Here is a 576,436-nt window from a genome sequence, read left to right on the forward strand (position 1 = left end):
GAAATAAAAATAAATTTAAAAAATTTAAGGACAATTCCCCGTACTGGTTAATTGAGGACCGATACAGCTTTGCACGTCATTCCTGTGTGAAAGCTCCGCTCTAGTGATGGTGGTCCATTTCCTCCACCAGCCCCTCTGTGGTCCTCAGGGCAGTGGGTCTGTATGCTGAAGTCCTTTCTTCCATCCCTCCCAAGTGCCCTAGTGATGGTGGTCCATATCCTCCACCAGCTCCCTCTGTGGTCGTCAGGGCAGTGGGTCTGTATGCTGAAGTCCTTTCTTCCATCCCTCCCAAGAGCACATGCCTGAAGCTCTACCTAGCTAACTCTGAACCCCTCCTCCCAGTCTGTTCTGTGTTCCTGTATTTCTTCATCTGGAATGGTAACAGGCAAAAAAAACCCACAGAAGCAGCTGTTGCTTCTGGAGTGCGGGCTGCTGGGGAATGAGGAAGTTATTCAGAGAATAGGCTTTTCCGCAGAGCCAAGCCTGAGCAAGAGGGTGGAATAGTCAGCAATCAGCACGCTTTCCCCAAGAGAATCAGCCATCTGAGCAACTACTCACACAGGAAAACAGCGCCACAAGCGTTAAAGAAATCAGGTGAGTGACAGCAGCGCCTGGGCATAGCATAATAGTGAGAAAACTCTCGTGGAAAGTCTGAGAGAGTCCACATCGGTATGATCCTTCCTGACGCTCCAGGCAGCACAGCATGGCAGGAAATGAGGACAATGTGCCGGGGGCTTTGCCTGGGACCCTCAGCTGAGAGAGTTTCCCATCCTGAGGGAACGAAAGGGAGAAGCTGTGCTGTTGATTTTATTTCTGGAGAACACGGTCTCATTTTGTCAATGGTCAGTATGGTGGGTATCCCGAGCGATCTCTGCCAGCTGAGCCACTGCCAGTCTGGTAGCCTGCACTCTCTGAGGGGGTGAAAAGAGTATCTTCTGCCCAAAAGGGCTTTGCAGGATGTCAAAGGGCAAAAGGTGTGGCATGTTAACCGAGCTAGTTACGTGGCTTAACCGGTGATTAATCAACTCTAGTGTTACTACAGCACACTAAAGCATTTTTAAAAAGGGCTCCATTTTTAAGGCATATATTGCAATCACTGGGAAGCTTTATCAAGTAAATATTACTATATATATGTGTGTGTATATGTGTGATTTGTTTCAAATGTTTCAACAATCTTTTGAACAAATGATTTACTTTATTGTCCCTCCCCCACCGCCGGTTTAGGTTGCATGCTTGAATCACCTGTGGTGAATTCAAAAACAAAAATCACAGTCCATGGGTCGCACCCTGGGCCAGTTGTGACACGCTTCCAGGGTGGAGTAGCAGTGTGTGAGAGTGAAGAACAGTTTCCGTTTGTATTTTTCAACGGGCCAGAGTCCACAAAGAAGAAAGATTAGAGTAAACCTCGCTGATTGGTCCCTCATGCCTCGGAGGCACATGCTGAGTTCACAGCGAGCATTATAAAAGCTCTGGAATGCAAGCTCACGTTGTCTCCTGAGAAGAGAAGGCTGCCATGGATCTGGTCACAGTCCTGGTACTCACTGTCTCCTGTCTGCTTCTCCTCTCACTCTGGAGACAGAGCTCAGGGAGAGGGAAGCTCCCCCCTGGCCCCACTCCTCTTCCGTTTATTGGAAACATCCTGCAGATAGACGTGAAGGACGTCAGCAAATCCTTAACCAACGTAAGAGCTTTTCTCTACTAAGTGTCAAAAGAAAATTAATCTCGGCTATTATTTAACTATTTTATTTACAGCAAATATTCACATAGGTATTTAGGGTGCCATTGCCAGGAATAGAGGAATGCTATAATGCACATAAATTCTCTCTCTGAGCTTGTGTGTGTGTGTGTGTGTGTGTGTGTGTGTAGATGTTTGTGTGTCTGGGTAAAGAAGCCAGAGGTTGAATGAAGTGGAGTGTCTTCAATGGTTTCTCCATCCTATTTTTTAAGACCAGGTAGGCCACTGAACCTAGATCTCAGTGATTGGCTCATCTGGCTGATCATCAAGCTGCAGGATCCACTTGTCTCTGCCTTCCCAAGGCTGGAATTATTGACCTGAGAACACCTAGCTTTTTATGCACTCACTGGGATCTGAAGTCCAGTCCTCATGATCGCACAGCAAGCGTTATAACAAGCATTTACTAAACCATATCCCCAGTCCCAAAGGACTTAAAAACTTATAGATTTCTAATTAGTCACAGAATCCCCTGAAAAGAGCAAGTTCAATAGCAGCTGGACATTTGTCTAGTGTGGACTTTGGGGACTGTCTGCACAGATAACAGAAATTCACTAAGCAGGTTCAAATTTGGGTCTTTTATTTATGTAATGCTGAGATGATTGAACTCCTTTAAGCCTCAGTCTCTTTAGCTGTAAAATTAATAAATGTAGCTCAAGGTGTTGGTTAGTTGTGATGGTCTATGTAGGATTTCCCTTGTAAGTTCTTGGCAAATGGGGGACATTCTGCCCGTGGCAGCTACAACAAACAACATTGTTTTTATGTATGAAATCCAGCAACCAAATGGGAGCAAAAAAAAAAAAATCATCAATAGTATGATAACATCAGTAGATTATACTGATTTTATTTTCACTGTTATTTGGTTATTCCTCCCAACTTTCCAGTTCTCCAAAGTCTATGGCCCTGTGTTCACTCTGTATTTTGGCACGAAGCCCTCTGTGGTGTTGCATGGTTATGAAGCTGTGAAGGAGGCCCTTGTTAATCTCGGAGAGGAATTTTCTGGAAGAGGCAGTTTTCCGATATCGGAAAGAGTAAACAGAGGCCTTGGTAAGTGTGAGCACAAAAGTGTGCACGCGTGAGTTGGGCCTTGGCCATGCAGATGAGGACTGGATGAGCTTCCGGCTGCTCTGGGTCATCCACATGGCTCCATGTGCCGGTTCCTTGTCAGTTTCCTGACTAGCTCCCGTTTCCCATCCTGGTAGGAATCCTTTTCAGCAATGGGATGAAATGGAGGGAGATCCGGCGTTTCTCCATCATGACCCTGCGGAACTTTGGGATGGGGAAGAGGAGCATTGAGGACCGTGTACAAGAGGAAGCACAGTGCCTTGTGGAGGAATTGAGGAAAAGCAAAGGTGGGTGTCACTTTGTGGTCGTTGATGAGGTTGCTCCCTTTTCTAATGATCTCCATGGCAACACTACTGGGGCAGCCAGACCTTACACTGAGGGAAGTGCTTGACAATTCTATGAGAGCGGGAAGGTTTGATCCAGAGAACCAAGGAAGATTTTGTAGCTCAGTGCTTTCCGTGTTTGTACACAATGTCTGTACATATGGAATGGGGATAAAAACTCATTACATTCTGTTTGGGGCCAAGCTTTATATTTTCAAACAATGCCATACAGATTTCCCTCGTAACATAATTGTGGGCTAACTATTCTAGAAAGCTCCAGAAGGAAATGTCTGTGAGAGGGCATTACTGACTGACGTGACCTGCTACTCCGAGGAATGTGAAAACATGCATGCTTTCACTTCATTGGTCTGATTTGTAGCTTCAGCTTCCCTGACAGACATGTCTGGAGTTCTTTAAAGCCCCATGTCCGCAGTGTTCACAGCGATGGTGTTTAAGTGTGGTTTCTAGTTCCTAGGCATCGTTAATGTTCCCTTGGCGCTTGTGTTTTGCTTCTCCATTCTTGACTATTCTTGACTATTTAAAGATGTCAGTTGGCGTTACTTAATGTTACTCACTGTGGACTTTATTATTTACACATTTTAAGAACCATTTACATTATAAAAGGAATTTTTTTTTTTTGGTTTTTCGAGACAGGGTTTCTCTGTGGCTTTGGAGCCTGTCCTGGAACTAGCTCTTGTAGACCAGGCTGGTCTCGAACTCACAGAGATCCGCCTGCCTCTGCCTCCCGAGTGCTGGGATTAAAGGCATGCGCCACCATCGCCCGGCTATAAAAGGAATTTTAAAATTGATTTATTGAACTACATCTCAATTACTATTAATGCTTAACCTCAACTTCCCTAATTATAATTTGGCCCTATTTCAGTTCTTCTTGTTATCCTTTATCTTTATTTTAGTACTAATTGTGAATTTTATTTTCTATGTTTTATGAGGCTCTGATATCTTGGGCTGCCCTTCCCAAGGCTAGATAACTGATAGCAATAGCAAATACTTTCTCCAAAGCATGCTTTTGGGATGCAAACCAACCTGTTCATGGCCCTCAACCACTTCTTTTAGTAAATTTCTCATACCAAGTCCACATTCTTGCTGTAAACCCATCCAAGACTGGGTGTGGGACAATTTAGCGACCTCTCATACCCGTGGCCTAGAGATCTCTGCAGTTCATCAAACTTTCCCGTCCTCAGCTGGCAAAGTCTGGCTTTCCTGTCACGGTCATCCCTCTGCATACAAACTCCAGCAAAGGTCTAGCTCTCTGCTTTCCTTTTCCCAGTTGCTTCCTGGTCTGTGGTGGCACTTCTGTGAGATGCCCATCCTGTCATTCTTGGATGGTCCCTCTTGTGGGGACTGTCCTTGTCCTTTCTAGGAGACCGTTGAAGGGAAACCTGATCTGTGAACCTTACCTTATCTGAATGAAAATAACATTCTGGCTGAATTTCAAAACGATAGAGTTTTGAGTTGATGGTAATTTTTACCTACCCTCCACTCTTGGCTTCACTCATCTGTGACGTTGTTGTCACAGTAAATACGATTTTCAGCTTGTTTTCTAAATGCCCTTGATATTTACATGTCTCTTCAAAATGAAGTGGAAGGCAAGACTGAGAATCAGACTTTCACTGTGAACTCTGTTATCCCAAACCTCAAATAAATAATTCCCAATGATTATCTCTTTCTCTCCTAGGCTAAAATATATTCTGAACATCCAGTGCTATGGCGTGTTATACAGAAAAGGGGTGTGGCTTAGACATACTTATCTACTAAATAGGCTTCTTCTGTTGAATTCCTCACCATGTGTGCATAGATATCTTTTTGAACTAACAAACAATAATCGTTTGCTTTTATGGAGTTCAGTAAGGAATGTGATACTTTCATATAATTTGTAATGACGATGTATAGTTACTAGCATTTCATCTCCTTAGACATTTATCAGCTCTTTTTCTTGGGTGAGTTAGAGTCACTCTCTTCCAGTTCTCTGTAAAATTGTTGTAAATTTTATATTTATAAATCTATAGAATTGATGTAAACTACTGTTACTGTGCTGTGCTGTGGAGAACTAGAATTTATTCCCCCTAAGTAACTGTATTTGTTTCCTATTATCCAGCCTCTCTATTCTTCCTATATACCTCTCTTAACCTCTAGTAAACACCAATCCACTTTGTTTTTTGTAAGATCAACTTGCTCTTTAACTTTCCACTATGAAAGAGAACGTGAAATATTGTTTTTTCTTTTTAAAAAAATGTTATTTAAATTCCATTTATTCATTTATTTTACATACTGACCACGGTTTCTCCTCCCTGCTCTCCTCCAAGTCCCTCCTCCCATTTCCCGTATATCCCTTTCACTCCTCTGTCTCCCAGAAAGGGGCAAGCCCCCCCCCCCCCCCCGGCTTGAGCAAAGCATGGCACATCAAGTTGAGGCAGGACTGAGCTCCTCCCCTTGCAACAAGACTGGACAAGGTAATCCAGCATGGAGAACATGTTCCCCAAAGCGAGTCAGTGCCAGGGATAGGTCCTGACCTCACTGCTAGGAGCTTTAAAGAGACCAAACTACACACTGTCACATACATGCAGAAGGCATAGGTCAGTCCCATGGAGGCTCCCTAACAGAGTCTATGAGCTCCCATGAGCTCAGGTCAGCTGTCTCTGTGGATTCCCCTCTCCTGACACCCCTGGCTCGTATTATCCCTCCTCCTTTTCTTCAACAAGACTCCTGATCTCAGTCCAGGGCTTGGCTGTGAATCCCTGCATCTGCTTCTATCAGTTACTGGATGACAATTAGGGTAGTCATCAATCTGATTATAGTAGAAGGCCAGTTCGGGTACTCTCTCCATTGTTGCTAGGAGTCTTAACTGGGGTTATCCTTGTGGATTCTTGGGGGTTTTCCCGGTGCCAGTTTCTCCTTAACCCCCAAATGATCCCCCCATCAAGATGTCTCTTTTGTTACACTCCCGCTCAGTCTAGCCTCCAACCTGCCTCCAGCACTCAGCCCACCCAAAGTGCTCCCTCAAGTTTCCAACCCTCTGTCCTCCTCTCCCCTGCCCCCCAGTTTACCCAGGAGATCTCTTCTATTTTCATTTCCCAGGGCAATCCATGCATCTTCTCTCTTTGGGCCCTCCTTGTTATATAGCCTCTCTGGGACTGTGGGTTGTAGGTTAATTATCCAATACTCTACTCCTAATACCCCTTATGAGTGGGTACATACCATGTTCATCCTTCTGGGTCTGGGTTGTCTCACCCAGAATAGTTTCTTCTAGTTCCATCGATTTGCTTGCAAATTTCATGAGGTCATTGCTTTTTTTTTTATAAATTTATTTATTTATTAAAGATTTCTGTCTCTTCCCCGCCACCCAATTCCCTCCTCCTCCCCCAATCAAGTCCCCCTCCCTCGTCAGCCCAAAGAGCAATCAGGGTTCCCTGCCCTGTGGGAAGTCCAAGGAACCCCCACCTCCATCCAGGTTTAGTAAGTTGAGCATCCAAACTGCCTAGGCTCCCACAAAGCCAGTGCGTGCAGTAGGATCAGAAACCCATTGCCATTGTTCTTGAGTTCTCAGTAGTCCTCATTGTCCGCTATGTTCAGCGAGTCCGGTTTTATCCCAGGCTTTTTCAGACCCAGGCCAGCTGGCCTTGGTGAGTTCCCAATAGAACATCCCCATTGTCTCAGTGTGTGGGTGCACCCCTTGTGGTCCTGAGTTCCTTGCTCATGCTCTCTCTCCTTCTGCTCCTGATTTGGACCTTGAGATTTCTGTCCTGTGCTCCAATGTGGGTCTCTGTCTCATCGCCTGATGAAGGTTAATATTCAGGAGGATGCCTATATGTTTTTCTTTGGGTTCTCCTTATTTAGCTTCTCTAGGATCACTAATTATAGGCTCAATGTCCTTTGTTTATGGCTAGAAACTAAATATGAGTAAGTACATCCCATGTTCCTCTTTTTGGGTCTGGCTTACCTCACTCAGGATAGTGTTTTCTATTTCTATCCATTTGCATGCAAAATTCAAGAAGTCCTTGTTTGAGGTCATTGCTTTTTACAACTGAATAATATGATACTCCATTGTGTAAATGTACCACATTTTCTTTATTCATTCTCAGTTGAAGGACATCTAGGTTGTTTCCATGTTCTGGCTATGACAAATAATGCTGCTATGAACATAGTTGAGTAAGTGTCCTTGTGATATGATGGAGGATCCCTTTGGGTATATGCCCAAGAGTGCTATAGTTGGATCTTGAGGTAGATTGATTCCCAATTTTCTGATAAACCATCGTACTGATTTCCAAAGTGACTCTACAGGTTGGCCCTCCCACCAGCAGTGGAGGAGTGTTCCTCTTATTCCACATACTCTCTGACATGAGCTGTCATCAGTGTTTTTGATCTAAGCTATTCTGACAGGTGTAAGGTGGTATCTCAGAGTCATTTTGATTTGCATTTCCCTGATGACTAAGGATGTTGAACATTAAATATCCACCAGCCATTTGACATTTTTCTGAGGAGAATTCTCTATTTAGATCTGTACCCCATTTTTAAATTGCATTATCTGATATCTTGATGTCTAGTTTCTTGAGTTCTTTATATATATTAGAGATAAGCCCTTTGTCAAATGTGGAGTTGATGAAATCTTTTCCCATTCTGTAGACTGCTGTTTTGTCTTATTGATCTTGTCCTTTGCCTTACAGAAGCTTTTCAGTTTCTGGAGGTCCCGTTTATTAATTGTTTATCTCAGTATCTATGCTATTGCTGTTACATTTATGAAGTAGTCTCCTGTGTCTGTGCATTCAAGGCTAGTTTTCACTTTCTCTTCTATCAGGTTCAGTATAACTGGGTCTTTGATCCACTTGTACTTAAGTTTTGTGCATGGGAATAGATATGGATCTATTTGCATTCCTCTACATGGTGACATCCAGTTATGCCAGCAACATTTGATGAAGATGCTTTCTTTTTTCCATTGTACAGTTTTGGCTTCTTTAGGGGCTGCTGTTTTTCCAACTGGAGTAGATGGTATTTGTATAGGGGCTGTTGATGTTTGCTATTGTGAGTAGTAGGCATGTTTTTGGCTTATCATCCTTAATTATAATGGATGTGCACTTGTAGACTCTCACATTAAAATTTATTGATAATTTTGTTAGTACAATTTTGTTGAAAATTGCCCATAAAACATTCCCTCTGAATTAATTTGCTTTTCTGTATAGCAATGGAATGGAATAAAGTGATGTTCAGATGAAAAACTTTATAGAGGCTGGAGCAATGGCCGTGGAATTAAAAGCATTGACTACTCTTGCAGAGGAATAGTTTGGTTCCCAGCACATTTGTTGTAATAGGAGCGGCGGGGCTGCGTCCCCAGCACCCCAGCCGCCCGGCTAGCTCAGTCGGTAGAGCATGAGACTCTTAATCTTGGGATCGTGGGTTTGAGCCCCACATTGGGCGCCAAAATGTAACGGCGTAAACGAATGCAGACAGATTGTAAAAAAATATATATACAGCTTTAATGGAGAAATAGACTTACAGAACCACCGTTCCTGTGGAGACCAGGAAAGCAGAAGCAGTGGCTGGGAGCACACTCGCCAAATTTATAGGCAAACATTAGCCCGAGGCGAACACGCCCCCTAAGGGGCAGGACTTATCCCTACACACATTCACACGATGGTTTACAACCATTTGTAACTCCAGTTTTAGGATATCTGATGTCCTTTTCTTTCCTCTAAGGGCACTAGGCATATACATGGTGCGTATACATACATGCAAGCAAAACAGTTATACACATAAAATAAAGAAATATTTTTTCCTGATTTTTTAAATTGTTTTAATTGAGCTATATAATTTTCTCCCCTCCCTTCCCTTCTTCCCCTCTCCCATTTTACCCTCTCCTATGATTCCCACACTCCCAATTTACTCAGGAGATATTATTTTTTTCTTCTTTCCATGTAGATTTTATCCATGTATGTCTCTCTTAGGGTTTTCTTTGTTGTCTAGGTTCTCTGGGATTGTGAATTGTAGGCTGATTTTTCTTTGTTTTATGTCCAAAAGCCACTTATGAGTGAATATGTATGATATTTGTCTTTCTGTGTCTGGGTTACCTCACTCAATATGATGTTTCCTAGATCCGTCCATTTGCCCGCAAATTTCAAAATGTCATTATTTTTTCTGCTGTGTATTATTTCATTGTGTGAATGTACCACATCTTCTTTATTCATCTTTGGTTGAGGGGCATTTAGGCTGTCCAGGTTCTGACTATGACAAACAATGCTGCTATGAACATAATTGAGCACATGTCCTTGTGGTACGATTGAGCATCTTTTGAGTATATACACAAAAGTGGTATTGCTGGTTCTTGAGGAAGGATGTTTCCTAATTTTCTGAGAAATTGCCATAATGATTTCCAAAGCAGCTGTGCCAGTTTGCACTCCCAGTAGCAAGGCAGGAGTGTTCCCTTTACCTCACATTCTTTCCAGCATAAGTTTTCATTAGTGTTTTTGATCTTGGCCATTCTTACAGGTGTAAGATGGAATCTCAGAGTTGTTTTGATTAATAAATAAATCTTTAAAAAAAAGAATTGTAGTATTCTGTTGATGACTATGTCACGCAATAGTACAGTTCTCCACTAGAGGGCGAGGTTTGCTAAGCAAATGTGGAATCTGGCTGGTGATTGTAAATATTTTGAGAATAGGAAATTCTTGTTATTTTTCTTTTCAACACCTAAAGAAGAAGTAAAGGTTACTATTTATCAATCTAATCTTTATGTTTGACCTGTATGTGATTTAAATGAGAAATGAAATTTTAAAAAGTTTAATTTACTTTAGGCAAACCTATCTTCTAATAATATGTGTTCTTTTTTGGATTAAAAAATGCTGGAGAGGGGCTGGAGAGATGGCTCAGAGGTTAAGAGCATTGCCTGCTCTTCCAAAGGTCCTGAGTTCAATTCCCGGCAACCACATGGTGGCTCACAACCATCTGTAATGGGGTCTGGTGCCCTCTTCTGGCCTGCAGGCATACACACAGACAAAATATTGTATACATAATAAATAAATAAATATTTAAAAAAAATGCTGGAGAGATGGCTCAGAGGTTAAGAGCATTGTCTGCTCTTCCAAAGGTCCTGAGTTCAATTCCCAGCAACCACATGGTGGCTCACAACCATCTGTAATGGGGTCTGGTGCCCTCTTCTGGCCTGCAGACATACACACAAACAGAATATTGTATACATAATAAATAAATATTAAAATATATATATTTAAAAAATGGTGTTAGAGATGGAACATAGGGTCTTACATCTGCTAAGTTTCAACCACTGAGTTATATCAAAATCTTTGATTTCATATTTTATTTTGAGATAGAGTCTCTCTACTGTGTCCAGGGTCACCTCAAACTCACTGTAGCCCAGGAAGGGTGAAAACTTATAATAGTCTTGCTTCACTTTCTTGAATAACTAGGATTACCTGCCTGCATCACTAGGATAGGGTGTGGTTATTTTTATTTATTTTTATTAAAATACTATTATTATTATTGCTTTATTTGTTTATGTGTGTGGGTGTTCTGTCTACATATACATCTGCACCTCAGAATAGGGGATCGAGTCCCATGGAACTACCATTATAGACAGTTGTGGACTGCCATGTGGGTGCTGGGTACTGAACTCAGGTCTTATGTAGGAGCAGTCAGTGCTCTTAACTGCAGAGCCATGTCTCCAGCTTACAAAGTAATGCTTTTTTTTTTTTTTTTTTTTTTTTTTAGTTTTTCGAGACATGGTTTCTCTGTAGCTTTGGAGCCTGACCTGGCACTAGCTCTTGTAGACCAGGCTGGTCTCAAACTCACAGAGATCCGCCTGTCTCTGCCTCCCGAGTGCTGGGATTAAAGGTGTGCGCCACCACTGCCCGGCAGTAATGCTTTTTTAAAAAATATTCTCTCTCTCTCTCTCTCTCTCTCTCTCTCTCTCTCTCTCTCTCTCTCTCTCTCTTTTACATATTTTTACATTTGTCCCACCAAGGGCATGCATTTTTTATAATCTTTCTCTTTTTACTCTTCCTCTCTGCTTTTTCTATTTGTAATTCCTTCAATTATCCATCTGTGTTAAAAATTGTCAAACTGTTTTTTTTCTTCCTTCCTAGGCTAATGTTTGATTGGCTACAAGTTCTCTACAGATGTGTGATTCTGTGTAAATGTTAGGTCTTCAACTTTTTTGTTGTTATTTTCTTTCTTTCTTTCCTTCTTTCCTTTCTTTGTTTCTTCCTTCCTTTCTTTTCCTTTTTCTTTTAGACAAGGGTCTTGTGTAGTTCAGGCCAGCCTAGAACTTTCTGACTGGTGGAGACCTCTCAGATTTTCTCCTCTTCCTTGTGATTGCTAGGCTTCCAGGTGTGTACCACCATGCTCAGGTGTATTTTAATACTTATTTTAAAATGTATCTCTTTCATATCATTCTTCTTTTGCTTGCAAAAGAAGTCACTTGGGCCAGATGTGTAAATAAAGGCAGTGGACATTAACATAGTATTTGGATAGCCATCCTGAAACAAGGTTAGAAGGAATTACTAAGTCAGGTCTGAGCAAAACAGAGTATTGGTTTTCTGTATGTTGCAGTTCTACCTGGTAGAGAATTTGTAGGAACTTGTTAACTTTGAGTTTCTAAAATTATCTTAATATGATACCAAGGAGTCTTTTATGGTCATGTATTAATAGTTATTTTTAATATCTCCCACTCTCCAGGAGCACCCTGTGACCCCACCTTCATCCTGGGCTGTGCTCCCTGTAATGTCATCTGCTCCATTATTTTCCAGAAACGCTTTGATTATAAAGATCAGAGTTTTCTTAACTTGATGGAAAAATTTAATGAAAATCTCAGACTCATGAGCACCCCATGGATTCAGGTGAGATCAAAAGACTTCTTCCTAAGGAACCATCTGGACTCTTTTTCTCTGAAGTCCACAGAATGATAGGGACTGAGTTGTGGCGTGAAGGTTTCTAGATTGGACAATTTAGAGATGTGATGCGCAGTTCTTTCTTTTTTGAAAACATATTCTTCAGCTCTGTGTGTGTGTGCACGTGCGTGTGTGCCCCATGTGGGTGTGGGGGGGTACAGGTGCCTGCAGAACGGGAGTTATGGGTGGTTCTGAGCTGCCGCATGTAGGTTCTGGAAATCCAACTCCAGTCCTTCACCATGAGCATTGTTCCCCTTACTGCTGAGCCACATCCCCAACTATTGGTGCTATAGGTTTTTAATTTTTCCTTTGTGCTTCTTGTGTTCTGCAGACAGAAAGTGTTTGTTTAGTAGCTTCTCTAAGCTGTTTCTGTAAAGCTTGTGTTTTTTTTTCCTCCAAAGTCTCTGTTCTTTAGTTTCTACAGAAGTTACTTGGCTGTGAGAGTTCTAGATGAAGAAGAAGGTGAGAATAAGATGAATTAGAGAAGGAAGGGAGAAGGCTATAGGGTAGAGATACAAAATGAAGTAAGGAAGAAAGCCAAAGATGAGAAGTAGGCATGAAGAATAGAAGAGATAGGGAGGAGAAATCCCACCAGACAGAGCTCAGGAACTGGCAGAAGGAAAAGGTTGGGGTTCTTTTCCTGGACTTTTCCTAGCTTGTCCTTGTTGTGGGCGTGCCCTGGCGTTCTGAAAACATCAATATATGTGGATGCTTTCGAGTGACCTGATTTCCCAAAGATACTCTCTTTCCAGCCCTCTTTCCATGGTCTTAGTGTTCTGCCGGGAGCTTTCATTACGTTCTTTGCTCCAGGTGGCCCTGTGTTGCCTAGTGGCATTATAAGGTTTTTTGATAGTCTTTACAACTTTTCCACCCTAAGGAGTTCTGTGTTAGATGAAACAAACACAAACGCTGAGCCCAGTTCTCCAGCTCCTCTTCCCCTCCCTCCTTTGGGTTAAAACAGAAAAACAATTCCCCCTGCCCCCTCCCCACCCTGGAACCAAGGGCCATAGTTCCACACTCTGGGAACAGGGCTCTTGCTAAGAATACCATGAAGACATGGCAGAGGCAAAACAAGGGCAAAGCAAAGCTTTTCTATCCCAGCCATTAAAGACCCTTAACTTATCATTAGTTTATAAAAACATGACTATTTTCCATTATTCTAACAAAGTCGTCTCAGACAGTTTTGATTTTTTTTCTGTGCATGTGTGTGTGCGCGTGCATGTGTGTATGTCTATTTGTGTGGAAGGATGGGTCCTGCTGACCCACAAAGAGAATGTTTCCACATCACCGTCCTCTCAGGATACCGTGAACATCTCCGAAAGAGACATCCTTTATTTTTCAGAATGGAAGACAGATGCTGCAAGTCAAGCCCCATCCACCCAACCACAGAGTGCAGGCAGCACTTCGGTAGTGACAGAGACAGGCTCAGGCTCTCAGTGACTGTTTAAGGACATGTTGAGAACCTTCTGCCATCCACGGGCTTGCCTACCAATTGAAAATTAGAGTCATCTTCATCCCATTATTTGGTAGTTATTTCCTAATTGAGGATATCAAAGACAGAAAATGGGAGCAGATGCTGCCAGGAAACTCTGAGTAATCGGGGTTCCAAACCAGAGACTCAGAGGCCAGCTGCAGCTGGAACTCTAGCTGAGAAAGTAATGAAAGTCAGGTTATTTAAGATACTCAGCATTTGGAGTGTCTAAAACATAGCCCTCTGTTGGGCTGTCATGTTCAATAGCATCACCATCTATCAAGTTGGCATCACTCTGATTTTAGAGGAGTCATCTGACCATGGCTGTGTGTGCAAGCATTTGCTCATAAAATGTGGAGTTGAGTTTCATGATATCTCTGAGCCCTTCCCAGTTATACAGCATGATTTTATTCCTGAGGCCAGTGTTACTGGTAGAAGTATCAGGGAGTGACGCTGGTCTGTTTGAACTTGACTGAACTTCCTTGACTTCTTAAGTTTACCTCATGCAGGTGAGCCATGGGCCTTCCTGTATCTCACAGTTGTAGGTAAAAAAGAGAGAGTGGACTAGTAATGTAAACATTATTGGCTTGGATATTGGAGATGCTTATCATGTCTGGTCATATGATCAGTTTAGTGCAGCCTCTATCAATGCTTCCTTTTGTCCAGTCATGTGCACTGAAATGTTTCTCCTCAAGTTCACCCTAGTTTTTTTTATTATTCTCTTATAGATTGCATTTTGATTGCAATTTCTCTCCCTCCACTCCTCCCAGTCCTTCTCCACTGTCTGACCTCTTCCCCAGATTTACTCTTCCTCTGTTTCCCTTCAGAAAAGAGCAGGCCTCCCAGGAATATCAACTGAGCATGACTTAACCAAATACAATAAGTCTAGCAACAAACTCTCACATCAAGGCTGGATGAGGCAACCCAGTAGGAGGAAAAGGGTCCCAAGAGCAGGCAAGAGCACCCCCACTCTTACTGTTGGGAGTCCCACAAGAACATATATTTGCAGAAGATCTGCTCAGACCCATACAGACTCCATGATTGTTGCTTTAGTCTCTGTGAGCCCCTTTGAGCCTTACTTAGTTAATTCTGTGGCCACATTCTCTTGGTGTCCTGGACCCTTTGGTTCTTACAATCCTTCCTCCCACTCTTATGAGGGGTTCCCCTAGCTCCACCTAGTGTTTGGTAATGCTACCCAAGTTTTTGACCAGGGTTATGGTACTCATGTCTTTAACTGTATTTAATGTTTCTTAATCTTCAAGGTGTGCAATACTTTCCCTGCTATTATTGATTATTTACCTGGAAGTCATAACCAAGTACTTAAAAATTTCTTCTATGTAAAAAATTATGTTTTGGAGAAAGTGAAAGAACATGAAAAAACACTGGATATGGCCAATCCAAGGGACTTCATTGATTGTTTCTTGATCAAAATGGAACAGGTAAAATGTTATTTGTTGGCTTGCATTTTGCGATTTGTTCATCAGTTCTGTAATTATTCAGAACATATGACTGTTCAGGCAAGAAGCAATTGGTAAACTCTTTAATTACCTGCCATGTGCACGAAACTGGACTAGCAATCCTGGAGGATTTAAAACTAAATTGTTAAATAACTAGAACACATGGGCAATGCTTTTAGGGAATCACACTCTGTCTGAGGAAAGAGAGCATACACATCCGGTGAAGTAGAAATACAAACAAGTCAGGTAATTAAAATACCCAGCATTGAAATAAAAGTGGTTGTATGGGCCTGTGTGGGAGACTGGGAAGAAAGCACTTATGAGAATGAGAAGAAGCTTGCTGGGCACGTTTCCTGAATGACCTGAGGGTTGATACAGATTTTCAAGGAGGAACAGGGGAGAGGATTCACATGGGCATAATGAAGAGATAAGGTAAAGAGATGGGGTAGGGAACCATAGTTGAACACAGCTGTGTCGGAGCCTGCCGATGAGTCAATTAGGGAACCCAGAAGCTGTTGTGACGCAGGAAAGATTTGGAGGTCTATTGGTTAATACCAAACAGCCCAGGGTTTATTTCAAAGTCTTCTTATAAACAAAAGCAGAACAAAGAATAACATAGACAGACAGTATCTAAAACCACAAGGCTATTACTGTCCTTGTGCAAGCAATTTTCTATCTACCATGTGCCTGCTGCTTGCAAGCAGTTTCAATTTCTATCTTGATGTGCCTTAGGCTTGGTGTCAGCAGTATGAATTCTACTAGGCAGTATGTTCTTTCTCATGGGCAAAGTGCTCTTTCCCATGGACTTAATCAGAACATTCTCACAGCCCTTAAGGAGACTGGAGCAAGCAAGCTTGAACTGAAATGACTTATAAGTCAGAATGGACTCCAGATGGAAACTGAATCACTTGTGGGCTACCACATAGCTGGAAATAATTCTCTCCAAATAAGGATGTGGAAATGTTTTCAAGCACTCTACAAACCTACCTACTGGTGTGGGAAGCTTTGATGCTGCATATATGATCCTGAACTAGAGTCTAACACAGATAATACGTAGGGTAAATTTCTTGTGAAATCCACAGACTGATCTATATGAGGAGCACTGACACTGAAGGGGAGCACTGAGATTTATCATCTGTGTGCACTTTAGCTTGATACAAGTCTGGATGATAGAAGTGTAGATTCAAAAACAAACCCTCAGTGTCCATCTTGGCTTTGGTTTAGTTGATGCCATAGATTCTGCAACTAGCAGTAGCTATGTGGGAATGTTCAGTAGTAAGACCTAGTCTGTGTTTTGATAAGTTCAACCGAGAGAAAAATATTGATATGTGCAATTAGAATCATGGTAGGGAAAGTTCAGGAACCATTGTAGGAGTGAGGTGGAAAGATTCTAAAGGTCAGAGATCAGGGAGGCTCGGACCAAAACAATATCTTTAGTATAGGACAGGATTGATGCACTTACTAGCTCACAACTACCGTGGGTGCCCACCCAACCTTTGTACAAGATCAATCCAGTCCGTACTCTTAGCTGAAGACTTATTGATAGCTTCTGGGAAAGATGGAGTTGGCTTCTTTTAAGGATGTGATCCCTGGCAAGCCCAGCATGCACCCATGTGTATGTGGCTAGCACAAATTGTACTCCATGGGTTGTAAAAAAAACAACAATAAAAAGAAGACAGGAAGTTGAGAGGGGACGGAGAGTCGGGAGTCAGATCTGGAAGGAATTAGGAGGAAGAGAGGGGGTAAATAAGATCAAAGCGCATTATATGACTGAATAAAAAAATTAATAAAATGTTACATGTATCGGGTTGGAGAGATGGCTCAGCGGTTAAGGGCATTGCCTGCTCTTCCAAAGGTCCAGAGTTCAATTCCCAGCAACCACATGGTGGCTCACAACCATCTGTTATGAGGTCTGCAGACAGAATATTGTATACATAATAAGTAAATAAATAAATATTTAAAAAAATGTTACATATATCAAAGAATAATGGTGGAGGAGTTCAGAAACTGGGTGAGAAGCATAATATAGATATAATAATAGCATGTGTATGTATAAGTGTACTCCTTGAACTGAGGTGAGGCAAAGAGCAGAAAAAGCTAAATAATTAGGAGAGACTGATGGTAGGAAGAAACAAATTACTCTTGATCTACACCTTGTCTGGTGGTAGGGGAGAGTTGTTATTATCATGGAGATGGGCTTGTATAATGCTGTGAAGACTGCACACTTAGCCTGGGGTAGGCTGAACTCTTAGGAGTCTGTAACGCAATGACTTCACCTCCGTGAACTGAGGTGAACTCCATAAACTGTGTTGCTCTTTGGACCTGCATGAAGTGTCAGCAACCAGCTGATAGGCCCTCTCAGTAAAGCTCACTCATGGATGCAAATTTATCAGTTCCTTTCACCAAACTGACATTCTGATTTTTTTCCCTAACATAACATTTTTATTAATTATTCGGGATTTTCATACAATGCTCCCAGATCACACTCGCTTCCCATTCCTCCCAGGTTCACCCTTCCACTCTTTTGCCTCTGCACCAGGAAAAAAAATAAAAAAAGCAAACAAATCACCAGTCCAATTGTGTAGTCCATGTGCTCAGTGGAGCATGGTCAAACTCCCAGTGCCCAGACCCTTTAAGAAGACTGAGTCCTCCCTGCTCCATTAGAAGCCTGTAATAGGAGCGGCGGGGCGCTTCCTGCCACCCGGCTAGTTTTACCCCTGAAATAATTACACAGAAACTGTATTCTTTTGAACACTGCCTGGCCCATTAGTTTTAGCCTCTTATTGGCTAACTCTCACATCTCGATTAATCCATTTTTAATAATCTGTGTAGCCCCACGAGGTGTGGCTTACCAGGAAAGATCTTAACCTGCGTCTGTGTCGGGTGGGAGAATCATGGCAACTGCCTGATTCGGCTTCTTTCTCCCAGCATTCTGTCTGTCTACTCCACCTACCTACGGGCTGGCCTATCAAAGGCCAAGCAGTTTCTTTATTAATTAACCAATAAAAGCAACAGATAAGACAGATGACCCTCCTCCATCAGAAGCCATCAAGTGTGAGGAGCTACACTTCAACATCTCCATCACAATTTTAAAGGGCTCTCTTCAATAGCTTCCTCTCTGGACTATTTCTCTTTTTAGGGGTGGAGGGATGGAGGGGGAAGGTTGTCACAGAAGCCGTCAAAGTCTCTTATTCTCAGTTATGAGTCTACAGACATTGATACCACTGCAAAAGCTAACTCGCTCAGAGCAGCAGGCAGCAGCAGCAGGGATTGCGGACATCAGCATGGTTTACAGTGGCTGCTTGGATCATAGATATCAACATGGTTTCTGGGGGCAGCATGGACCTCAGAAATCTTTTGAAGAGACAATCCAGGAAATAAACCATTCTTTATCTTCTATATCTTGTTGCTCAGAGTCATGGTGATTGTGTGGTTGGGCTGTGTGTCTGAGGGTAGGACCTGCCTTCAGGCCTCTGCACATCACCCTGCCCTCGGTTCCTGAAGCCCCTTAAGTACCCTAGGTTTGCAACCCTGAGGACCCCCTCCTCGGTGGTGAGGCCAGGCAGAGAGTGGCCTGAGGTGGTGGGCCCTGCCTCCCAGTGGCCCTAATCAGCAGCATTATGTTCCTTTATTCTCTGAGGCTACTCTTCCACACCTGTCTCTACTTCTGTAAATCCAAGAGCCATGTGCTAGAGACCTGCTTCCCAGATGAAGATGCTTATGGAAGGTAACAGAACCTTCTGAAGGTGGCTCTCAACCTTCCTAATGCTGCAGCCCCTTAATACAGTTCTCATGTTGTAATGACCACCAGCCATATAATTATTTTCATCGCCATTTTATAGCTGTAAACATGCTACTGCTATAAATCTTTTTAAAAAATTATTTATTTTAATTTTATGTACATTGGTGTTTTGCTAAGGTCCCCTGGAACTGGAGTTACAGTTGTGAGCCTCCATGTGGATGCTAGGAATTGAACTCAGGTCCTCTGGAAGAGCAGTCCGTACTCGTAACCACTGAGCCATCTCTTCAGCACCACTATTATGAACCTTAATGTAAATATTTTTGAAGATAGAGGTTTGCCAAAGGAATTGTGACCCACAGGTTGAGAACCACTGCTTTAGGCGGTGCTGGCTAGCTGGAGGAAGTTAGGTCATTGAACTGTTTCCTCGGTTTGATGCCCTTGTCTCTTCTCTTTGCTTCCTAGCCATGAGAGTTGAGCAGCTTTGTTCTACTGTATTTCTCTCTGCCCTTATGTTCCATCTCCCAGTATGCCCAGCGTCCCAGGCCAAGTAGTGCCAAGGACAAAGCAACTGAACCATGAACAGCAGTGAATCTTCTTATAAGTTGTTTTTTTCTTGGTGTGTTGTCAAAAAAAGTTGTGGAAAACTAACTACATTGCTTTAAGCATATAATATGTATTTGGGTACAATGTGGTTCCTTGATCTATATGTATATACATACATACATACATACATACATACATGTAATGAAATCATTCAATCAGGCCAATTGACATATCCATTACCTCACTTAAGTCTCATTTCTTTGTGATGAGAACATTGAAAATTCACAATTTTACCCATTTGGAGAATGAGAAATAGAGAGTGGGCAAACTAATAATGTTTTCTGCTATCCTGTCTAGGTATTGTAGCTTTACTATTAGACTTGTCATTGTTTGTTTCTTATCTTAAGAACAACCTGAGTTAATTTTGATTCACTACGATTACGTATGCCAGCAAACCAAAATAATATCCACATAAATCCTAGGAAAAGCACAATCCAAAGTCTGAGTTCACCATAGAAAACTTGGTGGCGACTGTAACTGACATGTTTGGAGCCGGAACAGAAACAACAAGTACCACTCTGAGGTATGGACTCCTGCTACTGATGAAGCACACGGATGTCACAGGTATGACTGTAGACAGGGAACCAGAGAAACTCAACATAGATGCTGGAAAGACACAACCCATGACCTCCATTTGGTCTCTTAGAGAAACACCATTATTGCTAGCTGTACATATGAGGAAGAAATAAGAAAATAAGTTTTCAAAATAGGAGAGAGTGGCTGAGAGAAACAAGACATCAAGGTGTACTGTGGTATTACAAGTCTAGATGTGCTTAGGGCCTGTGATGCCGTTGAGGCCCCTTCATTGTACTCCATGGAGCACTGACTTGCTGCGGCGGTTGTGCCACTTTTCTCCCATCGCTTCATTTCCCACCCTGTCTTACCAGCTAAAGTCCAGGAAGAGATAGAGCGCGTGGTTGGCAGAAACAGGAGCCCCTGCATGCGGGACAGGAGCCACATGCCCTATACCGATGCTGTAGTGCATGAGATCCAGAGGTATATTGACCTCATCCCCACGAACCTGCCTCATTCAGTGACCTGTGATGTGAAATTCAGAAACTACCTCATCCCCAAGGTAAGCTTGGTTCTCTCTGCCACTTACTGTTGGGGAAGTTCCCATTCACACATTGGTTTCTACTATGGTTGCAAATATATGGGGATATTTAAAGTAGTAATATGCAAAAGTGTTTTAAAAGAAAGGCATAGCTCTTAAATTTCATAAACTTAGAAACATGGAGTTTCCAACTTTTCATTAAACCTTACTAGCTTGATTTTTGTTGCCGTGACAAGCACTATGTCTAAAGGTGACTTAGGGAGGAAAGAATTTATTTAATCTTATAGGTCATAGTCCATCACTGAGGAAAGTCAGGTCAGGAAAACTAGCAGGGCAGTCAGTCTGGCAGGGCAGGAACTTGAAGCAAAAGCCATGGAGGAATGCTGCTTACTGGCATGCTTTCCCTTGCTGTTGTCCAGAAAGCTTTATTATATAACCCAGGTTCATTTTATGACACCACTCACAGTGGGCTGGGCCCTTTCATGTCAATCATCAATCAAGACAGTGCCCCACAGACATACCTCAATTCAAGTTCCCTCTTAGAACTCTGGGCTGCGGAAGTTGATAGCTCAAGTAACTAGGAGAGTAGATACACTCAATTAACACTTAAGTACATGTATGACTGTGTTTTTGTATAATACATGTGTATAGGGTATAAAGATGTGTTTAGAACTATATGTTAGTCTATTAAATCTATCACACTTCAACCTAAATACTTTAATGTGTATCTTCCAATACTGAAGACTTTCTGCTACAAATTGATAAACACCCTCACACTGAAGAAATTATCAATATACTAATATTATCCTCCACACAGTTTAAGATTATATTTTTAAGTAATATCAAGAGATCTCAGAATGCCCTGTCACAAATGGGATATCTCTATCACCTCTTTCTTTCAAGGCTAAAGGATAGTTTTGGAAGAGAGGGCAGAAAGTTTGTAAGAACCAAAGGTGGTAGATAACTACAAAGAAACAGTGTTTTCTGGGCATAAGTAGGCAGTTACACCTATGAACGCACAGCAGTTGTGACGGCATGTGTGAGACCTATACACACTTAAGCCAGAACATGGAGAGGGGAGGTGGGCATGAAGTTCACCCCTAACCGAGGACTAGTGTCAACTCATCTCCTTCTTTGGTCTGTGTGTGAATGCCACTGCTCTGATTTGGACACACTATCTTATCCGTAAGTCAAACAGATTGATCTAGGTGAGTTCCGTCACTTCTTTCCATCTAGATTTCATTATGTCTGTTGGCTATTTTTCAGGGTACCACTGTAATAACGTCACTGACATCCGTGCTATATGATGACAAAGAATTTCCTAATCCAGAGAAGTTTGACCCTGGTCACTTTCTGGATGAGAGTGGCAACTTTAAGAAGAGTGATTACTTTGTGCCTTTCTCAACAGGTAACAGAAATTCACTTCCATTTGTACTTTGGAGGACATAATGGAATTTTAAGACCAGGTGCAATAGTGGCTTCGCTGGGACTGGTAGATTTGCTCTTTGTATGTTATAAAGAGCACAACTTTAATTACTGTGTATTTTCTTTACACATACATTGGGACATATCAGTGAACATTGCAGAGTTTAGCACAGTTTTATCCAAGTTAAGATAGCAAAGTGTATTTATTGATCTAACTTGGCCACTGGATATAACTCCCAGTTTCCCAAAAGCTTCTCTTGGAAGCTGATATCATTTAGACTTTTCCTCATCTGCCATGAGAGAGATATCTAAGTCCACATTTTGAGTATCTCCTCTGTGGCATCCTTCACTCTGGGAATGCAAGTGCCCTAGAGATTAGAACATGCTCACGCTCTGAAAGAGACTCACTCCTGAGTGAAGGAAGCAGGTGAGTCAACAAGGCACCATAATCCTGCTGGACTAGTGTTGTGAGAGGTGTCAGAGGAGAAGTTACTTAGATCTTGCTCTTTTATACCCAAAGAGGAAAGTTGGCTGACTTGTAGGAAGCAACGAAGTAAGAAAAGACGAGGAGGCAGGGAAATGAAGTACAGAGGGACGAACATTTTCTGTAGATGCAAGAAGTCAGAACCTGTTGAGTAAATGCAGGCAGATAAGGATACTCTGCAGTGACTCTCAAACCCTTAGATTTTACTTTACTTATGATCTTTCACCTTGGATGTTTAATCTCAGTGCTCCATTATGTGTGCTGAGTCTTGGGCATGGATTCACTTTTACCTTTTGCTATAGGGTTTGATTCTTAGGTTTGTCTTGAAAGTGTGTAAATTGAGATGTGTATACAGAGCCCCTCACCCTTTTTCTTAAGAAACTCATTTTGGTAGAGAGCCAAAAGATAAGAAAGCATGGGATTTCAGCAATCCCAGCTAAATGGAATATGCATATAATAAGGAAACCCACAGAGGATACGATCCTATTGAGACCACAAGGAACATAAAGAGGAAAGGTCATAGGTCCTTGGGGAAGCATCAGAGCATTGCTCAGTCAAATGGGGCAGCTTGAAGTTTTCAACTTCATGGTGTCGGAGATGAGTGAAGGGAGCTGTGTCTGGAGCTGAGAATGTGGTGTGTGTCTTCTATCCACACACCTAACAACTCATTGGCTATTTACTTCATACTCTTCATGTCAATTCACAGCACAGTAATTCAGTAACAAATCTGTTTTTGCTGTCTTCAGGAAAGCGGATGTGTGCGGGAGAAGGCCTGGCTCGCATGGAGCTCTTTTTGTTCTTCACCACCATCTTACAGAATTTTAACCTGAAGCCCCTGATTGATGTAAAGGATATTGATACCACACCAATTATCAGTGGATTTGGTCATGTGCCCCCTTCGTACCAGGCTTGTTTTATTCCTGTGTAAAGGGCAGCCTCCTTATGCTGTCAACTTGCAACTTCTGCAGGGTACTGTTCATTTCACTCCTGGTTATATAGCTGTTTGCTCTCACATTTCCCCATTCCCTTGAGGTCCAGTGAAGCTCAGTAAGCAGAGTTCTCTGGGTTAATACACAGTTCAGTGCTGTCATCTCCTATATTACACGGCACTTCCCTGCAATACTTATGTAGTGAGCACTAATATTCATGATTCAGTTACTACTGATAATATGAGTTTTATTGTAAAACAGCAAAATCTTTATGACAATCCAGAGCCATCTGTCCCCTGCATGTGCTGAATAAAAACTAATTTCTTGGGATGGTTCTCAGACACTCTTTTCTTTGAGCATAATGCAAGGAAGAAGTAAAGAAAATAAAGTTTCAAGAGGCCCTATTTGTTCTCATTAAGATTTACAAAGAAAGGGACCAAGAAGAAAAGGACAGAAATACTTTCTTGGCTGTTACTAGACATTTGGATTTGGACAAGAGAAACCAAACCCGAGAACAGTTTCTGGTATTGGGAATAATTTAGAGTATCAGTCACAGGGAGAGTAAATACTAGTTATTAGAGCGAATGTCCCTGCTTTGGTGTTTACTGTGAATACAAAGTAGGGATAGTAAGTATTGTTTTTGCTCTCTGTTTCCAACTTAGAGTTAAATAGCAATTAATGTGTCTGTCTTGTCAATTCAATGTTCTACATGTTTGTCTAAGGAGATGGTTCAATTGATAAAGTATGGAAGCTGTGGAAGCATGAAGAATCAGATTTGATACCCAGAACCTATGTTATAAAAACAGGTGTAGACAGAGACTGCACTTTCATTTCCAGGATGCCCAGACCCAAATAATCACATAGAAACTCTGTTAATTACAATATGGTTTGGCCAATGGCTCAGGCATATTCAGAGCTAGCGCTTACATCTTAAATTAGTCCATTTCTATTAATCTATGTATTGCCACAAGGCTGTGGATTACCAGTGATGTTCTGGCATCTTTCTCCTTCAGCAGCTACATGGCATCTCTGTTTACTCTTTCTCTATATCTCTGTTTGGATTTCCCCCAGCTTTACTCTGCTAAGACATTGGCCAAAATGGCTTTATTCACCAACCAATAAAAGCAACACATGTACAAAAGGACATCCCACATCATCTACCTTTTTCTGTCTAATTAAAAAAGAAAGCATTAACTTTAACATAGTAAAATTACATATATGTAACAGTTATTAAGCAAGAATTATAGTCACAATATTTAGTCTATTTAGATTTGGCAAATTAAGGAAAATCTATTATTTATCCTACCTTTGTGAATCTAAAGTTTTATATTTAATTCATTTAATCATAAATAAGGAAAACTATAATTATAACTATCTAGTCTTCAACTCTATCAAAGATCCCAAAATGGTTATAATATTACCTAAGTAAACAAGAAGTGCATTGTAAGCAACGTCCAAAGTTCACAAACCAAATCCAAGAACACATAAAAAGAACATCTACCATGATCAAATAGGCTTCATCCCAGTGATACAGGGATGATTCAACATATGAAAAACTGTCAATGTAACCTATAACATAAACAAACTGAAAGAATAAACCACATAATCATCTCATTAGATGCCTTTGACAAAATTCAATACCTCTTCATGATAAAAGTCTTGGAGAGTTCAGTGATACAAGGAATATACCCAAACAAAGACAGTATACAACAGGTCAACAGTTAACATCAAATTAAATGGATAGAAATTTAAAGCAATTCCACTTAAATCAGGGACAAGACAAGGCTGTCCACTCTCTACATATTTATTCAATATAGTACTTGAAGTTTTAGCTAGAACAATAAGTCAACCAAAGGAGATCAAGAGGATACAAATTAGAAAGGAAGAAGTCAAAATATCACTATTTGCAGATGATATGATAAGATACTCCAAAGTTCTATCAGGAAACTTCTATAGCTGATATACACTTTAATGAAGTGGCTAGATACAAAATAAACTAAAAAACCCAGTAGTCTTTGTATATACAAATAGTAGATGAGCTGAGAAATAAATTAGGGAAACAACATCCTTCACAAGAGCCACAAATAATATAAAATATCTTAGTGTAACTCTAACCAAGCAAGTGAAAGACATGTATCACCAGAGTTTCAAGTCTTTGTGAAAAGAAATCGAAGAATATATCAGAAGATCGAGGGATCTCCCATGCTCATGGTTGGTAGGATTAACATATTAAAATGGTTATTTTTAACAAAAACAATCTCTAGACTCAATGCAATTCCCATCAAAATTCTAACACAATTCTTTACAGAACTTCAAAGAATAATACTCAACTTCAATGGAAATTAAAAAAAAAAACCCAAAGTTAGCTAAAACAATCCTACACAATAAAGGAACTTCTGGAAGTATCACCATCCCTGATTTCAAGTTGTACTATAGAGCTGAAGTAATAAAAACCTCATAGTATTGGCATCAAACAGATTGATCAACAGGGTTGATCAGTGGAACTGAATTGAAGATCCAGATGTAAATCCACATACCTATGGACACATGCTTTTTGATAAAGAAGCCAGAAAAAAGAAAGTATCTTCAATAAATGGTGATGGTTTAACTGGATGTCACCATGTAGAAGAACATAGATCCATATCTGTCACCCTGTACAAAAGTCAAATCCAATTGGATCAAAAACCTCAACATAAAACCAGATACAGAAAATCTTATATAGGAGAAAGTGGGTAATATACTTGAAGATATTGGCATAAGAGACAACTTCTTGAACAGAACTCCAATCATACAGGCACTAAGATCAACAATTAATAAATGGGACCTCATAAAACTGAAAAGCTTCTGTAAGGCAAAGGACACTGTCAAAATGACAAAATGACAGCCTACAGAATAGAAAAAGATCCTCACCAACCCTATATCTGACACAGGGCTGATTTCCAAAACATATAAAGAATTCAATAAATTAGAGATAAAAAAACCAAACAATCCAATTTAAAAAATGGGGTACAGATCTAAACAAACAATGGCAATGGGTTTTTGATCCTACTGCATGTACTGGCTTTGGGGGAGCCTAGGCAGTTTGGATGCTCACCTTACTAGACCTGGATAGAGGTGGGCGGTCCTTGGACTTCCCACAGGTCAGGGAACCCTGATTGCTCTTCGAGCTGATGAGGGAGGGGTACTTGATCGGGGGAGGGGGAGGGAAATGGGAGGCGGTGGCGGGGAGGAGGCAGAAATCTTTAATAAATAAATAAATTAATTAAGAAAAAGAAAAAAATTCTCAACAGAGGAATCTCAAATGACTGAGAAATAACTAAAGAATTTTCAACATTTTTAGTCATCAGGGAGATGCAAATCTAAATGACTTTGAGATTCCATCTTATACCAGTCAGAATGGCTAAGATCAATTACACAAGCTTGGTTCAACTGTCTCTATAGATTTCTTCATCATGATCTTGCTCTCACTTGTTCATGTATTCCCTCTTCCCTGTCTTTCACTGGACTCCCAGAGTTCAGCCTTGTGCTTTGTTGTGTGAACACTTTCAGCCAATAACCTTTAAGATACTGGCCCACATTGGGCATGGTCTCATGTATTTTAAGTGCTGATGAAAAGCTTGTGTGTTCCCTTTTTCTGTGGGATTTGGTTCCCAGTTCCCATTGCATGCAGAGGACTGCGAATTGTTACCCTTACTGTAAGTTTATCTCTGAATAAATAAACCTTTGTTATACTCCATTCCAGGCTATTGTGGAACTCTTTGGTACTACTACAGGGCTTGCTTGTGGATCTTTGCATCTGGTTCCATCAATTACTGGAAGAAGGCTCTAGCTTCTTTGGAACTGTGGGTTGTAGTCTGAATATCCTTTTCTTTGCTTTATATCTTCTATTCACTTATGAGTGAGTACATACCATGTTTGTCTTTATGAGTCTGGATTACTTCACTCAGGATGTTTTTTTTTCCTAGTTCCATCCATTTGCCTGCAAATTTCATGATGTCATTGCTTTTCACAATTGAGTAATGCTCCATTATGTAAATGTACCACGTTTTCTTTATCCATTCTTCAGTTGAGCGGCATCTATGTTGTTTCCAGGTTCTGGTTATTATGAATATTGTTCCTATGAATATTATTGAGAAAGTGTCCTTGTTTTATGATTTAGTATCTCATGAACTCTGATTTGGACAGCTTTGGAGCTCCCATGGGTTCGAGCTAGGGGGAGTGAGTTGTGAAGCTTGGGTTATCTGAGGGGCCTCTTGTAGTAGGACCAGGATCTATCCCTGGTACAGGAGCTAGCTTGTTAGAGCCCATTCCCTAGGAGGGGATGCCATACTCAGACTTAATACAGAGGGGAGGGGCTTTATCCTGCCCCAAATTAATGTGCCAAACTATGTCGACTCCCTATGGGAGCCTGGTATAGGACATGTTGCTTTCATTGGTTGAATAAAGAGACTGCCTTGGCCTTTTGATAGGGCAGAAATTTAGGTAGATGGGAAAGACAGAACTGGGAAGAAGAGCAGAGTCAGGCAGACACCATGAAGCTCTGGCCCAAGATGGACATAGGTTAGAATCTTTCCCAGTAAGCCACGACCTCGTGGTGCTACACAGATTATTAGAAATGGGTTAAATCAAGATGTGAGAGTTGGCTAATAAGAGGCTAGAAATAATGGGACAGACAGTAATTTAATTAATACAATTTCTGTGTGGTTATTTTGGGGTTTAAGCTAGCCAGGCGGCAGGATGCAGCCCCCTCCTCCTCCTACTACAGGAGCCCTTACCTGTTGGGAGGTGTGGATGGGCATGAGGAAAAGAGAGGTGGGAAGATGGGTGAAAGGGAGAACCTTGGTTGGGATGTAAAATTAATTAAATGAATGAATGTTAAAAAAAAGAAAAGAAAAAAAGATCAATTACACAACTGACAGGCAAGGATGTGGAACAAGGGGAACATTTTCTGTTGCTGATGGGAGTGCAAACTTATACAGCCACCATATAATGGTTTCTCAGAATATACCCAAGGCCCACTCCTGGAAATATACCCAAAGGACGCTCTACCATACAACAAGGACACTAGCTCAACTATGTTCATAGCAGCTTTATTCATAATAGCCAGAAACTGGAAACAACCTAGATGTCCCTCAACTGAAGAATGAATAAAGAAAATGTGTACATTTGCACTATGGAGGATTACTCATCTATTAAAAACAATGACATCATGAAATTTGCCAGCAAATGGATGGAACTAGAAAAGATCATCCTGAAAGAGGTAACTCAGACCCATCGAGACACACATGGTATGTGCTCACTAATAAGAGGATATTAGGTCTAAAGCAAAGGATAACCATGCTATAATCCACAGACCCAAAGAAGCTAACTAACAAGGAAGGCTCAATGGGGAACACATGAATCTCATATAAAGGAAAATAGACGTCATAGATGGATGGGGAGAAGGGTCTGGATGGGAGTGTGGGCATGGGAACAAGAGGAACCAGGTCACTTTTCTGAAGGGAAGGAAGAGGGAGTGGGTGGGGATGGAGGGTGGGAAACTGTGATTGTGTTCATAAAACAATATGAATTGATTAATTAATAACAAAAAAGAATATACGGGGGAGGGGGAGGGAAATGGGAGGTGGTGGCGGGGAGGAGGCAGAAATCCTTAATAAATAAATAAATTAAAAAAAACAAAAAAGAATATATAAAAGAGTCAGTTTAATTCTAGATCTGCTTAGCATAATAATAATAATAATAGTGGATTCTCCCCTGTATCTATGTCATGTCTAGCTACAGGTTCTTCTCCAAATATTAGTAGCAGATACAGGGTTTCAGGTTGTGGATCTGAGCAGAAAGTCGTTACTCTTGTGATATTTGTACCACTATTGCTCCACTGGATATGTCTTGTCAGACTGATTGTTACTGTGTCTTGTAGGGGGTCCCAGCTGGATAAGACTGTCGATTCCTTTTCCCCTTTAGAAGTGTACACAGCACCTTCCAGCATATGGAAGCCATTATTTATAACGAAATAGGTCTAAATTGCTTGTCATCTATAAAAACAAAGAACTGATTTTTGTGACCTTTCTACCAGAGATACTCAAAATCAATTTGATTACTTAGAAACATCAAATAAACTCAAATCAAAGGGCATTTTATAAACTCTGGGAACATTCCGTTACTGAATGTCGAAGTCATAGAAGTTATGGAAAGATTGCTATAACTCATGTATGTGACAATCTTTGTAACATGATAATGGATTCTCAGCTGAGTTTTCAGTAGGATGTGATAAATATCTTTGGGATCTACTGGTAGAACACCAACAAGAATGAGGAATTGCCAAAAATTATTTCCTATTCATGACGATTTCACTAAAGTTATGTAGGAAAACACCTTAGTTTTAAGAAATATACAATACAATATTATAATTTTTTAGAAATAAGTTGGTAGCTTGCTTTCCATGGTTTTGAACATAATAATTCTCTCTATATACTGAGCATTTATTAGTATACTTATTATTATTAAAAAGTAAAGCTTATATTTATACATTAAATAGTCTTTCATAAGAAGAGTTGATATTGGTGAAGGACATTTGAAAATGTGCTTAGCATCAATTTTATTTGGTAATTTAAATGAAAACTTCATTGAAGGGTTGGAGAGATGGCTCAGTGGTTAAAAACACTGCTGCTTTTCCAGAGGATCTGGGTTCAATTCCCATCACACATATGGCAACTCACAACTGTCTGTAACTCTAGTTCCAGGGGATCTGACAAGCTCATACAGATATACATGTGAGCAAAACACAAATGTTATTAAAATAAATAAATCACTAAAAAATCACAAAACTTCAGTGAGATATATTTTGTCAGAATAGTTCAAATAATAATTAAAATATTGTACTACATGCATTAATAAATTGTAATAACTGGTGTTCACAGTACAGTCATAAATCAGGACAAACATTTGAATTATTCTTTGAAAAAATTTACTTAGAGTGAATGCATACATATTTTTTTTAAAGAAAAATACTCAAAACCTTTACTTTCTTAAATAGATGCCATCATTTTGCTGTTTTCTTTCTTTTTTTTTATTGAGAAAAGGAGAAAAAAAAAACAAGTTTCCACCTCCTCCCAGCCTCCCATTTCCCTCCCCCTCCTCCCACCCTTCTCCCCCTCCTCCTACCCTTCTCCCCCTCCTCCCACCCTCCTCCCCCTCCCCCACTCCCTTCGCCCTCCCTCTCCAGTCCAAAGAACAGTCAGGGTTTTCTGCCCTGTGGTAAGTCCTAGGTCCTCCCCACTCCATCCATATCTAGGAAGGTGAACATCCAAACTGGCTAGGCTCCCACAAAGCCAGCACATTACATAGGATCAAAACCCCGTGGCATTGTCCTTTGCGTCTCATCAGCCCTCATTGTCTGCCATGTTCAGAGAGTCCAGTTTTATCCCATGCTTTTTCAGTCACAGTCCAGCTGGCCTTGGTGAGCTCCCAACAGATCAGCTCCACTGTCTCAGTGGGTGGGTGCACCCCTTGTGGTCCCGACTTCTTTGCTCATGTTCTCTCTCCTTCTGCTCCTCATTGGGACCTTGGGAGCTCAGTCCAGTGCTCCAGTGTGGGTCTCTGTCTCTATCTCCACCCATCACCAGATGAAGGTTCTATGATGATATGCAAGATATTTAACAATTTTACTAATAAGTACAGGCTAAACACATATGCTACTTATAATATCAAAAATGCATAGGAAGTATATATTAACAGTATTCAAAATAGTTTTATATTATATATGAGTGTCAGTAATAATATCACAGAAAAATTGTGGACTAAGAATAAAGTGAATTAATATTTCTTTTTCATTACTAAGAGGAACTACCTGATATAGGCTGCTGTGGGGGTTAGCTTTGTTAACTGGATACAACTTAGGATCATTTGGGAAGAGAGTCTCAGTGAGGGATTGTGTCCATGGGGTCGGCCTGTGGACGTGTCTGTGAGGGGACTGTTTTAAATTGAGTTAACTGATGTAGGAAGACCCAGTCCCCTGTGCTGGCACCATCCTAAGGCAGGGTTTCTGCACCATGTAAGAGTGGAGAGATCGAGGTGAGTATGCACAAGTGAGTCAAGCGAGTGTGTGCATCATCTCTCTCTGCTCTTGACTGCTAGTGTAGTATGACCAGCTGAGCACACGCATGCAAGTGTGTGTGCATCATCTCTCTCTGCTCTTGACTGCTAGTGTAGTATGACCAGCTGAGCACACGCATGCAAGTGTGTGTGCATCATCTCTCTCTGCTCTTGACTCTGAATGTGACTAGCTGTTTGAAGTTCCTGTCTTGACTTACTCACTAGGATAAACTGTAAGCTGGAACTGTATGCTGAAATAAATCCCCTCTCTCCTAAGATGATGCTTTTGGCCAGGGTATGTTATCACAGCCTCAGAAATGAAAACAGAACAGCTACTTAGGAAGGAAAGAGAATTTCTTTTAGCTCACAGTTATAGAGGCTCAATGTCCAAACCACATAGTACAGGCTTGTGGTAAGGACGGATGTAAGAAAAACATGATTGCTCTAAAGAGGACTGTCTGTGCTTTGCAGCTAGTAGGTTATAGGGTGATGTGAATCACGTCAGATATGGCTGCCTCTCTTTGCCTTGGATAAAGAATTCACCATATCCTGCATCCACTCAAGCAATAAGTGCTGTATAGTAATCTTCCAACGCCCATTTTAACACAGAGGAGCTGTAATTATTAACTAAACTCATGTTGATGTGAAAGTCACAGCCTGAGTCATGGAATGTTGAATCATGGTTCATGGTTGAACCCAGCTGAACCAAAGCCTGGGAAGAAGGTTACAAAGTGCAGGGCATCTACTGCCCTTAGTCTGCATGAGTCTCTAAGGCCCAGCTGCCTCAGCACTGGATAAAAACAAGAGTTTTACCTTAGGCAAAGGTAATTGAGAGAATCCAAGGCAATATGGTCTGTGTGAAAACTCTGGGAACTGAACTGTCAAAATCTCTTCAAAGATAACTAGGAGAACATTGTATAACTCTCCCTTCTTCACCTCTGCAGAGGAGATACTTGTTCAGTTTTTGTTTTTTTTCCCTGAGAACATCTGAATCAAATAAGAGTTTCTATTTAGTGTGACGTCTATTGTTTTAGGAACCAAATCAGGATGCTGTACATTCAGGATAATTAGAGGTTGGGGGTTGTTCTGGATAGCCTCAGAGTAAGCCACAGGACACGACAATGGCCGACAAATCTCATCTCAAAGCTGAGTTATCCCATATAAGAAGTAAAGATCAGTAGGTCTGCTATGCTCCCAGACTTCCTTTATCCATTAAAAAAACAATTGGAAATAAAAATCCCTGCTCTAAGCGTTTTTAAAAGGGCATTGAATGGTAAAACAGGCATACACTTACTTAGCTCATTACTTGGTACATGTTGTGTCAGCTAAAATGTGCACATTTTCCAAATGGTGGGGCACACAGGAGGCAGAGGCAGTAGGATATTGGGTTTGTGGACCGCCTAGGATAGTACACAGGGGGGAAAGGACCCCCCCAATCAAGGATATTTGAATTAGGATAGTCATTTTCTCTTTAGGCAACTCTCAAGTTGGCACAGCATGCTGAAATCTTGGATAAGACCTTCAGTTTGAGAAGCATCACTAGCTAAATAGTATTTTATAGACTAGGGATAGTACATGGATTCTCTCCTAAATTCCCAGCTGGTTCCCAGTCTAGAAGCTGGAATGGCTTTGCACAAAGAATTTACTTCAGGTTCTGCCTGAAAAAAATGACTCATTTGGTAAAGTATCCACTGTGCAAGCTCCCTCAACACCGTGCGAAAGCTAGGCTCTGTGGAACACGTCTATAACCTCAGGGCTGGGTGGAGGTAGTGATAAGAGGATCCCTGAAGCTTATACTACTGGCCGAGTTAATGATCTCCAGGTTCACTGAAGAATCTGATCTAAAAAGAAAAAAAAGGAAGGAAGGAAGAAAGAAAAGGTGCGATTGAAGAAGACACCAGAAATCAACCTCTGGCCTCTACACACATGCATATGTACACACACTCATTCACACCCAGATGTGTACATGGATACACATACTTATTTCATTGCGCCTCAGTTCAGGCTTCAGGGTGGGTGCAACTGGAACTACCTAGAGTATTGAAACATGCCCCCACCAAATGAAAAAGCACAACAGTACCTGGGCCAAGTCCAAGTCCAGACTAGTTACTACAACTTGGTGGTAGGGGGTGGGCAGCGGGATTGTGAAGGGCAGTTTCTGTGTTTTTCAACAGGCCAGAGTCCACTCAGAAGATAGATAACAGTGCTCCTTGTTGATTGGTCACTTATGCCTCGGAGGCACATGTTGAGTTCGCAGCGAGCATTATAAAAGCTCTGGACTGCAAGCTCACGGGTGTCTCCCTGAGAAGAGAAGGCTGCCATGGATCTGGTCACAGTCCTGGTACTCACTGTCTCCTGTCTGCTTCTCCTCTCACTCTGGAGACAGAACTCGGGGAGAGGGAAGCTCCCTCCTGGCCCCACTCCTCTCCCATTTATTGGAAACATTCTGCAGATAGACGTGAAGGACATCAGCAAATCCTTAACCAACGTAAGTGTGCTTGCTGCGCCACAGTGGCTGGAAAGCAATAATTAATCTCAGCTGTTAAATAAATACTTTTCTGGAGCAAATGGTTCAACTATGTTACTATAAGGCAATTGTGTCCTGTGGAGTATCATATTCGATTTGTTATTGTCAGAAATGATTAAATGAGATAATATATTTGTTCATAATAGAAATTTTTACATTGTAAGATAAAGTCCACAAACCAGAGAACAGCTACTTTTTCTCTGTTTCATGGTCCTTAGCTATGACTTTTTACACATGATAAAAAGTAATGGAATTGTTTTGAGAATTTACAGGAGATTGTCTATGTACGTGTTGTATATTTGTGTTTAAATCAGCCAAAATAATTTAATTTATCCAAAAAACCAAGTTATGTCTGATACCAGGGAAATCTGAGTCAACATTAAACATTTGTCCATGACATAGAACTAGTAAGGTCCACTGGGGGAACTGGCATTTCTGGACTTTGTGCAAAGCTGCTTCTGACCTATGAATGAGCACCGTGGAGGAGATCGTCTTTCTCTGGGATACTGCATGTGCTGGCACTATTGTTATCTGTCCCTTAGTCAGTGATGTCAGGATTACAAACCACCTAACACCACACTCAACTAGGGAGTTTTATTTATTCTTTATTTAGGTTGTTTTTTTTTTTTTGTAGCTTTGAAGTCTGTCCTGGAACTCACTTTGTAGACCAGGCTGGCCTTAAACTCACAGAGATCTGCCTGCCTCTGCCTCCCAAGTGCTGGGATTAAATGTATACACCACCACTGCCTGCCTAGGGAGTTTTAAAATGGTAGCTTTCTAGTATTTATTGCAGGACTGAATCAGACCCTGGTCAGTTGCTCAAGTAGAAGAGATCTACTGAGAAGGGTTCAAATCCGAGGCTTGAATTTTCACCCACGGGAAACTAAAATGAATTTGAGATTCTTTCAGCATCTCTCTCTTCATCTGGAAACCCACGGGGAAAGTTACTTCAGCGTGTCAAGGTTCTGACAGTTTGCACACTATTGGCCTGGTAATCTCCCGTTACACCAGGCTCATGTCGCACCTAGAAGTGACAACAAACAGCTTTCTCTGTACTGAATCCAACTAAATTTGAAGTAGTTGTTGCCAAACTACACATGTGGGGAGTAAGACGCTAGTGGCAGCCTAGCTCATCTAGATTCTTCTCCTGCTCCATACATTTTCTTTCTTCTTTCCAGTTCTCCAAAGTCTATGGCCCTGTGTTCACTTTGTATTTTGGCATGAAGCCCACTGTGGTAGTGCATGGCTATGAAGCAGTGAAGGAAGTTCTGGATGATCGTGGAGAGGAGTTTTCTGGAAGGGGTGACTTCCCAATTGTCGAGAGAATGAATAATGGCCTTGGTAAGTGTGCATTCACACGTATGTGCATGCATATGTATGAAGGTGTGTGCTGGGCAGGGGTCATGGGATGAGATAGGAAAAGCTTCTAGGGCAGGGCGCCAAGCGGCAGTCAGAGGCCAGTCTTCTTCCTTGTCTTGGGTCGCACCTCTAGTTTCCATTTCCTGTTCCGGTAGGAGTCGTTTTCAGCAATGGAAAAAAATGGAAGGAACTTCGGCGCTTCTCACTTATGACCTTGAGGAATTTTGGGATGGGGAAGAGGAGCATCGAGGATCGCATTCAAGAGGAAGCGCGATGCCTTGTGGAAGAATTAAGAAAAACAGATGGTGGGTACCTGTTTACCTGGCTCTTCCTTAATTATGCCGTTTTTAATGGCAGTGGTTGTTGGCTCTCCTGCTAGCCCAAAGCCAGCGCTCTGCTTAGCTGTCCTTATGTTTGTACACACTGACTATGCATACAACGTGATCATAATACTCAGCTACTCCTATTCTGCTCCAGCTTGCTTCCAAACCTGAACTTCATGAAGATAGAAAGTTTTGAGCCTCATAAAAATTTATATGGGATATTTTCCTATAGTGTAGTTATTTCTTTATTATTTGGAATATTTCCTTAGAGAATATCTGTCAAGTGTACTTGGTATGAATGAGCCCATCATATTTTCATGGACTATGAGAAAGTAGCATGTGTTGTTGTTGAGGTTGTCTGTATCTGTTTGGTAAAATTTAATGACACAGTGACACAGATTTGCCTCAAGATGCATGCTTGCAACTTCTGCCAATAATGATCCTTACCATATTTTTATTTTATTTTACTTAGGCATCTTTGAGTGCTGCGTTCATCAGTTGTGTTTACTCTGTAAACAAAGGGCTGTTTAAAAGCTGTCAGTGGCTATTTGATATTAATCACTATTTGCAATGCTATTTCCTATCTCTTGAGAAAATATGTGCTATGATGGTATTCTGCTAATATGTAACATGTGTGAAATTTTTTATATAACATATTTCAACTACGTTTAATGCTTCCTCTACTTATACATTAGTTTTAAGTCTATCCTTTGTTGCTTGTTAGCCATGTTTTAACTTTTTATATTTTACAAATCTTTGATTAATAGATGATCCATATCTAGAGAGGGTCCCCTCCCAGGCGTAGCTATTTTCTAGATATAGAAAGCATGCCTTTGATTATTAAAGGAGTCTAAGGACAGCTTATTCTTCCAAATGTTTACTTTATTAAATTCTCATGACAATCCAGTTTTCCTTTGCCCCCGGTCCCCCCACGGCACAGTATGGGATCTCTAAGAGCAGCCTTATGGTTCAGATGCCTCTAACTACTCTAACAATGAGGCTCATTCCCACCCTGCTTCATGTCTTCCTCAGGGGAATGTCCTAATGTCCTGCAGGCTTTACAGCAGGCAGGAGAAAAAACATTCAGGAAGACAGGAGTGAAATTCGGCTCAGCCTGCTTTTATTATAACCAGCTCTAGACGGAGACTTCTAGAGACTGGCTCTGATTATTTTACTTTAATCATATTTAAGCACAGCACAATTTTGGAAAAAGTATTCCTATAACAATTAACTTAGTCCGAAGTGCACAGCTATTTAAGATATGTTTACACTGAGATTCCTTGCAAAGTACATCTGACTTATCTCATGAGAAAGGGAACTGTCGACTCAGAGATAGTGCCCAAGATTTAGGGTTTAGGGACCCTGACTGAGGTAAACAATGCCGTGGGTGTTGTTAGGATTGGCCTGGCCCTAAGACAACAGCAGTCCTTTAGGCTGTTGTAAAGCACAAGCGACAGCACTCAATTAAGAGTGGGCTTTATGACCTAGAAACAGTACTCAAGGGTTAGGGGAAAAGGTCTGGGATAATTAAAAACATAAACTCTGGGAGAACAGAGCCTGTCTCATCAGACAGCAAAGGATCACTGGGGTGCAAAACTACATCCTTCCTGGCATTCCAGGAAGAGCAGCTATGCACCTCATTCCAATGAAGTGATAAACCGTGTGTTTAACTTTCCTGGATTCTGCAGTCCTTATCTATGTGTGAAAGGCCTTTTTGCCCTCTACAGAAATGTGGTTTCCTGATGTCTCTGCCTCCTCTGGAGACCAACCCTGATGCTGTCCCTGAGTGACCCTGTATGATGTGGTTTGCCTCCTCTTGGGCACTGTAACCTCCACTCTTTGCTATGATTCTCATCTGATTGGTTGTTTTCACGATATCTGACTAAAAAAGACGTTCTGAGTGCATCTTAAACCACTAGAATTTTGGCTTCGAACTTTCATAATTACTTAACCCTGATGCTAGCTCTACTCATGAAATGCTTGTCAAAATGAGTTTGGTTTTTCAGCTTGTATTCCCAGTTACTTCTAGTTTTCGTTATCTTTCCTAAATATAAGAATGGTGTAGTAAGGAGGCTGCTTGTTTGTTTCCTGGCTGCCCATACTCGCAAAGTCATCACACAGAAACTGTATTAATTAAATCACTGCTTGGCCCATTAGCTTTAACTTCTTATTGGCTAGCTTTTACATCTTAATTTAACCCATTTCCATTACTTTATATTTTATCAGAAGGCTCATGGCCTACCGGTAAGGTTCAGGTGTGTTTGTCTCCGGCAGGGGCTCCATGGCTCCTCTCTGACACCACCTCCTTTCTCCCAGCATTCAGTATAGTTTTCCCCACCTACTTCTACTCAGCCCTATCAACAGGTCAAGACAGTTTCTTTATTCACCAATGAATTTCACAGCATACAAAGGGAAATCCCATATCAGAATAGATTAGAAATCAGATAAAAAATTTTATTAGGGCCAGGCGGTGGTGGCGCATGCCTTTAATCCCAACACTCGGAAAGCAGAGGCAGGCGGATCTCTGTGAGTTCGAGACCAGCCTGGTCTACAAGAGCTAGTTCCAGGACAGGATCCAAAACCACAGAGAAACCCTGTTTCGAAAAGCCAAAAAAAAAAAAAAATTTATTAGAGATAAATTTATTTATTTATTCTCAGTTTTAATTTATGTAAATAGGTGTCTTGCCTGTATACATGTCTGTGTACCACATATGTGTCATATCTGCAGAGGCCAGAAAAAGACATTGGATCACCTGGAACTAGAGATTGCATATGGTGTAAGCCACAATCAACCCAGATCCTCTGGAAGAGTAGTCAGTGTTCTAACTTCTGAGGCAGTTCTCCAGCACCAGAAATTAGATTTCTTTCAGTCTGAAATGCACACACAAATTTCTATTTTGTTCATTTTTTTTTCATGACAGAATTTTACCCTGGATCCCTGGCTGTCCTAGAACTCAGTATGTAGACCAGGCTGGCCTCAACTCACAGAGATCTGCCTGCTTTGCCTCAAGTTCAGGAATAAGGGTGTATGCCCCTATGCTTGACTTAAATCTTAAATTAATAACTTAAATTTAAATTATTTCTTAACTTCTAAGACAAAATAAAAATTTCCCCCTCCTTTCTTCTTACTTTTCTTCCTTCCTTCTTTCTTTTTTTATTTCTTTTGTTTATTATTTAGTAAAAAGCTGAATATCTTGGTGTTTTGCCTGAAAAGGAGTCTGACATCAAATCTTCTAACTATACAGGTTTCTATGGTTTGAATTTCTTTTCATTTCTCTACATACTTTTCATTCATTATGTACATTTCGTTACATCTAGGGTATGAATTTTATCTTACAAATAAAACTTATTGGTACATTAATTAAAAACTGTTTTGAGACAGCATTTCACTTTGTAGTCTGGTTTGTCCTCAAGCTTGTCATCCTCTTGTTTTGAGGGGGCAGAGATTACAGTTGGCTACAGGGCACTGGATGAGTCATCATCACTGTATTTATATATGCCAGTGAAAAATAAATATTTTTCTGCTTTTATTTTTTATGACCAGATTGACTTATATAAATATCAAATGAGAAAATGCATATACTCTGTTGAAGGTTATGTAGGGCAATAGTCCAGGATTCCAGTAGAGGGTAGACTTTATCTAAAGAAATGAAACCAATATACATGGTGACTAGAAACACTGTTTCCAAAAAAAATTTCTATGTTTTCTTCTTCAATATTGGAATGAAGAAATTAAAGGGCTCCATTTATTAATGTAAACTCTGTGATTGTCCCATTTGGATTTACATTTGAAATGACTTTTTAATTTCACTTTTATTTTAGGCAAACAAATCCCTGAGAATTGGTGCTTGTTTTTTGTTAGTTTTTGTTTGATATGGATATTTTTGCTCTTTTAAATTTGTTCTGATGAGTGAATGTATGCATTTCCTGTAATGTTTTTATCCTTGGCTTTTTTTCTCTGCTGGCTGTGGACATAACTCCTTCAGCTATTCACTAGATATGAAATGTTTCTGGATGTGTATTTTCTTCCTTTAAAGAGAGATGGGCGGTGGTGGTGCACGCCTTTAATCCCAGCACTCGGGAGGCAGAGGCAGGTGGACCTCTGTGAGTTCGAGGCCAGCCTGGTCTACAAGAGCTAGTTCCAGGACAGGAACCAAAAGCTACGAAGAAACCCTGTCTTGAAAAAGAGAGAGAGAGAGAGAGAGAGAGAGAGAGAGAGAGAGAGAGAGAGAGAGAGAGAGAGAGAGAGGATTCTGCACTGAAAACTTGAATTTTTATGTGGTCTTAAAAGAGATCAGGTGTTTTCTTAGAACTTTAGAATGTGTAGCCAAAGAGTGATGTCTCCACAGGAAGCAGATGCTAAAGATTTAGCTAATGATTATTAAGCAAGCTAGGATTGCTAATTGGAAGTGCTTGGAAGTTCTTGACAATATGGTAATTTCTGTGCCAATACTTCCTCAGAGATTCTAAAATATTTATTGGTTTTTTTTAGTCCAAAGATAATACTTTACATATCTGTTTCAATGGCATTTCAAAATGTTTCTAATTGTTCAGGCTCACTCTGTGACCCCACCTTCATGCTGAGCTCGGCTCCCTCCAACGTGATCTGCTCTGTTGTTTTCCACAATCGTTTTGATTATGAAGACAAGAATTTTCTTAACTTGATGGAGAAATTAAATGAAAACTTTAAAATTTTGAACTCCCCATGGATGCAGGTGAGACAAAGTCATTTTCTTCACAACAAATCATGTTTATTTCTCTAACGAATTAAAATTTCTACTTCAGTTCAGTGTGTCTAATTTCCAGACATTCACTTCAAAGCTTGGTATAAAGAATTTTGTAGGAAAGCAGAATCGGTCTCCATTACCTTTCCTCCCCTCCCTCCTTCTCAGTTACTCAGGAGGCTAAAGTAGGTGAAGGAGAAATAGAGGTAGAGGCTGAAGAGAAATCTTAGTGTAAAGAGCTTGTATAGTTTGTACAAGGTTTGGTCTTCAACACAACAATAACAAAAGGAAACCACAAACTAGTTACAAGGTGTCATTATCAAGGCCTCTGTCAAGCCAAGGACAGACAAAACACCACAAAGACTTTCTATCTTTTTTTCCCCCTCTTTTTTCTTTTTAATGTATGTGGATTGTGCTTACATGTTTCTGTGCACCACATACTGGCCTGGTGCCCATAGAGGCCAGAGTGGGGTATCAGATTCCCCAAACTGGTGTTACAGAAAGTTGTGAGGCACCGGGTGGGTACTGGGAATCGAACCTGCATGGGTGTCTAAGCTGGTTCCATTTCTTAGTCCTTGTAGATAGTTCAACACAAACATTAAGACACCCAGCTCAGCATTTTATGGGTAAATGTTTACATACTTTGTGTTAAACTATTTGTGTACAACCATGTAGTTGTCTTCCAGGCAGGATTCAGGACTTGCTGCCATTGACTCTCCAATTCTCAGAAAGAGGGGGGGGCAGTTAGGTTAGAGACTCTATCTGTGCTGTGCAAAAAAGGGAAACTATTGAAGTAAAGGCTCTTGTGGACTTAGCTGAATGTTCCGTGCAGGCTCAATACCAGCACAAAGTGTGGGGAAGATAATAGTTCACATGATCCCTGGCTCCCAACACACTGTCTCCAAGCTTCAACTTCAGAAAGAAGTACATCATTCTTTTTCCTCCTCCCTCCCCTGCACTACTCTCTTTTTCTTTAAAAATATATATATATTTTTTGATTTTCGAGACAGGGTTTCTCCGTAGCTTTTGGTTCCTGTCCTGGAACTAGCTCTTGTAGACCAGGCTGGCCTCGAACTCCCAGAGATCCGCCTGCCTCTGCCTCCCGAGTGCTGGGATTAAAGGCGTGCACCACCACCTCCCGGCGGAAATATTTTTCTTTATTTTATTTTATTTTACTTTGATTTCTTGAGACAGGGTTTCTCTGTATAGCCCTGGCTGTTCCTGGAACTAGGTCTGCAGACCAGGCTAGACTCAAACTCACAGAGGTCTGCCTGTCTCTGCCTCCTGAGTACAGGGATTAAAGGTGTGCTCTCCCTACCCCCGGTGCTTTGTCATTTTTAAAGTTGTTTTATTTGTTTTTTTTGTATGTTTGTGTACATGTGTTTAGTGCATATACATATGTATATGTATGCAGGCATGTGGAGTTTGGAGGACAAACTTTCTAAGGATCTCAACCTTGTTTTAGGGACAGTCTCCCTCTGGCCTGAAACTCACCTACAGGGTAGACCAGTTGGCCACTGAGTCCAAAGGATATGCCTGCTTCTGCCTCCCCATCTCTGGGGTTACAAATTTGGGCACCCATACTTAGCTTCTTCACACAAATTCTGAGAACTGACTTAGATCCTCAGTTTGAGCGGAAAGTGTTTACTGATTGAGCTCTCTTGTTATCACCTTGTATTGATGAATTTTTTGGTTTGTTTTTCTGCTATAGCTTTTAGAAGACTTTTTAAAAATAGTTTTAGGTCAACAGCAAAATCCGGTGGAAGAGTTATTCCAACAGCTTCCAGTGATTTACTTGACATCTGATTGTTCTTTATTTTCAGTCCCCAAGAACAGCTCAGATTTTTTTTTTATTGAAAGAAAAAAAAATTCCCGCCTTCTCCCAGCCTCCCTTTCCCTCCCGGTAAGGGGAGATGGGGACAGCTCAGATTTTAAACAATTATTTTGTTATTATTATTTTGCGAATTTAATTTCATAGATGAGTTCTGTGTTTTTATAATTTCCCACACTCTCCCTTTCCAGCTCTTCCCTTATGCCCCCTCACATCTTCTCAACTTTATAACCTCTCCTTCTTTAATTATTGTGTAATATGCACATGGATATATAAATACATGTATTGCTCATATGTTCATACGTTTAAAGATAAATATTTGGTACTGGATAACCTAGTAGGGGGTCTCATCTCTGGACAAGATTGATTCTCCCACTTCCAGCATCCATTAATTGCCTCTAGTTCTTCATCTAGGAGTGAGGCCTGGTGAGACTTCTCACATCCATGTTGGCCAGCTGGAGCTGTCATTGTGCAGGTCTGTGTAGTTGCCCTATTGTAAAGAGCTCATGGGTATAAGTCCCTATCATATATCAGTGACACACTATCATATATAACCTGGAGTAACCACAAAAACCAGGGAATAAAAAATAAAAAGTTTTAAACAGCCATATCTGTTTCAAGATCATGCCTGACAAATGTCCTTCAAGCTCTACCTGCAGAGGAGTCTACTCATGAAATTCCAGAGCTGAGTTTTCACCTTTTATCATCTTGGTCAACATAGTGATCTCTTAAAATATCTGGTTAAGTGTTCTTTGTCAAATGACCACCATCTTTTTAATTCACTCTACCCTTTAACTATTGCTTGGAATATGCCGAATATGACTTTAATACATGTTTATAACTTAGGAGTTATTTTTTTTGAGATGGCATCTCATTATCTCATTACGCTACCCAGGCTTTTCTCAAACTCTTAGACTATGATGATTCGCTCATGTAAGTCTCCTGTGTAACCGGTCTACAAATGTGAGTGACCACAGTCAGTCTAATAAATGCATATTTTTAAATCTTTAAGGTCTGCAATGCTATTCCTATCTTCCTCGATTATCTCCCAGGGAGCCACAGGAAAGCACTTAAAAATTTTGCTGATATAAAAAGTTATATTTTGAAACGAGTGAAAGAACACCAAGAAACACTAGACATGGACAATCCTCGGGACTTCATTGACTGTTTCCTGATCAAAATGGAACAGGTAAAACATTATTTGTGGGCTTTCATTTTGCATATCATCAATCATTTCTATTCTTACTGTTCGAAATTTAGCTTTTTAGGCAAGAAACACTTGGTAAGCATTTTAGTTCCTATTGTGGGCATGGATTGGACTAGCATCATTTAAGATTTTAAAATGAATTGTTAAGTAATTAAAATACATCAGCATCATTTAATAAGTGTATGAGGAAAAGGAATATACATTTCAGGTAGTTAGACATATAAGTGATGTTGAAAATATAAAATATCAAACATTAAAGTAAAAAGTGAACCTGACCATATAGAAGAATGGTAAACATGAGCTTCACCTGGTAGGCTTCACTGGTGACTCAGTTTCATTACCAATCTTTGAGTGTTTGCAGTGAGGTTGCAGGAGTGAGAATTAAGATGTGCACAGTGATGAGAGCCATGAGAGGCTCACATGTGTGCTGACATGGAGGAAAGTCACCTTAGCTGAGTAGAGCCAGAAATGATTCAGCACAAACAGGTAAAGATGTCTTTGAGGTACTCTGCACACACAGGTGTTGGCATGAAGAGATTTGATTTAGCCAGGCGTTTGGTTAAAGCAAGACAGTGTAATGCTTGTGCTTCCAGGGTGAATCACTGAGTTCAGTAGAGTCATCTCTGAGATGAGAATGGAGTTCAAAGACCAGATACAAGGTCTTTTCAGTCTCTGGACTGGCTTAAGGGTAGTCTGGATTATGAGAAAATAGATTCTGAAATAATATTGTCATTAATCTTGACTTATTCTCAGCTATCTTGAATTTTAAATCTATCTCATATTTTAAAAACCCACCAATTTATCGATGGGCAACTTGATTGTTTTTTAAGGGACAGTGCTGGAAGTAACACAGGAGAGTAGGCGTCTCTTTGACTTGTTAATTTCAATTAGTTTTGTGATGTATGATGAAGAGTGGAATGGTCAAGTCATATTTCTTTTATTTTTGCTCTTTTGACAAACCACTGTGCTATTTGTCAAGATGACGGTAATAATTTATATTAGAATAGCAATGTGCAGAACACCTGCACTTACCATTTTAAAAGGACTCTCCCCAGTGGTTAGCAGGCTTAGTGGTAACTGCAGGACTATACAAAGCAGCCAGTTCCCCTGTGGTTTAGAGACCCACACAGATGTTTATTTCCCTCTGCTCTGGAGTTGCTTAATTAATAGTCAACTTACTGGGAACCTTTGAGATAGAAAGTTTCAATTATAGCCTTGTCCTTCCTTCACTCAGAAAATTCTGTATGTTGGGATTTTAAAGAATTTTATGATGCTGGGTGTGGTGGCGTATGCCTTTAATCCCACCATTTGGGAGGCAGAGGCAGGTAGATCTCTAAGTTCAAGACCAACCTGATCTACAGAGCGAGTTTCAGGACAACCAGGTTAACAGATCCACACTATCTCAAAAACAAAACAAAAAACCCAAAAATACGCAAAAATCCAAAAAACAAAAACAAAAAAACCCAAACTAAAAACCAAAACACCAAAAAAAAAAAAAAAACCAAAAACCAAAATCCCAAACCAAAATAGACAAAAACAAAATAAAAACAATTTTTTTTTTAGCCAGGCAGTGGTGGTGAATGCCTTTAATCCCAGCACATGGGAGGCAGAGACAGGCGGATCTCTGAGTTTGAGGCCAGCCTGAGCTATAGAGCAAGTTCCAGGACAGCCAAGGTTACACAGAGAAATCTGTCTCGACAAACCATAGAAACAAACAAATAAATGAAATAAAGAAGGAAAGACAGACAGACAGACAGACAGAAAGAAAGTAAGTAAGAAAGAAAGAAAGAAAGGAAGAAAGAAAGAAAGAAAGACAGAAGAAAGCAAGCAAGCAAGCAAGCAAGCAAGAATTTTATGGTAGAGTCTTTGGATTGCCATTATTGGCCCAATATAATTTCAGCCTTTACTTCCCATTTGGTATAAATATAAATAATTTCTCAGTTGACAAAGGTTGTGGAATATTTGATCACACTGTGATGCCCTGAGACTGTGTTAGTAAAGTTAACCTTGAATCAGGGAGCAGAGCCGGCAGCCAGTTAACAAAAATTAGCCATAGAGAATACAGAGAACTCAGGATACAGATAGAAAGGCACAGCAAGGAATAGGAAGGGGCTTGGAGATTTGTGGACTTGTTTTCCTTCCTGTTCTGTTCTGGGAAGTGTGGAGAGAAGGTCAGCTTGTCGCTCCTCGGTCACATCTTTGATCTACCAGGTTTTCATGCTAATATCTGATGCCAAGTCTTTATTGGTAGCAGAACAACATAGATAAAAACAGACAAGTGTGTTAGGCTCAAATCCTATTCTGTCTTTTCTTCAGAGAGACAGGTGGAAGGGGATTCTGGAGTCTCTTATTCAATTTTGTATCACATTCTAAAAACTCTTCCTTGCCATGTTTTCACTTTTAGTGCATGAATATTCATGCTGATTTTTAAGGATTTATTACTATTTGAAAATTGTGCATAGGTATATGTATTTCTACACGAGTCCAGGTGACCCTGGAAGCCAGATGCTGGAGTTACAGAGGGATTTGCACAGGAGCCTGATGTAAGTGCTGGGAACTGAACTTGAGTTCTCTGGAAGAGCAACAACTACTTTTAACTGCTGAGCCATCTCCCCAGCCCTCACACAAGTGTTAAAATACTCATGTTCCAGCTGTACCACCTCCACTGCTCTAACGAGAAACTTGTATCAGGGGCTTCTTTTTCTTATGTTATTAGTGTGACATGGTTTTTATGGTGTAATATAGCTAGAAGAAGGTCTGAGAAATTGGATTTTGATGCCAGGAAGAAGTTAGGGCATAAACATGAAGATTGGGTCAGGTAATTTGCATGGTCTGCCATATTGTGCACTTGCTCTAATGTTTTTACTACACCCTTCACTTTCTAAATTTGCTTATCTGCAGAACGACCTGTGTTATTTGCACTTGTTGAAATGTAATATAACTGTCACTATCGAATAATGAAATAAAAATTCCTAGGAAAAGAACAACCCGCAGTCTGAGTTTACTACTGAAAGTCTGATGGCTACAGTGGCCGATGTGTTTGTAGCTGGATCAGAAACCACAAGTACTACCCTGCGATACGGACTCTTGCTCCTCCTCAAGCACACAGAGGTCATAGGTATGAGTTTGACATGTAGGAGGCAAAGCTGACATCTCTGAAAAAAGTTTAATATTGATGTTTTTGTGTCACTAGCTGTCATTATACACGTATGATAAGATAAAAATGAGATCAATTCTGACAATAGAGAGAACAAGAGAGGGAAGTATAGTTACTGTGAGCAGTAGTCAAACATCCAAGCCCCAAATGAAAAGATACTCCAGGTACTGTCTGGAGTGTATATGTTTGTGTGTGTGTGTGTGTGTGCGTGTGCATATGTATGTGTGCATATTTATATGTATGTGTGAATGTTTGCATGTATGTGTGTGTGAGTATATTTTGTGTGAAGTGATCATAGGGTGTAATTCATCTCTGTTGTAAAACTGCTCAGAAACAGTATTATCAAATAATAAAAATAGTTATTATTTACAAATGTGAACAGAAACTATAGACAAAACTTTTAGAATGTCTCAAAGTAAATGCCTTTGGGAAATGTAAGGATGATAAAGGATAAGTTTTTACATATACACAAATACACACATGTACAGATATTAGTATCCAAAAATTTATTTACTGATTTTATGTGCATGGGCATTTTCCCTTCATGTATGTCTGAGGACTGTGTTCATGTCAGGTGCCTACAAGTCCAGAAGAGGGCATCAGATCTCCCGATACTGAGTTAGAGGCAGTTGTGGGCCACCCGTAGGTATAGAAATTAAATCTGGGTCCTTTGGAAGACAGGCCAGTGCTTTTAGCCACTGAAGCCTCCCTCCAGCTCCAGGTTTTCATTTTAAGAATTACTGTTATTTTGATGTGAAATTAATTTTTGTTTTGTGTTTTTTTCTATATAATGGTAATATTAGAATTCATTGGTTTAAGACATTTACATATTAAAAGCATTTTATCATTTCTGTGTATTGATAATGCTGCACAATAATGTACCTGTCTGCAAAGATAATGCCTAAATAGTGGGAGAGTTTTGTGTATTATACCAAGTTTCTAATTCTATTATGTGCGTGTGGCCTGATATTTTTTTTTATCACACTTCATATTGGCTTGAATCATTATAGCAACTCTACCATTTCTCATTTGTGCCTTATCAGCTAAAGTCCAGAAAGAGATTGATCATGTGATTGGCAGAAACAGGAGTCCCTGCATGCAGGACAGAACCCGAATGCCTTACACAGATGCGACGGTGCACGAGATCCAGAGATACGTTAACCTCATCCCCAACAACGTGCCCCATGCAGCTACCTGTGACGTCAGATTCAGAAATTATGTAATCCCCAAGGTAAGCTTATTTCTCTGAGCCCGCACTTCAGTTATCTTTTAGTTTTTAAATTAAGAATCTGATTCCAATCCTTCACCAACACAAAATGAGAAAATTTCAGGACTCCTGTATGACTAGTAAGTGTCTTCCTCCTTTCCTCTTCCTTCCTCTTCCTCCTCCTCTTTTGATGGGATCTCACTGTGTAGCTCTGGCTAACCTCTAACTCACAGATCTGCTTGAGGCTTTCTGAGACATCTTATTAGTGAATGTCATCCAAATATAGCCTTCTTAAATATTATTGGGGTTATGTTTACATTTTCTAAGTAAATGTTAGATATTCAGTTTGTTGATTTTCCAATATGCTTCGCTGAGGCTTTTTATTGGGGTGATTTTAAATGCAGTAATTTACAAATTATTGATGCGTTAATGTGCTAAAACTTTTGATTTGTGGATTTGATTATGGTCCCAGGTTATCTGACCTTTCCTTAATTTTCTCAACAGTGTTTTCAGTACAATGGCTTCCACATAGATTACCCTTTTCCAGAATGAATGAGATTTCTGAATTTATGAATAAAGTATAAACTCTTTAAAACACTTAAAATTGCTATTTTTTGTTAACTAGCTATGAGATCTGTATACTGCTGAAAGGTGTCAAAGTCCCCTACTCTTACTATATTGGAGTCTATGTTTCCGTCTAATCCTAATATGTTAAGTTTTTATATTTGTTGCTCTATGTTGTACCATGCTTTATGTTGGAAACACATGTAATAACATACAACAGATAATTGGTATTATAGAATATAATCTATGTATATGATTACAAATTATAATATATAACATATAATTTAATTTTATATATTCCTGTGACCGAATTAACTCTTTTACTATGACATACTTTGTCTCATTTTTCTGCTTTTGGCTTTAAGTATATTTTATTTTATTATGGCTACTTCTGTTTTACTCAGATTCCAGTGCTTGTACCATTTTATTGCATCTCTTTTAGTTTATATACATACCTATAGGTGAAGTAAACTAACAATATATATTTTTTGAACATTAAGTTTCTCATGGTATAGTATTTCAATTTGAGAATTTCATATATAATTAGGGTAAGCACGGAAAAGCAGTGCCTTCCAATTATCATTTATTTTCTGGTCTAATTATAGCTTCTTTATTTGTTCTTTCTCTTTTTTTCTAAAATTTTATTTTTAAAATATATGTTTATTTATTATGTATACAGTGTTTGCCTGCATGTAGGCCTGCATGCTTAGAAGAGGGCACCAAATCTTATTAAAGATGGTTGTGAGCCACCATGTGGTTGTTGGGAACTGAACTCAGGACCTTTGGTAAAGCAGGCAGTGCTCTTAACCTCTGAGCCATCTCTCCGGCCCTCTTTTCCTTCTTTTAAACACCTCTTTTGTTGCAACATGGTTTACCCAAAAAGTGTGTAAGCATGTTTTGAATTATTGCTTATTTTGTGTGTGTGTCTACAATAGATTTTGCCTTGTATAGGAAAACAAATTTTTGATTCATCATGATATGTTGAAATGGCAACTTAACATGCTGATAAAGTTTAAAAAGAGATAAACAAATAAGCAAACAAAAAGGGAAACAGAAAACAGCCCAATAGAAGACCCTGTATATATATATATATATATATATTCTACATTTTGAGCATTTTTTAAAATTTGAGTCAGGGTTTCACTGTTCTGTTGATGTTGTCCCCGGTCCTTTGAATTGAAATGATTTCCATATTTCTGCCCTTCAATGCTAGGCTATGGCCATGTGCCACCTTGCTCATGTATGTTTTGGAAATTTATCATTTTACTTCCTTTTTTTTCTTTGTAGGGCTGGGGATTGAACCCAAGGCCTTGTACACATCAACTACGTGTTGTTGCACTGAGCTATGGCTCCACAGTTTGATTTGGATGCCATATCCTTTGTCCTCTGCTTATATTTGAACATACTTAAACATTTATAATTTTTGACTGTTTTGTTGCCATTCATAGTAAAGATAGGATTTATGTTTTATTCTTTTACAATGTTAAAGCCTTTCGAATTTGTCTGTAATTTACTGTGACCTGTGAGCTCCATACATTCTCACGTTTTTTTCTTATGAACTAGCATTTCTTTCACTTTGAAGAACTACTTTTTTTTTTCTGGAGCCTTTATTGTGGCTTCAGTTTTTAGGACTAACTTTGACGGGTATAGTGTTCTTTTTGCTTCATGAATGAGGATGTCTAAGACAGTTGAAAAGAAGCTATGATAGCATTTTATTTCTTTCATTGTTAATTTTTTTTAATATTTATTTATTATGTATACAATATTCTGTCTGAATGTCTGAACCAGACCTCATTACAGATGGTTGTGAGCCACCATGTGGTTGCCGGGAATCGAACTCAGGACCTTTGGAAGAGCAGGCAATGCTCTTAACCTCTGAGCCATCTCTCCAGCCCCTTCATTGTTAATTTTTAAAATTACATTTATTTATTGAATGTGTGTGTGTGTGTGCGTGTGTGTGTGTAAGTCAGGGGACCACTTGCATGAGTCAGTTCTCTTCCTTCACCTTCTGGGACTGGATCTGGGGGTCAAACTCAGGTTTTCAGGCTTCCATGTAAGCCTTTACCTGTTGAGCCACCTCGCCAACCCCCTCCACTCATTGAATTCTTTATCACATGCTTTTGTTTGTAATTTTCAGGGCACAGACATAGTCACATCACTGACTTCTGTGCTACACGATGACAAAGAATTTCCCAACCCCAAAATATTTGATCCTGGCCATTTTCTGGATGAGAAAGGAAACTTTAAGAAGAGTGACTACTTCATGCCTTTCTCAACAGGTAAATGAGTTTATTTCTATTTGTACTTCAGGTACAAGGTAAACCTTTTTCAGGGGGCACTATGTTGTCTAGGCTGACCTTAGACTCCTGAACTCAAGCTACCTGTTCCAGCTGTCTGAATATTTGGCACTAGAGACATGTACCACAAGGCATGATTCTACAAGTTACAATTTTGTGATAAATTGGATCATCTACCATGTCCTCAGGGACAGGTGGGTTTTCCCTTTGTGCCTAGCCTCAGGAGCAAGACTCCCAATGCCCACACATGTTTCTCAATCATGGCCCATCCTCATTGTTGCTCCATGTTAGTGGGACTTGAGAATATCCAGCCTATGCTTTAAATTGAGAAAACGAGAACATAGTCAGTTGAATTCTGCTTCTGCATTTACCTCTACCCTTCCTAAGTGCTCCTATTAGAAGTGAACCTCATTTTGACTGTCCTAATCTGCATGAGAAAAGTGTCTCAGTCCATTCCCAGACATCTCTGAGAAACCAAGTGCCCTAGAGAATATAATGGGCTCTGGAGAGACTCACTCCTGAGTTAGGGAAGCAGGTGAGTCAACAGGGTACTGTAATCCAGTTGGACTAGTGCTGTGAGAGAGGGAAGCTTGGGTTTCTGGCGAGGTCAGAGGGGAAGTTGCTCACAACCTGCTCTTTCATATCCATGGTAGTATTCGAACAGGATAGAGGGAAGTTGGCTGACTCACAGGGAGGAAGGAAGAAAAGAAGAGGAGGCAGGGAACTGTACGGAGGAAATAAAGTACAGGAGGAGACATTTTCCGTAGATGCAGGAGACCAGAACTTGATGAGAAGGAAGGCTGAGAAAGACCTTAAAAATGTGGAAGGACACTCTGTAGTGATTCTAGAGTCCCTAGAGTTTCCTTTACTTATGATCCTCCATCTTGGATGTCCCGAGTCTCTGGACACAGAGTTACATTCATTCTTTACTATGTGTTTTTATGACTTCCATGTGGGTCTGCACTGTACATTTCCATATGTGACAGACTGCCCTTCTTTTCAGGGTTCTCATATTTGGTCAGAGAGGCAAAAGATGACACAGCATCATGTTCAAGTGGTCCACGCTACTATGAAAGCAGGGACAGTAAGGAAACCTGGAAGTCAGGGTCACAAAGGGACCTAAAGAAATGGCACATATAGTGTGTCTTCAGGAAAGTCTCAGAGCAGCACTTCTTAGTCAAATGGTGAAGCCGGAAGCTTTCTTTATGGTGCTCAAGATTGGGGAAGGGAGCCATGAATGGAGCTGCAGAGGGAGAGGCATGACATCGAGTATCAGACAGAAAAGAGAACGTGAAGGTCCAGGCCAAAACGTTTGGATCTTGCCTCAGAGGGTAACTGCAGGAGATGCATCTGAAGTGAGGAAATTATAGCTAGAAGACAGGTAAACTTGAATAGGCACAAATGGAACTTAGTATCAGAATCCCTTTGACACTTGCACCTTTGGCAATTAGAGCAGTGACGTGAATGTGTCACTAGAAGATTGACATCAACTTGAAAGGTCAAAGGATAGTTCTACTGTCTGAATTGTTATTAAAGTTGTGATGTAGAGCTTATAAAAATATTTAAGGAATGAAGGGTGCCCACGAAAGCCAGACAGTAAGTAGATGACATTGTGTCCAATGCTGTGTGCATCTGTTCATTTTCTCATTCTGTGTTTGACTCAGGCACTCACCGTTTAAGAATCAAATACATGACTGCCTTTATAACAGTTCGTCACCTACTGGAAGGAGGGAATCCTCTGAGTTTGCTTTTGTTTTTCAGGAAAGCGAATGTGCGTGGGAGAGGCCCTGGCTCGCATGGAGCTGTTTCTGTTTCTGACCACCATTGTACAGAATTTCGATCTGAAATCTTCGGTTGATACAAAGGACATTGAAACTACTCCAGTGGCCAGTACTTTTGGCCGCGTGCCACCTTCATACCAGCTGTATTTCATTCCTCGTTAAAGAACAGACTGGCTGTTGCTATGCAGGTGTCTGTGACTTCTTTCCAGAGGCATGGCCGTCCTCCTTCCCACTATTAGGGACACCTCTGTCATTTATTCTCTCACATTTCTCCCTCGCCCCACAATCCAGTGAGCATCCATCTTCTTTAGGAAGATTTTCCTGAGTTATCACCCACTGCCCTCTCCAGTCTGTAATACTTGTATTGACCATGACCTGTACTAACTGTAATTGAGTTATTAGCATGTTATGAATGTAATACAGAGCAGTTCAACCAAGAACCATCTCTGCTCTTCTTAGTTCAAAATAAAAGGAGTTTTTAACCGATGGATCATTTTCTATTTTTCATATTTTTTTAAAAAACATTTATTTATTATGTATACAATATTTTGTCTGTATGCCTGAAGGCCAGAAGAGGGCGCCAGACCTCTTTACAGATGGTTGTGAGCCACTATGTGGTTGCTGGGAATTGAACTCAGGACCTTTGGAAGAGCAGGCAATGCTCTTAACCACTGAGCCATCTCTCCAGCCCCTATTTTTCATATTTTTATAAAGAAAACAAACTATCTTTTTTTAAATGCATACCAATCCATGTTCTCACTCCCTCCCTTTCTCCCATTCCCTCCACATACTCTCCACCCCACCCCCATCCACTCTTATGAGAAGGCAAGACACATTGCTTTGGGGAAGGTCCAAGGCCCTCCCTACTATATCTATGCTGGGCAAGGTATCCATCCAAAGAGAATAGGTTCCCAAAAAGTCAAAACTAGCAGTAGGGATAAATCCTACTGCGAGTGGCCCCTCAGTCTGCCCCAGCTATGCAACTGTCAGTCACATTCAGAGGGACTAGTTCGATCCTATGCTTGTTCCTTTCTAGTCCGGCTGATAAAAAGGAAGGTTTTAACTTTAACATCACAAGATTACATATAACAAAACAGGTATCAAGCAAGAATTACAATTACAACATTTATATCTACTTTATCTTTTATCATAACTAAGGAAAACAATTATAATTATCTATTCTTCAACTCCATCAAAGACTCCAGAAGGATACCTAAGTTAACAGGAAGTGAATTGTAAGCAACACCCAAAACTCTAGATTTGACAAAGACATCTTGCTGCCTGCTGCCTGGACAGTCACCCAAAGTTCTTCTGTAACAGAGCATCTATCTTCAGCCTACAGGCCTATAGTATCTGGCAGACTTTTCCTTGAAGCAGAGAATTTCAAAGACAGTTCTGCCTATATTGGCAGTCTGTCAGTCACTTTCTTCTGTGTCCCATAGAATGTCTGGCAGTTCTTTCATAAAGCAGGAACCCCAAAGGACCATCTCACCTTTAGACAAATTCAACAGTCATTTTTCTGTGGGTCCTGCATGTATAGTTCATACAACATAACATCAAGCATTCCAGGCAAGAGCAGTTCCTTGCCCAAATGGCTAACCAACTCCATAAGGAGCCTCTTCAATGCCCATCAGCCTCTTGAAGTAATTGGTGCTGCCAGGAGCAGATGTGTCTCACTGTCATGAAAACTCCTAAGTTCTTAAAATATTTTAAATGCCATATTCTGAAGGTCTCTGAAAGATTTGAAGAATACCTATCTTACTGAACTATATCTCTATATGTCTAGAAAACCTAACATGATTACAAGATTGACTATTATAGATGACTATCTATTAACCTGTATTTCTTAATTATACATTACAATTTTAAATGAGCTGCACAAATACAGTACCTTAGTCAGGAACAGAAATATACTTATAACAAAACTGAACTAAAATTTGCATCAGTAGACCAAGATCCATATCAGTGCAAAGTATCCATCTCTATAGCATATTTCCTTTAAGTGTAAACAAACATTTATAAATAATATTTGGGAATTTGAGCATAGTTTTCTCCAAACTGCTTCCTGCTTTTGTTCACAGCGACCTTTGGGGGATTTTGGTTCATCAAACCACATTAGTCTGGAAGGAATCCACAGGTTCTCATCCTCTGTGGAAACAAAAGAAGAATCTCTTTTCCAAAGCAACATATCCTTTACTCAAACTTTGAAATTAAGATTCCTTTAAAATATATATGTTGGTTTAGCTTAGCAGTCCCCAGAACCAAATGTCTCTCTTCAGTCAGAAAATTTAAAGAAAACACAATAGTATGCATAATCCAGTCTCTTTGTGTATATTCTATCTTTACATGGCTTCTTTTTCTTACTGTATTACTTTTTTTGTACAAGTTTACTCTGTCTCATTAAGACCTTTATTTTGTTTTTGAAATAACTATTTACTTTTTTCATAACTCTCTATACTCTTTTTCTTCTCTCTCCCAAGTCTACATATATTTATCCAATATTGTGACCCATTCAGAGGTCTTTATTTTTTTTTAAAAAAAATCTGAATCTGTCTTTATTGCATATCTATAATCCTTTTCTGACAGGGACCACATCTCAAAATACAAAGCAGCATGGCTAGGACTAAGGCTGCTTTTCCTTTTGGCTTTACCCAGTCCCTCATGGTCGAGGTTTGTTCACTGCCTCGGAGACTGCCAAATGGAAGCCATGCTCATCACCTCAACTCTGGTAACCAGTTTGCCCATGGTCCCAACAGGTAACTTGCAGCATGCTGCCCACAAGCCCCATTCAAGTGCTCAGCTTCCTGAAAAAGACAGAGTTTGTTCTGGCAGCATGGCCCTGGAAGCTTCTTTTCAAAACCACACATGTTTTCCTGCTAATGCTGAATCAGGAAGCAACGTGTTATAGATTAACCATGTGGCCATCAAGGTGTTTTAGTCAGGTCTTTCACTGGCAGGCTGCATTTTGCAGTTATAAAGAAAGGGCCAATTACTTTATTATTTTTCTTGAAAGGTAATCTTATAAGGAATCACAAACCTAAACTTTTACATAAGGAAAAGAATCAGTCAACTCTACTTTAAATCTTTAGGGCACATAACCATTCATTAATAATTTTATATCAGGAAACTGAGGATATAAATGGGTATAAAGAATTAGTCACCACCTATGGTCAGCCACCAAACCTAGCAAGGAGAGAGTACATCAGCCAGCAATAATTGGGCGGCTTTGTTCTTGCTCCCAGAGTATAAAGAGTTCTGCATTCAACTGTGTGCCTTTTTAAACCTTTAGATTGTCTTCTGGTGCACTCTGAGACCTGTGAACACATCTACACAAAAACAATTTAAACTAGCTGGGCTGTTGGGACTCAATTGTTAGTCATTAACTTGAGCTACAATTCATGCAGCTCCTTACGTGAGACTCATGGACTTTGCCTATGAAACATATCCTTGTATTTATTTTTATTCATCAAAACTCTGTATACACTATCATTATTATTATTATCAAATTATGCAGTGCACCTTAGGGAGGGGGTCATCTTCTTGACAATCCAAAAGTAAAAATGCATAGAAAAATTGGATGATTCCAAAAGATAAACACTATATTACAGGCAGTGGAGGTCTCCTTATATCCATTCACACTATGCTAGATACTAGAGGAAGATATCTGTGGGCTGGAGAGATGGCTCAGTGGTTAAGAGCATTGCCTGATCTTCCAAAGGTTCTGAGTTCAATTCCCAGCAACCACATGGTGGCTCACAACCATCCGTAATGAGGTCTGGTGCCCTCTTCTGGCCTGCAGGCATACACACAGGCAGAATAGTGTATACCTAATAAATAAATAAATATTTCAAAAAAAACATTTAAAGGCACAGTAGAAGCAAAAGGCATTCTGGGGTCTGTAGTCCCATTACCTTGCCTAAACGAGATTGACCTATCAGAGTATTCCCTTCTGGTGGACTGACACCTGGAGCTTCTATTGCAACTTGCTGCTCTTCTGGAAAGGCCCACGGCACTACATAAAAGAATGCAACATATCTTTACATATCTTTGCATCATTAAACAAATATTTCACAGCATAAATAAACATAACACTTTTTCCAGTAATATTCTACAACACACTGTTTCCACACCACCCACCCAAATACTCTCCAATTCCAATCCTCTCTTATTGTATGCTCACTCTAGATCCCTCTACCACCTGATCCCTTCTGTTCCCATTCCTACTCACCCCCTCTCAACCTGCAAAATTTATTCTGTTTCCCCTTTCCAGGGAGATCAGTTTGTCTCCTTTAAAGCTCTCCTTGTTACTTAGCCTTTCTAAGTCTGTGGATTGTCATGATTATCATTTACTTAGCAGCTCATATACAGTTATAAGTGAATACATACCAAGTTTGTCTTTCTGGGTTTGGGTCTCGTTCAGGATGTTTTTTTTCTAATTCCATTGATTTGCCTGAAAATTTCATGATATCATTTTTTAACAACCGAGTAATACTTCATCTTGTATATGTACCACATTTTATTTATCTGTTGATTGGTTGAGGGACATCTAGGTTTTTTCTTTTCCAGTTTCTGGCTATTATGAATAAAATCACTACAAACACAGTTGAGCAAGTGTACTTGTGGTAGGATGGAGAGTCCTTTGGGTATATATACATCGGTGGTATAACTGGGTCTTGAAGTATATTGACTTCCAGTTTTATGAGGAACCAATATATTGATTTCCACAGTGTTATACAAGTTTGCACTCCCACCAGCAGTGGAGGAGTGTTCCTCTCGTTCCTCATCCCTCGCAGCATGAGTTGTCAGTTGTGTTATTGATCTTGTCATTCTGACAAGTGTAAGATGATATGGAAAATTAGTTTTGATTTGCATTTCTCTGATGGCTAAGGATGTTGATCATCTCCTTAAAGTGCTTCTCAGCCATTTGAGATTCTTCTATAGAGAATCCTCTGTTTAGTTATGTATCCCATTTTAAAAATCAGATTATTTGTTTTTTTTGATGTCTAGTTTCTTGTGCTCTTAATATATTTTGGATATTGGAGTTGGTGAAAATCTCTTCCCATTTTGTAGGCTGCCATTTTGTTCTACTGATGGTATCCTTTGCCTTACAGAAGGTTTTCAATTTCATGAGGTCCCATTTATTTATTTTTTTTCTTTTTTATATTATATTTTATTTTTTAAAAATAAAAACAAACTATCGTTTTTTTCATTTTACATACCAATCCCTGTTTCCATTCCCTCCACCTTCCCACCTTCTATCCCCCATCCACTCCTCAGAAAGGGTAAGACACTTTGCTTTGGGGAAGATCCAAGGCCCTTCTTACTATCTAGGCTGAGCCAGTACACAAAGACCCTTTTTTGAGAACCCATTCTCTTTGGATGGATACTTATTTATTCCTTTTTTAAAAGAATTTTTATTGAGCTCTACATTTTTCTCTGCTCCCCTCCCACTTCAAACATCCCTGAAGGTCCCCATGCTCCCAATTTACTCAGGAGATCTTGACTTTTTCTACTTCCCATGTAGGTTAGATCTATGTAAGTCTCTCTTAGTGTTCTCATTGTTGTCTAAGTCCTCTGGGATTGTGGTTTGTAGGCTGGTTTTCTTTGCTTTATGTTTAAAAAACCACCTATGAGTGAGTACATGTGATAATTGTCTTTCTGTGTCTGGGTTACCTCACTCAAAATAATGTTTTCTAGCTCCATCCACTTTTCTGAAAAATTCAAGATGTTGTTATTTTTTCTGCTCCATTGTGTAAATATACCACATTTTCCTTATCCACTCTCTGGTCGAGGGGCATTTAGGTTGTTTCCAGGTTCTGACTATGACAAACAAAGCTGCTATGAATGTAGTTGAACACATGTCCTTGTGGCATGGTTGAGCATCCTTTGGATATATATGCAAAAGTGGTATTACTGGGTCTTGAGGAAGGTTGCTTCCTAATTTTCTGAGAAATCCTCACACTGACATCCAAAGGGGTTGTACCAGCTTGCATTCCCACCAGCAATGCAGGAGTGTTCCCTTTTCCCCACAACCTCTCCAACATAAATTGTCATCAGTGTTTTTAATCTTGCCCATTCTTTCAGGTGTAAGATGGAATCTCAGAGTTGTTTTGATTTGAATTTCTCTGATGTGAGTAAGGATGTTGAACATTTTCTTTTTTTTTTTTTTTAAGTTAACTACATGTTTTTTTTGTTACTTTTTTTTTTTATTGAGAAAAGGAAAAAAAAAAGTTTCCGCCTCCTCCCAGCCTCCCATTTCCCTCCACCTCCTCCCAGCCTTCTCCCCCTCCCCCCACTCCTCTCCCCCTCCCTCTCCAGTCCAAAGAACAGTCAGGGTTCCCTGCCCTGTGGAAAGTCCAAGGTCCTCCCCTCTTTGTCCATGTCTAGGAAGGTGAACATCCAAACTGGCTAGGCTCCCACAAAGCCAGAACATGAAGTAGGATCAAAACCCAGTGCCATTGTCCTTGGCTTCTCATCAGCCCTCATTGTCCGCCATGTTCAGAGAGTCTGGTTTTATCCCATGCTTTTTAGTCACAGTCCTGCTGGCCTTGGTGAGCTCCCAATAGATCAGCCCCACTGTCTCCGTGGGTGGGTGCTCCCCTCGTGGTCTTGACTTCCTTGATCATCTCCCTCCTTCCACTCCTCATTGGGACCTTGGGAGCTCAGTCCAGTGCTCCAGTGTGGGTCTCTGTCTCTATCTCCATTCATCACCAGATGAAGGTTCTAAGGTGATATGCAAGATATTCGTCAGTATTGAGAGGACAATAATCAACTTTATATGGAAGAACATTTTCTTAAGTGTCTTTCAGCCATTTCAGATTCCTCTGTTGAGAGTTCTCTATTTAGATCTGTACTTCATTTTTAAAAATTGGATTATGTGTTCTTTTGGTGACCAATTTCTTGAGTTCTTTGTATATTTTGGAGATCAGACCTCTGTCTGATGTGGGGTTAGTGAAGATTTTCTCCCATTCTGTAGGCTGTCATTTTGTCTTGTTTACCATGTCCTTTGCTTTACAGAAGCTTTTCAGTTTCAGGAGGTCCCATTTATTAATTGTTTCTCTCAGTGTCTGTGCTGCTGGGGTTATATTTAGGAAGTAGTTGCCTGTGCCAATGCATTAAAGTGTATTTCCAACTTTCTCTTCTATAAGGTTCAGTGTGGCTGGCTTTATGTTGAGGTCTTTGATCCATTTGGGCTTGAGTTTAGTGCATGGTGATAGGTATGGGTCTATTTTCATTTTTCCACATATTGATATCCAGTTATGCCAACACCACTTGTTAAATAGGCTTTCTTTTTTCCATTTGATTTTTTAAATTTTTTTGTCAAAAATCAAATGTTTGAAGATGTGTGGGTTGATATCCGGGTCTTCCATTCAGTTACATTGGTCCTCCTTTCTGTTCTTATGCCAATACCAGGCTTTTTTCAGTACTGTAGCTCTGTAGTAGAGTTTGATGTCAGGGATTGTGATGCCTCCAGAAGTTCTTTTATTGTACAGGATTGTTTTGGCTATCCTGGGTTTTTTTTGCTTTTCCATATTAAGTTGAGTACCGTTCTTTCGAGGTCTGTGAAGAATTTTGCTGGGATTTTGATGGGCATTGCGTTGAATCTGTAGATTACTTTTGGTAAGATTGCCATTTTTACTATGTTAATTCTGCCTACTCAAGAACATGGGAGATTTTTCCACTTTTTGGTGTCATCTTCAATTGTTTTTTCTTCAAAGATTTAAAGCAATGATAACCTATACTGAAAAGGATGTGGGGTAACAGGAACACTCATCCATTGCTGGTGGGAATGCAAACTTGTACAACCACTTTGGAAATCAGTGTGGCGGTTTCTCAGGAAATTGGGAGTCAACCTACCTCAGGATCCAGCAATACCACTCTTGGGAATATACCCAAGAGATGACCTATCGTACTACAAAAGCATTTGTTCAACTATGTTCATAGAAACATTATTTGTAATAGCCAGAACCTGGAAACAACCTAGATGCCCCTCAATGGAAGAATGGATAAAGAAAGTGTGGAACATATACACATTAGAGTACTACTCAGAGGTAAAAAACAATGACATCTTGAATTTTGCATGCAAATGTATGGAAATAGAAAACACTATCCTAAGTGAGATAACACAGACCTAAAAAGATGAATATGGTGTGTACTCACTCATTAGTGGACTCTAACCATAAACAAAAAGCATTGAGCCTATAGTTCACAAGCCTAGAGAAACAAAATAATAAGGTGAACCCCCCCAAAAGCCCCACATATTTAGATTCTCCTGGAAATTGGAAGTTGACAAGATCGCTGGGCAAAAGTTGGGAGTATGAGGGTGGAGGTGGGAGTGGGGTGAGGGAAGGGGAGAGGGGGAGAGAGAAAGGAGAAGGGAAGTATTGAGGAGAGCTTGGGGGAGTGGGAGGGTTGAGATGGAGGAAGGGTGGATATAGGAGCAGGGAAGAAGATATCTTCATTAAGGGAACCATTTTAGTGTTGGCAAGAGACTTGGCTCTAGAGAGGATCCCAGGTGTCCATGGGGATGTCTCCACCTAGGTCCTTGGGCAGCAGAGGAGAGGATGCCTGAAATGGCCATGTCCCCTAGTCACACTGATGAATGTCTCGAATATCACCATAGAACTGTCATTCGGCAATGGATGGAGATAGCGACAGAGTCCTTCATCAGAGCACTGTACTGAGCTCCCAAGGTCCAGTTGAAGAGCAGAAGGAGGGAGAAGATGAGCAAGGAAGTCAGGACCGCGAGGTCTTCGTCCACCCACTGAGACAGTGTGCCTGATCTAATGGGAGCTCACCAAAGCCAGCTGGTCTGGGACTGAGCAACCACGTGATCAAACTGGACTCTGTGAATGCGGCTGACAATGGGGGCTGACTGAGAAGCCATTGATGTGGCACCGGGACTTGTTTCTATTGCATGTACTGGCTTTTTGCGACTCTAGTCTATCTGGACACACACTGTTTTAGTGGGTGTCCCCATCATGGTCTTGGCCTCTTTGCTCATAGTATCATTCCTCCCACTCCTTACTGAACTTTGGGATCTCAGTTCAATGCTCCGCTGCAGGTCTCTGCCTCTTTTTTTTTTTTTTTTTTGGTTTTTCGAGACAGGGTTTCTCTGTGGCTTTGGAGCCTGTCCTGGAACTAGCTCTGTAGACCAGGCTGGTCTCGAACTCACAGAGATCCGCCTGCCTCTGCCTCCCGAGTGCTGGGATTAAAGGCGTGCACCACCAACGCCCGGCCTCTGCCTCTTTTTCCATCAGTTGCTGGATGAAGGTTCTATGGTGACATTTAAGATATTCATCAATCTGACTACAGGGCAAAGCCAGTTCAGGCACTCTCTCCTATATTGCTTAGGGTTTTATCTGGGGTCATCCTTGTGGATTCCTGGGAATTTTTCTAGTGCCAGGTTCCTTGCTAGCCCCATAATGGCTCACTCAATCAAAATATCTTTTTCCTTGCTCTCATCTCCATCTTGACTATCCCATTTCCTCAAGTCCTCCTCTCCACCTTCTTTCCTCCTTTTTCCCTTCCACCCGTCTTCTCCCCCGACTCCATGCTCCCAATTTTGTCAGGTTATCTTGTCTATTTCCCCTGTCCAGGTGTTTCTCTGTATGTTTTTCTTAGGGTTCACCTTGTTACTTAGCTTCTCTAGGATCATGAACTATAGGCTCAATATTCTTTGCTTTATAGCTATTGTTTCTTAAACTTGCCACTCTCATCCTGAAAATAACCAGGATTAAATCTCTCTGGGTTGGGAAACTCTTTATCATCATGTAGCACAGATGTCAGTGATGTTATTACAGTAGTACGCTAGAAATAAGAGGCATAGAGAAGTCAAGTTTCATAAAAGTCATGGAACCAAAAGGAACAATGAGTATCACACAGTTTAAGTTTTTGATCTAGAGATGAGGAAACCATTGCTGAGACACGGCCAGAAAGATCATGTAAAAAACAGGGAGTAAATAGCTGGAGTTCAGTGGTAGTGGTCTTGATTCAATGTCTCCTAATAGCACTTGAAGTACTAAGTAATGGGATATTTGGTGCCAACACTTCTGAATCTGTTTGCATTATCAACAAGCTTAACACTGGTTTCTATCACCACCTACTCTTCTCCTTCACCACTGCAGCTACCGCACCATTAATGTGGAAGTTTGCTTTTGTATGAAAAACACCATACGAATGAATGCTTCATATACATGTCTGATATAGTTTTAAAAAATGTCTTCTGGAATAACAAGACCCAAAAGTAATAAATGTTATTCGGTGCTATCACTGACCAGTAGGAATTGATTAAAAATATGGAGATTTTTATTACATTTAGAACAACTTGAAAAATAAAAGGATGATAATATAGAAATAGAATCATTTTTATGATTTGGGTTAGGACCACCGGTTTGGGCAGGTTTAAAAATTGAAACTGATGGCAACTTTGTTGTGGAGTAACCAACCACTTTTTGATCAAAGGCACAACTCCATTTACCTTCCTTAGGATACTAAGTTCTTCTAGCCACTTTGGTTTTTGTATTTTGACATGACTAAATGTATCCATTGTGAGACTATTGAGTAGATAAATAATCTGTTTGTGGAAATTATTACAGTTAATTGCATACTAGAATAGTCAGTTTTAAATGTTGACAAGGCAGATCACATGACTGATAACCTGGCATCTTCTTTTCTTTACTGAGTTGTTTTGTTTTTAAGAGAAAAAAGAGCACGAAGTTGGGTGGATAGGGAAGGGAATCTGGGAGGAGATGGGAATAGAACAGAATATGATAAAAGCACACTCTATGGATAAATAAAATAATTTTAAAAACCAAAGGATTCCTAAAAGTTGTCCTCTGACCACCACACATGGTCATGTACACACACACAAACATAGACACACATGTGTGTCTATGCTTATATAAATCTACAAATGTAATTTCATAAAAATTCTTGAAGTATTTAAACATAGGTTGTATATTGGACAAAATTGTTTTATCGATGAGAACTGAGAGTAAATGATAGCATTTCTATGTGCTAAAATAATAGTTATTGTTGGAACATAAATACTGAAATATTGAGCTACAGATACATACATGCATATATACATAGTTACATAGGTGATAGATAATAATACAGAGATGTTAAATTTACACACTAATTTATTTAAATACAAAATGGAGAAAATCCTCATATATTTATTATATAACACATCTATAACTTTGATTTTATATTGATTCACTTCAACATTTTCGTGAACTAATGCACGTAATTTTTTCAGTGGAAAAGAAGTAATTTTCTCAAAATATCTTGTTCAAATAATATGAGGTTATTTCAATAAAATAATGAGAAAAGTATCAGGCTTGATCAATTCTCTCTGCTTATATTTATTTTATATTCCATATTTTCTGGAGTACTCAGTTTTCCTTTTCACACCTTCCCAAGGCCTACTAAGCCCACTTGTGGCCACTGAAAATTATTCATGTCTTCTTTTATTTCCATTCTGTGGATGAGACTTCTAGTGTTCGGTGTTGCTACTCCACCATCTTGAAATTATTATCTGAATAGTTTGATGTTATATTTGCTAGTATTAAATATGGAGAAAATGTCATTTATCAACCAAGTGGCCCATTTCTCCATCCCTCCAATTATTTATCAAATAATTATGATACCATCTAGGGGTATGGAAAAGAATTTGATGTCTTTGCTGATTTAAAGAATTAAGAGGCACAAAAGACATAGTGATAACATTCATCCAAATTTTATGGAAAGGAAAAATTCACATACACCATATAGCAGAACACACAAAGAAACCAAATTCCTGCATAGGGCAGGAAACATGAGTCTTTTTCCAAGTTATCCTGAATGGACTGGGTTCTTATATGCTTGGAGTATGGGATGGATTAGCTTTGTCTAAACTAGAGTAGGCTGCTTTAGACCACAGTGGGGGTTTGAATAACTTGGACAAAGAAAAGCCATGTATTTCTACCAATGAGGTGTGTTGGCAGGAGATTTGAAAGTCTCTCCAAACATTTCACAAATGAGTAAGAGCCTGCCAATTCTTTGTCTTGGATAAGAACTCAGAAGCCCACCTTCTTACATGAAAGTTCATTCAACTATCTAGGATCTCTTTACTATCTGTCTGCTTCCTGAGGTGCTGTCTGAATATGAAAGTCCTTGACTGAAAAGTATTCTTTAGGTATACTCTTTCTTATTTGCAGGAAAACAGATTTGTGTAGGAGAAGGCCTGGCCCGAATGGAGCTATTTTTATTCCTGACCACCATTTTGCAGAACTTTAATCTGAAATCTCTGGTTGACCCCAAAAACCTTGATACCACCCCAGTTGCAAATGGATTTCTGTGCCTTCCAAGTTCCAGATCTGTTTCATCCCATATATGAACACCATATGCCTCATTCTGCAACTTCTTCCTCCAGAGCACAGTTGAGCTCTTCTGCATTGCCTCATCCCCTCAAGATCCAGGGAATCCTTTTCATCCATTCTGGCCAACTTCCAGGGTCACCCCCAAACACATCTGCAATTCTCTTTGCTGTGCAATGATTTATTGTCTTTAGCTTTGCTGACACTTTTTAATGCCAAATTTCTAATCTATAATTACCATAAAATTAAAACTGAAAAAAATGATTATAATGTGAGGTGAAGTTCAGCATTACCCCTTTATTTTTGTCTAATTAAAAAGGAAGAATCTCTGTTTTTGGCCTCTCAAGAGATGTGGGGATGCTGGTCTCTCAATTTTGGCTCACTGGCCTTCTCTAGTGATGGAAATGCTCTCTCCACTTGAAAAACTCATATTAACTGTGCACTTCAGAAACTAGCAATAACTTTGGCACTTGAACATCTTTCTACTTTCTTTTCTGTTTGCTTCAAGGTCTCTGGGTAACTCTTACACTCTCTGAACTTTTCAACATGCCTCTGTACCCCTTTCTTCATGTCCTATTTAACACTTTAAGGCTGCAGGAATGCTGACTGAAAGATACTCTGTTCCCACCTGCTGTTGACCTGGGCATGCAGCCAGTCCTGCCCCCTGCGGTACAGGCCACACTGTTATGGAGTCACCCATTCCTCAGCTCCTACTGACTGTGCCCCTCAGACCTCTGCGACAACCCTCCCCTTTGCAGCTAGCTGTCAAAATCCCCTTCCCTTCAGCCTGCCTGAGCTTGGTAACACTCCAACAGCCTCCTCCTTCTCTCTACCCATCTGATGGACAGCCACACCCCCTCCTGTGTAAACCCTGCCCATTCTGCAAGTCTATGATCATTTACAGAACCCAAGCAAAACCAACTACACCCTCCCCAACACTCCTTATTAGAAAACGTAAACAAATTCGCGTCTTTTCTACCCTCCCTGAAAACTGGCGCTTCCTTCTGACAGCAATCCTTTTAATGATCATTTCTTAAATATCTCACTCAAGAGCTGACTGCTAAGTCCAGCAGCTTCTTTCAGGTCCCCTTGGAAGTCCCCCTCATGTTGCAAACCCAAATTCCCCATGACCTTTGCTCACATGTCAGCTCCACCTCTGCTGTTACGCTGTTTCAGTAGTGGCCAGTAACTGCCCATAATTTATGGCCTTGGCCTTGTTATCTCATGCCTCCCTCTGCCAAGGCCCTTGCCACTTTCCCACAGAACTCTTTCTGGTCCTGACACTGCCTCCAGCTTAAACTGAGTCATAAAAAAGAACTGTGATATTCTGTAATGACACAAGTTTATGGTTTATTTTCATCCTAAAAGATCTCCAATTCAGTCTTCAATTCACGTTTCAAGACTCAAAATTAACAAGGATTTAAGTTTCAAGGCATAATATTTTAAAAGTAATATTAATTTATTATAAACTATCAAAATAATTAGAACATACTTTTCCTGACAGCTGAACACCAACTGCTTCTGCAATGAGATGGGGGGGGGGGGAAAACTGTGGTCAGGATATAATATATGAGAGAAGAATAAATAATAAAGGTAACAATAAATAGAAAATTAAAAATATATAGGTCTGAAGTTACAGCAGTCCAAAAAATGTTTCTGAAGAGATGAAAGCTTATGTAAGGCAGAAAGGCCTGGAAAAAGATTTTAACCTATATTAAAAGTTATCCTGGCTTTCTTTCCTTCTCTCTATGCTACTGTATTTTTTCCACTCATCCGTCTACCTCACCACAGTCAAAATACACCCCTGTGTCCCTCTTCTTCCTTTCCTCAACCCATTTGTACTCTCTTTCATTCTCTGAAATTCCAACACCCCTCTTACCCTTCAGCCCCATCTGATGGACTGCCAACCTCCCTCTAACCCCCATTTTATGGACTGCCACCTTTCTCTCTTTCCCTGTTCACTGCACATCATTCTCAAAGACCCTGCTGCCTACATTTCCAGACCCATTACTTCCCATCTTTAATCAGCCTCTGCCTAAGCCTCAAAGCCATCACTTCTATGCCCCACCTCTTCACCCTACTGATGTAGGAGTGTCATATATCAATCTGTTGATTTCATTGGTTAAGCAATAAAGAAACTGCTTGGCCCCGATAGGTTAAAACATAGGTGGGAGGAGTAAACAGAACAGAATGCTGGAAGGAAGAGGAAGTGAGCTCAGAGACGTCATGCTCCCCTCGCCAGGCCAGACGCACATGATGAATCTCCGACCCAGGATGGACATAGGCTAGAATCTCCCTGGTAAACCACCTCGTGGGCTACACAGATTATAAGAAATGGGCTAGTCCAGGTGCGAGAGTTAGCCGAGAAGAGGCTAGATAGAAATGGGCCAAGCAGTGTTTAAATGAATACAGTTTGTGTGTTGTTATTTAGGGCATAAGCTAGCAGACGGCCGGGGTGCTGGGGACGCAGCCCCGCTGCTCCTATTACTACACCCTACACCTCTCCAGTACTAACAATCAAAAACCTAATAGAACCTTGCACTTAGTCCAAGATCTTTGCTCCATTAATCTTGTTGTAGTTCTTTTTAATCTGTAAGTATCTATTGTGTAGGCTATCCTCCCATTTATTCCTGGCAACACCACTCAGTTTTTAGTACTAAATCTTTTTTTAAAAAATTATTTATTTATTTATTTTTTATTTTTATTTTTTTTTAATTTTTTTATTGATAAAAGGAGGATAAAGAAAAGAAAAAAAAACAAATTTCCACCTCCTCCCACCAGCCGCCCATTTCCCTCCCCCTCCTCCCACTCTTCTCCCCCTCCTCCCACTCTTCTCCCCCTTATTTATTTATTTTTATTGAGAAAAGGAAAAAAAAAGTTTCTGCCTCCTCCCAGCCTCCCATTTCCCTCCCCCTCCTCCCAGCCTTCTCCCCCTCCCCCCACTCCTCTCCCCCTCCCTCTCCAGTCCAAAGAACAGTCAGGGTTCCCTGCCCTGTGGAAAGTCCAAGGTCCTCCCCTCTCTGTCCATATCTAGGAAGGTGAACATCCAAACTGGCTAGGCTCCCACAAAGCCAGAACATGAAGTAGGATCAAAACCCTGTGCCATTGTCCTTGGCTTCTCATCAGCCCTCATTGTTCGCCATGTTCAGAGAGTCCGGTTTTATCCCATGCTTTTTCAGTCACAGTCCAGCTGGCCTTGGTGAACTCCCAATAGATCAGCCCCACTGTCTCAGTGGGTGGGTGCACCCCTCGTGGTCCTGACTTCCTTGCTCATGTTCTTCCTGCTTCTGCTCCTCATTGGGACCTTGGGAGCTCAGTCCAGTGCTCCAGTGTGGGTCTCTGTCTCTATCTCCATTCATCACCAGATGAAGGTTCTAAGGTGATATGCAAGATATTCGTCAGTATTGCTATAGGATAGGGTCATTTCAGATTTCCTTTCCTCCACTGCTAAAACTCTAGTATATCCCCTATACCAAGATGCTTCTGGATTCCTCCTTCTTCCCATCCTCAAACAATTCCTTAAATTTATTTTCCACAGCTGGGGCCCATGCCTACAAGCTCTTGCTGCAGTTCCTCTGCTCAACTCCAATTCTAACAAAGAAATCCAGGATCCTTTCTCATAACCTATTGATCCCTTCTCACAATCTGTTTCCCCCACTCCATCTCTCTCAACTCCTAATTTACAAAGGACTCCAATGTCTCCTACTGTTTAAGATTCTATCTGTCCAGACTTCTCTTATCAAAAACTCATCACTCACATTTATTACTTGTTCCCCCAAGTCCCTCTGTACTTATCCCTTTACTCTAACAACATTCCCCAAACCCTTAAAAACATCCTACCCTGTTCCTTTAATACACAAGAGGGTCCTCTAATTATTTCTGCCTACACTTTTATAATGCTGATAGCTTCTTCCTGTCAGATGGTCACACCAGACTGACGCCTCCATTATCTGTACATACAGTAATTGTGCTGACGTGACAGCCTGTCAACGACCTTTTCACTCTACTTTTATGACTCACTCTTCTTTTATCATTCATTCCACATCCGTCCAGGCAAGCCTACTGTATAACCCAGATTTCAACATATCTAACCTTTATCAGCATAGGATACTGTCCTAACCTCCACTTTACATATTTATCTTCACTATCTGATGCCTGTTTTGTCACGAACCCCAATCCCCACAAATCTCATCTCTTTTCTCACACTGAAACTTTCCCTCTGCCCAAATGATTGTAAAATATCCACCACCAACTGACTCTCCTAAAGCCCACATTCTCAGTTACAAGACATAAAAGATGTACTGCATCCCATCTGTTTCCTCTCCAAAATACACATACTCTCACAGCCAAGCCTTCACTTTGGTCAAGGTCATCCAACAAACTTTCTACTACCTCCTTCATACCTCCTTCAATGCTTCCTACTACTTCCTTTACACCTCTCTTCAAAGCCCGCCTTTAGCCACAGTCCTCTTTGCTGTTGATACCTTAGTTGACATTCCCCACCTTTACAGCTGACTTTCCACTTGACAATTTAAATCTTCCTTTGAGAACTAAAGTCAAATTATCTCAACCTTTCAACACCAACCCCCAAACAAATTACAGATAAACCTTCTTCCCAACCATCCATCTTCCTAAAATATTTAAATTTCAGAACACATGTAAACACCCTAGGAATGGCTATTCTGATGTAACAAAAACCAGTCAAATACTCTTTCCAACTTAACCAGACCCTGCTTTCAGAAACAACAACTATTCCCCATTTAACCTTATACAGCTAATCTAATTTTTTTCTGGTTCTTCTCAAGAATTCTCAATAGACTCCATATAAGAACTCCTGTCAACCACTAACCTAAGTTTTCCTGTCTTTGATTATTCCTAAGGGTGGGATCTCTCCCCAATTCTACAGCTTTGGAATTCCTCTTTCTAACTACCAGGATCATAAGCCTAACCTTTTCTTGGTCTTGGGACTCCTCGTTCTGACTACCAAGACTATAAACTAAAAGTTTCAAATGTACCTTCAAAAAAAACCAATTTCTTTTCTAAACTTCTTAATCTTATCTCTGTCTCGATAATCTGTCCCAACAGATTTCAAATTGACTACCAATTACTTCAATGGCTCTATCAACTCCAGGGCCAGCCCCCACTGTTTCCTCAGAATCTACCTCCTGGTCCTGCCTTACAGACTATGCTTCAGAGTAAGATACTGATATTCTTTAAAATATCAGTGAAGAGCTCAGTGAAGGGTGAGGCCTGGACATCATTTCCCTCACCTATGCTGGAATTTTGCAAGTCTTATGCTGGTGACCACAGATGCTGTGAGTTCATGAGTGTGCTAACTATACCCTGTCCAGAAGGCAGCTTTCCTCAGCTCTCCTGTCCATTCTCTAGAACTTATATTCAAACTTCCATGATGCTACTCCAGCCTTGCGGAAGGGCTGACACTGATGTCTTATTTAAGGCTAAGCACTCACTGACTGATTGGTTGATGTTGCCTGCAAAATGAAGCTGCTTTGACCAAGGCTGAGACTCTCTCAGGTCTCCTCTTTGAGAATATAGCCATTGTTTAGATACCCAATTTTGAGTGAAAGGCCTCATAACCATGCACATATGAGCATCACTAATTTAAAAAATTAAAAAAAAAATCCTTGAAGTTGGGTGGAGGATTTCTTCAAGAGGATATGATGGGATTAGAGGTGATATGGAATGAAGGTTAATATGATGGTATTTCATTGTATATATGTGTTAAAATTCAAATAACAATTCAAAGTAGAATTCCTTACTATGTGAGTTATGCAGCAAATCTTTGCTTTTCTCTGTTGTACATAAAGCTTTCACCAGAATATAGACACATAAAAAATTTATTGTCATTCACTTTTATCAACATATGCTATAAACATTATCTAGTTAATGTTTATATTTAAAGACAATGTGATGAAAATAAAGAATTATTGTTCACAATCAATAAATATTGCTGAGTCACATGAAAGTGAGTGACCTGCTAGAAAGAAGGTTGGAAGACTAAGAAGATACTATTTCTTACTCAGAGCTACCTTGAGAAGTCTCTGTGTCGTTTACCATAAGACCAAATCTTTGAGGTCTTCTTCATAAGCCTTAAAATAGAAATAGTTTTATTTTAAGTAAAGGTAATTGAGAGAATATTAAATAATATTATATCTGTGAAAATTTCCTATAAATGTTTAGAATTCCCATTGAGATGATTGTTGAAACATTTAATCTGCATCTTGACGATATTTAATTTTTAAGTTTTAAAAACTATGAGTTGAGGTCTTAGAGAAAAACTGAATTAATTGATGTGGCTCACATCTAATAATATCTTTACAAAATTCTTCCAAATTTCTATTGGTGATGTGGGAATTTGTATCAGAGAGATGCTTGGACCCTCATGTTCACTAAATATTTCCTCTCATTTGTGTGTGAATATTGTGGTAACTCTAAGCTTTTGTCCAATGAGTAAATTACTTTTTCCCCCATTGTTTTGACTGTTTTTCTTGGTCAGTGACTAAATATCTACAAGAAGCAATTTAAGGGTGGTGGGGTTTTTTTGTGAGTTACAGTTTGAGAGAAAAGTGTTCCCCATAGAGGAGAAGGCATGAGGATCCCTATATCTTGGTAGAACAGTAAACAAAGAGCAGACAGGAAGTGGGGGCAGGTACAAAATCCTACCAATTAGCCCACAGTTCTCTACTTATTTCAGAAAGGCTCTTAATTCTTCCTGCAGAATTCTAAAGCGCGCGGTCTTACCATGAGACAGTCCCTTGTCTATCTCATAATTCAAAATGCATTCATTGCAATTGAAACAGTTCTGGTGGATTTCAAGAGTCCGTACACTGTTCAATAGTTCAAAGTCTGAAATCCCTTCTGAGCATCAAGGCAATCTGTTAAAAGAAACTCTGTAAGATAAAAAACAGTTTCATAACTTTGATATGGGATGGAGTAAATCTTCCTACTCCAAAAGGGAGGAATAGTTACAGAGAAAGGAAAGAGCAAACAAAGCAAGAATGAAACCTGGTAGGGAATAAAAACCTCCTGCAATCCAATCTCCAGCATCTGGGCCTCATGATGGAATCAGGTTCTGATACCTCAGGGAGCTCCAACCATTGATGTCTGTTCTCTATATTTTAAAAGAACACTCTCTTGACTCAGTTACATCCTATATCTAGAGCTTTCTTCTGCAAATGTCCCATAGTACTGGCATTTCCAGCAACATGAGGTCTTCCTTGCTACATATGGTTCACTATCTCAGCTTCATGTAATGATGTCTTAGTTATTTCTTGTATAGAGTTCCATAGCAACACACATTACTTGGTCTTAGAAGTTGTTTGGAGCTTTGGGGGCAAGACTCCATGACCTCTGTTTTTTATGCCTACAAGGCTAGTACCATGTAGACAATGCCACTAGTATCTACTGCCTGATCAAAATAAATTATAGGCCTCTTGGGCCCCATGTCCAGTGGCCTCTGTGTTCTCTTGAGGTTCACCCATAGGGAAATGCTTGGAAGGCAAGGTTCTTTGAGATGAAAATTGTTGTGATATCCTAGGTTTAGGTTTTATCCTTGAAAATGAATTTGCATTCTAATAAATTACAACCTACAAATGTACAAAATACAATGGTATCTTGTTCCCAGGGAACCTTTATTATTGTCTCAATGCAGAGCTCCTTGTTTCTAATTTGTGGTAGCAATATCTTTCCCAATTACACATGTTTTCATACCTTCATTAATGATGTACAGGCTATGTTAGACTTGTTTCCCATCCTTTTCCCATGAAACTATATATACATATACTGTATGTATATAGCGCCATTTGTTGTTCTTTCTTGCTGAATGTCTGGTTAAGAGCAGTGATCAGCAAGCATGCCACATCTAAAATGCTATCCTGTCTTGGTTTTTCCTCTACTGAACAAATTCCTTACTTTTGAATCCAGACTTACTCAAGTTCTCATGAGAGAGAATGCAGCAAGATTCTCTGTCCAAGTGAAGCATCAGTGGCCGTCAGTCCAGTTCCTAATGAGTAACTATTTCCAGTCAGAAACCTCGTGAAATAGTCTTCCATGGCCCACGTTCCCTCATTGCTTTAGTTCTCCGAACTCCTATCAGAATGCCCATTAAGCTCTGTGATAGCACTCTAACCCTTCCTAGCTCACGTCTCCAAACTCACAGGCAATCTTCTATCAGACCAGTTCCAAAGCTCTGGAATTTCATAGTTAGATGTATTATAGAACGGCCTGCTTCTCTATATGAATTTTCTGTTTTGGTTACTTTTCTAGTTGCTGTGTTGAAATGTCCGACATGAAGCAATTTGAGGGTGGAAGAGCTTATTTTGGTGCACAGTATGAGGTATTACAGCTAACCATGTAGGGACAGGTTCTGGGAAAGGCGGCTCCTGACAGCAGGCATGTCTAACTGGGAGACAGTAACACTTCACATCTTGTTGGAAGAGGAAGCAGAGAGCAATAAGAGGTGAATTCAGGCTGTAAAGCCTCATCACCCACATGTACTCTGGAGAAATTACCCTCTTCCTTGGACAAAATTCTGTCTTCTAATGAATTCATATTCTTTTAAAACTTTGCCTCCAAGTGTTCAAAGGCACGAGCCAAAGGGAGTCATGGCATGTTTGGAGTACAGCACTCATCTTCTATTGCACGCAATTGTTCTGCTGACAAATTTGCTTTCTTATTGTTAAAATTTTATTTGTGAAAGTGACAGAAAAAATATCTTAGTAACATTTTGAGGTTGACAGTTTCCCAAGTTGTCATCAACAAGTTCTCTGGGATTCAGTCTTTCTTCGTTACGGAGAGCACAATTCATATTTTTTGTTTGAGAGAGAAGCCTATTGTATTATCCTTGAAGTCAAATGGGGTGCTTCTGTTTAATGTGAAACTTCTGACTTTACAACAAGAGCAAAGGAAGTGCAATAGTGTAATTCCTATTGTGAGACAATTTTTTGTTTGATGGAATTATTCTGAGCTGTAAGCAATGGTGAACAGTAGTGATTATCAGACCTGCTTTTAAATACACTGCGCAGGTAAGAACTGCGTTAGAATGACAGGTTTCCTGACAGTTCCTTTCCACATTTAAAACAGAAAATGTTATCATTTATATTTCCACCTGAAAATTTATTTATGGTAAAAATTATGCACATTAGTTTAATTAAAAACGGTGTTCTGTCATTCACAATATATGTTATGTTTGATATTTTATGTTTGTGTCTTTGTAACATTAGTATATTATTTGGAAACTTATTTTATTGTGGTATTGGGGAAAAAGATTCTGTGTTTCATATAATATAATATTTCTATTTATTTGCAGGTTGTATAAAATACTGAATTTCTGAAATATAGTAAGTTCTCAGGGGTTCATTAACTTGAGAATCCTTAATTTTGCACTACTTTTCAACTTTTTATCATGAAATAGCTTCAATTTTTTTCTTTTCCAATTGCAGCTACATATAGGAAAAGCTTTTCGCCCAAATTCTTGGAACCCAGCCCATGACAATTAAACCACAATCTATAGTATCTGCTTTGGTATAAATGACAGCAATAGAGTCAATATTTTCTTTAATTACTATGTTGGAACAAGGTCCACTTGGAGGAGAGATTAAGTCTTGTCCCTGGTTGGTCTGTTTTGTATCAGAGAATCACGGGTGGAATAGCAGGCTTCATTACATAAGCTTTGTGTTGTAAGCACACACTCATGTCAGCAAGCAGAGAAGGCAACGATGACTCTAGGTGTGCTTCTGGGGCTTGTTCTCTCCTGTCTGTTTCTCCTTTCACTATGGAGGCAGAGCTCTGAGAGAAGAAAGCTACCTCCTGGGCCCACTCCTCTCCCGATCATCGGAAATATTCTTCAGGTAGACCTTAAGAACATCAGCAAATCATTGAAGAATGTAAGTACATGTTTTGTTTTCTGAGTAGCATTCCAAGGGAAGGAAATGTCCCATTGTTTAAGTGAAGTATATGACTGTGCATGTTCTATGTGGTACACAATTGTATATTTGTCACCTACGCTTGATGTCCCAGCTGCGTTTTCATCACATCATTGTCAGAATCGTAGAATGAGGAAACATGATATGGCTAGTTAAACCTTAGAGGTTGTGAATAAAAATCGCAGTGTGTCAAAAGTTGCAAATATTTTTTTCCCCCTTAAAACTTCTGGCCGCTGGCTGAAAGGAAAACAAAGACAGATTTCTGTCACATATCTTAACCATGCATTGTATGTAGAATCGGAAAACAAATAGAATCTCGGTGAAGAATTTAACCTTTGTTCAGTGTCCAGGAAAGTTCTGTGTCTGAACAACATAAGAAATGTTAGAAACAAATGGTCAGCTAGGGCCCAGTAGTTGCTATTAGATTTTGTTGGAGTCTGAAAACACCCCCCTTTTTCTGAAGACAAGAATGTGGCATGATGTCAGAACTTGTTTCTGGAAAATGCTGCGTGTTCTAGAGAGTTTTTCTTTGTAATGCTTGTAGATAGCAATGAAACCTGGGTGATGAAGACTTCTTAACATCGCTTGAAAGTACAGAATATTCTAGCTAATGCTGGAGGTCCTGATTTAGGACCTCTATGAAGAGAGTGTGTAGGTTATGCTGAAGAGATCACCAGGGCATTAGTTTCACGGTGTGTATCAGCAGATAAGGAATTCATTACTCAAGTACACAGCAGAAAGCAGACAAGTGTTTGAATTTGCGATTTCTACAATTTGATATTTGGGACACTGAATGATAAATTGTGATATCTGTTCTTTTTATTGTAATTTAGGATAAATGTAAATGCTAAATATGTAGATTTAATAATTAACCGAAACCTATTTACCAAATGGGTGGGCAATTGAAGAAAATGCATAAATGAAATTGTTACTATTTCTCTATTTATGTATAAAATTAAAATATTGATTCAACATGTGGTAGAAAACATAAAATTTTAATGATAATATCTTAATAATTGAGCATATTGCTGGGTGATGGTGACACATGTCTTTAGTCCCAGAACCTGGGAAGCAGAGACTGGTGGATCTCTGAGTTTGAGACCATTCTGGTTTATAGAGAGAGTTTCAGGAGAGCCAGGGATACACAGAGAAACCTCATCTCAAAAAGCAAAACAAAATAATTGAGTATATTGCATTAAAAAATCCACTGACAACTTTCCCTTCCTCCCTTTCTCTCTCCTTCCCTTCTTCCCCCCCTCCGTCACGTCCCCCCACTTTTCATCTAAAGAGAGACTGCATTTAATTTTCCCGCGGGATTTAAATTACTTCCTACTTGCATAGAACTTCATAATATTTGTATTCCTGTTAAAGGCAAATATGGGCTTTTTTTTCCAACAAGATAGCAGGATTAGTAATCATATAGTTCTTTATTTTTTTTATCAAACCCTTTTCTTCTGTTACACAAAGCACCCTGACCAGAGTTTCCCCTCCTTCCACTTCTCCCACTTCCTCCCCACCTCTACACCCCCCCATATCCACCTTCCTTTTCATTTGTCTTCAGAAAAGAGTAGACTTCCTGGAGACAACAACCTAATATGTCAAAACAATATACAATAAGACAAAGCAGAAGCCCTAATATTCAGGCCTGACAAGTCAACCCAGTAGTAGGTAAAGAGTCCCAAGAGCAGACAAAGAATCAGAGACACACCTAATACCACTATTAGGAATCCCACAAAACCACCAAACTAACAGCCTTATACACGAAAAACCTGGTACAGGTCCATACAGGTCACGTAGCAAGTCTTTCTACTATTTTTTTGGGGGGGGGGCAGTATCAGTGGCTATGATGTCATCAGGGCTGGCGCTCCTCTATTTTGTATGTAGTTATCAAGCATTATTTTATTCCTGTGAATAAAAGCACAAATATGCCTTTAATTCCATATTAAAACAGGATCTTGTTCTTTCCAATGTACAGTGAGAGTTTAACTCCCCCAGTTTATTCCATGTAAAGCTCTGCTTTAATCTCACTGAGGGGCTCAAAATCCCCTGTAAAATCCAAGCTGCAAGTCTCCCTAGCTGACAGATTTTCAGGGATGCCTGGCTTGAGGTGCCTTTGTATTTCAAAAGACATTTGCCTGTTTGAGGCTACCTATCACAGTCTGGCTGTCAGCCTGGGAGCCAAGGATCTTGGCTAGGCTTGCAGTTGAACCTGGAGTCAGGTCCAGGCACAGCTGCTTCGCAGTGTCCCACCCAGGATTGGAACCTGGAGGCTCTGTTTCCTCATTGCCTGCTATGCCTGGGTGCAGGCTGTGTTTTTCACATTTAGCGCTCAGCAGTCCTGTCTTGCCAGAGGTAGCTGGCAGAGTTTTACCCCACAGGCTCCTCAGGTCACAGACTATGTAGCATCTAACCATTCCCTACCGACTAGCTCCAAGCACCAGCCATGAGAGTCACAGCCCTTTATACTGTCCTGCCTTTTCTGGCTCCATGGTGCAGCACAGCCGGACTCAGTAGGCAACAGCATCTGGCTGTTTCTGGGCTTGGTAGCAACAGCCAAAGGCTGTTGCTGGGCTGCATACCCCATGCTCCCAGAGCATGGACGGGGCTGCACCATGGCATCTCCGAGACCTGGAGCAATCTGGAGAGGGTGGTGGCTACACCACCGGTGTGGTGAAGGGAGAAGAATATTTACAAACTCTAAAAATTTTTGTAGTTATTTCTGCTCCATCCCAGTTCCTCTGGCTATCAAAATACATCTAAGCAAATGTGCAGACAGTTGAATACTATTTCCTAGTCTTATGTCTACAGTTCTATGCAATTTTACTCCTGATATTTTATCTCCCACCTTTCTTCCTTTATTATCTATTATTATTTATTATTGAGCTTTCAATTTTTACCTCTACACCTGCGGTGTAATATTTACTTCACAGTGTCCTTTATGTTTTTTCTTCCTGTACCACTGGCTACATGTCCATGTGTTATCTCTCCTACTGGAGAACGCTATCCATTGACCTTAAATTCTGAATTCTATGAATCCCGTGCTCCAAAAGCTCCACCATACCCAGTACCCTTTTATTTGGGATAGATCCTGGAGGGAGAAAGGAACATGCACCCGGGCAACTCTAGAAGGGCCGGAGGAGAACAGGGATCTGCCAGGATCCTGTATGAGAAACCACAAGGGAGGACTCAGGGGAAGTAGACCAGTGTGTGGATGAGGACCAGGGTGTAGGTTGTGGCTTTGTAGAAGTGGGACAGAGATGCAAGGAGAGGGGAGGAAGATGAGGAGGAGGTGGATATAGGGGTTGGGGTTGACCATTAGGTGGAGCTTGTGGTGGCAGAGAAGAAAGAGGGACAATAGAAGAGGGAGAAGAAGAGAGGCAGGCAAGGGGAAGAGGCTGAATCTTCACCTTTATCATGGAGGGGAAGAAGAAGGAAGGTTAAAGGGAAGAAGATTGACCGACCATTAGGTGTAATATGAGGCACTGAAAAAGGGGAAGGAGAAGGAGTCGGTGGGGCTTAAGGGAAAGAGGAGGGGTACCAGTGACTCAGGTAACATTGTTAGGGAGTTCCTGAATGAAAGAGCATTTTAGATGCCATAACCCTGGTCGATAAAGATTTAGGACATCTGGGCATATACCCAAATGATGCACAGTCAAACCACAAAGACATTTGCTCATCTATGTTCATAGCAGCATTATTTGTTATAAGCAAAACGTGGAAACAGCTTAGGTGCCCCTCAAATGAAGAATGACTAAAGAAAATGTGGAACATTTACACAATGGAGTATTACTCAGTGGTAAAAAAACAATGACCTCTTGAAATTTGCAAGCAAGTGGATGGAATTAGAAAAAAAAATCCTGAGGAGGTAACCCAGATACAGAAAGACAAACAAAGCATGTACTCACTCAAAAGTGGATATTAGACGTGAAGGAAAGGCTAGCCAGGCAACAGTTCATAACCCCAAAGAAGCTTGGCAAAAAGAAGGACCCTAAGAGGGTTACACATTAAGGACCCCAGGAAAAAAATAGTTAAGTGTAGTAATAAGGGGAGCGGCGGCGGGGCTGCGTCCCCAACACCCCAAGCCACCTGCCCGGCTAGCTTATGCCCCGAAATAATTACACAGACACTGTATTCATTTAAACACTGCTCTGGCCCATTTCTAATCATCTGTGTAGCACCGGTCTTACCGGGAAGATTCTAGCCTAAGTCCATCCTGGGTCGGAGCTTCATAGCGTGCGTCTTCCCTGGAGCAGGTAGCATGGCGTCTCTCTGAAAGCGTCTGCTCTGGAGAGGAGAGCTGTTGAGTCTGACCTCACTTCCTCTTCCTCCTGGCATTCTGTTCTGTTTACTCCACCCACCTAAGGGTGGGCCTATCCAATGGGCCTAGCAGTTTCTTTATTGCTTAGCCAATGAAATCAACAGATTGATATGACACTCCCACATCAGTTAAGGCCTCTGGGTAAGCTGGGAAGGCAAGTGGAAGGGAGGGGATAGGGGATAGGAATACGAAGTCTCCAGATGGACGAGCTGGGGGAGGGATAGAGAAGGGGATCAATGAAAAAGATATCTTGAAAAAGGGAGCCATTATGGGGCTAGGGAGAAACCAGGTGCTAGGGAAATTCCCAGGAATCCACAAGGATGACTCCACCTAATACTCCTAGCACTGATGGAGTTGGTGTCTGAACAGGCTTTCCCCTATAATTAGATTAGGGACTACCCTAAATCTTATTATAGACCTGGAACTTAGTTGAAGAGAGGGAGGAGGGATCATATGAGCAAGGAAGGTGGGGGTCACGATCATGATTGTGAAAACCACAGAGACAGCTGACCAGAGCTAGTGGGAGCTCATGGACTATGAACTGACAACTGGGATCCTGCATGGGGCTTAACGAAGCCATCTTAATGTAGGTGACAAGTACATGGCTTTATTTGTTGGAAGGGGGCTGTCGGTGGGACCAGAACATAATACTGGGTATATAAACTGGATTTTTGGGGCCCAATCCCTATGGTGGAATACCTTGCTTGTCTATTGGTACAGGGGGAAGGTGGTTGTTCCTGTCTCAACTTAGTACAGTAGACTTTGTTGACTCCCCAAGGGAAGCCTTAGCTCCTCTGAGAAGTGGATGGGCGGTGGGATGGGAAAAAAGGGTGGTGGGAGAATGAGAGGGAGGGAGAACTGGGGTTACTATGCAAATTAAAAATATTAAATTAAAAAGATTTGAGCCATCACATACTGGCTACAAAGGGAGGGGCAGAGCACAGACACCAAAAGCCCTTTTGGAACTTTCCCGATTGTGTTTCCTGTTCACTCAAGTAATATTGTTTCCCTTCTCAGATTTTTAATGGAGTTTTTAAAAATTAGATAATTGTAGCTACCTTCCTCATGATTCAGCCAAGCTTAATTTCAATGCAATGTTTAAACTCCTTGAAATAGAATGCTTAGTAAAACTTTTGTTCTGCATTCCTTGCTTAATTTTTTTGATTTTTATTTTTTATTACATTATTTATTTATTTTTATTGAGAAAAGAAAAAAAACAAGTTTCTGCCTCCTCCCAGCCTCCCATTTCCCTCCCCCTCCTCCCACCCTTCTCCCCCTCTTCCCACCTTTTTCCCCCTCCCCCTACTCTTCTCCCCCTCACTTTCCAGTACAAAGCGCAGTCAGGGTTTTCTGCCCTGTGGAAAGTCCAAGGTCCTCCCCACTCCGTCCATATCTAGGAAGGTGAACATCCAAACTGGCTAGGCTCCCATAAAGCCAGCACATTAAGTAGGATCAAAACCCCGTGCCATTGTCCTTGGCTTCTCATCAGCCCTCATTGTTCGCCATGTTCAGAGAGTCCAGTTTTGTCCCATGCTTTTTTAGTCACAGTCCAGCTGGCCTTGGTGAGCTCCCAATAGATCAGCTCCACTGTCTCAGGGGGTGGGTGCATCCCTCGTGGTCCTGACTTCTTTGCTCATCTTCTCCCTCCTTCTGCTCCTCATTGGGACCTTGGGAGCTCAGTCCAGTGCTCCAGTGTGGGTCTCTTGTCTCTATCTCCATTCATCACCAGATGAAGGTTCTAAGGTGATATGCAAGATATTCGTCAGTATTGCTATAGGCTAGGGTCATTTCAGGTTCCCTATCCTCAGCTTCCCAAGGAACTAACTGGGGACATCGCCTTGGGCTCCTGGGAGCCACTCTAGGTTCAAGTCTCTTGCCAACCCTAAGGTGGCTCCCTTAACTAAGAATTGTGCTTCCGTGCTCCCCTATCCAACCTTTGTTTATCCCAATCATCCTTTTATTACTTGTAATTTTATATTTGGTATCTGTTCCTATTGTATATAGTTGTATTGGGTTTGGATCGATCTTGTTTAGACAAAAGGGGGAGATGACGGGGAAACTATCAACCAATCACATCTAATTAGGGTGTGGCTACTTGGGGCCCAAGTAGAAATATTGGTAGATCCAGGTGTGCCTCTCTCTCTCTCTCTCCGTGCGGTGCTCGCTGGACCTATTGGATTTTGGACCTCCCACTCTTGTAACATGAGTTTTCCTTTTTCAACTATTAAAAAATTATAACTGTTGTTCTTGAGCTGGTCTGGTTATTTATCGTGCTGACCTAATTTTTCAGCAGAGATCAATTGTGTTCCAGAATAGGTTTTCCCTGGGGCAGCTGAGACTCTTGGCATGGGACCCTCCCCTTCAACCCTCCTCCAAGATCCTCATGCTCCCAATTTACTCAGGTGATCTTGTCTTTTTCCACCCCCCCATATAGATTTTATCTATGTATGTCTCTCTTAGGGTCCTCATTGTTGTCTAGGTTCTCTGGGATTGTGATTTGTGGGGTGGTTTTCTTGGCTTAATGTTTAAAACCACTTATGAGTGCTGTGTCTGGGTTGCCTCACTCAAAGTGCTATTTTCTAGCTCCATCCATTTTCTTGTAAAAATCTGATGGAGGAAGGTCATTGGTTAAAATAAAAGAAGCTGCTTGGCTCTCATTGGTTAGAAGATAGGTGGGAGGAGTAAACAGAACAGAACACTGGGAGGAAGAGGAAGTGAGGTCAGACTCCACAGCTCTCCTCTCGGGAGCAGAAGAGAGGCCATGCTCCGCTCTCCCAGGCAGGCGCACACAATGAAGCAAGCCGCCAGGTCAGACATGCTGAATCTTTCCCGGTAAGACCAGTGCTCACAGATTATTAGAGATGGGTTGATTGGGATATCAGAGTTAGCCAGTAAGGGCCAGAGCTAAGGGCCAAGCAGTGATGAAAAGAATACAGTGTCTGTGTAATTATTTCGGGGCATAAGCTAGCCGAGCCGGGCAGGCGGCTGGGGTGTTTGGGGACGCAGCCCCGCCGCCGCTCCCTATTACTACAAATGACGCCCAGACGTGTGGCTAGCTGAGTCCACAAAAAACTTGAGAAGGCTTAAAAATAAGGGAGAGAGAGTTTAACACAGATTTTTGCTGTTTGTTGGTGGCGTGCTGTAGAGAGATTTCCTGATTCGGCAACAGCAGCAGAAAAAAAGCTGCGTTATCTTAAAGCGCTGCTTCCTGGGGCTGTGCCGCCAGTGCAAACTCTGGCTTTATGTTTGTGTTCCCGCTTGGGATCGGAAGGAGAGTGCTCTGAGACCGTGCGATGACTCAGAGCTCCCCGCCTGCTCCTGGGCAGAAGGCAGAATCAGGCTTAGGCAGGCAGAAGAGCATGGCGGATTCCTGCTGCCATACAGAGACGTGTTTTTAGACTGCGCAGTGCTCTGCCTGTCAGATTTGGATGTTACTTGGATGAAAAGAATTTCTGTGCTGCATGCTCAGTCTCAGAATTAAAGTGCTGAGTGCCGCTCCTACCTGGTAGCCCCAAGAGGCTTCCTGACTCAGCTTCAGCTGCAAAACCCTGCAGCTCATTAAGAGGTCCTGCCACGAAACACTTAAATGGTGTTGACGAAAAGTTGAACGCATGCTTTTCGGTTTTCAGCCGTAGCAGGAAAAAAGCTGCGCCGTTTTAAAATGCCGGCTTTCTGGGCCATCCTGCCAGGGCAAACTCTGACTGTTTGAGGCAGGAGGGCCGGCTACCGAGAGAGGGCTTGAGTATTGTCTGTTGTAGCTCGCTGGCTGGCAGGGACCTTGAAATGCCAGTTGTGGCTATAAACATGGCTGCAGCCTGTACATCAGCCATGAGGCTGGAAAGCTAAGGAATGGGCTGGATCCAGCCGGCAAAGCCACGCCTTTAGTCCTACTGATAATGATCAGTAATTTAAAGGTTCATGTGGTCAGAAAAAGAGAGATACACAGTTAAAGAGAGATTCAAAGACAGAGAAAATTTCTGAATGGTTTAAAGTGTGTTAAAATATATGCAAGCTGAAAGTTGAAGTTCTTAAAGCAAAAAACAAAAAAAAAAAGGAAGAGAGTTGTTGTGTGTACACACCTTTAATCCCAACACTTGGGAGGCAGAGGGAGATAGACCTCTGTGACTTCAAGATGTGGTAGCACACGCCTTTAATCCCAGTGCCTAAAAGGCAGAGACAAACAGATCTCTGTGAGTTCAAAGTGTAGTAGCAAACACCTTTAATCCCAATGCCTGGGAGGCAGAGACAGGCGGATCTCTGAGAGTTCAAAGACAGCCTGGTCCACAGATATACGCTCAAAAAGCAAAAAGTTAACTTAGGAATGTCTCAGCTTAGATTCTTAAGCGCCTAATGATTTAAAGGCGCAAATCAAAAGTGCTCCTGGATAGTAAAACATTGCAGATTCACAATAGGACAGATTCAGACCACTAAATGAGTCACACTGTTGGATGAATGTACGTAGGCTTGGGAAAGAGAAGAAAAAGAATATAGAGAATAAAGTTAATGTTTAAAAAAAAAGGTAAAGTCTTTAAAGAGACAGAATAAAGAAAAGTGATAGAGTAAAAATAAGCTACGTAAAAATGAAAAATTCACAGAGAGTCTGGATTCTTTGTATTATTGTGTTTTCTTTAAAATTTTTGACTGTGAAGGAGCTAAGTACAGAGAGACATTTCATTACATGGGCTGCCAAGCTAAACCAGAATGGATATAAGGGTATTACGATTTCAGAATTTGGGTCTAAGGATATGATGCTTTGGAGAGAGTCTTCTTTTGTTTTCACAGAGGATGAGACCCTGTTCATTTCTTCTATTCCGATTTGGTATGATGGACCACGTCCTCCTGAAGGTTTGCTGTGAACATCTTCAGAAAATTGCTTTGCTCAACTGCCAACTGAGATGAAACTAGCAACACAGGTTATACCATGAAAGACCTAATTAACGATGCCCCCATTCAGCAGGAAGCAGTTTGGAGAGAAAAAACTGCGCCCATGTTCCCAAATATGGTTTATAAACGTTCTTTTACATTTAAAGGGGGATATGATATAGATATGAATAATTTGTATTAGTATAGATTTTGCTTTATTGATAGAGATTTATGGTCAATTTTGTTATATGTATAAATGTTTCTGATGTAACTTTTACTTGATAACTGTTTTGTTATATGTAATTTTGCTATGTTAAGGTTAAAGCCTTCCTTTTTTTGTTTAAACAGAAAAAGGGGAAGTGATGTGGGAGTGTCATATCAATCTGTTGATTTCTTTGGCTAAGCAATAAAGAAACTGCTAGGCCCATTTGATAGGCCCACCCTTAGGTGGGTGGAGTAAACAGAACAGAACGCTGGGAGGAAGAGGAAGTGAGGTCAGACTCGACAGCTCTCCTCTCCAGAGCAGATGCCTTCAGAGAGAGACGCCATGCCCAGCTCCCAGGCAGACGCATGTGATGAAGCTCCGACCCAGGATGGACTTAGGCTAGAATCTTCCCGGTAAGACCGGTGCTCACAGATTGTTAGAGATGGGTTGATAGGGATATCAGAATTAGCCAGTAAGGGCTAGAGCTAAGGGCCAAGCAGTGTTTAAAAGAATACAGTGTCCGTGTAATTATTTCGGGGCATAAGCTAGCCGAGCCGGGCAGGCGGCTGGGGTGTTTGAGGACGCAGCCCCACCGCTGTCCATATTACTACAAAAATCAAGATGTCCTTATTTTTTTTTGCTGTGTAGTACTCCATTGTATAAATGTGCCACGTTTTCCTTATCCATTCTTGCTCTATTTTAAATTACATTTTTATTTTCAGTTATCAAAAGTCTATGGTCCTGTGTTCACTCTGTACTTGGGCAGAAAGCCTGCTGTGGTATTGTATGGATATGAAGCTGTGAAAGAAGCCTTGATTGATAATGGTGAGGAGTTTGCTGGAAGAGGAAGCATTCCGGTGTTTGATAAGATTAATAAAGGTCTTGGTAAGTGTCCATGTGCCTACATGTGTACATTGTCCATGCCCCTATGTGTCCATGTTTATATGTTGGGCTGGGCCCATAGGGAATTTGAGGGTGAAACTTGTTCAGATCCAGCTGGGCTTTCTGTGTGGCAGTCACCCATCAGACCTCCTTCCTTACTTGGGATCTCCTTCCTCACTTCTGCTCTTTCTTTTAGGCATTGTTTTCAGTAATGGGAGGAATTGGAAAGCGATGAGGCGCTTCTCACTCATGGCTCTAAGGAACTTTGGAATGGGGAAGAGGAGCATTGAGGATCGTGTTCAAGAGGAAGCTCGCTGTCTTGTGGAGGAATTAAGGAAAACCAATGGTGAGGGTTACTCATCATAGGCTTCTGTCTCATTGTTACGCTCTTGAGAAGTTTTGAGGGTGGCCAGAGCTCTCATTCTGTGTTCTGGCTCTGTCTTCATATGGAAAGTATGGTTTGTAGTAGAAAAAAAGTAGGACAGCTTTAAAATCTGTGATTTTTGTTTTATGGAAGGATTCTGTGTGTTTAATCTAGATCTTTTCCAACTGTTTTGCTTTCAAAAACCAAAATAACTATATGAATTTAGGTTTTGAACTTATTTTCTGATGTTTTAAGGAACAATAATTTCCCTCAACATAAATATTAAGTTCACTAGAAAACATATGTGAATATGGTGACAATCAGCGCATCATATTTGTATAGAACCAAAAGGTATAATTGTCTTTAATTGGACTATTTTTTTATAACTGAAATATCTCAGCTCCATGCAAAAAATTTTGATGGATGTTACTATGTAACACATTTCTTTACTTGGCTATATCTTAATAAAGATTTACCAGTTCATTCTCTTCTAAAAGCACAGCATAATTTATAGAAAACAGAATAAATTACACCCCACCTCTTCCCAGATGCCCCTGCCTTCCATTCCCATGAATGTTGTATCATGTTGTTCAGAGGCCTAACCAGAAGTCCTGCATTACCGAATATATAGAAAGTCCCTTTTCCCCCTTCCAAAACAGCAGACCTCTGCAGGGACAGGTCAGTCAATAAAGGGATGAGATGAAAAGTGAGTTTACTCAATTTCATGAATTGGATAGATTTCCAGATCAGTGAAATAATATTAAGTATAAAAATGATGTGCAGATGCAATGCATATTTTTATGCCTACCAGGCCATCTGTTAGTAAAACTTGCTCAAATTTTCTAAGTTCTTTTACCTGTTAAGACATACAGTATTTTACACACATATATTTCAGTGACATTTTACAATTGTTCCCATCTCTTCAGGCTCACCCTGTGACCCCACCTTCATCCTGGGCTGTGCTCCCTGCAATGTCATCTGCTCCATTGTTTTCCAGAATCGTTTTGATTATAAAGACAAGGATTTTCTTAACTTAATGAACAACTTAAATAAAAATGTAGAGATTCTGAGTACTCCTTGGATTCAGGTGAGCTCATTTCTTTCTTTAAAAACAAAACAAAACAAAAAACCAATAATCCCTTCTTAGAGATATGTCCTCCCTGAAATTGCAAACATTCTCTAGAAAAATGAAGACTTAATTGTGGGCTGTTCGACTCTGTTCATTAAACCTCAAATCACTTTCTCCATAAACCATTAGTTCAATGCTAAGAAGACACTGATATAATTCACTGGACCATCTGTTTCATCTTTAAAATTTGTTAGCAGCAAGGCTTATTATCCTTTTAATGCTTTAGAGATTTTGTCATCAAAACACTTAGGAGAAATATCATAATTTGCAATGAGAGAATATTTTCTTCCAGTAGGGACAGTGTATGGAATCATTGAAACTGCCAGGGCTCCTGGAGTATGGCAATGTTTATTAAATAGTAAGCAGCTGACATCCTAAGTACCAATATGTCTGTCACAGGAGTGACAACGTGTTTGAGTGGTATCTTGATCCCATCAAATTTTTCCCTGTGCTGAGCTGAGCTAGCTAACAGGTCTAAATGATCCTGAAGAAATCATCCAGCTGGTCTACACAGGTTCATAGTTATACTTCAAGAATTCTTAAGACTCCCACTGCTAAAATTCTTATTCTGTGTCTGAGGGTGACTGATGGAAATTAAGTAACAAAGATGATGTCCATGCTTTCAATCAGGATATTCCAAGTCCCTTCATCTCTGTTACAGTCTAGAAAATGTAAATCACATTAAATCATGCCAGTTTGTATTGGAGGTTTAGTGAAGAGGTTGTGTGGAAAAAGAATGAACTGATGTCACTCATTGTGTGAGAGTTTACACAGTGGTTATCACATGTGAGCTGGTTCATGTGCTCTTCTATCAGCATCTCTATAAGCAATGACAATTTCTATATACAACATAAAAATCACTCATCAAGATGGATAACCCATTTTATTTATTCTTACATTTCTTTTTTCAGACCAAGTTCCACTATAATGTACACATAGATAAATCCTATGTTTTAAACTTTTATTATTTTCTTTTGTAGATTTGCAATAATTTTCCTGCTATAATTGACTATCTACCAGGAAGACACAGAGAGTTACTTGAAAATTTTACTTTTTTAAAACATTATTTTTTGGCAAAAATGATAGAGCACCAAGAATCACTGGACATTAACAATCCTCGGGACTTTATTGATTGTTTTCTTATCAAAATGGAGCAGGTAAAATGATAATAAAACTTCAATTCAGTTGTTTGATTGCCTGAGCATTGTTCCATGGATAGTCTCTGCTTTACAGGGATATTTGAATGGTTCAGACCAGTAATGTTTGACAAACACTTCATTAGCATATTATGTACATGAATTTGCAGTAAGTATCCCAGTGTAAAGTTAAATAATTTGAATTTATTGACCTACTTTTTTAGATAAAAATGATCTAGCTGAATAGTAGTAAAATGCTATATGTCTAAGGAATGTAAACCTTTCCAAACTGTTGGCAGGAGACTGATTGTTTGTTCCTGGCTACCCAGATCAAGAAATAATCACTCAGAAACTATATTATTTGCAATTTTGTTTGAACAATAGCTTAAGAGTATTCCTGGCTTATTCTTATATCTTAAATTAACCCATTTCTATTAATCTGTGTATTGTTACATGGCTGTGGCTTACTGACAAGATTCTGCTGCATCTCTCCTAGGTGGCAGCTACATGACTTCTTACTGACTCTGCCTATTTCCTTCCAGCATTCAGTTTAGTTTTCCTGCCTAGCTCTATTCTGCTAAGTCACTGGCTGAAATTGATTTATTCATTAACCAATAGAAGTAACAAATACATATACAAAAGGACTTCCCACACCACTCCTCCTTTTCTGTTTAAATAAAAAGAAAGGTTTTAACTTTAACATAGTAAAATTGCATATAACAAGACAGGTTTCAAGCAAGAATTACAGTTACAACATTTATATCTACTTTATCTTTTATCATAACTAAGGAAAAGTATAATTAAAACTATCTTTTCTTCAACTCCATCAATGACTCCAGAAGGATGCAATATTCCTAAGTTAACATGAAGTGCATTGTAAGCAACTTCCAAAACTCTAGAATTGATAGAGACATCTTGCTGCCTGGACAGTCACCTAAAGTTCTTCTGTGTCATTGGAGCATCCAGTCTTCAGCCTACAGGCCCATAGTATCTTGCAGACTTTTCCATGAAGCAGGAAACTTCAAAGACAGTTCCATCTATGTTGGAAATTTGTCAGTCACTTTATTCTGTGCCCTGAAGAATGTCTGGCAGACTCCTTCTTGAAGCAAGAACGCTGAAGGTCTGTATCACCTTCTTTAAGCAGCTTCAGCAGTCATTTTTTTTTTGTGGCTCCTGCAAGTCCAGTCAAACAGTTCAGGCAAGAGCAGTTTCTTGCTCAAATGGTTAACAAACTCCATGAGGAACCTCTTTGATGCCCATCATCCTCTTGAAGTAGATTGATGCTGCCAGGATCAGATGTGTCTCATTGCCACGAAAAAATCCTAAGTTCTTAAAACATCTTAAATACCATATTCTGAAGGTCTCTGAAAGATTTGGAGAATACCTTTCTAACTGGAATATATTTCTATACATCTAGAAAACTTAACTAATATGACTACACACTTGAATATTATAGATGACTATATATTAACCTATATTTCTTAAATATACATTACACTTTTAAATGTGCGGCACAAACACAATACCTTAATCAAGAGCAAATATATATATTTATATAACAAAATTGACATTAAATTTGATTCAATAGACCAAAATTCATACCAATGCAAAGTAGTCATCTCTATAGCATATCCCCCTTTAAATGTAAACTAATATTTATAAACAATCATTTAGGAAATTTGGGCATAGTTCTCTCTAAACTGCTTCCTGCTTTTTGCTGGGTGAAGTTATTTTTGGGGGTGTTCATGGTGACCTTTTAGCAGGTCTTGGTCCATCAAACCGCATTAGTCTAGAAGAAGTCCATAGGTCCTCATCTTCTGTGGAAACCAAAGCAGAACCTCTTTTCCAAAGCAACAAATCCTTAGAACCAAATTCTGAAGTCAAGATACCTTTAAAGTATATATGTTGGTTTAGCTTAGCAGCCCATAAGATAAAATGTCTCCCTGTACTTAGCTCATTCACAGTCAAAAAATTGAAAGAAAGCCCAATAATATACATAATCCAGACTCCCTGTGCATATTACATTCTTACATGGCTTATTTTTTCTTTACCCCTTTAATCTATCACTGTCTGTATTCTGTCTTTAAAGACTTTGTTTTTTTATGTTAGAGGTCTTTTTTAAAAAAATTGAATCTGTTTTTATTGTGTATCTGTAGTCATTTTATAACCAGAGGTCCCCCCCCCCCCATATTTGAAAGCTAAATGTTCATGGCTAGGGCCAACACAGCCATGCCTTTTTGCTCTGCCCAGTCCAACATAGCAGAAGCATGTTCACAGCTTTTGACAGCCTTGTACATTGTCTTATTTTTAGGCACACAGCCATTCTATTTTTACATTAAGCAAGTTGTAGCACTCTGCTCACAGACCCCATTTAAATGCTCCTATTTGGACCTCCTGAAAGAGTTAGAGCCATTTCTGCTGGTGAACCAGGAAGCCTCCTTAAAGGAGTTTTTGCAGTGTTTGCTGTTACTACAGAGTCAGAAAGGCTTCTCTTAAAAGAATTATGCCTCTGCTTGCTTCTAGCAAACAAAGCCCACCCAAAAAAATGCTGCTACCAAAAAGCTGTGCTTAACTCTGTTCTTTTGTGTGTAAAATTTCTTTTTAAGATTTTTCAGGTTTTATGTGAATATTGTTGACCATGTTGGTGTGCCAACTTTTTTGCCTGAGGCTGCTTGTTTGTTCCCGGCTGCCCAGACCATGAAATAATCACTCAGAAACTATCTTATTTGTGATACTGTTTGGCAAATAGCTTAAGCATCTTTCTGGCTAAATCATATCTTAAATTAATCCATTTCTATTAATTGTGCATTGCCACATGGCTGTGGCTTACCAGCAAGGTTCCAGTGCATCTGATCCCAGTGGTGGGTACGTGGTTTCTCACTGACTCTGCCTTCTTTTTCCCAGCATTCATTTTAGTTTTCCCACCTAGCTCTATTCTGCTAATTTACTAGCTGAAACAGATTTATTCATTAACCAATAAAAGCAACACATATACAGAAGAACTTTCCACACCACACAACTGCTAGAAAAAATGTTAATATGAAATAGAGATGAATATTGTCTTTGCAGACAATGCATGGAAACTCAGAAAAGGAGCTCAAGCTAGTTAGATTGTCTATAGTGTCTGCAGATTGAACTAAATCTTAAAATATTAGCAATGGACAGGTGAGGGAATTTTACATAAATTATAAAGTGTATGTTGTGCTTGAGAAGGGAATGATTAATGCCACGGATGAAAGTTAAATGAAAATTTAAGTTAACTGAGTGAAACTTCAAGTGGATTGATATGGACATGTAATTAAAGATTGATATCTATCAGGTACCTATATGAATGAATGCTAATTTTGTCATGGCCCCATTTGTTGTAAAGCCACTTATTTCCAATGAATATTATTGGCACTCATCATAAACATAAGGTGTTTGTTTGGTTGCTTTGTGAGCTCTCTATTTTACTTCACTGAACTCTACCCTTATTCTTGCTGTGTCCTGGATTTACTCTCCTTATCTAAGCAGTAAACCTCCCTCATGAGAGTCAGGGATCATCCATCTTTCTTTGCCATGTTTACAATTGAGGCTTTCATCTTTGTGACTATCCCTACTATCTGTCTTTTCTCCTCCCTTTTTATGTGTGCTTTGAGTAAAACATTAAAAAAGAAAATGAGGCATCTATTCTTTTGTTTCTGTCTCTTTGGGAAGATGATACACTATATGGTTCACATGGCTGAGGAGTCTCATGAAAATAATTTTTCCAGATAAGACACTGGGTATAGGGGGTAAATATGGGTCAGGGGGTTTACATCTCTTTTGAACACATGTTAGTTTCTTCTCCCACTGCATTCTCCAGGCTCTGTCAGGTTAAGTTCAGCATATGTAAAGCATTTTTATTCCATCTAGTAAGCACATTGACAAATTATTTGATGGCTAACACTGTAAAATCATCCCTAGGAAAAGAACAACCCAAAGACAGAGTTTACCTGTGAAAACTTGATCTTCTCAGCAGGTGACCTGTTTGCTGCTGGGACAGAGACAACAAGCACAACACTGAGGTACTCCCTGCTGTTCCTGCTCAAGTACCCAGAAGTCACAGGTAAGGACACAGGTGGGAAGCAAGGAATTCAGAAAGGAATTGGAAGAAAATCCTGGAGTCCTGGGAATTGTTTGTCTCAAGGAAGACTGAGAATTTAACTGTGTGTGCCACTCCAATCTGCTACATTGATCAGGAGGACTGAAGTGAGGTTTCTCAGCTCATAGCAGAGCTCATGCTTCATAGAAGTGAAGGTGGAAGGCAGGAAAAAAGATCAGTAAAGTATTTTTCCAGAGCCTAGATTTTATGGGAAGTGATTGTGTCCACACCAATTGTTTTAAAATGCAAATTACTTTAAACTGGAAAAAATCCATATTGAATAGAAGATATATTCTTGAGGATGTTTTTCCTTATTATGACAATTCTTTTGTTGGAATATAAACTCTCCTTACAGAAGAATAAATATCAATTCTAGAATTTAATGAGACATCATCCTGGAAACTATTCTAAAGCTTAGGTCCATTTAGGCAGAATTTCTAAAGGTATTTAATTTATCATTCTATAAATAAGTTTCCATAAAATGCTATTTAAGTTATGGCAGACTATTGGGGTAGTGTCTTATAATTTTATCTTAAATTAAAAATATTCTATGTATATGAATGTTTTGCCTGCATTTATGTGTGTGTACCATGTGCAGGCCTGGTGCCCACAGATATCAGAAGAGGGCATCAAATACATAGATCGAAATTTATACATGGTTATTATTTACTGTATGAATGCTGGTAGTTGAATACAAGTCCTCCAGACATAAAAAGTAATGGGCTATAGAAATCAAGAGACCACATGGGGAAGAATGAGATCGCTAGGGTGGTTGGTTAGCATCATACCTAGAAAACATGCAGTTTAGAATGGACCAATGGAATGAAGGTGTGAGGAGAGAACCAAGAACAAAAGGGAAATCAGAGGCTGATATCCTTAGACTTCTCCCTAACTGGATATGTATTGGCAAGACTTTGAAATATCTACTTGAATATTTCAAAATAATCCCTAAAATGAATAAAAATGTAAGTAGGTAAAGAGAAATAGATTTAAGTTCAGGATAGCATCAACAATGACAATAGTCATTTCTTTCTTACCAGGTCACAAATTTTATGTAGTCACAAAGATTTCACCAATGGATACTGCAAAGCTCCCCTGTGAGGACTGAACTGAGAAAGGTGTTTATATTTAATAAATCTAGAGAATATGAAACTATTTTTCCACATGGATAAGAATTTCATTTATCCAGTGATGGATAAGAAAGAATAATCACTACATATTTGTTAGAGGACATCGCTTGTTCATCCCAGCCACCAAGAACCAAAAATCACACAGAAATTGTGTTAATTAAATCACTGCTTGGAACATTATCTCTGGCTTCTTATTGGCTAACTTTTACATCTTAATTTAACCTATTTCTATTAATCCATGTATCGCCACGTGAGAGTGACTTACCAGGTAAAATTCCCAGCATCTGTCTCTAGCGGCTCAATGGCACCTCTCTGACTCTGCCTTCTTCCTCCCAGAATTCAGTTCTGTCTTTCCCGCCTACCTAAGTTCTGCCCTATCAACAGGCCAAGGCAGTTTTTTTATTCATTAATGGTAATCACAGCACACCGAGGGGACTCCCACATCACATATAGATATAAACATAAAATTTTAGGAGCGATTGTTAGTACATGGCCATATTTGGGAAGTAAGAAGATATTATATACCTTTGGAAACTACATACAAACATGCACACAATGCTAGTATAATTTATTCTTAAATATACTTCATTGTTTTGGTACTGATAATATTTGATCAATAGTTTTCTTCTAAGAGTTGATTTTCATGGTCTGCTGTTCTGTTTATTATTTGAAATGAATAGTGTTGATTTTAAGTATGATAATTATTATATAAGGCCTATGTATTGTGCCTTCTAAAATATTTGATAGTATTTTTATCATAGCAACCATCACTACATTAGCATATGTTATGCTTTCATGCTGTCACCAGGCATATGCATCTTGCTACAGGCAACCCTGACTTGTGTTCAATTTGTCACTTTCTTACTTGTTATTTTTAACTGTGTTGAACTAGCCAAAGTCCAGAAAGAGATTGACCATGTGATTGGTAGACACAGAAGCCCCAGCATGCAGGACAGGAGTCACATGCCTTACACTGATGCTGTGTTGCATGAGATTCAGAGATACATTGATCTCCTTCCTACCAGTCTGCCCCATGCAGTGACCTGTGACATTAAGTTCAGAAACTATCTCATTCCCAAGGTAAGTTTCCTTTGTCTACATTGTACCTTAATGGTCTTGCTCTTAAATGAGTGAGTGAAATTAAATCATAAACCCAAGATATTGGAGCTTGAAATTTCAGATTATCAGTGTTGAAGAGGAAGTTAGGAAACCTTTCAGGGAGATTAAGCCAACCAAGCTACAAGTTGTATATTCACAAGCAACCTGTACTAGAATTCTTAAAAATTTATAGCATGATTGGTCCCAATTTGCTGCCCCCACCAGATAAGAGAAATACAAACACTTTAAATCTTGGAGCTGGATGAACTTTTTGCTATTTTCATTAAGAGCCAATAAAATTATGAAACAAGTCTTAGTTTGTAGAGCTGTAGGTCTTCCAAATTTACTCTCCATTTAAAGTTGCTCTTGACTGTTTACACTTTGAAATAAATTTAAAGTTCAGATTGCCAGTCTTTGAAAAGACTCTCCTAGGGTTTTATCAGGATGCTAAGAAGTATATAGGCACATTTAGAGAATTTATATATTGATCCATTAAATCTTTAAGTTCATGTAATTAGGTACTCAGTTTCAGGGTTAGTTTGCATGTCATGTTCTCTAGTAGTTTGTTTCCAGGTATAACTTTGGAAGAAAAAAATGGACAAGGAATATTCTCTAGGACTCACTCATATATTGTAAGGCAGGTGGGCATGCGTTAACTATGTTGTTAGTGGATATGCCTGCTTCTTCTGCCTTAAGATGATATTCAGATCTTTACATTGTAGAAGTTCTGCTCTTTTTGTAATCAATAAAATTTATGGCATGACCATTGACACCTTTTGAATATACTGCTTAGTGAGTCATCTGATTAGTTTCTCAGTTTCAATATTTATCCTCAAATAAACTGATGACCCTGGCTGGAATTCTTACAAAATCAGAAAATTTCTAATTTTATTATCCCTTCAATTTTTTTCAAGCAGTCCTAAATATATTCAACATCTCACCCATATCTTAAATTTAAGACTAATAAACTGCATGTCATGGAATAATTGAATAATATTTTTGGCAATGCTATTCCAGAAGACATTGTTAATTTTATCAGAAATGTATATACGACATTCCTATGAGCAGATACATCTGGTGTTACATGTAAAAATTTAAATTTTCAAGCCACATTCCACACAGGCATGACGCAGTAGCAACAGTGATAAAGTAGAGCAGTAGGTGGTGATAGACACCAGTGCTAATCTTGTTGATAAATGTATATTCCAGTACTTAGTCCTTCAAAATCTATTGGAGAACGTTCCTTAAGATCACTGCCATTGGATCCCATTGCATCCCTGTTGTTGCATGATCTGTCTGTACAGATATGCCTCTGCTCTTGTTTAGACATGATTTCCTCTGAAGCGTTGACTATGCCATGCCTATTGTTACTTTTACCTCAGCAACATTTTCATAACTTGACTTGTCTATGGCTCTTGTTTACAGGGAACCACTGTTATCGCATCAGTGACATCTGTGCTACATGATGACAAAGAATTCCCCAACCCAGAGAGATTTGATCCTGGTCACTTTTTAGATGAGAATGGCAAGTTTAAGAAAAGTGACTACTTTGTTCCTTTCTCAACAGGTAATCAAATTATTTCCTGGTCATTTGGATCTTACAGTCTACTCCTTTCTTCTTCAATGTTCCCTGAGCCTTAGCTGCAACGGTTGTGCTGTAGATGTATCTACTGGAGCTAGGCACCCAATGATAGATTGTTCTCTGTATTTTGATCAGTTGTGATTTTCTATAATGTTCTCTCTTTTATGCAAAGAGTTTCTTTGATGAACACGAGAGCTATACTTGTCTGTGGATATAAAGATAAGTAGTATTTAAATACATGGTCAATGGATGAAATATTACACTCAGCACACATCAAAGATTCTTTTCTAAGCAACTGTCTCTGGTGGCCACATCAGTTATAGCTGTGGACTGCCTATGGGGACTCTCTGATGATGTCAGGTTTTCCAACGCCAAGAGTAGCTTATTTCCTACAATTTAGAATGATTGTCAAGATGTCTGCTGGCTTTAGTACTCTTAGTATTTGCTGAGAGGTATATAAAGGTTTTATTTAAAGCTTCGCAGCTGAGAAGGAACCTGATTACCTGCTTATTTAAGCTATTTCTTTTTCTGTAGGATAGAGCTTTCTGCCTGTGCTGTGACACTTTTTCTCCCCTATAAATGGGAGTATTTTCCATTATCCTGATGTTTGGTTCCAAGGCAGTGTTATTTTGTCTCTTGTGCTGTATTCTCCATATCCTCTGGAGTACACCAGCTCTACTTTTGTGTTCCATTAAATCCCAGAGTTCACCATGGCCACTCACCTCTCTGTGTAGTTAAATGAGCGTTTCTTTGTTTTAATCCTGTGAATGGGAAGTCTTGTATTCTTTACTGCTTTTCCACCCTCTGAAGCTTTGCATCCAAGTATTTTAATACTTTGTTTCCTAATATCAGACATGGAGAAAAAAGTATGTTCATCTTTTCTCCATTTATCTAACTATTTATCTATCTATCCATCCATGCATCCATCTACCCAGTCTATTAAAGAGTGACACAAATTCTCTTTCATTATAATTGCATTATAAGTGCATGTCTCAACAAAACACAAGTAGTTAATTATATTCTGTTTTTTATTTTATTTATTTTTTTATTTTTAGGAAAACGGATTTGTGTGGGAGAAGGTCTGGCCCGAATGGAGTTATTTTTATTCCTGACCACCATTTTACAGAACTTTAATCTGAAATCTCCAGTTGACCTGAAAGACCTTGATACCAATCCAGTCAACAATGGATTTGTTTCTGTGCCACCCGAGTTTCAGATCTGCTTCACTCCCATCTGAATGTATTTTCCCCTAGAGGCCCTTCTTCCTGGGCACAGTTGACCACTTCTGTCAGTCATAGCTCTCTGACCTCCCACCTCACACTTCCTCAGCTCTTCAAGGTCCAGGGAATGTCCATCTACTTGTGGCAATTTTCAGGGTTGTGGACAAACACATTAACAATTTCCTACGCTGTGTAATGATTTATTGAATTCAGAAATGCTAATTATTATCTAGTGCTGAATTAGTAAATATCATTACTGTAAAACTGAGAAATGTGACAGTTGAACATCACCTAGCCCTGTGTGTTTTAAATAAAAGCATTATAATTCTGGTCTATTTTCAAAGTTTCCTTTCTTTTTTCTTTTTGATATGTTATCATGTATTCCAGGCTGTCTCTAAACTCATTGTACAGTTGAACATAACTTAAAATCTTCCCGTTCCACCACCTGAGTTCTGGGATTCCATGCATACACCTGCAGAACCTGATGCATTGTTAGTTTTGTGTTCCTATGGCAAGTAGTCATAAATTAACATCCCAAGATGTTTTTGTTTCTCCACCATATGCAAAGAAAGTAAGAGTGAATGGTAGAAAGGCTCTTTAGCTAAGACTCACTAATAACAACCTCAAGTTTGGATCTGAATGAGAAAAAAGTGATGCTGTAAAAGGAAATATGAAAGGATTAGATGTAGCAGGCTTCCATGTTATGTGTTATGACTTCTATTCCTGAGCTGGTGTTACTGTGAACATAAACACTTGCCATTCTAGATTATGATTCTTACCTAGAACCAAATATGAATCCCTGCTTTCACGCTGGAAATTCTGCTCTCTATGTATTATCCTTTTCTCCCAAACAAGATCACAGTTCTTGGAAAGTCTCGTCAATTTACTTTCTACATCATTATCATAGGACCAAACTAGGGCCTCTGAATGTGGGTGACAGGTATATGGCTGGGGTAGACAATGGAGCCACTGGCAGTGAGACCAGGATTTATCTCTACTGCTTGTTCTGGTTTTTTGGATCTCATTCTCCCTGGAAGAATACCTTCTTCTTCTTCTACCCCTATTATTCTTATGTTTGGTCTTTTCATGGTTTCCCAGATTTCCTAGATGTTTTGTGCAAAGAATTTGTTGGATTAATGTTTTCTTTGGCCGATGAATCTATTTTCTCTATAGTACCTTCAACAACTTAGATTCTCTCTTCTATTTCTTGTATTTTGTTGGTTATGCTTACCTCTGCTGCTCCTGCTCATTTACCGAGATTTTCCATATCCAGAATTCCTTCAGTTTGTGTTTTCTTTATTGCCTCTATTTCAGTCTCCAGGTCTTGAACTGTGTGCTTTACCTGTTTGATTTTTTTTCTTGGTTTTCTTGTTTTTCTTTGAGAAATTTATTGATCACTTCCAATTTTCTTGTTGGTCTTTTCTTATTTCTTTATGTGAAATTTTCATTTCCTCTTTAAAGGTTTCCACTATTTTCATAAAGTTATGCTTAAAATCGTTTCCTCTTCTTCTGGGTTGGGATGATCAAGTCTTCCTGATATATAACTGCTATTGGGGTCTGGAATTGCCGTGTTGCTTTTTAGGTTGTTGAATGAATTCTTGCATTGGCGCCTACCCATCTCTTCCTCCAATTGGTGCCGGCAGTGTCTTTGCCCATTGGTCCAATCCGTGCAGTGGATGTTTGTATCTTTGGGAACTGCTCTTGCTCTGCTCTGTACTGTCACTGTCTCTGTCTCAGGGAATCACTGAATTCTCTGTTCGTCTGCTCTCTGGGTTCACTCTCTTGGTCTACTCAGTGTAGTCATAGCATATGATTCAGGGTTCTTCACTTGGTCCTCTCTCTGTAGTTGCAACCTATGCTTCAGGGTTCCTCTCCTGATCTGCTTTCTTGGTCCTCTATCTGTAGTTGGATCTTGTGCTTCAGAGCTCCTCTGAGGTAGAAGAGGGATGGAAACGTTTGGGGTCAGAGTGAGACATGTACCTTGCCGGCTCCAATTGATGGGGTGGGGATGTTGAAACAGCCTACTTGTAGGAAGTTTGCCTGCTGATTGGCTAGAGAAGCTGACACAGGTAGGGGATGGGCCCAGGATTTTACCCCAGTATGGAGGGCCTACAGAGTGGAATGTACCTTGGGTGGGTGGTCACTCATTTCTTGGTTCTTTCTGTAAATTTGAAGCCCATGTTTCAGAGTTCCTCTGAGATTGCGGAGGTAGGAAGGTTTGGAGACAGAGTAGGGCTTGTAGCTTACAAGGTCCAATCGATGATATGGGGGTGTTGTATCAGCCTACCTGCAGGAAGATTGCCTGTTTGTTGGCTGGAGAAGCTGATGCAGATGGGGTAAGGGGCCAGTGGCTTTCCACTGGTAAGGAGGCCCTAGAAAGTAGTGTGTCCCGCTGGGTGGGTGGTCACTCACCTCTTGGTCCTCTCTGAATTTGAAGCCTGTGTTTCAGAGCTCCTGAGGTTGCAGGGGATAGGAGGACTTGGGGGCAGAGTGGGACTTTTAGTTTACAGGGTCCAGTCAATGGGATGGGAGTTTTGGTTCAGCCTACCTGTAGGAAGCTTGCCTGCTGGCTGGCAAGAGAAGCTGAGGCAGATGGGAGAAGGGCCGGAAGTTTTGCCCTGGTATAGAGGGCCTAGAGTGTGGTGTCCTGCCAGGTGGGTGGTCACTCACCTCTTGTTCTTCTCTGTGAGCATTCAGCCTGTATTTCACAGTTCCTCTAAGGTTGCAGGGGATGGGGAGTGGGAGGATGTGGGGGCAGAGTAGTGCTTGTAGCTTACAAGGTCCAATTGATGGGTTGGGAGTGTTGGATCAACTTACTTGCAGGAAACTTGCCTGCTGCTTGGCTAGAGAAGTTGAGGCAGGTGGGGGAGGGCCCTGGGGATTTTGTCCCTGTATGGAGGGCCTAGAAGATGGGGTGTCCTGCTTGGTGGGTGTTCACTCACCTCTTGGTCCTCCTTTTTAAAACTTATTTTATTGTAGTATTGAGTAAGAAGATTCACTGTTTTATTTAGTATAACATTTCTATTTATTTGCAGGTCATATAAATATTAATTTTTTGTAATATTATAAGCTCTCAAGGGGTCATTAACCTCAGAATCCATAATTTTGTATAACTTTCCAACTTTTTTATTATGAAATAGCTTCATTTTTTATTTTCTAGTAAAAATGCAGTTACATATAGGAAAAGCTTTTCACCCAAATTCTTGGAACCCAACCCATGACAATTAAGCCATAATCTAGAGTAGCTTATTCAGTATAAATGACAACAATGGAGTCAATATTTTAGTTTAATCACTATGTTGGAACACAGTCCACTTGGAGGAGAGATTAAGTCTTGTCCTTGGTTGGTCTGTTTTGTATCAGAGACTCAAGGGTGGAATAGTAGGATTTATTATATAAGCTTTGTGTTGTCAGTAAGCAGAGAAGGCAGTGATTACTCTAGGTGTGCTTCTGGGGCTTGTTGGGATCCAATAAGCAGCTTCTTACTACAAATTGGCGTGCGTGGTAGCTAAATCCACTTAAAACCTTAGAAAGGATTTCTAGACACTAAGAAACAAACTTTAGCCACATTTATTTTCCTGAATGGGCTTTGCTTGCTGGCAGCATGCCGTGGCTCCTTTAATAGATGTTTTCCTGATTCAGCAGTTTTGGCGTGCTGCCATCGGGAACTCAAAACTCTTTCTTGGGAGGTCAGGCTATGGAACATTTAAATGGGGTTTCTGAATAGAGTGCTACAACTTGCTTAATAGCGATATAGACTGGCCGTGTGCTGAAAAATGGGGCCGTGAGCATGTCTCTCAGAGGCAGCAAACAGCTCTATTATGCTGAACTAGGCAGGGCAAGCAGGCAGTGCCATATTTTCCTTAGCAATGGTGTCACTTAAGTTCATAAGGGTTTAGCATTTTAAGAAGCACTTCTGGTCATAAAATGATTACAGATATGCAATAAAGACAAATTCAGATGAAAAAGACCTCTAAATGAGACACAGTGTGTTTAAAACATGTATGTAGACTTGGGAGAGAGAAAAAAAGAGTATAGAGAGTTATAAAAAGAAGTAAATGGTTTATAAAAAATATAAAACCAAGTCTTTAAAGAGACAGTGTACAGACAGTCATATATTAAAGGAGTAAAAAAGTAATAGAGTAATAAAAATAAGCCATGTAAAGATGGTCTGTACACAGAGAATCTGGATTATGTATATTATTGAGTTTTCTTTCATTTTTTTGACTGTGAAGGAACTAAGTGCAGAGAGACATTTCATTGTATGGGCTCCTAAGCTGAACGAGCATATATATTTTAAAGGTATCTTGATATCAAAATTTGGGTCTAAGGATATGTTGCTTTGGAAAAGAGGTTCTTCTTTTGTTTCCACAGAAGATGAGAACCTGTGGATTGCTTATAGACTAATATGGTTTGATGGACCAAGACCCTCTGAAAGGTTGCTGTGAATATCCCTCAAAAAATTACTTCACCCAATAAACAGCAGGAAAAAGTTTAGCGAGAACTACTCCCATATTCCCAAATATTGTTTATAAATGTTTGTTTACATTTAAAGGGGGATATGCTATGGAGATTTGCTTGGGTATGGATTTTGGTTTATTGATACAATTGATAATAAATTTAAGGTCAATTTTGTTATCATATATATATATATATATATATATATATATATATATTTCTGCTCCTGATTAAGGTATTGTGTTTGTGTAGCTCATTTAAAAATGTAATGTATAGTTAAAATTTAGGTTAATAGATACTTATCTATAATAGTCAAGCTTATAGTCATGTTAGCTAGGTTTTCTAGATAAATAGAAATATATTTTAGTTAGATAGGAATTATTCAAATTTTGCAGAGACATTCATAATCTCACATTTAAAACTTAGGACATTTTATGATGAGACACATCTGGTCCTGGCAGCACCAATCTACTTCCAGAGAAAAACTGGATGTCCCAATGGAACAGAAGAACTTTGGGAGACAGTCCAGGTGGTAAGATCTTCCTGTCATTTCTAGAGATTTGGAAGTTTCTTACAATGCAGTTACTGTTTAATTAGGAAACATTATATTCTTCTGGAGTCTTTGATGGAGTTGAAGAGTAGTTTTCTCGGTTGTGATAAAAGATAAAATAGATATAAATATTGTAACTGTAATTCTTGCTTGATAACTGTTTTGTTATATGCAATTTTACTATGCTAAAGTTAAAGCTTTCCTTTTTATTTAAACAAAAAAGGGGAGGTAATGTGGTATTTCTCCCTGTGTGCTGTGATTACCATTAATGAATAAAGAAAACTGACTTGGCCTGATAGGGTATAACAAAGCTAGGTGGGGAAAACTAAACTGAATTTTGAGAGAAAGAAAGGCAGAACCAGTGAGAAGCCATGTAGCCCTGTTGGAATCAGTCAGAACTTTAGCTGGTAGGCCACAGCCATGTGACAATACATAGATTACTAGAAATGTGTTAAATTAGGATATAAGAGTTAGCCAATAAGGAGCTAGAGCTAATGGACCAAGTAGTGTTTTAAATAATATCATTTCTGTGTGATTATTTTGTGTCTGAGCTGCCAGGTGACCTGGAAACAAACATGCTGCCTCCTTACAACATGTTCTTTCATGTCTGTTTCTCCTTTCACTATGAGGGCAGAGCTCTCAGAGAAGACAGCTTCCTCCTGGCCCCACTCCTCTCCTAATAATCGGAAATATTCTTCAGGTTGATCGTAAGAACATCAGCAAACCACTGAAGAATGTAAGTACATGTTTTGTTTTCTGAGTAGCATTCAAAGGGAAGTAAATGGACCATTGTTTAAGTGAAATATATGACTGTGCATGTTCTATGTGATACACAATTGTAAATCTGTCACCTACGCTTAATGTCCCAGCTGCATTTTCATCACATCATTGTCAGAATCATAGAATGAGGTAATGTCATCTGGTCAGATAAACATTAGCGTTTGTTTCCTAGAATAAAAATCACAGCGTGGCAAAAACTATAAATGTTTTATCCTGCCTTAAAAGTTTAGGCTGCTGGCTGAAGGTAAAACAAAGGAAGTAAATAGAAAGAGATTTTCTTCATGTATCTTAGCTATGCATTGTATATAGAGCTGGAAAGCAAATAGAACTTCTGTGAAAAATGTAACCTCTTTTTAGTGTCCAGGAAAGTTAAGGGAAACAAAAAATGATAGGAATAAGTAGCCATCCAGGGTCCAATAGTTGCTATTAGAATTTTTTTAGGTCTGAAAACAATCCATTTTCTGAAGATAAGAATGTGGCATGATACCAGAACTTGATTCTGGAAAATAATACACCTTCTAGAGAGTTTTTTTTGTAATGCTTGTAGACAGCAAAGCAGACTGTGTGATGAACCCATTTTAACATTGCGTGAAAATACAGAATATTTTAGCTAATGCTGTAGGTCCTGGTTTAGAACCTCTAGGAAGAGAAATCATGGGTTATTCTGAAGCAGTCGTGGGCATTAGGTTTAAAGTGAGCATCAGCATATTAGAAATTAATTTTTTGAACAAATACTTTTGTAGTATAATAGAGCATCTCTTAGGTATATTCCCAAGAATGGTATTGCTGGATCCTGGGGTAGGTTGATCTCGAATTTCCTAAGAAACTGCCACACTGATTTCCAAAGTGGTTACACAAATTTGCATTCCCACCAGCAATGGATGAGTGTTCCCCTTACTCCACATCCTCTCCAACAAAGGCTATCATTGGTGTTTTTGATTTTAGCCATTCTGACAGGTGTAATATGGTACTCAAAGTTGTTTTGATTTGCATTTTCCTGATCACTAAGGAGGTTGAGCATGACCTTAAGTGTCTTTTGTCCATTTGAACTTCTGTTGAGAATTCTCTGTTCAGTTCAGTGCCCCATTTTTTAATTGGGTTAATTAGCCTTTTTAAGTCTAGTTTCTTGAGTTCTCTATATATTTTGGAGATCAGACCTTTGTCAGTTGCGGGGTTGGTGAAGCTCTTCTCCCAGTCAGTGGGTTGCCTTTTTGTCTTAGTGACAGTGTCCTTTGCTTTACAGAAGCTTCTCAGTTTCAATAGGTCCCATTTATTCAATGTTTCCCTTAATGTCTGTGCTGCTGGGGTTATACATAGGAAGCGATCTCCTGTGCCCATATGTTGTAGGGTACTTCCCACTTTCTCTTCTATTAGGTTCAGTGTGTTCAGACTGATATTGAGGTCTTTGATCCATTTGGACTTGAGTTTTGTGCACGGTGATAGATATGGGTCTATTTTCATTCTTCTACAGGTTGACATCCAGTTGTGCCAGCACCATTTGTTGAAGATGCTTTCTTTCTTCCATTGTATACTTTTAGCCCCTTTATCGAAAATGAGGTGTTCATAGGTTTGTGGGTTAAAATCTGGGTCTTCTATACGATTCCATTGGTCGACTTCTCTGTTTTTATGCCTTTCATTTATTCATTGTTGTTCCATCCAAAACTCTCAAAAACCTCCTACCCCATCCCTCTCATACCCAAGAGGGTCCTCTAACTACTTCTACCTACCTTTTTTATACTGATGATAGCTCCTTTCTGTCAGATGGTCACACCAGTCTGTCTCCTCCATTATCAGTAAAGACAATAATTGTGCTGATGTGACAGCCTCTTAATCCATCCTTTCACCCTACTTTCATGACTCAATCTACTTTTATCATTCCACTTCTGTCCAGGCAAGCCTACTATGTAACCCAGATAGCAACATATCTAAGCTTTTATCAGCACAGGACAGTCTTCTAACCCCCACTCTGCATATTCATCTTCACCTTCTGCTGCTTCTTTCCTCACAAACTTCCACCCCCACAAATGTCATCCTTTTTTTTCTGCCCAAATGATTGCCAAACATCCACCGCCAATTCATTCCCCTAAATCCTATATTCTCAATTACAAGACACAGCTACTTCCAAACCATCTCCTCTCCAACATACACATACTCTCGTATCCAAGCCCTCACTTGTGTCAAGATCATCCACAAACTCTCTCCTAAACCTTATTGATATCTCTTTCAATGACTCCTACTACTTTCTTTGTCCTCTCTTTAGAACTCTCTATTAGCCACAGTCCCCTTTACTGCTGATACCCTAGTTGCCATTCCCCACCCTTACAACTGAGTGTCCACTTGTCAATTCAAGTCCTCCTTTGAGATCTAAAGTCAAATTCTCTCAACCTTTCCACACCAACCTCCAAAACCTATTACAGATCATCCTTCTCATCATTTTCTAAGGACATCACAAAAAATCCATGTTACTAGAATATTTCAGTTTCAGAACCTATGTGAATGCCTCAAGAAAGATTATTTTGATATAACAAAAGTCTGTCAAATTATTTTCTCCCAACACAACCAGACCCTGCTTATAGAAACAACAATTATTCACCAATTAGCCTTATATAGCCAGTCTAATTTTACTTGGTTCTTCTCAAGAACTCTCCACAGACTCCAGATAAGAACTCCTGTCAAGCAATAGCCTAAGTTTTCCTGCCTTTGATTGTTCCTAAGAGTGGGATCTCTTCCCAATTCCCCAGTCTTGGGACTCTTTTTCCCAACTACGGGAACATAAGCCTAACCTTTCCCTCATCTTGGGACTCCTCTTTCTGACTCCCAGGACTATAAACTAAAAGTTTCAAGTATACCTCTAAAAGAAATAAATCTTTTCTGAACTGCTTAATTTTACTTCTGTCTCTAGATAATCTTTTCCAAAAAGATTTCAAATCAGCTACAGATTATGTCAACTCCGTCAACTCCAGTGCCAGCCCAGCTGTTTCCTCAGAATCTACATCTTACTCACAGACTATAATTCAGAGTAAGAAGCTGATATTCTTTAAAAGTTTAGAGCTCAGTGAAGGGTAAGTCCTGGAAACCATCTACTCTACCTATGGTGGAATTTTGCAGGTCTTATGCTGAGTTCATTAGTGTGCTAGCCATACCTTGTCCAGAAGACTACCATCCACACTCCTCCTCTTCATTCTCTAGAACTTACATTCAAACTTCCATGATGCTCCTTCAGCCTTGGGGAAGGCATTGACATCGATGTTTTATTTAAGGCTAAGTACTCTTTTCTACATTGACTGATGCTGCCTGCAAAATGAAGCTGCTTGGACCAAGGCTGAGAATCTCGTCTTCCTGAGGATGCAGCCATTGGTTGGATTCCCAAGTTCTAGAGGAAGGCCTCAAAACCATGAACATATGGACAGCATTAATTGGATTTAGTGGATCATTGTAGTAATAGGAGCAGCATGGCTGCATCCCTGGCACCCTGGTCGCCTGGCTAGCTTATGCCCCGAAATAACAACACACAAACTGTATTCTTTTAAAACTGCCTGGCCCATTAGTTTCAGCCTCTTAACCCATTTCTAATAATCTATGTAGCACCACGAGGTGTGCTTACTGGGAAGATTCTAGCCTACATCCATCCTGGGTCGGAGCTTCATCATGTGTGCCTCAGAGAGCAGAGCTATCGTGTCTGCCTGGGTGAGGGGAGCATGGCGTCTCTGTCTGAGGTGTCTTACCTCACTTCCTCTTCCTCCCAGCATTCTGCTCTGTTTACTCCACCCACTATGTTCTAAGCTATGAGGCCAAGCAGTTTGTTTATTACTTAACCAATGAAATCAACAGATTGATATATGACACTCCCACATCAGATCATGTACATTAAAAAAAATCCTTGCACTTATATGGATGCTTTCTAATGGGGTTCAGTTAAAGATGCCAGGTTAAGCTAAAGAAGGACTGAAAATCTGAGGGTAAAGAAGTCTACTCACAACGGGAGTCATCTGTCCATGTTTCTTTATTCTTTTGTCAATCCTTATTCTTTCTGTTCTCTCTTGTTCTACATTGTTCTTAGTTCTATCCATTAAAAACATTCCCGGTCATATATATGCTTAAAACCAGTAATTCCTCAGCCCTAGCATGTTCCAAAGCTGGAATTCTTTTGTCCCATACAAAATCAGGTAAAGATTTCCACACAACTCACAGTTCATACAAGTCTGGTGAACTCTTTAATGGAGAAAGTTAGTTAAGAAAGGAATTAAATCATCAGGTAATTCTGGAGGAGAAGGTTATAATATATATGCTATACTACATTTTTAATTGGTTAGTAAAGGGCTAAAATGTTTATTTTCAGTACAATTATGAACAGGGCATGGATTGTATTTTAAATCAGCAAGCAGATTCTTTTCCCCCAGCATGCATAGAGGCTACAAGGTAACTAAGCGACATTCAGTGAGAAGCTGATGGCTTTGATATGATTAGCACATACACCAGATGCTGCAGTTGGTTTAGGTCTGGATTAGGTTTTCTGCTCTAGGAGAAGAAGAGACCCAAGTCTCTAAATTTTCAGTTTTGGGTTATGCTGTTATCAACTGTTTTGATCATGTTTGCTGTGGGTCTTTCTCTCAGTTGCAGTTAATTATTTCTTTTTTTTAAATTTGGACTTTTTATTTTATTATTATTTTTATTTATTTATATTTATTTTTTATTTTTTTTATTGAAAAAAAAATTTCCGCTTCCTCCCAGCCTCCCACTCCTCTCCCCCCACTCCTCTCCCTCTCCCCCCACTCCTCTCCCCCTCCCTCTCCAGTCTGAAGAGCAGTCAGGGTTCCCTGCCCTGTGGAAAGTCCAAAGTCCTCCCCCCTCCATCCTGGTCTAGGGAGGAGAACATTGGGATCTTGGCGGTGGGGTGGGATGGGGGTAAGGGGAGATGGGGAGAGAAAAGTGAGAAGGGGAGGATGGGGGGAACTTGGGGAAACAGGATGATTGGGATATAGGAAGGTTGGATAGGGGAGCACGGAAGCACAATTCTTAGTTAAGGGAGCCACCTTAGGGTTGGCAAGAGACTTGAACCTAGAGTGGCTCCCAGGAGCCCAAGGCGATGTCCCCAGTTAGTTCCTTGGGCAGCTGAAGATAGGGAACCTGAAATGACCCTATTCTATAGCAATACTGACGAATATCTTGCATATCACCATAGAACCTTCATCTGGCGATGGATGGAGATAGAGACAGAGACCCACACTGGAGCACTGGACTGAGCTCCCAAGGTCCCAATGAGGAGCGGAAGAAGGAAGAAGATGAGCAAGGAAGTCAAAACCACGAGGGGTGCACCCACCCACTGAGGCAGTGGGGCTGATCTATTGGGAGCTCACCAAGGCCAGCTGGACTGTGACTGAAAAAGCATGGGATAAAACCAGACTCTCTGAACATGGCGAACAATGAGGGCTGATGAGAAGCCAAGGACAATGGCATGGGGTTTTGTTCCTACTTCATGTTCTGGCTTTGTGGGAGCCTAGCCAGTTTGGATGTTCACCTTCCTAGATATGGACGGAGTGGGGAGGACCTTGGACTTTCCACAGGGCAGGGAACCCTGACTGCTCTTTGGACTGTAGAGGGAGGGGGAGAGGAGTGGGGGTAGGGGAAGAAGGGTGGGAGGAGGGGGAGGGAAATGGGAGGCTGAAACTTTTTTTTCCTTTTCTCAATAAATAAATAAATAAATAAATTTATAAAAAAAATAGAAAATGTTATCAATTTTTCCATCTTAAAATTTATTTATGGTAAAAATTATGCCCATTAGTTTAATTAAAAATGATGTATTATCATTAACAGTATAGGTTATATGTGATAGATTATGTTTGTGACTTTGAAAAATTAGTATATTATTTAAAAACTTATTTCATTTTAGTATTGAGGAAGAATATTCAGTGTTTTTATAATATAACATTTCTATTTATTTGCAGGTTATATAAAATATTAAATTTCTAAAATATAAGTTCTCAAGGGGTCATTAACTTGAGAATCCATAATTTTGTACAACTTTCAAATTTTTTTTTATCATGAAATAGCTTAATTTTTTCAATTGCAGCTACATATAAGAAAAGCTTTTCCCCCAAGTTCTTGGAGCCCAGCCCATGACAATTTAGCCAAAATCTACAAGATCTGCTTTCGTATAAATGACAGCAATCGAGTCAATATTTTACTTTAATCACTATGTTGGAACAAGGTCCACTTGGAGGAGAGATTAAGTCTTGTCCCTGGTTGGTCTGTTTTGTATCAGAGAATCATGGGTGGAATAGCAGGCTTCATTACATAAGCTTTGTGTTGTAAGCACACACTCATGCCAGCAAGCAGAGAAGGCAGCGATGACTCTAGGTGTGCTTCTGGGGCTTGTTTTCTCCTGTCTGTTTCTCCTCTCACTATGGAGGCAGAGCTCTGAGAGAAGAAAGCTTCCTCCTGGCCCCACTCCTCTCCCGATCATCGGAAATATTCTTCAGGTAGACCTTAAGGACATCAGCAAATCATTGAAGAATGTAAGTACATGTTTTGTTTTCTGAGTAGCATTTCAAGGGAAGGAAATGTCCTATTGTTTAAGTGAAGTATATGACTGTGCATGTTCTATGTGGTACACAATTGTAAATTTGTCACCTACGCTTGATGTCCCAGCTGCGTTTTCATCACATCATTGTCAGAATCGTAGAATGAGGAAATGTGATATGCTGGGCAAACATTAGTGGGTGCCTAGTAGAATAGAAATCACAGTGTGGCAAAAGTAGTAAATATTTTTTTCCCTCCTTAAAACTTTTGGCTGCTGGCTGAGGGAGAAACAAAGGAAGCAATTAGACAGAGATTTCATTCACATATCTTAGCCATGCATTGCACGTAGAACTGGAAAACAAATAAAACTTGTGCAAAGAATTTAACTTCTGTTTTGTCTCCAGGAAATTATGGATCTGAACTACATAAAAAAGTGATAGGAACTGGTAGTCATCCAGGGCCAAGTATTTGCTATTAGAATTCTTTTGATTCTGAAAACACTGTTTTTTTTGAAAACAAAAATGTGGCATGATGTCAGAACTTGTTTCTGGGAAATGCTACACCTTCTAGAGAACTTTTCCTTGTAATGCACGCAGATGGCAATGTAACCTGTGTGATGAACACATATTCACCTCACTTTAAAATACAGAATATTATAGCTAAGGCTGGAGGTCCTGATTTAGAAACCTCTATAAAGAGAACTTTTAGATTATGTTGAGGCAGTCACCTGGGCATTAGTTTCAAGGTGAGCAAAAGCAGAAAATAAATTAAGTGCTATTAATTAATTTTTTAATGCTCAAATATGAAATACAGAATAGACAAGTGTTTGAATTTGTGTTTTCTACAATTTGATATTTGGGACATTGTTGTAAGGAAGGCTGCTTGTTTGTTTTACAGCTGTCTAGCAGCTCAGTACCAAAATAATAACACAGAAACCGTATTCTTTGCAATACTGTTTGGCCAATAGCTTAAGCACATATCTTGCTAACTCTTATATCCTAAACTAACCCATATCCATTAATCCGTGTATGACCACAAGGTTGTGGCTTACCAGGTAAAGTTTCAGCATCTGTCTCTGGCAGGGCTACATGGCTTCTCTCTAACTCCACTTTTTTCTTCCCAGCATTCCAGTTCAGTTTTCCCCACCTATCTCTGTCCCACCCAATCAGGCCAAGTCAGTTTTCTTTATTCATCAATGGTACTCACAACATACAGCAGGGGAATTCTGCATCACTTTCCTTTTTCTGTTTAAATAAAAAAGGAGAGACTCCACAGCTCTCCTCTCGGGAGCAGATGCCTCAGAGAGACACCATGCTCCCAGCTCCCAGGCAGACGCACGCAATGAAGCTCCCACCCAAGATGGACATAGGCTAGAATCTTCCCAGGATGTACACTTTATTGAAAACTTTAAATACTCTCCAGATGGGACATCACATCTTCAATCAGGCTTTCGTGTGGCCTCCACAGAAACTGAGCTTTCAGCACGGAGAATACAGTACAGAGTGAGTTTGCAGAGAGAGGACCCCTCAAGATGCATGCTTTCCTGCCAGCTTATCAGCCTTGGCCACAGCCTTCTCAATGGGTCCCACCATATAGAAAGTCACCTGCCAAAATCTGCTGGAATCTTTAATAGTCTCCTTCGAGGGCACCAGCTTTCCTGTATGTCCTGTGAAGACCTCAGCAACCTGGAATGGCTGAGACAAGAAGCGCTGTATTTTTCTTGCCCAGGACACAGCCAACTTATCTTCCTCAGAAAGTTCATCCATACCCAAGATGGCAATGAAGTCCTGGAGAGATTTGTAGTCCTGCAGGATCTTCTGCACCCCTCGCGCAACATCATAATGCTCACTGCCAGCAAAATTTGGATGCATAATTCGAGAGGTGGAGTCCAGAGGATCCACAGCTGGGTAGATGCCCAGCTCAGCAATAGCATGAGACAGCACAGTAGTGGCATCCAAATGGGGCAGGATCAGACAAGTCATCAGCAGGCACATAGATAGCCTGCACAGAGGTGGCAGACCTTCTTGGTGGTGGTGATTCTTTCCTGCATTGTACCCATGTTGGTGGCTAGGGTGGGCTGGGTAGCCTACAGCAGAAGGGATTCTGCCCAGTAAGGCAGACACCTCTGAGCCATCCTGGGTGAAGCCGAAGATGGTGTCAATAAACAGCAAGACATCTTGACCTTCTTGGTCTCTGAAGTATTCAGCAACAGTAAGACATGTCAGAGCTACCCAGGCACGAGCACCAGGTGCTTCATCCATCTGACCATACACGAAAGCCACCTTGGAGGTGGTATCTTTTAGGTTGATAACACCAGATTCAGTCATTTCATGGTATAAATCATTGCCCTCACAGGTCCTCTCACCAACACCAGCAAACACAGAGTAACCACCATGGGCTTTAGCGACAATGTTGATTAACTCCCTGATCGGTACTGTCTTTCCAACGCCAGCCCCACCGAAGAGTCCGATCTTGTCCCCCTTGGCATACAGGGCCAGCAGATCCACAACCTTCACACCAGTCACCAGGATTTCCTGTTCAACACTCATCTCTATGAACTCGGGAGCTTCTGCATGAATGGCAGCAAATTGTTTGGTTTTGATTGAACCTCGCTCATCAGTAGATTCTCCATTGACGTTTGTGATTCGGCCCAAGGTCTCAGGACCAACGGGAATTTTGATTGGTGCACCTGAATCCAGTACTTTCTGGCCTCTAACCAAGCCTTCAGTACCATCCATAGCAATGATTCTGACCGTGCTCTCGCCCAAGTGCTGGGCCACCTCTAGAACCAGTCTGGTCTCCCTGCCCTGCATTTCCAGGGCATTTAGGATGGGTGGTAACCCTCATCGAGCTGGACGTCCACCACGGCGCCGATGACCACCACGATTCGCAGCGCCAGCCTTCGGCAACGGAGACATCTGTGCCGCAGAGTCTCTGGCCGGATGGACCACGCGGGCGCCGCTCACAGGAGAAGCTGCACCTGGGGTAGCTGCGCAGAAGGGCTGAGTCCCCGTAAGGCCCTGGAGCCCACGCTCCCCACAAGACTCAACATGGTGGAGTCGGGGTAGAGACTGCTCTCTCTCTGAATTTTTATTAATCTTGCTTCAGTGACCTAGTTCTTCCAACAAGGCTATGCTTCCTAATTGTGCCACTCTCTGGGGGCCAAGTATTCAAACACATGAGTCTGTTGGGGCCATTCCTATTCTCTATTATTAGTATTAATTTATTTATTTAATTTTACGTACATTGGTATTTTGCCTGCATGTATCTCTATGTGAGAGTGTAAGATCTTGGAGTTACAGACAGCTGTTAGCTTCCATGTGGGTGCTGGAATTGAACCGGAGTCCTCTGGAAGAACAGTCAGTGCTTTTAATCACTGAGCCATCTCTCCAGCCCCGCCATTCCTACTCAAACCACCACACTCGGCAAGCACTTCACCAACTAAATTACATTCCCAGCCTAAGAATGTAATTTGAAAGCACATCAAATTATCAAGTTGTCTGCCTCCTGCTCTAACACGATAAAGTACTTTGAAGTACTGTTTGGTGGTTGAAGACCAACCCCAGCTGCAGGCGAGACGCACTACTGCGCCCTTGTGGACATATTTGGTTACTGCTTCCAGTCATGTGTCTGTCAGTCAGAACAGGACTTTGTCCAGGTCTTTAACAGCTTCATTCTGTGACATTTTATAATTGCTCCTCCGGGGCAGTTTACCGGAGTCACAAGCCCGGATGTCTACCATGAATCCCCTCTGTGGCTGGTGGGTAGTTCTGACCATCAACCTGTTCTCATAAAGAGGAGATGGGTTAAATATGGGGAGGGGACTGGAGGGTCTTGTGAAGTTCCTAGATGCTGCTTTGGCATTCTCAGAACACGGCATCTCAGAAGACCTTGATGATTCTCACATGGTTGATGTCCTAAAGTTCAGCTCAAATCCTGAGAAAGAGCTTGTGTGAAAGCCAGGAGGAATGGCCCTGGCGTCCTGGACCCATCATTGTGGACAATCACAGGGAAAATACGTATCGTGTGGTGTGGGAAGCCTTGGACAGATGTTTTGCTGTTATTTGTGGGTTCTGTTTCTCTTTTGTTGTATGATAACATCTCACTTGAGTTATGTAGGCTAGTCTTGAACTCACTATGTAACTCATGCAAGCTGGAACTTGAGATCCCCCCCCCCCCCCCCCCCCCCCCCCCCCCCCCCCCGCCTTTGCCTCCTGAGTAAGGACTGATGACAAACATGGGCACACCCCCTCCCTACCTTTGCAGTCCTGAAGTTTCATGTCCTGTAATTTATTTTTTGAAAAACTCACTGTGGGACAGAGTATAGCTCAACGGAAGAACATTTTCTTAGCATGTGCCAAGCCCTGCCTTCAGTTTCCAGATCACGAAAGAAGGGAACAGTGAAAGCAAGTTCCTGGGCGACGGAGGAGATCCACCTGCCCGTTTCTTGAGATAAAGGATGTATTTATTAGTAGGGTTTAGCCAGCAGATGGCGCTGGTAAGGCTGCCGCCTGGAGTCCTACTTCAGAGTCGGGTGCCCCTGGGAGATGCTGACACGGTTAAGGCTGGTTCACATCTGTTCTAGCGTCTGTGTCGTAGGGTCTCATCTACCATGAGCCCTGTCACAGAGGTGCTGGTATAAAATAGACTGTAATAGGGAGAAATGCCCAAGCAGGGAAGTAGTGCTGGCGCAATTCCAGAAATTCTGCCACGCTGCAGCTCTGTGGCCAGGGGGAAGATCGCCCATTTCAGTAATGCTAAGACGGGGAAGGAAGGTATTTTGCTGACATGAAGGCCAGAGAAGGGAACTTTTAAATATGGGGGAGGCGGGGGAACGATTCTGTGAAGGTCACCTCAGAACTTCTACAGTGTGGAAAGTGTCAGCCTCTTCCTCCCAGGGTTGGTTCAAAGGTGTGGGCTGTCAGTCTGCAGACATGACACAGACCTTCCAGGCCGCACTGTTGGGTCGTTCCTGGCTGCTCAGCCCCAAAATAACCACACAGAAACTGTATTAATTACAGTACTGCTTGGCCTTATACATATTTCTAACTCACTGTTATCTCTTCCCATTTCTATTATTTTATATTTCACCATGAGGCTTTCACCTACCGGCAAGGTTCCAGCAGGCAACTTGCATCTTTCCCCTCTGGCAGCTCCACCGGGGCTCCTGACTCCACCCTCTTCCAGATTTAGTTTTGTTTTCCCTGCCTAGCTCTGTTCTGCCCTGCTATAGGCCCAAAGCAATTTCTTTATTAATCAATGGTAATCACAGCATACAGAGGGAATTCCACATCAGGTCAGTCCTTTTAATACTGGGGTGGGGGAGGGAAATCTTGTGTTAGTTGTGGCAGTGTATGAGTTCCACAGAAATATCATATCTCATCTACCAGAAGAGTCCTCCAATTGACTCAGGGGCACAGCTTGCCACTCAGGGCCTTCTCAGCTCTCTCCTGAGCCATAACCACCCAGAGGTTGCAAGGCAGCTGCCACAGACCTTGTCATCATGAGACATTGTGATGTTCTGAAACCTGGAAGACAGTATCTAGGAAATTCCCTTTTTTGTCTCTTTAGTCCAACTTTTGTTAGGAAGAGATGTCTTTCTTAAAATTCTGCCTCCTCCCTCCCTCCACCTGACCCCAGCACACGTGATCCTTTATCTTTATGGTCAGACCATGTCTCAGTCACTTTCCTATTATTGTGGTAAAACACTATGACCAAGGAAATTTATAGAAGAAAGTGTTTAATTTGTTTCTTTTTGTTTTTTAAGACAGGGTTTCTCTGTATAGCTTTGGAGCCTGTTCTGGAACTCACAGAGATCCACCTGCCTCTGCCTTCCAAGTTTTGGGATTAAAGGCGTGTGCCACCTTCTCCTGATGAAAAAAAAATAAAAAAGGAAGGTCTTAAATTTAGCATAGTAAAATTACATATAACAAAACAGGTATCAAGTAAAAAATATAGTTACAATATTTATATCTACTTCATCTTTTATCATAACTAAGGAAAACTATAATTATAATTATACATTCTTCAATCCATCAAAGACTCCAGAAGGATATAATATTACCTAAGTGAACATGAAGTGCATTGTAAGCAACTTTCAAAACTCTAAAATTGACAGAGACATCTCATTGCCTGGACAGTCACCCAAAATTCTTTTGTATTGTTGGGACACCCATCTTCAGCCTACCGGCCCATAATATCTAGCAGACTTTTTCACAAAGCAGGAAATATCAAAGACAGTTCTGCCTATATTAGCACTTCTCAGTCACTTTCTTCTGTGTCCTGCAGAATGTCTGGCAGACTCTTTCATGAAGCAGGAACCCTGAAGGACTGTCTCACTTTTATGCAAGTTCAGCAGTCATTTCTCTGTTGGTTCTGCATATCCAGTTTATACATTAAGTAGTACAGGCAAGAACAGTTTCTTGCCCAAATGTCTAGCAAACTCTATAAGGAGCCTCTGAGCCCATCTCTCTCTTGAAATAGATTCATGCTGCCAGAAGTATATGTGTCTCATTGTCATGAAAAGCTCTTAAAACAGTTTAGATGCCATATTTTGAAGGTCTCTGAAAGATTTGAAGAATACTTATCTAACTGAAATATATATCTATATATTTGGAAGACCTAAGTAACATAACTACATGTTTGACCCAAATTTTGAAGATTTGAAGAATACTTATCTAACTGAAATATATATCTATATATTTGGAAGACCTAAGTAACATAACTACATGTTTGACCTTTAAGGTATATATGTTGGTCACTTAGCTACCTCATAGTCAAAAAATTAAAAGAAAACACAATAATATACACAGTCCAGACTCTCTGTGTGTTTTCTATCTTTATGTGGCTTATTTTTCTTTACACTTTTAATCTATTGCTGTCTGTACCCTGTCTCTTTAAAGACTTTACATTTTATTTTTAAAACCATTTTCTTCTTTTTATAACTATCTATATTCTTTTTCTTTTCTCTTCCAAGCCTATATACATTTATCCAACACTGTGGTCCATTTTGAGGCGTTTTTTTTTTAAATCTGAATCTGTCTTTATTGTGTATCTGTAGTTATTTTCTACTCAGGAGCTCTTCTTAAAATGCTAAGCGCTTCTTAAAAACCTAAGCTGTAGCATTGCTAGGGCAAATATGGCAGTGCCTGTTTGCTCCACCCAGTCGGTCATGGTGGAAGTCTGTTATTTGCCTCTGAGACTACTGAGTGGGAGCTACACTCACCACCTCAGTTCTGATAATCAGTTGGCCCATGCTGCCACCAAGTAACATGCAGCATGCTGCCCACAAACCCCATTTAAATATTTGGTCTTCTGAAAGAGCCAGAGTTCATACTCACAGGACAGCCCAGGAAGCCGGTATTTCAAAACCATGTGGCTGTTTTTCTTCTATTGCTGAATTAGGAAAACCTCTCTTAAGGGAGCTACATCACGCCACCAGTCAAAAAAATGCTGCTAAGTTTTGTTTTTCTGTGTCTAGAATTCCTTTACAAACCCTTTCATGTTTTAAGTAGATTTTAGTTTGCTACATTGGTGCTAATTTGTAGTAGGAGGTTACTTGTTGGTTCCCATAATTAACCCATTTTTATTAATCTGTGTATTGCCACAATGCTGTGGCTTACCAGGTAAGGTTCTGGCATCTTCCTCCTTTGGCTATTACATGGCATCTCTCTGACTACACTCTCTATAGCTGTTCTGACTTTCCACCTGGCTTTATTCTGCCTTGCCATTGGCAGAAGCAGCCTATTTATTAACCAATGATAATAGAACATATTCACAGGATACAGAGGGGAACCTCACATCAAATATATAGGTTAGTAGTTAACTGAAACCTGTTTACCAATTGGGTGGGCAATTAAAGAACATTCATAAATAAAAATTATTACTATTTTCCCAATATTTACCTATAATATTCAAATATTAAACCAATGTGTGGTAGAAACTATAAAATTATCATGATAATATCGGTAATAATTGAGTAAATTGCTGAATGGTGATGGTACATGTCTTTAATTCCAGCACCTGGGAGGCAGAGGCAGGCAGATATCTGAGTTTGAGACCATTCTGGTCTACAAAGTGAATTCCTGGAGAGCCAGAGCTACACAGGAAAACCCTGTCTTGGAAAACAAAATCAAAATAATTGAGCATACTGTAGAGAGAAACACTGAAAGCTTTCCCTTCATTTCTTCCTCCCTCCATCCCTCCATTCTTCCCTCTTCCCTCTCTGTCGTCTGAAGAAGAGTTCACATTTAATTTTTTCCTTGTGAATTAAATTGTTTCCTATTTACAAAGAACATCGTAATATTTGTATTCCTATTAAAGGCAAATATGGACTTACTTTCAACAAGATACCTAACTACTAATCATATAGAATTATTTTAAAAAAACCTTATTCCTCTCTTATACATCTTGACCACAGTTTCCCCTCCCTTTACTTCTCACACTTCTTCCCCACTGTAGCTCTTCCCCATATCTACTTCCTTTTCATTTGTCTTCAGAAAACAGAAGGTCTCCTGGAGACAACCAATGATGCCAAAACAAGATATAATAAGACAAGGCAAAAGCCCTAATATGCAGGCCTCACAAGTCAATCTAGAAGCAGGTAAAGAGTCCCAAGAACAGTCAAAAGAGTCAGGTACACACCCGCTACCACTGTTATAATTGCCAAAACATTACCAAGCTAACAGTCATACACAGAAGACCTGGAACAGATTCATGCAGGCCACATGCTGTAGCAAACATTTCTCTATATTGCCAGACCCCAAATCATGAAACAGAGACTTATTATTAATTACAATAGCTCAATTGTAGCTTAGGCTTTTTTTTTAGCTTGCTCTTGTAACTTGAATTAACCCATTTCTATTAATCTACGTGCTGCTGCATGGCTTGTAGCTTTTACCTCTACTTCTGAATATCCTGTTTCCTCTTTGTCTAGCTGGTGACTCCTTTCTTCTTCCCAGAGCTCTCTCTGTCTTGAAGTCTCACCCATACCTCCTGATTAGCTATTGACCATGTAGTCTTTCTTTTTTTTTCCTTATGAAATGAAGAATTGTATTGTCAAGGTCTGTATAGAATTGTATTGGGATTTTGATGGAGATTGCATTATATCTGTAGATTGCTTTTGTTAGGATGGCAGTTTTTACTGTTAATCTTACTGATCCATGAGCATGGGACATCTTTTGTCTTCTGATATCTTCTTCAATTTCTTTCTTCAAAGATGTGGTAGTTTTATCATACAAATTCTCCAGTTGCTTGGTTGAAGGTTCAGCAAGACATTTTATATTACTTGAGGTTATTGTGAAAGGTGTTGTTTCCCTGAATTTTTCTCAGCTTTTTTTCCTCATCATTTGTATATAGGAGGGTCACTGATACTTTTGAGTTAATATTGTATCCAGTCACTTTGCTGAAGGTGTTTATTAGCTCTAGGTGTTCCCTAGTGGAATTCTTAAAGTCATGTATGTATGCTATTATATCATCTGTAAATAATGGTATTTTGACATATTCCTTTCCAGTTTATATCCCCTTGATGTCCTTTAGTTGTCTTATTGCTTTAGCTAGAACTCAAATACTTTACTGAATAGATATGGAGAGAGTGTGCAGTCTTATTTTGTTCCTGATATTGGTAAAATTGCTTTGAGATTCTCTCCATTTAATTTGATGTTGGATACAGGCTTGCTGTAAAGTGTCTTTATTATGCTAAAGTATGCTCTTTATAACCATAACCTCTCCAGTGTTTTTTTTATCTTGAGGGGATGTTGGATTTAGTAAAGGCTTTTTTATTGCAATCTATAGAGATAATCATGTGTTTTTTCTTTAAGTTTTATTCATATGGTAGAGATTATATTGACAGATTTTTTGTATGTTTAACCATTCTTGCTTCTCTGGGATGAAACTTACTTGGTCATGATGAATGATCTTTTTGATCTATTCTTGGATTCAGTTTACCAGTAATTTATTGAGTATTTTTCATTTGTGTGGATAAGGGAAATTGGTTTGTAATTCTCTCTTTTTTTTGTTGAGTTTATTTGTTTTGGGTACCAGGGTAACTATGGCCTCATAAAATGAATTTGGCAATATGCTTTTTGTTTCTACTTTGTAGAATAATTTGAGGAATGTTGGTGTTAACTCTTATGTAAAAGTCTGGTAGAATTCTGTTCTGAAACCAGGTGTTGTCTGTGGATAAGTTAGGCTGTGAGCTATAGCAAAGAGGAAGGGAGAGAAGGATAAGATAGGATGGTCTGTGGGATCCACAGGAGGCATGGATGAGGGAAAATGAACAGCAGCTGGTATGCTGTTTCAGTGCTAAGGGCAACTATAAGAACTGTTTCTGGAATAGCAGAAAGAGTGAGGAAGGTCTGTGTGCAGCCTCCAGGTAGCCTTTTTGTAGTCAAACACTAACATCTTTTTGCTCCATTTTTAATTAGTTTTTTTATTTTCCAGTTTTCAAAAGTCTATGGTTCCGTGTTCACTCTATACTTGGGCAGGAAGCCTATTGTGGTGTTGCATGGATATAAAGCTTTAAAAGAAGCCTTCATTGATCATGGAGATGAGTTTGCTGGAAGAGGACACTTTCCAATGGCTGAAAAGATTGGTAAAGGTCATGGTAAGTGCCCATGTGCCTACAAGTTCATGCATCTATCTCTCCATACACCTATGTGTTCATGCATGTGTGTTGGGCTGTGGTCACAGGGAATTTGAGGATGGAATGTAATCTTGAAAACTTGTTCAGACCCGACTTGGCTTTCTGTTTGGCAGTCACCCATCAGCCCCACTTCCTTATTTGGGAATCTTCCTACTCATTTCTGTTTTTTCTTTTAGGCATAGTTTTTAGTAGTGGGAGAACCTGGAAGGAGATGAGGCGCTTCTCACTCATGACTCTACGGAACTTTGGAATGGGGAAGAGGAGCATTGAGGACCGTGTTCAAGAGGAAGCTCGCTGCCTTGTGGAGGAATTGAGGAAATCCAATGGTGAGGGTTACTCATCATAGACTTCTGTTTTGTTTTTATGTCTTTGAGTAGTTTTGAGGGTGGCTAGAGCTTTCATTCTGTGTTCTGGCTCTGTTTTCATATGGAAAGTGTGACTTGCAGTAAAAAATTTAGGAGAGCTTTTATATCTGTGATTTTTGTTTTATGAAGGGATTCTGCCAGTTGTAGAGGATCTAAGTCATCATTTACACTAGATATTTTTCACCTGTTTTGTTTTTAAAATCCAAAATGTCTATATAAATTTTTGGTTTTGAACTTACTTTCTGATGTTTTAAGGAAGAATAATTTTCCTCAGCATAAACATTAATTTCAGTAGCAAATACTTGGTATGTGAATATGCATCACAGTTATATATAGCAGAAACCTAATGGTAAAATTGTTTTTAACTGGATTAGGTTGTATAGCTGACACATGTCATGCCCAGGCATAAAGTTCTGGTGGATATTGCTTTGTAACACATTTTTTTACGTGACAATATCTTAATAAAGGCCTATTGGTTCATTCTCTTCTAAAACCATAGCATAATTTGTACAAGACAGAATGTACTATTTCTAATATTTTATGGTTTTGATTCATAGTTTTGAACAAATATATCATTGCATGATTCTGTAAAATTAATGTTCAGTTTTCAGTAATGTATGCAGCTAGGCTCCACTATTGGTTCCATCTTCATTTATTCATCTCATCTCCCTCTGTTTGCTGTATTTACAGTTATATGTTTATGAAAATAATTGTATTTTTTTTTTTGCTCTCAAGATTACAATTGCTTGACATACTTGTCACAATGAAACATGACCTGGTTTTTAAATGCTATCTTTTAAATTAAGTGAAAGGAAAAAAGAGTGATATTTCTTTTCTGAGTCACATACACCCACACTCACATATACTCTTAGCCGCTTACCCATATCCATGAGTGTAATACATTTTAAAAATAAACTTCTCACTCCTTTGACATAATAAGATATGTATTGAAATAGCACTTTCATGAATGCTATAGTGTTTAAAAGCATATGGCATTCAAACAACTAACTCAATTTATTATTGTCAAATGTTCTATTACTTATCTGAGGTACTTTTGATTCAAGATATTTTTATTTTAGGGTCTATGAGTTTGAGTTTTGTAAGTGCTTTATATAAAAGTGTAACCATTTGAATTTGATTATAGAGACATCCACAAAGAATACACAAATGTTAAAATGTAAGGAGTTTAGGGGATGATGAACAATGTTAGTTATTTCACCTGTTGCTGTAATAAAATACCTGATTAAAGCAACTGAAGAAATGAAGAAATTATTTGGGCTTATAGTTTTAGTTTTAGTCTATTGTGATGGAATTGTGTCTTGGTCACCCTATAAGTTTGGTGAAAGCAGAGATAAGAATGCTCCTACTTGGCCAGCTTTTTTCCATTTATGCAGTCTAGCACCAAAGACTAAGGAATGGTGCCCCCCTCATATAGGATCGATCTTCCCAGCTCCCTAGCATGTCCAGAAGCCACTATGCCTGGTGATGCTAAATCCTATCAAGTTGGCAATCAATATTAATCATTACAGACATTTATTTCCTATGAAAGGGAGAAAATCAGAGGGATTTTAGACATTGAAGTGAGAATTAAAAACCATCTTTTTCTACTTTTGTTTTCTTTCTTTTGAGGGTATATTTCAAGCAAAGGTTCTCATCTTAATTTTACCACAAGAAATCCATTTTATGTTTAATGTTTATTAATACAAATTTTAGTTCATATAACATAGATGTGTTTCTTTTACATATTAGCTTTCTGCATATATGAAGTCAACACATTCTCTCTATTTATTATATTCTACTTGCTAAGGACACGAGCCTTTAATCCTATATATAAATTTTCCTAAGTTCCTATCATTCTTTCCCTTTCTTCTTTTTTGGGCGCAGATGCTTTTCCCCCTTTACTTTTGTTTGTTCTTCAAGAAGTGTGTACAGTGCATTTTGATCATATTCACACCCCACCTCTTCCCAGATCCCCCTGCCTTTCATTCCCATGCATCTTTGTATCATGTTATTCAGAGGCATCACAAAGAGACTCGGATCTCCCCAAAAGTCTTGAATTGCTGAGGGTTTAAAAAGTCTCTTTTCCAAACCTCTGAGGAGATAGGCAAGTCAATAAAGGGGTGAGATAAAGACAGTATACTCAATATCATGATTTGGATAGATGGTCAGATCAATGAAACCATATAAAATATAAAAATGATGTACAGATGTAATGCATATTGTTATGTCTACCAGCCATCTGTGGGTAAGACTTGTCATAAGTTCTTTTACCTATTAGGTGATAGAGTGTTTTACACACATTTATTTCAGTGGTATTAATGTTTGATTTCCTTCTGCATGCTGTGAATGTTTTATTATCATTCCTTAATAAAGAAACTGCCTCAGCCGATGGGAGGGCAGAATAAAATCGTGTGGGAAATCTGAACATATATGTGTATATATATATGGAGAGAGAGAGAGAGAGAGAGAGAGAGAGAGAGAGAGAGAGAGAGAGAGAGAGGTGGAGTCAGAGAGACGCCATGTAGCTGCCAAAGGAAAAAGATAAAAGATGCCAAATCTTACTGGTAGGCACAGCCTCATGGTGATTCATAGATTAGCACAAACATGGGTTAATTTAACACATAAGAGCTACATAGAAATATGCCTGAGTCATCAGCTAAGCAGTGTTGTAATTAATATTGTTACTGTGTGATTATTTGGGTCTGGGTGACTGGGAAACAAAAGTTAATCTCCGCTTATGTGACATTTTGCAATTTTTCCCAATTCTTCAGGTTCACCTTGTGATCCCTCCTTCATCCTGGCCTGTGCTCCTTGCAATGTCATCTGTTCCATTATTTTCCAGAATCGTTTTGATTATAAAGATCAGGAATTTCTCAACTTCATGAATGTCCTAAATGAAAATATAGAGATTCTAAGTTCCCCTTGGATGCAGGTGAGCTCAAGCTTCTTTCTTTAAAAATAAAACAAAACAAAACCCAATAAAACCCCCAAACCTCTTCGAGATATATGTTTTCTGAAATTCCAAATATATTATTAGACAAATGAAAGCCTGACTGTAGGTTGTTTCATTAAATCTCAAATCACTTTCTCTAAAAATCAATGCTCAGAAGATCCCGACATAACTCAGTGGACATCTGTTTTAGTTTTGAAATCTGTTAGCAACAAGGCTTATGTTTCATTTAATACTTTAGAGATCTTGTCAAAAACACTTTGGAGGAATTTCATAGTGAGAATATTTTCTTCAAGTTGGGACAGTGTATGGAATCATTGATACTGCCAGTACCCCTGAAGTATGGCAGTGTTTATTAACTATTAAATAGTAAGCAGCTGACATCCTAAGTAGCAATATGTCTGCACAGGAGTGATAAAATGTTTAAATGGTGTTTGGATCCCATCACATTTATTCCTGTGTGGAACTGCGTTAATAATTTGTCTAAACAATTTTGAAGAAATCATCCAGCTGGTCTGCGCAGGTTCACAATTGTACTTAAAAAATTCTTAAGACTCTCACTGCTAAAATTCTTATTCTGTGTCTGAGAGTGACTGATGAAAATTAACTAGCAAGTATGACATCAATGCATCTATTCAGGATATCCCAAGTTCCTTTATCTCTGTTGCAGTCTAAAAAATGTAAATCACATCAATTCATGGTGTTTTGTATTCAAGGTTGTAGTGAAGAAGTTGTGGAGAAAATGAAGAAGCTGATGTAACATTTATGTATGAAATAAAGATTGTGTGAGATTTTGTGCAGTGGTTATCATGTGTGAGCTGGTTCATAATGCTCTTCTATTGACATCTTCACAAGCAAAGAGAATTTTTGCATGCACCATAAAAATACTTCATCAAAATGGATAATATATTTTATTTATTTTGTATTTATACTTTCTGGCCAAGGTACACTATAAGGCACACTTATATACATCTCATGTTTTAAACTTTCATAATTTTCTTTTGCAGGTTTGCAACAATTTTCCTGCTATTATTGATTATCTACCAGGAAGACACAGACAATTATTTAAAAATTTCACTTTAACAAAACATTTTTATTCGGCAAAAATAACAGAGCACCAAGAATCACTGGATATTAACAATCCTCGGGACTTTATTGATTGTTTCCTGATCAAAATGGAGCAGGTAAAATGATAACAGAACTTCAATTTAGTTATTTGTGTGCTTGAGTATATTTTGTTCCACGAATAAAATATTCCTGTTTTACAGTGATATTCAAATGGTACAGGCCAGTAATGTTTGACAAGCACTTTGTATTCATAGTATATAAATGAATTAGCTGTATCTATGCCAGATAGCATAAAGTTAAGTAATTTGAATATATTGGGCCCAAGTTTTAGACCAAAATAATCTTGTAATGCAATGGTCCCATGGAATCAAAACATTTCCAAAACTCTCAAAAAATGTCATGATATAATAGAAAGATGAAAGTTGTCTTTGAGGACAATGTATGAAAACTTAAAAAAGAAGCTCAGGCTAGCCAGACTTTCTACAGCATCTGCATATGAACTAAAGTTTAAAATATTAGATATGAACAGTTGAGTGAATTTCAGGTGAATTATAAGTTGTATCTTGTGGTGTTAGAAGGGAATGATTAATACAGAAGATTAAAGGTGGCTTAACTGAGTGTAACTTCAAGTGGATTGATATGAACATGGAATTAAAGACTGATACTTATCGGTACCTCTATGAATAAATGCTCCTCTGTTATGGCTCCACTTTTTGTAAAGCCACTATTTTCATTGAATACTATTGGAACTTATCTTAAATGTAAAGTGTTTGTTTGTTTGCTTTGTGATCTCTCTATTCTGCTTCACTGAACCCTACCCTTATGCTAGTTGTGTCCTGGATTTAGTATTCTTATTCAAGCAGTATACTTCTCCCATGAGACTCAGGGACTTCCCACCTTTCTTTACTACATTTACAACCGGGAGGTTCATCTTTGTGGATATCCCTAACACAACGTACTATTTGACTTTCCTCCTCCTTTTCTTTTTATGTGTATTTGATGTGGGAGTCCCCTCTGTGTTCTGTGATTACCACTAATGAATAAGGAAAGTGCCTTGGCCTATTGATAGGGCAGAACTTAGGTAGGCAGGGAGGACTGGACTTAATGCTGGGAGAAAGAAGGGTGGAGTCAGAGAGATGCCATGGAGCCGCCCCCAGAGTCAGACATGCAGAAACATTAGCTGGTTAGCCACTGTCACTTGGTGATACAGAGATTACTAGAAATGTGTTAAATTGATATGTAAGAGTTAGCCTATAAGAATTTATAGCTAATGGGCCAAGCAGTGATTTAGTTAATATAGTTTCTGTGTGGTATTTTGGGTTCTGGGCAGCCAGGATGAACAAGCTGCTCCATTCAACATGTATTTTGAGTAAGACATCAAAAAATGAAATGAGGCTTCAATTCTTTCATTTTTTTCTCTTTGGGAAGATGGTACACTGTATGGTTCACATGATTGAAGAGTCTCATGAAAAAAATTTTCCAGACAAGACACTGGGTGTAGGAGGTAAAGATGGGTCAGTGGGTTTACATATTTCTTGAACACATGTCACTTTCTTCTTCTATGGCACGCTGTAAGATCTGTCATTTTAAACTCAGCACACGTAAGTCATTTTATTCACTCTAATAAGTACATTGACAAAATTTTGCTGACTAACACAGTAAAATCATTCCTAGGAAAAGAACAACCCAAAGACAGAGTTTACCCATGAAAACTTGTTCTTCTCAGCAGCTGACCTGTTTTCTGCTGGGACAGAGACAACAAGCACAACACTGAGGTACTCCCTGCTGCTCCTGCTCAAGCACCCAGAAGTCACAGGTAAGGACACAGGTGGGAAGCAAGGAATTCAGAAAGGAACTGGAGACCCATGGAGTCCTGTGTTTTGTTTGTCTCAAGGAAGCCTCAGAATTTAACTGTGCGTGCCACTACAATCTGCTACATATATCAAGAGGACTGAAGTAAGGTGTCTCAGCTCTTAGCAGAGCTCATATTTCATAGAGGTGAAGTTGGAAGACAGGAAGAACGACCAATAAAATATTATTCCAGAGCCTGGATTTCATGGGAAGTGATTGTGTCCACACTAATTGTTTTAAAAGGCAACTTAGTTTAAATTGGAGAAAGCCATATTGAATAGAAGATATATTCTTGAGGACATTTTTTTTCTTATTCTGACAATTCTTTTGTTGGAATAGAAACTCTCCTCACAGAAGAAGATATACCAATTCTAGATTTTAATGAGACATAATCCTGGAAATTATTCTAAAAGTTTAGGTCCATTACAAAGGCTTTGTCATTTTTCCAAAATTTATAAATTCATTTATTATTCTAGAAGTAAGTTTCCATAAAAATATACAGCATAGCACAGATTATTGGGGGAGTATCCTATAATTGTATCTTAAATTAAAAAATATTCCTTGTATGTGAATGAATGTTTTGACTGCATTTATGTTTGTGTACCATGTACATGCCCAGTGCTCACAGAGATCGGAAGAGGGCATCAAATACCTAGAATTGAGATTTAAGGTGGTTAATAACAACCTTATCAATGCTGGGAATGAACCAAAGCCCTCCAGCCATAGAAGTATTAAGCTATAGAAATCTGAAGAACCTAATGTGAAGGATGAGACTATTAGGAAGGCTGCTTAGCATCAAACCGAGAAAATATTCAGTTCAGAAAGGACCAATGGAGATGATGGTATGAGGAGAGAACCAAGAACAAAAGGGAAATAAGTGGTTGATTGGTATAGGAGGGTCTTCTTTCTATGTGTTGCTTTCATTGGTCAAATAAAGAAACTGCCTTGGCTTTTTGATAGGGCAGAATTTAGATAGGCGGAGTAGACCGAACAGAATGCTGGGAGAAGGAAAGCAGAGTCAGGTAGATGCCATGGCTCTCCTCTCTGAGACAGACACTAGTTAGACTCATGCCGGTAAGCCACAGTCAAGTGGCAATACACATTAATGGAGAAGGGTTAAACTAATATGTGAGAGTTAGCCAATAAGAAGCTGGAAATAATGAGCCAGGCAGTGTTTAAATGAATACAATTTCCCGGTAATTATTTTGGATAAAGCTAGCCAGGTGGCTGGGAGCTGGGAGGGATGGGTAGCAGCCCACTGTTCCTTTTACAACAGTCAATAGTGTGAGACTTCTCCATATCTGAACATGTAGGACTTTGAAACAACTACCTGAATATTTCAAAATAATTCCTAAAACAAAAAAGGATAAATTGATAAAGAGAAATAGAGTTAAGTCCAAGACAGCATCAGCAATGACAATAGTCATTGTTTTCTTACTAGGGCAGAGATTTTATGTAGTCACAAAGATTTAACCAATGGATACAACCGAAGTTTTCCTATGAGGATTGTACTGAGAAAGATGTTTATATTTAATACATCTAGATAATATGAAACTTTTTTCCACATGAAGAAGAATTTAATTTATCCAATGATGGATAAGAAAGAAATAGTCATTATATATAGATATAAACATAAATTTCAAGACAAATTGTTAATATGTGGCCATATTTGGGAAGTAAGATTACATACCTTTGGAAACTACATACAAACATGCACACAAAACCATCATAATTTATTCTTAAATGTACTGCATTGTTTTAGTACAAATAATGCTTGACAAATAGTTTTATTCTCTAAGAGCTGATATTCTTAACTTGCTGTTATTCTATTACTTGAAAGTAATAATGTTGTTTTTAATTATGCTAATTAATACATAAGGGCTATGTATTGTAGCATATATGGTAGTAGTATTTATATCATAGCAACCATCACTTCATTAGCATATATTATGCTTTCATGCTGTCACCAGGCATATCCATCTTGCTACAAGTAACCTGATTTGTGTTCAATTTGCTAATTCCTTTTCTGTTATTTTTCACTGTGTTGAACTAGCCAAAGTCCAGAAAGAGATTGACCATGTGATTGGTAGATACAGAATCCCCTGCATGGAGGACAGGAGTCACATGCCCTATACTGATGCTGTGTTGCATGAGGTTCAGAGATACATTAATCTCCTTCCCAACAACCTGCCCCATGCAGTGACCTGTGACATTAAGTTCAGAAACTATTTCATTCCTAAGGTAAGTTTCCTTTGTGTACTCTGTCCCTTAATGCTCTTGTTCTTAAATGAATGAGTGAAATTAAATCATAAGCCCAAGATGTTGTGTCTTGAAATTAAAGATTATCAATGTTGAAGAGAAAGTTATGAAATCGTTCAGGGAGATTAAATAAATCAAGCCAAACATGATATATTCACAAGTAGACTATACTTGAATTCTTAATAATTTATAGTGTGATTGATTCCAATTTGCTTCTCCAAGAAGATAAGAGAAATAGAAATAATTTAAATCTGGAAGCTGGATGGGCTTTATGCTATTTCCTTTAAGAACTAATAAAATTGTAGAACAAGTCTTGGTTTGTGGAACTGTAAGTCTTTCAAATTTACTCTCATTTTAAAGCCACTCTTGACTGTTTACTCTTTCAAATAAAATTTAAAGTTCAGATTGTAAGTCTTTGAAATGACTCTCCTAGGGTTTTATCAGGATGCTAAGAAGTGTATAGTCACATTTAGAGAATTTATATATTGATTCATTAAATCTTTCAGTTTATATAATTATGTACTCAATTTCTGGATTGATTTGTGTGTCATTGTTCTCTAGTACTTTGTTTTTAGTTATAACTTTGGGAGAAATGATGGACAAAGAATAGCCTATAGGACTCATATATTGTAAGGCAGGTTGGCATACATTAACTATGTTGTTAGTGATATGTGGATATGCCCACTTCTTCTGCTTAAGATGATATTCAGATATCTACATTGTAGAAGTTCTGTTCTTTTTGCAATCAATAAAATATATGGTGTGGCCATTGACATGTTATGAATATCCTGCTTAGAGAATCATCTGATTAGTTTCTCAGTTTCAATATTTATCCTCAAGTAAACTGATGACCCTGACTGGAATTCTTACAAAATCAGAAAATTTCTAATTTTGTCAATTTAATTTTTTAAGTACTCCTAAGTGTAATAAATGCCTTACTCATATTTTAAAATTAGGGTAAATGAACTGTGAGTCATGAAAATACTGAATGATATTTTATTTGTTTTTGGCCATGTTATTCTAGAAGACATTGTTAATTTTATGAGATATGTACATGCAACATTCCGATGAGCAGATATATCTGGTGTTATACGTAAAAACTTACATTTGAAACCACATTCCACGTATGCATGTCGCAGTCACAGCAGTGGTCAAGTAGAGCAGAAGGTGGTGATAGCCACCAGTGCTAATCTATGCCATGTCTATTGTTACTCTGTAACATTTATATAACTTGACTTGTCTCTGGCTCTTGTTTACAGGGAACCACTGTCATAGCATCACTGACATCTGTGCTACATGATGACAAAGAATTCCCTAACCCAGAGAGGTTTGATCCTGGTCACTTTTTGGATGAGAATGGCAAGTTTAAGAAGAGTGACTACTTTGTTCCTTTCTCAACAGGTAATCAAATCATTTCCTGGTCTTTTGGATCTTACAGTCCACCCCACTCTTCCTCAATGGTCCCTGAGACTTTAGCGGCAGCAGTTGTGCTGTAGACGTATCTACTGGAGCTAGGCACTCAATGATAGATTGTTCTCTACATTTTGATCAGTTGTGGTTTTCTATAATGTTATTTCTTTGTTGCAAAGAGTTTCCTTGATGATATAAGAGCTACACTTGTCTGTGAATACAAAGATAAGTAAGTTGATGATGTCACTTGTCCAGGAAAGTTGGGGGAGGTTTTCTAGTAATAGGCAATATTTCCTTCTTGTTGAGTAGGCTTTAAGACCAGGCAGCCATTGATTTGTGTGCCACTATTGCATTATGTGCAGTATTATGTGCACTATTACTATTCCTGATGTCCACACACTTTCTCTGAGATGAAACATTATATCTCCTGAGCTGTTTTAGTGATACTTTAGAGTGTTGACCCACCCTATCCAAATCCACAGAGCTGGATCACAATGTGGTTGTATTGTGTGTCTAGATATATCACTGCGCTCCTATTTAAGTCTTTCTAGACAATAAATAACTGGACCTCTATGAGTAAGGCAGCTAGATTCATGAAAACTCACTCCTTGATACCGTTTTTTTTGTACACATTACTTTTCTTGTTCTTGTGAGCAAATACTTGGCAAGAAGCAACTTAAGGGTTTATTTTGGGTTAAAGTTCGACAGAGTATAGTTTATTATGGAGGAGGAGACATGGAAGTAGGTGCCTTGGTGGTGGCTAGAGAGAGCAGCTGAGACCCTGGACATCCTCACATCTTGGTTGAACATGAAACAGACAGCAGGTTGGAAGTGGGGGAGACTGTAAACCTACACGATCCACCTTCAGTGACTGACTTTCTCTTCTGCAACCCTACCTACTAAAACTTTTACAATGTTGCAACAAAAGTCATTGTCAACTGAGAACCATGTATTTTAATATATGGCCAATGAAGAACTTTTCATAATCAGTACACATCAAAGATTTTTTTTTCTAAGCAACTGTCTCTGGTGGCCACTGCTTACCCAGTTATAGCTGTGGACTGCCCATGGGGACTCTGTGATGATGTCAGGTTTTCCAACCCCAAGAGTAGTCTAATCTCTACAATTTAGGATGATTCTTATGATGGCTGCTGGCTTTAGTACTCTGAATATTTGCTGAGAAATAAATAAAGGTTTTCTTTAAAGCTTCTCAGCTAATAAGGATCCTCATTATCTGCTTTTTAAGCTATTTCATTTTCTATAGGATGGAGCCTTTTGTCTGTGCTGTGACACTTTTTCATTTTTCTCTTTCAGTAGGCACTTCTTCCTTTATCCTGGTGTTTGGTTCCAAAGCAGTGGTATTCTGTCTCTTCTGCTGCATTCTCCATATTCTCTGGAGCACACTAGCACAACTTTTGTGCTCTGTTAAATCCCAGAGCTCACCATGGCCTCTCACCTCCATGTGCGGTTAAATAACTGTTCCTTTGTTTTCATACTGTGGATGGGAAGTCTAGTACTCAATATTGCTATTCCACCCTCTGAAACTTTGTATCCAAGTATTTTAATACTGTATTTCCTAATATTAGACAAGTATAAAAAATGTGTCCATCTTTTCTCCATTTAATCTACTATCTATTCATCCATTCAGTCTATGACACAAATTCTCTTTCATTATAGTTGCAAACATAGTGCATGTCTCAGCCAAACACAAGGAGTTAATTATATTTTCTTTTTACATTTTTTATTTCTAGGAAAACGAATTTGTGTGGGAGAAGGCCTAGCCAGAATGGAGTTATTTTTATTCCTGACCACCATTTTACAAAGCTTTAACCTGAGGTCTCCAATTGATCCAAATGACCTTGATGTCACTCCAGTCAACAATGGATTTGTTTCTTTGCCACCTGAGTTCCAGATTTGCTTCATTCCCATCTAAATGTATTTCCCTCTGAAGCCCCTTCTTCCTGGTCACAGTTGACCTCTTCTGTTAGGCATGCCTCTCTGACCTCCCACCTCACATTGCCTCATCTCCTCAAGGTCTAGCAAATGCCCATCTTTTACTTGGGGCAATTTTCAGGGTCACTGCACAAACACATCTACATTTCCCTGTGCTGTTCAATGATTTACTGACTTCAGAATTGCTGATTGTTATCTAATGATATTATTATTACTGTAAAACTGAGAAATGTGGCACTTCAGTATCACCTAGCCCTGTGTGTTTTAAATAAAATCATTATAATTCTGGTCTATTTTCAAAGTTTCCTTTATTTATTTCTTTTTTTTGATATGATCTCATATATTCCAGGCTGACTCTAAACTCACTGTACAGCTGAACATAACTTAAAATCTTTCTGTCCCACTTTCTAAGTTCTGGGATTCCATGTATATGTCTGCATAACCTGATCCATTGTCATTTTTTGTTTATATGGCAAGAAGTAGTAAATTAATGTCCTAAGATGCTTTTGTTTCTTTGTTATAATATTTGCAAAGAAAGTAAAAGTGTTAGAAAGGCTCTTTAGCTGAGCCTCACTAATAATGACTTCAAGTTTGGATCTGAATGCGAAAAATATTGTTGCAAGAGGAAATTCAGTAAGGACTAGACATAGGGAGGATTTCACATTAAATGTTGTAATTCCCGTCCCTGAATTGGTGTTACTCTGAACATAAACTCTTGTCATTCCAGCTCATGATTCTTACCTAGAACCAAATATGAATTCATGCTTTTACACAGTAAATCCAGTGCTCTATGTATTATCCTTCTCTCCCAAACAACACCAAAGTTCTTGAAAAGTCTCATCAGTTTATTTTCTTAATTTCCACACATTGTATGATGTCAATTTGATGTTATAATTGTGAAATCATTGACCTTATTTGATCACTGGAAAATACAAAAATGCATATCTAGTTATCACTAAATTCTTGTCACATTTTCCTTTCTTTCAATCTGACATCAGATTTTAAAGTTTATTTCTAAGAGGTAACTACTTGCCATTCCCTTTATTATAGCTGTACAGACAGTGCTTGTTGGAGTCAAACATAAGGATTTAATTAAACCCATTTGTAGGAGGAGGATCAGCTTTTTTGTTCCAGATGCCTGGAACCAACTTAATCACACAGAAACCATATTATTTAAATCACTGCTTGACCAATTAGCTCTTTTCTTATTGGCTAACTCTCATATTAATTTAACCCATTTCACTGAGTGGTGGTGGTGCATGCCTTTAATCCCAGCACTCGGGAGGCAGAGGCAGGCAGATTTCTGTGAGTTTGAGGCCAGCCTGGTCTACAAGAGCTAGATCTGGGACAGGCACCAAAGCTACAGAGAAACCTTGTCTCAAAAAAAAAAAAGAAAAAAGAAAAGAAAAAAATTTAGCCCATTTCTATTAATCTGTAAATGCAACATGGCAGTGGTTTACCGGCAAAGATTTGGCATGTCTGACTCTGGCGGAAGCTCCATAGCATCTCTCTGACTCTGCCTTACTTTCTCCCAGCATTCAGTACAACCCTCCTTGCCTACCTAAGTTCTGCCCTATCAACAGGTCAAGGCAGTTTCTTTATTCATTAATGGTAATCTCAGCACACAGGGAGACTCCCACATCACCTCCCTTTTTCTGTTTAAATAAAAAGGAAGGTTTTAACTTTAGCATAGTAAAATTACATACAACAAAACAGGTATCAAGCAAGAATTACAGTTACAATAGCCTTATAATGCAATGTTGAAATTGGATCTCCATTAAATTCCCACTGGGATTTGAATATCTATGTGCCCCGTTTTATTAAGTTTTTTCTAAGTCCTATATCATTGCATTCATACTGAACAGCTTTTTAAGAGATAAACCAAGAACTATCAAAATGAGGATTATCGAAATGATAATTAACAGTATGCTAATCTTGGTTAAGTTGATTATCCCCTCATTTAATCATTCCATTTTTAAATAATTCATTACATAATTATATAGAGACCTAATTTTCTTTATCATCATTGTGTTTCCCATTTTTTAAAATTTTATTTTTTAAGTTGTTGCAAAAAAAATTTCCGCCTCCTTCCCACTTCCCATTTCCCTCCCCTTCCTCACACACATCGCCCCCAATCCCCACTCCCCTACCCCTCTCCCCTCCCCCCCACTCCATTCCCCCTCCCTCTCGAGAATGAAGAGCAGTCCAGATTCCTTGTCCAGCGGAAAGTACAAGGTCCTCCCACTTCTATCCAGTACCAGGAAGGTGAGCATCCAAACAGGCTAGGCTCCCTCAAAGCCAGTTCATGTATTAGGATCAAAACCTAGTGCCATGTCCTTGGCTTCTCATCAGCCTTCATTGTCCGCCACGTTCAGAAAGTCCGGTTTCATCCCATGCTTATTCAGTCCCAGTCCCGCTGGCCTTGGTGAGCTCCCAATAGATCAGTTCCACTGTCTCAGTGGGTGGGTGCACATCTCGTGGTCCTGACTTCCTTGCTCATGTTCTCACTCCTTCTGCTCCTCATTTGGACCTTAAGAGCTCAGTCTGGTGCTCCAAGTTGGGTCTCTATCTCTATCTCGATCCTTCGCCAGATGAAGGTTCTAAGGTGATATGCAAGATATTTATCAGTATGGCTACAGGATAGGGTCATTTCAGGTTCCCTCTCCTCAGTTGCTCAAGGTACTAGCTGGGGACATCTCCCTGGACACCTGCAAGCCACTCTAGAGTCAAGTCTCTTGCCAACTCTAAGATGGCTCCCTTGATTAGGATATATATTTCTCTGCTCCCGTGTCCACCCTTCCTTTATCCCAACCATCCCATTCCCCCAAGCTTCCCCCATTATCCCCTTCTCACGTTTCTCACCTGATTTCCCCTTAGCCCCATTCCACCTCATCCCCAAGTTCCCAGGTTTTGCCCTACAATCTTGTCTACTTCCCATATCCAGGCGGATGACTATATGTTTTTCTTTGGGTTCACTTTCTTATTTAGCTTCTCTAGGATCACAAATTATATGCTCAATGTCCTTTATTTATGGCTAGAAACCAATTATGAGTGAGTACATCCCATGTTCCTCTTTTTGGGTCTGGGATATCTCACTCAGGATAGTGTTTTCTATTTCCATCCATTTGTATGCAAAATTCGAGAAGTCATTGTTTTTTACCGCTGAGTAGTACTCTAATGTGTATATATCCCACACTTTCTTCATCCATTCTTCTATTGAAGGACATCTAGGTTGTTTCCAGGTTCTGGCTATAACAAATAATGCTGCTATGAACATAGTTGAACAAATGCTTTTGTCATATGATAGGGTATCTCTTGGGTATATTCCCAAAAGTGGTATTGCTGGGTCCAGGGGTAGGTTGATCCCGAATTTCCTGAGAAACTGCCACACTGATTTCCAAAGTGGTTGCACAAGTTTGCATTCCCACCAGCAATGGATGAGTGTACCCCTTCCTCCGCAACCTCTCCAGCAAAGGCTATCATTGGTGTTTTTGATTTTAGCCCTTCTGACAGGTGTAAGATAATATCTCAAAGTTGTTTTGATTTGCATTTTCCTGATTGCTAAGGAGGTAGAGCATGATCTTAAGTGTCTTTTGGCCATTTGAACTTCTTCTGTTGAGAATTCTCTGTTCAGTTCAGTGCCTCATTTTTTAATTGGGTTAATTAGCATTTTAAAGTCTAGTTTCTTGAGTTCTTTATATATTTTGGAGATCAGACTTTTGTCTGTTGCAGGGTTGGTGACGATCTTCTCCCAGTCAGTAGGTTGCCTTTTTGTCTTAGTGACAGTGTCCTTTGCTTTACAGAAGCTTCTCAGTTTCAGTAGGTTCCATTTATTCAATGTTGCCCTTAATGTCTGTGCTGCTGGGGTTATACATAGGAAGCGATCTCCTGTGCCCATCTGTTGTAGTGTACTTCCCACTTTCTCTTCTATCAGGTTCAGTGTGTTCAGATTGATATTGAGGTCTTTGATCCATTTGGACTTGAGTTTTGTGCATGGTGATAGATATGGGTCTATTTTCATTCTTCTACAGGTTGACATCCAGTTGTGCCAGCACCATTTGTTGAAGATGCTTTTTTTCTTCCATTGTATACTTTTAGCTCCTTTATCAAAAATGAGGTGTTCATAGGTTTGTGGGTTAAAATCCGGGTCTTCTATACAATTCCATTGGTCGACTTCTCTGTTTTTATGCCAGTACCACACTGTTTTCATTACTGTAGCTCTGTAATAGAGTTTGAAGTCAGGGATGACTCCAAACTCCAGAAGTTCTTTTATTGTATAAGATTGTTTTGGCTATCCTGGGTTTTTTGTTTTTCCATATAAAGTTGATTATTATCCTCCCAAGATCTGTGAAGAATTTTGATGGGACCTTGATGGGGATTGCATTGAATCTATAAATTGCCTTTGGTAGAATTGCCATTTTTACTATGTTGATCCTCCCAATCCAAGAGCAAGGGAGATCCTTCCATTTTCTAGTATCCTCTTCAATTTCTTTCTTCAATGCCTTAAAGTTCTTGTCAAATAGATCTTTCACTTCCTAGGTTAGAGTTACCCCAAGATATTTTATGCTGTTTGTGGCTATCGTGAATGGTGATGCTTCTCTGATTTCCCTCTCTGCTTCCATATCCTTTGTGGATAGGAAGGCAACTGATTTTTTTGGAGTTGATCTTGTATCCTGCCACATTACTAAAGGTGTTTTTCAGCTGTAGGAGTTCTTGGTGGAGCTTTTGGGGTCGCTTATGTACACTATCATATCATCTGCAAATAATGAAAGTTTAACTTCTTCCTTTCCAATTCGGATCCCCTTGATCCCCTTATGTTGTCTTATTGCTATTGCTAAAACTTCAAGCACTATATTGAAGAGGTATGGAGAGAGTGGACAGCCTTGTAGTGTTCCTGATTTATTGGGATGGCTTTGAGTTTCTCTCTGTTTAATTTGATGTTAGCTGTCGGCTTGCTGTAAATAGCTTTTATTATATTTAGGTATGACCCTTGTATCCCTAATCTCTCCAAGACTTTTATCATAAATAGATGTTGAATTTTTAAAATGCTTTTTCAGCATCTAATGAAATGATCATATGGTGTAACGGTGTAAAAATATATATACAGCTTTAATGGAGAAATAGACTTACAGAACCACCATTCCCGCGGAGATCAGGAAAGCAGAAGTGAGTGCAGGGAGCACACTCAACCGATTTATAGGTAAACATTAGCCCGAGGTGAACACGCCCACTAAGAGGTGGGACTTATCCCTACAGTATGGTTTTTTTCTTTCAGTTTATTTATATGATGCATTACATTGATAGATTTTCGTATGTTGAACCAGCCCTGCATATCTGGGATGAAGCCTACTTGATCATAATGGATAATTTTTCTAATGTGTTCTTGGATTCGGTTTGCCAGTATTTTGTTGAGGACTTTTGTGTCGATGTTCATGAGAGAGATTGGCCTGTAATTCTCTTTCTTGGTCTAATCTTTGTGTGGTTTTGGTATCAGAGTAACTGTAGCTTCATAAAAGGAATTTGGTAATGACTCTTCTGTTTCTATATTGTGAAATACATTAAGGAGTTAGGTATTAGGTCTTCTGGGAAGTTTTGGTAGAATTTTGCATTGAAACCATCTGGTCCTGGGCTTTTTTTGGTAGGAAGGTTTTTGATAACAGTTTCTAATTCTTCGTGACTAACAGGTCTATTTAGATTGTTCACATGTTCCTGGTTTAACTTTGGTATATGGTATTTATCTAAAAAAGTGTCCATTTCTTTTACATTTTCCAGTTTTGTGGCATACAGGCTTTTGTAGTAAGATCTAATGATTCTCTGAATTTCCTCTGTGTCTGTGGTTATATCCCCTTTTCATTTCTGATCTTATTAATTTGCATATTCTCTCTCTGCCATTTGATTAGTTTGGATAGGGGTTTATCAATCTTGTTGATTTTCTTCAGGAACCAGCTTTTTGTTTCATTGATTGTTTGTATTGTTTTCTGTGTTTCTATTTTGTTGATTTCAGCCCTCAGTTTGATTATTTCCAGTCTTCTACTCCTCCTAGGTGAGTCTGCTTCTTTTTTTTCTAGAGCTTTCAGGTGGGCTGTTAAGTCTCCAATGTGTGCTTTCTCCGTTTTCTTTTAGTGGGCACTTAGTGCTATGAACTTTCCTCTCAGGACTGCTTTCATAGTGTCCCATAAGTTTGAGTAGGTTGTTTCTTTATTTTCGTTGAATTCAAGGAAGACTTTGATTTCTTTCTTTATTTCTTCCTTGATCCAGGTGTGGTTCAGAAGTTGACTGTTCAGTTTCCATGAGTTTGTAGGCTTTCTGGGGGTAGCATTGTTGTTGAATTCTAACTTTAATCCATGGTGGTCTGATAAGACCCAGGAGGTTATGAATATTTTTTTGTAACTGTGTAAGTTTACTTTGTTACCGAGTATGTGGTCAATTTTTGAGAAGGTTCCATGAGCTGCAGAGAAGAAGGTATATTCTTTCCTCTTTGGGTGGAATGTTCTATAGATGTCTGTTAAGTCCATTTGATTCATTACCTCTATTAATTCTCTTATTTCTCTGTTAGGTTTCTGTCTGATTGACCTGTCCATTGGTGAGAGAGGAGTGTTGAAGTCTCCTGCTATTAGTGTGTGCCATTTGATGGCAGCCTTGAGTTTTAGTAATGTTTCTTTTACATACGTGGGTGCTTTTATATTAGGGGTATAGATATTCAGGATTGAGACTTCATCCTGATGAATTGTTCCTGTTATGAGTATAAAATGTCCCTCTCCATCTCTTCTGATTGATTTACGTTTGAAGTCATCTTTGTTAGAAATTACTATGGCCACACCTGCTTGTTTCTTAGGTCCATTTGCTTGATAAGCCTTTCCCAGCCCTTAACTCTGAGTAGATGCCCGTCTTTGTGGTTGAGGTGTGTTTCTTGTAGACAGCAGAATGTTGGATCCTGTTTTCGTATCCAATCTCTTAGCCTGTGCATTTTTATAGGTGAGTTGAGTCCATTGACATTAAGTGATATTAATGACCAGTGGTTGTTAACTCCGGTCACTTTTTTTTTAGTCGTAGAGTTTGTGTGTATCCCTTCTTTGAGTTGCGCTGGTGAAGGGTCTCTAGATGTCTGAGTTTTTTTGGTCATTGTTGGACTCCTTGGTTTGTGATTTTCCTTCTATTACTTTCTGTACGTCTCGATTTGTGGCTACGTATTGTTTAAATTTGTTTTTATCCTGGAAAATTTTGTTTTCTCCATTTATAGTGAATGAAAGCTTGGCTGGGTATAGTAGTCTTGGCTTGCATCCATGGTCTCTTAGTTTCTGCAGAACATCTATCCGGAACCTTCTGGCTTTCATGGTTTCCATAGAGAAGTCAGGTGTAAGTCTGATAGGTTTACCTTTATACGTAACTTGGCCCTTTTTCTTTGCAGCTTTTAATATTCTTTCTTTATTCTGTATGCTTTGTGTTTTTTTATTATTATATGGCAAGGGGATTTTTTTTTGATCCAGCCTATTCGGTGTTCTGTATGCTTCTTGAACCTTCATAGGTACATCTTTCTTTAGGTTGGGATAGTTTTCTTCTATAATTTTATTAAATATATTTTCTGGACCTTTGAGCTGCACTTCTCCTTCTTCTACTCCTATTATTCTTAGGTTTGTTCTTTTTATTGTGTCCCATATTTCCTGAATGTTTTGTGATGAGAGTTTGTTGGATTTGCTGTTATTTTTGGTCAGTGTGTTTATTTTCTCTATGTTATCTTCAGAATCTGAGATTCTTTCTTCTATCTCTTGCATTCTGCTGGTTATGCTTGTTTCTGTAGTCTCTATGCGTTTACTTAGATTTTCCATGTCCAGCCGGCTCTGTGTATGTGTTTTCTTCCTTGACTCCAATTCAGTTTTCAAGTCTTGAACTGTTTCCATTATCTGTTTGATTGTTTTTCCTTCGTTTCCTAGGGTATCATTCACTGCTTTATTCAATTCTTCAAACTTTCTGTTATACTTCTCATCCATTTCTATAAGAGCATTTTTTACATGCTGTTTAAGGGTGTCAATCACTTTCATAAAGTCTATTTTTTCTACTTCTTCTTGATTAAGGTGTTCATGTCCTCCTGTTGTGAGGTCGCTGGGTGATTTCATGTTGTTTTTCAGATTGTTGGGTGAATTCTTGCATTGGCGCCTGCCCATCTGTTCCTCAGAATGCTCCCCTAAGGATCTTCTTTTACAAAATCCGGTCTCCTTGCCCACTGATGTACCTTCCCAGTGATGGCACTCTCCCGTGATGGCTCTTTAGGTGTCCCAGTGATGACTCTCCTGGTGCCGAGATCAGATCTCCGTGCTGGTTGGGTAGGTCATAAACAAAGCACCTACCTTGCTTGCTGCAGGCAGGCTTTTGAAACAAAGGCATTCCCGCCCGCCTGGCTGCCCTGCAGATTCGATCCCAGCGCCCAGACAGGCTGAGCTGGGTGCTGTTATGTGCCCTAAGACGGCAGGGCCCCATTTTTTATTTAAAAAACTCTCTCTTTTAAGTAATTCCTCTTTAGAATTCCCAATTTTCTCTCCAAATGGTCCAATGATGATGATGATGATGATGTGAGGATGACGATTGCTGTGTCAACCATTAAAACTTGGCTATGTTTTAAAGCAGCTTCCTAGTTTAGCAGCAGCCTGAGAAGGGAGAGAAGAAAGGAAAACCTAGCTGGTAGGGTGCTGCCTTTGACCATGTGTAGCTCCAGCTTTGCCAGTGGTTGCAAAGCCACAGACAAATGGCTTTTTTGTGACTTTGTACCCCAAAAGTTGGGCATCAGATGCTGCACCAGTTCTAGTTGGTCTTAATAATAAAATCCCAAAGTTAGGAATAGGGGTTAATGAGGAAGAACAGTGAAGCAGAGATGCCAGCCACTAGAGTTCTTTTACCTCTACCAACGCTCAGTCAAATGGGGCAATCCTGTCCTCAGACTGCATCCACTGAATCTCAGACTGCAACAGTCTCTACCAAGCCTCAGATTGCACATAGCTCCTGTCTGCTTCCACCTTATATTCCTTTTTCCATCTAGCCTTATCACTCCTGTTTCTACCTCCCAAGTGCTGGGATTAAAGGTGGGGATCACCTTTGTGTGATCTCTTTCACTGTCATATAGTCTTGTGTAGCACAGTGTAGCCTTGAAGTTACAAGCTCCCTCTGCTTCTGTCTCCCAAGTCTTTGGATAAAACATACATGCCACCATTCCTTGGCCTCTAGTGACTTAGCTCTACACTCTGACCTTCAGGCAAGCTTTATATATTAAAACATAAACAAAATGTTGCTACATGCCATTGTACATTATTTGGAATTTTCCCTTTGAGTCTCTTAATATTCTTTCTTTACTCCATATATTTAGTGTTTTGGTTATTATGTAATGAGGGAACTTCTTTTTTGGTCCAGTCTATTTGGTGTTCTGTAAGCTTCTTGTACCATCATAGACATTTCCTTCTTTAGTTTGGGGAACATTTTCTTCTATGATTTTGTTGAATACATTTTTTGTGTCTCTGAGCTGGAGTTTTTGTCCTTCTTCTGACCCTATAATTCTTATGTTTGACCTCTTCATAGTGTCCCAGAATTCCTGGACAGTTTTTGTTATGACTTTGTTGACTTTAATGTTTTATTTGATCAGTAAATCTATTTTCTCTATTGAATCTTCAATGCCTGTAATTCTGTCTTCTGTCTCTTGTGTTCTATATTCTTGCACTGGTGTCTACCCATCTCTTCCATCTCTTCCAAAGCTGCTGATGCCATAGTGGATGGTTGGATTTGGAAGCAGAGTGGGGCCTGGAGTTTGCAGGTTCAAATGGTAGTTGGTGGAGGAGAAGCCTTCTCGGTTATCCTTCCTTGCTTACTTTCTGGTGGGGCTGAGATGGTTGGAGGAAGGGCAAGAGTTGTGCTCTGGGCCTTCAGTATTAGAGACTGGGCTGTCCATCTGGGAAGTCAGCCAATCACCTGATGTGTGAGGCCCTTCTGTATGGTGTGAATATGTTTTATTACCATTGGTTAATAAAGAAGCTGCTTTGGCCTATGGGAGGGTAAACTATAGAATTTAGTAGGAAATCCTAACAGCTACAGAAAGGAAGAAGGGAGAGTCAGTGAGACATTAGCAAGAAGAAACATGATGTGAGGCAACAAATCATGAACTTCGTGGTAAAATGAAGTTGTAAGAGTTACATAATGAGAACCCTGAGCTAATAGGGCAAACAGTTTCTAATTAATGTTAAGCCTCAGAACGGTTATTTGGGAACTGGAAGGCAGGAGAGAAACCTCCAGTTATGCTCACCACTTGGTTTGATCAGTGCAGGCAATGTCTGTCTCAGTAAATTTCTGAGGTTTGCAGATGGAGTGGGACTTGTAGATTACAGGGTCTGATGTGGGTATGGTGGAGCAGCCTGTCTAGAGGAGCCTTGACTGATGACTGGCTAGTGGTGCTGTGATGGGTGGGGGATGGGGATGCAGTGAGCCCGTTTCTTTTTTTTTTTTGTTGTTTAAAATTATTTATTTATTTATTTATTATTTTTTTATTGAGAAAAGGAAAAAAAAGTATCTGCCTCCTCCCAGCCTCCCATTTCCCTCCCCCTCCTCCCACCCTTCTCCCACTCCTCCAAACTCCTCTCCCCCTCCCTCTCCAGTCCAAAGAGCAGTTGGGGTTCCCTGCCCTGTGGAAAGTCCAAGGTCTGCCCCCCTCCGTCCATGGGTTGGCAAGAGACTTGACCCTAGAGTGGCTCCCAGGAACCCATGGTGATGTCCCCAGTTCATCCCTCGGGCAGCTGAGGATAGGGAACCTGAAATGACCCTATCCTATAGCAATACTGACGAATATCTTGCATATCATCATAGATTCTTCATCTGGTGATGGATGGAGATAGAGACAGAGACCCACACTGGAGCACTGTTCTGAGCTCCCAAGGTCCCAATGAGGAGCGGAAGGAGGAAGAAGATGAGCAAGGAAGTCAGGACCACGAGGGGTGCACCCACCCACTGAGACAGTGGAGCTGATCTATTGGGAGCTCACCAAGGCCAGCTGGACTGTGACTGAAAAAGCATGGGATAAAATCGGACTCTCTGAACGTGGCGAACAATGAGGGCTGATGAGAAGCCAAGGACAATGGCACGGGGTTTTGATCCTACTTCATGTTCTGGCTTTGTGGGAGCCTAGCCAGTTTGGATGTTCACCTTCCTAGAGCCCGTTTCTTAGTGCCTAGGGACTGGGCTGTCCAGCTGGGAGGCCACCTACTCACCCCTTAGTCAGAGTGGTGCAGGCAATATCTGTCTCTTTACCCATTCTTGTATGTCAGATCTCCAATACACAATGTGTTGGCTGAATGTCTGGTATTAGAGCCGCCTTCCTCTGTTTTGTGATTTTGAGTATTTGCTTCATATCACATCATATCACTGTAGATACCCTGATAAAAAGGGCAAATATCTCTCTTTAGGAACTCATATTTCTACATGACAGAAAATAAACAGAAAATTGTTTCTTCCAGATGATTTGAGCTTCAGTAAAAATATGAACATGATATAGCAGATAACTAGTAAGAGATGATTTTATTGTATCAGGAACTTACAAAAAGGGAAAGGTGGTAAGGATATTTAACCTGTTTTTTAGTGTTTCATTAAATGATGTATATTAGTCAAAAAGGAATAGCATGACATACCCCAAAACTTCATGGTCTATTGCAGAATAATTAAAAATATTCTTAGAAAAACTCAGGACATAGCATGCTAAAATAGGAAGAAAAGATTATGGAAACTTGAGCTGGAAATAGAGAACACAAGAAATGTATCAATATTTCTAGAATAACATACAAGCTTGACATTTTAAAATAATATTTTTAATATGGGAATAATTAATAAATTGTTAATGTGAGGCTAGTAATTCTACTGCTCTTCGCTGTTGTATGCATAAGAAGGTATTAAGAAATTTGCCACATTTGCCTTTTTGTCTGTCTATGTGTACTGCCATCCATGCATTCATTAAAAGCCATCTGATATGTCATTAAGCACTCAAATTGGGTAGGGCCAGTAAAAAACAAAACAAAAGCAAAAGCAAAATTTCTTATATAAAGAGTACTTGCTCTTTATGTTTGCTGTCTCCAGAAAAAACTGGCTCCCCAGCAGTGTATAAACCATTCTTTAAACCTAACTTTTCCTGTATGGGCAACTGTATACCTTTGCCCACACCATAAATCCCTGGTGTGCAACTATTCACTCAGCCAAACCTTTAGTTTTCATGGTCAAATCTACATAAAGTTAGTCGCTCACAACTATCCTTATTGACAGTATTCATTGATAAGAAAGGAGCCCCAAGTAGAAGGCACTGAGCCGAGAGACAGTATGTCCACTCTTCCTGTGAAACGGGTCTGGTTGGCCTTGAATTCTCTAGCAGCAGGCTCAGGAAGGTGTAATCTACTGTTGTTCTTTAGCGCAAACATAATAAACTGTTAATATTCTGTGTTTACTCTTCATCTTGGTTTTATTTAACATAAGATCATAGCCCAGAAAACTACCTGCTTATGTGTTTACCCCTAGAGATACAGGACAAAGGCTTGAGTCACTAAACCAACCCCAGAGAAAGAAATTCCTCCTCTCTTGTGTGCTGGGAGGCACCCAGCTAAAGTTGGAATCAAAGTCTCCAAAGAAATTCACTTTAAACTCAGCTAGCTAGATGCTAATGCAAATCAATTACTTTCATCTTTCGCCAAGGCTTGTGGGTTACTATGGCTACCAACACTGTGTTCCCAGCCAGTGGGGATGGAAGTAGAAGCGCTCAGAAAGTGTAACAGCATTGCTGCCGTTTTATACAATAATTAATCACTAAATTATATCTTAATGCATCACAGTTAAGAAATGTAGCTATTGCACAAAAACTTCTTTTTAGAATTTTGAAATAATTCAAATTTAAAATCCTATCCTTATTCAACCCTCTGAGTGTCTGTTGGGGAGCTATACAGCCATGCCCCTTCTGAGACATAAGACACCTCCTTGCTGGATTCACCTGGTTTTTGTGATTCTATGAGATGCATGCTTATTAACTGTGTTTGTGGGTATATATCCTAAAAACTACTTGGGATGGGTAGAACAACGTGGAACAATGAAGAGGAATGGTGAGAGAACAGTGAAAAAACAGCGAATTAGGGAACTAATAGAAAGAATCAATGAGATATAATAAAGACTTATGTGAGCTGTAGTAGGAGGCTGATTATTCGTTCCCAGCTTTCCAGATCTAAAATAATCACACAGAAACTATATTATTTAAATCACTGCTTGACCAATCACTTAAGCGTATTGCTAGCTAGCTCTTATATCTTTGATTAACCCATTTCTATTTATCTGTGTATTGCCATGGGGCAGTGGCTTACCAGCAAGATTCCATCGTGCCTGTCTCTGGCAAAGGCTACATGACTTCTCTTTGACTCCTCCTTCTTTTGCCCAGCATTCAGTTTAGTTTTCCCCAGTCTAGCTCTATTCTGCCCTATCACAGGCCAAGGTACCATCTTTATTCATTAACAAATAAAAGCAACACATATACAGAAGGACTTCTCACACTAGTGAAAATAAAATATATTTTTTAAATTTATCCTCAGATATCTTAGACAGTTTTCATCTGCTATTGTGATCCTTATGAATCCTGAGAGGTTTATTGGCTTTAACCTCAACATAAACCTTAATACAGAATTAAAAGCCAAACTTTTGTTTCACATTAAGAGCTTTGAGTTTATTTTATTTACTTATTTTTTAATGTTTATTTACTTATTACGTATACAATATTCTGTCTGTGTGTGTGTCTGCAGGCCAGAAGAGGGCATCAAACCTCATTTCAGATGGTTGTGAGCCACCATGTGGTTGCTGGGAATTGAACTCATGACCTTTGGAAGAGCAGGCAAAGCTCTTAACCACTGAGCCATCTCTCCAGCCCCTTTGAGTTCATTTTAAGTGATCATGTATTAAGAGGCTGCTGGTTTGTTCTCAGCTGCCCAGATTCCTGAAATTAATCACACAAAAACTGTATTAATTACAACACTGTTTGGCTTATTAACTTATACATCTTTCAAACTCACTCTTATCTCTTAAATTAACCCATTTCTATTATTTTATATTTTACCATGAGGTTCTTGGGCTACCAACAAGATTTTAGCTGGCAGCTTACATCTTTCCCCTCTGGTGGCTAAATGGCATCTTCCTGACTCCTCCTTCTTTCTTTCAGAACTGAGTTTAGTTTTCCCTGCCTATCTTTTTTCTTGGGCCATGTTCAGGCCCAAGACAGCTTCCTTATTCATTAACCAATAAAAGCAACACATATACAGAAGGACTTCACACATCATGATCATAAAAATACAAAAATTATAATTATTCATGGATGCCATAAATTTTGATATAAGAAATCAGTTTATATGATGGATTGAGTGAAACAAGGAGATACACATTTAGGCCAGGCATGGCTTTCCCTCTCTCTGATGGGAGGCTTAACTGCACCCCAGAGCCATAGTGATATCTGGGCCTGGGCTACAGCCAGGGCCCTTGTCTAGGTTCATTGTTCTAATGTATTCACTGTCTGTGTTGATGTCTGTGGCTCCTGACACCACAGAAAGCTGAAAGAATAGGGCTGTACAGAGTTGGACACATCCCTCACTGGTCGCACCACTAGGAAGACCTGGTACTGCCCCTCACCAGCTGAAACACTCAGGAGAGGGGGTCCTACACCTCACCTGAGCAGGACAATAGAACTGTTGATAGGGGAATGGGAGAGTTGGCTATGAGGGTTTGAGAATGGGAGAGCAGACTGCACCCTTCTCATCTGCCATGTGGTGACGTAGGTGAGGAATAGATGCCCTTCTCCCCTCATCCCTTGCCACCAGCAGCAATTGGGAGACCTGAACCAACACTCCACCAGATGCAGCCCATGGGAGAAGGGGTCCTGTGTCTCATCTGGGCAGCAGAGTAGAGCTGGCCCTGTAGACAGGAGAGTGTATGAACTAGCCCTGAGTGTGTGATGGAGGAAAGCTAATACTACTTGCTAGTCTGCAGTGTGGTGATGGGGGCAGGGAGAGATACCCTCCTCCAACCCTTCTATAACTGGCATGAGTAGAAAAGCTGGCCCTGAGGTCATAAGAATGGGACAGTTGACCCTGTCCCTAGCCAGCTGCAGTACTCAGTGTAACAGGCCCTGTACCTTGCCTTGGCAACACAGTAGAGCAGACTCTGTTGTTGAGTGATGCCATGTAGCTGCCAGAGGGAAAGATGCAAGCCACCAAGTGAAACTTGGCCGAATTGTGTGGTATAACATAAAATAATAGAAGTGGGTTAACCAAAGATATAAGAGCTAGCTAGAAATACACTTAAGAAATATACTTAATTGGCCAAGCAGTGATTTTAAATAATATAGTTTCTGTGTGATTATTTCATGGTCTGGACAGTTGGGAGTGAAGAAGCGGCCTCCTACTACACGTTGTCCTTTCTATAATAGGGAATATTACTATAAAGAGTTAATATACCTCATTGTGGTTTTGATTAGTTCTCCCTCTATGTGTCTACCATTATTATCTCACAGCAAATGGCACTTTGTTTTTAAGTTTGCTGCAAGACAAACTCTGCAATGGAGTGTTTCTATATCACCACTAGAGGGGGACCTAAAGCTGTTTTATCTTATACACAGGTCATGTATTTTTCAGAATGAGCTGGGGGATACTTAAAGAGGTAGAGGAACACGAACTAGAGAAAAAAATTATTGCTACTGTGGAAATGGTACAGCAAGATGGGAATACTGTAAGGTATGACTAACATTGAAGATCTAAAGACATCACATATATGAGCTATCAAACATGGAGAAATCAATGTAATATTGATCTAGAAACTTCATCTCCATTGCTGACGGTGGTATCCATGCTACAAGAGGAGAAGGTAATCACTAGACTGTTTCACCTGTGTATGCTGTGAGCTGTAATAAAGACTACTTGGCAAGGTATGCCTAGTGGTTCAACAGTGGTACAGACATCATGTAAATATCTGCTCTGTGATTGGATTTTAGGCCTTTTTCACAGTACAGTTATTATTACCAAGAACCTGTAAAATATTCATGGGCCCTAATAGATGACAACTACTATTACTCTGCTAATGGGAAATAAAATTAAGCTAATTCTTAACAAATAATCATTATACCACAGTTAAGTGAATCTCTCAACCCTCATTATAGATAACACTTTTTAAACAGTAGATTTCAGTAAATACAGAGAACCATAACTTAAAAATAGAGGGAGTAAGTGACTGTGGGTTGTTAATTTATAAATTAGACACCTATATCTCATACACACAAACACACACACACACACACACACAGAGAGACTTATAGATCAGACATAGTGTAAGAGCCAGGGATAGTAGACTATTACAGTGAAGCAGTGCTGTCCTGACACAATAAAACGGCCACACACAGAAACTCAGAGGAGGAGTAATTATCTTGGAATATCAATTTGAGATGTTACATTTGCTTACACTGTAGAATGTTTGTTTTAATATTGCAAAGATGTGTTGCATTCTTTTATGTTTCATTTGTTTAACTCCATGAAGATATTATTCTTTCCCTGCCTAAAATACCTAATGGTCTAATAAAGAGTTGAATGGCCAATAGTAAGGACTGACAGGCAGAGAGAATAAGTAGATGGAGAAATATGGGAGGAGAAGGAGGTGCAAGAAAGAACAAGAATGAGGATGCTAGGGGTTGGTCACCAAGCCACCCAGCTCCCCAGGCAGCCACAGAGTAAGAATGAAAGTAAGGTATTCATAAGTAAGAAAAGGGAAAATCCCAGAGACAAAAGGTAGATGGCATAATTTAAGTTAAGAAAGACTATCTAAAATTAAGCCAAGGTAAGGCTAGGCATTTATAAGAAAGAATAATTCTGTGTCATGATTTGGGAACTGGGTGGTGGGCCCCCAAAAAGGATAAAGAGAAAAGAGCAAACAACAACAACAACAACAACAACAACATATTGGTGTGCAACATGGGGTTAGAGTGAAAAATAAAAACCAACTACAAGTAATAACATAATTAGACTTGCACAAGTTCAAGCCAGTCAAAATCTCAACATGGTGTGGGCAATTGGCAGAAAACCACACGCCTAGCTGAGAAGCTATTGGTAATTGGTAACTTCTGGAAGAGCGATAGCTTTTTCTAAAGGTGTTGCCACTGGTACGTGTAACACACTACAGTTGACTGTCACACACCCAAGCATATAGAGACAGCAATAATAGGAGTGTAAGGGTTATAAAAACCAAACAACATGAATGAATACACAAAGTTGGATTGTTTGAAATAAAAAGCAGATATGGGAGAATATGAGCAAAGTGATGAGCATCATCCAATTTAAAATATTTTTTTTGAAAATAGGTTAGTCTCTTCTCTGGGTTGGAGTAGTCACCAAACTATGGTCAGACAGTGTGTAATGTTGCATGGTGATAGACATAGTAAATATGATGGTACCAGCAGTAACTCTAATAGGTCCCAGATCATAGCACAGCTGAATTTATAATGGAAATACCACTCAGGTCATAAAACTCAGCACATAGAAAGTACCACCTCCAAAAATGCAAACAAAGACCTAATTCACCAAAAAGCCCAGTTCTGAGTAAGTCTGTATATGTATTAACTTTGTTTTTTGGCTTCTGTAGTTATGTTTCTTCCTGCTTTTGTTAACTGAAGTATGTCAACCCAGAATATTGCTTTTGTGCTTTAAAAGCGCTCCTTGAGAACGTTTTGGGGCTACCCTGGGATCCCAAACACCCAGTATAGTCACTAATTGGCTAATAGAGACTTTTTATAAGCTCAAACACGTGTCTAAGCAGTCATCTCTGGTTGATAGCCTAAAACAATAATCTTTTATGTTACAACCTGGCACACACTTTCAATTTTTTCCTCTAAAGACAATTATTCTGTATTGTGCTTCCTACACTTAGGGGAGGGATCGTGTGGGTAGCATGTTAGAAACCAGTGCTGATGTTCTACCCTATTGTGAACCCAATGCTCAGAACACCTGTGAGACCAGCTCAGCACTGGGGAAGGACCAAGGCCATGCTTCTTGTGTACCGGTTATCTCTAACTTTGATGTCTAGCTCAAGATTTGAACAGTAAGCCACAATAATTCTAGTGGGAAATGCGATAAGTTTGGAAATATGTCTCTATTTCATAGGCTCTGTCCTCAGCTAGTACTCAGGACATAGAAGCCATTAGCATCTCACCCAATTAAGACTTATCAACTTTCAACATAGGTTTTAACATACAATCCTGTGCTTTCTAGTCAAGCCTATGTCCAGTAACTGTTTCTTTCTTGTTTATTTGGGAATTTATGTCAATATGAATTAGAAAACAAATTCTGCTTACTTTGCTAAAGGTGACAGGATAATAAGACTTTGTGTCACTAAAGGTCAAAAGACTATTGATATCAAACTTTTCTGACCTCCATGTCAAAATAAAGACCATCTAATTATTAACTAGATTTTAAAGATCATTAAAATCAGACTTTTCTGACCTCCATTTCAAAAAAGAACATCTAATTATTAGCTAGATTCTAAAGATCATTAAAATCCAACTTTTCTGACCTGAACGTCAAAACTTGTTTTTAAAAATTATTTTTAATTTAATTATTGCAGTACTTATTAACTAAAGTCATGTTTGCTTTGAATGTCAATGACTAAGGTAGATATTGAGTCATAGTACACAGTTGAGGTTGGTGCATGGAATAGAACTGAATGTCTTTGTTAAGGAAACAGTGCAGTATGAAAGCTCAAACCCTGGTTTTACTATCAGTGGTTTCTGTCTGGCCAAAGCACTGAATCTCCAAGGCTCGGTTTTAAATCCCTAGAGGGAATAATATTGGCTTAGAAAGAGAAAAGGAAAAAGAATCAGAAAAAATATGGGTGTGAGCATTTCAAGAACATTCATATAATCCATGTAATGTGATTTATGATATATAAATTACACATATAAATGATATATATGATTATATAATGTGGTCTTACAAGACAATTTCCTATGCTATGAAAGCTTAGGAATATTGGCTTAGTCAGTTTAGAACAAATATAAAGATGTTTCTGCATATCAACCATTTTGCTTGTAGTTTGATGTTATAATTAGAATAATATATATCCTTCCACAAATACAAATAAGATATAACTGTGTCCTCACATTTTATTCTGTACAACCTCATTATTTTATAGCATGATTTCAAACATCCCTAAGCTTCCACAATTTAACCAAGTCACAGAAGTTGATTTGTTTTTTTTAAATCTTTTTTTATTGAGAAAATGAGAAAAAACAAGTTTCCACCTCCTCCCAGCCTCCCATTTCCCTCCCCCTCCTCCCACCCTTCTCCCCCCCTCCCACCCTTCTCCCCCTCCCCCCACTCCTTTCCCCCTCCCTCTCCAGTCCAAAGAGCAGTCAGGGTTCCCTGCCCTGTGGTAAGACCTAGGTCCTCCTCCCTCCGTCCATATCTAGGAAGGTGAACATCCAAACTGGCTAGGCTCCCACAAAGCCAGCACATTACATAGGATCAAAACCCCTTGCCATTGTCCTTGGCGTCTCATCAGCTCTCCTTGTTCGCCATGTTCAGAGAGTCCAGTTTTATCCCATGCTTTTTCAGTCACAGTCCAGCTGGCCTTGGTGAGCTCCCAATAGATCAGCTCCACTGTCTCAGTGGGTGGGTGCACCCCTCGTGGTCCCGACTTCTTTGCTCTTGTTTTCCCTCCTTCTGCTCCTCATTGGGACCTTGGGAGCTCAGTCCAGTGCTCCAGTATGGGTCTCTGTCTCTGTCTCCATCCATCACCAGATGAAGGTTCTATGATGATATGCAAGATATTCGTCAGTATTGCTATAGGATAGGGTCATTTCAGGTTCCCTATCCCCAGCTGCCCAAGGAATTAACTGGGGACCTCGGCTTGGGCACCTGGGAGCCACTCTAGGTTCAAGTCTCTTGCCAACCCTAAGGTGGCTCCCTTAACTAAGAATTGTGCTTCCGTGCTCCCCTATCCAACCTTCCTTTATCCCAATCCTCCTTTTTCCCCAAGTTCCCCCCATCCTCCCCTTCTCCCTTTTCTCTCCCCATCTCCCCTTAGCCCCATCCCACCCCACCGCCAAGATCCCAATTTTCTCCCCGGCAATTTTGTTTACTTCCCATAGCCAAGAGGATAACTATATGTTTTTCCGTTGGTTCACCATCTTACTTAGCTTCTTTAGGATCACCAATTGTAGACTCCGTGACCCTTATTTATGGCTAGAAACCAATTATGAGTGAGTACATCCCATATTCATCTTTTTGGGTCTGGGTTACCTCACTCAGGATAGTGTTTTCTATTTCCATCCATTTGCATGCAAAATTCGAGAAATCATTGTTTTTTACCGCAGCATAGTACTCCAATGTGTAGATATTCCACACTTTCTTCATTCATTCTTCCATTGAAGGGCATCTAGGTTGTTTCCAGGTTCTCAGAAAATTTGGGATCAACCTACCCCTGGACCCAGCAATACCACTCCTGGGAATATACCCAAGAGATGCCCTATCATATGACAAGAGCATTTGTTCAACTATGTTCATAGCAGTATTATTTGTAATAGCCAGAAGTTGATTTGTATTCAAACTTCCTCATTGTATAATAATTTGAAAATTGTGCCAAGTATTTTTTTTAAATATTTATTTATTTATTATGTATACAATATTCTGTCTGTGTGTATGCCTGAAGGCCAGAAGAGGGCACCAGACCTCTTTACAGATGGTTGTGAACCACCATGTGGTTGCTGGGAATCGAACTCAGGACCTTTGGAAGAGCAGGCAATGCTCTTAACCACTGAGCCATCTCTCCAGCCCCGCCAAGTATTTTTTTGAGAGGGAAGAAAAAGAATATAGACAGTTATAAAAAGAGTAAAGTCTTTAAAGAGACAGAATACAGACAGTACATAGATTAAAAGGAGTAAAGAAAGAATAATCCATGTAAAGATGAAATATACACAAAAAGCCTGGATTATGTATACTATTGTGTTTTCTTTGGATTTTTTTTTGACCTCAGAGAGACATTTGATTCTGGGAACTGTTAAACTAAGCCAACATACATACTTTAAAGTTATCTTGACTTCAGAATTTGAGTTTAAGGATATGTTGCTTTGGAAAAGAGGTTCTTCTTTTGTTTCCACAGAGGATGAGAACCTGTGGATTCATTCTCGGCTAATGAGGTTTAGTGGACCAAGACCCCTGAAAGGTTGTCTTGAACACCCCTCAAAAAATTACTTCACCCAATAAAAAGCAAGCAGCAGTTTGGAGAAGAACCACACCAAAATTCCCTAAATTATTGTTTATAAATGTTTGTTTACATTTAAGGGGGGGAATATGCTATAGAGAGGTATGGAACTTGGTTTATTGATAGAAATTTAAGACCAATTTTGTTATACTGTGTATATGTATTTCTGCTCTTGATTAAGGTATTGTGATTGTGCAGCTCATTTAAAAATGTAATGTATAATTAAGAAATATAGGTTAATAGGTATTCATCTATACTAGTGAAACTTGTGTTAGTTAGGTTTTCGAGATGTACAGAGATGTATTTCAGATGGATAGGCATTCTTCAAACCTTTCAAAGACTACAGAATATGGCATTTAAAATGTTTAAGAATTAGGACTTTTCATGACAATGAGACACATCTGCTCCTAGAAGCACAGAACCAGTTACTTCAAGAGGAAGATGGGCATCAAAGAGGCTCCTTATGGAATTGGTTAGATATTGGCAGACAAGAACTGCTCTTGCCTGGATCACTTGATAAACTGGACATACAGAACCCACAGAGAAATGACTGCTGAACTTGCCTAGAGGTGAGATGATCCTTTGGGGTTCCTGCTTCATGAACTTGTCTGTAGGATATTCTGCAGAGCAAAGAAGAAAATGACTGACAAACTGCCAATAAATTTCCTTCCTCATGGAAAAGTCTGCTGGATACTGTGGGCCTGTAGACTGAAGATGGATGCCCCAATGATACAGAAGAACTTTGGGTGACTGTCCAGTCAATGAGATGTCTCTGTCAATTCTACTTTTAGAAGTTGCTTACAGCGCACTTCCTGTTAACTTAGGTAATATTGACTCCTTCTGGATCTTGATGGACTTGAAGAATTTATAGTTTTCCTTAGTTATGATAAAAAATGAAGTACATATAAATGTTATAACTGTAATTCTTGCTTGATATCTGTTTTGTTGTATGTAACTTTACTATGTTAAAGTAGAAGAGTTTCTTTTTTATTTCAACAGAAAAAGGGAGGTGATGTGGGATTTCCTTGGTATGCTCTGATTACCATTAATTACCATTAATGGATAAAGAAACTGCTTTGGGCCTATAGCAGAGTTATAGGGGAACAGAATTGGGCAGGGAAAACTAAGCTAAATGCTTTGAGAAAGGAGGCAGAATCAGAGAGAAGTCATGGAGCCACCTGCAGAGACAGATGCCCTGAAACTTTGCTGGTAGGCCACAACCTCATGGTGCTGTACATATTAAAGAGATGGGTTAAATTAATATATTAGCCATTAAGAAGCTAGATTTAATAGGGCAAGCAGTGCTTTAATTAATACAGTTTCTCTGTGATTAATTTAGGGCTAAGCAGCCAGAAACAAGTGAAAGACCTCCTTCCTTCTCAACAGAGAATAAAAACTTGTTATTATAGTTCCAGTGCCCCGAGGATCTGTGGTGACCTACACAGTGACTCCACAGGGGTTAGTAGATTTGCAGTTTATGCATAAACAAGAGCATGATTTCCAGTGCCCATGAACTGTCCTTGATAAGGAGCACCCTCCTTGTCTGTCCATGAAAGTGGGCGTTTGGTTGTTCTATCATTATTCAAAATCAAAAAATCTAGACTGTAGGACATTTATTTTCTTCCTTTAGATACATCACAGAGATACCAAAGATACCAATCCTAGAAAGCAAAGTTCATTTACAGTTTACCCATATACCATAAAAATGGAGATTTCTTCATGATTTACATTCATGACTTTTTGCCATGTTATTTACCTCCAGGCTGAACTATGTATCCATGTATCCAAAACCACAAGAGAACAACAAAGGGCCTGAAGAATACTTGGGAAAGAGATAAGTGAATAATTCATGTTAATATAGTTGGATCAATGCAATGTGAGATCACTGCACATTCCAGGGCCAGAGGGTTGTTGAGAATTTCATATCTTACTCTTTCATATGTGATATTTTGAGCACAAAATAGCGCAATATTCTCATATAAGACTTTTTATGCTGCCTCAAAGGGTCATAGAATATTTTCGAAAGAAAATTCAGCTCATTTTATAAAAGAGCATGAACCCCTGGAATGGCATCTTTCTAAGTTCAGAAGCTTCCATTTCCAGATCATTCTGGGATAATAGAGATATTGTAGATATACTATTATGTCCAGAAGTTCTCACAGTCCCCCCCCCGATTCAGGGTATGAACAATAGATATTGAGCACATATGTGCAGTATGTGTGCTATCTGCATACTGAGTTCCCTTTCTTGATTTTGTGATATTTATAAGTTTCATAATCCCTATTCCACATCCTCCCTGGTATTTTAAGTACAGGTGGGAGCATACACATCTTGATGAGAAGTAGTTTTGAGTGACATATTCCTTGAAATCATATATTAACTGGAAAATGTCTCCTTTATCTGTTTGCCTAACTAGGCTTCCCTTCTCTCATCCATTTATTTAACCACCCATCCAATAACTCAGTATTTACTATTATTCTCTTGTGTCTGTATCAGGACATTGCATCTCAGACTAATACTTGTTATGTACAAGGAATAGTCACATTCCTTGATGTTTCTCTCTATTATGTCAGGAAAACAGATGTGTGTAGGGGAAGGCCTGTCCCACAAGGAGCCATTTCTATTCCTGACCACTGTTTTGCAGAGCCTTAAGGTGATATCTCTGGTTAACCCAAAGGATATCAGTATGACCCGATTGACAAATGGATTTTCTTCTCTACCATCCCCTTACCAGTTCTGCTTCATTTCTCCCTAAAGAGATCCGATTGCCTGATACCTGATGTGTTGTCTTCTGCATTCCCCTCCAGGCCATTATACATCTCTTTCCACACTGAGGACCCTGTATCCTTTCTAGTTTCTCATATCTTCCAAATCCTCAAGGTTCTGGAAACACACAGATTCTATTGCAGATTCTGCAGACACTGCACACATATATCTGCAAGTCCCTATTATTTCTTGTGCCCATGTGTATCTAAACTTGAGTTACCTTTTGCTTAACTGTAACCAAGAAATTATTATCTTATGATAATTCACAGCAATTTATCTTCTGAATTTTCTCAATAATAAGGTGTTCTTGTTGATATGCTTTTGCTTACACTTTCATTATAATTCAGACTAGAAACAGAAGAACATTGATTCTCAAGAGTTCATGCTAATGCATAGAATGAGAAGAATGAACATGTTAGGAGGGAGTGGAGAAAATTCAATCAAAATCCAGGCATGGTGGCATAGACTTGTTATATCAGTAATTAGAAGGCAGAGATAGGAGGATCCCTTGGACTTACTGGTTATCCATAGGAACTTAGTAGTCAAGACTCAGGTTCTAGCATCTTTGACACTGTCACACCAAACAAGATGAGCAATTACTCAGAAATAGCATCCAAGGTTTACCTCTACATGGATATGATTTTTCTTTCATATATTCACCTAATCATATACACCCTACCTTCCTCTTCTCCAATACCAAAGAGAATACGAAGTGGAAGAGAGTAAGAAAGATCTTTGACTGAGTTTAAACTGGAGTATCTGGTTATATTTGAATTTGAAACAGATAAGTAGTGGTCAGAAGCAGCAGCACCCTGTAGATAAACAGAGTAAGGACAAGTCACAGGGATGAAAACACAAACAGGGTGGAGGCTTTGCTCTCATGGGCTCTTGCGGGTCCTGATGCAAATACAACAGATGCCAATTGGTGATTCAGTTATTAATTCCCCGGATAAATTATTCTCTAATGGAGAGAACCCCAACCAAGAAAGCATTTTAAGACCATAGTCTCTGGAAAATTGGCTACTTCTATAAAATCGCTACTTTTGCACAAGTAGATTCACTTGTGCAAAAAACATCTGTGAAATCTCCCCATTTCCATGAATTTTTATGTAATTTGTATATGTAATCTCATGATTATATCTCAACATTATGCACACACATGTATCTGTGGATAGTAAGGAAGATGATGTCCCATAATACTATATAACTCTGATGAACAGAAATATACTAGGCTATGCTTCATAACTAGATCTTTTGTTCCATGAGGACTGTAAGACACTTCAAAGACTGTTTTGTTTCTTTACTCAGACTAACATAAGAAAATGATTTTTCCCTAGTCTAAGACAAGTTACATATATTTAGCTGATTTACAACTTCAGAACAATTTCAAACTAGACTGAATGTCTCTGTGAATGTATTGCAAGATAGACTTTATCAAAGATTAAACTCAAAGACAAATGTGTAGGTGTCTGGTATGTTGAACCAAAGTTTTTTAGACACAACATGGCCTAAAACTGCTATGTCGGTTTCTTTAACGAAGCCTGGTTGATAACAGAGATGAGTGTCCACTCCCTGCTAAATTCCTTAACAATTAACACTGCAGTAATGTATAACCTCAGTTTATGATTCAAAATTCAAGGCTCAGCTACCTAACTGTTTATGTTTAAGTCGTAAAATTTATATGGTGGACAAAAGTAAAAACCAATCTTTATGTTTAAGTCTTAAAATTTATATGGTGGATAAAAGTAACAATTAACTAATCAGCTAAGTCCAGAGAGAAACAGCTTTACATGGGAAAAGTTTTACAGATTGTTAGGGCTATAAAAGATGGTCTGGCCTCACAGCGTAACTGTTAGAGGCTACAGATGATGGCTTACATTCATAGCACTGATTAAAAAAACCACAAACTTCCTTCCATGTTCTCCATGGGGCTGCATGTAGTGTAAGAAAAAATATTCATATTTGGGATGTTTTCAATGCCACTGCCAGGGAAAATGCCAGACACCATGTCCCTGCCTCCGCATTGCCATGGTAAATGGCTCCACTATTTGTTGTTCACTCAAAGAACGCTTTGTGAGCCAGAGAGGAAATGTCTGCAATATTTTTATTAAAAGAAGCTTGTTGTTAAATATTTACATATTAGCCAGGTGAACAAAGAAGGTTGGTCTGTCTTTTGGGGTTGTGGTAGTCCCATACCTTTCTACAGCCACCAGTCTGTGATTAGGACTTTAAGATTCTGCCTGACTTCAGGGAGGTTAACCATGAAGGTATAAACTCTCCAGCATTTTCAATAAGGCCTGTTACCATCTACTGTTTTTTTCCCCACAAAGGATATTTGTGTTAAATTTTGCTTCCTGGCTTTGCATCCTGAATGATGAGGGAAGTCCTAAGGAGAGTCTGCTTTCCACCAAAACAATGTTCAGGCATATTGTGATATAAATAGCTACCTGTTGTTTAGTAATATGATGTTATAATATGTTACTTTTGCTTATGTTTCATTTGTTTAACTCTGTGAAGCTGTGATACTTTATCTGTTTAGAAAACCTGAGAGTTTAATAAAGATCTGAGACAGGAGAAAGGATAGACAGGGTTGTCAGGCAGAGAGAATATATAGAAGAAGAAATCTTGGAGAAAGGAAGGAGTGAGAGATGGAGAAGGACATGGGGGCAACCGTCCAGCTACAAACACTTACCTTGGGGTAAGTGTGAAAGTAAGATTTACAGAAGTAAGAGAACAGGGAAAGTCCAGAGGCAAAAGGTAAACAGGATAATATAAGTTAAGAAAAGCTGGTAGGAAACATGCCAAGCTAAAGCTGGACATTTTATAACTAACTATAAGCCACCATATGATTTATTTAGGAGCTGGTAGGCAGACTTCCTGCAAAGAGCCAAAAGTGTGAAACATCAAACTGTAGTCAATGGTGTAAGGTGTGTCTGTCCCATGGCTGCACAGTCTCTATTTTTATTAGCACTATTTGAACACCAATCTGTTCTGTTAAACCAGAAATTCAAATGGATACCCTGTAAAGAAGGGAAAGTGTAACGACCATCTTATTTTTATTTCGATCAGAAGGACAAAGTCTACTTGAGAAAGAGAGAGGTTAAAAAAGGTTATCTGATTGACCAGCCAGTGCTGTTCCAAAGAGGACATGTTGATTCACCCTGTAGTGTTATAAAAGCTCCATGCTGGCTGAGCACAGCTGTGTCAGGCAGAAGGATCTCCATGGATGCAGTTGTGTTCCTGGTGCTCAGCCTCTGCTGTCTGCTTCTCCTCTCACTCTGGAGACAGAGCTCTGAGAGAGCGAAGCTCCCTCCTGGCCCCACTCCTCTCCCAGTTCTTGGCAACTTCTTCCAAATAGATGTGAAGAACATCAGCCAATGCTTGAGCAATGTAAGTATTTTTTGTGCCCCGCCAGTACCTTATAAAGAAGATAAACTGACAGTTGCTTTAGATGAAAATCTAGTATCAGAGGCAATATAGTTATAAATAATTACAAAGTCAAAACTCTTGCGAAGTATTGTGTACCTTATGACTCTTATAGGTGGCCATTGTCGGGATTTCAGTAATGAGTGAGATTTCAGGTGAAAGGACATTTACTTCTTCACATTTTATAAAACAAAAAATTTCCACAAAATTGCAAAATTTGTGAATAGTTCCTATCTTAACAAAGCAAAAAACCACATTTTTCCATTATTCTTGGATGAAGACCAATAGTGAGTAATGATTTATTCAATAAGTCATTAATAATAATGAAATAATAGAATTTTAGAAAAATACTTTTTCTAATTACATCTATTTGATGTTGCACTCTAACAAAGTAACTGATTCCTAATTTAACTAAATACCAAAGACAAAGAATAACACAAGAAATGCAATAGAGAAGCCAAGATTTCAACATATTTGGTGATGTTTATATCCAGCCAGAGAAGGAACTATTTTTTTCCAGGAAATATTGCATGCCTATGGTGCACCTCCCGTGGTGCCCACTCTCTGTGCCAAATCTGTTTCCTCAATAGAATCAACTGTAGTGACTTACAGATTTGCATTTTGAAAGAAAGTGGGCCTTCACATTGCTGCTTTATTGCTGCATCATTTTGTCTATTCCACTGGACCACTTGCCTATATTTGTGAGTACCAGATGGTTTCTAAAACATAATTCTATAATATAATTTGCTATCAGTTATTGTTATATCTCAAACAGCATTTTTACTCCTTAGGAGTGACTTGACTATTCTCGGTCCTTTAGGTACTGTCATCTGCTCTTTTTCTAAACCTGTAAATATGGCACCAGATATCTGATGTATAGCATTAAATTCATAAATATAGTAATATGAGTTTAGTAGTATGTGTGTTTGTTATTCGGTTTCTGTTTCTTCTCTGATCTTCTGACTACAGTTGCCAGTGGTTGAGGAAAGAGCCTCCACACCTGTGGCTGGACGTCTGAGGGTCAGAGTGGAGTGGCCTCTGTTCAATCAGGGAGTTTCTGCCTGAGTTGGGGGAACTGGGACATGGTGGGAAAGATGGGAGGGTTGATGGTGAGTATGTTGGGCAGGCGCTAAAACAGAGGGGGCAGTCAGCAGCAGGCATGTATATTTCCTATATGGAGTTCTGGTGGTCAGCGTCCTGCTGAATGTTTTGGTGTGAAAATTCATTGTAATCCTTGTATGAGAACTACCTGAGTTTTGAACCATTATATGGTTTTCTGAAGGTGATCAAAAACACCCTAATATGATAGAAATAGGCTTCACAACCATTTGAAATTGAGCTTTGCCTGACTAAAAATATTAAAATACAGTGAGTGATATTATCAATGTGAATGAGGGTGACTCCATGGAGATTAACCTGGCTTTTTTGCTAGTATTTACATTTTTCTTTTCTATTTTTAGTTTTCAAAAGTCTATGGCCCAGTGTTCACTCTGTACTTTGGCATGAAACCCACTGTAGTGTTGCATGGGTATGAAGCAGTGAAGGAAGCTCTGATTGATCATGGGGAAGAGTTTGCTGGCAGAGGAAGCTTCCCAATAGCTGAAAGAATTAATAAAGGTCTTGGTAAGTTACTATACATGTTCATATGGGGGGGGGTGCAGTGTTTCTGGTGAAAGAGAAGACTGAAAGGAGGGGTGGAACTTCTTCCCCTAGGTACAGGTTGGGCCTCTCTGCGGTTTCCACCCATGAAATCTCTCATTTGTTCATAGAATATTTTTCTAGTGCTTTACCATCTATTTTTTCTGAATTTTTTCAAAAAATCCATCTTTTCTCATTGTATATACCACCCCAGTTCCCACTTCTCCCTTCCTCCCACTCCCTTCAACTTCCCCTCCACCACACCCTCATCCACTCCTCAGAGAATGTAAGGCTTCCCATGGGGAGTCAACAAAGTCTAGCACATTGCTTTGAGACAGGACCGAGGCCCTCTCCACTATATGTAGGCTGAGCACAGTATCCCTCTAAAGAGAATATATTTCTGAAAGCCAGTGCAAGCAGTAGGGAGAGACCCTGTTTTTCTATTTCTTTAGGCATTATTTTTAGCAATGGAAACAGATGGAAAGAGATAAGGCGCTTCACTCTCACAACTCTGCGGAATTTGGGCATGGGCAAAAGGAACCTTGAGGACCGTGTTCAAGAGGAAGCACAGTGCCTTGTGGAGGAACTGAGGAAAACCAATGGTAAGTGCAGATTTCTGCATTTGCATTTTAGTCAGGGTGTGTGTGTATGTGTGTGTGATGTTGATCACACCTATTCTAAAATTTTCTTTGTTTTTAAATCAGAAACAATGAATATATGTTTCATGCTAATTTTCTTTTTAGCTGAATAATTGTGCATTTCCAGGAGCACGAGTATACTTTTTCTTTGTGGATCGTTCCATCATGGAATAACTGCTATTGATAATAGTGGCAAAGCCTAATCAAAGGATATTTGTTTTCATTTTCTTGGATTACAGAGGTTTTAGGAAATTAACTAAGCAGTACAGGGATTCTTCTAGGCCAATGTTTAGACTCCTGGGTAACATGCAATTTATACTTTCCTTAGCCTAGTATAATAGAATTTTCATCAATTATTTTGTCTGCTGTAGCATGATCTTAAAATTGTCATTTGTTAAAAATTATTAACTACATTGAGAATTTTATACAATGTGTTTTTATCATAATCATCCGCCATCTCTACTGAGACACAACCTAGTTTTCTATCTATCCTACTTGGTGTTGTCTATTTAATAATCACCTAACATGATTTGTAAGAAAAACTTTATTAGTACTTTCAGAATTTGGTACGTGTTTGAAAATATGTTTTAAGTAAAATAGAATTACATAATTCCTCCTGCTTTCTTATTCTATCATTTTTCAGATGCCCTCCCTTGCCTTCTTCTAATGCCTTCTCCACTGTCAAGTTGATAGCCTCTTTGTTTGATTATTGTTATACACACACACACACACACACATATGTCCCTCTGTGTGTTTTTTTGTGTTTGTATACACACATATATAAACAACAACTTGAGTAATCTTTGTTGTTGCTTATCATATATATATGGTTTTGGAGCTGATTCTAGTTCTTACAATCTTTCTGCCTTTTCTGCTGTGATGTTCCCTTAGTCATAGATGTGGCAATTTTGATGTATTTGTTTCAGTTAATGCTGGGAGCACCAAAATCTGTTGGTGTCTGCATTATGTCCAATTGTGGCTTTCGGTGATGATCTCCATTTACTGTAAAAAGATATCTCTTTAATAGGGGGCAGTAACTACGTTTACCTATTCATATAGGGGTATGATTCTGAATACAATTAAGAATTTTGACAGTCAAGCAGCCTAGGTTGTATAGCCTTTTCTATGGTCTATCACCTCACTAGCCCCACACAGCTGTCTCAATTTTGATCACATTCATCCTTCTCCCTCTAATTCTTCTCACACATACCCATCTTTTCTTCCAAACACTTATTTTGTAATTTTCCTTCAAAGAAAAATTGTGCTTGTCAAATATTCTTCTATGTGTGACCTTCCACCAAAACATGATCGCTTTATTAGGGGCTACACCTGGAGGAAATTGGCCCTTCCTCTTCCAGAAGGTAGTAATTGTCAATAACTCCTCCATTATTGGTAGGACATCATGTCCAAATTCTGTGTCCATGAAAGGATTTTTCTGGCATCAGTTTGCACAGGTCTTGTGCATCCTACCACATTTTCTGTGAGTTCAATTGTGCTCTGCCCTGCTGCACCCAGAAGACACCATTTCCTAATAGATATCTACCACCTCTGGCTCTTAAGATCTTTCTGTCGCTTCTTCTTCAGTCATCCCTAAGTCTTAGGAGGAATCGGTAAAGTACATAATTTATATTTAGGGTTGAACTGAATTTAGCCTATTCTCAGCACCTTCATCTTTTGTAGCCTCTGTATTTGTCATCATCTACTGTGAACAGAAACTTCTCTGATGGTGATTGAGAAATATCCTATATGTGTGCCTTCCTTCTGAATTATGTTTGAATTATGAGAGGTTACACTTTTAAAGAAAAATGACTTACCTTCTCTTGAGAGCTAAGTAGTGCCAGCAGGTTCTTAACTGTTGATGGGACTTTGTACCTAACTACCCTCTTCATACTGTGATATGGTCTGGCTTAAACTTACAGGATTCTTGTGTATATATATTACTTGTAGTTGATTAATACAAACAGATTCATCTGTTAATAATCTGTTTAAAAAGCCATCACCTGTACTGCTCAAATTATTTTGTAAAATAGAAAATGATGAAACACTTCCAAAAATCTTTGTACAATGTTGGTATTTTCATGATATCAAAACTAGACAAAGCATAAAAGAAAGGAAAAAATGAAGGAACAAAGAAAGAAAAAAAAGGAAAGGAACAAGGAAGAAAAAAGTAAAGAAAGAAAGAAAGATTATATGCTAACATTTCTGATGAACATGAAGAGCAATTTTTCAATAAAGTATTTATAACCAAATTCATATTGCATCAAAACGATTATCCACTGTAATCTAATTGGATTTATTCCCAAGCTCTAGGAATGGTTAAATGTATGTAAACTAATAATGTAAATAACTTCATTATTTCTTCTTACATGGCACATCTGTTTTGAATTACATTCTATAGAAACACATATGACAGCACAAATATGCAAGATGCACAAATAGAAAACAAGAAAATTATTTATTAATTACATTAAGTCTTTAACTAAACATGAACATCTTTTGCTAACCTGTTGACTCTGTCTTTAATCCTGTCAGTCACTTCTGCCCAAGGTCAAATTTCTTGCGTGTGTGTTTGTAGAAAATGAATCACTTTCTTTTGCTACTGCTATAAATGCTACTTACATAAGAAGTTCTTTTTTTGTTTTATTATTTATTTATTAAAAATTTCCATCTCTTTCCCTCCTCCCATTTCCTTCCCACGACCCCTCTCCCAAACTCTCTCTAGTCCTAAGAGAAGTCAGGGTGCCCTGTCCTGTGGGAAGTCCAAGGCTCTATCCAGGTCTAGGAAGACCTAAGAAGTTCTTGATGTGAAAAATTGCATTAATTATTTCATTTCTAAGGGTTTCAAGTATTTTTTCCCAAATAAAATGAAAGGAAAGACTGAAAATCAAATTTAATCTGTGAACAGCATGTTTACACATAAGAAAAATTCTTTCATCCTTCACTGTTTTTGACTTAAATAAATCATTTCCTGATAGCATAGAATATAATCATGTTTTTATACCCTGGCATATGTACAGTAATATTAAGGAGCTTCATGTTATTCAAATGTTTAATAATTTATCCAGAACACTGTTTTTTATGTGATCCTTATGTGAGGTCTACAGATTTAAATTTTGGATCTGCTTGGATGTAAAGTCTATTAATGATATGTTCAAAGTCCTTTTACTATAGAAAAGAGATCAGAAGAAACTGTCCTGAGAGCTGGAGAGATGCTTTATCACTTGAGAGAGAATGCTCCTTTGAAGAATCAGTAATGGGTTCCAAGTGCAGGTGTCAGGCAGCTCCATGAGATCTGATATGCTCTCCTAGACTCCACAGATACCACACACACACACACACACACACACACACACACACACACCTGTGAATTCATGCACACAAATGAAAATAAGTCTAAAAAAGAAATTTTATTATGATTTTTGACCTGTAATATCATATGTGTATGTATGTTACACAAATTTTAAGCATTATATCGGCATAGTAAACTAATAATGGTGATTTTGAGAGATGTTTATAAATCTATAAACTGCACTGTTTCTCAAATACGTTGTGTAGAGTTTGATTGAGCACAATCACTGTTTACTTCTTTTAAAAAACAAACATTATTGTTACTACTACTGTATATATTGTGGGCTTCATAGATATTTCACAGGAGTGTAACATGTGCTTCGAACAAGTCTTCCTACCATCACCTTTCTGGCCACCCCATTCCTATTTTTTTCTATTGCATCCTTCCCTGGGACTCTTTGTTTTAATTAAAAAGATTGGTTTATTATATGTATAAATGTTTGCCTGCATATACATGTGTGCACCACTTGTGTACAGATGCCACAGAAGTAAGAAAATTGTATCATATTTCTCTGGAACTGGGATTACAGTAAGTTATGAGCCACCGGGAGGCTCCTCAGAACTGAACTTTGGTCCTCTAAAACAACAGAAAGTACTTTAAAAGCAGAGCTCTCTGTCTAGCACTGACCTTGTTATACTTTGTATTTACTTTTCAAATACTGTGTTTACTTTTTCTGGGTAAGATTCCTTTTTTTAAATGATGAAATGAGCAAAGGGAAGACTCTATCACTGCTCTCTTGTTGTCTCCCCTCTTGGAATTTAACTGTAATAAGAAAGTTTTCATTTTATTTAGTAATGCAAACAAATCCACATGGAAGTTGCTGTTCTTGAAATTACACATTATTCTCAAGTAACAAGGAAGAATTCTCCCCACATTTTTTCTTCTAATACCAGAACTCACCTGCAGTGGGGTTCCTCCTTCCTAGGATCAACACTTGCTTCTTTGGCTTACTCACTGTGGCTGCAGACATTTCAGGTGTACACTCTTCTACTTTCATCTGAGTGTTACATGGAAGACATTCTAGTAAGAAGCAGTTCTGTTCCGAACACTAGAAATTTTAGGTTTACAAAATCTTTTGTTTTCTTGCAAGTACCAGATAGTTTAAAGTGTAAGCATTGCTATATCAGATATGGTCTGTTTTTCTTTAGCTACTGAGGATGAGGCCACCTCAAATTTAAGATTAAAGTGATACATTGATTCTACATATAATGAATGCTTAGCTGTTAAAAAAATTGTAGATAGGATATGGCTTAAAACTTCTAAAGACTCCTTACATGTTCACAAAACCAAAACAATCTCTTTGTCAATTTTAATGGTATTTTTTTCCTATTGTTTGTTCAGGTTCACCATGTGACCCCACGTTCATCTTGAGCTGTGCTCCGTGTAATGTCATCTGCTCCACTGTTTTCCAGAATCGTTTTGATTATAAAGATCAGGATTTTCTTAACTTGATGGAAAAATTAAATGAGAATGTCAGGATTCTGAGCTCCCCCTGGATGCAGGTGAAGTCAAGATCTTTTCCTTCTAAAATCATATTTTTGGTCTTTCATTATCAAAAATCAAATTCAATATGTCCTTAGAATTGAGGTGGCCTGACAACACAGTTTTGAATAACATATTATGGAAAGAATATCAGGAAGGCCGGTCTAAATCCTTTGTTGTACAAATAGCAAAACTAAATGGCAGTTTCCAGATTGGTTCAAGGCTGCTAGTTCCGTACCCCTTGGTTTTCCACTTGATATCCAGAGAAGTTTTTGTATTTTGCATTCATATCTGGAAGTGTGGCCAGTTGTTCACAGGACATTCTTCTATGCATCATTCTTATCTTTTTGACTATTAAACACATCCTTATCATATTACTAGGCAGGAATATTTTAGTTTAGAAAGAACATTCCATAAAATGAGAAAGAATATTAATGACAATGAAATCTGACAGGCAACACTATTTCCAGTGGTTTCATGTGTCTGCTGGACACATTTGCCCTAGTTGACAAATAGACAGGTTGAAATGTGAAGAGGAGTGTGGCCCTCATACATCTTATCAGAGTTATCCTAGACTGAACTGGCATCTCCTGAACTCTCCACAAGAATGGCTGTATTCCAGGCTGCCCAGTAAATCAAGACACCAGGCAGTCAGGCACTACTACGGTGAGCAAATGTATGGTGTGGTATGGGAGAGACAGAAAAACAGTTCATGTTTTCTGGAGAGAGAGGCACACCTGAATAGAGGAAACAGTGAGGAGTGGGCTGAAGTGGGTGACTTGGTTGCTAACCAGGGCTATGGTGATGTCTGGGACTTGGCCGCCGCCAAGGTTCATGTCTGGGTACACGAACATGCTGCAGCCTTGATCTGTGTTGATGTCCATAGCTCCTGAAACCACCTAAGGCAAAGAGGAAAGAGCTGTACAGGGTTGATGCTGTCACTCACTGTCTGAAACACTAGGAAGAAAATGGGTCCTGCACCTCCTCCTGGCAGCACAGTGGATCAGGTCCTGTTGATAGGAGTGTGGGTGAGCCAGGTCTAAGAAGCTGAGCTTGGCGGATTTTACCCTGACTGCGCCTCATCTTCCCTATGGTACAATGGGTAGGGGAGATACGCTGCCATCTGCCTCTGGCAGAGGCGAGAGCTGTCTAGGAGGTCACAAGATTGGGAGAGTTGCCTTTGCCCCCACTACATGCAGAGCTCAAGAGAGTGGAGACAGTACTTTATTTGGACAGCACAGTAGAGTCGATATTGTTTACAGGGGTATGGGCGAATCATCCCCGAAGGTCTGAGTGTGAAGGAGCTGTCTTCAGTACTCATCTGTCAGGGGGTGGTATGGTTGGAGGAGAGATGTCCCCTTTATCATTATCCCCTCACTGCTTGAGGCACATGAGTGAGCTGACCCTCCTCCTTAAGAGCTGCAGCACTCATTAAAGCAGGCCCTGCTTCTAGCCTGGGCAGCACTGTTGAGTGGACCTTGTTGTTAGCAGCACAGGTGAGCTGGCCCTGAGGTTGTGAGAGTGGAAGAGCTGGCCACTCCCACTAATCTGCAATGTGGTGGTAAGGGCTAGGGAAAGATGTCCTCCTCCCCTTGCCACCACCACCTGTGGTGTGCAGGAAACCTGACACTCCTCCTTACCAACCTCAGCACCTTCCAAAGCTGGTCCTGCACCTCCACAGGCAGTACAACAGAGCCAACTCTATTGCCCCTATTGATTGGGGTGCAGGGCTGCAGGTGAACCAACCTAGATAATGTGAGTATGTGAGATTTGGCCTCTCCCCTCATCTGTCTTATGAAAGTATGTGTGGAGGACGATTGCCTCCCCTCCTTTGAAGCCTGTGGCAAGTTGCAGCACCAATCCTGAGGTCATAATATTAGGAAAGTTGCCTCTGCCCCTTATTAGCTGCAGCACTTGGGAGATTGCCCCTGCAGCTAGCCTGGGTAACAGAGTGGATCCTGCTGTGATAGTGTAAGTGTAGGAGAGCCAACTCAGAAGGTATGAAAGCAGCTCTTCCTTTATAAAGGCTGAACTAACCAGAGCAATGCCAGGGAGTTCATCCTAGTCATGAGGATAGGGAGAGAGATGGGGAACTGGCCAACTGTGCAACTACCTAGGCTCGGATCTACAGTCATGAGTTGATGCACCTCAACATCCATCCCAACTGTAATCTGTTGGAGAATGTGGAGGAGCTGGTCCTACAGATTAAGGCTGCAAGATCTTCACAGTGCAGGGCAGCGGCATGATATCTACAAAGTAAGGGCCCAGTATTGATAGTGTAGGAGAAAGCAGAGACCCCGAGACAGTCAATGACTCTGTGCAGTGAACACTTGCCAAGCAATGTTATATGGGTAAAAGGGTGTACTGCCTGACTCACTTTGTCACAATACAGCTTCCATGATAATACTTTTTCTTTTTACTCTTAAATTTTATTCTATTTTATTATGGGGGAGTTTAAGGACTGAGGGTGGATATGTGGGGTTATGGAAGTAGATGGGTTTGAGATGTATGGTGTGAGGGACACAAATAAATAAATAAATAGCAAGTTAAAAAAAAGAATACCTGTGAGCATAGAGAAATCCCTAAAGGCTACGTCACACTTTTGCATTCAAAGTCTTTGGAGCCCCACCCACTTCTGATTATTTATTCCATGTCATAGTCTAGTTTATAAGAGTTAAATATGCATGTGCTACTTTTTTCTATAAATCAAGTTGCATAACTCTTTTCATTACAGCCATCATCTAAAAAGTGTAAACGACAATTATTTAGATAATTTCATCCTTGAGACTTGTAGAGAATAAATGGTATAAACCATCAGTCAGTTCTCACAAATAGTCTTTATATTAAAAAAGGATTCAGAAATGTTGAAACTTGATTATTATCTTTCATCATTCAGACAGGAATACCCTCCCACCCCAAGTCTCTCTGTTATCACAAAGAATTGCTGTATGTATGAAATAAAACAACTCTTCCTTTTGCTGAGCACTATTTTTCATTCATTTCTGAATCTACAAATCCATGTTGCTCTTGCTATATATTGTGGATATGTTTCCTTATTTAAAAAGTTCTTTGTCAAGGACTGGAGAGATGGTTTAGTGGTTAAGAGTATGTGTTTATCTTCTAAAGGACCTAAGTCCAATTCTGAGCATCCATTTTAGATGGTCCAAAACTACTAGCTTCAGGTGATCTGATATTTTTGGCCTCCAGTGTACCCACACATACATGCCACACACATGTATGCATGCATACATAACATATACACATCACATACATGAATAAAAGTAAAACAATATATCTCAACAAAAAATTTCTCTGATTTTGTAGGTCTGCAATAATTTCCCTTCACTAATTGACTATTGTCCAGGAAGTCATCATACAGTATCAAACAATGTTGAGTATGTCAGAAATTACCTTTTGGAAAGAATAAAAGAGCATCAGGAATCATTGAATGTTGCAAACCCTCGGGACTTCATTGATTATTACCTGATTAAACTAAAGCAGGTAAAATATTAATATAAATTTATTTATTGTCTGAGTGTGTTGTGGTTTTTTGAACCCTGAAATGTTTGTCAGAGATGATTTAAGTCATTATCATTTGAAAAACAGTTTTAGTATTTATTATATGTTGGGATGCACCATATGGATACTGATAAGATAAAGGGAGTTTGTTAACTAGAACACATTGGCTCTGTTCTTTAAAAATTGTAGCTGAGAACAGTGATACAAAGGGCAGGTAATGTGGGAAAAATTCTAATCAAGTGAAAATAGCCAACTATCATGGCAGTGTGAATTGTTTCACCATAAATGTGCATATTGTGTGGCTAGAATTCCTGCATAGCTAGTGAGTTAAAATAGATATGGCCAAATTTTTACTTTAAAAGGATAGATAGCCGGGCGGTGGTGGCGCACGCCTTTAATCCCAGCACTCAGGAGGCAGAGGCAGGCGGATCTCTGTGAGTTTGAGGCCAGCCTAGTCTACAAGAGCTAGTTCCAGGACAGGAACCAAAAGCTACAGAGAAACCCTGTCTCGAAAAATCAAAAAAAAAAGGATAGATAGAGGAAAGGATAGATAGAGGAGTTAGTTTCAGAAGAACTGAGTGATGTATAGAGAGGTATGTGGTGGAAAGAGAAGGTGTATGGAAGAATGAGGCTTTGAGTACAAACAAGTTAATTTTCACCAAAAGGGGTTGAGAATTGGTATCTACTGGGTATCCTGACAGCATGAACGGCATTGGCATTGTGTAGTTTATTGAAAAGATAATTTTCCATGGAGTTTTCTTGGAACTCAGAAAAAACACTTGACTCTAGATTACTGGCTTTGGTGTGGGCATTGATTCTACTCCACTGGTCTTATATGCAGTAATACTTAGTAACCTGGCATCTGAGTGACCCCTTGTTGCTGTTTTTTGGGGGGGGGCAGACTATTTTTTTTCTAGTTTTTGCCTTTTATCTGGCTTTTAGAGTCAGGGTTTCTCTGTGTAACAGTCCTGGCTGTCCTGGAACTTGATTTGTAGGCCAGGTTAACCTCAAGCTCACTGAGATCTGCCTGTCTCTGCTTCCCAAGTGCTGAGATTATAAGCATGCATCACCACTGCCTGGCTAGTTTGTAAGAAATAGCTCACAGAATTAGTCCACTGAGTGTAAAGTGGTATTTCAGGATCCTAGCCACATATCACTTACATTATGTTGGTACCTTATGTGATTACAAAGCACTGCAACTTCCAGCTCCTTTTAGTTGGAAAGCAATCCCTTACCATGATAAAACACACTACACCCAATACTAATCGCTCCTTTCTGTTCACACCATCTTTAGCAGTTGTTAGTGTGGTTTCTGTATGTCCAGACTTGCCTACGACGAATGGATCATCTATACTGTCTCAGTATATGTGGCATCTAATTTCTGTTTTCTTGCACTTGAATGAAATCTTGGACATTCATCTAAGTTCACCTTGTTTCACTACTTCTTACTTTTTTTGCAGCAAACTTCATTTTCATGCCTTAATAGCACAATGCACTCATTCCCAACTGATGGATATTTGTTTTATTTCGGCCTGAGGTTTCTCTAAGCTATATATATGAACATATATTGACATCAATTCCTCTGACTATATCTCCAGGACTGAGGTTTCTGTGTCAAAGGATAATATCTTTATTGTTTTCTTTTTTGAGAAACTGCTTAAAAAGTTACATTAATACCGTATTTCATATTTATAAGATCCACTATTTTCCAAATAGCTGGCGAAGTTGTAATTTTGAAACTTAATTATTAAGAATTATAGTATGAAGTGGTACCTCAGGACTGATTCGATATGTATCTCCTTAAATAGTGAGAATGGACATCTTTTAATGTGTTGTTTTGCCTTTTCATGTCTTCAGAGAATTTTTATTCTAAAATTTTTGCCTATTGGACTGCATGCTGCATGGAGCTATACAATTATGTATTTATATAGGTAGAAACCTTTCCACATAAATGGCATAGAAACATATTTCCATCCTGTAGGTTGTCATTTGCACATTCTTAATTATGTCTTGAATGCATTAACATTCTGTTATGGGTGAAGTCTTGTTTATCTAGGTTTTGATGTTTTGATCTGTAATCTATGAGTACAAATCATAAGGAATCAGGTTTATCCTTGTCCATGTTTCTTTACACTTCTAGCATCCTTCTTTCATGTAGGTATTCTGCTGTTCTGTCATCATCTGATAAAGACTCTTCCTTTAGATGGAGCAGTCTTGGAACTCAGTTTAAAACATCGGCTGTAGTTGTTTAGGTTAACTCCTTGGCTATCAAAGCTCTATAGGTATTGATATTGATTGGTGTGTCAATACTTCATTACACTCATTACTGTTGCTCTGCAATAAGATTATGAAATAATCATTCTATGTTTGATATGTTCGTTTTGTTTTTATTTTTTGCAATATTTCATTAATTCTATGAGAATTTCACGAGATGTAATTTTAACATAATCCTCAACTTTCGTTACCCTCCTCTTTATCCTCTTAACTCTTCTCACCAACCTTTTTTTTTCTTTCTTATTAAATTTTTTTATTGAGAAAAGGAGAAAAAAAGACAAGTTTCCACCTCCTCCCAGCCTACTATTTCCCTCCCCCTCCTCCCACCCTTCTCCCCCTCCTCCCACCTTTCTCCCCCTCCCCCTACTTCTTTCCCCCTCCCTCTCCAGTCCAAAGAGCAGTCAGGGTTTTCTGCCCTTTGGTAAGTCCTAGGTCCTTCCCCCCTCCGTCCATATCTAGGAAGGTGAACATCCAAACTGGCTCTGCTCCCACAAAGCCAGCACATTACGTAGGATCAAAACCCCGTGCCATTGTCCTTTGCATCTCATCAGCCCTCATTGTTCGCCATGTTCAGAGAGTCCAGTTTTATCCCATGCTTTTTCGGTAACAGTCCAGCTGGCCTTGGTGAGCTCCCAGTAGATCAGCTCCACTGTCTCCGTGGGTTGGTGCACCCCTCGTGGTTTCGACTTGTTTGCTCATGTTCTCCCTCCTTCTGCTCCTCATTGGGACCTTGGGAGCTCAGTCCAGTGCTCCAGTGTGGGGCTCTGTCTCTATCTCCATCCATCACCAGATGAAGGTTCTATGATGATATGCAAGATATTCGTCAGTATTGCTCTAGGATAGGGTCATTTCAGGTTCCCTATCCTCAGCTGCCCAAGGAACTAACTGGGGACCTCGGCTTGGGCACCTGGGAGCCCCTCTAGGGTCAGGTTTCTTGCCAAACCTACAGTGGCTTGGGAATATACCCAAGAGATGCCCTTTCATATGACAAAAGCGTTTGTTCAACTATGTTCATAGCAGTATTATTTGTAATAGCCAGAACCTGGAAACAACCTAGATGCCCTTCAATGGAAGAATGGATGAAGAAGAATGTGGAATATATACACATTAGAGTACTACTCAGCGGTAAAAAACTATGACTTCTCGAATTTTGCATGCAAATGGATGGAAATAGAAAACACTATCCTGAGTGAGGTATCCCAGACCCAAAAAGATAAACATGGGATGTACTCACTCATAATTGGTTTCTAGCCAAAAATAAGGGTCACGGAGTCTACAATAGGTGAATCTAAAGAAGCTAAGTAAGAAGGGGAACCCAAGGAAAAACATATAGTTATCCTCTTGGCTAAGGGAAGTAGACAAAATTGCCGGGGAGAAAAGTGGGATCTTGGGGGTTGGCTGGGATGGCGGTAAGGGGAGATGGGGAGAGAAAAGTTAGAAGGGAAGGAGGTGTGGCCTTGAGGAAACAGGAGGATTGGGATAAAGGAAGGTTGGACAGGGGAGCACGGACTCACCAAACTTTGTGATTTCTTTTTTCCCCCTTTCAGCATTGAGTCCAATGTCTGTTGTACAACTAGCCTCAAGCCTCACATGTAATCAAACTACTGGGTGGGCACATTATTGTAGGAAATTTACTACCCCTTCCCCTGAACTAATCATCTAGAATTGGGGGTTCATATTTTCTCCCCATACTTTGTTGTATTTTTATCTGATGGTACCTACACAGTTTTTGGGCACCCTGTCACAGTCATTGTGAGTTCTCATGTTCACCTGTCCTTTTGTGTTCAGAAAACACTGATTCCTTGAAGTTATTGATCACAAATGAATCTTACATTTCTGCTCCCTCTTCCACAAAGATCCTTAAACCTTCTGGGGAAGAGTGTGTTCTAGGTGCGAGACAATTGTTTATATTCTGTCAATTATATTTTAAATGACCCATAGCCAGGCAGGGACTATAGGAAAGACAAAGTAGAGGCAGGTCAACGAGAACAGGGAAATTCTGGGAAGAGGGAAGCTCCCTCTGCAGTCCTGTTCAGACACAGAAGCAAAATAACTATGCCACTGAAAAAGGTACTGATCCATATGGCCAACACAGATAAGAATAATGGGTTAATAATGTAAGTTAAAAGAGTTAATAAGAATCCTGAGCTAATGGGCCAATCACTTTATGATTAATGAAGACCTCTGTGTGATTTTTTTTTTGGATTTAACAACTGTGGGAATGGGTCAGGACTTAGGGGTAATCATGATTTAGGGGTAATCAAGACACAATGCTTTATTCTGTGTACATTGAACTATTGGGTATCTCTGTATTAATTGCTGTCTCCTGAAAGGAGAAGTTTCTCTGATCAAAAGTAAGAGATCTATGTTCTATGAATATAGTAGTAAGTCATTAGGAATCATTTTAGCACTACGCCCATTAGTCTATTAGAGTAATAGATTTGACCACCAATTCGTAGACACATAACAGTGACAGATATGGGTCTTATGTAACATGGTGGCTCTTAGACCCAATCTGCGCTTATATCCAAAGAATATCAGCATAAGAAAAGGCACTTGTACATTTGTGTTTGTTTCCTGCTGTTTCTCAAAATAGCTGAGATAATCAATCCAGAAGTCATCAAGGGATTGATGGGTGGATAGATAAGAATTGTGGGATACACATGCAAGGATATGTTACTTTTCAAAATAAGAGAAAATTTAGTAATTAATGCATTAAGATTGAATAGGTTTATTTAATTCAAGGACAAAGAATCTTATTACAGACCTATTTAGTTTAATAGAGAATGCTCAGAGATAGAATCAAATGTATTCCACTGTTCTTTACCATATTGAGAACACAGGACTTCAATTTTATGTATACACCTGTATATATCCCCAAATTAGACCTATCTCATATTATTCTTCTTACAGTTTTGAGAGGACAGAATACATAATGAATAAAAAGTTTCATTTATGTTTTTAAGGCATGAGAGTACAAAACAGTATATGTTTAAGTGCAGACAATCACATCATTGCAAGAGTTAGGCTAGTCAGGAATTTTGGGTGAAATAGAAATTTATGAAAACCTGTGCCACAGATTTTGAAATTATTTGTTAATTTCTTCTCTACTCTACATTTAAGTATCTTTGTTGGCAATAAAATAAAATAAAGAATTTTCTTGAAGTCCTATTACTAAAAAACTTGCTCATTAATAAAACATTATGCCATTAACTAGACCCAAAATCTATATGACTCAGTAAACTTCTATACAGTTAGAATAGCCATTTGGAATGAATGTTATGGAGTTTTATTTAAATTTTACACTTCCAGTAAACTTGAAACTGTAAGGTCATTGTAATCAGATATTGTGATAAAGAATTTATCAGATCATTGCATCAAATTATTCATAGGCAAGCCACAATGAACAATCGGAATTTACACTTGAAAATCTGGCAGTGACTGTGTTTGACCTGTTTGGTGCTGGGACAGAGACAACAAGCACAACACTGAGATACGCTTTACTGCTCCTGCTGAAGCACCCTGATGTCACAGGTGAGGATACAGGTGCTGACCACAGTGTTCCTATAAGATGCTGGAAAGACCCTGCTAGTGCCCTGAGTGTTGTTTTCCTTAGAGAAGTCTCAGTCCTTCACCTTCTATGCCATTTACCGACTGTAATAAAGAGCATGACTAAGAGAAACAGACTGTAAGACAAACAATCAAATTCTAGTCAGTGTGTGAGATCTGGAGGGAAATCTGAAATAGGCATGACCAGCATGCATTGTCCTTCAGACACATGTCCTTTTATTCTTAAGTCATGTTGTTAGGTCAGCTAAAATCTTCTAGTTTTCTTCTTATGAATCAAACTTTGGGATGGAGAAAAGAAAATTCACCTCACTGAAGCCTAGACTTTACTGAGTCTGGCTGGGATAATGTGCCTTCTGAGAAGATTTCAAAATATTTAGATTCTCTAGTAAGATTTTTGATCGATGAAGAAAACGTAGATTAAGAAATTTTGTCAGTTAAGAAATCCATTTCCTTAAACTTTTGTTGAACAGTAATCTTTTCAACTGTACCAATAATGTTTTCTTTCGCATTGCAGTTTAAAACAGATCCAGTGGTCCAGCACATACAAAACACACCCTCCCTTCTGTGCCCAATATAAGATAAAAGCACAATCATGAATCATATTTTTTAGGATAGGAAGAGATAACAACAAGCAGCTAAGAATGCTTCACTAAATTACTAAAACGTTGTTATGAGGGAATAGAAAAGTATAAAACAGGAAAGATGATCTTGAAACATAAATGTTAGATGAACATACATGAAGTAAGACTCACAAGCTGTGGATATATATCTACAGACATGTAAAATTCTGGTTCCAAAGCAATAGCAGCTTAAGAAGAGAACAAAGTTGAATATAGGATGCTGGACTTGCTGAGGTTCCCTTCCTATTCCCATTCAGCATGTCACACCCCTCCAGCTAAATAAAATTCTTTTTTTTTATTGAGAAAAGGAAAAAAATGTTTCCCCCTCCTCTCAGCCTCCGATTTCCCTCCCCCTCCTCCCAACCCTCTCCCCCTCCCCTAAATACAATTCTTAAAAGAAACTAAGTGTTAGTAGCTCTTTACCTAATACATTGACGATTGACAAGGACTGAGCAATGCATAGGGATGAAAGCAGAGGCTGGCAGCATTTGAGTCTCAGAATTCTAGATCTTAGAACCACTTCTATGCCTTGTTCCCTGAATGTGAGCAGTGGCGTCACTCATCCAGACAAAAAGAATAAATCAGGACTCCTTATTTCACCAATATAATAGAAAATATTTTCCATGTATTTACCACAATGAATTGAATACCAATCCAAGAGACAGACTCATGGTGTTTTCAGGACTGAACAGAAGCATGGAACCCTTCAGGGAAATACTTGAGTCACACATAAACTTTTCACATTGAGACCACACCAGAATTCTCAAAATCATCTGGCTTCTTTTGTGTTTATAAAATAAAAGACAGAAGAAACCTCCAGGTTAACCATTAATTTTGTTCAATTTTCAATTTCTACATAAAATTTGAGAGATAATATTTTATCATGTTATCTTAAGTAAAGTAACAGGAAGTCATAAGATCCAGGAATCTGAATAGCACTTGTCAGAGGGTAAGAGTATCATAGAAGTTGTTGGGTACCACCTCTGGGAAGCTCCCAATTCAATATTTACCATATGAGTGCTGTAGGTGTTAACAACAACAACAAAAAAAAAAAAACGAATGAAAGAGAAACAACCGTAGTGTAGTGCTCTGTTAATTGAGAATATATTCCCAGCATTTCAAAGTATCTACTAAAATTTCCAATAAAATTATAACTCAAAAGTGAAAACTACAAACAAGTAAAATATAATCAGATATAAGAAGGCTGCTAAAATTGAAAATAATCATATTTCTATGCTAATAAATAATATTTATGTAATTTTAATTAATTTAACAAAGAATATTGGTATTATAAAGTATTATAATTCAATCTGCTGTTTTTCCCTTTTAGTGAAAATGGATTTTTTTTCACATAATATATCATGATTATGGTTTCTTCTCCCTCTACTCCTTCCTGAAATTTCCACCTTCTTTTACACCCATATACCTTTTTTCTGCTTCTCATTAGAAAACAAGCAGCCTTCTAAAGAATAATATATAAAATAACTGAATGTAATAGATATAATATGACAAACAAAAATAATACTTTAAAATTAGACAAAAGAAAGGGAAAGAACTCAAGAGAAGGCATAGGAAAGAGAAGCCATTTCTTTTGCATGCAAAGAATTCCACAATAACAATAAACTGGAAGCCATAATTTAGTGCAACGGACCTATTACATACCTGTACAAGCTCTATTCATGCTGACTTGGTCTCCACGAGTGCATATGTCCTTTGATTATTTTGATTTTACAGAGCCTTTTATTCTTAATACCCTCCATCCCCTCTGATTTTTGCGCTCTTTCTGCCCCCTATTCCACAGTGTACTCTGAGCACTGAGGGGAGGAGTTTAATGGAGTCATTCCATTTAGGATAAGTATTCTGAGATCTTTCACTCTCTGCATAATGCCTGGTTGAGGGTCTCTGTACTTGTTGCTCTCTGCTGCAAGATGAATATTCTCTAAAATGACTGAGCAAGACGCTGATCAATGAGTAGAGCAGAATGTCATCAGGAGTCATTTTATTGCTAAAATTTTTGTTTTATGTTTTGTTGTTTATGCTTTTTGTTTTAAAACAGAAGTATTTGGTTTTACTATAGGTTCCAGGGCTATCTAGTCTCCCATTATGGCCACTCAAGCAGTTTGAGGAATGCGTGTGATATCATGGAATGATTCATAAGTCAGATAAGTTCTTGGTTGGTTTTGAGCCACTATTGCCCTCACATATCTAGTAGGCAAGATACCATTGTTGATTAAAGACTTTGTGGCTGGGTTGGTGTTTGTTTCTCTTTTGACAGTAAGCAGAGCATATTCCTCTACCAAAGATCCTGGAACTTATGGGTGAAGTTTCCTTGTAAACATTGACTTGACTTCTCAATGTCCCAGAGTTTTGTACAATGAGACCTTGCTGTCAGTTTTGGCGAGCAACCTATGTCTTGACAATAGCCTGGGTTGTTTGGAGATTTTCTGAAAACTCCTTTGATCAAAACTCAATTAGTTGTAACCTAATGCTGGTGTTAGAAGTTTCATTTGGTGAAAAGTGTTTAGTTGGGACTCTACCTCACCTTCATATTATTTGGCTATTTCATTAGATCACCTTTGTATATGTTTCATACATATATATATGAAGTTTCTGCTGTATTAAGATTCCATACATTCCCTCAAATGATGCTGAAGTTTACATGTCTCTACCTGTATTTCAACATACATGCCCCATCTCTTCACCACTTAAGGCCTTGATTTGAGCACCACACCCAGTACATCCATAAACATTTATTCTATCTCTCTTCCTAACAAGGTCTTTCTGTCCTTCATAGTTCCATACCTAACCTCACTGGTTCTACAGGTTGTAGCTTGGTTATTGATTTAAGAGCAATGTCCAAGTTTAAGTAAATACATATAATTGTCCTTGTGTGGTGTGGGAAATTCTTCTGTATATGTGTGACTTTAATGGTTAATGAATAAAGAAGCTGTTTTGTCCCTGTGACAGGGTAGAATAGAGCTAGGCAGAGAAGACTGAACTGAATACTGGGAGGAAGAAGGTAGAGGCAGGGACATGCCATGTAGCCCCACCACAATGGACAGAAAATTGCCGGTAAGCCATAGCCATGTGGTAATACACAGATGAATGAAATGGGTTAAGTTAAGATGTAAGTGCTAACCAATAAGAAGCTAGAGCTAATAGGCCAAGCAGTGATTTAATTAATACAATTTCTGTGTGATTATTTGGAGTTGAGCAGCTGTGTGATTACAAACCAACAGCCTCCTACAACAAATTGAAACTCCAATATGTGCTAGTTAAATCTACATAAAAACTGAGATGGCTTGCAAAGGAATTCTAGACCCTAAAATCAAAGTTTACCTCCATTTTTTTCCGGATTGGCTCTGCTTGCTGGCAGCATGCCACAGCTTCTTTAAGAGAGTCTTCCTGATTCAGTGGTTGTAAAAGAAAAATAAAGAGGCAGTTTTGAAATGGTGGCTTCCTGGGTTGTGCTGCCAGCAGAAACTCTGACTCTTTCAGGAGGTCCTGCTCTGGAGCATTTAAATGGGGTTTGTGAACAGAGTGATACAACTTGCTTAATGGCATCGCAGACCTACTGAAACCTGACCCTAGATCTGGGGTTGAAAGAATGTCTCTCAGAGGCAATGAATGGATCTCTGACCTGCTGGACTGGGCAGAGACAAAAGGCAAAACAGCATTAGTCCTAATAATGGTGCTTAACATTTTAAGAGGCACTCCTGGACAAAAAAAGGATTTCAGATATACAATAAGACATATTCAGAGATAAAAGACCTCCAAATAATTATATTGTTTTATGATATTTTAATTACTTATAGTTTATTTATTGTTACAGCTACTAAGTAATAAATATATCCTGATCTATCCTAATATCTGTAGACGATAGTGATATAAATCCACAACACAGCATTTTTGTATAAATATATGTTTAAATACTTTTACCTATGAATGAAAAATGCACATTTACACTTATTTTGGAATATTTACATAGTGCTATATACGGCCAAAAATGTTATTTTTTCCTGTTTTCCCTTTTGTCACTGTGACCATATAGCTAAAGTTCAGGAAGAGATTCACCGTGTGGTTGGCAGAAACCGCAGCCCCTGCATGCAGGACAGGAGCCACATGCCCTATACAGATGCCATGATTCATGAGGTCCAGAGATTCATCAGCCTCATCCCCATCAACCTGCCCCATGCAGTGACCTGTGACGTTAAATTCAGGAACTACATCATCCCCAAGGTGAGCTTGTCTCTGCTCTGATGCACCTCCGTGCTCTTGATGCTCACAGGTTCACAGTGTCGTTACAGTCCTCTGAGTTATCTGGTGCTGCCGATGGCTTATACAGCTTCACGGTGAGAGGAGCAGCTCTACTGCAGGTGCAGATATAGCTGGTAACGACACGCCCACATTTGCTCTCTCTTCCAAATACTGTTCGGCAAGCTTTAGGCATTTCTGTTTGAAGGTTGACATTCTGTCAATTTTCCAAAAGTCTTTTCTGACTTTTTTTATTTTTTTATTAAAAAATTTCCGCCTTCTCCTCCTCTCCCCACTCTCCTCTCCCCCCACTCCATTCATCCTCACTCTTCAGTCCAAAGAGCTGTCAGGCTTCCCTGCCCGGTGGAAAGTGCAAGGTCCTCCCCCCTCCATCCAGGTCTAGGAAGGTGAGCATCCAAACAGACTAGGTTCCCACAAAGCTAGTACATGCAGTAGAATCAAAACCCAGTGCCATTGTCCTTGGCATCTCAGTCAGCCCTCATTGTCCGCCATGTTCAGAGAGTCCAGTTTGATCCCATGCTTTTTCAGTCCCAGTCCAGCTGGCCTTGGTTAGCTCCCAATAGATCAGCACCACAGTCTCAGTGGGTGGGCTCAACCCTCGCGGTTCTGACTTCCTTGCTCATGTTCTCCCTCCTTCTGCTCCTGATTTGGACCTTGGGAGCTCAGTCCGGTGCTCCATTGTGGGTCTCTGTCTCTATCTCCATCCATCGCCAGATGAATGTTCTATGGTAATATGCAAGATATTCATCAGTATGGCTATAGAATAGGGCCATTCCAGGCTCCCTCTCCTCAGCTGCCCAAGGAACTAGCTGGGGACATCTCTATAGACACCTGGGAACCCCTCTAGAGTCAAGACTCTTTCCAACCCTAAAATGGCTCCCTTAATTAAGATATATACTTCCCTGCTCCCATATCCACCCTTCCTCCATCCCAACCATCCCATTCCCCCAAGCTCTATCCATCCTCCCCTTCTTACTTTTGTTTCCCCATCTCCCCTTGCCCCCATCACACCCCACCCCTAAGTTCCCAATTTTTGCCCGGCAATCTTGTCTACTTCCAATAACAAATTTGAGGAAGAAAAACTATGAAGAGAATTTTCTTATACTAAAAGTCATAAGCAATATGTAGTGGAGAAATACAGTCGGTGATCAAAAGTATACAATACATAGAACCAAAAATAGAGCATAAAGAACAATTTTGAAAATAATGTACAGACTTTTGTGAAATAAATTCATCTCAAAGTGAAAATCAGTGTCCCTGGGCCATACTCAAACATAATTGGCTCCACAGTAAAGTAGCTCATATTCTATTCTCTTCATAGTTTTTCTTCCTCAAATTTGATAGAATTTTTGTATTAAAACCAAGCTTTTGCCTTAAAAAGGAGTTTAAATTGATTCCTGATGTCATTATGTTTGTACTTATTTCATTTCTGTGGCCAATTATTGCTATTTTGAAGACATCACAAATTGCAGATGAAAAATGTAGAATTTTTATAGTAGTAATTTCTTTCAGAAAGTATGTATTGGACCTTCTGGGATTCTTCTCTTTTGGGGGGAGGGTGGAGTGGGGCAAAACGATTTTGGCAAGGTTCCAGTTACTAACATCATGTGCTTATAATAGAACTTACTTCTCCAATTGACAGTAGGTTTTCTGTATCATAACAGACTTAGTATATGGGTTAGTGTATCTGTTTGGCTAAGGGACATTCTCAAGGTAAGATTGTTGATGTCTATGGTTAATGTGCAGAACTTAGTTATGTTTAGATACTTAGAGCTAACTAACTAATAAGTATAACAAAGGTCAAAATAGGAATGGCACATTTACTTATATCTTCCTTGGGTTTAAAGCCTAGTTTGAAGTGAGTGTTGTATCAGCTAAACTTATACTCCATCATCCCTCTCCTTCAGGTTCATGACATGATAGGTTTCTTTAAGATCTAATCAAGTAGAATATTCTATTGTTGTACTTTATGAAACAACCAAGTTGATTCTTCATTATGAGAAATAGGATAAGTGATTTCATAGATGAGAATAGAGCCACTGATCTCATCAAAACAAATAGGATAAGAAGGAACCAATGATCTTTGCCATATTCTGGCAGATTTTAGCCTTTCTAGGCCAAGAAGATTGTGCTGCCTCTTCAGAAACTCTCACTGTAGCAGAGAAGCAGTCACAGGCAACATGTAAACAAATGATTATGAATATACTATGTTCAATACCTATTGATACTAGAATTTAATTTTCACATAATTTACATATATCATTAATGGTTTTTTTAGTTTTAAAATTTTAGACATATTTAGATAAACTGCTTTCTAATATGTGTTGGCAGCCTTGAAAAAGATTGTAGACCACATTTCTAAAAAGTTTAAAGTGATATGAGGTTTGTTTTTGTCCTAGTTAAAGAGTACTTGCCTGCACCAGCTCCCTGCAATTTCTGTGTCTTCAGAAGCTTTATTGATTTAGCTGTCACCAGATCATCTTACCTTCATCATACTTTGTTTTATTTTATTGTCTCTCTCTTCTCCCCATTCCATTCCTCCTTTTTTCTCCCAAATAGTCCTCATCTTGCATTTCTGACACACATATATATTTATGCATATATATGCATTTCTATATGTATGTTTGTACATTCACATAGACAGATTATATACAAGACTGAACACATATACGTCTGCACATAGCCCTGCATTTTCTTTCTTATAATATAAATACAAAGATAGATTCTGTAAGTGAGAGAAAAGGAGTGGTATTTGTCTTTCTAAATCTTCCTTATTGTACTTAATGAATGGTCTCCAATTCTGTTCAAAACACTCAATGAATTTTTCTACTTATAACCTGATTCACATGAAGGGTATGTAGACATATGTGATGAACTGGAACAGTCGGTGTTCAGAGAAGCATGAGTTCAATCTAAAGGAAAGGGAGAAGAGACTTAGAAGTTTTAGTTCATGTACTCATGTGAACATCATTGAAGTCACATCAGCTACAACACTGTGACTGACTGCCTCCCTGCTGCTTACTGTTCTGCCTGTTAAATTGTCCTTACTGTTCTTTGTACTTAATCCCAACTATGGAGCAGAAGGTGAACCCGGATATTTTCCTGACTTTTCTTAGCTCTATGATTTCTTTTAACTTTATTTGTTTCTGTGTTTTGTTACAGGGAACAACAGTAATAACATCACTGACATCAGTGCTGAATGACAACAAGGAATTCCCCAACCCAGAGATATTTGACCCTGGCCACTTTCTAGATAAGAATGGAAACTTTAAGAAAAGTGACTACTTCGTGCCATTTTCAACAGGTAATAGAAATTCATTTCCATGGATGCAGGGACATAAGGATCTGTAGCGACTTATCTAGTGGCTCCTTAATGGCCAAAGATCAGGAGTATAACTTTCGTGTTTATGTGTGTCATGATAAAGAGATTTCTTCTTTGTCAGGTTATGAAAGTGAGGCTTTAATTGTTAATCCACTGTTCAAAACTCAGAAAGCTGGAGTACAGTGTGTTTGTTTTCTTCCTTGAGCCACCTCACAGAAATACCAAAGAAAGCAAAGGCCATTTACACTTTACTCACTGTGAAAATGGAGACGTCATAATTTACATTCAGGTCTTCTTTGCTGTGTTACTCACCTCCATACTCAACTATGTAATTACAAGTCTCCAAAAATACCAAAAATTACTGAAGCATCCCAAGTGCACTTGGTAAACATACAAATGAATAATGTTTCTTAAATTTCAGTTAAAGTAGGCCAATGAGAAAGACTCCCAGATCTCTGGGTTATTGGGGAATATCAGTACATTTATCTTTCCAACTTGATATCTTAGTGCAAAAAATGGAACACCATTCTAATAAATGATTCCCTAGTTGCCTCAAAATTCATGGGTTGTGGAGAATCATGAGAAGAAATCACTTATCATTAATAGAATTTCATGAATAGATCAGAGAGTTATTTGTGTTAATTAACACAAAATTCCTCTTCAGTCTCCTAGGCAGCTTGATTACAGATGTGAATAACTATAACTAGTTAAAAAGTATTTTGGAACAATGTATTTCTTAATAGTATAGGTTAACTGAGAAACAATTATGTTCCACATTTTTCTATTTGCCGAATTAATTGTTCTTTCATGCAGCCAAACATCTATCCATCCACCTAAAACTTACCCTTCTTTTATAGTCTCAGTCACAAACGCAGTGATTCTCAAATTTGCAAATGAGCATAGTAATCTTTGATTTTATTTCCCCTAGGAAAACGGATTTGTGCAGGAGAAGGCCTGGCACGAATGGAGCTGTTCCTATTTCTCACCACCATTTTACAGAACTTTAAGCTGAAATCGCTGGTTAATACTGAGGATATTGATACAACCCCGGTGCTCAATGGATTTGCCTCTGTGCCACCCCAATACCAGCTTTGCTTTATTCCTATCTAAAAGAGAGAAGATTGCCTAGCCCAAGCAGTATTGTTTTCTGTAATTCTCCTCTAGATCATCATTCACCTCATTCCCCATCTTGGACAAGATGTCCTTCCCTCCTCTCATGTATTCCCATTCTGTACCCAGGAAACACCTGTTAACTATTTTGCAACTTGTGGAATCACAGTAGAAATATATTGTTATATTCTGTTCTCTGCAACTGTGTTATTATTCCTTTTGCTAATGTGTATCTGGTCTTAATTAAAATAGAACTTTACTGCAAATCATGTAATAAGAGAATCCATGGTCATTTTCTTCTGTATGTTTTCAGTAATAAGTAAGTTTGATTTGTGCACCTGTTCTTAGACAGTTTAGATAAGAAGCAAAATAAAGTAAGAGTTTCCTACACATCATGTTGGTCCACATATTATGAAGCATAGAGAATGTAAGAGTGAGTGCTAGAGAGATATTTCATTCACTTAAGTGCTTGCCCATTAATCCTGAAGACATGGTGGTGTGTTCTTGTTGTACCAACACTGGGTAAACAGAACAAGAGATCCTGGGAGCTTGCTAGACATCCAATCCAGCCTAATTAGTGAGCCTTTTTCCCAAGTGTTATGCCCTGTCTCTGAAAACAAACTTGTCAGCTCCCGAGAAACAACATACAAGGTTCATTTCTGACATCCACATATGTATGTGTACATGTATACACATTCTTTTACATATAGGCACTTGATTATGCACACATTCACATAACCACATACATACAAGAAATACAGAGTATGAAGAGGAAGATGATACAAGGCTCTTTGGCTGAACATCACTTAGACTCACTGGAAGTATTTGTATTTGAAACAAATAACCAGTGTCCAAGAGTAGCTCCAGTTAGAGGATAAGTCACAGGGAGGGGTGCAATTGCAGGGTCAGGTCATGCCTTGCTTTGCAGATAGTGTCAATAAAAGATAAATGTTTGAACACACTTTTGCCTTGATGTTCTTAGGTTAGAACTGAGCATGCATTTTGTTTCTCTATTGCTAACCATGAGTTCCATATGCATCACTTCTCTTCCCCCAAAAATAATAGTCCCAGGAGGAGTCAAATTTCTATAATTTCTAGATGAATTATTCCCTTCCCACTGCATTACAAGTAATCTAATGAGAAGTGTCATTACTGATTATCCCTTCTCTAACTTAATCTTAGATTAGTCACTTTGTCTGGAATTGCTAATTCCTACCTTGGGTTCTACTGCAGATTTATATCTGCACATACATTAGTGCACAAGCAAACATTCACAATGCTATTTGATCTATAATACAGATTGTTGTGGTTCAAAATGTGCCTTTTTTTTAAAGTGGGTCAATGTACTAATATTTTTCCGTTTATGTATTTTCCTAGTTTCCTAAGAACACTTTACACCACTATTCTCAGGCCTTTAAACCTGCATTCAGACTCGCAACCTGTTTTCCTGAGTATTTGTGTTGCAGTCAGATTACACAGGAAATTATCAGTTATAAGATCGTGTGCACCAATTGCTTTAATAAATTAATTCTCATTCATCTATTACCTTTATGTCTCTCTATCATCCCCCTCTCATATATGTATGCATTTTGTCTCTCCTTTCTCTGTCTATCAACTTCTGCTTCTGCTTCTTTTTTTTTAATTTTTTAATTTTTTTATTGAAAAAAAATATCCGCCTCCTCCCAGCCTCCCACTCCTCTCCTCCTCCCCCCACTCCTCTCCCCCTCTCCCCACTACTCTGCCCTTCCTCCCACTCCTCTCTCCCTCCCTCTCCAGTCTGAAGAGCAGTCAGGGTTCCCTGCCCTCTGGAAAGTCCAAAGTCCTCCCCCCTCCATCCTGGTCTAGGAAGATGAACATCCTGACTGGCTAGGCTCCCACAAAGCCAGCACATGAAGTAGGATCAAAACCCAGTGCCATTGTCCTTGGCTTCTCAGCTGCCCTCATTGTCCACCATATTCAGAGAGTCTGGTTTTATCCCATGCTTTTTCAGTCACAGTCCAGCTGGCCTTGTTGAGCTCCCAATAGATCAGCTCCACTGTCTCCGTGGGTAGGTGCAACCCTTGTGGTCCTGACTTCTTCGCTCATGTTCTCCCTTTTTCTGCTCCTCATTGGGACCTTGGGAGTTCAGTCCAGTGCTCCATTGTGGGTCTCTGTCTCTATCTCCATCCATCGCCAGATGAAGGTTCTATGGTGATATGCAAGATATTCATCAGTATGGCTATAGGATAGGGTCATTTCAGGTTCCCTATCCTCAGCTGCCCCAGGAACTAACTGGGGACCTCGCCTGGCACCTGGGAGCCCCTCTAGGTCCAAGTCTCTTGCCAACCCTAAGATGGCTCCCTTAATTAAGATATGTGCTTCCCTGCTCCCCTATCCAACCTTCCTTTATCCCAATCATCCCGTTGCCCCAAGTTCTCCCCATCCTACCCTTCTCACTTTTCTCTCCCCATGTCCCCTCCCCCCTCTCACCCCACCTCCAAGATCCCAATTTTTTGCCCAGCAATCTTGTCTATTTCCCCTACCCAGGAGGATAGCTATATGTTTTTCTTTGGGTTCACCTTCTTATCTAGCTTCTTTAGGATATCAAATTATAGACTCACTGAACTTTATTTATGGCTAGAAACCAATTATGAGTGAGTACATCCCTTGTTCATCTTTTTGGGCTGGGTTACCTCACTCAGGATAGTATTTTCTATTTCCATCCATTTGTATGGAAAATTCGTAAAGTCATTGTTTTTTACCGCTGAGTAGTACTCTAATGTGTATATATTCCACACTTTCTTCATCCATTCTTCCATTGAAGGACAGAGAATTCTCAACAGAAGAAGTTCAAATGGCCAAAAGACACTTAAGGTCATGCTCAACCTCCTTAGCGATCAGGGAAATGCAAATCAAAACAACTTTGAGATATCATCTTACACCTGTCAGATTGGCTAAAATAAAAAACACCAATGATAGCCTCTGTTGGAGAGGTTGTGGAGGAAGGGGTACCCTTATCCATTGCTGGTGGGAATGCAAACTTGTGCAACCACTTTGGAAATCAGTGTTTCAGTTTCTCAGGAAATTCGTGATCAACCTACCCCTGGACCCAGCAATACCAGTCCTGGGAATATACCCAAGAGATGCCCGATCATATGACAAGGGCATTTGTTCAACTATGTTCATAGCAGAATAATTTGTAATAGCCAGAACCAGCTTCTGCTTCTTACGAAACCTGAGAGTAGTGGCATTTCATTTTTATTTTAATAAATAAAGATTGTCTGATGTTCAGGAAAAATAAAACAGCCATAATGGCCACCCTTACAGACCAGGCAGCAATGACACACACCTTAAATCTAGAAACCACATTGACACACACATTTAATACCAGTAGCCATACTAGATTTCCATAGAAACCAGGTGGTGGTGGTGTACTCCCTGAATCACAGAACTAGAGAGGATTATAAAATGGAAGGAGACAACTGTCAGTATCAGTCTATTCTGAGGTTTCCTGTAGGCAGGTTCACCATTTTTGGACTGAAGTCAAGGTAAGAGCCAGTGCCTGACTGCTTACTTTTCCGGTCTTTAGGTTGAATTACAATATCTGTCTCTGAGTTTTTATTAATTGTATGTCACCTGAACATTTAGAGAGCTAATTTTCTTGACATGGCTTTTATTATTTCTTTTGAAGTTAACTGTGCATACACTTCTAGAGTATAAATAATTTATATATTTGGTATTCTTTAGGAATTTTTAAATGTGTTATAAAGTGCCGTGTTTCTTTTGGGGAATTAGATTACATATTGTTTCTATGCCCTTCATTTGAATAATGGTATTCCCCTTGATGTCCTAAAAATATCTTTTCTCACTCTTTGGTAACAAAAATTTACTGTAAAATTCTTCATTTACTTGTAGTGAGACTCTTTGGCTCATGACATATTTTCTTTAATCGAAAAGATTCCTACTGAATATTTTGTGGGCCTCAACTATTATTCCCCATTGCTTTCACATTGTTTACAATTTTTAATCCTTTTATATCACGTGCATATTTATGTATTTATACACGTCAAATCATAAATTTCATCATACATATTATGTGTCTCTGGCTAACTTACACATTTTCATATAACACTATATTCCTAACTCTTATGAATTCTTTGATTTATTTTTACTGAACTAGAAAGTTCAGCAGGTGAAAGCACTTATGCCCCAAGAATGAAGATCTGAGTTCAGATTTCCAGCTTCCATATGAAGACTTGGCATGTTTGTACATTTCTGAAACCCAGTACCTTGATTTAGCCATTCCTTATGTCTGAATCCAAACTTCCATGCACTGACCAAGACACACACCTCAGCTGCTTCAGCCTACAGGTTCCTTGAGCCACCTTTCAACCTCAATGTTCAATCATACCCTGAAGACCTTAACAGAGTATTCAGCCTAATAATCCTTTCCATACACCTACCACAGCCTTAGATATTCTCTTTACCACCAAACTTGAACCAGGACACGTTTCCTTCATATCAGCCAATCTCCATGTATCCACCATCTGCATTCATTCCATTTAAGCCATATTCAGTCTTTAGACTCAACCTACCCCACACTTTCTCTATTCAATCCCAATCTTCTCTGTCAATTTCAGACAGAACTAAAGATAATTGTTGCAAAAATAGAAATGATATGAAGGATAAAGGCAGTATATCCCCTACAAAAGTCACCAGTCCTATAGAACTTTATCCTATGAGAATTACCTAAGATGAAACTCAGGACAAAGGATTTAAAAGAAATCTCATTCATTTTAAAAAATCCAGGATGGAATGAGTAGAAGACTCAGTGGTTCAGAGCATTGAATACTTGGTCGTCTGGAGGTCCTGTGTTCAATTCTCAGGGCCTACATCATAGTTTATAACCATTTATAATGGGATCTGATGCCCTCTTCTGGTAGTAAGTTTATATGCTTAATATATATCAACAAAATTTCAAGTTTAAAAAGAGACATAAAGAAGAAGCTCATGAACTTAAAGAGAAGGAGTTAAAAATATAATCTACACCTGAGTGGTTTCCACGAAAAACCAAACAGAAACCTGGTGAAAATGAGCAACAGGAGTTGAAAATATAATTCAAATATAATTCAATCAGGAGGTGGAATTACTGAAGAGGAATAGAGATGAAATGAATATGGAACTGCAAAGCACAATAACCAAGTAGAAAATTCAAGGGAAAACCTGACAGGATCCTTAATAAATCAGAAAATAGAATGCCAGGACAGAAAGATACAGAAAAGGATTAAGACAAAATGAGAAAAGAATATGAAAAAATTAAAAAAGCATAAAATGAATACATAAGGAATGTGATATTGGATTTTTGAGTTATAGGAATAGATTAGGAAGAATATTCATAGATCAGTGGCATACATCAGGTTCAATAAAAAAATAGAAAACTTCCCTAATAGTACTAGAATCACACACAACACCAAAAAGAAAATATCAGAAAAGAAACTTCTCACAGCATTTCATGATTGGAAAACTAAGTATATAGAACATAAAAACAGCATTGAAAGCTATCAGAGAAAAACACATATCATATATGAAAGAAAACCCATCAAAATAATGGTTGTTTTCTCAAAAGAAATGTTGAAAGCCAGAAGAGCTTAGAGCAATGCATTCCAAATCTTAAAAGAGCACAGCTGCCAATCTAGAGTAAGTATGTAACAAAACTGTCTGTCATAGATGAAGGAGGAAACAATCCAGGGTTTGAATAGCCTACAAATGTTTATCCCTCATTCTGTCCTTTTCCCAGTAAGTCTCCTGGCTGACCTTGTGGCAATTAGCCAGGTACTGCCAAGGGTGTCTACCTTTCCCAGCTAAAAAAGTGAAGTGCTTTAGGAACAGGGTTGCTATCTTATATTCCGACTGACATATGTCTACTCTGCCATGTAAGTCTGGTATCTCTGTGGAGGATGCTCACAAATATATTCCTGAATTGGGTATCAAGACAGCTATATTTTGTGTTTATGATAGGCATGGGGGGGGGTTAAAAAAGTTGCACTGTGCCAAATCTCTTCCTGATAGCACCAAAGAATATTAGACTCTCAAGGAAGGAAGCTACAGATGGTTTTAGATGATGCCTTCTGGGCTATTGATGCCAAATTTTCCAAGGAGAAAAACATTAATGAGCTGGTACATATTTCCAGGAGACTGATTGAAGGTGAGAATGATGAAGAAAAAGCACAAGATAAAGATGATGTGGATAATGCACAGAGACACTACAGAACGGCTGCTTACCTGCTAAGGGTAAAACTGTCAAAAGATCCCTCTGCCTACAAGTCTCGATCAGGACAGTTAAGAAATAACAGATTGTAGGGCCTGTGTTCTTCCTTGCCACCTTCAGATCAGCTTTCTTCTATTGCTCCCTGAAGAGATAAAAATACCTTGTTCCCGTTGCCCGATTACCTATAGCTTCCTCTGGGGCATCTTCTACCTCCTGCCCCTCATGAATGCCTTCTTGTACCCCTCCCCACTTTTCATTGCCTCAAGGTCTAAGGAATACATAGCCTCAATTGTGAAGTGTTTCACATGTCACTGCACAGATGCTACTGCTACCCACAATGTTTGTCACCTGTACTGGCCATCACAAGTGCTAATGTTTATTTAAAACTGAGTTATTAACATGACATCACTGGAAAATATAAATTATTACTATATACCCATTCAGTAATTTCCCTTTGGCACGCTCCTAATAACAAGCATTCTTGATTGTTGGACCAGTTGCAGCTGTGATCTGTGTTGATGTCTGTGGCTCTGAACAGCACAGAAGGCTAGATGATAAAGCTGTACAGAGTTAGACCCGGTCCTCATTGGCTGTACCACTAGGGAGAACTAACTGGTCCTGCCCTTCACTGGCTGAAGCGCCCAGGAAACTATACTTATATATGGCCAATAGCGAGACAGGAGAATGGATAGGCAAAACTGTCAGGGAGAGAGATTATATAGAAGGAGCAATCTTGGAGAAAGGAAGGAGTGAGAGATGGAGAAGGACATTAGGGGGCAGCCACCCAGCTACACAACAATCCTTAGCTTAAGAGTGAAAGTAAGATTTAAAGAAGTAAGAGAACAGGGAAATCCAAGAGGCAAAAGGTAAACAGGATAATATAAGTTAAGAAAAGCTGGTAGGAAACATGGCAAGCTAAACCTGGACATTTATAACTAAGTATAAGGCTCCTTTTGATTTATTTAGGAGCTGGGTGGCTCCCCACAAAAGAGCCCAAAGAGCAAAACAACAAACTACAGCCAGTGATGTAAGATATGTTTGTCCTATGACTGCACAGGTTCCCACATGATTCTAAGCCAGGTCTAGAGGCTCCATCTATAAGCTCTGATCTTAGCACAGGGACATCAGTCTCTGCCTGTCATATCTCACTGAATTGCAGCAAACAGTGAAACCAGTGCAAGATTCTCTGCTAGCTCCACCCACCAGCTGCAGATTTATTCTCTCTTCAGGTCAAGGGAGTTGGGGAGGGTGGTGGTGACAGTTCATGTTGTTCCAGAAGGTCAATATGCAGATACACAAAGGGAATGGGGCAATGAAGTTTCATCACAGCTGGTTCAGTACAGGTTTAGAGTCCAAGGCAATGACTTTTCCCTTCCAAATGTATCCAGTGCTCCTGGCTAAACTAGGGAAGTAGATGCAACAGAGACATGCCTTGATTCCTAAATTCTTCAGTATAACTTTTCTTTCTATTTTACCTAGGTTGGGCATTAGAGATTCTCAGTTGGGTTTCTTAGTTCTTGAACTTGGTCTAAGAACACCTAATTGACTATTGTGTCTGTACGAATATGAACACTGGAGAACATTACTATTCACTCTTTGAAAAGTTGTCTGAATAAGTCACAAGAACAGTAAACTAGAGTAGCACAGATTCATAAAATGATAAAATATTAATTACAAACTCGAAAACACACTGATTTCAGAACATACCTATGAAATATTTGAACAAATCTCTGAATTCCTTCTACTCTTACCTCTTCTTTTTCATGTTTAAAATGTTGAATTCAAATTTTTATAAGTGTTAAAACAAGGTAGATACTTAAGATACTGGCAATACAACCATTTTCTTTATTTTAGTTGTCAGATCCCACTATGTCAAAAACGTATTGTTCTAGAGGATTTTGCTTGTGGATGTTACTTCCTTGAAAGAGGAGGTAAACATGAAGGCTGACTGACTGTTTAGAACTGCCATGCTTCCATCGAATCTGCCTTGCAAACCTCACAGCTTTGCAAATCTTTACACACTGTCATTTTAGGGTGACAGGTAGGTGCTCGGGTTGGTCATGTAATATATGTTATTACCTATGTGGCTTAGGGGAAGTGAGCTGGAGACTTTGTGGTCCTCCTGGTCCTCAGAGGTCAGGCTCAAACCCCTCTGGTGACCTTAATTCTTCTCAGAGTGGGGGAGCTCACTGTAGGACTTCCTGTGTTCACAGGAGCCATATACACTTTGCAGATGCCCTGTCCCCGCTACTGAGCACCTGCTGGCTCATTTGAAATTATCATGTGGAATGAGAAAGCCAGTTTTTCTTTTCTTATTTTCTAATCCAGTTGCATAATTAAAATAATCACTGTGATTTTTGTTTATATCTCCATACATTTGCCCTAGTCAAAAATTTTCTGCTGTCTAATTGATAAAATAATGATATTGAGTCCAGGTTTGTTTAATAAATGTTTTTATGTTTTAAGAAAAAAATAAAAACTTCATGTGGCGAAGAGGCTAGAATGTTGCAAGTCTAGAACTAAATGACTGGAGGCCATCTCTGCTTCCATTGCAGCAATATTCCTCCCAAATCCTTATGTGATTATGAGGTAAACTTTGAATACATACATACACACACAGACACACAGACACACAGACACACACACACACATATACATATTCTTGGCTTTGTATATATATTATATACTCATATATATCTATATTAATATATCTATATCTATATATTTTGTTGGCTCCATCAACCAAAATACTAAGAACTTTAGAAGGCATCTGAGTTCTGTACCTGAGTTTTTTTCCATATTTTAAAGTACTTTACCTAATGCTTGCATTGATAAATTTGACAAAAGTCTCTATTTATGGTTTTCTTTGAAATTGTTCCCATGTAGAACAGAATATTGAAAAACATTATTCCAGGTTTCTTAGCCATGATCCATCATACTTTGCTCCATAATAAACTATTTCTTTTTATTTCTTTGAGTGAGAACTATTTTTTCAGACATGAAGGAGAGACTGTTTCAGAAGAGAAAGATGACTGGGAGTTAGAATGAGAAGGAAACAACATGGTAATGAACGGGTGTTTTTGATGTCACAGTCATGACATTCTTGAAGAAAAAAAGACATTATAAAATCTATTCAATTGTGTGATGAATATGCACTAGGAAATTTTCCATAAAAGTTCCAAAATATTTAAAAAAATTATGTGATGTTGTAGTGATAATTCATTTGTATTTTGATAGATAAAGCTTGACTGAAGATCAGAGAGTAAAACATCTTCAATTGTCAGCCTTATAGACCTAGAAGTGGTGACTCATACCATTAGTCCCAATAGTCACACTAGTTTGCTATAGAAATCTGGCAGTAGTTTTGTACACAATTAATCGCAGCCCTAGAAAGAAGTATAAGATGGGAGGAGACAGCTCTCAGACAGAGTCTGATTCTGAGATTCCTGAAGGCAGGAACACCATTTCAGACTGAGGAAGAGCTAAGATCTGTGGCTGGCTGTTTTTTTTCTCACCTTCACGTTAAACCCCAATTTATGTGCCCAGGATTTTATTAATCTTGCTACATGATGTGGGTGAAAACATAAACAAGCTAACAAACAAAATGTAATGAAGGGTCAATAAAGCATTTTCCCAAGAGTCAGTTCATTTTTGCTTGAGTTACAATAATTGGTTATACTTCATGCATCATCAATATCTCTTTACTCAAAAAGTAAATAAAAATATAGATCCATTGAGCATAGAGTCCCATCTATCTTTAAGTGTTTTTTCATTCTTGTATTCAATAAAAGAAAAAATTGGTCCAAAGAGTCCTGCTGACTTACAAATGTGCAAGAACAAGTGTCACTCTGGGCATGAAAAGAACTCAACTAAGACTGTTTAATTCAAATCTATTTTTTTGAGATTTTAGGAGCAATATGATTTGGGCAACTAATTACTGCTTATTTCATTGAAAATAATGAGCATATCCATGAATTTGGGTTATTGAAGTTTATAATAGCTCCCTTTGTGTTTTTAATCTTTAATATTTCAATCTATTTTTAAACTTTGAGCAAGATTACAAAACTTGATCAAACTCTTCTGACTTCTATGTACAAACAATGATGACACAATAATTAACTAGATTCATGCCCACTGTGAATGCTAGTGATTATGATCAGTATAGTGCCATAGTCCACAGTCAAGAAATTATGATGAACATAATTAAACTGAGTGATTTGTGTATAGAAGGGAGCAAACTACAAGAAGTGTGGGTTAAGTTAGAAATGCCCCTTAGGCTCACAGCTGAATAATTGAATACTTGGCACCCAATTGATGGTGCTGTTTGGGGTATTTTAAGTCATATCAAATATTTTTATTGTCTAGAGACTATTCTGCTTACATAGTTTTACATCTGCATTGGTGGTATGAAGAGACTTCTCATACCTTTCCTAAGGAAACTATCGTAAAGCCAGGGGAGTAAGTCCACTAGATAGTCGGTTTGATTTCTAAATTATTCCAACTCTGAGTTGTGAGACACTGGCAGTGCTTTATTTCCCATTACCTTTAGGGGAAAAAAAAGATCTTTCATGGTTGAACTACACAACACTGAAACACAAACACCTTTCTTCAGATAAACTTAATATGTATTTTCTGATTGGAGATGTATGACTAATAGCTATGTTTTGTTATCTTAGTTTTGTATGTGACCAAAGAGTGAAATAAGGAGCTATAAGACTTACATTGCTTAACAAAATATGTCCAACTGTTTAATATAGGAAAGAAACATTTTAAATACACATGACCATGGAGGTGCACAGATATATTGGAAAGAATATAGCAAAATAAATGTCAATTTGATGTCAACTTAAGTTGCACAGGAAGACTATGTTGACAAATAAATATATTTCATATCACTTATAAACTATCCATAATCTTAAATTTCTACCTGGTCACTAACCTGAGAATATAAATGTTGAGTTGTTTTTCTTACATCTCAAAATTAATCTATTGCTTCTCAGAAATAGTTGCTTGTTATAAATGTTTGTTTATTTTTATTAGCACTATTTGGACACCAATCTGTTTTGTTAAACCAGAAATTCAACTGGATATTCTGTAAAGAGGGGAAGGACAAAGTCTACTTGAGAGATTAAAGATTATCTGATTGACCGGTGAGTGATGTTCCAGAGAAGGACATGTTGATTCACCCTGTAGTGTTATAAAAGCTCCATGCTGGCTGAGCACAGCTGTGTCAGGCAGAAGGATCTCCATGGATGCAGTTGTGGTCCTGGTGCTCAGCCTCTGCTGTCTGCTTCTCCTCTCACTCTGGAGACAGAGCTCTGAGAGAGCGAAGCTCCCTCCTGGCCCGACTCCTCTCCCAGTTCTTGGTAATTTCTTCCAAATAGATGTGAAGAACATCAGCCAATGCTTGACCAATGTAAGTATTCTTTGTGCCCCGCCAGTACCTTATAAAGAAGATAAACTGACAGTTGCTTTAGATGAAAATCTAGTATCAGAGGCAATTTAGTAATAAATAGTCACCTAGTCAAAACTCTTTCAAAGTATTGTGTATCTCTTGACTCTTATAGGTGGACATTGTCGGGATTTCAGTAATGAGTGGGGTTTCAGGTGAAAGGACATTTACTTTGCATTTTATAAATCAAAAAATTCCACAAAATTGCAAAATTTGTGACTATTTCCTATCACACCACAACAAAAAAGAAAAACAAAACTTTTTCCATTATTTTTGGTTGACAATCAATAGTGAGTAATGATTTATTCAATAAGTCATTAATAATAATGATATACTAGAATTTTAGAAAAACATTTTATTAAGGTTATGTATTTGATGTTGGACTCTAACAAAGTAACTGATGCCTAATTTAACTAAATACCAACGGACAAGGAATAACACAAGAAATGCAACAGAGAAGCCAAGATTTCAACATATTTGGTGATGTTTGTATCCAGCCAGAGAAGGAACTATTTTTTTCCAGGAAATATTGCATGCCTATGGTGCAGCTCCCCTGGTGCCCACTCTCTGTGTTTGTAGTAGCATTACGCCAAATCTGGTTCCTCAGTAGAATCAACTGTGGTGACTTACAAATTTGCATTTAGAAAGTAAGTGGGCCTTTACATTGATGCTTTATTGCTGCATCATTTTGTTTATTCCATTGGACCACTTGCCTATTTTTGTGAGTACCAGACAGTTTCTATCACATAATTCTATAATATAATTTGGTATCAGTTATTGTTATATCTCAATCAGCATTTTTACTCCTTGGGAGGGCCTTGACTATTCTTGATCCTTTTAGGTACCATATGATGTCCTCTGCTCTTTTTCTAAACCTGTAAATATGGCATCAGATATCTGATGTGTAGCATTAAATCTATAAATGTAGTTGTATGAGGTTAGTAGTATGTGTGTATGTTACTTGGTTTCTGTTTCTTCTCTGATCTTCTGACTACAGTTGCCAGTGGTTGAGGAAAGAGCCTCCACACCTGTGGGCTGGACGTATGTAGGTCAGAGTGGAATGGCCTCTGTTCAATCAGGGAGTTTCTTCCTGAGTTGGGGAACTGGGACATGGTGGGAAAGATGGGAGGCTTGATGGTGGTTAGGGTGGGCAGGCGCTGAGACAGAGGGGGCAGTCAGCAGGCATGTATATTTCCTGTGTGGAGTTCTGGTGGTCAGCGTCCTGCTGAATGTTTTGGTGTGAAAATTCATTGTAATCCTTGTATGAGAACTACCTGAGTCTTGAACCATTATATGGTTTACTGTAGGTGATCAATAATTTATACTCACCCTGATATGATATAGTCTTCACAACTATTTAAAATTAAGCTTTTCCTGAATAAAATAATTAAAATAGAGTGAGTGATATTATCAGTGCGAATAAGGGGTTGACTCCATGGATATTAAAATGATTTTTTTGCTAGTATTTACATTTTTCTCTCCTATTTTCAGTTCTCAAAAGTCTATGGCCCTGTTTTCACCCTGTACTTGGGCATGCAGCCCACTGTGGTGTTGCATGGGTATGAAGCAGTGAAGGAGGCTCTGGTTGATCATGGGGAGGAGTTTGCTGGAAGAGGAAGCTTTCCAATGGGTGAAAGAATTAGTAAAGGCCTTGGTAAGTAACTATACATGTTCATATGGGGAGGGGTGCAGTGTTTCTGGTGAAAGAGAAGACTTAAGGGAGGGGTTGGACCTCTTCCTTAGGTACAGGTTGGACTTCTCTGTGGTTTCCACCCATCAGATCTCTCATTTGTCCCTAAATATTTTTCTAGTGCTTTACCATTTTTTTATTTCTGAAATTTTATTTTTTAAAAAACTATCTTTTTTCAATGTACATACCAATCACAGTTCCCACTTCCTCCCTTCCTCCTACTCCTTCCAACACCCCCTCCACTACACCCCCATTCACTCCTCAGAGAATGTAAGGCTTCCCATGGGGAGTCAACAAAGTCTAGCACATTGCTTTGAGGCAGGACCAAGGCCCTCTCCACTATATGTAGGCTGAGCACGGTATCCCTCTAAAGAGAATATATTTATGAAAGCCAGTGCAAGCAGTAGGGAGAGACCCTGTTTTTTCTATTTCTTTAGGCATTGTTTTGAGCAATGGAAACAGATGGAAAGAGATAAGGCGCTTCACTCTCACAACTCTGCGGAATTTGGGCATGGGCAAAAGGAACCTTGAGGACCGTGTTCAAGAGGAAGCACAGTGCCTTGTGGAGGAACTGAGGAAAACCAATGGTAAGTGCAGATTTCTGCATTTGCATCTAAGTCTAGGTTTGTGTGATGCTGATCATACCCATTCTAAAATTTTCTTTGTTTTTAAATCAGAAACAATGAATATATGTTTCATGCTAATATTCTTTTGAGCTGAATAATTGTGCATTTCCAGGAGCACAAGTGTATTTTGTCTTTGTGGATCATTTCACCATGGTATAATTCCTATTTATAATAGTGGCAGATCCCAATCAAAGGATATTTGTTTTCATTTTCTTGGATTACAGAGGTTTGAGGAAATTAACTGAGCAGTACAGAGATCCTTCTAGGCCAATGTTTATAGTCCTGGGTAACAGTGATATAATTTATACTTTCCATTTCTTAGCCTAGTGTAATAGAATTTTCATCACTTATTTTGTCTGCTGTAGCATGATCTTAAAATTGTATTGTCATTTGTTTAAAAATTAACTACACTGAGAATTTTATAAGTGTGTTTTTATCATGATCACCCACCATCTCTACTGAGACACACCCTAGTTTTCTATTTATTCTGCTTGGTGCTGTCTCTTTATTTAGTAATCATCTAACATGATTTGTGCTTGATGTATAAGATTTTTATAAGAGAAACTTTATTAGTGCTTTAAGAATTTTGTACGTGTTTGCAAATAAGTTTTAAATGAAATAGAATTACATAATTCCTCCTGTTTTCTTATTCTATTATTTTTCAGATGCTCTACCTTGTCTTTTTCTAATGTCTTCTCTACTGTCAAGTTGATAGCCTCTTTTTGTTTAAATATATATATATATATATATATATATATATATATATATATATGCACACATATATAAACAACCTCTTGAGTAATCTTTGTTGTTGGTTATCATATATATGATTTTGGGGCTGATTTAGTTCTTACAATCTTTCTTCCTCTTTTTCTGTGATGTTTCCTTAGTCTTAGATGTGGCTGTTATGATGTATTTGTTTCAGTTAATGCAGGGATCACCAAAATTTGTTGGTGTCTGCATTATGTCCAATTGTGGCTTTTGGTGATGATCTCCATTTACTGTAAAAAGAGATCTCTTTAATAAGGGGTGGTAACTACATTTACCTATTCATATAGGGATATAATTCTGAATACAATTAAGAATTATGGCAGTCAAGTAGACTAGATAGTATAGCCTTTTCTACGGTCTATCACCTCACTAGCCCTACACAGTTGTCTCAATTTTGATCACATTCATCCTTCTTCCTCTAATTCTCTCATACATACCCATCTTTTCTTCCAAACACTTATTTTGTAATTTTCCTTCAAAGAAAAATTGTGCTTGTCAAATATTCTTCTATGTGTGATATTCCACCAAAGCGTGATCGATTTATTAGGGGCTACACTCTTGGATACTACCTCTTCAAGAAGGTAGTAATTGTCAATAACTCCTCCATTATTGGTAGGACATCATGTCCAAATTCTGGTATTAGCTTGTGCATGTCTTGGGCATCCTGTCAAATTTTCTTTGAGTTCAATCGTGCTCTGCTCTGCTGCACCCAGAAGACACCATTTCCTAATAGATATCTACCACCTCTGGCTCTTAAGATCTTTCTGTCGCTTCTTCTTCAGTCTTCCTAAGTCTTATGAGGAAATAGTGAAGTACATATATTTAGGGCTGAACAGAATTTAGCCTATTCTCAGCACCTTTATCTTTTGCAGCCTCATCTACTGTATTTGTCATCATCTACTGTAAGCAGTAACTTCTCTGATGGTGATTGAGAAATATCCTGTATGTGTGCCTTTCTTCTGAATTATGTTTGAATTATGAGAGGTTACAAGTTTAAAGAAAAATGACTCACTTTCTCTTGAGAGCTAAGAAGTGCCAGTAGGTTCTTAACTGTTGATGTGACTTTGTACCCATCTACCCTCTTCATATTGTGATATGTTCTGGCTTAAACTTACAGGAGTCTTGTGTATATATATATTACTTGTAGTTGATTAATACTAACAGATTCATCTGTTAATAATCTGTTTAAAAAGCCATCATCTGTACTGCTCAAATTATTTTGTAAAATAGAAAATGATGAAACACGTCTAAAAATCTTTGTACAGTGTTGGTATACTCATAATATCAAAATTAGGCAAAGCAGAAAAGAAAGGAAGAAATGAAGGAACTAAGAAAGAAAGAAAAAAGGAAAGGAACAAGGAAGAGAGAAAGAATTATAGGCTAAAATCTCTGATGAATATGAAGAGCAATTTTTTCAATAACGTATTTATAACCAAATTCATATTGCATCAAAACGATTATCCACTGTGATCTAATTGGATTTATTCACAAGCTTCAGGGATGGTTAAACATATGTAAACCAATAAATGTAAACAACTTCATTATTTCCTCTTACATGGCACTTTCTGTTTTGAATTACATTCTATCAAAACTCATATGACAGCACAAAGAGAAAACAAGAAAATTATTTATTAATCAAATTAAGTCTTTTACTAAACATGAACTACTTTTGCTAACCTGTTGACTCTGTCTGTAATCCTGTCAGTCACTTCTGCCCAAGGTCAAATTTCTTTCGTGTGAGTTTGTAGAAAATGAATCACTTTCTTTTGCTACTGCTATAAATTGTACTTACCTAAAAGTTCTTGATGTGAAAAAATAAGATTAACGATTTGATTTCTAAGGACTTCAAGTTTTTTTCCAAATAAAATGAAAGGAAAGACTAAAAATCAAATTTAATCTGTGAACAGCATGTGTACACATAAGAAAAGTTCTTTCATCCTTAACTGTCTTGGACTTAAATAAATTATTTCCTGATAGCATAGAATATTATGATGTTTTTATACCCTGGCATATGCACAGTAATATTAAGGAGCTTCATGCTATTCAAATGTTTAATAATTTATCCAGAACCCTGTTTTTTTTTTATGTGATCCTTATGTGAGGTCCACAGAATTAAATTTTGGATCAGCTTGAATGTAAAGTGTATTTATTATATGTCCAAAGTCATTTTACTATAGAAAAGACATCAGAAGAAACTGTCCTGAGCACTGGAGAGTTGATTTATCACTTGAGAGAGAATGTTCCTTCAAAGAAGCAGCAATGGGTTCCAAGTGCCCGTATCCGGCAGCTCCATGAGATCTGACATGCTCTTCTAGCCTCCACAGATATCACACACACACACACACACACACACACATGAATTCATGCACACAAATGAAAATAAGTCTAAAAAAGAAATTTCATTATGATTTTTGACCTGTAACATTATATATATATGTGTGTGTGTGTGCGCATGCACGTGCACTCTCCACAAATTTTAAGCGTTATATTGCATAGTAATCTAATAATGGTGATATTGAGAGATGTTTATAAATCTATAAAATGCACTGCATCTTAAATATGTTGTGTAGAGTTTGATTGAGCACAATCACTGTTTACTTCTTTTAGAAAGTAAACATTATTGTTACTATAATACTGTATATATTGTGGGCTTCATATAGATATTTCATAGGAGTGTAACATGTGCTTCGAACAAATCTTTCTACCATCACCTTTCTTGCCACCTTATTCCCATTTTTTATATTGTATCTTTCCCTGGGACTCTTTGCTTTAATTAGAAAGTTTGGTTTATTATGTGTATAAATGTTGCCTGCATATACATGTGTGTGCATCACTTATGTACCTGGTGCCAAAGAAGTAAGAAAATTTTATCTTATTCCCCTGAAACTGGGGTTACCGAAAGTTATGAGCAACTGGGAGGCTCCTCAGAACTGAACTTTGGTTCTCTAAAACAGCATAACTTGTTTTGAATGCAGAGCTCTCTGTCTAGCACTGACCTTGTTATACTTTGTGTCTACTTTTCAAATACTGTGTTGACTTTTTCTGGATAAGATGCATTGTTTTAAATGATGAAATGAGAAAAGGGAAGTCACTATCACTGCCCTCTTGTCTCCCCTCTTGGAACTTAACTGTAATATGAAAGTTTTCATTTTGTTTAGTAATGTAACAAATCCACAGGGAAGTTGCCCTTCTTAAGATTACATATTATTCTCAAGTAACAAGGAAGAGGTCTCCCCATGCTTTTTCTTCTAATACCCTACTCACCTGCAGTCCTGGTATTCCTCCTTCCTAGGATCAACACTTGCTTCTTTGGTTTTCTCACTGTGGCTGCAGACCTTCCAGGTGTGCACTCTTCTACTTTCATCTGAGTGTTACATGGAAACTAGACATTTTATTAAGAAGCAGTTGTGAACACTAGAAATTTTAGGTTTATAAAATCTTTTTTTTCTTGCAAGTACCAGATAGTTTAAAGTGTAAACATTGCTATATCAGATATGGTCTGTTTTTCTTTAGCTACTGAGGATGAGGCCACCTCAAATTTAAGATTAAAGTGATACATTGATTCTACATATAATGAATGCTTAGCTGTTAAAAAAATTGTAGATAGGATATGGTTTACAACTTCTTAAGACTCTTTACCTGTTCACAAAACCAAAACAATCTCTTTGTCCATTTTAATGGTATTTTTTTATTGTTTGTTCAGGTTTACCGTGTGACCCCACGTTCATCTTGAGCTGTGCTCCGTGTAATGTCATCTGCTCCACTGTTTTCCAGAATCGTTTTGATTATAAAGATCAGGATTTTCTTAACTTGATGGAAAAAGTAAATGAGAATATTAGGATTCTGAGCTCCCCCTGGATGCAGGTGAAGTAAAGATTTTTTCCTCCTGAAAAGATATTTATAGTCCTTTATACTCAAAGATCAAATACCATATGGATCATGAAGTGAGGTGGCCTGACAACACAGTTTTGAATAACACATTATGGAAAGAATATCAGGAAGGCAGGTCTAAATCATTTGCTATACAATAGCAAAACTGAATGGCAGTTTCCAGATTGGTTAAAGGCTGCTAGTTCCGTATCCCTTGATTTTCCACTTGATATCCAGAGAACTATTTGTATAAAATATTCCATTCATATCTGGAAGTGTGGCCAGTTGTTCACAGGACATTCTTTTACGCATAAATCTTATCTTTTCGACTATTAAACACATCCTCATCATACTACTAGGCAGGAATATTTTAGTTTAGAAAGAATATTCCATAAAAGGAGAAAGAATATTAATGGCAATGAAATCTGACAGGAAACACTGAGTAGTTCCAGTGGTTTGATGTGTCTGCTGGACACATTTGCCCTATTTGACAAACAGGTTGGAATGCGAAGAGAAGTGGTTTAACGCCGTGTGGCCCACATACATCTTATCAGAGTTATCCTAGACTGAACTGGCATCTCCCTAACTCTCCACAAGAAAAGATGTGTTCCAGGCTGCCCAGTAAATCAAGGCACCAAGCTGTCAGGCACTAGTACAGTGAGCAAATGTATGGTGTGGAATGGGAGAGACAGAAAAACAGTTCATGTACTGTGGAGAGAGGCACATCTAAGGAGGGGAAACAGTGAGGAGTGGGCTGACTTAGTTGCTAACCAGGGCAATGGTGATGTCTGGCACTTGGCTGCTGCCAGTGTTTATGTCTGGGTACATGGACCTGCTCCATCCTTGATCTATGTTGATGTCCACAGCTCCTGAAACCACCTAAGGCAAAGAGGAAAGGGCTGTACAGGGTTGATGGTGTCACTCACTGTCTGAAACCCTAGGGAGAATGGGTCCTGTACCTCCTCCTGGCAAAACAGGAGAGTTGGTCCTGTTGATGGGGGTGTGGGTGAGCCCGGCCTAAGAAACTGAGTTGGCGGATCTGACTTTGACTGCCCCTCATCTGTCGTGTGGGAGCATGGATCGGAGAGAGATGCTGCCCACTGTCTTTGGCAGATGGGAGAGTTGTCCAGGAAGTGATAAAATCGGGACAGTTGCCCTTTCCCCCACCAGCTGCAGAACTCAAGAGAGTGGAGCCAGTACCTTGTTTGGGCAGCACAGTAGAGTCGACATTGTTTACAGGGGTATAAGCAAGTCATCCCTGAAATTCTGAATGTGAGAGAACAGGCTCTACTACTCATCTGTCAGGGGATGGTTTGGTTGGAGGAGAGATGTCCCCTTCATCATTATCCCCTCACTGTTTCAGGCAGATGAGTGAGCTGACCCTCCCCCTTAGGAGCTGCAGCACTCATTAAAGCAGGCCCTGCGTCTAGCTTGGGCAGCACAGTAGAGTGGACCTTGTTGTTAGTGGCACAGGTGAGCTGGCCCTGAGGTTGTTAGAGTGGAATAGCTGGCCACACCCACTAATCTGCAATGTGGTGGTAAGGGCTAGGGAAAGATGTCCTCCTCCCCTTGCCACCGCCACTTGTGGTGTGCAAGAAACCTGACACTCCTCCTTACCAACCTCAGCACCTTCTAAAGCTGGTCCTGCACCTCCACAGGCAGTACAACAGAGCCAACTCTATTGCCCCTATTGATTGGGATGCAGGGCTGCAGGCGAACCAACCTAGATAATGTGAGTATGTGAGATTTGGCCTCTCCACTCATCTGTCTTATGAAAGTATGTGTGGAGGAAGGATTGCCTCCCCTCCTTTGTAGCCTGTGGCAGGTAGCAGGGATGACCCTAAGGACATAATGTTAGGAGAGTTATCCCTGCCCTTTATTAGCTACAGCACTTGGAAGAGTGACCCCTGCACCTAGCCTGGGAAACAAAGTAGACCTTGCCGTGGTGGTGTAAGTGTGGGAGAGCCAACACTGAGCGTATGAAAGCAGGTCCTCGTTAAAAAGGCTGAACTAACCAGAGCAATGCCAGGGAGTTCAGCATGGTCGTGAGGATAGGGAGAGATTTGGAGAACTGGTCAACAGTGCAACCTCCTAGGCTCAGACCTAGGGTTATGAGTTGATGTACCTCAACATCCATCCCATCTGCTATCTGTTGAAGCTTGTGGAGAAGCTGGTCCTGCAGTGATAAGGCCACAAGATCTTCACAGTGCAGCGCAGCGACCGGATGTCTAAGACTCCCAGAAAGGGCCCAGTTTTGATAGTGTAGCTGAAAGCAGAGACTCCGAGGCAGCCAATGACTCTTTGCAATGAACACTTGCCAAGCGATGATATATGAATAAAAGGGTGTACTGACTGACTCACTTTGTCACAATACAGCTTCCATGATAAAACTTTTCTTTTTTTTTTACTCTTAAATTTTATTCTATTTTATTTTGGGGGGAGTTTAAGGACTGAGGGTAGATGTGTGGGGATATGTAGGTGGATGGAATCATAATGCATGGTGTGAGGGACATAAAAGTAAATAAAAAGCAAGTTAAAAAAAGAATGTCTGTGGTCATAGAGAAATCCTTATTTGCTATGTCACACTTTTGCACGCAAAGTCCCTTGGAGCCCCACCCACTTCTAATTATTTATTCCATGTCATAAGCTACTTTATAAGAGTTAAATATGCTTGTGGTACTCTTTTGCTATAAATCAAGTTGCCTAACTCATTTTATTACTGCCATCATCTAAAAAGTGTAAACTATAATGATTTACATCATGTCATACTTCAAACTTGTAGAAAAAATGGTATAAACCATCAGTCAGTTTTCATAAATAATCTTTATATTAAAATGATTCATAAATGTTGAAACTTGATCATTATCTTTCATCATTCAGGCAGGAATTCCCTCCTGCCTCAGGTCTCTCCATTAACACAAAGAATTGCTGTATGTATGAAATAAAATACTTCTTCCTTTTGCTGAACACCATTGTTCATCCATTTCTGAATCTATAAATCCATGTTGGTCTTGCTATATATTGTGCATATATGTGTTTCCTTATTTAAAAAGTTCTTTGGCAAGTACTGGAGAGATGGGTTGAGAGTGTGTGCTGATCTTTTAAAGGACCTAAGTCCAATTTTCAGCATCCATTTTAGATGGTCCAAAACCACTAGCTTCAGGTGACCTGATATTTTTGGCCTCCAGTGTACTCACACATACACGGCACACACATGTATGTATGCATACATACCATATACACATCACATACATGAATAAAAGTAAAACAATATATCTCAACAAAAATTTCTCTGTTTTTGTAGGTCTGCAATAATTTCCCTTCACTAATTGACTATTGTCCTGGAAGTCATCATACAGTATCAAAAAATTCTGAATATATTATAAGTTACCTTTTGGAAAAAGTAAAAGAGCACCAGGAATCCTTGAATGCTGCAAACCCTCGGGACTTCATTGATTATTACCTGATTAAACTAAAGCAGGTAAAATATTAATATAAATTTATATATTGTCTGAGTGTGTTGTAGTTTTTTGAACCCTGAAATGTTTGTCAGAGATGGTTTAAGTCATTATCATTTGAAAAACAGTTTTAGTATTTATTATGTGTTGTGATGCACCATATGGACACTAATAAGATAAAGGGAATTTGTTAACTAGAACACATTGGCTCTGTTCTTTAAAAATTGTAGCTGAGAACAGTGAGATAAAGGGCAGGTAATGTGGGAAAAATTCTAATCAAGTAAAAATAGCCAACTATCGTGGCAGTGTGAATAGTTTCACCATAAATGTGCATATTGTGTGGCAAGAATTCCTGCATGTCCAGTGAGTTAAAATAGTTTTGGATATGTTGTTATTTTAAAAGGATAGATACGGGAGTTAGTTTCAGAAGGACTGAGTGATATAAAGAGAAGTAGGTGGTGGGAAGAGAAGGTGTATGGAAGAATGAGGCTTTGAGTACAAACAAGTTAATTTTCACCAAAGGGGTTGAGAATTGGTATCTACTGGGTATCCTGACAGCATGAACTGCATTGGCATTGTGTAGTTTATTGAAAAGATAATTTTCCATGGAATTTTCTTGGAACTCAGAAAAAACACTTGACTCTAGATTACTGGCTTTGGTGTGGGCATTGATTCTACTCCACTGGTCTTATGTGTAGTGATACTTAGTAACCTGGCATCTGAGTGACCCCTTGTTGCTGTTTTTTTGGGGGGGGAGCAGACTATTTTTTTCTAGTTTTTGCCTTGTATCTGGCTTTTAGAGTCAGGGTTTCTCTGTGTAACAGTCCTGGCTGTCCTGGAACTTGATTTGTAGGCCAGGCTAACCTCAAGCTCACTGAGATCTGCCTGTCTCTGCTTCCCAAGTGCTGAGATTATAAGCACGCATCACCACTGCCTGGCTAGTTTATAAGATATAGCTCACAGAATTAGTCCACTGAGTGTAAAGAGGTATCTCAGGATCCTAGCCACATATCACTTACATTATGTTGGTACCTTAAGTGATTACAAAGCACTGCAACTTCCAGCTCCTTTTAGTTGGAAAGCAATCCCTTACCATGATAAAACACACTACACCCAATACTAATCACTCCTTTCTGTTCACACCATCTTTAGCAGTTGTTAGTGTGGTTTCTGTATGTCCAGACTTGCCTACGACGAATGGATCGTCTAAACTGGATCAGTATATGTGGCATCTAATTTCTGTTTTCTTGCACTTGAATGAAATCTTGGACATTCATCTGAGTTCACCTTGTTTCACTACTTCTTCCTTTCTTTGCAGCAAACTTCATTTCATGCATTAATAGCACAATGCACTCATTCCTAACTGATGGATATTTGTGTTGTTTCAGCCTGAGGCTTCTCTAAGCTATATATATGAACATATATTGACATCACTTCCTCTGACTATATCTTCAGATCTTGGGTTCCTGAGTCAAATAATAATATCTTTATTGTTTTCTTTTTTGAGAAACTGCTTAAAAATCCATAATACAGTATTTCATATCTATGAGATCCCCTATTTTCCAAATAGCTGGAAGAATTTGTAATTTTGAAATATAAATATTAGCAACAGTTCAGTCAGTATGAAGTGGTACCTCAGGACTGATTCGATTTGTATCTCCTTAACAAACAGTTAGAATGGACTTCTTTTATTGTGCAGTTTTGCTTGTTCATGTCTTCAGAAAATTTTTATTCTAATATTTTTGCCCATTGGACTGCTTGCTGCATGGAGCCATACAGTAAAGTATGTATGTAGGTAGAAACCTTTCCAAATAAATGACATGGAAACATATTTCCATCCTGTAGGTTGTCATTTGCACATTCTTAGTTATGTCCTAAATGCATTAGCATTCTGTTATGGGTGAAGTCTTGTTTATCGATCTGTAAAGTATGAGTACAAGTCATAAGGAATGAGGCTTATCCTTGTCCATGTTTCTTTACATTTCTAGCATCCTTCTTTTCATGTAGGTATTCTGTTGTTCTGTCATCATCTGATACAGACTCTTCCTTTAGATGGAGCAGTCTTGGAACTCTGTTTTACAATATCGGCTGTAGGTGTTTAGGTTAACTCCTTGCTATCAAAGCTCTATAGGTATTGATATTGATTTGTGTGTCAATACTTCATTACACTCATTACTGTTGCTCTGCAATAAGATTATGAAATAATCATTCTATGTTTGATATGTTCGTTTTGTTTTTATTTTTTGCAATATTTCATTAATTCTATGAGAATTTCATGAGATGTAATTTGAACATTATCCTCAACTTTTATTACCCTCCTCTCAATCCTCTTAACTCTTCTAACCAAACTTTGTAATTTCTTTTTTTCCCCATTTCAGCATTGAGTCCAATGTCTGTTGTTCACCTAGCCTCAGGCCTGACATGTAATTACGCTACTGGGGGGGGGTGTCACATTATTGTAGGAAATTCACTACCCCTTCACAGGAACTAATCATCTAGAATTGGGGTTTCATATTTTCTCCCCATAGTTTATGTTGTATTTTTTTAAAGATATTATTTATTGTGTATAAACATTCTGCCTCCATGTATGCCCACATGCCAGAAAAGGGCACCAGATCTCATTATAGGTGGCTGTGATCCACCATGTGGTTGCTGGGAATTGAACTCACGACCTCTGGAATAGCAGCCAGTGCTCTTAACCACTGAGCCATCTCTCCAGCCTCCTTATGTTGTACTTTTATCTGATGGAACCTACACAGTTTTTGGGAACCCTGTCACAGTCATTGTGAGTTCTCATGTTCATCTGTCATTTTGTGTTCATCAAACACAGATTCCTTGATGCTACTGATCACAGATGATTTACATTTCTGCCCCCTCTTCCTCAAAGATCCTTAAAACTTCTGGGGAGGAGTGTGTTCTGGGTGTGGGACAATTGTCTATATTCTGTCAATTATATTTTAAATAAATGCTGGTTGGCCCATAGCCATGCAGGAAGTATAGGCGGGACAACCAGACAGGAAGTAGAGGCAGGTCAATGAGAACAGGAGAATTCTGAGAAGAGGGAAGCTCCCTCTGCTGTTCCTGTCTAGACACAGAAGAAGCAAGATGTGACTATGCCGCTGAAAAAGGCATGACCCATATGGACAACACAGATAAGAATAATGGGCTAATGTAAGTTAAAAGAGTTAATAAGAAGCCTGAGCTAATGGGCCAATCAGTTTATGATTAAGTAGTCCTCTGTATGATATCTTTGGAACTTAATAACTGCGGAAATGGGGCAGGACAGAAACCTCAGTCAACATATTATGATTTAGAGTTGATCAGGACACAATGCTTCATTCTGTGTACATTGAACCATTGGGTGTCTCTTATTAATTGCCATCTCCTGAAAGGAGAAGTCTCTCTGATCAAAAGGAAGTGATTTATGTTCTATGAATATCGTAGTAAGTCATTAGGAATCATTTTAACACTATGTCCATTAGTCTATTAGAGTAATAGATTTGACCACCAATTCTTAGACACATAACAGTGACAGATATGGGTCTTATGTAACATGGTGGGTCTTAGACCCAATCTGTGCTTATATCCAAAGAATATCAGCATAAGAAAAGGCACTTGTACATTTGTGTTTGTTTCCTGCTGTTTCTCAAAAGAGCTGAGATAATCAATCTAGAAGTCATCAACGGATTGATGGATGGTGGATAAGAATTGTGGGAAACACATGCAAGGATATGTTACTTTTCAAAATAAGAGAAAATTTAGTAATTGATGCATTAAGATTGAATAGGTTTATTTAATTCAAGGACAAAGAATTTTATTACAGACTCATTTAGTTTAGTAGAGAATGCTCAGAGCTAGAGTCAAATGTCTTCCACTGTTCTTTACCAAATTGAGAACACACGCCTTCAATTTTATGTATCTACCTGTATATCCTCAAATTAGATCTATGAAACATTCTTCCTCTTACAGTTTTGAGAGGACAGAATACATAATGAATAAAATGTTTCCTTTATGTTACAAAACCGTATATGTTTAAGTGTAGATAATCAAATCATTGCAAGAGTTAGGCTAGTCAGGAATTTAGGGTGAAATAGAAATTTATGAGAATCTGTGCCACAGACTTTGAAATTATTTGTTAATTTCTTCTCTACTCTACATTTAAATATCTTTGTTGGCAATAAAATAAAATAAAGATTTTGTTGAGGTCTTATTATTAAAAAACTTGCTCATAAATAAAATATCATGCCTAATTAACTATACCCAAAATCTATATGACTCAGTAAACTTCTATACAGTTAGAATAACCATTTGGAATGAATGTTATGGAGTTTTACTTTAAATTTTATACTTTCAGTAATAAATATATAAATTTGCTTGAAACTGTAGAATCATTGTAATCAGATGTTATGATAAAAAATTTATCAGATTATTGCATCAAATTATTCTCAGGAAAGCCACAATCAACAATCGGAATTTACACTTGAAAATCTGGCAGTGACTTTGTTTGACTTGTTTTCTGCTGGGACAGAGACAACAAGCACAACACTGAGATACGCTTTACTGCTCCTGCTGAAGCACCCTGATGTCACAGGTGAGGACACAGGTGGTGACCACAGTGTTCCTATAAGATGCTGGAAAGACTCTGCCAGTGCCCTGAGTGTTGTTTTCCTTAGAGAAGTCTCAGTCCTTCACCTTCTATGCCATTCACCGGCTGTAATAAAGAGCATGACTAAGAGAAACAGGCTGTAAGACAAACAATCAAATTCTAGTCAGTGTGTGAGATTTCTGGAGGGAAATCTGAAATAGGCATGACCAGCATGCATTTTCCTTCAGATACATGTCCTTTTATTCTTAAGTCATGTTTTAAGGTCAGCTAAAATCTAGTTTTGTTCTTTCATTCTTATGAATCAACCTTTGGGAAGGAGAAAAGAAAATTCACCTCACTGAAGCCTAGACTTTACTGAGTCTGGCTGGGATAATGTGCCTTCTGAGATTTCAAAATATTTAGATTCTCTAGTAAGTTTTTTGATCAATGTAAAAAATGTAGATTAAGAAATTTCATCAGTTCAGAAGTCCATTTCCTTAAACGTTTGTTGAACAATGATCTTTTCAACAGTATCAATAGTACACTTTTCTTTCACACTGTAGTTTAAAACAGAAGGGTGGTCCAGCACATACAAAACACACCCTCTCTTCTGTGCCCAATATAAGATAAAAGAACAATCATGAATCACATTTTTTTAGGGTAGGAAGAGGTAATAACAAGCAGCTAAGAATGCTTCACTAAATTACTAAAACATTATTATGAGGGATAAGAAAATATAGAACAGGAAAAATGATCTTGAAAAAGAAATGTTAGATGATCATGCATGAAGTAAGACACAAAAGCTGTGAATTTCTATCTATAGACATATAAAGATTCTGGTTCCAAAGCAATAGCAACTTAAGAAGACAACAATGTTGAATATAGGATGCTGGACTTGCTGAGGTTCCCTTCTTATTCCCATTCAGCATGTCACACCCCTCCATCTAAATAAAATTCTTTTTTTTATTGAGAAAAGGAAAAAAAAGTTTCCCCCTCCTGCCAGCCTCCCATTTCCCTCCCCCTCCTCCCACCCTTCTCCCCCACACCTAAATAAAATTTTTAAAAGAAACTAAGTGTTAGTAGCTCTTTACCTAATACATTGACGATTGACAAGGAATGAGCAATGCATAGGGATGAAAGCAGAGGCTGGCAGCATTTGAGTCTCAGAATTCTAGATCTTAGAGCCCCGTCTATGCCTTGTTCCATGAATGTGAGCAGTGGCGTCACTCATCCAGACAAAAAGAATAAATCAGGACTCCTTATTCACCAATGTAATAGAAAATATTTTCCATGTATTTACCACAAAGAATTGAATACCAATCCAAGACACAGACTCATGGTGTTTTCAGGACTGAACAGAAGCATGGAACCCTTCAGGGAAATACTTGAGTCACACATAAACTTTTCCCATTGAGACTAGACCAAAATTCTCAAAATCATCTGGCTTCTTTTGTGTTTATAAAATAAAAGACAGAAGAAACCTCCAGGTTAACCATTAGTTTTGTTCAATTTTCCATTTCTACATAAAATTTGAGAGATAATATTTTATCCTATTACCTGAAGTAAAGTAACAGGAAGTCATATGATCTAGGAATCTGAATAGCAGTTGTCAGAGGGTAAGAGTATCATAGAAGTTGTTGGGTACCACCCCTGAGAAGCTCCCAATTCAATATTTACCATATGGGTGCTGTAGGTGTGAACATAAAGAGGGAATGAAAGAGAAACAACTGTAGTGTAATGCTCTGTTAATTGAGAATATATTCCCAGCATTTCAAAGTATCTACTAAAATTTCCAATAAAATTATAACTAAAAAAGAAAATTACAAAAAAACCACCTAAAATCCCCCTAAAACAATAAAGGAAAATTACAAACAAAATATTATAAGACTTAAGAATGCTGCTAAAATTGAAAATAATCATATTTGTATGCTAATGAATAATATTTATGTAATTTTAATTAATCTAACAATGATTGGTATCACAAAGTATTATAACTCAATCTGCTGTTTTTTTCCCTTTTAGTGAAAATGGATTTTTTCACATAATATATCATGATTATGGTTTCTTCTCCCTCTACTCCTTCCTGAAAATCACCTTCTCTCACACCCAAATACTCTTCTTTTCTGCTTCTCATTAGAAAACAAGCAGCCTTCTAAAGAATAATATATAAAGTAATACAATGTAATAGATATGACACAACAAAAATAACACATTAGAATTAGGCAAAAGAAAGGGAAAGAACTCAAGAGAAGGAATAGGAAACAGAAGCCATTTCTTTTGCCCACAAAGAATCCCACAATAACAGTAAACTAGAAGCCATAATGTAAAGCAAAGGCGTTTGCATATCTGTACAGGCTCTATTCATGCTGACTTGGTCTCCATGAGTGCATATGTCCTTGATTATTTTAATTTTAGAGAACCTTTTATTCTTAATACCCTCCATCCCCTCTGGTTCTTGCGCTCTTTCTGCCTCCTATTCCACAGTGTACTCTGAGCACTGAGGAAAGTAATTTGATGGAGACATTCCATTTAGGAATAAGTATTCTGCGGTCTTTCACTCTGTGCATAATGCCTGGTTGAGGGTCTCTGAACTTGTTGCTCTCTGCTGCAAGATGAATATTCTTTAAAGATGACTGAGCAAAACGCTGATCAATAAGTATAGTAGAATGTCATCGGGAGTCATTTTATTGTTATAATTTTTGTTTTAAAACAGACGTGTTTGGTTTTACCCTAGGTCTCAGGGCTATCTAGTTTCCCATTATGGCCACCCAAGCAGTGTCAAGAATGAACTTGATATCATGGAGTGAGTCTTAAGTCAGATAAGTTCTTGGTTGGTTACTACCACAAGTTTTGTGCCACTATTGCCCTAGCATATCTTGGAGGCAAGACACTATTGTTGATAAAGAATGTGTGGCTGGGTTGGTGGTTACATTTCTCTTTTGACAGTAAGCAGAGCATATTCCTCTACCAAAGGTCCTGGAACGTATGGGTGAAGGCTCTTTGAGGACATTGACTTGACTTCTCCATGTTCACAGAGTTTTGTACAATGAGACCTTGCTATCAATTTTGTAGAGCAACCTATTGTCTTGACAATAGCCTGGATTGTTTGGAGATTTTTCTGGAAACTCCTTTGATCAAAACTCAATTAGATGTGACCTAATGCTGGTATTGGAAGCTTCAATTGGGGAAAAGTATTGTTTAGTTGGGCCTCTGCCTCACCATTATATTATTTGGTTATTACATTAGATGACATTTCCGCTGTATTAAGATTCCATACATTCAAATGAAGTTTAGATGTCTCTACATGTATTCCAACCTCCATGCCTCTCTCTCTTCTCCACTTAAGACCTTAATTCAAGCACCACATCCAGTAATCCATAAACATCTATTCTATCCCCCTTCCTAACAAGGTCTATCTGTCCTTCATCTTTTCTTATTTTATACCTAACTTCAGAGGTTCTACAGGTTGTAGCTTGGTTATCATTGTTTTAACAGCAATGTCCAAGTTTAATTGAATACATATAATTGTCTTTGTGTTGTGTGGGAAGTCTTTCTGTATGTATGGTACTTTTAATGGTTAATGAATAAAGAAGCTGTTTTGTCCCTGTGATAGGGTAGAATAGAGCTAGGCTGGGAAGTCTGAACTGAGTACTGGGAGGAAGAAGGTAGAGTCAGGGACATGCCATGTAGCCCCACCACAATGGACAGAAAATTGCTAGTAAGTCACAGCCATGTGGTAATACATAGATGAATAGAAATGGGTTAAATTTAATATGTTAGTGCTAACCAATAAGAAGCTAGAGCTAATAGGCCAAGCAGTGATTTAATAATACAGATTCTGTGTGATTATTTGGTGGTTGAGCAGCTGTGCAGTTATTTCAGGGAACAAATTAGCAGCCTCCTACAACAAATTGAAACTCCAATATGTGCTATTTAAATCCACATAAAAACTGAGAGGGCATGCAAAGGAATTCTAGACACTAAAATCAAAGTTTACCTGCATTTTTTTTCCCGGATTGGCTCTGCTTGCTGGCAGCATGCCACAGCTTCTTTAAGAGAGTCTTCCTGATTCAGTGGTTGTAAAAGAAAAATAAAAAGGCAGTTTTGAAATGGCAGCTTCCTGGGTCATGCTACCAGCAGAAACTCTCTTTCAGGAGGTCCTGCTATGGAGCATTTAAATGGGGTTTGTGAACAGAGTGATACAACTTGCTTAATGGTATCGCAGATCTACTGAAACCTGACCCTAAATCTGGAGTTGAAAAAATGGCTCTCAGAGGCAATGAATGGATCTCTGACCTGCTGGACTGGGCAGAGCCAAAAGGCCAAGCAGCATTAGTCCCAATAATGGTGCTTAACATTCTAAGAAGCACTCCTGGACAAAAATGGATTTCAGATACACAATAGGACATATTCAGATATAAAAGACCCCAAATAATTATATTGTTTTATTTGATATTTTAATTAATTATAGTATATTTGTTGTCATAGCTACTAAATAATAAATATATCCTGATCTATCATAGTATCTGTAGAGGATAATGAAATAAATCCATAACAGACCATTTCTGTATAAATATATGTATAAATACTTTTATCCATGAATGAAAATTGCACATTTACACTTATTTTGGAATACCCACATAGTGCTGTCTATGGCCTGACATTGTGCCAAAAATGTTACTTTTCTCCTGTTTTTCCTTTTGTCACTGTGACCATATAGCTAAAGTTCAGGAAGAGATTCACCGTGTGGTTGGCAGAAACCGCAGCCCCTGCATGCGGGACAGGAGCCACATGCCCTATACAGATGCCATGATTCATGAGGTCCAGAGATTCATCAACCTCGTCCCCACCAGTGTGCCCCATGCAGTGACCTGTGACGTTAAATTCAGGAACTACATCATCCCCAAGGTGAGCTTGTCTCTTCTCTGATGCACCTTTGTGCTCTTGATGCTCACAGGTTCACAGTGTCGTTACAGTCCTCTGAGTTATCTGGTGCTGCCGATGGCTTATACAGCTTCACGGTGAGAGGAGCAGCTCTACTGCAGGTGCAGATATAGCTGGTAATTACACGCCCACATTTGCTCTCTCTTCCAAATACTGTTCGGCAAAGTTTAGGTATTTCTGTTTGAAAGTCCATAGTTTGACAATTTTACAAAAGTCTTTTCTGAATTTGCATCATTATGAGACAAAAAATCTCCAAATTGGAAAGAATAGATATGCTGGATTCTTCAATCATCAATGAGGTTGTATCATTCAATCATTTATTTATGATGTTTATGTCTCTGCCCTGTTTCTTTTCATTGATGTAGTCTGTAAATATCTTTTCAGAGGTCTCCTAAAGGGTCAATATCTTTCTGTTATTATTTCTCTAGTGCTGACTCTGCTCTTTTTTCTATTAGCTTAATAAAATCAATTTATGTAATCATTGGTCTTAATTTTATCTAAACATATTAATTTTATTATTTCTAACAACATATCAGTAAACGTATGTGAAATTGAAGGTGTTATGTGGGGTAATACTTTTCTATATACTTTTCATATTCCTGTGTTCTTAGTTTGTCTTCAGTATGATGAATTGCAGGATAGTGATGAAGAGACCTCTTTGCAATGGCCATCAGTTAGCTCATTTATGATTAGGATGAACGATAGTGACTTTAATATCTCCCTATCAATTTTGAGGTCCTAGGATACACTGATAGTTGCGTAGATCAGATGAAAAATATTGATCTGATGTAGTTAATGGTGTATGAGATATTTTATTGTAAAGCCAATTAAAAATGGCGTGGTCCAGGAGCACAGATTTTCACTTTAAGATGAATATTATTCACAAAAGTTGGTACATTATTTTCGAAATTGTTCTTTATGCCTATTTTATGGTTCTATGTATTTCTAACTCTTGATCATCGACTGTATATGGTGTAAACACATATTTATAATGGATTCCTCCACTGCACATTGCTTATAGGTTCTAGTTTAAGAAAATTCTCTTCATAGTTTTTCTTCCTCAAATTTGTTAGAATTTGTATATTAAAACTAAACTTTCACCTTAAAAATGAGTTCAAATTGTTCCCTGACGCCATTATGACTTATTTAATTTTTGTGGCCACTTAGTGTTGTTTTGAAGACACCACAAACTACAGTTGAAAAATGGAGAGTTTTTTGTAATAATTTCATTCAGTAAGGATAACATTGCTCTCTCCTGGGATTCTTCTATTTTTTGGTGAGGTGGAGGTGTGGGGCACACGATATTAAGTTTGTAGTTACTAACATCATGTGTAGATGATAGAACTTATTTTTCCAGATGGCAGTAGGTTTTCTGTATGATAACAGTCTTAGTATATGGGTTAGTGTATCTGTTTGGCTAAGGGACAGTCTCAAGGTAAGAATGTTGAGGTCTGTGGTTAATTTACAGAACTTGGTTCTGTTTTTATACTTAGAGCCAACTAAATAAATATAACAAAGGTCAAGATAATAACAGCATATCTCCTCATATCTTCAGTTTGATGCGAGTGTTGCATCAGCTAAACTTATACTTTGTCATTCCTCTCTTGCAGGTTCATGATATGACAGGTTTCTTTGGAATCTAGTCTAGGAGAATATTCTATTCTTGTACTTTATGAAACCACTTGGTTGTTTCATAGCTGATTCTACATTCTGTAAAATAGGGTAAATGTTTTCTTAGGTTAAACTAGAGCCAGTGATCTCTTCAAAACAAATAGGATAAGAAGGAATTGATGATCTTTGCCATAATTGTTCTAGCAGATTTCAGCCTTTCTAGGTCAAGAAGATTGTGCTGCCCCTTCAGAAACTCTCATTGCAGCAGAGAAGCAGTCATGGGCAACATGTAATAAATGATTATAAATATACTATGTTCAATGCCTGTTGACACTAGAACTTAATTTTCACATAATTTAGACATATCAGAAATAGTATTTTTAGTTTTAAATTTTTAAACATATTTAGATGAATTGCTTTCTAATATATGTGGCAGCCTTGAAAAAGATTTGTAGACCACATTACTAGAAACTTTGAAATGATATGAGATTAGTTTGTGTACTAGTTAAAGAGAACTTGCCTGCACCAGTCCCCAGCAATTTCAATGTGACTTCAGAAGTTTTATTGATTTAGCTGTCACCAGATCATCTTACTTTCATCATACTTTGTTTTATTCTATTGTCTCCCTCTCCTCCCATTTCCATTTCTTCCTTGTTTTCTCCCTAAGAGTCCTCATCCTGTATTTCTGACACACACATATACATATGTGCATTTCTATGTTTATTTTTGTTCATTAATATAGATAGATTATATACAAGACTGAACACATCTTCTCTGGCACATAGCCCTACATTTTCTTTCTTATAATATAAATACAAAGATAGATAGATTCTATAAATGAGAAAAAAATAGTGGCCTTTGTCTTTCCATCTTCCTTATTTTACTTTATGAATGTTCCCCTATGCTGTTCAAAACACTCAATGAATTTTTCCACTTGGAACCTGATTCACATGAAGGGTATGTAGACATATGTGATGAACTAGAGCAGTCAGTGTTCAGAGAAGCATGAGTATAATGAAGGAAATGAAGAAGAGACTCAGATGTTTTAGTCCAAGTACTCATGTGAAATGTCATTGAAGTCACATCAGCTACACTACTGTGCCTGACCTCACACTCCTCCCTGCTCCTTAACTGCTCTGCCTGTTGAAATGTCCCTACTGTTCTTTGTACTTAATCGCAACTATGGAGCAGAAAGTAAACCTGGATATTATCCTGATTTGTCTTAGCTCTATGATTTCTTTTTAACTTTGTTTGTTTCTCTTTTTTGTTGTAGGGAACAACGATAATAACATCACTCTCATCAGTGCTGAATGACAGCAAGGAATTTCCCAACCCAGAGATATTTGACCCTGGCCACTTTCTAGATAAGGATGGAAACTTTAGGAAAAGTGACTACTTCATGCCATTTTCAACAGGTAATAGAAATTCATATCCATGGATCCAGGGACACAAGGATCTGTGGAGACTTACATAGTGGCTCCCTAATGGCCAGTGATCAGGAGTATGACTTTCAGTGTTTATGCATGTCATGATAAAGAGATTTTTTTCTCTGTCAGGTTATCAAAGTGAGGCTTTAATTATTCATCCACTGTTAAAAATTCAGAAAGTTAGAGTATATTGTATTCTTCCTTTAGCTACATCACAGAAATACCAAAGAAAGCAAAGTCCATTTACACTCTACTCACTCACTGTGAAAACGGAGACATCAATCAGGTCTTCTTTGCTGTATCACTCACCTCCATTCTAAACTATGTAATTACAAGTCTCCTAAAATACCGAAAATTAATGAAGTGCCCCAAGTGCACTTGGTGAACACATGAATGAATAATGCTTCTTAAATTTCACTTAAAGTATGACAATGAGAAAGACTCCCAGATCTCTGGGTTATTGGGAATATCAGTACATTTAACTCTCCAATCTTACATTTTAAAGCAAAAATGTTACAACATTCTAATAATTGATTTTCCAGTTCTCTCAAAATTCATGGGTAGGGGAGAATCATAAGAAGAAATTATTTACCATTAGTTGAAGTTTATGATCAGATCAGAGAGTTTTCATTCAGTTCAGCATAACAGAAACATCAAGACCATCATGAGATGATGGAGATATTATAGATATTGCAGGACATTCTACACAGATGAATGGTAATCCTGTTCCTTTTCATTTATGATGAGAGTAACGGATATTGTGTCCACATGTGTGGTGTGTATGCTACCTTTGGATATGCAGCTTCCATCCTTGGTTTTGTTATTTTTGATAACACAGAATTCTTCTTTCTCAGTCTTCTAGACAGTCAGAGTACAGATGTGAACAACCTCATCTAGTTAAAAAGTAATTTTGAACAATGTATTTCTTAATAGTATAGGTTAATTGAGAAACAAATATGTTCCACATTTTTCTATTTGCTGAATTAATTGTCCTTTTAGGTAGCCAAACATCTATCCATCCACCTAATAACTTATCCTTCATTCATAGTCTTAATTTCAAAAGCAGTGATTCTCAAATTTTACAAATAAGAATATAAAATTTTGATTGTTTTTTTTTTGCCGCCTAGGAAAACGGATTTGTGCAGGAGAGGGCCTGGCACGAATGGAGCTGTTCCTATTTCTCACCACCATTTTACAGAACTTTAAGCTGAAGTCTCTAGTCAAAACTAAGGATATTGATACAACCCCAGTGCTCAATGGACTTGCCTCTCTGCCACCCCAATACCAGCTCTGCTTCATTCCTGTCTAAAGAAGAACAGATTGCCTAGCCTAAGCTGTATTGTTTTCTATAATTCTCCTCTAGACCTTCATTCACTTCCTTCCTCATCAAAGACAAGACGTCCTTCCCTCCTCTCATATATTTCCATTCTGTCACTTCCCAGGAAACACCTGTTAACCGTTTGGCAACTTGTAGAATAACAGTAGAAATATATTGCTCTTTTCTATTCTCTGCAACTGTGTTATTATTCCTTTTGCTAATGTTTATCTGGTCTTCAATTAAAACAGAATTTCACTGCCAAGTACTGTGATGAGAGAATTCATGGTCCTTTTCTTCTGTATGTTTTTAGTAATAAATAAGTTTGATTTGTGCACCTGTTTTTACACTTGCTTACAATTTATGTAACAAGTGAAATAAAATAAAGTTTCCAACACATCACGTTGGTCCACACATCATGAATCATAGAGAATGTAAGAGTGAGTGCTAGAGAGATATTTTATTGACTGAGGTGCTTGCCACTCAACACTGAAGACTGAAATCCAATCTCTGGCATAGAATTAATGACAAGGCATGGTGGCATGTGCTTGTTGTACCAACACTGGTGAAACAGAACAGGAGATCCTGGGAGCATACTAGACATCCAACCCAGCCTAATTAATGAGCTTTGTTTCTCAGTGTTATATCTGAAAACAAGCTTGTCAAATCCCAAGAAACAACACCCAAGGTTCACTTCAGACTTCCACATATGTGTATGCACATGCACATACATTCTCTTTCACATAGGCACCTGATTATGCATACACATCCACACATCCACATACATACATGAAATACAGAATGTGAAAGGCAAGGTGGTATCAAGGCTTTTTGGCTGAGCATCACTTAGACTCACTAGAAGTATTTGTATTTGAAACAAATAACCAGTGTCCAGGAGTAGGCTCCAGGTAGAGGATAAGCCACAGGGAGGAATGCAATTGCAGGGTCAGGTCATGTCTTGCTTTGCTTTAATGTCAATAAGAGGTAAACTTTAAAATATGCTTTTGCCTTGATGTTTTTAGGTTAGAACTGAGCATGCATTTTGTTTACCTATTGCTAACCATAAGCTCCATGTGCATCCCTTCTCTTCCTAAAAGAATAATGATCCCAGGAGAAGTCACATTTCTATAACTTCGAGATGCCTTATTCCCTTCCCACTTCATTACAAGAAATCTAATGGAAGTGACATTACTGATTATCCCTTCCCTAACTTAGGGAAGTCACTTTGTCTGGAATTGTTAATTCCCACCTTGGATTCTACTGCAGATTTATATCTGCACATACATTAGTGCACAAGCACACATTCACAATGCTATTTGATCTATAATACAGATTGTTGTGGTACAAGATGTGACCTTTGGTTAAAATGGGTCAAAGTACTAATATTTTTATGTTTATGTATTTTCCTAGTAAAGATATGCTGCACACATTACTCCACTATTCTCAGGCCTTTAAACCTGCTTTCAGACTTGCCCCTGTTTTCCTGAGTATTTGTGTTGCAGTCAGATTACATGGGAAATTATCAGTTATAAGGCCATGCGCACCAATTGCTTTAATAAATTAATTCTCATTCATCTATTACCTTTATGTCTCTCTATCATCCCCCCTCTCATATATGTATGCATTTTGTCTCTCCTTTCTATGCCTTTCTATCAACTTCTGCTTCTTAAAAAACCTGAGTGTAGTGGCATTTCATTTTTATTTTAATAAATAAAGATTGTCTGATGTTCAGGAAAAATAAAACAGCCATACTGACCACCCTTACAGACCAGGCAGCAATGACACACACCCTAAATCTAGAAAGCACATTGACACACACATTTAATCCCAGTAGCCATACTAGATTTCCATAGAAACCAGGTGGTGGTGGTGTACTCCCTGAATCACAGAACTAGAGAGGATTATAAAATGGAAGGAGACAACTCTCAGTATCAGTCTCATTCTGAGGTTTCCTGTAGGCAGGTTCACCATTTTTGGACTGAAGTCAAGGTAAGAGCCAGTGGCTGACTGCTTACCTTTCCGGTCTTTAGGTTGAATTACAATATCTGTCTCTGAGTTTTTATTAATTGTATGTCACCTGAACATTTAAAGAGATCATTTTCTTGACATTGCTTTTATTGTTTCTTTTGAAGTTAACTGGGCATACACTTCTAGAGCATAAATAATTTATATGTTTGGTATTCTTTAGGAATTTTTAAATGTGTTATAAAGTGCCGTGTTTCTTTTGGGGAATTAGATTACGTACTGTTTATGTGCCCTTTATTTGGATCATGGTATTCCTCTTGATATCCTAAAATATCTTCTTTCACTCTTTTGTAACAAAAATTTACTGTAAATTTTTTCATTTACTTGTAGTGAGACTCTTCAGCTCATAACATATTTTCTTTAATTGAAGGGAATCCTACTGAATACTTTGTGGGCCTCAACTATTATTCCCCATTGCTTTCACATTGTTTACAATTTTTAATCCTTTTATATCACGTGTATATTTATGTATTTATACAAGTCAAATCATAATTTCATCATACATATTATGTGTCTCTGGTTAACTTACACATTTTCATGTAACACTATATTCCTAACTCTTATGAATTCTTTGATTTATTTTTACTGAACTAGAAAGTTCAGCAGGTGAAAGCACTTATGCCCCAAGAATGAAGATCTGAGTTCAGATTTCCAGCTTCCATATGAAGACTTGGCATGTTTGTACATTTCTGAAACCCAGTACCTTGATTTAGCCACTCCTTTTGTGTGAATCCAAACTTCTATGCACTGCCCAAGACACACACCTCAGCTGCTTCAGCCTACAGCTTCCTTGAGCCACCTTTCAACATCAGTGTTCAATCATACCCTGCAGACCTTAACAGAGTAATTCAGCCTGATAATCCTTTCCAAACACCCACCACAGCCTTAGATATTCTCCTTAACACCAAACTTGAACCAGGACACATTTCCTTCATATCAGCCAATCTCCATGTATCCACCATCTGCATTCATTCCATTTAAGCCATATTCTGTCTTTAGACTCAACCTACCCCACACTTTCTCTATTCAATCCCAATCTTCTCTGTCGATTTCAAACAGAACTAAAGAAGTCAACATACACAGATTATTATTGCCAAAATAGAAACAATGTGAAAGATAAAGGCAGTATATCCCCTACAAAAGTCCCCAGTCCTATAGAACTTTATCCTATGAGAATTACCTAAGATGAACCTCAGGACAAAGGATTTAAAAGAAATCTCATTCATTTTAAAAAATCCAGGATGGAATGAGTAGAAGACTCAGTGGTTCAGAGCATTGAATACTTGGTCGTCTAGAGGTCCTGTGTTCAATTCTCAGTGCCTACATCGTAGTTTATAACCATTTATCATGGGATCTGATGCCCTCTTCTGGTAGTAAGTTTATATGCATAATATATATCAACAAAATTTCAAGTTTATAAAGAGACATAAAGAAGAAGCTCATGAACTTAAAGAGAAGGAGTTAAAAATATAATCTACACCTGAGTGGTTTCCACGAAAAACCAAACAGAAACCTGGTGAAAATGAGCAACAGGAGTTAAAAATATAATTCAAATATAATTCAATCAGGAGATGGAATTACTGAAGAGGAATAGAGATGAAATGAATATGGAAGTGCAAAGCACAATAACCAAGTAGAAAATCCAAGGGAAAACCTTAAAAGATCATTAATTAATCAGAAAACAGAATGCCAGGACAGAAAGATATAGAAAAGGATTAAGACAAAATGAGAAAAGAATATGAAAAAATTTAAAAAAAGCATAAAGTGAATATATATAGAATGTGAGATTGGATTTTTGAGTTATAGGAATAAATTAGACAGAATATTCATAGATCAGTGGCATACATTAGACTCCAATAAAAACATAGAAAAGTTCCCCAGTAATAAAAGAACACACACTACCAAAAAGAAAAGATCAGAAAAGAAACTTCTCAACACATCTCATGGTTGGAAAACTAAGCATATAGAACATAGAAACAGCATTGAAAGGTATCAGAGAAAAACACATATCATATATGAAGGAAAATCCATCAAAATAATGGTTGTTTTCTCAATAGAAATGTTGAAAGCCAGAAGAGCTTAGAGCAATGCATTCCAAATCTTATAAGAGCACAGCTGCCAATCTAGTGTAAGCTTGTATCAAACTGTCTGTCACAGATGAAGGAGGAAACAATCCAGGGTTTGAATAGCCTACAAATGTTTATCCCTCATTCTGTGTTGTAATAATTGGAGTGGCGGGGCTGAGTCCCTGCACCCCAGCTGCCTGCACGGCTAGCTTCAGCTTGTGCCCCGAAATAATTACACGGAAACTGTATTCTTTTAAACACCTCTTGGCCCATTTCTATCTAGCCTCTTCTAGGCTAGCTCTCGCACCAGGACTAGCCCATTTTTAATAATCTGCTGTAGCCCACGAGCTGGCTTACCAGGAATGATCTTAACCTGCATCTGCCTGGAGTGGGAAAATCATGGCGACTCTCTGACTCAGCTTCTTTCTCCCAGCCTTCCGTTCTGTTTACTTCACCCACGTAAGGGAGGGCCTATCAAATGGGCCTAGCAGTTTCTTTATTGCTTAACCAATGAAATCAACAGATTGATATATGACACTCCCACATCACTTCCCCTTTTTCTGTTTAAACAAAAAAAGGAAGGCTTTAACTTTAACATAGTAAGATTACATATAACAAAACAGTTATCAAGCAAGAATTACAGTTACAATATTTATATCTATTTTATCTTTTATCATAACTATGGAAAACTATAACTGTCTATCCATTCTTTAACTCCATCAAAGACTCCAGAAGGGTATAATAAATTACCTAACAAACACGAAGTCCAAAACTTTAGAAATAACAGAGACATCTCGCTGCTTGGACAGTCAGTCACCCAAAGTTCTTTTGTACCGTTGGGGCATCCATCTTCAGCCTTCAGGCCCAAAGTATCTAGCAGACATTTTCATCAAGCAGGAAATTCCAAAGACAGTTCAGTCACACTCTGCAGTATCCTGCAGAATGTCTTGCAGACTCTTTCATGAGTCAGAAACCCTGAAATACCATCTCACCTTTAGGCAAGTTCAGCAGTCCTCTCTCTGCGGGTTCTTTGTGTCCAGTTTATGCATCAGTCCAGGCAAGAGCAGTTTCTTGCCCAAATGGCTATCAAGTTCCATAAGGATCCTCTTCGATGCCCATCTTCCTCTCGAAGTAGCTGGTGCTGCCAGGAGCAGATGTGTCTCTTTGTCATGAAAAGCTCCAAGTTATTAAAACATTTAAAATGTCACATTCTGCAGCCTTTGAAAGATATGAAGAATGTCTATCTAACTGAAATGTATCTCTATATATCTAGAAAATCTAACTAACATGACTACAAACTTGACTATTATTTATGATTATCCATCAACAACCTATATTTCCTAATTATACATTACATTTTAAAAATGAACTACACAATCACAACACCTTATTCAAGATCAGAAATACATATACATATAACAAAATTGACCTTAAAATCCACACCAATGCAAATTACTCATACCTATATCATTTCCCCCTTTAAATGTAAAAGAACATTTATAAAAATATTTTGGGAACATGGGCGCAGTGTTTTCGCTCCAAACTGCTTCCTGCTGACCGGGGGCGCTGTTAATCAGATCATTTAGGGTATAACCTGTGTGCCAGGTTTATCTCAGTTGGCAGTCGAGTGAAGTAATTTTTTGAGGGTGTTCACAGGAACTTTTCGGGAGGTCGTGGTCTATCATACCATATCGGGATAGATGCAATCCACAGGGTCTGGTCCTCTGTGAAAACAAAAGAAGACCCTCTCCAAAGCATCATATCCTTAGACCCAAATTCTGAAGTCATACCCTCATGATATCCGGTTTGGTTCCACTTGGTAGCCCATATAATGAAATGTCTCTCTGAACTTAGCTCCTTTACTGTCAAAAATTTTAAAGAAAACACAATAGTACAAAGAATCCAGACTCTCTGTGAATTTTCCATTTTTACGTGGCTCATTTTTACTTTATTTCTCTTAATCTATAACTATCTGTAGTCTGTCTTTTTAAAGACTTTACCTTTTTTTTTTTAACCATTAACTTTATTCTTTATATTCTTTTTCTTCTCTCTCTCAAGCCTACGTACATTCTTCCAACATTGTGATCCATAGAGGTCTTTTATGTCTGAATCTGTCGTATTGTGAATCTGTAATTTTTTTTTTTAACTATCCAGGAGCATTTCTTAAAATGTTAAGCAGTTCTTAAAAACTTAAGTTGGGCCACATAGGCGTAATATGGTATTGCCTGTTTCCTGCTGAGTCTAAACCTTAACTGCACTGTTTTTACGGTAATTATGGTAGTTCCTGCCTGAGACTAGCACAGTTCATCATGGGGGAGCCAAGCAGCTCCTGCCTTAGAGCCATTTGTTGTCCCTGAGCCATGCACAGTTCCAGGCACAGAGAGTCCACATTGGAGCCACACTCAGCAGTTTAATTTTGAGACTGAGCGTGCAGCATAGAAACACTTTTTATCCAAGTTACAACCAATCTGACACGCAGAGCACTGTGCAGTCTTAAAACACATCTCTTCCGCTATGCTCTTCTGCCTGCCTAAGCCTGATTCTGCCATCAGCCCAGGTGGAGGTGGGGAGTGCTGAGAGCACTCTCCTTCCAATCCCAAGTGGGAACACAAACATCCACTCCCATAAAATCCATTGAAATGCTTTAAAGCCAGAGTTTGCATTGGCGGCACAGTCCCAAGAAGCCGCATTTTAAAATGATGCAGCTTTTTTTCTGCTGCTGTTGCCGAATCAGGAAATCTCTCTACAGCACGCCACCAACAAATAGCCAAAAGCTGTGTTAAACTCTGTTTTTTTTCTGTGATTAAAATTAAGCTCTCTCAGGTTTTACGTGGAGTTCATTAGCACGTTGGGTGCCACTCTGTTGTAATAATTGGAGCGGCGGGGCTGTGTCCCTGGCACCCCTACCGCCTGCACGGCTAGCTTTAGCTTATGCCCCGAAATAATTACACGGAAACTGTATTCTTTTAAACACCTCTTGGCCCATTTCTATCTAGCCTTTTCTAGGCAAGCTCTCGCACCTGGACTAGCCCATTTTTAATAATCTGCTGTAGCCCACGAGCTGGCTTACCAGGAATGATGTTAACCTGCATCTGCCTGGATTGGGAAAATCATGGCGACTCTCTGACTCAGCTTCTTTCTCCCAGCCTTCCATTCTGTTTACTCCACCCATGTAAGGGTGGGCCTATCAAATGGGCCTAGCAGTTTCTTTATTGCTTAACCAATGAAATCAACAGATTGATATATGACACTCCCACACCAATTCTGTCCTTTTCCAAGTAAGTCTCTTGGCTGACCGTGTGGCAATTATCCAGGTACTGCCAAGGGTGTCTACCTTTCCCAGCTAAAAAAGTGAAGTGCTGTAGGAACAGGGTTGCTATCTTATATTCCGACTGACATATGTCTACTCTGCCATGTAAGTCTGGTATCTCTGTGGAGGATCGTCACAAATATATTTCTGAATATCAAGACAGCTATATTTTGTGTTTATGATAGGCATGGGGAGAGTAAAAAAGTTGCACTGTGCCAAATCTCTTCCTGATAGCACCAAAGAATATTAGACCCTCAAGGAAGGAAGCTACAGATGGTTTTAGATGATGCCTTCTGGGCTATTGATGCCAAATTTTCCAAGGATAAAAACATTAATGAGCTGCTACGTATTTCCAGGAAACTGATTGAAGGTGAGGATGATGAAGAAAAAACAGAAGATAAAGATGATGTGGATAATGCACAGAGACACTACAGAATGGCTGCTTACTTGTTAAGGGTAAAACTGTCAAAAGAACCCTCTGCCTAAAAGTGTCTATCAGGACAGTTAAGAAATAACAGATTGTAGGGCCTGTGTTCTTCCTTGCCACCTTCAGATCAGCTTTCTTCTATTGCTCCCTGAAGAGATAGAAAGTACCTTGTTCCCGTTGCCCGATTACCTATTGCTTCCTCTGGGGCATCTTCTACCTCCTGCCCCTCATGAATGCCTTCTTGTACCCCTCCCCATTTTTCATTGCCTCAAGGTCTAAGGAATACACAGCCTCAATTGTGAAGTGTTTCACATGTCTCTGCACAGATGCTATTGCTACCCACAATGTTTGTCACCTGTACTGGCCATCACAAGTGCTAATGTTTATCTAAAACTGAGTTATTAACATGACATCACTGGAAAATATAAATTATTACTATATACCCATTCAGTAATTTCTCTTTGGCACGCTCATAATAACAAGCATTCTTGATTGTTGGACCAGGTGCAGCTTGATTGTTGATGTCTGTGGCTCTGAACAGCACAGAAGGCTAGATGATAAAGCTGTACAGAGTTAGACCCGGTCCTCATTGGCTGTACCACTAGGGAGAACTAACTGGTCCTGCCCTTCACTGGCTGAAGCGCCCAGGAAACTATACTTATATATGGCCAATAGCGAGACAGGAGAATGGATAGGCAGAACTGTCAGGGAGAGAGATTATATAGAAGGAGAAATCTTGGAGAAAGGAAGGAGTGAGAGATGGAGAAGGATATTAGGGGGCAGCCACCCAGCTACACAACAATCCTTAGCTTAAGGGTGAAAGTAAGATTTAAAGAAGTAAGAGAACAGGGAAATCCAAGAGGCAAAAGGTAAACAGGATAATATAAGTTAAGAAAAGCTGATAGGAAACACGGCAAGCTAAACCTGGACATTTATAACTAAGTATAAGGCTCCTTTTGATTTATTTAGGAGCTGGGTGGCACCCCACAAAAGAGCCCATAGAGCAAAACAATAAACTACAGCCAGTGATGTAAGATATGTTTGTCCTATGACTGCACAGGTTCCCACATGATTCTAAGGCAGGTCTAGAGGCTCCATCTGTAAGCTCCGATCTTAGCACAGGGACATCAGTCTCTGCCTGTCATATCTCACTGAATTGCAGCAGACAGTGAAACCAGTGCAAGATTCTCTGCTAGCTCCACCCACCAGGTGCAGATTTACTCTCTCTTCAGGTCAAGGGAGTTTGAGAGGGTGGTGGTGACAGTTCATGTTGTTCCAGAAGGTCAATATGCAGATACACAAAGGGAATGGGGCAATGAAGTGTCATCACAGCTGGTTCAGTACAGGTTTAGAGTCCAAGGCAATGACTTTTCCCTTCCAAATGTATCCACTGCTCCTGGCTAAACTAGGGAAGTAGATGCGACAGAGACATGCCTTGATTCCTAAATTCTTCAGTATAACTTTTCTTTCTATTTTACCTAGGTTGGGCATTATAGATTCTCAGTTGGCTTTCTTAGTTCTTGAACTTGGTCTAAGAACACCTAATTGACTATTGTGTCTGTACGAATATGAACACTGGAGAACATTACTATTCACTCTTTGAAATGTTGTCTGAATAAGTCACAAGAACAGTCAGCTAGAGTAGCACAGATTCATAAAATGATAAAAATATTAATTACAAACTCGAAAACACACTGATTTCAGAACATACCTATGAAATATTTGAACAAATCTCTGAATTCCTTCTACTCTTACCTCTTATTTTCGTTTTTAAAATTATGAATTCAAATTTTTTAAGTGTTAAAACAAGGTAGATACTTAAGATACTGGCAATGCAACCATTTTCTTTATTTTAGTTGTCAGTTCCCACTATGTCAAAAATGTGTTGTTCTAGAGGATTTTGCTGGTGGATGTTACTTCCTTGAAAGAGGAGGTAAACATGAAGGCTGGCTGACTGTTTAGAACTGCCATGCTTCCATCGAATCTGCCTTGCAAACCTCACAGCTTTGCAAATCTTTACACACTGTCATTTTAGGGTGACAGGTAGGTGCTTGGGTTGGTCATGTAATATATGTTATTACCTATGTGGCTTAGGGGAAGTGAGCTGGAGACTTTGTGGTCCTCCTGGTCCTCAGAGGTCAGGCTCAAACCCCTCTGGTGACCTTAATTCTTCTCAGAGTGGGGGAGCTCACTCTAGGACTTCCTGTGTTCACAGGAGCCATATACACTATGCAGATGCCCTGTCCCCGCTGCTGAGCACCTGCTGGCTCATTTGAAATTATCATGTGGATTGAGAAAGCCAGTGTTTCTTTTCTTATTTTCTAATCCAGTTGCATAATTAAAATAATCACTGTGATTTTTGTTTATATCTCCATACATTTGCCCTTGCCAAAAATTTTCTGCTGTCTAATTGATAAAATAATAATATCGAGTCCAGGTTTGTTTAATAAATGTTTTTATGTTTTAAGAAAAAAATAAGAACTTCATGTGGTGAAGAGGCTAGAATGTTACAAGTCTAGAACTAAATGACTGGAGGCCATCTCTACTTCCATTGCAGCAATATTCCTCCCAAATCCTTATGTGATTATGAGGTAAACTTTGAATACACACATATATACACAGACACACACACACACACACACACACATATATATATACAGATTCTTTGCTTTGTATATATATTATATATTCATATATATATTTATATGAATATATTTATATATCTATATCTATATATTTTGATGGCTCCATCAACCAAAATACTAAGAACTTTAGAAGGCATCTGAGTTCTGTACATGAGTTTTTTTCCATATTTTAAAATTACTTTACCTAATGCTTCCATTGATAAATTTGACAAAAGTCTCTATTTATGGTTTTCTTTGAAATTGTTCCCATGTAGAACAGGATATTGGAAAACATTATTCCAGGTTTCTTAGCCATGATCCATCATATTTTGCTCCATAACAAACTATTTCTTTTTATTTCTTTGAGTGAGAACTATTTTTTCAGACATGAAAGAGAGACATTTTCAGAAGAGAAAGATGACCGGGAGTTAGAATGAGAAGGAAACAACATGGTAAAGAATGGGTGTTTTTGAGGTCACAGTCATGATATACTTGAAAAAAAAAAGACATTATAAAATCTATTCAATTGTGTGATGAATATGCACTAGGATATTTTCCATAAAGGTTCCAAAATATTTAAAAAAATTATGTGATGTTGTAGTGATAATTCATTTGTATTTTGATAGATAAAGCTTGACTGAAGATCAGAGAGTAAAACATCTCCAATTGTCAGCCTTATAGACCTAGAAGTGGTGACTCATACCATTAGTTCCAATAGTCACACTAGTTTGCTATAGAAATCTGGCAGTAGTTTTGTATACAATTAATCTCAGCCCTAGAAAGAAGTATAAGATGGGAGGAGACAGCTCTCAGACAGAGTCTGATTCTGAGATTCCTGAAGGCAGGAACACCATTTCAGACTGAGGAAGAGCTAAGATCTGTGGCTGGCTGTTTTTTTTCTCACCTTCACGTTGAACCCCAATTTATGTGCCCGGGATTTTATTAATCTTGCTACATGATGTGGGTGAAAACATAAACAAGCTAACAAACAAAATGTAATGAAGGGTCAATAAAGCGTTTTCCCAAGAGTCAGTTCATTTTTGCTTGAGTTACAATAATTGGTTATACTTCATGCATCATCAATATCTCTTTACTCAAAAAGTAAATAAAAATATAGATCCGTTGAGCATAGAGTCCCATCTATCTTTCAGTGTTTTTTCATTCTTATATTCAATAAAAGAAAAAATTGGTCCAAAGCATCCTGCTGACTTACAAATGTGCAAGAACAAGTGTCACTCTGGGCATGAAAAGAACTCTACTAAGACTGTTTCATTCAAATCTATTTTTTTGAGATTTTAGGAGCAATATGATTTGGGCAACTAATTACTGCTTATTTCATTGAAAATAATGAGCATATCCATGAATTTGGGTTATTGAAGTTTATAATAGCTCCTTTTGTGTTTTTAATCTTTAATATTTCAATCTATTTTTAATCTTTGAGCAAGATTACAAAACTTGATCAAACTCTTCTGACTTCTATGTACAAACAATGATGACACAATAATTAACTAGATTCATGCTCACTGTGAATGCTAGTGATTATGATCATTATAGTGCCATAGTCCACAGTCAAGAAATTATGATGAACATAATTAAACTGAGTGATTTGTATATAGAAGGGAGCAAAATACAAGAAGTGTGGGCTAAGTTAGAAATGCCCCTTAGGCTCACAGCTGAATAATTGAATACTTGGCACCCAATTGATGGTGCTGTTTGGGGTATTTTAAGTCATATCAAATATTTTTACTGTCTAGAGACTATTCTGCTTACATAGTTTTACATCTGCATTGGTGGTATGAAGAGACTTCTCATACCTTTCCTAAGGAAACTATGGTAAAGCCAGGGGAGTAAGTCCACTAGATAGTCGGTTTGATTTCTAAATTCTTCCAACTCTGAGCTGTGAGACACTGGCAGTGCTTTATTTCCCACTACCTTTAGCGAAAATAAAGGGATCTTTCATGGTTGAACTACACAACACTGAAACACAGACATCTTTCTTCAGATAAACTTAATATGTATTTTCTGATTGGAGATGTATGACTAATAGCTATGTTTTGTTATCTTAGGTTTATAAGTGACCAAAGAGTGAAATAAGGAGCTATAAGACTTACATTGCTTAAGAAAATATGTCCAACTGTTTAATATAGGAAAGAAATATTTTAAATACACATGACCATGGAGGTGCACAGATATATTGGAAAAAATATAGCAAAATAAATGTCAATTTGAGGCCAACTTAAGCTGCACAGTAAGACTACGTTGACAAATAAATATATTTCATATCACATATAAACTATCCATAATCTTAAATTTCTACCTGGTCACTAACCTGAGAATATAAATGTTGAGTTGTTTTTCTTACATCTCAAAATTAATCTATTGCTTCTCAAAAATAGTTGCTCGTTATAAATGTTTGTTTATTTTTATTAGCACTATTTGGACACCAATCTGTTTTGTTAAACCAGAAGTTCAACTGGATACCTTGTAAAGAGGGGAAAGGGTAACAACCATCTTATTTTTATTTCTATCAGATGGACAAAGTCTACTTGAGAGATTAAAGATTATCTGATTGACTAGCCAGTGATGTTCCAGAGAAGGACATGTTGATTCACCCTGTAGTGTTATAAAAGCTCCATGCTGGCTGAGCACAGCTGTGTCAGGCAGAAGGATCTCCATGGATGCAGTTGTGTTCCTGGTGCTCAGCCTCTGCTGTCTGCTTCTCCTCTCACTCTGGAGACAGAGCTCTGAGAGAGCGAAGCTCCCTCCTGGCCCCACGCCTCTCCCAGTTCTTGGCAACTTCTTCCAAATAGATGTGAAGAACATCAGCCAATACTTGAGCAATGTAAGTATTCTTTGTGCCCCGCCAGTACCTTATAAAGAAGATAAACTGACAGTTGCTTTAGATGAAAATCTAGGTGGCCATTGTCGGTATTTCAGTAATGAGTGGGGTTTCAGGTGAAAGGACATTTACTTTGCATTTTATAAAACAAAAAATTCCACAAAATTGCAAAATTTGTGACTATTTCCTATCACAACACAACAAAAAAAACCAAAACTTTTTCCATTATTTTTTTCGTTGAAGATCAATAGTGAGTAATGATTTATTCAATAAGTCATTAATAATAATGATATAATAGAATTTTAGAAAAACATTTTTACTAATTACATCTATTTGATGTTGCACTCTAACAATGTAACTGATTCCTAATTTAACTAAATACCAAGGACAAGGAATAACACAAGAAATGCAACAGAGAAGCCAAGATTTCAACATATTTGGTGATGTTTATATCCTGCCAGAGAAGGAACTATTTTCCAGGAAATATTGCATGCCTATGGTGCAGCTCCCCTGGTGCCCACTCTCTGTGTTTGTAGTAGCATTACGCCAAATCTGGTTCCTCAATAGAATCAACTGTGGTGACTTACAAATTTGCATTTCAAAAGTAAGTGGGCCTTTACATTGATGCTTTATTGCTGCATCATTTTGTTTATTCCATTGGACCACTTGCCTATTTTTGTGAGTACCAGACAGTTTCTATCACATAATTGCATAATATAATTTGGTACCAGTTATTGTTATATCTCAAACAGCATTTTTACTCCCTAGGAGGGCCTTGACTATTCTTGGTCTTTTTAGGTACCATATCATGTCCTCTTCTCTTTTTCTAAACCTGTACATATGGCATCAGATATCTGATGTGTAGCATTAAATCTATAAATGTAGTAGTATGAGTTTAGTAGTATGTGTGTATGTTACTTGGTTTCTGTTTCTTCTCTGATCTTCTGACTACAGTTGCCAGTGGTTGAGGAAAGATCCTCCACACCTGTGGGCTGGACGTCTGAGGGTCAGAGTGGAATGGCCTCTGTTCAATCAGGGAGTTGCTTCCTGAGTTGGGGAACTGGGACATGGTGGGAAAGATGGGAGGCTTGATGGTGGTTAGGGTGGGCAGGCGCTGAGACAGAGGGGGCGGTCAGCAGGCATGTATATTTCCTGTGTGGAGTTCTGCTGGTCAGCGTCCTGCTGAATGTTTTGGTGTGAAAATTCATTGTAATTCTTGTATGAGAACTACCTGAGTCTTGAACCATTATATGGTTTTCTGAAGGTGATCAATAATTTATATTCACCCTGATATAGTCTTCACGACTATTTAAAATTATGCTTTTCCTGAATAAAATTATTAAAATAGAGTGAGATATATTATCAGTGAGAATAAGGGGTTGACTCCATGGATAGTAAAATTATTTTTTTGCTAGTATTTACATTTCTCTCTCCTCTTTTCAGTTCTCAAAAGTCTATGGCCCAGTGTTCACTCTGTACTTGGGCATGCAGCCCACTGTGGTGTTGCATGGGTATGAAGCAGTGAAGGAGGCTCTGGTTGATCATGGGGAGGAGTTTGCTGGAAGAGGAAGCTTTCCAATCAGTGAAAGAATTAATAAAGGCCTTGGTAAGTAACTATACATGTTCATATGGGGGGTGCAGTGTTTCTGGTGAAAGAGAAGACTTAAAGGAGGGGTTGGACCTCTTCCTTAGGTACAGGTTGGACCTCTCTGTGGTTTCCACCCATCAGATCTCTCATTTGTCCCTAGAATATTTTTCTAGTGCTTTACCATTTCTTTATTTCTGAAATTTTATTTTTTATAAAAACTATCTTTTTGCAATGTACATACCATTCACAGTTCCCACTTCCTCCCTTGCTCCTACTCCTTCCAACACCCCCTCCACCACACCCCCATCCACTCCTCAGAGAATGTAAGGCTTCCCATGGGGAGTCAACAAAGTCTAGCACATTGCTTTGAGACAGGACCAAGGCCCTCTCCACTATATGTAGGCTGAGCACGGTATCCCTCTAAAGAGAATATATTTCTGAAAGCCAGTGCAAGCAGTAGGGAGAGACCCTGTTTTTCTATTTCTTTAGGCATTGTTTTTAGCAATGGAAACAGATGGAAAGAGATAAGGCGCTTCACTCTCACAACTCTGCGGAATTTGGGCATGGGCAAAAGGAACCTTGAGGACCGTGTTCAAGAGGAAGCACAGTGCCTTGTGGAGGAACTGAGGAAAACCAATGGTAAGTGCAGATTTCTGCATTTGAATCTTAGTCTAGGTGTGTGTGTGTAGTAATAAGAGCGGCGGGGCTGCGTCCCCAGCACCCAGGTCGCCTGGCTAGCTTATGCCTCGAAATAACAACACACAAATTGTATTCATTTAAGCACTGCTTGTCCCTTTAGCTCTAGCCCTTACTGGCTAATTCTGATATCCCGATCAACCCATCTGTAATAATCTGTGAGCACCGGTCTTACCAGGAAGATTCTAGCCTACGTCTATCCTGGGTTGGAGCTTCATTGCGTGTGTCTGCCCGGGAGCAGGGCATGGCGTCTCTCTGAGGCATCTGCTCCCAAGAGGAGAGCTGTGGAGTCTGAGCTCACTTCCTCCTCCTCCCAGCATTTTGTTCTGTTTACTCCACCCACCTATGTTTTAAACTATGAGGCCAAGCAGTTTGTTTATTAACCAATGAAATCAACAGATTGGTATATGACATTCCCACATCATGTGTGTGTGTTGTGTGTGTGATGCTGATCATACCCATTCTAAAATTTTTTTTGTTTTTAAATCAGAAGCACTGAATATGTTTCATGCTAATATTCTTTTGAGCTGAATAATTTTGCATTTCAAGGAGCACAAGTGTATTTTGTTTTTGTGGATCATTTCACCACGGTATAATTGCTACTTATAATAGTGGCAGAGCCCATTCAGAGGATATTTGTTTTCAATTTCTTGGATTACAGAGGTTTGAGGAAATTAACTGAGCAGTACAGAGATTCTCCTAGGCCAATGTTTATAGTCCTGGGTAACAGTGATATAATTTATACTTTCCATTTCTTAGCCTAGTGTAATAGAATTTTCATCACTTATATTGTCTACTGTAGCATGATCTTAAAATTGTATTGTTATTTGTTTAAAAATTATTAACTACGTTGAGAATTTTATAAGTGTGTTTTTATCATGATCATCCACCATCTCTACTGAGACACACCCTAGTTTTCTATTTATTCTGCTTGGTGCTGTCTCTTTATTTAATAATCACCTAACATGATTTGTGCTGGATGTATAAGATTTTTGTAAGAGAAACTTTATTAGTGCTTTCAGAATTTTGTACATGTTTGCAAATATGTTTTGAATGACATAGAATTACATAATTCCTCCTGTTTTCTTATTCTATCATTTTTCAGATGCCCTCCCTTGTCTTTTTCTAATGCCTTCTCTACTGTCAAGTTGATAGCCTCTTTTTGTTTAATTATATATATATATATATATATATATATACACACACACACATATATAAACAACCTCTTGAGTAGTCTTTCTTGTTGGTTATCATATATTTGATTTTGGGGCTGATTCTAGTTCTTACAATCTTTCTTACTCTTCCTCTGTGATGTTCCTTTAGTCCTAGATATGGCAGTTATGATGTATTTGTTTCAGATAATGCAGGGATCACCAAAATTTGTTGGTGTCTGCATTCTGTCCAATTCTGGCTTTCGGTGATGATCTCCATTTGCTGTAAAAAGAAATCTCTTTAATAAGGGGTGATAACTACATTTACCTATTCATATAGGGATATGATTCTGAATACAATTAAGAATTTTGACAGTCAAGCAGACTAGATAGTATAGCCTTTTCTACGGTCTATCACCTCACTAGCCCCACACAGATGTCTCAATTTTGATCACATTCATCCATCTCCCTCTCATTCTTCTCATACATACCCATCTTTTCTTCCATACACTTATTTTGTAATTTTCCTTCAAAGAAAAATTGTGCTTGTCAAATATTCTTTATGTGTGACATTCAACCAAAGTGTGATCGATTTATTAGGGGCTACACTCTTGGATACTACCTCTTCGAGAAGGTAGTAATTGTCAATAACTCCTCCATTATTGGTAGGACATCATGTCCAAATTCTGTGACCATGAAAGTATTTTTTCTGGTATTAGCTTGTGCATGTCTTGGGTATCCTGTCAAATTTTCTGTGAGTTCAATCGTGCTCTGCCCTGCTGCACCCAGAGGACACCATTTCCTAATAGATATCTACCACCTCTGGCTCTTAAAATCTTTCTGTCGCTTCTTCTTCAGTCATCCTAAGTCTTATGAGGAAATGGTGAAGTACATATATTTAGGGCTGAACTGAATTTAGCCTATTTTCAGCGCCTTTATCTTTTGTAGCCTCATCTACTGTATTTGTCATCATCTACTGTAAACAGAAACTTCTCTGATGGTGATGGAGAAATATCCTGTATGTGTGCCTTTCTTCTGAATTATGTTTGAATTATGAGAGGTTACACTTTTAAAGAAAAATGACTCACTTTCTCTTGAGAGCTAAGAAGTGCCAGCAGGTTCTTAACTGTTGATGGGACTTTGTACCCACCTACCCTCTCCATACTCTGATATGGTCTGGCTTAAACTTACATGAGTCTTGTGTATATATATTACTTGTAGTTGATTAATACTAACAGATTCATCTGTTAATAATCTGTTTAAAAAGCCATCATCTGTACTGCTCAAATTATTTAGTAAAATAGAAAATGATGAAACACGTCTGAAAATTTTTGTACACTGTTGGTATCCTCATAATATCAAAATTAGGCAAAGCAGAAAAGAAAGGAAGAAATGAAGGAACAAAGAAAGAAAGAAAAAAGGAAAGGAACAAGGAAGAGAGAAAGAATTATAGGCTAACATCTCTGATGAATATGAAGAGCAATTTTTTCAATAGCGTATTTATAACCAAATTCATATTGCATCAAAACGATTATCCACTGTGATCTAATTGGATTTATTCCCAAGCTTCAGGGATGGTTAAATGTTTACATACCAATAAGTGTAAACAACTTCATTATTTCCTCCTACATGGCACTCTCTGTTTTGAATTACATTCTATCAAAACTCATATGACAGCACAAATAGAAAACAGGAAAAGTATTTATTAATCAAATTATGTCTTTAACTAAACATGAACTTCTTTTGCTAACCTGCTGACTCTGTCTGTAATTCTGTCAGTCACTTCTGCCCAAGGTCAAATTTCTTTCATGTGTGTTTGTAGAAAATGAATCACTTTCTTTTGCTACTGCTATAAATTCTCCCCATGCTTTTTCTTCTAATACGCTACTCACCTGCAGTCCTGGTATTCCTCCTTCCTAGGATCAATACTTGCTTCTGTGGTTTTCTCACTGTGGCTGCAGACCTTCCAGGTGTGCACTCTTCTACTTTCATCTGAGTGTTACATGGAAGACATTCTAGTAAGAAGAAGTTGTGAACACTAGAAATTTTAGGTTTTTAAAATCTTTTGTTTTCTTGCAAGTGCCAGATAGTTTAAAGTGTAAACATTGCTATATCAGATATGGTCTGTTCTTCTTATCTACTTAGGATGAGGCCACCTCAAATTTAAGATTAAAGTGATACATTGATTCTACATATAATGAATACTTACCTGTTAAAAAAAATTGTAGATAGGATATGGTTTACAACTTCTTAAGACTCTTTACCTGTTCACAAAACCAAAACAATCTATTTGTCCATTTTAATAGTATTTTTCCAATTGCTTCTTCAGGTTCACCGTGTGACCCCACGTTCATCTTGAGCTGTGCTCCATGTAATGTCATCTGCTCCACTGTTTTCCAGAATCGTTTTGATTATAAAGATCAGGATTTTCTTAACTTGATGGAAAAATTAGATGAGAATATTAGGATTCTGAGCTCCCCCTGGATGCAGGTGAAGTAAAGATCTTTTCCTCCTGAAAAGATATTTATAGTCCTTTATACTCAAAGATCAAATACCATATGGATCATGAAGTGAGGTGGCCTGACAACACAGTTTTGAATAACACATTATGGAAAGAATATCAGGAAGGCAGGTCTAAATCCTTTGCTATACAATAGCAAAACTGAACGGCAGTTTCCAGATTGGTTCAAGGCTGCTAGTTCCGTATCCCTTGATTTTCCACTTGATATCCAGAGAACTATTTGTATAAAATATTCCATTCACATCTGGAAGTGTGGCCAGTTGTTCAAAGGACATTCTTTTACGCATAAATCTTATCTTTTCGACTATTAAACACATCCTCATCATACTACTAGGCAGGAATATTTTAGTTTAGAAAGAATATTCCATAAAAGTAGAAAGAATATTAATGGCAATGAAATCTGACAGGAAACACTGAGTAGTACCAGTGGTTTGATGTGTCTGCTGGACACATTTGCCCTATTTGACAAATAGGTTGGAATGCGAAGAGAAGTGGTTTAACGCCGTGTGGCCCACATACATCTTATCAGAGTTATCCTTGACTGAACTGGCATCTCCTGAACACTCCACGAGAATAGCTGTGTTCCAGGCTGCCCAGTAAATCAATGCACCAAGCTGTCAGGCACTACTACGTGAGCAAATGTATGGTGTGGTATGGGAGAGACAGAAAAACAGTTCATGTACTGTGGAGAGAGGCACATCTAAGGAGGGGAAACAGTGAGGAGTGGGCTGACTTAGTTGCTAACCAGGGCAATGGTGATGTCTGGCACTTGGCTGCTGCCAGTGTTTATGTCTGGGTACATGGACCTGCTCCATCCTTGATCTATGTTGATGTCCACAGCTCCTGAAACCACCTAAGGCAAAGAGGAAAGGGCTGTACAGGGTTGATGGTGTCACTCACTGTCTGAAACCCTAGGGAAAATGGGTCCTGCACCTCCTCTTGTCAAAACAGGAGAGTTGGTCCTGTTGATGGGAGTGTGGGTGAGCCCGGCCTAAGAAACTGAGCTTGGCGGATATTACTCTGACTGCCCCTCATTTGTCCTGTGGGAGCATGGATCGGAGAGAGATGCTGCCCACTGACTTTGGCAGAGGGGAGAGTTGTCCAGGAAGTGATAAGATCGGGACAGTTGCCCTTTCCCCCACCAGCTGCAGAACTCAAGAGAGTGGAGCCAGTACCTTGTTTGGGCAGCACAGTAGAGTCGACATTGTTTACAGGGGTATAAGCAAGTCATCCCTGAAGTTCTGAATGTGAGAGTACTGGCTCTACTACTCATCTGTCATGAAGGGGTTTGGTTGGAGGAGAGATGTCCCCTTTATCATTATCCCCTCACTGCTTGAGGCACATGAGTGCGTTGACCCTCCCGAACCCAAGGAAAAACATATAGTTATCCTTTTGGATAAGGGAAGTATACAAAATTGCCGGGGAGAAAAGTGGGATGTTGGGGGTGGGGTGGGAAGGGGGTAAGGGAAGATGGGGAGAGAAAAGGTAGAAGTAAAGGAGGGGGGACTTGGGGAAACAGGAGGATCGGGATAAAGGAAGGTTGGATAGGGGAGCACGGAACCCCATTTCTTAGTTAAAGGACCCACTTTAGGATGGGCAGGAGACTTGACCCTAGAGGGGATCCCAGGTGCCCAAGCTGAGACCCCCAGTTAGTTCCTTGGGCAGCTGAGGATAGGGAACCTGAAATGACCCTATCCTAGAGCAATACTGACGAATATCATGCATATCATCCTAGAACTTTCATCTGGCGACGGATGGAGATAGAGACAGAGACCCACACTGGAACACTGGATAGAGCTCCCAAGGTCCCAAGGAGGAGCAGAAGGAGGGAGAACATGAGCAAAGAAGTAGGGACCACGAGGGGTGCACCCACCCACTGAGACAGTGGAGCTGATCTACTGGGAGCTCACCAAGGCCAGCTGGACTGTTACCAAAAAAAAGCATGGGATAAAACTGGACTCTCTGAACATGACGAACAATGAGGGCTGATGAGACGCCAAGGACAATGGCACGCGGTTTTGATCCTACGCAATGTGCTGGCTTGGTGGGAGCCTAGCCAGTTTGGATGTTCACCTTCCTAGATATGGACGGAGGGGGGAGTACCTAGGACTTACCACATGGCAGGGAACCCTGACTGCTCTTTGGACTGGAGAGGGAGGGGGAGAAAAGTGGGGGGAAGGGGAGAGGGGTGGGAGGAGGGGGAGAAGAATGGGAGGAGGGGAAGGGAAATGGGAGGCTGGGAGGAGGTGGAAATTTGTTTTTTTTTCTTTCTTTTCTTTATTCTCCTTTTATCAATAAAAAAAAATACATAAAAAAAAAACAAGAGCTGCAGCACTCATTGAAGCAGGCCCTGCTTCTAGCCTGGGCAGCACAGTAGAGTGGACCCTGTTGTTAGCAGCACAGGTGAGCTGGCCCGAGGTTGTGAGAGTGGAATAGCTGGCCACACCCACTAATCTGCAATGTGGTGGTAAGGGCTAGGGAAAGATGTCCCCCTCCCCTTGCCACTACCACCTGTGGTGTGCAAGAAACCCTACACTCCTCCTTGCCAACCTCAGCACTTTCTAAAGCTGGTCCTGCACCTCCACAGGCAGTACAAGAGAGCCAACTCTATTGCCCCTATTTATTATTATTTTTTTATTGAGAAAAGGAAAAAAAAACAAGTTTTTACGTCCTCCCAGCCTCCCATTTGCCTCCCCCTCCTCCCACCCTTCTCCCCCTCTGCCCTGCCTTCTCACCCTCCCCACACTCCTCTCCCCCTCCCTCTCCAGTCCAAAGAGCAGTCAGGATTCCCTACCCTGTGGTAAGTCCTAGGTCCTCCCACCTCCGTCCATATCTAGGAAGGTGAACATCCAAACTGGCTAGGCTCCCACAAAGCCAGTTACCTTATGGAAAAAGTAAAAGAGCACCAGGAATCCTTGAATGCTGCAAATCCTCGGGACTTCATTGATTATTACCTGATTAAACTAAAGCAGGTAAAATATTAATATCAATTTATTTATTGTTTGAGCATGTTGTGGTTTGTTGAATACTGAAATGTTTGTCAGATATGGTTTAAATCAGTATCAATTGAAAAACAGTTTTAGTATTTATTATGTGTTGTGATGGACCGTATGGACACTGATAAGATAAAGGGAGTTTGTTAACTAGAACACATTGGCTCTGTTCTTTAAAAATCGTAGCTGAGAACAGTGATACAAAGGGCAGGTAATGTGGGAAAAATTCTAATCAAGTGAAAATAGCCAACTATCATGGCAGTGTGAATAGTGGCACCAGAGATGTGCATGTTGTGTGGCAAGAATTCCTGCATGTCCAGTGAGTTAAAATAGTTTTATATATATTGTTATTTTAAAAGGATAGATAATGGAGTTAGTTTCAGAATATAAAGATATAAAGAGAAGTAGGTGGTGGGAAGAGAAGGTGTATGGAAGAATGAGGCTTTGAGTACAAACAAGTTAATTTTCACCAAAGGGGTTTAGAATTGGTATCTACTAGGTATCCTGACAGCATGAACTGCATTGGCATTGTGTAGTTTATTGAAAAGATAATTTTCCATGGAATTTTCTTGGAACTCAGAAAAAACACTTGACTCTAGATTACTGGCTTTGGTGTGGGCATTGATTCTACTCCACTGGTCTTATGTGTAGTGATACTTAGTAACCTGGCATCTGAGTGACCCCTTGTTGCTGTTTTTTTGGGGGGGGCAGACTATTTTTTTTCTAGTTTTTGCCTTGTATCTGGCTTTTAGAGTCAGGGTTTCTCTGTGTAACAGTCCTGGCTGTCCTGGAACTTGATTTGTAGGCCAGGCTAACCTCAAGCTCACTGAGATCTGCCTGTCTCTGCTTCCCAAGTGCTGAGATTATAAGCACGCATCACCACTGCCTGGCTAGTTTGTAAGAAATAGCTCACAGAACTAGTCCACTGAGTGTAAAGAGGTATCTCAGGACTGGAGCCATGTTTCACTTACATTATGTTGGTACCTTATGTGATTACAAAGCCCTGCCACTTCCAGCTCCTTTTAGTTGGAAAGCAATCCCTTACCATGATAAAACACACTACACCCAATACTAATCACTCCTTTCCGTTCACACCATCTTTAGCAGTTGTTAGTGTGGTTTCTGTATGTCCAGACTTGCCTACGACGAATGGATCATCTATACAGTCTCAGTATATGTGGCATCTGATTTCTGTTTTCTTGCACTTGAATGAAATCTTGGACATCCATCTAAGTTCACCTTGTTTCACTACTTCCTCCTTCCTTTGCAGCAAACTTCATTTCATGCATTAATAGCACAATGCACTTATTCGTCACTTATGGATATTTGTTTTATTTCGGCCTGAGGCTTCTCTAAGCTATATATATGAACATATATTGACATCACTTCCTCTGACTATATCTCCAGATCTGGGGTTTCTGAGACCAATAGTAATATCTTTATTGTTTTCTTTTTTGAGAAACTGCTTAAAAATCCATTATAATACAGTATTTCACATCTATGAGATCCCCTATTTTCCAAATAGCTGGCAGAATTTGTAATTTTGAAATATAAATATTAACAACAGTTCAGTCAGTATGAAGTGGTACCTCAGGACTGATTCGATTTGTATCTCCTTAACAAACAGTTAGAATGGACTTTTTTTATTGTGCAGTTTTGCTTGTTCATGTCTTCAGAAAATTTTTATTCTAATATTTTTGCCCATTGGACTGCTTGCTGCGTGGAGCCATATAGTAATGTATGTATGTAGGTAGAAACCTTTCCATATAAATGACATGGAAACATATTTCCATCCTGTAGGTTGTCATTTGCACATTCTTAGTTATGTCCTAAATGCATTAGCATTCTGTTATGGGTGAAGTCTTGTTATCGATCTGTAAAGTATGAGTACAAGTCATAAGGAATGAGGCTTATCCTTGTCCATGTTTCTTTACACTTCTAGCATCCTTCTTTTCATGTAGGTATTCTGCTGTTCTGTCATCATCTGATACAGACTCTTCCTTTAGATGGAGCAGTCTTTGAACTCATTTTTAAAATATTGGCTGTAGGTGTTAAGGTTAACTCCTTGCTATCAAAGCTCTATTGGTATTGATATTGATTTGTGTGTCAATACTTCATTACAGTCATTACTGTAGCTCCTCAATAGGATTATGAAATAATCATTCTATGTTTGATATGTTCGTTTTGTTTTTATTTTTTGCAATATTTCATTAATTCTATGAGAATTTCATGAGATGTAATTTGAACATTATCCTCAACTTTTATCACCCTCCTCTCAATCCTCTTAACTCTTCTTACCAAACTTTGTAATTTCTTTTTTTCCCCATTTCAGCATTGAGTCCAATGTCTGTTGTTCACCTAGCCTCAGGCCTGACATGTAATTACGCTACTGGGAGGGGGTGTCACATTATTGTAGGAAATTCACTAGCCCTTCACAGGAACTAATCATCTAGAATTGGGGTTTCATATTTTCTCCCCATACTTTATGTTTTTTTTAAAGATTTATTTATTTATTTTGTATACAACATTCTGCCTCCATGTATGCCCACATGCCAGAAAAGGGCACCAGATCTCATTATAGGTGGCTGTGAGCCACCATGTGGTTGCTGGGAATTGAACTCACGACCTCTGGAAGAGCAGCCAGTGCTCTTAACCACTGAGCCATCTCTCCAGCCCCCTTATGTTGTACTTTTATCTGATGGAACCTACACAGTTTTTGGGAACCCTGTCACAGTCATTGTGAGTTCTCATGTTCATCTGTCATTTTGTGTTCATCAAACACAGATTCCTTGATGCTACTGATCACAGATGATTTACATTTCTGCCCCCTCTTCCTCAAAGATCCTTAAAACTTCTGGGGAGGAGTGTGTTCTTGGTGTGGGACAATTGTCTATACTCTGTCAATTATATTTTAAATAAATGCTGGTTGGCCCATAGCCATGCAGGAAGTATAGGTGGGACAACCAGACAGGAAGTAGAGGCAGGTCAATGAGAACAGGAGAATTCTGAGAAGAGGGAAGCTCCCTCTGCTGTCCTGTCTAGACACAGAAGAAGCAAGATGTGACTATGCCGCTGAAAAAGGCATGACCCATATGGACAACACAGATAAGAATAATGGGCTAATGTAAGTTAAAAGAGTTAATAAGAAGCCTGAGCTAATGGGCCAATCAGTTTATGATTAAGTAGTCCTCTGTATGATATCTTTGGGACTTAATAACTGCGGAAATGGGGCAGGACAGAAACCTCAGTCAACATATTATGATTTAGAGTTGATCAGGACACAATGCTTCATTCTGTGTACATTGAACCATTGGGTGTCTCTTATTAATTGCCATCTCCTGAAAGGAGAAGTCTCTCTGATCAAAAGGAAGTGATTTATGTTCTATGAATATCGTAGTAAGTCATTAGGAATCATTTTAACACTATGTCCATTAGTCTATTAGAGTAATAGATTTGACCACCAATTCTTAGACACATAACAGTGACAGATATGGGTCTTATGTAACATGGTGGGTCTTAGACCCAATCTGTGCTTATATCCAAAGAATATCAGCATAAGAAAAGGCACTTGTACATTTGTGTTTGTTTCCTGCTATTTCTCAAAAGAGCTGAGATAATCAATCTAGAAGTCATCAACGGATTGATGGATGGTGGATAAGAATTGTGGGAAACACATGCAAGGATATGTTACTTTTCAAAATAAGAGAAAATTTAGTAATTGATGCATTAAGATTGAATAGGTTTATTTAATTCAAGGACAAAGAATTTTATTACAGACTCATTTAGTTTAGTAGAGAATGCTCAGAGCTAGAGTCAAATGTCTTCCACTGTTCTTTACCAAATTGAGAACACACGCCTTCCATTTTTTGTATCTACCTGTATATCCTCAAATTAGATCTATGAAACATTCTTCCTCTTACAGTTTTGAGAGGACAGAATACATAATGAATAAAATGTTTCCTTTATGTTACAAAACCGTATATGTTTAAGTGTAGATAATCAAATCATTGCAAGAGTTAGGCTAGTCAGGAATTTAGGGTGAAATAGAAATTTATGAGAATCTGTGCCACGGACTTTGAAATTATTTGTTAATTTCTTCTCTACTCTACATTTAAATATCTTTGTTGGCAATAAAATAAAATAAAGATTTTGTTGAGGTCTTATTATTAAAAAACTTGCTCATAAATAAAATATCATGCCTAATTAACTATACCCAAAATCTATATGACTCAGTAAACTTCTATACAGTTAGAATAACCATTTGGAATGAATGTTATGGAGTTTTACTTTAAATTTTATACTTTCAGTAATAAATATATAAATTTGCTTGAAACTGTAGAATCATTGTAATCAGATGTTATGATAAAAAATTTATCAGATTATTGCATCAAATTATTCTCAGGAAAGCCACAATCAACAATCGGAATTTACACTTGAAAATCTGGCAGTGACTTTGTTTGACCTGTTTTCTGCTGGGACAGAGACAACAAGCACAACACTGAGATACGCTTTACTGCTCCTGCTGAAGCACCCTGATGTCACAGGTGAGGACACAGGTGCTGACCACAGTGTTCCTATAAGATGCTGGAAAGACTCTGCTAGTGTCCTGTGTGTTGTTTTCCTTAGAGAAGTCTCAGTCCTTCACCTTCTATGCCATTCACCGGCTGTAATAAAGAGCATGACTAAGAGAAACAGACTGTAAGACAAACAATCAAATTCTAGTCAGTGTGAGATTTCTGGAGGGAAATCTGAAATAGGCATGACCAGCATACATTGTCCTTCAGACACATGTCCTTTTATTCTTAAGTCATGTTTTAAGGTCAGCTAAAATCTAGTTTTGTTCTTTCATTCTTATGAATCAACCTTTGGGAAGGAGAAAAGAAAATTCACCTCACTGAAGCCTAGACTTTACTGAGTCTGGCTGGGATAATGTGCATTCTGAGATTTCAAAATATTTAGATTCTCTAGTAAGTTTTTTGATCAATGTAAAAAATGTAGATTAAGAAATTTCATCAGTTCAGAAGTCCATTTCCTTAAACGTTTGTTGAACAATGATCTTTTCAACAGTATCAATAGTACACTTTTCTTTCACACTGTAGTTTAAAACAGATCGATTGGTCCAGCACTTACAAAACACACCCTCCCTTCTGTGCCCAATATAAGATAAAAGCACAATCATGACTCAAATTGTTTTAGGGTAGGAAGAGGTAATAACAAGTAGCTAAGAATGCTTCACTAAATTACTAAAACATTATTATGAGGGATAAGAAAATATAGAACAGGAAAAATGATGTTGAAACAGAAATGTTAGATGATCATGCATGAAGTAAGACACAAAACCTATGAATCTCTATCTATAGACATGTAAAGATTCTGGATCCAAAGCAATAGCAGCTTAAGAAGAGAACAAAGTTGAATATAGGATGCTGGACTTGCTGAGGTTCCCTTCTTATTCCCATTCAGCATGTCACACCCCTCCAGCTAAATAAAATTCTTTTTTTTTAATTGAGAAAAAGGAAAAAAAAAGTTTCCCCCTCCTGCCAGCCTCCCATTTCCCTCCCCCTCCTCCCACCCTTCTCCCCCTCACCTAAATAAAATTCTTAAAAGAAACTAAGTGTTAGTAGCTCTTTACCTAATACATTGACGATTGTCAAGGAATGAGCAATGCATAGGGATGAAAGCAGAGGCTGGCAGCATTTGAGTCTCAGAATTCTAGATCTTAGAGCCCCATCTCTGCCTTGTTCCATGAATGTGAACAGTGGGGTCACTCATCCAGACAAAAAGAATAAATCAGGACTCCTTATTTCACCAATTTAATAGAAAATATTTTCCATGTATTTACCACAATGAATTGAATACCAATCCAAGACACAGACTCATGGTGTTTTCAGGACTGAACAGAAGCATGGAACTCTTCAGGGAAATACTTGAGTCACACATAAACTTTTCCCATTGAGACTAAACCAAAATTCTCAAAATCATCTGGCTTCTTTTGTGTTTATAAAATAAAAGACAGAAGAAACCTCTAGGTTAACCATAAGTTTTGCTCAATTTTCCATATCTTCAGGAAATTTGAGAGATCATGTTTTATCCTATTACCTGAAGTAAAGTAACAGGAAGTCATAGGATCCAGGAATCTGAATAGCAGTTATCAGAGGGTAAGAGTATCATAGAAGTTGTTGGGTACCACCCCTGAGAAGCTCCCAATTCAATATTTACCATATGGGTGATGTAGGTGTGAACATAAAGAGGGAATGAAAGAGAAACAACTGTAGTGTAATGCTCTGTTAATTGAGAATATATTCCCAGCATTTCAAAGTATCTACTAAAATTTCCAATAAAATTATAACTAAAAAAGGAAAATTACAAAAAAACCACCCAAACCCCCTTAAAAACAATAAAGGAAAATTACAAACAAAATATTATAAGGCATAAGAATGCTGCTAAAATTGAAAATAATCATATTTCTATGCTAATGAATAATACTTATATAATTTTAACTAATCTAACAATGATTGGTATCACAAAGTATTATAACTCAATCTGCTGTTTTTTTCCCTTTTAGTGAAAATGGATTTTTTCACATAATATATCATGATTATGGTTTCTTCTCCCTCTACTCCTTCCTGAAAATCACCTTCTCTCACACCCAAATACCCTTCTTTTCTGCTTCTCATTAGAAAACAAGCAGCCTTCTAAAGAATAATATATAAAGTAATACAATGTAATAGATATGACACAACAAAAAAATAACACATTAGAATTAGGCAAAAGAAAGGGAAAGAACTCAAGAGAAGGAATAGGAAACAGAAGCCATTTCTTTTGCCCACAAAGAATCCCACAATAACAGTAAACTAGAAGCCATAATGTAAAGCAAAGGCGTTTGCATATCTGTACAGGCTCTATTCATGCTGACTTGGTCTCCATGAGTGCATATGTCCTTGATTATTTTGATTTTAGAGAACCTTTTATTCTTAATACCCTCCATCCCCTCTGGTTCTGGTGCTCTTTCTGCCTCCTATACCACAGTGTACTCTGAGCACTGAGGAAAGTAATTTGATGGAGACATTCCATTTAGGAATAAGTATTCTGCGGTCTTTCACTCTGTGCATAATGCCTGGTTGGGGGTCTCTGAACTTGTTGCTCTCTGCTGCAAGATGAATATTCTCTAACGATGACTGAGCAAAACACTGACCAATAAGTATAGTAGAATGTCATCGGGAGTCATTTTATTGTTATAATTTTTGTTTTAAAACAGACGTGTTTGGTTTTACCCTAGGTCTCAGGGCTATCTAGTTTCCCATTATGGCCACCCAAGCAGTGTCAAGAATGAACTTGATATCATGGAGTGAGTCTTAAGTCAGATAAGTTCTTGGTTGGTTACTACCACAAGTTTTGTGCCACTATTGCCCTAGCATATCTTGGAGGCAAGACACCATTGTTGATAAAGAATGTGTGGCTGGGTTGGTGGTTACATTTCTCTTTTTTTTTTTTTTGATTTTTTTTTTATTGATAAAAGGAGGATAAAGAAAAGAAAAAAAAACAAATTTTCACCTCCTCCCACCAGCCTCCCATTTCCCTCCCCCTCCTCCCACTCTTCTCCCCCTCCTCCCACTCTTCTCCCCCTCCTCCCACCCCTTTCCCCTTCCCCCCACTCCTCTCCCGCTCCCTTTCCAGTCCAAAGAGCTGTCAGGGTTCCCTGCCCTGTGGTACGTCCTAGGTCCTCCCCCCTCCATCCATATCTAGGAAGGTGAACATCCAGACTGGCTAGGCTCCCACCAAGCCAGCACATTGCGTAGGATCAAAACCGCGTGCCATTGTCCTTGGCGTCTCATCAGCCCTCATTGTTCGCCATGTTCCGAGAGTCCAGTTTTATCCCATGCTTTTTCTGGTAACAGTCCAGCTGGCCTTGGTGAGCTCCCAGTAGATCATCTCCACTGTCTCAGTGGGTGGGTGCACTCCTCGTGGTCCCGACATCTTTGCTCATGTTCTCACTCCTTCTGCTCCTCATTGGGACCTTGGGAGCTCAGTCCAGTGCTCCAGTGTGGGTCTCTGTCTCTATCTCCATCCATCGCCAGATGAAGGTTCTAGGATGATATGCAATATATTCGTCAGTATTGCTCTAGGGTAGGGTCATTTCAGGTTCCCTATCCTCAGCTGCCCAGGGAACTAACTGGGGACCTCAGCTTGGGCACCTGGGAGCCCCTCTAGGGTCAAGTCTCCTGCCCACCCTAAAGTGGGTCCCTTAACTAAGAATTGTGGTTCCGTGTTCCCCTATCCAACCTTCCTTTATCCTGATCCTCCTGTTTCCCCAAGTCCACCCTCCTTCCCTTCTACCTTTTCTCTCCCCATCTCCCCTAACCCCCATCCCACCCAACCCCAAGATCCCACTTTTCCCCCCGGCAATTTTGTCTACTTCCCTTATCCAAGAGGATAACTATATGTTTTTCCTTGGGTTCACCTTCTTACTTAGCTTCTTTAGATTCGCCTATTGTAGACTCCGTGAACCCTATTTATGGCTAGAAACCAATTATGAGTGAGTACATCCCATGTTCGTCTTTTTGGGCCTGGGATACCTCACTCAGGATAGTGTTTTCTATTTCCATCCATTTGCATGCAAAATTCGAGAAGTCATTGTTTTTTACCGCAGCGTAGTACTCTAGTGTGTATATATTCCATACTTTCTTCATCCATTCTTCCATTGAAGGGCATCTAGGTTGTTTCCAGGTTCTGGCTATTACAAATAATACTGCTATGAACATAGTTGAACAAATGCTTTTGACATGTGATAGAGCATCTCTTGGGTAAATTCCCAAGAGTGGTATTGCTGGGTCCAGGGGTAGGTTGATCCCGAATTTCCGGAGAAACCGAAACACTGACTTCCACAGTGGTTGCACAAGATTGCATTCCCACCAGCAATGGATGAGGGTACCCCTTCCTCCACAGCCTCTCCAGCAAAGGCTATCCTTGGTGTTTTTGACTTTAGCCAATCTTACAGGTGTAAGATGATATCTCAAAGTTGTTTTGATTTGCATTTCCCTGATCGCTAAGGAGGTTGAGCATGACCTTATGTGTCTTTTGGCCATTTGAACTTCTTCTGTTGAGAATTCTCTGTTCAGTTCAGCGCCCCATTTTTTAATTGGGTTAATTAGCATTTTAAAGTCTAGTTTCTTGAGTTCTCTATATATTTTGGAGATCAGACCTTTGTCTGTTGCGGGGTTGGTGAAGATCTTCTCCCAGTCAGTAGGTTGCCTTTGTGTCTTAGTGACAGTGTCCTTTGCTTTACAGAAGCTTCTCAGTTTTAGTAGGTCCCATTTATTCAATGTTGCCCTTAATGTCTGTGCTTCTGGGGTTATACCTAAGAAGCGATCGCCTGTGCCCATCTGTTGTAGGGTATTGCCCACTTTCTCTTCTATCAGATTCAGTGTTTTCGGGCTGATATTGAGGTCTTTAATCCATTTGGACTTGAGTTTTGTGCACGGTGATAGATATGGGTCTATTTTCATTCTTCTACAGGTTGACATCCAGTTGTGCCAGCACCATTTGTTGAAGATGCTTTCTTTCTTCCAATGTAAACTTTTAGCTCCTTTATCGAAAATGAGGTGTTCATAGGTTTGTGGGATAAAGTCCGGGTCTTCTATACGATTCCATTGGTCGACTTCTCTGTTTTTATGCCAGTACCACCCTGTTTTCATTACTGTAGCTCGGTAATAGAGTTTGAAGTCAGGGATGGTAATGCCTCCAGAAGATCCTTTATTGTATAGGATTGTTTTGGCTATCCTGGGTTTTTTGTTTTTCCATATAAAGTTGATTATTGTCCTCTCCAGATCTGTGAAGAATTTTGATGGGATCTTGATGGGGATTGCATTGAATCTATAAATTGCCTTTGGTAGAATTGCCATTTTTACTATGTTGATCCTCCCAATCCAAGAGCAAGGGATGTCCATCCATTTTTTGGTATCCTCTTCAATTTCTTTCTTCAATGCCTTAAAGTTCTTGTCAAATAGATCTTTCACTTCCTTGGTTAGATTTACCCCAAGATATTTTATGCTGTTTGTGGCTATCGTGAATGGAGAAGCTTCTCTGATTTCCCTCTCTGCTTCCATATCCTTTGAGTATAGGAGGGCGACTGATTTTTTGGAGTTGATCTTGTATCCTGCCACATTACTAAAGCTGTTTATCAGCTGTAAAAGTTCTTTGGTGGAATTTTGGGGGTCGCTTATGTACACTATCATATCATCTGCGAATAACGAAAGTTTAACTTCTTCCTTTCCAATTCGAATCCCCTTGATCCCATTATGCTGTCTTATTGCTATTGCTAAAACTTCCAGCACTATATTGAAGAGGTATGGCGAGAGTGGACAGCCTTGTCGTGTTCCTGAGTTAAGCGGGATGGCTTTGAGTTTCTCTCCATTTAATTTGATGTTAGCTGTCGGCTTGCTGTATATAGCTTTTATTATATTTAGGTATGACCCTTGTATCCCTAATCTCTCCAAGACTTTTAACATAAATGGATGTTGAATTTTGTCAAATGCTTTTTCAGCATCTAATGAAATGATCATATGGTTTTTTTCTTTCAGTTTATTTATATGATGGATTACATTGATAGATTTTCGTATGTTGAACCAGCCCTGCATCTCAGGAATGAAGCCTACTTGATCATAATGGATAATTTTTCGGATGTGTTCTTGGATTCGGTTTGCCAGTATTTTGTTGAGGATTTTTGCGTCGATATTCATGAGTGAGATCGGCCTGTAATTCTCTTTCCTGGTTGAGTCTTTGTGTGGTTTTGGTATCAGAGTAACTGTAGCTTCATAAAAGGAATTTGGTAATGACCCTTCTGTTTCTATATTGTGGAATACATTGAGGAGTATAGGTATTAGGTCTTCTTGGAAGTTCTGGTAGAATTCCGCATTGAAACCATCTGGCCCTGGGCTTTTTTTGGTAGGGAGGTTTTTGATAACAGCTTCTAGTTCTTCGCGACTGACAGGTCTGTTTAGCTTGTTCACCTGGTCCTGATTTAATTTTGGTAAATCGTATTTATCTAAGAAAGTGTCCATTTCTTTTACATTTTCCAGTTTAGTGGCATACAAGCTTTTGTAGTAAGATCTAATGACTCTCTGAATTTCCTCTGTGTTTGTGGTTATGTCCCCCTTTTCATTTCTGATCTTATTAATTTGCAAATTTTCTCTCTGCCGTTTGATTAGTTTGGATAGGGGTTTGTCAATCTTGTTGATTTTTTCCAGGAACCAGCTTCTTGATTCATTGATTCTTTAGATTGTTTTTTGTGTTTCTATTTTGTTGATTTCAGCCCTCAGTTTGATTATTTCCAGTCTTCTACTCCTCCTAGGTGAGTCTGCTTCTTTTTTTTCTAGAGCTTTCAGGTGGGCTGTTAAGTCTCCAATATGTGCTTTCTCTGTTTTCTTTAAGTGGGCACTTAGTGCTATGAACTTTCCTCTCAGGACTGCTTTCATAGTGTCCCATAAGTTCGAGTATGTTGTTTCTTTATTTTCATTGAATTCAAGGAAGACTTTAATTTCTTTCTTTATTTCCTCCTTAATCCAGGTATGGTTCAGTAGTTGACTGTTCAGTTTCCATGAGTTTGTAGGCTTTCTGGGGGTAGCATTGTTGTTGAATTCTAACTTTAATCCATGGTGGTCTGATAAGACACAGGTGGTTAGTAATATTTTTTTTGTAGCTGTGTAAGTTAGCTTTGTTACCAAGTATGTGGTCAATTTTCGAGAAGGTTCCATGAGCTGCAGAGAAAAAGGTATATTCTTTCCTATTTGGGTGGAATATTCTATAGATGTCTGTTAAGTCCATTTGCTTCATTACCTCCATTAATTCTCTAATTTCTCTGTTAGGTTTCTGTCTGATTGACCTGTCCATTGGTGAAAGAGGAGTGTTGAAGTCTCCTACTATTAGTGTGTGCGGTTTGATGGCTGCCTTGAATTTTAGCAATGTTTCTTTTACATACGTGGGTGCTTTTATATTAGGGGCATAGATATTCAGGATTGAGATTTCTTCCTGATGAATTTTTCCTGTTATGAGTATAAAATGTCCCTCTCCATCTCTTTTGATTGATTTAAGTTTGAAGTCAACTTTGTTAGAAATTAGTATGGCCACACCTGCTTGTTTCTTAGGTCCATTTGCTTGATAAGCCTTTTCCCAGCCCTTTACTCTGAGTAGGTGCCTGTCTTTGTGGTTGAGGTGTGTTTCTTGTAGACAGCAGAATGTTGGATCCTGTTTTCGTATCCAGTCTCTTAGCCTGTGCCTTTTTATAGGTGAGTTGAGTCCATTGACATTAAGTGATATTAATGACCAGTGGTTGTTAACTCCGGTCACTTTTTAAGTAGTAGGGTTTGTGTGTTTCCCTTCTTTGAGTTGCGCTGGTGAAGGGTCTCTAGATGTCTGAGTTATTGAGGTCTTTGTTGGACTCCTTGGTTAGTGATTTTCCTTCTATTATTTTCTGTAAGGCTGGATTTGTGGCTACGTATTGCTTAAATTTGTTTTTATCCTGGAAAATTTTGTTTTCTCCATTTATGGTGAACGAAAGCTTGGCTGGATATAGTAGTCTGGGCTTGCATCCATGGTCTCTTAGTTTTTGCAGTACATCTATCCAGGACCTTCTGGCTTTCATGGTTTCCATAGAGAAGTCAGGTGTAAGTCTGATAGGTTTACCTTTATAAGTAAGTTGGCCTTTTTCCTTTGCGGCTCTTAATATTCTTTCTTTATTCTGTATATTTTGTGTTTTGATTATTATATGGCGAGGGGATGTTTTTTTTTGATCCAGCCTATTTGGGGTTCTGTATGCCTCTTGAACCTTCATAGGTACATCCTTCTTCAGGTTGGGAAAGTTTTCTTCTATAATTTTGTTAAGTATATTTTCTGGACCGTTGAGCTGCACTTCTTCTCCTTCTTCTACTCCAATTATTCTTAGGTTTGGTCTTTTTATTGTGTCCCATATTTCCTGAATGTTTTGTGATGAGAGTTTGTTGGACTTGCTGTTTTCTTTGATCAGTGCGTTTATTTTCTCTATGTTATCCTCAGACTCTGAGATTCTTTCTTCTATCTCTTGTATTCTGCTGGTTATGCTTGTTTCTGTAGTCTCTATTCGTTTACCTAGATTTTCCATGTCCAGCCGGCCCTCTGTTTGTGTTTTCTTCTTTGCCTCCATTTCATTTTTCAAATCATGAACTGTTTCCATTATCTGCTTGATTGTTTTTCTTTGCTTTCCTAGGGTATCATTCACTGATTTACTCAATTCCTCGAACTTTCTGTTATACTTCTCATCCATTTCTATAAGGGCGTTTTTTATATGCTGTTTAAGGGTGTCAATCACTGTCATGAAGTCAGTTTTTTCTCCTTCTTCATGATTAAGGTGTTCATGTCCTCCTGTTGTGAGGTCGCTGGCTTCTGGTGGTTTCGTGTTGTTCTTCAGATTGTTGGGTGAATTCTTGCATTGGCGTCTCCCCATCTCTTCCTTCCAATATTCTCCTATGGATCTTCTTTTACAGGATCAGGTCTTCTTGCCAACTGATGTACCTTCCAAGTGATGTCACTCCCCCGTGATGTTTCTCCTGGAGTCCAGTTCCGATCTCCTTGCTGCTTGGTTAGCTTCCAAATAAAGGCCCACCCTGCTTGCTGCAGGCAGGTTATGGAGACAAAGGAGCTACCACCTTCCCCTTTGCACTCACCTTCGGGTTCAGTCCCAGCGCCCAGGCAGGCTGAACAGGGAGGCACTCTGCCCCAAGAAGGGAGGGATGGAGGGAGACAGGGGGTAGGGGGATCTGGATGTAAGCTGGATGGGATAGGAAGAGAGAGGAGGTACCGGGCAGTGTAGCCCTGTAGGTTGATCAGGAAGTGTAGGTGGGCTGTACCCGGGTGCCGCAGCACTCACTCACCACAATGATGTCTCACTAGGTGCCCTGATCGAAACTCCGTGCTGCTTGGTTCGCTCGCAGACAAAGGGCCCACCCTGCTTGCTGCAGGCGGGCTATGGGGACAAAGAAGCCCCCGAGCTCCCCTTTACCCTACGCTTGGGGTTAGGACCCAGCGCCCAAGCAGGCAGAGCAGGGAGGCTCTCTGCCACCAGGGAAGGGAGGCTACATTTCTCTTTTGACAGTAAGCAGAGCATATTCCTCTACCAAAGGTCCTGGAACGTATGGGTGAAGGCTCTTTGAGGACATTGACTTGACTTCTCCATGTTCACAGAGTTTTGTACAATGAGACCTTGCTATCAATTTTGTAGAGCAATCTATTGTCTTGACAATAGCCTGGATTGTTTGGAGATTTTTCTGGAAACTCCTTTGATCAAAACTCAATTAGATGTAACCTAATGCTGGTATTGGAAGTTTCAATTGAGGAAAAGTGTTGTTTAGTTGGGCCTCTGTCTCGCCATTATATTATTTGGTTATTACATTAGATGACATTTCTGCTGTATTAAGATTCCATACATTCAAATGAAGTTTAGATGTCTCTACATGTATTCCAACCTCCATGCCTCTCTCTCTTCTCCACTTAAGACCTTAATTCAAGCACCACATCCAGTAATCCATAAACATCTATTCTATCCCCCTTCCTAACAAGGTCTATCTGTCCTTCATCTTTTCTTATTTTATACCTAACTTCAGAGGTTCTACAGGTTGTAGCTTGGTTATCATTGTTTTAACAGCAATATCCAAGTTTAATTGAATACATATAATTGTCTTTGTGTTGTGTGGGAAGTCTTTCTGTATGTACGGTACTTTTATTGGTTAATGAATAAAGAAGCTGTTTTGTCCCTGTGACAGGGTAGAATAGAGCTAGGCTAGGAAGTCTGAACTGAGTACTGGGAGGAAGAAGGTAGAGTCAGGGACATGCCATGTAGCCCCACCACAATGGACAGAAAATTGCTAGTAAGTCACAGCCATGTGGTAATACAAAGATGAATAGAAATGGGTTAAATTTAATATGTTAGTGCTAACCAATAAGAAGCTAGAGCTAATAGGCCAAGCAGTGATTTAATAATACAATTTCTGTGTGATTATTTGGGGTTGAGCAGCTGTGCGGTTATTTCAGGGAACAAATTAGCAGCCTCCTACAACAAATTGAAACTCCAATATGTGCTATTTAAATCCACATAAAAACTGAGAGGGCTTGCAAAGGAATTCTAGACACTAAAATCAAAGTTTACCTGCATTTTTTCCCCCCGGATTGGCTCTGCTTGCTGGCAGCATGCCACAGCTTCTTTAAGAGAGTCTTCCTGATTCAGTGGTTGTATAAGAAAAATAAAAAGGCAGTTTTGAAATGGCAGCTTCCTGGGTCATGCTACCAGCAGAAACTCTCTTTCAGGAGGTCCTGCTATGGAGCATTTAAATGGGGTTTGTGAACAGAGTGATAAAACTTGCTTAATGGCATCGCAGACCTTCTGAAACCTGACCCTACATCTGGAGTTGAAAAAATGGCTCTCAGAGGCAATGAATGGATCTCTGACCTGCTGGACTGGGCAGAGCCAAAAGGCCAAGCAGCATTAGTCCCAATAATGGTGCTTAACATTCTAAGAAGCACTCCTGGATAAAATGGATTTCAGATACACAATAGGACAGATTCAGATATAAAAGACCCCAAATAATTATATTGTTTTATTTGATATTTTAATTAATTATAGTATATTTGTTGTCATAGCTACTAAATAATAAATATATCCTGATCTATCATAGTATCTGTAGAGGATAATGAAATAAATCCATAACAGACCATTTCTGTATAAATATATGTATAAATACTTTTATCCATGAATAAAAATGCACATTTACACTTATTTTGGAACACCTGCCTTGTGCTGTGTATGGCCTGACATTGTGCCAAAAATGTTACTTTTCTCCTGTTTTTCCTTTTGTCACTGTGACCAAATAGCTAAAGTCCAGGAAGAGATTCACCGTGTGGTTGGCAGAAACCGCAGCCCCTGCATGCAGGACAGGAGCCACATGCCCTATACAGATGCCGTGATTCACGAGGTCCAGAGATTCATCAGCCTCATCCCCGTCAACGTGCCCCATGCAGTGACCTGTGACGTTAAATTCAGGAACTACATCATCCCCAAGGTGAGCTTGTCTCTGCTCTGATGCACCTCCGTGCTCTTGATGCTCACAGGTTCACAGTGTCGTTACAGTCCTCTGAGTTATCTGGTGCTGCCGATGGCTTATACAGCTTCACGGTGAGAGGATCAGCTCTACTGCAGGTGCAGATATAGCTGGTAACGACACGCCCACATTTGCTCTCTTCCAAATACTGTTCGGCAAAGTTTAGGTATTTCTGTTTGAAAGTCCATAGTTTGACAATTTTACAAAAGTCTTTTCTGAATTTGCATCATTATGAGAAAAAATATCTCCAAATTGGAAAGAATTGATATGCTGGATTCTTCAATCATCAATAAGGTTATATCATTCAATCATTTATTTGTGATGTTTATGTCTCTGCCCTGTTTCTTTTCATTGATGTAGTCTGTAAATATCTTTTCAGAGGTCTCTTAAAAGGTGAATATCTTTCTGTTATTAATTCTCTAGTGCTGACTCTGCTCTTCTTTCCATTAGCTTAATAGAATCAATTTATGTAATCATTGGTCTTAATTTTATCTAAACATATTAATTTTATTATTTCTAACAACATATCTGTAAACGTATGTGAAATTGAAGGTGTTATGTGGGCTAATACTTTTCTATATACTTTTCATATTCCTGTGTTCTTTGTTTGTCTTCAGTATGATGAATTGCAGGATAGTGATGAAGAGACCTCTTTGCAATGGCCATCAGTTAGCTCATTTATGATTAGGATGAAGGATAGTGACTTTAATATCTCCCTATCAATTTTGAGGTCCTAGGATACACTGATAGTTGCATAGATCAGATGAAAAATATTGATCTGATTTAGTTAATGGTGTATGAGATATTTTATTGTGGAGACAATTAAAAATGCGCGTGGTCCAGGAGCACAGATTTTCACTTTGAGATGAATATTATTCACAAAAGTTGGTACATTATTTTTGAAATTGTTCTTTATGCCTATTTTATGGTTCTATGTATTTTTTACTCTTGATCATCGACTGTATATGGTGTAAACACATATTTATAATGGATTCCTCCACTGCACATTGCTTATAGCTTCTAGTTTAAGAAAATTCTCTTCATAGTTTTTCTTCCTCAAATTTGTTAGAATTTGTATATTAAAACTAAACTTTCACCTTAAAAATGAGTTTAAATTGTTCCCTGATGCCATTATGACTTATTTAATTTTTGTGGCCACTTAGTGTTGTTTTGAAGACACCACAAACTACATATGAAAAATGGAGAATTTTTTGTAATAATTTCATTCAGTAAGGATTCTTCTATTTTTTGGTGAGGTGGAGGTGTGGGGCACACGATATTAAGTTTGTAGTAACTAACATCATGTGTAGATGATAGAACTTACTTTTCCAGATGGCAGTAGGTTTTCTGTATGATAACAGTCTTAGTATATGGGTTAGTGTATCTGTTTGGCTAAGGGACAGTCTCAAGGTAAAAATGTTGAGGTCTGTGATTAATTTACAGAACTTGGTTCTGTTTTTATACTTAGAGCCAACTAAATAAATATAACAAAGGTCAAGATAATAACAGCATATCTCCTCATATCTTCAGTTTGATGCGAGTGTTGCATCAGCTAAACTTATACTTCGTCATTCCTCTCTTGCAGGTTCATGATATGACAGGTTTCTTTGGAATCTAGTCTAGGAGAATATTCTATTCTTGTACTTTATGAAACCACTTGGTTGTTTCATAGCTGATTCTACATTCTGTAAAATAGGGTAAATGTTTTCTTAGGTTAAACTAGAGCCAGTGATCTCATCAAAACAAATAGGATAAGAAGGAATTGATGATCTTTGCCATAATTGTTCTGGTAGATTTCAGCCTTTCTAGGTCAAGAAGATTGTGCTGCCCCTTCAGAAACTCTCATTGCAGCAGAGAAGCAGTCGTGGGCAACATGTAATAAATGATTATAAATATACTATGTTCAATGCCTATTGACACTAGAACTTAATTTTCACATAATTTAGACATATCAGAAATAGTATTTTTAGTTTTAAATTTTTAAACATATTTAGATGAATTGCTTTCTAATATATGTGGCAGCCTTGAAAAAGATTTGTAGACCACATTACTAGAAACTTTGAAATGATATGAGATTAGTTTGTGTTCTGGTTAAAGAGAACTTGCCTGCACCAGTCCCCAGCAATTTCAATGTGACTTCAGAAGTTTTATTGATTTAGCTGTCACCAGATCATCTTACTTTCATCATACTTTGTTTTATTCTATTGTCTCCCTCTCCTTCCATTTCCATTTCTTCCTTGTTTTCTCCCTAAGAGTCCTCATCCTGTATTTCTGACACACACATATACATATGTGCATTTCTATGTTTATTTTTGTTCATTAATATAGATAGATTATATACAAGACTGAACACATCTTCTCTGGCACATAGCCCTACATTTTTTTTCTTATAATATAAATACAAAGATAGATAGATTCTATAAATGAGAAAAAAATAGTGGCCTTTGTCTTTCCATCTTCCTTATTTTACTTTATGAATGTTCCCCTATGCTGTTCAAAACACTCAATGAATTTTTCCACTTGGAACCTGATTCACATGAAGGGTATGTAGACATATGTGATGAACTAGAGCAGTCAGTGTTCAGAGAAGCATGAGTATAATGAAGGAAATGAAGAAGAGACTCAGATGTTTTAGTCCAAGTACTCATGTGAAATGTCATTGAAGTCACATCAGCTACACTACTGTGCCTGACCTCACACTCCTCCCTGCTCCTTAACTGCTCTGCCTGTTGAAATGTCCCTACTGTTCTTTGTACTTAATCGCAACTATGGAGCAGAAAGTAAACCTGGATATTATCCTGATTTGTTTTAGCTCTATGATTTCTTTTTAACTTTGTTTGTTTCTCTGTTTTGTTGTAGGGAACAACGATAATAACATCACTCTCATCAGTGCTGAATGACAGCAAGGAATTTCCCAACCCAGAGATATTTGACCCTGGCCACTTTCTAGATAAGAATGGAAACTTTAGGAAAAGTGACTACTTCATGCCATTTTCAACAGGTAATAGAAATTCATTTCCATGGATCCAGGGACACAAGGATCTGTGGAGACTTACATAGTGGCTCCCTAATGGCCAGTGATCAGGAGTATGACTTTCAGTGTTTATGCATGTCATGATAAAGAGATTTTTTTCTCTGTCAGGTTATCAAAGTTAGGCTTTAATTGTTCATCCACTGTTAAAAATTCAGAAAGTTAGAGTATAGGGTGTTTGTATTCTTCCTTTAGCTACATCACAGAAATACCAAAGAAAGCAAAGTCCATTTACACTCTACTCACTCACTGTGAAAACGGAGACATCAATCAGGTCTTCTTTGCTGTATCACTCACCTCCATTCTAAACTATGTAATTACAAGTCTCCTAAAATACCGAAAATTAATGAAGTGCCCTAGTGCACTTGGTGAACACATGAATGAATAATGTTTCTTAAATTTCAGTTAAAGTAGGCCAATGAGAAAGACTCCCAGATCTCTGGGTTATTTTGAATATCAGTACATTTAACTCTCCAATCTTACATATTAATGCAAAAATGTTACAACATTCTAATAATTGATTTTCCAGTTCTCTCAAAATTCATGAGTAGGGGAGAATCATAAGAAGAAATTATTTACCATTAGTTGAAGTTTATGATCAGATCAGAGAGTTTTCACTCAGTTCAGCATAACAAAAACATCAAGACCATCATGAGATGATGGAGATATTATAGATATTGCAGGACATTCTACACAGATGAATGGTAATCCTGTTCCTTTTCATTTATGATGAGAGTAACGGATATTGTGTCCACATGTGTGGTGTGTATGCTACCTTTGGATATGCAGCTTCCATCCTTGGTTTTGTTATTTTTGATAACACAGAATTCTTCTTTCTCAGTCTTCTAGACACTCAGAGTACAGATGTGAACAACCTCATCTAGTTAAAAAGTAATTTTGAACAATGTATTTCTTAATAGTATAGGTTAATTGAGAAACAAATATGTTCCACATTTTTCTATTTGCTGAATTAATTGTCCTTTTAGGTAGCCACACGTCTATCCATCCACCTAATAACTTATCCTTCATTCATAGTCTTAATTTCAAATGCAGTCATTCTCAAAATTTACAAATAAGAATATAAAATTTTGATTTTTTTTGCCGCCAAGAAAACGGATTTGTGCAGGAGAAGGCCTGGCACGAATGGAGCTGTTCCTATTTCTCACCACCATTTTACAGAACTTTAAGCTGAAGTCTCTAGTCAAAACTAAGGATATTGATACAACCCCAGTGCTCAATGGACTTGCCTCTCTGCCAACCCAATACCAGCTCTGCTTCATTCCTGTCTAAAGAAGAACAGATTGCCTAGCCTAAGCTGTATTGTTTTCTATAATTCTCCTCTAGACCTTCATTCACTTCCTTCCTCATCAAAGACAAGACGTCCTTCCCTCCTCTCATATATTTCCATTCTGTCACTTCCCAGGAAACACCTGTTAACCATTTGGCAACTTGTAGAATAACAGTAGAAATATATTGCTATTTTCTATTCTCTGCAACTGTGATATTATTCCTTTTGCTAATGTTTATCTGGTCTTTAATTAAAACAGAATTTCACTGCCAAGTACTGTGATGAGAGTATTCATGGTCCTTTTCTTCTGTATGTTTTTAGTAATAAATAAGTTTGATTTGTGCACCTGTTTTTACACTTGCTTACAATTTATGTAACAAGTGAAATAAAATAAAGTTTCCAACACATCACGTTGGTCCACACATCATGAATCATAGAGAATGTAAGAGTGAGTGCTAGAGAGATATTTTATTGACTGAAGTGCTTGCCACTCAACACTGAAGACTGAAATCCAGTCTCTGGCATAGAAATAATGACACGACATGGTGGCATCTGCTTGTTGTACCAACACTGGTGAAACAACAAGAGATCCTGGGAGTTTACTAGACATCCAACCCAGCCTAATTATTGAGCTTTGTTTCTCAGTGTTATATCTGAAAACATGCTTGTCAAATCCCAAGAAACAACACCCAAGGTTCACTTCAGATTTCCACATATGTGTATGCACATGTACATACATTCTCTTTCATATAGGCACCTGATTATGCATACACATCCACACATCCACATACATGCATGAAATACAGAATGTGAAAGGCAAGGTGGTATCAAGGCTTTTTGGCTGAGCATCACTTAGACTCACTAGAAGTATTTGTATTTGAAACAAATAACCAGTGTCCAGGAGTAGCTCCAGTTAGAGGATAAGCCACAGGGAGGAATGCAATTGCAGGGTCAGGTCATGCCTTGCTTTAATGTCAATAAAAGGTAAACTTTTAAATATGCTTTTGCCTTGATGTTTTTAGGTTAGAACTGAGCATGCATTTTGTTTACCTATTGCTAACCATAAGCTCCATGTGCATCCCTTCTCTTCCCAAAAGAATAATGATCCCAGGAGAAGTCACATTTCTATAACTTCGAGATGCCTTATTCCCTTCCCACTTCATTACAAGAAATCTAATGGAAGTGACATTACTGATTATCCCTTCCCTAACTTAATCTTAGGGAAGTCACTTTGTCTGGAATTGCTAATTCCTATCTTGGATTCTACTGCAGATTTATATCTGCACACACATTAGTGCACAAGCACATATTCACAATGCTATTTGATCTATAATACAGATTGTTGTGGTACAAGATGTGATCTTTGGTTAAAATGGGTCAAAGTACTAATATTTTTACGTTTATGTATTTTCCTAGTTTCCTAAGAACACTTTACTCCACTATTCTCAGGCCTTTAAACCTGCTTTCAGACTTGCCCCTGTTTTCCTGAGTATTTGTGTTGCAGTCAGATTACATGGGAAATTATCAGTTATAAGGCCATGTGCACCAATTGCTTTAATAAATTAATTCTCATTCATCTATTACCTTTATGTCTATCATCCCCCATCTCATATATGTATGCATTTTGTCTCTCCTTTCTATGTCTGTCTATCAACTTCTGCTTCTGCTTCTTAAGAAACCTGAGTGTAGTGGCATTTCATTTTTATTTTAATAAACAAAGATTGTCTGATGTTCAGGAAAAATAAAACAGCCATACTGGCCACCCTTACAGACCAGGCAGCAATGACACACACCTTAAATCTAGTAACCACATTGACACACACATTTAATCCCAGTAGCCATACTAGATTTCCATAGAAACCAGGTGGTGGTGGTGTACTCCCTGAATCACAGAACTAGAGAGGATTATAAAATGGAAGGAGACAACTGTCAGTATCAGTCTCATTCTGAGGTTTCCTGTAGGCCGGTTCACCATTTTTGGACTGAAGTCAAGGTAAGAGCCAGTGGCTGACTGCTTACTTTTCCGGTCTTCAGGTTGAATTACAATATCTGTCTCTGAGTTTTTATTAATTGTGTTTCACCTGAGTATTTAGAGAGCTAATTTTCTTGACATTGCTTTTATTATTTCTTTTGAAGTTAACTGTGCATACACTTCTAGAGTATAAATAATTCATATATTTGGTATTCTTTAGGAATTTTTAAATGTGTTATAAAGTGCTGTGTTGCTTTTGGGGAATTAGATTACGTACTGTTTCTATGCCCTTTATTTGAATTATGGTATTCCTCTTAATATCCTAAAATATTTTCTCTCACTCTTTTGTAACAAAAATTTACTGTAAATTTTTTCATTTACTTGTAGTGAGACTCTTCAGCTCATAACATATTTTCTTTAATTGAAGAGAATCCTACTGAATACTTTGTGGGCCTCAACTATTATTCCCCATTGCTTTCACATTGTTTACAATTTTAATCCTTTTATATCATGTGTATATTTATGTATCTATACATGTCAAATCATAATTTCACCATACGTATTATGTGTCTCTGGTTAACTTACACATTTTCATGTAACACTATATCCCTAACTCTTATGAATTCTTTGATTTATTTTTACTGAACTAGAAAGTTCAGCAGGTGAAAGCACTTATGCCCCAAGAATGAAGATCTGAGTTCAGATTCCCAGCTTCCATATGAAGACTTGGCATGTTTGTACATTTCTGAAACCCAGTACCTTGATTTAGCCACTCCTTATGTGTGAATCCAAACTTCTATGCACTGACCAAGAGACACACCTCAGCTGCTTCAGCCTACAGGTTCCTTGAGCCACCTTTCAACCTCAATGTTCAATCATACCCTGCAGACCTTAACAGAGTAATTCAGCCTGATAATCCTTTCCAAACACCCACCACAGCCTTAGTTATTCTCCTTAACACCAAACTTGAACCAGGACACATTTCCTTCATATCAGCCAATCTCCATGTATCTACCATCTGCATTCATTCCATTTAAGCCATATTCAGTCTTTAGACTCAACCTACCCCACACTTTCTCTATTCAATCCCAATCTTCTCTGTCGATTTCAGACAGAACTAAAGAAGTCAACATACACAGATTATTATTGCCAAAATAGAAACAATGTGAAAGATAAAGGCAGTATATCCCCTACAAAAGTCCCCAGTCCTATAGAACTTTATCCTATGAGAATTACCTAAGATGAACCTCAGGACAAAGGATTTAAAAGAAATCTCATTCATTTTAAAAAATCCAGGATGGAATGAGTAGAAGACTCAGTGGTTCAGAGCATTGAATACTTGGTCGTCTAGAGGTCCTGTGTTCAATTCTCAGTGCCTACATCGTAGTTTATAACCATTTATCATGGGATCTGATGCCCTCTTCTGGTAGTAAGTTTATATGCATAATATATATCAACAAAATTTCAAGTTTATAAAGAGACATAAAGAAGAAGCTCATGAACTTAAAGAGAAGGAGTTAAAAATATAATCTACACCTGTGTGGTTTCCACGAAAAACCAAACAGAAACCTGGTGAAAATGAGCAACAGGAGTTAAAAATATCATTCAAATATAATTCAATCAGGAGATGGAATTACTGAAGAGGAATAGAGATGAAATGAATATAGAACGGCAAAGCACAATAACCAAGTAGAAAATTCAAGGGAAAACCTGAAAAGATCATTAATTAATCAGAAAACAGAATGCCAGGACAGAAAGATATAGAAAAGGATTAAGACAAAATGAGAAAAGAATATGAAAAAATTACAAAAAGCATAAAGTGAATATATAGAGAATGTGAGATTGAATTTTTAGTTATAGGAATAGATTAGGAAGAATATTCATAGATCAGTGGCATACATTAGACTCCAATAAAAACATAGAAAAGTTCCCCAGTAATAAAAGAACACACACTACCAAAAAGAAAAGATCAGAAAAGAAACTTCTCACCACATCTCATGGTTGGAAAACTAAGTATATAGAACATAGAAACAGCATTGAAAGGTATCAGAGAAAAACACATATCATATATGAAGGAAAATCCATCAAAATAATGGTTGTTTTCTCAATAGAAATGTTGAAAGCCAGAAGAGCTTAGAGCAGTGCATTCCAAATCTTAAAAGAGCACAGCTGCCAATCTAGAGTAAGTATGTAACAAACTGTCTGTCACATATGAAGGAGGAAAGACTCCAACGTGTGAATAGCCTACAAATGTTTATCCCTCATTCTGTGTTGTAATAATTGGATCGGCGGGGCTGCATCCCTGGCACCCCAAACGCCTGCACAGCTAGCTTTAGCTTATGCCCTTAAATAATTACACGGAAACTGTATTCTTTTAAACACCTCTTGGCCCATTTCTATCTAGCCTCTTCTAGGCTAGCTCTCGCACCTGGACTAGCCCATTTCTAATAATCTGCTGTAGCCCACGAGCTGGCTTACCAGGAATGATCTTAACCTGCATCTGCCTGGAGTGGGAAAATCATGGCGACTCTCTGACTCAGCTTCTTTCTCCCAGCCTTCCGTTCTGTTTACTTCACCCACCTAAGGGTGGGCCTATCAAATGGGCCTAGCAGTTTCTTTATTGCTTAACCAATGAAATCAACAGATTGATATATGACACTCCCACATCACTTCCCCTTTTTCTGTTTAAACAAAAAAAGGAAGGCTTTAACTTTAACATAGTAAGATTACATATAACAAAACAGTTATCAAGCAAGAATTACAGTTACAATATTTATATCTATTTCATCTTTTATCATAACAATGGAAAACTATAACTATCTATCCATTCTTCAACTCCATCAAAGACTCCAGAAGGATATAATATTACCTAACAAACACGAAGTCCAAAACTTTAGAAATAACAGAGACATCTCGCTGCCTGGACAGTCAGTCACCCAAAGTTCTTTTGTACCATTGGGGCATCCATCTTCAGCCTTCAGGCCCAAACTATCTAGCAGACATTTTCATCAAGCAGGAAATTCCAAAGACAGTTCAGTCACTTTCTGCAGTATCCTGCAGAATGTCTCGCAGACTCTTTCATGAGTAAGGAACCTCGAAAGACCATCTCACCTTTAGGCAAGTTCAGCAGTCCTCTCTCTGCAGGTTCTTTGTGTCCAGTTTATGCATCAGTCCAGGCAAGAGCAGTTTCTTGCCCAAATGGCTATCAAGCTCCATAAGGATCCTCTTCGATGCCCATCTTCCTCTCGAAGTAGCTGGTGCTGCCAGGAGCAGATGTGTCTCTTTGTCATGAAAAGCTCTAAGTTATTAAAACATTAAAAATGCCATATTCTGCAGTCTTTGAAAGATATGAAGAATGTCTATCTAACTGAAATGTATCTCTATATATCTAGAAAATCTAACTAACATGACTACAAACTTGACTATTATTTATGATTATCCATCAACAACCTATATTTCCTAATTATACATTACATTTTAAAAATGAACTACACAATCACAACACCTTATTCAAAATCAGAAATACATATACATATAACAAAATTGAACTTAAAATCCACACCAATGCATATAACTCATACCTATATCATTTCCCCCTTTAAATGTAAAAGAACATTTATAAAAATATTTTGGGAACATGGGCGCAGTGTTTTCTCTCCAAACTGCTTCCTGCTGAATGGGGGCACTGTTAATCAGATCATTTAGGGTATAACCTGTGTGCCAGGTTTATCTCAGTTGGCAGTTGAGTGAAGTAATTTTTTTGAGGGTGTTCACAGGAACTTTTCGGGAGGTCGTGGTCTATCATACCATATCGGGATAGATGCAATCCACAGGGTCTGGTCCTCTGTGAAAACAAAAGAAGACCCTCTCCAAAGCATCATATCCTTAGACCCAAATTCTGAAGTCATACCCTCATGATATCCGTTTTGGTTCCACTTGGCAGCCCATATAATGAAATGTCTCTCTGAACTTAGCTCCTTTACAGTCAAAAATTTTAAAGAAAACACAATAATACAAAGAATCCAGACTCTCTGTGAATTTTCCATTTTTATGTGGCTTATTTTTACTTTATTTCTCTTAATCTATAACTATCTGTAGTCTGTCTCTTTAAAGACTTTACCTTTTTTTTTAAACCATTAACTTTATTCTTTATATTCTTTTTCTTCTCTCTCAAGCCTACGTACATTCATCCAACATTGTGATCCATAGAGGTCTTTTATGTCTGAATCTGTCGTATTGTGAATCTGTAATTTTTTTTTTACTATCCAGGAGCATTTCTTCAAATGTTAAGCAGTTCTTAAAAACTTAAGTTGCGCCATATAGGGGTAATACGGTATTGCCTGTTTCCTGCTGAGTCTAAACCTTAACTGCACTGTTTTTATGGTAATTACGGTAGTTCCTGCCTGAGACTAGCACAGTTCATCATGGGGGAGCCAAGCAGCTCCTGCCTTAGAGCCATTTGTTGTCCCTGAGCCATGCACAGTTCCAGGCACAGAGCAGTCCACATTGGAGCCACACTCAGCAGTTTAATTTTGAGACTGAGCGTGCAGCATAGAAACTCTTTTTATCCAAGTTACAACCAAATCTGACACGCAGAGCACTGTGCAGTCTGAAAACATATCTCTTCCGCCATGCTCTTCCACCTGCCTAAGCCTGATTCTGCCATCTGCACAGGTGGAGGCGGGGAGTGCTGAGAGCACTCTCCTTCCGATCCCAAGCAGGAACACAAACATCCACTCCCATAAAATCCATTGAAATGCTTTAAAGCCAGAATTTGCATTGGCAGCACAGTCCCAAGAAGCCTCAATTTAAAATTATGCAGCTTTTTTTCTGCTGCTGTTGCCGAATCAGGAAATCTGTCTACAGCACGCCATCAACAAATAGCCAAAAGCTGTGTTAAATTCTGTTTTTTTCTGTGATTAAAATTAAGCTTTCTCAGGTTTTACGTGGAGTTCATTGGCATGTTGGGTGCCACTCTGTTGTAATAATTGGAGCTGCGGGGCTGCGTCCCTGGCACCACCAACTACTGCACGGCTAGCTTTAGCTTATGCCCCGAAATAATTACACGGAATCTGTATTCTTTTACACACCTCTTGGCCCATTTCCATCTAGCCTCTTCTAGGCTAGCTCTCGCACCTGGACTAGTCCATTTCTAATAATCTGCTGTAGCCCACGAGCTGGCTTACCAGGAATGATCTTAACCTGCATCTGCCTGGAGTGGGAAAATCATGGCGACTCTCTGACTCAGCTTCTTTATCCCAGCCTTCCATTCTGTTTACTCCACCCACCTAAGGGTGGGCCTATCAAATGGGCCTAGCAGTTTCTTTATTGCTTAACCAATGAAATCAACAGATTGATATATGACACTCCCACATCACTCTGTCCTTTTCCCAGTAAGTCTCTTGGCTGACCTTGTGGCAATTATCCAGGTACTGCCAAGGGTGTCTACCTTTCCCAGCTAAAAAAGTGAAGTGCTTTAGGAACAGGGTTGCTATCTTATATTCCGACTGACATATGTCTACTCTGCCATGTAAGTCTGGTATCTCTGTGGAGGATCCTCACAAATATATTTCTGAATATCAAGACAGCTATATTTTGTTTTTATGATAGGCATAGGGAGAGTAAAAAAGTTGCTCTGTGCCAAATCTCTTCCTGATAGCACCAAAGAATATTAGACCCTCAAGGAAGGAAGCTACAGATGGTTTTAGATGATGCCTTCTGGGCTATTGATGCCAAATTATCCAAGGAAAAAAACATTAATGAGCTGCTACGTATTTCCAGGAAACTGATTGAAGGTGAGGATGATGAAGAAAAAACAGAAGATAAAGATGATGTGGATAATGCACAGAGACACTACAGAATGGCTGCTTACCTGCTAAGGGTAAAACTGTCAAAAGAACCCTCTGCCTAAAAGTGTCTATCAGGACAGTTAAGAAATAACAGATTGTAGGGCCTGTGTTCTTCCTTGCCACCTTCAGATCAGCTTTCTTCTATTGCTCCCTGAAGAGAAAAAAAGTACCTTGTTCCCGTTGCCCGATTACCTATTGCTTCCTCCGGGGCATCTTCTACCTCCTGCCCCTCATGAATGCCTTCTTGTACCCCTCCCCATTTTTCATTGCCTCAAGGTCTAAGGAATACACAGCCTCAATTGTGAAGTGTTTCACATGTCACTGCACAGATGCTATTGCTACCCACAATGTTTGTCACCTATATTGGCCATCACAAGTGCTAATGTTTATTTAAAACTGAGTTTTTAACATGACATCACTGGAAAATATAAATTATTACTATATACCCATTCAGTTATTTCTCTTTGGCACGCTCATAATAACAAGCATTCTTGATTGTTGGACCAGTTGCAGCTTGATTGTTGATGTCTGTGGCTCTGAACAGCACAGAAGGCTAGATGATAAAGCTGTACAGAGTTAGACCCGGTCCTCATTGGCTGTACCACTAGGGAGAACTAACTGGTCCTGCCCTTCACTGGCTGAAGCGCCCAGGAAACTATACTTACATATGGCCAATAGCGAGACAGGAGAATGGATAGGCAGAACTGTCAGGGAGAGAGATTATATAGAAGGAGAAATCTTGGAGAAAGGAAGGAGTGAGAGATGGAGAAGGACATTAGGGGGCAGCCACCCAGCTACACAACAATCCTTAGCTTAAGGGTGAAAGTAAGATTTAAAGAAGTAAGAGAACAGGGAAATCCAAGAGGCAAAAGGTAAACAGGATAATATAAGTTAAGAAAAGCTGGTAGGAAACACGGCAAGCTAAACCTGGACATTTATAACTAAGTATAAGGCTCCTTTTGATTTATTTAGGAGCTGGGTGGCACCCCACAAAAGAGCCCATAGAGCAAAACAATAAACTACAGCCAGTGATGTAAGATATGTTTGTCCTATGACTGCACAGGTTCCCACATGATTCTAAGGCAGGTCTAGAGGCTCCATCTGTAAGCTCTGATCTTAGCACAGGGACATCAGTCTCTGCCTGTCATATCTCACTGAATTGCAGCAAACAGTGAAACCAGTGCAAGATTCTCTGCTAGCTCCACCCACCAGGTGCAGATTTACTCTCTCTTCAGGTCAAGGGAGTTGGGGAGGGTGGTGGTGACAGTTCATGTTGTTCCAGAAGGTCAATATGCAGATACACAAAGGGAATGGGGCAATGAAGTGTCATCACAACTGCTTTAGTACAGGTTTAGAGTCCAAGGCAATGACTTTTCCCTTCCAAATGTATCCACTGCTCCTGGCTAAACTAGGGAAGTAGATGCGACAGAGACATGCCTTGATTCCTAAATTCTTCAGTATAACTTTTCTTTCTATTTTACCTAGGTTGGGCATTAGAGATTCTCAGTTGGCTTTCTTAGTTCTTGAACTTGGTCTAAGAACACCTAATTGACTATTGTGTCTGTACGAATATGAACACTGGAGAACATTACTATTCACTCTTTGAAATGTTGTCTGAATAAGTCACAAGAACAGTCAACTAGAGTAGCACAGATTCATAAAATGATAAAAATATTAATTACAAACTCGAAAACACACTGATTTCAGAACATACCTATGAAATATTTGAACAAATCTCTGAATTCCTTCTACTCTTACCTCTTATTTTCATTTTTAAAATTATGAATTCAAATTTTTTAAGTGTTAAAACAAGGTAGATACTTAAGATACTGGCAATACAACCATTTCCTTTAATTTAGTTGTCAGATCCCACTATGTCAAAAACGTGTTGTTCTAGAGGATTTTGCTGGTGGATGTTACTTCCTTGAAAGAGGAGGTAAACATGAAGGCTGACTGACTGTTTAGAACTGCCATGCTTCCATCTAATCTGCCTTGCAAACCTCACAGCTTTGCAAATCTTTACACACTGTCATTTTAGGGTGACAGGTAGGTGCTTGGGTTGGTCATGTAATATATGTTATTACCTATGTGGCTTAGGGGAAGTGAGCTGGAGACTTTGTGGTCCTCCTGGTCCTCAGAGGTCAGGCTCAAACCCCTCTGGTGACTTTAATACTTCTCAGAGTGGGTGAGCTCACTCTAGGACTTCCTGTGTTCACAGGAGCCATATACACTATGCAGATGCCCTGTCCCCGCTGCTGAGCACCTGCTGGCTCATTTGAAATTATCATGTGGATTGAGAAAGCCAGTGTTTCTTTTCTTATTTTCTAATCCAGTTGCATAATTAAAATAATCACTGTGATTTTTGTTTATATCTCCATACATTTGCCCTAGCCAAAAATTTTCTGCTGTCTAATTGATAAAATAATAATATTGAGTCCAGGTTTGTTTAATAAATGTTTTTATGTTTTAAGAAAAAAATAAGAACTTTATATGGCGAAGAGGCTAGAATGTTGCAAGTCTAGAACTAAATGACTGGGGCCATCTCTGCTTCCATTCAGCAATATTCCTCCCAAATCCTTATGTGATTATGAGGTAAACTTTGAATACACACATATATACACAGACACACACACACACACACATATATATATATATATATACAGATTCTTTGCTTTGTATATATATTATATATTCATATATATATTTATATGAATATATTTATATATCTATATCTATATATTTTGTTGGCTCCATCAACCAAAATACTAAGAACTTTAGAAGGCATCTGAGTTCTGTACCTGAGTTTTTTTCCATATTTTAAAATTACTTTACCTAATGCTTTCATTGATAAATTTGACAAAAGTCTCTATTTATGGTTTTCTTTGAAATTGTTCCCATGTAGAACAGGATATTGGAAAACATTATTCCAGGTTTCTTAGCCATGATCCATCATATTTTGCTCCATAACAAACTATTTCTTTTTATTTCTTTGAGTGAGAACTATTTTTTCAGACATGAAAGAGAGACATTTTCAGAAGAGAAAGATGACCGGGAGTTAGAATGAGAAGGAAACAACATGGTAATGAACGGGTGTTTTTGATGTCACAGTCATGATATACTTGAAAAAAAAAGACATTATAAAATCTATTCAATTGTGTGATGAATATGCACTAGGATATTTTCCATAAAGGTTCCAAAATATTTAAAAAAATTATGTGATGTTGTAGTGATAATTCATTTGTATTTTGATATATAAAGCTTGACTGAAGATCAGAGAGTAAAACATCTCCAATTGTCAGCCTTATAGACCTAGAAGTGGTGACTCATACCATTAGTTCCAATAGTCACACTAGTTTGCTATAGAAATCTGGCAGTAGTTTTGTATACAATTAATCTCAGCCCTAGAAAGAAGTATAAGATGGGAGGAGACAGCACTCAGACAGAGTCTGATTCTGAGATTCCTGAAGGCAGGAACACCATTTCAGACTGAGGAAGAGCTAAGATCTGTGGCTGGCTGTTTTGCTTTTCTCACCTTCACGTTGAACCCCAATTTATGTGCCCGGGATTTTATTAATCTTGCTACATGATGTGGGTGAAAACATAAACAAGCTAACAAACAAAATGTAATGAAGGGTCAATAAAGCGTTTTCCCAAGAGTCAGTTCATTTTTGCTTGAGTTACAATAATTGGTTATACTTCATGCATCATCAATATCTCTTTACTCAAAAAGTAAATAAAAATATAGATCCGTTGAGCATAGAGTCCCATCTATCTTTAAGTGTTTTTTCATTCTTATATTCAATAAAAGAAAAAATTGGTCCAAAGCATCCTGCTGACTTACAAATGTGCAAGAACAAGTGTCACTCTGGGCATGAAAAGAACTCTACTAAGACTGTTTCATTCAAATCTATTTTTTTGAGATTTTAGGAGCAATATGATTTGGGCAACTAATTACTGCTTATTTCATTGAAAATAATGAGCATATCCATGAATTTGGGTTATTGAAGTTTATAATAGCTCCTTTTGTGTTTTTAATCTTTAATATTTCAATCTATTTTGAATCTTTGAGCAAGATTACAAAACTTGATCAAACTCTTCTGACTTCTATGTACAAACAATGATGACACAATAATTAACTAGATTCATGCTCACTGTGAATCCTAGTGATTATGATCAGTATAGTGCCATAGTCCACAGTCAAGAAATTATGATGAACATAATTAAACTGAGTGATTTGTATATAGAAGGGAGCAAAATACAAGAAGTGTGGGCTAAGTTAGAAATGCCCCTTAGGCTCACAGCTGAATACTTGAATACTTGGCACCCAATTGATGGTGCTGTTTGGGGTATTTTAAGTCATATCAAATATTTTTACTGTCTAGAGACTATTCTGCTTACATAGTTTTACATCTGCATTGGTGGTATGAAGAGACTTCTCATACCTTTCCTAAGGAAACTATGGTAAAGCCAGGGGAGTAAGTCCACTAGATAGTCGGTTTGATTTCTAAATTCTTCCAACTCTGAGCTGTGAGACACTGGCAGTGCTTTATTTCCCATTACCTTTAGCGAAAAAAAAAGGGATCTTTCATGGTTGAACTACACAACACTGAAACAGAGACACCTTTCTTCAGATAAACTTAATATGTATTTTCTGATTGGAGATGTATGACTAATAGCTATGTTTTGTTATCTTAGGTTTATAAGTGACCAAAGAGTGAAATAAGGAGCTATAAGACTTACATTGCTTAAGAAAATATGTCCAACTGTTTAATATAGGAAAGAAATATTTTAAATACACATGACCATGGAGGTGCACAGATATATTGGAAAAAATATAGCAAAATAAATGTCAATTTGAGGCCAACTTAAGCTGAACAGTAAGACTACGTTGACAAATAAATATATTTCATATCACATATAAACTATCCATAATCTTAAATTTCTACCTGGTCACTAACCTGAGAATATAAATGTTGAGTTGTTTTTCTTACATCTCAAAATTAATCTATTGCTTCTCAGAAATAGTTGCTCGTTATAAATGTTTGTTTATATTTATTAGCACTATTTGGACACCAATCTGTTTTGTTAAATCAGAAGTTCAACTGGATACCTTGTAAAGAGGGGAAAGGGTAACAACCATCTTATTTTTATTTCTATCAGATGGACAAAGTCTACTTGAGAGATTAAAGATTATCTGATTGACCAGCCAGTGATGTTCCAGAGAAGGACATGTTGATTCACCCTGTAGTGTTATAAAAGCTCCATGCTGGCTGAACACAGCTGTGTCAGGCAGAAGGATCTCCATGGATGCAGTTGTGGTCCTGGTGCTCAGCCTCTGCTGTCTGCTTCTCCTCTCACTCTGGAGACAGAGCTCTGAGAGAGCGAAGCTCCCTCCTGGCCCCACTCCTCTCCCAGTTCTTGGTAATTTCTTCCAAATAGATGTGAAGAACATCAGCCAATGCTTGAGCAATGTAAGTATTCTTTGTGCCCCGCCAGTACCTTATAAAGAAGATAAACTGACAGTTGCTTTAGATGAAAATCTAGTATCAGAGGCAATTTAGTAATAAATAGTCACAAAGTCAAAACTCTTTCAAAGTATTGTGTATCTTATGACTCTTATAGCTGGACATTGTCGGGATTTCAGTAATGAGTGGGGTTTCAGGTGAAAGGACATTTACTTTGCGTTTTATAAAACAAAAAATTCCACAAAATTGCAAAATTTGTGACTACTTCCTATCACAACACAACAAAAAAAACCAAACCTTTTCCATTATTTTTGGTTGAAGATCAATAGTGAGTAATGATTTATTCAATAAGTCATTAATAATAATGATATAATAGCGTTTTAGAAAAACATTTTATTAAGGTTATCTATTTGATGTTGGACTCTAACAAAGTAACTGATGCCTAATTTAACTAAATACCAACGGACAAGGAATAACACAAGAAATGCAACAGAGAAGCCAAGATTTCAACATATTTCGTGATGTTTGTATCCAGCCAGAGAAGGAACTATTTTTTTCCAGGAAATATTGCATGCCTATGGTGCAGCTCCCCTGGTGCCCACTCTCTGTGTTTGTAGTAGCATTACGCCAAATCTGGTTCCTCAATAGAATCAACTGTGGTGACTTACAAATTTGCATTTCAAAAGTAAGTGGGCCTTTACATTGATGCTTTATTGCTGCATCATTTTGTTTATTCCATTGGACCACTTGCCTATTTTTGTGAGTACCAGACAGTTTCTATCACATAATTGCATAATATAATTTGGTACCAGTTATTGTTATATCTCAAACAGCATTTTTACTCCCTAGGAGGGCCTTGACTATTCTTGGTCTTTTTAGGTACCATATCATGTCCTCTTCTCTTTTTCTAAACCTGTACATATGGCATCAGATATCTGATGTGTAGCATTAAATCTATAAATATAGTAATATGAGTTTAGTAGTATGTGTGTATGTTACTTGGTTTCTGTTTCTTCTCTGATCTTCTGACTACAGTTGCCAGTGGTTGAGGAAAGAGCCTCCACACCTGTGGGCTGGACGTCTGAGGGTCAGAGTGGAATGGCCTCTGTTCAATCAGGGAGTTGCTTCCTGAGTTGGGGAACTGGGACATGGTGGGAAAGATGGGAGGCTTGATGGTGGTTAGGGTGGGCAGGCGCTGAGACAGAGGGGGCGGTCAGCAGGCATGTATATTTCCTGTGTGGAGTTCTGCTGGTCAGCGTCCTGCTGAATGTTTTGGTGTGAAAATTCATTGTAATTCTTGTATGAGAACTACCTGAGTCTTGAACCATTATATGGTTTACTGAAGGTGATCAATAATTTATATTCACCCTGATATAATCTTCACGACTATTTAAAATTATGCTTTTCCTGAATAAAATTATTAAAATAGAGTGAGATATATTATCAGTGAGAATAAGGGGTTGACTCCATGGATAGTAAAATTATTTTTTTGCTAGTATTTACATTTCTCTCTCCTCTTTTCAGTTCTCAAAAGTCTATGGCCCAGTGTTCACTCTGTACTTGGGCATGCAGCCCACTGTGGTGTTGCATGGGTATGAAGCAGTGAAGGAGGCTCTGGTTGATCATGGGGAGGAGTTTGCTGGAAGAGGAAGCTTTCCAATCAGTGAAAGAATTAATAAAGGCCTTGGTAAGTAACTATACATGTTCATATGGGGGGGGTGCAGTGTTTCTGGTGAAAGAGAAGACTTAAAGGAGGGGTTGGACCTCTTCCTTAGGTACAGGTTGGACCTCTCTGTGGTTTCCACCCATCAGATCTCTCATTTGTCCCTAGAATATTTTTCTAGTGCTTTACCATTTTTTTATTTCTGAAATTTTATTTTTTATAAAAACTATCTTTTTTCAATGTACATACCATTCACAGTTCCCACTTCCTCCCTTGCTCCTACTCCTTCCAACACCCCCTCCACCACACCCCCATCCACTCCTCAGAGAATGTAAGGCTTCCCATGGGGAGTCAACAAAGTCTAGCACATTGCTTTGAGACAGGACCAAGGCCCTCTCCACTATATGTAGGCTGAGCACGGTAACCCTCTAAAGAGAATATATTTCTGAAAGCCAGTGCAAGCAGTAGGGAGAGACCCTGTTTTTCTATTTCTTTAGGCATTGTTTTTAGCAATGGAAACAGATGGAAAGAGATAAGGCGCTTCACTCTCACAACTCTGCGGAATTTGGGCATGGGCAAAAGGAACCTTGAGGACCGTGTTCAAGAGGAAGCACAGTGCCTTGTGGAGGAACTGAGGAAAACCAATGGTAAGTGCAGATTTCTGCATTTGCATCTTAGTCTAGGTGTGTGTGTGTAGTAATAAGAGCGGCGGGGCTGCGTCCCCAGCACCCAGGTCGCCTGGCTAGCTTATGCCTCGAAATAACAACACACAAATTGTATTCATTTAAGCACTGCTTGTCCCTTTAGCTCTAGCCCTTACTGGCTAATTCTGATATCCCGATCAACCCATCTGTAATAATCTGTGAGCACCGGTCTTACCAGGAAGATTCTAGCCTACGTCTATCCTGGGTTGGAGCTTCATTGCGTGTGTCTGCCCGGGAGCAGGGCATGGCGTCTCTCTGAGGCATCTGCTCCCAAGAGGAGAGCTGTGGAGTCTGAGCTCACTTCCTCCTCCTCCCAGCATTTTGTTCTGTTTACTCCACCCACCTATGTTTTAAACTATGAGGCCAAGCAGTTTGTTTATTAACCAATGAAATCAACAGATTGGTATATGACATTCCCACATCATGTGTGTGTGTTGTGTGTGTGATGCTGATCATACCCATTCTAAAATTTTTTTTGTTTTTAAATCAGAAGCACTGAATATGTTTCATGCTAATATTCTTTTGAGCTGAATAATTTTGCATTTCAAGGAGCACAAGTGTATTTTGTTTTTGTGGATCATTTCACCACGGTATAATTGCTACTTATAATAGTGGCAGAGCCCATTCAGAGGATATTTGTTTTCAATTTCTTGGATTACAGAGGTTTGAGGAAATTAACTGAGCAGTACAGAGATTCTCCTAGGCCAATGTTTATAGTCCTGGGTAACAGTGATATAATTTATACTTTCCATTTCTTAGCCTAGTGTAATAGAATTTTCATCACTTATATTGTCTACTGTAGCATGATCTTAAAATTGTATTGTTATTTGTTTAAAAATTATTAACTACGTTGAGAATTTTATAAGTGTGTTTTTATCATGATCATCCACCATCTCTACTGAGACACACCCTAGTTTTCTATTTATTCTGCTTGGTGCTGTCTCTTTATTTAATAATCACCTAACATGATTTGTGCTGGATGTATAAGATTTTTGTAAGAGAAACTTTATTAGTGCTTTCAGAATTTTGTACATGTTTGCAAATATGTTTTGAATGACATAGAATTACATAATTCCTCCTGTTTTCTTATTCTATCATTTTTCAGATGCCCTCCCTTGTCTTTTTCTAATGCCTTCTCTACTGTCAAGTTGATAGCCTCTTTTTGTTTAATTATATATATATATATATATATATATATATATATATATATATATATATACACACACACATATATAAACAACCTCTTGAGTAGTCTTTCTTGTTGGTTATCATATATTTGATTTTGGGGCTGATTCTAGTTCTTACAATCTTTCTTACTCTTCCTCTGTGATGTTCCTTTAGTCCTAGATATGGCAGTTATGATGTATTTGTTTCAGATAATGCAGGGATCACCAAAATTTGTTGGTGTCTGCATTCTGTCCAATTCTGGCTTTCGGTGATGATCTCCATTTGCTGTAAAAAGAAATCTCTTTAATAAGGGGTGATAACTACATTTACCTATTCATATAGGGATATGATTCTGAATACAATTAAGAATTTTGACAGTCAAGCAGACTAGATAGTATAGCCTTTTCTACGGTCTATCACCTCACTAGCCCCACACAGATGTCTCAATTTTGATCACATTCATCCATCTCCCTCTCATTCTTCTCATACATACCCATCTTTTCTTCCATACACTTATTTTGTAATTTTCCTTCAAAGAAAAATTGTGCTTGTCAAATATTCTTTATGTGTGACATTCAACCAAAGTGTGATCGATTTATTAGGGGCTACACTCTTGGATACTACCTCTTCGAGAAGGTAGTAATTGTCAATAACTCCTCCATTATTGGTAGGACATCATGTCCAAATTCTGTGACCATGAAAGTATTTTTTCTGGTATTAGCTTGTGCATGTCTTGGGTATCCTGTCAAATTTTCTGTGAGTTCAATCGTGCTCTGCCCTGCTGCACCCAGAGGACACCATTTCCTAATAGATATCTACCACCTCTGGCTCTTAAAATCTTTCTGTCGCTTCTTCTTCAGTCATCCTAAGTCTTATGAGGAAATGGTGAAGTACATATATTTAGGGCTGAACTGAATTTAGCCTATTTTCAGCGCCTTTATCTTTTGTAGCCTCATCTACTGTATTTGTCATCATCTACTGTAAACAGAAACTTCTCTGATGGTGATGGAGAAATATCCTGTATGTGTGCCTTTCTTCTGAATTATGTTTGAATTATGAGAGGTTACACTTTTAAAGAAAAATGACTCACTTTCTCTTGAGAGCTAAGAAGTGCCAGCAGGTTCTTAACTGTTGATGGGACTTTGTACCCACCTACCCTCTCCATACTCTGATATGGTCTGGCTTAAACTTACATGAGTCTTGTGTATATATATTACTTGTAGTTGATTAATACTAACAGATTCATCTGTTAATAATCTGTTTAAAAAGCCATCATCTGTACTGCTCAAATTATTTAGTAAAATAGAAAATGATGAAACACGTCTGAAAATTTTTGTACACTGTTGGTATCCTCATAATATCAAAATTAGGCAAAGCAGAAAAGAAAGGAAGAAATGAAGGAACAAAGAAAGAAAGAAAAAAGGAAAGGAACAAGGAAGAGAGAAAGAATTATAGGCTAACATCTCTGATGAATATGAAGAGCAATTTTTTCAATAGCGTATTTATAACCAAATTCATATTGCATCAAAACGATTATCCACTGTGATCTAATTGGATTTATTCCCAAGCTTCAGGGATGGTTAAATGTTTACATACCAATAAGTGTAAACAACTTCATTATTTCCTCCTACATGGCACTCTCTGTTTTGAATTACATTCTATCAAAACTCATATGACAGCACAAATAGAAAACAGGAAAAGTATTTATTAATCAAATTATGTCTTTAACTAAACATGAACTTCTTTTGCTAACCTGCTGACTCTGTCTGTAATTCTGTCAGTCACTTCTGCCCAAGGTCAAATTTCTTTCATGTGTGTTTGTAGAAAATGAATCACTTTCTTTTGCTACTGCTATAAATTCTCCCCATGCTTTTTCTTCTAATACGCTACTCACCTGCAGTCCTGGTATTCCTCCTTCCTAGGATCAATACTTGCTTCTGTGGTTTTCTCACTGTGGCTGCAGACCTTCCAGGTGTGCACTCTTCTACTTTCATCTGAGTGTTACATGGAAGACATTCTAGTAAGAAGAAGTTGTGAACACTAGAAATTTTAGGTTTTTAAAATCTTTTGTTTTCTTGCAAGTGCCAGATAGTTTAAAGTGTAAACATTGCTATATCAGATATGGTCTGTTCTTCTTATCTACTTAGGATGAGGCCACCTCAAATTTAAGATTAAAGTGATACATTGATTCTACATATAATGAATACTTACCTGTTAAAAAAAATTGTAGATAGGATATGGTTTACAACTTCTTAAGACTCTTTACCTGTTCACAAAACCAAAACAATCTATTTGTCCATTTTAATAGTATTTTTCCAATTGCTTCTTCAGGTTCACCGTGTGACCCCACGTTCATCTTGAGCTGTGCTCCATGTAATGTCATCTGCTCCACTGTTTTCCAGAATCGTTTTGATTATAAAGATCAGGATTTTCTTAACTTGATGGAAAAATTAGATGAGAATATTAGGATTCTGAGCTCCCCCTGGATGCAGGTGAAGTAAAGATCTTTTCCTCCTGAAAAGATATTTATAGTCCTTTATACTCAAAGATCAAATACCATATGGATCATGAAGTGAGGTGGCCTGACAACACAGTTTTGAATAACACATTATGGAAAGAATATCAGGAAGGCAGGTCTAAATCCTTTGCTATACAATAGCAAAACTGAACGGCAGTTTCCAGATTGGTTCAAGGCTGCTAGTTCCGTATCCCTTGATTTTCCACTTGATATCCAGAGAACTATTTGTATAAAATATTCCATTCACATCTGGAAGTGTGGCCAGTTGTTCAAAGGACATTCTTTTACGCATAAATCTTATCTTTTCGACTATTAAACACATCCTCATCATACTACTAGGCAGGAATATTTTAGTTTAGAAAGAATATTCCATAAAAGTAGAAAGAATATTAATGGCAATGAAATCTGACAGGAAACACTGAGTAGTACCAGTGGTTTGATGTGTCTGCTGGACACATTTGCCCTATTTGACAAATAGGTTGGAATGCGAAGAGAAGTGGTTTAACGCCGTGTGGCCCACATACATCTTATCAGAGTTATCCTTGACTGAACTGGCATCTCCTGAACACTCCACGAGAATAGCTGTGTTCCAGGCTGCCCAGTAAATCAATGCACCAAGCTGTCAGGCACTACTACGTGAGCAAATGTATGGTGTGGTATGGGAGAGACAGAAAAACAGTTCATGTACTGTGGAGAGAGGCACATCTAAGGAGGGGAAACAGTGAGGAGTGGGCTGACTTAGTTGCTAACCAGGGCAATGGTGATGTCTGGCACTTGGCTGCTGCCAGTGTTTATGTCTGGGTACATGGACCTGCTCCATCCTTGATCTATGTTGATGTCCACAGCTCCTGAAACCACCTAAGGCAAAGAGGAAAGGGCTGTACAGGGTTGATGGTGTCACTCACTGTCTGAAACCCTAGGGAAAATGGGTCCTGCACCTCCTCTTGTCAAAACAGGAGAGTTGGTCCTGTTGATGGGAGTGTGGGTGAGCCCGGCCTAAGAAACTGAGCTTGGCGGATATTACTCTGACTGCCCCTCATTTGTCCTGTGGGAGCATGGATCGGAGAGAGATGCTGCCCACTGACTTTGGCAGAGGGGAGAGTTGTCCAGGAAGTGATAAGATCGGGACAGTTGCCCTTTCCCCCACCAGCTGCAGAACTCAAGAGAGTGGAGCCAGTACCTTGTTTGGGCAGCACAGTAGAGTCGACATTGTTTACAGGGGTATAAGCAAGTCATCCCTGAAGTTCTGAATGTGAGAGTACTGGCTCTACTACTCATCTGTCATGAAGGGGTTTGGTTGGAGGAGAGATGTCCCCTTTATCATTATCCCCTCACTGCTTGAGGCACATGAGTGCGTTGACCCTCCCGAACCCAAGGAAAAACATATAGTTATCCTTTTGGATAAGGGAAGTATACAAAATTGCCGGGGAGAAAAGTGGGATGTTGGGGGTGGGGTGGGAAGGGGGTAAGGGAAGATGGGGAGAGAAAAGGTAGAAGTAAAGGAGGGGGGACTTGGGGAAACAGGAGGATCGGGATAAAGGAAGGTTGGATAGGGGAGCACGGAACCCCATTTCTTAGTTAAAGGACCCACTTTAGGATGGGCAGGAGACTTGACCCTAGAGGGGATCCCAGGTGCCCAAGCTGAGACCCCCAGTTAGTTCCTTGGGCAGCTGAGGATAGGGAACCTGAAATGACCCTATCCTAGAGCAATACTGACGAATATCATGCATATCATCCTAGAACTTTCATCTGGCGACGGATGGAGATAGAGACAGAGACCCACACTGGAACACTGGATAGAGCTCCCAAGGTCCCAAGGAGGAGCAGAAGGAGGGAGAACATGAGCAAAGAAGTAGGGACCACGAGGGGTGCACCCACCCACTGAGACAGTGGAGCTGATCTACTGGGAGCTCACCAAGGCCAGCTGGACTGTTACCAAAAAAAAGCATGGGATAAAACTGGACTCTCTGAACATGACGAACAATGAGGGCTGATGAGACGCCAAGGACAATGGCACGCGGTTTTGATCCTACGCAATGTGCTGGCTTGGTGGGAGCCTAGCCAGTTTGGATGTTCACCTTCCTAGATATGGACGGAGGGGGGAGTACCTAGGACTTACCACATGGCAGGGAACCCTGACTGCTCTTTGGACTGGAGAGGGAGGGGGAGAAAAGTGGGGGGAAGGGGAGAGGGGTGGGAGGAGGGGGAGAAGAATGGGAGGAGGGGAAGGGAAATGGGAGGCTGGGAGGAGGTGGAAATTTGTTTTTTTTTCTTTCTTTTCTTTATTCTCCTTTTATCAATAAAAAAAAATACATAAAAAAAAAACAAGAGCTGCAGCACTCATTGAAGCAGGCCCTGCTTCTAGCCTGGGCAGCACAGTAGAGTGGACCCTGTTGTTAGCAGCACAGGTGAGCTGGCCCGAGGTTGTGAGAGTGGAATAGCTGGCCACACCCACTAATCTGCAATGTGGTGGTAAGGGCTAGGGAAAGATGTCCCCCTCCCCTTGCCACTACCACCTGTGGTGTGCAAGAAACCCTACACTCCTCCTTGCCAACCTCAGCACTTTCTAAAGCTGGTCCTGCACCTCCACAGGCAGTACAAGAGAGCCAACTCTATTGCCCCTATTTATTATTATTTTTTTATTGAGAAAAGGAAAAAAAAACAAGTTTTTACGTCCTCCCAGCCTCCCATTTGCCTCCCCCTCCTCCCACCCTTCTCCCCCTCTGCCCTGCCTTCTCACCCTCCCCACACTCCTCTCCCCCTCCCTCTCCAGTCCAAAGAGCAGTCAGGATTCCCTACCCTGTGGTAAGTCCTAGGTCCTCCCACCTCCGTCCATATCTAGGAAGGTGAACATCCAAACTGGCTAGGCTCCCACAAAGCCAGTTACCTTATGGAAAAAGTAAAAGAGCACCAGGAATCCTTGAATGCTGCAAATCCTCGGGACTTCATTGATTATTACCTGATTAAACTAAAGCAGGTAAAATATTAATATCAATTTATTTATTGTTTGAGCATGTTGTGGTTTGTTGAATACTGAAATGTTTGTCAGATATGGTTTAAATCAGTATCAATTGAAAAACAGTTTTAGTATTTATTATGTGTTGTGATGGACCGTATGGACACTGATAAGATAAAGGGAGTTTGTTAACTAGAACACATTGGCTCTGTTCTTTAAAAATCGTAGCTGAGAACAGTGATACAAAGGGCAGGTAATGTGGGAAAAATTCTAATCAAGTGAAAATAGCCAACTATCATGGCAGTGTGAATAGTGGCACCAGAGATGTGCATGTTGTGTGGCAAGAATTCCTGCATGTCCAGTGAGTTAAAATAGTTTTATATATATTGTTATTTTAAAAGGATAGATAATGGAGTTAGTTTCAGAATATAAAGATATAAAGAGAAGTAGGTGGTGGGAAGAGAAGGTGTATGGAAGAATGAGGCTTTGAGTACAAACAAGTTAATTTTCACCAAAGGGGTTTAGAATTGGTATCTACTAGGTATCCTGACAGCATGAACTGCATTGGCATTGTGTAGTTTATTGAAAAGATAATTTTCCATGGAATTTTCTTGGAACTCAGAAAAAACACTTGACTCTAGATTACTGGCTTTGGTGTGGGCATTGATTCTACTCCACTGGTCTTATGTGTAGTGATACTTAGGAACCTGGCATCTGAGTGACCCCTTGTTGCTGTTTTTTTGGGGGGGGCAGACTATTTTTTTTCTAGTTTTTGCCTTGTATCTGGCTTTTAGAGTCAGGGTTTCTCTGTGTAACAGTCCTGGCTGTCCTGGAACTTGATTTGTAGGCCAGGCTAACCTCAAGCTCACTGAGATCTGCCTGTCTCTGCTTCCCAAGTGCTGAGATTATAAGCACGCATCACCACTGCCTGGCTAGTTTGTAAGAAATAGCTCACAGAACTAGTCCACTGAGTGTAAAGAGGTATCTCAGGACTGGAGCCATGTTTCACTTACATTATGTTGGTACCTTATGTGATTACAAAGCCCTGCCACTTCCAGCTCCTTTTAGTTGGAAAGCAATCCCTTACCATGATAAAACACACTACACCCAATACTAATCACTCCTTTCCGTTCACACCATCTTTAGCAGTTGTTAGTGTGGTTTCTGTATGTCCAGACTTGCCTACGACGAATGGATCATCTATACAGTCTCAGTATATGTGGCATCTGATTTCTGTTTTCTTGCACTTGAATGAAATCTTGGACATCCATCTAAGTTCACCTTGTTTCACTACTTCCTCCTTCCTTTGCAGCAAACTTCATTTCATGCATTAATAGCACAATGCACTTATTCGTCACTTATGGATATTTGTTTTATTTCGGCCTGAGGCTTCTCTAAGCTATATATATGAACATATATTGACATCACTTCCTCTGACTATATCTCCAGATCTGGGGTTTCTGAGACCAATAGTAATATCTTTATTGTTTTCTTTTTTGAGAAACTGCTTAAAAATCCATTATAATACAGTATTTCACATCTATGAGATCCCCTATTTTCCAAATAGCTGGCAGAATTTGTAATTTTGAAATATAAATATTAACAACAGTTCAGTCAGTATGAAGTGGTACCTCAGGACTGATTCGATTTGTATCTCCTTAACAAACAGTTAGAATGGACTTTTTTTATTGTGCAGTTTTGCTTGTTCATGTCTTCAGAAAATTTTTATTCTAATATTTTTGCCCATTGGACTGCTTGCTGCGTGGAGCCATATAGTAATGTATGTATGTAGGTAGAAACCTTTCCATATAAATGACATGGAAACATATTTCCATCCTGTAGGTTGTCATTTGCACATTCTTAGTTATGTCCTAAATGCATTAGCATTCTGTTATGGGTGAAGTCTTGTTATCGATCTGTAAAGTATGAGTACAAGTCATAAGGAATGAGGCTTATCCTTGTCCATGTTTCTTTACACTTCTAGCATCCTTCTTTTCATGTAGGTATTCTGCTGTTCTGTCATCATCTGATACAGACTCTTCCTTTAGATGGAGCAGTCTTTGAACTCATTTTTAAAATATTGGCTGTAGGTGTTAAGGTTAACTCCTTGCTATCAAAGCTCTATTGGTATTGATATTGATTTGTGTGTCAATACTTCATTACAGTCATTACTGTAGCTCCTCAATAGGATTATGAAATAATCATTCTATGTTTGATATGTTCGTTTTGTTTTTATTTTTTGCAATATTTCATTAATTCTATGAGAATTTCATGAGATGTAATTTGAACATTATCCTCAACTTTTATCACCCTCCTCTCAATCCTCTTAACTCTTCTTACCAAACTTTGTAATTTCTTTTTTTCCCCATTTCAGCATTGAGTCCAATGTCTGTTGTTCACCTAGCCTCAGGCCTGACATGTAATTACGCTACTGGGAGGGGGTGTCACATTATTGTAGGAAATTCACTAGCCCTTCACAGGAACTAATCATCTAGAATTGGGGTTTCATATTTTCTCCCCATACTTTATGTTTTTTTTAAAGATTTATTTATTTATTTTGTATACAACATTCTGCCTCCATGTATGCCCACATGCCAGAAAAGGGCACCAGATCTCATTATAGGTGGCTGTGAGCCACCATGTGGTTGCTGGGAATTGAACTCACGACCTCTGGAAGAGCAGCCAGTGCTCTTAACCACTGAGCCATCTCTCCAGCCCCCTTATGTTGTACTTTTATCTGATGGAACCTACACAGTTTTTGGGAACCCTGTCACAGTCATTGTGAGTTCTCATGTTCATCTGTCATTTTGTGTTCATCAAACACAGATTCCTTGATGCTACTGATCACAGATGATTTACATTTCTGCCCCCTCTTCCTCAAAGATCCTTAAAACTTCTGGGGAGGAGTGTGTTCTTGGTGTGGGACAATTGTCTATACTCTGTCAATTATATTTTAAATAAATGCTGGTTGGCCCATAGCCATGCAGGAAGTATAGGTGGGACAACCAGACAGGAAGTAGAGGCAGGTCAATGAGAACAGGAGAATTCTGAGAAGAGGGAAGCTCCCTCTGCTGTCCTGTCTAGACACAGAAGAAGCAAGATGTGATTATGCCGCTGAAAAAGGCATGACCCATATGGACAACACAGATAAGAATAATGGGCTAATGTAAGTTAAAAGAGTTAATAAGAAGCCTGAGCTAATGGGCCAATCAGTTTATGATTAAGTAGTCCTCTGTATGATATCTTTGGGACTTAATAACTGCGGAAATGGGGCAGGACAGAAACCTCAGTCAACATATTATGATTTAGAGTTGATCAGGACACAATGCTTCATTCTGTGTACATTGAACCATTGGGTGTCTCTTATTAATTGCCATCTCCTGAAAGGAGAAGTCTCTCTGATCAAAAGGAAGTGATTTATGTTCTATGAATATCGTAGTAAGTCATTAGGAATCATTTTAACACTATGTCCATTAGTCTATTAGAGTAATAGATTTGACCACCAATTCTTAGACACATAACAGTGACAGATATGGGTCTTATGTAACATGGTGGGTCTTAGACCCAATCTGTGCTTATATCCAAAGAATATCAGCATAAGAAAAGGCACTTGTACATTTGTGTTTGTTTCCTGCTATTTCTCAAAAGAGCTGAGATAATCAATCTAGAAGTCATCAACGGATTGATGGATGGTGGATAAGAATTGTGGGAAACACATGCAAGGATATGTTACTTTTCAAAATAAGAGAAAATTTAGTAATTGATGCATTAAGATTGAATAGGTTTATTTAATTCAAGGACAAAGAATTTTATTACAGACTCATTTAGTTTAGTAGAGAATGCTCAGAGCTAGAGTCAAATGTCTTCCACTGTTCTTTACCAAATTGAGAACACACGCCTTCCATTTTTTGTATCTACCTGTATATCCTCAAATTAGATCTATGAAACATTCTTCCTCTTACAGTTTTGAGAGGACAGAATACATAATGAATAAAATGTTTCCTTTATGTTACAAAACCGTATATGTTTAAGTGTAGATAATCAAATCATTGCAAGAGTTAGGCTAGTCAGGAATTTAGGGTGAAATAGAAATTTATGAGAATCTGTGCCACGGACTTTGAAATTATTTGTTAATTTCTTCTCTACTCTACATTTAAATATCTTTGTTGGCAATAAAATAAAATAAAGATTTTGTTGAGGTCTTATTATTAAAAAACTTGCTCATAAATAAAATATCATGCCTAATTAACTATACCCAAAATCTATATGACTCAGTAAACTTCTATACAGTTAGAATAACCATTTGGAATGAATGTTATGGAGTTTTACTTTAAATTTTATACTTTCAGTAATAAATATATAAATTTGCTTGAAACTGTAGAATCATTGTAATCAGATGTTATGATAAAAAATTTATCAGATTATTGCATCAAATTATTCTCAGGAAAGCCACAATCAACAATCGGAATTTACACTTGAAAATCTGGCAGTGACTTTGTTTGACCTGTTTTCTGCTGGGACAGAGACAACAAGCACAACACTGAGATACGCTTTACTGCTCCTGCTGAAGCACCCTGATGTCACAGGTGAGGACACAGGTGCTGACCACAGTGTTCCTATAAGATGCTGGAAAGACTCTGCTAGTGTCCTGTGTGTTGTTTTCCTTAGAGAAGTCTCAGTCCTTCACCTTCTATGCCATTCACCGGCTGTAATAAAGAGCATGACTAAGAGAAACAGACTGTAAGACAAACAATCAAATTCTAGTCAGTGTGAGATTTCTGGAGGGAAATCTGAAATAGGCATGACCAGCATACATTGTCCTTCAGACACATGTCCTTTTATTCTTAAGTCATGTTTTAAGGTCAGCTAAAATCTAGTTTTGTTCTTTCATTCTTATGAATCAACCTTTGGGAAGGAGAAAAGAAAATTCACCTCACTGAAGCCTAGACTTTACTGAGTCTGGCTGGGATAATGTGCATTCTGAGATTTCAAAATATTTAGATTCTCTAGTAAGTTTTTTGATCAATGTAAAAAATGTAGATTAAGAAATTTCATCAGTTCAGAAGTCCATTTCCTTAAACGTTTGTTGAACAATGATCTTTTCAACAGTATCAATAGTACACTTTTCTTTCACACTGTAGTTTAAAACAGATCGATTGGTCCAGCACTTACAAAACACACCCTCCCTTCTGTGCCCAATATAAGATAAAAGCACAATCATGACTCAAATTGTTTTAGGGTAGGAAGAGGTAATAACAAGTAGCTAAGAATGCTTCACTAAATTACTAAAACATTATTATGAGGGATAAGAAAATATAGAACAGGAAAAATGATGTTGAAACAGAAATGTTAGATGATCATGCATGAAGTAAGACACAAAACCTATGAATCTCTATCTATAGACATGTAAAGATTCTGGATCCAAAGCAATAGCAGCTTAAGAAGAGAACAAAGTTGAATATAGGATGCTGGACTTGCTGAGGTTCCCTTCTTATTCCCATTCAGCATGTCACACCCCTCCAGCTAAATAAAATTCTTTTTTTTAATTGAGAAAAAGGAAAAAAAAAGTTTCCCCCTCCTGCCAGCCTCCCAGTTCCCTCCCCCTCCTCCTACCCTTCTCCCCCTCACCTAAATAAAATTCTTAAAAGAAACTAAGTGTTAGTAGCTCTTTACCTAATACATTGACGATTGTCAAGGAATGAGCAATGCATAGGGATGAAAGCAGAGGCTGGCAGCACTTGAGTCTCAGAATTCTAGATCTTAGAGCCCCATCTCTGCCTTGTTCCATGAATGTGAACAGTGGGGTCACTCATCCAGACAAAAAGAATAAATCAGGACTCCTTATTTCACCAATTTAATAGAAAATATTTTCCATGTATTTACCACAATGAATTGAATACCAATCCAAGACACAGACTCATGGTGTTTTCAGGACTGAACAGAAGCATGGAACTCTTCAGGGAAATACTTGAGTCACACATAAACTTTTCCCATTGAGACTAAACCAAAATTCTCAAAATCATCTGGCTTCTTTTGTGTTTATAAAATAAAAGACAGAAGAAACCTCTAGGTTAACCATAAGTTTTGCTCAATTTTCCATATCTTCAGGAAATTTGAGAGATCATGTTTTATCCTATTACCTGAAGTAAAGTAACAGGAAGTCATAGGATCCAGGAATCTGAATAGCAGTTATCAGAGGGTAAGAGTATCATAGAAGTTGTTGGGTACCACCCCTGAGAAGCTCCCAATTCAATATTTACCATATGGGTGCTGTAGGTGTGAACATAAAGAGGGAATGAAAGAGAAACAACTGTAGTGTAATGCTCTGTTAATTGAGAATATATCCCAGCATTTCAAAGTATCTACTAAAATTTCCAATAAAATTATAACTAAAAAAGGAAAATTACAAAAAAACCACCCAAACCCCCTTAAAAACAATAAAGGAAAATTACAAACAAAATATTATAAGGCATAAGAATGCTGCTAAAATTGAAAATATTCATATTTCTATGCTAATGAATAATACTTATATAATTTTAACTAATCTAACAATGATTGGTATCACAAAGTATTATAACTCAATCTGCTGTTTTTTTCCCTTTTAGTGAAAATGGATTTTTTCACATAATATATCATGATTATGGTTTCTTCTCCCTCTACTCCTTCCTGAAAATCACCTTCTCTCACACCCAAATACCCTTCTTTTCTGCTTCTCATTAGAAAACAAGCAGCCTTCTAAAGAATAATATATAAAGTAATACAATGTAATAGATATGACACAACAAAAAAATAACACATTAGAATTAGGCAAAAGAAAGGGAAAGAACTCAAGAGAAGGAATAGGAAACAAAAGCCATTTCTTTTGCCCACAAAGAATCCCACAATAACAGTAAACTAGAAGCCATAATGTAAAGCAAAGGCGTTTGCATATCTGTACAGGCTCTATTCATGCTGACTTGGTCTCCATGAGTGCATATGTCCTTGATTATTTTGATTTTAGAGAACCTTTTATTCTTAATACCCTCCATCCCCTCTGGTTCTGGTGCTCTTTCTGCCTCCTATACCACAGTGTACTCTGAGCACTGAGGAAAGTAATTTGATGGAGACATTCCATTTAGGAATAAGTATTCTGCGGTCTTTCACTCTGTGCATAATGCCTGGTTGAGGGTCTCTGAACTTGTTGCTCTCTGCTGCAAGATGAATATTTTCTAACGATGACTGAGCAAAACGCTGATCAATAAGTATAGTAGAATGTCATCGGGAGTCATTTTATTGTTATAATTTTTGTTTTAAAACAGACGTGTTTGGTTTTACCCTAGGTCTCAGGGCTATCTAGTTTCCCATTATGGCCACCCAAGCAGTGTCAAGAATGAACTTGATATCATGGAGTGAGTCTTAAGTCAGATAAGTTCTTGGTTGGTTACTACCACAAGTTTTGTGCCACTATTGCCCTAGCATATCTTGGAGGCAAGACACCATTGTTGATAAAGAATGTGTGGCTGGGTTGGTGGTTACATTTCTCTTTTGACAGTAAGCAGAGCATATTCCTCTACCAAAGGTCCTGGAACATATGGGTGAAGGCTCTTTGAGGACATTGACTTGACTTCTCCATGTTCACAGAGTTTTGTACAATGAGACCTTGCTATCAATTTTGTAGAGCAACCTATTGTCTTGACAATAGCCTGGATTGTTTGGAGATTTTTCTGGAAACTCCTTTGATCAAAACTCAATTAGATGTAACCTAATGCTGGTATTGGAAGTTTCAATTGAGGAAAAGTGTTGTTTAGTTGGGCCTCTGCCTCGCCATTATATTATTTGGTTATTACATTAGATGACATTTCTGCTGTATTAAGATTCCATACATTCAAATGAAGTTTAGATGTCTCTACATGTATTCCAACCTCCATGCCTCTCTCTCTTCTCCACTTAAGACCTTAATTCAAGCACCACATCCAGTAATCCATAAACATCTATTCTATCCCCCTTCCTAACATGGTCTATCTGTCCTTCATCTTTTCTTATTTTATACCTAACTTCAGAGGTTCTACAGGTTGTAGCTTGGTTATCATTGTTTTAACAGCAATATCCAAGTTTAAGTGAATACATATAATTGTCTTTGTGTTGTGTGGCAAGTCTTTCTGTATGTACGGTACTTTTATTGGTTAATGAATAAAGAAGCTGTTTTGTCCCTGTGACAAGGTAGCATAGAGCTAGGCTGGGAAGTCTGAACTGAGTACTGGGAGGAAGAAGGTAGAGTCAGGGACATGCCATGTAGCCCCACCACAATGGACAGAAAATTGCCGGTAAGCCATAGCGATGTGGTAATACAAAGATGAATGAAATGGGTTAAGTTAAGATGTAAGTGCTAACCAATAAGAAGCTAGAGCTAATAGGCCAGGCAGTGATTTAATAATACAGTTTCTGTGTGATTATTTGGGGTTGAGCAGCTGTGCGGTTATTTCAGGGAACAAATTAGCAGCCTCCTACAACAAATTGAAACTCCAATATGTGCTATTTAAATCCACATAAAAACTGAGAGGGCTTGCAAAGGAATTCTAGACACTAAAATCAAAGTTTACCTGCATTTTTTCCCCCCGGATTGGCTCTGCTTGCTGGCAGCATGCCACAGCTTCTTTAAGAGAGTCTTCCTGATTCAGTGGTTGTATAAGAAAAATAAAAAGGCAGTTTTGAAATGGCAGCTTCCTGGATCATGCTACCAGCAGAAACTCTCTTTCAGGAGGTCCTGCTATGGAGCATTTAAATGGGGTTTGTGAACAGAGTGATAAAACTTGCTTAATGGCATCGCAGACCTTCTGAAACCTGACCCTACATCTGGAGTTGAAAAAATGGCTCTCAGAGGGAATGAATGGATCTCTGACCTGCTGGACTGGGCAGAGCCAAAAGGCCAAGCAGCATTAGTCCCAATAATGGTGCTTAACATTCTAAGAAGCACTCCTGGACAAAAATGGATTTCAGATACACAATAGGACAGATTCAGATATAAAAGACCCCAAATAATTATATTGTTTTATTTGATATTTTAATTAATTATAGTTCATTTGTTGTCATAGCTACTAAATAATAAATATATCCTGATCTATCATAGTATCTGTAGAGGATAATGAAATAAATCCATAACAGACCATTTCTGTATAAATATATGTATAAATACTTTTATCCATGAATGAAAATTGCACATTTACACTTATTTTGGAATACCCACATAGTGCTGTCTATGGCCTGACATTGTGCCAAAAATGTTACTTTTCTCCTGTTTTTCCTTTTGTCACTGTGACCATATAGCTAAAGTTCAGGAAGAGATTCACCGTGTGGTTGGCAGAAACCGCAGCCCCTGCATGCGGGACAGGAGCCACATGCCCTATACAGATGCCATGATTCATGAGGTCCAGAGATTCATCAACCTCGTCCCCACCAGTGTGCCCCATGCAGTGACCTGTGACGTTAAATTCAGGAACTACATCATCCCCAAGGTGAGCTTGTCTCTTCTCTGATGCACCTTTGTGCTCTTGATGCTCACAGGTTCACAGTGTCGTTACAGTCCTCTGAGTTATCTGGTGCTGCCGATGGCTTATACAGCTTCACGGTGAGAGGAGCAGCTCTACTGCAGGTGCAGATATAGCTGGTAATTACACGCCCACATTTGTCTCTTCCAAATACTGTTCGGCAAAGTTTAGGTATTTCTGTTTGAAAGTCCATAGTTTGACAATTTTACAAAAGTCTTTTCTGAATTTGCATCATTATGAGAAAAAATATCTCCAAATTGGAAAGAATTGATATGCTGGATTCTTCAATCATCAATAAGGTTATATCATTCAATCATTTATTTATGATGTTTATGTCTCTGCCCTGTTTCTTTTCATTGATGTAGTCTGTAAATATCTTTTCAGAGGTCTCTTAAAAGGTGAATATCTTTCTGTTATTAATTCTCTAGTGCTGACTCTGCTCTTCTTTCCATTAGCTTAATAGAATCAATTTATGTAATCATTGGTCTTAATTTTATCTAAACATATTAATTTTATTATTTCTAACAACATATCTGTAAACGTATGTGAAATTGAAGGTGTTATGTGGGCTAATACTTTTCTATATACTTTTCATATTCCTGTGTTCTTTGTTTGTCTTCAGTATGATGAATTGCAGGATAGTGATGAAGAGACCTCTTTGCAATGGCCATCAGTTAGCTCATTTATGATTAGGATGAAGGATAGTGACTTTAATATCTCCCTATCAATTTTGAGGTCCTAGGATACACTGATAGTTGCGTAGATCAGATGAAAAATATTGATCTGATTTAGTTAATGGTGTATGAGATATTTTATTGTGGAGACAATTAAAAATGCGCGTGGTCCAGGAGCACAGATTTTCACTTTGAGATGAATATTATTCACAAAAGTTGGTACATTATTTTTGAAATTGTTCTTTATGCCTATTTTATGGTTCTATGTATTTCTTACTCTTGATCATCGACTGTATATGGCGTAAACACATATTTATAATGGATTCCTCCACTGCACATTGCTTATAGCTTCTAGTTTAAGAAAATTCTCTTCATAGTTTTTCTTCCTCAAATTTGTTAGAATTTGTATATTAAAACTAAACTTTCACCTTAAAAATGAGTTTAAATTGTTCCCTGATGCCATTATGACTTATTTAATTTTTGTGGCCACTTAGTGTTGTTTTGAAGACACCACAAACTACAGATGAAAAATGGAGAATTTTTTGTAATAATTTCATTCAGTAAGGATAACATTGCTCTCTCCTGGGATTCTTCTATTTTTTGGTGAGGTGGAGGTGTGGGGCACACGATATTAAGTTTGTAGTTACTAACATCATGTGTAGATGATAGAACTTACTTTTCCAAATGGCAGTAGGTTTTCTGTATGATAACAGTCTTAGTATATGGGTTAGTGTATCTGTTTGGCTAAGGGACAGTCTCAAGGTAAAAATGTTGAGGTCTGTGATTAATTTACAGAACTTGGTTCTGTTTTTATACTTAGAGCCAACTAAATAAATATAACAAAGGTCAAGATAATAACAGCATATCTCCTCATATCTTCAGTTTGATGCGAGTGTTGCATCAGCTAAACTTATACTTCGTCATTCCTCTCTTGCAGGTTCATGATATGACAGGTTTCTTTGGAATCTAGTCTAGGAGAATATTCTATTCTTGTACTTTATGAAACCACTTGGTTGTTTCATAGCTGATTCTACATTCTGTAAAATAGGGTAAATGTTTTCTTAGGTTAAACTAGAGCCAGTGATCTCATCAAAACAAATAGGATAAGAAGGAATTGATGATCTTTGCCATAATTGTTCTGGTAGATTTCAGCCTTTCTAGGTCAAGAAGATTGTGCTGCCCCTTCAGAAACTCTCATTGCAGCAGAGAAGCAGTCATGGGCAACATGTAATAAATGATTATAAATATACTATGTTCAATGCCTATTGACACTAGAACTTAATTTTCACATAATTTAGACATATCAGAAATAGTATTTTTAGTTTTAAATTTTTAAACATATTTAGATGAATTGCTTTCTAATATATGTGGCAGCCTTGAAAAAGATTTGTAGACCACATTACTAGAAACTTTGAAATGATATGAGATTAGTTTGTGTTCTGGTTAAAGAGAACTTGCCTGCACCAGTCCCCAGCAATTTCCATGTGACTTCAGAAGTTTTATTGATTTAGCTGTCACCAGATCATCTTACTTTCATCATACTTTGTTTTATTCTATTGTCTCCCTCTCCTTCCATTTCCATTTCTTCCTTGTTTTCTCCCTAAGAGTCCTCATCCTGTATTTCTGACACACACATAAACATATGTGCATTTCTATGTTTATTTTTGTTCATTAATATAGATAGATTATATACAAGACTGAACACATCTTCTCTGGCACATAGCCCTACATTTTCTTTCTTATAATATAAATACAAAGATAGATAGATTCTATAAATGAGAAAAAAATAGTGGCCTTTGTCTTTCCATCTTCCTTATTTTACTTTATGAATGTTCCCCTATGCTGTTCAAAACACTCAATGAATTTTTCCACTTGGAACCTGATTCACATGAAGGGTATGTAGACATATGTGATGAACTAGAGCAGTCAGTGTTCAGAGAAGCATGAGTATAATGAAGGAAATGAAGAAGAGACTCAGATGTTTTAGTCCAAGTACTCATGTGAAATGTCATTGAAGTCACATCAGCTACACTACTGTGCCTTACCTCACAGTTCTCCCTGCTCCTAACTGCTCTGCCTGTTGAAATGTCCCTACTGTTCTTTGACCTTAATCGCAACTATGGAGCAGAAAGTAAACCTGGATATTATCCTGATTTGTTTTAGCTCTATGATTTCTTTTTAACTTTGTTTGTTTCTGTGTTTTGTTGTAGGGAACAACGATAATAACATCACTCTCATCAGTGCTGAATGACAGCAAGGAATTTCCCAACCCAGAGATATTTGACCCTGGCCACTTTCTAGATAAGAATGGAAACTTTAGGAAAAGTGACTACTTCATGCCATTTTCAACAGGTAATAGAAATTCATTTCCATGGATCCAGGGACACAAGGATCTGTGGAGACTTACATAGTGGCTCCCTAATGGCCAGTGATCAGGAGTATGACTTTCAGTGTTTATGCATGTCATGATAAAGAGATTTTTTTCTCTGTCAGGTTATCAAAGTTAGGCTTTAATTGTTCATCCACTGTTAAAAATTCAGAAAGTTAGAGTATAGGGTGTTTGTATTCTTCCTTTAGCTACATCACAGAAATACCAAAGAAAGCAAAGTCCATTTACACTCTACTCACTCACTGTGAAAACGGAGACATCAATCAGGTCTTCTTTGCTGTATCACTCACCTCCATTCTAAACTATGTAATTACAAGTCTCCTAAAATACCGAAAATTAATGAAGTGCCCCAAGTGCACTTGGTGAACACATGAATGAATAATGCTTCTTAAATTTCACTTAAAGTATGACAATGAGAAAGACTCCCAGATCTCTGGGTTATTGGGAATATCAGTACATTTAACTCTCCAATCTTACATATTAATGCAAAAATCTTACAACATTCTAATAATTGATTTTCCAGTCCTCTCGAAATTCATGAGTAGGGGAGAATCATAAGAAGAAATTATTTACCATTAGTTGAAGTTTATGATTAGATCAGAGAGTTTTCACTCAGTTAAGCATAACAGAAACATCAAGACCATCATGAGATGATGGAGATATTATAGATATTGCAGGACATTCTACACAGATGAATGGTAATCCTGTTCCTTTTCATTTATGATGAGAGTAACGGATATTGTGTCCACATCTGTGGTGTGTATGCTACCTTTGGATATGCAGCTTCCATCCTTGGTTTTGTTATTTTTGATAACACAGAATTCTTCTTTCTCAGTCTTCTAGACAGTCAGAGTACAGATGTGAACAACCTCATCTAGTTAAAAAGTAATTTTGAACAATGTATTTCTTAATAGTATAGGTTAATTGAGAAACAAATATGTTCCACATTTTTCTATTTGCTGAATTAATTGTCCTTTTAGGTAGCCACACGTCTATCCATCCACCTAATAACTTATCCTTCATTCATAGTCTTAATTTCAAATGCAGTGATTCTCAAAATTTACAAATAAGAATATAAAATTTTGGTTTTTTTTGCCGCCTAGGAAAACGGATTTGTGCAGGAGAAGGCCTGGCACGAATGGAGCTGTTCCTATTTCTCACCACCATTTTACAGAACTTTAAGCTGAAGTCTCTAGTCAAAACTAAGGATATTGATACAACCCCAGTGCTCAATGGACTTGCCTCTCTGCCACCCCAATACCAGCTCTGCTTCATTCCTGTCTAAAGAAGAACAGATTGCCTAGCCTAAGCTGTATTGTTTTCTATAATTCTCCTCTAGACCTTCATTCACTTCCTTCCTCATCAAAGACAAGACGTCCTTCCCTCCTCTCATATATTTCCATTCTGTCACTTCCCAGGAAACACCTGTTAACCATTTGGCAACTTGTAGAATAACAGTAGAAATATATTGCTATTTTCTATTCTCTGCAACTGTGATATTATTCCTTTTGCTAATGTTTATCTGGTTTTTAATTAAAACAGAATTTCACTGCCAAGTACTGTGATGAGAGAATTCATGGTCCTTTTCTTCTCTATGTTTTTAGTAATAAATAAGTTTGATTTGTGCACCTGTTTTTACACTTGCTTACAATTTATGTAACAAGTGAAATAAAATAGAGTTTCCAACACATCACGTTGGTCCACACATCATGAATCATAGAGAATGTAAGAGTGAGTGCTAGAGAGATATTTTATTGACTGAAGTGCTTGCCACTCAACACTGAAGACTGAAATCCAGTCTCTGGCATAGAAATAATGACACGACATGGTGGCATCTGCTTGTTGTACCAACACTGGTGAAACAACAAGAGATCCTGGGAGTTTACTAGACATCCAACCCAGCCTAATTATTGAGCTTTGTTTCTCAGTGTTATATCTGAAAACATGCTTGTCAAATCCCAAGAAACAACACCCAAGGTTCACTTCTGATTTCCACATATGTGTATGCACATGCACATACATTCTCTTTCATATAGGCACCTGATTATGCATACACATCCACACATCCACATACATGCATGAAATACAGAATGTGAAAGGCAAGGTGGTATCAAGGCTTTTTGGCTGAGCATCACTTAGACTCACTAGAAGTATTTGTATTTGAAACAAATAACCAGTGTCCAGGAGTAGCTCCAGTTAGAGGATAAGCCCCAGGGAGGAATGCAATTGCAGGGTCAGGTCATGCCTTGCTTTAATGTCAATAAAAGGTAAACTTTTAAATATGCTTTTGCCTTGATGTTTTTAGGTTAGAACTGAGCATGCATTTTGTTTACCTATTGCTAACCATAAGCTCCATGTGCATCCCTTCTCTTCCTAAAAGAATAATGATCCCAGGAGAAGTCACATTTCTATAACTTCGAGATGCCTTATTCCCTTCCCACTTCATTACAAGAAATCTAATGGAAGTGACATTACTGATTATCCCTTCCCTAACTTAATCTTAGGGAAGTCACTTTGTCTGGAATTGCTAATTCCTACCTTGGATTCTACTGCAGATTTATATCTGCACACACATTCGTGCACAAGCACATATTCACAATGCTATTTGATCTATAATACAGATTGTTGTGGTACAAGATGTGACCTTTGGTTAAAATGGGTCAAAGTACTAATATTTTTATGTTTATGTATTTTCCTAGTTTCCTAAGAACACTTTACTCCACTATTCTCAGGCCTTTAAACCTGCATTCAGACTTGCCCCTGTTTTCCTGAGTATTTGTGTTGCAGTCAGATTACATGGGAAATTATCAGTTATAAGGCCATGTGCACCAATAGCTTTAATAAATTAATTCTCATTCATCTATTACCTTTATGTCTCTCTATCATCCCCCAACTCATATATGTATGCATTTTGTCTCTCCTTTCTATGTCTGTCTATCAACTTCTGCTTGTGCTTCTTAAGAAACCTGAGTGTAGTGGCATTTCATTTTTATTTTAATAAACAAAGATTGTCTGATGTTCAGGAAAAATAAAACAGCCATACTGGCCACCCTTACAGACCAGGCAGCAATGACACACACCTTAAATCTAGTAACCACATTGACACACACATTTAATCCCAGTAGCCATACTAGATTTCCATAGAAACCAGGTGGTCGTGGTGTACTCCCTGAATCACAGAACTAGAGAGGATTACAAAATGGAAGGAGACAACTGTCAGTATCAGTCTCATTCTGAGGTTTCCTGTAGGCCGGTTCACCATTTTTGGACTGAAGTCAAGGTAAGAGCCAGTGGCTGACTGCTTACTTTTCCGGTCTTCAGGTTGAATTACAATATCTGTCTCTGAGTTTTTATTAATTGTGTTTCACCTGAGTATTTAGAGAGCTAATTTTCTTGACATTGCTTTTATTATTTCTTTTGAAGTTAACTGTGCATACACTTCTAGAGTATAAATAATTCATATATTTGGTATTCTTTAGGAATTTTTAAATGTGTTATAAAGTGCCGTGTTGCTTTTGGGGAATTAAATTACGTACTGTTTCTATGCCCTTTATTTGAATTATGGTATTCCTCTTGATATCCTGAAATATCTTCTCTCACTCTTTTGTAACAAAAATTTACTGTAAATTTTTTCATTTACTTGTAGTGAGACTCTTCAGCTCATAACATATTTTCTTTAATTGAAGAGAATCCTACTGAATACTTTGTGGGCCTCAACTATTATTCCCCATTGCTTTCACATTGTTTACAATTTTTAATCCTTTTATATCATGTGTATATTTATGTATCTATACATGTAAATCATAATTTCACCATACGTATTATGTGTCTCTGGTTAACTTACACATTTTCATGTAACACTATATTCCTAACTCTTATGAATTCTTTGATTTATTTTTACTGAACTAGAACGTTCCGCAGGTGAAAGCACTTATGCCCCAAGAATGAAGATCTGAGTTCAGATTCCCAGCTTCCATATGAAGACTTGGCATGTTTGTACATTTCTGAAACCCAGTACCTTGATTTAGCCACTCCTTTTGTGTGAATCCAAACTTCTATGCACTGCCCAAGACACACACCTCAGCTGCTTCAGCCTACAGGTTCCTTGAGCCACCTTTCAACCTCAATGTTCAATCATACCCTGCAGACCTTAACAGAATAATTCAGCCTGATAATCCTTTCCAAACACCCACCACAGCCTTAGATATTCTCCTTAACACCAAACTTGAACCAGGACACATTTCCTTCATATCAGCCAATCTCCATGTATCTACCATATGCATTCATTCTATTTAAGCCATATTCCGTCTTTAGACTCAACCTACCCCACACTTTCTGTATTCAATCCCAATCTTCTCTGTCGATTTCAGACAGAACTAAAGAAGTCAACATGCACAGATTATTATTGCCAAAATAGAAACAATGTGAAAGATAAAGGCAGTATATCCCCTACAAAAGTCCCCAGTCCTATAGAACTTTATCCTATGAGAATTACCTAAGATGACCCTCAGGACAAAGGATTTAAAAGAAATCTCATTCATTTTAAAAAATTCAGGATGGAATGAGTAGAAGACTCAGTGGTTCAGAGCATTGAATACTTGGTCGTCTGGAGGTCCTGTGTTCAATTCTCAGTGCCTACATCGTAGTTTATAACCATTTATCATGGGATCTGATGCCCTCTTCTGGTAGTAAGTTTATATGCATAATATATATCAACAAAATTTCAAGTTTATAAAGAGACATAAAGAAGAAGCTCATGAACTTAAAGAGAAGGAGTTAAAAATATAATCTACACCTGTGTGGTTTCCACGAAAAACCAAACAGAAACCTGGTGAAAATGAGCAACAGGAGTTAAAAATATCATTCAAATATAATTCAATCAGGAGATGGAATTACTGAAGAGGAATAGAGATGAAATGAATATAGAACGGCAAAGCACAATAACCAAGTAGAAAATTCAAGGGAAAACCTGAAAAGATCATTAATTAATCAGAAAACAGAATGCCAGGACAGAAAGATATAGAAAAGGATTAAGACAAAATGAGAAAAGAATATGAAAAAATTACAAAAAGCATAAAGTGAATATATAGAGAATGTGAGATTGAATTTTTAGTTATAGGAATAGATTAGGAAGAATATTCATAGATCAGTGGCATACATTAGACTCCAATAAAAGCATAGAAAAGTTCCCCAGTAATAAAAGAACACATACAATACCAAAAAGAAAAGATCAGAAAAGAAACTTCTCACCACATCTCATGGTTGGAAAACTAAGTATATAGAACATAGAAACAGCATTGAAAGGTATCAGAGAAAAACACATATCATATATGAAGGAAAATCCATCAAAATAATGGTTGTTTTCTCAATAGAAATGTTGAAAGCCAGAAGAGCTTAGAGCAGTGCATTCCAAATCTTAAAAGAGCACAGCTGCCAATCTAGAGTAAGTATGTAACAAACTGTCTGTCACATATGAAGGAGGAAAGACTCCAACGTGTGAATAGCCTACAAATGTTTATCCCTCATTCTGTGTTGTAATAATTGGATCGGCGGGGCTGCATCCCTGGCACCCCAAACGCCTGCACAGCTAGCTTTAGCTTATGCCCCGAAATAATTACACGGAAACTGTATTCTTTTAAACACCTCTTGGCCCATTTCTATCTAGCCTCTTCTAGGCTAGCTCTCGCACCTGGACTAGCCCATTTTTAATAATCTGCTGTAGCCCACGAGCTGGCTTACCAGGAATGATCTTAACCTGCATCTGCCTGGAGTGGGAAAATCATGGCGACTCTCTGACTCAGCTTCTTTCTCCCAGCCTTCCGTTCTGTTTACTTCACCCACCTAAGGGTGGGCCTATCAAATGGGCCTAGCAGTTTCTTTATTGCTTAACCAATGAAATCAACAGATTGATATATGACACTCCCACATCACTTCCCCTTTTTCTGTTTAAACAAAAAAAGGAAGGCTTTAACTTTAACATAGTAAGATTACATATAACAAACAGTTATCAAGCAAGAATTACAGTTACAATATTTATATCTATTTTATCTTTTATCATAACAATGGAAAACTATAACTATCTATCCATTCTTCAACTCCATCAAAGACTCCAGAAGGATATAATGTTACCTAAAAAACACGAAGTCCAAAACTTTAGAAATAACAGAGACATCTCGCTGCTTGGACAGTCAGTCACCCAAAGTTCTTTTGTACCGTTGGGGCATCCATCTTCAGCCTTCAGGCCCAAAGTATCTAGCAGACATTTTCATCAAGCAGGAAATTCCAAAGACAGTTCAGTCACTTTCTGCAGTATCCTGCAGAATGTCTCGCAGACTCTTTCATGAGTAAGGAACCTCGAAAGACCATCTCACCTTTAGGCAAGTTCAGCAGTCCTCTCTCTGCAGGTTCTTTGTGTCCAGTTTATGCATCAGTCCAGGCAAGAGCAGTTTCTTGCCCAAATGGCTATCAAGCTCCATAAGTATCCTCTTCGATGCCCATCTTCCTCTCGAAGTAGCTGGTGCTGCCAGGAGCAGATGTGTCTCTTTGTCATGAAAAGCCCCAAGTTATTAAAACATTAAAAATGCCATATTCTGCAGTCTTTGAAAGATATGAAGAATGTCTATCTAACTGAAATGTATCTCTATATATCTAGAAAATCTAACTAACATGACTACAAACTTGACTATTATTTATGATTATCCATCAACAACCTATATTTCCTAATTATACATTACATTTTAAAAATGAACTACACAATCACAACACCTTATTCAAGATCAGAAATACATATACATATAACAAAATTGAACTTAAAATCCACACCAATGCATATAACTCATACCTATATCATTTCCCCCTTTAAATGTAAAAGAACATTTATAAAAATATTTTGGGAACATGGGCGCAGTGTTTTCTCTCCAAACTGCTTCCTGCTGAATGGGGGCACTGTTAATCAGATCATTTAGGGTATAACCTGTGTGCCAGGTTTATCTCAGTTGGCAGTTGAGTGAAGTAATTTTTTTGAGGGTGTTCACAGGAACTTTTCGGGAGGTCGTGGTCTATCATACCATATCGGGATAGATGCAATCCACAGGGTCTGGTCCTCTGTGAAAACAAAAGAAGACCCTCTCCAAAGCATCATATCCTTAGACCCAAATTCTGAAGTCATACCCTCATGATATCCGGTTTGGTTCCACTTGGCAGCCCATATAATGAAATGTCTCTCTGAACTTAGCTCCTTTACAGTCAAAAATTTTTAAAGAAAACACAATAATACAAAGAATTCACACTCTCTGTGAATTTTCCATTTTTATGTGGCTTATTTTTACTTTATTTCTCTTAATCTATAACTATCTGTAGTCTGTCTCTTTAAAGACTTTACCTTTTTTTTTTAAACCATTAACTTTATTCTTTATATTCTTTTTCTTCTCTCTCAAGCCTACGTACATTCATCCAACATTGTGATCCATAGAGGTCTTTTATGTCTGAATCTGTCGTATTGTGAATCTGTAATTTTTTTTTTACTATCCAGGAGCATTTCTTCAAATGTTAAGCAGTTCTTAAAAACTTAAGTTGCGCCATATAGGGGTAATACGGTATTGCCTGTTTCCTGCTGAGTTCAAACCTTAACTGCACTGTTTTTATGGTAATTACGGTAGTTCCTGCCTGAGACTAGCACAGTTCATCATGGGGGAGCCAAGCAGCTCCTGCCTTAGAGCCATTTGTTGTCCCTGAGCTATGCACAGTTCCAGGCACAGAGCAGTCCACATTGGAGCCACAATCAGCAGTTTAATTTTGAGACTGAGCGTGCAGCATAGAAACACTTTTTATCCAAGTTACAACCAATCTGACACGCAGAGCACTGTGCAGTCTGAAAACATATCTCTTCCGCCATGCTCTTCCACCTGCCTAAGCCTGATTCTGCCATATGCACAGGTGGAGGCGGGGAGCGCTGAGAGCACTCTCCTTCCGATCCCAAGCAGGAACACAAACATCCACTCCCATAAAATCCATTGAAATGCTTTAAAGCCAGAATTTGCATTGGCAGCACAGTCCCAAGAAGCCTCAATTTAAAATTATGCAGCTTTTTTTCTGCTGCTGTTGCCGAATCAGGAAATCTGTCTACAGCACACCATCAACAAATAGCCAAAAGCTGTGTTAAACTCTGTTTTTTTCTGTGATTAAAATTAAGCTTTCTCAGGTTTTATGTGGAATTCATTAGCACGTTGGGTGCCACTCTGTTGTAATAATTGGAGCTGCGGGGCTGCGTCCCTGGCACCCCCAACGACTGCATGGCTAGCTTTAGCTTATGCCCCGAAATAATTACACGGAAACTGTATTCTTTTACACACCTCTTGGCCCATTTCCATCTAGCCTCTTCTAGGCTACCTCTCGCACCTGGACTAGCCCATTTTTAATAATCTGCTGTAGCCCACGAGCTGGCTTACCAGGAATGATGTTAACCTGCATCTGCCTGGATTGGGAAAATCATGGCGACTCTCTGACTCAGCTTCTTTATCCCAGCCATCCATTCTGTTTACTCCACCCACCTAAGGGTGGGCCTATCAAATGGGCCTAGCAGTTTCTTTATTGCTTAACCAATGAAATCAACAGATTGATATATGACACTCCCACATCACTCTGTCCTTTTCCCAGTAAGTCTCTTGGCTGACCTTGTGGCAATTAGCCAGGTACTGCCAAGGGTGTCTACCTTTCCCAGATAAAAAAGTGAAGTGCTTTAGGAACAGGGTTGCTATCTTATATTCCGACTGACATATGTCTACTCTGCCATGTAAGTCTGGTATCTCTGTGGAGGATCCTCACAAATATATTTCTGAATATCAAGACAGCTATATTTTGTTTTTATGATAGGCATGGGGAGAGTAAAAAAGTTGCTCTGTGCCAAATCTCTTCCTGATAGCACCAAAGAATATTAGACCCTCAAGGAAGGAAGCTACAGATGGTTTTAGATGATGACTTCTGGGCTATTGATGCCAAATTATCCAAGGAGAAAAACATTAAGGAGCTGGTACATATTTCCAGGAGACTGATTGAAGGTGAGGATGATGTAGAAAAAGCAGAAGATAAAGATGATGTGGATAATACACAGAGACACTACAGAACGGCTGCTTACCTGCTAAGGGTAAAACTCTCAAAAGAACCCTCTGCCTACAAGTGTCGATCAGGACAGTTAAGAAATAACAGATTGTAGGGCCTGTGTTCTTCCTTGCCACCTTCAGATCAGCTTTCTTCTATTGCTCCCTGAAGAGAAAGAAAGTACCTTGTTCTCGTTGCCCGATCACCTATAGCTTCCTCTGGGGCATCTTCTACCTCCTGCCCCTCATGAATGCCTTCTTGTACCCCTCCCCATTTTTCATTGCCTCAAGGTCTAAGGAATACACAGCCTCAATTGTGAAGTGTTTCACATGTCACTGCACAGATGCTACTGCTATCCACAATGTTTGTCACCTGTACTGGCCATCACAAGTGCTAATGTTTATTTAAAACTGAGTTTTTAACATGACATCACTGGAAAATATAAATTATTACTATATACCCATTCAGTAATTTCCCTTTGGCACGCTCATAATAACAAGCATTCTTGATTGTTGGACCAGTTGCAGCTGTGAACTGTGTTGAGGACTGTGGCTCTGAACAGCACAGAAGGCTGGATGATAAAGCTTTACAGAGTTAGACCCGGTCCTCATTGGCTGTACCACTAGGGAGAACTAACTGGTCCTGCCCTTCACTGGCTGAAGCGCCCAGGAAACTATACTTATATATGGCCAATAGCGAGACAGGAGATAGGATAGGCACAACTGTCAGAGAGAAATTATAGAGAAGGAGAAATATTGGAGAAAGGAAGGAGTGAGAGATGGAGAAGGACATTAGGGGGCAGCCACCCAGCTACACAACAATCCTTAGCGTAAGAGTTTAAGTAAGATTTAAAGAAGTAAGAGAACAGGGAAATCCAAGAGACAAAAGGTAAACAGGATAATATAAGTTAAGAAAAGCTGGTAGGAAACATGGCAAGCTAAACCTGGACATTTATAACTAATATAAGGCTCCTTCTGATTTATTTAGGAGCTGGGTGGCGACCCACAAATGAGCCCAAAGAGCAAAACAACAAACTACAGCCAGTGATGTAAGATGTCTGTCCTATGACTGCACAGGTTCCCACATGATTCTAAGGCAGGTCTAGAGGCTCCATCTGTAAGCTCTGATCTTAGCACAGGGACATCAGTCTCTGCCTGTCATATCTCACTGAATTGCAGCAAACAGTGAAACCAGTGCAAGATTCTCTGCTAGCTCCACCCACCAGGTGCAGATTTACTCTCTCTTCAGGTCAAGGGAGTTGGGGAGGGTGGTGGTGACAGTTCATGTTGTTCCAGAAGGTCAATATGCAGATACACCAAGGGAATGGGGCAATGAAGTGTCATCACAACTGGTTCAGTACAGGTTTAGAGTCCAAGGCAATGACTTTTCCCTTCCAAATGTATCCACTGCTCCAGGCTAAACTAGGGAAGTAGATTCGACAGAGACATGCCTTGATTTCTAAATTCTTCAGTATAACTTTTCTTTCTATTTTACCTAGGTTTTGCATTATAGATTCTCAGTTGGCTATCTTAGTTCTTGAACTTGGTCTAAGAACACCTAATTGAATATTGTGTCTCTACGAATATGAACACTGGAGAACATTGCTATTCACTCTTTGAAAAGTTGTCTGAATAAGTCACAAGAACAGTCAACTAGAGTAGCACAGATTCATAAAATGATAAAAATATTAATTACAAACTCGAAAACACACTGATTTCAGAACATACCTATGAAATATTTGAACAAATCTCTGAATTCCGTCTACTCTTACCTCTTCTTTTTCATGTTTAAAATGTTGAATTCAAATTTTTATAAGTGTTAAAACAAGGTAGATACTTAAGATACTGGCAATGCAACCATTTTCTTTATTTTAGTTGTCAGATCCCACTATGTCAAAAACGTGTTGTTCTAGAGGATTTTGCTGGTGGATGTTACTTCCTTGAAAGAGGAGGTAAACATGAAGGCTGACTGACTGTTTAGAACTGCCATGCTTCCATCTAATCTGCGTTGCAAACCTCACAGCTTTGCAAATCTTTACACACTGTCATTTTAGGGTGACAGGTAGGTGCTTGGGTTGGTCATGTAATATATGTTATTACCTATGTGGCTTAGGGGAAGTGAGCTGGAGACTTTGTGGTCCTCCTGGTCCTCAGAGGTCAGGCTCAAACCCCTCTGGTGACCTTAATTCTTCTCAGAGTGGGGGAGCTCACTCTAGGACTTCCTGTGTTCACAGGAGCCATATACACTATGTAGATGCCCTGTCCCCGCTGCTGAGCACCTGCTGGCTCATTTGAAATTGTCATGTGGAATGAGAAAGCCAGTTTTTCTTTTCTTATTTTCTAATCCAGTCGAATAATTAAAATAATCACTGTGATTTTTGTTTATATCTCTATACATTTGCCCTAGCCAAAGATTTTCTGCTGTCTAATTGATTAAATAATAGGTTTGTTTAATAAATGTTTTTATGCTTTAAGAAAAAATAAGAACTTCATGTGATGAAGAGGCTAGAATGCTACAAGTCTAGAACTAAAAGACTGGAGGCCATCTCTGCTTCCATTGCAGCAATATTCCTCCCAAATCTGTATGTGATTATGAAGTAATCTTTTTTAATGTATATATATATATACATATATATGTATGTATGCATATATATGTATACACACACACACACACACACACACACATATATATATATATTTCCTGACTTTTACCAACTAAAATACTAAGAATTTTAGAAGACATAGGAGGCCTGTACTTGAGTTTTCTTCATATTTTATAATCACCTTACCTAATGCTTCCATTGGTAAATGTGACAAAGGTCTCCATATATGGTGTTCTTTGAAATTGTTCCCATGTTGGAACAAGATATTGGCAGAAAACATTATTCCAGGTTTTTTTTAGATGTGGTCCATCATAGTTTGTTCCAGAATAAACTATTTCTTTTTATTCTTTTGAGTGAGAACTACTTTTTCAGACATGAAAGAGAGACTGTCAGAAGACAAAGATGACTGCATGTCAGAATGAGGAGGAACATGGTAAAAAAAAGTGTTTTTGATGTCATAGTCATGATATACTTGAACAAAAGTGACAATAAGAAATCTATCCAATTGTGTGATGAATATGCATTAGTAATATTTTTTCATAAAAATGCATAAATATTTTTAAAAATTATGTGATGTTTCAGTGATATTTCATTTGTATTTTGATAAATAAAGCTTGACTGAGGAACAGAGAGTAAAACAGCTCTAATGGTCAGCCTTATAGATCTAGCAGTGGTGACTCATACGAATGATCCCAATAGTCACATTATTTTGGTATAGAAATCTGGCAGTAGTTTTGTACACCATTAATCTCAGCCCTAGAAAAAATTACAAGGTGGGAGGAGACGTCTCTCAGACAGATTCTGAGAAACCTGAAGGAAGGATCACCATTTTATACTGAGGAGGACGTAAGAGTCAGTGTCTGGTTGTTTTTCTTTTCTTATCTTCAGGTTGAACCCCAATATCTGTCTCTGAATATTTATTAATTATGTTAGATGATGTTGACAAAAAACAGACAACCTGACAAACAAAAATGTAATGAAGGGTCAATAAAATGTTTTCCCAAGAGTCAGCTCATCTTTGCTTGAGTTACAGTAATTGGTTATACTTCATGCATCACCAACAACTCTTTTCTTAAAAAGCAAATAAAAATGTAGATCTGTTGAAAACAGAGGCCCATTTCTCTTTAAGAATTCTTATGTTTTTATATTCAATAAAAGTAAAAGTTTCTCTAAAGCATCCTGCTGACTTACAAATGTGCCAGAACAAGTATCACTCTGGGCATGAAAAGAACTCTTCTAAGACTGTTTTATTCAAATCTATTCTTTAGGATTTTAGAGCAATATGATTTGGGGTATGAATTACTGCTTACTTCATTGAAAATAATGAGCATAACCATGACTTTGGGTTATTGAAGTTTATATTAGCTCCCTTTGAAGCCATTTTTGTAATCTTTGATAAAGATTACAAAACTTGATCAGACTCTTCTGACTTCTGTGTAAAAACAATAATTAACTAGATTCATGTTTACTGGGAATGTTAGTGATTATGATCAGTATAGTGCCATAGTCCACAGTCAAGAAATTATGATGACTATAATTAAGCTAAATGCTTTTGTATAGGGAAGGGGACGAAAATGCAAGAAGTGTGGCTTAAGTTAGAAATGCTCCCTTTAGGCTCACAGTTGAATACTTGAATACTTGGCACCCACTTGATGGGGAGTTTTGGGTCATATCAAATATTGTTACTGTCTAGAGACTATTCTGCTCACATAGTTTTACATCTGCATTGGTGGTATGAAGAGACTTCTCATACCTTCCCTAAGGAAACTATTGTATAGCCAGGGGAGTAAGTAAATCCACTAGATAGTTTGATTTCTAAATTCTTCCAACTCTGAGCTGTGAGACACTGGCAGTGCTTTATTTCCCATTACCTTTAGGGGAAAAAAATCTTTCATGGTTGGACTACACAACACTGAAAAACAAACAACTTTCTCCAGCTAAAAAGCTTAATATATATCTTCTGATTCGAGATGTGTGTTTAATAGCTATGTTTTGTTATCTTAGTTTTATAAATGACCAAAGAGTAAAATGAGGAGCTATAGACTTACATTGCTTAATAAAATATGTCCAAATGTTTAATATAGGAAAGAAATATTTTAAAGACACATGAAAGAGAGACTGTTTCAGAAGACAAAGATGACTGCATGTCAGAATGAGGAGGAACATGGTAAAAAAACTATCCATAATGTTAAATTCTTACCTGGTCACTAACCTGAGAATGTAAATGTTGAGGTGTTTTCTTCCATTTCAAAATTCATTTATTTTTTTTAAATAGTCGCTCATTATAAATGTTTTTTTAAATTTTTATTAGCACTATGAGGACAGCAATCTGTACTGTTAACCGGAAATTCAAATGGATACCCTGTAAAGAAGGACAAGGGCAATGGGTAACAAACATATTATTTTTATTTCTATGAGAAGGACAAGGTCTGAGAGAGAGAGAGAGAGAGAGAGAGAGAGAGAGAGAGAGAGAGAGAGAGAGAGAGAGGTTAAAGGTTATCTGATTGACCAGTCAGTGATGTTCCAAAGAGGACATGTTGATTCACCCTGTAGTGTTATAAAAGCTCCATGCTGACTGAGCACAGCTGTGTCAGGCAGAAGGATCTCCATGGATGCAGTTGTGGTCCTGGTGCTCAGCCTCTGCTGTCTGCTTCTCCTCTCACTCTGGAGACAGAGCTCTGAGAGAGCGAAGCTCCCTCCTGGCCCCACGCCTCTCCCAGTTCTTGGCAACTTCTTCCAAATAGATGTGAAGAACATCAGCCAATGCTTGAGCAATGTAAGTATTCTTTGTGCCCTGCCAGTACCTTATAAAGAAGATAAACTGACAGTTGCTTTAGATGAAAATCTAGTATCAGAGGCAATATTGCTATAAATAACCACAAAGTCAAAATTCTTGCAAAGCATTGTGTACCTTATGACTTTTATAGCTGGCCAAGTATGTCTAATCTTGTTCCTCAATAGAATCATTCATGGTGACTTACAAATTTACCTTTCAAAAGTAAGTGGGCCTTACATTGCTGCTTTAGTGCTGCATCATTTTGCCTATTCCATTGGTCCATATGCCTCGTTTCTGTGAGTAGCAGACAGTTTCTATCACATAACTCTATAATATAATTTGGTATCAGTTATTGTTATATCTCAAACAGCATTTTTACTCCTTAGGAGGGCCTTGACTATTCTTGGTCTTTTTAGGTACCATATGATGTCCTCTCCTCTTTTTCTAAACCTGTAAATATGGCATTAGATATCTGATGTATAATATTAAAGCTATAAATATAGTAATTGAGTTTAGTAGTATGTGTGTTTTGTTTCTTTGTTTCTGTTTCTTCTCTGGTCTTCTGACTGCAGTGGCCTGTGGTTGAGGAAAGAGCCTCCACACCTGTAGGCTAGACTTCTGTATGTCATAGTGGAGTTCAAACTGCCTGAGTTGGGGAACTGGGACATGGTGGGAAAGATGGGAGGCTTGATGGTGGTTAGGGTGGGCAGGCGCTGAGACAGAGGGGGCAGTCAGCAGGTATGTATATTTCCTATATGGAGTTCTGGTGGTCAGCATCCTGATGAATGTTTTGGCATGGAAATTCATTGTAATATTTGTGTAAGAAGCTGTTATATGCTTCACTGTATTTGATCAATAACTGATATTCACCATAATATGATATAAATAGGGCTTCACAACCATTTGAAAATGAGCTTTGCCTGACTAAAAATATTAAAATACAGTGAGTGATATTATCAGTGTGAATGAGGTTGACTCCATGGAGATTAAAATGACTTCTTTTTTTTTGCTAGCATTTCTATTTTTCTTTTTTGTTTTCAGTTCTCCAAAATCTATGGCCCTGTGTTCACTCTGTACTTGGGCATGCAGCCCACTGTGGTGTTACATGGGTATGAAGCAGTGAAGGAGGCTCTGATTGACCATGGGGAGGAGTTTGCTGGCAGAGGAAGGTTTCCAATATTTGAAAAAATTAATAAGGGCCTTGGTAAGTAACTATGCATGTTCATATGAAGGGTGCAGTGTTTCTGTTGAAAGTGAAGACTGAAAGGAGGGGAGGGACTTCTTCTTTAGGTGCAGGTTGGACCTCTTGTGGTTTCCACCCATCAGATCTCTCTTTTATTCCTAGAATATTTTTCTAGTGTTTTACCATTTTTTAATTTTAAGTTTTTAAAAACCTATCTTTTCTTGTTTTACATACCAATTCCAGTTCCCACTTCTCCCATTTCCCTGCTCCCTTCACCTTCCCTTCCATCACAACCCCTATCCACTCCTCAGAGAGTGAAGGTTTCCCATGGGGAGTCAATAAGTCTAGCATATTGCTTTGAGACAGGACCAAGACCACTATATGTAGGCTGAGCACGGTATCCCTCTAAAGAGAATATATTTCTGAAAGCCAGTGCAAGCAGTAGGGAGAGACCTGTTTTTCCATTTCTTTAGGCATTGTTTTTAGCAATGGAAACAGATGGAAAGAGATAAGGCGCTTCACTCTCACAACTCTGCGGAATTTGGGCATGGGCAAAAGGAACCTTGAGGACCGTGTTCAAGAGGAAGCACAGTGCCTTGTGGAGGAACTGAGGAAAACCAATGGTAAGTGCAGATTTAAGCATTTGCATCTTAGTCAAGGTGTGTGTGTGTGTGTGTGTGTTTGTGTGTGATGTTGATAACACCCATTCTAAAATTTTCTTTTTAAATCAGAAACAATGAATATAGGTTTCATGATAATTTTGTTTTGAGTTGAATAATTGTGCATTTCCGTCAGCACAAGTGTACTTTGTCTTTGTGGATCATTTCACAACACAATAATTGCGATCTATAATAGTGGCAGAGCCCAATCAGAGGATATTTGTTTTCATTTTCTTGGATTACAGAGGTTTAAGGAAATTAACAGAGCAGTACAGAAATTCTTCTAGGCCAATGTTACAGTCCTAGGTAACACTGATGTAATTTACAGTTGTCATTTCTTAGCCTAGTGTAATAGAATTTTTATCAATTATTTTTTCTACTATAGCATGATCTTAAAATTGTATTGTCTTTTTTTAAAAATTGTTTGCCACATTGAGAATTTTATACAATGTTTGTTCATCATTTTCACCCACCAGCTCTACTAAGATACACCCCAGTTTTCTGTCTACCCTATTTTGTGTTGTCTCTTTATTTACTATTCACTTGACATGATTCAGGCTTTACATATAAAATTTTTTGTAAGAAAAAATTTATTAAGAAGGAGCCATCACCTATACTCCTCAAATTATTTTGTAAAATAGAAAATGATGAAACACTTCTAAAACTCTCCGTACAATGTTGGTATCTTTGTTGGGGGAGGTTGGCCACTTATTCTGCCACCTTCCTCCTCCTAGAAAGAAAGTAGTCTTCTTGGCCACCTGGCTAGTTTACACCTGAAATAATCACACAGAAACCATAATATTTAAATCACTGCTTAGCCCATTAGCTTTAGCTTCTTATTGACTAACTCTGACATCCTAATTTATTCCATCTCTCTTTTTTTTGTTGTTGTTGTTTTTTTTAACATTTATTTTATTTATTTATTTATTTATTTATTTATTTATTAAGGATTTCTGCCTCCTCCCCGCAACCGCCTCCCATTTCCCTCCCCCTTCCCCAATCAAGTCACCCTCCCTCATCTGCTCTAAGAGCAATAAGGGTTCCCTGACCTGTGGGAAGCCCAAGGACCGCCCACCTCTATCCAGGTCTCCTAAGGTGCTCTTAATCTGTGCATCACCATGTGGCAGTTGCTTACCAGCAGTTTTGGCATGTCTGATTCTGGCGGTGGTTCCATGGCATCCCTTTGACTCTGCCCTTCTTTCTTCCAGCATACAGCCTAGGTTTTCCTGACTAGTTCTGTTTTTCCCTTGCCATAGGCTCAAAGCAATTCTTTATTCTTTAACCAATAAGAGCAACACACAGATGGAAGGACCTCTCACACCACTTCCCCTTTTATGTTTAAATAAAAAGGAAGGTTTTAACATAGTGAAAATATATATAACAAAACAGGTATCAAGTAAGAATTAAAGTAACAATATTTGTATCTACTTTACCTTTTATCATAACTTAGAATAACTGTAAGTCCAAATTCTTCAACTCCATCAAAGACTACAGAAAGATATGATATTACCTAAGTAAACAAAAAGTGCATTGCAAACAACTTCCAAGTCTCTAGAAATAACAGAGTTACACACTGCCCCACTTCCAGGCACATAGCTGGTCCAAGTGGCCATTAAGTTGTCAAGTTGCAGCAGTCGGCTCACAAACCCCATTCAAATGCTCTGTAGCTGAATCTGCTGCCTGAGAGAGTCAGAGTTCACATTGGAGCATGACCCAGAAAACTGGGATTTCAAGATAGCATGGATTTTTTTTCTTTTGCTACAACTGAATCAGGTAAACTTCTCTTAAGGGACTGTGGCAAGCCATCAGCTGAAAGACAAATGCTGCTAAACTTTGTTATTTTGTGTCTAGAATTTCTTTCCAAGCCCTCTCAAGTTTTATATGGATTTAGTCCACCACGTTAGCGTGCCCATTTGTAGGTATCAGGTAACGATGGATGCTTAAAAGAAATCCCACACTAGCTAGGATTGAGAATAATAGAGGATTATTTATTAAGGGGTAGACTCACAAGTCCCAAATTATCTGCTGGAATGGAAAACAGCAACCAAATCCCACAATCAGAAAAGAGGCTGGACCCTTGCTTTACATCAGCATAAATAGTATAAAAGACCATGATCAAGTGGGTGGTTAGCTTAAAGGCTACTGGCTGTCAGATTTCTTACATTAGTATTTTAATAATATCAAAACAAAACAGCTTTATCATTTCCTTTTACATGGCACTTTCTGTTTTGAATTACATTCTATCTAAACAAATGACAGAACAAATCTGCAAGATGCACAAAGAGATAACAAGAAAATTATTTATTAATCAAATTACGTCTTAAACTAAACATGAACTGTTTTTGCTAACCTGCTGATTCTGTCTTTAATTCTGCCAATCATTTCTGTCCATGTACACCTTTTCTTTTGTGTGTGTTTGTAGAAAATAAATCACTTTTCTTTTCCTACTGCTATAAATGCTACTTACCTAAGAAGTTTCTGACCTGAAAACATAAGATTAACTATTTGATTTCTAAGGACTTAAAAGTTATTTTTCCAAACAAAACAAAGACTGAAAATCAATTTAATCTGTGAATAAAATGTATATACATGAGGAAAGTTCTTTCATCCTTCACTGTTTTTGACTTAACTAAATCATTCCCTGATAGTATAGAATATAATCATGTTTTCATACGGTGTAGGGGGGTCTTCTTTCTATGTGTTGCTTTCATTGATTGAATAAAGAAAACTGCCTTGGCCTTTTGATAGGGCAAAACTTAGGCGGGGAAAGCAGAACTGGATGCTGGGAGGAAGGAGGCAGGCAGAGAGCCGTCCGCCATGAAGCTGCCATGTCAGACATGTTAAATCTTTCCCAGTAAGCTACAAGATCAAAGTGATACACAGGTTTAATAGAAATGGGTTGAATCAAGATGTGAGAGTCAGCCAATAAGAGGCTGTAACTAATGTGTCAGGCAGTGTTTTAATTAATATAATTTGTGTGTGGTTATTTCGTGGGCAGCCAGGAGCCGGGCTGCGGGAACACATCTGGCTGCCACTGCTCCTTCATTGAAACATCATACCCTGGTGCATGCACAGGAATATTAAGGAGTTTCCTGTTATTCAAATGTATAATAATTTATCAAGAATACTGTTTTTTTAATGGGATACTTATTTGAGGTCTATAGATTTAAATTTTAGATCAAATTTAATGTAAAGTGTAACATGAGGGGCGTGCTTGTTGGGGTTTCTGTCCCGCCCGGTACCCCTCAGCCAGCAAGCCCCAAAGAAAATCACACAGAGGACTCCATAAGATTATAAACTGATTGGCCCATTAGGTCAGGCTTCTTATTAGCTCTTGTAGCTTATATTAACCCATTATTCTTATCTATGTTAGTCACATGGCTCGGTCCCTTTCTCAGAAGGACAGGTCACATCCTGCTTCCTTGGTGGTCTACGCAGGACTGGGAGGAATCAACTTCCTTCTTCCTAGAATTCTCCTGTTCTCTTTGTATCACCTCTACTTCCTGTCTGGTTTTCTCACCTATACTTCCTGTCTGGTCAATCAGCGTTTATTTAAAACATGATAGACAGAATACAGACAATTCTCCCACACCACTTCTCCCTCTTTAAAAAACGAAGGAAAATATCCATAGTCCATTTTTTGGGAATGTCAACGTAGTTTTCCATGCTACTTCCCGCTGGTTTTGGGTGCTGATAATTTCATGGGGACCTAAAGTAAATTTAGAGTTATGATCAAGTCTTGACTGAAGTATTCTGTGAGTCTTGATCATCTCAGAGAGTAGTCTTGAATCTGTTCTGGATATAGAACTCAGACATCTGGGCCATCTGTTCCTGCCAGAGATTTCTCAGGTGGTCTTCCTTGATCAAAGCTGAATTTCCTTAACTCTGAATAAATCCAGAGCCTCTCATTGTCTGTGGAAACAAAAAGCAAAATCTCTTCTCCAAAGTAACATACCTTTTGACTTCAATTTTGAAGTTAAAAAAAATACCTATCTTGGATTAATTCAGCAGCATTTATAAGCAAATATCTTTTAGCAGCTGCTGCTTTTTCCTTAGCATTCAAACAATTTAAAGGGAGCATAATAGCATACAGTATCAAGATTCTCTGTGTATTTTCCAATTTTGTGGGGCTTTATTTTAACTTCTATTTCTTTTCTTTTCTTTTTTTTTTTTGGTTTTTCGAGACAGGGTTTCTCTGTAGCTTTGGTGCCTGTCCCGGAACTAGCTCTTGTAGACCAGGCTGGCCTCAAACTCCCAGAGATCCGCCTGCCAGCTATTTCTTTTATTTTTACTTTTAACTTTTGGCTTTATGAGACAAGTTCGCTGTGTATATTTGTCCTGGAACTCTCTCTGTAAACCAGGCTATCCTTGAACTCACAGAGATCTGTCTGTCTCTGCCTCCCAGGCAAATCCTACTGGCGTGTGCCACCATAGCCAGCTATTCTCTTTCTTTCTTTGTTTCTTATCTTTTTTTTTTACTTTGGAAAACTTTAACCTTTGGCCTGTATATATATATTTTAGCACACTGTAAACCATTTAGATGTTTTCTTCCTCTTTGAATCACTCTTTACTGTATATCTATCTTTTTCTGACCATATGTGTCTTTAATTTGCAAAGGAATATGGAGAAGATTAAAACCATGGCTTTGACTACTAGATCCAACCCATTCTTTAGCTTTATGAAATTACCCCCTCATGATGGAGGTAGTGGTTGTAGCCACGTTTTTTTTTTTTTTTTGCCACAACTCTATGGCATTTTTAAGGTCCTTTCCAGGAAGCAAGCTGCAACAGTGTGTCCATAAAACAACACTCAAAAGTTGGGACCACTTGCTTGAAAGAATCAGAGTTTTCCCTGGCAGAATGGCTCAGAAAGCCGGCATTTTAAAACAGCGCAGCTTTTCTCCTGCTATGGCTGAAATCTGAAATGTCTTACTCTAGTCTTTCCCAAGCTTTTCCAGGCTATCTGTGGATGCAGTTATCCACATGGGGGCCATTCTGTGACATGAAGAGGCCTGCTTGTTGGGGTTTTCTGTCCTGCCCAATTCTCACAGCTGTTTAGCCCCAAAGAAAATCACAGAGAGGTCTCCATAAGTTATAAAACTTATTGGTCCATTAGCTCAGGCTTCTTATTTGCTCATATGACTTATATTAGCCCATTATTCTGATCTATTTTTGCCATTGGCTTGGTACTTATTTCAGCTGTCAGGTCACATCCTGCTTCCTCGGTGCTCTGCACAGGACTGGGAGGAATCAACTTTCTCTTTCCCAGAATTCTCCTGTTCTCCTTGCATCACTTCTACTTCCTGTCTGGTTTTACTGCCTATACTTCCTGCCTGGCCAATCAGCATTTATTTAAAACATGATTGACAGAATACAGACAATTCTCCCACACCGGTAAAGTGTATTTATCATTTTTCAAAATCAATTCACTATAGAAAAGACGTTAGAAGAAACTGTTCTGAGAGCTGAAGAGATAGTTTATCACTTGAGAGAAAATGCTCCTTAAAAGCAGCAGCAATGGGTTCCAAGTGCCAGTGTAAGGCAGCTCCAAGATATCTGACATGCTCTCCTAGACTCCACAGATATAACACACACACACACACACACACACACACACACACACACACACACAGACAAACACACACCTGTGAATTCATGCACACAAATAAAAATAAGTATAAAAAAGAAATTTCATTATGATTTTTCAAATTTTAAGCATTACATCAACAGCAATTGAATAATGATGATTTTGTGAGATGTTTACAAATCTAGAAACTACACTGTTTCTCAAATATGCTGTGTAGGGTTTGAACATAATCATCATTTACATCTTTAAAAAAATAAACGTTATTGTTGCTAATGCTGTATATAGTGTGTGTTTCATGTAGGTATTTCATAGGAGTGTAACATGTGTTAGAACACACCTTCCTACCATCATCTTTCTCGTCACCCCATTCCCATTTTTTTGATTGCAACCTCCCCTGGGACTCTTTGTTTTAATAAAAAATATTTTTATTTTATGTATATAAATGTTTGCCTGCATATACATGTGTGCACCACTTGTGTACCTGGTGCCACAGAAGTAAGAAAATTGTATCCTATAACCCTGAAACTGGGGATATAGAAAGTTATGAGCCACTAGGAGGCTGCTCAGAACTTACTGAACTTTGGTCCTCTACAACAGCAGAAATTACTTCGAATGCACAGCTCTTTATCTAGCACTGACCTTCTTATACTATGTGTCTTCTTTTCAAGCAGTACGTTTACTTCCTCTGGAGAAAATGCATTGTTTTAAATGATGAAATGAGAAAAAGGAAGTTTCTATTACTGCCCTCATATTGTGTTCCCTCTTGGAATTTAACTGTAATAAGAAAGTTTTCATTTTATTTAGTAATGCAAACAAATCCACATGGAAGTGGCTGTTCTTAAAATTACACATTATTCTCAAGTAACAAGGAAGAATTCTCCCCACATTTTTTTCTTCTAATACCAGAACTCACCTGCAGTGAGGTTCTTCCTTCCTTGGATCATTACTTGCTTCTTTGGTTTACTCATTGTGGCTGCAGATATTTCAGGAGTACAATATTTTATTTGTATCTTAGTGATATAGGGTCATTAGGTATTCCAGTAAGAAACAATTCTATTCCAAATACTAGAAATTTCAGGTTTGTAAAATCTTTTGTTTTCTTTCAAGTACTGGATAGTTTAATTGCTATATCAGATATCGTCTGTTCTTCAACTATCTTAACAAATTTAAGATTAAAGTGATACATTGATTCTACATATTATGACTGTTTAGCTGTTAGGAAAATTATAGATAGGATATGGTTTACAACTTCTAATGACTCTTTACCTGTTAACAAAACTAAACATCTTCTTTGTCCATTTTAATGTTATTTTTTCCAATTGTTTCTTCAGGTTCACCCTGTGATCCTACGTTCATCTTGAGCTGTGCTCCCTGCAATGTTATCTGCTTTACTGTTTTCCAGAATCGTTTTGATTATAAAGATCAAGATTTTCTTAACTTGATGGAAAAATTAAATGATAACGTAAAGATTCTGAGCTCCCCCTGGATGCAGGTGAAGTCAAGATCTTTTCCTCCTGAAAACATATTTTTGGCCTTTCATTCTCAAAGATCAAATTCAATATGTACCAAGAAGTGAGGTGACTAGACAACACAGTTTTGAATAACATATTATGGAAAGAATATCTGGAAGGCAGGTCTAAATCCTTTGTTATACAAATAGCAAAACTGAATGACAGTTTCCAGATTGGTTCAAGGCTGCTAGTTTCGTATCTCTTGGTTTTTCACTTGATATCTAGAAAATTCTTTGTATAAAGTATTGCATTCACATCTGTAAGTGTGGCCAGTTGACTATTAAACACAATTTATCATATTACTAGGCAGGAATATTTTAGTTTAGAAGGAATAGTTTCTTAAAGGCAAAAGAATATTTATGGCAACGATATCTGCCAAGAAACACTGAGTAGTTTCAATGGTTTGATATGTCTGCTGGAATCCTAGTTAACAAACAGACATGTAGAAATGGGAAGATGAGTGGTTTAATGCCATGTGGCCCACAGCTCACACACATCTCAGAATTGTCCTAGACTGAACTGGCATCTCCTGAACTCTCCCCAAGAATGGCTGTGATCCAGGCTGCCCAGTAAATCAAGGCACCAGGCAGTCAGGCACTACTGTGGTGAACAAATGTATGGTGTGGTATGGGAGAGACAGAACAGTTCATGTACTGTGGAGAGAGGCACATCTGAAGAGATGAAATAGTGAGGGGTGGGCTGCGGTGGGTAACTTGGTTTTCTAACCAGGGTTAATCTTAGTGTTCTCTGGAGCATGTCTGCTTTCAGGGTTCATGTCTGGGTACATGGATCTGCTGCAGCCTTGATCTGTGTTGATGTCCACAGCTCCTGAAACCACCTTAGGCAAAGAGGAAACAGCTGTACAGGGTTGATGCTGTCACTCACTCACCAAAACACTAGGGAGAATGGGTCCTGTTCCTCCTCGTGGGAGCACAGTGGATCAGGTCCTGTTGATAGGGGCGTGGGTGAGCCAGGCCTACAAAGTTGAGCTTGACAGATCTTACCCTAACTGCCCCTCATCTGCCTGTGGTAGCATGGATTGGGGAGAGATGCTGCCCACTGACTCTGGCAGATGGGAGAGCTGTCCAGGATGTCATAAGATTGGAGAGTTTTTTTTTTTTGTCCCCACCAGCTGCAGAACTCAAGAGGGTGGAGCCAGTAGGTTGCTTGATCAACACAGTAGAGATGACATTGTTTACAGGGGTATAGGCAAGTCATCCCTGAAGTTCTGAGTGTGAGAGAACCGACTCCACGACTCATCTCTCAGGGGTGGTATGTTTGGAGGAGAGATGTCCCCTTCATCGTTATCCTTTCACTGCTGGAGGCACATGAGTGAGCTGACCCTCCCTGTTACCACCTGCAGCACTCATTAAAGCAGGCCCTGCTTCTAGCCTGGGCAGCACAGTTGAGTGGACCCTTTTTTACAGCGGCACAGGTGAGCTGGCCCTGAGGTTGTGAGAGTGGAATAGCTGGCCACACCCACTAATCTGCCATGTGGTGGTAAGGTCTAGGGAAAGATGTCCTCCTCCCCTTGCCACTGCTACCTGTTGTGTATGGGTGACCTGATCCTCCTCCTTAACAGCTTCAGTGCCTTGGAAAGCTGGTCCTGCACCTTCATAGGTAGTAAAGCAGAGTTGACTCTATTGAACGTATTGATTGTGGTACAGGGCTGCAGGTGAACCAACCTAGATAATGTGAGTATGTGAGATCTGGTCCCTCCCCTCATCTTTTTATGATGGTATGGGTGTAGGAAAGATTGCTTACCCTCCCGTGTAACATGTGGCAAGTTGCAGGGCTGATCCTAATCTCATAATATTAGGAGAGTTATCCCTGCTCTTTATCAGCTACAACTCTTGGAAGAGTGGCCCCTTCACATAGCCTGGGTAACACAGTCTATCTTGCCCTGGTGATGTAGGTATGTGAGAGCCAACTCCGAGGGTATGAAAGCAGCTCCTTATTATAAAGAGTGATGATGGAGGAGGGTCATTTGTCTATGTGTTACTTTCATAGGTTAATAAAGAAACTGCCTTAGCTTTTGATATAACAGCAGCTTAGATAGGTGGAGTAGACAAAACAGAATGCTGGGAGAAAGAAGGCAGTGAGCCAGCCATCATGGAGCCAGCTGCCAGGTCAGACATGCTGAATCTTTCCCGGTAATCCACCACCTCGTGATGCTACACAGATTATTAGAAATGGGTTAGTCAAGATGTGAGACTTAGCCAGTAAGAGGCTAGAGATAATGGGCCAGGCAGTGTTTAAAAGAATACAACTTTTGTGTTGTTATTTTGGGTATAAAGCTATCCGTGCAGGAGCTGGGTGGGAACACAGCCCACAGCTCTGTGAACTGTTGAAGCATGTGGAGGAGCTGGTCCTGCAGAACCAGGGCTTCAAGGTCTTCATGGAGCATAGCAGTGACAGAATATCTAAGACTCCCAGTAGGGGCCCAGTATTGATAGTGTAGCAGAAAGCAGAGACCCCGATGCAGTCAATGACTCTTTGCAATGAATGCTTGCCAAACAATGATAAATAGATAAAAGGGTGTACTGCCTGACTCACTTTGTCACAATACAGCTTCCATGATAAAACTTTTCTCTTTTCTTTTTACTCTTAAATTTTATTCTATTTTACTTTGGGAGGGGAGGAGTTTAAGGACTGAGGGAGGATGTGTGTTGATATGAAGGTGAATGGGATGGAGATGCATGGTGTGAAGGACACAAAAGTAAGTAAGAAGCAAGTAAAGAAAGAATACCTGTGATCATAGAGAAACCCCTAAAGGCTATGCACACTTTTGCTTTCAAAGTCTCTTGGAGTTCCACCTACTTCTAATGATTTATTCCATGTCATAGTGTAGTGGATAAGAGTTAAATATGCATTGCTACATTACAATATAAATCAAGTTGCCCAACTCTTTTCACTACAGCCATCATCTAAAATGTGTAAACGACAACGATTTGCATCATGTCATACTTCAGACTTGTAGAGAATAAGTGGTTTAAGCCATCAGTCAATTTTCACTAATAATCATTATATTAAAGAAGGATTCAAGAATATTGAAACTTGATCATGATCTTTCATCAATGGGGCAGGAATTCCCTCCCACCCCAGTTCCTTCTATTACTACAGAGAATTGCTATATGTATGAAATAAAACACCTCTTCCTTTTGTTGATCACTATTTTTCCTTCATTTCTGAATCTACAAATCCATGTTGGACTTGCAATATATTATGGATACATGTATTTCCTCATTTAAAAAGTTCTTTGACAAGGACTGGAGGAATAGGTCAGTGGTAAAGAGTGTATGCTGCTCTCCCAAAGGCCCTAAGTCCAATTTTCAGGACTCATGTTAGATGGTCCAAAACCAGTAGCTTAAGGTGATCTGATATTTTTGGCCTCCAGTGTACCCACACATACACGGCACACACATGTATGTGTGCATACATACCATATACACACCACATACATGACTAAAAGTAAAACAATTTATCTCAACAAAATATTTCTCTCTCTGATTTTGTAGGTCTGCAATAATTTCCCTTCACTAATTGACTATTGTCCAGGAAGTCATCACACAGCATTAAAAAATGCTGAGTATATCAGAAATTACCTTTTGGAAAGAATAAAAGAGCATCAGGAATCATTGAATGTTGCAAACCCTCGGGACTTTATTGATTATTACCTGATTAAACTAAAGCAGGTAAAATATTAATATAAATTTATTTTATTGTCTGAGAGTGTTGTGGTTTGTTGAACACTGAAATGTTTGTCAGAGATGGTTTAAATCAGTATCATTTGAAAAACAGTTTTAGTATTTATTATGTGTTGGGATGCACCATATGGATATTGATAATATAAAGGGAATTTGTTAACTATAACACATTGTCTCTATTCTTTAAAAATTATAGCTGAGAACAGCAATACAAAGGGCAAGTAAGATGGGAATAATTCTAATTAAGTAGAAAATAACCAACTATCGTGGCAGTGAGAATAGTGGCACCATAGATGTGCATGTTGTGTGGCAAGAATTGCTGCATGTCCAGTGAGTTAAAATAGATTTGGCCATGTTGTTATTTTAAAAGGATAGATACGGGAGTTAGTTTCAGAAGGACTGAGTGATATAAAAGAGGTATGTGGTGGGAAGAGAAGGTGTATGGAAGAATGAAGCTTTGAGTACAGTTCAAATTAATTTTCACAAAAGGGGGTTAAGGATTGGTATCTATTAGGTATCCTGACAGCATGAACTGCATTGGCATTGTGTAGTTTATTGAAAAGGTAATTTTCCATTGAATTTTCTTGAAACTGAAAAATCCAGTTGGGTCTAGATTATTGGGGTTGGTTGTGGGCATTGATTCTACTCCACTGGTCTTATATGTAGTAATACTTAGGAACCTGGCATCTGAGTGACTCGATGTTGCTGGTTTTTTTTCCTAGACTATTTTTCCTATTATTTTTGCCTTTTATCTGACTTTTAGAGATAGGGTTTCTCTGTGTAACAGTCCTGGCTGTCCTGGAACTTGATTTGTAGGCCTGGCTGACCTCAAACTCACTGAGATCAGCCTGTCTCTGCTGCCCAAGTGCTGAGATTAAAAGCATGCACCATCATTGACTGGCTAGTTTGTAAGATATAGCTTATAGAAAAAGTCCACTGAGTGTAAAGAGGTATCTCAGAACTGTAGCCATGTTTCACTTACATTATGTTGGTACCATATGTGGTTACAAAGCACTTCAACTTCTGGCTCCTTTTCGTTGGAAAGCAATCACTTACCATGATAAAACACACCACACCACTACTGATCACTCCTGTCCCTTCAGACCATCTTTAGCAGTTGTTAGTGTGGTTTCTGTATGTATAGACCTCCATGCTATGAATGAATCACCTAAACGGACTCAGTATATGTGGCATTTAACTTCTGTTTTCTTGCACTTGCATGAAATCTTGGACATTTGTCTAAGTTCATCTTGTTTTAGTACTTCCTCCTTTTTGTAGCAAACTTCATTTTCATGCATTAATAGCACAATGCACTTATTCTTCATTGACTGATATTTGTGGTATTTTTGCCTGAGGCTTCTCTAAGCTCTCTCTATAACATATGTTGACATCATTTCCTTTGACTATATTTCTGAGTCTAATGATAATAACTTTATGGTTTTCTTTTTTGAGAAACTGCTTAAAAATTCACATTAATACTACTGCATGCACTGGCTTTGTGGGAGCCTAGGCAGTTTGGATGCTCAACTTACTAGACCTGGATGGAGGTGGGGGTTCCTTGGACCTTCCACAGGACAGGGAACCCTGATTGCTTTCGGGCTGGGGGGGACTTAATTGGGGGAGGGGGAGGGAAAAGGGAGGCGGTGGCGGGTAAGAGACAGAAATCTTTAATAAATAAATAAATTTATAAAAAAAATACAGTATTTCATATCTACGAGATCCCCTATTTTCCAAATAGCTGACAGAGGTTGTAATTTTAAAACTCAACAATAATTAACATCAAATATTAACAATAATTCTGTTAGTATGAAGTAGTACTTCAAGACTGATTAGATTTGTATCTCCTTCACAAACATTGTAAATAGACATCTTTTAATGTGCTGTTTTGCCTTTTTGTGTCTTCAGAGGATTTTTAATTCTAATATTTTTGCCCATTGGACTGTTTACTGTGTGGAGCTATGGAATTATGTATATATCTAGATAGAAACCTTTCCACATAAATAACATGGAAACATAGTTCCATTCTGTAGGTTGTCATTTGTACATTCTCAGTTATGTCCTGATGCATTAGCATTTTGTTGTGGACAAAGTCTCGTTTATCTGGGTTTTGATATTATGTTCTGTAATTTGTGAGTACAAATCGTAAGAAATGAGGCCCATCCTTGGTCTATGTTTTTTTTTTCACTTCTAGCATCCTTCTTACATGTAGGTATTCTGTTGTTCTGTCATCATCTGATAAAGACTCTTCCTTTAGTCTTGGAACTCAGTTTTAAAATATTGGCTTTAGTTTGTTGTAATAGGAGCAGTGGGGCTGCGTTCCCAGCACCCCGGCTGGCAGCTAGCTTTACCCGAAATAACAACACACAAACTGTATTCTTTTAAACACTGCTTGGCCCATTATATCTAGCCTCTTCTCGGCTAACTCTCAAATCTGGAGTAGCCCATTTCTTATAATCTGTGTAGCCCACGAGATGGCTTACTAGGGAGATTCTAGCCTACGTCCATCCTGGGTCGGAGCTTCATTTCGTGTGCCTCAGAGAGCAGAGCTATCCCCGCGACTGCCCGGGAGAGGGGAGCATGGCATCTCTGCGCTCACTTCCTCTTTCTCCCAGCATTCTGTTCTGTTTACTCCTCCCACCTATGTTTTAACCTATCAGGGCCAAGCAGTTTCTTTATTGCTTAACCAATGAAATCAACAGATTGATATATGACACTCCCACATCAGTAGTTGTTTAGGTTAACTCTTTGCTATCAATTCTTTATTGGTATTGATATTGATTTGTGTGTCAATACTTTATTGCTTTCAATACTGTAGTTCTGCAATAACATTTTTAAATAATTATTTTATGTTTGATACAGTTGTTTTACTTTTTGCAAATTTTTTATTAATTCTCTGAGAATTTCAGGAGATGTAATTTGAACATATTCCTCAACTTTCATTGCCCTCCTCACCTTAACTCTTGTTACCAAACTTTGTGATATCTGTTTTTCACTTTTTCAGCATTAAGTCCAATGTCTGTTGTTCATCTAGCCTCAAGCCTGTCATGCAATCAAGCAACAAGGAGCCATATTATTATAGGAAATTGACTCCCCCTTGCCAGGAACTAATCAGCTAGAATTGGGGTTTCATATTTTCTACCCCTACTTTGCGTTGTGTTTTTATCTGATGGAGCCTACACAGTTTTGGGGCATGCTGTCACAGTCGTTGTAAGTTCTCATGTTCATTTGTTTTTTTTTTTTTGTGTCCAGAAAACACTAATTCCTTGATGTTACTGATCACACAAGTTTCTTATATTTCTCCCCTCTCTTCCACAAAGATCCTTACACTTTCTGGGGAGGAGTATATTATGATTTAGGGGTGATCAGGACACAATGCTTCATTCTCTCTGTACATTGAACAGTTGGATGTCTCTGTATTGATTTACATCTTCTGCAAAGAGAAGTTTGTCTGATCAAAAATGTCAGATTTCTGCTCTATGAATATAGTAGTAAGTCACTAGTTATTATTTTAACACCTTTCCCACTAGTATATTAGAGTAATATATCCCACCAATTCTTAGACACATAACAGTGAAAGATATGGGCCTTATCTAACAAGGTGGGTCTTGGTGTGGGACAATTCTGTATTCTGTCAATTATGCTTTAAATAAACACTGATTGGCCAGTAGCCAGACAGAAAGTATAGGATGGACATCCAGAAACTAAGTAAAGGTGGGACAATGAGAACAGGAGAATTCTGAGAAGCAAAAATCCATTCCTCCCCAGTCCTGCCCAGACACTGAAGAAGGAGGACGCGACCTGCCTTGCCAAAAAAGGTGCCAAGCCATGTGGCTAACATAGATCGGATTAATGGGCTAATATTAGTTATAGGAGCTAATACGAAGCCTGATCTAATGGGCCAATCAGTTTATAACATATGTAGACCTCTGTGTGATTTTCTTTGGGGATAAACGGTTGTTATAATTTATAAACTGGGCAGGACAGAAACCTCAGGCAACAGAATAGCATCCACATGGGCAACTGCATCCACATAAAACCTGAGAGAGCTATGCAATCTGAGCTTATATCCAAAGAATATCAGCATATGAAAAGACATCTGTACATTTGTGTTTGTTTCCTGCTGTGTTTCTCAAAATAGCTGAGATTGATTGGTAGGAATTGTGGGAAACACATGCAAGGATATGTTACTTTTTAAATATAAGAGAAAATTTAGTTATTAATGCATTAAGATAGAATAGGCTTATTTACCTCAAGGACAAAGAATCTTATTACAGACCCATCTTAGTTTAATAGCAAATTCTCAGAGCTAGAGTCAAATGTCTTCCACTGTTCTTTATCATGTCAAGAACACAGTTCTTCAATTTTATGTATGAATCTGTATATCCCAAGATTAGATCTATCTCATATTCTTCTTCTTATGGTTTTGAAAGGACAGAATACATAATGAATAAAATGTTTCATTTATGTTTTTAAGGCATTAAAGTACAAAACTGTATACATTTAAGTTCAGATAATCACATCATTGCAAGAGTTAGGCTAGTTGGGAATTTAGGGTAAAATTGAAATTCATGAAAATCTGTGCCACAGTCTTTGAAATTATTTGTGAATTTCTTCTCTACTCTACATTCAAGTATCTTTGTTGGCAACAAAATAAAATAAATTTTTGTTGAAGTCTTATTATTAAAAATCTTGTACATAAATAAAACATTATGCCAAATTAACTATACCCAAAAATCTATACAACTCAATAAACTTCCATACAGTTAGAATAACCATTGGGAATGAATGTTATGGAGTTTTACTTTAAATTTTACACTTTCTGTAATAAATATATAAATTTGCATGAAACTGTAGAGTCATTGTTATCAGATGTGCTGATAAAGAATTTATCAGATTATTCCATCAAATTATTCTTAGGCAAGCCACAATCAACAATCGGAATTTACACTTGAAAATCTGGCAACGACTGTGCTTGACCTGTTTGCTGCTGGGACAGAGACAACAAGCACAACACTGAGATACGCTTTACTGCTCCTGCTGAAGCACCCTGATGTCACAGGTGAGGACACAGGTGGTGACCACAGTGTTCCTATAAGATGATGAAAAGACTCTGCTAGTGCCCTGAGAGTTGTTTTTATTACAACACTCAGTCCTTCACATTCACTGTAATAAACAGATGACTAAGAGAAAAAACTTTAAGAAAAACAATCAAATTCTGGTCAGTATCTGAGATTTCTGGAGGGTAAACTGAAATAGGCATGAAGAGTATATATTGTCCTGTGGATACATGTCCTTTTATTCTCAAGTTATGTTTTTAAGTCAACAAAAATCTTTTAGTTTCTTTCTCTCATTCTGATGAATCTAAGTTTGGGATGGACAAAAGAAAACTCTCCTCACTGAAGCCTAAGTAAAAAGCCTAGACTTTATTGAGTCTGGCTGGGATGATGTACATTCTGAGAAGTTTCCAAAATATTTAGATTCTCTAGAATGATATTTTGATTGATGTGGGAAAATGTAGATTCAGAAATTTTGTCAATTCAGAAGTCCGTTTCCTTAAACTTTTGTTGAATAATGATCTTTACCACTGTACCAATAGTGTTTTCTTTTGCATTGTATTTTAAAACAGATTCAGTGGTACAGCAGATAGAAAACACACTCTCCCTTCTGTGCCCAATACATGATAAAAGCACAACCATGTATCATATATTTTGCATAGGAAAAGATATCAACAAGCAGCCAAGAAGACTTCACCAAATTTATGAAACATTATTGTGAGGGATAAGAAAAATGTAGAACAGGAAAGATGATGTTGCAACATTAATGTTAGATGAACATGCATGTAGTAAGACACACAAGCTGTGACTCTGTATCTACAGACCTGTTAAGATTCTGGTTCCAAAGCAATAGCAGATTAAGAAGAGAACAAAGTTGAATATAGGATGCTGGACTTGCTGAGATACCCTTCCCATTCCCATTCATCATATCACACCTCTCTAGGAAAATAAAATTCTTACAAGAAGCTAAGGGTAAGAAGCCCTTTACCTGATACATTGATGACTGGCAGGGAATGAACAATGCATAGGAATGAAAGCAGAGGCTGGTAGCGTTTGAGTCCCAAAATTCTAGATCTCAGTTCCCTTTCCCTGCTTTGCTCCATGTATATGAGCAGTGGGGTCACTCATCCAGACAAAAGGAATAAATCAATGCCCCTTATTTTACCAATATAATTGAAAATATTTTCCATATATTTACACAATGGATTGAAAGCACCCATCCAAGACACAGATTCATGGTGTTTTCAGGAGTGAGTAGAAACATGGCACCCTTCAGGGAAATACTTGAGTCACACATAAACTTTTCTCATTGAGACTACACCAGAATTCTTCTCAAGATCAGCTGGATTCTTATGTCTTTGCTGTCATGAGTTGTCACTTTTTTAAGAATAGATTTTCAGCATTCTGATGGTTGTAAGGTGAAACCTCAAAGTAGTTTTGATATGCGTTTCCCTGATGACTAAGGCTTTTGAACATCTTTCTAAGCTCCTCTCAGCAATTTGAATTTCATCTTTGAGAATTCTTTGCTTAGATATGTACCCCACTTATTAACTGGGTTATTTGTTTTCTAGATATCTCATTGTTTGAATTCTTTATATATTTTGGATCTTAGCCCTCTATTGAATGTGTGGTTGCTCAAAATATTTTCCCATTCTATAGCCTGCCATTTAGTTCTAATGATGGTGTTCTTTTCCATGAAGAAACTTTTTAGTTTTATGAGGTTCCAATATGCTATTGTTAATGAAGTGAGGGGAAAGGAGAAGAGTGTATGTGTGGTGTCTTTAGCTTGTATTTGTTTATGTAGATGATGAGATGTAGCTGAAATTTCATTTCCAATATCTGATTGTCATAATAGTTGTGTTATGTGGGAATATAAGAAATAGTATGATGTTGGATTTCCCCTCTGTATGCTGCGAATATGTTTTATTACCAAATAGGCTACTTGGCCTATGACATGTCAAAATATAGCAGGAAGGAAATCCAAGTAGAGATAAAGAAAGAAAGAAGGCAGAATCAGGCATATGCCATAAATCACTGAAGGAGAAAGATGATTGAACCTTACTGGTAGGTCACAACCTCATGGTGAAATACAGATTAATAGAAAATGGTTAATTTAAGATGTAAAACCTATCTAGGAATACACCTAAGCTGTTGGCCAGTGTTGTAATTAATACAGTTTCTGTGTGAATACTCGAGTGTGCGAACAAACATTAAGAATCTTTTAAATTGGATACATTCAACACACACATATTCATAAATATATATACAATAGAATGTGATTTAAGAGAATATTGTATTTAGGTACAAATTTAGCATCTGACTTCTAATGTCCTTTACCATAGACTAAAGTATTTTGAAGAATTATATTGTTTTATTTGATCTTTTTTATTACTTATGCTATATTTGCTGTTACAGCTACTAATTAATAAAAATATCCTGATCTATCATAATATCTGTAGAGGATAGTGATATAAATACACAACACAGCATTTCTGTATAAATATATGTATAAAGACTTTTATCCATGAATAAAAATGCACATTTACACTTATTTTGGAACACCTGCATTGTGCTGTGTATGGCCTGACATTGTGCCAAAAATGTTACTTTTCTCCTATTTCCTCTTTTGTCACTGTGACCAAATAGCTAAAGTCCAGGAAGAGATTCACCGTGTGGTTGGCAGAAACCGCAGCCCCTGCATGCAGGACAGGAGCCACATGCCCTATACAGATGCCGTGATTCATGAGGTCCAGAGATTCATCAGCCTCCTCCCCATCAACCTGCCCCATGCAGTGACCTGCGACATTAAATTCAGGAACTACATCATCCCCAAGGTGAGCTTGTCTCTGCTCTGATGCACCTTTGTGCTCTTGATGCTCACAGGTTCACAGTGTCGTTACAGTCCTCTGAGTTATCTGGTGCTGCCGATGGCTTATACAGCTTCACGGTGAGAGGAGCAGCTCTACTGCAGGTGCAGATATAGCTGGTAACGACACGCCCACATTTGCTCTCTTCCAAATACTGTTCGGCAAGCTTTAGGTAGTTCTGTTTGAAAGTCCACATTCTGTCAATTTTCCAAAAGTCTTTTCTGACTTTTTTTATTTTTTTATTAAAAAATTTCCGCCTTCTCCTCCTCTCCCCACTCCCCTCTCCCCCCACTCCATTCCCCCTCCTTCTTCAGTCCAAAGAGCTGTTAGGCTTCCCTGCCCGGTGGAAAGTGCAAGGTCCTCCTCCCTCCATCCAGGTCTAGGAAGGTGAGCATCCAAACAGACTAGGTTCCCACAAAGCTAGTACATGCAGTAGAATCAAAACCCAGTGCCATTGTCCTTGGCTTCTCAGTCAGACCTCATTGTCTGCCATGTTCAGAGAGTCCGGTTTGATCCCATGCTTTTTCAGTCCCAGTCCAGCTGGCCTTGGTGAGCTCCCAATAGATCAGCACCACAGACTCAGTGGGTGGGTGCACCCCTCGCGGTCCTGACTTCCTTGCTCATGTTCTCCCTCCTTCTGCTCCTGATTTGGACCTTGGGAGCTCAGTCTGGTGCTCCATTGTGGGTCTCTGTCTCTATCTCCATCCATCGCCAGATGAAGGTTCTATGGTAATATGCAAGATATTCATCAGTATGGCTATAGAATAGGGCCATTCCAGGCTCCCTCTCCTCAGCTGCCCAAGGAACTAGCTGGGGACATCTCTATAGACACCTGGGAACCCCTCTAGAGTCAAGACTCTTTCCAGCCCTAAAATGGCTCCCTTAATTAAGATATATACTTCCCTGCTCCCATATCCACCCTTCCTCCATCCCAACCATCCCATTCCCCCAAGCTCTCTTCATCCTCCCCTTCTTACTTTTGTTTCCCCATCTCCCCTTGCCCCCATCACACCCCACCCCTAAGTTCCCAATTTTTGCCCGGCAATCTTGTCTACTTCCAATAATAAATTTGAGGAAGAAAAACTATGAAGAGAATTTTCTTATACTAGAAGTCATAAGCAATATGTAGTGGAGAAATACAGTCGGTGATCAAAAGTATACAATACATAGAACCAAAAATAGAGCATAAAGAACAATTTTGAAAATAATGTACAGACTTTTGTGAATAAAATTCATCTCAAAGAGGAAATCAGTGTCCCTGGACCATACTCAAACATAATTGGCTCCACAGTAAAGTAGCTCATATGCTATTCTCTTCATAGTTTTTCTTCCTCAAATTTGATAGAATTTTTATATTAAAACCAAGCTTTTGCCTTAAAAAGGAGTTTAAATTGATTCCTGATGACATTATGTTTGTACTTATTTCATTTCTGTGGCCAATTATTGCTATTTTGAAGACATCACAAATTGCAGATGAAAAATATAGAATTTTTATAGTAGTAATTTCTTTCAGAAAGTATGACATTGGACCTCCTGGGATTCTTCTCTTTTGGGGGGAGGGTGGAGTGGGGCAAAACGATTTTGGTAAGGTTCCAGTTACTAACATCATGTGCTGATAATAGAACTTACTTCTCCAATTGACAGTAGGTTTTCTGTATCATAACAGACTTAGTATATGGGTTAGTGTATCTGTTTGGCTATGGGACATTCTCAAGGTAAGATTGATGATGTCTATGGTTAATGTGCAGAACTTAGTTATGTTTATATACTTAGAGCTAACTAACTAATAAGTATAACAAAGGTCAAAATAGGAATGGAACATTTACTCATATCTTCCTTGGGTTTAAAGCCTAGTTTGAGGTGAGTGTTGTATCAGCTAAACTTATACTCCATCATCCCTCTCCTTCAGGTTCATGACATGACAGGTTTCTTTAAGATATAATCAAGTAGAATATTCTATTGATGTACTTTATGAAACAACCAAGTTGATTCTTCTTTCTGAGAAATAGGATAAGTAATTTCATAAATGAGAATAGAGCCACTGATCTCATCAAAACAAATAGGATAAGAAGGAACCAATGATCTTTGCCATATTCTGGCAGATTTTAGCCTTTCTAGGCCAAGAAGATTGTGCTGCCCCTTCAGAAACTCTCATTGTAGCAGAGAAGCAGTCACAGGCAACATGTAAACAAATGATTATGAATATACAATGTTCAATACCTATTGATACTAGAACTTAATTTTCACATAATTTACATATATCATTAATGGGTTTTTAGTTTTAAAATTTTAGACATATTTAGATAAACTGCTTTCTAATATGTGTTGGCAGCCTTGAAAAAGATTGTAGACCACATTTCTAAAAAGTTTAAAATGATATGAGTTTTGTTTTTGTCCTAGTTAAAGAGTACTTGCCTGTACCAGCTCCCTGCAATTTCTGTGTCTTCAGAAGCTTTATTGATTTAGCTGTCACCAGATCATCTTACTTTCATCATACATTGTTTTATTTTATTGTCTCCCTCTTCTCCCCATTCCATTCCTCCTTTTTTCTCCCAAATGGTCCTCATCTTGCATTTCTGACACACATATATATTTATGCATATATATGCATTTCTATATGTATGTTTGTACATTCACATAGACAGATTATATACAAGACTGAACACATATACGTCTGCACATAGCACTGCATTTTCTTTTTTATAATATAAATACAAAGATAGATTCTGTAAGTGAGAGAAAAGGAGTGGTATTTGTCTTTCTAAATCTTCCTTTTTGTACTTAATGAATGGTCTCCTATTCTGTTCAAAACACTCAATGAATTTTTCTACTTATAACCTGATTCACATGAAGGGTATGTAGACATATGTGATGAAGTAGAGCAGTTGGTGTTCAGAGAAGCATGAGTTCAATCTAAAGGAAAGGGAGAAGAGACTTAGAAGTTTTAGTTCATGTACTCATGTGAACATCATTGAAGTCACATCAGCTACAACACTGTGACTGACTGCCTCCATGCTGCTTACTATTCTGCCTGTTGAAATGTCCCTACTGTTCTTTGTACTTAATCCCAACTATGGAGCAGAAGGTGAACCCGGATATTTTCCTGATTTGTCTTAGCTCTATGATTTCTTTTAACTTTATTTGTTTCTGTGTGTTGTTACAGGGAACAACGATAATAACATCACTGACATCAGTGCTGAATGACAGCAAGGAATTCACCAACCCAGAGATATTTGACCCTGGCCACTTTCTAGATAAGAATGGAAACTTTAAGAAAAGTGACTACTTCGTGCCATTTTCAACAGGTAATAAAAATTCATTTCCATGGATGCAGGGACATAAGGATCTGTAGTGACTTATCTAGTGGCTCCTTAATGGCCGAAGATCAGGAGTATAACTTTCGTGTTTATGTGTGTCATGATAAAGAGATTTCTTCTTTGTCAGGTTATGAAAGTGAGGCTTTAATTGTTAATCCACTGTTCAAAACTCAGAAAGCTGGAGTACTGTGTTTGTATTATTCCTTGAGCCACCTCACAGAAATACCAAAGAAAGCAAAGGCCATTTACACTTTACTCACCGTGAAAATGGAGACGTCATAATTTACATTCAGGTCTTCTTTGCTGTATCACTCACCTCCATTCTACACTATGTAATTACAAGTCTCCAAAATACCAAAAATTACTGAAGTACCCCAAGTGCACTTGGTAAACACACAAATGAATAATGTTTCTTAAATTTCAGTTAAAGTAGGCCAATGAGAAAGACTCCCAGATCTCTGGGTTATTGGGGGATATCAGTACATTTATCTTTCCAACTTGATATCTTAGTGCAAAAAATGTAACACCATTCTAATAAATGATTCCCTAGTTCCCTCAAAATTCATGGGGTGTGGAGAATCATAAGAAGAAATCACGTATCATTAATAGAATTTCATGAATAGATCAGATTGTTATTTGTGTTAATTAACACAAAATTCCTCTTCAGTCTCCTAGGCAGCTTGATTACAGATGTGAATAACTATAACTAGTTAAAAAGTATTTTTGAACAATGTATTTCTTAATAGTATAGGTTAACTGAGAAACAATTATGTTCCACATTTTTCTATTTGCCGAATTAATTGTTCTTTCATGCAGCCAAACATCTATCCATCCACCTAAAACTTACCCTTCTTTTATAGTCTCAGTCACAAATGCAGTGATTCTCAAATTTGCAAATGAGCATAGTAATCTTTGATTTTATTTCCCCTAGGAAAACGGATTTGTGCAGGAGAAGGCCTGGCACGAATGGAGCTGTTCCTATTTCTCACCACCATTTTACAGAACTTTAAGCTGAAATCGCTGGTTAATACTGAGGATATTGATACAACCCCGGTGCTCAATGGATTTGCCTCTGTGCCACCCCAATACCAGCTCTGCTTTATTCCTATCTAAAAGAGAGAAGATTGCCTAGCCCAAGCAGTATTGTTTTCTGTAATTCTCCTCTAGATCATCATTCACGTCCTTCCCCATCTTGGACAATATGTCCTTCCCTCCTCTCATGTATTCCCATTCTGTACCCAGGAAACACCTGTTAACTATTTTGCAACTTGTTGAATCACAGTAGAAATATATTATTATATTCTGTTCTCTGCAACTGTGTTATTATTCCTTTTGCCAATGTGTATGTGGTCTTTAATTAAAATAGAACTTTACTGCAAATCATGTAATAAGAGAATCCATGGTCATTTTCTTCTGTATGTTTTCAGTAATAAATAAGTTTGATTTGTGCACCTGTTCTTAGACAGTTTAGATAAGAAGCAAAATAAAATAAGAGTTTCCTAAACATCATGTTGGTCCACATATCATGAAGCATAGAGAATGTAAGAGTGAGTGCTAGAGAGATATTTCATTCACTGAAGTGCTTGCCCATTAATCTTGAAGACATGGTGGTGTGTTCTTGTTGTACCAACACTGGGTAAACAGAACAAGAGATCCTGGGAGCTTGCTAGACTTCCAATCCAGCCTAATTAGTGAGCCTTGTTCCCAAGTGTTATGCCCTGTCTCTGAAAACAAACTTGTCAGCTCCTGAGAAACAACGTACAAGGTTCATTTCTGACATCCACATATGTAAAAGAATAGACATTCTTTTACATATAGGCACTTGATTATGCACACATTCACATAAGCACATACATACAAGAAATACAGAGTATGAAGAGGAAGATGGTACAAGGCTCTTTGGCTGCACATCACTTAGACTCACTGGAAGTATTTGTATTAGAAACAAATAACCAGTGTCCAAGAGTAGCTACAGTTAGAGGATAAGTCAAGGGAGGGGTGCAATTGCAGGGTCAGGTCATGCCTTGCTTTGCTGATAGTGTTAATAAAAGTTAAAATTTTAAATATGCTTTTTCCTTGATGTTCTTAGGTTAGAAGTGAGCATGCATTTTGTTTTCCTATTGCTAACCATGACCTCCATGTACATCCCTTCTCTTCCCCAAAGACTAATGGCCCCAGGAGGAGTCACATTTCTATCACTTTAGATGCATTACTTCCTTCCTACTACACTACAAGTATTTAAGTGAGATGATTATCTCTTCTCTAACTTAATCTTAGAGGGTCACTTTGTCTGGAATTGCTAATTCCTACCTTGGGTGTTACTACAGATTTATGTCTGCACACACATTAGTGCACAAGCACACATTCACAATGCTATTTGATCTATAATACAGATTGTTGTGGTACAAGATGTGACCTTTGGTTAAAATGGGTCAAAGAACTAATATTTTTACGTTTATGTATTTTCCTAGTAAAGATATGCTGCACATATTACTCCACTATTCTCAGGCCTTTAAACCTGCTTTCAGACTTGCCCCTGTTTTCCTGAGTATTTGTGTTGCAGTCAGATTACATGGGAAATTATCAGTTATAAGGCCATGTGCACCAATTGCTTTAATAAATTAATTCTCATTCATCTATTACCTTTATGTCTCTCTATCATCCCCCTCTCATATATGTGTGCATTTTGTCTCCCCTTTCTCTGTCTGTTAACTTCTGCCTCTGCTTCTTAAGAAACCTGAGTGTAGTGGCATTTCATTTTTATTTTAATAAATAAAGATTGTCTGATGTTCAGGAAAAATAAAACAGCCATAATGGCCATCCTTACAGACCAGGCAGCAATGACACACACCTTAAATCTAGTAACCACAATGACACACACATTTAACCCAGTAGCCATACTAGATTTCCATAGAAACCAGGTGGTGGTGGTGTACTCCCTGAATCACAGAACTAGAGAGGATTATAAAATGTCAGTATCAGTCTCATTCTGAGGTTTCCTGTAGGCAGGTTCACCATTTTTGAACTGAAGTCAAGGTAAGAGCCAGTGCCTGACTGCTTACTTTTCTGGTCTTCAGGTTGAACTACAATATCTGTCTCTGAGTTTTTATTAATTGTGTGTCACCTGAGCATTTAGAGAGCTAATTTTCTTGACATTGCTTTTATTATTTCTTTTGAAGTTAACTGTGCATACACTTCTAGAGTATAAATAATTTATATATTTGGTATTCTTTAGGAATTTTTAAATGTGTTATAAAGTGCCGTGTTACTTTTGGGGAATTAGATTACATACTGTTTCTATGTCCTTCATTTGAATAATGGTATTCCCCTTGATGTCCTAAAATATCTTTTCTCACTCTTTTGTAACAAAAATTTACTGTAAAATTCTTCCTTTACTTGTAGTGAGACTCTTTGGCTCATGACATATTTTCTTAAATTGAAAGGAGTCCTACTGAATACTTTGTGGGCCTCAACTATTATTCCCCATTGCTTTCACATTGTTTACAATTATTAATCCTTTTATATCACGTGTATATTTATGTATTTATACATGTCAAATCATAAATTTCATCATACATATTATGTGTCTCTGGTTAACTTACACATTTTCATGTAACACTATATTCCTAACTCTTATGAATTCTTTGATTTATTTTTACTGAACTAGAAAGTTCAGCAGGTGAAAGCACTTATGCCCCAAGAATGAAGATCTGAGTTCAGATTCCCAGCTTCCATATGAAGACTTGGCATGTTTGTACATTTCTGAAACCCAGTACATTCCTTATGTCTGAATCCAAACTTCCATGCACTGACCAAGACACACACCTCAGCTGCTTCAGCCTACAGGTTCCTTGAGCCACCTTTCAACCTCAATGTTCAATCATACCCTGCAGACCTTAACAGAGTATTCAGCCTAATAATCCTTTCCATACACCTACCAAAGCCTTAGATATTCTCTTTACCACCAAACTTGTACCAGGACACGTTTCCTTCATATCAGCCAATCTCCATGTATCCACCATCTGCATTCATTCCATTTAAGCCATATTCCGTCTTTAGACTCAACCTACCCCACACTTTCTCTATTCAATCCCAATCTTCTCTGTCGATTTCAGACAGAACTAAAGAAGTCAACATGCACAGATAATTGTTGCAAAAATAGAAATGATATGAAAGATAAAGGCAGTATATCCCCTACAAAAGTCACCAGTCCTATAGAACTTTATCCTATGAGAATTACCTAAGATGAACCTCAGGACAAAGGATTTAAAAGAAATCTCATTCATTTTAAAAAGTCCAGGATGGAATGAGTAGATGACTCAGTGGTTAAGAGCATTGAATACTTTGTCGTCTATTGGTCCTGTGTTCAATTCTCAGTGCCTACATCATAGTTTATAACCATTTATCATGGGATCTGATGCCCTCTTCTGGTAGTAAGTTTATATGCATAATATATATCAACAAAATTTCAAGTTTAAAAAGAGACATAAAGTAGAAGCTCATGGATTCAAAGAGAAGGAGTTAAAAAATATAATCTACACCTGAGTGGTTTCCACGAAAAACCAAACAGAAACCTGGTGAAAATGAACAACAGCAGTTGAAAATATAATTCAAATATAATTCAATCAGGAGATGAAATTACTGAAGAGGAATAGAGATGAAATGAATATGGAACTGCAAAGCACAATAACCAAGTAGAAAATTCAAGGGAAAACCTGAAAAGATCATTAATTAATCAGAAAACAGAATGCCAGGACAGAAAGATATAGAAAAGGATTAAGACAAAATGAGAAAAGAATATGAAAAATTAAAAAAAGCATAAAGTGAATATATAGAGAATGTGAGATTGGATTTTTGAGTTATAGGAATAGATTAGGAAGAATATTCATAGATCAGTGGCATACATTAGACTCCAATAAAAGCATAGAAAAGTTCCCCAGTAATAAAAGAAGCACACACAATACCAAAAAGAAAAGATCAGAAAAGAAACTTCTCACCACATCTCGTGGTTGGAAAACTAAGTATAAAAACATAAAAACAGCATTGAAAGCTATCAGAGAAAAACACATATCATAGAAGAAAGAAAACCCATCAAAATAATGGTTGTTTTCTCAAAAGAAATGTCTAAAGCCAGAAGAGCTTAGAGCAATGCATTCCAAATCTTAAAAGAGCACAGCTGCCAATCTAGAGTAAGTATGTAGCAAAACTGTCTGTCATAGATGAAGGAGGAAACAATCCAGGGTTTGAATAGCCTACAAATGTTTATCCCTCATTCTGTCCTTTTCCCAGTAATTCTCCTGGCTGACCTTGTGGCAATTAGCCAGGTACTGCCAAGGGTGTCTACCTTTCCCAGCTAAAAAAGTGAAGTGCTTTAGGAACAGGGTTGCTATCTTATATTCCGATTGACATATGTCTACTCTGCCATGTAAGTCTGGTATCTCTGTGGAGGATGCTCACAAATATATTCCTGAATTGGGTATCAAGAGGGCTATACTTTGTGTTTATGATAGGCATGGGGGGGTGGGTAAAAAGTTGCACTGTGCCAAATCTCTTCCTGATAGCACCAAAGAATATTAGACTCTCAAGGAAGGAAGCTACAGATGTTTTTAGATGATGCCTTCTGGGCTATTGATGCCAAATTTTCCAAGGAGAAAAACATTAAGGAGCTGGTACGTATTTCCAGGAGACTGATTGAAGGTGAGGATGATGAAGAAAAAGCAGAAGATAAAGATGATGTGGATAATGCACAGAGACAGTACAGAACGGCTGCTTACCTGCTAAGGGTAAAACTGTCAAAAGAACCCTCTGCCTACAAGTCTCGATCAGGACAGTTAAGAAATAACAGATTGTAGGGCCTGTGTTCTTCCTTGCCACCTTCAGATCAGCTTTCTTCTATTGCTCCCTGAAGAGAAAGAAAGTACCTTGTTCTCGTTGCCCGATCACCTATAGCTTCCTCTGGGGCATCTTCTACCTCCTGCCCCTCATGAATGCCTTCTTGTACCCCTCCCCATTTTTCATTGCCTCAAGGTCTAAGGAATACACAGCCTCAATTGTGAAGTGTTTCACATGTCACTGCACAGATGCTACTGCTACCCACAATGTTTTTCACCTGTACTGGCCATCACAAGTGCTAATGTTTATCTAAAACTGAGTTATTACCATGACATCACTGGAAAATATAAATTATTACTATATACCCATTCAGTAATTTCCCTTTGGCACGCTCCTAATAACAAGCATTCTTGATTGTTGGACCAGTTGCAGCTGTGAACTGTGTTGAGGACTGTGGCTCTGAACAGCACAGAAGGCTAGATGATAAAGCTGTACAGAGTTAGACCCGGTCCTCATTGGCTGAACCACTAGGGAGAACTAACTGGTCCTGCCCTTCACTGGCTGAAGCGCCCCGGAAACTATACTTATATATGGCCAATAGTGAGACAGGAGATAGGATAGGCACAACTCTCAGAGAGAAATTATACAGAAGGAGAAATCTTGGAGAAAGGATGGAGTGAGAGATGGAGAAGGACATTAGGGGGCAGCCACCCAGCTACACAACAATCCTTAGCTTAAGGGTGAAAGTAAGATTTCAAGAAGTAAGAGAACAGGGAAATCCAAGAGACAAAAGGTAAACAGGATAATATAAGTTACTTTATAACTAAGTATAAGGCTCCTTCTGATTTATTTAGGAGCTGGGTGGCGACCCACCAAAAGAGCCCAAAGAGTAAAACAACAAACTACAGCCAGTGATGTAAGATATGTCTGTCCTCTGACTGCACAGGTTCCCACATGATTCTAAGGCAGGTCTAGAGGCTCCATCTGTAAGCTCTGATCTTAGCACAGGGACATCAGTCTCTGCCTGTCATATCTCACTGAATTGCAGCAAACAGTGAAACCAGTGCAAGATTCTCTGCTAGCTCTACCCACCAGGTGCAGATTTATTCTCTCTTCAGGTCAAGGGTGTTGGGGAGGGTGGTGGTGACAGTTCATGTTGTTCCAGAAGGTCAATATGCAGATACACAAAGGGAATGGGGCAATGAAGTGTCATCACAGCTGGTTCAGTACAGGTTTAGAGTCCAAGGCAATGACTTTTCCCTTCCAAATGTATCCACTGCTCCTGTCTAAACTAGGGAAGTAGATGCGACAGAGACATGCCTTGATTCCTAAATTCTTCAGTATAACTTTTCTTTCTATTTTACCTAGGTTGGGCATTATAGATTCTCAGTTGGCTTTCTTAGTTCTTGAACTTGGTCTAAGAACACCTAATTGACTATTGTGTCTGTACGAATATGAACACTGGAGAACATTACTATTCACTCTTTGAAAAGTTGTCCGAATAAGTCACAAGAACAGTCAACTAGAGTAGCACAGATTCATAAAATGATAAAAATATTAATTACAAACTCGAAAACACACTGATTTCAGAACATACCTATGAAATATTTGAAAAATCTCTGCTTTCCTTCTACTCTTACCTCTTCTTTTTCATGTTTAAAATGTTGAATTCAAATTTTTATAAGTGTTAAAATAAGGTAGATACTTAAGATACCTGCAATACAACCATTTTCTTTATTTTAGTTGTCAGATCCCACTATGTCAAAAACGTGTTGTTCTAGAGGATTTTGCTGGTGGATGTTACTTCCTTGAAAGAGGAGGTAAACATGAAGGCTGACTGACTGTTTAGAACTGCCATGCTTCCATCGAATCTGCCTTGCAAACCTCACACCTTTGCAAATCTTTACAAACTGTCATTTTAGAGTGGCGGGTAGATTGCTCGGGTTGGTCATGTAATATATGTTATTACCTATGTGGCTTAGGGGAAGTGAGCTGGAGACTTTGTGGTCCTCATGGTCCTCAGAGGTCAGGCTCAAACCCCTCTGGTGACCTTAATTCTTCTCAGAGTGGGGGAGCTCACTGTAGGACTTCCTGTGTTCACAGGAGCCATATACACTTTGCAGATGCCCTGTCCCCGCTACTGAGCACCTGCTGGCTCATTTGAAATTATCATGTGGAATGAGAAAGCCAGTTTTTCTTTTCTTATTTTCTAATGCAGTTGCATAATTAAAATAATCACTGTGATTTTTGTTTATATCTCCATACATTTGCCCTTGCCAAAAATTTTCTGCTAATTGATAAAATAATAATATCGTGTCCAGGTTTGTTTAATAAATGTTTTTATGTTTTAAGAAAAAAATAAGAACTTCATGTGGTGAAGAGGCTAGAATGTTACAAGTCTAGAATTAAATGACTGGAGGCCATCTCTGCTTCCATTGCAGCAATATTCCTCCCAAATCCTTATGTGATTATGAGGTAAACTTTGAATACACACATACACACACAGACACAGACACACACACACACACATATACATATTCTTGGCTTTGTATATATATATTATATACTCATATATATCTATATTAATATATCTATATATTTTGTTGGCTCCATCAACCAAAATACTAAGAACTTTAGAAGGCATCTGAGTTCGGTACCTGAGTTTTTTTCCATATTTTAAAGTACTTTACCTAATGCTTCCATTGATAAATTTGACAAAAGTCTCTATTTATGGTTTTCTTTGAAATTGTTCCCATGTAGAACACGATATTGAAAAACATTATTCCAGGTTTCTTAGCCATGATCCATCATACTTTGCTCCATAATAAACTATTTCTTTTTATTTCTTTGAGTGAGAACTATTTTTTTCAGACATGAAAGAGGGACTGTTTCAGAAGAGAAAGATGACTGGGAGTTAGAATGAGAAGGAAACAACATGATAATGAACGGGTGTCTTTGATGTCACAGTCATGATATTCTTGAAGAAAAAAAGACATTATAAAATCTATTCAATTGTGTGATGAATATGCACTAGGAAATTTTCCATAAAAGTTCCAAAATATTTAAAAAAATTATGTGATGTTGTAGTGATAATTCATTTGTATTTTGATAGATAAAGCTTGACTGAAGATCAGAGAGTAAAACATCTTCAATTGTCAGCCTTATAGACCTAGAAGTGGTGACTCATATCTTTAGTCCCAATAGTCACACTAGTTTGCTATAGAAATCTGGCAGTAGTTTTGTACACAATTAATCGCAGCCCTAGAAAGAAGTATAAGATGGGAGGAGACAGCACTCAGACAGAGTCTGATTCTGAGATTCCTGAAGGCAGGAACACCATTTCAGACTGAGGAAGAGCTAAGATCTGTGGCTGGCTGTTTTTTTTTCTCACCTTCACGTTGAACCCCAATTTATGTGCCCGGGTTTTTATTAATCTTGCTACATGATGTGGGTGAAAACATAAACAAGCTAACAAACAAAATGTAATGAAGGGTCAATAAAACGTTTCCCCAAGAGTCAGTTCATTTTTGCTTGAGTTAAAATAATTGGTTATACTTCATGCATCATCAAATCTCTTTACTCAAAAAGTAAATAAAAATATAGATCTGTTGAGCATAGAGTCCCATCTATCTTTAAGTGTTTTTTCATTCTTGTATTCAATAAAAGAAAAAATTGGTCCAAAGCGTCCTGCTGACTTACAAATGTGCCAGAACAAGTGTCACTCTGGGCATGAAAAGAACTCTACTAAGACTGTTTTATTCAAATCTATTTTTTTTTGAGATTTTAGGAGCAATATGATTTGGGCAACTAATTACTGCTTATTTCATTGAAAATAATGAGCATATCCATGAATTTGGGTTATTGAAGTTTATAATAGCTCCCTTTGTTTTTTAATCTTTAATATTTCAATCTATTTTGAATCTTTGAGCAAGATTACAAAACTTGATCAAACTCTTCTGACTTCTATGTAAAAACAATGATGACACAATAATTAACTAGATTCATGCTCACTGTGAATGCTAGTGATTAGGATCAGTATAGTGCCATAGTCCACAGTCAAGAAATTATGATGAACATAATTAAACTGAGTGATTTGTGTATAGAAGGGAGCAAAATACAAGAAGTGTGGGTTAAGTTAGAAATGCCCCTGAGGCTCACAGCTGAATACTTGAATACTTGGCACCCAATTGATGGTGCTGTTTGGGGTATTTTAAGTCATATCAAATATTTTTACTGTCTAGAGACTATTCTGCTTACATAGTTTTACATCTGCATTGGTGTTATGAAGAGACTTCTCCTACCTTTCCTAAGGAAACTATCGTAAAGCCACGGGAGTAAGTCCACTAGATAGTCGGTTTGATTTCTAAATTCTTCCAACTCTGAGCTGTGAGACACTGGCAGTGCTTTATTTCCCATTACCTTTAGGGGGAAAAAAAAGATCTTTCATGGTTGAACTACACAACACTGAAACACAAACACCTTTCTTCAGATAAACTTAATATGTATTTTCTGATTGGAGATGTATGACTAATAGCTATGTTTTGTTATCTTAGGTTTGTAAGTGACCAAAGAGTGAAATAAGGAGCTATGAGACTTACATTGCTTAACAAAATATGTCCAACTGTTTAATATAGGAAAGAAATATTTTAAAAACACATGACCATGGAGGTGCACAGATATATTGGAAAGAATATAGCAACATAAATGTCAATTTGAGGTCAACTTAAGCTGCACAGGAAGACTATGTTGACAAATAAATATATTTCATATCACATATAAACTATCCATAATCTTAAATTTCTACCTGGTCACTAACCTGAGAATATAAATGTTGAGTTGTTTTTCTTCCATCTCAAAATTAATCTATTGCTTCTCAAAAATAGTTGCTTGTTATAAATGTTTGTTTATTTTTATTAGCACTATTTGGACACCAATCTGTTTTGTTAAACCAGAAATTCAACTGGATACCCTGTAAAGAGGGGAAGGACAAAGTCTACTTGAGAGATTAAAGATTATCTGATTGACCAGTGAGTGATGTTCCAGAGAAGGACATGTTGATTCACCCTGTAGTGTTATAAAAGCTCCATGCTGGCTGAGCACAGCTGTGTCAGGCAGAAGGATCTCCATGGATGCAGTTGTGGTCCTGGTGCTCAGCCTCTGCTGTCTGCTTCTCCTCTCACTCTGGAGACAGAGCTCTGAGAGAGCGAAGCTCCCTCCTGGCCCCACTCCTCTCCCAGTTCTTGGTAATTTCTTCCAAATAGATGTGAAGAACATCAGCCAGTGCTTGAGCAATGTAAGTATTCTTTGTGCCCCGCCAGTACCTTATAAAGAAGATAAACTGACAGTTGCTTTAGATGAAAATCTAGTATCAGAGGCAATTTAGTAATAAATAGTCACAAAGTCAAAACTCTTTCAAAGTATTGTGTATTTTATGACTCTTATAGGTGGCCATTGTCGGGATTTCAGTAATGAGTGGGGTTTCAGGTGAAAGGACATTTACTTTGCGTTTTATAAAACAAAAAATTCCACAAAATTGCAGAATTTGTGACTATTTCCTTTCACAACACAACAAAAAAAAACCAAACCTTTTCCATTATTTTTGGTTTAAAATCAATAGTGAGTAATGATTTATTCAATAAGTCATTAATAATAATGATATAATAGAATTTTAGAAAAACATTTTTACTAATTACATCTATTTGATGTTGCACTCTAACAAAGTAACTGATTCCTAATTTAACTAAATACCAAGGACAAGGAATAACACAAGAAATGCAACAGAGAAGCCAAGATTTCAACATATTTGGTGATGTTTGTATCCAGCCAGAGAAGGAACTATTTTTTCCAGGAAATATTGCATGCCTATGGTGCAGCTCCCCTGGTGCCCACTCGCTGTGTTTGTAGTAGCATTATGCCAAATCTGCTTCCTCAATAGAATCAACTGTGGTGACTTACAAATTTGCATTTCAAAAGTAAGTGGGCCTTTACATTGATGCTTTATTGCTGCATCATTTTGTTTATTCCATTGGACCACTTGCCTATTTTTGTGAGTACCTGACAGTTTCTATCACATAATTCTATAATATAATTTGGTATCAGTTATTGTTATATCTCAAACAGCATTTTTACTCCCTAGGAGGGCCTTGACTATTCTTGATCCTTTTAGGTACCATATGATGTCCTCTGCTCTTTTTCTAAACCTGTAAATATGGCATCAGATATCTGATGTGTAGCATTAAATCTATAAATGTAGTTGTATGAGGTTAGTAGTATGTGTGTATGTTACTCGGTTTCTGTTTCTTCTCTGATCTTCTGACTACAGTTGCCAGTGGTTGAGGAAAGTGTCTCAACACCTGTGGGCTGGACGTCTGTAGGTCATAGTGGAATGGCCTCTGTTCAATCAGGGAGTTTCTGCCTGAGTTGGGGAACTGGGACATGGTGGGAAAGATGGGAGGCTTGATGGTGGTTAGGATGGGCAGGTGCTGAGATAGAGGGGGCAGTCAGCAGGCATGTATATTTCCTGTGTGGAGTTCTGGTGGTCAGCGTCCTGCTGAATGTTTTGGTGTGAAAATTCATTGTAATTCTTATATGAGAACTACCTGAGTCTTGAACCATTATATGGTTTTCTGAAGGTGATCAATAATTTATACTCACCCTGATATGATATAGTCTTCACAACTATTTAAAATTAAGCTTTTCCTGAATAAAATTATTAAAATAGAGTGAGTGATATTATCAGTGCGAATAAGGGGTTGACTCCATGGATTTTAAAATGATTTTTTTGATAGTATTTACATTTCTCTCTCCTATTTTCAGTTCTCAAAAGTCTATGGCCCAGTGTTCACTCTGTACTTGGGCATGCAGCCCGCTGTGGTGTTGCATGGGTATGAAGCAGTGAAGGAGGCTCTGGTTGATCATGGGGAGGAGTTTGCTGGAAGAGGAAGCTTTCCAATCAGTGAAAGAATTAATAAAGGCCTTGGTAAGTAACTGTACATGTTTATATGGGGGGTGCAGTGTTTCTGGTGAAAGAGAAGACTTAAAGGAGGGGTTGGACCTCTTCCTTAGGTACAGGTTGGACCTCTCTGTGGTTTCCACCCATCAGATCTCTCATTTGTCCCTAGAATATTTTTCTAGTGCTTTACCATTTCTTTATTTCTGAAATTTTATTTTTTATAAAAACTATCTTTTTGCAATGTACATACCATTCACAGTTCCCACTTCCTCCCTTGCTCCTACTCCTTCCACCTTCCTCTCCACCACACCCCCATCCACTCCTCAGAGAATGTAAGGCTTCCCATGGGGAGTCAACAAAGTCTAGCACATTGCTTTGAGGTAGGACCAAGGCCTCCTCCACTATATGTGGGCTGAGCACAGTATCCCTCTAAAGAGAATGGATTTCGGAAATCCAGTGCAAGCAGTAGTGAGAGACCCTGTTTTTCTATTTCTTTAGGCATTTTTTTTAGCAATGGAAACAGATGGAGAGAGATAAGGCGCTTCACTCTCACAACTCTGCGGAATTTGGGCATGGGCAAAAGGAACCTTGAGGACCGTGTTCAAGAGGAAGCACAGTGCCTTGTGGAGGAACTGAGGAAAACCAATGGTAAGTGCAGATTTCTGCATTTGCATCTTAGTCTAGGTGTGTGTGTCTAGTAATAAGAGCGGCGGGGCTGCGTCCCCAGCACCCAGGTCGCCTGGCTAGCTTATGCCTCGAAATAACAACACACAAATTGTATTCATTTAAGCACTGCTTGTCCCTTTAGCTCTAGCCCTTACTGGCTAATTTTGATCAACCCATCTCTAATAATCTGTGAGCACCGGTCTTACCAGGAAGATTCTAGCCTAAGTCCATCCTGGGTCGGAGCTTCATCGCGTGTGTCTGCCCGGGAGCAGGACATGGGGTCTCTCTGAGGTGTCTGCTCCCAAGAGGAGAGCTGTGGAGTCTGAGCTCACTTCCTCTTCCTCCCAGCATTCCATTCTGTTTACTCCACCCACCTATGTTTTAAACTATGAGGCCAAGCAGTTTGTTTATTAACCAATGAAATCAACAGATTGATATATGACACTCCCACATCATGTGTGTGTGTGTTGTGTGTGTGATGCTGATCATACCCATTCTAAAATTTTCTTTGTTTTTAAATCAGAAACAATGAATATGTTTCATGCTAATATTCTTTTGAGCTGAATAATTGTGCATTTCGAGGAGCACAAGTGTATTTTGTCTTTTGGATCATTTCACCACGGTATAATTGATACTTATAATAGTGGCAGAGCCCATTCAGAGGATATTTGTTTTCATTTTTTTTGGATTACAGAGGTTTGAGCAGTACAGGGATTCTCCTAGGCCAATGTTTATAGTCCTGGGTAACAGTGATATAATTTATACTTTCCATTTCTTAGCCTAGTGTAATAGAATTTTCATCACTTATTTTGTCTGCTGTAGCATGATCTTAAAATTGTATTGTCATTTGTTTAAAAATTATTAACTACATTGAGAATTTTATACAATGTGTTTTTATTATGATCATCCACCATCTCTACTGAGACACACCCTAGTTTTCTATTTATTCTGCTTGGTGCTGTCTCTTTATTTAATAATCACCTAACATGATTTGTGCTTGACATATAAGATTTTTGTAAGAAAAACTTTATTTGTGCTTTCAGAATTTTGTACATGTTTGCAAATAAGTTTTAAATAAAATAGAATTACATAATTCATCCTGTTTTCTTATTCTATCATTTTTCAGATGCCCTTCCTTGTCTTTTTCTAATGCCTTCTCTACTGTCAAGTTGATAGCCTCTTTTTGTTTAAATATATATATATATATATATATATATATATATATATATATACATGCACACATATATAAACAACCTCTTGAGTAGTCTTTCTTGTTGGCTATCATATATATGATTTTGGGGCTGATTCTAGTTCTTACAATCTTTCTTCCTCTTCCTCTGTGATTTTCCCTTAGTCATAGATATGGCAGTTATGATGTATTTGTTTCAGATAATGCAGGGATCACCAAAATTTGTTGGTGTCTGCATTATGTCCAATTCTGGCTTTCAGTGATGATCTCCATTTGCTGTAAAAAGAGATCTCTTTAATAAGGGGTGGTAACTACATTTACCTATTCATATAGAGATATGATTCTGAGTACAATTAAGAATTATGGCAGTTAAGTAGACTAGGTAGTATAGCCTTTTCTTTGGTCTATCACCTCACTAGCCCCACACAGATGTTTCAATTTTGATCACATTCATCCTTCTCCCTCTCATTCTTCTCATACATACCCATCTTTTCTTCCAAACACTTATTTTGTAATTTTCCTTCAAAGAAAAATTGTGCTTGTCAAATATTCTTTATGTGTGACATTCAACCAAAGTGTGATCGATTTATTAGGGGCTACACTCTTGGATACTATCTCTTCGAGAAGGTAGTAATTGTCAATAACTCCTCCATTATTGGTAGGACATCATGTCCAAATTCTGTGACCATGAAAGTATTTTTTCTGGTATTAGCTTGTGCATGTCTTGGGCATCCTGTAAAATTTTCTGTGAGTTCAATCGTGCTCTGCCCTGCTGCACCCAGAGGACACCATTTCCTAATAGATATCTACCACCTCTGGCTCTTAAGATCTTTCTGTCGCTTCTTCTTCAGTCTTCCTAAGTCTTATGAGGAAATGGTGAAGTACATATATTTAGGGCTGAACTGAATTTAGCCTATTCTCAGCACCTTTATCTTTTGTAGCCTCATCTACTGTATTTGTCATCATCTACTGTAAACAGAAACTTCTATGATGGGGTATGAGAAATATCCTGTATGTGTGCCTTTCTTCTGGATTATGTTTGAATTATGAGAGGTTACACTTTTAAAGAAAAATGACTCACTTTCTCTTGAGAGCTAAGTAGTGCCAGTATGTTCTTAACTGTTGATGGGACTTTGTACCCACCTACCCTTTTCATATTGTGATATGGTCTGTCTTAAACTTACATGAGTCTTGTGTATATATATTACTTGTAGTTGATTAATACTAACAGATTCATCTGTTAATAATCTGTTTAAAAAGCCATCATCTGTACTGCTCAAATTATTTTGTAAAATAGAAAATGATGAAACACGTCTAAAAATCTTTGTACAGTGTTGGTGTCCTCATAATATCAAAATTAGGTAAAGCAGAAAAGAAAGGAAGAAATGAAGGAACAAAGAAAGAAAGAAAAAAGTAAAGGAACAAGGAAGAAAGAAAGAATTATAGGCTAACATCTCTGATGAATATGAAGAGCAATTTTTCAATAGCGTATTTATAACCAAATTCATATTGCATCAAAACGATTATCCACTGTGATCTAATTGGATTTATTCTCAAGCTTCAGGGATGGTTTAACGTATGTAAATCAATAAATGTAAATAACTTCATTATTTCCTCTTACATGGAACTCTCTGTTTTGAATTACATTCTATCAAAACTCATATGACAGCACAAAGAGAAAACAAGAAAATTATTTATTAATCAAATTATGTCTTTAACTAAACATGAACTCCTTTTGCTAACCTGTTGACTCTGTCTGTAATCCTGTCAGTCACTTCTGCCCAAGGTCAAATTTCTTTTGTGTGTGTGTTTGTAGAAAATGAATCACTTTCTTTTGCTACTGCTATAAATTCTACTTACCTAAAAGTTCTTGATGTGAAAAAATAAGATTAACGATTTGATTTCTAGGGACTTCAAGTTTTTTTCCAAATAAAATGAAAGGAAAGACTGAAAATCAAATTTAATCTGTGAACAGCAATTATACACATAAGAAAAGTTCTTTCATCCTTCACTGTCTTTGACTTAAATAAATTATTTCCTGATAGCATAGAATATTATGATGTTTTTATACCCTGGCATATGCACAGTAATATTAAGGAGCTTCATGCTATTCAAATGTTTAATAATTTATCCAGAACTCTGTTTTTTTATGTGATCCTTATTGAGGTCCATAGATTTAAATTTTGGATCAGCTTGAATGTAAAGTGTATTTATTCTATGTCCAAAGTCATTTTACTATAGAAAAGACATCAGAAGAAACTGTCCTGAGCACTGGAGAGTTGCTTTATCACTTGAGAGAGAATGTTCCTTCAAAGAAGCAGCAATGGGTTCCAAGTGCCCGTATCAAACAGCTCCATGAGATCTGACATGCTCTCCTAACCTCCACAGATATCACACACACACACACACACACACACACACACACACACACACACACATGAATTCATGCACACAAATGAAAATAAGTCTAAAAAAGAAATTTTATTATGATTTTTGACCTGTAACATCATATGTGAGTGTGTGTGTGCACGCACGTGCACGCTACACAAATTTTAAGCATTATATTGCATAGTAATCTAATAATGCTGATTTTGAGAGATGTTTATAAATCTATAAAATGCACGGCTTTTCAAATATATTGTGTTGAGTTTGATTGAGCACAATCACTGTTTACTTCTTTTAAAAAACAAACATTATTGTTACTAATACTGTATATATTGTGGGCTTCATATAGATATTTCACAGGAGTGTAACATGTGCTTCGAACAAGTCTTCCTACCATCACCTTTCTGGCCACCCCATTCCCATTTTTTTCTATTGTATCCTTCCCTGGGACTCTTTGTTTTAATTAGAAAGTTTGGTTTATTATGTGTATAAATGTTGACTGCATATACATGTGTGTGTACCACTTATGTACCTGGTGCCAAAGAAGTAAGAAAATTTTATCTTATTCCCCTAAAACTGGGGTTAACAAAAGTTATGAGCCAGTGGGAGGCTCCTCAGAACTGAACTTTGGTCCTCTTAAACAGCATAAATTGCTTTGAATGCAGAGCACTCTGTCTAGCACTGACCATTTTATACTTTGTGTCTACTTTTCAAATACTGTATTTACTTTGTCTGGATAAGATGCATTGTTTTAAACGATGAAATGAGAAAAGGGAAGTCACTATCACTGCCCTCTTGTCTCTCCTCTTGGAACTTAACTGCAATATGAAAGTTTTCATTTTGTTTAGTAATGTAAACAAATCCACATGGAAGTTGCCATTCTTAAGATTACATATTATTCTCAAGTAACAAGGAAGAGGTCTCTCCATGCTTTTTCTTCTAATACCCTACTCACCTGCAGTCCTGGTATTCCTCCTTCCTAGGATCAATACTTGCTTCTTTGGTTTTCTCACTGTGGCTGCAGACCTTCCAGGTGTGCACTCTTCTACTTTCATCTGAGTGTTACATGGAAACTAGACATTCTAGTAAGAAGCAGTTGTGAACACTAGAAATTTTAGGTTTATAAAATCTTTTTTTTCTTGCAAGTACCAGATAGTTTAAAGTGTAAGCATTGCTATATCAGATATGGTCTGTTCTTTAGCTACTGAGGATGAGGCCACCTCAAATTTAAGATTAAAGTGATACATTGATTCTACGTATAATGTTAAAAAAATTGTAGATAGGATATGGTTTACAACTTCTTAAGACTCTTTACCTGTTCACAAAACCAAAACAATCTATTTGTCCATTTTAATAGTATTTTTCCAATTGCTTCTTCAGGTTCACCGTGTGACCCCACGTTCATCTTGAGCTGTGCTCCCTGCAATGTCATCTGCTCCACTGTTTTCCAGAATCGTTTTGATTATAAAGATCAGGATTTTCTTAACTTGATGGAAAAATTAGATGAGAATATTAGGATTCTGAGCTCCCCCTGGATGCAGGTGAAGTAAAGATCTTTTCCTCCTGAAAAGATATTCATAGTCCTTTATACTCAAAGATCAAATACCATATGGATCATGAAGTGAGGTGGCCTGACAACACAGTTTTGAATAACACATTATGGAAAGAATATCAGGAAGGCAGGTCTAAATCCTTTGCTATACAATAGCAAAACTGAACGGCAGTTTCCAGATTGGTTCAAGGCTGCTAGTTCCGTATCCCTTGATTTTCCACTTGATATCCAGAGAACTATTTGTATAAAATATTCCATTCACATCTGGAAGTGTGGCCAGTTATTCTTTTACGCATAAATCTTATCTTTTCGACTATTAAACACATCCTCATCATACTACTAGGCAGGAATATTTTAGTTTAGAAAGAATATTCCATAAAAGGAGAAAGAATATTAATGGCAATGAAATCTGACAGGAAACACTGAGTAGTTCCAGTGGTTTGATGTGTCTGCTGGACACATTTGCCCTATTTGACAAATAGGTTGGAATGCGAAGAGAAGTGGTTTAACGCCGTGTGGCCCACATACATCTTATCAGAGTTACCCTAGACTGAACTGGCATCTCCTGAACTCTCCACGAGCATAGCTGTATTCCAGGCTGCCCAGTAAATCAAGGCACCAAGCCGTCAGGCACTACTACGGTGAGCAAATGTATGGTCTGGTATGGGAGAGACAGAAAAACAGTTCATGTACTGTGGAGAGAGGCACATCTAAAGAGGGGAAACAGTGAGGAGTGGGCTGACTTAGTTGTTAACCAGGGCAATGGAGATGTCTGGCACTTGGCTGCTGCCAGTGTTTATGTCTGGGTACATGGAACTGCTCCATCCTTGATCTATGTTGATGTCCACAGCTCCTGAAACCACCTAAGGCAAAGAGGAAAGGGCTGTACAGAGTTGATTGCGTCACTCACTGTCTGAAACCCTAGGGAGAATGGGTCCTGCACCTCCTCTTGTCAAAACAGGAGAGTTGGTCCTGTTGATGGGAGTGTGGGTGAGCCCGGCCTAAGAAACTGAGTTGGCGGATCTGACTTTGACTGCCCCTCATCTGTCCTGTGAGAGCATGGATCAGAGAGAGAATCTGCCCACTGACTTTGGCAGAGGGGAGAGTTGTCCAGGAAGTGATAAGATCGGGACAGTTGCCCTTTCCCCCACCAGCTGCAGAACTCAAGAGAGTGGAGCCAGTACCTTGTTTGGGCAGCACAGTAGAGTTGACATTGTTTACAGGGGTATAAGCAAGTCATCCCTGAAGTTCTGAATGTGAGAGAACCGGCTCTACTACTCATCTGTCAGGGGATGGTTTGGTTGGAGGAGAGATGTCCCCTTCATCATTATCCCCTCACTGTTTCAGGCAGATGAGTGAGCTGACCCTCCCCCTTAAGAGCTGCAGCACTCATTAAAGCAGGCCCTGCTTCTAGCCTGGGCAGCACAGTAGAGTGGACCCTGTTGTTAGCAGCACAGGTGAGCTGGCCCTGAAGTTGTGAGAGTGGAATAGCTGGCCACACCCACTAATCTGCAATGTGGTGTTAAGGGCTAGGGAAAGATGTCCTCCTCCCCTTGCCACCACCACCTTTGGTGTGCAGGAAACCTAACACTCCTCCTTACCAACCTCAGCACCTTCTAAAGCTGGTCCTGCACCTCCACAGGCAGTACAACAGAGCCAACTCTATTGCCCCTGTTTTTTTTATTGAGAAAAGGAAAAAAAAAACAAGTTTCTACCTCCTCCCAGCCTCTCATTTCCCTCCCCCTCCTCCCACCCTTCTCCCCCTCCTCCCATCCTTCTCATCCTCCCCCCACTCATCTCCCCCTCCCTCTCCAGTCCAAACAGCAGTCAGGGTTCCCTACCCTGTGGTAAGTCCTAGGTCCTCCCCCCTCCGTCCATATCTAGGAAGGTGAACATCCAAACTGGCTAGGCTCCCACAAAGCCAGCACATTATGTAGGATCAAAACCCCGTGCCATTGTCCTTGGCTTCTCATCAGCCCTCATTGTTCGCCATGTTCAGAGAGTCCAGTTTTAACCCATGCTTTTTCAGTCACAGTCCAGCTGGCCATGGTGAGCTCCCAGTAGATCAGCTCCACTGTCTCAGTGGGTGGTTGCACCCCTCGTGGTCCCGACTTTTTTGCTCATGTTCTCCCTCCTTCTGCTCCTCATTGGGACCTTGGGAGTTCAGTCCAGTGCTCCAGTGTGGGTCTCTGTCTCTATCTCCATCCATCACCAGATGAAGGTTCTATGATGATATGCAAGATATTCGTCAGTATTGCTATAGGCTAGGGTCATTTCAGGTTTCCTCTCCTCAGCTGCCCAAGGAACTAACTGGGGACCTCGGCTTGGGCTCCTGGGAGCCACTCTAGGTTCAAGTCTCTTGCCAACCCTAAGGTGGCTCCCTTAACTAAGAATTGTGCTTCCATGCTCCCCTATCCAACCTTCCTTTATCCCAATCCTCCTTTTTCCCCAAGTTCCCCCATCCTCCCCTTCTCCCTTTTCTCTCCTCATCTCCCCTTACCCCCATCCCACCCCACCGCCAAGATCCCAATTTTCTCCCCGGCAATTTTGTTTACTTCCCTTAGCCAAGAGGATAACTATATGTTTTTCCGTTGGTTCACCATCTTACTTAGCTTCTTTAGGATCACCAATTGTAGACTCCGTGACCCTTATTTATGGCTAGAAACCAATTATGAGTGAGTACATCCCATATTCATCTTTTTGGGTCTGGGTTACCTCACTCAGAATAGTGTTTTCTATTTCCATCCATTTGCATGCAAAATTCGAGAAGTCATTGTTTTTTACCGCTGAGTAGTACTCTAATATGTATATATTCCATACTTTCTTCATCCATTCTTCCATTGAAGGGCATCTAGGTTGTTTCCAGGTTCTGGCTATTACAAATAATACTGCTATGAACATTGTTGAACAAATGCTCTTGTCATATGATAGGGCATCTCTTGGGTATATTCCCAGGAGTGGTATTGCTGGGTCCAGGGGTAAGTTGATCCCGAATTTCCTGAGAAACCGAAACACTGATTTCCAAAGTGGTTGCACAAGATTGCATTCCCACTAGCAATGGATGAGGGTACCCCTTCCTCCATAGCCTCTCCAGCAAAGGCTATCATTGGAGTTTTTTATTTTAGCCATTCTGACAGGTGTAAGATGATATCTCAAAGTTGTTTTGATTTGCATTTCCCTGATCGCTAAGGAGGTTGAGCATGACCTTAAGTGTCTTTTGGCCATTTGAACTTCCTCTGCTGAGAATTCTCTGTTCAGTTCCCTGCCCCATTTTTTTTTTTTTTTTTTTTTGCTGCGGCACCCGGGAACAGCCCGCCTACACTTCCTGATCAGTCCCATTTTTTTAATTGGGTTAATTAGCATTTTAAAATCTAGTTTCCTGAGTTCTCTATATATTTTGGAGATCAGACCTTTGTCTGTTGCGGGGTTGGTGAAGATCTTCTCCCAGTCAGTAGGTTGCCTTTTTGTCTTGGTGACAGTGTCCTTTGCTTTACAGAAGGTTCTCACTTTTAGTAGGTCCCATTTATTCAATGTTGCCCTTAATGTCTGTGCTGTTGTGGTTACACATAGGAAGCGATCTCCTGTGCCCATCTGTTGTAGGGTACTTCCCACTTTCTCTTCTATTAGGTTCAATGTGTTCTGACTGATAGTGAGGTCTTTAATCCATTTGGACTTGAGTTGTGCATGGTGATAGATATAGGTCTATTTTCATTCTTCTACAGGTTGACATCCAGTTATGCCAGCACCATTTGTTGAAGATGCTTTCTTTCTTCCATTGTATACTTTTGGCTCCTTTATCGAAAATGAGATGATCATAGGTTTGTGGGTTAAAATTCGGGTCTTCTATACGATTCCATTGGTCGACTTCTCTGTTTTTATGCCAGTAACACACTGTTTTCATCACTGTAGGTCTGTAATAGAGTTTGAAGTCAGGGATGGTAATGCCTCCAGACAATCCTTTATTGTATAAGATTGTTTTGGCTATCCTGGGTTTTTTGTGTTTCCATATAAAGTTGATTATTGTCCTCTCAAGATCTGTGAAGAATTTTGATGGGACCTTGATGGGGATTGCATTGAATATAAATTTCCTTTGTAGAATTGCCATTTTTACTATGTTCATCCTCCCAATCCAAGAGCAAGGGATGTCCATCCATTTTCTGGTATCCTCCTCAATTTCTTTCTTCAATGCCTTAAGGTTCTTGTCAAATAGATTTTTCACTTCCTTGGTTAGAGTTACCCCAAGATATTTTATGCTGTTTTTGGCTATAGTGAAAGGTGAAGCTTTTCTGATTTCCCTCTCTGCTTCCATATCCTTTGTGTATAAGAGGGCAACTGATTTTTTGGAGTTGATCTTGTATCCTGCCACATTACTAAAGGTGTTTATCAGTTGTAAAAGTTCTTTGGTGGAGTTTTGGGGGTTGCTTATGTACACTCTCATATAATCTGCAAATAACGAAAGTTTAACTTCTTCCTTTCCAATTTGAATCCCCTTGATCCCCTTATGTTGTCTTATTGCTATTACTAGAACTTCAAGCACTATATTGAAGAGGTATGGCGAGAGTGGACAGCCTTGTCGTGTTCCTGATTTTAGTGGGATGGCTTTGAGTTTCTCTCCGTTTAATTTGATGTTTGCTGTCGGCTTGCTGTATATAGCTTTTATTATATTTAGGTTTGACCCTTGTATCCCTAATCTCTCCAATACTTTTATCATAAAGGGATGTTGAATTTTGTCAAATGCTTTTTCAGCATCTAATGAAATGATCATATGGTTTTTTTCTTTCAGTTTATTTATATGATGGATTACATTGATAGATTTTCGTATGTTGAACCAGCCCTGCATCCCTGGGATGAAGCCTACTTGATCGTAATGGATAATTTTTCTAATGTTTTTTGGATTCGGTTTGCCAGTATTTTGTTGAGGATTTTTGCATCGATGTTCATGAGTGAGATTGGTCTATAATTCTCTTCTTGGTTGAGTCTTTGTGTGGTTTTGGTATCAGAGTAACTGTAGCTTCATAAAAGGAATTTGGCAGTGCCTCTTCTGTTTCTATATTGTGAAATACATTAAGGAGTATAGGTATTAGCTCTTCTTGGAAGTTCTGGTAGAATTCCGCATTGAAACCATCTGGTCCTGGGCTTTTTTGGAAGGGAGGTTTTTGATAACCTCTTCTAAATTCGCGACTAACAGGTCTATTTAGATTGTTCACCTGGTCCTGATTTAACTTTGGTATATGATATTTATCTAAAAAAGTATCCATTTCCTTTACATTTTTCAGTTTTGTGGCATATAGGCTTTTGTAGTAAGATCTAATGATTCTCTGAATTTCCTCTGTGTCTGTGGTTATGTCCCCCTTTTCATTTCTGATCTTATTAATTTGCATATTCTCTCTCTGCCGTTTGATTAGTTTGGATAGGGGTTTGTCAATCTTGTTGATTTTCTCCAGGAACCAGCTTTTTGTTTCATTGATTGTTTGTATTGTTTTCTGTGTTTCTATTTTGTTGATTTCAGCCCTCAGTTTGATTATTTCCAGTCTTCTACTCCTCCTAGGTGAGTCTGCTTCTTTATTTTCTAGAGCTTTCAGGTGGGCTGTTAAGTCTCCAATATGTGCTTTCTCTGTTTTCTTTAAGTGGGCTATGAACTTTCCTCTTAGGACTGCTTTCATAGTGTCCCATAAGTTTGAGTATGTTGTTTCTTTATTTTCATTGAATTCCAGGAAGACTTTAATTTCTTTCTTTATTTCTTCCTTAATCCAGGTATGGTTCAGTAGTTGACGGTTCAGTTTCCATGACTTTGTAGGCTTTCTGGAGGTAGCATTGTTGTTAAATTCTAACTTTAATCCATGGTGAACTGATATGACACAGGTGGTTACTAATATTTTTTTGTAACTGTGGATGTTTGCTTTGTTACCGACTATGTGGTCAATTTTCGAGAAGGTTCCATGAGCTGCAGAGAAGAAGGTATATTCTTTCCTATTTGGGTGGAATGTTCTATAGATGTCTGTTAAGTCCATTTGATTCATTACCTCCATTAATTCTCTTATTTCTCTGTTAGGTTTCTGTCTGATTGACCTGTCCATTGGTGAGAGAGGAGTGTTAAAGTCTCCTACTATTAGTGTGTGCGGTTTGATGGCTGCCTTGAATTTAGCAATGTTTCTTTTATGTACGTGGGTGCTTTTATATTAGGGGCATAGATGTTCAGGATTGAGACTTCATCCTGATGAACTGTTCCTGTTATGAGTATAAAATGTCCCTCTCCATCTCTTCTGATTGATTTAAGTTTGAAGTCAACTTTGTTAGAGATTAGTATGGCCACACCTGCTTGTTTCTTAGGTCCATTTGCTTGATAGGCTTTTTCCCAGCTCTTTACTCTGAGTAGGTGCCTGTCTTTGTGGTTGAGGTGTGTTTCTTGTAAAGAGCAGAATGTTGGATCCTGTTTTCTTATCCAATCTCTTAGCCTGTGCCTTTTTATAGGTGAGTTGAGTCCATTGACATTAAGTGATATTAATGACCAGTGGTTGTTAACTCCGGTCATTTTTTTTTAGTCGTAGAGTTTGTGTGTTTCCCTTCTTTGATTTGTGTTGGTGAAGGGTCTCTAGATGTCTGAGTTATTGTGGTCATTGTTGGACTCCTTGGTTAGTGATTTTCTTTCTATTACTTTCTGTAAGGCTGGATTTGTGGCTGCGTATTGTTTAAATTTGTTTTTATCCTGGAAAATTTTATTTTCTCCATTTATAGTGAATGAAAGCATGGCTGGGTATAGTAATCTGGGCTTGCATCCATGGTCTCTCAGTTTCTGCAATACATCTATCCAGGACCTTCTGGCTTTCATGGTTTCCATGGAGAAGTCAGGTGTAAGTCTGATAGGTTTACCTTTATAAGTAATTTGGCCTTTTCCATTTGCAGCTCTTAATATTCTTTCTTTATTCTGTATGCTTTGTGCTTTGATAATTATATGGCGTGGGGATGTTTTTTTTTTTGATCCAGCCTATTCGGTGTTCTGTATGCTTCTTGAACCTTCATAGGTATATTTTTCTTTAGGTTGGGAAAGTTTTCTTCTATAATTTTATTAAATAAATTTTCTGGACCATTGAGCTGCACTTCTTCTCCTTCTTCTACTCCTATTATTCTTAGGTTTGGTCTTTTTATTGTGTCCCATATTTCCTGAATGTTTTGTGATGAGAGTTTGTTGGACTTGCTGTTTTCTTTGATCAGTGTGTTTATTTTCTCTATGGTATCTTCAGAATCTGAGATTCTTTCTTCTAACTTTGTATTCTGTTGGTTATGCTTGTTTCTGTAAACCTGTTTGTTTACTTCAAATTTCCATTTCCAGCCGGCCCTCTGTTTGTGTTTTCTTCTTTTCAATTCTTGAACTGTTTCCATTATCTGTTTGATTGTTTTTCCTTGGTTTTCTAGGGTATCATTCACTGATTTATTCAATTCTTCAAACTTTCTGTTATATTTCTCATCCATTCTATTGCCCCTATTTATTGGGGTGCAGGGCTGCAGGTGAACCAACATAGATAATGTGAGATGCGGCCTCTTCTCTCATCTGTCTTATGAAAGTATGTGTGGAGGAAGTATTGCCTCCCCTCCTTTGTAGCCAGTGGCAGGTTGCAGGGATGACCCTAATGTCATAATTTTAGGAGAGTTATCCTTGCCCTTTATTAGCTACAGCAGTTTGATGTGGGAGTCTGCTGTTTTGTGTTGATTTCATTGGTTAAATAAAGAGGCTGCCTTGGCCCTTTAAGTGGACAGAAAATTAGGTAGGTGGAGTAAACAGAACAGAATGCTGGGAGAAAGAAGCTGAGTCAGGGAGTCGCCATGATTCTCCTACCAGACACAGACACAGGTTAAGATCTTCCTTGGTAAGACACCTCGTGGTGTTACAGGAATATTAGATATGGGTTAGATCGATATGTAAGAGCTAGCCAATAAGAGGCTGGAGCTAATGGGCCAGGCAGTGTTTAAAAGAATACAGTTTCCATGTAATTATTTTGGGGCATAAGCTAGCCATTTGGGCGGCTGGGTGCCGGGGACACAGCCCCGCTGCTCCTATTTCAACAGCACTTGGAAGAGTGACCCCTGCACCTAGCCTGGGAAACAAAGTAGATCTTGCCATGGTGGTGTAAGTGTGGGAGAGCCAACACTGAGCGCATGAAAGCAGATCCTCATTATAAAGGCTGAACTAACCAGAGCAATGCCAGGGAGTTCATCATGGTCGTGAGGATAGGGAGAGATTTGGAGAACTGGTCAACAGTGCAACTACCTAGGCTCAGACCTAGGGTTTTGAGTTGATGTACCTCAACATCCATCCCATCTGCTATCTGTTGGAGCCTGTGGAGAAGCTTGTCCTGCAGTAATAAGGCCACAAGATCTTCACAGTGCAGGGCAGCGGCCGGATGTCTAAGACTCCCAGAAAGAGCCCAGTTTTGATAGTGTAGCTGAAAGCAGAGACTCCGAGGCAGCCAATGACTCTTTGCAATGAACACTTACCAAGCGATGATATATGAATAAAAGGGTGTACTGCCTGACTCACTTTGTCACAATACAGCTTCCATGATAAAACTTTTCTTTTTTCTTTTTAACTTAAATTTTATTCTATTTTAATTAGGGGGGAGTTTAAGGACTGAGGGTAGATGTGTGGGGATATGTAGGTGGATGGGATCATAATGCATGGTGTGAGGGACACAAAGGTAAATAAAAAGCAAGTTAAAAAAGAATGTCTGTATTCATAGAGAAATCCCTAAAGGCTATGTCACACTTTTGCTCGCAGAGTCCCTTGGAGCCCCACCCACTTCTAATTATTTATTCCATGTCATAAGCTACTTTATAACAGTTAAATATGCATGTGCTACTCTTTTGCTATAAATCAAGTTGCCTAACTCATTTCATTACTGCCATCATCTAAAAAGTGTAAACAATAATGATTTACATCATGTCATACTTCAGACTTGTAGAGAATAAATGGTATAAACCATCAGTCAGTTTTCATAAATAATCTTTATATTAAAATGATTCATAAATATTGAAACTTGATCATTATCTTTCATCATTCAGGAGGGAACTCCCTCCTGCCTCAGGTCTCTCCATTAACACAAAGAATTGCTGTATGTATGAAATAAAATACTTCTTCCTTTTGCTGAACACCATTATTCATCCATTTCTGAATCTATAAATCCATGTTGGTCTTGCTATATATTGTGCATATATGTGTTTCCTTATTTAAAAAGTTCTTTGGCAAGTACTGGAGAGATGGGTTGAGAGTGTGTGTTGATCTTTTAAAGGACCTAAGTCCAATTTTCAGCATTCATTTTAGATGGTCCGAAACCACTAGCTTCAGGTGATCTGATATTTTTGGCCTCCAGTCTACCCACATACACGGCACACACATGTATGTATGCATACATACCATATACACATCACATACATGAATAAAAGTAAAACAATATATCTCAACAAAAATTTCTCTGTTTTTGTAGGTCTGCAATAATTTCCCTTCACTAATTGACTATTGTCCAGGAAGTCATCGCACAATATTAAAAAATTTTGAATATATTAAAAGTTACCTTTTGGAAAAAGTAAAAGAGCACCAGGAGTCCTTGAATGCTGCAAACCCTCGGGACTTCATTGATTATTACCTGATTAAACTAAAGCAGGTAAAATATTAATATAAATTTATTTATTGTCTGAGCATGTTGTGGTTTGTTGAATACTGAAATGTTTGTCAGAGATGGTTTAAATCAGTGTCAATTGAAAAACAGTTTTAGTATTTATTATGTGTAGGGATGCACCATATGGACACTGATAAGATAAAGGGAGTTTGTTCACTAGAACACATTGGCTCTGTTCTTTAAAAATTGTTGCTGAGAACAGTGAGATAAAGGGCAGGTAATGTGGGAAAAATTCTAATGAAGTAAAAATAGCCAACTATCATGGCAGTGTGAATAGTGGCACCATAGATGTGCATATTGTGTTTCAAGAATTCCTGCATGTCCAGTGAGTTAAAATAGTTTTGGATATGTTGTTATTTTAAAAGGATAGATACAAGAGTTAGTTTCAGAAGGATTAAGTGATATAAAGAGAAGTAGGTGGTGGGAAGAGAAGGTGTATGGAAGAATGAGGTTTTGAGTCCAAACAAGTTAATTTTCACCAAAAGGGGTTGAGAATTGGTATCTATTAGGTATCCTGACAGCATGAACTGCATTGACATTGTGTAGTTTATTGAAAAAATAATTTTCTTTGGATTCACCTTCTTATTTACCTTCTCTAGGAACATGAATTATAAGCTCAATGTCTTTTATTTATGGCTAGAAACCAAATATGAGTGAGTACATCCCATGTTCCTCTTTTTGGGTCTGGCTTACCTCACTCAGAATAGTGTTTTCTATTTCCATCCATTTGTATGCAAAATTCAAGAAGTCCTTGTTTTTTACTGCTGAGTAATACTCTAATATGTATATATTCCATACTTTCTTCATCCATTCTTCCGTTGAAGGGCATCTAGGTTGTTTCCAGGTTCTGGCTATTACAAACAATGCTGCCATGAACATAGTTGAGTATATACTTTTGTTGTATGATAGGGCCTCTCTTGGGAATATTCCCAAGATTGGTATTGCTGGATCCAGGGGTAGGTTGATCCCGAATGTCCTGAGAAACCGAAACACTGCTTTCCAGAGTGGTTGCAAAAGTTTGCATTCCCACGAGCAATGGGTGAGTGTACCCCTTTCTCCACAACCTCTCCAGCAAAGGCTATCATTGGAGTTTTTTATTTTAGCCATTATGACAGGTGTAAGATAGTATCTTAAAGTTGTCTTGATTTGCATTTCCCTGATCGCTAAGGAAGTTGAGCATGACCTTAAGTGTCTTTTGGCCATTTGAAGTTCTTCTGTTGAGAATTCTCTGTTCAGCTCAGGGCCCCATTTTATAATTGGGTTGATTAACCTTTTGGGGTCTAGTTTCTTGAGTTCTTTATATATATTTTGGAGATCAGACTTTTTCAGTTGCTGGGTTGGTGAAGATCTTTTCCCAGTTAGTGGGTTGCCTTTGTGTCTTAGCGACAGTGTCCTTTGCTTTACAGAAGCTTCTCAGCCTCAGGAGGTCCCATTTATTCAATTATGCCCTTAGTGTCTGTGCTGCTGGGGTTATACGTAGGAAGTGGTCTCCTGTGCCCATGTGCTGTAGAGTACTTCCCACTTTCTCTTCTATCAGGGTCAGTGTGTTCGGACTGATATTGAGGTCTTTAATCCATTTGGACTTGAGTTTTGTGCATGGTGATAGATATGGATCTATTTTCATTCTTCTACAGATTGACATCCAGTTTTGCCAGCACAATTTGTTGAAGATGCTCTCTTTTTTCCATTGTTTACTTTTAGCTCCTTTATCGAAAATCAGGTGTTCATAGGTTTGTGGGTTAAAGTCAGGGTCTTCTATTCGATTCGATTGGTCAACTTCTCTGTTTTTATGCCAATACCAAGCTGTTTTCAATACTGTTTTCTTGGAACTCAGAAAAAACACTTGACTCTAGATTACTGGCTTTGGTGTGGGCATTGATTCTACTCCACTGGTCTTATGTGTAGTGATACTTAGGAACCTGGCATCTGAGTGACCCCTTGTTGCTGTTTTTTTGGGGGGGGCAGACTATTTTTTTTCTAGTTTTTGTCTTTTATCTGGCTTTTAGAGTCAGGGTTTCTCTGTGTAACAGTCCTGGCTGTCCTGGAACTTGATGTGTAGGCCAGGCTAACCTCAAGCTCACTGAGATCTGCAGGTCTCTGCTTCCCAAGTGCTGAGATTATAAGCACGCATCACCACTGCCTGGCTAGTTTGTAAGAAATAGCTCGCAGAATTAGTCCACTGAGTGTAAAGAGGTATCTCAGGACTGGAGCCATGTTTCACTTACATTATGTTGGTACCTTATGTGATTACAAAGCCCTGCAACTTCCAGCTCCTTTTAGTTGGAAAGCAATCCCTTACCATGATAAAACACACCACACACACTACTAATCGCTCCTTTCCGTTCACACCATCTTTAGCAGTTGTTAGTGTGGTTTCTGTATGTCCAGACTTGCCTACGACGAATAGATCATCTATACTGTCTCAGTATATGTGGCATCTAATTTCTGTTTTCTTGCACTTGAATGAAATCTTGGACATTCATCTAAGTTCACCTTGTTTCACTACTTCCTCCTTTCTTTGCAGCAAACTTCATTTCATGCATTAATAGCACAATGCACTTATTCCTCACTGATGGATATTTGTGTTGTTTCGGCCTGAGGCTTCTCTAAGCTATATATATGAACATATATTGACATCACTTCCTCTGACTATATCTCCAGATCTTGGGTTTCTGAGACCAATAATAATATCTTTATTGTTTTCTTTTTTGAGAAACTGCTTAAAAATCCATAACACAGTATTTCATATCTATGAGATCCCCTATTTTCCAAATAGCTGGCAGAATTTGTAATTTTGAAATTAATTATTAACAACAGTTCAGTTAGTATGAAGTGGTACCTCAGGACTTATTCGATTTGTATCTCCTTAACAAACAGTTAGAATGGACATCTTTTATTGTGCTGTTTTGCTTGTTCATGTCTTCAGAGAATTTTTATTCTAATATTTTTACCCATTGGACTGCTTGCTGCATGGAGCCATACAGTAATGTATGTATGTAGGTAGAAACCTTTCCATATAAATGACATGGAAACATATTTCCATCCTGTAGGTTGTCATTTGCACATTCTTAGTTATGTCCTAAATTCATTAGCATTCTGTTATGGGTGAAGTCTTATTTATCGATCTGTAAAGTATGAGTACAAGTCATAAGGAATGAGGCTTATCCTTGTCCATGTTTCTTTACACTTCTAGCATCCTTCTTTTCATGTAGATATTCTGTTGTTCTGTCATCATCTGATACAGACTCTTCCTTTAGATGGAGCAGTCTTGGAACTCTGTTTTACAATATCGGCTGTAGGTGTTTAGGTTAACTCCTTGCTATCAAAGCTCTATAGGTATTGATATTGATTTGTGTGTCAATACTTCATTACACTCATTACTGTTGCTCTGCAATAAGATTAGGAAATAATCATTCTATGTTTGATATGTTCGTTTTGTTTTTATTTTTTGCAATATTTCATTAATTCTATGAGAATTTCATGAGATGTAATTTGAACATTATCCTCAACTTTTATTACCCTCCTCTCAATCCTCTTAACTCTTCTAACCAAACTTTGTAATTTCTTTTTTTCCCCATTTCAGCATTGAGTCCAATGTCTGTTGTTCACCTAGCCTCAGGCCTGACATATAATTACGCTACTGGTGGGGGGGGTGTCACATTATTGTAGGAAATTCACTACCCCTTCACAGGAACTAATCATCTAGAATTGGGGTTTAATATTTTCCCCCCTACTTTATGTTGTATTTTTTTAAAGATATTATTTATTGTGTATACAACATTCTGCCTCCATGTATGCCCACATGCCAGAAAAGGGCACCAGATCTCATTATAGGTGGCTGTGAGCCACCATGTGGTTGCTGGGAATTGAACTCACGACCTCTGGAAGAGCAGCCAGTGCTCTTAACCACTGAGCCATCTCTCCAGCCCCCTTATGTTGTACTTTTATCTGATGGAACCTACACAGTTTTTGGGCACCCTGTCACAGTCCTTGTGAGTTCTCATGTCCAACTGTCATTTTGTGTTCATCAAACACAGATTCCTTGATGTTACTGATCACAGATGATTTACATTTCTGCCCCCTCTTCCTCAAAGATCCTTAAAACTTCTGGGGAGGAGTGTGTTCTTGGTGCGGGACAACTGTCTATATTCTGTCAATTATATTGTAAATAAATGCTGATTGGCCCATAGCCATGCAGTAAGTATAGGTGGGACAACCAGACAGGAAGTAGAGGCAGGTCAATGAGAACAGGAGAATTCTGAGAAGAGGGAAGCTCCCTCTGCTGTCCTGTCTAGACACAGAAGAAGCAAGATGTGACCATGCCGCTGAAAAAGGCATGACCAATATGGACAACACAGATAAGAATAATGGACTAATGTAAGTTAAAAGAGTTAATAAGAAGCCTGAGCTAATGGTCCAATCAGTTATGATTAAGTAGTCCTCTGTATGATATCTTTGGGACTTAATAACTGTGGAAATGGGGAAGGAAAGAAACTTCAGTCAACATATTATGATTTAGAGTTGATCAGGACACAATGCTTCATTCTGTGTACATTGAACCATTGGGTGTCTCTGTATTAATTGCCATCTCCTGAAAGGAGAAGTCTCTCTGATCAAAAGTAAGAGATTTATGTTCTATGAATATCGTAGTAAGTCATTAGGAATCATTTTAACACTATGCCCATTCGTCTATTAGAGTAATAGATTTGACCACCAATTCTTAGACACATAACAGTGACAGATATGGGTCTTATGTAACCTGGTGGGTCTTAGACCCAATCTGCGCTTATATCCAAAGAATATCAGCATAGGAAAAGGCACTTGTACATTTGTGTTTGTTTCCTGCTGTGTTTCTCAAAATAGCTGAGATAATCAATCTAGAAGTCATCAACGGATTGATGGATGGTTGAATAAAAATTGTGGGATACACATGCAAGGATATGTTACTTTTCAAAATAAGTGAAAATTTAGTAATTGATGCATTAAGATTGAATAGGTTTATTTAATTCAAGGACAAAGAATTTTATTACAGACTCATTTAGTTTAATAGAGAATGCTCAGAGCTAGAGTCAAATGTCTTCCACTGTTCTTTACCAAATTGAGAACACACGCCTTCCATTTTATGTATCTACCTGTATATCTTCAAATTAGACCTATGAAACATTCTTCCTCTTCCAGTTTTGAGAGGACAGAATACATAATGAATAAAATGTTACCTTTATGTTTTTAAGACATGAGATTACAAAACCTTATATGTTTAAGTGTAGATAGATAATCAAATCATTGCAAGAGTTAGGCTAGTCAGGGAATTTAGGGTGAAATAGAAATTTATGAGGATCTGTGCCACAGACTTTGAAATTATTTGTTAATTTCTTCTCTACTCTACATTTAAGTATCTTTGTTGGCAATAAAATAAAATAAAGATTTTGTTGAGGTCTTATTATTAAAAAACTTGCTCATAAATAAAATATCATGCCAAATTAACTATACCCAAAATCTATATGACTCAGTGAACTTCTATACAGTTAGAATAACCATTTGGAATGAATGTTATGGAGTTTTACTTTAAATTTTATACTTTCAGTAATAAATATATAAAATTGCTTGAAACTGTAGAGTCATTGTAATCAGATGTTATGATAAAAAATTTATCAGTTTATTGCATCAAATTATTCTTAGGAAAGCCACAATGAACAATCGGAATTTACACTTGAAAATCTGGCAGCGACTTTGTCTGACCTGTTTGCTGCTGGGACAGACACAACAAGCACAACACTGAGATACGCTTTACTGCTCCTGCTGAAGCACCCTGATGTCACAGGTGAGGACACAGGTGCTGACCACAGTGTTCCTATAAGATCCTGGAAAGACTCTGCTAGTGTCCTGAGTGTTGTTTTCCTTAGAGAAGTCTCAGTCCTTCACCTTCTATGCCATTCACCGACTGTAATAAAGAGCATGACTAAGAGAAACAGACTGTAAGACCAACAATCAAATTCTAGTCAGTGTGTGAGATTTCTGTTGGGAAATCTGAAATAGGCATGACCAGCATGCATTGTCCTTCAGACACATGTCCTTTTATTCTTAAGTCATGTTTTTAGGTCAGCTAAAACCTTTTAGTTTTCTTCTTTCATTCTTATGAATCAAACTTTGGGATAGAGAAAAGAAAATTCACCTCACTGAAGCCTCGACTTTACTGAGTCTGGCTGGGATAATGTGCATTCTGAGAAGATTTCAAAATATTTAGATTCTTTAGTAAGTGTTTGATCAATGTAAAAAATGTAGATTAAGAAATTTCATCAGTTCAGAAGTCCATTTCCTTGAACCTTTGTTGAACAATGATCTTTTCAACAGTATCAATAGTACACTTTTCTTTCACACTGTAGTTTAAAACAGATTGATTGTTCCAGCAGATACAAAACACACCCTTCCTTCTGTGCCCAATACAAGATAAAAGAACAATCATGAATCATATTTTTTTAGGATAGGAAGAGATAATAACAAGCAGCTAAGAATGCTTCACTAAATTACTAAAACATTATTATGAGGGATAAGAAAATATAGAACAGGAAAAATGATCTTGAAACAGAAATGTTAGATGATCATGCATGAAGTAAGACACAAAAGCTGTGAATCTCTATCTATAGACATGTAAAGATTCTGGTTCCAAAGCAATAGCAGCTTAAGAAGAGAACAAAGTTGAATATAGGATGCTGGACTTGCTGAGGTTCCCTTCCTATTCCCATTCAGCATGTCACACCCCTCCAGCTAAATACAATTCTTAAAAGAAACTAAGTGTTAGGAGCTCTTTACCTATACATTGATGATTCACAAGGAATGAGCAATGCATAGGGATGTAAGCAGATGCTGGCAGCATTTGAGTCTCAGAATTCTAGATCTTAGAGCCACTTCTATGCCTTGCTCCCTGAATGTGAACCATGGGGTCACTCATCCAGACAAAAAGAATAAATCAGGACTCCCTTATTTCACCAATATAATAGAAAATATTTTCCATGTATTTACCACAATGAATTGAATACCAATCCAAGACACAGACTCATGGTGTTTTCAGGACTGAACAGAAGCATGGAACCCTTCAGGGAAATACTTGAGTCACACATAAACTTTTCCCATTGAGACTAGACCAAAATTCTCAAAATCATCTGGCTTCTTTGTGTTTATAAAATAAAAGACAGAAGAAACTTCTAGGTTAACCATAAGTTTTGCTCAATTTTCCACTTCTTCAGGAAATTTGAAAGATCATATTTTATTCTATTATCTGAAGTAAAGTAACAGGAAGTCATAGGATCCAGGAATCTGAATAGCAGTTGTCAGAGGGTAAGAGTATCATAGAAGTTGTTGGGTTCCACCCCTGAGAAGCTCCCAATTCAATATTTACCATATGGGTGCTGTGGGTATGAACATAAAGAGGGAATGAAAGAGAAACAACTGTAGTGTAATGCTCTGTTAATTGAGAATATATTCCCAGCATTTCAAAGTATCTAATAAAATTTCCAATAAAATTATAACTCAAAAAAGGAAAATTACAAAAAAAGAACCCCAAACCCCCCAAAACAAAAAAAAAACAATAAAGGAAAATTACAAACAAATAAAATATAAAAAAGGTATAAGAATTCTGCTAAAATTGAAAATAATCATATTTCTATGCTAATGAATATTTAGGTAATTTTAACTAATCTAACAATGATTGGTATCACAAAGTATTATAACCCAATCTGCTGTTTTTTCCCTTTTAGTGAAAATCGATTTTTTCACATAATATATCATGATTATGGTTTCTTCTCCCTCTACTCCTTCCTGAAAATCTCACCTTCTTTCACACCCAAATACCCGTCTTTTCTGCTTCTCATTAGAAGACAAGCAGCCTTCTAAAGAATAATATATAAAGTAATACAATGTAATAGATATGACACAACAAAAAATAACACAATAGAATTAGGCAAAAGAAAGGGAAAGAACTCAAGAGAAGGAATAGGAAACAGAAGCCATTTCTTTTGCCCACAAAGAATCCCACAATAACAGTAAACTAGAAGCCATAATGTAAAGCAAAGGCGTTTGCATATCTGTACAGGCTCTATTCATGCTGACTTGGTCTCCATGAGTGCATATGTCCTTTGATTATCTTGATTTTACAGAGCCTTTTATTCTTAATACCCTCCATCCCCTCTGGTTCTTGCGCTCTTTCTGCCTCCTATACCACAGTGTACTCTGAGCACTGAGGAAAGTAATTTGATGGAGACATTCCATTTAGGAATAAGTATTCTGCGGTCTTTCACTCTGTGCATAATGCCTGGTGGATGGTCTCTGAACTTGTTGCTCTCTGCTGCAAGATGAATATTCTCTAACGATGACTGAGCAAAACGCTGATCAATAAGTATAGCAGAATGTCATCGGGAGTCATTTTATTTTGTTTTAAAACAGACGTGTTTGGTTTTACCCTAGGTCTCAGGGCTATCTAGTTTCCCATTATGGCCACCCAAGCAGTGTCAAGAATGAACTTGATATCATGGAGTGAGTCTTAAGTCAGATAAGTTCTTGGTTGGTTACTACCACAAGTTTTGTGCCACTATTGCCCTAGCATATCTAGGAGGCAAGACACCATTGTTGATAAAGAATGTGTGGCTGGGTTGGTGGTTACATTTCTCTTTTGACAGTAAGCAGAGCATATTCCTCTACCAAAGGTCCTGGAACGTATGGGTGAAGGCTCTTTGAGGACATTGACTTGACTTCTCCATGTTCACAGAGTTTTGTACAATGAGACCTTGCTATCAATTTTGTAGAGCAACCTATTGTCTTGACAATAGCCTGGATTGTTTGGAGAATTTTTCTGGGAACTCCTTTGATCAAAACTCAACTAGATGTAACCTATTCCTGGTATTGGAAGCTTCAGTTGAGGAAAAGCGTTGTTTAGTTGGGGCTCTGCCTCGCCATTATATGATTTGGTTATTACATTAGATGACATTTCAGCTGTATTAAGATTCCATACATTCAAATGAAGTTTAGATGTCTCTACATGTATTCCAACCTCCATGCCTCTCTCTCTTCCCCACTTAAGACCTTAATTGAAGCACCACATCCAGTACATCCATAAACATCTATTCTATCCCCCTTCCTAACAAGGTCTATCTGTCCTTCATCTTTTCTTATTTTATACCTAACTTCAGAGGTTCTACAGGTTGTAGCTTTGTTATCATTGATTTAACAGCAATGTCCAAGTTTAAGTGAATACATATAATTGTCTTTGTGTTGTGTGGGAAGTCCTTCTGTATATGTGGTACTTTTATTGGTTAATGAATAAAGAAGCTGTTTTGTCCCTGTGATAGGGTAGAATAGAGCTAGGCTGGGAAGTCTGAACTGAGTACTGGGAGGAAGAAGGTAGAGTCAGGGACATGCCATGTAGCCCCACCACAATGGACAGAAAATTGCTAGTAAGTCACAGCCATGTGGTTATACATAGATGAATAGAAATAGATTAATTTAATATGTTAATGCTAACCAATAAGAAGCTAGAACTAATAGGCCAAGCAGTGATTTAATTAATACAATTTCTGTGTGATTATTTGGGGTTGAGCAGCTGTGCGGTTATTTCAGGGAACAAATTAGCAGCCTCCTACAACAAATTGAAACTCCAATATGTGCTAGTTAAATCCACACAAAAACTGAGAGGGCATGCAAAGGAATTCTAGACACTAAAACCAAAGTTTACCTGCATTTTTTTTTGGATTGGCTCTGCTTGCAGGCAGCATGCCACAACTTCTTTAAGAGAGTCTTCCTGATTCAGTGGTTGTAAAAGAAAAATATACAGGCAGTTTTGAAATGGCGGCTTCCTGGGTCATGCTACCAGCAGAAACTCTCTTTCAGGAGGTCCTGCTATGGAGCATTTAAATGGGGTTTGTGAACAGAGTGATACAACTTGCTTAATGGCATAGCAGATCTACTGAAACCTGACCCTAGATCTCGGGTTGAAAGAATGGCTCTCAGAGGCAATGAATGGATCTCTGACCTGCTGGACTGGGCAGAGCCAAAAGGCCAAGCAGCATTAGTCCCAATAATGGTGCTTAACATTCTAAGAAGCACTCCTGGACAAAAATGGATTTCAGATACACAATAGGACAGATTCAGATATAAAAGACCCCAAATAATTATATTGTTTTATTTGATATTTTAATTAATTATAGTTCATTTGTTCATAGCTACTAAATAATAAATATATCCTGATCTATCATAGTATCTGTAGAGGATAATGAAATAAATTCATAACAGAGCATTTCTGTATAAATATATGTATAAAGACTTTTATCCATGAATGAAAAATGCACATTTACACTTATTTTGGAATACCCACATAGTTCTGTCTATGGCCTGATATTGTGCCAAAATGTTACTTTTCTCCTGTTTACCCTTTTGTCTCTGTGACCATATAGCTAAAGTTCAGGAAGAAATTCACCGTGTGGTTGGCAGAAACCGCAGCCCCTGCATGCGGGACAGAAGCCACATGCCCTATACAGATGCCATGATTCATGAGGTCCAGAGATTCATCAACCTCGTCCCCACCAACCTGCCACATGCAGTGACCTGTGACATTAAATTCAGGAACTACATCATCCCCAAGGTGAGCTTGTCTCTTCTCTGATGCACCTCCGTGCTCTTGATGCTCACAGGTTCACAGTGTTGTTACAGTCCTCTGAGTTATCTGGTGCTGCCGATGGCTTATACAGCTTCACGGTGAGAGGAGCAGCTCTACTGCAGGTGCAGATATAGCTGGTAATTACACGCCCACATTTGCTCTCTTCCAAATACTGTTCGGCAAGGTTTAGGCATTTCTGTTTGAAAGTCCATAGTTTGACAATTTTACAAAAGTCTTTTCTGAATTTGCATCATTATGAGAAAAAATATCTCCAAATTGGGAAGAATAGATATGCTGGATTCTTCAATCATCAATAAGGTTATATCATTCAATCATTTATTTTTGATGTTTATGTCTCTGCCCTGTTTCTTTTCATTGATGTAGTCTGTAAATATCTTTTCAGAGGTCTCCTAAAGGGTGAATATCTTTCTGTTATTATTTTTCTAGTGCTGACTCTGCTCTTCTTTCCATTAGCTTAATAGAATCAATTTATGTAATCATTGGTCTTAATTTTATCTAAACAAATTAATTTTATTATTTCTAACAACATATCTGTAAACGTATGTGAAATTGAAGGTGTTATGTGGGCTAATACTTTTCTATATACTTTTCATATTCTTTTGTTCCTAGTTTGTCTTCAGTATGATGAATTGCAGGATAGTGATGAAGAGACCTCTTTGCCATGGCCATCAGTTAGCTCATTTATGATTAGGATGAAGGATAGTGACTTTAATATCTCCCTATCAATTTCGAGGTCCTAGGATACACTGATAGTTGCGTAGATCAGATGAAAAATATTGATCTGATTTAGTTAATGGTGTATGAGATATTTTATTGTGGAGACAATTAAAATGGGCGTGGTCCAGGAGCACAGTTTTTCACTTTGAGACGAATAAGAAACCCTGTCTCGAAAAACCAAAAAAAAAAAGTTGGTACATTATTTTTGAAATTGTTCTTTATGCCTATTTTATGGTTCTATGTATTTTTTACTCTTGATCATCGACTGTATATGGTGTAAACACATATTTATAATGGATTCCTCCACTGCACATTGCTTATAGCTTCTAGTTTAAGAAAATTCTCTTCATAGTTTTTCTTCCTCAAATTTGTTAGAATTTGTATATTAAAACTAAACTTTCACCTTAAAAATGAGTTTAAATTGTTCCCTGATGCCATTATGACTTATTTAATTTTTGTGGCCACTTAGTGCTGTTTTGAAGACACCACAAACTACAGATGAAAAATGGAGAATTTTTTGTAATAATTTCATTCAGTAAGGATAACATTGCTCTCTCCTGGGATTCTTCTATTTTTTGGTGAGGTGGAGGTGTGGGGCACACGATATTAAGTTTGTAGTAATTAAATCATGTGTAGATGATAGAACTTACTTTTCCAGTGGCAGTAAGTTTTCTGTATAACAGTCTTAGTATATGGATTAGTGTATCTGTTTGGCTAAGGGACAGTCTCAAGGTAAGAATGTTGAGGTCTGTGGTTAATTTACAGAACTTGGTTCTGTTTTTATACTTAGAGCCAACTAAATAAATATAACAAAGGTCAAGATAATAACAGCATATCTCCTCATATCTTCAGTTTGATGCGAGTGTTGCATCAGCTAAACTTATACTTCGTCATTCCTCTCTTGCAGGTTCATGACATGACAGGTTTCTTTGGAATCTAGTCTAGGAGAATATTCTATTCTTGTACTTTATGAAACAACTTGGTTGTTTCATAGCTGATTCTACATTCTGTAAAATAGGATAAATGATTTCTTAGGTTAAACTAGAGCCAGTGATCTCATCAAAACAAATAGGATAAGAAGGAATTGATGATCTTTGCCATAATTGTTCTGGCAGATTTCAGCCTTTCTAGGTCAAGAAGATTGTGCTGCACTTTCAGAAACTCTCATTGCAGCAGAGAGGCTGTCATGGGCAACATGTAATAAATGATTATAAATATACTATGTTCAATGCCTATTGACACTAGAACTTAATTTTCACATAATTTAGACGTATCAGAAATAGTATTTTTAGTTTTAAATTTTTAAACATATTTAGATGAATTGCTTTCTAATATATGTGGCAGCCTTGAAAAAGATTTGTAGACCACATTACTAGAAACTTTGAAATGATATGAGATTAGTTTGTGTACTAGTTAAAGAGAACTTGCCTGCACCAGTTCCCAGCAATTTCCATGTGACTTCAGAAGTTTTATTGATTTAGCTGTCACCAGATCATCTTACTTTCATCATACTTTGTTTTATTCTATTGTCTCCCTCTCCTCCCATTTCCATTTCTTCCTTGTTTTCTCCATAAGAGTCCTCATCCTGTATTTCTGAAACACACAAATACATATGTGCATTTCTATGTTTATTTTTGTTCATTAATATAGATAGATTATATACAAGACTGAACACATCTTCTCTGGCACATAGCCCTACATTTTCTTTCTTATAATATAAATACAGAGATAGATAGATTCTATAAATGAGAAAAAATAGTGGCCTTTGTCTTTCCATCTTCCTTATTTTACTTTATGAATGTTCCCCTATGCTGTTCAAAACACTCAATGAATTTTTCCACTTGGAACCTGATTCACATGAAGGGTATGTAGACATATGTGATGAACTAGAGCAGTCAGTGTTCAGAGAAGCATGAGTATAATGAAGGAAATGAAGAAGAGACTCAGAAGTTTTAGTCCAAGTACTCATGTGAAATGTCATTGAAGTCACATCAGCTACACTACTGTGCCTTACCTCACACTTCTCCCTGCTCCTAACTGCTCTGCCTGTTGAAATGTCCCTACTGTTCTTTGACCTTAATCGCAACTACGGAGCAGAAAGTAAACCTGGATATTATCCTGATTTGTCTTAGCTCTATGATTTCTTTTTAACTTTGTTTGTTTCTGTGTTTTGTTGTAGGGAACAACGATAATAACATCACTCTCATCAGTGCTGAATGACAGCAAGGAATTTCCCAACCCAGAGATATTTGACCCTGGCCACTTTCTAGATAAGAATGGAAACTTTAGGAAAAGTGACTACTTCATGCCATTTTCAACAGGTAATAGAAATTCATTTTCATGGATCCAGGGACACAAGGATCTGTGGAGACTTACATAGTGGCTCCCTAATGGCCAGTGATCAGGAGTATGACTTTCAGTGTTTATGCATGTCATGATAAAGAGATTTTTTTCTCTGTCAGGTTATCAAAGTTAGGCTTTAATTATACATCCACTGTTAAAAATTCAGAAAGTTAGAGTATAGGGTGTTTGTATTCTTCCTTTAGCTACATCACAGAAATACCAAAGAAAGCAAAGGCCATTTACACTTTACTCACTCACTGTGAAAACGGAGACATCAATCAGGTCTTCTTTGCTGTATCACTCACCTCCATTCTAAACTATGTAATTACAAGTCTCCTAAAATACCGAAAATTAATGAAGTGCCCCAAGTGCACTTGGTGAACACATGAATGAATAATGCTTCTTAAATTTCAGTTAAAGTAGGCCAATGAGAAAGACTCCCAGATCTCTGGGTTATTGGGAATATCAGTACATTTAACTCTCCAATCTTACATATTAATGCAAAAATCTTACAACATTCTAATAATTGATTTTCCAGTCCTCTCGAAATTCATGAGTAGGGGAGAATCATAAGAAGAAATTATTTACCATTTGTTGAAGTTTATGATTAGATCAGAGAGTTTTCACTCAGTTAAGCATAACAGAAACATCAAGACCATCATGAGATAATGGAGATACTATAGATATTGCAGGACATTCTACACAGATGAATGGTAATCCTGTTCCTTTTCATTTATGATGAGAGTAACGGATATTGTGTCCACATGTGTGGTGTGTATGCTACCTTTGGATATGCAGCTTCCATCCTTGGTTTTGTTATTTTTGATAACACAGAATTCTTCTTTCTCAGTCTTCTAGACAGTCAGAGTAAAGATGTGAACAACCACATCGAGTTAAAAAGTAATTTTGAACAATGTATTTCTTAATAGTATAGGTTAATTGAGAAACAAATATGTTCCACATTTTTCTATTTGCTGTATTAATTGTCCTTTTAGGTAGCCAAACATCTATCCATCCACCTAATAACTTGCCCTTCATTCATAGTCTTAATTTCAAATGCAGTGATTCTCAAATTTTACAAATAAGAATATAAAATTTTGATTGTTTTTTGCCGCCTAGGAAAACGGATTTGTGCAGGAGAGGGCCTGGCACGAATGGAGCTGTTCCTATTTCTCACCACCATTTTACAGAACTTTAAGCTGAAGTCTCTAGTCAAAACTAAGGATATTGATACAACCCCAGTGCTCAATGGACTTGCCTCTCTGCCACCCCAATACCAGCTCTGCTTCATCCCTGTCTAAAGAAGAACAGATTGCCTAGCCTAAGCTGTATTGTTTTCTATAATTCTCCTCTAGACCTTCATTCACTTCCTTCCTCAACAAAGACAAGACGTCCTTCCCTCCTCTCATATATTTCCATTCTGTCACTTCCCAGGAAACACCTGTTAACCGTTTGGCAACTTGTAGAATAACAGTAGAAATATAATTCTTTTTTCTATTCTCTGCAACTGTGTTATTATTCCTTTTGCTAATGTTTATCTGGTCTTCAATTAAAACAGAATTTCACTGCCAAGTACTATGATGAGAGTATTCATGGTCCTTTTCTTGTATGTTTTTAGTAATAAATAAGTTTGATTTGTGCACCTGTTTTTACACTTGCTTACAATTTATGTAACAAGTGAAATAAAGTAGAGTTTCCAACACATCACGTTGGTCCACACATCATGAATCATAGAGAATGTAAGAGTGAGTGCTAGAGAGATATTTTATTGACTGGGGTGCTTTCCACTCAACACTGAAGACTGAAATCCAGTCTCTGGCATAGACATAATGACAAGGCATGGTGGCATGTGCTTGTTGTACCAACACTGGTGAAACAGAACAGGAGATCCTGGGAGCTTACTAGACAACCACCCAGCCTAATTAATGAGCTTTGTTTCTCAGTGTTATATCTGAAAACAAGCATGTCAAATCCCAAGAAACACCACCCAAGGTTCACTTCAGACTTCCACATATGTGTATGCACATGCAAATACATTCTCTTTCACATAGGCACCTGATTATGCATACACATCCACACATCCACATACATACATGAAATACAGAATGTGAAAGGCAAGGTGGTATCAAGGCTTTTTGGCTGAGCATCACTTAGACTCACTAGAAGTATTTGTATTTGAAACAAATAACCAGTGTCCAGGAGTAGTTCCAGTTAGAGGATAAGCCACAGGGAGGAATGCAATTGCAGGGTCAGGTCATGCCTTGCTTTGCTTTAATGTCAATAAAAGGTAAACTTTTAAATATGCTTTTGCATTGATGTTTTTAGGTTAGAACTGAGCATGCATTTTGTTTACCTATTGCTAACCATAAGCTCCATGTGCATCCCTTCTCCTCCCAAAAGAATAATGGTCCCAGGAGAAGTCACATTTCTATAACTTCCAGATGCCTTATTCCCTTCCCACTTCATTACAAGAAATCTAATGGAAGTGACATTACTGATTATCCCTTCCCTAACTTAATCTTTGGGAAGTCACTTTGTCTGGAATTGTTAATTCCTACCTTGGATTCTACTGCAGATTTATATCTGCACATACATTAGTGCACAAGCACACATTCACAATGCTATTTGATCTATAATACAAATTGTTGTGGTACAAGATGTGACCTTTGGTTAAAGTGGGTCAAAGTACTAATATTTTTATGTTTATGTATTTTCCTAGTAAAGATATGGTGCACATATTACTCCACTATTCTCAGGCCTTTAAACCTGCATTCAGACTTGCCCCTGTTTTCCTGAGTATTTGTGTTGCAGTCAGATTACATGGGAAATTATCAGTTTTAAGGCCATGTGCACCAATTGCTTTAATAAATTAATTCTCATTCATCTATTACCTTTATGTCTCTCTATCATCCCCCCTCTCATATATGTATGCATTTTGTCTCTTCTTTCAATGTCTGTCTATCAACTTCTGCTTCTGCTTCTTAAGAAACCTGAGTGTAGTGGCATTTCATTTTTATTTTAATAAAGATTGTCTGATGTTCAGGAAAAATAAAACAGCCATACTGGCCACCCTTACAGACCAGGCAGCAATGACACACACCTTAAATCTAGTAACCACATTGACACACACATTTAATCCCAGTAGCCATACTAGATTTCCATAGAAACCAGGTGGTGGTGGTGTACTCCCTGAATCACAGAACTAGAGAGGATTATAAAATGGAAGGGGACAACTCTCAGTATCATTATCATTCTGAGGTTTCCTGTAGGCAGGTTCACCATTTTTGGACTGAAGTCAAGGTAAGAGCCAGTGCCTGACTGCTTACTTTTCCGGTCTTTAGGTTGAATTACAATATCTGTCTCTGAGTTTTTATTAACTGTATGTCACCTGAGCATTTAGAGAGCTAATTTTCTTGACATTGCTTTTATTGTTTCTTTTGAAGTTAACTGGGCATACACTTCTAGAGTATAAATAATTTATATATTTGGTATTCTTTATGAATTTTTAAATGTGTTATAAAGTGCCGTGTTTCTTTTGGGGAATTAGATTACGTACTGTTTCTGTGCCCTTTATTTGAATTATGGTATTCCTCTTGATATCCTAAAATATCTTCTCTCACTCTTTTGTAACAAAAATTTACTGTAAATTTTTTCATTTACTTGTAGTGAGACTCTTCAGCTCATAACATATTTTCTTTAATTGAAGAGAATCCTACTGAATACTTTGTGGGCCTCAACTATTATTCCCCATTGCTTTCACATTGTTTACAATTTTTAATCCTTTCATATCACGTGTATATTTATGTATTTATTGATAGATGACACTCCCACATCAATTCTGTCCTTTTCCCAGTAAGTCTCTTGGCTGACCTTGTGGCAATTAGCCAGGTACTGCCAAGGGTGTCTACCTTTCCCAGCTAAAAAAGTGAAGTGCTTTAGGAACAGCGTTGCTATCTTATATTCCGACTGACATATGTCTACTCTGCCATGTAAGTCTGGTATCTCTGTGGAGGATGCTCACAAATATATTTCTGAATATCAAGACAGCTATATTTTGTGTTTATGATAGGCATGGGGAGAGTAAAAAAGTTGCACTGTGCCAAATCTCTTCCTGATAGCACCAAAGAATATTAGACCCTCAAAAAAGGAAGCTACAGATGGTTTTAGATGATGCCTTCTGGGATATTGATGGCAAATTTTCCAAGGAGAAAAACATTAAGGAGCTGGTACGTATTTCCAGGAAACTGATTGAAGGTGAGGATGATGAAGAAAAAGCAGAAGATAAAGATGATGTGGATAATGCACAGAGACACTACAGAACGGCTGCTTACCTGCTAAGGGTAAAACTGTCAAAAGATCCCTCTGCCTACAAGTGTCAATCAGGACAGTTAAGAAATAACAGATTGTAGGGCCTGTGTTCTTCCTTGCCACCTTCAGATCAGCTTTCTTCTATTGCTCCCTGAAGAGATAAAAAAGTACCTTGTTCTCGTTGCCTGATCACCTATAGCTTCCTCTGGGGCATCTTCTACCTCCTGCCCCTCATGAATGCCTTCTTGTACCCCTCCCCATTTTACATTGCCTCAAGGTCTAAGGAATACACAGCCTCAATTGTGAAGTGTTTCACATGTCACTGCACAGATGCTACTGCTACCCACAATGTTTGTCACCTGTACTGGCCATCACAAGTGCTAATGTTTATCTAAAACTGAGTTATTACCATGACATCACTGGAAAATATAAATTATTACTATATACCCATTCAGTAATTTCCCTTTGGCACGCTCCTAATAACAAGCATCCTTGATTGTTGGACCAGTTGCAGCTGTGATCTGTGTTGATGTCTGTGGCTATGAACACCACAGAAGGCTAGATGATAAAGCTGTACAGAGTTAGACCCGGTCCTCATTGGCTGAACCACTAGGGAGAACTAACTGGTCCTGCCCTTCACTGGCTGAAGCACCCAGGAAAGTATACTTATATATGGCCAATAGCAAGACAGGAGAATGGATAGGCAGAACTGTCAGGCAGATTATATAGAAGGAGAAATCTTGGAGAAAGGATGGAGTGAGAAATGGAGAAGGACATCAGGGGGCAGCCACCCAGCTACACAACAATACTTAGCATAAGAGTTTAAGTAAGATTTAAAGAAGTAAGAGAACAGGGAAATCCAAGAGGCAAAAGGTAAACAGGATAATATAAGTTAAGAAAAGCTGGTAGGAAACATGGCAAGCTAAACCTGGACATTTATAACTAAGTATAAGGCTCCTTCTGATTTATTTAGGAGCTGGGTGGCGCCCCACAAAAGAGCCCAAAGAGAAAACAACAAACTACAGCCGGTGATGTAAGATATGTCTGTCCTATGACTGCACAGGTTCCCACATGATACTAAGGCAGGTCTAGAGGCTCCATCTGTAAGCTCTGATCTTAGCACAGGGACATCAGTCTCTGCCTGTCATATCTCACTGAATTGCAGCAAACAGTGAAACCAGTGCAAGATTCTCTGCTAGCTCCACCCACCAGGTGCAGATTTACTCTCTCTTCAGGTCAAGGGAGTTTGAGAGGGTGGTGGTGACAGTTCATGTTGTTCCAGAAGGTCAATATGCAGATACACAAAGGGAATGGGGCAATTAAGTGTTATCACAACTGGTTCAGTACAGGTTTAGAGTCCAAAGCAATGACTTTTCCCTTCCAAATGTATCCACTGCTCCTGGCTAAACGAGGGAAGTAGATGCGACAGAGACATGCCTTGATTCCTAAATTCTTCAGTATAACTTTTCTTTCTATTTTACCTAGGTTGGGCATTATAGATTCTCAGTTGGCTTTCTTAGTTCTTGAACTTGGTCTAAGAACACCTAATTGAATATTGTGTCTGTACGAATATGAACACTGGAGAACATTACTATTCACTCTTTGAAAAGTTGTCTGAATAAGTCACAAGAACAGTCAACTAGAGTAGCACAGATTCATAAAATGATAAAAATATTAATTACAAACTCGAAAACACACTGATTTCAGAACATACCTATGAAATATTTGAACAAATCTCTGAATTCCTTCTACTCTTACCTCTTATTTTCATTTTTAAAATTATGAATTCAAATTTTTATAAGTGTTAAAACAAGGTAGATACTTAAGATACTGGCAATGCAACCATTTTCTTTATTTTAGTTGTGAGATCCCACTATGTCAAAAACGTGTTGTTCTAGAGGATTTTGCTGGTGGATGTTACTTCCTTGAAAGAGGAGGTAAACATGAAGGCTGACTGACTGTTTAGAACTGCCATGCTTCCATCGAGTCTGCCTTGCAAACCTCACAGCTTTGCAAATCTTTACACACTGTCATTTTAGGGTGACAGGTAGGTGCTCGGGTTGGTCATGTAATATATGTTATTACCTATGTGGCTTAGGGGAAGTGAGCTGGAGACTTTGTGGTCCTCCTGGTCCTCAGAGGTCAGGCTCAAACCCCTCTGGTGACCTTAATTCTTCTCAGAGTGGGGGAGCTCACTATAGGACTTCCTGTGTTCACAGGAGCCATATACACTATGCAGATGCCCTGTCCCCGCTGCTGAGCACCTGATGGCTCATTTGAAATTATCATGTGGAATGAGAAAGCCAGTTTTTCTTTTCTTATTTTCTAATCCAGTTGCATAATTAAAATAATCACTGTGATTTTTGTTTATATCTCCATACATTTGCCCTTGCCAAAAATTTTCTGCTGTCTAATTGATAAAATAATGATATTGAGTCCAGGTTTGTTTAATAAATGTTTTTATGTTTTAAGAAAAAAATAAAAACTTCATGTGTCGAAGAGGCTAGAATGTTGCAAGTCTAGAACTAAATGACTGGAGGCCATCTCTGCTTCCATTCAGCAATATTCCTCCCAAATCCTTATGTGATTATGAGGTAAACTTTGAATACACACATACATACACAGACACACACACACACACGCATATATATACATATTCTTGACTTTTTATATATATTATATACTCACATATATATATTTATATGAATATATTTATATATCTATATCTATATATTTTGTTTGCTCCATCAACCAAAATACTAAGAACTTTAGAAGGCATCTGAGTTCTGTACCTGAGTTTTTTTCCATATTTTAAAATTACTTTAACTAATGCTTCCATTGATAAATTTGACAAAAGTCTCTATTTATGGTTTTCTTTGAAATTGTTCCCATGTAGAACAGGATATTGTAAAACATTATTCCAGGTTTCTTAGCCATGATCCATCATATTTTGCTCCATAATAAACTATTTCTTTTTATTTCTTTGAGTGAGAACTATTTTTTCAGACATGAAAGACAGACTGTTTCAGAAGAGAAAGATTACTGGGAGTTAGAATGAGAAGGAAACAACAGGGTAAAGAACGGGTGTTTTTGATGTCACAGTCATGATATACTTGAAAAAAAAAAGACATTATAAAATCTATTCAATTGTGTGATGAATATGCACTAGGATATTTTCCATAAAGGTTCCAAAATATTTAAAAAAATTATGTGATGTTGTAGTGATAATTCATTTGTATTTTGATAGATAAAGCTTGACTGAAGATCAGAGAGTAAAACATCTCCAATTGTCAGCCTTATAGACCTAGAAGTGGTGACTCATACCATTAGTCCCAATAGTCACACTAGTTTGCTATAGAAATCTGGCAGTAGTTTTGTACACAATTAATCTCAGCCCTAGAAAAAAGTATAAGATGGGAGGAGACAGCTCTCAGACAGAGTCTGATTCTGAGATTCCTGAAGGCAGGAACACCATTTCAGACTGAGGAAGAGCTAAGATCTGTGGCTGGCTGTTTTGCTTTTCTCACCTTCACGTTGAACCCCAATTTATGTGCCCGGGATTTTATTAATCTTGCTACATGATGTGGGTGAAAACATAAACAAGCTAACAAACAAAATGTAATGAAGGGTCAATAAAACGTTTTCCCAATAGTCAGTTCATTTTTCCTTGAGTTACAATAATTGGTTATACGTCATGCATCATCAATATCTCTTTACTCAAAAAGTAAATAAAAATATAGATCCATTGAGCATAGAGTCCCATCTATCTTTAAGTGTTCTTTCATTCTTATATTCAATAAAAGAAAAAATTGGTCCAAAGCATCCTTCTGACTTACAAATGTGCAAGAACAAGTGTCACTCTGGGCATGAAAAGAACTCTACTAAGACTGTTTTATTCAAATCTATTTTTTTGAGATTTTAGGAGCAATATGATTTGGGCAACTAATTACTGCTTATTTCATTGAAAATAATGAGCATATCCATGAATTTGGGTTATTGAAGTTTATAATAGCTCCCTTTGTGTTTTTAATATTTAATATTTCAATCTATTTTTAAACTTTGAGCAAGATTACAAAACTTGATCAAACTCTTCTGACTTCTATGTACAAACAATGATGACACAATAATTAACTAGATTCATGCTCACTGTGAATGCTAGTGATTATGATCAGTATAGTGCCATAGTCCACAGTCAAGAAATTATGATGAACATAATTAAACTGAGTGATTTGTGTATAGAAGGGAGCAAAATACAAGAAGTGTGGGTTAAGTTAGAAATGCCCCTTAGGCTCATAGCAGAATAATTGAATACTTGGCACCCAATTGATAGTGCTGTTTGGGGTATTTTAAGTCATATCAAATATTTTTACTGTCTAGAGACTATACAGCTTACATAGTTTTACATCTGCATTGGTGGTATGAAGAGACTTCTCATACCTTTCGTAAGGAAACTATCATAAAGCCAGGGGAGTAAGTCCACTAGATAGTCGGTTTGATTTCTAAATTCTTCCAACTCTGAGCTGTGAGACACTGGCAGTGCTGTATTTCCCATTACCTTTACCGGAAAAAAAAAGATCTTTCATGGTTGAACTACACAACACTGAAACACAAACACCTTTCTTCAGATAAACTTAATATGTATTTTCTGATTGGAGATGTATGACTAATAGCTATGTTTTGTTATCTTAGGTTTGTAAGTGACCAAAGAGTGAAATAAGGAGCTATAAGACTTACATTGCTTAACAAAATATGCCCAACTGTTTAATATAGGAAAGAAATATTTTAAAAACACATGACCATGGAGGTGCACATATATATTGGAAAAAATATAGCAAAATAAATGTCAATTTGAGGCCAACTTAAGCTGCACAGTAAGACTATGTTGACAAATAAATATATTTCATATCACATATAAACTATCCATAATCTTAAATTTCTACCTGGTCACTAACCTGAGAATATAAATGTTGAGTTGTTTTTCTTCCATCTCAAAATTAATCTATTGCTTCTCAGAAATAGTTGCTCGTTATAAATGTTTGTTTATTTTTATTAGCACTATTTGGACACCAATCTGTCTTGTTAAACCAGAAGTTCAACTGGATACCTTGTAAAGAGGGGAAAGGGTAACAACCATCTTATTTTTATTTCTATCAGAAGGACAAAGTCTACTTAAGTGATTAAAGATTATCTGTTTGACCAGTGAGTGATGTCCCAAAGGACATGTTGATTCACCCTGTAGTGTTATAAAAGCTCCATGCTGGCTGAGCACAGCTGTGTCAGGCAGAAGGATCTCCATGGATGCAGTTGTGGTCCTGGTGCTCAGCCTCTGCTGTCTGCTTCTCCTCTCACTCTGGAGACAGAGCTCTGAGAGAGCGAAGCTCCCTCCTGGCCCCACTCCTCTCCCAGTTCTTGGTAATTTCTTCCAAATAGATGTGAAGAACATCAGCCAATGCTTGACCAATGTAAGTATTCTTTGTGCCCCGCCAGTACCTTATAAAGAAGATAAACTGACAGTTGCTTTAGATGAAAATCTAGTATTTGAGGCAATATTGCTATAAATAACCACAAAGTCAAAATTCTTGCAAAGCATTGTGTACCTTATGACTTTCATAGCTGGCCAAGTATGTCTAATCTTGCTCCTCAATAGAATCATTCATGGTGACTTACAAATTTACCTTTCAAAAGTAAGTGGGCCTTACATTGCTGCTTTAGTGCTGCATCATTTTGCCTATTCCATTGGTCCATATGCCTCGTTTCTGTGAGTAGCAGACAGTTTCTATCACATAACTCTATAATATAATTTGGTATCAGTTATTGTTATATCTCAAACAGCATTTTTACTCCTTAGGAGGGCCTTGACTATTCTTGATCCTTTTAGGTACCATATGATGTCCTCTGCTCTTTTTCTAAACCTGTAAATATGGCATTAGATACCTGATGTATAATATTAAAGCTATAAATATAGTAATTGAGTTTAGTAGTATGTGTGTTTTGTTTCTTGGTTTCTGTTTCTTCTCTGATCTTCCTACTGCAGTGGCCTGTGGTTGAGGAAAGAGCCTCCACACCTGTAGGCTAGACTTCTGTACGTCATAGTGGAGTTCAAACTGCCTGAGTTGGGGAACTGGGACATGGTGGGAAAGATGGGAGGCTTGATGGTGGTTAGGGTGGGCAGGCGCTGAGACAGAGGGGGCAGTCAGAAGGTATGTATATTTCCTGTATGGAGTTCTGGTGGTCAGCGTCCTGCTGAATGTTTTGGTGTGAAAATTCATTGTAATTCTTGTATGAGAACTCCCTGAGTCTTGAACCATTATATGGTTTTCTGAAGGTGATCAATAATTTATATTCACCCTGATATGATATAGTCTTCACAACTATTTAAAATTAAGCTTTTCCTGAATAAAATTATTAAAATAGAGTGAGTGATATTATCAGTGCGAATAAGGGGTTGACTCCATGGATAGTAAAATTATTTTTTGCTAGTATTTACATTTCTCTCTCCTATTTTCAGTTCTCAAAAGTCTATGGCCCAGTGTTCACTCTGTACTTGGCCATGCAGCCCACTGTGGTGTTGCATGGGTATGAAGCAGTGAAGGAGGCTCTGGTTGATCATGGGGAGGAGTTTGCTGGCAGAGGAAGCTTTCCAATCAGTGAAAGAATTAATAAAGGCCTTGGTAAGTAACTATACATGTTCATATGGGGGGTGCAGTGTTTCTGGTGAAAGAGAAGACTTAAAGGAGGGGTTGGACCTCTTCCTTAGGTACAGGTTGGACCTCTCTGTGGTTTCCACCCATCAGATCTCTCATTTGTCCCTAGAATATTTTTCTAGTGCTTTACCATTTCTTTATTTCTGAAATTTTATTTTTTATAAAAACTATCTTTTTTCAATGTACATACCATTCACAGTTCCCACTTCCTCCCTTGCTCCTACTCCTTCCACCTTCCTCTCTGCCACACCCCCATCCACTCCTCAGAGAATGTAAGGCTTCCCATGGGGAGTCAACAAAGTCTAGCACATTGCTTTGAGGCAGGACCAAGGCCCTCTCCACTATATTTGGGCTGAGCACGGTATCCCTCTAAAGAGAATGGATTTCGGAAATCCAGTTCAAGGAGTGGGGAGAGACCCTGTTTTTCTATTTCTTTAGGCATTATTTTTAGCAATGGAAACAGATGGAAAGAGATAAGGCGCTTCACTCTCACAACTCTGCGGAATTTGGGCATGGGCAAAAGGAACCTTGAGGACCGTGTTCAAGAGGAAGCACAGTGCCTTGTGGAGGAACTGAGGAAAACCAATGGTAAGTGCAGATTTCTGCATTTGCATCTTAGTCTAGGTGTGTGTGTGTGTGTAGTAATAAGAGTGGCGGGGCTGCGTCCCCAGCACCCAGGTCGCCTGGCCAGCTTATGCCTCGAAATAACAACAAACAAATTGTATTCATTTAAGCACTGCTTGTCCCTTTAGCTCTAGCCCTTACTGGCTAATTCTGATATCCTGATCAACCCATCTCTAATAATCTGTGAGCACCGGTCTTACCAGGAAGATTCTAGCCTACGTCCATCCTGGGTCGGAGCTTCATCGCGTGTGTCTGCCCGGGAGTGGGGCATGGCGTCTCTCTGAGGCGTCTGCTCCCTTGAGGAGAGGTGTGGAGTCTGAGCTCACTTCCTCTTCCTCCCAGCATTCCATTCTGTTTACTCCACCCACCTATGTTTTAAACTATGAGGCCAAGCAGTTTGTTTATTAACCAATGAAATCAACAGATTGATATATGACACTCCCACATCATGTGTGTGTGTGTTGTGTGTGTGATGCTGATCATACCCATTCTAAAATTTTCTTTGTTTTTAAATCAGAAACAATGAATATGTTTCATGCTAATATTCTTTTGAGCTGAATAATTGTGCATTTCAAGGAGCACAAGTGTATTTTGTCTTTTGGATCATTTCACCACGGTATTATTGATACTTATAATAGTGGCAGAGCCCATTCAGAGGATATTTGTTTTCATTTTCTTGGATTACAGAGGTTTGAGCAGTACAGGGATTCTCCTAGGCCAATGTTTATAGTCCTGGGTAACAGTGATATAATTTATACTTTCCATTTCTTAGCGTAGTGTAATAGAATTTTCATCACTTATTTTGTCTACTGTAGCATGATCTTAAAATTGTATTGTCATTTGTTTAAAAATTATTAACTACATTGAGAATTTTATAAGTGTGTTTTTATCATGAGTATCCACCATCTCTACTGAGACACACCCTAGTTTTCTATTTATTCTGCTTGGTGCTGTCTCTTTATTTAATAATCACCTAACATGATTTGTGCTTGATGTATAAGATTTTTGTAAGAGAAACTTTATTAGTGCTTTCAGAATTTTGTATGTGTTTGCAAATAAGTTTTAAATGAAATAGAATTACATAATTCCTCCTGTTTTCTTATTCTATCATTTTTCATATGCCCTTCCTTGTCTTTTTATAATGCCTTCTCTACTGTCAAGTTGATAGCCTCTTTTTGTTTAAATATATATATACACACATGCACACATATATAAACAACCTCTTGAGTAGTCTTTCTTGTTGGTTATCATATATATGATTTTGGGGCTGAGTCTAGTTCTTACAATCTTTCTTCCTCTTCCTCTGTGATTTTCCCTTAGTCATAGATATGGCAGTTATGATGTATTTGTTTCAGATAATGCAGGGATCACCAAAATTTGTTGGTGTCTGCATTCTGTCCAATTCTGGCTTTCAGTGATGATCTCCATTTGCTGTAAAAAGAGATCTCTTTAATAAGGGGTGGTAACTACATTTACCTATTCATATAGAGATATGATTCTGAGTACAATTAAGAATTATGGCAGTTAAGTAGACTAGGTAGTATAGCCTTTTCTATGGTCTATCACCTCACTAGCCCCACACAGATGTCTCAATTTTGATCACATTCATCCTTCTCCCTCTCATTCTTCTCATACATACCCATCTTTTCTTCCAAACACTTATTTTGTAATTTTCCTTCAAAGAAAAATTGTGCTTGTCAAATATTCTTTATGTGTGACATTCAACCAAAGTGTGATCGATTTATTAGGGGCTACACTCTTGGATACTACCTCTTCGAGAAGGTAGTAATTGTCAATAACTCCTCCATTATTGGTAGGACATCATGTCCAAATTCTGTGACCATGAAAGGATTTTTTCTGGTATTAGCTTGTGCATGTCTTGGGTATCCTGTCAAATTTTCTGTGAGTTCAATCGTGCTCTGCCCTGCTGCACCCAGAGGACACCATTTCCTAATAGATATCTACCACCTCTGGCTCTTAAGATCTTTCTGTCGCTTCTTCTTCAGTCATCCTAAGCCTTATGAGGAAATGGTGAAGTACATATATTTAGGGCTGAACTGAATTTAGCCTATTTTCAGCACCTTTATCGTTTGTAGCCTCATCTACTGTATTTGTCATCATCTACTGTAAACAGAAACTTCTCTGATGGTGATTGAGAAATATCCTGTATGTGTGCCTTTCTTCTGGATTATGTTTGAATTATGAGAGGTTACACTTTTAAAGAAAAATGACTCACTTTCTCTTGAGAGCTAAGTAGTGCCAGCAGGTTCTTAACTGTTGATGGGACTTTGTACCCATCTACCCTCTCCATACTGTGATGTGGTCTGGCTTAAACTTACATGAGTCTTGTGTATATATATTACTTGTAGTTGATTAATACTAACAGATTTATCTGTTAATAATCTGTTTAAAAAGCCATCACATGTACTTCTCAAATTATTTTGTAAAATAGAAAATGATGAAACACGTCTAAAAATCTTTGAACAGTGTTGGTGTCCTCATAATATCAAAATTAGGTAAAGCAGAAAAGAAAGGAAGAAATGAAGGAACAAAGAAAGAAAAAAAAAGGAAAAGAACAAGGAAGACAGAAAGAATTATAGGCTAACATCTCTGATGAATATGAAGAGCAATTTTTCAATAGCGTATTTATAACCAAATTCATATTGCATCAAAACGATTATCCACTGTGATCTAATTGGATTTATTCTCAAAACTTCAGGGATGGTTTAACGTATGTAAACCAATAAATGTAAAAAACTTCATTATTTCCTCTTACATGGCACTCTCTGTTTTGAATTACATTCTATCAAAACTCATATGACAGCACAAAGAGAAAACAAGAAAATTATTTATTAATCAAATTATGTCTTTAACTAAACATGAACTACTTTTGCTAACCTGTTGACTCTGTCTGTAATCCTGTCAGTCACTTCTGCCCAAGGTCAAATTTCTTTTGTGTGTGTTTGTAGAAAATGAATCACTTTCTTTTGCTACTGCTATAAATTCTACTTACCTAAAAGTTCTTGATGTGAAAAAATAAGATTAACGATTTGATTTCTAGGGACTTCAAGTTTTTTTCCAAATAAAATGAAAGGAAAGACTGAAAATCAAATTTAATCTGTGAACAGCATGTATACACATAAGAAAAGTTCTTTCATCTTTCACTGTCTTTGACTTAAATAAATTATTTCCTGAGAGCATAGACTATTATGATGTTTTTATACCCTGGCATATGCACAGTAATATTAAGGAGCTTCATGCTATTCAAATGTTTAATAATTTATCCAGAACTCTGTTTTTTATGTGATCCTTATTGAGGTCCACAGATTTAAATTTTGGATCAGCTTGAATGTAAAGTGTATTTATTATATGTCCAAAGTCATTTTACTATAGAAAAGACATCAGAAGAAACTGTCCTGAGCACTGGAGAGTTGCTTTATCACTTGAGAGAGAATGTTCCTTCAAAGAAGCAGCAATGGGTTCCAAGTGCCCGTATCAGGCAGCTCCATGAGATCTGACATGCTCTCCTAACCTCCACAGATATCACACACACACACACACACACACACACACACACACACACACACACACATGAATTCATGCACACAAATGAAAATAAGTCTAAAAAAGAAATTTTATTATGATTTTTGACCTGTAACATCATATGTGAGTGTGTGTGCGCACGCACCACGCTACACAAATTTTAAGCATTATATTGCATAGTAATCTAATAATGCTGATTTTGAGAGATGTTTATAAATCTATAAAATGCACGGCTTTTCAAATATATTGTGTTGAGTTTGATTGAGCACAATCACTGTTTACTTCTTTTAAAAAACAAACATTATTGTTACTATTACTGTATATATTGTGGGCTTCATATAGATATTTCACAGGAGTGTAACATGTGCTTCGAACAAGTCTTCCTACCATCACCTTTCTGGCCACCCCATTCCCATTTTTTTCTATTGTATCCTTCCCTGGGACTCTTTGTTTTAATTAGAAAGTTTGGTTTATTATGTGTATAAATGTTGACTGCATATACATGTGTGTGTACCACTTATGTACCTGGTGCCAAAGAAGTAAGAAAATTTTATCTTATTCCCCTAAAACTGGGGTTAACAAAAGTTATGAGCCAGTGGGAGGCTCCTCAGAACTGAACTTTGGTCCTCTTAAACAGCATAAATTGCTTTGAATGCAGAGCACTCTGTCTAGCACTGACCATTTTATACTTTGTGTCTACTTTTCAAATACTGTATTTACTTTGTCTGGATAAGATGCATTGTTTTAAACGATGAAATGAGAAAAGGGAAGTCACTATCACTGCCCTCTTGTCTCTCCTCTTGGAACTTAACTGTAATATGAAAGTTTTCATTTTGTTTAGTAATGTAAACAAATCCACATGGAAGTTGCCATTCTTAAGATTACACATTATTCTCAAGTAACAAGGAAGAGGTCTCTCCATGCTTTTTCTTCTAATACCCTACTCACCTGCAGTCCTGGTATTCCTCCTTCCTAGGATCAACACTTGCTTCTTTGGTTTTCTCACTGTGGCTGCAGACCTTCCAGGTGTGCACTCTTCTACTTTCATCTGAGTGTTACATGGAAACTAGACCTTCTAGTAAGAAGCAGTTGTGAACACTAGAAATTTTAGGTTTTTAAAATCTTTTGTTTTCTTGCAAGTACCAGATAGTTTAAAGTGTAAGCATTGCTTTATCAGATATGGTCTGTTCTTTAGCTACTGAGGATGAGGCCACCTCCAATTTAAGATTAAAGTGATACATTGATTATACATATAATGTTAAAAAAATTGTAGATAGGATATGGTTTACAACTTCTTAAGACTCTTTACCTGTTCACAAAACCAAAACAATCTATTTGTCCATTTTAATAGTATTTTTCCAATTGCTTCTTCAGGTTCACCGTGTGACCCCACGTTCATCTTGAGCTGTGCTCCCTGCAATGTCATCTGCTCCACTGTTTTCCAGAATCGTTTTGATTATAAAGATCAGGATTTTCTTAACTTGATGGAAAAATTAGATGAGAATATTAGGATTCTGAGCTCCCCCTGGATGCAGGTGAAGTAAAGATCTTTTCCTCCTGAAAAGATATTTATAGTCCTTTATACTCAAAGATCAAATACCATATGGATCATGAAGTGAGGTGGCCTGACAACACAGTTTTGAATAACACATTATGGAAAGAATATCAGGAAGGCAGGTCTAAATCCTTTGCTATACAATAGCAAAACTGAACGGCAGTTTCCAGATTGGTTCAAGGCTGCTAGTTCCGTATCCCTTGATTTTCCACTTGATATCCAGAGAACTATTTGTATAAAATATTCCATTCACATCTGGAAGTGTGGCCAGTTATTCTTTTACGCATAAATCTTATCTTTTCAACTATTAAACACATCCTCATCATACTACTAGGGAGGAATATTTTAGTTTAGAAAGAATATTCCATAAAAGGAGAAAGAATATTAATGGCAATGAAATCTGACAGGAAACACTGAGTAATTCCAGTGGTTTGATGTGTCTGCTGGACACATTTGCCCTATTTGACAAATAGGTTGGAATGCGAAGAGAAGTGGTTTAACGCCGTGTGGCCCACATACATCTTATCAGAGTTACCCTAGACTGAACTGGCATCTCCTGAACTCTCCACGAGAATAGCTGTATTCCAGGCTGCCCAGTAAATCAAGGCACCAAGCCGTCAGGCACTACTACGGTGAGCAAATGTATGGTCTGGTATGGGAGAGACAAAAAAACAGTTCATGTACTGTGGAGAGAGGCACATCTAAAGAGGGGAAACAGTGAGGAGTGGGCTGACTTAGTTGTTAACCAGGGCAATGGTGATGTCCGGCACTTGGCTTCCTCCAGTGTTTATGTCTGGGTACATGGACCTGCTCCATCCTTGATCTATGTTGATGTCCACAGCTCCTGAAACCACCTAAGGCAAAGAGGAAAGGGCTGTACAGAGTTGATTGCGTCACTCACTGTCTGAAACCCTAGGGAGAATGGGTCCTGCACCTCCTCTTGTCAAAACAGGAGAGTTGGTCCTGTTGATGGGAGTGTGGGTGAGCCCGGCCTAAGAAACTGAGTTGGCGGATCTGACTTTGACTGCCCCTCATCTGTCCTGTGAGAGCATGGATCAGAGAGAGAATCTGCCCACTGACTTTGGCAGAGGGGAGAGTTGTCCAGGAAGTGATAAAATCGGGACAGTTGCCCTTTCCCCCACCAGCTGCAGAACTCAAGAGAGTGGAGCCAGTACCTTGTTTGGGCAGCACAGTAGAGTCCACATTGTTTACAGGGGTATAAGCAAGTCATCCCTGAAGTTCTGAATGTGAGAGAACCGGCTCTACTACTCATCTGTCAGGGAATGGTTTGGTTGGAGGAGAGATGTCCCCTTCATCATTATCCCCTCACTGTTTCAGGCAGATGAGTGAGCTGACCTTCCCCCTTAGGAGCTGCAGCACTCATTAAAGCAGGCCCTGCTTCTAGCCTGGGCAGCACAGTAGAGTGGACCTTGTTGTTAGCAGCACAGGTGAGCTGGCCCTGAGGTTGTGAGAGTGGAATAGCTGGCCACACCCACTAATCTGCAATGTGGTGGTAAGGGCTAGGGAAAGATGTCCTCCTCCCCTTGCCACCGCCACCTTTGGTGTGCAGGAAACCTAACACTCCTCCTTACCAACCTCAGCACCTTCTAAAGCTGGTCCTGCACCTCCACAGGCAGTACAACAGATCCAACTCTATTGCCCCTATTTTTTTTATTGAGAAAAGGAAAAAAAAAACAAGTTTCTACCTCCTCCCAGCCTCTCATTTCCCTCCCCCTCCTCCCACCCTTCTCCCCCTCCTCCCATCCTTCTCATCCTCCCCCCACTCATCTCCCCCTCCCTATCCAGTCCAAAGAGCAGTCAGGGTTCCCTGCCCTGTGGTAAGTCCTAGGTCCTCCCCCCTCCGTCCATATCTAGGAAGGTGAACATCCAAACTGGCTAGGCTCCCACAAAGCCAGCACATTATGTAGGATCAAAACCCCGTGCCATTGTCCTTGGCTTCTCATCAGCCCTCATTGTTCGCCATGTTCAGAGAGTCCAGTTTTAACCCATGCTTTTTCAGTCACAGTCCAGCTGGCCGTGGTGAGCTCCCAGTAGATCAGCTCCACTGTCTCAGTGGGTGGTTGCACCCCTCGTGGTCCCGACTTCTTTGCCCATGTTCTCCCTCCTTCTGCTCCTCATTGGGACCTTGGGAGTTCAGTCCAGTGCTCCAGTGTGGGTCTCTGTCTCTATCTCCATCCATCACCAGATGAAGGTTCTATGATGATATGCAAGATATTCGTCAGTATTGCTATAGGCTAGGGTCATTTCAGGTTCCCTATCCCCAGCTGCCCAAGGAATTAACTGGGGAGCTCGGCTTGGGCACCTGGGAGCCACTCTAGATTCAAGTCTCTTGCCAACCCAAAGGTGGCTCCCTTAACTAAGAATTGTGCTTCCGTGCTCCCCTATCCAACCTTCCTTTATCCCAATCCTCCTTATTCCCCAAGTTCCCCCCATCCTCCCCTTCTCCCTTTTCTCTCCCCATCTCCCCTTACCCCCATCCCACCCCACCGCCAAGATCCCAATTTTCTCCCCGGCAATTTTGTTTACTTCCCATAGCCAAGAGGATAACTATATGTTTTTCCGTTGGTTCACCATCTTACTTAGCTTCTTTAGGATCACCAATTGTAGACTCCGTGACCCTTATTTATGGCTAGAAACCAATTATGAGTGAGTACATCCCATATTCATCTTTTTGGGTCTGGGTTACCTCACTCAGAATAGTGTTTTCTATTTCCATCCATTTGCATGCAAAATTCGAGAAGTCATTGTTTTTTACCGCTGAGTAGTACTCTAATATGTATATATTCCATACTTTCTTCATCCATTCTTCCATTGAAGGGCATCTAGGTTGTTTCCAGGTTCTGGCTATTACAAATAATACTGCTATGAACATTGTTGAACAAATGCTCTTGTCATATGATAGGGCATCTCTTGGGTATATTCCCAGGGGTGGTATTGCTGGGTCCAGGGGTAGGTTGATCCCGAATTTCCTGAGAAACCGAAACACTGATTTCCAAAGTGGTTGCACAAGATTGCATTCCCACTAGCAATGGATGAGGGTACCCCTTCCTCCATAGCCTCTCCAGCAAAGGCTATCATTGGAGTTTTTTATTTTAGCCATTCTGACAGGTGTAAGATGATATCTCAAAGTTGTTTTGATTTGCATTTCCCTGATCGCTAAGGAGGTTGAGCATGACCTTAAGTGTCTTTTGGCCATTTGAACTTCCTCTGCTGAGAATTCTCTGTTCAGTTCCCTGCCCCATTTTTTTTTTTTTTTTTTTTTTGCTGCGGCACCCGGGAACAGCCCGCCTAACTTCCTGATCAGTCCCATTTTTTTAATTGGGTTAATTAGCATTTTAAAATCTAGTTTCCTGAGTTCTCTATATATTTTGGAGATCAGACCTTTGTCTGTTGCGGGGTTGGTGAAGATCTTCTCCCAGTCAGTAGGTTGCCTTTTTGTCTTGGTGACAGTGTCCTTTGCTTTACAGAAGGTTCTCACTTTTAGTAGGTCCCATTTATTCAATGTTGCCCTTAATGTCTGTGCTGTTGTGGTTACACATAGGAAGCGATCTCCTGTGCCCATCTGTTGTAGGGTACTTCCCACTTTCTCTTCTATTAGGTTCAATGTGTTCTGACTGATAGTGAGGTCTTTAATCCATTTGGACTTGAGTTGTGCATGGTGATAGATATAGGTCTATTTTCATTCTTCTACAGGTTGACATCCAGTTATGCCAGCACCATTTGTTGAAGATGCTTTCTTTCTTCCATTGTATACTTTTGGCTCCTTTATCGAAAATGAGATGATCATAGGTTTGTGGGTTAAAATTCGGGTCTCCTATACGATTCCATTGGTCGACTTCTCTGTTTTTATGCCAGTAACACACTGTTTTCGTCACTGTAGGTCTGTAATAGAGTTTGAAGTCAGGGATGGTAATGCCTCCAGACAATCCTTTATTGTATAGGATTGTTTTGGCTATCCTGGGTTTTTTGTGTTTCCATATAAAGTTGATTATTGTCCTCTCAAGATCTGTGAAGAATTTTGATGGGACCTTGATGGGGATTGCATTGAATATAAATTGCCTTGGTAGAATTGCCATTTTTACTATGTTGATCCTCCCAATCCAAGAGCAAGGGAGGTCCTTCCATTTTCTGGTATCCTCCTCAATTTCTTTCTTCAATGCCTTAAGGTTCTTGTCAAATAGATTTTTCACTTCCTTGGTTAGAGTTACCCCAAGATATTTTATGCTGTTTTTGGCTATAGTGAAAGGTGAAGCTTTTCTGATTTCCCTCTCTGCTTCCATATCCTTTGTGTATAAGAGGGCAACTGATTTTTTGGAGTTGATCTTGTATCCTGCCACATTACTAAAGGTGTTTATCAGCTGTAAAAGTTCTTTGGTGGAGTTTTGGGGGTTGCTTATGTACACTCTCATATAATCTGCAAATAACGAAAGTTTAACTTCTTCCTTTCCAATTTGAATCCCCTTGATCCCCTTATGTTGTCTTATTGCTATTACTAGAACTTCAAGCACTATATTGAAGAGGTATGGCGAGAGTGGACAGCCTTGTCGTGTTCCTGATTTTAGTGGGATGGCTTTGAGTTTCTCTCCATTTAATTTGATGTTAGCTGTCGGCTTGCTGTATATAGCTTTTATTATATTTAGGTTTGACCCTTGTATCCCTAATCTCTCCAATACTTTTATCATAAAGGGATGTTGAATTTTGTCAAATGCTTTTTCAGCATCTAATGAAATGATCATATGGTTTTTTCTTTCAGTTTATTTATATGATGGATTACATTGATAGATTTTCGTATGTTGAACCAGCCCTGCATCCCTGGGATGAAGCCTACTTGATCGTAATGGATAATTTTTCTAATGTTTTTTGGATTCGGTTTGCCAGTATTTTGTTGAGGATTTTTGCATCGATGTTCATGAGTGAGATTGGTCTATAATTCTCTTTCTTGGTTGAGTCTTTGTGTGGTTTTGGTATCAGAGTAACTGTAGCTTCATAAAAGGGATTTGGCAGTGCCTCTTCTGTTTCTATATTGTGAAATACATTAAGGAGTATAGGTATTAGCTCTTCTTGGAAGTTCTGGTAGAATTCCGCATTGAAACCATCTGGTCCTGGGCTTTTTTGGAAGGGAGGTTTTTGATAACCTCTTCTAATTCTTTGCGACTAACAGGTCTATTTAGATTGTTCACCTGGTCCTGATTTAACTTTGGTATATGATATTTATCTAAAAAAGTATCCATTTCCTTTACATTTTCCAGTTTTGTGGCATATAGGCTTTTGTAGTAAGATCTAATGATTCTCTGAATTTCCTCTGTGTCTGTGGTTATGTCCCCCTTTTCATTTCTGATCTTATTAATTTGCATATTCTCTCTCTGCCGTTTGATTAGTTTGGATAGGGGTTTGTCAATCTTGTTGATTTTCTCCAGGAACCAGCTTTTTGTTTCATTGATTGTTTGTATTGTTTTCTGTGTTTCTAATTTGTTGATTTCAGCCCTCAGTTTGATTATTTCCAGTCTTCTACTCCTCCTAGGTGAGTCTGCTTCTTTATTTTCTAGAGCTTTCAGGTGGGCTGTTAAGTCTCCAATATGTGCTTTCTCTGTTTTCTTTAAGTGGGCTATGAACTTTCCTCTTAGGACTGATTTCATAGTGTCCCATAAGTTTGAGTATGTTGTTTCTTTATTTTCATTGAATTCCAGGAAGACTTTAATTTCTTTCTTTATTTCTTCCTTAATCCAGGTATGGTTCAGTAGTTGACGGTTCAGTTTCCATTAATTTGTAGGCTTTCTGGAGGTAGCATTGTTGTTAAATTCTAACTTTAATCCATGGTGAACTGATATGACACAGGTGGTTACTAATATTTTTTTGTAACTGTGGATGTTTGCTTTGTTACTGAGTATGTGGTCAATTGTCGAGAAGGTTCCATGAGCTGCAGAGAAGAAGGTATATTCTTTCCTATTTGGGTGGAATGTTCTATAGATGTCTGTTAAGTCCATTTGATTCATTACCTCCATTAATTCTCTTATTTCTCTGTTAGGTTTCTGTCTGATTGACCTGTCCATTGGTGAGAGAGGAGTGTTAAAGTCTCCTACTATTAGTGTGTGCGGTTTGATGGCTGCCTTGAATTTTAGCAATGTTTCTTTTATGTACGTGGGTGCTTTTATATTAGGGGCATAGATGTTCAGGATTGAGACTTCATCCTGATGAACTGTTCCTGTTATGAGTATAAAATGCCCCTCTCCATCTCTTTTGATTGATTTAAGTTTGAAGTCAACTTTGTTAGAGATTAGTATGGCCACACCTGCTTGTTTCTTAGGTCCACTTGCTTGATAGGCTTTTTCCCAGCTCTTTACTCTGAGTAGGTGCCTGTCTTTGTGGTTGAGGTGTGTTTCTTGTAAACAGCAGAATGTTGGATCCTGTTTTCTTATCCAATCTCTTAGCCTGTGCCTTTTTATAGGTGAGTTGAGTCCATTGACATTAAGTGATATTAATGACCAGTGGTTGTTAACTCCGGTCACTTTTTTTTTAGTCGTAGAGTTTGTGTGTTTCCCTTCTTTGATTTGTGTTGGTGAAGGGTCTCTAGATGTCTGAGTTATTGTGGTCATTGTTGGACTCCTTGGTTAGTGATTTTCCTTCTATTACTTTCTGTAAGGCTGGATTTGTGGCTGCGTATTGTTTACATTTGTTTTTTAAATTTTTTAAATTTTATTTTCTCCATTTATAGTGAATGAAAGCATGGCTGGGTATAGTAATCTGGGCTTGCATCCATGGTCTCTCAGTTTCTGCAATACATCTATCCAGGACCTTCTGGCTTTCATGGTTTCCATGGAGAAGTCAGGTGTAAGTCTGATAGGTTTACCTTTATAAGTAATTTGGCCTTTTTCCTTTGCAGCTCTTAATATTCTTTCTTTATTCTGTATGCTTTGTGCTTTGATAATTATATGGCGTGGGGATGTTTTTTTTTTTTTTTGATCCAGCCTATTCGGTGTTCTGTATGCTTCTTGAACCTTCATAGGTATATCTTTCTTTAGGTTGGGAAAGTTTTCTTCTATAATTTTATTAAATATATTTTCTGGACCATTGAGCTGCACTTCTTATCCTTCTTCTACTCCTATTATTCTTAGGTTTGGTCTTTTTATTGTGTCCCATATTTCCTGAATGTTTTGTGATGAGAGTTTGTTGGACTTGCTGTTTTCTTTGATCAGTGTGTTTATTTTCTCTATGGTATCTTCAGAATCTGAGATTCTTTCTTCTAACTCTTGTATTCTGTTGTTTATGCTTGTTTCTGTAAACTCTGTTTGTTTACTTCAAATTTCCATTTCCAGCCGGCCCTCTGTTTGTGCTTTCTTCTTTTCAATTCTTGAACTGTTTCCATTATCTGTTTGATTGTTTTTCCTTGGTTTTCTAGGGTATCATTCACTGATTTATTCAATTCTTCAAACTTTCTGTTATATTTCTCATCCATTCTATTGCCCCTATTTATTGGGGTGCAGGGCTGCAGGTGAACCAACCTAGATAATGTGAGTATGTGAGATTTGGCCTCTTCCCTCATCTGTTTTATGAAAGTATGTGTGGAGGAAGTATTGCCTCCCCTCCTTTGTAGCCTGTGGCAGGTTGCAGGGATGACCCTAATGTCATAATTTTAGGAGAGTTATCCCTGCCCTTTATTAGCTACAGCAGTTTGATGTGGGAGTCTGCTGTTTTGTGTTAATTTCATTGGTTAAATAAAGAGGCTGCCTTGGCCCTTTAAGTGGACAGAAAATTAGGTAGGTGGAGTAAATAGAACAGAATGCTGGGAGAAAGAAGCTGAGTCAGGGAGTCGCCATGATTCTCCTACCAGACACAGACACAGGTTAAGATCTTCCTTGGTAAGACACCTTGTGGTGTTACAGGAATATTAGATATGGGTTAGATCGAGATGTAAGAGCTAGCCAATAAGAGGCTGGAGCTAATGGGCCAGGCAGTGTTTAAAAGAATACAGTTTCCATGTAATTATTTTGGGGCATAAGCTAGCCATTTGGGCGGCTGGGTGCCGGGGACACAGCCCCGCTGCTCCTATTTCAACAGCACTTGGAAGAGTGACCCCTGCACCTAGCCTGGGAAACAAAGTAGATCTTGCCATGGTGGTGTAAGTGTGGGAGAGCCAACACTGAGCGCATGAAAGCAGGTCCTCGTTATAAAGGCTGAACTAACCAGAGCAATGCCAGGGAGTTCAGCATGGTCGTGAGGATAGGGAGAGATTTGGAGAACTGGTCAACAGTGCAACTACCTAGGCTCAGACCTAGGGTTATGAGTTGATGTACCTCAACATCCATCCCATCTGCTATCTGTTGAAGCATGTGGAGAAGCTGGTCCTGCAGTGATAAGGCCACAAGATCTTCACAGTGCAGGGCAGCGGCCGGATGTCTAAGACTCCCAGAAAGGGCCCAGTTTTGATAGTGTAGCTGAAAGCAGAGACTCCGAGGCAGCCAATGACTCTTTGCAATGAACACTTACCAAGCAATGATATATGAATAAAAGGGTGTACTGACTGACTCACTTTGTCACAATACAGCTTCCATGATAAAACTTTTCTTTTTACTCTTAAATTTTATTCTATTTTAATTAGGGGGGAGTTTAAGGACTGAGGGTAGATGTGTGGGGATATGTAGGTGGATGGGATCATAATGCATGGTGTGAGGGACACAAAGGTAAATAAAAAGCAAGTTAAAAAAGAATGTCTGTATTCATAGAGAAATCCCTAAAGGCTATGTCACACTTTTGCTCGCAGAGTCCCTTGGAGCCCCACCCACTTCTAATTATTTATTCCATGTCATAAGCTACTTTATAACAGTTAAATATGCATGTGCTACTCTTTTGCTATAAATCAAGTTGCCTAACTCATTTCATTACTGCCATCATCTAAAAAGTGTAAACAATAATGATTTACATCATGTCATACTTCAGACTTGTAGAGAATAAATGGTATAAACCATCAGTCAGTTTTCATAAATAATCTTTATATTAAAATGATTCATAAATATTGAAACTTGATCATTATCTTTCATCATTCAGGAGGGAACTCCCTCCTGCCTCAGGTCTCTCCATTAACACAAAGAATTGCTGTATGTATGAAATAAAATACTTCTTCCTTTTGCTGAACACCATTGTTCATCCATTTCTGAATCTATAAATCCATGTTGGTCTTGCTATATATTGTGCATATATGTGTTTCCTTATTTAAAAAGTTCTTTGGCAAGTACTGGAGAGATGGGTTGAGAGTGTGTGTTGATCTTTTAAAGGACCTAAGTCCAATTTTCAGCATCCATTTTAGATGGTCCAAAACCACTAGCTTCAGGTGATCTGATATTTTTGGCCTCCAGTGTACCCACATACACGGCAACACATGTATGTGTGCATACATACCATATACACATCACATACATGAATAAAAGTAAAACAATATATCTAAACAAAAATTTCTCTGTTTTTGTAGGTCTGCAATAATTTCCCTTCACTAATTGACTATTGTCCAGGAAGTCATCGCACAATATTAAAAAATTTTGAATATATTAAAAGTTACCTTTTGGAAAAAGTAAAAGAGCACCAGGAGTCCTTGAATGCTGCAAACCCTCGGGACTTCATTGATTATTACCTGATTAAACTAAAGCAGGTAAAATATTAATATAAATTTATTTATTGTCTGAGCATGTTGTGGTTTGTTGAATACTGAAATGTTTGTCAGATATGGTTTAAATCAGTGTCAATTGAAAAACAGTTTTAGTATTTATTATGTGTAGGGATGCACCATATAGACACTGATAAGATAAAGGGAGTTTAGTCACTAGAACACATTGGCTCTGTTCTTTAAAAATTGTTGCTGAGAACAGTGAGATAAAGGGCAGGTAATGTGGAAAAATTCTAATCAAGTGAAAATAGGCAACTATCATGGCAGTGTGAATAGTGGCACCATAGATGTGCATATTGTGTTTCAAGAATTCCTGCATGTCCAGTGAGTTAAAATAGTTTTGGATATGTTGTTATTTTAAAAGGATAGATACAAGAGTTAGTTTCAGAAGGATTAAGTGATATAAAGAGAAGTAGGTGGTGGGAAGAGAAGGTGTATGGAAGAATGAGGTTTTGAGTCCAAACAAGTTAATTTTCACCAAAAGGGGTTGAGAATTGGTATCTATTAGGTATCCTGACAGCATGAACTGCATTGACATTGTGTAGTTTATTGAAAAAATAATTTTCTTTGGATTCACCTTCTTATTTACCTTCTCTAGGAACATGAATTATAAGCTCAATGTCTTTTATTTATGGCTAGAAACCAAATATGAGTGAGTACATCCCATGTTCCTCTTTTTGGGTCTGGCTTACCTCACTCAGGATAGTGTTTTCTATTTCCATCCATTTGTATGCAAAATTCAAGAAGTCCTTGTTTTTTACTGCTGAGTAATACTCTAATATGTATATATTCCATACTTTCTTCATCCATTCTTCCGTTGAAGGGCATCTAGGTTGTTTCCAGGTTCTGGCTATTACAAACAATGCTGCTATGAGCATCGTAGAGCATATACTTTTGTTGTATGATAGGACCTCTCTTGGGAATATTCCCAAGATTGGTATTGCTGGCTCTAGGGGTAGGTTGATCCCGAATGTCCTGAGAAACCGAAACACTGCTTTCCAGAGTGGTTGCAAAAGTTTGCATTCCCACGAGCAATGGGTGAGTGTACCCCTTTCTCCACAACCTCTCCAGCAAAGGCTATCATTGGAGTTTTTTTTTTTAGCCATTCATACAGGTGTAAGATAGTATCTTAAAGTTGTCTTGATTTGCATTTCCCTGATCGCTAAGGAAGTTGAGCATGACCTTAAGTGTCTTTTTGCCATTTGAAGTTCTTCTGTTGAGAATTCTCTGTTCAGCTCAGGGCCCCATTTTATAATTGGGTTGATTAACCTTTTGGGGTCTAGTTTCTTGAGTTCTTTATATATATTTTGGAGATCAGACCTTTTTCAGTTGCTGGGTTGGTAAAGATCTTTTCCCAGTTAGTGGGTTGCCTTTGTCTTAGCGACAGTGTCCTTTGCTTTACAGATGCTTCTCAGCCTCAGGAGGTCCCATTTATTCAATTATGCCCTTAGTGTCTGTGCTGCTGGGGTTATACGTAGGAAGTGGTCTCCTGTGCCCATGTGCTGTAGAGTACTTCCCACTTTCTCTTCTATCAGGGTCAGTGTGTTCGGACTGATATTGAGGTCTTTAATCCATTTGGACTTGAGTTTTGTGCATGGTGATAGATATGGATCTATGTTCATTCTTCTACAGATTGACATCCAGTTTTGCCAGCACAATTTGTTGAAGATGCTCTCTTTTTTCCATTGTATACTTTTAGCTCCTTTATCGAAAATCAGGTGTTCATAGGTTTGTGGGTTAAAGTCAGGGTCTTCTATTCGATTCGATTGGTCAACTTCTCTGTTTTTATGCCAATACCAAGCTGTTTTCAATACTGTTTTCTTGGAACTCAGAAAAAACACTTGACTCTAGATTACTGGCTTTGGTGTGGGCATTGATTCTACTCCACTGGTCTTATGTGTAGTGATATTTAGGAACCTGGCATCTGAGTGACCCCTTGTTGCTGTTTTTTAGGGGGGGGGGCAGACTATTTTTTTCTAGTTTTTGCCTTTTATCTGGCTTTTAGAGTCAGGGTTTCTCTGTGTAACAGTCCTGGCTGTCCTGGAACTTGATGTGTAGGCCAGGCTAACCTCAAGCTCACTGAGATCTGCCTGTCTCTGCTTCCCAAGTGCTGAGATTATAAGCACGCATCACCACTGCCTGGCTAGTTTGTAAGAAATAGCTCGCAGAACTAGTCCACTGAGTGTAAAGAGGTATCTCAGGACTAGAGCCATGTTTCACTTACATTATGTTGGTACCATATGTGGTTACAAAGCCCTGCAACCTCCAGATCCTTTTAGTTGGAAAGCAATCCCTTACCATGATAAAACACACTACACCCAATACTAATCACTCCTTTCCGTTCACACCATCTTTAGCAGTTGTTAGTGTGGTTTCTGTATGTCCAGACTTGCCTACGACGAATGGATCATCTATACTGTCTCAGTATATGTGGCATCTAATTTCTGTTTTCTTGCACTTGAATGAAATCTTGGACATTCATCTAAGTTCACCTTGTTTCACTACTTCCTCCTTTCTTTGCAGCAAACTTCATTTCATGCATTAATAGCACAATGCACTTATTCCTCACTGATGGATATTTGTGTTGTTTCGGCCTGAGGCTTCTCTAAGCTATATATATGAACATATATTGACATCACTTCCTCTGACTATATCTCCAGATCTTGGGTTTCTGAGACCAATAATAATACCTTTACTGTTTTCTTTTTTGAGAAACTGCTTAAAAATCCATAATACAGTATTTCATATCTATGAGATCCCCTATTTTCCAAATAGCTGGCAGAATTTGTAATTTTGAAATTAATTATTAACAACAGTTCAGTTAGTATGAAGTGGTACCTCAGGACTGATTCGATTTGTATCTCCTTAACAAACAGTTAGAATGGACATCTTTTATTGTGCTGTTTTGCTTGTTCATGTCTTCAGAGAATTTTTATTCTAATATTTTTACCCATTGGACTGCTTGCTGCATGGAGCCATACAGTAATGTATGTATGTAGGTAGAAACCTTTCCATATAAATGACATGGAAACATATTTCCATCCTGTAGGTTGTCATTTGCACATTCTTAGTTATGTCCTAAAGGCATTAACATTCTGTTATGGGTGAAGTCTTGTTTATCTAGGTTTTGATGTTTTGATCTGTAATCTATGAGTACAAATCATAAGGAATGAGGCTTATCCTTGTCCATGTTTCTTTATACTTCTAGCATCCTTCTTTTCATGTAGGTATTCTGCCGTTCTGTCATCATCTGATAAAGACTCTTCCTTTAGATAGAGCAGTCTTGGAACTCAGTTTTAAAATATCGGCTGTAGGTGTTTAGGTTAACTCCTTGCTATCAAAGCTCTATTGGTATTGATATTGATTTGTGTGTCAATACTTCATTACACACATTACTATTGATCTGCAATAGGATTATGAAATAATCATTCTATGTTTGATATGTTCGTTTTGTTTTTATTTTTTGCAATATTTCATTAATTCTATGAGAATTTCATGAGATGTAATTTGAACATCATCCTCAACTTTTATTACCCTCCTCTCAATCCTCTTAACTCTTCTTACCAAACTTTGTAGTTTCTTTTTTTCCCCATTTCAGCATTGAGTCCAATGTCTGTTGTTCACCTAGCCTCAGGCCTGACATGTAATTACGCTACGGGGGGGGGGTCACATTATTGTTGGAAATTCACTACCCCTTCACAGGAACTAATCATCTAGAACTGGGGTTTTATATTTTCTCCCCATACTTTATGTTTTGTTTTTATCTGATGGAACCTACACAGTTTTTGGGAACCCTGTCACAGTCCTTGTGAGTTCTCATGTCCAACTGTCGTTTTGTGTTTATCAAACACAGATTCCTTGATGTTACTGATCACAGATGTTTTACATTTCTGCCCACTCTTCCTCAAAGATCCTTAAAACTTCTGGGGAGGAGTGTGTTCTTGGTGTGCGACGATTGTCTATATTCTGTCAATTATATTTTAAATAAACGCTGATTGGCCCATAGCCATGCAGGAAGTATAGGCGGGACAACCAGACAGGAAGTAGAGGCAGGTCAATGAGAACAGGAGAATTCTAAGAAGAGGGAAGCTCCCTCTGCTGTCCTGTCTAGACACTAAAGAAGCAAGATGTGACTATGCCTCTGAAAAAGGCATGACCCATATGGACAACACAGATAAGAATAATGGGCTAATGTAAGTTAAAAGAGTTAATAAGAAGCCTGAGCTAATGGGCCAATCAGTTATGATTAAGTAGTCCTCTGTATGATACCTTTGGGACTTAATAACTGCGGAAATGGGGCAGGACAGAAACCTCAGTCAACATATTATGATTTAGAGTTGATCAGGACACAATGCTTCATTCTGTGTACATTGAACCATTGGGTGTCTCTGTATTAATTGCCATCTCCTGAAAGGAGAAGTCTCTCTGATCAAAAGTAAGAGATTTATGTTCTATGAATATCGTAGTAAGTCATTAGGAATCATTTTAACACTATGCCCATTCGTCTATTAGAGTAATAGATTTGACCACCAATTCTTAGACACATAACAGTGACAGATATGGGTCTTATGTAACCTGGTGGGTCTTAGACCCAATCTGCGCTTATATCCAAAGAATATCAGCATAGGAAAAGGCACTTGTACATTTGTGTTTGTTTCCTGCTGTGTTTCTCAAAATAGCTGAGATAATCAATCTAGAAGTCATCAACGGATTGATGGATGGTTGGATAAAAATTGTGGGATACACATGCAAGGATATGTTACTTTTCAAAATAAGTGAAAATTTAGTAATTGATGCATTAAGATTGAATAGGTTTATTTAATTCAAGGACAAAGAATTTTATTACAGACTCATTTAGTTTAATAGAGAATGCTCAGAGCTAGAGTCAAATGTCTTCCACTGTTCTTTACCAAATTGAGAACACACGCCTTCCATTTTATGTATCTACCTGTATATCTTCAAATTAGACCTATGAAACATTCTTCCTCTTACAGTTTTGAGAGGAGAGAATACATAATGAATAAAATGTTACCTTTATGTTTTTAAGACATGAGATTACAAAACCTTATATGTTTAAGTGTAGATAGATAATCAAATCATTGCAAGAGTTAGGCTAGTCAGGAATTTAGGGTGAAATAGAAATTTATGAGAATCTGTGCCACAGACTTTGAAATTATTTGTTAATTTCTTCTCTACTCTACATTTAAGTATCTTTGTTGGCAATAAAATAAAATAAAGATTTTGTTGAGGTCTTATTATTCAAAAACTTGCGCATAAATAAAATATCATGCCAAATTAACTATACCCAAAATCTATATGACTCAGTGAACTTCTATACAGTTAGAATAACCATTTGGAATGAATGTTATGGAGTTTTACTTTAAATTTTATACTTTCAGTAATAAATATATAAATTTGCTTGAAACTGTAGAGTCATTGTAATCAGATGTTATGATAAAAAATTTATCAGTTTATTGCATCAAATTATTCTTAGGAAAGCCACAATGAACAATCGGAATTTACACTTGAAAATCTGGCAGCGACTTTGTCTGACCTGTTTGCTGCTGGGACAGACACAACAAGCACAACACTGAGATACGCTTTACTGCTCCTGCTGAAGCACCCTGATGTCACAGGTGAGGACACAGGTGCTGACCACAGTGTTCCTATAAGATGCTGGAAAGACTCTGCTAGTGTCCTGTGTGTTGTTTTCCTTAGAGAAGTCTCAGTCCTTCACCTTCTATGCCATTCACCGACTGTAATAAAGAGCATGACTAAGAGAAACAGACTGTAAGACAAACAATCAAATTCTAGTCAGTGTGTGAGATTTCTGTTGGGAAATCTGAAATAGGCATGACCAGCATGCATTGTCCTTCAGACACATGTCCTTTTATTCTTAAGTCATGTTTTTAGGTCAGCTAAAACCTTTTAGTTTTCTTCTTTCATTCTTATGAATCAAACTTTAGGATGGAGAAAAGAAAATTCACCTCACTGAAGCCTCGACTTTACTGAGTCTGGCTGGGATAATGTGCATTCTGAGAAGATTTCAAAATATTTAGATTCTTTAGTAAGTGTTTGATCAATGTAAAAAATGTAGATTAAGAAATTTCATCAGTTCAGAAGTCCATTTCCTTGAACCTTTGTTGAACAATGATCTTTTCAACAGTATCAATAGTACACTTTTCTTTCACACTGTAGTTTAAAACAGATTGTTTGTTCCAGCAGATACAAAACACACCCTTCCTTCTGTGCCCAATACAAGATAAAAGAACAATCATGAATCATATTTTTTTAGGATAGGAAGAGATAATAACAAGCAGCTAAGAATGCTTCACTAAATTACTAAAACATTATTATGAGGGATAAGATAATATAGAACAGGAAAAATGATCTTGAAACAGAAATGTTAGATGATCATGCATGAAGTAAGACACAAAAGCTGTGAATCTCTATCTATAGACATGGAAAGATTCTGGTTCCAAAGCAATAGCAGCTTAAGAAGAGAACAAAGTTGAATATAGGATGCTGGACTTGCTGAGGTTCCCTTCCTATTCCCATTCAGCATGTCACACCCCTCCAGCTAAATACAATTCTTAAAAGAAACTAAGTGTTAGAAGCTCTTTACCGATACATTGATGATTCACAAGGAATGAGCAATGCATAGGGATGTAAGCAGATGCTGGCAGCATTTGAGTCTCAGAATTCTAGATCTTAGAGCCACTTCTATGCCTTGCTCCCTGAATGTGAACCATGGGGTCACTCATCCAGACAAAAAGAATAAATCAGGACTCCCTTATTTCACCAATATAATAGAAAATATTTTCCATGTATTTACCACAATGAATTGAATACCAATCCAAGACACAGACTCATGGTGTTTTCAGGACTGAACAGAAGCATGGAACCCTTCAGGGAAATACTTGAGTCACACATAAACTTTTCCCATTGAGACTAGACCAAAATTCTCAAAATCATCTGGCTTCTTTGTGTTTATAAAATAAAAGACAGAAGAAACTTCTAGGTTAACCATAAGTTTTGCTCAATTTTCCACTTCTTCAGGAAATTTGAAAGATCATATTTTATTCTATTATCTGAAGTAAAGTAACAGGAAGTCATAGGATCCAGGAATCTGAATAGCAGTTGTCAGAGGGTAAGAGTATCATAGAAGTTGTTGGGTACCACCCCTGAGAAGCTCCCAATTCAATATTTACCATATGGGTGCTGTGGGTATGTACATAAAGAGGGAATGAAAGAGAAACAACTGTAGTGTAATGCTCTGTTAATTGAGAATATATTCCCAGCATTTCAAAGTATCTACTAAAATTTCCAATAAAATTATAACTCAAAAAAGGAAAATTACAAAAAAGAACCCCAAACCCCCCAAAACAAAAAAAAAACAATAAAGGAAAATTACAAACAAATAAAATATAAAAAAGGTATAAGAATTCTGCTAAAATTGAAAATAATCATATTTCTATGCTAATGAATATTTAGGTAATTTTAACTAATCTAACGATGATTGGTATCACAAAGTATTATAACCCAATCTGCTGTTTTTTCCCTTTTAGTGAAAATCGATTTTTTCACATAATATATCATGATTATGGTTTCTTCTCCCTCTACTCCTTCCTGAAAATCTCACCTTCTTTCACACCCAAATACCCGTCTTTTCTGCTTCTCATTAGAAGACAGGCAGCCTTCTAAAGAATAATATATAAAGTAATACAATGTAATAGATATGACACAACAAAAAATAACACATTAGAATTAGGCAAAAGAAAGGGAAAGAACTCAAGAGAAGGAATAGGAAACAGAAGCCATTTCTTTTGCCCACAAAGAATCCCACAATAACAGTAAACTAGAAGCCATAATGTAAAGCAAAGGCGTTTGCATATCTGTACAGGCTCTATTCATGCTGACTTGGTCTCCATGAGTGCTTATGTCCTTTGATTATCTTGATTTTACAGAGCCTTTTATTCTTAATACCCTCCATCCCCTCTGGTTCTTGCGCTCTTTCTGCATCCTATACCACAGTGTACTCTGAGCACTGAGGAAAGTAATTTGATGGAGACATTCCATTTAGGAATAAGTATTCTGCGGTCTTTCACTCTGTGCATAATGCCTGGTTGAGGGTCTCTGAACTTGTTGCTCTCTGCTGCAAGATGAATATTCTCTAACGATGACTGAGCAAAACGCTGATCAATAAGTATAGCAGAATGTCATCGGGAGTAATTTTATTGTTATAATTTTTGTTTTAAAACAGACGTGTTTGGTTTTACCCTAGGTCTCAGGGCTATCTAGTTTCCCATTATGGCCACCCAAGCAGTGTCAAGAATGAACTTGATATCATGGAGTGAGTCTTAAGTCAGATAAGTTCTTGGTTGGTTACTACCACAAGTTTTGTGCCACTATTGCCCTAGCATATCTAGGAGGCAAGACACCATTGTTGATAAAGAATGTGTGGCTGGGTTGGTGGTTACATTTCTCTTTTGACAGTAAGCAGAGCATATTCCTCTACCAAAGGTCCTGGAACATATGGGTGAAGGCTCTTTGAGGACATTGACTTGACTTCTCCATGTTCACAGAGTTTTGTACAATGAGACCTTGCTATCAATTTTGTAGAGCAACCTATTGTCTTGACAATAGCCTGGATTGTTTGGAGAATTTTTCTGGGAACTCCTTTGATCAAAACTCAACTAGATGTAACCTAATGCTGGTATTGGAAGCTTCAGTTGAGGAAAAGCGTTGTTTAGTTGGGGCTCTGCCTCGCCATTATATTATTTGGTTATTACATTAGATGACATTTCTGCTGTATTAAGATTCCATACATTCAAATGAAGTTTAGATGTCTCTACATGTATTCCAACCTCCATGCCTCTCTCTCTTCCCCACTTAAGACCTTAATTGAAGCACCACATCCAGTACATCCATAAACATCTATTCTATCCCCCTTCCTAACAAGGTCTATCTGTCCTTCATCTTTTCTTATTTTATACCTAACTTCAGAGGTTCTACAGGTTGTAGCTTTGTTATCATTGATTTAACAGCAATGTCCAAGTTTAAGTGAATACATATAATTGTCTTTGTGTTGTGTGGGAAGTCCTTCTGTATATGTGGTACTTTTATTGGTTAATGAATAAAGAAGCTGTTTTGTCCCTGTGATAGGGTAGAATAGAGCTAGGCTGGGAAGTCTGAACTGAATACTGGGAGGAAGAAGGTAGGGTCAGGGACATGCCATGTAGCCCCACAACAATGGACAGAAAATTGCTAGTAAGTCACAGCCATGTGGTAATACATAGATGAATAGAAATAGGTTAAATTAATATGTTAATGCTAACCAATAAGAAGCTAGAACTAATAGGCCAAGCAGTGATTTAATTAATACAATTTCTGTGTGATTATTTGGGGTTGAGCAGCTGTGCGGTTATTTCAGGGAACAAATTAGCAGCCTCCTACAACAAATTGAAACTCCAATATATGCTAGTTAAATCCACACAAAAACTGAGAGGGCATGCAAAGGAATTCTAGACACTAAAATCAAAGTTTACCTGCATTTTTTTTTGGATTGGCTCTGCTTGCAGGCAGCATGCCACAACTTCTTTAAGAGAGTCTTCCTGATTCAGTGGTTGTAAAAGAAAAATATACAGGCAGTTTTGAAATGGCGGCTTCCTGGGTCATGCTACCAGCAGAAACTCTCTTTCAGGAGGTCCTGCTATGGAGCATTTAAATGGGGTTTGTGAACAGAGTGATACAACTTGCTTAATGGCATAGCAGATCTACTGAAACCTGACCCTAGATCTCGGGTTGAAAGAATGGCTCTCAGAGGCAATGAATGGATCTCTGACCTGCTGGACTGGGCAGAGCCAAAAGGCCAAGCAGCATTAGTCCCAATAATGGTGCTTAACATTCTAAGAAGCACTCCTGGATAAAATGGATTTCAGATACACAATAGGACAGATTCAGATATAAAAGACCCCAAATAATTATATTGTTTTATTTGATATTTTAATTAATTATAGTTCATTTGTTCATAGCTACTAAATAATAAATATATCCTGATCTATCATAGTATCTGTAGAGGATAATGAAATAAATTCATAACAGAGCATTTCTGTATAAATATATGTATAAAGACTTTTATCCATGAATGAAAAATGCACATTTACACTTATTTTGGAATACCCACATAGTTCTGTCTATGGCCTGATATTGTGCCAAAATGTTACTTTTCTCCTGTTTACCCTTTTGTCTCTGTGACCATATAGCTAAAGTTCAGGAAGAAATTCACCGTGTGGTTGGCAGAAACCGCAGCCCCTGCATGCGGGACAGAAGCCACATGCCCTATACAAATGCCATGATTCATGAGGTCCAGAGATTCATCAACCTCGTCCCCACCAACCTGCCCCATGCAGTGACCTGTGACATTAAATTCAGGAACTACATCATCCCCAAGGTGAGCTTGTCCCTTCTCTGATGCACCTCTGTGCTCTTGATGCTCACAGGTTCACAGTGTCGTTACAGTCCTCTGAGTTATCTGGTGCTGCCGATGGCTTATACAGCTTCACGGTGAGAGGAGCAGCTCTACTGCAGGTGCAGATATAGCTGGTAACGACACGCCCACATTTGCTCTCTCTTCCAAATACTGTTCGGCAAGGTTTAGGCATTTCTGTTTGAAAGTCCATAGTTTGACAATTTTACAAAAGTCTTTTCTGAATTTGCATCATTATGAGAAAAAATATCTCCAAATTGGAAAGAATAGATATGCTGGATTCTTCAATCAACAATAAGGTTATATCATTCAATCATTTATTTATGATGTTTATGTCTCTGCCCTGTTTCTTTTCATTGATGTAGTCTGTAAATATCTTTTCAGAGGTCTCTTAAAAGGTGAATATCTTTCTGTTATTATTTCTCTAGTGCTGACTCCGCTCTTCTTTCCATTAGCTTAATAGAATCAATTTATGTAATCACTGGTCTTAATTTTATCTAAACATATTAATTTTATTATTTCTAACAACATATCTGTAAACGTATGTGAAATTGAAGGTGTTATGTGGGCTAATACTTTTCTATATACTTTTCATATTCCTGTGTTCTTAGTTTGTCTTCAGTATGATGAATTGCAGGATAGTGATGAAGAGACCTCTTTGCCATGGCCATCAGTTAGCTCATTTATGATTAGGATGAAGGATAGTGACTTTAATAGCTCCCTATCAATTTTGAGGTCCTAGGATACACTGATAGTTGCGTAGATCAGATGAAAAATATTGATCTGATTTAGTTAATGGTGTATGAGATATTTTATTGTGGAGACAATTAAAATGGGCGTGGTCCAGGAGCACAGTTTTTCACTTTGAGATGAATAAGAAACCCTGTCTCTAAAAACCAAAAAAAAAAAAAAAGTTGGTACATTATTTTTGAAATTGTTCTTTATGCCTATTTTATGGTTCTATGTATTTTTTACTCTTGATCATCGACTGTATATGGTGTAAACACATATTTATAATGGATTCCTCCACTGCACATTGCTTATAGCTTCTAGTTTAAGAAAATTCTCTTCATAGTTTTTCTTCCTCAAATTTGTTAGAATTTGTATATTAAAACTAAACTTTCACCTTAAAAATGAGTTTAAATTGTTCCCTGATGCCATTATGACTTATTTAATTTTTGTGGCCACTTAGTGCTGTTTTGAAGACACCACAAACTACAGATGAAAAATGGAGAATTTTTTGTAATAATTTCATTCAGTAAGGATAACATTGCTCTCTCCTGGGATTCTTCTATTTTTTGGTGAGGTGGAGGTGTGGGGCACACGATATTAAATTTGTAGTTACTAACATCATGTGTAGATGATAGAACTTACTTTTCCAGATAGCAGTAGGTTTTCTGTATGATAACAGTCTTAGTATATGGGTTAGTGTATCTGTTTGGCTAAGGGACAGTCTCAAGGTAAGAATGTTGAGGTCTGTGGTTAATTTACAGAACTTGGTTCTGTTTTTATACTTAGAGCCAACTAAATAAATATAACAAAGGTCAAGATAATAACAGCATATCTCCTCATATCTTCAGTTTGATGCGAGTGTTGCATCAGCTAAACTTATACTTTGTCATTCCTCTCTTGCAGGTTCATGATATGACAGGTTTCTTTGGAATCTAGTCTAGGAGAATATTCTATTCTTGTACTTTATGAAACCACTTGGTTGTTTCATAGCTGATTCTACATTCTGTAAAATAGGGTAAATGTTTTCTTAGGTTAAACTAGAGCCAGTGATCTCTTCAAAACAAATAGGTTAAGAAGGAATTGATGATCTTTGCCATAATTGTTCTAGCAGATTTCAGCCTTTCTAGGTCAAGAAGATTGTGCTGCCCCTTCAGAAACTCTCATTGCAGCAGAGAAGCAGTCATGGGCAACATGTAATAAATGATTATAAATATACTATTTTCAATGCCTGTTGACACTAGAACTTAATTTTCACATAATTTAGACATATCAGAAATAGTATTTTTAGTTTTAAATTTTTAAACATATTTAGATGAATTGCTTTCTAATATATGTGGCAGCCTTGAAAAAGATTTGTAGACCACATTACTAGAAACTTTGAAATGATATGAGATTAGTTTGTGTACTAGTTAAAGAGAACTTGCCTGCACCAGTTCCCAGCAATTTCCATGTGACTTCAGAAGTTTTATTGATTTAGCTGTCACCAGATCATCTTACTTTCATCATACTTTGTTTTATTCTATTGTCTCCCTCTCCTCCCATTTCCATTTCTTCCTTGTTTTCTCCATAAGAGTCCTCATCCTGTATTTCTGAAACACACATATACATATGTGCATTTCTATGTTTATTTTTGTTCATTAATATAGATAGATTATATACAAGACTGAACACATCTTCTCTGGCACATAGCCCTACATTTTCTTTCTTATAATATAAATACAAAGATAGATAGATTCTATAAATGAGAAAAAAATAGTGGCCTTTGTCTTTCCATCTTCCTTATTTTACTTTATGAATGTTCCCCTATGCTGTTCAAAACACTCAATGAATTTTTCCACTTGGAACCTGATTCACATGAAGGGTATGTAGACATATGTGATGAACTAGAGCAGTCAGTGTTCAGAGAAGCATGAGTATAATGAAGGAAATGAAGAAGAGAGTCAGAAGTTTTAGTCCAAGTACTCATGTGAAATGTCATTGAAGTCACATCAGCTACACTACTGTGCCTTACCTCACACTTCTCCCTGCTCCTAACTGCTCTGCCTGTTGAAATGTCCCTACTGTTCTTTGACCTTAATCACAACTGCGGAGCAGAAAGTAAACCTGGATATTATCCTGATTTGTTTTAGCTCTATGATTTCTTTTTAACTTTGTTTGTTTCTGTGTTTTGTTGTAGGGAACAACGATAATAACATCACTCTCATCAGTGCTGAATGACAGCAAGGAATTTCCCAACCCAGAGATATTTGACCCTGGCCACTTTCTAGATAAGAATGGAAACTTTAGGAAAAGTGACTACTTCATGCCATTTTCAACAGGTAATAGAAATTCATTTTCATGGATCCAGGGACACAAGGATCTGTGGAGACTTACATAGTTGCTCCCTAATGGCCAGTGATCAGGAGTATGACTTTCAGTGTTTATGCATGTCATGATAAAGAGATTTTTTTCTCTGTCAGGTTATCAAAGTTAGGCTTTAATTATTCATCCACTGTTAAAAATTCAGAAAGTTAGAGTATAGGGTGTTTGTATTCTTCCTTTAGCTACATCACAGAAATACCAAAGAAAGCAAAGTCCATTTACACTTTACTCACTCACTGTGAAAACGGAGACATCAATCAGGTCTTTGCTGTATCACTCACCTCCATTCTACACTATGTAATTACAAGTCTCCTAAAATACCGAAAATTAATGAAGTGCCCCAAGTGCACTTGGTAAACACATGAATGAATAATGCTTCTTAAATTTCAGTTAAAGTAGGCCAATGAGAAAGACTCCCAGATCTCTGGGTTATTGGGAATATCAGTATATTTAACTCTCCAATCTTACATATTAATGCAAAAATGTTACAACATTCTAATAATTGATTTTCCAGTCCTCTCGAAATTCATGAGTAGGGGAGAATCATAAGAAGAAATTATTTACCATTTGTTGAAGTTTATGATTAGATCAGAGAGTTTTCACTCAGTTAAGCATAACAGAAACATCAAGACCATCATGAGATGATGGAGATACTATAGATATTGCAGGACATTCTACACAGAGGAATGGTAATCCTGTTCCTTTTCATTTATGATGAGAGTAACGGATATTGTGTCCACATCTGTGGTGTGTATGCTACCTTTGGATATGCAGCTTCCATCCTTGGTTTTGTTATTTTTGATAACACAGAATTCTTCTTTCTCAGTCTTCTAGACAGTCAGAGTAAAGATGTGAACAACCACATCGAGTTAAAAAGTAATTTTGAACAATGTATTTCTTAATAGTATAGGTTAATTGAGAAACAAATATGTTCCACATTTTTCTATTTGCTGAATTAATTGTCCTTTTAGGTAGCCAAACATCTATCCATCCACCTAATAACTTACCCTTCATTCATAGTCTTAATTTCAAATGCAGTGATTCTCAAATTTTACAAATAAGAATATAAAATTTTGATTTTTTTTTGCCGCCTAGGAAAACGGATTTGTGCAGGAGAGGGCCTGGCACGAATGGAGCTGTTCCTATTTCTCACCACCATTTTACAGAACTTTAAGCTGAAGTCTCTAGTCAAAACTAAGGATATTGATACAACCCCAGTGCTCAATGGACTTGCCTCTCTGCCACCCCAATACCAGCTCTGCTTCATCCCTGTCTAAAGAAGAACAGATTGCCTAGCCTAAGCTGTATTGTTTTCTATAATTCTCCTCTAGACCTTCATTCACTTCCTTCCTCAACAAAGACAAGACGTCCTTCCCTCCTCTCATATATTTCCATTCTGTCACTTCCCAGGAAATACCTGTTAACCATTTGGCAACTTGTAGAATAACAGTAGAAATATATTGCTATTTTCTATTCTCTGCAACTGTGTTATTATTCCTTTTGCTAATGTTTATCTGGTCTTCAATTTTCACTGCCAAGTACTGTGATGAGAGAATTCATGGTCCTTTTCTTCTGTATGTTTTTAGTAATAAATAAGTTTGATTTGTGCATCTGTTTTTACACTTGCTTACAATTTATGTAACAAGTGAAATAAAATAGAGTTTCCAACACATCACGTTGGTCCACACATCATGAATCATAGAGAATGTAAGAGTGAGTGCTAGAGAGATATTTTATTGACTGAAGTGCTTGCCACTCAACACTGAAGACTGAAATCCAGTCTCTGGCATAGACATAATGACAAGGCATGGTGGCATGTGCTTGTTGTACCAACACTGGTGAAATAGAACAAGAGATCCTGGGAGCTTACTAGACATCCAACCCAGCCTAATCAATGAGCTTTGATTCTCAGTGTTATATCTGAAAACAAGCTTGTCAAATCCCAAGAAACAACACCCAAGGTTCACTTCAGACTTCCACATATGTGTATGCACATGCACATACATTCTCTTTCACATAGGCACCTGATTATGCATACACATCCACACATCCACATACATGCATGAAATACAGAATGTGAAAAGCTAGGTGGTATCAAGGCTTTTTGGCTGAGCATCACTTAGACTCACTAGAAGTATTTGTATTTGAAACAAATAACTAGTGTCCAGGAGTAGTTCCAGTTAGAGGATAAGTCACAGGGAGGAGTGCAATTGCAGGGTCAGGTCATGCCTTGCTTTGCTTTAATGTCAATAAAAGGTAAACTTTTAAATATGCTTTTGCATTGATGTTTTTAGGTTAGAACTGAGCATGCATTTTGTTTACCTATTGCTAACCATAAGCTCCATGTGCATCCCTTCTCCTCCCAAAAGAATAATGATCCCAGGAGAAGTCACATTTCTATAACTTCCAGATGCCTTATTCCCTTCCCACTTCATTACAAGAAATCTAATGGAAGTGACATTACTGATTATCCCTTCCCTAACTTAATCTTAGGGAAGTCACTTTGTCTGGAATTGTTAATTCCTACCTTGGATTCTACTGCAGATTTATATCTGCACATACATTAGTGCACAAGCACACATTCACAATGCTATTTGATCTATAATACAAATTGTTGTGGTACAAGATATGACCTTTGGTTAAAGTGGGTCAAAGTACTAATATTTTTATGTTTATGTATTTTCCTAGTAAAGATATGCTGCACACATTACTCCACTATTCTCAGGCCTTTAAACCTGCATTCAGACTTGTCCCTGTTTTCCTGAGTATTTGTGTTGCAGTCAGATTACATGGGAAATTATCAGTTATAAGGCCATGTGCACCAATAGCTTTAATAAATTAATTCTCATTCATGTATTACCTTTATGTCTCTCTATCATCCCCCATCTCATATATGTATGCATTTTGTCTCTTCTTTCTATGTCTGTCTATCAACTTCTGCTTCTGCTTCTTAAGAAACCTGAGTGTAGTGGCATTTCATTTTTATTTTAATAAATAAAGATTGTCTGATGTTCAGGAAAAATAAAACAGCCATACTGGCCACCCTTACAGACCAGGCAGCAATGACACACACCTTAAATCTAGTAACCACATTGACACACACATTTAATCCCAGTAGCCATACTAGATTTCCATAGAAACCAGGTGGTGGTGGTGTACTCCCTGAATCACAGAACTAGAGAGGATTATAAAATGGAAGGAGACAACTCTCAGTATCAGTCTCATTCTGAGGTTTCCTGTAGGCAGGTTCACCATTTTTGGACTGAAGTCAAGGTAAGAGCCAGTGCCTGACTGCTTACTTTTTCGGTCTTCAGGTTGAACTACAATATCTGTCTCTGAGTTTTTATTAATTGTGTGTCACCTGAGCATTTAGAGAGCTAATTTTCTTGACATTGTTTTTATTGTTTCTTTTGAAGTTAACTGGGCATACACTTCTAGAGTATAAATAATTTATATATTTGGTATTCTTTAGGAATTTTTAAATGTGTTATAATGTGCCGTGTTACTTTTGGGGAATTAGATTACGTACTGTTTCTATGCCCTTTATTAGAATTATAGTATTCCCCTTGATGTCCTAAAATATCTTTTCTCACTCTTTTGTAACAAAAATTTACTGTAAAATTCTTCATTTACTTGTAGTGAGACTCTTCGGCTCATGACATATTTTCTTTAATTGAAGAAAATCCTAGTGAATACTTTGTGGGCCTCAACTATTATTCCCCATTGCTTTCACATTGTTTACAATTTTTAATCCTTTTATATCACGTGTATATTTATGTATCTATACATGTCAAATCATAAATTTCATCATACATATTATGTGTCTCTGGTTAACTTACACATTTTCATGTAACACTATATTCCTAACTCTTATGAATTCTTTGATTTATTTTTACTGAACTAGAAAGTTCAGCAGGTGAAAGCACTTATGCCCCAAGAATGAAGATCTGAGTTCAGATTTCCAGCTTCCATATGAAGGCTTGGCATTATTGTACATTTCTGAAACCTAGTACCTTGATTTAGCCACTCCTTTTGTGTGAATCCAAACTTCCATGCACTGACCAAGACACACACCTCAGCTGCTTCAGCCTACAGGTTCCTTGAGCCACCTTTCAACCTCAATGTTCAATCATACCCTGCAGACCTTAACAGAGTATTCAGCCTAATAATCCTTTCCATACACCTACCACAGCCTTAGATATTCTCTTTACCACCAAACTTGAACCAGGACACATTTCCTTCATATCAGCCAATCTCCATGTATCCACCATCTGCATTCATTCCATTTAAGCCATGTTCCGTCTTTAGACTCAACCTACCCCACACTTTCTCTATTCAATCCCAATCTTCTCTGTCGATTTCAGACAGAACTAAAGAAGTCAACATACACAGATTATTATTGCCAAAATAGAAACAATATGAAAGATAAAGGCAGTGTATCTGCTACAAAAGTCCCCAGTCCTATAGAACTTTATCCTATGAGAATTACCTAAGATGAACCTCAGGACAAAGGATTTAAAAGAAATCTCATTTCATTTTAAAAAATCAAGGATGGAATGAGTAGAAGACTCAGTGGTTCAGAGCATTAAATACTTGGTCGTCTAGAGGTCCTGTGTTCAATTCTCAGTGCCTACATAATAGTTTATAACCATTTATAATGTGATCTGTTGCCCTCTTCTGGTAGTAAGTTTATATGCATAATATATATCAACAAAATTTCAAGTTTAAAAAGAGACATAAAGAAGAAGCTCATGAACTTAAAGAGAAGGAGTTAAAAATATAATCTACACCTAAGTGGTATCCTCGAAAAACCAAACAGAAACCTGGTGAAAATGAGCAACAGGAGTTGAAAATATAATTCAAATATAATTCAATCAGGAGATGGAATTACTGAAGAGGAATAGAGATGAAATGAATATGGAACTCCAAAGCATAATAACCAAGTAGAAAATTCAAGGGAAAACCTGAAAAGATCATTAATAAATCAGAAAACAGAATGCCAGAAAGTTATAGAAAAGGATTAAGACAAAATGAGAAAAAATATGAAAAAAATAAAAAAGCATAAAGTGAATATATAGAGAATGTGAGATTGGATTTTTGAGTTATAGGAATAGATTAGGAAGAATATTCATAGATCAATGGCATACATTAGACTCAAATAAAAACATAGAAAACTTCCCCAGTAACACAAGAAGCATACACAATACCAAAAAGAAATCATCAGAAAATAAACTTCTCACAACATCTCATGGTTGGAAAACCAAGTATATAGAACATAGAAACAGCATTGAAAGCTATCAGAGAAAAACACATATCATATGTGAAGGAAAATCCATCAAAATAATGGTTGTTTTCTCAATAGAAATGTTGAAAGCCAGAAGAGCTTAGAGCAATGCATTCCAAATATTAAAAGAGCAAAGCTGCCAATCTAGAATAAGTAACAAAACTGTCTGTCATAGATGAAGGAGGATACAATCCAGGGTTTGAATAGCCTACAAATGTTTATCCCTCATTCTGTCCTTTTCCCAGTAAGTCTCCTGGCTGACCTTGTGGCAATTAGCCAGGTACTGCCAAGGGTGTCTACCTTTCCCAGCTAAAATAGTGAAGTGCTTTAGGAACAGGGGTGTTATCTTATATTCCGACTGACATATGTCTACTCTGGCATGTAAGTCTGGTATCTCTGTGGAGGATACTCATAAATATATTTCTGAATATCAAGACAGCTATATTTTGTGTTTATGATAGGCATGGGGGTGGGGGTAAAAAAGTTGCACTGTGCCAAATCTCTTCCTGATAGCACCAAAGAATATTAGACTCTCAAGGAAGGAAGCTACAGATGTTTTTAGATGATGCCTTCTGGGTTATTGATGCCAAATTATCCATGGAGAAAAACATTAACGAGCTGAAACAGATTTCCAGAAGCCTGATTGAAGTTGAGAATGATGAAGGAAAAGCAGAAGATAAAGATGATGTGGATAATGCACAGATTACAGAATGGCTGCTTACCTACTAAGGGTAACGCTCTACCTACAAGTCTCTGAAGGCGTAAGTCACAAACAATGCCACACCAAATTGGGATTATGATTAATAGGGTATTATTTATTTAAAGGGGAAAAAACTTACAGATCACTGTCCCAGGCAACGGCCCTCTACGCAATGCAACCAGGAGTCTAGTCGCCGGCGGAGCAGGAAGTGAAGAGAGAGAGGACAGGGAAGTGGCTGCTTTTTTAAAGGGAGAGAGACCACGCCCCAAGGGGCTGGTATCTCAGCGGCGATAGGCTTGAGGAGTGGGAGGACCTCCCGCAACACCTCCCCCTTCTGTTTAAATAAGAGAGTTCTAAACCTACTATGAAATTATATACAATAAGTACAAATATGCTATTCTAACTAGCTTAGGTCTTGTATAATAAATAACTTGGCCAACTCATGAGAGAAAAGTAACTACATCTATATAGTCTTCAACCCATCGAAGATCTGAGAAGGGAAATAATGTTACCTGGTTAATTAGGAAGTTCAGTAAAACAACTTCCAAAACATGCAACAAATCACAGAGACAACTAGCTACCTAGGCAATCACCCAAAGTCACATTAGCAGCGTTGAAGCAACCAACTTTGGCTAAGGCCTAACATAACTGACACACCATTTTCAAAGGCAAGCAACTTTTCAAAACTATCTTACCCTGTCTTGGCAGGATAAGACAGCCCTGTTTTATCCATTGATGCACGCTCTGTATCTTTGTCAGTGGTTGAGGTATGGGCATTTCTTTGCCCAAAGGCCAGTTCTGCCAAAAGGAAAGGCTCCAGGTGGAGTGTCTTTGGTGCTCAACATTCTTTCGGGAATAGAGTGGTGTTGCCAGGAGCAATTGTGTCTCACTACCACAAAACTCTGAGTTAGATTAAAGGCCATTTTCTACAGCTCTTTGAAGAAGTTGAAGACTATCTATCTATACTGAGTATAATCTCTATATATCTAAAGAACCTGATTAGTCTAATTATAAATGACAAACTTAGATGACTATTAGTCTATATAATTCTCAATATCTATCTAACTTAAAGATTAAGACAATAAACAACTGTGAAACAAATGAGGACAATGACCTCCAAATATAAACAATGTACAAATATACATTGCAGTAGGTAAATATATATCAATACACAAACATTATATAAGTATCTTAATCAGAGGTAGAAATGTACACAGCAATATGGTAAATACATACAATACAATATATGTCAATACATAAAAATGTTTTAAACAAGGTAGAAACATGCATGCATCCAATAGTCATTATAATTTAACTTTGTATCAATATACAAGAATCTATACCAATATATTTGTCTAAAAACAGTAACTCACAATTACAAATCTATTATCCCATCATCCCTCTTTTTTTTTTTCAAAATGATCCCTGAGCTTATAAAATTCCTCCCCCAACCCTCAATCGTATACTAATTATAATCAACCCCTAAGTGATGTCCCTAAACCCAAGGGCAAACTTTACTGGGAGAGGGGACGTCGTCCTCTAGAATTACTTCCAGCTGTCATGGGGGCGATGTTCTTTCTGGGGGATCCTGTGAAAGTAAAATGATGGTTAAATTTCAAGATCAATGTCTTTTAAAATTGCCAATAGTCTCTGAGTATTTTGTGCAGGTCTGGCCAAAATGTTGTATAAGATGTGCACCATTTCAGCTAACCAAGTTGGAACTGTCTTGTGCAGCTGGTACCCAAAGCAGGTCTTGTTGTAGCACTATCAGTATCATGACGTCATATCAACCAGGTGGAGTTGTTGTTATGGGGCCCCATCTTCTTCCTGGAAACTTCAAATGTCACTTCAGGAAAAACTCATTGTTCATTATGAGAAACTTAAGCATTAATCATATAGACATATATATATATATATATATATATATATATATATATATATATATTCAATGAAAGACATGATAGATATAGTCAATGAAAAGTATGATAGATATGAAGAAAAGCAAAGATGTTTTCTAAACTCATATTTCTTTCTGTCCCACATCATGGCTCTTGACATGAGACAGAAACTCCAGAAACTCCGGGTTTTTCTCTAACAGGCTTGGAATTGGAGAGGGACTGAGCCAGAGTCCAACTTCAAAACCAGCTTTATAAATTTAGAAATATGGTTTAATATTACTTACACAACCCATTCAGTTTTCTTGATATTTCCTATCGGGCAGGTATTTTTCCATCTGTCAGTATCCAAACATCCAGGGTCCCTTGAATTTCTCAAAGATGAGTGTTTTCCTGTGGAGATAAGAACAGAACCCTGCCCCCATTCTATATGTTTTTCTTACCACCTGTATGAATATCATCATTGTGGATGAGTTGTCATTTCTCCTTTCCAAGAGGTTTCTCTTCCTCAAATCGAAACTTTATTAATTTTGATGGTATCCACAATTTTTCTTCTCCTGTGGAAACAAGAGCAAAACCCCTTCCCCAACGTAGCACATCTCCTGGCTTCCACTGAGAGGTCAGCACATCTTTGAAATAAATCGGTTGATTTAGTTCAGCAGACTTTTCCATTATCCAATGTCTCTCTGCTGCTGTCGTTCCTTTCTCATTAGCGTTAAGAAAATTCAAGGTTAATAAAGCATTATGTAATCTATTTCTGGGGGTATTTTCAGTCCCTTTCTGTTTGTTCAGCATATCCTTTATAGTACGATTTGATCTTTCTATAACTGCCTGACCTGTAGGATTGTTTGGTATACCTGTAATGTGTTTTATATTATAATAATCAAAAAAGCATTTCATTTTCTTAGATACATATGCTGGACCATTATCTGTCTTTATTTGCGCAGGTATACCCATGATGGCCATAACTTCCAATAAATGTGTGATTACTGAATCAGCCTTTTCTGAGCTCAGGGCAGTAGCCCATTGAAAACCTGAATACGTGTCTATGGTGTGGTGTACATATTTTAATTTACCAAATTCTATAAAGTGGAACAAATCCATCTGCCAGATTTCATTTCTCTTAGTACCCTTTGGGTTACTCCCTGCAGGCAACGGTGTTTGATTATAGAAAGAACAAGTAGGACATCTCTTTATAATGTCTTTAGCTTGTTGCCAAGTAATGGAAAATTCTTTCTTTAGGCCTTTACTATTGACATGATGCTTCTTATGAAATTCTGAGGCCTGCAACACACTTCCAATCAATAATTGATCAATCTCAGCATTGCCTTGGGCTAGAGGACCAGGCAGACCTGTATGGGACCGGATGTGTGTTATGTACATCGGACAAAGCCTGTTCCTGATTATGTCTTGTACCTGGATAAACAATGAAGTCAACTCTGTGTCATCTGGTATAAATTCAGCTGTCTCAATATGCAAGATAACTCTTTCTGCATATTGTGAATCTGTAACTATATTAAGAGGTTCTTTAAAATCCCTTAGCACCATAAGAATGGCATATAATTCTGCTTTCTGGACAGAATTATAAGGGCTTTGTTCCACCTTACTCAATTCATCTCACTTGTAACCTGCTTTCCCTGATTTATTTGCATCAGTATAGAAAGTACGGGCTCCAGTTATTGGAGCATCACGTACAATTCTAGGAAGAATCCAAGAAGTTCTTTTTATGAGGTTAAGTCTACCATTTTTGGGATAGTTGCTATTAATTTCTCCCAAAAAATTAGCACAAGCTCTTTGCCACGGTTCATTGTCTTCCCATAACTTTTTTATTTCTTCAGTAGTAAAAGGCACTATAATTTCTGCTGGGTCTATACCTGCTAGTTGACGAAGTCTCAGCTTACCTTTTATAATTAATTCAGAGACTTTTTCCACATAAGTTTTTAATTTTTTACTTGGTTTATTAGGTATAAATATCCACTCTAAAATAATATCTTCCCTCTGCATTAGAATCCCTGTAGGAGAAATTCTGGAAGGCAATATGACTAGGATGCAGCTAAGATTTGGGTTCACCCTATCCACATGTGCCTCCTGTAATTTTTCCTCAATCATTGTCAGTTCCTTTTCTGCTTCAGCTGTCAGTTCTCTTGGACTATTCAAATCTTTATCACCATCTAAGGTTTTGTTTAAATGAACTACTAGATCAGGTGTTATCCCAACAGCTGGTCGTAGACTGGAAATGTCTCCTAACAATCTTTGGAAGTCATTAAGAGTCTTTAAGCGGTCTCTCCTAATTTGTGCCTTTTGCGTTTTAATTTTCTCTAACCCTATTCTGTAACCTAGGTAATTAATAGAGTTTCCTCTTTGAATCTTTTCAGGGGCAATTTGTAATCCCCACCTAGGCAAGACTTTCTTTACTTCTTCAAACATCCTTTCTAAAGTATCTTTATTTGAATCAGATAACAAGATGTCATCCATGTAATGATAAATGATGGATTTGGGGAATTGTTTACGAATTATTTCCAATGGCTTACTTACAAAATATTGGCACAGTGTAGGACTATTGAGCATACCCTGTGGGAGGACAGTCCACTGATATCTCTTATTAGGCTGAGAATTATTATAAGTAGGCACTGTGAAGGCAAATTTTTCTCTATCCTTTTCTTGTAACGGTATAGTGAAAAAACAATCTTTCAAATCAATAACTATAAGAGGCCATCCTTTTGGTAACAGAGAAGGCAAAGGAATTCCAGACTGTAGTGGGCCCATAGGTTGAATTACTTTGTTGACAGCTCTTAGATCTGTCACCATTCTCCATTTACCAGATTTCTTTTTTACAACAAACACAAAAGAATTCCAAGGGCTGGTTGATTCTTCAATATGGTGAGCATCTAGTTGCTCTTGCACCAGCTGTTCCAATGCCTGTAGTTTATCTTCAGCTAGAGGCCACTGTTTGATCCATATTGGCTTCTCAGTTAGCCATTTTAAAGGTAGGGCTGTTGGTACCTCTAAAGGTTTGGTATTTGCTGTATGTTCTTGTACAGCCTGAATGGCTGGTGACCTTTTTCCATAATACCTCATCATATCCTTCCCCGAATTATGAATTCCTGGAAATACAGGAATGTTAATCTGGGTATTCCATTGCTGTAGCAGGTCACGGCCCCATAAATTTATGGCAATATTGGCTATATATGGCCTTAGTCTTCCTATTTGCCCTTCGGGCCCTATGCATTCAACCCATCTTGTGCTTTGTTTTACACGAGATAGGGTTCCAATTCCTAGGAACTGAACATCTACCTCTTGAAGAGGCCAATTCGGATGCCAAGATTCTGGGGTAATGATACTTACATCCGCACCTGTGTCTAATAAGCCTTCAATAAAAGTGCCATTTATACAGACTCTTAGCTTTGGTCTTTGATCATTAATAGAAGTCTGCCAAAATATACGTTTACTCTGTCCTACTGGGTTTTTTGACTCATCCTCCACACGTAATTCATCATTTAGACCAGTATTATTTTTTACAGCAGAAATTGGAGCTTTTAATTTTCTTGGTGAGGCACGTTCTCCACTGTGACTGGGAATGACTGGGCCACTGTTGGCTTGGGGGCCTGCGAGAGGCCCCCCATGGAGTTTCCCGATGATATCGGATTGCCCCGTCTATCTGTTGTTGACCTACATTCGTTGGACCAATGCCTGCCTTTACCACATCTCCTACATATACCTGAAGGCCGAGGTCTCCTATTTTTGTCATTCCCAGAAGAGATATTATTCCTAGAAATTCTTTGCCTCCAATCCCTTTGTAAATGTCCTAATTTACCACAATTAAAACACCTGGCAGTTTGATGTCTCCTCATTTCTTTGGAAATCACTTCTCCTACCCAAGATTCATCATTATAGCTAAACGTCTCAACATTCATCGTATGCTGAATCCATTCATCCATAGGTGCTGATCTAGACTTTAAAGGCCCAATTATCTTTTTGCATTCTATGTTTGCATTCTCAAAAGCTAGAGATTCAAGAAGTATTCGTCTAGATTCTGGGTCTGTTACCCCTATGTCCAGAGCCTTAATCAATCTTTGCAAAAAGTCAATAAAGGGTTCTCTCTGTCCCTGCCTAATTCTGGTATATGATTCAACCCTTTTTGCTGGATCTTGTATCCTATTCAAAGCATTTAAAGCTGCTTGGTGACATAGACACAGTACTTCATCGTCATAAAGAGCTTGGACCTGTGGATCAGCATATTCTCCTGCACCAAGAATTTGATCTTGGGAAACCTCAATACCTTTTGCTCTTCCTTGCTGTTCCATATGTTTGGATTCTTCTCTGAAATAAATTCCAAACATCAAGGAAGGTCCCTTATCTAAAACTGCAGACACTAACTGATGGAAATCATGGGGGATAGCTCTAGCATTAGAAGCCCAAGTCTTTATCATTTCCTTTACATATGCATTGTGCAAGCCAAAATTAACAACAGCTTGCTTAATTTCTTTCAGATCATTCATTGCTATTGGTGTCCATCTAGCTTCTCTGACTCCCTTTGAGCCTTTAGAAGTTGACGCTTTGTCAGAATTAAGTATAGGGTATGTCGCTAGAACCCTGGGTAAGCCAGTTCTAATAGCTGGTGGAGGCATTGTATCCTGTCCTTGTGCCTCCTTACTCTGTTCACCAGCTGCAATAATTTCTCCAATCTTTTCAAATCTTTTTATCATTGTCTCTCTTAAATCCTGAATCTCTTGACCTGTATATATTTCCAGTGATTTCACTGAGGTATCAATTTTTTGGTCCCCATTCTGCACCTGTGATTCCAAAGCTTTAATTTTTTCCTTCAAAGATAACATGTCCTCCTTAGACTTTTCTTGTATATCATGTAGATTCCCATCTTGGAGGTACATTCTGTCTGTTACCTTATTAAAACTTTGTGATAAACTCTGAAGGTCAAATTCAACAGCCTGAACCCTTTCAGGTAACTTTCTAATACCCTTGGATATGGAATCAATTTTGTCTGTCATAGTATCCACTTGTTCAGATAACCTCTGATTTTCAATAATTTTAATCCTGTCAATTAGTTGTTCATTATTAGTTCGTAAAGATTCTATCATTCTTAGGAGTGCCATATTCTTCCTTAAGGATAGAATATGAAAAAGAAAACTGAAGCCTAGTAACAAGCAAATTAAGGTATTCCCATAATCATATAGACCTTGTATGATGTAATTCATTGTATTAGTAAATACAAAATTACTAATCCATTGTATTAGTGAAAACAAAGCAGTAAAATTTGCGTTAGAAACGAAAATTGCCATATTACCTATTGTCCAGCAGGTGGCGCTGTTGCAGAATCGCGATGAAAACATGGTCCTGTTTCAGTGCCTTAGTAGATGTTAAAAACTGGAAAACGCAAGTTTCTCAACAAAGTAAATGTAATTAAATCAATTCCAGAGATGGAACCAGAAACCCAGAATCCAGGGGTAGAGAAGAGCAATCTGGAAGCTGCTTATGCCTCCACGTGACAGAGTCACCCTGAGGGGTTGCAGCTTTCAGCAACCGCGTGCTCTGGTTCGCGCCACTTTAAGAGCTGTGCTTGCAAGGGAGATTTAAAAACAACTCAGAAAAGAGCAAACCACGGGAGGCCAAGGCCGCCGCTGCAAGGCACAGGCAGCGGCTGAGGAAGCAAGGGCTCCCGCCAAGCCGAACTTGCGGCCGCCAAGCCGAACTTGCGGCCACCAAGCCGAACTTCCGGCCGCCAAGCCGAACTCGCGGCTGCGAGCCGGGAGAGGTTCTAAAACCAAACGTTGGGTGCCAAAATGAAGGCGTAAGTCACAAACAATGCCACACCAATTTGGGATTATGATTAATAGGGTGATATTTATTTAAAGGGGAAAAAACTTACAGATCACTGTCCCAGGCAACGGCCCTCTACGCAACGCAACCAGGAGTCTAGTCGCCGGCGGAGCAGGAAGTGAAGAGAGAGAGGAGAGGGAAGTGGCTGCTTTTTTAAAGGGAGAGAGACCACGCCCCAAGGGGCTGGTATCTCAGCGGCGATAGGCTGGAGGAGTGGGAGGACCTCCCGCAACAAGTCTCGATCAGGACAGTTAAGAAATAACAGATTGTAGGGCCTGTGTTCTTCCTTGCCACCTTCAGATCAGCTTTCTTCTATTGCTCCCTGAAGAGAAAGAAAGTACGTTGTTCTCGTTGCCCGATCACCTATAGCTTCCTCTGGGGCATCTTCTACCTCCTGCCCCTCATGAATGCCTTCTTGTACCCCTCCCCATTTTTCATTGCCTCAAGGTCTAAGGAATACACAGCCTCAATTGTGAAGTGTTTCACATGTCACTGCACAGATGCTACTGCTACCCACAATGTTTTTCACCTGTACTGGCCATCACAAGTGCTAATGTTTATCTAAAACTGAGTTATTAACATGACATCACTGGAAAATATAAATTATTACTATATATCCATTCAGTAATTTCCCTTTGGCATGCTCCTAATAACAAGCATTCTTGATTGTTGGACCAGTTTTAAGACCTCTGTTTTACATGAACAGTTAATGTATGAAAGAAAGACTCCTAAAAGAACATAAAATCCACATACTGTTGGAGACAGAGGACAGAAAGGGGAGAAGGTGAAAAGTTTCATTGAGTCAGCATACCTAGAATTAATGGATATGGAGATTTGAAACACTGAAAGTTCCAGAGAGGCTGCTACCTGTAGAGATATAATAAGAACCAATAACAGAAAGGGAGTAAAATTAAGGTGTGTCTGAAATCTTGTTCCCATTTTTGTGTTTCTTTGAAGAAAAGGACTTAAAATATTCTTTGCACATAACTTAAGTGAAAGAATGAATCTATGCTCTCATATCTCCAAGCATATGATCTTAATGCTGTTCTCCTATCTTCTTATCTCAGAATTAATATGAATAGCAATTGGATGCCACAAGCCATTATCCTCATTTCTTCTTGAGACCACATGAAATTGAGCAATTAATATGTATCAAGAAATGTATTCAATAAGAAACTATTTTCTCATTACCTTTCTGATTTCATCTCCCAGGATCAATCTCTTTGTTATGTGACCCTGACGTACACATGTATCTGTGCATACACAAGTATATAGCTGGTCAGACATTTACAATGTATCACCATACTATTGAGATTGATTTCCACAGAGCCATAGTGTCTGGGCCTGGGCTCATGTCTAGGTTCATGGCCCTGTTGCAGCTGTGATCTGTGTTGATGTCTGTGGCCCTGAACACCACAGAAGGCTAGATGATAAAGCTGTACAGAGTTAGACCCGGTCTTCATTGGCTGTACCACTAGGGAGAACTAACTGGTCCTGCCCTTCACTGGCTGAAGCGCCCAGGAAACTATACTTATATATGGCCAATGGCGAGACAGGAGAATGGATAGGCAGAACTGTCAGGCAGATTATATAGAAGGAGAAATCTTGGAGAAAGGATGGAGTGAGAAATGGAGAAGGACATCAGGGGGCAGCCACCCAGCTACACAACAATCCTTAGCGTAAGAGTGAAAGTAAGATTTACAGAAGTAAGAGAACAGGGAAATCCAAGAGACAAAAGGTAAACAGGATAATATAAGTTAAGAAAAGCTGGTAGGAAACATGGCAAGCTAAACCTGGACATTTATAACTAAGTATAAGGCTCCTTCTGATTTATTTAGGAGCTGGGTGGCGCCCCACAAAAGAGCCCAAAGAGCAAAACAACAAACCACAGCCAGTGATGTAAGATGTCTGTCCTCTGACTGCACAGGTTCCCACATGATTCTAAGGCAGGTCTAGAGGCTCCATCTGTAAGCTTTGATCTTAGCACAGGGACATCAGTCTCTGCCTGTCATATCTCACTGAATTGCAGCAAACAGTGAAACCAGTGCAAGATTCTCTGCTAGCTCCACCCACCATGTGCAGATTTACTCTCTCTTCAGGTCAAGGGAGTTGGGGAGGGTGGTGGTGACAGTTCATGTTGTTCCAGAAGGTCAATATGCAGATACACAAAGGGAATGGGGCAATGAAGTGTCATCACAGCTGGTTCAGTACAGGTTTAGAGTCCAAGGCAATGACTTTTCCCTTCCAAATGTATTCACTGCTCCTGGCTAAACTAGGGAAGTAGATGCGACAGATACATGCCTTGATTTCTAAATTCTTCAGTATAACTTTTCTTTCTATTTTACCTAGGCTGGGCATTATAGATTCTCAGTTGGCTTTCTTAGTTCTTGAACTTGGTCTAAGAACACCTAATTGAATATTTTGTCTCTACGAATATGAACACTGAAGAACATTGCTATTCACTCTTTGAAAAGTTGTCTGAATAAGTCACAAGAACAGTCAACTAGAGTAGCACAGATTCATAAAATGATAAAAATATTAGTTACAAACTCGAAAACACACTGATTTCAGAACATACCTATGAAATATTTGAACAAATCTCTGCTTTCCTTCTACTCTTACCTCTTCTTTTTCATGTTTAAAATGTTGAATTCAAAGTTTTATAAGTGTTAAAATAAGGTAGATACTTAAGATACTGGCAATACAACCATTTTCTTTATTTTAGTTGTCAGATCCCACTATGTCAAAAACGTATTGTTCTAGAGGATTTTGCTGGTGGATGTTACTTCCTTGAAAGAGGAGGTAAACATGAAGGCTGACTGACTGCTTAGAACTGCCATGCTTCCATCTAATAATCTGCCTTGCAAACCTCACACCTTTGCAAATCTTTACAAACTGTCATATTAGAGTGGCGGGTAGGTTCCTCGGGTTGGTCATGTAATATATGTTATTACCTAAGTGGCTTAGGGGAAGTGAGCTGGAGACTTTGTGGTCCTCCTGGTCCTCAGAGGTCAGGCTCAAACCCCTCTGGTGACCTTAATTCTTCTCAGAGTGGGGGAGCTCACTCTAGGACTTCCTGTGTTCACAGGAGCCATATACACTGTGCAGATGCCCTGTCCCCGCTGCTGAGCACCTGCTGGCTCATTTGAAATTATCTTGTGGAATTAGAAAGCCAGTTTTTCTTTTCTTATTTTCTAATCCAGTCGCATAATTAAAATAATCACTGTGATTTTTGTTTATATCTCCATACATTTGCCCTAGCCAAAGATTTTCTGCTGTCTAATTGATTAAATAATAGGTTTGTTTAATAAATGTTTTTATGTTTTAAGAAAAAATAAGAACTTCATGTGATGAAGAGGCTAGAATGTTACAAGTCTAGAACTAAATGACTGGAGGCCATCTCTGCTTCCATTGCAGCAATATTCCTCCCAAATCTGTATGTGATTATGAAGTAATCTTTTTTAATGTATATATATATACATATATGTATGCATATATATGTATATATATATATATTTCCTGACTTTTACCAACTAAAATACTAAGAATTTTAGAAGACATCGGAGGCCTGTACTTGAGTTTTCTTCATATTTTATAATCACCTTACCTAATGCTTCCATTGGTAAATTTGACAAAGGTCTCCATATATGGTGTTCTTTGAAATTGTTCCCATGTTGGAACAAGATATTGGCAGAAAACATTATTCCAGGTTTTTTTTAGCTGTGGTCCTTCATAGTTTGTTCCAGAACAAACTATTTCTTTTTATTCTTTTGAGTGAGAACTACTTTTTCAGACATGAAAGAGAGACTGTTTCAGAAGACAAAGATGACTGCATGTCAGAATGAGGAGGAACATGGTAAAAAAAACTATCCATAATGTTAAATTCTTACCTGGTCACTAACCTGAGAATGTAAATGTTGAGGTGTTTTCTTCCATTTCAAAATTCATTTATTTTTTTAAATAGTCGCTCATTATAAATGTTTTTTTAAATTTTTATTAGCACTATGAGGACAGCAATCTGTTCTGTTAACCGGAAATTCAAATGGATACCCTGTAAAGAAGGACAAGGGTAATGGGTAACAAACATATTATTTTTATTTCTATGAGAAGGACAAGGTCTGAGAGAGAGAGAGAGAGAGAGAGAGAGAGAGAGAGAGAGAGAGAGAGAGAGGTTAAAGGTTATCTGATTGACCAGTCAGTGATGTTCCAAAGAGGACATGTTGATTCACCCTGTAGTGTTATAAAAGCTCCATGCTGGCTGAGCACAGCTGTGTCAGGCAGAAGGATCTCCATGGATGCAGTTGTGGTCCTGGTGCTCAGTCTCTGCTGTCTGCTTCTCCTCTCACTCTGGAGACAGAGCTCTGAGAGAGCGAAGCTCCCTCCTGGCCCGACTCCTCTCCCAGTTCTTGGTAATTTCTTCCAAATAGATGTGAAGAACATCAGCCAATGCTTGACCAATGTAAGTATTCTTTGTGCCCCACCAGTACCTTATAAAGAAGATAAACTGACAGTTGCTTTAGATGAAAATCTAGTATCAGAGGCAATATTGCTATAAATAACCACAAAGTCAAAATTCTTGCAAAGCATTGTGTACCTTATGACTTTTATAGCTGGCCAAGTATGTCTAATCTTGTTCCTCAATAGAATCATTCATGGTGACTTACAAATTTACCTTTCAAAAGTAAGTGGGCCTTACATTGCTGCTTTAGTGCTGCATCATTTTGCCTATTCCATTGGTCCATATGCCTCGTTTCTGTGAGTAGCAGACAGTTTCTATCACATAACTCTATAATATAATTTGGTATCAGTTATTGTTATATCTCAAACAGCATTTTTACTCCTTAGGAGGGCCTTGACTATTCTTCATCCTTTTAGGTACCATATGATGTCCTCTCCTCTTTTTCTAAACCTGTAAATATGGCATCAGATATCTGATGTGTAGCATTAAATCTATAAATGTAGTTGTATGAGTTTAGTAGCATGTGTATATGTTACTCGGTTTCTGTTTCTTCTCTGATCTTCTGACTACAGTTGCCAGTGGTTGAGGAAAGAGCCTCCACACCTGTAGGCTAGACTTCTGTACGTCATAGTTGAGTTCAAACTGCCTGAGTTGGGGAACTGGGACATGGTGGGAAAGATGGGAGGCTTGATGGTGGTTAGGGTGGGCAGGCGCTGAGACAGAGGGGGCAGTCAGCAGGCATGTATATTTCCTGTGTGGAGTTCTGGTGGTCAGCATCCTGCTGAATGTTTTGGCATGGAAATTTTTGTAATTATTGTGTAAGAAGCTGTTATATGTTTCACTGTAGTTGATCAATAACTGATATTCACCATAATATGATATAAATAGGCTTCACAACCATTTGAAAATGAGCTTTGCCTGACTAAAAATATTAAAATACAGTGAGTGATATCAGTGTGAATGAGGTTGACTCCATGGAGATTAAAATGACTTCTTTTTTTGCTAGCATTTCTATTTTTCTTTCTTGTTTTCAGTTCTCCAAAATCTATGGCCCTGTGTTCACTCTGTACTTGGGCATGCAGCCCACTGTGGTGTTACATGGGTATGAAGCAGTGAAGGAGGCTCTGATTGACCATGGGGAGGAGTTTGCTGGCAGAGGAAGCTTACCAATATTTGAAAAAATTAATAAGGGCCTTGGTAAGTAACTATGCATGTTCATATGAAGGGTGCAGTGTTTCTGTTGAAAGTGAAGACTGAAAGGAGGCGAGGGACTTCTTCTTTAGGTGCAGGTTGGACCTCTCTGTGGTTTCCACCCATCAGATCTCTCTTTTATTCCTAGAATATTTTTCTAGTGTTTTACCATTTTTTAATTTTAATTTTTTAAAAAACGATCTTTTCTTGTTTTACATACCAATTCCAGTTCCCACTTCTCCCATTTCCCTGCTCCATTCACCTTCCCCTCCATCACAACCCCTATCCACTCCTCAGAGAGTGAAGGTTTCCCATGGGGAGTCAATAAGTCTAGCATATTGCTTTGAGACAGGACCAAGGCCCTCTCCACTATATGTAGGCTGAGCATGGTATCCCTCTAAAGAGAATATATTTCTGAAAGCCAGTGCGAGCAGTAGCGAGAGACCCTGTTTTTCTATTTCTTTAGGCATTATTTTTAGCAATGGAAACAGATGGAAAGAAATAAGGCGCTTCACTCTCACAACCCTGCGGAATTTGGGCATGGGCAAAAGGAACCTTGAGGACCGTGTTCAAGAGGAAGCACAGTGCCTTGTGGAGGAACTGAGGAAAACCAATGGTAAGTGCAGATTTAAGCATTTGCATCTTAGTCAAGGTGTGTGTGTGTGTTTGTGTGTGATGTTGATTACACCCATTCTAAAATTTTCTTTTTAAATCAGAAACAACGAATATAGGTTTCATGATAATTTTGTTTTGAGTTGAATAATTGTGCATTTCCACCAGCACAAGTGTACTTTGTCTTTGTGGATCATTTCACAACACAATAATTGCGATCTATAATAGTGGCAGAGCCCAATCAGAGGATATTTGTTTTCATTTTCTTGGATTACAGAGCTTTAAGGAAATTAACAGAGCAGTACAGGGATTCTTTTAGGCCAATGTTACAGTCCTAGGTAACACTGATGCAATTTACACTTGTCATTTCTTAGCCTAGAGTAATAGAATTTTTATCAATTATTTTTTCTACTATAGCATGATCTTAAAATTGTATTGTCTTTTTTTAAAAATTGTTTGCCACATTGAGAATTTTATACAATGTGTGTTCATCATTTTCACCCACCTGCTCTACTAAGATACACCCCAGTTTTCTGTCTACCCTATTTGGTGTTGTCTCTTTATTTACTATTCACTTGACATGATTAAGGCTTTACATATAAATTTTTTTTATACTTTTTTTTATTGATAAAAGGAGAATAAAGAAAAGCAAGAAAAAAAAACAAATTTCCACCTCCTCCCAGCCTCCCATTTCCCTCCCCCTCCTCCCATTCTTCTCCCCCTCCTCCCTCCCCTCTCCCCTTCCCCCCACTTTTCTCCCCCTCCCTCTCCAATTCAAAGAGCAGTCAGGGTTCCCTGCCCTGTGGTACGTCCTAGGTCCTCCCCGCTCCGTCCATATCTAGGAAGGTGAACATCCAAACTGGCTAGGCTCCCACCAAGCCAGCACATTGCGTTGGATCAAAACCGCGTGCCATTGTCCTTGGCTTCTCATCAGCCCTCATTGTTCGTCATGTTCGGAGAGTCCAGTTTTATCCCAAGCTTTTTTTGGTAACAGTCCAGCTGGCCTTGGTGAGCTCCCAGTAGATTAGCTCCATTGTCTCAGTGGGTGGGTGCACCCCTCGTGGTCCCGGCTTCTTTGCTCATGTTCTCCCTACTTCTGCTCCTCCTTGGGACCTTGGGAGCTCTATCCAGTGTTCCAGTGTGGGTCTCTGTCTCTATCTCCATCCATCGCCAGATGAAAGTTCTAGGATGATATGCATGATATTCGTCAGTATTGCTCTAGGGTAGGGTCATTTCAGGTTCCCTATCCTCAGCTGCCCAAGGAACTAACTGGGGGCTAACTGGGGGCCTCAGCTTGGGCACCTGGGAGCCCCTCTAGGGTCAAGTCTCCTGCCCATCCTAAAGTGGGTCCTTTAACTAAGAAATGGGGTTCCGTGCTCCCCTATCCAACCTTCCTTTATCCCGATCCTCCTGTTTCCCCAAGTCCCCCCTCCTTTCCTTCTACCTTTTCTCTCCCCATCTCCCCTTACCCCGATCCCACCCCACCCCCAACCTCCCACTTTTCTCCCCGGAAAGTTTGTCTACTTCCCTTATCCAAGAGGATAACTATATGTTTTTCCTTGGGTTCACCTTCTTTCTTAGCTTCTCATCCATTGCTGGTGGGAATGCAATCTTGTGCAACCACTGTGGAAGTCAGTGTTTCGGTTTCTCAGGAAATTTGGGATCAACCTACCCCTCGACCCAGCAATACCACTCTTGGGAATTTACCGAAGAGATGCTCTATCATATGTCAAAAGCATTTGTTCAACTATGTTCATAGCAGTATTATTTGTAATAGCCAGAACCTGGAAACAACCTAGATGCCCTTCAATGGAAGAATGGATGAAGAAAGTATGGAATATATACACACTAGAGTACTACGCTGCGGTAAAAAACAATGACTTCTCGAATTTTGCATGCAAATGGATGGAAATAGAAAACACTATCCTGAGTGAGGTATCCCAGACCCAAAAAGATGAACATGGGATGTACTCACTCATAATTGGTTTCTAGTCATAAATAGGGGTCACGGAGTCTACAATAGGAGAATCTAAAAAATTTTTTGTAAGAAAAAATTTATTAAGAAGGAGCCATCACCTATACTCCTCAAATTATTTTGTAAAATAGAAAATGATGAAACACTTCTAAAACTCTCTGTACAATGTTGGTATCTTTGTTGGTGGAGGTTGGCCACTTATTCTGCCACCTTCCTCCTCCTAGAATAAAGTAGTCTTCTTGGCCACCTGGCTAGTTTACACCTGAAATAATCACACAGAAACCATAATATTTAAATCACTGCTTAGCCCATTAGCTTTAGCTTCTTATTGACTAACTCTGACATCCTAATTTATTCCATCTCTCTTAATCTGTGCATCACCATGTGGCAGTTGCTTACCAGCAGTTTTGGCATGTCTGATTCTGGCGGTGGTTCCATGGCATGCCTTTGACTCTGCCCTTCTTTCTTCCAGCATACAGCCTAGGTTTTCCTGACTAGTTCTGTTTTTCCCTTGCCATAGGCTCAAAGCAATTCTTTATTCTTTAACCAATAAGAGCAACACACAGATGGAAGGACCTCTCATACCACTTCCCCTTTTATGTTTAAATAAAAAGGAAGGTTTTAACATAGTAAAAATATATATAACAAAACAGGTATCAAGTAAGAATTACAGTTACAATATTTGTATCTACTTTACCTTTTATCATAACTTAGAATAACTGTAAGTCCAAATTCTTCAACTCCATCAAAGACTACAGAAAGATATGATATTACCTAAGGAAACAAAAAGTGCATTGCAAACAACTTCCAAATCTCTAGAAATAACAGAGTTACACACTGCCCCACTTCCAGGCACATAGCTGGTCCAAGTTGCCATTAAGTTGTCAAGTTGCAGCAGTTGGCTCACAAACCCCATTCAAATGCTCTGTAGCTGAATCTGCTGCCTGAGAGAGTCAGAGTTCATATTGGAGCATGGCCCAGAAAACTGGGATTTCAAGATAGCATGGATTTTTTTCTTTTGCTACAGCTGAATCAGGTAAACTTCTCTTAAGGGACTGTGGCAAGCCACCAGCTGAAAGACAAATGCTGCTAAACTTTGTTATTTTGTGTCTAGAATTTCTTTCCAAGCCCTCTCAAGTTTTATATGGATTTAGTCCACCACGTTAGCGTGCCCATTTGTAGGTATCAGGTAAAGATGGATGCTTAAAAGAAATCCCACACTAGCTAGGATTGAGAATAATAGAGGATTATTTATTAAGGGGTAGACTCACAAGTCCCAAATTATCTGCTGGGATGGAAAACAGCAACCAAATCCCACAATCAGAAAAGAGGCTGGACCCTTGCTTTACATCAGCATAAATAGTATAAAAGACCATGATCAAGTGGGTGGTTAGCTTAAAGGCTACTGGCTGTCAGATTTCTTACATTAGTATTTTAATAATATCAAAACAAAACAGCTTTATCATTTCCTTTTACATGGCACTTTCTGTTTTGAATTACATTCTATCTAAACAAATGACAGAACAAATCTGCAAGATGCACAAAGAGAAAACAAGAAAATTATTTATTAATCAAATTACGTCTTAAACTAAACATGAACTGCTTTTGCTAACCTGCTGATTCTGTCTTTAATTCTGCCAATCATTTCTGTCCATGTACACCTTTTCTTTTGTGTGTGTTTGTAGAAAATAAATCACTTTTCTTTTCCTACTGCTATAAATGCTACTTACCTAAGAAGTTTCTGACCTGAAAACATAAGATTAACTATTTGATTTCTAAGGACTTAAAAGTTATTTTTCCAAACAAAACAAAGACTGAAAATCAATTTAATCTGTGAATAAAATGTATATACATGAGAAAAGTTCTTTCATCCTTCACTGTTTTTGACTTAACTAAATCATTCCCTGATAGTATAGAATATAATCATGTTTTCATACGGTGTAGGGGGGTCTTCTTTCTATGTGTTGCTTTCATTGATTGAATAAAGAAAACTGCCTTGGCCTTTTGATAGGGCAAAACTTAGGCGGGGAAAGCAGAACTGGATGCTGGGAGGAAGGAGGCAGGCAGAGAGCCGTCCACCATGAAGCCGTCAGACATGTTAAATCTTTCCCAGTAAGCTACAAGATCAAAGTGATACACAGGTTTAATAGAAATGGGTTGAATCAAGATGTGAGAGTCAGCCAATAAGAGGCTGTAACTAATGTGTCAGGCAGTGTTTTAATTAATATAAGTAGTGTGTGGTTATTTCGTGGGCAGCCAGGAGCCGGGCAGCGGGAACACATCTGGCTGCCACTGCTCCTTCATTGCAACATCATACCCTGGTGCATGCACAGGAATATTAAGGAGTTTCCTGTTATTCAAATGTATAATAATTTATCAAGAATACTGTTTTTTTAATGGGATACTTATTTGAGGTCTATAGATTTAAATTTTAGATCAAATTTAATGTAAAGTGTAACATGAGCGGCCTGCTTGTTGGGGTTTCTGTCCCGCCCGGTACCCCTCAGCCAGCAAGCCCCAAAGAAAATCACACAGAGGACTCCATAAGATTATAAACTGATTGGCCCATTAGGTCAGGCTTCTTATTAGCTCTTGTAGCTTATATTAACCCATTATTCTTATCTATGTTAGTCACATGGCTCGGTCCCTTTCTCAGAAGGACAGGTCACATCCTGCTTCCATGGTGGTCTGCGCAGGACTGGGAGGAATCAACTTCCTTCTTCCTAGAATTCTCCTGTTCTCTTTGTATCACCTCTACTTCCTGTCTGGTTTTCTCACCTATACTTCCTGTCTGGCCAATCAGCGTTTATTTAAAACATGATAGACAGAATACAGACAATTCTCCCACACCACTTCTCCCTCTTTAAAAAACGAAGGAAAATATCCGTAGTCCATTTTTTGGGAATGTCAACGTAGTTTTCCATGCTACTTCCTGCTGGTTTTGGGTGCTGATAATTTCATGGGGACCTAAAGTAAATTTAGAGTTATGATCAAGTCTTGACTGAAGTATTCTGTGAATCTTGATCATCTCAGAGAGTAGTCTTGAATCTGTTCTGGATATAGAACTCAGACATCTGGGCCATCTGTTCCTGCCAGAGATTTCTCAGTTGGTCTTCCTTGATCAAGGCTGAATTTCCTTAACTCTGAATAAATCCAGAGCCTCAAATTGTCTGTGGAAACAAAAAGCAAAATCTCTTCTCCAAAATAACATACCTTTTGACTTCAATTTTGAAGTTAAGGCATTTTCAAAATACCTATCTTGGATTAATTCAGCAGCATTTATAAGCAAATATCTTTTAGCAGCTGTTGCTATTTCCTCAGCATTCAAACAATTTAAAGAGTGCATAATAGCATACAGTATCAAGATTATCTGTGTATTTTCCATCTTTGTGGGGCTTTATTTTAACCTCTATTTTTTTTTTTTTTTTGGTTTTTCGAGACAGGGTTTCTCTGTAGCTTTGGTGCCTGTCCCGGAACTAGCTCTTGTAGACCAGGCTGGCCTCAAACTCCCAGAGATCCGCCTTCCTCTGCCTCCTGAGTGCTGGGATTAAAGGCGTGTGCCACCACCGTCCGGCTATTTCTTTTATTTTTACTTTTAACTTTTGGCTTTATGAGACAGGTTCTCTGTGTATCTTTTTCCTGGAACTTTCTCTGTAAACCAGGCTATCCTTGAACTCACAGAGATCTGTCTGTCTCTGCCTCCCAGGCAAATCCTACCGGCATGTGCCACCACAACCAGCAATTCTCTTTCTTTCTTTGTTTCTTATCTTTTTTTTTACTTTGGAAAACTTTAACCTTTGGCCTGTATATATATATATATATATATATATATATATATATATATATATATATATATATATATATATATATTAGCACACTGTAAACAATTTAGATGTTTTCTTCCTCTTTGAATCACTCTTTACTGTATATCTATCTTTTTCTGACCATGTGTGTCTTTAATTTGCTAAGGAATATGGAGAAGATTAAAACCATGGCTTTGACTACTAGATCCAACCCATTCTTTAGCTTTATGAAATTACCCCCTCATGATGGAGGTAGTGGTTGTAGCCACGTTTTTGTTTTTTTTTTTTTTGCCACAACTCTATGGCATTTTTAAGGTTCTTGCCAGGAAGCAAGCTGCAACAGTGTGTCCATAAAACAACACTCAAAATTTGGGACCACTTGCTTGAAAGAATCAGAGTTTTCCCTGGCAGGATGGTTCAGAAAGCCGGCATTTTAAAACAGCGCAGCTTTTCTCCTGCTATGGCTGAAATCTGAAATGTCTTACTCTAGTCTTTCCCAAGCTTTTCCAGGCTATCTGTGGACGCAGTTATCCACATGGGGGCCATTCTGTGACATGAAGAGGCCTGCTTGTTGAGGTTTTCTGTCCTGCCCAATTCCCACAGCTGTTTAGCCCCAAAGAAAATCACAGAGAGGTCTCCATAAGTTATAAAACTTATTGGTCCATTAGCTCAGGCTTCTTATTTGCTCATATGACTTATATTAGCCCATTATTCTGATCTATTTTTGCCGTATGGCTTGGTACTTTTTTCAGCTGTCAGGTCACATCCTGCTTCCTCGGTGCTCTGCACTGGACTGGGAGGAATCAACTTTCTCTTTCCCAGAATTCTCCTGTTCTCCTTGCATCACCTCTACTTCCTGTCTGGGATTTACTGCCTATACTTCCTGCCTGGCCAATCAGCATTTATTTAAAACATGATTGACAGAATACAGACAATTCTCCCACACCGGTAAAGTGTATTTATCATTTTTCAGAATCAATTCACTATAGAAAAGATGTTAGAAGAAACTGTTCTGAGAGCTGAAGAGATAGTTTATCACTTGAGAGAAAAATGCTCCTTAAAAGAAGCAGCAATGGGTTCCAAGTGCCAGTGTAAGGCATCTCCAAGATATCTGACATGTTCTCCTAGACTCCACAGATATAACACACACACACACACACACACACACACACACACACACACACACAGACAAACACACACCTGTGAATTCATGTACACAAATAAAAATAAGTATAAAAAAGAAATTTCATTATGATTTTTCAAATTTTAAGCATTACATCAACAGCAATTGAATAATGATGATTTTGTGAGATGTTTACAAATCTAGAAACTACACTGTTTCTCAAATATGCTGTGTAGAGTTTGAACATAATCATCATTTACATCTTTAAAAAATAAACGTTATTGTTGCTAATGCTGTATATAGTGTGTTTCATGTAGGTATTTCATAGGAGTGTAACATGTGTTTAGAACACACCTTCCTACCATCACCTTTCTGGTCACCCCATTCCCATTTTTTTGATTGCATCCTCCTCTGGGACTCTTTGTTTTAATAAAAAATATTTTTATTTTATGTATATAAATGTTTGCCTGCATATACATGTGTGCACCACCTGTGTACCTGGTGCCACAGAAGTAAGAAAATTGTATCCTATTCCCCTGAAACTGGGGTTATAGAAAGTTATGAGCCACTGGGAGGCTGCGCAGAACTTACTGAACTTTGGTCCTCTACAACAGCAGAAATTACTTCGAATGTACAGCTCTTTATCTAGCACTGACCTTCTTATACTATGTGTCTTCTTTTCAAGCACTACGTTTACTTCCTCTGGAGAAAATGCATTGTTTTAAATGATGAAATGAGAAAAGGGAAGTTTCTATTACTGCCCTCATATTGTGTTCCCTCTTGGAATTTAACTGTAATAAGAAAGTTTTCATTTTATTTAGTAATGCAAACAAATCCACATGGAAGTGGCTGTTCTTAAAATTACACATTATTCTCAAGTAACAAAGAAGAATTCTCCCCATATTTTTTTCTTCTAATACCAGAACTCACCTGCAGTGAGGTTCTTCCTTCCTAGGATCATTACTTGCTTCTTTGGTTTACTCATTATGGCTGCAGATATTTCAGGTGTACAATATTTTATTTGCATCTTAGTGATATAGGGTCATTAGGTATTCCAGTAAGAAACAATTCTATTCCAAATACTAGAAATTTCAGGTTTGTAAAATCTTTTGTTTTCTTTCAAGTACTGGATAGTTTAATTGCTATATCAGATATCGTCTGTTCTTCAACTATCTTAACAAATTTAAGATTAAAGTGATACATTGATTCTACATATTATGACTGTTTAGCTGTTAGGAAAATTATAGATAGGATATGGTTTACAACTTCTAATGACTCTTTACCTGTTAACAAAACAAAACATCTTCTTTGTCCATTTTAATGTTATTTTTTCCAATTGTTTCTTCAGGTTCACCCTGTGATCCTACGTTCATCTTGAGCTGTGCTCCCTGCAATGTTATCTGCTTTACTGTTTTCCAGAATCGTTTTGATTATAAAGATCAAGATTTTCTTAACTTGATGGAAAAATTAAATGATAACGTAAAGATTCTGAGCTCCCCCTGGATGCAGGTGAAGTCAAGATCTTTTCCTCCTGAAAACATATTTTTGGCCTTTCATTCTCAAAGATCAAATTCAATATGTACCAAGAAGTGAGGTGACTAGGCAACACAGTTTTGAATAACATATTATGGAAAGAATATCTGGAAGGCAGGTCTAAATCCTTTGTTATACAAATAGCAAAACTGAATGACAGTTTCCAGATTGGTTCAAGGCTGCTAGTTTCGTATCTCTTGGTTTTCCACTTGATATCTAGAAAATTCTTTGTATAAAGTATTGCATTCACATCTGTAAGTGTGGCCAGTTGACTATTAAACGCATTTTATCATATTACTAGGCAGGAATATTTTAGTTTAGAAGGAATAGTCCCTTAAAGGCAAAAGAATATTTATGGCAATGATATCTGCCAAGAAACACTGAGTAGTTTCAATGGTTTGATATGTCTGCTGGAATCCTAGTTAACAAACAGACATGTAGAAATGGGAAGATGAGTGGTTTAATGCCATGTGGCCCACAGCTCACACACATCTCAGAATTGTCCTAGACTGAACTGGCATCTTCTGAACTCTCCCCAAGAATGGCTGTGATCCAGGCTGCCCAGTAAATCAAGGCACCAGGCAGTCAGGCACTACTATGGTGAACAAATGTATGGTGTGGTATGGGAGAGACAGAAAGAACAGTTCATGTACTGTGGAGAGAGGCACATCTGAAGAGATGAAATAGTGAGGAGTGGGCTGCGGTGGGTGACTTGGTTTTCTAACCAGGGTTAATCTTAGTGTTCTCTGGAGCATGTCTGCTTTCAGGGTTCATGTCTGGGTACATGGATCTGCTGCAGCCTTGATCTGTGTTGATGTCCACAGCTCCTGAAACCACCTTAGGCAAAGAGGAAACAGCTGTACAGGGTTGATGCTGTCACTCACTCACCAAAACACTAGGGAGAATGGGTCCTGTTCCTCCTCGTGGGAGCACAGTGGATCAGGTCCTGTTGATAGGGGTGTGGGTGAGCCAGGCCTACAAAGTTGAGCTTGACAGATCTTACCCTAACTGCCCCTCATCTGCCTGTGGTAGCATGGATTGGGGAGAGATGCTGCCCACTGCCTCTGGCAGATGAGAGCTGTCCAGGATGTCATACGATTGGAGAGTTTTATTTTTTTGTCCCCACCAGCTGCAGAACTCAAGAGAGTGGAGCCAGTAGGTTGCTTGATCAACACAGTAGAGATGGCATTGTTTACAGGGGTATAGGCAAGTCATCCCTGAAGTTCTGAGTGTGAGAGAACCGGCCCCACTACTCATCTGTCAGGGGGTGGTATGGTTGGAGGAGAGATGTCCCCTTTATCATTATCCTTTCACTGCTGGAGGCACATGAGTGAGCTGACCCTCCTCCTTAACACCTGCAGCACTCATTAAAGCAGGCCCTGCTTCTAGCCTGGGCAGCACAGTTGAGTGAACCCTTTATACAGCGGCACAAGTGAGCTGGCCCTGAGGTTGTGAGAGTGGAATAGCTGGCCACACCCACTAATCTGCCATGTGGTGGTAAGGGCTAGGGAAAGATGTCCTCCTCCCCTTGCCACTGCTACCTGTGGTGTATGGGTGAGTTGATCCTCCTCCTTAACAGCTTCAGTGCCTTGGAAAGCTGGTCCTGCACCTTCATAGGAAGTAAAGCAGAGTTGACTCTATTGAATGTATTGATTGTGGTACAGGGCTGCAGGTGAACCAACCTAGATAATGTGAGTATGTGAGATCTGGTCCCTCCCCTCATCTTCTTATGATGGTATGGGTGTAGGAAAGATTGCTTACCCTCCCTTGTAACCTGTGGCTGGTTGCAGGGCTGATCCTAATCTCATAATATTAGGAGAGTTATCCCTGCTCTTTAACAGCTGCAACTCTTGGAAGAGTGGCCCCTTCACGTAGCCTGGGTAACACAGTCTATCTTGCCCTGATGATGTAGGTATGTGAGAGCCAACTCTGAGGGTATGAAAGCAGCTCCTTATTATAAAGAGTGATGATGGAGGAGCGTCATTTGTCTATGTGTTACTTTCATAGGTTAATAAAGAAACTGCCATAGCTTTTGATATAACAGCAGCTTAGATAGGTGGAGTAGACAAAACAGAATGCTGGGAGAAAGAAGGCAGTGAGCCAGCCATCATGGAGCCAGCTGCCAGGTCAGACATGCTGAATCTTTCCCGGTAATCCACCACCTCATGATGCTACACAGATTATTAGAAGTGGGTTAGTCAAGATATGAGACTTAGCCAGTAAGAGGCTAGAGATAATGGGCCAGGCAGTGTTTAAAAGAATACAACTTTTGTGTTGTTATTTTGGGTATAAAGCTATCCGTGCAGGAGCTGGGTGGGAACACAGCCCACAGCTCTGTGAACTGTTGAAGCATGTGGAGGAGCTGTTCCTGCAGAACCAGGGCTTCAAGGTCTTCATGGAGCATAGCAGTGACAGAATATCTAAGACTCCCAGTAGGGGCCCAGTATTGATAGTGTAGCAGAAAGCAGAGACCCCGATGCAGTCAATGACTCTTTGCAATGAATGCTTGCCAAACAATGATAAATAGATAAAAGGGTGTACTGCCTGACTCACTTTGTCACAATACAGCTTCCATGATAAAACTTTTCTCTTTCCTTTTTACTCTTAAATTTTATTCTATTTTACTTTGGGAGGGGAGGAGTTTAAGGACTGAGGGAGGATGTGTGTTGATATGAAGGTGAATGGGATGGAGATGCATGGTGTGAAGGACACAAAAGTAAGTAAGAAGCAAGTAAAGAAAGAATACCTGTGATCATAGAGAAACCCCTAAAGGCTATGCACACTTTTGCTTTCAAAGTCTCTTGGAGTTCCACCTACTTCTAATGATTTATTCCATGTCATAGTGTAGTGGATAAGAGTTAAATATGCATTGCTACATTACAATATAAATCAAGTTGCCCAACTCTTTTCACTACAGCCATCATCTAAAAAGTGTAAACGACAACGATTTGCATCATGTCATACTTCAGACTTGTAGAGAATAAGTGGTTTAAGCCATCAGTCAATTTTCACTAATAATCATTATATTAAAGAAGGATTCATGAATATTGAAACTTGATCATGATCTTTCATCAATGGGGCAGGAATTCCCTCCCACCCCAGTTCTTTCTATTACTACAGAGAATTGCTATATGTATGAAATAAAACACCTCTTCCTTTTGTTGATCACTATTTTTCCTTCATTTCTGAATCTACAAATCCATGTTGGACTTGTATATATTATGGATACATGTATTTCCTCATTTAAAAAGTTCTTTGGCAAGGACTGGAGGAATAGGTCAGTGGTAAAGAGTATATGCTGCTCTCCCAAAGGCCATATGTCCAATTTTCAGGACTCATGTTAGATGGTCCAAAACCACTAGCTTAAGGTGATCTGATATTTTTGGCCTCCAGTGTACCCACACATACACGGCACACACATGTATGTGTGCATACATACCATATACACATCACATACATGACTAAAAGTAAAACAATTTATCTCAACAAAATATTTCTCTCTCTGATTTTGTAGGTCTGCAATAATTTCCCTTCACTAATTGACTATTGTCCAGGAAGTCATCACACAGCATTAAAAAATGCTGAGTATATCAGAAATTACCTTTTGGAAAGAATAAAAGAGCATCAGGAATCATTGAATGTTGCAAACCCTCGGGACTTTATTGATTATTACCTGATTAAACTAAAGCAGGTAAAATATTAATATAAATTTATTTTATTGTCTGAGAGTGTTGTGGTTTGTTGAACACTGAAATGTTTGTCAGAGATGGTTTAAATCAGTATCATTTGAAAAACAGTTTTAGTATTTATTATGTGTTGGGATGCACCATATGGATATTGATAATATAAAGGGAATTTGTTAACTATAACACATTGTCTCTATTCTTTAAAAATTATAGCTGAGAACAGCAATACAAAGGGCAAGTAAGATGGGAATAATTCTAATTAAGTAGAAAATAACCAACTATCGTGGCAGTGTGAATAGTGGCACCATAGATGTGCATGTTGTGTGGCAAGAATTGCTGCATGTCCAGTGAGTTAAAATAGATTTGGCCATATTGTTATTTTAAAAGGATAGATACGGGAGTTAGTTTCAGAAGGACTGAGTGATATAAAAGAGGTATGTGGTGGGAAGAGAAGGTGTATGGAAGAATGAAGCTTTGAGTACAGTTCAAGTTAATTTTCACAAAAAGGGGTTAAGGATTGGTATCTATTAGGTATCCTGACAGCATGAACTGCATTGGCATTGTGTAGTTTATTGAAAAGGTAATTTTCCATTGAATTTTCTTGAAACTGAAAAATCCAGTTGGGTCTAGATTATTGGGGTTGGTTGTGGGCATTGATTCTACTCCACTGGTCTTATATGTAGTAATACTTAGGAACCTGGCATCTGAGTGACTCGATGTTGCTGGTTTTTTTTCCTAGACTATTTTTCCTATTATTTTTGCCTTTTATCTGACTTTTAGAGATAGGGTTTCTCTGTGTAACAGTCCTGGCTGTCCTGGAACTTGATTTGTAGGCCTGGCTGACCTCAAACTCACTGAGATCAGCCTGTCTCTGCTGCCCAAGTGCTGAGATTAAAAGCATGCACCGTCATAGACTGGCTAGTTTGTAAGATATAGCTTATAGAAAAAGTCCACTGAGTGTAAAGAGGTATCTCAGGACTGTAGCCATGTTTCACTTACATTATGTTGGTACCATATGTGGTTACAAAGCACTTCAACTTCTGGCTCCTTTTCGTTGGAAAGCAATCACTTACCATGATAAAACACACCACACCACTACTGATCACTTCTGTCCCTTCAGACCATCTTTAGCAGTTGTTAGTGTGGTTTCTGTATGTATAGACCTCCATGCTATGAATGAATCACCTAAACGGACTCAGTATATGTGGCATTTAACTTTTGTTTTCTTGCACTTGCATGAAATCTTGGACATTTGTCTAAGTTCATCTTGTTTTAGTACTTCCTCCTTTTTTGTAGCAAACTTCATTTTCATGCATTAATAGCACAATGCACTTATTCTTCATTGACTGATATTTGTGGTATTTTTGCCTGAGGCTTCTCTAAGCTCTCTCTATATTAACATATGTTGACATCATTTCCTTTGACTATATTTCCGAGTCTAATGATAATAACTTTATGGTTTTCTTTTTTGAGAAACTGCTTAAAAATTCACATTAATACAGTATTTCATATCTCCGAGATCCCCTATTTTCCAAATAGCTGACAGAGGTTGTAATTTTAAAACTCAACAATAATTAACATCAAATATTAACAATAATTCTGTTAGTATGAAGTAGTACTTCAAGACTGATTAGATTTGTATCTCCTTCACAAACATTGTAAATAGACATCTTTTAATGTGCTGTTTTGCCTTTTTGTGTCTTCAGAGGATTTTTAATTCTAATATTTTTGCCCATTGGACTCTATACTGTGTGGAGCTATGGAGTTATGTATATATCTAGATAGAAACCTTTCCACATAAATAACATGGAAACATAGTTCCATTCTGTAGGTTGTCATTTGTACATTCTCAGTTATGTCCTGATGCATTAGCATTTTGTTGTGGACAAAGTCTCGTTTATCTGGGTTTTGATATTATGTTCTGTAATTTGTGAGTACAAATCGTAAGAAATGAGGCCCATCCTTGGTCTATGTTTTTTTTTTCACTTCTAGCATCCTTCTTACATGTAGGTATTCTGTTGTTCTGTCATCATCTGATGAAGACTCTTCCTTTAGACTTCCTTTAGTCTTGGAACTCAGTTTTAAAATATTGGCTTTAATTTGTTGTAATAGGAGCAGTGGGGCTGCGTTCCCAGCACCCCGGCTGGCAGCTAGCTTTACCCGAAATAACAACACACAAACTGTATTCTTTTAAACACTGCTTGGCCCATTATATCTAGCCTCTTCTCGGCTAACTCTCGCACCTGGACTAGCCCATTTCTTATAATCTGTGTAGCCCACGAGATGGCTTACCAGGGAGATTCTAGCCTACGTCCATCCTGGGTCAGAGCTTCATTGTGTGTGCCTCAGAGAGCAGAGCTATCCCCACAACTGCCCGGGAGAGGGGAGCATGGCATCTCTGCGCTCACTTCCTCTTTCTCCCAGCATTCTGTTCTGTTTACTCCTCCCACCTATGTTTTAACCTATCAGGGCCAAGCAGTTTCTTTATTGCTTAACCAATGAAATCAACAGATTGATATATGACACTCCCACATCAGTAGTTGTTTAGGTTAACTCTTTGTTATCAATTCTTTATTGGTATTGATATTGATTTGTGTGTCAATACTTTATTGCTTTCAATACTGTAGTTCTGCAATAACATTTTTAAATAATTATTTTATGTTTGATACAGTTGTTTTACTTTTTGCAAATTTTTATTAATTCTCTGAGAATTTCAGGAGATGTAATTTGAACATATTCCTCAACTTTCATTGCCCTCCTCACCTTAACTCTTGTTACCAAACTTTGTGTTATCTGTTTTTCACTTTTTCAGCATTAAGTCCAATGTCTGTTGTTCATCTAGCCTCAAGCCTGTCATGCAATCAAGCAACAAGGAGCCATATTATTATAGGAAATTGACTCCCCCTTGCCAGGAACTAATCAGCTAGAATTGGGGTTTCATATTTTCTACCCCTACTTTGCGTTGTGTTTTTATCTGATGGAGCCTACACAGTTTTGGGGCATGCTGTCACAGTCGTTGTAAGTTCTCATGTTCATTTGTTTTTTTTTGTGTCCAGAAAACACTAATTCCTTGATGTTACTGATCACACAAGTTTCTTATATTTCTCCCCCTTCTTCCACAAAGATCCTTACACTTTCTGGGGAGGAGTACATTATGATTTAGGGGTGATCTGGACACAATGCTTCATTCTCTCTGTACATTGAACAGTTGGATGTCTATGTATTGATTTACATCTTCTGCAAAGAGAAGTTTGTCTGATCAAAAATGTCAAATTTCTGCTCTATGAATATAGTAGTAAGTCACTAGTTATTATTTTAACACCTTTCCCACTAGTATATTAGAGTAATATATCCCACCAATTCTTAGACACATAACAGTGAAAGATATGGGCCTTATGTAACAAGGTGGGTCTTGGTGTGGGACAATTCTGTATTCTGTCAATTATGCTTTAAATAAACACTGATTGGCCAGTAGCCAGGCAGAAAGTATAGGCTGGACATCCAGAAACTAAGTAGAGGTGGGACAATGAGAACAGGAGCATTCTGAGAAGCAAAAATCCATTCCTCCCCAGTCCTGCCCAGACACTAAAGAAGGAGGATGCGACCTGCCTTGCCAAAAAAGGTGCCAAGCCATGTGGCTAACATAGATCGGATTAATGGGCTAATATTAGTTATAGGAGCTAATATGAAGCCTGAGCTAATGGGCCAATCAGTTTATAACATATGTAGACCTCTGTGTGATTTTCTTTGGGGATAAACGGTTGTTATAATTTATAAACTGGGCAGGACAGAAACCTCAAGCAACAGAATAGCATCCACATGGGCAACTGCATCCACATAAAACCTGAGAGAGCTATGCAATCTGAGCTTATATCCAAAGAATATCAGCATATGAAAAGACATCTGTACATTTGTGTTTGTTTCCTGCTGTGTTTCTCAAAATAGCTGAGATAATCAGTCTAGAACTCTTCAATGGATTGATTGGTAGGAATTGTGGGAAACACATGCAAGGATATGTTACTTTTTAAATATAAGAGAAAATTTAGTTATTAATGCATTAAGATAGAATAGGCTTATTTACCTCAAGGACAAAGAATCTTATTACAGACCCATCTTAGTTTAATAGCAAATTCTCAGAGCTAGAGTCAAATGTCTTCCACTGTTCTTTATCATGTCAAGAACACAGTTCTTCAATTTTATGTATGAATCTGTATATCCCAAGATTAGATCTATCTCATATTCTTCTTCTTATGGTTTTGAAAGGACAGAATACATAATGAATAAAATGTTTCATTTATGTTTTTAAGGCATTAAAGTACAAAACTGTATACATTTAAGTTCAGATAATCACATCATTGCAAGAGTTAGGCTAGTTGGGAATTTAGGGTAAAATTGAAATTCATGAAAATCTGTGCCACAGTCTTTGAAATTATTTGTGAATTTCTTCTCTACTCTACATTCAAGTATCTTTGTTGGCAACAAAATAAAATAAATTTTTGTTGAAGTCTTATTATTAAAAATCTTGTACATAAATAAAACATTATGCCAAATTAACTATACCCAAAAATGTATACAACTCAATAAACTTCCATACAGTTAGAATAACCATTGGGAATGAATGTTATGGAGTTTTACTTTAAATTTTACACTTTCTGTAATAAATATATAAATTTGCATGAAACTGTAGAGTCATTGTTATCAGATGTGCTGATAAAGAATTTATCAGATTATTCCTTCAAATTATTCTTAGGCAAGCCACAATCAACAATCGGAATTTACACTTGAAAATCTGGCAGTGACTTTGCTTGACCTGTTTGCTGCTGGGACAGAGACAACAAGCACAACACTGAGATACGCTTTACTGCTCCTGCTGAAGCACCCTGATGTCACAGGTGAGGACACAGGTGCTGACCACAGTGTTCCTATAAGATGCTGGAAAGACTCTGCTAGTGCCCTGAGTGTTGTTTTTATTACAACACTCAGTCCTTCACATTCACTGTAATAAACAGATGATTAAGAGAAAAAACTTTAAGAAAAACAATCAAATTCTGGTCAGTATCTGAGATTTCTGGAGGGTAAACTGAAATAGGCATGAAGAGTATATATTGTCCTGTGGATACATGTCCTTTTATTCTCAAGTTATGTTTTTAAGTCAACAAAAATCTTTTAGTTTCTTTCTCTCATTCTGATGAATCTAAGTTTGGCATGGACAAAAGAAAACTCTCCTCACAGAAGCCTAAGTAAAAAGCCTAGACTTTATTGAGTCTGGCTGGGATGATGTACATTCTGAGAAGCTTCCAAAATATTTAGATTCTCTAGAATGATATTTTGATCAATGTGGGAAAATGTAGATTCAGAAATTTTGTCAATTCAGAAGTCCGTTTCCTTAAACTTTTGTTGAACAATGATCTTTTCCACTGTACCAATAGTGTTTTCTTTTGCATTGTATTTTAAAACAGATTCAGTGGTACAGCAGATAGAAAACACACTCTCCCTTCTGTGCCCAATACATGATAAAAGCACAACCATGTATCATATATTTTGCATAGGAAAAGATATCAACAAGCAGCCAAGAAGACTTCACCAAATTTATGAAACATTATTGTGAGGGATAAGAAAACTGTAGAACAGGAAAGATGATGTTGAAACATTAATGTTAGATGAACATGCATGTAGTAAGACACACAAGCTGTGACTCTGTATCTACAGACCTGTTAAGATTCTGGTTCCAAAGCAATAGCAGATTAAGAAGAGAACAAAGTTGAATATAGGATGCTGGACTTGCTGAGATTCCCTTCCCATTCCCATTCATCATATCACACCCCTCTAGGAAAATAAAATTCTTACAAGAAACTAAGGGTAAGAAGCCCTTTACCTGATACATTGATGACTGGCAGGGAATGAACAATGCATAGGAATGAAAGCAGAGGCTGGTAGCGTTTGAGTCCCAAAATTCTAGATCTCAGTTCCCTTTCCCTGCTTTGCTCCATGTATATGAGCAGTGGGGCCACTCATCCAGACAAAAGGAATAAATCAATGCCCCTTATTTTACCAATATAATTGAAAATATTTTCCATATATTTACACAATGGATTGAAAGCACCCATCCAAGACACAGATTCATGGTGTTTTCAGGAGTGAGTAGAAACATGGCACCCTTCAGGGAAATACTTGAGTCACACATAAACTTTTCTCATTGAGACTACACCAGAATTCTTCTCAAGATCAGCTGGATTCTTATGTCTTTGCTGTCATGAGTTGTCACTTTTTTAAGAATAGATTTTCAGCATTCTGATGGTTGTAAGGTGAAACCTCAAAGTAGTTTTGATATGCATTTCCCTGATGACTAAGGCTTTTGAACATCTTTCTAAGCTCCTCTCAGCAATTTGAATTTCATCTTTGAGAATTCTTTGCTTAGATATGTACCCCACTTATTAACTAGGTTATTTGTTTTCTAGATATCTCATTGTTTGAATTCTTTATATATTTTGGATCTTAGCCCTCTATTGAATGTGTGGTTGCTCAAAATATTTTCCCACTCTATAGCCTGCCATTTAGTTCTAATGATGGTGTTTTTTTCCATGAAGAAACTTTTTAGTTTTATGAGGTTCCAATATGCTATTGTTAATGAAGTGATGGGAAAGGAGAAGAGTGTATGTGTGGTGTGTTTAGCTTGTATTTGTTTATGTAGATGATGAGATGTAGCTGAAATTTCATTTCCAATATCTGATTGTCATAATAGTTGTGTTATGTGGGAATATAAGAAATAGTATGATGTTGGATTTCCCCTCTGTATGCTGCGAATATGTTTTATTACCAAATAGGCTACTTGGCCTATGACATGTCAAAATATAGCAGGAAGGAAATCCAAGTAGAGATAAAGAAAGAAAGAAGGCAGAGTCAGGCATATGCCATAAATCACTGAAGGAGAAAGATGCTTGAACCTTACTGGTAGGTCACAACCTCATGGTGAAATACAGATTAATAGAAAATGGTTAATTTAAGATGTAAAACCTATCTAGGAATACACCTAAGCTGTTGGCCAGTGTTGTAATTAATACTTAGTTTCTGTGTGAATACTCGAGTGTGGGAACAAACATGAAGAATCTTTTAAATTGGATACATTCAACACACACATATTCATAAATATATATACAATAGAATGTGATTTAAGAGAATATTGTATTTAGGTACAAATTTAGCATCTGACTTCTAATGTCCTTTACCATAGACTAAAGTATTTTGAAGAATTATATTGTTTTATTTGATCTTTTTTTTTACTTATGCTTTATTTGCTGTTACAGCTACTAATTAATAAAAATATCCTGATCTATCATAATATCTGTAGAGGATAGTGATATAAACACACAACACAGCATTTCTGTATAAATATATGTATAAATACTTTTATCCATGAATAAAAATGCACATTTACACTTATTTTGGAACACCTGCATTGTGCTGTGTATGGCCTGACATTGTGCCAAAAATGTTACTTTTCTCCTATTTCCTCTTTTGTCACTGTGACCAAATAGCTAAAGTTCAGGAAGAGATTCACCGTGTGGTTGGCAGAAACCGCAGCCCCTGCATGCAGGACAGGAGCCATATGCCCTATACAGATGCCGTGATTCATGAGGTCCAGAGATTCATCAGCCTCATCTTCATCAACGTGCCCCATGCAGTGACCTGTGACGTTAAATTCAGGAACTACATCATCCCCAAGGTGAGCTTGTCTCTTCTCTGATGCACCTCCGTGCTCTTGATGCTCACAGGTTCACAGTGTCGTTACAGTCCTCTGAGTTATCTGGTGCTGCCGATGGCTTATACAGCTTCACGGTGAGAGGAGCAGCTCTACTGCAGGTGCAGATATAGCTGGTAACGACACGCCCACATTTGCTCTCTCTTCCAAATACTGTTCGGCAAAGTTTAGGCATCTCTGTTTGAAGGTCCACATTCTGTCAATTTTCCAAAAGTCTTTTCTGACTTTTTATCATTATGAGAAAAAAAATCTCCAAGTTGGAAAGAATTGATATGCTGCATTCTTCAATTCATCAATAAAGCTATGTCATTCAATCAATTATTTGTGATATTTATTTCTCTGCTCTGTTTCTTTTCATTGATGTAGTCTGTAAACATTTCAAAGGTCTCCTAAATGGTGAGTATCTTTCTGTTATTATCTCTTTAGTGCCGATTCTGATTTTCTTTCCATTAGCTCAATAGAATTAATTCATAAAATCATTCTGTTGGTCTTAATCTTATCTGAACATATGAGTTTTATTATTTCTAATAATGTTTCTGTAGATGTATGTTAAATTGAAGGTGTTATGTGAGCTAATACTTTTCTATATACTTTTCATATTCCTGTGTTCTTAGTTTATCTTCAGTACGATGAATTGCAGGATGGTGATGAACAAAACTGTTTGCAAGTAACATTTCTTGTCTTATTTCTGATAAGGATGAAGAATAATGACTTTAGTATCTCTTTATCGATTTTGAAGTCCTAAGATACACTGATAGTTGTGTATATCAGATGAAAAATTTTGATCTGATTTATTTAATGATTTATGAGATACTTTACTGTGGAGCCAATTATGTTTGAGTATGTCCTAGGAACATAGATGTTCACTTTCAGATGAATTTTATTCACAAAAATTTTTATATTATTTTAAAAATTGTTCTTTATGCCCATTTTATGGTTCTATGTATTTAATACTTTTGATCACTGACTGTATATGGTATAAACACATATTTATAATGGATTTCTCCACTACACATTGCTTATGACTTCTAGTTTAAGAAAATTCTCTTCATAGTTTCTCTTCCTCAATTTTGTTCTATTCTATTTTTATATTAAAACCAAGCTTTTGCCTTAAAAGAGTTTAAATTGATTCATGATGTCATTATGTTTGTACTATTTCTGTGGCAAATTAGTGCTATTTTGAAGATATCACAAATTGCATCTGAAAAATGTAGAATTTTATTGGAATAATTTTATTCATAAAGCATGACATTGGTATCTCCTGGGATTCTTCTTTTTTTGAGGGAGGGTGGAATGGGTCAAAATGATACTGGTAAGGTTCCAGTTACTAACATCATGTGCTGATGATAGAACTTAATTCTCCAATTGGCAGTAGGTTTTCTGTATCATAACAACTTAGTAAATGGGTTAGTGTATCTGTTAGGCTAAGGGACATTCTCAAGGTAAGACTTCTGAGGTCTGTGGTTAACGTACAGAATTTGGTTAAGTTTACGTACTTAGAGCTAACTAAATAATAAAGTATAACAAAGGTCAAAATAGGAATGGCACATTTACTCATATCTTCCTTGGGCTTAAAGCCTAGTTTGAGGTGAGTGTTGTATCAGCTAAACTTATACTCCATCATCACTCTCCTTCAGGTTCATGACATGACAGGTTTCTTTGGGATGTAGTCAAGTAGAATATTCTATTTTTGTACTTTATGAAACAACCAAGTTGATTTTACATTCTGAGAAATAGGATAATGATTTCTTAGATGAAAATAGAGCTACTGATCTCATCAAAACAAATAGGATAAGAAGGAACCAATGATCTTTGCCATAACTGTTCTGGCAGATTTCAGCCTTTCTAGGCCAAGGAGATTGTGCTCCCCCTTCAGAAACTCTCATTGCAGCAAAACAGCAGTCACAGTTAAATGTAAACAAATGATTATGAATATACTATGTTCAATGCTTGTAGATACTAGAACTTAATTTTCACATAATTTACCTATATCATTAATGGTCTTTTTAGTTTTAAAAGTTTGGACATATTTAGATAAACTGCTTTCTAATATGTGTTGGCAGCCTTGAAAAAGATTTGTAGACCACATTCCTAGAAAGTTTGAAATGATATGAGGTTAGTTTTTCTACTAGTTAAAGAGAACTTGCCTGCACCAGCTCCCTGCAATTTCTGTGTCTTCAGAAGTTTTATTGATTTAGCTGTCACCAGATCATCTTACCTTCATCATACTTTGTTTTATTTTATTGTCTCCCTCTCCTCCCCATTCCATTCCTCCTTTTTTCTCCCAAATAGACCTCATCTTGCATTTCTGACACACATATATATTTATGCATATATATGCATTTCTATATGTATGTTTGTACATTCACATAGACAGATTATATACAAGACTGAACACATATACATCTGCACATAGCACTGCATTTTCTTTCTTATAATATAAATACAAAGATAGATTCTGTAAGTGAGAGAAAAGGAGTGGTATTTGTCTTTCTAAATCTTCCTTTTTGTACTTAATGAATGGTCTCCTATTCTGTTCAAAACACTCAATGAATTTCTCTACTTATAACCTGATTCACATGAATGGTATGTAGACATATGTGATGAACTGGAACAGTCAGTGTTCAGAGAAGCATGAGTTCAATCTAAAGGAAAGGGAGAAGAGACTCAGAAGTTTTAGTCCATGTACTCATGTGAACATCATTAAAGTCACATCAGCTACAACACTGTGACTGACTGCCTCCCTGCTGCTTCCTGCTCTGCCTGTTGAAATGTCCCTACTGTTCTTTGCATTTCATCCTAACTATGGAGCAGAAGGTGAACCCGGATATTTTCCTGATTTGTCTTAGCTCTATGATTTCTTTTAACTTTATTTGTTTTTATATGTTGTTACAGGGAACAACGGTAATAACATCACTGTCATCAGTGCTGAATGACAGCCAGGAATTTCCCAACCCAGAGATATTTGACCCTGGCCACTTTCTAGATAAGAATGGAAACTTTAGGAAAAGTGACTACTTCGTGCCATTTTCAACAGGTAATAGAAATTCATTTTCATGGATCTAGGGACACAAGGATCTGTCGAGACTTATATAGTGGCTCCCTAATGGCCAATGATCAGGAGTATGACTTTCAGTGTTTATGCATGTTTTGATAAAGAGATTTCTTCTTTGTCAGGTTATGAAAGTGAGGCTTTAATTGTTAATCCACTGTTCAAAATTCAGAAAGCTGGAGTACAGTGTGTTTGTATTCTTCCTTGAGCTACATCACAGAAATACCAAAGAAAGCAAAGGCCATTTACACTTTACTCACCGTGAAAATGGAGACATCATAATTTACATTCAGGTCTTCTTTGCTGTGTTACTCACCTCCATACTCAACTATGTAATTACAAGTCTCCAAAAATACCAAAAATTACTGAAGTACCCCAAGTGCACTTGGTAAACACACAAATGTATAATGCTTCTTAAATTTCAGTTAAAGTAGGCCAATGAGAAAGACTCCCAGATCTCTGGGTTACTGGGGACATCAGTACATTTATCTTTCCAACTTGATATCTTAGTACAAAAAATGGAACACCATTCTAATAAATGATTCCCTAGTTGCCTCAAAATTCATGGGTTGTGGAGAATCATAAGAAGAAATCACTTATCATTAATAGAATTTCATGAATAGATCAGAGAGTTATTTGTGTTAATTAACACAAAATTCCACCTCAGTCTCCTAGGCAGCCCTATTACAGAGGTGAATAACTATAACTAGTTAAAAAGTAATTTTGAACAATGTATTTCTTAATAGTATAGGTTAATTGAGAAACAAATATGTTCCACATTTTTCTATTTGCTGAATTAATTGTCCTTTTAGGTAGCCAAACATCTATCCATCCACCTAATAACTTACCCTTCATTCATAGTCTTAATTTCAAATGCAGTGATTCTCAAATTTTACAAATAAGAATATAAAATTTTGATTGTTTTTTGCCGCCTAGGAAAACGGATGTGTGCAGGAGAGGGCCTGGCACGAATGGAGCTGTTCCTATTTCTCACCACCATTTTACAGAACTTTAAGCTGAAATCGCTGGTTAATACTGAGGATATTGATACAACCCCGGTGCTCAATGGATTTGCCTCTGTTCCTTCCCAATTCCAGCTTTGCTTTATTCCTGTCTAAAGAAGAGCAGATTGCCCAGCCTAAGCTGTATTGTTTTCTGTAATTCTCCTCTAGACCTCCTTCCCCATCTTGGACAAGATGTCCTTCCCTCCTCTCATGTATTCTCATTCTGTCATAAACCAGGAAACACCTGTTAACTATTTTGCAACTTGTGGAATCACAATAGAAATATATTTCTATATTCTATTCTCTACAACTGTGTTATTATTCATTTTGCTAACGTGTATCTGGTCTTTAACAAAAATAGAACTTCACTGCAAATAATGTAGTAAGAGACTCCATGGTCATTTTTTTCTGTATGTTTTCAGTAATAAGTAAGTTTGATTTGTGCACCTGTACTTAGACTTGTTTACAGTTTAGGTAAGAAGTGAAATAAAATAGAGTTCCCAACACATCACGCTGGTCCACATATCATGAAGCATAGTGCATATAGGAATGAGTGCTAGAGAGATATTTCATTGACTTACCTATGTCAATGAAACCTGAAGACATAGTAATGTGTTCTTGTTGTACCAACACTGTGTAAACAGAACAAGAGATCCTGGGAGCTTGCTAGACATCCAATCCAGCCTAATTAGTGACCCTCGTTCCCAAGTGTTATACCCTGTCTCTGAAAACAAACTTGTCAGCTCTGAGAAACAACACACAAGATTCACTTCTGACATCCACATATGTGTGTGTGTGTGTATATATATATATATATATATATATATATGTATGTATGTATGTATGTATGTATAGACATTCTCTTACATATAGGCACTTGATTATGCACAAATCCACATAACCACATACATACAAGAAATACAGAGTATGAAGAGGAAGATGGTACCAAGACTCTTTGGCTGAGCATCACTTAGACTCACTAGAAGTATTTGTATTTGAAACAAATAACCAGTGTTCATGAGTAGCTCCAGTAAGAGGATAAGTCACAGGGAGGGGTGCAATTGCAGGGTCAGGTCATGCCTTGCTTTGCTGATAGTGTTAATAAAAGTTAAAATTTTAAATATGCTTTTTCCTTGATGTTCTTAGGTTAGAAGTGAGCATGCATTTTGTTTTCCTATTGCTAACCATGACCTCCATGTACATCCCTTCTCCTCCCAAAAGAATAATGGCCCCAGGAGGAGTCACATTTCTAACACTTTAGATGCATTACTTCCTTCCTACTACATTACAAGTATTTAAATGAGATGATTATCTCTTCTCTAACTTAATCTTAGAGGGTCACTTTGTCTAAGTTCCTACCTTGGGTTCCACTGCAGATTTATTTCTGTATATACATTAGTGCACAAGCACATATTCACAATGCTATTTGATCCATAGTACAAATTGTTGTGGTACAAAATGCGACTTTTTGTTAAAGTGGGTCAAAGTACTAATTTTTTACACAGTTATGTATTTTCCTAATAAAGATATTCTGCACACTTTACTCTGCTATCCTCATGCCTTTAAACTTGCATTCAGACATGCCACCTGTTTTCCTGAGTATTTTTTTGCAGTCAGCTTCCATAGGAAATTATCGGTTATAAGACTATGTGTACTGCAGTCAGGGACAATGGCACGGGGTTTTGATCCTACTTCATGTTCTGGCTTTGTGGGAGCCTAGCCAGTTTGGATGTTCATCTTCCTAGACATGGACGGAGGGGGGAGGACCTTGGACTTTCCACAGGGCAGGAAACCCTGACTGCTCTTTGGACTGGAGAGTGAGGGGGAGAGGAGTGGGGGGAGGGGGAGAAGGGTGGAAGGAGGGGGGAGGGAAATGGGAGGCTGCAAGGAGGCTGATACATTTTTTTCCTTTTTTCAATTAAAAAAAAAACTATGTGTACCAATTGCTTTGATAAATTAACTCTTATCCATCTATTATCTATATGTCTTTCTCTATATCATCCCCTCTCCTATATATCTATGTATTTTGTCTCTCCTTTCTTTTTTGTTTTATTATTATTATTTTATTACTATAAAAATACCAATTCAAATTCCCACTTCTTCCCCTCCTCCACTCTCTCCACATACCTTTCCAACCCTCCCCTCTCCAGTCCTAAGAGAGGACAATGCATCCTCCCCTGTGGCAAGTCCAAGGCCCTCTCTACTACATGTAGGTTGAGCAAGGTATACATCCAAATAGAATAGGATCCCAAAAAGCCAGTACATTCAGTAGAGACAAACTCCAGTGCCACTGTCAGTGCCCCCTCAGTCTGCCCCAACTATCATCCACATTCAGAAGGACTACCTTGATACCATTCTTATTCACTGCAAGTCCAGTTGGACTTGGTGAGCTCCAGTTAGCCCAGGCAAACTGTTTCAGTGGGTGAACCCCTCATGGTCTTGATCTTCTTGCTCATATTTTCACTTCTTCCACTCTTCAACTGGATCTTGGGAGCTCAGTCCTGTGCTCCAGTGTATTTCTCTGCCTCTGTTTCCATCTGTTGTTGGACAAAGGTTCTATAGTGATAATTAAGATAATAATCTGTCTAACTACAGGGCAAGGCCAGTTCAGACACCCCCTCCTCTATTGCTTAGGGTCTTAGCTGAGATCATCCTTGTGGATTCCTGTGCATTTTTCTAGAGCCAGGTTTCTTACTAACTCCATAATGCTCCCCCAATTAAGATATCTCTTTTCTTGCTAGCATATCTGTCCTTTCTCCATCTCGACTATTTCATTCCCTCAAGTTCTTTTCAACCCTCCACTTCTCCCCTTCCATCTACTCTTGTCCCCTTGCTACCAATTTTGTCAGGCGATCTTGTCTGTTTCCAGTTCCCAGGTAGGTCTATATATGTTATTCTTTGGGTTCACCTTATTACTTAGTTTCTATAGGATCATGAACTTTTATAGGATCAATGTCTTTGTTTATGGCTAGTATCCACTTATGAGTGAGTACATACCATATTCATTTTTGTGGGTCTGGGTTACCTGACTTAGGATAGTGTTTTCTAATTCCATCCATTTACATGCAAAATTCAAGATGTCATTTTTTTTAACAGCTGAGTAGTACTGTAATGTTTAAATGTGCCATACTTTCTTCATCCATTCTTTAGTTGAGGGGTATCTAGGTTGTTTCCAGGTTCTGGCTATTACAAATAATGCTTCTATGAACATAATTGGACAAATGCTTTTGCAGTATTATTGAGCATCTTTTGGGTATATTCCCAAGAGTGGTATTGCTGGATCCTAAGGTAGGTTGATTCACAATTTCCTGAGAAACCGCCACACTGATTTCGAAAGTGATTGCACAAGTTTGCATTCCCATGAGCAATGGCTGGGCTGAGTGTTCCCCTTACTCTTTATTCTCTCTAGCATAAGCTATCATTAGTGTTTTTGATCTTAGACATTCTGACAGGTATAAGATAGTAGTTCAGAGTTGTTTTGATTTTCATTTCCCTGATAGCTAAGGAATTTGAACATGTCCTTAAGTATTTTTTTGGCCATTTTAAATTCTTCTGTTGAGAATTCTCTGTTTAGTTCAGTACACCATTTTTAATTGGCTTATTTAGAAGTTTAATGTCTAATTTTTTGAGTTCTTTATATATTTTGGAGATCAGTTTTTTTTGTCTGATGAAGGGTTGGTAAAGATCTTTTCCCATTCAATAGGCTGCCTTTTTATCTTATTGATTGTGTCCTTTGCTTTACAGAAGCTTCTCAGTTTCAGAAGGTCCTATTTATTTGTTGTTGCTCTTATTGTCTGTGCTACTGGGTCATTTAGGAAGTGGTCTCCTGTGCCCATGCATTGCAGGCTACTTCTCACTCTTTCTTCTATCAGGTTCAGTGTGATCAGATTTATATTGAGGTCTTTAATCCATTTGGACTTGAATTTTGTGCATGGAAATAGATATGGATCTACTTTCATTCTATTTCATTGACATTTAGTCATGCCAGCACCATTTGTTGAAGATGCTTTCTTTTTCCATTTCATAATTTATATTCTTTGTCAAAAATCAGGTGTTCATAGGTGTGTGAATTAATTTCTGGGTCTTCAATTCAATTCCACTGGTCAATGTCTCTGTTTTTATGCCAATACCATACTATTTTCATTACTGTAGCTCTGTAATAGAGCTTAATGTCAGGGATGGTGATACCTCCAGAAGTTCCTTTATTGTACAAGATTGTTTGGCTATCCTGGGATTTTTGTTTTTACATATGAAATTGATTATTGTTCTTTCAAGATCTGTGAAGAATTGTGTTAGGATTTCGATGGAGATTGCATAGAATCTATAGATTGCTTTTGGTAGGATTGCCATTTTTACTATGTTGATCCTTCCTGTCCAAGAGCATAGAATATCTTTAAATTTTCTGCTGTCTTCTTCAATTTCTTTCTTCAAAGACTTAAAATTCTTGTCAAATAGGTCTTTCATGTCCTTTGTTAATGTTACCTCAAGATATATAATGCTATTTGTGGCTATTGTGAAAAGTAATGTTTCTTTGATTTCCCTCTCAGCTTCTTTATGTTTTGTGTATAGGAGAGCTACTGTTTTTTTAGTTGTTCTTGTATGCTGCCATATCACTGGAGATATTTATCAGTGTAGGAGTTCTCTGGTAGAGTTTTTGGGGTCACTTATGCACACTATCATATCATCTGCAAATAAGGAAAGTTTGACTTCTTCCTTTCCAATTTGAATCCCCTTGATCTCCTTATTGTCTTATTGTTATTGCTAAAACTTCAAGCACTATGTTGAAGAGATATGGAGAGAGTAAACAGCTGTGTCTTGTTCCTGATTTTAGTGGAATTGCTTTGAGTTTCTCTCTATTTAATTTGATGTTAGCTGTTGGCTTGCTGTATATTGCTTTGATTGTATTTAAGTATGATCTTTATATCCCTAATCTCTCCAAGACCTTTATCATGAAGGGGTTTTAGATTTTGTCAAATGCTTTTTACACATGTAATGAAATGATCATATGGTTTTTTTCTTTCAGTTTATTTATATGATGAATTACATTGATAGATTTTCATATGTTGAACCAGCTCTGCATCTCTGGGATGAAGCCTACTAATCATGATGGATGATTTTTTTGATGTGTTCTTGAATTCTGTTTGCCAGTATTTTATTGAAAACTTTTGTGGCCATTTCATGAGTGAGATTGGTCTTAATTCTTTTTCTTGTTTGAGTCTTTGTGCAGTTTTGCTATCAGGGTAACGGTAATCTCATAAAAAGTGTTAGGCAATGACCCTTCTGTTTCTATTATGTGGAGCACTTTGAAGAGTATAGGTATTTGCTCTTCTTGAAAATTCTGGTAGAATCCTCCACTAAAACTATTTGGCCCTGGGCTTCTTTTGGTTGGGAAGTTTTTGATGACAGCTTCTATCTCTAGGATCATGAATTATAGGCTCAATGTCCTTTAATTATGGCTAGAATCTACTTATGAGTGAGTACATACCTTATTCATCTTTTTGGATCTGGATTACCTCACTCAGGATAGTGTTTTCTATTTCCATCCATTTGCATGCAAAATTCAAGATGTCATTGTTTCTTACCATTGAGTAGTACTCTAATGTAATCTAGGTTGTTTCCAGGTTCTGGCTATTACAAATAATGCTGCTATGAACATAGCTAAACAAATGCTTTTGTAGTATGATAGGGCATCTCTTGGGTATATTCCCAAGAGTGGTATTGCTGGATCCTGGGGTAGGTTGATCTCGAATTTCCTGAGGAACTGCCAAACTGATTTCGAAAGTGGTTGCACAAGTTTGCATTCCCACCAGCAATGGATGAGTGTTCCCCTTACTCCACATCCTCTCCAGAAAAGGCTATCATTGGTGTTTTTGGTTTTTGCCATTCTGATTGGTGTAAGATGGAATCTCAAAGTTGTTTTAATTTCATTTCCCTGATCGCTAAAAAGGTTGAGCATGACCTTAAGTGTCTTTTGGCCATTTGAACTTCTGTTGAGAATTCTCTGTTCATTTCAGTGCCCCATTTTTAAATTGTGTTAATTAGCATTTTAAAGTCTAGTTTATATGGAAGCACGGAAGTATATATCTTAATTAAGGGAGCCATTTTACACCTTTTCCACCATTGAGGACCCTGTGTTCTTTCTAACTTTTTATATCTTTCAAATCCTTCGAGATTCATGAATCACACATTCTACTGTGCAGATTCTTGAGATACTGTACTTCCCTATTCTCAGAAACACTGTTCTTATCACTTTTGCCCCTGTGTATCTAAACTTGATCATTTTTGTTTAACTGTAATACCAAGAAATTATTATCTTATGGCAATTTCTCTGTGGGACACTAATACTGCTGTGGATGGTTGGGTTTGTGGGGCAGAGTGAGACTTGGAGATTACAGGGTGCAATGTGGGGATGGTGAAAAGGCATACTCAGCTAGTATTGATGTGTGGGGGATGGGTGCAGGATATGTTGGGTCCTAGAACCTAGAGACTGGGCAGTCCAGCTGGGAGACCAGCCATTCACCTCTTTGCGCAACCAGTGCAAGTGGGGTCTGTACCTATGAGATAGAATATTTTGAGTTTCTATGTATATTATTATATAATCTACAAATAAAAATACTTTGACTTCTTCCTTTCCAATTTGTATTCCCTTGATCTCATTCAGTTGTTTTATTGTTCTAGTTAGATCTCTTAGTACTGTATTGAATAAACATGGAGAGACTGGGTAGTCTTGTCATGTTTCTGACTTAGTGGAATTGGTTTCAGTTTTTCTTCATTTAATTTGATGTTGACTGGAAGCCTTTTGTAAATTGCCTTCATTACGTTTAGGTCTGTTCCTTTTAGCCCTAGTCTTTTCAATTTTTCTTTACTTTTAAATGTAATATTTTTATTGATAATTTGGAAATTTCACTGAATGTACCCCATCACCCTTACTTCTTTATCTTCAAAGGTCCACCCTCCTCTTTTGTAACTTCTTCCCAGAAAAGATAAAAAAAATGTCCTGCTTGTTTTGTTCCAATAGTCCATATATTGGAGCATGGTCAAACTCTTTTTGGTCAGACACTTAAAAAGTGACTCCTTCTCTATCCTGCTTCTACAAAACAGTAGCTGTCTGTTTTGAAGAGGTATGGTTTATCAACCTTGTCAAAATTTTTGTGAGTTCTTTTAGGTGGCTTCTTTTCTAGGTTTGTACCTTTTTGATGTTGGGGGTAGGGATTTTCACAAAATTTTCCTATGTCTCTCTTTTTTCTCTGTGAGTCTTCAGTCATTGTTACCACTGCAGAAGCTTACTTGTCCTTCATAATCAGCAAGAACACAGATCATGTACTTCGACATGGTATCTGGTCATAAATTGGGCTTCTATTGTTTAATATCAACTGTAAGTCTTGGAGTAGAGAAAGAAGCTCACCAAGAGGTGAAGGCTTAATTATCTGAAAGAGTAGAGTGGTTCAGCATTCTTGGAAATGACTGACACCTGATGTGGGTTTCCTTCTGTATGCTATGAATATGTTTTGTTACCATTGGTGTATAAGAAATATTTAGAGTGTACTTGGCATTTATAAGCTATTACAACGGACCTGGGTTTGCTTCTCAGCACTCTTACAACAGCCTATAACTCCAATTGCAAAACAATGTACACCCTCTTCTGGCCTCTGATGGTATTAAATGAATGTAGTGAACACACAGACAACCAAGCATACACATAAATAAAATTAAAAAGTTAAAATATCCATCCCAAAATTTAAGCATTTATTTACATTGAAAGAGTGAAAATGTAGGGGCCCAAGCTCGATCTTTCCCAGCCTTTGTGAGCAAGTCAGCTACCGGAACTCAGGAAGCGTGACTGGGCTCAAGCGAGCCTAGCCCGCTAGCTTTCACAGAGTGCTCCTGGCCCGCCAGACTTACTTGGGTCTAGCAACAGTGGTGCAACGCCACTCCGTGCACGTGACTGCTCTGCATCCCCTCCCCGTGGGTGGCTGAATCTGGCCTTGGCTCTGCCCCATTTCCTGGCCCTTCCCCCTGCTGCTTTCAGTTAACTTTCAGTTTTGGGTTTTGAGTAGACTTTTCAGGCCCGCTCTGACTCCTGCCATGTGGACTCACGTGCACCTCACTACCACAACCATCTGCTGGCAAGAAACGGTCATTACAGGTAAAATGTATAAATAAACATAAGTACAGATTTGATTGAAAATGCCTAAAAACACATTTTTGACAACACTCTGGCTGGACTTCTCAAAATGCTCAGAGACTAGGTACAATTTTCTTAGGTCAAAGGTTAATTTAAGAAGTTTACCATCATTTTCTTTCACAGGAGCCTCTAAGAAGAACGTCACCCCCATGTCAGCTAGAAGCAATCTTAGAGGGCGAACTCCCCTCTCCCAACAAAGTTTGCCCTCAGGGTTAGGGACATCATTTACTGGTTGGTTTAGGGTTGAGGGGATGGGGGAGATATTTTATGGAATTAGGGGTATTCTCAAAGAAAAGGGGAGGGATTAACTGGTTTGATGGGATGATTGATATTTGTGAATTACTGTTTTTAGAAAATTATATTGGTACTGTTTCCTGTATATTGATATATTGAATATTAAAGGTGAGTGTTCCTACCTCTATTTTTGTACAAGAATATGCTTATAACTTTGTCTATATTGTATTGATACATCTACCATATTACAATGTACATTTCTACCTCTGATATTATTTATATAATAACATTGTTTACATTTGATATGTAATGACATTGTTTACAGTTGAAGATCATTGTCTTCATATATTGCACAGTTGTTTATTCTCTTAGTCTTCAAGTTAGATAGGTATTGAGAATTATATGCTTGTTATATTTATTTTTAGGTTAATCAGGTATTTTAGATATATAGAGATTATATTTAGTATAGATAGTATAATCTTCAGCCTCTTCGAAGAGCTATAGAAAATGGCCTTTATCTAACCTAGAAGATATTCTGTGCCAACGAGACACAATCACTCCTGGCAACACCACTCTACTCCTGAGAAAACGTTGAGCACCAAAGACATTCCACTGGGAGCTTGTCTTCTTGGAAGAACTGGCCTTGGGGTTAAGAAAAGCCAAATACCTCAACTATTGACAAAGATACAAAATATCCATAAGTGGATAAAACATGATTGTCTTACCTTGCCAAGACAGGGTAGGATAGTTCTAAGAAAGTTCCTTGCCTTTAATAATGGTATGTCAGTTATGTTAGGCCTTAGCCAAAGTTGGTTGACTCAACATTGCAAACGAGACTTTGTGTGATTGCCCAGGTAGTCAGTTGTCTCTGTCATTTGTTGCACATTTTGGATATCTCTCGTTTGTTAAGTAATATTAATTCCCTTCTCAGATCTTTGACAGAGTTGAAGATTATATAATTGTAGTTACTCTCTACATTATTTAGACTCCTTGAGATAAAATGTTTAGCAAAATTTTTGTTATATATTTCTTGCTAAATATTGTTTGTTATATTTATTATTTGTTACCATTGTATATGATTGCATTTGGTTTAGTTCTGTCTTATTTAGACAAAAGGGGGAGATGTAGGGATAGCCCAGCCCAATGGGGGGTGTGTTCTCCTCAGGCTAATGTTTACGTATAAATCTGGCAGGCGTGAGCCCCGCCGCTCTCTTTTTTGTATTTCCTGCCCATCGCTGGATCCCTGGTGTAAGCTATCCCTTCATTAAAATTTACTGTTTCCAGTAGATCAGCTCCACTGTCTCAGCTGGACTATTACCAAAAAAAGCATGGGATAAAACTGAACTCTCTGATCATGACGAACAATGAGGGCTGATGAGACGCCAAGGACAATGGCACGCAGTTTTGATCCTACGCAATCTGCTGGCTTGGTGGGAGCCTAGCCAGTTTGGATGTTCACCTTCCTAGATATGGACGGAGGGGGGAGGACCTAGGACTTACCACAGGGCAGGGAACCCTGACTGCTCTTTGGACTGGAGAGAGAGGGGGAGAGGAGTGGGGGGAAGGGGAGAGGGGTGGGAGGAGGGGGAGAAGAGTGGGAGGAGGGGGAGAAGAGTGGGAGGAGGGGGAGGGAAAGGGGAGGCTGGGAGGAGGTGGAAATTTGTTTTTTTTTCTTTATTCTTCTTTTATCAATAAAAAAATGTTTAAAAAAATTTACTGTTTCATATTAAGCTAGCCTGGTTATTATGCCGCATACATGAAAATTTTTTCTTCCTGTTTTGTAATTATACAGCCACTTAATCACAAATTTTGAAAACCTTTCATTCAGATCTAATCATCAACTTTTTCCAAAGCTCTCTCGCCTCTCAATTTTCTCAAAATTCAATTAACTATCCTTTTACTTTAAATTTCTATTAACATTTACTTAAAAATATCTTTCTATTTATTGAATTAAAAATATAATTTCATCTTTTTTTCTTCATTTACCCTTCACAAACCCTTCCATGTATGTCCTTGCCTACTTACTCTTGTTCATCTTTAAACTTTGCATTCCTAGGGAGACAAGTATGAAACTTGTCTTTCAGTGTCTTCTTTCCTTCAGCACAATAATTTTCACTACTATGGCAAGAGAGAGATTACAGTTGAATGGCAGCAAAGCACTCTATCATAAGGATGTACCATAATTGCTTTGTCTAGCAGGAGTAGATGCACACCTAAGTGTTTTGGGTTTTTGCTTTATAACAAAAAGCTGTCACAATACACAAAAGAGTGAAGAGTATTTTCTGTACACTTTTTTCTATTGTTTGTGGGTACATAACAACCTTAAAACTGCTTATAATATAGTAGTTCTGATTTTTAAGTTTTGAGGTATTTCCAGGCTGCTTTCCATTGTGAGAGTGATAGTTAACACTGCTCCAATAGTGCTTATATCCTTATTATATATTTTTTGTATCCTCCAAAATCCATATTCTCCATATTCTCACCAGTGCTTGCTTTCTATAATCACTTTAATAGTAGAGAACAGTACTATAGTGAGGTGATATCTCACTGTGTTTTTGATTATCTTTTCCAGAAGACTTTCATCACCTACTATTTCACAACTACACGTTACAAGTTCTGTCCATATTTGCTGACAGTCTTGTATTGTGTGCCTTTGCTATTTTACCAATAAAAAATGATCCAAGTCCAGGTTTGTCTAAATCCATATGCATTGAGTATCTGAAAGAGTATATGCAGAGAGTAGTCTGTCTCTGGGGTGGTGGCAGTCCCACATACCTTTTCTACAGCCACCAGCCTGTGGTCAGGACTTAAAGATTCTGCCTGGCTTTTGGAGGAATAACCATGAAGTAATAACTGTCAGGAATTTATAATCAACCTGTTATCACCTGCTATATTTTTCCCCACAAAGCATATTTGTGTTAAATTTTGCTTCCTGGCTTAGGATCCTGGATGGTGACCGAAGTCCTAGGGAAAGACTGTTCTCTACCAAAATACTGTTCAGACATATTGTAATTTTATAGCCATAAAAAGCTGCCCGGTGCTGGGGAATAGGCTATTAAGGTTTGTTGCTTTTGCTTATGTTGCATTTCTTTAACTCCATGAAGCTGTGATACTTTGCCAGTCTAGAAAACCTGATGGTCTAATAAAGATCTGAATGGTTAATAGCAAGACAGGAAAAAAAAATAGGCAGGGCTTTTAGGTAGAGCAAATATATAGAAGAAGAAATCTTGGAGAAAGGAAGGAGAGAAAGGAAGAGAAAGACATCAGGGGGCAGCCATCCAGCTACACAAAAATCCACAGGGTAGTGAAAGTAAGACTTACAGAAGTAAGAGAATAGAGGAAGTCCAGAGACCAAAGGTAGAGAGGATACTATAAATTAAGAAAAGCTGGTTAAGAAACATGCCAAGCTAAGGCTGGATCTTTGTAACTAAGTGTAAGCCTCCATGTGATTTAGGAGCTGGTTGGCAGACACCCCAAAAGAGTCAAAAGTTTGAAACATTGAAGTACAGTCAGTGATGTAAGGCATGTCTATCCATGGCCGCACAGGTTCCCACAGGACTCTATGGCAGGTCCAGAAGCTCCATCTGTAAGCTCTGACCTTAGCACAGGGACATGAGTCCCTGCCTGTCATTTCTCACTGAATTGCAACAAACACTGAAACCAATGAAAGAGTCTCTGGTAGCTCCACCCACCATGTCTCTCTTCAGGTCACAGGCAGTGGGGATTTGGGGAGGGTGTTGGTGACAGTTCATGGCTGGCAGGTCAATGTTGTTCCAGAAGGTCAATATGCAGACACGCAAAGGGAGTGAAGCAATGAAGTGTTATCACGATTTGTTCAGAACTTTGTTTAGAGTCCTAGGAAATGATCTTTGTCTTCCAGATGTATCCACTGCTCCTAGCTAAACAATAGGGAAGTAGATATGACAGAGACAAGTCTTGATTCATATGTTCTTGAATGTAATTTTTCTTTTCATTATACCTAGGCTGAACATTATAGAGTCTCACTTGGTTTCTTAGTTCTTAGTGCTCTAAAACTACCTAATTGAATATGAGCACTGGAGAACCTTCTTTATTACTCTTTGATAATTTGTCTGAATAAATCACAAGAACAGCAAACCATAGTAACACAGATTTATAAAAAGATAAAAGTATTACTTACAAATACAAAACCCACCCAATTCAGAACATACTTATGAAATATTCAATCAAGTTTTTGTGTTCCTTCTACTCTTTCCTCTTCTTTTCATTTTCAAAATGTTGGATTTAAATTTCTATAAGGGTTAAGGCAAGGTAGATACTTAAGACACTGACAATTCAATACCTTTCCTTATTTTACTTGTCAGAGCCCACCATGTCAGAAAGGATCTTTGTAGAGGAATCCACTTGTGAATACTACTTCTCTAAAGGTAGAAGTAAACATGAAGGTAAACTGAGTGGATAGAACTGACATGCTACATACAATCTGCTTCGCAATCCTCACAGACTTGAATTCCTCTACACACTATCATTTCAGGGTTGCAGAGAGGTTTGCTCTGGTTGATCATGTAATATACAAGACTACCTATATGACTTAGGGAAAGTGAGCAGGAGGCTTTGCAGCTCCCCTAGTCCTCAGAGGTCAGGCTTAAACCCCTTTAGCCTCCTTAGTTCTTCTCATTGTGGGGAGACTCACTCTAGGGCTTTCTGTGGTAATAGGTGTCGTATATACTATGCAGATGCTCTTCCCCCACTGCTGAGTACCTGCTGGCTCACTTGAAATTATCATGTGCAATACAAAAGCCTGTCTTTTTAAATTTTCCAATTCTGTTTTACAAGTAAAAAAAATTACTGTGATTTTTGTTTATATGTCCATATAGTTTTATGGAGTGCTTTTATTTTTTTTGGAGTTTTATGGAGGTTGTTTTTTGTTGATGTTGCCCTAGGAAAAAATTTTCTGTTGTCTAGTTGATAAAATAATAATATTGAATCCTTGTTTGTTTAATAAATGTTTGTATGTTTTTTAAAAAAGTAAGAACTTTAGTGTTGTGAAGAGGTTAGAAAGTTACAAGTTCAGAACCAAGTGATCTCAGGCCGTCTCAGCTTGCTTTCTGGCAATTTGTAGCAAATTTTTTCAAAATCCTTACTTATTATCTATGTGACTATTAGGCAATCATTTTGAATATATAAATTGATTCCTGGCTTCCACCAACCAAAATGATAAGAATGTCAGAAAGTATTTGAGGCCTGTACCTGAGTTTTCTCTACATTTTATAATCACCTTACCTAATGCGTCCACTGATTAATTTTTCATGTTTTTCTTTGAAATTGTTCCCATTTTGGAACAAGATATTGGGGAAAATATTGTTCCATTTTATTTGCCATATATATTTCAGTTCAGAATAAATTATTTCCTCTAATTCTTTTGAGTGAGAACTATTTCTTAGACATGGAAGAGGGCCTATTTCAGATGAGAAAGATGACTGGGAGTCAGAATGAGGAGGAACCAAGAGGATAAAAAAAGGGTATTTACAATGTCACAATCATGATATACTTGAATAAAAGTGACATTATGGGATCTATCCAATTTTGTGATTATTATGCATTAGTAATTTTTCATAAAAATGTCAAAATCTTTTTTAAAATTATGTGATGTTGATGAAAGAAGCGGCAAGCTAAGAAACAAAATGTAATGAAGGGTCAACAAAATATTTTCTCAAGAGCCAATTCATCTTTGTATGAGTTACAGTAATTGGTTATACTTCATGCATCATCAATAGCTCTTTTCTTAAAAAAACAAAGAAAATGCAGACCAGTTGAGTGCAGAGGTCCATCTTTCTTTCAGTGTTCTATGATTCTTATATTCTATAAAAGGAAAAGTTGGTCCAAAGCATTGTACTGACTTACAAACGTGCCAGAACAAGTATCACTCTGGGCATGAAAAGAAATCTACTAACACTGTTTTATTCAAATCTATTCTTTGGGATTTTAAAGCAATATGATTTGGGCAACTAATTCCTGCTTACTTTATGGTAAATAATCAGCGTAACCATGACTTTGAGAAATTGAAGCTTATCTTAGCTCCCTTTGTAGAGAATTTTGTAATCTTATCTAAAGATTACAAAACTTGTTCAAACATTTCTGACCTCTACGTAAAAACAACAATGACATAATTATTAACTAGACTCATGTTTACTGTGACTGTTAGTGACTATGGTCAGTATAGTGCCATAGTCCACTGTCACGAATTTGTGATGGCTATAATTAAATGAGTGCTTTGCGCAGGGAAGGGGGCAAAATGCAAAAAGTGTAGGTTGTTAGAAATATCTCCTTAGGCTAAGGAGCTTGAATACTTAGTACTCACTTGATGGCGCTATTATGTGAGGTTTAGGTCGTGTCAAATATTGTTACTGTCTAGAGACTATTGTGGCTATTCAGTTTTACTACAGCATTGGTTGGACAAGAAGAATTCTAACAACTTTCTTTTTCTTTTTTTGGGAGTATAACAAAGGGTTATTTATTTGGGGATAAACTCACAGTGAGGCTACCAATCCACAGTCCTCCACATGCTTTGGGAATTGGAACCAAATCCAGCAGCAAAGAGGCCCATTGCATTCTTTTCAATTCCATTTATAACATGAAATTTAATCCAACATGGGCCACTATCTTAAAGACTATTAGCCAAAGGAGATCCCACAGCACCTCCCCCTTTTGTCAAAATAAGAGAGTTTTAAGCCTAATATAAAACTATTTATACAATAAGAACAAATATACATAAAAATTAGAATTACAACCAGCATGACTCCTTAGGATAGAATAACTATTGAAATATTTAGCATATGTTTCTTATTTGAATGTTGTTCTAACAACTTTCTTTAAGAATCTATGGTAAAGCTGGTGAAGTATGCATGCCCATTAGATAGTCACTTTGGTTTTTAAATTCTTTCAGCTCTGAGCTGTAAGACACTGGCAGTTCTTTGTTTCCCATTAACTGTAGGATAAAAAGGGTCTTTCATAGTTGAACTACATACACAACAATGAAAAACAGTTTTCTTTAGCTGAAAGATTAATATATATTTTTTGATTCAAGATGTGTGACAGGTTGCTATGTTTTGTTTTCTTAGTTTTATAAATGACCAAAAATGAAATGAGGTATAAGACTTACATTGTTAAACAAAATATGTCCAAATGTTCAATAAAGCAAAGAAATATTTTAAATATGCATGACTATGTGGTGCACAAATATATTTCTAGCCATTGGGACAATACAGCAAAAAATTATCAGTTTGAGGTCAACCTAAGCTACATAGTAAAACTTTGTTAAAAAATAAATATATTTCATGGGATATACAAACTATCCATAAGTCTTATATTTTTACCTGGTCACTAACATGAGAATGGACAGGTTGATGTGTTTTCTATCATCTCAAGATTAATCTACAGCTTCCCAAGAATTGTTACACATTATAAATATGTTTGTTTATTCTTCTTAGAAATACTTAGACTCCAATATGTACTGTTAAACTAGAAATTCAAATGGATACCTGTAAAGAAGGATAAGGGAAAAGAACATCTCCATTTTGACCTCAATCAGTAGGACAAAGTCTACTAGAGAGAGAGAGAGAGATTAAAGGTTACCTGACAGATCAGTCAATGATGTTTCAAAGAAGGACATGTTGAATGTGCAGGTAGTGTTATAAAAGCTCCATGCTGGCTGAGCACAGCTGTGTCAGAGAGAAGAATCTCCATGGATGCAGTTGTGTTCCTGGTGCTCAGCCTCTCCTGTCTCCTTCTCCTCTCAATATGGAGACAGAGCTCTGAGAGAGAAAAGCTCCCTCCTGGCCCCACTCCTCTCCCAGTTTTTGGCAACTTCTTCCAAATAGATGTGAAGAATTTCAGCCAGTGCTTGAGCAATGTAAGTATTCTTTGTGCTCCGCCAGTACCTTATAAAGAAGATAAACTGAAAGTTGCTTTAGATGAAAATCTAGTATTTGAGGTAATTTTGCTATAAATAATTACAAAGTAAAAATTCTTGCAAAGCATTGTGTACCTTATTACTTTATAGCTGATCATGGTCAGAAAATCAGTAACGAGTGAGGTTTCAGATGAAAGGATACTTACATCTTTTCATTGTATAAAAGAAGAAAAAAATCCCACAAAATTGCAAAGTTTGTAGATATTTCTTATCTTAACAAAAAAAAAAGCCCAACCTTTTCCATTATATTTGATTGAAGACCAATAGTGAGCAATGTTTTATTCAATAAGTCAGGTACAATTTTAGATATATGTTTTTACTCAAGTTATCTATTTGAAGCTTAACTTTAAAAACATAACTGATGCTTAATTTAACTATAGATCAATGGACATGGAATAACACAAGAAATGCAAGAATGAAGCTAAGACTTCAGCATATTGATGATATTTATATTCAGTGTTAATTTTTGAAAACCCTAAGTTTGGGGCTAAGAATTCTGCCATAGAATGAACTGTTGGTTTTTTTCCAGTGAATATTGCATGCCTATGATACAACTCCTGTGGTGTCCACTCTCTGTGATTTTAGTAACAGTATACCTAATCTGGCTGCTCAATAGAATCAAATGTGGCAACTTACAAATTACATTTCCAAACTAAATGGATCTCACCTTAAAGCTTTATTTATGCATCATTTTGTCTATTCCATTGTTCTACTTGTCTATTTTTTGTGAAGGTCCTACGGTTTTACCACTATAACTCTATAATATAATTTGCTGTCAGGTATTGTTTTAGCGCAAACAGTATTTTTACTCCTTAGGAGTGTCTTGACTATTCTTGGTCTTTTGTGCTCCCTATGAAGTCCTCTGTTGTTTTTCTAAACCTGTAAATATGGCATAAGAAATCTGATGTATAGGCATTAAATCTTTAATTATAGTAGTATGGTTTTAGTAGTTTGGGTATTTTGTTCTTGGCTTCCACCTCTGCTCTGGTCTTCTAACTACAGTGGACGGTGGTTGAGTAGAGGGTCTCCACATCTTTGGGCTGGAATTCTATAGGTCAGAGTGGAGTGGTCTTTGTTCAAACAGGGTCTTTATGCATGAGTTGGGGGACTGTGGCATGGGAAGAAGGATGGCAGGAGTGATTGTGGGTAAGGTGGGCAGGTACTGAGAGAGTGGGGGCAGACAGCATGCAGGTGTGTGTCCTACATGGAGTTCAGGTTGTCAGCATCCTGCTGAATGTTTTAGTGTGAAAATTCATTGTAATCTTTGTGTAACAACTACCTGAGCCTTGAATCATTACATAGTTCACTGTAGATGATCAATAACTGATATTCACCATTATGTTATATGAGTAGGCTTCAGAACCATGTGAAACCGAGATTTGCATAACTAAAGAATATTAAAATATAATGAGGGATAATATCAATAGGAATGAAGTTGACACCATGAAAATTAAAATGACCTTTTTTTTGCTAGTATTCACATGATTTTTTTCCTGTTTTCAGTTCTCAAAAGTCTATGGCCCAGTCTTCACCCTGTACTTGGGCATGAAGCCCACTGTGGTATTGCATGGGTATGAAGCAGTGAAGGAGGCTCTGATTGATCATGGGGAGGAGTTTGCTGGAAGAGGAAGCTCCCCAATGGCTGAAAGAGTTAGTAAAGGCCTTGGTAAGTAACTATACATGCTTATATGAGTGTTTCACAGTGTTTCTTGTGAAAGTGAAGACTGAGAGGAGGGGTGGGACCTCTTTCCTAGGTACCAGTTGGACCTCTGTTGTTTCCACCCATCAGATCTCTCATTTGTTCCTAGAATATTTTTCTTTTTTTATTTTACACTTTATTCTTTATTTTAACACTGATTAGTTACAGAACTGTCTCTTTACATAAGATATGACTTTTATTTTTTATATTTATTTTTATTTATTTTAGTTTTTTTCTTTTTAAAATTTATTTATTTATTAAAAATTTCCACCTCCTCTCCTCCTCCCATTTCCCTCCCACTCCCTCTCCCCCTCCCTCTCCAGTCCTAAGAGAAGTCTAGAATATTTTTCTAGTGTTTTACTGTTTCTTTAGGCCTTGTTTTTAGTAATGGAAACAGATGGAAAGAGACAAGGAGATTCTCACTCATGACTCTGCGGAATTTGGGCATGGGGAAAAGAAGCATTGAGGACCGCGTTCAAGAAGAAGCACAGTGTCTTGTGGAGGAACTGAGAAAAACCAATGGTAAGTGTAGGTGTATGCATCACATCTTAGTTTAGGTATGTGGATATGACATGTTAATCATATCCTATCTAAAATTTTCTTTGTTTCTAAATCAGAAACAACTGATATGCATTTCATGTTAATTTTCTTTTGAGCTGCATAATTGTGCATTTCCAGGAGCATAAGTGTACTTTGTCTTTGTGGATCATTTCACCACAGAATAATTGCTATTTATAATAGTGGCAGATGCCAGTCAGAGGATATTTGTTTTCATTTTATTGGATTACAGACATTTGAGCAAATTAACTGAACAGTACAGGGATTCTTCTAGGCTAATGTTTACAGTCCTAGGTAACACTGATACGATTTAAGGTTTTCAATTCTTAGCCAAGTACAATAGAATTTTCATCGATTATTTTTTCTATTATTGCATGATCTCAGAATTGTGTTGTGATTTGTTTAAAAATTATTTACTGCATTGAGAATCTTATATAATGTGTTTTCATCATGATCTCCAACCAACTCCTCTGAGACGCATACCCACTTTCCTATATACCCTACTTAATGTTTTCATTTAATATCTTACCAAATATGATTTGTGCTTGGCATGTAAGATTTTTGTAAGAAAATTTTCATTAGTTCTTTCAGAATTAGGTACTTGTTAAAAAATATGTTTTAATTGAAATAGAATACCATTAATTCTTTTTCTTTTCTACTTCTATCACTTCCCAGATACCCTCTCTTGTCCCTTCTCATGCCCTTCCTACTATATAGTTGATAGCCTTTTCTCCTTTGATTAGTATTTTATATATGTATGTCCTTGTACACATATGTACACAACCTCTTCAGTACTCTTTGTTGTAAGATATCATATATATGATTTCAGGGTTGACTACTCTGCACTTGGACAACCAGTAAGACAGCTTAACCATTGGAAAGGATAGTTATCCTTACCCCAGCAGTCATTAGTTGTATGAAGTTCCCTGTCTAGGGTTTGGACTCTGAAATTTTTCCCTTTCCACATTAGCACATCTACTGATTTTGCCATTTTTTTGCAGTATTGTTTTAAAGTCATTTCTAAGAGGGACTGTTTTCTACTAGACTTCTTGATATTCTGATTCTTCCAATCTTTCTGCCTCCTCTTCTGTGATGTTTCCTGAGTCACAGATGCAGGAGTTGTGATGCATTTGTATCTGTTAAGGGTAGGATTCCCACAATCAGTTAGTATCTGCATTGTATCCAATTGTGGCTTTTTTCTAATGATCTCTATTTGCTGTAAAAAGAAGTTGTTGTTTTTTTTAATAGGGGGTGGTAGCTACATTTACCTATAAATAAAAGGATATGATTTAGAATGTAGTAAAGAATTATGCTGGTCAAGCTGACTAGGTAGTAGTTTTTTTTATCAGGCCCATCACCTTACTAGCCCTACAGAATTGTCCCATTTTTATTATATTCTAGTCATGCTTTCCCCTCTAATTTTTCTCATAGATACCTACTTTTCTTCATAACAATTTTTTTGTATATTTCCTCCAAAGGCCAATTTGTGATGTTCAAATATTATTCTGTGTGTGGTCTTCCAACAAAGCATGGCCAATTTATCAGGGGCTACTCTCTTAGAGAAAATTGACCCTTCCTCTTCCAGAAGCTACTAATTGACAATAACTCATCCATTAACGTAGAATATTATGTCTAAATTCTATCTCCATGCAAGGATGATTTTTGGGATTTGGCTTGCACAAATATTGGGCATACTGTCATATTTCCTGTGAGTCTAATCATGCATCTGGCCCGCTGTGCCCAGAAGACACCATTTCCTCATAGTTATCCACCACTTCTGGCTCTTAAGCTCTTTCTGCCCCCTTTTATTCAAGGATCTTTGCCTTTTTCTTTCCCTTCTTTCATTTTGATCCCCAAGGTTTAGGAAGAAGCAGTGAGACATAGATTTCCCATTTATGCCCATAATACCATAGTCTTTTTCCTCTGTGCCTTAAATAGCTGTGGGTCTCTGTGCTAAACATCATCTACCACAAATAAGTTTCTCTAATATAGATTAAGAGAGGCATTGATCAATAGATATAGCAAGAATTTATTTGGAGTTAATACTATGCCCATTAAGCAGAGTGATAGTAGCAGATTCCCCCAGAAGTTGATGATATTTCTAGGCAGAAGATCTTGACCAGATAATAGTGATGATTATGGAATTTATATCCTGGCACAGGCCTTTATCCAAAAGAGAATGCTGTTTGTAACTTCCATGATGATCAATCTCACTGTGCACCAGTTGATCTGCCTTGCCAGCCAAGTTGTTATTGTAACTATGAGTTTATATCTGGGTGATCTTGATCACTACTTTTCTTTCTTGGTAGCCCACAAAGCACCTTCCAGCATTATGGGTGCTAGCCTATATAAAACATTTGAGAAATCTCAAATTAATAACTTAGTGATGCATATATAAAGTCTTCAAAAATGACCAAATAATAACATAAGAAGTAGGTAGTAAGAAGGCTGGATGTGGTGGTACATACTTTTAAACCTAGCACTCAGGAGTCAGAGATAGGTATATGTTTGTGAGTTTGAGGTTGGACATGACTAGATCATAAGTTCCTGGACAAATCAGTGCTGCTTTGAGTCACAGTTTCTCTGTGTACCCTTGGCTTTCCTGGAGCTAGCTATGTAGACCAGGCTGGCCTCAAACTCACAGAAATTCATCTGCCTCTGTCTTCTGGGTACTGGGATTAAAGGTATGTGTCACCACTGCCCAACCTAAAATTCAAGCAATCTCAAGGATGGACTAAAAAGTTATGTCCCACCAAACTGAAAAATATGAAATAAACAGATATGTTTCTAGCCTGCCAAATCCAAATCAAGGTAAAATAAATAATTCAAATAGACTTGTAACATTCAATGATAAAGAAGCAGAAATTGAAAATCTCTCAACTGCAATATGCCAGGACAAGGTGGATTCAGTGCATAATTCTATCAGATTTTCCAAAAGGAACCAAAACCTATACTCCTCAAATTATTGGATAAAATAGAAAACGATGAAGTGTTTCTAAAAATCTTTTTACAATGTTGGTATTTCCCTGGTAACAAAAGTAGGCAAAGCATAAAAGAAAAGAACAGGATTAAGATACACATCCCCCACACACAGAGGAGAGAGAGAGAGAGATAGCAAAAAGGAAAAAATTATAGGCTGACATCTCTGATGAACATGGAGAAATTTATTTTTTCAATAAAATATTTGTAACCAAATTCATATTGCATGAAAGTGATTATGCACTGTGATGTAATTGGATTCATCCCAGAGTTTCAGGAATTGTTCAACATATATAAATCATTAAATGTAAACAGCTTCACTATTTTTATATCATCGCACTTACTGTTTTGAATTGCATCTATCGAAACACATATGATAGCACAAATCTGCAAGATGCACAAAGAGAACAAGGAAATTATTTCTTAATTAAGTTATGTCTTTAAAAAATGAACTGCTATTGTTAACCTTTTGATTCTGTTTTTAATCCTGACAGTCACCTATGCTCAAGTTCAACATTTTGTGTATTTTTGTAGAAAATGAACCCTTTTCTTTTGCTACCGCTATAAATGCTACTTTAGAAGTTTCTTTCCTGTAAAAAAAAAAAAATCTGATTACCTATTTTATTTTTAAGGACTTTAAGGTTTTTTTTTTCAAATAAAGTCAAAGAAAAGGCTAAAAATCAAATTTAATCTGTGAACAGCTTGCATACACATAAGAAATGTCGCAATCTTTTACCCTTCGATGTTTTTTACTCAAATAAAACATTTCCTAATATCATAAGATATAGTCATGTTTTTAAACCCTGGCATAGCCACAACACTATCAAGGAGTTTCCTATATTTAAATGTTTCATAATTTATTCAAAACACTTATTTTATGTGATCCTTATGTGGGGTCTACACATATAAATTTTGAATCAGTTTGAATTGAAAGTGTATTCATCATTTGAGCAAAGCAAACTCACTATAGAGAAGACATCAGAAAAAGCTGTTCTGAGAGCTGGAGTGAGATGGCTTATCACTTGAGAGAGATTGCTTCTTTAAAGAAGCAACAATGGGTTCCCAATGCTCATATCAGGTAACTCGATGAGATCCAACATGCTCTCCTAGACTACCTAGATGTACATCACACACACACACACACACACACACACACACACACACACACACCTCTGAAAACATTTACACAAATAAAAATAGGCCTAAATATGAAATTTCCTTGTAATTTTTGACCTGTAATATCATATACCTATGTGTTACAAAAATTTTAAGCATTATATCAGCATCTTTAATAATGGTGATTTTGGGAAATGTTTACAAATCTACAAACCACACTTATGCCTAGATATGCTATGTAGTTTTGTTGAACATAATCATTCTTTCTTTCTTTCTTTTGTTACTTTTTTTAAATTTATTTATTTATTAAGGATTTCTGCCTCCTCCCCGCCACCGCCTCCCATTTCCCTCCCCCTTCCCCGATCAAGTCCCCCTCCCTCATCTGCTCGAAGAGCAATCAGGGTTCCCTGACCTGTGGGAAGCCCAAGGAGTGCCCACCTCTATCCAGGTCCAGTAAGGTGAGCATCCAAACTGCCTAGGCTCCCCCAAAGCCAGTACGTGCAGTAGGATCAAAAACCCACTGCGATTGTTCTTGAGTTCTCAGTATTCCTCATTGTCCACTATGTTCAGCTAGTCCGGATTTATCCCATGCTTTTTCAGACCCAGGCCAGCTGGCCTTGGTAAAAACTAACCATTATTGTCACTAATACGTATACAGTGTGAGCTTCATATAGACATTTTGTCACTAATACGTATAGAGTGTGAGCTTCAGATAGACATTTTGTCACTAATACGTATACAGTGTGAGCTTCAGATAGACATTTTGTCACTAATATGTATACAGTGTGAGCTTCATATAGACATTTTGCAGAAATGTACCGTGTGCTTCGAACATGCCTCCCTATCATCCACGCTTCTGGAAGCTCCATTTCCATTTGTCCTCTTGCAGCCTACCCAAGACTTCTTTGTTAGAATTAAAAAGATTGTTTATTTTTATTTTATGTGTATAAATGTTTGCCTGCATATACACGTGTGCACCACTTTTGTACCTGGTGCCACAGAAGAAAGAAAATTGTATCATGTTCCTCTGGAACTGGGGTTACAGTAAGTTATGAGCCACCAGGAGGCTGCTCAGAACTGAACTTTGGTTCTCTAAAACAGCCGCAAGTACTTTGAATGCAGAGCTCTCTGTCTAGCACTGACCTTGTTATACTTTGTGTCTATTTTTCAAGGACTGCATTTACTTCCTCTGGAGGAAATGTTTTGTTTTAAATGATGAGATGGAAAGGGGGAAGTCTCTATCACTGCCTTATATTGTTTCCCCCTCTTGAAATCTAACTGTAAAAAGAATGCTTTCATCCACATAGAAGTGGCTATTCTTGAGGTTACAAATTATTCTTATGTAACTAGGAGGAAGTCTCCCATGCTTTTTTTTTCTTCTAATACCAGAACTCACCTGCAGTGGGGTTCCTCCTTCCTAGGATCAATACTTGCTTCTTTGGTTTACTCACTGTGGCTGAAGATCTTCCAGGTGTACACTCTTCTACATTCATCTGAGTGTTACATGGAAACTAGACATTCTAGTAAGAAGCAGTTCTGTTCAGAATACTAGAAATACTAGGTTTACAAAATCTTTTGTTTTCTTTCAAATACCATATAGTTAAAAGTATAAGAATTGGTGCAATAGATATGAGCTGTTCTTATTTAGCTACTGAGGATGAGGCCACCTCAAATTTAAGATTAAAGTGGTATATTGATTCTACATATAATGAATGCTTAGTTGTTAGAAAAATTGTAGATAGGATATGGTTTAAAACTTCTAAAGACTCTTTACCTGTTAGCAAAGCCAAAACTTCTTCTTTGTCTATTTTAATAATATTTTTCCAATTGCTTCTTCAGGTTTACCGTGTGACCCCACGTTCATCTTGAGCTGTGCTCCTTGCAATGTCATCTGCTCCACTGTTTTCCAGAATCGTTTTGATTATAAAGATCAGAATTTTCTTAACTTGATGGGAAAAGTGAATGAGAATGTCAGGATTCTGAGCTCCCCCTGGATGCAGGTGAAGTCAAGATCTTTTTTTTCTGAGAACAGATTCATAGTCTTTCATTCTCAAAGGTCAAATTCAATATGGACCAAAAATTGAGGTTATTAGACACCACAGTTCTGAATAATATATTAAGGAAAGAATATCTGGAAGGCAGGTCTTAGTCTTTAGCAAAACTGAAAGGCGATTTTCAGGTCGGCTTGAGACTGCTAGTTCCATATTCATTGATTTTCCAGTTGATGTCCACAGAGCTGTGTGTACAAAGTCTCGCACTCACATCTACAAGTGAGGTCAGTTGTTCATAGGACCTTCTTCCACGCATAATTCTTATCTTTTCGATTATTAAACACATCCTCATCATACTACTAGGCAGGAATATTTTAGTTTAGAAAGAATATTCCCTTAAATGGAAAAGAATATTTATGACAATGAAATCTGCCAGGAAACACTGAGTAGTTTCAGTGGCTTGATGTGTCTGCTGGAATCCTAGTTAACAAATAAACAGGTAGAAATGAGGAGTCATTTGATGCTCTGTGACCCACATACATATTCTCAGAATTGTCCTATGCTAAACTGGCATCTCCTAACTCTCCATAAAGAATGACAGTGATTAGGGCTGCCCCAGTGAGACAAGGCGCCAAGCAGTCAGACACAGCTATGGTGAGCAAATGTACGGTGTGATATGGGAAAGACAGAGATAGAACGGCTCAGTACAGATGGAGAAAGACCCATCTGAAGAAGTGAAACAGGGAGGAGTGGGCTGAGGTGGGTGGCTTGGTTGCCACACAGAGCCATGGTGATGTCTGGAACTTGGCTGCAGACAGGGTCCATATTTGAGTATATGGACCTGTTGCTGTCATGGTCTGTGTTGATGTCCATAGCTTCTGATAGCACATATGGCCAAGCAGAAAGGGCTGTAGATCAGGTCACTCACTGGCTGAAACCCTAGGAAAAGTGGGCCCTGCACCTCTTTTGGGTTCCACAGTGGTGCTAATACTGCTGATAGTGATGCAAGTGTGCCAACCCTAAGAATGTGAGGTTGGGGATTCTGACCCTGGCCCTCATCTGCCAAATGGTGGCATGGACGTGAGAGAGATACCCCGTACTTAGTGTGGCAGGTGAGAGAGCTGGTCCAGAGGTCATAAGAGCTGGAAAGCTGCCCGTGCCCCTACTATCAGCAGAACTCAGAAGAACAGACCCTATACCTTGCCTGGACAGTACAGAAGAGTTGAACATTGCACACAGGGGTGTAGGTGAGTCAACCACGAATTATGAGTGTGAGAGAGCTGGCCTTACTACTTGTATGTCATTTATTGGTGTGGTTGGGGAGGTATGTCCCCTTTACCATTAAACCCCTTACGCCTGAGGCAGATGAGGGAGATGAAACCCCCTGCCCTTATCAGATTCAGCACTCATTAAACAGGCCCTACTCCTAGCCTGGGCAGCACAGTAGAGTGGACCCTGTGGGTAGAGGCACAGGTGAGCTGGCCCTGAGGTTATGAGAGTGGAATAACTGACCACACCTACAAATATGCCATGTGGTGGTAAGACTGAGAGAAAGACGGCCTCCTCCCCTTGCCACTGCCCCCTGTGGTGTGCGAGGGACCTGAAACTCCTTTTTACCAACTTCAGCAACTGAGAAAGCTGGGCCTGTACCTCCATGGGCATTACAGCTGACTAGACCCTATTGACCCTACTGACCCTATTAATTGGGATGGTGGGCTGCATATGAACCAGCTTAGAAAATGTGAGCATAGGAGATCTGGCCCTCCCCTCATCTGTCTTATGATGGTATGTGTTGGGGAGAGATTGTCTCTCCTCTTTTGTAGCTTGTGGCGGGTTGCAGGGCTGACCTCGAGGTCATAAGAGAGGGAGACTTGATCCTGCACTTTACCATTTGCGGCACGTGGAAGAATGGCCTCTGTACTTTGCATGGGTAACCCAGTAGATCTTACCCTGAGGTGTGGGAGAGATAATTCTGTGGCCACGAAAGAAGCTCATCGCTATTAGGGGTGAACCTGCCAGGTGTGCCAAAGAGCTCACCCTGGTTGTGAAGATAGGGGGAGACCTGGAGGGCTGGCCAACACTGCAACTGTGTAGGGCCAGAGCAAGGGTTATGAAATGATTCACCTTAGCATCCACCCCATATGTGATCTGCTGGAGCATGAGAAGGGTTGGTACTGCAGAACCAGGGCTCCAAGATCTTCACAGTTCAGGGCAGTGATGAGATACCCAAGATTTATATTATATTATACTTCAGACTTGTAGAAAATAAGTGGTATAAGTCATTAGTCAGTTTTCAAAGTAATATTTACACTAAAGGGATTTATGAATGTTGAAACTTGATTATGATCTTTGATCATTCAGGAAGGTCTCCCCCGCCCCCAAATCTCTATGCTATTACAGGGAATTGTTTCTGTGATAAACACCTCCTTCTTTTATTGGACATTATTTTTCATTTGTGTCTGAATCTATAAACCCAAGTTGGTCTTGCTGTATATTATGGGTATGTGTATTTCCTCATCTCTGTTTCTTCAAAAAAAATTCTTTGGAAAGGGTTGGAGAGATGAAGCAGTGGTTAAGAATATGTGTTGATCTTCCAAAGGACTAGAGTAGAGCCCAATTTAAGCACCCATGTTAGGTGTCCCAAAACCATTATCACATCAGATTGGATCTGATATCTGTGACTTCCAAGGCACCCACACACACCTGTCACACACATGGATGCATACACACACCACACATAAGAATAAAAGTAAAACAGTATACCTTAACAAAAGTTTCTCTGTCTGATTTTGTAGGTCTGCAATAATTTCCCTTCACTAATTGACTATTGTCCAGGAAGTCATCGCACAATACCAAAAAATATTAATTATATCAGAAGTTACCTTTTGGAAAAAATTAAAGAACATCAGGAATCATTGAATGTTGCAAACCCTCGAGACTTTATTGATTATTACCTGACTAAACTAAAGCAGGTAAAATATTAATATAAATTTGTGTATTTGCCTGAATATTGTGGTTTGTGGAACACTGAAATGTTTGTCAGAGATGCTTTAAGTCAGGATTATTTGAAAAACAGTTTTAGTATTTATTATGTGTTGGGATGCACCATATGATTACTGATAATATAGAGGGAATTTGTTAACTAAAACATATTGGCTCTGTTCTTTAAAAATTGTAACTGAGGAGAAGAAGGATACAAAGGGAAGGTAAGCTGGGAAAGAATCCTAATCAAGTAGAAAATAACCAACTATCATGGCAGTGGGAATACTGGCACCATAAATTCACATGTTGTGTGCTTAGAATTCCTGCATGTCTAGTGAACTAAAATAGATCTGGCCATATCGTTACTTTAAAAGGATAGATACAGGAGTTAGTTTCAGAAGGATTGAGTGATGTAAAGAGAAGTATGTGGTGGGAAGAGAAGGTGTATGGAAGAATGAGGCTTTGAGTACAAGTTCAAGTTAATTTTCACCCAAAGGGGTTGAGAATTGGTATCTACTGGGTATCCTGACAGCATGAACTGCATTGGCATTTTGTAATTTATTCAAAAGATAATTTTTCATTGAATTTCTTCAGAACTCAAAAAAACCAGTTGACTCTAGATGTTTGGGTTTGGTTGTGGGCGTTGATTTTACTGCACTGATCTTAGATTGTCTTTTGCTAGAGGTTCACACTTCTGAGTTCTTCGTTACTGCAAGTGCGTAGCAATAATTAATATTCTGGAATCTGCATCACCCAATGTTTCTATTTTCTTTTGAAAGACTGTTTTATCTATTTTGTGCCTTTTTTGCTTGGTTTTGTATTTGTTTGTTTTTTCAAGAAAAGATTTCTTTGTGTAACAATCCTGGCTGTCCTGGAACTAGATTTGTAGACCACGCAGGACTCAAACTCAGTGAGATCTGCCTGTTTTTGACTTCAAAGTGCTCAGATTGAAGGCATACACCACCACTGCCAAGCTCATTTGTGCCTTTTTAATATATATATTTTATAAGATATAGTTCACAAAGTTAGTCCACTAAGTATAAAGTGATATCTCAGAGCTGTAGTCATATTTCCCTTACATTATGGTGATATTTTATGTGATTTCAAAGCACTGCAGCTACCAGCTCCTTTTTGTTGGAAAGCAATCCCTTACTATGACAAAACATACCACACCCACTACTGATCACTCCGCTCCCTTCACACCATCTTTAGCAATTGTTAGTGTGGTTTCTGTATGTACAGACTTTCTGTGATGAACGGATCATTTAAACTGACTCAGTATATGTGGCTTCCAATTTCTGTTTTCTTGCACTTGCTTGGAATCTTAAACATTTTTTTAAGTTCATTTTTTTCAGTACTTCCTCCATCTTTTGCAGCAAACTTCATTTTCATGCATTAATAACACAATGTACTTATTCCTCCTGATGGATATGTTTCTTATGTTCTACCTAGGGCTACTCTAAGCTATATATGTGAACATATGCAGACACATTCTCTGTTTATATTCCCAGGACTGGGGCATCTGAGTCAAATGATAATACCTTTCTTTATGTTTTTCTTTTTGAGATCCTGTTTAGAAATTCACATTAATACAGTATTTTATGTCTTTGAGATCCTCTATTCACCAAATAGCTGCCAAAAGTTTTAATTTTGAAACTTAATTATTAACAATGATTCAGTTAGTATGAAGTGGTACCTCCGGGCAGATTCAAGAGGTATCTCCTAAACAGACAGTGAATATGGACATCTTTTTATGTGATGTTTTGCCTTTCAGGGTCTTCAGAAAAATTTTATTCTAATATTTTGCCCATTAGACTCCTTTCTGTGTGGAGCTAAGAAATTATGCATGTATCTAGATATAAACCTTTCCAAAGAAATTACAAGGAAACATATTTCCATCCTGTGGGTTGTCATCTGCATATTCTTAGCTATGTCTTGAGTGCATCAGCATTTTGTTGTGGATGAAATCTGGTTTATCTGGATTTTGACACTTTGTTCTGTAATCCATAAGTCCAAGTCACAGGGAATGAAGCTTATCCCTATTTTATATTTCCAGTGTTCTTCTTTTTATGTAGTTCTACCATCATCTGGTGAAGACTCTTCCTTTAGATGAAGCAATCTTGGAACTCAGTTGTAAAAATATTGACCATAGATGTTTAGGTTCACCCCTGGTTATCAAAGCTCTATTGGTATTGATATTGATTTGTGTGTCAATACTTCACTTCTTTCATTACTGTAGCTCTGACAGAAGATATTTAAATTGTTTTTTATGTTTGATACATTTATTTAATTTTATTTTTGCAATATTCCATTAATCATTTGAGAATTTTTTTTTTTTTTTGGTTTTTCTAGACAGGGTCTCTCTGTAGCCTTGGAGCCTGTCCTGGAACTAGCTCTTGTAGACCAGGTTGACCTCGAACTCACAGTTATCTACCTGCCTCTGCCTCCCGAGTGCTGGGATTAAAGACGTGCGCCACCACAGCCCAGGGTTCATTTGAGAATTAATGTGATATAATTTAAACACAAGCCTCAATTTTCGTTACCCTCCTATTCATCCTCTTAATTCTTCTTTCCAAACTTTGTGATTTCTTTCTTTCCCTCTTTTCACCATTGGGTCTCATCATTGTAAGAAACTGACTACTTCTTCCCAGGATCTAATCAGCTAGAGGTGGGGTTTCATATTTTTTCCCCACCCCAACTTTGTATTGGGTTTTTATCTGATGAAACTTCCACAGTTTTTGTGAGACTGTCACAGTCACTGTGAGTTTTCTTGTTCTTCTGTCCTTTTGTGTCCAGAAACCACTGGTTCCTTGATGTTATTGATCACAGATGGCTCTTACAACATTCCTGCCTCCTCTTCCACAAAGATCCTTAAACCTGGGGAGGAGTGTGTTATGATTTAGGGGTGCTCAAGTCAGAGTGCTTTATTCTGTGTACATTGAACAGTTGACTGTCTCTGTATTAATTGTCATCTCCTACAAGTAAAAGTTTCTCTGATGAAAAGTATGAAAGTTCTGATTTATGGATGCAGAAGTCTTATTATAAAAAGTAACTTGCACATATATAAAACATCTTGTCAAATCAACTAGACCCAATGTCTACATGACTCAATAAACTTCTATACAGTTAGAATGACCATTTGGAATGGATGTTAAGGAGTTTTACTTTAAATTTTACACTTTTAGTAGTAAATGCATAAACTTGTATAAAACTGCAGAGTATGTAATGAGATGTGCCGATAAAGATTTATTACATTATTGCATTAAATTATTCGCAGACAAACCACAATCAACACTCAGAATTTACACTTGAAAATTTGGTAACGACTGTGAGTGACCTGTTTGGTGCTGGGACAGAGACAACAAGCACAACACTGAGATACGCTTTGCTGCTCCTGCTGAAGCACCCTGATGTCACAGGTGAGGACACAGGTGGTGACCACAGTGTTCCTATAAGATGCTGGAAAGACTCTGCTAGTGCCCTGAGTGTTGTTTTTATTACAGAAGTCTCAGTCCTTCACCTTCTATTCCACTCAATGGCTGTAATGAACAACATGATTAGAGAAATAGACTGTAAGAGAAACAATCAAAGTCTGGTCAGTATCTGAGATTTCTGGATGATAAATTCTAACAGGCACAGCCAATATCCATTGTACTATAGATACACATTTTCTTAAGTCATGTCACAGGTCAGCTAAACCTTTCAGTTTCCTTCCCTCGTTCTGATGAATCTAACTTTGGAATGGAGAAAACTCACCTCACTGAAACATAAGTAGAATACCTAGGATTTACTAAGTCTGGCTGGGATAATGTGTATTCTGAGAAGAATTCAAAACATTTAGACTCTCTAGAAACATTTTTGAACAATGCAGAAATGTACATTAAGGACTTTTCTTACTTGAGAAGTCTATTTCCTTAAACCTATGTTGAACAATGATTTATTTTCAAATGTATCAATAGTGTTTTCTTTTACAGCATAACTTAAAACTGATCGAGTGGTCCAGTATATAAAACACACTCTTTCTCCTGTGGCCAATGAATACTACAAAATAAAAGCACAAACATAAATCATATTTTTTAGTATAGGAAGAAAAAACAATAAGCAGTTAAGAAGGCTTCAACAAAGTTCTGGAATAATAACATTAGGAATGAGGAAATCATAGAGCAGGAAAGATGTTGAAACATAAATGTTAGATGAACATCATGCATGTGGTAAGACAGACAAGCTGTGTATCTCTATCTACAGACCTGTGAAGAATCTGGTTCCAAAGCAATAGAAGCTTAAATAGGGAACAAATTTGTATACAGGATTTTGACCTTGCTAAAGCTCCCTTCCTATTCCCATTCAGCATGTGGCCCCTGTGTCCAGGAACATAAAATTCTTCTTTTGTTTTTTTTTTTTTTTTTTTTTTTTTTTTTTTTAAATTTATTTATTTATTATGTGTACAGCATTCCTTCCATGTGTGCCCCGCATGCCAGAAGGGGGCGCCAGGTCTCATTATAGATGGCTATGAGCCACCATGTGGTTGCTGGGAATCGAACTCAGGACCTCTGGAAGATCAGTTAGTGCTCTTAACCACTGAGCCATCTCTCCAGCCCTCTTCTTTTGTTTTTTAATGCTTTTTGAGACAGGGTTTCTCTGCAGTTTTGGAGTCTGTCCAGGAACTAGCTTTTATAGACCAGGCTGGCCTTGATCTCACAGTAATTTACCTGCTCCTTCCTCTCGAGGACTGGGATAAAAGGCATGTGCCTCCACTGCCCAGCAGAAAATAATATTCAAAGAAACTGAGTTAAAGAAGCCCTTTACCTGAAACATTGATGATAGACATGGAATGACCAATACATTGGGATGAAAACAGAGGCCAGCAACATTTGATTCCCAAAATTCTGGATCTCAGAGCCTGTTCTCTGTCTTGTTCCATGAATGTGTGCAGCGGGGTCAGTTCTCTAGATGAAAGAACTAAATCGGAACTCCTTATTTCACCACCATAATAGAAAGTATTTCCCATGTATTAATCAGAATGGATTCAAAACATCCACCCAAGAGACAGACTCACAGTGTTCTCAGAACTTAATAGAAGAATAGAACCCTTCATGGAGATCCCTGAGTCACATGTAAACTATCCTCATCCAGGCTACACCAGAAATCTCAAGATCAGCTGGCTTCTTATGTGTTTATAAAATAAAAGGCAGATGAGACATCCACATTAGTCATAATTTTAATCTAATTTTACATCATTTCATGAAATTTGTGAGAACATTTTACATCCTATTGTCTGAAGTAAAGCCACAACAAGTTATGGGCTCTAGTAGCATCAATAGCACTTGTGGGAGGGTGAGAGTATCATAGAGGTTGCTGGGTACCAGTCCTGGGAAGCTTCAAATTCAATATTTACCATGTGGGTGATGTAGGTGTGAAAAGAAAAAGGGAATGAAAAAGAAACAATCTGTAGCCGAATGCTCCTTTTAATTGAGACTATATTCCCAGCATTTAGAATTATTTACTTAAATTTCCAGCACAATTATAACTCAAAAAATGGAAAATTACAAATGAAAATGTAGCCATTAATCTAAAAGACTGCTAATAATGGAAAATAATCATAATTTTCATGATGATAAATATTTATGTAATTACAATTAATCTAACAATGAATGTTTGTATAGCAAAGTATTATAAGCCAATTTTCTGTTTTTCCCCTTTTTTGTAAATGGATTTTTTTTACATAATATATCAGAATTATGGTTTCTCCTCCCTCTACTCTTTCCTGTTTCTCTCCACATAAAAATACCTTTTTTGTGCCTCTCTGTGGAAAACAAGAAGGCTTCTATACAATAATAAATAATGTAAGAAAATGTGATAAATATAGTATGACACAGCAAAAAAATAGCACATTGGAATTGGACAAAACAAAGGAACAGAACATAGGGGAAGGCCAGGAAACATAAACCCATTCATTTGGACATCTAGGAAGCCCATAAAAACACACCTTTGGCACAATGTCAGGCCATACACAGCGCAATGTGGGTGTTCCAAAATAAGTATAAGTGTGCATTTTTATTTATGGATAAAAGTATTTATACCTCTATTCATACAGAAATGTGTGTTGTAGATTTATAACACTGTCATTCTATAAGATACTATGATAGACCAGGATATGTTTATTATTTAGGAGCCATACCAGGAAATAAAGTATTAGTAATTAAAATATGAAATAAAAAATATAGAAGTCAGATACTAAATCTGGATTTAAATACAATAGTCTGTTACAACCACATACTAAAGCATGTACATTTATGAATATGTGTGTGCTGCATGTGTACAATTTGAAAGATTTTTCAGTTTTGTTCCCACACTCAGGAAAGAACAGTTCAACATCTTTAGCTACTTCTGAAATATATTCATATTTGTAAAATGAATGTTTCTTATATATCCACATAGCACAACATATGTTTGACTTTTATGCATTGGAAATGAAATTTCAGTTACATCTCGCCATCTACACACACACATTCATATACATGCTTCCCCTTGCCCCTCACTTCATTAATAATAGCATACTGGACCCTCATGAAACTGAAAGCTTCTTCATGGCAAAGACAACATCATTAGGACAAAATAACAGGCTAAAGAATGGGGAAATATTTTTATCAACTACACATCCAATATAGGAGTAGAATCCAAAATATATAAAGAATTCAAAAATAAGATATCAAGAAAACAAATAACCCAATTAATAAATGGGGTACAGATCTAAGCAAAGAATTCTCAAAAGATAAATTTCAAATGTCTGAGAGAAACTTAAATGTTCACAAACCTTAGTCATCATGGAAAATGCAAAATCCAATCTTCTTTGAGATTTCACCCTACACCCATTGGAATGGCGAAAATCAATTTTTAAAAAGTGACAGCTTATGCTGGAAAAGTTGTGGATAAAAGGGAGCACTTATGCATTTTTTGGAGAAGAGCAAATCTATATAACCACTGTAGATATTAGTGTGACAGTATGCCAGGAAGAAAGAAAAAAATCTACCTCAAGATACACCTATGTTACTCTTGGGCATAAACTTAACAGTTGTTTTATCCTATCACAGAAACACTTGCTCAACCATGTTCATTGCTGCTTTGTTCATAAAAGCTAGAAAATTGAAAATGAATTAGATGTACCTAAACAGAATAGATTTTTTTTAATGTAGCACATTTATACAATCGAATATTAGCTCAATCATTCAAGAAGAATTAAATCGTGAAATTCTCATGAAATGGAGGGAACTAGAAAAAATCACCCTCCGTGATATAATCCAAACCCACAAAGACAATTATATGTATTTACTTAAATTTAGATATAGCTGTTAAATCAATGATAACCAAGCTACAATCTGTAGAACCACAGACATTAGATGTAAAGAAGGGACAAAGGAAGACAGATCTTTTTAGGAAAGGGACAGAGAATAGATAGTTATGGATTACTGGGGTGCCTGAATCAAGGCCTTAAGTGTGGAGGAGAGGCAGGAATGAGGGAGGAAAACCAGAGAGAGACTGGAGGAAACATATAAAATTCTACTGTTCTCCCCTTTGTCACTGTAACCAACTAGCTAAAGTCCAGGAAGAGATTGATCGTGTGGTTGGCAAAAACCGCAGCCCCTGCATGCAGGACAGGAGCCACATGCCCTATACAGATGCCGTGATTCATGAGGTCCAGAGATTCATCAACCTCCTTCCTAACAGCCTGCCCCATGCAGTGACCTGTGACATTAAATTCAGGAACTACCTCATCCCCAAGGTGAGTTGTCTCTTCCCTGCTCCACCTCAGTGCTCTTGATGCTCACAGGTTCACAGTGTTATCCAGTGTTATCTGAGTTATCTGGTGCTGCTGGTGGTTTACCCTGTTTCGTAGTCAGAGGAGCAGCTCTACTGCAGGTGCAGATAGAACTGGTAACGACACTTCCACATTTGCTCTGTCTTCCAAATACTGTCTGACAACGCCGAGGGATTTTTCAACATTTTGTCGGTTTTCCAAAAGTCTTTCCTGGATTTTTATCATTAGGAAAAAAATCCTTAAATTGGGAAGAATTGATAGCATGGAACGTCAACTCATCAATAAGGTTATGCCAATCAATCATTTATTTGTGGTGTTTATTTTTCTGTCTTGTTTCTTTTCATTTATGCAGTCTGTGAATATCTTATTAGAGGTTTTCTGAACATTGAATATCTTTTCTCTAGCACCGCCTCTGCTATTCTTTCCATTTGCTTAATGGAAACAATTTATGTAATCACTTTGTTGGCCTTGTTCTTATCTGAACATGTGAATTTTATTATTTCTAACGATGTTTATATAAACATATCCTGAAATTGAAAGTGTTATGTGGGCTAATAGTTTTCTATTTACTTTTCATATTCCTGTGTTCTTACTTTCTCCTCAGTATGATGAATTGCAGGATAGTGATGAACAGACATGTTTGCAATGGGTATCACTTGTCTCATTTCTGATTAGGATGAAGGATAGTGACTTTAGTATCTCTATCTATGTGAGGTTTTATACTGATAGTTGTGTAGAGCAGATGAAAAATTTTGGTCTGATTTATTTAAGTGTGTAAGAGATACTTTATTATGGAGCCAATTAGGCATGAGCATGACCTAGGAAGACAGATTTTTACTTTGAGATGAATTTTATCACAAAAGTCTGTTCCTTATTTTCAAAATTTTCCTCTATACGTTTTATGGTTATATATTGCTTATTCATGATCACTGACTATATATGTTTTAGCACATTCATATTGGATTTCTCCACTACATGTTCCCTATTATTTCTATTTTAAGAAAATTCTGTTCATAGTTTTTTTTTCCAAAATCTTGTTAGAGTTTTTATATTAAAAGCAAGCTGTTTGCTTAAAAAATATTTTAAAATCTTCACTGATGTGGTTATGTTTGTACTTATTTCATTTCTGTGGCCACTTAGTGCTACTTTGAAGACACCAAAAACTGCAGATGAAAAACACAAAATTTTATAGCAATAACTCATTCACAAAGGTTGAATTTACTTTTTCTGGGAAGTCTTGTATTTTAGGGAATGGGCAAACTATATTGTTAAGGTTCCAGTTACTAACATCATGTGGCAATGGTAGAACTTACTTTGCCAGGTGGCAGTGGGTCTTGCTGTGTGGTGACAGACTTAGTATATGGGTTAGGCTGTCATCCTGCTTCATTCAGCTAAAGGATTCTCCTGAGGGAAGACTGTTGAGGTCTGTGACCAATATGCAAACGTTTTTTATGTTATGTCCTTAGGGACAACTAAATAATAAGTAGAACAAAGGGCAAACTAGAAACGGCCTATCTCCTCGTAACTTCCTTGTGTTTAAATCCTAGTTTGAGGTGAGTGTTGTATCAGCTAAACTTATATCCTGTCATCTCTCTCCTGAAGGTTTATGATATGAGTGGTCTCTTATGGATCTAGTGAAATAGAATATTTCATTCTTGTTCTTTGTGAAACAACTTGGTGGTTTCACAGCTGATTTTACCTTCCTACAAATATATAAATGATTTTTTTAGATCAGAATGGAGGCACTGATCTCAGCAGAACTAACAGATATGAAGAAATCAATGATTTTTGCCGTAATGGTTTTCAAAGATTTCAGACTTCCTAGGCCAAGAAGATTATGCTGCCCCTTAAGAAACTCTCATTGCAGCAGAGAAACAGTCACAGACAACATGTGAAGAAATGATTATAAATATACTAAGCTCAATGCCTATTGAAACTAGAACTTAATTTTCACATAATTTACTATATCAATAATATTCTTTTAAGTTTCACAATTTTAAAATACAGTTAAACTGCATTCTAATATGTGTGGCAGGCAGCCTTGCAAAATATTTGTAGACCACATTCCTAAAAAGTTTGAAATGATATAATGTTAGTTTGTGTCCTGGTTAAAGAGAACTTGCCAGCACCACCTCCCAGTAATTTCTGTGTAGCTCCAGAAGTTTTATTGAGTAAGCTGTTACCGGATCATCTTACCTTTATCATATTTTGTTTTATTTTATTGTTTCCCTTTCCTCTCCATTCCATTCCTCCATTTCCTTCTCTCAAAGTGTTCTCATCCTTTATTTTTGACACATATACATACATATGTTCATTTCTGTGTTTGTGCCTGTGCTTTCATATAGATAGATTATATACAAGACTACACATGTCTACTCTGGCACATAGCCCTGAAGTTACTTTCTTCTAATATAAAAACAGAGATAAATAGATAAATTCTATAAATGAGAGAAAAAGGAGACGCATTCATCTTTCCAAATCTTCCCTATTGTACATAACGAATGGCCTCCTATTCTGTTCAAAGCACTCAATAAATTATTCCACTTGGAAAATAATTTATATTAGGTGTATGTAGAAAGATGTGATGAGCTAGAGCAGCCAGTGGTCAGAGAAGAATGAGTTAAATCTGAAGAAAAGGAAGAAGAGACTCAGAAGTTTGACTTCAAGCACTCATGTGAAATGTCACTGAAGGCATGTTAGCCACACGATTGTGCCTGACCTCACACTCCTCCCTGCTACTTAACTGCCCTACGTGTTGAAATGTCCCTACTGTTCTTTGCACTTCATCCCTGCTATGGAGCAGAAGGTGAACTAGGTCATTTTCCTGATTTGTCTTAGTTCTATGATTTCTTTTTAACTTTATTTGTTTCTGTGTGTTGTTACAGGGAACAACAGTAATAGCATCACTGTCATCAGTGCTGAATGACAGCAAGGAATTCCCCAACCCAGAGATATTTGACCCTGGCCACTTTCTAGATAAGAATGGAAACTTTAGGAAAAGTGACTACTTCGTGCCATTTTCAACAGGTAATAGAAATTCATTTCCATGGATCCAGGGACACAAGGATCTGTGGAGACTTACATAGTGGCCCCCTAATGGCCAGTGATCAGGAGTATGACTTTCAGTGTTTATGCATGTCATGATAAAGAGATTTCTTCTCTGTCAGGCTATGAAAGTGAGGTTTTGAGGGTTCGTCCATTGTTCACAATTGAGAAAATTAGAGTGTAGGGCATTCGTATTCTTTATTTAGCTTACATCACAGAAATACCAAAGAAAGCAAAGGCCATTCACAGTTCACTAACTCACCGTAAAAACTGCGAGATCATAGTTTATATTCAGGTCTTTTTTGCTAACTCACTCTTTCATGCTCAACTATACAATTACAAGTCTCCAAAAATACTGGAAAGTACCAGAAAGCCCCAGGTGTAAACACATGAATGAATAATCATTATTAAAATTCAGCTGGACTAGGACAATGAGAAAGACCCCCAGATCTCTGGGTTATTGGGGATATAATCAGCATATTTATCTCTCCAACCTTACATATTAATGCAAAAATGGAGCAATATCCTAATAAATTACTTTCTAGTTTCCTCAAAATTAGTAGAGAATTAAAAGAAGAAATCACTTATCATTAAAAAACAGTTCATGAACTCCTAGATCAGAGCATTTTTACTCAGTTCAGCATTCCAGAAATGCTAAGATCATCATGAGATGATGGAGATATTGTAGATGTTGTAGAACAGTCTGCAAAGATAATCAGGAATCCTGTTTCTTCTCATTTAGGATAAGAGTAATGTATATTGGGTCTACACCTCCCGTGTGTATTCTGCTTTGAATGTGCAGCTTCTGTCGTTTGCTTTGCTATTTTTGATAATTAACATAGAATCCCTATTCCTCAGTCTCCAAGGCAGTCTGATTACAGATGTGAACAACCACACTAACATAAAAAATATTTTTGAACAGTGTATTTAATAGTATAAGTTCATTGAGAATCAAATTTGTTCTATGTTTTTCTATTTGACTCATTACGTGTCCTTTCATGTAGCCATTCATCTACCCATGCATCCAATAATTTACCCTTCATTTATAGACTCTTGTGTCAGTTACAAGTGCAGTGATTATCACATTTACAAATGAAAATAGTAATCTTTGGTTTTTCCCCCTTTAGGAAAACGGATTTGTGCAGGAGAGGGCCTGGCACGAATGGAGCTGTTCCTATTTCTCACCACCATTTTACAGAACTTTAAGTTGAAATCTCTAGTTAGTGCTAAGGACATTGATACAACCCCAGTGGTCAGTGGATTTGCCTCTCTGCCACCTCCTTACCAGCTCTGCTTCATTCCTGTCTAAAGAAGACCTGACCTTATGGACCATGTTGTGTTGTTTTCTACATTTTCACTCTAGACCATCATCCATTTCTTTATCCATCAGGGACAAGATGTCCTTCCCCTCTTTCATGTATAACCATTTGTCAAGACCCAGGAAGCACCTGTTAATCATTTTGCAGTTTATGGAATTACTGCACAAATATACTGCTATTTTCTATTCTCTGCAAGTATGTTATTACCCTTGTGCTAATGTGTATCTCGTCTTCAGTTAAAATAGAACTTCACTGTAAATTAACTAATATAATAAAAGAATTCATAGTCATTTTTCTTCTGCATGTTTTCATTAATAAATATATTTAATTTGTGTACCTGTTCTTAGACCTGATTACAGTTTAGGTAAGAAACAAAAGAAAATAGAGTTTCTAACACATCAGGTTATTGCACATATTGTGAAGCTTGGAGAATACAAGAGAGTGCTAGAGAGATATTTCACTCACTAACTTGCTTGCCACACAAACCTGAGTACCAAAATCCAATATCTGAAATTATATATATATGGGCCAGGCATGGTGGTATGTGCTTGTTATACCAACACTAGGCTAACACTAGGAAGACAGAACAAGAGATCCTGGGAGCTTGTAGACATCTAATCCAGCCTAATTAGTGTTCTATGTTTCCCAGTGATATACACTATCTCTAAAAATAATCTTGACATCTCCCAAGAAACAACACACAAGGGTCACCACTGATTTCCACATATGTGTATGTACATACATACATACATACATACATACATACATATATACATATATCTGATTATACACACACATCCACATACATACATATAAAACAGAATGTGAATAGGAAGGTTGTACCAAAGCTCTTTGGCTGAGCTTACTTTGAGTCACTGGAAGTTTTTATATTTGAAACAAATAAAAGATAAGTCACAGGGAGGAATGCACCTGCATGGTCAGGTCATGCCCTGCTTTGCTAGTTAGTGTCAATACAAGGTAAAATTTTAAACATCCTTTTGATTTGCTGTTCTAAGGTTAGAACTGGCCATGCATTTTCTTTCCTATTGATAACCATATGCTTCTTATTCTTCCTAAAAGAATAGTTGTTCAAGGAAGAGTCACATTTCTAGAATTTCTAGATGCAGTATTCCCTTCTCACTGCATTACAAGTAAACAAATGGGAAGTGTCGTTACTAATTATCCTTTCCTGTCTTAGTCTCAAAAGAGCCACTTGGTCTGGTATTGCTAAGTTTTTACATTGGAGCAAACTGCAGAAACATGTCAGCACATACAGTAGTACACAAGCATACATTCACACGTGTTTTCAATCTATATACAGATTGTTGTTGTACAAAATGTGGCTCTGTAAAAATGGTCTACAGTACCAATATTTTATAGTTATGTTTTCTTCTATTAACAATATGATACACACTTTACTTCACTATTCTCAAGCTTTTAAACTTTCATATTTTAATTATTTTGATTGAGGGAGACATTATGGGGCTAGGCAAGAAACCTGGCACTCGAGAAATTCCCAGGAATCTATTGGGAGGAGGCTTCTTCTTAGTTGGTGCCAATTTGTTGGAAGGAGGCTGCTTGTTGGTTTCTGGCTGCCTAGCTAGCTTAGACATGAAATAATCACACAGAAACTGTGTTAATTAAATTACTGCTTGGCCCATTAGCTCTAGCTTCTTATTGGCTAACTCTTACATATTAATTTAACCAATTTTTATTAATCTGTGTATTGTCATGTGGCTGTGGCTTACCAACTAATGTTCCAAGCATCTGTCTCCGGCAGGCTACATGGCTTCTCTCTGACTCCACCCTTCTTTTTTCCAGCTTACAGCCTAGCTTTCCCTGCCTAGTTCTGTTCTTCCCTGCCATAGGCTCAAAGCAGTTCGTTATTCATTAACCAATAAAAGCAACACATAGACAAAAGGAGTCTACAACAGGAATCCACAAGAATGATGCTAGCTAAGACCCTAAGTAATAGTGGAGAGGGAACCTAAACTGCATTACCCTGAAGTCATATTGATGACTATCTTAAAAATCACCACAAAAGCTTTATCCAGTAACTGATGGAGATGAGCAGAGACCCACAATGGAGCACTGGGTTGAGGTCCCAAAGTCCAGTTGAAGAGTGGGAGAAATGAGAATATGAGCAAAGAGATCAAGACCAAAATGGAGTCACCCACTGAAAGAGCTTACCTGAGCTAATGGGAGCTTACTAATTTTTTCCAGACAGAGAAAGAACCAGAATAGGACCAAGCTATACCCTCTAATGGGTGACAGTTGTATGGCTTGGGAAGATTGTGGGACCACTGGCAATGGCACCAGTATTTGTCCCTGCTGTGTGTACTAGTTTTTTGGAACACATTCTCTTTGGATGGATGCCTTGCTCAGTCTGGGTTGGAGGAAATGTGGAAGGAATAGGAAGAGGGGAGGGAGTGGAAACTGGGATTGGTTTGTAAAATGAAAAAAAAAGATAAATGTCTTTCTTTTAAAAAAATAAACAAAAAATGTTCAAAAATATGATCACAACAATTGCTCTGAGCAACCCTCAGATTAACACTAAGTATATTACTAGACATTGGTTCCTAACCAGATTAAGGGAAGGGCAAGAACAACAAAAACTCCAAACACTGAAATATCCTTTTTAAAAACTTGAAGTGCTAAGTTCCCACAGACTTCTTTAGACTGGATTGCAGCCTGAGGTAAAAGGAAACTGGGCTTGGGCATTTTGAAGCAATTGCAGGCTAAGGTACAGTGCCAAGCATGGGAATGATACCCTGATTTGATATCAGATCTCAGGAACATTCCAAAGAGAGACATGTCCTCAAATGCTTCATCGTGTTCTCCTATCTTCACACATTAACGTTAAGTTTCATTTTTTTTTTTTGCGGATTCAGTATTGTATAAAGTCCCCTCATTGCTGCCCCTGTTTAAACTGACATTGAGTGGGAACCTGGCAGTACCTGTGGCATCTGCTTCAAATGGAAATGTGACAGACTAACATTGTCATTCTTCCTCTAAAACAGTCTCTGTGGTGGGGCTTGCTGAGAAAGGACTCCCTGCAGTTGGAAGACAGGTGCACTGGGAGAGAGGCTGCTTACCCTTGGGAAAATTGACAATAGTTGTCCTCATTCCTGGTGAAAATGACTGAGTTAGTTCATATCACTAGGAAAGGCCAAGGAGAAACAGCTTTTTTTTTTTCAGAAAATGAGAGGAGAAAGCAAAAATACTTAGAATAGCCAAAAGTGATACATATTACTTTCTTTTTGTTATTATATTTAAGTATACATTTCCTAAATTCCAGTTGCTAGTTTGGACAGACTAGTATAGAAGAGTGAAGTCAACTGCAATTTCCCTCAAGAGTTCACATCTTCAGCCTGAGAGGTCCTCAGTTTGTGCTATGGGAGTCCCTTTTTGAATGAAGACTTGGGTGGGATAGGCATTATGCTGGCTTCAATTCTATTGGTCCCTGTAGAGTAAGCCTAGCTCCATTCACTAGCGTTTTCTAGGACCCGAGATGGAGTATTCTGATTGCAGGGCATGAATGAATATCATGAGCTGTTTCTGTAATGACGCCCAGTGTCATGCCACCCTTCGTTTGTGAGGACAGTGACCTTCTGACTTTGTGGCCTGTGGCCTTGTCCTCCTTGCCTGGCAGTGTATCTGGTGTGGCAAATTCAGGATCTTGCAATTCCCTGGCATCTATTGAAAGTGTCTCCAAACCTTCACTGAGTGAGTCAACAGATTCAACATCATCGATGGCACTGTAAACATGGTAACCTTTAATCCCACTTTCCTCTGTAGAAGTAGGTGGCTCCTTTTTAATAGATACTGACTTACTGGAGTCTGGGGCACTGTTATTTGCTTCTGGTGCAGATTTTGGTTTGCATTTCTTCTTTTTATTCTTTTGCTTGCCTGCTACTATCTGTTCTTTGAGTACAGCACTGGCACTGCCTTCCATAAATGCTTGTACTGTCTTGTCCACACAGTTGTTAAAGTGCTGCAAAACCACAATGATTTTATTGTTGCTCCTATTAGGAACTATTGCATGAACTGCATTTATCTTCTCCTTTGTGTTCTCCAAAGTTCCTTCATGAGTCAAATCAGTATTGGACTGCAAATCAAAAATTAATCCTGAGAAATCCTTCTGGCTTAATTCCTATATATTGCAGTTTTCTCAATGTCAAAGAAAATATACAGAAGAAGTCCTGGGAATCTTGCTAATTTAAAAGTGGGCAATAGAAGTCTGTAGTTAGAAATCACAAATGCAAAATCCTGATTGTTTAGAATTCTGTTCACTAGCTGTCATTTTCTTTTCCTTTTCTGGCATTAACTTCTTGTCATGATGTATCATGGCCGACCATGATGTCTTCTTCCAGGGAGCGTCTACCCCAGATCCCTGCTCCCCAGTTCTGGCTCTGCATTCCAGATGCTCCTGGGTCTGGGATCAGCAAAAATGTTTTAAAAGATATCCTCCCTCTATAAGGAATTCATTTCTGGCATTCTAGGAGAGGAAAAAATGATACAGAGCTTTATTCCAGGAAAAAAGATGAAAAAAAGCAGGTGTAGCCATTTCTCCAGGGGGCAAAAATATGTTGTCCTTAAAGAAATGTACTGAGCTTGTTTTATCCAAAGTAAAGCTTGTGAATATGTGGATTTTAGGTCAATGTGTGCAATCAACAAATTACTGCTTATTATTGCTGGATTGAAATGCTTATTCAATTATTCTTTATCAATAAAACAGGTGAGTCAGTGTTGTGGGAGCTGCGGGTTGCATTCTGCCACCCAGCTCCTGCCACCGGCTAGCTTTACCTGAAATAACAACACACAAATTGTATTCTTTTAAACACTGCTTGGCCCATTATATCTAGCCTCTTCTCGGCTAACTCTCACACCTGGACTAGCCAATTTCTAATAATGTGTGTAGCACCCCAAGGTGTGCTTACTGGGAAGATTCTAGCCTACTTCCATCCTGGGTCAGAGCTTCATTGATCGCGTCTGCCCGGGATAGGGGAGCATGGCTTCTTTCTGAGGCATCTGCCCCAGAGTGGAGAGCTATCGAGTCTAAGCTCACTTCCTCTTCCTCCCAGCATTCTGTTCTGCCTACTCCACCCACCTAAGGGATGGCCTATCAAAATGGGCCAAGGCAGTTTGTTTATTACCAATGACCTTCCTCCATCAAGTCAGATATTGAGGTAAGAACCTGTTTGATCAGAGAAGCAGTGGTGAAGGGACCAATGACATCCTCTGTCTCCTTCCTCCATGTAAAACAGCCAAGAAGATTTTTAAACCCTTTCCTAGTACTTTCTAAGTTTCTCTCTGTGTTCTTTGACTTCCAAAACCACTATGGCTAATTTTGGTTAGCTAGTAGATAGCGCCACTCTATGATTCAAAATAAATTTTATCGACAGTCTCAGAAGTGTCAGAGTTCAATAAAATATCTTGAAAGACTATAGAAGCCATGATGGGTGGACAGAAGATACAGGAACTCCAGCAGGGTGTAAGAGACAGGAAAGACAATGTCATAGAAACGCAGAAATCAGAGAGTTGTAGGACTTAGCAGGCAGCTCCTAGGGAAAGGCAAAGAATTTTCCAATGTAGAGGCTGAGAAAGGCACAGACAGAAATAAAGCAGGTAGCTAGAGAAGGAGAGAGGACAGAGAAGGAGAAACAGTCTCTGCACAGCTTCCTAGGCCTAGATATAGCGGGGAGGGCCTTGGACTTCCCACAGGGCAGTGTTTCCCGCCCTCTCTTAAGGAGGGAGGGGGAGGGAGGAGGGTGAGTGGGAGAGCAGAAGGGGAATGGGAGGAGGGAAGGAGTGTAAATTTTTGAATGGAAAAAGAAAGAAAAAAGAAAAAACAAAAATGTATACATAAATTTAAAAAAAAGAGTAGCTATCTACACGGGGGTAGCAGGCAAGAGGCGTAGCAGGCTGCAGGAGACAGACAAACACTTAGGTGCTCATGTGAAGGGCATAGCAGGAAAGAGCCAAGAGAGTCAATTAGTTAAGAATCAAGTAGAGGGAAGAGACAAAGCAGCTGAAGAGTGGAGCTCGATTTGAAATCAAATATTGTGCGTGGCAGAAACAGTTGAAACAAGTAATCTTTCCATACTGTAGGAGAAATTGATCAGCAGCTTGGTCTCGAGTAGTTGAGTTCATTTGGAAGAGAACTATTTTATGGCATTCTCATGATTTTGGTACCAAACAAATGAATATAAGAAATGAACAAAAAAAGGGATAGGATTATTCCTAGGTATGATGGAGAAAGGTTATTGTAATATAATCAGAGACAGGAATATCTGGGATAAATGCAGAGTAAATACAGACTGAAATCATGCGAGGGAATCAGGATAAGGGAAGGGAGAAGGTCTAGAGCAGCTTCCTACCAAAAAAAGGGGAACCTGACCAAGAAGCTGACAAAGATGGTAGACAAAAAAAGAAATAGATAACCAAAATGCCTGGATTATAAGGGGAAGGGCATTTGGGGAAAAAAGAAAAGCAGACAGAAGACTTAGACATAGGAATTTTGACCCTTAGCTATAGACAGAGAGTGCTTCATGAAGAAGCAGAGAGACTCACCAGCCAGGGAGGACCATGTGCCAGGTGAGAACAAGTTGCAATTGGCCTACTTCTTTGCTTTCTTCCCCTCCTCTAGCTCTGACTACCTTTTAGCAGCAAAGCTACAGATCCATCAATGGTATCTTAAAGACAGAAAATTTACATAAGGAATGGGTAGGGTGGAGCAGACAAAAACATATAGGACTTAGTAAAGAGAAATAGAGAATAGGAAACCTCTTTTTATTCCTTGGCACTCTGATCACTTGCAGTATTTGTAAATATCCTGAACATTGGGATCAAAGGTGCCATATTTGGATTGATTGCCTAAGAAATTATGATTCCAGATTTGATTGCAAAACCAAATAAATTTGGGATTCTTCAGGTCATGTGCCAGGTAAATAGTCTTGTTTGCAATGTTGAGTCAACCAACTTCGGCTAAGGCCTAACATAACTGACATACCATTAATAAATGCAAGGAACTTTCTTAGAATTATCCTACCCTGTCTTGGCAAGATAAGACAATCCTGTTTCATATCTTTGTCAGTAGTTGAGGTATGGGCTTTTCTTAAACCAAAGGCCAGTTCTTCCAAGAAGACAAGCTCCCAGTGGAGTGTCTTTGGTGCTCAACGTTCTCTCGGGAGTAGAGTGGCATTGCCAGGAGTAATTGTGTCTCATTGGCACAGAATTCTAGGTTAGATTAAAGGCCATTTTCTACAGCTCTTCGAAGAGGCTGAAGATTATACTATCTATACTAAATATAATCTCTATGTATCTAAAAGACCTGATTAACCTAAAAATAAATATGACAAACATATAATTCTCAATACCTATCTAACTTGAAGACTAAAAGAATAAACAACTGTGCAATATATGACGACAATGATCTTCAACTGTAAACAATGTTATTATATAAATAGTATCAGAGGTAGAAATGTACATTGTAATATGCTAGATGTATCAATACAATATAGACAAAGTTATAAGCATACTCTTATACAAAAAATAGAGGTAGGAACACTCACATTCAATATTCAATATATCAATATACAGGAAACAGTACCAATACAATTTTTTAAAAACAGTAATTCACAAATACCAATCATCCCATTAAACCAGTTAATCCCCCTTTTTTCTTATTTTTTTGAAAATACCCCTAATTCCATAAAATATCCCCCCATCCCCTCAACCCTGAACCAACCACTAAAATATGTCCCTAACCTTGAGGGCAAACTCTGTTGGGAGAGGGGACGTCGTCCTCTAAAATTGCTTCTAGCTGACATGGGGGCGACGTTCTTAGGGGCTCCTGTGAAAGCAAATGATGGTTAAATTCCCAAATTAACCTTTGACCTAAGAAAATTATAACTAGTCTCTGAGCGTTTTGAAGAGGTCCAGCCAGAGTGTTGTCAAAAATGTGCACCATACGAAATTGTCTCATGCAGTTGGTACCAAAAAACAGGTCTAATTTTAGCGTTTAAAAAAAATATTCATGACATCATAAAAACCAGATTGAGTTGATGTCGTGGGGCTCCATCTTCATCCTGGAAACTTTAAAGATTACTGTAGGGAAAGTTGTTGTTTGTTATGGGAAATTTAAACATTAACAACAAGGACATATACTGACATATAAAGAAAGACACAGATATGAGGAAAAGCAAAGAAAGTTTATCAAGTACATAATTATTCTTATTCTGTCCCATTTCATGGCTCCTGACCTGAGACAGAAACTCTGAAATATCTCTTATCAACAGGCTTGGGATTGAAGAGGGACTGAGCCATATTCCAACTCCAAAACCAGCTCTACATATTTATAAAGAAATGTTTAATAAGACATATACATATAAATTAATACTTACAAAATGTGTCCATTCATCAGTAATTAAATATTCAGGGTCCCTTAATTTCTTTGAAGATGAGTATTTTCCTGTGGAGATAAGAAAAGAACCCTGGCCCCAACCTATCTGTATTTCTTACCATCAGTATGCTCACCATCCTTGTGAATGAATTGTTATTTATCTTCTCCAAGTGGCTTTTCTTCTTCAAGTCTAACCTTTATTAATTTTGACGATATCCACAATTTTTCCTCACCTGTGGAGATAAGAGCAAAACCCCTTCCCCAACGCAGCACATCTCCTGGCTTCCATTGTGAAGTCAGCACATCCTTGAAATAAACTGGTTGATTTAGTTCAGTAGACTTTTCCATTATCCAATGTCTTTCTGCAGCCGTTGTTCCCTTCTCATTAGCATTGAGAAAATTCAAGGTTAACAAAGCATTATGTAACCTATTTCTGGAGGTGTTTTCAACCCCTTTCTGTTTGTTCAACATATCCTTTATAGTTCGATTTGATCTTTCTATGACTGCTTGACCTGTAGGATTGTATGGTATACCTGTAACATGCTTGATATTGTAATAATCAAAAAACCGTTTCATTTTCCTAGAGACATAAGCAGAACCATTATCTGTCTTTATTTGTGTAGGTATACCCATGATAGCCATGACTTCTAATAAATAAGTGATTACTGAATCAGCTTTTTCTGAACTTAAAGCCGTTGCCCACTGAAAGCCTGAATAAGTATCAATGGTGTGATGAACATACTTTAATTTGCCAAATTCTGCAAAGTGGAACACATCCATCTGCCAGATTTCATTGCTATGGGTGCCCTTTGGATTAGCCCCTGCTGGCAGTGGCATTTGGTTATAGAAAGAGCAAGTAGGGCATTTCTTTACAATCTCCTTAGCTTGTTGCCATGTAATAGAAAACTCTTTCTCCAAACCTTTGCTATTAACATGATGTTTTTTATGAAATTCAGAGGCTTGTAGCACACTACCAATCAATAATTGATCAATTTTTGCATTACCTTGTGCTAGAGGACCTGGCAGACCCATATGGGATCGGATGTGTGTTATGTACATAGGGCAAAGCCTATTCCTGATCAAATCTTGAACCTGGATAAACAATGAGGTTAGTTCTGTATCGTCAATAAAAATGCCATTTATACACACTCTCACCTTAGGTCTTTGATCATTTATAGAAATTTGCCAAAACACACGTAACTCATCTTTCTGACCATTATTGCTTGTAACAGTAGGCATGGGGCTTCCTAATTGTCCTGTCGAGGCACGTTCTCTGCAGAAACTGGAAATGACTGAACCATGTTTGCCGTGGGGGCCTGTGAGCCCCCCCTCACGTTTCCCATCTGTATCAGGTTGCTTTGTCTATCTCTTGTAGACCTGCATTGATTCATCCAGTGTCTGCCTTTTCCATAACTTCTACATAAACCTGAAGGCTGAGACCTCCTATTTCTGTTATTTCTAGAAGATTCATTATTATTATTTCTGAAAATCCATTGTTTACAATTCCTTTTCATATGACCCATTTTGCCACAATTAAAACATTTGGTATTCTGGTGTCTCCTTTTACCATTGGAAATTGCTTCTTCTACCCATGCTTCAGTGCCATAGTCAAATGTATCAACATTCAGTGTATGCAAGACCCATTCTTCCAAGGGTGCTGATCTGAGCTTTAAAGGCCCCAAAATCCTTTTACATTCCACATTTGCATTTTCATAAGACAAAGACTCAATCATTATATGTCTTGCTTCTGGGTCAGATATCCCTATTTGTACAGCCTTAGTTAGTCTTTGTAAAAAGTTAACTCTGACAAATGATTCCATTCTCTGTCCTGGGTCTTGTACCCTGTCCCAAGCCCTTAAGGCTGCTGTAGTACACATGGAGAGTGTGTTTTTATCCAAATTAGCTTGTTCCTGAGGGTCGGAAAATAGCCCTTCACCTAGAATTTTATCTAGGGAAATGTCAATTCCCTTCGCCTTTTCCTGCTGTTCTAAAAGTCTAGCCTCTTGCCTGAATAAGCATTTCCATTTCAATTGCGGTCCACTCTCAAGTACCGCAGAGCTCAGCTGAAGCCAGTCTGAGGGGGTTGCTCTGCTTGTTGTGGCCCAAGATTTTAACATCTCTTTAACAAAAGAGGCATGCATCCCAAAAGTCACGACAGCCTGTTTAATTTCTTTGAGATCATTCATACGGACAGGCTCCCATATATCTTCCTTGATGACCCTAGGGTTTCTGGAACCAATCACCTTCTTGTTGTTATTACTGGAAAGGCAGTTAGAGCTGTAGGTAGAGCTTTGTGGAAATTGTCCCAGAGGGATTTACCCACAGATGTAGTTAAAATTTGCCTTTCTACCCTTTGCTCTTCTTCATCAGAATTTAGAAATTCCTCAATCTTTTCAATTCTATTCACCATTGCCTTCTGCAATGTCTGAATCTCCTGTCCAGAATTATGTTTCAAAGCCTTCATTAAGGATTCTAAAGTATGAAGTTTGTCCATTAGAGATAACTTCTCATCTTTTGACATAATTTTTGTGGCATAAACCGTGCCTTCTTGTATTGACAATCTTTCCACCAATCTGTCATAAACTTTAGACAAAATTCGATTGTCACATTCAGCAGTTTTGATTCTCTCAGTTAATGTTTCAGTTCCTACAGAAAGGGACTGAAGCTTATGATCCAAATCAGCTGTTCCCTCTTCCATAGTAATGAATTTCTCCTTAATATCAGCCACTAATGTTTCAGTTCCTGCAGAAAGGGACTGAAGCTTACAATCCAAATCAGCTGTTCCTTCTTCCATAGTAATGGATTTCTCCTTAACATCAGCCTGTACCTTTTCTAAATTTTGCTCAGTTGACCAAGTCATGTTAAACAAAGATCTGTTCTCTTCCTGGAGAACTTCAAACTGATTCTTGAGAAGATAGTTGTCATTCTCAATTATTCTTAGGCAGTCAACCTCTGCCTTAAGAATCCTGGATTCGTCTTGTAAAGACTTTATCATACTTCTATTATCAAACCATATAGTACCAAGGAAAACTACGAATCCCAGAAAGATCCATAGATGTGGGGTGATAGACACCTCTTGTAAAATCTCCCACATGGTACACTCAAAAAGGCTGTTAAAGTCTTGAATGGCAACGTTTTCAGACATTTTATTTATAAAAGAAACAAAAAAATTTTTTACCTGCAATGACCGATTCCGGCCAGTGGTGGCAAAAGAGTCCACTTGAGTCCATGTGGCCTAAGTCTGAAACAATTGACTCAAAACCAAAAGTTGGAGCAGACACCAGGCTGATTAATAGCAATTAGGGGGGGGGGGAGGCCAGGAAGCCCAGCAGAGCCAAGGCCAAACTAAGCCACCCGTGGGGAGGGGACGCAGAGCAGCGCTGTGTACTGATCACGCTGTTACAGAGGCGCTTATACCACTGTCAGGCAGGGCGGGTTGCACAGAGCTAAGTCTCCCAACCTGTTTGCCGACTTTCTAGCAGGCACCAGGAAAAATCGAGTCGCTGTAGATGTTCACTGACTCAGAATCTCAGCTGCTTCTGCCGCCTTAGTCAGGCAGAAGCGAACTGGCAAGGAGCAGTGCTGAGAGGGTACAATCTGCTCTGGAGGGAGGGTGCCACTGGCTCCCAGCGGTTGCCCCCAAGAGGCTCTGATTCAGGGCGGGTATCCGCAAAGCCTCACTGGGCGCCAAGTGTAATGGCGTAAATGAATGCAGACAGATTGTAAAAAATATATACAGCTTTAATGGGGAAATAGACTTACAGTACCACAGTTCCAGTGGAGAACAGGAAGCAGAAGGGGCGGCTGGGCGCACGCCCCCGGCAGATTTATAGGTAAACATTAGCCCGATGTGAACACGCCCCCTAAGGCTGGGCTTAACCCTACAGCTCGGGGTACCTCTGCCTCCAAGAGTACCAGAGGGGTGCTGAATATTCAAAGATAGCTCGTTGAAATTCAGGGAAGTGTTTGCAGTAGCCAGCATGGCAACATACCGATTGCCAGTATTTGATGGCTCACTGAACAGAGAGCCAGAAGAAGATACATTTTGAGTGTGGGAGATGGATGGGGTCTAGTGTGGCTCAGATCCCAGAGGGAAACACATAGGGGAACACATACCTCAGAAGAACCAATCCACGTCTCTCCACCAGTATAAGGTTATGTAAGAAAAGGTACTCTGGCCATTGGAAGACAAAGGAATAACACAAAATCACACCATGCCACAGACTTCATGGAAGGGATTTATGGGGGGGGGAAGGTGATAAATGCAAAGGCTTCCTCTAGGAAGGCATTGAAGGAGAGAAAGAGGAGGCTCTGATAGTAGGAGATATATAGGGGAGTTTAGCACTTATCCATAGGGAAACTATGGGACTATGATGGCAGTGGGAATGTGCCGTACTGGTCTTTACTAATCGCACTCCACATTGGACTCTGGTGATGATAACTACTGAACACGTGGGGGATGGAGTAGCTTTTGTTTCTGTCATGTGGGTGGTTCCTGGCTGATTGGCAATATGTATACAGTAGAAATTATTTTTAAAATATGCTATGAATTTCAAAAAGAGGTAGGAGGGGTATATATGAAGCTTGGAAGGAATAAAGGGTAGGGACAAATTATGTGATTATAACTTTAAAAAATAACTCTCTGTTCTCCCATATCCAATCCCACGCACTCAGCCCTACTTCTGTGGCAGAATCTCTATTGCAGCCATTTCTGGTCCTGTACCTTCCCCCAACCCTATCTACCCAAGTAGTTCCCTTTCTAATCTCCTTCACCCTACTTCTTGTTTTTCCCCAGACCTAAGCCCCATCAGGTAACCCTTGTTACCTCTCCCCACAGGGCAACAAGTAGGCTGAAGGTGGATCTACACCTTTCATTCTGCTCCTGACAACCAGTCTTCCTAGTCTTATTCTCAGCTCTGTAGCAGAGAACCTGTTGCAGCCTTCCCTGGCCCTGTATCCTCCCCCTACTTCCATTTCCTGTCATTATCCCAGTTTTTGCATTCTAATCTCCTTCACTGTCCTTGTTTTACCCAAGCTCACAGCCCCACCAGGTAGTCCATGATATTCCAAGAGCCTCACCCCACAGGGCAACAAGTAGACTGAAAGGAGACTTAAACCATTATCTCTGCTCCTGGGATAAAATATCTCAGACTCAGACCCAGCTGTGTAGCAAGAAAATTCCTGATGTTTCCCTTTCCTCCATAATACCACCCATAGTGAAAAATAATTTTTCTTCCTCAACCTTCTTTCACTCAGTACATTTCATCATCCCAGCCTCCAACACCAGTAGACATTCATTGGAAATAGAGCAGCTGATCAGGACAGAATTACAACACCAAGACAAACAGGTGCCTTTGCTAACCAAAGTTTCCTGTGAATATTCCAGCTGAGCAAACAGCAAAATCAACTATACACAGCCAACGAACTCTCTGAAACTCCTGAGAGGAAATATTAATCAAGCATTTAAACACCTAACCCCAAAAGACAAATCCAGAAACTAGTACCTAAACCTATAACCACCCCAAACCCAGATGTTAGATGCTAGCATAAGAACACAGTTAATATTAGACAGACTAAGGTGATGCCTCTAGAGCACAAATATACAACCACAGCAGGTCCTGACTATTCCAACATAACTGTAGCACAAGAAAAATTCCATAAAACAACTAGAGGATATTGAGAATTATTTGAAGCAGAAATTGATAAATCCCTTCAAGAAATCCAGGAAAACTTAAATATTGTGATGAATGGGTAAATCTAATAAAGAAATCCAGGAAAACATTAACAATTGAAGAAAATGAACAATAAATCCCATAAAGAAACTTAAAAAAGCATAAACAAACCAAGGAAGGAAATAAATAAAACTGTTCAAGATCTGAAAATGAAAAAAGAATCAATAAAGAACACAAAAGAGAGGAAATTCTATATCAGAAAAATTAGAGGATAAACAGGAACTACAGAGGTAAGTTTCATACACAAAATACAAGAAAATGGAAAGCTTTCCTCAGACTTTGAACATAGATTAGAGGAAATGGAACTATTGTTCAAATCAAACTTTATATCCAAAAAAACTTGTAAAACAAATTATCCAGGAAAATATGGGTCACTGATGTGGCATTCCCATCTGTATGCTGTGAATACCATTGATGAATAAAGGCCTATTAATAGGACAAAACTTAAGTAGGCAGGGAAAAACAAAACTGAATGATGGGAGAGAGAAGGAAGAGTCAGGGAGAAGCCATGGAGCCCTGCAGATGCCAGAACTTTGCTGGTAAGTCACTGCAAATGGATATACACAGATTAATGGAGATGTGTTAAATTAATATGAAGAAGTTAGCAAATAAGAAGCTAGAGCTAATGGGCCAAGCAGTGATTTAATTAATACAGCTTCTGTGTGATTATTTTGGGGCTTAGCAGCCAGGAAAAAACAAGCTGCCCTCCCCCAATAAATTTGCACCCACTTGGCCAAGTAAAATCCATGTAAAACCTGAGAAGGCTTCTAGGAATTCTAGATGCTAAAAAACAAAGTTTACCATATTTTATCTTCCAAATGGGCTTTGTTTGCTGGTAACACACAGCAGTAGCAGAAAAAAAAAGCCAAAAACTTGAAATGCTAGAGGTTCAGCTATAGAGATTTTAAATGGGGTATGTGAACAGAGTGCTACAACTTGCTTAAGGACAACATAGACTGACTGTGTGCCTAAAAATGAGGCTTTGAGCATGGCTCTCAGAGGCAGCAAACAGCTCCACCATGCTGGACTGGCCAGGGCAATCAGGCAGTGCCCTATTTCCCCTAGCAATGGTGCTTCTTAAGTTCATAAGAAGGGCTTAATCACTTCTGGTAAGAAAAAGATAATTACAGATATGTAATAAAGACAACTTTAGATGGAAAAGACCTCTAAATGAGTTACAGTATTGGATAAATGTACATAGGCTTGAGAGAAAGAAGAAAAAGAGTATAGAGATCTGGAAAAGAAGTAAATAGTTTAAAAAATATAAAACAAAGTCTTTTAAGAGACAGAGAGCAGACAGTAATAGATTAAAGGAGTATAATTAGCCACGTAAAGATAGAAAATTCACAGAAAATCTGGATTATATATATTATGTTTTCTTTGATTTTATTCACTGTGAAGGAGCCAACATATGTACTTTAAAGGTTTCTTGAATTTAAAATATGGGTCTAAGAATATATTGCTTTGAAAAAGAGGTTCTTCTTTTGTTCCAACTAAAGATGAGAACTTGTGGAATTTTTCCAGACTAATGTTGTTTGATGGATCAATACCCCCTGAAAGATCACCTTGAATACCCCTCAAAAATTACTTTGCCCAATAAATAGCAGGAAGCTGTTTGGAGAAGAACTATGACCATATTCCCAAATATTGTTTATAAACATTTGTTTACATTTAAAGGGGGATATATGGTAGAAATTTACATTGGTATAGATCTTGATTTATTGATAAAAATATAAGGCCAATTTTGAGTATATATGTATATATACATACATATTTATATATATTTCTGTTCTTGTGTAGTTCATTTAAAAATGCCATATATAATTAAGAAATATAGGTTAATTGATAATCATCTAGATTTCAGATAGATAGGCATTCTTCAAATGTTTCAAAAACTACAGAATATGCTATTTAAAATTTTTAAGAACTTAGGAATTTTAATGACAATGAGACATATCTGCTCCTGGCAGCACCAATTACTTCAAGAGGAAGATGGGCATTGAGAGACTCCTTATGTAGTTTGATAGCCATTTGGGCAAGGAGTTACTCTTGCCATGACTGTCTAACTGGACATGCAGACACACAGAAAAATAACTGCTGAACTTGGCTAAAGGTGAGATGGTCCTTTAGGGTTCCTGCTTCATGAAAGAGTCTGCTAAACATTCTGCAGGATACAAAAGAAAGTGACTGAAAGCTGCAAATATAGGTGGAACTGTCTTTGAGATTTCCTGCTTCATGAAAAATTCTGATGGCTACTATGGGCCTATAGGCTGAAGATGGGTGTCCCAACATTACAGAAGAACTTTGGGTGGCTGTTCAGGCAGCAAGATGTCTCTGTCAATTCTAGAGTTTTGAAAGTTTCTTACAATGTACTTCCTGTTTTCTTAGTTAAAATTATAAACTTCTGGAGTCTTTGATAGAGTTGAAGAATTTATAGTTTTAGTATTTCTTAGTTATGATAAAAGTTAAAGTAGATCTAAATATCATGACTGTAATTCTTGCTTGATACTTGTTTTGTTGTATGTAATTTTACTATGTTAAAGTTAAAACCTCCTTTATATTTAAACAGAAAAGCAGAAAAGAGAAAAACAGACACCAGAACTTTGCAATTAAGCCACTGCCAAATGGTGATACACAGATTAATGGAGATGGGTTAAATTAACATGAGTTAGCTAATAAGACCCTAGAGCTAATGGGCAAAGCAGTGTTTAAAATATATAGCTTCTGTGTGGTTCTTTCTGGAATCTGAGCAGACAGGAACAAACAAGTGGCCCTTATTACAACAGGTCATTGTTAAAAGACCAAACCTAAGAATAATAAGGATAAAGAAGAAGAAGAAGCCTATCTCAAAAGTTCAGAAAATGTTTACCCACACACTGAGACAATGGGGATGTTCTATCGGGAACTCACCAAGGCCAGCTGGCCCAGGTCTGAAAAAGCATGGGATAAAACTGAACTCGCTGAACATATAATAAAATTTTCTTAACCCAAAGAAGGAGATGCTTACAAAGGTACAAAAAGGGTGTAAAACAACAAATAGATTCAACCAGAAAAGAATGTACCCTCACTACATAATAGTAATAATAATAAGCCTCAAAGTACAGAACCAAGAAAGAATATTAAAAGTTGGAATGGAAAAGGAACAAGAAAAATATAAAGACAGACCTAGTAAAATGTCAATGGATTCTCAATGGAGTCTCTAAAAGCAGAACAGGCATGGAATGAAGTGTTGCAGACACACAGAATCCTAAAATGACAGACTTGACTATTACACTTAGAAAAATTATCAATCACAATATATGTAAAAAGTAAGACATAATGAGATAAAGACAATTAAAACCTACGTAAAAGTACCAGGAAAAAAACCTTTCAATTTAAGAAGGTTATAGCAAAACCCTGGAAACAAGCTAGATACCAATCAACCAAAAAATGGATAAAGAAAATGTGGTACACTTACACAATGGAATACTACTCAGCAGTAAAAAGCAATGACATCTTAAAATTTTCATGCAAATGGATGAAACTAGAGAAATATATCCTGAATGAGATAACCCAGACCCAGAAAGAGGAACACAGTATGTATTCACACATAAGTGGATATTAGATGTAAAGCAAAAGATAATGAGGTTATTATAGTCCACAACACCAAAGAAGGTAGGTATCAAGGAGAGCATTAAGAGAAACATGAACATCTCTATGGGAAGGGGAAATAGACAAGATCTCCTGAGAAAATTGGGAGCATAGTGGTTGAAGGAAAACGCAGGGCAGAAGGGGAGGAGGAGAGGACAAGTAAACAGAGGAGGATAACTTAAGGGAACAGGCTGGTAGAGATAGGGAAAGAACAGAGAGGGAGGAAAGGAAAGAGATATAATGATTGAGGGAGCCATTGTGAGACTATCAAGAATCCTGGCACTAGAGAAATTCCCAGGAATCCACAAAGGTGACCCCAGGTAATACCCTAGGCAATTGTGGAGATTGTGCCTGAACTGACCTTGCCTGTAGTCAGATTGAAGACTATCTTAAATGTTATCATAGAATCATCCTTTAGCAACTCATGAAAGCAGAGGCAGGGATCTACAACAGAACACTGGGCAGAGCTCCCAAAGTCTAGTCATAAAGAAGGAGGAGTAATTTATGAACAAAGGCATCAAGAACATGATGGGGATTTCCACTGAAATAGCTTGCCGAGCTAATGGTAGCTCACTGACTCTGGCCTGATAGTTGGGGAACCAGCATAAGACCAAACTAGATTCTCTGAATGTGGGTAACAGTTGTATGGCTGGGGAAGACTATGTTGCCACTGTTAGGAGGACCAGGATTTATCGCTACTGCTTATACTAATTTTTGGTACCCATTCTTTTTGGAGGAGCCTAGATATAGTGGGGAAGACGTTGGTCCTGCCTCACAGAAATATACGAGAATTTGTTGGCTTCCCATGGGAAGCCTTACCCTCTCTGAGGAATGGATGGGAAGTGTGCTGGGAGAAAGGTGAAGGGAGCTGGAGGAGGGTAGGGAGAAGGAACTAGGATTGGTAGTTAAATGAGAAAACCTATTTTTTCTAATTAATTAATTAAAATAAAAAGTATGTAGAGGGTGTGAGAAATTGTTTTTCCCAAGAAGAGTTTCACATATTGGTATAGCAAATTCCAAATATTTAGTCCCAGAAACTGATGTAGGTAAGTCTATTTTCTATGTGTTGTTTTCCTTGGTTAATTAATAAAGAAACTGCTTGGCCTGATAGGTTATAATATAGATGTGTGGAGTAAACAGAACTGAATGCAGGGAAGAAGGGAAGTGAGTCAGACGCCATAGCTCTCCTCTCCCAGATGTCTGCAGGTTAGAATCTTCCCAGTAAGCCACCACCTTGTGGTGCTACACACATTAATAGAAACGGGTTAATCAAGATGTGAGAGTTAGCCAATAATAGGCTAGAGCTAATGGGCCAAGCAGTGTTTAAACGAATAAATACAGTTTCTGTGTCATTATTTTGGGTAAAGCTAGCTGGTGGCTGGGAGCCAGGCGGCGGGAAGCGTGCCACAGCTCCTTCTACAAGAAACTTACATAAAAACAACATTATACAGAATTAATGTATGTTTTTATATCTTTTGAAATACATATTTTATACAAGTATAGCTGTCACAACCATTAATTAAGAAGATACAAATTTGGAAGATATCACTATGTTACCAACAGAATCTTATGTCTACCCATAATGAAGAATGGAATCATGTAAGTTTGAACAGTACATGAAACTAAAGATCATCATACATAAAGAAGTACTCTAAACTTAAAAAGACAAAAATTATGTTGTCCCTCTCATATATGTAAACCAAAACATGTAAATATACATATGGTATATTTATAACGTTCATAGTATATTGTGAAAAGGAAGCAGGGTGTGATGTTATTCTTAGTTTTCATCTTGAATTCATCCAGAATTAATTATATTCCAAAATAGAGAGCATGCCAATGAGAGATTTTCTCCTTAATTTGAAACAGAAAGTTATTCTTATGATGTTTGTCTTGAGTCAGTAACATGCATGTCTTTAATCTGGATATTGAGACAGGAAGACACACTTTAATAACAGCCATGTCTTCTTCAGTATGTGTGTATATGTATATACAAAAATATATGTGTGTTTATGAATTTAAATAATAACTTCTATTTATATGTATATATATATAATAACCAATAAAACAAAAGAGGCCATAGATTGAAAAGATAACCATACAAAAAGAAAATACGAAAATTGAAGCTTTTGGATGAGAAAAGGCACGTAGAAAATGATATGATTATACAATAATCTCAAAATAAAATTGTTTCTAGGTAATATTTTATCCTTCTTGAGCTTGTATCTCTCAAAGATGTCTATAACTAAATAGCTGTACCTTTTTCTTTGTTGTCAAATTCAGAAGAGAAACTTGCAAAAGAGATGTAAAATTTATAAAGTTGAGAGAAATAAAAGTTTAAGTTCTTTATCTAAGAAACTATGCTAGTATAAAAGGATATTTTTAGGATGACAAAAGTTATGATAGAAAGTGGTTTAGGTGTAAAACTTTGATCTCCCCAAGATAGGTTAGATAATAGAATAGTTTATATTCAAATTTTCAAATACTAATGAACTTGAGACCTTGTGAATAAAATTATTACATGATAATCTTTCTTATGGCAAATAGATTTGCTGTGGTAGAGTTAAAACATTTGCTTTTTATTTAGACAAAATTGGGAGATGTTATAAGATATGTAGCCACACTGTGAAACTCCAATTTGTGTTAATAAAATTTACCTTGGGTCAGGGGGCTGAGCAAGTGACTCATTGACAGGAAGTACCATAGAAAGGACAGAAGAGTCAGAAATAAGGATAAAGAGATGCACAGAAAATAGTAGGGAGTTGATTAGAAATTTACCTCTTCTTTCATTTGGGATGTCTGAGATGTTACTCTTGTTTGGTGTCTGCAAAAAGAAAGGTTAGTTAGTTGTTTATTAGTTTCTCTGATCTAGGAGGATTTTACCTCCAAGTCTGACTCTTGAGTCTTTACTGGTACATAGATTGATAGAGACTGAGATAAAACCTACATTTGACAGCCATACCCTTGGCATTTCCAGAGATATGAGAATTCCTCATAGACCATGTTGAACTAATTCTTCTGATATACAAGTAACTTCAATTCTTTACTCATTGAGTGGTGTGGAATGTCCTTTTGTATGTGTTGCTTTTATTGGTTAATAAAGAAATTGTTTTCAGTCAATGGCTTAAAAGAATATAGTCAGGCTGGAAGAGAGAGAGAGAAAGAGAGAGAGAGAGAGAGAGAGAGAGAGAGAGAGAGAGAGAGAGAGAGAGAGAGAGAGAGAGAGAGTAGGAAGTATCAGTGTAACAGGGAGAAGTCATGTAGCTGCCTGTGGAGACAGATGCCTTGGCTGGAGCCTATTGGAACTTTGTCAGTAGGCTACGTGGTGATACACAGATAAAAAGAAATGGGTTAATTTACGATATAAGAGTTAGCCAGAAATACAATTAAGGTATTGGCCAAACATTATTTCAATCAATACAGATTTCTATGTGGTTATTTTGGGTCTGAGCAGCCAGGAAACAAACATGCAGCGTTGGGTTAATATAGGTTAATAGTTAGCCATCTATAATAGTCAAGCTTGTAGTCAAGTTAGTTAAATTTTCTAGCTATGCAGAGATATATTTCAGTTAGATAGGTATTCTTCAAATCTTTCAGAGTCCTTAAGAATATGGCATTTAAGTGTTTAAAAACGTAAGACTTTTATGACAGTGAGACACATCCTTTCTTGGCAGCATCAAGCTACTTCAAGAAAATGATGGGCATTAAAGAAGCTCCTTATGGAGTTAGTTGACCATTTGATGGATGTGGAATGATAGGTGAATCAATGATGATCAGCTGTAAATAAATAGAATCTCAATGCACTGTACAAAATTAATGGAATTTATGAAAGTATTTTTTTTTTCGAGACAGGGTTTCTCTGTGGCTTTGGAGCCTGTCCTGGAACTAGCTCTGTAGACCAGGCTGGTCTAGAACTCACAGAGATCCGTCTGCCTCTGCCTCCCGAGTGCTGTGATTAAAGGCATGCGCCACCACTGCCCGGCTATGAAAGTATTTTTAAAGATGTTAACTCTCTAAAACAAATTTAATGCTTGCATTCTAGGAGACAAACCATCTGTACATATCTTCATCACAGAAATAAAGGATGCACTGAGAAACAACAACTATTTCTCTAGTGCTAAATGATGAGGCTTTTAAAGAAGCATACTGAGCTTATTTTGACCAAAATAAAGTGTGTAAATTTGGGAATTTTATAGCAATATAAGTCAGTTAGAAAGCAGTGCTTGCTGTTTGTAGATAAAGAAAATATGCAAGAATTTGGCTCAATAATGTTCAATGATTTACAAAATGAAACTGTTGTGAAATTCATGTTGCAAAAATGTTGACTTTATTTACTAGATCCTTGTTTATTTTAATTGGCACTAAGGTTAATATTGAATGTTACACAATGTTGGTAGGAACCGACTGTCACAATTAAGTGGAATGTTTCTGTGCAGACAAACATGTGAAGCTCAATTGGTGTGGGCTCAAGCCCTACACTTCCTACCACCTCCAGGCTCTAGTTTTATTAGAAATTTGAATCTCTATCTCCCAGGTTTTAAATCACAAATTGGATTAATATTTTTTCAATAAATAAAATGGATCCATTGTAAATAAATAAATGAGTGAGAATTAACAGAACCAGTTTAGGAATGGATGATAAAATATGACGTTGGAAAGTATTAAGAGGATAATTTCCCATACTAAAGAAATTTGAGAAACTGCTTAGATCAATCAGAACAAAGAGATACCTTATTTACAGAGGGAGCCTTTGCTTGACTAATGCAATTACCTCTCAAATAACCAACATAATTCTTCTGGTATTCATGTACTTTAATTTTTCTCTACATATTCTTTGTATATGTGTTGCTTTTATTGGTTAATAAAGAAGTTGCTTTCAGCCAATGGCTTAACAGAATATAGCCAGAGTGGAAGAGATATATATAGAAAGAGTAGGAAGTGTCAGGGAGAAGCCATGTAGCCACCTCTGGAGACAGACGCCTCTACTGGAAGCTTGCCAGTAGGCCACAGCCACATCACAATAGAAAATTAATAGAAACGGGTTAATTTAAGATATAAGAGTTAACCCAAAATACGTTTAGGCTATAAGCCAAACAGTATTGTAATTAATACAGATTTCTGTGTGGTTATTTCGGGTCAGAGCAGAAGGGAAATGAACACATTGACTCTAGCAATAGATTTGAGTGCCAGAGTGACAGAATTCCAATGTCAAGTCTAAGACAGCTTTAAAGACCCACAAAATTGGATCCAAGTGCAGCTTCTTGGTAACAGCATTTTTTTTCAGACAGGTTCTCTTTGCAATGGAGCTGCAGCAAAAACTCTGTGGTTTCTTCCAAAATGGTAGTTCCCTGGTTCGCCAGCACAAAGGGCTTTGGCTCTTTTGGGAGGTTCAGCTATGGAACATTTAAATGGTTTAAATGGTTTTTGTGAGAAGAATGCTATAACTTGCTTATGGCAACATAGACCCATGGTATGCCTGAAAATGGGATTGTGAGCATGGCTGTCAGAGGCAGTGAACATGCCACTGCCATGTTGTATTGGGTAGAGCATCATGCAGGTTCACAGAGTTGGTCCTAGCCCTGCCCGCTTAGCATTTAAAAAGAAGTGCTCCTGGTCAGAAAATTTAACAACCACATAACAATACAGAGATCAATAGAAATGTATTAATTTAATATGTAACAGGTAAGAAATACCCTTAAGCTATTAGTCAAACAATATTGCAATTTATACAGATTTCTCTTTGGTTATTTCAGGTTGGAGCAGGTGGGAAACAAACAAGCAACTTTGAGAAACAGTTCATTTCTACAAACTGCCACCCATGCTTTGGCAACTACTCTACATTTAAGAAACCTTCATTATTGTGCACCCACTGTTTACGATTCCTATCAACACGAGAATAATAAGAACAGAGGCTATGTGTCTACGGGGGATTCAAAGACTAGCAGTTGCATTTTCTCAAGAATTTGCACATATGTCTTCTGCTCAGTTTTGCAGCACCAGCCTCACTTCTGACTTAATGGGACATGGAGAAATCTAATCCTTGCAATCCATGGGTAAAACAGAGGGAATATCAGGAGCCATAAGACAATCATCTTAAATTCTCAGTTCTAGATATGAGCTGAGAGACACTGGCAGTACTTCTGTTACACGATTGCTAATTGAAAAAAATATCAACAACAAAAAATAATAGCCTGGATTATACACCATTAAGTTCTAATGTGGTAAAAATTCATTTAGCTTTCACTAAGCTACAATTTAATATTTTTATGAAAAAATGTGATAATTTTTGTCCTAACACAATGTATGCTCAATGCATACACTATGGTCTTTTTAGGCTTTCATTGTTAAGAACACATATCCAAAGTTTTAAATTAGCAGGAACCTTTTCAAATATCTTATGAAATATGTGTATGGGGTCTTGTGTACTTATGTATCTCGACATGAGAGGAAGCAAACAATGGGATGCGGCATTGAGGCCAGCAAAAAGAGCACAGAAGACCTCATTAGATAAAACATACACCATAGAACACACAAAATGTTCATAAATGGGAAATAAACTTAGATTACAGACATATGAGGAATTTTCTTATCTCAAAGTTAACACATGAGAAGGTGTATCCAAGTAATGTCAGCAAATAAAACCACAAAATCTTACCTGAACATTTGGGTGGCAATACAAAATTCTCAGGTATTCATGGTTGACACACTAGAAAAACTTTGTTTCCATTCCATTCACATTGAGTTCTTCTGGACTAGAAGTTTTACATACAGTTGTGAGAACAATCCTGCCAGAAGACATAATAAACATTTCTTTGAACTGTAAGTTCAGTCTTTGCCCTGGCCACTTTAGGTTTTGGTGACCTTGAACGAAAAGGTTTAGAAATAAATAACAGAGTTAGGAAGGGTGATTGATATAGATCACAATGGGGAAATTGAATTGCTGCACCATAATGGAGATAGAAAAATATGTCTGGGTTCTCTGACTGCTCTTCTGGCTGATGAGGGAGGGGGAGTTATTGGGGAAGAGGAAGGGAAATGGGAGGCAGTGGCGGGGAGGAGGCAGAAATCTTTAAGAAAGAAAGGAAGAGAGAGAGAGAGAGAGAGAGAGAGAAGAAAGAAAGAAAAGGAAGAAAGAAAGAAAGAAAAAGAAAGAAAGAAAGAAAGAGAAAGAGAGAAATAAACGTCTGTAGTGAAGGAAATCACTTTGAGCATCCCTTTCTTATAGCAAGTCCAGTGATTAATTGAAAACTACGACTTCCTAAACCTGGCAGGATGACGTAGATCAGTGAGGAATGAAGGTGTGGGTGTCTTAGCCAGCAAGGAACCAAGGCTGTCTGTGGTGCTTTTTGATACTGGAGCAAAACCAAAATGTGTCGGAGAGGAATCTAGTTATAAATATCAGATACGGCCACATGAACAGTTATAGAAGTGAGGATTATAGTTGGCTTTTCTAAACATGAGTGTTTTTCTAAGAATATGTTGATTCAGATATTTGTATTTTCCTTCAGTTTATTCATCATATTATATAACACAGTTAACTAAAGAAATATTTGGATGGGGGAGCATTTTGGTGTTAGGGAAAAACTGGTACCAGATAAACCTCCAGAAATACAAAAGGATAACCCAAAATAACACTCCTAGGAATAGTAGAAAGTGTACCTGAACTCACGATCTACTGTTATCAGATTGGTGACTACAATAATTGTCACCAGAGACACTCTATCCAGAAACTGATGAAAACAGATGCAAGACACACTTAAACACTGAGTTGAGCTTTGGGGATTTTCATAAAGAAAGAGAGGATGGATTGTAAGAGCCCAGGGGTGTTATGGTGGGGGAACTCACAGAGAGATCGGAGCTAGTGGGAGCTGGTGGACTCTGGATCAATTGATAGGGAACCTCCACGGCATGAACCTAGGCCCTCTGCATCTGTGTAACAGTTGTGTAGACTGGTCTCTATGTAAGGCTCCCAGCAATGAGATTAGGTTCTGTCCCTGATGTTTAGCTGACTTTTAGAAGCATGGTCCCCATGTAGGATTAATTAGCCCAACCTTGATGCAAGTGGAGGAGCTAGGTCCTGCCTCATCCTGATGTGCCATGCTTTGTTCCAGCCTGTGGGTTCTGCCCGTTTCTAAAGGGAGAAAGAGGAGGAGTGGAAGGGAATCAAGTAGATGGAAAGCTGGGGAAGAATAGGAGAAGAGGAGGGAAGGGAAAACTGTGTTTGGTATGTGAAATAAGTGAAAAAACACTGTATACAAAATAAATAAATCTTATTTTATAAACTAAGAAAACAAAAGAGGACACACAGTAGAAAGATAACAAGGAAATGCAAATATGGACACTTTTGGATGAAGAAAATGAAACTCTAAAATAACAAAATTATTCTGTAGTTTCAGAATAAAATATTCTAAAAATTGACTATTTTCAAATAAAGACAGAATTTCAAAATATCAATTTCACTGTTCATATTTATCACCAATATTTATAGGTGAAAATCACTAAGAGGCACGCTGAAAAAGGACATGGTGAAATAACTGTTCACTTTTAACTTTTGTTATCACAGGGATAGAGTCTACTTGGAAGAGAGCTCAAACAGTGCCTAGTTGGTTCCTCAGTGATGCTCCAAAGTACAAGAGGTCAGTTGCCATGGCCACATTATAAAACCTCTGTACTACGTGATCACACTTGTGCCTGTGGGAAGGCTAACCATGGATCTAGTCATGGTCTTGGTGCTCATTCTGACATGTTTGCTTCTCTTCTCACACTGGAAACGAAGTTCTACGCAAAGGAAGCTACCTCCTGGACCTACTCCTCTGCCAATTATTGGCAACATCCACCAGATAGATGTAAAAAATGTTCACCAAGCCTTTACCAATGTGAGTACACTTCATGCTTGTCTGGCACTTTGTATAGAGAGATGTAAGTGATCTGCTGTCAGAGAAACTCTAGTACTAGAGAACACATTTTTAAATGGGTGTAAAGTGAAAAACAGTAAAGTTGTTTTTGTCTTTTCTGAGACTTGCCTATAGTACTGCAGTTGGAATTAGTAATAAACAAGATTTCAGGTTACAGAATATTAAGGACACTGATTTTATAATATAATCACAGAATTAAAAGTTTTATCTACTTTTTCAAATCCATCTTTCATAAACATTTTCTATTATTTTACTGATGGTGAAGACTGAGGGATTATAGTGAGATTTTGTGATGTAACAAATAAATGTTGCCTAAAGAACAAAGTGCAGAACTAATTTCAGGTATCTGTTAATTAAATTAGAACTAATTAAAGATATGTACAGTGGTGTCACATAACTTTAATTCCAGGACTTAGAAGACAAAGGCAGGCAGACCTCTGTGAGTTCAAAGCCAACCTGGGCTAGACTATACTGGTCCAGTTTCAAAGGAAACAGAGCCATGTGGTAGTGGCTCACACCTTTAAATCAAGTACCAGGGAGGTAGAGAAGGGAAGTGATATAGTTGGGCATAGAGGGGACACAAGGCGGGAGGAAACAAGAGCTCAGATGTGCTCTGAGAATGCCATCTGAGGATACAGTCTGTGCATTCAGTCTGAGGATTCAGTCTGGAGATGCGGTTTGAGGAGTCATAAAGACAGGGTCACACCTTTGAATCTGAGAATTCTACAGCGGTAAAAGTCCCTCTAGTGGCTGGCTGCACTGCTTCTCTGATCTCTCAGCTTTCACCCCCTAATATCTGACTCTAGGTGTTTAATATTAGGACCAAATGGAATTAGCATTACGATGAATATTTATTTAAATGAGTCATAATTGTAGAGATATATTGTTCTTGGATTATTCATTCATGCCTTACTCTGTAGAATTAATTGGATCCTGATTAAAAGTAAAGTAATGGGTAAGAGATCACACAGGAAAAGGAAACCATAAACAGTGTGGCTTAGCTTATACTGTGGTTTCCCGATCTCCTTTGATTCCATACAAAGCCTATGCCTGGGACCAAAAATACTTTATGATGAGAATATTTTTTCTACAGTTCTGTATATTGTGGTGCAGCTTCTGTGACGCTTACTCTGTATTTTTGTAAAAATAGATGAGGACTGAATTTGAACTCTTGTGCTGACACAAGAGTTTAGATGTTTACCCTTCTTCACAGGTTTTGTAATTTTCAACAGAAAGTATTCACAGCTGGGTCCACAGAAGTCATGTGACTATTGATTCAGTATGTAGTTAGCGAGAGAATGATCTGCATTATCCAAAAAATGGATAAGCATAGTGTGGATTTGAAGGCTCTACTTGTTTGCATTAGAACCCAGGAAATGAGTGTGGAATTTTTACTTCAGGTACTTTGTAAAATATGACAAAGTAACCTGTTGAATAAATAGTAAGGTGGTTCCTTCTCTTTAGACTATAAGTGGCCTGGGATATTGCTTGGCACCCAGAAGGTCGTCTATATGTAATAATCATCATATTGAAAGGTATATACAAACTTCAAACTTAGTTTTTCTGCATAAAAATATTTTAACACAGTTCTATTGCCAGTATGAAGAGGTCAACTACAGTGACAATTTTAGAATATTTGTTTTCTATTATCATTACAGTTCTCTAAAATCTATGGCCCTGTGTTCACTCTGTATTTTGGCATGAAACCCGCTGTGGTGTTGCATGGCTATGAGGCAATAAAAGAAGCTCTCATAGATCATGGGGAGGAGTTTAGTGGAAGAGGAAAAGTCCCTATTTTTGATATGGTTTTGAAAGGCTTTGGTAAGTATGCATGTGCTTCTGTGTATACTGGGTAATATATATATATATATATATATATATATATATATATATATATATATATATAGTGAGATGGAGGGTGGAAAGCAGACGTCATGTTTGCTCTTCAGGAATAAGTTTGGGACTCTATATGTGTGACCAGTCTGTTCCTTTATCTATCTCTCAGACATACTCCATAATCTTCTATTCCAATTTTTTTAGGCATTGGTTTAAGCAATGGAGATCTATGGAAAGAAACAAAGCACTTTTCACTCTCAACCCTAAGAAAACTGGGTATGGGGAAAAGAAGTATTGAGAACCAAATTCAAGAAGAAGCACAGTTCCTTGTGGAGGAACTGAAGAAAACCAATGGTAAGTGCAGGTTTATAAGCTGACGTTTACATCGTGTTCTATGTGTATCTGCAACAGTCAATTTTTCCCGTCCTATTCAAAGCATTGTTTTCTAAAGAGATGTCATGGGTATGGGTCTCATGTTAATTTTCTATAGCATTATGGAGCCATACATTTTACTTATCAAAAATAGGGTTTTGCTTTGCTTATCATCTCACCACAATACAATTTCCAATAGCAATAGTAACTGATAAAACATAAGAACCCTAGCAAAGATTGAATTAGCTTTCTTTTCTTCACCTTCCTTTTCCAACTTTTCCATTCTTTCTTGAACAGCAATGGTCTAGACTGCTTCTCTAAAGGGTCTAAGTGTCCTTCTTATATTATGTTTGTAGTTTTTGGTAGCTGTGGTGTGATTTAATAATTTTATTTCTCATATGAGTGTAGTAGAATTCTTTTTGATTAGTGTATCTCAGCTGTCTGCATGGTATCAGAATGGTATTGTTATTTCTTCTTGCATAACATTTAGGGTTTGATTTCTGGCCTTAATAAAACATGTTTCAACACAAATATACAAAATAAATGTATACTTGCAAATAACTAAACTTAGTAATTTTACTTAAAATGTTGGCTTGGTTGGTTCTCTAGCATTTCCCTGTGTGTCTTCAGTCTTGCATGTCATTTTCCCCTTTAAGTGTTTGCGTTAGAGAAGTGATGGTTGTTTCTTTGCCAACACTCTGGATGCTACTCGCCTGTTGCTTGTAAAGGAAGAATCTTCTTATGTCTGTGCAGTCCTAAGTGAATTTGTTTTAGATTTTTGTTCCAAATATAATAAAAGACTGGCTAACAGATTGTATATATGATTGACATACACACATACAATAACAATCTCAACGTCTTACCTTCCATATGCTCTGCTTAAACAAAGCATATTGATTAGAGTACTGTATTATGTTAATTGTATGGTAAAATATCAGTAAGTTCTAAGAATTTCTTATGCTTACTAACCAACTTTGTTGAATCAATTGCCCTTATTTGAGTATACATTAATTAGGATCAACTTCAATACAAACAATTTTTGTCTCTTTGTCACAGTAAATTCACCACTGAAAGGAATAAAAACAGAAATAATAATTTTCTCCTATCTAGTTATTCTCTTCTGTGTGGTCATAAAAATAATCTAGCCAAGTGTGTGGTATCATCCATAGGATGTTGACTCTTTCCACATCATCAGAAATGAAGGAACAGCATGAAAAGATAAGAACTCAGTTTAGGTTGATGGAGCATTTACTCATCCGATTTTTTTCTTTTGTGCTAACTGTAGTTTGTGTCAACTTGAATAAAACTAATCAACACAGAACCTGATTACTCATTTTCTATACTGGTGAAATCAATCACATGATCTATGTAATATATACATTTTAGTCATTTCTGGATACACTATCTTGATACTTACTCTAAAATAGCAACGAAAATATCCACAACTGTCAGTTTGCCCAAATGTATTGAATGTGAAGTTTGTCATAATAAGTAATATTTCTTTATATTGTTGAAAATCCACTGGATTCTGGGATGAGACCGTGGAGACAAGTTTCTAATGACAGCTCATGAACTTTTTTTTAAGTCACACTGAATTTTTTTCTCCTCCATTTTCTTCTATTTTTTCTACTTACCATCCAGTTTTCCATACTTTCACTACAGGTATTAACATGAAATAATTCTTTTGTAAGCAGCAAAATTCACAGTTTTAATCATGTATATGTGAAAAGGAGAGTCTTCAATAGTTTTCTTGTGATTTTTGCCTTACCTGTAATGGACTTTGCAAATATAGGCTCTGATACACTTTAGTTATGTAAACAGATCATGTCATAGTTAAACATGTTGCATTTACATTTTCTTCCCATAGATCACTGATATTCCCTGTTTTTCATTTTTTCTCCTAATTCTTTGATGTTTCTACATGATTCCATATATTCCAATTACTAGCACAATAGATTGTAATTTTTTGTTTTGCTTTGGGTTTTTTCCTGGCATGCTAAATTGAAATAGGATGTCTCTGTGCAGAGATGAATGGCCTGTAAGTAGATCTGTAGACAAGGCTTGCCTGGAACTCAGATTCACCCATGATTCATAGAATTGTCCTCCCCAGTTTTCCAGGATCTGACACAGATGGGAGCATTGCTGAGATTGGCCCATCGGCTTCTCAGCCCTGCACACACAAGCACAGAAACCCTGCCAATCCAGACAGATTCCAGGGACTCCTTTCCCTATCAATGATGAGCCACAAGGGCTTATATCTTTATTTGAGAAAGGAGATGTTGAGTAGTCACTGGTACCTATTCACAGAAAACACTTCACAGAAGAAAAAAGATTAAAATTTACTGGTAAAAATGTTTTCATGTAAGTAAGAAAGAACACTAGAAGTAAATTATGTCAGTCCTGGCTGCAGGAGCTGCAAGAGCTTATTCTCCAGAAAACAAAACAAAACAAAGCAAATTACAATAAAAGAAACATTCACCTGTATGTTAAAACAACTGATATGCCAAAGTACCTATCAAAGTCAATTGCACTGTCTCAAACTCTTTTATTACAATAACTTGCCTCATTTGATTGCCAAAGATGAGGAAAAAGACTAGAATGAAAAGAGTTGTAATCAACTCAGTTATATCTCAATCAGTTATAATCAACATGGATAATATTCCAAAGGCCTACAGTAGTTCCACCTAAATATTTAGTTTGTGACCTTGGAGCACAGACCCATTTTGATGTCAAGAATCACGAGTATATTTTAACTGGCTCTTATAAGTCAAATAAGCTGCAAGACTTTTTGATAGATTCATAAAAGTTTTTTTTTTCTTTCCTGAGTATGAGAATCTTGAAACAGATCTGCATGTCTTGCCAAAGGAGCAAACAATAGCTGATTCTTATAATGTCCATGGGTATCAAATTGGTTTCACATACATCATAAATTCTGGACATTTATTATCAAAAACTCTAGTGAGAATGGTGACAGCATTTGAAAATTAAAAGTGAAGAAGACAAAGATTTGACATATCATAAAGAAGATGTGTGATGCAGACCTTTAAGTGGTACAAATCTTTCCCAGATGGATGGAAATAGACTCTAAAAATATATATTTCAAAAGGATTTGCCAATGTGATTTGTGTTCAAATAGGATCAATAATAAAATTTTGAAGCATGTGGAGAAAGTATCTTCTCACAATAAAAGAAAAGATAACGTTGAACATATTTATGTGCTATATTTAAAAATGTAAGTATACCAAAGATTAAAATGGTGTCATCTGTCAAAAATGAGATGAAGACATTGATGTTGGTGCCACATATATAGACGGATGCAACTTAACTTAAAAACGTACTGTCAGAAAACCTTTTTTAATATAAGCCAGCAGTGCCCCATGTACATACAAGAGATGAAATGGTTTAATATCATGCTACAATTTATATGAAAATGCTATTATTGTGAATGATCTTGAAGTAAGCCCAATAAGATAACGAGAGAGTCCTTATGCATTACTGAGTAATGGAAGTTTGCTCATTTGATAAATGTATTGGACTCATCATACCTCATTTATATAGCTAACAAAACAATTAATTTTGGTCATTGTTCCATCTTTGGACTGTGAATAGTCTGTGAATGTAATTGGTTAATTTTTAGGATGTAGTGCCATTTATTGTAAGACCCTTGAACTTGGTAGGTTTTTCTGTTACAAATCTTGTAGAATACAAAGAAACACTTTCTAGTGACCTTACCTATTAGGATACAGAATGCTCTAAAAGTGTCATCAGTATCCTTTCAAATGGGCAATGGGTAATTCCTGTCAGTCTAAGGAAGTCAGATGATCAAATGACAGTGTGACATCCTCACGAGAAGTTAAAGTAATCTGCTTATTTTAATAAAAAAATTTTTAGTCAGGGAGTTGTGACTTTTCAGTTGGTATACGGCCACCCCAAAGTAGGCTTGTAACTGTGTTTATTGCTTGTAGCTGTTCTTTGCACATTGGATGATCCAGGGTAATTATAAGCCAACAAGCATTTTACATATGTTCTGTGGTTGCTTTGTCCTGAGAGTAAAGCTTTGATGTGTGGTTAAACGTAAACTCTTATACTACTACTTAGGAGAATCCAGAAAAAGTAGCATTTACTCTCTAGCAGAAGTGAGTAGAGTTTTTCACATTTTAATCTCATAATAAAATTTCAATATGTTTATGCATACTGTATGTTGTGTATGGTATGCTTCCCCTTTACTCCCTAGAATAACCTACAATTTAATGCCTTTTATTTTTATATATAATAGCCTGTATGTACTTCAGGTTTGGATTACAATCTTGCCAAAATAATTGTTACTGAGTACTATTTATTCCACGATCCCCAATTGTCTTTTTTGAAGGGAAAACCAAAGTCAGAATTAAATAAGTAAATAAAAATCATTTTTCAGATAATAGCACGTAATTCAGGTTAAACCAGCCAGTAAAATAGATGTGATCTCTTCTTATTTAAGTACTGAGTTTGAAGATTAAATGAAATGTAAGGTCAATATGATTGTGTATTATTCACCAGGTAAATATATAGCGCTTAAAATATTCAAAATTATAATTCCATTTAAAATGTTTAAGTTACTTTCAGTAGTTAACAAAAGCAAAATTTCTTCTTCATATATTTTAGTAACATTTGGTATTTGTTTCCAACTCTTCAGGCTCACCCTATGATCCCTCCTTCATCTTGACCTGTGCTCCCTGCAATGTCATTTGCGCCATTATTTTCCAAAATCGTTTTGAGTATAAAGATCAAGTTTTTGTTAATTTGGTGGAAAAACTGAATCAGAACTCTAAGATTCTGAGCTCTCTCTGGGCACAGGTAAAGCCAATATCCTTTCCTTATGAGAATACACATATGCTCTTTCTTCCTTACAGCTCAAATCAATATGGATCATGAAGGAAGGAGGTAACCAGCTGAGAAGGGCTAATGTATTATGGAAATAATTCTTGGAAGGGATATCTAAACCCATAAGTATACAAATAGCAAAAACTTAGATGCTGATGCCAACTAACTCAAGCCTAATTGTTTTTTATCCATGAATCTTCCTGTTGATTACTACAGAATTATTTCTTAAAATACTGCATTTGTTTTTATAAGAGTGATCTGTCATTCACTGCTGTAGGGAGAGTAGGGCCCCCTTTTCTGTCTTGTCCAAGCTAGCTTACACACAGAATAATCACACAGAAGCTGTATTCATTTAAACACTGCCTGGCCCATTAGGTCTAGCCTCATTGACTAACTCTCACATCTTGATTTAACCCATTTCTAATAATCTGTATGTCACCATGAGGTCGTGGCTTACTGGGAAAGATTCAGCATGTCTGACTCTGGCAGCTCCATGGAGGCTCTCTCACTCTGCTTTCTTTCTCCCAGAATTCAGTTCTGTCTTCTCCACCCACATAAGTTCTGCCCCATGAAAAGGCCAAGGCAGTTTATTTATTCAACCAATGAAAGCAACACATAGACAGAAGGACCTCCTACACCTATTCAAAGGACCTTTTACTAATCAAATACTTTATCTTCTTTTCATTAAGCCAATTTTGAACATAATACTAGGGAGCTTTATGTCAGTATAGACATAATATTCTCTGAAAGGAGGAAGAGTATTAATGGCAAAGAAAGCTGACAGTAAACACTGAGTACTCCTGCCATTCAATGGGTCAGTTGGGATTCTAGTTTATAGATCGTCAGTAAAAATGGAAAGATGTATGTTTTAATGCTATGTGGACCATAAATATCCTCATAGAATTGTTCTAGCATGAACAAAAGTTTCTTGCTCTCTGCATACACAATGATTGTTTGATCAAAGAGAAAACCCTAAGGCCTATGTGGTGCAATTAATTTTACCACACACACATTTCTTTGAGCCAAACACACCACTAAAAAGTCATTGCATTTTGAAGATAATCAATAGATATTGAGTCTGAGGCACTAGATTTTTCTGTAAATGTTACCCCCAAATTTTTAACTTCTATTGTCACATTGAAAGTGTGTGAGTGTTTAAATCACATGTATTTCAAACTGTAGGACAGAATTCATTTGAGCCTTCAATGAGTTTACATGAATAAAATTTTTGTTAAGAGATATGGTGAATATGGAAATTATACTAAGATCACTAACTATTATTGGAGAAATTTCTTCCTCAAATCTCTCTATTGGAATAAAGAATGCAAATAATGAATTTATGATGAATATGAATCATTCCTCTATCTAGCAATTCAAATCTTTCATATGACACATTACTAATATATTTTACTTAGGTCAATACAGTGTCTATTTTTAGTAAATTCTTGCATTTCCTTGCAGGTTTGCAATATGTTCCCTGTTCTGATTGATTATTGTCCAGGGACCCATAATACATTGTATAAAAACTTCACTTCTATTCAGAGTTACCTTTCGGCAAAAATAAAAGAACATGAGGAATCCTTGGATGCTACCAACCCTCGGGACTTTATTGACTATTTCCTAATTGAAATAAGGCAGGTACAGTGTTAATATTCATTTATTCAATTATTAAATTGGTAAAGTATTTTATACTTCATTGAAGTGATGTTTAAAACCATGTCAGTATCATTTGAAAAACAATTTGGTATTGTTTATGTGTGTGTAAGCCTGCAAAAATGGTTAAAATTGTTAATAAGAGCACATTGACCCTCTTCTATTATTTAAAATCAAAAAAGAAAAATTCAAAAAAAATATAGCATAGTAGAAAAACAACACAAAAGGCAAACAAAAGGAAACAAATTTCAATATAGTCATAAATCATAAACTTTTCTGTCTACTTTGAGCGCTAATATCATCAATGACTGTGTTTTGATCACTTGCATATCATATAGATGAAAAGAGATCAGTACACATTTGCACTGATCAAAGCCACATATGACTTCTAAAGGATGAATGATGTGTACCATGGGGAATAGTAGGTGGATGAAAGAGTAATGCTTTGAGTATAATTTCTCATGAGTTAATAAATTAATACCAGTGCGGTTAGAGATTGGGTTTGCTGTCAGGATTAACTGTTGGCATTGTGTAATTTCAGAAAGAGTTTCTCCACAATTTTTTTTGCAGTCTTTTTTAGAAAAGAACAAATGATAAATATTCTGGTATGATGGGAGTCAGTTGTACTACCATTATCTTTGTATATTTTGTTAGTTGTTCAATGTCTGAAGTCTTTGTTATTGAAATATTTTTTTACATTTTTATTTTATTTTTTTTAATTTATTTATTTATTAAAGATTTCTGTCTCTTCCCCACCACCCCCTCCCATTTCTCTCCCCCACCCCCAATTAAGTCCCCCCCCCTCAGCCCGAAAAGCAATCATGGTTCCCTGTCCTGTGGGAAGTCCAAGGAACCCCCACCTACATCCAGGTCTAGTAAGTTGAGCATCCAAACTGCCTAGGCTCCCACAAAGCCAGTGCATGCAGTAGGATCAGAAACCCATTGCCATTGTTCTTGAGTTCTCAGTAGTCCTCATTGTCCGCTATGTTCAGAGAGTCCGGTTTTATTCCAGGCTTTTCCAGACCCAGGCCAGCTGGTCTTGGTGAGTTCCCAGTAGAACATCCCCATTGTCTCAGTGTGTGGGTGCACCCCTTGCGGTCCTGAGTTTCTTGCTCGTGCTCTCTCTCTTTCTGCTCCTGATTTGGACCTTGATATTTCAGTCCTGAGCTCCAATGTGGGTCTCTGTCTCTGTCTCCTTTCATCGCTGCTGAAGGTTAATATTCAGGAGGATGCCTATATGTCTTTTTTTTATTTAGCTTCTCTAGGATCACTAATTATAGGCTCAATGTCCTTGGTTTATGGCTAGAAACCAAATATGAGTGAATACATCCCATGTTCCTCTTTTTGGGTCTGGCTTACCTCACTCAGTGATAGATAGATAGTGTTTTCTATTTCCATCCATTTGCATGCAAAATTCAAGAAGTCCTTGTTTTTTATTGCTGAGTAGTACTCTAATATGTATATATTCCATACTTTCTTCATCCATTCTTCCATTGAAGGGCATCTAGGTTGTTTCCAGGTTCTGGCTATCACAAACAATGCTGCTATGAGCATCGTAGAGCATATACTTTTGTTGTATGATAAGGCCTCTCTTGGGTATATTCCCAAGAGTGATATAGCAGGGTCCAAGGGTAAGTTGATCCCGAATTTCCTGAGAAACAGTCATACTGCTTTGCAAAGTGGTTGCACAAGTTTGCATTCCCACCAGCAATGGATGAGGGTACCCCTTTCTCTACAACCTCTCCAACAAAGGCCATCATTGGTGTTTTTTATTTTAGCCATTCTGACAGGTGTAAGATGGTATCTTAAAGTTGTCTTGATTTGCATTTCCCGATCGCTAAGGAAGTTGAGCATGACCTTAAGTGTCTTTTGGCCATTTGAAGTTCTTCTGTTGAGAATTCTCTGTTCAGCTCAATGCCCCATTTTATAATTGGGTTGATTAGCCTTTTACGGTCTAGTTTCTTGAGATCTTTATATATTTTGGATATCAGACCTTTGTCTGTTGTGGAATTGGTGAAGATCTTCTCCCAGTTATTGGGTTGCCTTTGTGTCTTAGCGACAGTGTCCTTTGCTTTACAGAAGCTTCTCAGTCTCAGGAGGTCCCATTTATTCAATGAGGTCCTTAATATCTGTTCTGCTGGGGTTATACGTAAGAAGTGGTCTCCTGTGCCCATGTGTTGTAGAGTACTTCCCACTTTCTCTTCTATCAGGTTCAGTGTTTTCGGACTGATATTGAGGTCTTTAATCCATTTGGACTTGAGTTTTGTGCATGGTGATAGATATGGATCTATTTTCATTCTTCTACAGGTTAACATCCAGTTTTGCCAGCACAATTTGTTGAAGATGCTCTCTTTTTTCCATTGTTTACTTTTAGCTCCTTTATCGAAAATCAGGTGTTCATAGGTTTGTGGGTTAATGTCAGGGTCTTCTATTTGATTCCATTGGTCGACTTCTCTGTTTTTATGCCAATATCAAGCTGTTTTCAACACTGTAGCTCTGTAGTAGAGTTTGAAGTCAGGGATGGTAAAGCCTCCAGACGCTCCTTTGTTGTATAAGATTGTTTTGGCTATCCTGGGTTTTTTGTTTTTCCATATAAAGAAATATTTTATTCATATTTAAGATCCAGAATTGTGAGTCCCTGAACTTTGCTACATGTTTCTGACAGACTGCTTTACCATTCTGAATCCTTTAAATTTCCACATGAATTTAAGATATGTTGTCAATATTTGTAAAGAGGCCAGTAGAAATTAACACAGAGACTGCATTTAAATTGTCAATTATTTAAGGGGGCTGGGCAATTTATAAAACAGAGATAATATTAACATATGTTGCCAGTCTCCAATTTGAAGCACTGATGATCTTTTAGTTTCAAAATGTTGCGTCACTCTACCAAACACACCAAGCCATTAACAATTTCTCTCCAAACTCCATGTCATCATTAGTAACTGTGAGTGTAACTTTTCTCTTTATGGACTTTCCTGTATCTCTCTGGCAGAGTATACTGACATCTAAACCAGTTCTCAGTAGAGGGCGTTTACTTTCTCTTTTTCTGCACATGCATAAAATCTTGGATGCTCCTACAATTTCAGCTTGTTTCTGTACTGTGGTCACCTGTTACTGCAACCTTCATTTACAAGAATGAGAACAACACACTCATTAGTCATTCTTTGTCTTTGCATTATTTCTACCTCTGACTCTTCTGAGTCAGAAACATGTGTGCATGTGTTTCTTGATGGCATGTTTTTATTTTCTTTGTGCATATCTCCAGCATGGAGTTTCTGATTTAATTTCATTTCATATTTACCTTTGTGGAGAACACACAAAATTTTTCAACTAACAGTTTTTGATTCGTAGCTTCCAGAATCTTTATTTTTGGTTTTTAAGTTTTCTTTCATGTTTAAAGGATTTTTGCCTTTTTTCTTGCCTACATATTATCCTGTGTATATCTGGATATCAAAGTATTTTGCATCTTGATGTGTGTGCCAACACCACACTGCATTCATTGCTGTAGGCTTCCATTTTGAGGGTTCAGATCTTTCTCCATAGTTTCATTTAAATCTGTGGACTTGTTTTCCTATTTGATTTTTAGTACAGATAGAAGTGAAGCATGGGATAAATTTGGACTAGCTGAACATAGCGGACAATGAGGAAGAATGGGAACTCAAGAACTATCACAGTGGATTTTTGATCCTACTGCACGTACTGGCTTTGGGGGAGCCCAGGCAGTTTGGATGCTCACCTTACAAGACCTGGATAGAGGTGGGCGTTCCTTGGGCTTCCCACAGGTCAGGGAACCCTGATTGCTCTTCCAGCAGATGAGAGAGGGTGACTTGATCGGGGGAGGGGGAGGGAAATGGGAGGCGGTGGCGGGGAGGAGGCAGAAATCCTTAATAAATAAATAAATTAAAAAAAAGAAGTGACTCATTAGATTACTTTGAGGAATAATATATCCATTTTAGAGCTACTCCTAATTTCAGTATTTGTGCATGAATTGATTTTCCACTTATTTATTTATTTTTCAACTTCTTAATCCAGAAATGGTTTAAGTGTGTCAATCTCTCATGTATATGATTATGCAATACTAAATCTTTTCCAACAATTTAAATGTGATTATTTTTTATTTCATTTTAATTCACTAATTTCTATAGTACAGATTCATACCTAAGTTTAATGTTTTTACTTAAAATTGCACTGATGTAATTTATTAGATTTGGTAAATTTTTCCTTTTTTTATTAATTTATACCAACTACAGTTCCCCTTCCCTTCCTTCCTTCTATTCCACACCCTTTCCTTAACCCACACCATCCATTCCTCAGAAAGGGTAAGGCCTCCCATGGGGAGTCAAGAAGGCCTGGCACATTCAATTGAGGACTAAGCATCTCCCCAACAGCATCAAGTTTAAGAAAGATATCCCACCATTTGGAGTTAGCTTCAGAAAGCCAGCTTATGCTTTAGGGACAGATCCTGGTTCCACTGGCAGGGGTCCCATGGAAAAAAAGGCTACGAAATTGTGACCCACATAAAGAGGTCCTAGTTCTGTCCCATGCAGGCTCCCCAGCTGTTGGTCTAGAGTTCTTGAGTTTCCACAATTTTGGGCCTCACCCCATTTTCTCATATAAACCTTCCTCCCTCTTTTTGACCGAACTCATATAGCACATCCTGGTTCTTGATGTGGTCTCTGCATCTGCTTCCATCAGTTACTGGATGAGTTTCTATAATGATTGTTAGGGTATTCACCATTCTGATTACAAAGGAAGGTCAGTTCGGGCACCCTCTCCACTACTGCTATGGGTCATTTTTGTGGAATCCTTGGAATTTCACTAGCATCAGGTTTCTCCATAACCCCATGATTCCCTCTGTTGAGATATATCTTTCATTTATCTCCACTCCATCCTTCCCTCAACTTGAACGTGAGGAATTTTTCTTTTGTAACTTGTGATTTATTCTTTATATGACTTTGATGCAGTTACTATGGAGAGTAGGCAAAGTTAGCATATGTAGTTTCTGATAATGAGACTGGGTGATTAGATATAGGGCAACAGAGGGACCGTAGAAGATACACAGTCAGCCTACCTGCTTCCTTTGCAGGAGTTGTCTGTTAGCAGGAAGTGCTGTCTTGAATAAAGAAATAAGCAAGGAGATGGAGGCTAGGGCGGGGGTCTGTGCAATTATAGTAGGTCAGAGAAGGGAGTAGGCAATGCAGCAAGTATCCTGCTACAGTGCTGGAGATAAGAATGAGAGCTTGAATGTGGGGGAACAAAAGAGAAGAGAATATCTGCATGCAGACTCCTTAGTTTTCTGGCAGGCAAAGCCTGAGGGGAACCTACTGGTGGCCTGATGGACTTGCTTTCTGGGATAAAGTAACAATTGGGAAAAGCTAAAATCAATGGGATCAAAGTGGAGTCAGGGGTGGCTGCCACAGGTATTCTCCTACAGAGGTGAGGATGAAAGTAGAGTATATGGACAAACAGAAGGAAAAGAAAAGATATGTAAGGTATTTTATTAAGTATGTATTTCTCCTTAATACATTGCTGGGCATATTATTTTGGGTTGAGAACTGTCATTCAGAATCTGGAATATATCATTCTGCACCCCTCTGGTTTTAAATGTTTGTGTTAAAACCCTGATGTAATTCTGAAAGCCCTGTCATAAGAGTAATTTTATTTTTCTCTCTTACAACTTTTAGTTGCTTTCTTTTCTGATTTTGTTATATGATAATTTTATATATTTTGAATATATTCTCATACCAGATCCTGTTCTTTTCTCTATATTTCCATATCTCTACACCTATTATACATAGATGTTAATATCCCACTCTAGTTTTTGGAAAATATCTACCAAGATATTCTAAAGAATGTGATCTATGCTGTGTTAGTCTTTTTCTATATACACTTTCTGAAGGCTGGGTTTCTTACCATTGCTCAAGTGCTCTCCTGATTTATCTTTATATATCTTCTTTAATTTATTATAGGCCTTTGCAGAGTTATCTAACTACTCTACTACTTTTTGTTCTTTATTTTTAATTGATCTATAGTATGTCAGGGTTATTTTTAGTATGTTATTTAAATATAATATAATTACACCACTTCTTCCTGACCTTTCCTTCGACCAACACCTACCATGCACCAACCTTCCTTTGATATTCAAGATCCAATGTTCTTTAATGATTGTGGCTACATGTGTAAGTTCATAAGGGTATGTATAGAAATTCAACAGTGTGATCACATTTAATATTGAGCATCTGTATATTTTGGGATTTACCACTTAACATTGGATAATTTTTTCTGGTGCTCATCTGTCTTTCTCCAAGGATTTTAATTGCAACTCATCATCTAGTCTTGTCGTCCCAAGTAATTCTTCTCAGCAACATCATAATTCACTTGGCGTTATAACTATTTAGGTTATATTCAACAGCCATATTTTAGAGAATTCATGAGTGTAGCTGTCCTGTCATATCTAGAAAAGTCATCCTGTAGCAAAGTTCCTTACCATCTGATTATTGCTATCATTCTCCCTCATATCTCCCTAAGATATATCCTGAGCCTCAAGTGTAATGGGTTTATCATGAATGTTATAACTGGGGCTGAACATCCCATAGACAATTGTTTTCCACAAGCTAATAGGTGATAATTTCTCCTTCTGCTACGAAAAAACATATTACTTGTGAGATGTGAATCCTATACTACTGTGTAAATTGAAACTGTTCATTTGTTTCCTAGCTTCCCAGATACAAATGATCACACAGAAACTATATTAATTATAAAACAATTTGGCCGATTATCTCCAGATTTTTATTAACTAACTCTTACATCTTAAATTAACCCATTTCTATTAATCTGTGTATCACCACAAGGCTGTTGCCTACTGCTAAGTTTCTGGTCTCCTTCTCCTTCAGCAATTACATGATCTCTCCCCTACTGTGACTATTCTCTCTATATATCTCTTCCATCCTGATTATATTCTGCCTTATCACAAGTCAAAGCAGGTTTATTCAGTAACCAATAAAAGAAACACATATACAGGAGGACATCCCACATCATCTCCCCTTTTCTGTCTAAATAAAAAGGAAAGTTTTAATTTTAACATAGTAAAAATAAAATGTACAAAATATTTATCAAGCAAGAATAATGGTTACAATATTTAATCCATTTACATTTGGAAAATTAAGAAAATAACTCTATTGTCTAACCTATCTTTGTGAGTCTAAAAAGTTTTATATCTAGTTTATCCTTTATCATAACTAAGGAAAACTGTTACTGTAAATATCTGTCTTTAAATCTTCAAAGTCTCCAGAATGATATAAGTTTACCTAAGTAAGCAGGAAGTCATTGCAAGCAGCTTCCAAACTTCTAGAATTGACAGAGACATCTTGCTGCCAGGACAATCAATTACCCAGAGTTCTTCTCTAATATTGAGGCATCCACCTTCAATATAGAGATTGATAGTATCCAGCAGACTCCTCTATGAAGCAGGAAATTTGAAAGACTACTTAGTCTATATTGGTACTTCATCAGTCACTTTCTTTATTGTCCATCATGATGTCTGGCATTTTCTTTGGTGGAGCAGGAACACTGAAGTACTGTCTCATCTTTTAGCAAGATCGGCAATCAATTTTTTCTGGGTCCTGCCCATCAACCTCTTTAAATAGATTGTTTCAGCCCGGCGGTGGTGGCGCATGCCTTTAATCCCAGCACTCGGGAGGCAGCAGCAGGCAGATCTCTGTGAGTTCAAGACCAGCCTGGTCTACAAGAGCTAGTTTCAGGACAGGCTCTAAAACCACAGAGAAACCCTGTCTCGAAAAAATAAAATAAAATAAAAATAAATAAATAAATAAATAGATTGTTGCTCCCCCAAGCTGACATATATCATTATCAAGAAAAGTTTAAGTTTTTCAAACATTTTAAATTCCATATTCTGTAGGTTTTTGAAGTGTTGAAGTTTATCTATCTAAATGAAATATATTTCTATATATCTAGAAAACTTAACTAATAAGACTGAAGTTTGATTATTGTATATGGCAATCTATTAACTTGTATTCCTTAATTCTACAATATATTTTCAAATTAGCTGTGCAAACATATTATCTTAAACAAGAGCAGAAATACATGTACGAAGTGTAACAAAATCAACCTTAAATTTGTATCAATAGACTAACATCAATACCAAACAAAGTGTTTATCTTTATATTTTATCCCCCTTTAAATGAAAACAAATATTTATAATCAATCATTTGAGAAATTTGGACATAGTTTTCTTCAAACTGCTTCCTACTATTCATTGGAAAATGTATTTTTAGGGTTCACAGAGACATTTCAGGGAATCTTGTCCCATCAAAACCCATTAGTCTGAAAGGAATCCAAAGGTTCTCATCTTCTGTGAATACGAAAGCAGAAGTTCATTCCAAAGCAACATAATCTTAGACCCAAATTTTCAATTCAAGAGACTTTATGTTGATTTAGTTTAGAAGCCCCCAGAATCAAATATTTCTCTTCAGTCAAAAATGTCAAGGAAAACACAATAATATACATCATCTAGATTGCCTGTGTATATTCCATTTTTATGTGGATCATTTTATCCTTTTTACTCCTTTAATCTACAACTGTGATGTGGGAAGGTCGTTTGTCAATCTGTTGTTTCATTGTTTAATCAATAAAGAAAACTGCTTGGTCTGATAGGTCAGAAAATTAGGTAGGCAGAGTAGACAGAACAGAATGCTGGGAAGAAGGGAAGTGAGCCAGATGCCATAGCTCTCCTCTCTGAGGCAGACAGGATGAAGCTCCAGCCCAAGATGGACATATGCTAGAATCTTCCTGGTAAGCTACCACCTCGTGGTTATTCAAGATGTGAGAGTTAGCCAAGAAGAGGCCAGATAAAATGGGCCAAGCAATGTTTAAAAGAATACAATTTTTGTGTTGTTATTTTGGGGCTTAAGCTAGCCAGATGGCTGGGAATCAGGAGGCGGAATGCAGCCCACTGCTCCTTCTACACAACTGTTTATACTTTTTTATATTACTTTTATTGTCTCTTTATAGACATTGTTTTATTTTTAAACTGTTTCTTTTCAGAACAATACTTTGTCTTCTTTCTCTCAAACCTACGAACATTTTTTAAATACACTATGACCCGTTCAGAGTTTTATTTCTATCTGTATCTTTCTTTACTGTTTGTCTGTAATCATTTTCTGACGAGAATCACTTTTTTAAATTTTAAGAAGGCATGAATAGGATCAACTTCATGGCCCTGACTGTGTGCTCTGCCCAGTCCAACATGGTGGAATCATGTTCACAGGCTCTGTCAGCCATGCTTACTACCCCAGCTCTAGGGAAACAGTGGGTCTATGTTGTTATTAAGCAATTTGGAGCACTCTGCTTATAATCCCCATTTAAATGCTCCATAACAAGACCTTCCATCAAAAACAGAGCTGTTTGTGTGCTGCCAGCATGAAATAGGATCTTGGCTCCTAAAAGGGCTCTTCAGTTTTTGCTGCTAATGCTTTGTCAGGAAGCCTTCTCTTAAAAGAGCCTAGCTATGCCTCTGCACACCACCAGCAAGCAGAAAAAAAATCTGAAAAAAATGTGGCTACCAAGAAGCTGTGCTTGGCTCCCATTTTGGTAGTTCTAGAAGCCCTATTTTCTTTAAGTTTTTTTTTTTAGAACTTATGTGGATCCATGCCCCAGGGAGTGGGTGCCTTTTTGTAAACAAGGACTATATATTTGTTCCTGGCAGCACACACCCTAATAATCACACTGAAACTGTATTAATTATAACAGAGTTTGATCTATTAACTCAGATTTCTTTTTTTCAGTTTTTTCAATACCTGGTTTCTCTGTAGTTTTTGGAGCCTGTCCTGGAACTCACTCTTGTAGACCAGGCTGACCTCAAGTTTACGGAGATCTGCCTGCTTCTGACTTCTGTATGCTGAGATTAAAGGCATGTGCCTCTGTCCAGCTATCTCAAGATTCATATTAACTAACTTTTACATCTTAAATTAATCCATATATATTAATCTGTTTATCACCATGAGGCTATGACCTACACGTAATGTTTTGGCTTCCTATCCTTCAGCAGCTACATGGTTACTCCCCGACTCTGCCTTCTCTCTCTCTCTCTCCCTCCCCCCACACCGTCCCTGTATATAGCACTTCAACCCTTGCTATATTCAGACCTGCCATAGCCAAAGCCGCTTTATTAATTCCCCAATTATAAAACCAACACATATACAGAAGGATATCCCACATCAATACTATGCAGGTTTTAGGATATATATGTATATGGAAAAGAAAAAAAAGAATTTCCACCTCCTCCCAGCCTCCCATTTCCCTCTCCCTCCTCCCACCCCTCTCCCCCTCCCCCCCTTTTCTACTCCTCCCTCTCCAGTCTGAAGAGCAGTCATGGTTCCCTGCCCTGTGGAAAGTCCAAGGTCCTCCCCCCTCCATCCAGGTCTAGGAAGGTGAACATCCAAACTGGTTAGTCTCCCACACAGCCAGAACATGAAGTAGGATCAAAACCCCGTGCCATAGTCCCTGGCTTCTCATCAGCCTTCATTGTCCGCCATGTTCAGAGAGTCCAGTTTTATCCCTTGCTTTTTCAGTCACAGACCAGATGGCCTTGGTGTGCTCCCAATAGATCAGCCCCACTGTCTCAGTGGGTGGGTGCACCCCTCGTAGTCCTGACTTACCTGCTCATGTTCTTCCTCATTTTTAACACAGTTAAGTAATTTACTGGTTTGTCAAATTGCATTCAGGGTGCTGTTCTTTTAGAACGATTTCCTCACTAGAGTAGGAAGCTAAGTTTCTACTAGCATGCATGTGTTCCCTTTGTTGAACAATCCTTACACTCAAAAAGTGGTACTTATGAACAAAATATAAGCCAAAACTGCACCACTGTATATCCAAATGCATTTAAGCATATATAAATAAAATTGTTAGTTTTTAAGTATATTTCTTTAGTTAATTAAAGTTAATTTGGACATAAGCAATGCCAATTTATGGTTAGAAAATCACATGAAGATGTATTACAAAGGGAAATAGATGAGTTTCTTGGGAAGTTGCAGTGAAGGGAATGTAAATTATTTTAATAGTGTTAGCTATACAATATTAATACAATAGAGGACATCTTGTAGTCATGAAAATGTTATCAATTTGATAATTATAAAATAATGATGATTCATCTCTAAACTTGCCTCAGCATCTCAAGATGTAACATTGTTGACAATCCTGTAACACAGCATCTTTACAGCTTAGTCAAATCAATATTCAGCCTTTTGATTTATTCCATGCAGGCCATGAGTGGGTCATGTTCTAGCTTCATGACTTAGTATCTCATTTGTATCTCATTCACCATTCCTTAATTCATAGATCATGTTGCTATTTTACTCCTTAATGGAATGGAGCTAAGTCATCTTGACTGGGAACCTAATCTTTCTAGCTGTGCTTCATCTATTTAAACACTTTGAACTCAGTAATGAATGTACAGCTATACTTAGGCCATAAAAACTTTGACAATATTTTAAATATCTTGAAAGAGCTTTGGAAAGGTAGCATTGTGTCCCCAATTCTCCTATTTATTCTAATTCAAATTGTGTTTTCTTATTTAAGGGGAAAATGAGTTATGAGTGCCTTAAGTCAAATGTCTACTGAACTCAGGTATAAAGAGACTTGTAACCTTCATGTTGTTGTCATACAGTAGACATGAAGCATTAGAGTCAAGTACCTGCCAATGTTCTTACCATCCTTATTATACAGGGTATCCTCTTACATATGAGTCTTTTTATATCCGTATAAAATTCTCCACAGTCTTACAGTTCAACATTATACACACACACACACACACACACACACACACACACACACACACACACACACACGTATATAATCTTAGAAGTGCAATTTTGACCAACAGGAAATATAAGTATGAATAATGAAGTTTAGATATCTATACCAAAGTCTCCAGAATGCCATTTATTTCAGCCACTGCTGTACCTTCTAGATTCTGTGATATCAACAATCTAGAATTGTACAATATTGTATATTCAATTGTAGCCTAGCTGTGGCAGGGGAGAATTTGTTAGGTAACAATATCAAATCATCCTTAGGAGAATCGAGATCAGCAATCGATATATACACGTGAAAACCTGACAGCCACACTGATTGATCTGTTTATTGGTGGAACGGTTACTTTAAAGACAACAATGAGATTTGCTCTCCTGATCCTGCTGAAGCACCCACATGTCACAGGTGAGATTGTATGTGGTAAATCATAGCCTTCTGGAAGATGCTGGCAAGATGCTGCCAGCACCCTGTGTGGTGTTATTCAAAAATCTCAATATTTAACTTGCAGTTCCACTGGCTGCAAAGGGGAGCGCAACTGAGAAAAATGAAGAAACCACAGCTGAAGAAATGTCCATCAAAGATTGTCCTTTGTTTGTGCTTCCTGGCAGGCAGTCTGTTCTAGGCTCCTAAAGCTATATGGAGCTGTGGGTGAATATTGACTTCACCAATTTCAGGCTTTTAGAAAAGATGAATTCTTGGAACTACTTTCTTTATTCTTTAAATTTAGTTATGTGGTAAAGAAAAAAGAAATCACCTCACGTAAGTTAATAAGTAATCTTAGTGTTTTATGCTTTTTCTGTGAAATTTTACATTCTGTGAAGAAATCAAGACTGTTTGGACATTTAGAATTATATTTTCAATGACGTTGAAATTAAATCAGTATTTGAAAGTTTTACCAGAGTCTATAAAGGTTCTGCTGAACAATAATTTTTCAAACATAACAAAAGTTTTCCTGACTGGTGGTCCTGGCAAGACCTTTAATATATTGTAAATGACAAAAGGGAAAAGTACAAAGTAAAGTGAAAAGACATGAAGTAATCAAAATAAGTATCAAAAATGAAACCTAACTCTAATATTTGTTATAGGGAATGATATTTATGTATCTGCAATTCTTTCCACAATGAGTGTCTATATTACTGAGTATGATAATCTAAGATCTATTATCGAGAAGTGAAAGGATGCATGTGGACATGTGTACTGACATGTGTGTGATATGTGTTTGTATTAATAGATATGCAATTATAACTAGAATGTGCGTTTAATTGACATTTTCTTTTTCCATACCAATAACTCAATATAAAAACAGTTGTTGTTAAAACACAAATATATTTCCAAGTAGTGTTTGGTGTTGAACCTGCCCACTGATGATTAATGAGATAAGTGGAGGAAAACTGTACTGAGACCCACACACACCCTGTTACATTTCTCCTATTTCAACATTTGTCATTGCTCCTAACCAGCTAAAATCCAGGAAGAGATTGACCGTGTGATTGGCAGACAACGCAGCCCCTGCTTGCAGGACAGGAAGCAAATGCCCTACACAGATGCCGTGATTCATGAGGTTCAGAGACTCCTTGATATCGCCCCCAACAGCCTACCCCATGAAGTGACCTGCGATGTTAAATTCAGGAACTACCTCATCCCCAAGGTAAGTTTATTTTTTCTGTACTGCACTTCTGTGCTAGTGATGCTCCCAGGTCACAGTGTGGTTCCGGTCCTCCGAGTCAAACTGTTTTTTGGGTTCCTTATGCTGCTTCATAACCAGGAAGGAAGTCCTACAGCAGGCAGGGACACAGTAGTGATAATTCTACTTTGCTCAGCCTTCTATATTTTGCTTGGACGAGGATTGGGGTTTTATATTTCAACATGATTTTCCAATTTTCATTCAAATTCATTCAAGAAAATTTTGTGATTTCTATCATAGAGAAAAAAACTTAATGAAAACTTTGAGGAGGTTATATCCTGCATTATTCAAGCAATAGAAAAAATTATACTTTTACCTGTGCTTTGTTTTTTCTGCAAAATGATTTGGTTTCACTGATGTAGTTTGCAAATATTTTCTTTGAGCTTCAATGACTAATGAATATTCTTGTAATTGTATTTTTAAATTTAGTTGTAAAAATTAATTTAATTCTTATATTGATCTTACTTTACTCAACCTCATATATTTTACTAGTTGAAAAAATGCTTTATCTTAAAATGTATGTAGACTGTACATTATACTTAACTTTTCCATGTAATATTTTATGTATACTTTTATTTTTAATCTTTTTTCTATACTATTGCTTATGTTATTATTGAACTAATTGATGAATTACAGATAGCATGAAATAAAACTGGGTTTTAATTTCTATCCTCACTGAAATACAATGTTTTATAATTTTTATCAGTACACTTAGAATGTGTGAGCAATTAGAGACTAGAAGGAAGTTGGGAAACTCAAAATGTAAATTATGCTTTCAATTCATGATTCATTTAGAGCACAGATGAAGTTGACATAAATATGTGATGAAGTTGAGTGAGTGAATAGGGAACACGCATTTCATTTCTGATCAATGTAACTGCAATATCCACCTTTCAAACCAATGTCTTTGGAATATTTGAGATTGATTTATATCTGATTAAGTTTTGGCAAAAGAATCCTCCTGAGATATGAATTATGGTTTTTTAGTACTGAAGTCTAACATAATATAACAACACTTAATTTATGACTCTACATATAACTAAATAATAGTAAATAGACTAAAAATTGGGACAGGAATGACTTATTACCAAAACAAGTGGATTAAATACTTCAATATAAAACCAGACACACTAAACCTGATACAAGTGGAAATACATATTAGTCTTGACCATATTCGCACAAGAGACGATTTTCTATACAGTACACTGATAGCCTAGTCTCTAAGATTAACAATTAATAAATGGGACCTCATGAAACTGAAAAGCTTCTGTAAGGCAATGGACACCATCAATAGGAGAAAACAGAAGCTTACAGAATGGTAAAAGGTTTTCACTTATTCCACATCTAACAGATGGCCGAAATCTAATATATATAAAGGATTCAAATAGCTATAAATAAGAAATAAAAACTCCATATATATATATATATATATATATATATATATATATATATATATATGGAGAGAGAGAGAGAGAGAGAGAGAGAAATTGCTTGATAGAGGAATCATAAGTTACTGAGCAAACCCTAAATTTTCACGATCTTTGGATATCAGGGAAATGTAAACCAAAAGTATTTTGAGATTTCATCTTATATCTGTTAGAATGTCAGATCAATAGCACAAGTAACAACACATGTTGACAAGAATGTGTAGCAATCTGGATGCTCCTACATTGCTAGTGGGAGTACAAACTGTTAAATACACTACAAAAATTAATATGCATCATGCTGTGAATATTGTTAATCAGTCTACCTCAAAAACCAAATTTTCCACTTGATGGGCAAACTCTGAAAAAGATGATCCAACCTACCAAAACCACCCTTGCACAACTATGATCATAGCAGTTTTGCTTATAAGATCCATGAAGAGGAAAAACTATAGATTGCCCCTATTTTAAGACCCCATAGAAAAATTGTGGTCTATTTACTAGTAGAATATTATCAGTTGCTATAAATATTATATCATGAAACTTGCAGGCAAATGGATGCAACTAGAAAAAAATTATCCCAAGTAAAGTAACCCAGGCTCAGAAAAAACAAACACGGTATTTACTCACTTATAAATTGATAATAGCTATTAGTTAATTGATAACTGTTAATCCACAGAACCAGAGAGGCAAAATAACAAGGAGGGCTCAAGGGGAATTACATGGATGAACCTGGGAAGAAAAGTAGAATAGATTTGGTGGGTGCTGAAGTCTATTGGGAATGGGAAAGGGAGGGATCATGTTTGTTGGGTGATGGATGAAGAGTTCATGGGACAAAATGACTAAAATTTGGGGGCATTTGGTGGAAACCTTGTTCAGGGGAAAATCCCTGGAATATGTAAGTATGTTTTTAGGACTCCTAGTAATAGGGGCTAAGGAGCCTAAACCATCCATCTTCTACTAGCAGGCAAAGCTTCCAGTGAGGGACTGGAATACAAACTCAGCCACAAAACCTTTAACCAAGATTTTGTCCTGCCTACAGATGTTATTGGGTAATGGTAGCTCTGAACTTGTGGGAGTGGCCAACCAATGACTTGTCTAATTGAGGCCCATGCCAGGATAGGAGACCCAAGTCAAATGCTGCCTGGATGACCCAGACACCTAGTGTAGAATGAAAAAGAACAAACATAAAAAATAATTGATGCTTTTTAAAGATAATTTGCTATATACATTAGTTGTCATCAGTGAGACTTCCTCTGGCAGTTGATGTGAACACATGCAGACTGACAGGGAAACCATAGGCAGAGTTATGGAATTCTTGTGGAAGAGGAGGGAGGATGGTAGGAGTCTGAGGAGTCAAGGATGCCAGGTGCACATAGCACACAGAATTAGCTCAGGAGGGCTACAGGTGCTCACAGAGACTGAAGCAGCCATCATGGAGCCTGTATGGATCTGCATGCACTATGTCCTCTGAAGGTAGCTTTGGTTGTTTATCTTGGGTTTCTAGTGAAACTCCAAACACTGGCGGTGCAGGCTTCTTTCGCACTTTTTCTTGTACTTGTACCCTTTTCCTCCTATTATGTTTTATCTTCCTGCTTTGATATGGATATTTTTGCATAGCTGTATTGGATATTCTTAATTTTTGCTCAAATGATATTTCTGTGAGGCCTGCCTTTTCTGAAGGGGATCAGAGTGGCAGTGGTTCTGAAACACAGGGTTAATTATGGGAATAGGGGGATTGGAAGGAGATGAGGATACAGAATATGAAAGTAGAATGAATAAAAAAATTACTTGCTTCCTTTCATGTTCCATTAGTTCTGGTCCCTCATAAACAGCATCTCTCCTGCTTGTATATGTGTGTTTATATCATAGACAGTATATGTGAGAAGAGGCTATTCCATCGTTGACCTGTAGGAATGCATTTATATCTGAATTCTATCCATGAGAGAAACCAATTGATGTTTGTGTGTCTAGACTTTGTTTGTGTCCCATCATGAATGAGTTCCTATACTATTTACATACAGTCCAGCTCTCCACTTGATATCATGACCAATGTGACGTATATAAAGCAACTGATAAACTAGAGCAGCAGGTGTTGAAACACCCATGTCCAAGTGTGCAGGGATAGGGAACAGACTCAAAGGATTAGAACCAAAACCTAAGTGCTGACTTCAAATTCAGTAGAGGCACATTAGCCATAGCACTGTGGTTTCTCTCAGACTCCTCCCTGTTCCCTGCATGTTCTGTCTGTTGAGATGCCCCTAATCTTCTTTGTACCCACTTTATGGAGCCATGATATCTTTGTAACTTGGTGGCTTTGTGTGAATTGTTTGTAGGGAACGACCATTATTACATCACTATCATCAGTTTTGCATGACAGCAACGAATTCCCCAACCCAGAGACATTTGATCCTGGTCATTTTCTGGATGCAAAAGGAAACTTTAAGAAAAGTGACTACTTTATGCCTTTCTCAGCAGGTAATATAACCTCATTTTCATTACTTTGCTGACATGAGGAGCTATGAAAAATTTTACAGTGACACCTAAGGGAATCATAGAATTTCATTTTGTGTGGATTAGTACCTATGCACTGTCGTTGACACCTCTTCCCTGCTGGAATCAAATTTGGAGGTTACACTTACACACTTCAATAAAGTAAAGAATGCTAGTCGTTATACAATTTACAGTCTTCCTTTATGTGTACATGTCATTTATACAAAAGACACCATCATAGAGAATAAATGTAACCTAGACTTTGAGCAATCACCATTAAATAAAGACTGCCATAATGTTGCTTTTTTGTTGTTTCACACTTCTCCAGGCTCAGCTATGTAGAAACACATTAAAAAAAATACAGAAAAGTTCCAATGGGATGAAGCCCACTCAGAAAAACAGATGAAAAAGAGGTTGATGTGCTTGGACTTGTGTTTAGAGAGAATCACCCATCCCTGCCAAAGACAGTTGCTAGGGAGAAATAGGCACAATTTTTCTCTCTAATACTTCAAATATTGAACACAAATATGAATCAACATTGTAATTTATGACTTTCTATCTGACAAAAAGGACATAAATGAAAGACAAAAATTATTATCATTTTACAATCTCATTTATTGTTTGAGTTTTATATATTTACACAATGACTTCTCTTCAAAACCGCACCTATATGTCAACCCAGTCATCAAATGCCTTTAATTCTCACCCTCCACTATTCTCTCTTACTACAAGTTCATACACATTCTTTTTTTTAGTATACAACTAGTATACAGCACTTTTATGCCTCTTCCAGTTTCTACCCCTTTTCTTTTTCTTTATTTTATTAGGTTTAAAAAAAACAAAAGCTACCAATCCAATTTCCACTCTCTCCCTTCTGCCCATTCCCCTCACAAACCCTCTCACCCCACCCACATCCAATCCTCAGAAAGGGCAAGACACATTGCCTTGTGGAAGGTCCAAGGCCCTCCTTACTATATTTAGCCTGAGCAAGGTATACATCCAATTAGAATAGGATCGCAAAAAAGCCAATACATGCAGTAGGCATAAATCCTGGTGCCATAGCCCCATAGTGTCCACCAGCAATGAAACACACTGTTAAAGTACTGAGTGCACTATGTCCTGCTAGTGTGCTTAAGTTTAGTGACTTGTTCTGAAGAATGAATAACCTATAATTGGCAAAATCCATGATTAAAAACTGGATCTACTCTGAGTAGCCTCTAGCTGCCTGTATTTCTTCATTAGAGAGGAGAATTTTTGAGCATATTCCCAGTCCTGGCTGGGATTTTGGCCTATGTTAGCCATTATTGCAAAGATAATAAATGGCTAGGTAAATGAATCAACAATTAAGAGAATTTGCTTCCTTTGCCATAAACCTGAGTCAATTGCCCAGCGCTAATCCTGGGAAGCTCAGAACCAACTCTATTCCCTGCTCCAGGAGACCTGGAGCCATCATCTGAACTTCCTAAACAAGTAACTTTGACATATTCATTCATGCACACGTTCAAACATGTTTAATTTTTTAAAGAAAAGAGAGAATTTCATTATACACACACACACACTACTGCATCAAGTAGGGTGCTGGTCCCATATATTGCATCTTCACACCAGTATATATTCTGATATATAACTTGACATGGATGTTCCTTCATGGATCACGTGATTTTTACAATAAACTCATAACATGATCCCTTCAACCTCTTTCTTTTTGTGCCAATATCATGCTGATTTTTATGGATATAGCTCTGTAGTATGATTTGAAATCAGAGATAGTGATGTCTGTAGTAATTCTTTTATCATTCAAGAGACTTTTAGTTATCCTGGCTCTTTTGTGTTTCTATGTAAAGCTGAAAATTCTCCTTTCAGTTTTCATAAACCCTTGTGTTGGAATTTTTATGGGAACGGGATTGAATCTGTAGATTGATTTGATATGGCGCTCAATTTCACTATATTAATCCTGCTGATCCATGAGCACAGGAGAACTTTCCATCTTCTGATATCTTTGTCTGTTTCTTCAATGTCTTGAAGTTTTTATCTTACAAATATTTCACTTATTGTTAGAAATACTCAAAAATATGCTTGTTTGTTTCCTTGTTTGTTTGTTGGTGGCTTGGTTTACTTAGTTTTTTTTTTATTTTTGCTGTTCTTGTCCTCATTGTTTTAGAATATTGTGAAAAACATTTTTTCTTTAATTTCCTTCTAAATACAATTCTCAATTGTACATAGAAAACCTGCTAATTTTTCTGTGTTAATTTTGTATACTGTCACTTTGCTGAAAAAGCATTTCAGCTGTTGATGGTCCTGGTGTATATTTTAGCAATTTATAGCTATAATCATAACATCTACAAGTAAGGGATATTTTTAATTGTTCCTTTCCTATTTGCCTACTCTGATTTCTTTCAGTTGTCTTATAACTTTAACTAATACTTCAGATATTATATTCAAATATATGGAGAAAGTGGACATTCCTATCGTGTGCCTGATTTTAATAGAAATGCTTTAAGATTTTCTGTTTAGGTTGACTTTGTCTATGGGCTAATGCTAAGTCACTTTTATTATGTTGACCTCAGTTCCTAATATCGCTAGTCTATTTCAGGACATTTCAGAGGAAGGAATGTGCTGTTTGGGAAAAAAAACTTTACTAATGGAAAGACAATTGTCTTATTATTTTTTACTTTCTTTATATGGTGAATCAAATTATTTGTTTATGTATATTGAACCATTCCTTCATCTCTGAAGTGAAGCCTATTTTAACATTGTACATAATCTTTTGAAAGTTGTCCTGTATTTGGTTTGGAAGTATTTTATTGAGAATTTTTACATGATTGGTCATGAGGCAAATTTATAAATAATTCTGCAATACTTTCTCTCTGTCCCCCTCCCTCCTCCTTGTTTTGTTTTGTTTGCTTTTGAGACAGGGTTTCTTTGTATAAAAGTACTGATTTTCCTGGAACTTGCTCTGAAGGCCAGGCTGGCCGTGAATGTATAGAAATCCTGCTGCCTCTGACTACCCAATGCTGAGAAAAAGCCTTCACCACCCCATCTGCCTGGTATTCCCTTTTTCAGTTAGGTCTTCATGTGGTTTCCATATCAGAGTAATTGTAACCTCATAAAATAATTAAGCAATGTTCCTTCTGTTTCTATTTTTCAGAGTAGTTGGGAGTCAATTTTATTTACTGTTCTTTGAAACTGATAAATTGGTTCACAGAGTCCGTCTGACCCTGGGCTTATTTTGGTTGAAAACTTTTAATTACTAGTTCTTTTCCACTGTGAGTCATAAGTTTATTTGAATCTCTTATCTTAAACCAGATTTAACTCTTGTAATTTGTATATATCAAAAATTTATATCTGTCTTTTAGGTTTTACAATTTAGTTGGATACATATTCTTCCATTGTGTCCTTATTGTCATCTGACTTTCGTTAGTGGTTTGTTCTTATGCCATTTTCAAATCTACTTTTATTAAATTATAATGTTTCTCTTCACCTTTTAGTATATATAGTATATTTGTTAAAGGTTTATCAAGTGTATTGTTTTTCCCAACGAGTCAACTCCAACTTTCACTGATTCTTTGCATTGTCTTGTTGTTTTGTTTCTATTTACGCATTTCAGCCTTCAGTTTGATTATTCTTTCCATCTTTACCTCCTGGATATTATTTTTTTTTCATTTTCTTCTAGAGCATTCAGGTGTGCAGTTAATGCGAGTTCTCTCTGTATCTCTTTCTCTTTACAACCCTTTCTTTTTCTCCCTTGCTTTTGTTTTGTTGGACAATGAGGTCTATGAATTAACCTTTTAGCAGGGACTTCCTTGTGGGTCTTAGTTTTCAGTGTTCACTTTTATTCAACTTTAAAAGTGTTTAATTTCTCCTTTGACCCATTTTTTATTCAGCAGAGCTTTGTTCAATTTCCATGAGTTTTTAAACATTCAAGAGTTTCTTTAGGTGGTGGTATTTGTCTATCGTCGATGGCAATCAGATGGTTTGCAAGGTCTTCTTTTTTTTTCTTTTTTTATAAATTTATTTATTTATTAAAGATTTCTGTCTCTTCCCCGCCACCGCCTCCCATTTCCCTGCCCCTCCCCCAATTAAGTCCCCCCCCCCAGCCCGAAAAGCAATCAGGGTTCCCTGTCCTGTGGGAGGTCCAAGGAACCCCCACCTCCATCCAGGTCTAGTATGGTAAGCATCCAAACTGCCTAGGCTCCCACAAAGCCAGTGCATGCAGTAGGATCAGAAACCCATTGCCATTGTTCTTGAGTTCTCATTAGTCCTCATTGTCCGCTATGTTCAGAGAGTCCGGTTTTATCCCAGGCTTTTCCAGACCCAGGCCAGCTGGCCTTGGTGAGTTCCCAGTAGAACATCCCCATTGTCTCAGTGTGTGGGTGCACCCCTTGCGGTCCTGAGTTCCTTGCTCATGCTCTCTCTCCTTCTGCTCCTGATTTGGACCTTGAGATTTCAGTCCGGTGCTCCAATGTGGGTTTCTGTCTCTGTCTCCTTTCATCACCTGCTGAAGGTTAATATTCAGGAGGATGCCTATATGTTTTTCTTTGGGTTCTCCTTATTTAGCTTCTCTAGTATCACTAATTATAGGCAGGTACTTGCAGTTTAAAAGTTAAAGGTTATAGAGAATGGGTACACTGCTCTAAGGACAACAATATTTAAATCTCAGCAATTCTTTTGTGTCTCTAGGAAATACTTTTATATCTTTTTTTGGCCTTCAAAAAGGTGCTATTGCTCTCATTCTCTCTATAAAAGACAAAGTTTGTCAACACACTCTTCTCCCATTTTCACTGTACCTTTCTGCTTCCACCAACAAATTGCCCCTGTGTGTGGTTAAAATGATTTATCCATCCCAGACTTTACATTATATTTTGTCCTCTTGTAGTATACCATATCCTACTCGGTATCCAGGGACCTTATTCTCAACTGTTGGTATTGTGTAATTCCCTTTCTTGTGTATTGATTTCCTCAATCTCCTTCTCAGAACTATGCACTATGGTTAATGTACCCGGTGTTGTTTCCTCATGTGAACCCATTATTTCTTGCCATTAACGTTCTGAGTTCCTTTCTTCACGGTGTATTGTTATCTACCTTTCCCTGAAGACAATTATGAGGAATATCCAGTTAATTTTTACTGCCTCTACTGAGTCAGGAAAGTTTCCACAATAAGGCACTGTAGTTAATGTTTCCAAATAAAAAAATTGAGAAGTATTAACCCCCTGAGGAATCTTAGGGGAAACCATTTGAGAAAGAATGGAGTTTCTAGGGAAAATTATAGCTGTTGCATGTGTGACGGCCAAAGTGAAACTAAAAATCACCAAAAGATTCACCAATATAATGAAAGAGAAAAGTGCACACAAGCCTAGCAAATATGTCACTATTCTTCTATGCCCAGATCCACTGTTTCCTGACAAGTTACATCCTATCTCCACTGGACTTCCTTTGCAGAGACCCATAGGACTTGCTTATATATGCTGATCTGAGATTGGATTACACAGCTCCTGACACGCCATCTTTATTTATTTGCTTAAACAATTGTCCTCTAACCAACCCCTACAGCTACCAACCATCCAATAACTCAGCACTTACATTAGTCTCTTATGCTAGTTCCAAACATACTGCATCCCACACTCACTCACATACAAGGCATAGTTACCTTTTTTGACTTTTTTCCCTACAGGAAAACGAGTGTGTTTAGGAGAAGGTCTGGCCCGCATGGAGCTGTTTCTGTTCCTTACCACCATTTTACAGAACTTCAAGCTGAAATCTCTGGTTCCCCCAAAAGATATCAATGATACCCCACAGGTCAATGGATTTACTGTATTACCTCCCTTTTTCCAGCTCTGCTTCATTCCTGTCTAATAAAGATCAGATGCCTGGTTCCTGCTGTGTTCTTCTCTGAAATCACCCTCAAACCTTGTATTTAACACTTTCCCGGAATTCATACAGCGTCCTTCCACATTCTCACAGCTTCTGCTCTCTAATTTCCCATGGAAATCATCAGGTCTTCATTTTAAATTCTCTGAAGTAATCATTAAACATATTTGTCATTTCGTATTCTCTGTAGCACTGTGACTATCCCTTGTACTCACATTTAGCTAAACCTGTAATTAACATGGCTAACACATAAAATGTGTAGTGTCCAACTATATAATAATTCATAATCATGTTTCTGTCTCTTGTACGTCCTTGAAAACACATATTAAATTTGTATTTCTGATTACAACAGACTTTCCATCATTTTAATAAGAGGTGAAAAAAAGGAGTTTCCAAAGTTCCTGCTGGACTATATAACAAGAAATTTTCAGAATATAAAGTGGGAAAAATGTTGAGATGGCTCAGACAGCAATGTTCTTGTCATACACGGTTCAAGTACATACTTTTATGTTCAAAACAAAACTTAAAGGTCAGACCTGGTGGTGATTACTATTTATACTACAATGGGAGACTTAGTCAAAAGCATCCCTGGATAGAGCCAACTCATCTATTACGATTGCCCAGCTCTGAATCTCACTGGGATACCCTGTTACAACACCAAAGACTGAACGCAGATCTCTACATGATCATGCAGGTGCACACACTTACATACACAACGCACAAAGAGGCAAATACTCACTATTGTACAAAAAGTTTGTTACCATGCACACACACAGGCCTATACTCTTCCCCAGAACACACATATGAAAAGAAATTTTTGAAGAGGATGGGGTGAGAACACTCTTTAGCTGGGGATCCCCTACAGTACTGGAAGCACTTGCATTTTAAAGAGATACACAGTGAACAGGAGCAGCAGCAAGCTGTAGAGAAATAGGTAGAATATACAGGGAGAGTACGGTCATTTCATGCTTTGCTCTTAAACAAACTGCAAACATTTTACATATGCTTTTGACTTGTTTCTTCATGTATAATCCTGGGCATGTATTTCAATTCCATATTGTTTACCATATCTCTAAGCTCCTGTCTTCTCTACAGCAAGAATAACAGTCAGAGGAAGCATCATTCTTATTATTTTAGTGGCTATATTCTCTCCCCGCAGCACTGGATGTTATTAAATGAGAAATAACAATCACAACCTAGAGAGAGCAAACTCCTAAACTGCACAGTGTAAGAAAGAAATCGACTAAGACTTTCTACCTGAATATTTTGGGGGAAAATATACATTCTTTTGATGGATCCTTTTTTATTCTCTTATGTTGAATTCTTCAGTTCTTTTTGTTCTTTACAGATATATTTACCCAACATAATCTATAAAGTAATCCAGGAGCAACATTTGAATGTCACATCTCAATTCTTAGGTAAATGATAAAAACAGAGTTATTCCAATAACTTACATAAAATAAATATAAATAACTCATCACATAGCAAGGAAGGAATATTTTTTTCTCAGTTACATCCCTAATTGGTGAGCTGTAATCTTACAGAAGCCAAGAAAGGAATAGTCATTTTGTTATCTATCTAGAGATGTAGTCTTATAAAGCATGAGGCTCTAAACTCTTTAAAATCATTTGTTTTTGTCTGTCACTTCACAGAATGTTTTCCCCTCAGAGTGATTCTTCCTGGTGGGCTGACCACTAAAATATCAATTTCCATCTGCTGTTATTTTTTTATGTCTCATGGCAAATGACATCACTCATAAGCTTTCCCATCAATTCCAAAGAAAGCCATTTGTCTGTTCCCCCTTAGCCACTATAGCAGTGGTGAATGCAGACATACATCTATATACACATGACTGTCACTGCAGAAGCAAACGTTCTTGCACCCTATGCAATTTATGCACAGATAAAATGTTTTAAAATAAGGTTTTCTGTAATACTGGATGAAGATACTTATATTTTGTTCAGTTAAATTTTTCTTGTAAAAGATATGACACTAAATATTTCAAGATACTTAAACAACACAGAATAATCTTTTACATAGTTTAATTTTAAGAAAATGTATAATAAATTGGACAAGAGAGACAAATAAGGAGATAAAGGGGTTACTGCTTTGAAAGGGGCTGCAACATGGTTTTCAGTACTCACATATGGAGGCACACAATTGCCTACAAAAACATTGATACACTTCCAACACTATTCTAGGGCTTATTCAGATGCCTGCTCAAAACTGTATATACAAACACAGGCACAAAAAAATTAATTACATCTATAAAAACATAAAATGTTACTTGTAAATATACATACAAGTATCAGTATACAGACTATGGCAATTGTATTTATTATTAGGAACATGTATATAATATTACAATAAGCGCATATGGAATTTTTATCTAAAGGTTATCCTATCAATTATAGAGTCAATGAATGCCAGAAAATCACACCGTGTAATAGACATAAGCAAGATATTTATTGGGAAAACAACGTGAAAATGACTGCCTCAGAACAGGTAATAAAATTAAAGGATAGAGAGAGGGAGAGAGAAAGAGATAGATAGATAGATAGATAGATAGATAGATAGATAGATAGATAGATAGATGATAGATAGATAGATAGATAGATAGATAGATAGATAGATAGATAATTAGATAGATAGAGCAGGCTGTGATGGCACATGCTTTAGAGGGTGATATGGAGCACACCCGGAGGAAAACACAAAACACTGGTGATAATGGAAACTTGTAAATTTGGCCTATATTTATGTTGGGTCCCATTGGCCTTTAGGTATTTTGTGTACCATTGGACTTTGGTAATGACATGTCACATTGGCCTTTAGTGGAGACAATGATTGGAGGCCTGGTGAGTGATGGGGGAGCACGTGGTTCTGGAATGTGGGTAGTTCTTGGTTGAAAATCTTTTATTCATATTTTATTATAAGAGGTAAGTAAATAGGAAGGGGTTATTGATCAGGTAGGAGTGGGGACACCTTACTCTTTAGACTATTTGACATGAGAGATATTACAATATGGGCAACTGATGTTCAGAGTCAGAAGTCCTGTAAGCCTGGCTAGATAGGATTATTTCCATAAGATAATTATTCCTCTTGTGATTTGATAGCTGAATTTTCCTTTGCCATATGCTATATACTTCCACAGGCCCCTGCATGCTTCCCTTTTCTGTTTAACAAAAAAAGGAAGCATGTGAATATATCTTAGGGCAGCAACAAATGTAGATAACTGAAAGTCTGAAGATGATTGAAAGAATGACAAGTATTCATTGAAATGTTTCTAAAGTTAATTAGAATTAATAATCTCTAAATTTGATCAATATTTTATTATCAATCAATAATAGAATTTATTATCAATAATCAATATTTATAAATCACAACAAATAATCTGTAGGATAGAAGTTGAAAGCTATTCTAAACACCTTCTATCTTACAGATTATCTGTTATGTAGCTCAGATAATTTCTAATCCAAAAAAGTGCAGAGAAATAACATAAAGATCTATAATAGATATTATGACACATGTTAGTGAGTGTGTCTAAATATTTTAAATCAAAGCTATCATAAAAGGATAGCTTTTTGTAGAACATTAACTTTATCTATTAATCTTGGATCAATTTCTTTTTTAATACATTTTTTAATTGAAAAAAATTTCCACCTCCTCCCAGCCTCCCATTTCCATCCCCCTCTTCCCACTCCTCTCGCCCTCCCCCCACTCCTCTTCCCCTCCCTCTCCAGTCCGAAAAGCATTCAGGGTTTCCTGCCCTATGGAAAGTCCAAGGCCCTCCATCCAGGTCTAGGAAGGTGAGGATCCAAACTGGCTAGGCTCCCATGAAGCCAGAACATGAAGTAGGATCAAAACCCAGTGCCATAGTCCTTGGCTTCTCATCAGCCCTCATTGTCTGCCATGTTCAGAGAGTCCAGTTTTATCGCATGCTTTTTCAGTCCCAGTCCAGCTGGCCTTGGTGAGCTCCCAATAGACCAACCCCACTGTCTCAGTGGGTAGGTGCACCCCTCACGGTCCGGACTTCCTTGCTCCTGTTCTCCCTCCTTCTGCTCCTCATTTGGACCTTGGGAGCTCAGTCCAGTGCTCCAGAGTGGGTCTCTGTCTCTATCTCCATCCATCGCCAGATGAAAGTTCTATGAATGGCTTTATCCTATAGCCACACTGATGAATATCTTGGATCAATTTCTTTTTCAGTGACCAATTGCAATGAAATGTATTTAGATAAAGAGTTTACCTGAATAGCAGTGTAACATGTTCTGCCCAGTGCCCCAACAAGCTGGCAAGCCCCAAAGAAAATAACACAGAGATGTTAAAGTTAAAATCTTCCTTTTTATTTAAACAGAAAAGCAGAAAAAGAGAAAAACAGACACCAGAATTTGCCAATAAGCCACTGCCAAATGGTTATATTAAAAGAAATAGTTAGCCAATAAGAAGCTAGAGGATCTGGGTTACCTCACTCAGGATAGTATTTTCTATTTCCATCCATTTGCATGAAAATTTGAGAAGTCATTGTTTTTTACCGCTGAGTAGTACTCTAATGTGTATATAGTCCACACTTTCTTCATCCACTCTTCCATTGAAGGACATCTAGGTTGTTTCCAGGTTCTGGCTATTACAAATAATGCTGCTATGAACATAGTTGAACAAATGCCCTTGTCAGATGATCGGGCCTCTCTTGGGTATATTCCCAAGAGTGGTATTGCTGGGTCCAGGGGTAGGTTGATCCCGAATTTCCTAAGAAACCGAAACACTGATTTCCAAAGTGGTTGCACAAGTTTGCATTCCCACCAGCAATGGATGAGGGAACCCCTTCCTCCACAACCTCTCCAGCAGAGGCTATCATTGGTGTTTTTGATTTTAGCCAATCTGACAGGTGTAAGATGATATCTCAAAGTTGTTTTGATTTGCATTTCCCTGATCGCTAAGGAGGTTGAGCATGACCTTAAGTGTCTTTTGGCCATTTGAACTTCTTCTGTTGAGAATTCTCTGTTCAGATCAGTGCCCCATTTTTTAATTGGGTTAATTAGCATTTCAATCATAATTGGTTTCTAGCCTTAAATAAAGGTCAGTGAGTCTATAATTGGATATCCTAAAGAAGCTAAATAAGAAGGTGAACCCAAAGAAAAACATATAGCTATCCTCTTGGGTAGGGGAAGTAGACAAGATTGCCAGGCAAAAAATCGGGATCTTAAGGGTGGGGGGGTAAGGAGAGAAGGGGAGAGAAAAGTGAGAAAGGTAGGATGGGGAGAACTTGGGCAACGGGATGATTGGGATAAAGGAAGGTTGGATAGGGGAGCAGGGAAGCACATATCTTAATTAAGGGAGCCATCTTAGGGTTGGGAAGAGACTTGGACCTAGAGGGGCTTCCAGGTGCCCAAGGCGAGGTCCCCAGTTAGTTCCTGGGGCAGCTGAAGATAGGGAACCTGAAATGATCCTATCCTATAGCCGTACTGATGAATATTTTGCATAACACCATAGAACTTTCATCTGGCGATGGATGGAGATAGAGACAGAGACCCCACACTGGAGTACTGGACTGAGCTCCCAAAGTCCAAATGAGGAACAGAAGGAGGGAAAAGATGAGCAGGGAAGTCAGGACCAAGAGCGGTGCACCCACCCATGGAGACAGTGGGGCTGATCTATTGGGAGCTCACCAAGGCCAGCTGGACTGAGCGTGAAAAAGCATGGGATAAAACCGGACTCTCTGAATATGGCGGACAATGAGGGCTGCTGAGAAGCCAAAGACAATGGCACTGGGTTTTGATTCTACTTCATGGTCTGGCTGTGTGGGAGCCTAGTCAGTTTGGATGTTCACCTTCCTAGACCAGGATGGAGGGGGGAGGACTTTGGACTTTCCACAGGGCAGGGAACCCTGACTGTTCTTCAGACTTGAGAGGGAGGAGGAGAGGAGTGGGGAGAGAGGGAGAGGAGTGGGGGGATGGGGAGAGGAGTGTGGGGGGGGAGTGGGAGGCTGGGAGGAGGCGGAAATTGTTTTTTTCTCAATAAAACAAAAAGAAAGTTAAAAACAAAGAAGCTAGAAGAAATGGGCCAACAAATTTTAAATAATATATTTTCTGTGTGATTATTTCTGGAATCTGAGCAGTCAAAACAAACAGGTGGCCCTTATTACAACAGGTCATTGTTAAAAGATGAAACCTAAAATTATTAAATAGGATAAATGGAGAAGAAGCCTACCTCTAAAGTTCAGAAAATGTTTCCAACAAAATCATATAAGAAAGTTTTCTTAACCCAAAGAAGGAAATGCTTACAAAGGGAAAAAAAGTGTATAGAACAACAAATATATTCAACCAGAAAAGAATGACCCCTCACCACATAATAAAAATAATAAGCCTCAAAGTACAGAACCAAGAAAGAATATTAAAAGTTGGAATGGAAAAGGAAGAAGAATCATATAAAGGCAAAACTAGTAAAATGACAATAGATTCTCAATGGAGTCTCTAAAAGCAGAACAGGCCTGGAATGATGTGTTGTACACACTCAGAGTCCTAAAATGACAGACTTGACTATTACACTTAGAAAAATTATCAATCACATTATGTGTAGAAAGTAAGACATATTGTGATAAGAAAAATTAAAAATATCTATCTCCATGTACAAACCTACATAAAGGAACAACGAAGAAAACTTTCAATTTAAGAATGTTATAGCAAGGACTTGGAAACAAGCTAGATATCAATCTACCAAAGAATGAATAAAGAAAAATGTGGTACAGATACACAATGGACTATTATTCAGAAGTAAAAAAACAATGACATCTTAAAATTTTCATGCAAATGGATGGAACTAGAGATATATATCCTGAATGAGATAACCCAGACCCAGAAAGAGGAACACAGTATTATTCATTCATAAGTGGATATTACATGTAAAGCAAAAGATAATGAGCTTTTGGTCCACAACCGCAAGGAAGCTAGTTATCAAGGAGAGCATTAAGAGAAACATTTAAAGATCTCCATGGGAAGGGGAAATAGACAAGATCTCCTGAGAAAATTGGGAGCATAGTGGTTGTAGGAGAAGGTGGGGTAGAAGGGAAGAGGAGGGAGAAGTAAACAGAAAAGGACAACTTGAGGGAACAGGCTAGTTGAGATGGGGAAAGAACAAAGAGGGAGAGCGAGGAAAGAGACATATTGATTGAGGGAGCCATTGTGGGGCTATCAAGAATCCTGGCACTAGAGAAATTCCCAGGAATCCACAAAGGTGACCCCAGCTAATACCCTAGGCAATTGTGGAGATTGTGCCTGGACTGACCTTGCCTGTAGTCAGATTAAAGACTATCTTACGTGTCATCATAGAATCTTCCTCTAACAACTGATGGAAGCAGATGCAGGGATCTGCAGCAGAACACTGGGCAGAGCTCCCAAAGTCTAGTCAAAAAGAGGGAGGAATTATTTATGAACAAAGTCATCAAGAACATGATGGGAATATCCACTGAAATAGCTTGCCGAGCTAATGGTAGCACACTGACTCTGGCCTGATACTTGAGGAACCAGCATAAGACCAAACTAGGTCCTCTGAATATCAGTAACAGTTGTATGGCTGGGGAAGACTGTGGGGCTACTGGCAGTAGGACCTGAATTTATCCCTACTGCTTATACTGACTTTTTGGTACATGTTCTTTTTTTTTCTTTTTTTTATTGATAAAAGGAGAATAAAGAAAAGAAAAAAAAACAAATTTCCACCTCCTCCCAGCCTCCCATTTCCCTCCCCCTCCTCCCACCCCTCTCCCCTTCCCCCCACTTTTCTCCCCCTCCCTCTCCAGTCCAAAGAGCAGTCAGGGTTCCCTGCCCTGTGGTAAGTCCTAGGTCCTCCCCCCTCTGTCCATATCTAGGAAGGTGAACATCCAAACTGGCTAGGCTCCCACAAAGCCAGCACATTAAGTAGGATCAAAACCACGTGCCATTGTCCTTGGCGTCTCATCAGCCCTCATTGTTCGCCATGTTCAGAGAATCCAGTTTTATCCCATGCTTTTTTGGTAACAGTCCAGCTGGCCTTGGTGAGCTCCCAGTAGATCAGCTCCACTGTCTCAGTGGGTGGGTGCACCCCTCGTGGTCCCGACTTCTTTGCTCATGTTCTCCCTCCTTCTGCTCCTCGTTGGGACCTTGAGAGCTCAGTCCAGTGCTCCAGTGTGTGTCTCTGTCTCTATCTCCATCCATCGCCAGATGAAAGTTCTAGGATGATATGCAAGATATTCGTCAGTATTGCTCTAGGATAGGGTCATTTCAGGTTCCCTATCCTCAGCTGCCCAAGGAACTAACTGGTACACGTTCTTTTTGAAGGAGTTTGGATATAGTAGGGAAGACCTTGGTCCTGTCTCAAAGCAATATACTAGGCTTTGTTGACTTTCCATGGGAAGCCTTACCCACTCTGAGGAATGGATGGGGAGTGTGCTGGGAGAAAGGTGAAGGGAGTTGGAGGAGGGTAGGGAAAAGCAACTTGGATTGGTAGTTTAATGAGAAAGCATACTTTTTCAAAATTAATTAATTAATTAATTAATTAAAATAAAAAGAAAAGTGGAGGGTGTTCTCAAGGAAAGTTTCACATATTGGTGTAGCAAATACCAAATATTTAGTCCCAGAAACTTTTTTTTTATTTTTACTTTTTAATTTATTTATTTATTAAGGTTTCCTGCCTCCTCCCCACAACCACCTCCCATTTTCCTCCCCCTCCCCCGATCAAGTCACCCTTCCTCATCTGCTCAAAGAGCAGTCAGGGTTCCCTGACCTGTGGGAAGCCCAAGGACCGCCCACCTCTATCCAGGTCTCCTAAGGTGAGCATCCAAACTGCCTAGGCTCCCCCAAAGCCAGTACGTGCAGTAGGATCAAAAACCCACTGCGATTGTTCTTGAGTTCTCAGAAACTTACATTAAAACAACATTATACAGAATTAATATATGTTTTTATATCTTTTGAAATACATATTATATACAAGTATGGTTGTCACAACCATTAATAAAGAAGGAAGATATAAATTTGGACGATATCATTACGTTCCCAATAGAATTTTATGTGTACCCATAAAGACGAATGGAATCATGTAAGTTGTGAACAGTACATGAAACTAAAGATCATCATATGTAAAGAAGTACTGTAAACTTAAAAACATAAAAATTATATTGTTTCTCTCATATGTATAAACTAAAACATGCAAATATACATATTGTATATTTATAACTTTCATAGTATATTGTGAAAAGGAAGCAGGGTGTGATGTTATTCTTAGTTTTCAACTTGAATTCATCCAGAATTAATTATATTCCAAAAATAGAGAGCATACCAATGAGAGATTTTTTCCTTAATTTGAAACAGAAAGATATTCTTATGATCTTTGTCTTCAGTCAGTAACCGGCATGTCTTCAGTCTGGATGTTGAGATAGAAAGACACACTTTAATACCAGCCATACCTTCTGTAGTATGTGTGTATGTGCATAAATATATATATATACAAATGTGTATGTTTTTATGAATTTAAACAATAATTTATATATATGTGTGCATGTGACATACATATGTATATATGTCATATATATACATATATACATACATATGTATATACAATAACCAATAAAACAAAAGAATCTATAGATTGAAAAGATTACCATACAAAACGGAAATACAAAAATTGAAGCATTTGGATGAGAATAGGTAAGTAGAAAATGGTATGATTACGCAATAATCTCAAAATAAAATTGTTTTCAGGTAATATTTTATCCTTCTTGGGCTTGTGTCTCTCAAAGATATTTATAACTAAATAGTTGTATCTTTTTGTCATCAAATTTAGAAGAGAAGGTTGCAAATGAGATGTAAAATTTATAAGGTTGAGAGAAATAAAAGTTTAAGTTCTTTATCTAAGAAACTATGCTAGTATAAAAGGATAATTTTAGGATGACAAAAGTTTTGATAAAACATGGTTTAGGTGTAAAACTTTGGACTCCCCAAGATAAGATAGATAATAGAATACTTTCCCCAAATTTTCAAATACTGCAGAACTTTAGACTTTGTGAATGAAATTCCTACAAGATAATTTTTCTTATGGAAAATAGATTTGCTGTGGTAGAGTTAAAACTTTTACTTTTTATTTAGAAAAAATGGGGAGGTGTTTTAGGATATTTGGCCTTACTGTGAAACTCTAAATTTGTGTTAATAAAATTTCCCTTGGGACAGGGGCTGAGCAAGTGACTTGGAGACAGGAAGTACCATAGAAAGGACAGAGAAGTCAGAAATAAGGATAAAGAGATGCACAGAAAATAGTAGGGAGTCGATTAGAAATTTACCTCTTCTTTCATTTGGGATGTCTGAGGAGATGTTACTCTTGTTTGGTGTCTGCCAAATAGGAAGGTTAGTTAGTTGTTTATTAGTTTCTCTGATCAAGGAGGATTTTACCTCCAAATCTGACTCTTGAGTCTTTACTGGTACATAGATTGATAGAGACTGAGATAAAGCTACATTTGACAGCCATACCCTAGGCAGTTTCAGAGATATGAGAATTCCTCGTAGACCATGTTGAACTAATTCTTCTGATATACAAGTAACTTCAATTCTTTACTCATTGAGTGGTGTGGAATGTCCTTTTGTATGTGTTGCTTTTATTGGTTAATAAAGAAGTTGTTTTCAGTCAATGGCTTAAAAGAATATAGTCAGGCTGGAAGAGAGAGAGAGAGAGAGAGAGAGAGAGAGAGAGAGAGAGAGAGAGAGAGAGAGAGAGAGAGAGTAGGAAGTATCAGTGTATCAGGGAGAAGTCATGTAGCTGCCTTTGGAGACAGATGCCTTGGCTGGAGCCTATTGGAACTTTGTCAGTAGGCTACGTGGTGATACACAGATTAAAAGAAATGGGTTAATTTACGATATAAGAGTTAGCCAGAAATACAATTAAGGTATTGGCCAAACATTATTTCAATCAATACAGATTTCTATGTGGTTATTTTGGGTCTGCGCAGCCAGGAAACAAACAAGCAGCGTTAGGTTAATATAGGTTAATAGTTAGCCATCTATAATAGTCAAGCTTGTAGTCAAGTTAGTTAAATTTTCTAGCTATGCAGAGATATATTTCAGTTAGATAGGTATTCTTCAAATCTTTCAGAGTCCTTAAGAATATGGCATTTAAATGTTTAAAAACGTAAGACTTTTATGACAGTGAGACACATCCTTTCTTGGCAGCATCAAGCTACTTCAAGAAAATGATGGGCATTAAAGAAGCTCCTTATGGAGTTAGTTGACCATTTGATGGATGTGGAATGATAGGTGAATCAATGATGATCAGCTGTAAATAAATAGAATCTCAGTGCACTGTACAAAATTAATGGAATTTATGAAAGTATTTTTTTTTGAGACAGGGTTTCTCTCTGTCCTGGAACTAGCTCTGTAGACCAGGCTGGTCTAGAACTCACAGAGATCCGTCTGCCTCTGCCTCCCGAGTGCTGTGATTAAAGGCGTGCGCCACCACCGCCCGGCTATGAAAGTATTTTTAAAGATGTTAACTCTCTAAAACAAACTTAATGCTTGCATTCTAGGAAACAAACAGTCTGTACAGATCTTCATCACAGAAAAAGTGATGGACTGAGAACAACTATTTCTCCAGTAGTAGATGATGCAGCTTTTAAAGAAGCATACTGAGCTTATTTTGACCAAAATAAAGTGTGTAAATTTGGGAATTTTATAGCAATACAAGTCAGTTAGAAAGCAGTGCTTGCTGTTTGTAGATAAAGAAAATATCCAAGAATTTGGCTCAATAATGTTCAATGATTTACAAAATGAAACTTGTGAAATTCATGTTGCAAAAATGTTGACTTTATTTACTAGATCCTTGTTTATTTTAATTGGCACTGAGTAAGGTCAATATTGAACGTTAGACAAAGTTGTTAGGAACAGACTGTTACACTTAAGTGGAATGTTTCTGTGCAGACAAACATGTGAAGCTCAATTGGTGTGGGCTCAAGCCCTACACTTCCTACCACCTCCAGGCTCTAGTTTTATTAGAAATTTGAATCTCTATCTCCCAGGTTTTAAATCACAAATTGGATTAATATTTTTTCAATAAATAAAATGGATCCATTGTAAATAAATAAATGAGTAGGAATTAACAGAACCAGTTTAGGAATGAATGATAAAATGTGATGTTGGCAAGTATCAAGAGGATAATTTCCCGTAATAAGAAATTTGAGAAACTGCTTAGATCAATCAGAACAAACAGGTACCTTATTTACAGAGGGAGCCTTTGCTTGACCAATGCAATTACCTTTCAAATAACCAACATAATTCTTCTGGTATTCATGTACCTTAATTTTTCTCTACATATTCTTTGTATATGTGTTGCTTTTATTGGTTAATAAAGAAGTTGCTTTCAGCCAATGGCTTAACAGAATATAGCCAGATTGGAAGAGATATATATAGAAAGAATAGAAAGTGTCAGGAAGAAGCCATGTAGCCACCTCTGGAGACAGACGCCTCTACATGAGCCTATTGGAAGCTTGCCAGTAGGCCACAGCCACATCACAATACAAAAATTAATAGAAATGGGTTAATTTAAGATATAAGAGTTAACCGAAAATACGTTTAGGCTATTAGCCAAACAGTATTGTAATTAATACAGATTTCTGTGTGGTTATTTCGGGTCAGAGCAGAAGGGAAATGAACACATTGACTCCAGCAATAGATTTGAGTGCCAGAGTGACAGAATTCCAATGTCAAGTCAAAGACAGCTTTAAAAAATGGCTTCTAGAAACACAAAAATGGGAGTCAAGTGCAGCTTCTTGGTAACAGCATTTTTTTTCAGACAGGTTCTCTTTACAATGGAGCTGCAGCAAAAACTCTGTGGCTTCTTCCAAAATGGTAGTTCCCTGGTTCTACCATTTGGAGCACAAAGGGCTTTGGCTCTTTTGGGAGGTTCAGCTATGGAACATTTAAATGGTTTAAATTGTTTTTGTGGGAAGAATGCTATAACTTGCTTATGGCAACATAGACCCGCGGTATGCCTGAAAATGGGGTTGTAAGCATGGCTGTCAGAGGCAGCGAACATGCTACTGCCATGTTGTATTGGGTAGAGCATCATGCAGGTTCACAGAGTTGGTCCTAGCCCTGCCCACTTAGCATTTAAAAAGAAGTGTTCCTGGTCAGAAAATTATAACAACCACATGACGATACAGAGATCAATAGAAATGTATTAATATAATATGTAACAGGTAAGAAATACCCTTAAGCTATTAGTCAAACAATATTGCAATTTATACAGATTTCTCTTTAGTTATTTCAGGTTGGAGCAGGTGGGAAACAAACAAGCAACTTTGAGAAACAGTTCATTTCTACAAACTGCCACCCATGCTTTGGCAACTACTCTACATTTAAGAAACCTTCATTATTGTGCACCCACTGTTTATGATTCTTATCAACACGAAAATAATAAGAACAGAGGCTATGTGTCTACGGGGGATTCAAAGACTAGCAGTTGCATTTTCTCAAGAACTTGCACATGTGTCTTCTGCTCAGTTTTGCAGCACCAGCCTCACTTCTGACTTAATGGGACATGGAGAAATCTAATCCTTGCAATCCATGGGTAAAACAGAGGGAATATCGGGAGCCATAAGACAATCATCTTAAATTCTCAGTTCTAGATATGAGCTGAGAGACACTGGCACTCCCTCTGTTACACTATTGCCATTTGAAAAAAATAATAACAACAACAAAAAATAATAGCCTGGATTATACATCATTAAGTTCTAAAGTGGTAAAAATCCATTTAGCTTTCACTAAGCTACAATTTAATATTTTTATTAAAAAGGTGATAATTTTTGTCCCAAAGTTTGCTGTGAGCATACATTATGGTCTCTTTAGGCTTCCATTGTTAAGAATATCACATATCCAAAGTTTTAAATTAGCAGGAACCTTTTCAAATATCTTATGAAATATGTGTATGGGGTCTTGTGTACTTATGTATCTCGACATGAGAGGAAGCAAACAACGGGGTGCGGCATTGAGGCCAGCAAAAAGAGCACAGAAGACCTCATTAGAAAAAACATACATCATAAAACACACAAAATGTTCATAAATGGAAAATAAACTTAGATTACAGACATATGAGGAATTTTCTTATCTCAAAGTTAACACATGAGAAGGTGTATCCAAGTAATGTCAGCAAATAAAACCACAAAATCTTACCCCGAACATTTGGGTGGCAATACAAAATTCTCAGGTATTCATGGTTGACACACTAGAAAAACTTTTGTTTCCTTTCCATTCATATTGAGTTCCTCTGTACTAGAAGATTTACATACAGTTGTGAGAACAATCCTGCCAGAAGACATAATAAACATTTCTTTGAACTGTAAGTTCAGTCTTTTCCCTAACCACTTTAGGTTTTGGTGCCCTTGCACTAAAAGGTTTAGAAATAAATAACAGTGTTAGGAGGCGTGATTGATATAGATTTCAATGGGGAAATTGAATTGCCACAATGGAGATAGAAAAATATGTCTGTAGTGAAGGAAATCACTTTGAGCATCCCTTTCTTATAGCAACTCCAGTGATTAAGATTAATTGAAAACTACGACTGCCTAAACCAGGCAGGATGACATAGATCAGTGAGGAATGAAGGTGTGGGTGTCTTAGCCAGCAAGGAACCAAAGCTGTCTGTGGTGCTTTTTGAGATTGGAGCAAAACCAAAATGTGTAGGAAAGGAATCTAGTTATAAATATCAGATATGGCCACATGAAAAGTTATAGAAGTGAGGATTATAGTTGGCATGAGTGTTTTTCTAAGAATATGTTGATTCAGATATTTGTGTTTTCCTTCAGTTTATTCATCATATTATATAACACAGTTAACTAAAGAAATATCTTGATGGGGGAGCATTTTGGTGTTAGGGAGAAGCTGGTACTAGATAAACCTTCAGAAATACACAAGGATAACCCAAACTAACACTCCTAGGAATAGTAGAGAGTGTACCTGAACTCACGATCAACTGTTATCAGACTGGTGACTACAATAATTGTCACCAGAGACACTCTATCCAGAAACTGATGAAAACAGATGCAGGCCACACTTAAACACTGAGTTGAGCTTTGGGGATCTACCTGAAGAAAGAGAGGATGGATTGTAAGAGCCCAGGGGTGTCATGGTGGTGGAACTCACCAAGAGATCTGAGCTAGTGGGAGATAGTGGACTCTGGATCATTTGTTAGGGACTTTCCACGACATGGACCTAGCCACTCTCTGCATCTTTGTAACAGTTGTGCAGATTGTCTCTATGTAAGGCTTCCAGCAGTGAGATTAGGTTCTGTCCCTGATGTTTAGCTGACTTTTGGAAGCATGGTCCACATGGAGGATTAATTAGCCCAACCTTGATGCAAG

General features: G+C 38.2%; 12 protein-coding genes and 1 pseudogene across 18 annotated transcripts; 12 read left to right on the plus strand and 1 right to left on the minus strand.

Moving 5' to 3' along the window:
- The first annotated feature begins 479 nt into the window (after positions 1-479).
- LOC142850431 (cytochrome P450 2C27) lies at positions 480-220,804 on the plus strand. 2 transcript variants are annotated; one of them, XM_075973975.1, is made up of 10 exons: positions 480-594; positions 1,225-1,681; positions 2,617-2,779; positions 2,935-3,084; positions 11,821-11,981; positions 14,766-14,942; positions 19,728-19,869; positions 20,193-20,380; positions 21,626-21,767; positions 23,015-24,316. In XM_075973975.1, exons 2-10 carry the CDS (start codon positions 1,514-1,516, stop codon positions 23,194-23,196), a joined length of 1,473 nt encoding a protein of 490 aa, XP_075830090.1. In that variant the 5' UTR covers positions 480-594; positions 1,225-1,513; the 3' UTR covers positions 23,197-24,316. The 2 variants fall into 2 exon arrangements, with proteins under 2 accessions (XP_075830090.1, XP_075830091.1); XM_075973976.1 differs by lacking the exons at positions 480-594; positions 1,225-1,681; positions 2,617-2,779; ... (5 more) ...; positions 21,626-21,767; positions 23,015-24,316 and adding exons at positions 196,174-196,360; positions 197,888-198,050; positions 198,524-198,673; ... (4 more) ...; positions 219,225-219,366; positions 220,506-220,804.
- Positions 33,577-52,752, plus strand: LOC142850425 (cytochrome P450 2C55). The gene is made up of 9 exons (XM_075973968.1): positions 33,577-33,779; positions 34,997-35,159; positions 35,333-35,482; positions 40,055-40,215; positions 43,068-43,244; positions 46,239-46,380; positions 47,463-47,650; positions 50,328-50,469; positions 52,249-52,752. The coding sequence occupies exons 1-9, from the start codon at positions 33,612-33,614 to the stop codon at positions 52,428-52,430; spliced, it is 1,473 nt and encodes a 490-aa protein (XP_075830083.1). The 5' UTR covers positions 33,577-33,611; the 3' UTR covers positions 52,431-52,752.
- Positions 74,275-96,955, plus strand: LOC142850427 (cytochrome P450 2C19-like). The gene is made up of 9 exons (XM_075973969.1): positions 74,275-74,535; positions 84,683-84,845; positions 85,039-85,188; positions 86,133-86,293; positions 87,316-87,492; positions 91,417-91,558; positions 93,617-93,804; positions 95,248-95,389; positions 96,460-96,955. Exons 1-9 carry the CDS (start codon positions 74,368-74,370, stop codon positions 96,639-96,641), a joined length of 1,473 nt encoding a protein of 490 aa, XP_075830084.1. The 5' UTR covers positions 74,275-74,367; the 3' UTR covers positions 96,642-96,955.
- Positions 108,705-131,722, plus strand: LOC142850429 (cytochrome P450 2C19-like). 3 transcript variants are annotated; one of them, XM_075973970.1, is made up of 9 exons: positions 108,707-108,927; positions 119,372-119,534; positions 119,750-119,899; positions 122,710-122,870; positions 123,896-124,072; positions 125,631-125,772; positions 127,861-128,048; positions 129,326-129,467; positions 131,228-131,722. In XM_075973970.1, exons 1-9 carry the CDS (start codon positions 108,760-108,762, stop codon positions 131,407-131,409), a joined length of 1,473 nt encoding a protein of 490 aa, XP_075830085.1. In that variant the 5' UTR covers positions 108,707-108,759; the 3' UTR covers positions 131,410-131,722. The 3 variants fall into 3 exon arrangements, with proteins under 3 accessions (XP_075830086.1, XP_075830085.1, XP_075830087.1); XM_075973972.1 differs by having other exon boundaries at positions 108,801-108,927; positions 119,416-119,534; XM_075973971.1 differs by lacking the exon at positions 123,896-124,072 and having other exon boundaries at positions 108,705-108,927.
- Positions 110,322-111,983, minus strand: LOC142850426 (ATP synthase F(1) complex catalytic subunit beta, mitochondrial pseudogene; annotated as a pseudogene).
- LOC142850430 (cytochrome P450 2C25) lies at positions 158,662-184,895 on the plus strand. The gene is made up of 9 exons (XM_075973973.1): positions 158,662-158,864; positions 160,361-160,523; positions 160,991-161,140; positions 165,867-166,027; positions 169,332-169,508; positions 175,193-175,334; positions 180,042-180,229; positions 183,428-183,569; positions 184,516-184,895. The coding sequence occupies exons 1-9, from the start codon at positions 158,697-158,699 to the stop codon at positions 184,695-184,697; spliced, it is 1,473 nt and encodes a 490-aa protein (XP_075830088.1). The 5' UTR covers positions 158,662-158,696; the 3' UTR covers positions 184,698-184,895.
- A 13,006-nt stretch (positions 220,805-233,810) lies between the features above and the next one.
- On the plus strand, positions 233,811-263,378 carry LOC142851416 (cytochrome P450 2C27-like). The gene is made up of 10 exons (XM_075975262.1): positions 233,811-233,987; positions 235,428-235,590; positions 239,749-239,914; positions 240,414-240,536; positions 240,990-241,156; positions 242,803-242,912; positions 247,336-247,477; positions 258,831-259,018; positions 261,917-262,058; positions 263,197-263,378. Exons 1-10 carry the CDS (start codon positions 233,820-233,822, stop codon positions 263,376-263,378), a joined length of 1,551 nt encoding a protein of 516 aa, XP_075831377.1. The 5' UTR covers positions 233,811-233,819.
- A 13,122-nt stretch (positions 263,379-276,500) lies between these two features.
- On the plus strand, positions 276,501-338,066 carry LOC142850432 (cytochrome P450 2C25-like). 3 transcript variants are annotated; one of them, XM_075973977.1, is made up of 9 exons: positions 276,501-276,668; positions 313,773-313,935; positions 314,388-314,537; positions 321,491-321,651; positions 325,189-325,365; positions 330,295-330,436; positions 333,078-333,265; positions 336,462-336,603; positions 337,547-338,066. In XM_075973977.1, exons 1-9 carry the CDS (start codon positions 276,501-276,503, stop codon positions 337,726-337,728), a joined length of 1,473 nt encoding a protein of 490 aa, XP_075830092.1. In that variant the 3' UTR covers positions 337,729-338,066. The 3 variants fall into 3 exon arrangements, with proteins under 3 accessions (XP_075830092.1, XP_075830094.1, XP_075830093.1); XM_075973978.1 differs by lacking the exon at positions 276,501-276,668 and adding an exon at positions 312,542-312,731; XM_075973979.1 differs by lacking the exons at positions 313,773-313,935; positions 314,388-314,537; positions 321,491-321,651; ... (3 more) ...; positions 336,462-336,603; positions 337,547-338,066 and adding exons at positions 278,187-278,349; positions 278,823-278,972; positions 282,528-282,688; ... (2 more) ...; positions 298,079-298,220; positions 299,361-299,594.
- A 9,458-nt stretch (positions 338,067-347,524) lies between these two features.
- LOC142850435 (cytochrome P450 2C27) lies at positions 347,525-379,908 on the plus strand. The gene is made up of 9 exons (XM_075973984.1): positions 347,525-347,740; positions 349,264-349,426; positions 349,898-350,047; positions 355,020-355,180; positions 364,671-364,847; positions 370,542-370,683; positions 375,305-375,492; positions 378,425-378,566; positions 379,708-379,908. Exons 1-9 carry the CDS (start codon positions 347,573-347,575, stop codon positions 379,887-379,889), a joined length of 1,473 nt encoding a protein of 490 aa, XP_075830099.1. The 5' UTR covers positions 347,525-347,572; the 3' UTR covers positions 379,890-379,908.
- An 8,273-nt stretch (positions 379,909-388,181) lies between these two features.
- LOC142850436 (cytochrome P450 2C27-like) lies at positions 388,182-419,876 on the plus strand. Its single transcript, XM_075973985.1, has 9 exons — positions 388,182-388,358; positions 389,405-389,567; positions 390,039-390,188; positions 395,142-395,302; positions 404,807-404,983; positions 410,493-410,634; positions 415,264-415,451; positions 418,396-418,537; positions 419,676-419,876. Exons 1-9 carry the CDS (start codon positions 388,191-388,193, stop codon positions 419,855-419,857), a joined length of 1,473 nt encoding a protein of 490 aa, XP_075830100.1. The 5' UTR covers positions 388,182-388,190; the 3' UTR covers positions 419,858-419,876.
- A 16,694-nt stretch (positions 419,877-436,570) lies between these two features.
- On the plus strand, positions 436,571-462,943 carry LOC142850433 (cytochrome P450 2C27-like). 2 transcript variants are annotated; one of them, XM_075973980.1, is made up of 10 exons: positions 436,571-436,753; positions 437,170-437,205; positions 437,788-437,950; positions 438,411-438,560; positions 446,806-446,966; positions 450,505-450,681; positions 455,427-455,568; positions 458,212-458,399; positions 461,331-461,472; positions 462,424-462,943. In XM_075973980.1, the coding sequence occupies exons 1-10, from the start codon at positions 436,586-436,588 to the stop codon at positions 462,603-462,605; spliced, it is 1,509 nt and encodes a 502-aa protein (XP_075830095.1). In that variant the 5' UTR covers positions 436,571-436,585; the 3' UTR covers positions 462,606-462,943. The 2 variants fall into 2 exon arrangements, with proteins under 2 accessions (XP_075830095.1, XP_075830096.1); XM_075973981.1 differs by lacking the exon at positions 437,170-437,205.
- Positions 462,944-478,585: 15,642 nt separating this feature from the next.
- On the plus strand, positions 478,586-502,656 carry LOC142850434 (cytochrome P450 2C25-like). Its single transcript, XM_075973982.1, has 9 exons — positions 478,586-478,801; positions 480,365-480,527; positions 480,933-481,082; positions 487,053-487,213; positions 490,000-490,176; positions 493,464-493,605; positions 497,779-497,966; positions 500,888-501,029; positions 502,175-502,656. The coding sequence occupies exons 1-9, from the start codon at positions 478,634-478,636 to the stop codon at positions 502,354-502,356; spliced, it is 1,473 nt and encodes a 490-aa protein (XP_075830097.1). The 5' UTR covers positions 478,586-478,633; the 3' UTR covers positions 502,357-502,656.
- A 26,169-nt stretch (positions 502,657-528,825) lies between these two features.
- On the plus strand, positions 528,826-561,421 carry LOC142850438 (cytochrome P450 2C26-like). The gene is made up of 9 exons (XM_075973989.1): positions 528,826-529,008; positions 530,706-530,868; positions 531,088-531,237; positions 535,931-536,091; positions 537,580-537,756; positions 549,867-550,008; positions 551,064-551,251; positions 555,048-555,189; positions 560,876-561,421. The coding sequence occupies exons 1-9, from the start codon at positions 528,841-528,843 to the stop codon at positions 561,055-561,057; spliced, it is 1,473 nt and encodes a 490-aa protein (XP_075830104.1). The 5' UTR covers positions 528,826-528,840; the 3' UTR covers positions 561,058-561,421.
- Positions 561,422-576,436: the final 15,015 nt, after the last annotated feature.

The sequence above is a fragment of the Microtus pennsylvanicus genome, chromosome 5, assembly GCF_037038515.1.
Source record: "Microtus pennsylvanicus isolate mMicPen1 chromosome 5, mMicPen1.hap1, whole genome shotgun sequence".
Taxonomy (NCBI): Eukaryota; Metazoa; Chordata; class Mammalia; order Rodentia; family Cricetidae; genus Microtus; species Microtus pennsylvanicus.

Coding starts and splice junctions, on each gene's coding strand:
- LOC142850425 (XM_075973968.1), top strand. CDS start 33,612: ATGGATCTGGTCACAGTCCTGGTACTCACTGTCTCCTGTCTGCTTCTC. Junction 33,780..34,996: donor TCAGCAAATCCTTAACCAAC/GTAAGTGTGCTT, acceptor TCTTCTTTCCAG/TTCTCCAAAGTCTATGGCCC. Junction 35,483..40,054: donor AGAATTAAGAAAAACAGATG/GTGGGTACCTGT, acceptor CTAATTGTTCAG/GCTCACTCTGTGACCCCACC.
- LOC142850432 (XM_075973977.1), top strand. CDS start 276,501: ATGGATGCAGTTGTGGTCCTGGTGCTCAGCCTCTGCTGTCTGCTTCTC. Junction 321,652..325,188: donor TGAGCTCCCCCTGGATGCAG/GTGAAGTCAAGA, acceptor CTGATTTTGTAG/GTCTGCAATAATTTCCCTTC. Junction 325,366..330,294: donor ACCTGATTAAACTAAAGCAG/GTAAAATATTAA, acceptor AATTATTCTTAG/GCAAGCCACAATCAACAATC.
- LOC142850427 (XM_075973969.1), top strand. CDS start 74,368: ATGACTCTAGGTGTGCTTCTGGGGCTTGTTCTCTCCTGTCTGTTTCTC. Junction 87,493..91,416: donor TTCTTATCAAAATGGAGCAG/GTAAAATGATAA, acceptor AATCATCCCTAG/GAAAAGAACAACCCAAAGAC. Junction 95,390..96,459: donor CTTTGTTCCTTTCTCAACAG/GTAATCAAATTA, acceptor TTTTATTTTTAG/GAAAACGGATTTGTGTGGGA.
- LOC142851416 (XM_075975262.1), top strand. CDS start 233,820: ATGGATGCAGTTGTGTTCCTGGTGCTCAGCCTCTGCTGTCTGCTTCTC. Junction 235,591..239,748: donor AAGAATTAATAAAGGCCTTG/GTAAGTAACTAT, acceptor TTGCTTCTTCAG/GTTCACCGTGTGACCCCACG. Junction 262,059..263,196: donor CTTCATGCCATTTTCAACAG/GTAATAGAAATT, acceptor TTTTGCCGCCAA/GAAAACGGATTTGTGCAGGA.
- LOC142850434 (XM_075973982.1), top strand. CDS start 478,634: ATGGATGCAGTTGTGTTCCTGGTGCTCAGCCTCTCCTGTCTCCTTCTC. Junction 490,177..493,463: donor ACCTGACTAAACTAAAGCAG/GTAAAATATTAA, acceptor AATTATTCGCAG/ACAAACCACAATCAACACTC. Junction 497,967..500,887: donor GGAACTACCTCATCCCCAAG/GTGAGTTGTCTC, acceptor GTGTTGTTACAG/GGAACAACAGTAATAGCATC.
- LOC142850436 (XM_075973985.1), top strand. CDS start 388,191: ATGGATGCAGTTGTGGTCCTGGTGCTCAGCCTCTGCTGTCTGCTTCTC. Junction 415,452..418,395: donor GGAACTACATCATCCCCAAG/GTGAGCTTGTCC, acceptor GTTTTGTTGTAG/GGAACAACGATAATAACATC. Junction 418,538..419,675: donor CTTCATGCCATTTTCAACAG/GTAATAGAAATT, acceptor TTTGCCGCCTAG/GAAAACGGATTTGTGCAGGA.
- LOC142850431 (XM_075973975.1), top strand. CDS start 1,514: ATGGATCTGGTCACAGTCCTGGTACTCACTGTCTCCTGTCTGCTTCTC. Junction 11,982..14,765: donor TGAGCACCCCATGGATTCAG/GTGAGATCAAAA, acceptor TTAATCTTCAAG/GTGTGCAATACTTTCCCTGC. Junction 20,381..21,625: donor GAAACTACCTCATCCCCAAG/GTAAGCTTGGTT, acceptor GCTATTTTTCAG/GGTACCACTGTAATAACGTC.
- LOC142850430 (XM_075973973.1), top strand. CDS start 158,697: ATGGATGCAGTTGTGTTCCTGGTGCTCAGCCTCTGCTGTCTGCTTCTC. Junction 158,865..160,360: donor TCAGCCAATGCTTGAGCAAT/GTAAGTATTTTT, acceptor TTCTATTTTTAG/TTTTCAAAAGTCTATGGCCC. Junction 169,509..175,192: donor ACCTGATTAAACTAAAGCAG/GTAAAATATTAA, acceptor AATTATTCATAG/GCAAGCCACAATGAACAATC.
- LOC142850433 (XM_075973980.1), top strand. CDS start 436,586: ATGGATGCAGTTGTGGTCCTGGTGCTCAGTCTCTGCTGTCTGCTTCTC. Junction 438,561..446,805: donor GGAACTGAGGAAAACCAATG/GTAAGTGCAGAT, acceptor TTGTTTCTTCAG/GTTCACCCTGTGATCCTACG. Junction 455,569..458,211: donor GAAGCACCCTGATGTCACAG/GTGAGGACACAG, acceptor GTGACCAAATAG/CTAAAGTTCAGGAAGAGATT.
- LOC142850429 (XM_075973970.1), top strand. CDS start 108,760: ATGACTCTAGGTGTGCTTCTGGGGCTTGTTTTCTCCTGTCTGTTTCTC. Junction 119,535..119,749: donor AAAGATTGGTAAAGGTCATG/GTAAGTGCCCAT, acceptor TTTTTCTTTTAG/GCATAGTTTTTAGTAGTGGG. Junction 122,871..123,895: donor TAAGTTCCCCTTGGATGCAG/GTGAGCTCAAGC, acceptor TTTCTTTTGCAG/GTTTGCAACAATTTTCCTGC.
- LOC142850438 (XM_075973989.1), top strand. CDS start 528,841: ATGGATCTAGTCATGGTCTTGGTGCTCATTCTGACATGTTTGCTTCTC. Junction 536,092..537,579: donor TGAGCTCTCTCTGGGCACAG/GTAAAGCCAATA, acceptor ATTTCCTTGCAG/GTTTGCAATATGTTCCCTGT. Junction 537,757..549,866: donor TCCTAATTGAAATAAGGCAG/GTACAGTGTTAA, acceptor AATCATCCTTAG/GAGAATCGAGATCAGCAATC.
- LOC142850435 (XM_075973984.1), top strand. CDS start 347,573: ATGGATGCAGTTGTGGTCCTGGTGCTCAGCCTCTGCTGTCTGCTTCTC. Junction 347,741..349,263: donor TCAGCCAGTGCTTGAGCAAT/GTAAGTATTCTT, acceptor TCCTATTTTCAG/TTCTCAAAAGTCTATGGCCC. Junction 370,684..375,304: donor GAAGCACCCTGATGTCACAG/GTGAGGACACAG, acceptor GTGACCATATAG/CTAAAGTTCAGGAAGAAATT.